Source organism: Anser cygnoides, chromosome 8, assembly GCF_040182565.1.
Source record: "Anser cygnoides isolate HZ-2024a breed goose chromosome 8, Taihu_goose_T2T_genome, whole genome shotgun sequence".
Taxonomy (NCBI): Eukaryota; Metazoa; Chordata; class Aves; order Anseriformes; family Anatidae; genus Anser; species Anser cygnoides.
This window is the reverse complement of record NC_089880.1, coordinates 6,048,125-6,593,031: the sequence shown is the minus strand read 5'-3', so window position 1 is coordinate 6,593,031 and position 544,907 is coordinate 6,048,125. Positions and strand designations below refer to the sequence as shown.

Below are 544,907 nucleotides of genomic sequence, written 5' to 3'. Positions count from 1 at the left end.
TTCAGTAATATATCTGAGTCCGGTTGTAAGCAAACATTTAAGTTATTTGATTTCAACATGCACAACTTCAGAAGCTTTTAACTGATGCATGCTGTAGTCACCAAGTATCCATATGAAATAGCAAGATGAATTTAATTTAATTTTCATAACACTTTAAGCATACAAGGAGGGAAAAAAATTGTTTTTCTAATACTAACTTGATAGTTTTGTTTTGTTTTTTTTTTTTTTCCCCTGAACAGGGTACAGTGAATGACTCATTCTTCTTGTTGTGCAAAATACAAGAATGCTAGGTACCAAATATGTGAACCCCTCTGCCCACCCTGGAAGATCTCTTAACCACATGTTGAAATGCTTTGCTAAATCACTGCTTTGAGACAGCAGTGTGTCCCAGGTGACAATGGTACACTGGTAAATCTTCTAAGATGTGTGCAAGGTAGGGATGCCTGTGCAGTAGAATAGTCTTATTTGTCAGAAAAGTTAGTCTACCAAGTATGTTCAGAGTTTGAAAAAAAGAAGCGTAACTTGCAAGGAATGCTGAATGAAGTTACAAGGGAGGATAGTTTGCATCTCCCATTTACGCTGTTTCAGATTCTTGGAATCTAATTCATAGTTGTGAGTTGAGAGTTTATCCAGGTCCTGTGGAAGCGGCTTCTGCAATGCATGCTGGAGAGCACACTCACAGCTCGCATCTCTTCCTTTTTAGGCTCATTTTATAGAGATTGTTACCTGAAATGAACCAATGGGAAGGCTGTGGCTGGCCCTTCAGTCGTGCTGAGAAGAGAGGTGCTCAGGGCAAAGAACAGGAAGGGGAAGCTACTCTGTAGCTGATGGAACAGCTACATCTCTTAGTGCGAAAGTCTGCTGTATGGGGGTGGGAGGTCGTGTCAGGGTCTGACAGGTCACCTGCTTGGGTACTGTTTAAATGCTGGTAGCATCCTGCGGGAAGGAAGTGAACAAATAAGAATGGAGCATTTCAGTAAGCTGAGGGTTCTTCAGAGGTAGTGCCAACGACTGTTTTGCTCACAACGCAGTATTGTGTAGGTGTTCTTAAACTTACCAGCAGTCTCCCTTGTGTGTTATTTGGGCTCATTGGTTGGGGTAATGTGTGGGCGCATCCTGGGACTTTCAGCCTTTTCGCTTTGTTTTGGATTTATCCCTCAACTGATGCAGAATGACGAGACTGATTTAAACAATCTTTACTACTGAGTTTTGGGTTATCATTGTGTCCTAAACTTCTGTAGTCCTGGCATATATAGGTAGGAAAAAAACACCATCATTTTTCAATATTGTAGGATACATGTTCAGTAAACAGAGTTGCATGTGTTTGAGCTGTGGCTGAATTTGGCTTGCAGCAGGAGTACAGTCCACAAATTTATAATGGTAGAATGCAGAGTTATATGAATGACTGTCGCTAATTATTTTGGCTCCAAAAGGGGGAAAGAATAGGAAGAGAAGAGAAGAAGGGAATGGCAAGGTTGCCGTTGAGATAACTACGTAAGATAAATATCAAGTTTTGAAAGAAAATGTGAACTTTCTGAATGTTCGAAGACATGCTGTTCTTACCTTGGTGCTGGTGGATTTTCTGTGTGATTTTTGTAACTGTGCCCTTTGGAGCTCTATTATTAGATTACAGAACAATGAACTCCTAATTGCACCAATTATGAGTCTTTAACTGCTGTTTGTTTTTATTGTGTCTTGTAGGTAGATAGCATGATAGGAAGCCAGAAATGCCCAGTAACTTCTTGATGGATCACTTCCTGTTAAGTACTCTTTACATTGCTTTAATTAGCTGAAATAACAAGCTAAAGAATAGATGAGTGGCAATCATTTGTACTGAGTAGCCCCACCTTCCACGTACAATTGAATTTTGTAACCAGAAGAATGGGAAGGCTTATACAGAATACAGAAATAATTGCAACACATAACATAAACATTGAACTGTGAATTAAAAAGAAAAGTGTACGTAAAAGCATTAAGACTTGTATTATCTTGCATTCTCTTTCTTTGCACTGTAGCTATGAATGTTTTGAAGTTCATAACTTTAGCACAGAGTAATGTAATAACTCATTGGGACGCTTATATGTGTTCAGTATCTTTAGTATCTTCAGTATCTAAAAGTATCCTCTTAGTATCTTCAGTATGTAAAGCATGTCCGTAATTTTCCTGATTTTTGTCAACAGACCTGCTGGCTTAGGTTTATACAGCCAGAGGACTTCTAGAGGAGTAGGAATTAAACACTGCAGTGTGTTGTATGTAATACAGAAATTGTAAAATATTTTTTTTCTGTGTTTCGGCTTTTCACATTGGTGTTGCATTGCTGTGCAAGACTTAAAAAGCAGCTGCATTAACTAACTACAGAGCAGAAAACAAAAGTAACAGAGTTGTTTTTAAAAGGCAGCAATGTCATGACCAAATAGGTCAGCATGAGTATTCTAGTCCGTACGTGTGAGGGCCCTAAGTGTTAACAGGAGAGAGAATCTAAATCGTCGTCTTAGTTCTGTAATTCTTTGTGGTCACTGTTTCATTGTATGGTGGGTTATATTTATTGCCTCAGGGTTAAAGTTTTCGCATGAGAAAAGAAATGGCACACCTTGAAAAAATAAACCATTTCCTTTTGGGGCTGGGCCTGCCTAAAGGTGAAGTGATTCCACGGTGAGTCTGTAACAACAAATGGCAGGTTTTAGGTGCCAGGCACACTCAGTATTGTTTCCCAGGACTTCAGTGCAAGGGCTGGCAGCTGGGTTGGTTCCTGCTCGATTGTTGTAAACGCACCCATGTTACAAGGCATCCAGTTCTCCGTCAGAGAAGTTGGTGAACCAGGAAGTGGCACAATGACAGGTGGCTATAACTGCAAATCCTGGTATCTAGCAGCAGATTAAATGCAGAACAGCAGAGTCTGGTTCCTTGCTGAACTTCAGTGAGGGTGATCAGCCACTGGAATAGGTTGCCTGGGGAGGGGAGGCTGTGGAACCTCCATCCTTGGAGATGTTCAGGACTCAGATGGACATGGTCCTGCTCCCCCTGATCTTGTTGGACTGAGTTTTTCCGTGATGCTGTGGATGGGCGGTTTGCATCCGGGAGGTGGTGTCAGGCTACCCACACAACCTAGCGTCTGCCCACTGGCTGTGCCCGTGCAACACACAGCCTCCCATGAGGGAATTTCTGAGCACCGAGTGGAAGGCAAGCTCTTTGAGCATTCCTGTTTGTTCCACAAATTGGCTAATTAGGGGTTTTAATCTGAAGCTTTAACACCCACGTAAATAGTGCATTTTTTGTACTGTAAGAAGCTTTTGTTTGTATGAACTTTTAGGTTCGTAGTGTGAGGAAATAGGCGCGTGCCTGCTGAGGTACAGCATACATTTTGTTCCCTGTTCCTTTCTTCTGCTGCACTGAGGGTGGTTGACACTGGCTTGAAGTGCGGAAAATAACTAGAAAACCAAAAGTAGGGAATGGAGAATGGGCTTGTGCTCATCCTTTTCTAGTTGTTGCAGGGTAAAATCTGCTTATTTGGCAGATAAAAGGAAAGCTGCCCCCCTTCACACACACTAATCGCCAGCTCTCTAAACCTCCTAGGAATTTCTGTTTTCTTTGGCTTACATCATCCTTAGCAGTGGAGGTTTTGCAATTGGAATTTAGCTAAGATTTTGTCGTATCTGTGAGCCAGAACAACGCTTTCCTTGTTTTATATTTTTGTGTACTTCAGATAGCAGCAGGGAATGGCAGCAATTCGTGTTGGTTAGAATTAACTGTGTGCGTGTGACTGCCACATAAACTGCCCCTTCTCAGCTGCTTGTGGGAGCCTAGCAAGGCACAAGGGTCCTGTGGTACACGGCGCTGTGCATGCAGTACAAGAGGGGCTGGGATGGCATTTTCTTGGAGTTGGGGGCTCTTTCTGCCCAGAGTCATTTTTAATGGATTTATTTTTGAATGATTAATCTATTTTTTTTTGTTTATTTTCTTATTAGAAGGACATAGTCAGGAATGCATCCATAAACTTGAGTGCGCATAAACTATTTTTTTTTGGTAAGGCAAGAGCATGAGATAAAACTGAATTTATGAGTATATTTGTGTTGACAAGTTATTGGTAGAACTGGCAAGCTGGACTTGAGAGCATATTAAGATCAGTACTGCAGAAATATTCTTCTAGGCTGAAATCAAACACTTATCTGAGTATGCAGTATCTTGCATGTATTCTACTGTGCGTAACTTGCTGTATTATGGGAGATAAATAATTTGCCTTGTATTTCACTGTGTAGTACCACCTAATACTCCCCTTTTTAAACGGGAATTATTTTTTTTTTTTTTAAGATTAAATGTTAAAGTACTCTTTTTAGTAGAGGAGTAGGAAAAAAAAGGAGGCAATATAAATATATTTAGACGGTTTCAAAAGTTCTCAGACACCTACAACATGTACACCAGAGTTTTTAGCTTCCTTTATGTTGAGTTTTTGTAGGCTAGGTCTTCTTGGACTTGGTTCTTTTAAGGACTTAAGCTGATTATAGTGGAGTAAACAAAATTATTTAAAAACAGATGTTGCAAATTAGAACAGCAATGCAAATCTTTATTCAGAAACTACAGCTGTGCAAGGCATTTGGAAAAACAGAAGGTATTTTGAAGACTTTTTAATATATGCTGTAAGCATACTCTGAAGTGCTCAGAAACTTGCAGCAATTCAGTGGAGAAATTCTACTCTCAGGTTTCTTGTACCTTATACAGCGCTTGTACGGTATCCTGGCCCCTTAGGATTTCACATACTCAGTGACAACACAGGAACTAATGCCCAAGTGATGAGATGGGGCATAACATCCCGTAAATCTTCTGGTTTAGAGCAGGGCTTTTGTGGTGGCCTTGCCTCCTGTTTCCTTGTGTCCTGCTGGACACTGGATGTGTGAGAGAGGACGGGAGGTGCCTGTTGCGGTAGTGCTGCTGCGCCTTTCCTCTCGTGACCCCAGCTGCCGTCTCTGCAGGGCTTTCTTTACGGAGTATCTGTTGCTGTGGCTTAAAGCCCCCGCTAGTAAATCCTGTGGAGCTTACTATCCTCGGCTTCACTATTCTTGGGGCTTTACCTCTGAAGACCTACTTCAGTGGTTACAGACTGATGCTCTGAGGGGTTGCTGTATTTTCCCTTTTTTCATAAAGTATGTTTTCACACACAAAGATGATGGACTTTTCAGGTGCTTTGTTGATGAAGGGAAAGTATATGCCCAGGCAGTCGTGCCACACCCCTTGTCTGTATTTCAGGCTTGTTTCCTGCTGTGCTGGCAATCATTTATCATATTCAACTCATAGTTAATTTTATACGTAGGCGTTTCTGATCTGCAGGGCTGTTACTAGCAAATGCATGCATAAGTGGAAGATAACTATTTCTATTTGCTACAGGTTTGTTGTAGAGTGTTTATATGGTGTGTAGTGTTTTATGTGTGGTGTGTGTGTTTTGTTTGTTTGTTTTTTGTCAGGGCTTAGGCTTGCCTTCCCAAATGCTTAGGGGTGGAAGTGCTAGTCAGGTAAAACCCTAGTACTTTTTGGTCAACACTTAAATAGTTAATTGCTATTTATACCGTTATCTTTATAATTAGGACAGAGCACTCGACTGAAGAGGACAGTTAGAACTATTTAATTTTACTGGAATATTGTCGACCCAGGTACAGCTAGAAAGTTGGAGGCCTAAAATTGTTCTTTTTTGTGATTTTGTCATGTCCACCAAGCCCTCCTCCACAAATAACTTGGTCCCTGTAGGTGTAACTTTTCATTGCTAGTAAGAAACCTTAAAATCTTTGAATAGAAAAGTTTTAGGAATAATAAATAATGCTTTCTTAAAGCTATCTTTGCTGCTGAGAGTTTTCTGTCTTCAAGAAACTGTTGAGAATGTGTTTAATGCTGGAAACAAAACATGGTTCTGAAGTGTATGCTTAGGTATCTTCCTGATTTGACTCTCAAAGTGACTGATATTATACTTCGTAAGCCTGAGCTTTTTTTTACTTTGTGAGTTTCTATAATTTGGAAAATCGAAATGTTAAATTTTCTCTCAACAGAAAATCTTTAAGGCTGGAGATACTAACCAGGATGGGCAGCTAGATTTTGAAGAATTTATGCAGTATCTTAAAGATCATGAAAAGAAAATGAAACTGGCGTTTAAGAGCCTGGACAAAAACAATGATGGTATGCCTTTATTTTGTGTGTTGAAACATTGTTTGAAGAAACTATGTGTTAAAAATTAATTTATATTCTTTGTCTAAACTGGAGACCAAAAATTGTGTGTGAAACCTCTACTTCATCCCTTTAATAGGAATGTAGTTATTGTGTGCTATAGATTGAAATAATTATTATAGTCATCTTGCCTTTTTATTATCTTCCAGGTTGGTTGATCTGGGGATCTTTGCTTTCCAGATAGGAACTTCCTTATAGTTTATCCATGTATCTATTAAACTATTAGCTATTAACTTACTGGATGTTTGCATCTCATTTAGCTGTATGATTTTAATTTACTTACCTTTGCTCGGTCCTGATAGTGCATAATAAAAATGCATCATCTCTGTTTAAAATTTAAATCATCTTTGCTATTGTGTAGGTGGTATGATTTAATTCAATGAGCTGCAAGTGTATGAAGTTCCATGTTTTAAATATGTATTACTTTTCTTTTAATGTTGTAAGGAAAAATTGAAGCATCAGAAGTTGTCCAGTCCCTCAAGATACTGGGTATAAACATTTCAGAAAAACAGGCGGAAAAGATCCTGCAAAGGTCAGGAATTGTCGTTTCTTAAAATATTTTGATCTTCTTTGTATTCTTCTTCATAAACACATTTTCTAATTCACAGAACATAATATTTAAATGGGATTATAACTTGGAAAGATTGTTGGTAACTTCAGTGGCACCTCTACAGTAATTCTTGCATATTCCATCTATTCTTGGGTTATACAAAGTCTGACCACTGTTTTAGCATCTGGTTATAGGAGGGGAATGTTTATACCTCAGTTCTGTGCAAATGTTGTTGATAGAATCAAGTGTTTTATATTTTTAAATGGAGAATGTTAGATACGCTTGTATAAGAAACACATGATATTGAAAGACAGTGGCAGATTTACCCTTTAAGTCTCCATGTCCAGTCTACAGACGGTATCACTGTGATGGCCAGTATTTAAAAACAAACACACGCTCAACACTGCTGCTGTTGCCTTACCTGTTTTGGTTCAATTTCTTTTAGTATTGATGCTGATGGGACAATGTCAGTAGACTGGAATGAGTGGAGAGATCATTTTATGTTTAACCCTGCTACAGACATTGAGGAAATAATTCGATATTGGAAACATTCCACTGTAAGTTGAACTTCTATTTTTAATTCAGTGCAGCTCTTAAATTAATTTCTACTGTGATAAGTTGCAGTGTTGAGTATAACAGCTTCACTGTTGTATTTCATACATTTAAAAGATTGTTTGGTTTTCCGTTTTGCTTAATGCCCTCTCATTTACAAGCAGGATAGTATCATTTGAGTTTCTTTAGAAGAATAACTCTTTCTTCATTTAAATTTTAATGCCAGTATTTCCTAGGAAGAAATCCTCTTCTTCCTTTGAAGATACTCCACAGAAAGATACTAACCACAATATTCAATCTTTTTTTTTCATATTACAGTACATTTGTATTTTCTGTGCTTTTGATGTGGTGAAACACATGTAGATTTCATTACCATGAAATCGCAAGTGTCATTATTGATGGCTTTCTATGCTATATGTTCTCACATCTATTATGTTATGGAATTTGATTGAAGAATGACAGGGTGTACAGCAACAAGGAGGTCATTATTTTAAGTTACTATTGAACAGAGCTCTTAACGCCTTAGTCACTGACTTTTAAGAAGCGATAATATAGTAAATAAGCCAATAATAATCGAGTTTGCTTAATATCCTTCCTGTAAATGAAAGGATAAACCGCATAGTTATGGAATAATTCATAATGTTAGGTAAAGACAGATTTGATTATAGTGAGACCATTTATATCTTGAGGGATCAGTCAGCATTTCTGTAGTAAAATTCAGTTTGAGACATGAAAGTTTTGAGCAGTTGACGCTGTACAAACTCAGTTCAGAGATGCTTGACAACAGGGAGTCAGCTCCCTGTTCGCTGAGGGAAAACCCTTGGAGCACTGCTATGAGATAAGGTCGTCCTGCTCCCAGCTTGTTTAGTGAAGCATACTTTTGCTGTAATAATATGCTTTCTACCACTATTATTTTTTTTTGATACTACAGAATAGCCTCAGTTACCCCCAAGGAAAACGTTTAGGCATCTCTTCTGACTGCGACACTGGAAGATCACTTGACCCGGTTATCACAGCAAGCAAAATCCAGCCACACAGTAGCACAGCTGCTGCTTCAGATAACAGCAGATGTGAGACTTCACATGTCTGGCTGTCATTCACAGTTTTTTTTTTTTTTTTAATTGTAAAATTGCTGTCACTCTTCTGAGCAGACAGCTACGTTGGCATAGAAGTATTATGATAGCTGTGGTCTTCGTTACAAATCCCCCCTAAATTTAGCTTTAACTTTTGATTTCTTAGACTTCGTGTTAAAGTTGCATTTAGGACTAAGTAGATATAAGGTTTAAACTCTGGTAGGTATGTGTAATATCTGTAAGAACCCTGAATCTATATTTTAAGTGTTCTGATTGTTCTTTTGATGACTCCATTTGTGGTTGAGTAACTGAAGGCACCTTGCTTGGAAACAATGTCAGAAAGATGAAAGGATTTTCTCATTAATCTATTTTATGTTCAATATCCAGAAAAGTTAGGTCTTTCCTTCTTTGTACAGTGAATAAATGCATAATCTGCATACTGCAATTCTTAAATTTCAAGTGAGCAAGACAGAATAGTCTACTTAACAGATAGGGAACTCAGCATAAATAAGGTGTAGTGTCCGAAATCAACATTAGCCATAGTTTAAAACAAAAAGTTTGTCAGTTAACATACTTGCTGGTCAGTACTTGTTATCAGTTATTAAAACATTCTTGCTTCTTTATAGGCTTAATTTATGTATAATACTGGCTTTGCATCATCTAAGGTGCAATTTTTCTCTTTTGTCATGGTTATAAGTTACATGGAGAGCAAAGATTACTTTTAAGAGATATATAAAATTACTACAGGCTTTAGCAATAAAGCTGTCCAAGGCATAAGACTGTGGAATGTTCTTCTCTGATCACATTGAATAGTCATACAAACATGTACCTGTTAATGAAATGTCAAACTTTTATAGCTGAGTAGAAGTCATTAATATGTATTTCAGAATAATTGATAATGAGAGGCGACTTAGTAAAGCAGTCAAATTCATCATTTTGTAAGCTAATACACAACAGCTGCTGGGAATTTAATATTCTGATATATCAGCTATAAAAATGTTACTTTAAAATGTCAGGGTGAGGGGAAAATTCCCACATATTTATTCATAACTTACCATGAGAGTGAAATCTCTTGTTAGCATCCTTAAGAGATTACCAAACTAATCCCAGAAGACTGTCCTGTGAAAGGTTAGAATCAGCATGTAAGCATTAGTGCTCGCTGAAGAGATTTACAGATCATGACAGGATGTCTTCGTTTGGGATATACTCAAGACGGAAATTTGTCATAATTTTTAATGATGATGGTGCAGTCTTTGAAATGGTGGGTCTGTGGTGTTATTGCTTGGTAGAAGTATTTAAAAATGCTGTTAATTGGATAACAATAGCAATCCATAGCAAGTTGATTTTAGAATGTAAATTATTTTTTTTATTTATTTTGTACTGGCATTTTTATTTACATATTCTCAGGTTCTAGGCCAGTTTGCAATTAGAACTGTTGATAAAATTGAGATGGTAGAATAAGATGTTTTTTTTTTTTTCAACCTGTTTGCTTTGGATTCTAATAGGTGCTGGATATTGGAGATAGTTTGACTGTTCCAGATGAGTTCACAGAGGAAGAGAAAAAGACTGGGCAGTGGTGGAAGCAGCTATTAGCAGGAGGAGTGGCTGGTGCTGTCTCTCGAACAGGTACAGCACCGTTAGATCGCCTTAAAGTGATGATGCAGGTAGGTGCAATATTTAAGTTCTTATTAGTCTCCATTGTATCATTTCAGTTTTTAGAAAGTTGATAGAGAAAGATGATGGCCAAATACAATATCTGAATTCTGGAGGTCTAGCTGTGTTTCCACAGTTTCAGTACTTTGTGTCCATAAGACAGTTTTGCACAGCGATATTGGCAAAAATATAAGCAAAGTATTATACTGCTTGTGCAATTAATATAATATTTCCAATAGTGAATGTGATTTTGCTAGTTCTTATAAGCAATGATAGGCTACTTAGGTGATGAGTTTTACAGCCTAATCAGAGCACTGTTCCTTACTGTGATTTTTTTTTTTTTTTTTTAGGTTCATGGGTCAAAGTCAAACAAAATGAATATAGCCAGTGGTTTTAAGCAAATGTTGAAAGAAGGTGGTGTCCGATCCCTCTGGAGGGGAAATGGTGTGAATGTTGTGAAAATAGCTCCTGAAACAGCTATTAAGTTCTGGGCTTATGAACAGGTAAGATGCTAAATCAGGAATGAAAATAATGGTATATAAAATACTATATAATTCTCACTGTTTGTCATTTGCACTATTGTATTGTACAGGAGGGAGTTCTTATGGGTGGAGATTTTACCATAGCAATTTAGACTGACTTTCCAATTTCAAATAGTCTATTTTTTCTGTTAATAGAATACTTACTTCGCAGATTTTGCTATTATATTATAAGCAGTATAAATAAATTGTCATTAATTTTTAACTGTCCTCCCATTTTTATAACTTTATATATAGTGAGAACGACCAAAACCCTGACGCATTATACTGACTGAACTTGTACAAGATTCTGTTTAAGTCAAATATTCTGGTTCTATATAAGGTGCCCTTGTCCTGGATTTCAGAGTTATATTTACCTCTGTTAAGGCCTGATCTTCCTTTGGAAAATGAACTTCAGTTCTGGTGTAGCTAACCGATCTTTGTTTTTCATCTATAGGACTTGCCTCAAATAATACTCAAGTAACATATTGTACATTTTTGTACAACTATGAAATCAAACCAACAAAAAGTCAAGTAAATTTTGGGGTATCGCAAGACTGAATGGCAGAATTCCATAGGGAAACTTCGAGCACACTGTTAATCTTGCCGAGCCTTTTGGGAGCTGATGATGGTGCATTCTTGCATGATGGCATCTGTCTTGATTGAAGCAATATGTAAAACTCTCTAGGTGCCTCTGTGAACAAGTTAACCTAATGTAAAGGATCGTTGCATGTTAGTGTTTTTGTGAATACCTGATGACAGAGTTGGAGCAAGCATAGTGCTAAGTTTGCTGGTTTAGTCAATACAACTGTTAATACACACACACACATAATGCAGTTTGGAAAGACATTTTGTGCTGTACTCTTACCTCTTGAGGTAACTCCTGCATCTACTGAAAAGCATGTGATACTTATTTAATGTACTTTATCTTTACAGTATAAGAAGATACTCACTAAGGATGATGGAAATCTAGGCACTGTTGAAAGATTTGTATCTGGTTCTTTGGCTGGGGCAACAGCACAAACTTCTATTTATCCCATGGAGGTTAGTAACAGAAAATCTGCTTCCATTGGAGACGGCCAAATGTCTGGTTTGGCATTTTTACTCTTGAAAGTATTGAAATTCCTATATCCTAACTTATTTTTACTTTGCACTTCCTTTCAGAGTTTCAGTGCTAAACACTTCAGAATATGCTATGTTCTAATTGATACCTCTCATTTTTTTTGTATATGTGGATGTCCTTTTTAAATTAAATTTACTTCTTAATATATATGGGGAATTCAGGTGATGGTGTCATTTACCTCTGTATGTGAGCCTGAAACTTGGGTTATTGTATTTTGTGTGATTGCACCTTTTGATATTTGCTATTCAAGTATGTCTCTCCATAGAGCAATGTTTAAATGTATCTTTGCAACCTTGTCCAGGAAAAGAAATCCTGTAATGCATTTAAGATTAAGTACACATTAAAGGCAGTTTCTGAATTTGGCCTAAATCTTTCCCACTATGTATGTAAGCAAGGAGCGATCTTCCCTGTAACAGGTAGGAAGTTGTTGCATTGTAATTGGGAGCTGGGTCAGATCAGGAGATCAGTTGGGAAGGAGAATAAAACAGCTACAGCTGAGGCTTGATGGATTAAATGGTCTTTCCTCTGTAGGACATTTGTATGTAGTACTATGTATGTTGCAATTTAATTAGGATTAAAATATGAACTGCTGTAGGGTAGCTATTTCACATCCTGCTTTTTTAATTAGAAGTAGAAAGTATTTCCTTATTTTCTTGTTCCTTAGAACATATCTTTTTGTGCAAATAACTGGAATGTATGTTGGGGCAGGCATTAAACCAATATCAACATCAAAATTTTGAATTAATTTAAAATCTAACCTACATACTTTTCCATAAGGAAGGGTGTCAGTTGTAATAAAACTTACCTGTTTTTATTGCTGGCAGTGATCAGTTTTTTTGTTTTTTAACTCTATCCTTGTCATCAGAGCTGCTGAGTCACAGCTAGCCTGAGTACAGAGATGGCTACATTAACTGAAATGTTAGGTTGAACACTAGGAATAGGCTGGTCAATAGAGAAGTGAACTGTTCTACAGGTAATATTCCCATCTACTGTCCTAGAAATGCTTTTTAGGGTGCTTCTAAGCAAAAGAAAAAAAAAAAACAAAGCCTCGGGAAACTCCTGAGGAAGCGGCAGTCCTAAGAGGTTTTAAAGTAGGCCAAATTCTTGCTCATAAATTCTATCTGTGGTTTCTTTTACATACTGTTTTTTATTTCTTTGTCCTAAGATGCTGTATAGACTCATTTTATTATTAACCTAATGTTGGGTTTCATTAGTGAAAAGCAATCTTTATATCCCTTAAGTACTTCTCACAGGGTCATGCCTTTTGAAAAACTTTCTTAATGTGCTTTGCTGTTTCCAGATCAGAAGTAAGACCTGCTAGTATGTGAATGCTCTCACTTTTTATTTGGCTAATGCTTATGTTAGATATTGTCTACACTGATGCCTTCAAATTGATTAAAATCTGCTTGTTTTAATCAGGAAGATAAAGGTAAAATGAAACTTCAGAAAACCATGTTCCATCATATTTTCATTTTTTTGGCTAAGTTGTAATCTAGTGTATGTTAGTGTGTGCTATTCTGCGTTAATGATAAAATCTGAAGAAACTGCTAGCCAGGCCTCAACAGCAGCCACAACAAAGGAGACCTGAAGTACCAAAATGCAAAGCAATTCCAACAGATACATTGTGTTTCTCTGTATTTATAAACTACAGTAATGAATAGGTATGTAATTAAGGCCACTGTTTTTTCCCTTTCAGGTTTTGAAGACCAGATTGGCTGTGGGTAAAACTGGGCAATATTCTGGGATGTTTGACTGTGCTAAGAAGATCTTGAAAAGAGAAGGTTTAAAGGCCTTCTACAAAGGCTATATTCCTAACATTTTGGGAATAATTCCTTATGCTGGCATTGACCTTGCTGTTTATGAGGTGAGTTTAATCACTGAATGTAAGCTTTTACTAGTTACTTTATGAAAAGTGTGAATATTCTTTAGTCAGATCTGTATTAGTCAGATTTGTGATATGCTTGTAGTATTGCAGTTGCCATCAATTTGAAATAGATAAATGAGGATTTCCATTGGATTTAACTTATAAGATTTTTCTTTTTTGCCCTTGCTGGAGGGAGTGCCTGTACAGATGGGTCCTTACATGCAAGTTTCATTTAGCATGCAGGGCTCCTTTCTTCCACTGGATCAAACAAGAAATCTGCTAAAAAGGAGGCATTGCATAGACTTGGGTGATACAACACTCTTGCGTAACTAAATGACCCAGTTGGCTTGGAACGTACCCCTTATATAGCAAACCTGAGTCAGATTTTTACCTGACTGATAGGAATAGTATGTTACGTATTTTGCAGCTTTGCACATTTTTTGCCATCTTCTCTGATTTGTAATTGGATTATAGTAACTTGTATTATGTATGCATCTGTTCCTGCCACCAGAATTCTCTGTGGCTGGTGTGTAGTTCTCCTGAGGAGTTTGAAATACTGCTGTTTCCTTTAAAGATGAACTGACACATCTTACACCCATCAGCACAAATTAAAATATTTTTATCTACTTTAGGTGCTAAAGAGTTGTTTCAAAATGTGTTAAGTAACTTACGTGCATAGACTAAACTTTTTCTAGTCTAGACAAATCTTGTTGGGATATTGCAGTAATACTAATCAGCACAATTTCTTGTGCGAATGTTTCAAAGCAGTATGGGAGTTCTGTCCTACAGTTAGCATCTGTACTTCTGCATGGAGTAACATACCCAGCTGTGTGAGCTTTTGGTACACCCTGTGGAGTGCTGGGTCATTCCCACCCCTTTTCCCAAAGTCTTAACTGGTTTAGAGCATGGGCACTGCTGCTGCCTGTTGCTGTGGCTGGATATTTAAGGATTTCTCTTCTAGGCACTAGCTATTGCAGTCTGGTTCAAGTCCATTCCCGGGTGTGAAGGTATTTACCTGTACACTTTACACCAGCCCTACAAGTGTATTTTTAGTGAGTTTGATGCTTTTCTGGTTTGAATCCATAACAAGTCTTATAAATAAACATGCGTTTATTTACTTTCTTGAATGCAGATATCTCGTCTTACTATTTAATCTTATATCTTGACAGCTCTTAAAGACTACGTGGCTAGAACACTATGCATCAAGCTCTGCTAACCCAGGTGTTTTTGTATTGCTGGGATGTGGTACTGTTTCCAGTACATGTGGGCAGCTAGCCAGTTACCCTCTCGCTCTTGTCAGAACACGCATGCAGGCTCAAGGTGAGTCCGGTTGTACCGAAAATATTTTGTGTGGTCAGATCAAAATTGTACCATTTGTGATGGCTGCAACAGGAATGTGGGAGTAAAGGAATAATAATCGAGGCAGGAAAAAAAATACTTGAAAAAGCAAGGATTATCTGGAAAAATCTTAACAGTAGGTGTTTGTCCCTGTTGCCCATCAGTGTTCTTTAGCATACTGGATTCAAACGTAACGTTACAGACACCAGTGTTCTGTGTGTTTGGAGAGCCACATTCCATACAAGATGTAGAGCTCCTGCCATAGTCTCAGAATTCTGTCATAACAGTTAGGTTTCCTAAACTTTAGAGGCAAAATGAAAAGTACTTTGACTATGCTGTGAAGGTTGACAGCAATGTTTGCTCTGGAGTAAATTTCATGAAGACAATTTCATAGTGGAGATTATTGCTTGATAAGTTTGTGCACAGACTAATAATAGCAGCAAAAAGAATATAGGTGGACAGTGCATTTCAGTTGGATCTAGATGCATGGATCTCTCTCGAATGTCTGGATATTAAAGAGAGATCTCACTGTGAGCATTGAAGTTCTAATCGATGACCCTGGAATTGATAGGCTCACTAGCCAGGTGTTTAATACTTAAGAATTTTTAATGTTACTAGAACTGTTGTATAACACTATCTTCTTGTTCTAGCCTCAGTGGAAGGAGCTCCACAGCTAAACATGGTCGGTCTCTTTCAAAGAATTATTGCTACAGAAGGAATCCAAGGACTTTATCGGGGCATAGCCCCTAATTTTATGAAAGTGCTTCCAGCTGTCAGCATCAGTTACGTTGTATACGAAAAAATGAAACAGAATTTGGGAATAGCATGAAATGAAGGAAAAAGGTGAGATGTTTGTAATGTTGGAAACACCAGAAAAAAAATGATTTCTCAAACAGTCTCCTCTTACAGTTAGAGACAGATCTTTGTGGAGAGGTGCTGCAACTTCTATTTTTGCCCTCAAGAGGGGAAAAACTTTCTTAATTTGTAATTCACCGTTTCTAAATAACATTTCTAAACCTATATTGCACTTTAATGTCACTGAATTGAGAAAAAAAAATCAAGAACCTGTATCTTTAAATCAATAATATGTTTATATTTTCAGGAAATCATGCATATTTTACTCATGGGCTTTTTTTCTTGTATTTGTCTTCTCTAACTATGTATTTGGCTCAGATGAAACCAAAGGTAGGAGAACTTTGTACTGCCTCGATAATGAACAGATGAAAGTGACTTTGTTTTGTCATGCTGCCTATACTCAAGCAATTCACAGGCAACATTTTGCACTTCTAGAAGTAAGCACTTACTATTGTTATTTCTGAAGATTTAATCTAAGTTTTGAAAAACATGACCTTGAGATACAGAAAGGAATGGAGTAACACATTGAAGTGTAGCCCACCACCTTTATCTTCAAGTTAACCTTTTTAATTAAAGTCTAAGAGCCTGAGAAACTGTTGTTCCACAGTATCTAGAATACCTCACTTGATTTACATGGTATTTTTGTAATACAATCAGTGATTTTTCATATCTTGCTTAGTTGGACTTGATTTTCATTGCACTTGTAAATGCTATTGTGACAAGCTTTGGGTTACAGTTGTATGTTTTTTTAGGATCATAATATACAGAAACAGAAAAAGCTACTGAGTTACTGGATTTTTTTTTCCATACAAGTGCAAGTTACTGTTTAAAAATAGGGTGGAGGATCCAGTATTAAGTTAATAATGAATTATTTATTGGCTGCGTTAGAAGAAATAGACTAAATTAGTCAAGAACTCAGAGCTCATCATAACTGCCTTGAGGAGAGAAACGCTTCTTTGGATTCGCCATTTCTTCCCTTATTCTGAGGGTTACAGTCCACTGTGTGCTTTTAGTCAGTAAGGGATTACATTATTATGTAAAGGATCATCATGTGAGATAAATCTGCTTTCCTTCACAGTTATCTGTGTACTGTGCATGCTGACTGTTTTTGTGAAATTTGGGTCATAAAATACTGAAATATTTTGTCTGAGTGACCAAATGGAACCATGGATCTCAGGTGCCCATCAGATTCATGTTAATGAAGCAAATGAAGCACATGCAGAGAGCTTGGTAGTATTGAGAGACAGTTCCTCCGCAAAAACCAAAGCAGCATTTCGTCAGTGTAGAAAGTAGTATATTCCATGTATAAGCAATTCCCAAGTGACTTCCTTTTTTTGGAGATGGGCGGTGGGTTTGAGACTGGTGATGTGACATTTCAGTTGCTTTCCGGCAACATTGAGATAGAGTAACAATTACTGCTCAACTCTCTTGTTACACTTTTTCTGCTTTCTGCAGTTTGTGTGGTGTCTTAATCCCAAATTTACTAAGATCATCTTTATACTTGACCTTCTAAAAGCCACTTCTCTTAGACCACTCCCTGAAATCGGATTACTGCAGGAAGAACTTTGTTCCTATGCTAAATTCCTGTAAGGTCTTTGAGGGTCTGTGTGTGTACACACAAAACTAAACACCCATGAACAGCTGCTGCATATATATGTGTGTATATATATATATACACACACACATGAAATCAAACACACAGGTAACTGCCCCCTTTAGGCCATATTCTTCAGACAGCAGGTCAGATATAAATCTGTGCTTCCATGGTTGCAGTTTATATTCCATAAACCAATATGAAACTCCATAAGGATACTCCATAAGATTCATGTTATAAACGTTTTATCAGATTTTAGAAAATAGCAGCTTTAGCTGTGTCTTTTGGCCTTCAATTTAGGGAAGCCTTCAATATTGCACATTAAAAAAAAAAAATAAAATTCATTGTATGAAAATCATCATCCATGTGTACAAAGCCTTTCTGATCTGAATGTTTCTTGGTCTTGCCAACATCTTTTGTATTTTTATGGGATTTGTGATATCAGTTCTGTTTCCCAACCATTTTGTCTGACTGTGACCAATGAGCCAATGTATTGCATGTGTGATATGGAGATGACTTCAGAAGTGTGTATCTTCTAGACTTGGTCCATTTTGTTTATAGTGTGCAAGTGCCATTACGAATATTGAAAATTACATTGGTGTTTTCAAACATGGAAAAATGGAGTCGTCTTCAAATTTCATTTTTCATTGTGTGTCTCTTTGATGACTGTGTTCAATTGTATATTTTTTGTCTCTTAAAAAATGAATGTTTACCTTTTTAGCTCATAAACTACCAGTTTCTAATAAATGTTCATTTCCTTATCTGGCTCGAGTGTGCTGATCTTTCTCATGGCCCAACAGACAGATGACATTTCTTTATTGCACTGCATGCATACTACTCATTGTCAAAGGTAATTTATCTAACGGTATTATAGAGACTAGCCTATATCTCACTATTATTTGATGTATGAAAACCTACTTTGAGATTAAGAAAAATATTCACAGTTGATAGTCATGCTCTTAAAACACTGTTTCATTGATGAATGGAAGATCAAATAATGATCAATATTTTCTTCTTGCTCATTGGACGATCTAACACAACTGCTACCTGCGTGACAGAGCTCTTGATAATCCAGCGTGTTTGTGTTCTTCATATTTATCTTCTTTGTTAATCTTTCTTCTTTAGTAAAAGGATCAATATAAAACATTTTCAAGATAATTGTCTTAATTTACTCTACATGTGTAGCATAGCTATCATACTAAAAGTGTGCTCAGTAGCTAGCTTTGACAACTCCATATGAGTTTTTCACAATACTTTCCCATGTTAAAGATCACTGTAAACAAGTTAAGGGAGGTTATTCTTAACTTTGACTTCTGCAAATATTCTTCTTGTAACAGGTAAGGTTTAGAAGCTTCCTTTTGTGTAGTGGAAGAACTAGACGCTCTGTGTGCTATTCGTGACTATATGAAAAAATTGACACTCTGTTCTACTTGATGCAAGAATGATATTAATTGGAAATTATCTGCAGAGGCTGGGTTTTTGACGACCAGTCTCTTACAGTGATGAGGTGTTAAGATGTGCTCTCAAGATGTCTGAGTTAGATGGTTCTACCCATCCCCATAAAAAAGAAAATTCATTCTGCAGAATGTAGCAGTGGTATTTAAAGTGCTACTTTGAAATTAACCTACTGGGCAACTGAATTCTATAGTTTTTTATCAGTGACTGGTCCTGATATGATGCTTTTTGATGTACAGGAGCTGTTATATGTACAGTATTACACGATGTATGTTTATATGATGGTTTTTGAAATATCTCACATCTGCAATGCATATGACTACATGCACAGATCTGCAACCATTATTTTTAACTGTTTGTAGTTACTACCATTCTGAAAAATCACATTGCTTTTGTATCTTACCATTTGTTATGTGTTTAATGTATTTCAAGACAGATGTATGCAAAGATGGTCTGTACAGATCATGTGGAAATACTGCTGTACAGCTTGGTACTACCCCTTCAGTCGAAGAAACAGGCATGAAGAGAATGTAAATCAGGTAGTGTCATGAATAAGTTAATAGCAGGTTCAGGTTCATAAACTTAAATGTGTGTTTTTTAAATGCTTCCTATGCTTCCTTATGATATATGAGTGGTCGTGGGATGGCTTTTAAGGCCTACATTAAAACAAGATACTCTTCAAAATTGTATTTTGTGGAGAATGAAATTTGTGAGAACTGTGGATATTGAACACAGTGGTTTTAGTATATTGGCAATCTGGCTTTGTAAATTATGTCTAGAATCTGAGCAGTTCTGGTGTCTGAAAATATGTTGGAAATTATGTGGATAATATTTGTGCAGTTCAGAGTAAACATGTTCTGTCAACTAAGTAAATGCATAAGTATTGCACACTGAAGTTCTTAGGCTGAGTCTGTTTTGTCAAATAGTTAACGATGGAATGAATCTACTATGTGTAATGTATGTATATAAACCTATGTAGTGATTGTGTATACACACATTTTCAGTTATGTATAAAGCCTTTTCTTTACACAAAGTTCATGCATTTTGTTTGTGCAATTGCTGGAACAGTTTCCAGAACAGCCTTTTAATTGAACACTTCTGAATTAACATAACTGTCCCTGCAGACGTTTCTTATGCAAGCTGAAGTTATGAAACCGAAGAGAAGTAGCCAGTAGGTTCTCTTATATAATGTCAGTAGTAGAGGCAAAAACATTGTTGAGAAATTAAACCACTTGAATGGGTATACCTGTCATGTTACACCAAGCTTTTTGCTAACATATTTGACCCATAGTTTAGCTCTTGCTAGAGCACTGACATGGAAACACTCTTATTATACAGCAAGTAACACATGTTTTTTAATCATTGTTAATTCGTGTCATGCATGAGCCACTCTTTCCCTGGTGAGCCTGAACTGCCCCTTCTTTGCAGTGTTTGGAGGAAACTGTGCAGATTCAGATTGAATTCGAGCAGTGCCATCTACTGGCGTGTTGTAATACTGATTTGAAAGGGAGAATGGCTTTTCTAGATAAAAGATCTGAATTATTTTCGTGGAGTTATATTTATAACGAAGGGAAAAATAGTTTATAATCAGGTTAAACCCATTTGAGCCATCTTTTTAGTGGTGATTATGTTAGTGTGAACTAACATAATGTGTGGGTGCCATACGCTTCTGTGAATTACAAAAAAAACAAGAAAAATCATCTCTGCTTAGGGTAAGGTACAGTTAGAATTCATACCTTGTATCAATTGGCATGACTACTTCTAATCAAAGACATTTGAAATAGAAGATGGGCTTTTTTTCTGTTCTCATAAAATGCTTTTTAAATGTCAGTGTCTCAGTAAGATCTGCTGCTGTGAAGTGGAAAGGTTCTCTACCAGCATATGACTAAAAAAGGGTACGAGACTACATGATTATGTTAGAAAAGTGAAAAATGCTCTTCTTTATTTCAATACTTACAAAGTAAGTATTATATCAAGATCTGCGCTGAGAGCTATGTTAACTATTTCACAATGTTAGAACACCACCTAACTGAGTGCAGGTAGAAGGTTTTTCACAATTCCTCACTTAAATTTTACAAATTCACAGAATCATAAAATATCTTGAATTGGAAGGGACCCCCAAAGATCACTGAGTTCACCTCCTGCCTCTGCACAGGACCACCCAAAAATCAAACTGTATGTCTGAGAGCATTGTCCAAACGCTTCTTGCACTTCCCCAGGCTCAGGGCTGTCACCACTGCCTTGGGAGCCCGTCCCAGTGCCTGACCACCTCTCAGTGAAGAACCTTTTCCTGACACCCAGCCTGACTCCCCCCCCGTTGCAGGCTCATGCTGTTAAATTTTCCCACAGCATCCACGTGCAGCCACTGATTTGTTTTGTGATGCAGTTGCTGTGTTCTTTCAAACCAAGCAAGTCTGGACATAGTCCAACTCACTCTGGCACAGCGCTATTCATTTCCACCTTTTGGGCTTCTTAACAAATGCCCATCTGTTTACCCTACAGCCTGTGTGTTTGGCACACCTCATGACTCCTTATCCACAACTCCAATCCCAATCTAATATTCTAAATATATTTCATTGCAGGAATTAGGTTTGTGCATTTCCTGCTGTGGAACCAAATGTCCATTCATCATTATATTGGAAGTTATGGGACAAGTTAATGATCATCATGCGTTCCATCTTGCCCCTTCAATGGGGTCTACTCTGGAGAGCAAGTCCCATATCTAAATGAACTCCGTCAGGTTCTCTGGAGTGCTGGAAGCTCAGTAGATTGCTCATGTTGTATTTGTGATACTCTGAGACTCTTGCATGTACAGCTGGCTGTACATGTACAATGGCAGCTGGCTGGTTTGCACAGGCTTAATTTTTCTCTCTGCCTCAAATTTTGTGTTCATTTATGCATAGCACCTTGACTTCCATATTCAATCCTTGGACTATTTCTCTTTGTTCTTTTGAGTATGCATGTGACCTCTAATTGTCTAAACTGAAGGAAAAAAACCTAGTTGCTGCAGTGACACTGTTGCAAGATGGCCACTCAGCGCAATTTTCTTCTTGATTTTCTGTTTATCATCTATTGGAGAAAAGGGGGTCTGCTTGGTGGCTACCTGCTCCCCAGAGAAGGCCCATCTCAAAATCATTTTGCTATATTACATATTCTGAGATTTTCCCAGATACAAATGTGTAATCGTTTGAATCTGCTACCCTTGGTACCTGGAAGAACAAACAGTTATAAGAGTTGCTGTTTATCTTCCTCTCAGCTGCTGGGCTAACCCAGAGCAGGTGTGTTTTGTCCCTTTGGGCCTCTTGAGAAGGAACCCAGTGCAATCTTACAGCTTGGAGGTTTTCTTTCATTCTGGATCTCTTATGCTGACCTCAGATAGGGAATTTTAACTTTCTGTAACTTCTGCTTCTGCCTACTTCTCTGATTATCCCCAGGGGGTTTTCCATTTTCTTTTTTAGCCCAGGCTTCAGGGCAAGACAGGCTGCCCCTTGGTAGCGTGACCAGACCATGAGTTACCGTCATCTGCACCATCATCAGGAGAAGCCGAGGAGACTTGATGCAGTAACATTGCACCTTAACGCCATGCTGAGATCTTTCAGGACTGTCAGGCGTGTTTTCAGAATTTAAGCTTTGTCAGTTTCTGCAGGTGTGACATGCCTGTGAGCAGCCTGGTAGCAGCTCAATAATCTGCTTTAGCTGCTGGTCTTAGTGCCTGAACTGATTCCATCTGCTTATGTGGAGTTCTATCTCTTGCTCACGTATTTCTAAATTATAGTCATAGTTTCTGGCCACATAATAATTTAGTTGGTTAATTATCATGCAGGTGAATGGTATTATGCTCTTTAATGACGCGTTTAGTAGTAAATAGCCTTAAAAATGTAGTTGATGTTATCAACTTTTAGTACCTTTTGGTACAGAGCCGCTTGTTTTCTTGCCTTTTTATTATTTGTGATTCATACTTAATGTTCTTATATTTCTGTTTTTCTTCTCAGTGGCTCAAATTCTTCTCACAGAAACAGGAAATAAATGGGAAGAGGGTTGTCCGCAGTGAGATTGTATCCATCTCTGATATCAGTTCAGCTTCAAGGCTTTTTGTATGCCAGTATAGCTTTCCTTTGTAGGCAAGCCCTAGTGCATTTTCAGATGTCTGCAAAATTTATTATCCAAATGCTTCCTGATGGTACTGTACAGTCTTATTTCAGATTCACCCCAAAGGCATACTCCTGTGCATGCTTTGCTGAGGCTACACCAGTTGGTTTGTCCAGTCACCCTCACCGTGCAGCGTGACAGGTGCCACACTCCTGATGTGAGGCAGGGCCACAGATCTGCAAACACACGAGTGAGTCTAATCCCTTTTTTCATCCATTGCATCAATACCTCTTTTAGTGCAGAGTCATGTAGGTTTGCACAGCTCTTGCTGGGCACCTACTAGGTTAATGTAATACGTAGCTATGGATTTTAAGGTCAGCACTCTGAGCTCATCTTTTGTGACCTCTAATAATTGCAGGCCAAATGGTTTCACCAGGTTATTGTGGTGTCCATGTCCGTCCTACTGCTTCTAGTGTTCCTGTATAAAAATGCTACACAAACCTTTCAAATGGTTTGGGCCTGGCAATAACTGACTAAACAAGGGGAAGTTCAGAGGCGGGGGTGACCCCAGGGATGGTGTAATGGGAATTGGTTTGCAAACAGGATTTCTTGGTGGTAATCTTGGTGGTAATCTTGGTGGTACAGATCACTGTCTCAAACCAGGCTGTATCTCTGAAGCCATCCTTCTGAAATTAGACACATAAAAAGTGTTACCTTTGTCCCACAAATGCTAAACCTAGTCATTCACATTTTGTTGATCACAGCTGTAAAGGTTTCTACTGTCAGCTCAGAGGTTGCTTGCAGTATAAAGGGAAGAGCAATGTTTTAGAATTCCTCTTCCAAGTTTGTAGCTTCTTTCTTCTCACTACTTGGACAGATTTTACAAAGGATTCACTAGGGAAGAAAGAGATGTAATTGCAACCTGACACCAGGTGATGAAGAAAGATGTCAAATTCTGACTCCATCATCACAAATGCCTACTTTTGTTATGAACAAGATCATGTTCCTCTTATGGATTAGGAAAAATCAGAAAGTTGGGTTGTGCTATGTGGGTGGAAAGCTGGGTTCCCCCAAACTCCTTGGTTTGCTCACACAAAGCCTTCTGCCTCTGGGGTGGCAGCAATAACAGGCCCTCTGATTGTAACCTGTCCCCTCTGCAGTGTCTGTGCTAATGAATGAGTGGCAGTGCACACATCCGATACATCTGCCTCATAAATACTTAATTTTGCTTTTACCAGTCAGCCAGAGTTTGGCAGAACATTGGCTTCTGTGCAGCCCAGGAAAAGATGCAAGTGCAGTGTTGCACTTCTCTGCAGGGAATTTGAGCTAGGGTAGGAGCACCTCTAAATCAGCCGTAGACACTGCCATCCTCTCGAAGTTATTTTGATGTAGACATCAGATACTGCTCACTAGTCCCATAAGGAGTATCCGGTTTTAGATTATTGTTTTTCCAGACTCCTGCGGTTTCCCTAGCCTAGGGAAAAAGGGATAAAGAGGAAGATTTATTCAGTGTTCTCATTTGTTCCAGCAGACTGATAGCTGACATCCATACTTTGCCGCAAGGCAGTCACTGGACTGTAATCTAATGGCACTCATCATTTCCACAGTATGACATTTCGGTAGGGAACGGTGTGATCCTGCAGATAGGCTGGCAGATGGAGACTTTCGTGACAGTTCTGCTACTGATCCTACGTACGTCACTTCTCAGCATCTCTGTTTCTTGTCCTTTCTTGTCTGTAAGGCACTGAGCTTCCTGGGAGCGTCCTGCTGTGATGGTTCGGTGTAGCCTGAGGTTGTGCTGTGATTCAGATGCTGTTCTGATAAAAAATTAAGGGCTTGGCCTACAATAGCACTTGTTAAAGTAACACAAACTTTATTTGCAGAGTTTTTCTGTTAGTTCGGTGTTTAAGGTAAATAATAGTAATAGTACAGCGCACAAAAAGCCCTGATGTTACCCAGGAAAGCAATCACGTTCTAAAATAGGTTGGTGGACAAAGTTGCCCAATGGGATAAATTCATAGGAATCTTGAAGAGAGCCTTTCATCTGCGAAAAAGCAGTTTGGCTTCCTGCTTGATTATTGTTTTTAGTCATTCCTTCTAGTTTATTTCTAATTGGCAGCAGCATTTCCATCTCTTCTACAGCGATCTTAGTGCGAGTTAGGGCTGCGTACACCCCTCGAGGAGAACAGCCCGAACCCGCTGCGCTGCCGTAGTCCTCGGCTGCTAAAGCAAAAGCGAAGCAAAGCACAACACCTCCGAAGCGTTTAGACTGGTGGTTACTGGCACCCCTGCCTCCCCTGCTGCAAGTGCGCTCGGCCCTGGGACAGCAGGTGAGGAGCAGGAGGTCGTCGTGCTGCGCCCCGGCTGCAGTCCAGGTGGATTTTCCCCTGGGGCCGGCCCTAACACCGCCCAGCAGAGGCCGCCCCTTCCCTGCTCTTTGGGTCACAAATCGCCAGCACAGGGGCTGCTGCCTCTGAGCTCTGAGGGGGGCGAGCAGGGGATGGGATCGAAGCGAGCAAATGATACCTGAGGCTGAAGGTCAGGAAAAATTTCCTGACGGTGCAGAAATCTCCCCAGGGGATTCCTATTGCTTGAGATGCTGTTTAAAAATAGCATAAATCAAATCTATAGCAACATGTATCACATGCAGTCCTGTACTGCTGTAGGTCACTTAGGACTCAAATAGCCGTAGACAAAGAAAAGAGACTTCTAACTCTCCTTTAGCAGTCAGCTGAACTGCAGATTGCATCAGGACAATCTTGGATCTATTTTGGTTTTCTGCTGGAGTCTGAGCATGTAGGATGCCTGAGGTACCCAAACTGGAGACTAATGAAGTACATAGATAACTGGAAAGGAGCAAATAAGCATTGTAAGCTGAAGCCTTGTGTTCACAGCCAGTCATGGAAACTTCTCGTGAAGAGGTTTCAGCAAATAATTTGATATTTAATTGCTGGTTAATGTTAGTATTTAAAAAAATTAAATTGCTTTTGAGTAATTCTCGATGTTCATCTCCTTAAATTTACTATTGTGCTATAAGAAATTACTCAAATAGCATCTAAGATCCCAAATGGGAAAAGTTCTGGAAGTTTCCCAGGTAGTAGAAGTTGACTTTCATGTGGTTTTCTCTCAAGGGCTGGTATTTGCCATGGAAGATGCGTGGTAGGAAGCCAGTGCTCTAGGCATCTCTTCCCCAGAAGTTGTGTCTCTGTGGAACTATTTGAAACTTGTAATTACAGGCTTTTTCTTTAACTTCCAAGTATATCTTATTAGTATGTGAAATATAAACACTTAAGGAATTTATAATGCAACTGTTGAGTACAGGCCTTACATAAGGAATGACTGAAGCTCAACAGAGATATTTCAGTAGTTCTTAGGGGTTTCCACAGGTGAAGACTTTACTCCAGTGTTTTTGTTTGGAAGCTGCTTTTCATAACAGAGAAAGTTCTCTCAGTACGTTTTCCTCTCCAAATAATTAATCTTTGGTTTTCAAATTCTCAGTGCCTGAACATTGGTGAAGCTCAGCCAACAGTACTTGATGGCTTTCAACTGTTTGTGAGAAGCCAATTTGTGTGTTACCACCGAGGGGAGGGTGTTGCATGAAAAGCGTTCCCCTAGTCCCAAGCTATACAGAGATATCTCTGTTGAGAGCCTCAGCAGAAGACCCGAGAGGGAATGGGGCTGGAGCATGAGCTGCTTCTCCACCATCACCACTGTGTTCTCTGGGCTGAAGTTCAGAAACTTGCTTAGAGGGGTTCAGGGAGACTTCAGGCCGATTAGACATGGCAATAAGGGCTATCGATCTCTATTATCGAAGCATCAAATTCACACGAAAATATTTGCCAACATACAGCCTTCATTTCTGGTGAAGGCTTTAGAACTATCAGGAAAGAATACAAACAGGCAAATGTGGCAAAACCTAGATCCTAGCATTTTTCTTCATGTTTCTTCCTTAAGGACTTGTAGAAAAAGTGCCCAAAATGCATTAAGAAGCTTTTAGTCACCAACTGCTACGTGTTCTTTCTGTCGTGACTGCGTATCTGAGGTCACAGTCAGAAGCAAAATCTTTCACAGAGCTATGAAGGAGGAAAAACTGCAAGTAGCCCATCTTGCGGGCATGGAGGAGGGCCGACGGGGGCTGGCGCCAAGTCTGGTTTTGTCACTTGGAGGCAGATGTGCAAGCCCTTTCTCTCAGCAGTCAGTCTGCTGCCGAGGGGACAGGAAGGCAGCAGTCTCCTTGGTCTCAGACACTTGACACTTAACAGGAATGGAAGAACTAGAGCTGGCTGTCTTCTCTTAGATATTTCTGTTATTTAAGCTAAACGAAAATGGCCAGAGCATCAGAAAATTGGTCAGAGCTAATGATCAATCCGATACAATATAAGCAAAACAGTTTGTAAGGTGATTTTCTTTTTGTCTATTAGACATTTAAAGCTGTTGATCTGCCAGAGGGCTTTTTTCTTTTTTCTTTTCTTTTAACCATTTTTAAGGATTGCATATTTCTTTTTTTTTTAAATAATTCAGCCTCAAAGAAGCTTCATTAAAAGTTTAAATTTTTATTAAGTTTTTAAACAGTTAATTATTAAAAAAAAACCTGGCAAAAATTAGAGATTTATAGTATTCAAAGTTAAATTCTTAACTCATGTTGTTGAACCTGAGTTGGCAGTTTTATCTTGGTACCTAAATATGCCAGGTCTTTAACTCCAGACAGAAAAAGCAAAACAAACAAACAAAAACCCCTGCAATGAAGACATAACGAGATGCAAAATGATTTGGGGCATTTTGAATAAGGTTTTATGCTTTCTTTCTGTACAGTTCTATATGTTTACATTAAAAAACATTCATTTCAGAAGACAGAAAATGAACATCTGCCAGGAGATAACAAAGCTGGGATATTGAAGCAGCCTTTCTATTGTATGTGTACATATAGAGGTTTCAATATTTGTTGTTAGGTTGCTTATCTCCTGTTAATTTCTAATAACTTATTTCCTAAGAACATGTGAGATGTTTTCCCTTTCTAGTTAAAAAAAGCAATTTTGATTTGCTGTGTTTTGAAACTGTTACTAGGGACCTTTGAAAAAGATTTTGAGCGCTGAAGTGGAACATGTTCAGCAACGTCTTTGTCCTCCAGTAGACACTGGCCTTATGAGGCATCTTAACCTGAGCCACCTAAAACTCCTTTTCCTCCAGTGTCTACTGCATGTGCTCTATACAGCCAATTCCAGGGGCTGAAATGTCCTTTCTGCAAAGACTCACTCTACTCAGATTGAGCCACTTTAGGGCAGTCTGTATGGCTTCTGCATGCAGATTATTTTTATGTATGAAAAATGTATGAATATTCCTTCAGGTGTTAATTAATGCGATTCTTAGTTATTGAGATTTTAAAGCAAAAAAACAACACCAAACCAAACCAAAAACACACAAGGTTCTCAGAGTATTCAAATGTACTCATTACATCTAGTTATTCAGTCGTGCACCTTACAAGCATTTAGCTGAAAAGCCTTTCTCCTTTCTTGCTTATGCTTAAGATCACACTGTACCTTTGTAGCAGGGAGAATGTTTTCCTTTTAGTTTTGTTCATCTGAATGTAAAATAAAGAATTTTTTGTACATTTCTGTTCACAATAATTTTCCAGTTTCTAATTTGTAGGGTCTCCTCTAGTGGTGAGGTCAAGAAGAGGAGCTTAACACTCAGTTGCAATCACATTATGAATACTTTGTCTGTTAATTCATTTTATTAGTAAATGGCAGTGAAAGTCTATGAAATGTACTGGGAAGTTTATCAGATGATAAAAACAGAGAATGAAGAGTTAGAACGAAGTATATCCCTAGGGACAGTACTGATGAGCCTTCCGATTGGGTGGGATAAAGATGTTCATAACAGCATTGTATTCATGCTCTCCATAGAATAGGTGATGTTCTGGAAAGAGGATCTTAGAAAAACAAGTGTTGATGAAAAGGAATGAAGGGGAATTTGCTGCAGCTGGGGGAAAAAGGAGGTGCTCTGGGTTCTGACTTTCAGATTGCACTCCATAAAGGGAAGGCCACTGTAACATCTCAGATCACATCAGGAAAACAAATCTTCTCCTTCATTACTAAGAATAGCTCATGTTATTGCATTGAAATAATTTCTCAAAGCTATTTTTTTCTTTTAGACTCCATATTTGCTCTTGTAGCATCTGGGAGCACAGACAGTGGAAATCAACAGACTGATCCCATGAACAGCTTTCATTTGTCTGTACAGAGCTGACTCTTTTGAGATGCCAGGAAAATGGGCAAATTTCGAATCCCACAGTTTTCATTGGAAGGACTGATTAACTTGTAAACAATGCTGTTAGTACCAGTTTGGGTAAGGAAGAAATTAATTTTTATATAATCTGTATTCTCAGTCAAATGCCATGAGTTTGTCTGGCCTTTTCTGTCCTAGTGTGAAAGAAAATACAAAACTGTGTGTACACCTGCTAATACTTACAAAATGCACAATAACAAAACAGTGCTGTAACTGCGTTACAATCTCAGAGAAGCAGAATTGAGTTGCTTGTTGTCTATTTGGAGATAAACCCTAATTGCATCAATATTTAGTGACTGTGGTATGGACCACAAAAACTATTAACCTTTTGGCACACCCAGCATACTCATGCTAGCAGTGCACATGGGACTTCCAAGTAATTGTGCATAGAGGGCTTGCAAGAGCAAAAGCTTTAAATGGTACCTCCATGAGTAAAACCAGGATTACAATCTCTGCAATGGATCTGGGAGCATTTTAGTAGAAAGCTTTGAAAAACAAAAGGCAGCAAAATGTTTTAGATGGCAATTCCACCTTGCTGCTATCTAAGAAATTAAAATGTGAATAGAAGCCTGTAATTCGGTGCTCAGTAGCTTAATTTAATATGAAGTGTTTTTGAAACTTGATGGCAGATCATAGATAATGGTGATCAATACAATACTGATAAAAGTCTGTGCAGTTCATTGGAATGACATCTCTTCTTGCATCGTTATAGCAGCCCTTAAGCTATGCAGCACCAGAGTTAAGGAGAAAAAGACAAAATGTAAGTAAAACTCTCAGGCTTAGCTTTTTTCTAGCTCTAGGTTCAGGTGAGCCATGTGAAGTGTGCTGTATTGAGTTAGGATGTGAGCAGGAACTCTGAATTTCATTACAGGTTTATAATTCAAGGTACCCTGGTTATTTATTTAAAGCAGTATTTTATTTTTCTTGAATCTCAAGGTTGAAGAAATTTATATACTTGTTTACATAGCAGCTGCTTTTAGCTTTACATTTAATACATGGGATTTGAAGACTATCACTTGAAGCCTCCCTGATGCCTCTGTCAATTTCTGTGGAATTCAGGCTTTCTTAAAAACAATTGCTTCTAACCTGCAGGAAATATTTAAAGAATGTGGCTAGTGTACTACCTCCTTGTGCATGGTCTTTCCAGGCAGCTCTCCACTTGAGCACTACCATAAAGGTCCTGCACAGGGGCTGGCTTTCTCTAAGTCAGCATTATCACTGGTAATTAGGAGTAAAGGTGTGTATACCAGCATAGCTTTTGTTTCACTGGCCATGTAAATCACCTCACTTAGCCAGACACTCATCGCAATGCACAGTGCTGGTGGTATCTCAAGTCAGAACTAAATGATACAGACATTGAAAACTTTCAGTAATTATTTGACATGGACAATTTCTCTGATAGCAGTTGCCTGGAGGTAGATTTACAAGAAATACGTGAGTGACGTCACTAGCTGTCTTCTTGAAAATGACCTTAACTGTGAAGGTGAAGCAGAAGTGGGTTCCGGACTTGCTTCCTTTGGTTGTTTGCCACATTTCTCCCTTGGGCGATGTAAAATAGGTACATTTAAATAGCTGTCTGTCTGTGTCGTGACACTGTATGCGGAGATAAAGGCAAAGCACATCTGATGGAAATGTTGTTTGGTGCAGAGAACTAAAATGCCACTAAATAATGCCACCATGAGGGAAATAAAATGTTGAACCCTTATGCTACTTCCCATCTTTCCCAAACCATGAAGTTTTCCAATGGTATTTGCATTAAAGGACAGCATTGAATTATGTTCTTAAGCTGCATATCAGACAGACATTGCAGTGGATGGAGAAGTTAGGTAACTCTTCCAAAGTCACAAGAGAAGTCAGTGACCACCAGGAATAGAACCCACACATGCTGACAGCCAAGTCTCTGTGTGAGCCACAAGACCATCCTTCCTCCTGCACGCAGAGAGAAGAATCAGCAAGAAGCGGAAGGAGTTTCTGTGGTTTTGGAAAGGCTGTTCCGGTGATTCGCACATAATCAGCAGAAGGACAGGAGACAGTCTTCATTTACATAGAGGGCTGGCTGCATGGCTCTTACTGTAAGTATTTTGTAACTTGGCTGCTTCCAAACTAGACTCCCTTTTCCCAGGGTTGGCCAAATATTCCCCAGGTAGGAGGAAGAGTCAAAGATGAATCGATGATAACTCATCTGTGGAGAGAGGGTAATTGTTGATGGGGCTGGTGAGTTAAAGACACAAGCAGCAAAAACAACACCTTCATACAGTGCTGGTCCATCCTGAGGAGTAAAGTCCTTTGGGCAGACTAGCTGGGCAAAGAAAGAGCCTGTAGGGCTAATGAGGAGAAATGTTCTTTGGTTGCAGCTTTTAAATTTAGTCTGGCATAAGCCATGGAAAGCATCACTAAGTTCAGCTGTTTTATTAGTGATTCTCAAATACACTCATTTTTTCCATGGTTAACACCACTTCCCAATTTTCATCAGTCATCTTTTGAGTAGCTTCTCTCCCCCCAGCTCCCTTCAGTCTGCACTGTTAGTAATTCTAGCGGCAACCAACAGCGTAAGTAATACCACCATGTAAGCAAGACTGGGTAAATATGATCAACACTTAGCAGAAGTAGCTCGAGAGCCAGGCTAACCCACGTAGTACTCGGTAGATGCAGCTGAGAAGTTTTGGACAGGGAGGGAAAAGGTAGGGAGCAAAGTTACGGGACAAATCCTGTCCCATAACATGGAATGGGTGCTGCCAAGGGTGGTGTTGATTGAGGAGAAGTAGCTTGCTCTGATAATTTCTCCAGAACTGCATGTACTGGGTGCTAGATTGCAGAAGCATCAGGACGGTCTCTGCAGAGCTAGGTCTCAGCCAAAAGCTGGGGTTTGTCATTATTAAAAATTGCCTAGACCATATTTCTGTAAGTAATGGAAAGGCAACAGCAAAACAGCTTTCTTTAAATGTAGTTGTTTATCCACCAACACTAATGTGCTGGGAGGTGAAGAAGGTTATTGGCCATTTTATAGCATATGAAATAAACTGTTTTTCTGCAGTTATGGTTTAGCTTACACGATGTATCATAATTTATCTTAAATCATCGACAGAGAACTTTTCTCTATGTTGTCATCCTAGAATGAGATGGGAATGACAAAAAAAAAGTGTCAGTCGTTTTAATTAACATGACTATACTTTTCTTGCATATGCAACAGAAGGCAAAAACGTAAATTTGAAATCATTACATAACATTGTTGCTGCAGTAGTGATGAAAGGCCTTAGCTAGATCAGAGGTCCCCAGCCTTTAGGTGTCATGCAAACAGTAAATAGCTATTTCTACCTTAGAGAGTATACATCAGCTGACGGTCTTTCTTTAGGCGAGGCTCTCTGTGGGCACAGAGAGGGCTCTTGCTCTGCTGTGACCTGGAGATGTCATGTTGAAATTGTGAAGGAAGCACAAGGCAGGGTAAGCGCAAGTGAAAACAAAATTGGGAGAAACTGAAAGAGAGAATGCTTCTGTGGAATAAAAAATCTGGTGAGCATGAAAAAAAGTCATGGGTGCAACTTGTTTCAGTGGGAGTTTAGCTTGTGTAGCAGCTGGTGAGAGCCAAAGACATTTGGGTTCCCGAACGCATGTAGTCACGCTCTGACTGGTGCTGTCAGCTCAGATGTGGGAGTCCAAGAGGCCTTTTCAGAAACAACTTGAGCATGTAGGCACGTAACGCCCCTGAGCTCCACTGTGGCTTTACTTAAACAAGAGAGAACAGAGTCTCTGATGTACCTATGCCCAGATTGTCAGAGTTTTAGGTTCCTGAGTCTTACTGCAATGAATTCTTGGGAAGAATTCATTTCTCAGTTCTCTCAATTCTCCAGCCTTTAAATTCTGAGATTTCAGTGTCTTACTACATATTTTTTTTGCCTTACTATAGCATTAAATTGCATTCATATTCACATCCATTCCCTTCTGGCAGCTTTTCTTCCATTAACGTTGCTCTGATTAGCTGCGAAAGAGTGAGCAGATATACTTGAAATAGGTTGTTCCTGAGGACCAGCCACTCTGATGTTTATCCTCTTATAGTATGGCACAGCTGGGAATGGCAATTTGCTCTTGTGACAGGTTGACCAAGGATCAGCTACAGTATTAAAAGATTAGTACCCATTAATTTCCAGTGAGCTCTTCCGTAATAAACTCAGCATGTTGATGCAGATGTTCAACATTTGAGTATCTTCCTCATTTACAGAACATTTCATTTGAAGTTTAGCTAAAATAAAATGTAAATAAATCCCATTATTTTAAATTAAGTTATACTATGTGTTTAAAGGATGCACGGGTTTTAAACTTACTTTGTATATAACAATATATATTTTTTGACATCTGGACAATAGCTCTGACAATGCAAATGATCTGCTCTTAGCTAGTAGATTGCAGTGCTGACAACCAGAGGAAACGAAACGTGGACTCAGTAATCACAAAAACATCCATCTAATTTGTTTTCAAGGATTAATAACATGATTCAATCTTACTTATTAATGAACTGTGTACCTACATAATTGGATACAGCTGTTATAACAACTTTTGCATTTATCTAGTGCTGTTGCTGTAGACAGCTACCACTGTAGTACTGCAGATCCACTTCACATTTTTTCAAATGCTTAGCTGCTACATGACTGAACTGATTTGTTATGAACCCATGTTTCTTATGCCAGGAGAGAGAAAATGAACTTGGTGAGGATTTCCTGACTAATGCTGACTAAAATTTAAGGACTGTCCTTCTATTGTTTTTTAGTCTGCATTCTTCACAATCACATGTTCTTAATGCAGCACGGTAATTAGGTTCAAGATGGGCTACTACATGGGACAACGACAATAGCACTACCTTTCTTAGTCTTTAATTCATTAGGTGTATCAGCATCCTCGTCGCTCACTGCCCTCTCCATTCTTCAGAGTTACAGAATCTAGGACTCGAGTGGTGCTTAGTCACTCTACAACAAACTCCGCAGAGGGTTGGGCAGGCAGGATCAGTCCTTCTCGTCTCACTTTGAGATCTGGCCTTTAAAGAGTCTTGCCTCAGAAAACCCCAAAACCACAGAACACACACATCACCCTGACGAGCGGTCATGAGCGAGCTGTAAATGGTGCCACTGACACCTTATCCAGCAGTGGCTGCAGGGCAGGTTGGGGTCGGAAGGCGTGTTTCTGCTCTTGCTGAGGATGTGGGCTACGGCAGCGAGCGGGGATTCTGCCATCAGCCTGCTCTCATGCTCTTGGCAGTCTGCAGTGCTAATTCTTTGTCTGGTGGCTTGAATCCTGCCTGGATGTTTTTCCACTGCCCTAGATACAACGACGTTTTGACGTTACTTTGGATCTTACCCAGGGTAGATGCTGCAACTCTCTTTTTCCCCTGGGAAAAGACAGTGTGTTCTGATCTGTTCTAGTCAGGTGTTTCAAGTTAACTTTTACATTTGAAATCAACTATGCAAGAAAATTGAAAAATGTCTTTGACCCCAGAGTGAGACTATCTTTCTTTAGAACATGGACAACACAAACAGGAATTGTGTTGTTTGTCTCCCAGCCTTGGGAGCAGTTATAATGCCAGTAAGAATTACGAGATGTATGTGTTGTCTGTGTCCACAGCATCTCTGAGCCCAGGACACTGTGAAGTGAACTATTACAGACCTATGGACGCTGCGGCAGCTTCTTTTGAACTGCATGAAGTTGTGCCAGATCTGATCAAAATAATTTAAGTGTGCTGGATTTACTCACTTGTGCTCTGTGTGAACAACAGAGTAATCTGAGCACGTTCCTTTCCTGCAAAATCTAGGAGAGGCTTCAGTAACTCAGGGTTTGAAGCACTGGAAATTGCGCTGAGAAGAACCTTGAGTTTCCATCCTTTAAGCAATAAGATCTCTGGTTCGTGTATAATAAGAAGAGGTACCATTTGCAACTGAGTGCATTTGCTTACTTCTCTGTTGGTTGTTGAAAACTCTGTCACTGACGGCTTGTTTTCCTGGTTTGCATGGCTGGCTTGTGAGCATTTTAGTCACTGTGTTCAGGTTTGCCGATGCCCCACTTTGCATCTAAAATGTCTTGGCAAAGAGCATGAAGTATTTTTCCTCTTCTTCCCCAGAGGCTCTGCGGAAGCTTCTGCACAAGCTAAGCCTGCCTGTCACCATATGTTTAAAAAATAAAAAGCAATTACCCCTGTTGTCAGGCAGCCGGTGAGTAATGTGCCTCTTCGCCTTGGAGAAGGTTCCCAGCCCCCGCTATGCTGCTTGTGTATGGAAGCTGGGCTCATAATACTGCAAAATAAAATCCAGGATGGTGCCATCAGCCTGTGATTGGCTTTGGAGGCAGGAAATTTAATGGACTAAGCTCTAAAGTCAATAAAAGACCGTGTTTTGCCCTTGCTAGTCTTGGCTTGAGATAAAAGCAACTGTGGGCGATGTATTTGATTGGTAGGAATCCTACACAGTGGAAAGTACACTAGCATTTCAGATTTATGGTATTTCTAGCCCAACACCTTGTGTCCAAAAATAGACAGTAATTTCAGCAGCAACAATAAAACCCATATGAAAAGTGATTAAGCAACAACATGTCCATGGGGCAGGATATTTTTTACTCTTGGGAGTAAGTAGTTGGCTTTTTTCTGTACACTTAGTTTTCTGTCCTTTCAAGTGTAATATGCAAATTGCACATGTATTTATAATTTACATCGGTATTTGCAAACAAAGTCTTGAGCTAATGAGAGTCTGATAAGTACAATTCAAGAAGAAATATATCACAATTGATATATTTTTAATATGAAAAATAATTCTTTTCATTCTATTTTTAGAAGACAAAAAGAAAAAAAAAAAAAGAACGTCTGGATAAATAGACCAGTCTAAAGCCAGTGTTCAGTTACATAGAAATTAAGTTCAAATAATTAATGTTTGGTCACGTTGTAAGTATCTGAAAACAGTGCTTGATAATCAGAAGACTGTGAAAAGGTCAAGCATCCTTAATAGTAGCCACAGTTCTAAGCCTTACAGTGAAGCATGAAAGCCAACCTCTCATTTCCTGTGTTGCGATGTAGGCATTGGAGGTATTTACCATATGTACGTTTACGACAATAACTTCATGTGGCGATGGGAGAAGTGAGACTTCTTTTGCTAGGGACAAACCCGTACCTCTGAGAATCACATCGTGCCTCCAAGCTTTACAATCTGGAAGTGAGAGCAGAGGAACTGCTGCCTCCTTCCTCCCAGCTGGGCTGTACAAGCGCAGCAGAGATGGGCGCTTTCCTTCTTTACCCGTCTGCCTGCCCCAGAGTCTGTGTTTGCTGTGCACGGGAGTCCGGGGTGCCTCCGGTCATCTTTGCCTGACAGTAAGTCACTCACAGCGCTGGGGCGTCAGGGGTTTATACATCACTCAAAAAGAAAAAAAAAGGGCTTTGCAGGTTTTTGGAGTGAACAGGAATCCTTCTCTTTGTTCAGCTTTTTCCACTTCTGTGTTTCTCTGTCCCGTAAGACTTACTTTAATCTTTATTTTGCACAACACTCTTTTGAGATGATAGAGAGAAATTAAAATTTTTGGCCAGGACCACAGTGGTTGTGTGAAGGATTACTAAAGCAGAAGCCTATAGAGAATCACCTTCTTTTCCTCCTAAAATCATTTTGAATTTACCACCCTTTGCCACCACTCAAGTAGTTAAGACAGAACCAAAACTAGGTTTGCCAACTCCGGCAGAGAAGTGAAAGAAGGAGAGTTGGGATAACGTTGCCTTGTGCACCTGGAATCGTACAAATATCAAGATAAAGATATATATCATTATGTACATGTTTCCAAGTATCAGTAAAAGAATTAATTGCAATCAAAATTGGGGAAGTCTTTTCTAATATGCAACAGGTGATTTAGGTCCAGAGGCGTAAGCTGCTGATGGCTCTTGGAGGCTGCACCTGGCTTCCTCAGCAGAGCTATGTGGACAGCTGCTCCGAGGAAGCATCTTCTGAAGTTATTTTAGTTGCTGTCTCAACTTTCCAGGCTATGTCTTTGCCATCTATCTTTGCCAGAATCGTAGCAGGGCAGAGGTGTGTGTCGTTCCAGTGCAGCCAGCCATCACAAGCCTCACGCTGCCCACCTGTATCTCACCTCCCTTTGTACCAGGATAGCTACCTGGCTGTAAAGCCGCCTGCTCGTACAGATGCATCACAACGGTCTGGATTTCATAGACAGTTTCATAGAAGTTAAAGAACTCCAAGCAAGTGCTTTAAAAATGTGAGTATGCAATGTATGCATGCTGTGCCTGATTCTTGCTTGCCTTAAATGGCATGCCATCACTCTCACAGGTGCAGGGCGATTTGTAGGAGGGGAAATTGCGACTCACAACCATAACACTTCGCACATTGGTGGAAATGACTGATGAAGGTGCAAAGCAACAGCTTTCAGAATATGGTCCTAAGTTATTAATAGAGCTGTGGTTTTGCTTGCTCAGGAATAGTGCAGCTGCGTATTTTTTTCTGCGTTCCAATGGACCAGTGGAAATTAATTTAATTTATTCTTTTGTCTTTCTCATAACGGTGTTAATTTTTCAGTAGCTAGCACGCATCTCAGGGCTGAATCCTGGGCTCTGCTTTGATACAGCTGATGGAAATTGCCACTTCTATCTGCATCATTAGCCTAATGTTAGTTAATAATACTTACAAGTGCCTGTGCAAAACGCTATCTTCAAAGCACTTAGCAGTTATTAGCTAATTAATCCTCACAACATGTCTGTGAGTTGGAAGGTAAGTAAACACTAACATTCCCATTTTAGCAAAGGAGGAACCAAATAGGAAGATTAAGTGATTTGCGTGGATTTAGTGGCAGAGTTGGCAAGAGAAGTCCTGTGCTTCCCTGCCTATGCTCATCCTTCCAGCCACACTGACTCAGTGTGAATTAAAGCCTTCACATTTATCCTCTGGAGCCTTTCCAATTACTTTAGTAGCTGTTCAGAAATAAAGTTTGTTTGTTCGTTGTGTTGGTGGTTTTAGCTATGGTGCTGAAGGCTGGCTGCTGTGCAGCGCTGCAGGCCTTCACGTCCCGGCACACAAGGCATAGGGACGCTATCAGGAGGGAGGCCACAACTCCCCCGTAAATCCATGCCAGGCCTATCTTTAGAATGGCGCTGTCAGAAGGAAATCCCGAGCCTTCCACTCAGGCCTGTTTAAACACATGCGGTACCTGGCCTCTGCATTTACAGGATCACGTTAATTGTTTATGTTGCCATTTCACTCAATGCTGAATCAAAGCCGGAGTACCCGAAGTGGTAAGTCTTATTCTGGAGACGATTCTGCCACTCTTAACGACCCGCAAGGAAGATTTGGGAAGCTATGGGAACCACGCTTGGCCGCACCCCTTCCTACCCAGAGGTCTTCTTCTCCGTGTCCCCTACGCTGCACACATCTGAGGTGGTGAAGAGCCAGTGGTGGCTGCTCTCTGCCACCCACGGACACCCTGCTGGGGGGGATCCTCTTTGCTGGCAGTCAGTCTAAAAGGGGTACAATGAGTAAGGCATTTGGCTCTGACGACCTTCACACCTTTCAGTGTGACAACATTTGATCTCGATCTACTTTTTTCTGAGACGTGGTCACGTCTTTGGGGCTCCTTCACAGCTGAGAGGATCGGTCCGTGTATTCTGCCGAGGTTCGAAGTCTGACAGCAGAGACATTTGTGCCTTTTATTCCCTGTGGCCTCATTGCTCATACTGGCTTGTAGTACGTGCCGAAATGTTAATAGCTGCCATGACGTAGGAAGACGTCAAGCTGTGGGATGAGGAGGTGCACCCCATGTACAGGATTCTCATTTCCTCCTGTGTCATCTTACTCTGGTCACCTGCCAGTCTGCCTTTATCCAACTTGCTCGTGCTTCACATTTTGATGTATGTGAGAAGGATGTTTCAGAACCGAGCTCAATGTTTTGTTGAGATATTTTCCCGATTTCGCACTTGTTAATTGCCCATTAGAGCTGGGTGCTCTGCCAGAAAATAGGCGACAGAGATTGGAACTATAAATGATTTTAACGTGGATTTAGCAAAAGCTTTCAGCCAGAGACAAGAGGAATTAGGACATTTGGAAAATGTTTTAGTGTTTTCTAAACAGTGTGTTGAATTTCAAAAACACTCAAAGTTCAAATGAAAACAACCAAATATTATTTACCAAAATCACGTTTTGCTTTTAAAAGTGACCTACACTAATAAAACAACACATGAATTGTTTTTTTTACAAAACCTGAATCTTGCCTTTCAGAACATTTTTGCTTTAACACAAAATGACACTTTTTTTTTGTCTCTGCTCTTCTGACAGTGAGGATACTTTGCATCACATAAGAAACACTTTTAGATATTTGCATCAATCCCAGCTTTTTGGTACTTCAGCCGCTAACCCCAAAACTTTGCTTTGTGCATCTCAGCTTTTAGTCCAATTCTAAGCTCTCTTTTCATATCTATCTATGTATGGTTGTTCCCATCTTTTTCCCCTAACAGCTGTGCCACTGATGAGCTTTTTTTTTTTTTTTTCTCCTCAGAGCAGTGAAAAATCTTCCTTGTACCAATCAAGCTGTTTCTCTCTGGTGGCTGTCACGCATGCTGTAGGCTCCTTCCCCCTGCTTGTGTTGTGGCAGCTTGGTGACACCGTCCGGGCGCTGGGCGAGGGGGAGATGGGTGCAGCATATTTAACTTCCTCTGTACCATGGCACACCAACCGCGTTCTGCAGAGAGATTCACTCATGCTCCGAGATGGCTACAGGCTAATATTGTTCGTAGAAACACTTGGAAAGCTCGCAAAGCCTAGGAGGTTCACCTGGAAATTGCACCTGTGTTTCTCTGCAACCAGGAGGAGTTTAAGAGGACGTTTGCCTCTGTTTGGACCGTAGTGCACATTTTAAAATTGCACTTCCAACCAGCAGTCCCACAGCACCTGCTGGCATCCTGATAGAAAGTGAAGTGGTCTGTGCTGCTAGAAGCAAAAGGACCTGGTGTAGAGCAAATACAATGGCTTGAAAAAAAAAATTATCTTGATTTCCTGCTCACTCAACATCAGGAAATGCTTTTCTGGTTCAAATACATATTCAGTGTTCTCTGCTTCAAATTTCTCCTTGCTTTGTGAAGCCAGTGTCAACTCACAATGGAAGCAGGCTTTATGCTGTTTTATACAAGCCTGCACAGCTGCACTTATAAATTATATCACTTTTTATGAAAGTAGGTGGTGTCAAAAATCCTAGGTTGAATAGATTGCTGTTTTTTTCAGCTTAATAAAACACTTACTATAGCTATTTTTTTGTGTGGATTTTCAGAGGAGTGAAGTGATCCCAGTTATCTTCCTTAGCAAGATGTTCCCGTACTCTAGTGAAGCAGAACAAATACTTGGCAGGGGCAGCTACGTGGGTGCCTGGGGGATGGCAGGTCAGAGACTGGTGCTGCAGAGATGTGAGCTGTTGCAGTTGTGCCAGAGGTAAGGCCAAAGATTGCGTTAAAAGGAATTTTCAAACACAGGTTTTTGTCCTGCAGATTTCTAGGTAAGAGGAGGAGAGGGACAAAAAATGCAGGGGAAGGAAGTGAGCCTTATGGCAGATGACATGGCTGCAGTGTTTAGGCATGGTATGGCATCCCAGGGCAAAGAACATCTTTTTGTTGCATGTCTGTCTGCCTTGCACTAACATAATGCCCCCCTCTGTGCCCCTCAGTACAAACCTAGGTAATTCATAATAATAGCAATTTTAGCAAGTGTGCAATTTGTAGTCAGTATGACCCAGTGAGTCCTGTATCCTGTTTGCCACTGCCAGGCAGAAAAACTGGTTAAAGTCGCAGTTGGAAAGTTTCATTTTGATACCTGCTGCAGTTTCCTTTTTTTTTTTTTTTTTCTTTTTCTTTTTCTGCTTTGATTTCTGACTACCTCCAGAACAGGGAATGTGTAAGCATGCCTTCGACACATTTCTGTCTCTTTTCCCCAGCTGTAGCATCTGAAAATGTGAGCGTGACGAATGCTGCCTTGTCGTTTTCCTCACAGTTGCAATGGTTGAGGTTGTGGTAATCTTTTTTTTCACTCTGTCCAAAATCAACTGCTTCTTCTGCCACAGGCAGATGCTGTTTGGCCAATTACTCGCAGCCAGCTCTCCAGCTTTACCCGGTTACTGGTATGTTTTGAACAAACACAGATGAGGGGAAGTATGAGACACCATGTTAAAATACTTCCTGCCCAGTCCCTCAAAGAAAGGTCCCTGTGCAAATGCTTGACATAGAGATCATATTCGACCTTTGATCATCTGTCATTTTGTTGTAAGAAAGCATGCCATCATTTGCCACCGTTTAAAATAGACCCAAAGGAAGTTAGGGCTTAATCTTAACCTCAAACACATTGAGCCCTGTATTTCCTATCCAGCTACCCAGCGTGCTATCTGGTTTCCTACACCTCAGGCCTGCTAAGTATAGTTCCCCCGAGCCAGCTGCTAAGAAGGAAGGGAAGCTGTGCTCACCCTGGATAAAGCGTTTGCTGTCCACAGCCATCCCAGCTCTTTGCCAGCCTTTACGGATGGGCCTCCTGAGCAGCAGACAGAAATATACTTCTGAGGTTTCTCACTTATAAAAATATACATTTTGAATTATTTTCCCTCCCTCTTTTCATTTATCCCATTGGTTCGTACATTAAAATTTTTGATGACAGGCTTTCTGGGGCTTCTCTAGAAAGAACGCTATTAGTTACATGCTTAGGCGTAATCATTTAACAGTTATGAATGTCACGTGGCTAAACCATTGCTAAATTCAACACTGGAGCGTTATGCATTAGTTTTATATCAAACCCAGTACAGTCACCCAGGTCTTCTTTCATCTTAGGAAGTAAATGAATGAATATGAATATATAATATACTATACAGGAATTAGATTGCTTCACCAGAAATGCTGTTCATCATAGAAAGTAGCTGCATAAAGTAGCTGTGATAAAACTGACCTATTTTTCCTTTCTATCAGTGTGATTTCTTGTCCATTTACTTCAGGCAAAAGGATTTTTATCACAGAGGAACTGGCTGGTTCCTTTTTTAGAAGTCCTCTCTCAGGCCCTCCTGTGAAAGCCACAGCCATGTTTCAATAGTACATCTTCTGGGGAACTTAGGTATTTATTAACTCAATTGCTCTTCTTCCCCCAAGTTTTTTTGTAGAATTATGGTACATTTTACATAATTGTACCTACTCGGTTACTGGGTCATATCTGGCAGCCACATGTCACGGCACACTGAGCTATTCTTCAGGGGGCAGATTCAGTGAGTCTGTACTGCAGCACAATGGGTTTTTTTTCTTTTTTTTTTTTCCCAAAAACAACAGAGCTCTTCTTGTTCGAATTTTATCTTTTTGATGATTTACAAACCAAGAATCTTAGCAATATTAATATCTCTGTGAAACCTACAGGACTGGGAAAATTCCCTCCTTTTCCCATCTGGCCCTATTAAACATTGGTTAAGCTCCTTCCTTCTGTTGTGTTAACAGATCTCCAGCATTTCAGACCATGGAAAAAAAAATCCTTCTGAAGGAAAGGCTTTACAACACTGTTAGGAACAGACAATACACAGAAACCCTTGGACAGGTGCAGCAGTTCAGCACAGAGATATATCTCTCTCCCAGCTGAAAGACTTTTTATGGAGTTTGTATGGAAGAGCTGTTTTCTTTTCCTAGAATTGCAGACAGCTTTCTCTGAGTTGTTCTGTTGTTTCCATAACATTATATCCTTCTACCCATGCTCAGCCCTTGCTCCGATTGGCAGCACTCATAAATTCAGTTTTGAATTTGGCATCAGGAACCATTTTTCTGAGCAGCAGCATGAATAAAAATATGTTCACATGAAATAATCCAGTCTAACCTAAAATACAACAGATCTCTGTAGAACACTGACATATGACAGGAAAAGAAGTGGTAACTTCAAACTTAAAGTGCTCTCCCGCAATTTTATTTCAATACCTGCATATATCTCATTCTTCCCTCTGTCCCTCCACATAATAAGCTATTTCTCCTCTAATTTTACCCATTTTCAAATGGGATAATTTATAAGCTTAAACATTGCCTTTTTTGGTTAGAGGCAAATTGGGCCTGATGTATGCTTCTTTTTTTTTTTTTTAAGAAGCAGTTAAATGTGCAAAGAAGAATACAAAACAGCAGGTTAGTTTTATGGTAACTCTAACATAAATTTTAGTACAGAGCACTGTCATACAGATAAGGACAGAAAATGAACAACATGGGGCTGCAAGGCAAACAAATGAGAAAAAAAAATTGTCTGAAGCATGTAACTAGATTCACATTAATCCAGTCATGCAGACAGAAGAACCTGATGGTACTGCCGTATTAACCTGCTCAGAAATGGCAAAAAAAAACAAGACGAGAGTCTCCAGACACCAATGGCTCCAGAAAACTGCTGTCACAAATCTTTGGTCTGTTGGGACTGGTTAATGCCAAATTCAAAGCTGAAGATCCTTCCGAGCCAAAAGAGACTTCTGTGATGAGGAAGCTCCAAATACACTGAATAATTCTAGCAAGGGATTGCAAAACGCACTGTGATAACAAATAGGGAGCGGGAACACGTTTGTCTGTTTATTCTCACAAACGTTGGGATTCAAAACCTGCCACACTTCCTTCCACGGCTACACACATAAGTCATCTCACTGATTTTAATGCAAAGTACAGTAACACTTAGCCTAGTTCAAGATGGCTAAGTAGCCCAGATTAAGAAACTTTAATGAATTTTTGCCCCAGGCACAGCTGTGGTGGCAGAATCTAAACAATGCTTCCTGGTAAAGGTAGGTTGTGAGAACCTTATATAATCCATGTGTAGGTTTGCAGTAACACCTTTGTTTTTAATCGGTGACCTTAATGCTTTGTCTGTATTTCTCTTAATAGATTCAGGAATAGATACCTCCATTCTCTGGAAAAAAAAAAAAAATAAAAGATCAGCAGGAAAGCCTAAATCCATCTATTTGCCTGTCATGTGTTAGGCAAATGGTGCTGACGTTAGGAAATGTGCAACACTTGACACGTGCACTCTGTAACAGCGTGGCCGTAGCCAGCAGCCATCGTGTGCAGTCAACGCTTTATAGTGCTGACAGGATCCTGACAGAGAGCCACGGTACACTGAAAGGAGGACAAACGAATATAAAGGGTGTGTAAATACATTTGTATATACATAAGTATGTATGTTAGTGCAGATTTCAGAAAAACACCGTCTATTGCAGACTTATGTATTATTTAAACAACTTTTTGAGGTGTACAAACTTTTTAAATAGTTTAATAGTCCAGCATGTTTTAGGACGATTCTTGCTTTGACGGCACCATGTTGGGGCAGAGGGGCTGGGCAGGCTGCTGGGCAGGCCTCGCTCCTGCAAGCACTATGTACGGCCCCTGTAAAGGGGGCTGAGCCCCCCTGTGTGGCAGGCTGGACCAGGGGGAGACCCCGGGAGCCCCTGGAGAGATGGGTGGCTTGGGAGGGAAAGGAGGGCAGGGGCGGGCAGCTTGTGGCCATTTAAGACAGACCCGAGGCAGGTGAAGCCTGGGAGGGAGATGCTGGGGGCCTGTGTAAAACAGCAAGCTCAGCCTTACTTGGCTTGAGCGTGGCTACACCAGAGGGATGTGCGGCTTGGGTACTCACATTATGGTGGTCGCAAGCATGAGGCCTCCTGAGGTGGGCTGTGGGGCTCAGCTGCCTGGCCCCGGCCTGACAGGCCCTGCCTGAGGGGATGGGCTTCTGAGCGTCTGAAGAAAAATCTGAAGAAAACAGCGTTTGAGAAAAATCCTTGCACATCAATCCGTGCCCTGGGGAACGCTGAGTATTGTGTTTGAAGAGAAATCAGCTCCTGCCTCTGCACTCCCAGTCACAGCTCTCCTCTCACTTTTCTTCCCAGGCCCGTCAGGCTGTTCTCCACACTGCTCCACTAAGCGAGAAGAAAAATCCATGTCCAAACCCCTTCACCAGCCATCCCACCACCTGCACCCTCCTTGGAAGCTGCCCTGTCTGTCACAGGCAGCCGCGGCCAGCGCAGGAGCGAGCTGGGGCCCTTCAGCTTTGCCTGCCCCCACGACATCGGCGTCCTGCTGGGCTTCGTCTGTGGGATGCTGGTTTAAAAAGAGGTCCAGGCACATCACAGAGAGCACCGTCAGAGCTTCAAAAAGAATGTTAAAAGGTGACTGGGACCTCGGCAGGGAGTGATGTGGAACATTGATGTGCCCATGGAATCTACCTGCCCATTAGGAAAAGGACATGAAGAGACTTCAGTGGCGGGGTGGTGTTCCTGGCATTATGCTGATGAGCTGCTGTGCGCATTGTACGACATCTGTGCAGAGCCTTGAGCAACAGATGACTAAGTATCATCTGATGTTCTGTTATTAAAAAGTAGGTGAATGTGTGTGCTTCACTGAAGGAAGGAAATGACAAAATTTGGGCGACATACTTGGAAAGAAATCCATTGCAAAACCCTTTTTTCCTCTTCAGGGTAAAGGATTCACTTCTAACAACTCGGTTGTAATAAGCCAAAAATGATAAGAAAGCACAGTCATTTGCTTTTGAGTCCTTTGGAGTTATGATAGTGAGATAGTGACAGAAATTTTATGGGGCATATTTCCAGTGTGAAGTTATGGAGCGGGCAGAAGATTCCCTGCTATCTCTAGTAACAACTGGGTCTCCGTATGCAGATATGTGCCCAGCTGCACTCTGAATTTAGAAATCAAGCGTCACTCTCAGCAATGACTTTTTAAAACCTTGATTTTTGTAATGTAAATGATCTCGTAACGTGACCTTGAGTGAGGCAGATCAATGCAGGACCACTGGAAGCAGCACTCATTCTCAGCAGGAGCACTGACACCGAGTTGGGCAGCCCTGACTATGAACACAGCAGTTGACTTCCACTTCATCCTGGCACCGAGCTCACCCTTTTCCTTCAAGGCCCCCCTCCTCTGCTGCAGGTACCAGGTGAGCCGCTGTGGAGGCACAGCTGGGTGCTGGAGGCCTGCAGGGGTATTTTATGTCCTTGGGGGTATCTCGGTTGTACCTAAGCAGCAGGTTCTTGCGGAGATGCTGCAGACCACCTGGCTGTTTTGTGAGACAAGGTCACAGGAACCCCCTGAGCAGGAACAGGGGTTATGCTTAGATCAGTCCCTAGCATCGTTGGGGCCAAGAGGTTGCAGGCTGAGCTGGGGTGATGTGTCGAGCACAACGCCTGGTAATTGCTCACAAAAAGTTCTTGCTCTCAGAGCTAGTATTTTAAGTATGTGCAGGGAGAAGAGAAGCTTTTACATCTTTAATGCTTTTGTGATCATATATTGTGATCACTTCTTTATGACTTCAAATATTCACATGAAAAGCACAGGAAATAACAGAAATGCAAAATAAGCTCAAGAAACTTGATAGCCTGTGCATCACTGTAATTTCCATTATTTCCTGGATTTGCTTAGATCAGAAATAGTACAGGAAGTGCTTTTTCTTGTGGTATTTTTGCTTCCTCTCCCAGCAGAGCCAGAGCATTACACAACAACATGAAAATGAGAAAGGGACCTATGCTGCTGATGGCCCAGCTGCGGAGTGCTGGTGTTTGCTGCCTGTGGCAGTCCCCAGCATGGCAGTGGTGGGTGAGGGCTGGCAGCCACACGGGCTGGAAGCGTCCTGGGCACTGCTGGTGCCACAGGGAAGGGCTGCAGGGAGCAGGATGTAGCAGGTGGCAAGCACGGGGTGAGCACTGACATCACTTCTCCTCTCTCCCCATTATTTGAAGCCTGCAGAGAGGCCAACCAACCAGAGGCATTGCTTTGAAGCTTTAGGCTAGTTTTACAGTATCTGAATGAATCTACCCACCTCCCACACATGGCCTAGTGAACACCCAGAGGGGTTTAGCCCGTTCCTCAGGCGTCCATTATCATTTCGAGACATTCTGAGGTCTCATTTAGAGAGGTGGAACTCCTGTAACCTTCTTGCAGCCAGCCTGCATGCTGACCAATCGACATTTTGTGGGGTGAGCCAGAGCGTATGCATTAAATCCTACATTAAAGCTCTGCTGATAGCATTATGCTTATTAAATAATACAAACATTTTTCCTGTTTGCCAAACAGTGGGGATCCCTAGTGCACACTGGGGAGGTATAAACTATAAAAGCCTCTATTCTTTTTTAATTAGGTCATATCTAATTAAAATGATTGCCTGCCATTACTAGCATTTATTAAGTATTTTCCAAGTCAGCATGACTCATGGGTCTGTATGGAGACAGATTGCACCGCAGCCTATTTGGGATGTGTTTGCCTTTGCCATGCAGTTGTCCTTTATCATCACAGGCAGGCAGTGTTTGTCTGAATTATCACTTAGCGTGTGTTGCTAGCCTTCCTGGCCTCTGTGGTTTCTCTTTTTAATGAACCGATTAGCATATTTTGCATACATATGAAATCTGGGTTTGAGATCCAGTCTGGGGCTCTGAACGGACAAGTTAAGGCAAAAGTGGAAGCGGGACTGTCTTTAGAAGATGCTGGTGGGGAATTTAACAGACGGAGATGACAGGGTACTTCAGTAGTCAGCTACTGAAATCAATTTGGAGACATTTTCTGCCCTTCTGTTACTGTGAGTGGGAACAGGAACCATTGCCTGCACTTCAAGCAGCCCACTCCAACTCAACCCTGGCTGAAGTAGAGACTGCTTCAGAGCAAAGAGAGGCCCCTGGCCATCCTATGGCATAGGTTGCCATTGGCCACCTCATCAGAGCCAAGGTTAGCATGCAGAACCTGCTGTAGAGGAGCCGGGCGTTCCTGACAGGGAGAGCTGCAGAAAGCCGGCCTGGAGAGATGGGCCGTGGTCATGGGCTGCGGTGGGCAGAAGCTGAAGAACAAAACCGAGCCTGACTGGAGCGCGGGGCGCGACGGAGCATGCCTGGGAGGGGAACCAGTGCGGCTGGTTTACACGGGCAGCCGCTGCCTCCTGACTCAGCCGGGCGAGGGACACGGCTCTGCTGGAGCAGGGACGGCCACCGGTGCCGGGGCAGAGCGTAAGAAGCTGCCCGTGGCGCGGAGGCTTGTCGCTGCAGGCGGAGCACTAGGGCCAAGGAGAGGTTGTGATGGTTTGGAGGGGTCTCGGCTTGAAACGTGAAGAGTAACACGCAAATGCATGGAAACCTGAAATTTTCAGGCTGACAGCCAAGTTCCCAGTCATGAGGACATGGGGTTTAGAGCAGCACTTCCAAAGGGATCAGACACCCTTCTCCCGGGAGGTACATCCATGTCGAAGGACGGCGTGGAATGGAGCAGGATAAGGCCCGTGAGCGTCTCCGCTCCTGACGGGAGGCAGGCAGCAGAGCAGTGCTTCAGCTGGGGGTCGGGCAGCTGTTCCCCTTCCCTACAGACCCTGCTGCATTCCCTTCTGTGTGCCCCTTGTCTGTCGGCTCCCGATCTGTTGCTGCAGGGCTTTGGGTACACAAGGTGATGGGGGGTCTGAGGGAAGAGGCATACGAGCAAGGTGCTGCATGGGGAGAAAGAACGGCAGTGGGAACTGCTCACTGAGCAACTGAAAGCAAAGGGCTTAGCTCTGCAGAGGGTGAGTTGAAGCTGGTGCTGGTGTCAGTGCAAATTTTGCAATCACACTTGAGCTCTTGCTCTCTTTCGCTTTCACAGCTTGTAATTTTGGTGAGTTTTTCTTCCAAGGGTTATTACAGTATATGAAACAGAGGTCTTATGCTATTATTGCCTTTCCTTTAAGTCAATACAGCTGAAGCAATGCATGAGAAGACAGAATTAGGTTAAAATTAAAATCTTACCATACAATTGTAAGTTTTTAATATGGGCTGCCCATTTGAGATTATTGCATCTTTATTCTGAATGCTGAACCTAATACAGAGTAAGATGGAATAGCTGCTCTGTGATCTGATCATCTAAAAGGCAGTGTCTTAAAAAATAAGCAGTATTTTCAGCCTTATTTTGTAGGTGAGGAACTGGGATACAGAATCAAATTACTCCAATGTCATGCAGACTAGAAATTAAAACGTGTCTTGAATTTCCAGTTTCGTCTTAACCACAAAAACAAATTTTCTCTCTGAGTGGGGTAGTTTGTTCTGGATTTTAGAACATTTCTCAGGCAATCCTAAAATATCTTAAAAAACTCTTGCTGTAGGTGCTCATACAGTTAGCTTTATGGCTGCAGCTTTTTCTTCGCCCATCGCAGATCAAAATATAGATTTTCTTGCCTCATGCACGACAGTCTTTGCTAAGAGTACTTATTTTCTTCACTGTACCTTGAATTGCAGTTGCATGCATAATCCAAATACTATAGCACTATTTCTGGTGCTACAACAATAACAAAAACGCCCTGCTTTTTCTCTTGCCAGCAAACACCTTGGTAATTAATGTGAATGCAATTATTTGTCAACTGCCACTTACGTGGGCTTTTATGGGTCACTCTTGTGCTCTTTTTCTTTCCCTTTAATTACACGGTAAGAAAAGGAGAAGCTGAGGTTGTACATGGGACAGAGCTGGCGGCGCCAGCTAACAGGGATGAGCTTTGGAGTCATGTTTTCCTGTTGCAGAAAACAAAACCAGTCAGTGATCTCATCACTAGGCTGGGTCTTGCTGCCATGACTGACAGCGCGGTCATCTCCTCGGATCTGCTGCTCGAGCTGAGATTTTGCCAGGACTGTCGTAATGAAGCTGTGGATGAGCCACCTGGGCTGTCATTTCTGCTGTCTCCCACTGGAAGTTAGATTTACCTTCAAATTTAGGAATGCACTAATTGCACCTCTAGAGCTGAACATAGCATCCTTGGCAGATTCGGGTATGGGCAGCTATTTTTACCCAGTTATTACAGCAGAAGGCATTGGGTTAGATTGCCTGGGTTCTATTTCATTTTCAGTAATTTGTTTCCAATTTCTTAATACAACAGCATTACTCTGGACACCCTAAGTTCTCACAAGGAAAGAAATGGGAGGAGAGTGTTAAAATGAAATTAGCAGATAACAAGTTTATACTCGTTTCTTATGCTCTTTCCCTCGAGCAATTGCAAGAGACAGGAAATTGAGCTAGATGGTCCTTCGGTCTGATCTGAAAAGGTCATTCGCCTGTTTGCATTTCACAAAAGCAAGCTACCTCACACATGAGGTAGGGGTAGCACAGCTTCGTCCTGAGCTGAACATGTGAACCCGCAGAGAACTCACACGCCAAAACACAAAAGAAAATGGAAAACCTGATTGTTTGGTGTAATCTGGTCTCGCCAGTTTTCAGGCTGCCTGAACACCGTTTTCAGACTGAACGTGCCCCTTACGGGAGAGCATTTACCTCTCAGTGCCTTGTGCCTAGGCAAGGCGGTGGTCGCAGCGCTTCCAAAGGCAGGCAGCTCGCCTGGCACAGCTCCACTGCTTCCCGACAGCGCTGCAAACACGGAGCTGCCCGAGACCGAGCGGGCTTTGGCAAAACTGAGCTGCATCTGAAAGGGAAACACTGCCAGAGCAGTTAAATATAGCCATATTAATTATTTCTGGCAGCTCCTGCAGCGTCAATTAAAGAAGGATTTACATTCCCCAACGATTTTAGCATAATTTTCACTTTCAATCTGCTTTAAGTCCTAACTATGCAATCTATTAGAAGATGGTTGCTTCCCCAAGTAATTTAATATTATTTCATGAGTAAAAAAAAGTTTTTTAAATATTTTTTTTCCTGTAAGAAATCACTTGTATATGTGCTTTTAGCAAGTTCTTTTTAATTAGAATTGCACATGCTACATTTAATTTGGTTGCTTTTGTTTACTTGCTGTCGGATTCTAGAGACACTTTCACCCTAGCTCTTTATTTTTTAGAACTAAGGTAGGAAAAAATGTGCTTTTTTATTATTTTTGTTTTCCCAAGCCAGGGGTACAGCTGGAACACAGGTGGGTGTTGCTGTGTGACCATCCATTAGAAGTGCATGAGAAGCACAACAGAAGTTCAGTTTCCTGGGCGCAGACATGAGCTAGGCAGAGGTGCATTGCTGCGCTGACTTGTTAGTGACCATAGACACCGTAGTGACAACTTTGCAGCAGTGGAGCTGTATTTTCACTTTTGTCCTCCTGTATGCTGCAGCTCCCCAGTGTGTCATTGTCACTGCCCTGCACGGGCAGAAGTTGTACCGGTGTTACAGTCAAGCAGTGACATTTTCTGTGCATGAAAACTGTGTAAGCAACATTTCCATGGTGGAAAGAAATTGTGTCCAGCACCAGGACTGAAGGAATTTCTGTAGTAGCATCCACCAGGGAATTCGGGATGGGGGATCAAAGAAGGTATTGAAAGCAAAAGGGCTGGGATGTTGTAGCATCGTTACATTGTATCCGCACTATGGAAGGTGATGTGATGATCAACAAACACCACCAAGGTGGCTCATTCTCCTTCCTTTCATGCACTGTCTGCATTGAGCTGGTATTAATACTAGCGAGCTTCCGATCTTGTCAGTGAGGAAAGCAAATCTCTGCAAGCAGGTTCAGCCATGCAAAGGGTAAAGGAACTGAGCAGATGAGCGAAAGGAGCCCTCGGAGCTGGCAGCCTAGTGATAGTGTTTGAGATAGTCTGACAAAGGTCACTGTACAGAGCAGCACTGCTCCTGCGCCTGAAGTTACGCGCTCACAAATACTGGTGTTTGTCAGCGTGTTAGGGTAAGGACAGTACAACCTTCCTGTGAAAAGCACCACAACCTATGTAAAATTTTATTTTATTTTATTTTATTTTATTTTATTTTATTTTATTTTATTTTATTTTATTTTATTTTATTTTATCTTATTTTATTTTATTTTATTTTGTTTTGTTTTATTTTATTTTTTTTTATTTTTTCCATATTGGTAGAATTTCTTTGAGGTAAAAAGCAAACTGGTATCCAGGATCTGCTGGCTAAGACCGCAAAGCACACAGTATATATCATATTGCATTAACAGTTGTAATAGCTCTGTCATAGTAATTGTGGAGTAAATATAAACTTACATCTCCCGTGAATATGCAAAGTGTGTGCCCACAGGTAAATGCAGGTGTTTCACATTGGCTAATAAACACATTCCCAAGCTGTTACTTCATTGTCATCTACACTGACCCCCCAAAATTCACATGTATAACATGGTGGTAAAAATGATCACGTTTGAGTCAGTAAAAGGAAAAGGATGCTGTATGAAACTGTAAAGTGCACATTTGTGTGCTCTCACACCATAATAAACTACATCTTCAAAGAATTTTAGCTACAAAAATAGTCACAATATCTTAGGAAGGGGCATCACGTGTCTCTCCTCTGCTCACTAAGCACCAATATGCTCCTGGGTTATTTCTTTGTGAAAAATCTACAAATGCAGCACCCATTTCCTTTGTAGATATGCCTGCCACCCTTTATTCTTACACAGCTTCTGATGGTATCTAATGTGGTAAGTGCTGGTATCTGCTGAGGTGCACCTCCTTTGTCTTCATCAATAGATTCCCTGAAATACCCAAAGATGCTAGTGGTGACAGCGAAAATAATAGTCTCCCTAAATTCAAAACAAGAACCTTTCATTCCTGATGTTTGGAGCACTCTTTCATCGAGGAGCCCAGCTCGGCCGCCCTGCATTTGGTGTCGGTGTCCGTGCCCAGGCAGAGGCTGCGCAGCCCCCCGAGGCCAGACGCAGAGCACCGACCGACCTCACGGCCTGCTCCTCAGGCAGCACTCCTCGCCGCCTCCTTAGGTAACTGCTGGAAGTATCCACATGGTCTTTTCTATGTGCACCACGGACTTTGCTTCATGAGTGTAGCTCTTGACGGTGACAGTCCTGGTAAGACCAGGAGGCCTGGCTGTGCGCTCGCGTGATGACAGTCAGTCTGTGCAGCCTCGCAGCCAAAGGGCAGCGCCTAGGGACCAGGTACTGCCTCGGGGCTTGGTCCTGAGCGACAATTGTGCCGACCTTGTATCCAGCAAGTCTCCTCCTGCCGGGGATTCAGGCCAGGCTGGCAATGGCCATCTGGCAAGCAGCAGCTCGTGCACGTCCTGGGAAAGGTGTGGGAACCTGTGGGCGACGCGCAGGGGACATCCTGCCAAGGAAGATCTCACTGAGAAACGCTGCCTGTCCATAGCGTGTCTTACTTCTGTAAATTTGGGGCATGGCTACGTCAGGAGATTTGCCTTCTGAGAAGGTTGAAGGCAGTCAGCCTGTAAGAAATACGCCGGCATTTCCCCAGGACCAATGCAGCTACACGTTTTGTGCCTGCGTTGTTCACTCACCTCTGCCAGCTGTCTCTTGTTTATTTGGCTGTGCCTTTTTGGGAATGCTGATTGTCAGCTTGGGGATTTCTCTGGAGAAAATTTGCTGTGATTGTAGGACATCAGGAAACCTTTTTTTTTTTTTTTTTCCTGTGGAAAGATGAGGAAATTTGGCAAACACTGAATAGCATGCTCCAATCATTTGTAAGTGTGACTTTGAGTTTGTTTCCTTTCCCTAAGCTATTTATGCAGCACACGTTTGAAAGCAAGCTGTGAGTATTATGTAAAGAAATCTGCTAGCAGGCAATCTCCAGGAGGAGATCTAATATTTAATTTCAGGCAGGATCTGGCTGAAAGCAGATCACAGGAGGAATTGTTATACTACCCTGATTGACCTGAACCTGAAGCTGCCCAAGTCACAAAAAATTAGCGTTTAATGCTTGCATTTTCATGCTACATTTCTGCCGTGGTGAAAGGCATTTGCATGCATGGAACCAAATGAAACCCCCACTGTGTGATGTGAAATCATTTTTGTCATCAGCTGAGGAAACTCAGGTGAACATAAGGAAGGGCGAGGAGGCTGGCTGGAGCCTGCTAGCCCGTTAATTGCCATGAACCAGCGACTGCCCCATCCTGCTGGTGGGCTGTAGCGAAGCAGAGGGAGCAGCAGAAGGAGAGGAGGGGGCTGCGGTCCCGTCTGCCCACTGCGGGGAACAGGAGTGAATTTAAGTTCTGTGTCTCTGGCTACAAATGCTTAATGTAGGAAGAGCATGAGCTTAATGTAGTGGGTGGGCGGCGTGGTGCACTGATGTCTACCAGTGGCCTTGGGCTCGTTGCACGCTGCTCAGTTCACGTAGTCCAGCAAAGTCGAAAGAAGATAAAGGCTGCTATCACCTTTCTCATTTTTGCATTGGCTCTGACGTTGTAAATAATGCATTCCCTCAGGCTGCCATAGCCATCTCTCACAGCTAATGAAAAGCAATAGTGTCTCGTTTCAAAAAATCAATATTTTTGCATAAAAACTTAATTGTGACCTCAGCTGTGGTAAAGAAATTAGTAGTCCTCACGAGGTGTCCCCTCTTCACCCGGAAGGCAGGATGATCTTTCCCCAGGCAGCAGTTAGATTCCCTGAGCCCGGGGGCTGCAGCTGGTGGTGACAAAGTCTCCGATAGCCTGTGCAGTGCCGACAGCTCCACGCTGGGCCTGCGGGGAACAGATCTGCAGGCTTTGTTGTCCTGCCCATGGAGACGGAGGGGACTTGTGCTGTCTCCAAATACGCAGAGAATTTGACAACTGCTCGGAGTTTTCATCAGCACTGGGGCTGGACAAAATTCAGTATTTTGTGAGAAATCTCACAGCTAACTGCATCCATGCAGAGAAAGCAAGAAGTAGCAGCTTTTATCTAAACCGATCAGAGCTGGCCCCACGATCTTTTCTCTTTGTCCCCTGCTGCTCGCCGTGCGTTGTGCTCACTCCGCTCCCTGCAGCCACACGCCGACCCGCGGCTTTGGCCTCTCCGTTCACTTTGGCCTCAGGAGTGCCTTTCGGCTTGTGATAAGTCAGAGGGTAATCTCCCGTGCCTATCTCTGACACCAGCTTTTGCTTCTCAGTTTTTGGAAAGTCCTTTTTTCATCTCACTTACTTCTTTTTTTGCCTGGCTTCTTAGACTCCCAGAGCCGCCTTCCGTTACTGAATGCATGCAGGACTGCAGCGGTAGCAGTTCATAGCAGTGAGTCCGACACGGGAATCTGACTGTGAAAACAGTATCCATGAAGTTAGAGCTGGTTGCATGATTTGTTTTTTAATTGAAGTGTTTTTGAACATTTGCAATTACTGTATTCCAGTACCTAAAAGTAAAATTATTTCTGAGAAATCTCCCTTTTGAGTCGGCGTAACAGGAGGACACAGCCTGATTAGAGGACAGAAGGCCGGCCAGGGCACGTTTGCCCGGCTGAAGTCAAGTGTCAAAACTCAGTCAACTTCACGGGGGCCAGGACTTCTCCCACAGAGGCGGCGCTGCTGCACCCAGGTGCCCCGATGGCCTGCCCTGGAGCTCTCTTGGCCGCGCACCGCGGAGCTGGGCTGGGGGCGTGGGCTGGGGAGAGGCGGCAGGATCCAGCCCCGCGCTGCACGCTGTGTTGTGGGACAGACGTGGGGACAGGTGCCCTGAGCCTGCATCCACCGGGCCGTACTGATCGGAGACCAGTGCGGCAGGCACACAGGTACGGTGGCTATAACCAGGAAGGAGATTTTCATTCAGCAGCAGGGAGAGCTGTATTTTGCCTCAGACTGACACTTTTAACCATCTGCTTAAAACCTTCCTGTTTCCTAACAGCTGTTTCCAACATGTTCTTTTTTTTTTTTTTCCCTTTTAGAGTAATCATTATGTTGATCTTCCAGATTGTTTAAGGTGTCAAATGCAAGCGTGCTGTTCCAATAGCTAACAATTGCTATACGTTTGTGTTTGTTGGATTGGCGTCTGGTTAGCAAGTTTGTTTTTCTTAGCTGTAAATGCGATCCGTCAGTGGCTTTAGTCTCACTAAAGCATTATATCTGAGCTTAACTGCATTCCTGTAACTAATCCCAATTGGCCAATTTTAAAGGGATATAGTGACTTAAACTCATGCCTAGTATAACTACAGAAATTAGCACTTTTCACCAGGCATGAATGTATCTCAGTATTTAGAGTGCCCCTAACACACACAGAGGGGTTGTTAGCAGCAGGCCCAGGACACAGCGGTTGCAGGGCTGAGCAGCCACGTAGCTGCCTGTCCTTGAAGGTACTGTGGGGATGCGCTCCCCCACCGGCCTCCTACATCCCCTCCTCGGCAGGAAAAGCCTCCAAAAAACCCACAGGTGCTGGGGGAGGTTGCCAAGGAGGAACCAAGATTTCTGTAAAATGCCATGAGCAGCTTATCCTGAAAACGGGGAGAAAGTTCAGACTCTTGCTTTCGCAGGCACTGAAATTCCAACACAAACCTAAACAAAGACACCTCTTATATCCCAAGGAATATTTTAGAAATCTAGTTAATTCTAAATTAAACAGAAATGCGGGCCTCTTGCATGGTGAATGCTGCAACAGACTCACAGGCTCTACCAGCCTCTCCAGTCCTGCATTTTTTGAGAGCTACCTGTTGAAAAATGTGACATCCAAAAGGACGCTGTTGCTCAGCAGTGGGCTAATCCGTTATCTCGTCAAATACCATCCAGCAGTTTGCAGTGAAGACAAGGAAGAGTCTTCAGACTATCATGCTGTGCAATTTGAGGCTGACATCTGCTTAACTCTTTCCCTAAATGCTCGCAATGGCTGGTGGAGAGCAGCAGAGAGGAGCCGCTCCTGGGCACGGCTGCTGGCCCCAGACCCGGCTGCTGCTGCAGGATTTCTACGCAGGGGCAGCAAAAGAAATGCTTTAAAGGGCAGTGAAAGGCTGTGCCAAATGTTTCCAGTGTTATTCCAATCCAGAAAGGGAGCTTTCTCACTTAGATCTATGCAATCCAACTTTTCCACACTCTAATTTTGGAGGAAATTGTGTTAATGTGGTCATACTATTGTTTCTTTATTTTTAATTGCAGAGGAAAATGACACTGTAAGCGTGGCATTGTATATGCCCATTTATTTTGTGCCCTTTCCTCTAAAAAAAGTGAATTTCTAAGTTCTCCCTCTTGCCTTTGGCTACCCAGTGGGGTTTCTGAGACTTGGGTTGGGATCTCAGAAACAGAAACTGCAGTCCAAGGCAGCCTTTGGGCAACTTTGCAGCCGAATAGCAAATAGTTATCGTTATCAGCTGTGCTAAAAGGACAACGCATTTCAGTGCCCTGTACTTCTGTCTTTTCAGATTCATGGCAGACTCGTTGCGTACTCGCCACCTGCAAACAGCAACTGGTGAATGATCAAATGATCACCAGCATTATTTGTGCTGTCTCCTGCTGCAGGGAATGTCACAACCAGTGAAGGTGAAGGCACTGATTATCAGTGTCCTACACATAGTGCAGAGTGATACTGGATCAGTCAGTACAAACCATTGTGTAGTAGCATTTATAACACAAGAAGCATTTGGAGAAAATACAAACAAACAAAAAACACTTTATTTTTCTATGAAGATGATGTGTCAAGCTAGCAGGGCTGACACATTGGTACAAGACTTGCCAGTACCTTGATTAACTCATCTAATAACTTTGTGTGAGATCAGTGAAGTCGCTGTATGTGCACATCTTCCTTTTCTTGGCAGTCTATCACTGTATCACATAGCCCAAAGCACTCCAAGAGGATCCTTCAGTCAAGAAGTTCAAGCTAACCTGTGCTCCCCCAGCCACCCAAGAGGGCTGTCCTCCGGCCACCAGGAACCTCGGTGAGTTCAGCTGGCTTAGCACAGCTGGCCGTGAGCGCAGGCTGGGCCACCTGCCTACTATTACTCTCCCAGGAGACTAAATACTGGCTTCTGGGGCTGGCTGCTGTTTTGCCCAGCCTCTGGGGTGGGTGCTTGGTGGTTGGTCATTGGGTTCCTGTTCTGGCCTTGGATCCAGCACAATGCCTTGACTGCCAGACTTCTGCCTGCATCTGCCCTTTGGTGCCTCCCTGGGAAAAAGGGAAATAGGGAAAAGCCAACAACTCAAGTGCTATAATCCTGCCTGTGTTTGTTTGTTTATGCAACTTCATTGTAAATCCAAGGAAGCAGGTAATGTAGCTGCAGATACTTGTGAAAGGAGTCAGCAGGTACAACTCTGCAGAATTTGGGCTTGGAGGACAGGGAAATACTGTATGATGGTAGCGTTGGCTTTTGCTGCAGCTCTGGCAGCCTTTGCAGAGGACTGGTTCCTGGTGGTTGTACCTATGTCCTTCTGTCGCTTGCTGGCACGTTGTTATTCCTTTGTTTTGTAATATTGGTATGGGTTCATCTAATTTGGATATGTAACCTTTTGATATCATATCATAGATGTTTTTTTCTTTTAATTGCAATTAAAATTGTGCCAAGGTCCTGTGTGGTTAGCATCCACAGAGGCTGAGGGAGGTGCTGGTACTCGGGTGCTGAAAGCTTTCCCTGTTTGAGCGTTGTGTACAAGATGCAGTGTCGTAAGAAGGGCTGGCTGCAGGAAATGTGGAAGAACAAAAATGGGAGGAAGGCTCAGTGGTGCTTGGAAAGGGCATTTTCTCAATTTTGTCTACTAAATCAGCTCTGTAGTAGACAGAGCTGTTATGCTTCTGTCATTGGGTGGCCATACCTTTGTCTTTGGCTGTTGTTTGTATTATCTTGTCATGCTCTTTAAGGCAGCTTGTGTTTATATGTTATTCCCTGTGCCTTCAGAATAACCTGTGTTGTGTCAGGGAGTATTGCCTCTTTCCCCCCTGCCAGAAACCAGTTTTTTTTCTGAGAGCTGTTCTCTGGCACTCCTCACTCTTCTGTAGGTGAGATAATAGCCCACAGAGCACCTGGGTCTATGCAGGTTTATTAGCAAGCAGGAGGTAGCTGTTGCTCCTTTTGGAGCCAGTAATGAACCTTCACTCCTACCTGAGTCCTGGTACAGTGCTAAGGGCACTATAAGAAAAAAGAGGTGGGAGGGTGTAATAGTTTTACAACTTGCCAGGCTTCACTTGGACTTCAGATGGGTAAATCTCAAATGCTTTATGCTGGCAGATGCCTGCCACTATTTTTGATATGGTGAGAGCAGCGTATCTTGGTTCTGACACTATTCCACGTGACAGTCCTGAACTGAAACCTTTGTTTCTAAATCATCACTTCACATGGATAGTTTTATCTTGAGCAATATTTCTCAACCAGGGTTGGGGAAGTTTTGATATCAGCATAGTGGGTGGGACTCGATGGCCGTGAGATAAAAGACACTTTTTGTCTGTTGTTGTCACTGTGGGAGCGGGGTCTAAAACTGAACTTGCAGAAATGGAAGTTCAACACGCTCAGAGGCCAGTTTTCAAGATTTGTATCTTGTTCTTGTGGTGGCTTATTCTTCTGAACTGTAGGCCAGGGTTAATGGCATCGATTAGGTACGGGCCCTAGTCTAGTGCCGTTTTCCCTGGTAGTGCAAATGCCATCCCTATGGACTGAATAAAGAGCCCCCGAATTCTTCAGCCTTTGCTGATCTGCAGTCTAGCACTGGCCCAGCTTCATTAGATGAGCACTGCCCAAGTACACTCATTATGAGAGACTAACAAAGTAGGTAGCAGTGTGTTCTGAAATATTTATTTTCTTTATTCCTGAGGAGTGACAAGCACAGGAAACATTAGAAGTGAAGCTGTGCTGCCTACTGAAGTGTTTAGAAATACTTTGCCTGCTGACATCTCTAAAAATAAATTCTGCAGTTTTGCAGTTAAAAATCATTAATATATTTGACTTGTGAGCATAAAAGGTAACTTTCATTTGCTGAACATAGATTAGTATGTAAATAAAGGTCTAACACTGTAGGTGGAATAACTGGAACAGTGTCTTTGAGATTATATGTGACTGCCCTATTTACTATAGCTGTTAGCACAGCATGAGATTAGAGACTAGTGGTAAACTTTGACTGTAGGATATGAAAAGTTCAATTGCCTAATACTATTAACTTTGAAATAATATTCTATTAGCAATAGAGTTATAAACGTTGCTTCAAATATTCTTTCGCTCTTTGAGTAGACATTTCATGCATGGTGCTTTTCAGATTTTTTCCAAGCTTTAGGTAGAGATTTTTGTTTTCCTGGACCTTATATTCAGATCTCTTCCAGCAATTGATGCTTTCATCCAAAGCTGCAGGAAAATCTTTCTGGATTTGGGGTTCTGAACAAACTATGGAAACAAACAAAAACTATTTTTCCTTGCTTTAGGGCTTACTTCCTGCCAATCTGTAGCATTCTGCACTCATATCTCAGTTACATGTACCTGAACACCTTGACCTTTCATAAAAATATCACTTTCTTGTCATCTGGGACCATGAAAAGTACGTTTGTCTACATCTCCTATCTTTAGTGAAAAGAGGTGTTTTCACCATCCTGTAACCCTGTCATCTGATCTGATTTTGCATTTAAAAACATCATCAGACTGTTGAGAACAACTTATGGAAGACAAGCAATGGAGGTAAAATAGGGGAAGGGGTAAGAAATGGGAATATTGGATAGAGGCATCAGTGAAGTCAGAGGAGATTGAGATGGACTTACTAAGAGATAGGGAAGGTGACGATTTTCTTTATTGCTTCAAGTTGCTTGGATTCTTAAGACACCAGCCTTTTTGCTATTTTGGTTAAAAATGTTGTAAAGTACTACATAACAAATTCTTTTTTTCTAACTTTGTTTTCCTTATAAAATTCATGACCGCATGTTGACAGTTATATTCCACCCTTCTCAGCTCAAACAGATGACGTACCATTGTTCCTTTCGTATGAGTGGTTTTTAGAAAGGTGGAGTTCTGGTTTCTAGAAATCAAATGTTGTATGTTAGGAATAGAACAAAAGATTCTGGACCCATTGAAATCAAGCTTCTGTTGACTTCAGTGGAAAGCAGATTTCTGGCAGGGGAAGTAGATGAAGTAAATGTTTTCAGATGATCGTTTGGTAGGTAGCTGTTAGATCTAGGCAGCCCACGTGACTCCTTCAACACTTCAACATTGACTGGTTTAGATGGATCTTCCCTTGTATACTCATAGGTTTCTCAAACATTCAAATGCATTTTGAGTATCCAGGCAATTTTGTAATAAAAACAGCATCTTGGTGTTCATCCGGTGTCAGATGGCATTGACAATTCCTCCTAGTTCATAACTATCTACACGTTTACACATGTTGACTGACGGCATCTTTCAGGTCTCTACTGAAAAGTGAATTCAATACCAGCTCTTGTTCTGCTCAGTTCCACGCATCCTTTCAGCTTATTGTTTTGTTTGTTGTTGTTTTTTGTTTTCAGTGTTTCATTTAGATTTCAAGTCACTATGATTCTTTCCATGCAAACTTGAAGTAGTCTTTTTAAAGCAATGTATAGTGCTTTGCTGAAATTCAGATATTGATTTAGAATGTTTATTTTTCTGAAAGTCTCTGATTAGTGTAAGACTTTTAATGATAACACAATCAATTAACAATCAATTAACAAATAATTAACAATCAAGCAGCACTGCTTTTCTTTCTGCCACAAAGTTTCCGCAGTAGTTCTGAGACTGGAGCTGGTCACAGTTGGATACAGCCTGGTGCACCCGGGAGATCCTGATCCACATTCATTTAAGTGGCAGGCAAATTATTGAAGAATGCTGGTCAGCGATCTTACCGTCATTTACTTTTACTGCAAGATGAGCAGGCTACTTGAGAAATGCTGGACTCTGTCCACCTCCTGATTATTCACTTCGAGCCAAAAAGAGTGTGGTTCAAGGGAAGCTTCTGGCCAGGAGCCACGTTAGCCCGGCGCGTTTTCAAGCAGGATAACGATACAAGCGTCTGAGACAAAGGCTGTATATTTCTGTTCTCTTGCAAACTGCATGTAACTGAATTTTCTTACTAGTATAATTAAGTGGATCTAATTGAGACATGCTGAGCATGAGCTCAGTGCTGGCTCAGCTGGCACGCAGGCATTTAGTACCCACAAACAAGGGCAGTGCTTCACTTCAGCTTGCCCAGCTTTCTCTGGGTTATTCAAAAATGCACTTGAGCTATTGTCAGAGGACAGGAAAACTTTAAGAGCCAGAAATGATAAAGCTTATAAAACTAATTGAGTTCCTCTCAATAAAGTAACAAGAAAGGAGCTGGAGTCGCCACCTTCACCGGATGCAGCACAGGGTAAAGAGTAAAAGCAACAAATTTATGATGTCTCCAGCAAAGAGACAGTTGTTGCTTGGAAGGAGAGAAAAAACATGCAAGAGTTCTTTCTGGGTGCTTTTTGTTGTATAATTCTTCAGACTTGCTGCTCTTTAATAGTTTTTTTTATTTTTATGTAGTTGACTGGAAGTATTTTGAATGCAGGAATGCAAGTCCTTAATGTTGCTGGTTTTGTTTTAAGAATCTGAAGATGAACTAATTCAGTGAGTGGTTTCCTGATGTGTTAAGGGGGGGAAGAAGGTATGTAAAATAACGTGAGCTTTTTTGAGCAACCTAAACTGAGACCTCCATGTTAGGTTTGAGCATCAGTCTGTCCTAGTGGAGGGAATGGGCTGAGGTGACTTTTAAACTGGGCTCTCTATCCATCTGGAGCACCCTCCAACTGGGCAATTCTTGGAGTATGAGGAGGAAGCCAGGATGCAAATAAGTCAAATTTCCAGTATGTCTCAGTATGTCTTCAGCAGGTGGTTCATCGAAGTACTTGATATTTCAGTTATGGTGTTTTTTTTTTTGCATATGTTAACAGCAAAAATGGTCAATGTATAAGTAGCTCTTGGACCCAAACAAATTCAGGATTAATTCAAAGATCAAACACCCTTCACTAAATGATTGTGGGCAATGTAGGATGGTGAGGAAGGTTGGGAGAAATACTGCAAGAGGAAAGGGAATGTGTGTCTATACATCTACTGTCAGCAGTGAGCATCTGCTCTACCAAGGCTGCGCTGACCATGAATTTCACCTGTTTGCCCCTTCCCTCCTTCCAAGCACACAACTTCTTGCAGAGCTGGTTTTCTGGAGTTTATGTAGAGATATGGATTCTTCTCCGTGTGAGTCTCCAGTAAGCTTCAAGGTGTCCTCGTTGGTAAGCTACGCTCAGTGCAGGTGTGGACAGCCAAACGCTTCCCACAAAAGTTTCCTCCACTTAAGTGCACAAGTGGTTATTTCAGTGATGACTTTTATTTCCCTTTCAATGCATTCACGTTGCCATTACTAAGCATGGCCAGCTACATAACCTTAATATATCTGGAGGAATGGCACTTGGTCGATATGTTTTTGTTCCTCTGCTGTATTTTGAATGTAATTTAGTTCTTACGCTTCAGTATAACAGCCTATGACCTACAAACAATTTAAAACCCCAGAATAGGTTTATAAGATGTCTGCTTCCACATACTGCTTTTAAAGCCCACAAATTCTAGTGATAGGAAGCTTGGATTAAGGAATGGTGGATTGTTCCTAACAAACCATGTAAAAAGATCTTATCAATTTGAGAAACTTGCCTGAAGTGTATTTTTTTTCTGTTTATAAATCAGAATGGTGCTTGCTTTTCTGTATTTCTGCAAAAGCATCCCAACAGCTTATGCTGCCTTGAGCGTGCTGCTGTATCACTGATCCTGGCTGCAGGCAGCTGAAGTGGGGGTGTAGATAACAGTGCTGATGTTTTTCTGTTTCTTTCATTTATTTACTTTGCTGCCTGTTGCGTTGGCTTCAGTGTTATGAATGTCCTCAGTCTGAGTGGGGATAGCTCCTGGGCACCACCAAATTTTTTATTCACGTGCCATTTTGTGTTTAACTTGTTGCAGATTTAAAAAAAAAAAAAATCTTACTACGAGACAGTGCTTTGTTGTATTCTTGATCAAACTGCTCTGAAGTTCAATCTGTTGGGCGGTGATAACCAAATGATCTCAGGTAGTTAACTTCAGTCCTGTTTGATGTCAGCAAGGAACTGAGTTGTCTCTAATTCTGCCTGGCTGTGGGCGGTCCGGCTCTGTGCATCCTGTTGGTGATTTGCAAGCTCACCTGCTGCCCAGGAGCTGCGGCACAGACAGGCTTGGCTGAAGGAGCCACTGGGATGGAGGCAGGGGAACTGCAGACACCACCCACACTGGGGTGGTGCTCTCCAGGGTGCAGGTTATTCTGAAGATTTGAAGCTCAGCTGCACTGCCACTGATACTTTTGATTGAGGATCCCTCTTCTTGCTCACACAAAACCCTCTCACTGCTACATCGGGTTTGTGTTGTGCTAATGGGGGTTTCTGCTCTGACCGGCCCGGCCTGTGTGGAGCAGCTGGGTGAGCTCCCTGCGCGCTCGGTCAGAGCTGGGGAAGTCTTGGGGAGCAGGCTGGCTGCTGGTGGCTCTGTACCTCCCTAGTGAGGAACCAAACACTGTGCCCCATGTCCTGCAGCAGCTGTTGTGCCTTCTAATTAGTGGCAAGTCACACCTAGCTGATGTGCTGTCTGCTGGGTGACTGCGCAGGTGTCGTGGGTGGCGGATCCCACTGGTTCGTCTGCTTCTGGGGGCAGCTGCCCCACAGCGTGGTGAGCAGACCTCCGTGCCCGATCCAGGGTTAACAGCATGTTCTACTGGGGAAAATCATAGAATCATTAAGGTTGGAAAAGACCTCCAAGATCATCTGGTCCAACCATCACACTACCACCAATGTCACCCACTAAAGCATGTCCCTAAGCACCACGTCCAACCTTTCTGTGAACAACCCCAGGGATGGTGACGCCACCACCTCCCTTGGCAACCTGTTCCAATGCCTGACTGCTCTTTCTGAGAAGAAATGTCTCCTAATTTCCAACCTAAACCTCCCCTGGTACAACTTGAGGCCATTCCCTCTAGTTCTATCACTAGTTACCTGTGAGGAGAGGCTGACCCCCATCTCCCCACACCTTCCTCTCAGGTAGTTGTAGAGAGCAATAAGGTCCCCTGGGCCTCCTCTTCTCCAGACTAAACAACCCCAGTTCCCTCGGCCGCTCCTCACAGGACTTGTGTTCCAGGCCCTTCACCAGCTTCGCAGCGCTGCTCTAGACATACTCCAGGGCCTCGATGTCCTTCTTGTACTGAGGAGCTCAAAGCTGAACACAGCGCTCGAGGTGCGGCCTCACCAGAGCAGAGTACAGGGGAACAATCACCTCCCTGCTCCTGCTGGCTACGCTATTCCTGATACAAGCCAGGATCTTGATGAAAATGTCTGGAACAACAAGCCCGTCACTCGCAGAAAAGGTGAAGCAGCATTTTAAAACAGCTTAAACGTGCAGATGGGCTGTTAGGCCTCAGCTTTTGAAATCCATTCCCAGAAATATTATAGTAATTCTTGAAGAAATTATTAAGAGCTTTTGTGGGGTTAGTTTGCTCAGAAAGCGCTAAGTGTCAGGCTTTTAAGGGAGGAGACATGAAAATGAGGGATAGCTGTGGATAATCATGTTTGTGTTCTGCTGCTGGAAGGCTTTCTCACACTGGATTGTTTTTTTTCCTCAGAGTGGCACATTAATAATACTTGAAGTGTTTTCTGGTTATTGAAAAAAGCCTTTTTAATAGAAAAGGGAAGATGTTTTGTGTCCTACTAAGAGACTCCTTTCTGAGAAGTCCCCGGCGCTGCTGGAGGAGGGCAACGCTGGCTTTTGACACCGAGATGGGGAGAGCTCTGAATGCGGCCAACTTCATTTTTGGCCGTTTCCACTCGAGGCCGAGCCCTGCCGCTGCCCGAGCGCCTCCTGGAGCCCGGGGGGGCGGCGGGGCCCGGTGCCGGGTGGGCTCCGCCCGGCGGGGGCGGTCCCGGGGCGGAGCGGGGCGGCGGGAGCGGGCCGGCACCGGGAGGGCGCCGCGGGGCCCGGGGCGGCCGCAGCATGGCCGGGATGGAGCCGTGGAAGCAGTGCGGGCAGTGGCTGATCAGCTGCAAGGTGCTGCCGCCCAACCACCGGGTCACCTGGGACACGGCACAGGTCTTCGACCTGGCGCAGACGCTGCGCGACGGCGTGCTGCTCTGCCAGCTGCTCAACAACCTGCGCGGCCACTCCATCAACCTCAAGGAGATCAACCTGCGCCCGCAGATGTCCCAGGTGCGGCCGGGGGGCTTGGGGGTCCCGGCGCTGCCTTCGTCCCCCCCCCTTGGCAGGAGAGCCGGGCGCTGCCCTCCCCCGCCACGGGGAAGGACGGGGGGTAAGGCTCCTGTGCCCCCCGGTGCCTAAGGCGGGCAGCCCGCAGAGCATCCCCACCTCCCTAATTCCTCCGGGCCGACCCCGGGCCGTGCGTGCGGGGGGCGCTGAGGGCTGCGGGGCGGGGAGGCAGCCTGCCTGCCCCCGGGCCGGGCGGGGGACGGGGCTGCGGCACGGCGGGGGCGGCCTCCGGGGCGCGCCTCGGCCTCGGGGCCTCCCCGGCCTCGGCCTCAGCCTCCGCGGGCGGAGGTCGGAGCGGAGCCGGGGGGCCCCGGCTCTGCCGCCCGGGGGTCGGGGCGCACGGCGGCTCCCCGGGCGGCCGCTGCCGGGTGCCTTTGTTAGGTAGGAGCCGGGCTTTGTGGCTGCCTCGAAGCCGGTCTCGGGTGCCGAGATGAGGGGATGCTGGTAATTGAGGGAGAGGAGGCTCCTGCGGGGCTTCCTGCGGAGGCATCGCGCACACCTATGGTGCCGGTGAGAGCGGGGACACGAGCAGATGGCTGAGGGGGAACTGAACTTGGAAGTCTTTGGTGTGCTTTGAAACAGCCAGCACGCTGTAACAGCTCACACTGGCAACTCTCCTTCCCATACGTGTAAAAGCATTCGCGTCTAGGGCGCCAGCAAAAAGCATTTTGTACTTCTAGGAGGAACGTTCTTTGTCTGTGTTTACCCACAGCGTCAGTTATCTTCTGGCTTGTTAATTCCCTTTTCTGACATCTGCGCTTTACCACTACAGTGCCATTTTCTGTCAGTGTAAAAGGGGAAAAAAAGCGTCAGGCGCGTTTCAGCCAGTTGGGGCAAAAGCTGCCAGGCCGCGGTGCTGGGTTTGGGCGGCAGGACGGGCATCCCAGCCCCACGGAGAGCTGCCGTGCCTCCCGGGCTTGGGCACGCGGGGCTGGTACTTGGGCAGGGCGATGGACGTGAATGGAATGAATCTGGGGAAGTTCTCACGTGCTGTGCGCTGTTCCAGCCCCGTGAGGGAATCAGGAATTGATAAACTGTGCCAGAGCCTTGGTTTGTGTCTTCATTATGGTTAGATTGCTGCCAAAGTGACCCTTTTTCACCTGAGCTTGCAGAGCTATAATTTGCATACGAACTGTTGGACGTGGTTTCCTGCCCTGTTTATAATGGACAAAAGGTGGCCTCATGATATTACCCAGCATTATTTGGATAGCTAATTGAATCAACTGCAATTAGAGGTTAATGCTACTTGCCTGGGCCAACATCACTTAATTTTATTTTTGATGAATAAAAGTTGTGGCGGTCTGCTTCTGCTTCTTTTGAGTATCAAAACATTTTGTCTTCCTTGATTAGAGCACATTGAGAATTGTTAAAGTTCGTATTTACTTCTCTGAGCTTTTGAACTATGGCTTGTAGTTGGAGATCTTGGATTATTTATGATGCATAGCTTGAACTTGAGCTCTATATGTGCATAGTGTGGACACTGACACTTCCCCAGCCCCAACATCTGCCCCTTGCCTGCTGAGTGCCCGAGGAACCTGCGCTCCGCGGTGCTGCCGGCTGCTATTGCCACGGTGCGTTTCTGCCCTGCGCTGCTTCCACCTTTGCAAACAGGGAACTGTTGCTGGATCAAAACCTGTAGTGGCTAAACCTGCTTTCCTGTTACCTTCGTCTTCTGTGAGATCAGGGTTTGTTGATCTTTGTGAGGTTCTGGGGGGTTTAATGAAAAGTCTCTTGGAGGAGGTACTTTTTGCTGGAAAGAATCGTTCTGGGAAAATTTCAGATATTGTCATTAAAAATGTAGTTGGGTGAAATTCGGCAGGTTGCTTGTAGTTTGCTGCTGAGACTGTAAAGACAGCTTAGCAATAACTTATGCTGACTCTCAGAGGCTTTAAGATGATTAATTTTGAGCTACTTGGGGTGTGCAGAGCTGAGCCTTAGTGATTTTTGTCAGAATAACACCTGTCAATAAACTGACGTGTTTGGTGTACCGTAGGATCTCAGGGGCATGTAGAAACACTAGGTAATGCTCTGTTCCTTGTGAGGCAGTGATTTATGGGCACTGGAGGCATGGGGTGTCACAGCAGATGTGGCGTTGGGATGCAAATGTTCCCAGCCTCTGATCAGGTAGCCTGCTTGAATGTGCTGCCGCTTCCGTACTGCTTAGCTGAGCTGTTTGAACCTCGTGTGGCCCTTCCGTGCGGTCTAAAATTGAGCTATGGTTCCCCTCCACCATGATCCGATGCTGTTTGTGCTGCGCAGTCTTAGAACAGTCAGGGGATTCTTGCAGCAGTTTTTGAGCAATAAAACCAGAGAATGAGAGGGTGGATGAATGCTCCACGAATGGGTCTCATGGGAGGTAGACTGCCTGATTTGTGCCTTAGCTTGTACTGCTGCTGACATTTGTCAGGCCTTTCTCTGTGAACCAAGTTTTCATGGCTCGGGGGCTAGTTCTGAAGTCACCAGCACTGAAGAACAGGAAAGCGCGTGGTGCTGCCCCAGGCGGGCCGGGGAGTAGGCGCTAGCTCTGACGGGAGAGCTGAGTCCCTTCCATTTCGTTACACGTTTATTTTGTTTCAGAGTGAATGTGGCAGATCAGATGTCTGTAATGCTCATCAGCGCTGCTCTGTAGATCCTGGTAACGCATTAAAAGCTACATCAGAAGTGCAGAGGGATTGTGCTTGCTGTTGTTCCTGCAGAGGCTGCTTCTCGTTGGGAGGGCCTCGTGCGGTGGAACAGGAGCCCTGCTCAGCTGCTGTTGGTGCTCGGGGCAGGGGCAGAAACAGGCTCGTGGTGCCCGATATTGCTGCACAGACACATGCCTGACCTAAAGGCAGTGGGTATGGGCTGTTTTATGGGCTGGCCAACGCAGGAACTGCATGTCTTGGTGCCACCACCAGCCACGCACTTTGTCACAGCTGTCCTCAGGGGTGGTCTGTTTGATGCACCTGAAAGCCGTGGATTCAGCCCCTCTGCCTGCTTGGAGATAATGCCTGTGTAACAGAAGTGTCTCTGTGGTTCTAGATGGCAAAACAAGAGATTTAGAAGCTATTTGGATGTTGGCTGTTGCTGCCTGCATTTCTGTGTTTGTGACAATACGTTTGGTTACTGCAAGTTGTCCTTTGAAGAACAAAGCTGACTGAGTCAGTTATGCAGAAAGCAAGCCTCAGATGGGAAAGGCAGAACCTCGCCTTCATGAGGGAGTAGCAGGGTTTGTTGCTGTGCTAATGGATCTCCCACCGCTGGGTCTCCAGCTGAACGCTGCCTGCCTTCTGCCTTAGAAGCTGGCGTGGCACAGTGCTTGGTCGTGTGTGAAAAATGGCACGTGGGCTGTGTGTGAGAATGGGAGCTGCTGGCTTCAGGGATTTTCTCGTCCATTTTTTTCACTGTGACTGAGAAGAACAGCAGTGCGTGGCCTCTAGCAAAAGCTCTTGTGTCAGGGCTGCAGAGCACTTCACTGTCTGACCTCTGAAGGGCTCTAGCACCACCAGTTGTCATTTCCGTCCAGCGCATGTGCGATCAGCGAGGGTAATTCTGAAGACAGATCACATAATGTCTTCTGGGCTTGAAAACCAATTATAGGGGAGTCTGATTGAGACCTGAGAGCTGGTAGTGGCCTTCCTTCCTGGGACTGTGAAAGCAGTCTTACTGCAGGCATGCTCTTTACCATGTGAAGAGTGAAGCAGCCAGTAGGAAGGAAGCTGGAAGAGGGAATGTGCTAAACAGGTTGCCCAGACGTGAGTGGCATGCTGCTGCGTGGCCAGGCTTCCCCTGAAGCGCAGCACGAGTGCTGGGTGACGGTGAGACGAGGATGGAGCGGCGGCGTCTTCTGTGGGAGCTGTTCACTGCAGCCAGTCACTGGGCCCAGATGCCTCTTCGTGGATAACGTAGGCTGGGGAAAATAACAAAAATAGAAGTGATCCATAACAGAGAGTACTAATCCTAATGTTTCATCTTGATCATACAAGAACTTGAATAATTTATCAACAGAAATTTAAAACCTAAATCAGTGGATTACAATGGATTTGCAGAAGATGTCATCTGTTCAATGCTTATCTTCTATCTTTAATACTTTGTAAACTCATTTTGAAATAGTTTTTGCAAGGCATTTAGTTAGCTTATGAGAGATTGCTCAACAGGAAAACTGCACTTAGTGCAATACTGGCATGGGAGTTCACTAAAGGAGATGTTGACATAGGTTAAATATTAAAAATAACTATTTCCTATTATTCTAATAAAAATAAACAAAACATCCCTCGGTTTGTATTACAAGTTCAAATGTCTTCTAATTTTAGGGAGTTATTTATTTGGTGTGACCGTGTAGTGCAAGAAAGTTCACGATTGTTGTATCTGTGTGATGTTTTTGGGTGGCATCTGAGCATTGAGAAAAAGCCACTTGCTTTTTTATTCCAAATCTTGGCCTAGGAGAGCTTGTCAAGTATCGGGTATCAAACGTCGCTTATCACATGCGAAGGAGCAAACTGGAAGCATCTCTTGACTCTGTGCCACCAGTTTGTGAATCCCTGCCTGAAAGGCAGGCTAGGGTGTAAGTGGATTTGCTGACCTCGGTGCGTGAGGATGCGACTTATGGCTGGGCTCTGGAGGGGGACCAGAAGAGCTGAGTGAGAAAATAGAAAAGATCCAGAGTGGTGCTTGTGCCCTTCCCAGGAGTCACGGGGTGTCACTCTGTTTTCCTGGGGCAGAGAGATCTTATAGAGACAGCTGGCGTGCAAGATAACAAGCAAACACACAGTGAGAGTTATGGTAGCAGCTAGCTTATTGAGTTAAGGAGGGCCCACAAAGATGCATTTTGATTAAGAGAGTTGTTCTGAAACTGCCAAACCTCTTGGGCTTGAACAACAATCTGTGAACTGGTTCCGTTTTTATAGGTGTAATAAGAGTGTCAGTAAAACAAAACAAACACCTCGGAGCTATTTAAAACTGTATGTTCAGTGTAATTGGTTTCATTTTTTTGAACTTTTCAACCTTTTCAATCTATTTGCTTCTTTGCTGGTACATCAGCCCACTTAATGTCTTTAACAGTTGACCTTATTTCAATGATTAATCTGAAGGAGAACTGTTATCCATAGGGGATATATGTTATCCATAGGGGATATATGTTACACACATATGATACATACATATGTGCATCTTCTGCAGGTTGGACTTGGTAAATAAGATATTTTGAACAAATATCTACTCAAAGCAAAACCTTAACACGACCTCTGTTTCGTGCTAAGAAAAGCACTGACAGAAAGCGAGTGACCCAGTTTTTGTAGGTGGCTCTGCTTACCTTAAGATGGAGAAAATAATATTTGAAAACTGCCATAATATTTTTTGGTTCAGGTTGATTATTTTTGGTTGCGGGGGGAAGGGAAGACTGCAGTTGTGCTATATTTGTACTGTAAAGCTTATTTTATATGCTATATTTATCTAAGAGGTATTACATGCAGAATATGCATCTTGCCAAGAATTGTCTAAAATGTCACCTCCTGCACAAAGTTTTAGTGGGCTGGGAGCTGTGTAATGCATTAATAGGAAAGATATTCGTACTGGTTTCTTCTCAGAGATGCTGTAGTGTTGGTTATCAGCAGATAATTGCACTCAGTGTCTGTGCGTGGCGTGCTGCTCTGTCGTGGGGGAGAAGCCAAGTTATTTCCTTGTGCGACAAAGGTGGGGTGCCTGTGGTAGTGGGAAGAAGGACTATTTAGGAGAAGAAAAGAATCAATACAAAGCGCTCAAGGGGAGAGAGAAAGGGCGTATAAGAAGTAGGAGGAAGCAATGAGAAGAAACTAGTATGCACTGGAGAGAATGGTCAGGAAAAGCCGGGAGATGGATCTAAAGGTGTATCAGCCTGTGAGATGCTTTGGGATGTTGAGAGAGGACTGAAAGTAGGATTTAAGATTTATGCCTCGTTAAATGCAGAAAACCAGTCTTGGCTATGCCGTGTTGTTCTGTAACGATAGTGGGATCATCGTTCAGTGACGGCATGCTCCTTCGCTCCGTAACGTGCTGCCTTGGCTCGGCCATGTCCAGGAGGCTGTCACCGGACTGCAGCGCTGGGTGTCGGCGTGCCTCAGTACAGCTTGTGCCTGGGCAAGATAAAGGGTCGTGGATTTCTCGCCCTCGTCCTTCCCCCTCTGCTTTGAGGGTCAAAAGAGTTTAATAAATTGTAGGTGTAAAGATTAAATTGGAAGTGTAAAGAGGGCAGTGCGGAGGGGTAGGAGGGAAAGGGCTGCGGGGTGAGAGGCTGCAGCTCCTGGCACGGGCTGAGCTGAGCGAGGGCGGCGTTAGCGAGGAGGGCTGGTGGCAGCAGCTACGGGCTGGTAAGGCATGGGCAGGGAGGGCTCCCGGGAACACTGCTTGTGTGTGGTGAAGGAGCTGGGCAGGGGAAGAGTGTCCTCCGCTGGAGTGGTTCTGGCTGCCTGAGGGGTTCAGGGAGTCTGCTGCAGTCAGCTCCTGCGTGCCGGGAAAGAGGGGGCTCGTGGCTGGACGCAGGCAGGGAGGTCCTGGCTCATGCCCTGCGTTGCGTGGGGACCTCTGAGTACAGAGGAAGATGTATTGGTTTGTTCGGTCACTGGCAGTCTTACCTTGAAGTTTGTGTATTGCCTGATACTCTGTAAGGGGTCAGTTTTTGAACTTGCTCCTCCCAATGCTAAGGTTGTAGTTCTGCAAACAAAACACAACCAACAACTCCCCTGCACCAAAAACCTTTGATTTTTTTTTTAAATTTCCCTTCCTATTGCTCTAAAGCAGCATCGTAGTACTTCCATATTATTCCATAATATTCCACAATAGTGTTTCCCATTACCCTATTCTGTGTTATTTCAGCACTTCAGAAATTGTTTCACAAGGTAAAGTATGAATTGATGTATACTTTGGCAAAATGTCTATTATTTTTTTCCCTGTGCTTTCCAGTTTACTCAGCATCATCTGGAGCTACCTTTCCTTTCCTCTTACTTTGCTTTGACAAGTTTAAGACTTCAGGCATTGTAAAATACCAGCTGTTTGCAATATATAAAGTGTAATCTAAACTGTTATCTTTATAGTAATGTTTTGAATTTTTATGTTTCTGAGAAAGATGTTCCCTCAAAGCTCAGTGAATGCTGCTGACTCCGATTCAGTATGTTGTCAAGTGAGAACATGTACTTCAGGCAAATGGAAGTGAATGACCCTTTCTTTCATCCTGTATTAAACGACAATAGTGAATGTGTTGGTAACATGAAACACAGAAGGATTATTAACAGGATATTTGATTCTCTGTGTTCTCAGAACATGAAACCTTAGTCACAAATTGTGTAATGTAGCAGTATCATCACAATTTGTACATTTAAAACACTTGCAGACCTGCAAGTATGAACTAAAAGAATTGGGAAAATGACGTTCAGCTATCTTGTTTTATGATATAGGTACTTTGGACCTGTAAGTTACCTTTACTTTTAATCAGAATTTTGTTTTATATTTGGTTAGTAGGGATTTGGTTAATCTGCCGTTACCTATTTTTCTGCTACTTTTATCTCCTCTAAAGATCACTTGAAAGGTATTTTAGGTGATATAGGGAACGTGGTTTGGTTGTCTTGCAGAAACAAACAAAATGCATATTTGACGTTCGTGCTATAACAACATGTTATCTGAAAAACAAAACAAAAAACCCAACTCCACAACCAAAGTGAAGTGTTTTTAAAGCGTGTTTTTAACTGGTGAAGCTTAACAGGATAAGATGATTTGTATTTCCAAAATCCTTAGATGTGCCATTTAATCCTTGATACGATCAAATTTATTCATTCATTTCAGTTATGTAAGGCTATGCATTGTGTAATCTATGCTTAGGATACCTTGTACCATTGGTGGCTTTTACATTCACATCACTTAGACGTGAGAAGAAGCCTTACAGCAAACTAAAGCGGAATCATTAGAGCTTGGCCCTTGCAACCTTTGACTGCTAGAGCAGCCTGGCTTCACTGTCAGGTAGGAAACCTGGTGCTAAAACACTGACTGCCCACACTCTAAATTAATACAGTAATAACGCACAGGCTCTGAGGATGCTGTCAGTTTCTTCTGTTTTGCTTAGTCTAGAAGTAAATTACACTTAAATACTCTAGGGATTGGCTGTGAATTTCCCCAACTATTGCTTCACATAGTGGTAGTGCCTTATATCAGCTAAGGATGGCCATGTTGTTTTCCCCTCTGAATTACTCGGGATGTGTGAGTGCGTCTGATTCTGTTGTGGGGTTGGTTAAAGGAGGTAGAGGTGCACAGCACTGCTGCACGAATGTGCCCGGCAGATTTTAGGCCTCTCTGGGTGGAGGTGCAGTGATGACGTAGTCCTAGCATGTGAGCTGTAACTCAGGGTGAACGCTGATCATCCTACTCATATCTGTAGGATTTAGCTCAAGCTTTGAATGTCTTTATCTGGGAGAACAAGTGGAAAGTAGAGAACACCAGCGAGGCCATGGAAGCTATTGCCTGCAGCTCCTTCAGCTCTCGAGCCAGCAGACAGACTGGGAAGTGCCCTTGCATGCTGCTGCCTTTGGGCTCCCGGTCAGTTGCTGCCTGCTTGGCTGAAAAAGAATTTCCTGCAGTCTTTGAGAACATAATTTGTATTTAGGCAGATATTTTGAAAACCGCTTCATGCTTCTTTGAGGCTTAAGTTCTGCATTTCAGAGCAGTATTGGTTTTGCTAAATTGCACCAAGTTGAGTGAGGGAACATTTAAGTTTCACTTTCTTTTAGTGGTTTACCCTCTGGACAGAGTGAGGTGGTATTTCAGGTTGTATAGTGTACTTCTGAACTGGCAATTGCTTATTTAAAATTTTTTGAACAATCCTGTTGAGCTTTGATTTCCCACTTGCTTTTCCTCTTGTCTTGCTTGTTGTGGATCACTCTCAGGTTTTGGGAAGCTTGGCATGAAGTTATAGTGCTTGGCCTCGCCCAGGGAGCTTGCTGGGGATGTATGTCCTCACAGGGCTCTCTGTTTTAGGACATTCCTAGAGCATTTTAAAAAGCAGAGGCTGTGTTCAGACATCAAGTGGGCTCTAACAGGTGTGTAAATGTCATGATGTTGTGGAAGCTGGGAGCCCTAAATGGGGCTCACCTGAGCCATTTTTGAGCTCTGTCTGGTCCCTCTTATGTCCTGCTGTGCTTTTTATCCACCAAAAAGATGTGAATTGATGTGAATTGCTGCAAATAGCCATGAGCAAGTTATTCAGGGCCCGTGTTCAGTCACTTTGCTGCTGTGCCCGGCAGCACTGCATACGGTGGCGTGTCTCCTGTGGGTTGTGCTGAGGCCACAGATTTCACCATGAAATACTCTGAGCAGGTGGCAGTCTTTCTAAAAGCTGAGGTTGAATTCCACACTTCTTCTTCCCAGCAGTGTCTTTGAGTGGTGCTGTTAGTTAGAAGGACTGTGCCTTCGAACATGCTGGCAGCTGCAGTCTCTTTGCAGGCTTTACGAGGCGTTACGGAAGCGGCTCCAGTAACCCTACTGTAATGCCTCTATAGCTGTATCAGTCCTGTGGATTCGTGTTCCTGCGGAAGACCCTCGTAAATTGATTGGCAGAGATGAAAGCCTTTGACGAGGACCTGAGCGACTTGCAGACGTGAGGGGGTGAGGGCACGGGTGGAGGCAGGAGCAGCCGAGCCGTGCGGGCAGCTGAGCGGCGGCTTCCATGTGCCGGGCATGCTCCAGAGCAGCAGCCTGGAGAGAGCTTCAGATCCGGACCTGCCGAGCCGTAATTGAGCAGCTTCGCAGACCCCTGGGAAATCTGGTTAATTTATATCATCTGTGTTCGCTTCTCTGAGAATTTAGGCTTCTGTAGCTCGTAAGCCCCGTAGTGCATCATGTTGTTTCAAGGGCACAAAGCTTTAGCAATAGTAAGTGGAACATGACTTGCTGCCTAGTGTTAAAAATATTTATTAAGGAATAAAAAAGATCTCTTGCAGTTCTGTGTGGGATTCCCAATTACAATGGCATAGGATTCCTGGATTTTTTTTGAAGAAATTGTAAGTTGTTTGCCTTCTCCGAATGGGAGAAATATAAGAAAATAACTGCTAAAAATAATAATAATAAAAAAAAAATCACACACCTGAAACGAGGAGTGCGTTTTGTAATGTTCTCTCTTAGCACCCCTTGGTAGGCACGGGCTGGAAGGAGTAGGTCCTTTTTCTATCAGCAGTGAAATGGTGGCCATGAAATCATGTGGCCTGGGGTTAGCAGTGACCAAGGGATGAAATGTTCCCCTTTGGGGCAGAACTGGTGTTTGGTAGGGTTTCTCTGCGCACACCCACTGCTGGTGGTTGCCGTTAGTTAAGGGCTTGGTCTTTCCATCTCAGAACTCGGTTACTATTTCTGTGCTGTGGGAGTTCAGGCCTGGGGAATTGTTCCCAAAAATCTTTGTTTGGAAATCCGACTCCTGAGTGATGCATTATTTTAATTCTAGTGAGGAGTTGTGGTTTCGTTTCATGTTGTTTGTGAAATCCGTAGTGGAGCAGGTCTGCAAGAAAATTAAACCTCAGAAGGCTTTGCAGGAACGTCATTCTTGAGAGATGTTCTTTAAGCTATTTGGAAAAGAAATGCAGTATTCAGTTTTTCCTGTTTCACGCTGAGTATCATTAGAGTTTGACCTTAAATTAGAGTGTTTTAGTGAAGTCACGTTGAAGTTTGCACTTGAACATGCCTTTCATCTTGATCTGAAATAGCAGCAGATTTTGAAGCGTTAGGATTACTGTAGGATATTTCATTTTCCTGTCAGCTCTGGTAGTGATAACCTCTCTTCAATCTGCCTTACTTTTCACATTTTTCTCCGTTGACTCAGGTGGCTTGATCTCACTTATTGTAACTGGGTGCCCTGGCTGCTCTGCGATTAGTAAGAGGCATTGCTCTGACAGGTCTGTTTTTTTTTAGGGGGGGATTTTTTCTTTCCTCTTGTCTCTACTTCTCCCTCACATTGAGTCATCTCAGTTCTGCAGCTTGTTCTGCTCCCTCCACCCTCGTGCTGGGCTGGTACTTTCACCTTCTTCATTTGCCTTGCCCCCACCCGCCCCAGTATTTTCTCATCCCTCCGGTGCATCTGTTTCCTCTTTAGCTTCTTTCCTGATGCTTTTTCTTCCTTTCAGCTGTTTTCCCTGCCCTGTTGTCCTACTGGCCTCATCTCTCCACAGATCCTCTAAAATCTGTTTCCTGCGTGGCTGAGTGCGTCCCCTCCGGATGCCGCTTCCCGCGTGGGTGCCGGGTGGGAGGGCTCGCGTCGAAGCTGTGCTCTTCTGTAAGCACAGACAGGGGGTTCAGCGCACCAACACCAGGCCACACGTGAACAGAAGTCACGTGTTAGGCTGTTTTAAACTGCTTTTCAGTGATTAATTTTCATAAATGGTGATAACTGGTAAAAGGATAGCTGCTTCCCTCCCGTTGCAGCCAGAGGCTCCACCATACATGAGTGCGTCCCCAAAATTGCTTTGTTTTTCCTGCTTGCTCCAGACGATGGGGCAGAGCACTCCAGTGGGGCGTGATGAGGATGGAAGCCGGAGCTGGGAGTCTGCAAGGTGAATCGGGCACTGCTGCTGGAAACTGCTCTTTTTGAAGGCAGCACCACGTGGTTCCTGCTGTCCCACCACGCTCGGGAGGTTTGTGCCACTGCGGCAGTGCTTGAGTCTTTTTTTTTTTATTTTTTTTTCTGGGGTTGTGTCCTGAGGGAGCAGTTGGGGCTGGGAATGATGGTTATTTTTAACCACTTTTCTTTTTTCAGATTGATTTTCTCTGTTGCTTGCAAGGCAGAAATTGCCAGTCCTGGTAGCCGGCACGCGCATCGCGCAGCGCTCTCATGTTGGGCATCCATCTCCAGGGTTTCTTTTTCTTTTCCGATGAGCTCCACTCGCTCTTCAGGAGCTGGTAGAGGTGACAATTTTAGTTCTGCTTCCCAGATTGGAACTGAGAGGACTATTTGGAAAAATAAACAATAGAAAATAGTTTGAGAATTTTAATTGGCCTTCCTGTGGCTGAGGACTTTCTGAGCTGTCAAAGGATTTCCAACAGGGTGGTGTCCCTGAGGGATTACCTTGATGACTCATGGTAACTGTAAATCAGTAAACGGAGAAATCAGGTTAGATGGAAAGTTAAAAATAACTTTATTGGAGATCACTTAGAAGCTCTTAGTATATCCAGACCTCAGTTTGTTTCTTCAGGTTCGAAGTTTTTGTAGTAGTGATTTTTAACTAGAGAAGTTCCTTTAAAAATTGAAGTACTCTTTAATTTAATCCTGTTAGTTTCCAGCCATTATCGTGTCTCTGTAGTCACTTATTGATGTGCTTAGTCTCATCAGTTTCCGCCTGTGCATAAAGGCAGTGATGATGCTAATCGCCTTGTCTTGGGGGGATGCTATCCCGCATGTCGTCTACACTTTGACCTGTTCCACTGAATTCCTGATGCTGCTTCTGTGTGGTTTTCTCAGGTTTTCTGTCAAATACCCTTTTTCATGTCTACAGACATGTTAGGAGCGGGCTATGAATTCATGAAAGCGTTTCTGTGCTTTGGGAAGTAATGCTGCACCTCGGTCTGTGCCTGAGACTTTTTTGAAATAATAAGGATTTAAAGGTTGCTTATGTTTGCACGCAGAAGTAAACTAAAGAACTGAGTGACTGCAGATGCGCAGTAAAGGTGCATCATTACCAAATACATTGTAGGCTTTTCTGTCCAAAAAATTATTTGGAATATGTCAACTCCTTTTGTATTCCTGATAATGCTGTTGGTTGCCTTAGGATTATTTTAAACTATTTTTGGAGGTAGAAGTCTTCCTAGAACTGTAAGGAAGAAATAAATGAATGGCAGATGCTTCATTTTTTTTTTCAGCTGGCATTGAAATGGCCATGATTTTTTTTTTAAATCATCAAGTTTTCAAAACAGTTGTGGCTCACAAAAAGGAGAAGTCATTTCTATGTTGTTGCATTTGGAGGTCCTTGGATTTCCTATATGTGTTCTTCAGTGTCCTCTATTGCATTCAGGAAATAATTGCGTTTAGCAGACAGACTGGGCACTAACTTGACTTGGTGAAACAGAACTGGAGGTAGGACGATTCATTTTTTTACTGGTTCTCTGCAGGTGTCAAAAAAAAAAAATCAGAAATCAGCCGCAGTGGCAAGGCATACAGGTGTTAAAAAGGAAACATCATTTAAATCGGAAGATGTAAGACTTGCTCTCTACTCTAGAGCTTGGATTGACCTCAAATACTTACTTTCACAGCTCTGCTCTCAAGCAGCAGTCATGCTAATTGATCTCCCTATAAATGTGCTTTGAATGTTTCTCTAAGTTTTTAAAAGTTTAAAAATCTGAGGTTTAAAACTATTTCCTGCTACGTAGATCTTGTGATTTACAAAAATGAAGTGAAATCATCTAGTGTTACATTTACTGTTTTATTGTTTACATAGACTGATAAATACTACCCCTAAAATCCAATTGTTGTTTTTACTTGTGTTTTTGGTTAACAGAAAAAGATGTGTGACAAGTTGCATCTCCTAGCTGTGGTATTGCTGCTCTAAATGGATGGGTGGATAAGAACTGCATAGACAGCTAAGATGTGGACAGTTTGTAAGTCCCCCTGTTATCCTTAGAGTAACTTTACTGTTGAATTACAGAGAATGGACTTAGAGCAAATTTAGTTAGCTCATTGCTGGCAGCATGTAACTTGACTGGGTTTCAGCATATGTTAGGTTAACTTGTTTGCCTTGAGCTGCAAAGGCTTTTAGAGCCAGCAGGAAGGTGTGAGCAGAGCGGCTGCAGGAGAGCTTGCCGAGGAGACGTACCGAGGTGCTGCGGCTTGCGATGGAGCCGCTGAGCCTGGTGGTGCATCTCGACCCGGGTTTTGGTAGACGCGTGAGTCACGTTTGGAGGATCAGTCAGCACGGCCAGTTGTGTGTGGCACAGCCCTTCTCGGCGGGGAACAGTGAGTCACAGCCTTGTGAGTTTCCAGTCCTTGGTGTAGAAAATACCCATGTGGCTGCTCCTATGGTTTCATTTAGAAATGAACGAGTGGTACAAACATTCAATAACTAAGCTATATACTTCAGGTCCCTACCCTTTTTTGCCATTTAAAAAAAAAAAAAAAAAAGAGCTGATGTGCTCTTTGTTAAACAGCTGTTCAGAAGTAGCACATAACTGTTACAAATGGAGAAAGGCTAGTTTCTGAAAAAACACACGCACCGCAATTGGGATTTCAATAAAAACAATGATACAGCCACAGAACTAGTTGCAAGGGTCTATTCTAATTGTCTTGCCTCTTTACTGCCCTTGTTTCACATAACCTCGCTTCTGATTCATTCAAAACGGCGTTACTAAATCATTTTTCTGTCTAGTTGTTCACACTGTTTTCTTCAACAAACGGACAGGTTTGTTGCTACAAGGACTCCATGCTGCTGTCCTGCTTATCTGCCTTCAGAGGGGAGAATTGGCCTTGCAGTTTTATCATGTCCACTGCTCTGAAAATAACTCGTATTCTTTCCCCTGTGCTGAGAACCGTCTCCATACAGAGGCGGAGGAAAATCTGTCATTGTTATAAATTCCCAGTTACAAACTACATATATATTGATTTTGTTATTCTTTCTAATCTCCATCTGCTTTCTTGTCTCACCAACCTATTGTGCCTTTTAGAAGACAGGAGCTGGTCCAGGATCGTGCTTTATTTTATTTACATTTTCTTGTATTTTGCTGACTAGTCAATAGAATAGAACAACACGAAACAATCAGTTGCAAACTTAGGCTTTCTGGACGTTGCTATAGCTTAGCTCCAATACTTGTTTTTACTGTTAGATAAAAAGAAAACATCCTCAGGAATCATTTCTGTTTAAGTGATGCTCTGGTAGGCATTTAGTGAAGTGGTGCTGTTCAGAGGTCTGAAAGTATGTTACAGCAGCTGCTTGTATTGGTTTTGAATGTGTTCTTTTGTGTAATAGCTTAAAAAACCAAACTGCCTACAGCTTGCAGGCAGGCAAATGCTTTCACTGACTCTACAATATGTTGCTATGTTTTCCTTTATGTATGCATCAGTGCCAAAACTAGTTACAGATTACTGCTCATGCAAACGTTTTTTTAGCCATGACAAGAGTGACTGTTGGTTTTTATGTGGTTTTGTGCAAATATGCAGTGTCTTGCTCTGATTTTAGTGTGCTTTTTAAACTTAATTTTATTGATGTTATTAAGTTTAGGATGATGGGGATGCTTCTGGTTAAAAAAAAAAGTTGATTTCTGCATCCTCCAAGCATATGTTGCTGCTAAAATAGTAAATGGATTTGTTCTATTCATATAAGTGCCTTATGATTTTAATAGACTTAACTGAGTGCAGTAGGCAGGGTTCAGCCCCTTCGCCAAGTTCAGAAGAGCAGCAGCACGCTGCACAGGGATTTCCTACGGTAGCAGTTCTCAGCTCCCCTCTGAGGGAGAAGGCTTCCAGCACCCATCTGCATGTTACTTGTAAATTCGAGGGAGAAAAATATAGGCATGAAACTAACGGCAACCATTTTTGCAGGCCTTCATTCAGGGATGGAGAATACCTACTGCAGGTGCTTCTGAGGATGTTTCAGGAACTTGCGTTTTGTGAGGTCACCAGGATACCTACAGTGTTCGGAAGCCATCCAGCGGGAAGTCAATAGCTTGAAGACTGGGATGAGTTCTTTAAATTGCTTTAAGGTGATCCTTAGCACAGTTCACCATCCAATGACCCTTCAAGTACTGTGGCAGAACTCAAAGCATGCTGTATGTTTATAACTGGAATGAGGATTTTGGTAGAATACTCTGTAGTTCTTTTCCTGAGATGACTGCATAGCAGGAGTGAACATACCTGCTGGCGTGACTTGTGCATGACTGGCTGTCACTGTAGGCTCCCCGGGCACTTAGTCCAGTGGAGCAGGCTCGTGTGCTCGTCCTCTGCCTTGTTCCCCCTCTGCCCCTGGCTCTTAAGTCTCTGGGCTTCGTCAGCACCCCTGCATTTAGTCATTTCCAGTGCAGGGACTGCCAGGTGCGGTAACAATAAAGCCTTCTGCCACTATGCTGGTTGCCTTTTACGCTGCTGAAGGATTTAATTATTGCAGGGTCTGAGACCACGTGCTGGAGGCTTCATGGAGGCATTCAGCCTGCTTGGTGTCTTGGGCTCCGTGCTGCCCCGTGGCTACAGCAGTGTTCATACGTCCTCTTGTCACCTCTCCTGGACTTCATAAAGTCTGGGGACTGGGTCTTCAACAATGATGCTGGGCTCTGTGCTGAACCTGCCTTCAGGTTGGTTGTAGGGAGCTGCTTGAAACTGCCAGCTACGTTACAGTGACTTAAGAATAAATTTTTTAGTTGAATTGGAGAAAAAAGGAGTTACTATTATCGCCACATTTGGCATGGAGCAGAGTCAGGTAAAGCAGACTGCTCGCTGGCGCTGATGTACTCCATTTAAACTCCTGCTGTAGTGTAGCAAAGGGCTCAGGGTGACAGTCCAGGTAACTCTAGATTGCACTTTGCTGCAGGGATTTCGCTATATTTGCCCTGTGCACCATTTTATTGTTTTAGGTGATCTAATACCATTTTGTGCCCTAGAATTTTGATTTCAAATTTTTTGCTTTCATAAATATCCTTCTTCGTGAATCCATGCTTGTGGCTGTTTTACTTCGAGATGCCGGACTGCCATCCTTTGAAGAAGTCGTGGGCTGTTCATCAATGTATTTCAAAGGCTGCTGCCAGGCGAGGTGTCAATGTGATTCAGCCCTGACATCAGATGGGCCGCATACGGAAGTGACAGTTGAATTTCCATGACCATTCACTCATTTGCTTCTGCTGAGATTATCACAGCTGCTAATTCATAGTAGTGAAGTAGGTGTTTACGTGACCGATACATCTCCCACACAAGTTTGGGCTGCTTCAGTGATGCGTTTCGCTTTGGCAGACAGCTGGGGTAAGTGGATGCAGCCTTTTAGACAGCGGAGACCTATGCCAATACTTGGCTGAAACATCTTATGTCAGGTTTACCTCTCACTGCTTACCAGCATACTTAAGGAAGGAAACCTGCTGCTGGTTCGTAAGGTGTCAGCGTATTTTAAGCTGATTTTGTAATTGAATGTTGCCGATGGTAGAATTTGATCTAAACTTTATCAGTTCTCGCATGATAACTACTTAAAAAAAAAATATATATTATATTTCACTTGGAATTCCTTAATTAAGAAGTTCACATGTCACTGAAGAAGCGGAGCACAGTTTACCTAACAATGGCTGGATTTGAGAGTGACTCCACGTGAAGAACATGGGTATAAATGCTTTAGTTTCTGCATCGTTAAAGTTGTATTTTAATTGACTTCTCTTGTTTTTTGGAAGCTGAGAACTATTAATGCGTTTGTGTCCTGTTTATGTCAATATCGCAAGAACTGCAGCTGTGGATCAAACCACTGTTTTGACTAGCTCAGTATCTTGTGATCATCTGGACCTGACTCTTCAGAGCAATAATCTGTTTTGGTAGACATCTGTGGAGGATGTAGCACCCCAGCGTTTTTGCAAAGTGCATTTGTAGCAGCTTGTTTCGTGCCCAAAACATTCATTATGCTATTATGCATCATGGCCCATTATTCTGCTGCAGTCTACTGCTTAATCCACAGTGTGCCTGCGTTGTGCAGTTGTGGTCTCCTGTTTTAAAAAGGGCATAATAAAACGGGAGCGGTGTGGAGAAGGGCAGCAGGGGTTCCGAAGGTACGAAATGCATTCTGGTGAGGAACGGCTCAACAGAGAAGGAAGGCTTTTTTCAGCTTTGAAAAGTATCAGTGTAAGAGGAGATCATGATGGACGCCTGAGGGAGCAACGAGAAAACTGTTTGCTGTCCCTTCCAGTATGGAAATGGAGGCGTGTGCAGGGGGTATCCAGTGGAAGCGGTAGGTAGCATATTCAAAACAAGCAATAGGAGATGCTTCTTCAGCAAACTGAGTTAGAATGCGTGGTCTGCTAGATCTTCTCTTTTTAAACTTTGGGTTGTGTGGTCTATGTAATGGCTTTTAAGTATTTCGGAAAAGCTCCGTCATTAACGCTGCAAGTGTTTTTTTAATGCTCATCTGAGGTAATGCAGTACTATAAATGATCAGATCGAATAAGTCAGAAATCGCGCAAATGACTTCTGTCCTCTGGAAGACTTTCTGTGGTGTTTTAAGATAAAGTATCAGAGTTTTAGATTGCTGTAATTATTTATGGAATAGATGGTATTATACATTTTTCCTCAGTGTAGGTTGAAATAAATATGTAATTTACTTTAAATATCTGCGTTTCAGTAGTTAGTGCAGACCATGAAGGTCCTGGGGTGACACGGCCCGCCTGAGAACATGTCTAGGGGGCAGAGCGTGCTGGTTAACCACATGGGCTGTGCGCAGTCGTGTACTTCAATCTTGTTGATGAAGAAAATGAATTGTGTGCAGTATTTCTGCTTTTAAAACCACTTTACCTGGCTGTGTTATCTCAAGACGTTCAATGTTGTAGAGTCTTACTGCCTCAGGCTTCCTGTTTTCCTGGTGCGATCAATTCAGTCTCATCAGGTGTACACGGACCCTGGCAGCAAGTTCTGCATTTGCTTGAGCCTTTGGGTTGTGGCATCCCCTAATGAGAGGGGATGGACAATCCTGCACCTCCACTCACTGGGGAAACGGCAGGGAAGGTTGCAAGTAAATGCAGGCTTGAACTTGTTTCCCATCTTGGTTCAAGACTGGGTCTTGAGACACTGGTACGGCACAGTGACCTTCAGTGTCCTTGCTGGGGACAGAACTACAACTGGAGCTTTTGATGTTTGGTGAATGAAGGCTACCTTTCTGCAGTCTTCTCATTTCACTAGTGAGTGGGAAGATATGACGTATCTGCTACCCATTGCTCTACTTGATGAGGGCGTGTGAATCTGGGAATAGTAAAGCAAACTGAATTTGCTTTCAATAGATAACGCATTGCTACTGGGAAATGCTCAACTGCAATACACATGGTAATAAAGATTGCAGAAGGATCAGAAATACTCAGCTTGCTAAGTACAATGGTCAATATGTTAAAGCTCCAGAGAATATCACAAAGGTGTAAAAATGCAGTCAGTTTCCTCAGTGAACACAGTTTTCACCTCCAATCCTGCAAGTTTACTGCTGGAATTTGTTTTTCAGACGTGCCTATTCCCACTGGTTTGTGGTTTGGGCTTCTGGACTTAACTGTTCTACTTATGGAGCTGGCAATCCTTGAAGTGCTCCCTGAGTATGTCAGAAAAGCCTGTCCTTGCTACAGAGAGCAGTCTAATACACTGCAAACCTGAAATGCCACACTACCAAAAATAGAACATAAATAGAATTTTAAAAATTATTTTAAAAAAATCTATACCTTGAGCCTTTTTAAAGGAATTTTGGTGGCTGAGATCCAGGTCTGGCCTTGTAGGCATGTCCAGGACAGTGGGGCCACAACTTAATCCCTAAAAGTAGATCCAGTTCAGATGATGAGTTGAACGAGGCTGATTCTTAGGAGTGTGGAAAGGCATAGATAGGTAAAGGGATTATTCTTCTGTAATGAAGCTGAAGTGAAGTGTAGATCTTCTTTGTGAATTCTGGGTGGGGACTTCTATATGAAAATCTTTTGCCACACCTTCTCGGGGCTTCTCACACCCCAAATTAATTTCCCTTCCACAAATAGAGGCAGAAAAACTCTTCTCGTGTTGTTATACTAATGTCAGAGACTTGTAAAAACAAAACAGTCATGAATAAAAGATATTAAGATGCAACAGAAACAGCATCTTAGTGTGCCAGGCTACCAGTATGAAATGTGTTGGGTGCTCTCTTTACCATCAGTGTGAAGATCTGTACTTCATCCTGGAGCTGTAAGCTTTTCATGGTTTAAGCATTTTCATGGTTTGTGTGGATATTTTTTTTTTTTGTTTAAATCATGAAAACATTGGTGGTAATCTGTTTGAGATTTTCCATTTGTTTTGCAGTTTTCATGTTTCAGGTAAGCTGTAGGTTATAGTCCCCCCCCGCCAAGTTTAAATAGATTATGTAGGTACATGTTTTGAGGTTTTTCCAACTACCAAACAGTTTGATGGAACTGCCCATGTTTCTTCAACTAAGCTGAAAAGTGAATGATCAGAAACCCTATGTTAGAACCAAAGAAAATGCATCTTAGCAGAAAGTAAGCATCCTTTACAGTTCTGCCTTCAACAGAAGTGTTTTCCATGGCACGGTTTGAAATACAATTCACAGCACAGTGACCGTTATCTCACTGAAAATGGCAGTTTTATAAATAGGTTTGCCTGAAGCATTTTAATACCAAAATGTTAACACGCTGTTCCCTTGTGTTAGGCTTTTATTTATTTTTTTCTCCCATGGTTTAATTATTAGAGTCAAATGTCTTATACAGTGGGAACAACCACTTAACCATTTTTTTTATCAGTCTATTTTGATTTCTTTTTTAACCTTTGTTTCCAGTGTGGGTCTTCCTTTCCTGTTCCTTTTCCTGTGGTCCTCTCTTCATTTCCTTGCTGCTGTTTTTCTCCTATTCCTGTTCTTCTCAGGACAGTCTTCCATGTTTCCTTTGTGTTCCTGCCTTTTGGATTTGTTCATATAACGCTGAGATACTTAGAGAAAGACATCTTAGGGATGCAGCTTCAGGACATAAGACGGATAGGGCTAGTCACTTGGAAAGGTAACTTAGCACAGAAAGCCCCTAGCTAATTGGTGTGCTTTGCATACTTAATACAGTATTCTAATTACTGCTCTTTTTGACAAGATACTGCAGGATAGACTTGTTAAGTCTTGCTAGCAGGGCACAAAGGGCTCCCCCAAAATTGTTCTTTGCAACAGGATGCTGTCCTGAGCTCCCACCACTGCCTCTCGCTAATTACACTTATCACTTGGGGAATTCCTGTATGTAGGGCTCTATGCTCAAAAAATTGCTCTCTGTTTAGTGACTGTGTGCTTTCCCCAAGCTCTGTTATATTCTTCACCTCGCAACGGGCTTCTTCACCCAACCTGGTGATGCCTGTTCTAGTGTACATGGTGGGACATGGAAACTGTTGGCTGAATGGGATTCAGTGACCGTTTACTAGAAGTTGCCAATTTCATGGCTTGTAGGAGAGCTTGATTTAAAAAGCACAGATAATTTAAATGCTTCTTTGCCTTCACTTTCAATCGGTGCTATAGTGCCAGCATAGCTGAGGAGAGAGTCAGGAGTACAAGTCCTGAATTTTTTTTTTCCTGACCTCCCTCCACCCCATATCAGTACTAACAAAAGCTCAGCATCCTTTCTGCTTCCTCAGCTTTTTCAAGTTTCAATTTCCATTTTCTTTTCTTTGAAGCATAGAGAAGAGCAAATGTACATTAAAAAAAAAAAAAAAAAAAGTCCTCCATACTCAAGCCAAAATGCAATAGACACAATTGAATAGTAGTCAGTTAGGAATTTTAAGGAGAGCTTTGCCATGAATATTTAATTACTACATTAACTGGGCAAATAAAGAACATGCTATTAATATTCATACTGTGTTAGCAGTGGTTCAAAGGAATTTAATATGTTTTATAGTTCATACAGCATCCTGTGCGTTGTGTAGGCCTTCAGAGAAAGCCTGCATCCAGTAACGAGTAGCTCTACAGATCTCCCTAGCTACTCTGCCTGTAGGATTTCACATTAAAGTATCCTCTCTGAATTAAGGAATGCCTGCTGTTCTCTGCAAAGCACAATTCTAAGCAAAATTCTTCACCGTTATGTAGTGGCACCAGTCTTGCATGTTTTCCTACCCAGAAAATGATTCCTGCCTTAAGTGACTATGTGAACAGCTAATGCATGGGCTGTACGCAGCTGAGATGCTGGTAATGAGCCTGCCTCTTCCAGAACTCGGTGTGCTGACTCCTGCAGCCTTATTAGTGTGTCTGCTTTGTAACAGAAATAAAAATATTTCTGGACAGTCCCTTCTGAAGGATGAAGGTTAGGTGTATTTAATATTTGGCTTGTTTGCTCCTGTTTACAGCTTTAAAAATATCGATTATCTCAACGATGGAGATGGTTTGCAAATCAAGAGGCCAAATGCAGAACTTAAAATTGAATTCCTTTGTTGTGAGTTGTGTGTTCTTCCTGTGTTTGTTAGTTTTTTTTTTTAAAGGTCATTTGCAAGTTAATATTTTATATAAGAGTCAGAGTAATACTCACTTGTGGTTTTGTCACACTCAAACCCAAGAAGCTCATGAGATGGCCTTTTAGCTTTCATTAATGTACTGAAAATAGGAGCACTCATCCCCTTCCATTGACATGGTCTTTACATTCCTTATGGCCCTGTGCATCACCTACCTCAGGAGGACTCCAGATCTAAAAGATCATAGAATCATAGAATCATAGAATATCCTGAGTTGGAAGGGACCCTTAAGGATCATCAAGTCCAACTCTTGATACCGCACAGGTCTACCCAAAAGTTCAGACCATGTGACTAAGTGCACAGTCCAATCTCTTCTTAAATTCAGACAGGCTCGGTGCAGTGACCACTTCCCTGGGGAGCCTGTTCCAGTGTGCAACCACCCTCTCTGTGAAGAACCCCCTCCTGATGTCGAGCCTAAATTTCCCCTGCCTCAGCTTAACCCCGTTCCCGCGGGTCCTGTCACTGGTGTTAATGGAGAAAAGGTCTCCTGCCTCTCGACACCCCCTTACGAGGAAGTTGTAGACTGTGATGAGGTCTCCCCTCAGCCTCCTCTTCTCCAGGCTGAACAGGCCCAGTGACCTCAGCCGTTCCTCGTACGTCTTCCCCTCCAGGCCTTTCACCATCTTCGTAGCCCTCCTCTGTACACTCTCCAACAGTTTCATTTCACTCATCCCCTTCCATTGACATGGTCTTTACATTCCTTATGGCCCTGTGCATCACCTACCTCAGGAGGACTCCAGATCTAAAAGATCTTCACGAGAAAAGTTGCACACAGACAATACAAATGTTAAACCTCTGTTCATGACTTGAATATTGCTTTTCCTTCTTGCTGGCTCAGGAAAAGACATTAATAGATGCTGAATTAAGACTTCATCATTGGGTCCGTACTTCATTCACTGAGAATCCTTACAGCTATTTTTACTGCATATAGTGATAATTACCCCTGTTGGCAGAGCAGAACTAATCTAATCTGCTTTGGCTGCTGAAATCTGTGAAGGAGCCAGGAATGATTTCTGTGATGAATTGTTAACCCTGAACATGCAGTTCTGTCAGTATCACAACGGGCCACCGCTTTGTCTGAGTACCTAGTCATCAGATGTTAATGAACATAGCGATAATGGCTTAAAAAAATGTTTAATAGAGGTATAACGTGCAGCTGTTTTGGTAACCCTGCTTTTGGGATGGGTCTGTCAGATGGCATGTGTTGGGAGACTGTCCAGCCTGGCTTGCAAAGAGGAGCCTTTGATATCAAAGATCAAATCTATCTGTAAGTACCCAATTTTCTTCCTTTATTGGATATGGCTGAAAGAATTTTACTTCTTATGTTTATTCTCTGCAACAGGGTGGAAATAAAAATGAGATCTTTCCAGCTAATCTTTTCTCATCAGTATCCCCAAAAGTGGGCAGGAAAGGTGAGGAGCCTGTGTTCTGCGCTAAGCGCTGAGGTCTAGGAAGAGCATGGAAGTGTTCTGGCAGGGGTCTGTTCCTCTTGTGTTCTTCTGCCTTCTCTTCCTTTTTGCTTAATTCTGCTTTCTCTAAGGCCATAAATAAGGACTGACAAAAAAAAGTTTCCCATCTTCACAAGCCTGTATGTGCTTTCTTGCATGCAACATCAGAATTTCACAAAATAAAAAAAAAAAAAAAAAGATTGTTCCTTCTGAGATGCATGAGTTGAGGCCACATTTGCTCACCTGATTACTTCCCTTTTATACACTTGTTTTGAATGTCTGGCCTTTCTTCAGCTGTTTTTGTAACTAATGGTTGCCGTTACCTAAGCTGCTGCCCTTTTGGGGTATGCCTACGTGGCCGATTTGGCTGTATAGGCACAGGCGAATAGCTGCAGCTGTGCAGTTCATCACGTAGCGCTGTCGGAGGAAGGGCAGGAGGGGAAGCTTTCAGAACTTTCATTGACGGGCCCTGCTCTTCCCAAAGGAAGAGTAGTGGTAAGGTGGTTTGAGAGGGCAGCTAGCTACCCCCAAATCCTCTTTTCCTGTGCTTTTACTTCTTGTCATAGTTCTTACAGGGCAGCTGCTGAGAGTGACTGGCTGCAGTGCTGGCGGTTATTGGGAACCTCCTGAAGGCTGTGCAGGGCTGTGACTGCGGCATCACAAGGCCTGCAAATGTGGCGATGGAGGGATAGCTGTGGAATGTCTGGAAGGAGTAATGGTGCCTGTTTAAGAAGTAGTGGAATCATAGTTTGCCACCTTATTTTTAAAAGGAGAGGGGAAAAACCCACCTTCCCCCTGACATAGAGTAACAGTGGTCTGCTTTGTATTCCTGCCTGTGTGTAGCCTAGCACCTACTCAGACTGTCTGAGGTGCTCAAACTTCAGTTTGGTCTGTGCGCAGTGTTTGGTCCTGGCTTGTCCTACATACTATGAATGGCTATTGGTACGGGTACAAATATGAGGAAAGTTTGCTTCCTTGCTTTTGACTAGAAGCCCTATAATAAAAGGGGAAATAAAGATGAATTGCTGTGTTTTCCACTCTTAACGATTTAAACAAAAAAAAAAAAGTTGAAAGTGTGATTAGAATTCTGTCCTCTCTAAATACTTGGCGTTTCTCGGCCTTGGGTTTTCACTTGCCTGACTGGTGTTGCTATGTCGGAATTTCATATAAATGTCTAACGGCACAATTTGATCTTCAGAGCTCTTTGTGTTGGTCTCTGAACTCCCTTAGGAATACCTTTTAGTACAAAAGGTACATCTGGATATGAATATGGTCTGTACCAACAGACCTTCATTCCATTGAAGTACTTCATTGCTAAAACATATTTTCTGAGAAATACCTCTACCTCTATAGAAATAGAGGGAATATGAAATTGATTTTTTTTTTTCTTTTGCATTTCATGTTTCACTTCATTAAAGGACTGGCTAGAGAAATCAGTCTTCCCTCTGGGCAGCTATAGTCCTGCCTGTGCTTTTTGTGTCTAATAAGTCATTTCTATTCAGTTCCCTTTGTAAAGTCTTTCTATACATTTCTGTCAGCACCCATAACCATGCGCTGTGTTGGAAAGCCTGAAATAAATGCTTCTTTTTGTGTCAAGTAGCAAGCATTACAGTAGAAAACAGCATGCTTTTTCTATGGAACTAAGTATAATTTGGTTTGCCCACTCTTATCCAATTTAAGTTCTTACAAATACAGTACCAATTACATAAACCCTATCTTTTTTTTTGGGTGGTAGAAGTTTTTTGCAAACTTGTTCTTCATTTCTTCATTTCTATACATATTATCTTAATGCCTCTTGCAAAATTAAATGCAGTGCAGAACAGACCAGAGGCCGCTAAAACTCTGATCTGTTGCATTAAATGACTCAAGGGCTTATCAAAAGAGTTGTAACATCTCAGCAGCCCTGACAATGACAACATCATCCGTTTGTAGAAGTGTAAGTACCTATGTGAAGGCACATCCAGCGTGCTTCAGAAATATCTTGATAATCTGCACACATTTTGAAAGGATTTTTTTGCCCCCCTATCATATTAAACATACCTTGTGGCAATACTTCTCCAGCCTTGCTGCCAGATAGGAAATCTGGGAAGCTGTCAGTGGTGAACATCCATGTCTGTGCAGGGAGTGGTGAGGGTGGCTGGAGCTATCCCCCTTTTCCACCTGTTTGCAGGGTCCTGACCTGACATGTATGGTGATTTTTGATGGTCCGTATCTGTGTGTGCTCTCCTCTTGTGCTACACCTAAAGAAGAGAGAGACGAGCTTTATTTTTCACTAGTGTTTTGGGACTTGTGGCTTGAACCATCCTGCTGCAATAATTCTTTTAGCAATCCACATATTAAGATTCCTAGGTTGTGGTGTCCTAACATAGCAATGAACCCTTTTTGGTATTTTTTTTTTTAAGTATGTTTTTAAGTTATCTTCTACTGAAGAGGCACCAGTTCTTGAACTGAAAGACAACACTTCCTGTGGAGGAGACTTTCAGAGATGAGACCAAATGAGAGATGTCTAGCTCTCATTGCATCTGTATGAGAACTGCTCGTCATGCCTTTGATCTCCCTGTGGTGTACCAAAGCATAATGTTTTTGTTTGAAAATGAAACACAAAAATGTAGTAGGTTTCCAAATATCCTGAGGACTATACTTATAAGCGAGAGACTGCAGACTGATGCTGCCTTTTTCTTATTGCCAGCGAGAAGGGTTGTCTTCTGTAGAACTTCCTCAGTTTTACGCGTGTGCACTTTTTTTAATTTGGAGGTTTCTTTTACTAATTTGCACTTCTTCATACAATAACCACAGTGATAAAAATCTTTGTTTTCATTGAGAAAATTGTTTCTGTAGATGATTGCAATATAACATTTTGGAAAATTTTCTGAAAGCTTTGTGAATAGCATAATTAAGTGACTTTTGGAAAATATAAGTAGCATATAACATTCTTTGTAAATATTTTTTTCTCATATGCTTTATTCAAAAATGTGTGCATATAATATGAACGTATTTTAGTTTTAGTAGTCTGAGGTACATTCAGGTAGCTACTGTGGTTAGCTTAATAGTTCAGAAATAAGCCTTTCATTTTCAGTTTTGCAAGAGCTAATTGATGGTTCGTGAATCATTAGATGCTCGGCTAAACCCACTGAGGTTTCTTTGGACTAGCAGGGGTTAGTCTGTATTGTCCGGAGGCCTGTTCTGTTAAAGGCACCATTTGGCACGCTGTAATTGATGATGTGGTCCCATCCCAAGTGAAGGTAGATTTGACAAATGCGTAGTCTGTGGTTTCTAGATCCTACAAGAAATGTAATATAACTGCCGTGTTGTCTTAGGGTTATTGAATATTAGATTAAAATTATGTCAAGCCTGTTTAACATATGAAACGTTAAATGCAGTTTGCCGCTTAATGAATTTAGTGAGTATTGAGTACAAAACAAAATGGGGGGAGGACTGGAATCTTCTTTGTTTTTTTTCTGTTAGAACATACCTAAGAATTCCATTTATTACTTGCAACATAAGTGCTTTAACATTCCCTAGCCCACTGTTTTTAAAGGAAAACTTAATTTCATGTAATTTGCTTTCCCATCTGTCTTCTGTTATAGGAGGCCTCTGTTAGGAAAACTTAGAGAAGTTTTGCAGAGTGGGAAGAGCATTTTGTTTGTGCATACCTGCTGATGCATTGAGCAGTTTTTAGCTATATTAAAAAGCCAAATGCAGCTCCTGGAAATACCTGTGGCGAATCTAGGCCAGATTTCAGGCCCATGACAGCTCCTGTCTTTCCCTTAACTTTAGGTTTTCTTGAGAGGTAAACAACTTAATGCAGCTGTGAGCTTTCTGTTGGGAAATGGCATTGCTAATGAACCTAAATTCAAAAATTTCTAGGTGTTAAAAAGGCAGCTGAGTTTTTTCAGTGAGGAGAAAATATAGCAGCTGTGAGAATTTCAGTGCAAGTAAATCAGTATTTAGGCTGAATCAGTACTCTGCATGGAGAAACCTAGTAGCCTTTGGCTTTTAAGAACAATAATAATAACAAAAAGAAAACTATCACTGTTCTATACTCATCCTCTGGCACTTTCTGACAGGGCCAGGGTGGAAGGAGTACGATGCCTTATATCTGATAGCGGGCTGTATCTTCTAACTGTGTAATTGTGACTTGAAAACTGTAGTTTGTGTGAAACAGAGAAGCTTGTGATACTGACTGAGCAATCTAGGCATGTTTCCTCAAATTTCAGCAGGTGTAACAGGCCAGTGTGACTCCAGTGTGGTGACTGAGCAGCCGTGGCCACAGCCTGGCACCAGCTGCCCAGAGCAGGTGTGGGCCTGCGGATGGGGCTGAGAGGAGCCCGGGCCGAGGTCACAGCTCCGGCCCCGGCGGCCCCTTAGGCCTGGTGTGGATGTCATCAGTCTCAGGCCAGGGCTCATCCTGGTTACCTTCCTGCCGGCTCCAGCTTGTGCGGTGATGGCTTCTGTGGTGCTTTGTGAAGAGTTTGGCTGTCGCCTTGTCCTCATCCACTGGAGCTGTTCGCTCTTCAGGCTTCTCCTGTTGATCGGTGCTTTTACATGTATAATTTCCTAATCGGTCTGATCCACCGGGTGCTCTGCTCTTCCCGTACCTGGTTGGTTAGTTCTGTCTAAGACATGAAGTCAGGCTCCCTGTTGCATTGGTGTTTTGTTGTCTCAGGCTGAAGGCAAAGCAGTGACATGTTTTGTCTGACTGAGCAGTTTGGGTATTGCTTTGCACTCTGGATGCATATGGTTGTGACACTTTTTCTGTATTAATTTCAAAAATACTGTTTTTATGTAAACAATGTAAAGTTGGAACTTGCAGCAATGCTATGATCAGTTGTAATGTAAACAATCCACATTCTTACGAATCCACGATAATGTGAAGAACTCCAGGAACTCCGCTCTAATAGTGAGCTGCTGTATATAGGTACTTACAAAATGCATATTCAAGGCACAGTGCTGTGTTATTTGAACTACTGTGGCTTATAAATAGTGTATTTTGTTTTGTACTCTACTGCATACAAGATCTTAAGGACTTTGCAATGACATCTTTGTGGAGCTAATGCCCTTCTAAGCAGACAAAGGCAGAAACAGCCCTTGATTCAGTACAGAAATCCAGGTGGTTTGAGGATATTAAATTTCCAATAGATAAATTGTAGAGTACTTTCAACTGCAAATTTCATCCCCTCTTGTGGTCTACATGGAGAGTATGTATTCATAATGCCTTTACTGTACTAAATTTGTACGTGTGATCGCTAGGCATTCAAACTAGACTTTCACCTTAACAACCGAAGATACATGATGTGGATGTAGAATAACTTTTTTGTATTAATAGCTTTATTAAGGTACTCATATTTGAAAACCTGCAGTCTTACTTGTGTTCTATATTTTCTTGTATGTCTAGAACTGAAAAGTAACTCTGCATTTAAAGTACCTTGTATCTAGTAGCATATTGCCATTTCTCTTTGTTTACCTAAAAAGAAAATTCTGTATTCAGAATTTGGCTAACACTTCTGAGTCTGAAGGGAATGTTTGACTGAATTGTGAAGTTCATAGCATAGTGGAAGTGCTGACTTAAAAATAAAACAAACAAAACCACGAATAATTGAGTTCATGAGTTTTATAATATATTTGTGACCAAAGAGAGCATACAAGTTTCTGATTGATTCACTTCATACTTAGCATTTTTATTTTCTTTCCCCTAGTTTCTTTGCTTGAAGAACATAAGGACCTTCCTTTCAGCATGTTGTGAAATATTTGGGATGAAGAAAAGTGAACTTTTTGAGGCATTCGATTTGTTTGATGTAAGAGACTTTGGAAAGGTAAGCATTCTTTTATCATTATATCCTGAGTGACACCCATGTTCTGCTGCTTGAGGAAGGAAGACTTTTTTTTGTAGATGTGGTGCAGGAATTGTAACTAATGGATGAGTGTTCCCTGGGGGGAAAAGAACCACAGTGGGGAAGAATTAAGAAAGCAGAGGAATTAAATTGAAATTGGAGGTTGAATAAAGAGCAGAGGAAAATCCGTGGTAGGAAATTTTTGAAGGTGTGAAAAGTAGAGAGAAATTAAACATGATTGAAAGATGCTGAGATAAAAGTGGATGAAATATGTGAAGATGGCAAAATGTAGGCGAGTACTATGTGGTGAAATCACTTCTGATTTAAAAAAAAAAAGTGTGGAATCAAACCCTGGGCCTTCTCATTGTAAGACCATGTGGTGCACAGCATGTTTCTTCCATCTCAAGCACTTGAAATTCATTCATATATTTTCCCTTCCAATTTTGTTTGCTGACAATTGTTTATTCAAGCTGTTGGGTTTTCTAGCCTACTGTAAAGCTCATATACAGCTGTGGTAGGTTAATGTGACTATTCTAATTTACACACCATAAGTATATTCTTCTCTAAACCTATCACTAGTTATTCTATATATAAAAGAATTTTCCAGTATATCGTTCACAGCCACCCACGTATCTGTTTGATCTGTCGTTGCCAGCATATGTTCAGTTCAACTTCGGTTTCTGCTTTTGAGTCATAGAGTATCATTACCCTATTTCCACAGAAAAGGATCTAGAATTTACCTGAGGTAGCAGCAAAAATAGTTATTTATTCAAATTTGCTATATTTCAAGCATTATTTCCTTTTTTTAAGGTATCATACTTTCACTAACTTCTATGTGCTGCCTTTTTTGTAAGTAGATGCAGAGGTAAATCTGATCTAAGAGTGCTGGCATGAATCAGGGTTGCAGTGTGACTGAGTGTTTGACAAGGCTAAGTGAGTAGTATTAACCAAAATATCCTTTTCTGAATCTTTTGTCACGTTTTTGCCCCCCCCCCCTTAAAAAAAAAAAAGCTGGTAATTTCACTTGTTACTCATGGATGCTGAATGTCTTTTGTCCTCATAAATCATATTTAAAATAAAGCATTTGTTAAAACAGTCTTTTTACAAATTTAGTACGTTTCTTGTTTTAGAAAAAAAATTCCTTTTGTGCAAGTAGCAGAGGAATTGAAATGGTTGGTTTTGATTGTCTTTGTGCAGTATCAATGCTTTCTTCATTCAGGTATTTAGTAAATCAGATATCTTAATGTTTGCATCAAATCTTTGACGTGTATGCGTAATGTACAGATGTCTTTCTTTTATTATTGTAGTTTCTAATTGATCGGTTTCATGTTTTCTGCTACATGAATGTACCCAGCCTGTTTTTTAAGCAGTCTGATTTTGAAGAAATATTTTGCAGTACAAATTATTGCTGTATAATTGAATACAAGTAAACAAGTTCTGAATTAAGGCTGAATTTAGCCCAGCACAAATGTTTCTGACACTCTTTACTTGTAGTTATAACAGAGTTTATTTTAGAACATATTTTTATGAAAGTAGAATAACTTGTTTAAAAACAACAACAACAAAAAACAAGTCTTCCATCCAAGATATTTACCATTTCTCATCCCAAAGTAAAATTAGATCCAGAGACTTGAAGTTCTGCTTCTGTTGCCACAGTACAGCATAAATGGACTTAGTATCCCTGGTACAGTTATTTCAATATTAGGGATGGTGATGGTGCTTGCTTAAAAGCAGTGTTTTTTGTAGTCTTGGCCTGTGCAGTGGCCATCGTCACCTTTCTTGCAGAGCTGCCAGGTAAAACTGCAGTGACAAACTTGGAAGACATGGGTCTGTGGGATTCTTTAGTGAGATGAACTGTGTGTGAAGTAACAGCTGCTTGTGCAGAGGTGGAGATGACAAATCGAACAAGCCTGTGCAATCCTTCCAAAAGCTGTGCAGGGCACACCTCTGGGCGCATAATGGCTCTGCTGTTCAGCTGTTGGCATTACGTGCTTGTGTGACTGCTTGCCACACAAGCCAAGGTCGCAGTGTGCAACAGGTCTGCTGATCTGTATTTTTTTACTAGCCTCTGCAATAGCATTATGCTGAGTGAGTTCTATAATTTAACAGTTACATGTTTGCACAGTTAGCTTGAGAGTATTTGAAGTGGCATGGGATTTCATATCTAATAAAATACCTCTTTGGAAACTCTGATTCGCCATTGCTAGTGTTGGGAATAAGCGAACTTATTTTTCCAGTGTTTTTTGCTTCTCAACTTTCCCCTTAATTATTATTTATTCCTGTGAATAACTGCTCAAATGTAGGCCTAAATCTCCAGCTTGCTTGAATTTGAATAGAATATTGTACGTATGCAAAAGGCCAAAAAAGCAGCGGCCCAGATTCTTCCTGCTGCTGCATGCAGCTAACTAACTTTGCTGTTTCTAAAAATAATTCTTCAAACTGCTCTACCTAAATATGCCCAAAATATGAATGATTACAAGCACAAACAAATAACATAGGAAGGTTTAGAAAGCCTCTGAGACGCATGTGTTTCTCAGACTGTTGACCCAAATGGGTGATGTTTGTGTGATTTCCACAGCCTCTGAAACATCTGAATACCCAGGGAGCCAGACAGTAGCTGTCTTGAGTTGTCAGAAGTTGGCAAGTACTTTTCAGTGCTGAGATGTAAATAAACTGTTGCTGAGGTGATGCTAAGCCTTACATAGTTGGTACTTTTAAAAGTTCCAGTTAAATTTAAGTGTTCTTTTTTTTTAAAACCCAGACACCTGAGTTGGTGATCTTAGGATAAAATATTCTGCTTTATGACAGATTTTAATGACTAAGCACGCTAACAGGGGGAAGATGAGAAATGTGTCAACAGTAAATGAGCAATATGCTTTCAAGGAACTAAGACTGAAATGGAAAAAACATGCCCTAGTGATCAAAATCATCTGTTTTTGAAATATATATGTCAAGTTTTTTTTAAAATAGTGGAGCAAAGCCCTGTGCCATGGTAGTAGTGGCTGTATACTGTCTATATAGTCATAGGCCTCTTACCAACCTTGGGAAACACTGCTTACAAAATGGTTGATTATAATGGTGAAACTTATGTTTAATAGCTAAGGGTAAATGAATTGCTTTCAGATATTATGTCAAAACACATGAAAATTTGACTTGAACTTTGTGCTCTGCTTTGGAGAGACTTTGATCTCTATGATTAGAGTAAAAGAAGGGTGTATGCAGTTATTTTTATGGAAAGTAGGGCTGAAGCAGCAGCACGTACAGAGTGAGGGACAGGTAAAGAAAGAGGGAAGCAGGCAACCCCACGAGTATGACTTCAGTGCGTAAGTGCTCTGTAAGTATTGACATCAGCTGTTAAAGGATGAGGGTTTTCTTCTGTTTCAAATATAGCACAGAATTTCTGGTTTGTAGGCTGACAACTTGAAAAAGAGAGGGGATACATCACACAGAAATGGAAAGGTTCTCAAACCATGCTTTCTGAGCATAAAACCCCCATGTTTTGTCTTCAGTTCTGCATTGTTCATCCATTCCCACTCAGTTACCTTTCTTTCAGTAAATTTCATTGTTGCTGCGTTACGTTCCTGACGGAGCATGAAATGCCCTCCCACGCATGTGGGGTGCCAGACAGTGTTTTCATTGCAAATTCCATGCTGGAGAGTCATTTTTCACTAGTACGGGGCTGTCAGGTTCTTCCTTTCTACCTGTGTGCCAGAATCAACAAATAACGTTGATGCTTGTTCTTTCGGCTCTGAGCCCTGCACGCCCCTCGAACAGTGTCTGCGCTGTTTGGTATGCCGCAACAAATTGTTGCTATCCCTGTTGTCTGAAGGAAATTTCAAACTCATGTGTTGCAGAAATGGGAATTGGGATTAGATTCAGAGCTTGTTGATGTCAATAGGCACCCGCTGGCCTCAGGAGCGGTGTTTGAAGTCCTGTGGGGAAAAGGCTGTCCGGATATTGTCAGAAAAAGAACTTTGTTTACTCTGCTTTTATATAATCGAAGCAGTGTGACTGAGCATGGTGTTCTGTATGATACAAATGATCTTATACGAACACAACTTGTTTTTAATTTTTGAATCCTGTCAGTAAAGAATAAATACACCTAATTTCAAAATTGGTTAAATAGCAGCAGTAGGGCACTGTAATAGATGTCTAGAAATAATATACAATAATTATGATTTGAAAAAATCAACAGGATCAGATATCGGCTCCTACCAATCAAACAAGTACCTAATTTTAAAAAAAGCATGTTTTAAGAGGATTTAAGATAGTATCTAGTGTAGCCAGCTCTCCAGTAATGCTTGAAAAGCTTGCTTATTTAAAAGAAGAAACTGCTGTGAAAACACTGAATGCATATATTAAGGTCATGTAGTCTGTGATCATTTTAGTCACTCTGTTAGCGCAAAGGAAATCCGGGCAATGATGCAGCACAAAGTCATGCTGAAGTTGAGGATCCTGGTGTGTTAGTATTCCCTCAGGTTTAACAGATTCCAGGAAGATCAGGCAGATGTGCCTGAGATGCACACACCAAAATCAACACAGCAAAGAGCAACAGTTGTTATAACAACTTATATACCTTTCCAGGAAGAGAGAAGAGGAAAAAACATTTAGGAAATCTTCAGTAAAACTGAGATATTTGAGATCGACGTCAGTTGTTTCACATTTTAAGCTGTGAATTTACAGAGCGAGATAAGAGTAAAAATTTTACAGAGTAAGATTTGAACACTTTAACTAATAGTCAAAATAAAGCTGCAGAATGTTGGGAATGTGTCAAGGCATAGCATATTTTTGTAAAGATACTAAAGCCTAGAATGGGGAAGGAGAAAGGAGCTGGTAAAAACGCAATGGTCATTAAAACCAGAGGTTTTTATCTTCACTCTGAGCTCCCAGTGGTAGAATTAAAAAAAAAAAAATCGTAGTTGTTTGCCCAAGAAACCAGCTGTACAGTTGCTTTCAGGGGTAGCATTTTAATGTGAGATGGACTGTTTTGGGATGAATGGCACTTGATAAACTCCTTCAGTGTGTACTTCAGAATGTGGGAGAATGAAGAAACAGAAAAAGATATAGACAAGTTTCAGCTTTCTTCTCTACAGAATTGCCGTGGCCAAAACGAGTAGGAAAATACTACCTGTTTTGTAAAACTGATGAAATGTTTGGCATATATGGAAAGCCTTAGTTGTTAGGTCCTATTCCTGTTTGTATAGATTTACATAAAGGTCAAACACTCAGTAGCCTCCCTAAAAGCGTCCCTTAAAATAACAAAAAAACCTTTTCAGCCCCAAAGAACATAAATCAAGCTTTTGGGATAAGTGGTGAGTGGAGAGAATCAATAGGATGAATGATGTTGTACCTTATCAACGACCTTATTGAAAAGTCCTTGAAAAATTTTAGAAATGCATTGCCATGGTGTGCCAGTAGAAACAATTACAAACACTAGATAAATTCTGTGTTTTGGTCAGTAATAATTGCTACTGCATTGGTCATCTCCAAATTGCTCATACAACTTGCTAGGCATGAAATGTCAATAGTTCTAAAACCGTTAGCATGAGCTTATAGCTTCTAGATGAGTGTACACATTTAAGTGTGAATATTTCAGGATTATGCTCTTGAATGTTCTTGTGACAGAATACAAGTGGACAGCTGTCTTTCCAAATGAGCTTTTATAAGTTTCTTAGGTTTGTCATAACTTTTTCAAGCTGTAATATTTGCTTCCAGTTGATGAAAATGATAATGATAATCTTTGTTTTTGACCACATCACAAAGTTAAAAGTACCACAAGTATGTGATTAATGAAAAATTCTCATCTAGGGAGTGCTCAAAATTTTTTGCAAGTATCAGAAGACATCAAGTCCTTATTTAGTGTAGACTTCATTATATTTTTCAGCAAACATGAGCAGGCTTGGGAAAGTCAAGATTAATGAGCAACTGCTGATGTGAAAAAATGAGTTTGTGAGCACATCTCCCTGTTGCTATGATGATCTTATCCGAACGTTATGTAGATCCAAATGTTATGTGTAATGTTTTTCACATATCCAGCAGATGTTGGACTTGCAGCATTGAATTCTGGTAGCATGCCTTCTTCTGAGGTGGAAGAAGTATTGGAGGAAGAGGACAATTGGAGCTTAAGTAGGTTTGATAGTGTTTAAGACATAAGCCTTCTCACACATTTATTCATAGAAATAATTTTAAACCTTACTTTTAAACAGGTAATTCATTCTCTGTGGTACCTGCAAAACAAACTTATCAGATAAGTAAATGGAAGTTGATGCTGGAAGAGAGAACTAAAACCAACACTTAATTTATTACTGTTGGTCTCACAAACACAATTATAAACCAAATAAAAACAGAAGGCAAAGTAGTAGCTTCCAGATTTAGTCCAGATGGACTTGAGTCTTTTTTACATCTTGTTTTCTTTGAGTGACATTGTTCACCCTCTAAGAAGGATAGGAAACATTTTGTTTGTTTGCTTTTCCCCTCTTTTGCAAAGCCTGGAGTAACCAGGCTTCTGAAGAGGGAAAGCATGGCACTATTCTGCAACTAGAGCAAAGCAAATGGAAGAGGGATGGGAAAAGACAAGTTGAAGTACCATTTGTATAAGCTGTTCCATCCTATCTCATGTTTGCAGTTTAGTTAATTTCTAGGAGAATCTCCCATTTTGACCTAGATTCTTCCACTTGCTGTCTGGGTTCTCTGCTTGTGCCTCGTACTGCTCTGGGATTTTGCTATTCAAATTATGTGAATGTAAAATTGTAATGACCCTAGAAACAGATAGAATAGGGTTATTGCAGTTACCTGGGAATGTTGATCATTCTGTTATTTCCAGTTATGCCACGAAATGGGCTTGACATCAAATTAAAAACCCTGTTGCAAATGTTTGAATTTCAGATCATGTTAAGATGGAAGATCGATTTGCCGCTGAACATGAAAAGGCTTAGACCTTGACTTCGGACTAATGTGATTTTATTTTTGTCATCAGTGGTGCAAATTAAATGTTCAAATTGGACACTGAAGTAAGGCACTATTTTAAACGTAAAGGATTTGCCATTTTTAATCAATGATCCCCTGCCTCTTCAGAGCTGTGGCATGTTTGCTTTCAGTTGATATTCCTCATGTTTGCTTGTAGGTGTTAATTTGGAGTCCAAGTGCCATCACTGTGTAATAAAGGAGATGTTCCATTTGATGTCCAGATTTTTTTCTTTTTTTTTTTTTCTGTAATACCTTGTTCATTCTGTTTATATTTTGGGAGTGAGGAAAGGGAGAAAGAACTTGATGTGGCTCCCTCAGTTCTGAGGGATTCTGTCTGTTGCACATCAGCCTTTTATTTCCCTACTCAGGAACTGGGAAAACCCATTGTAGTCATTTATTCTAGTTTTCTAGGTAATTCCCCCCAGCCTCTGTAAGGCAGACTTGATCTGGCAGAGCTATGAGATTTAAGACTTACAGCAAAGTCATATTAACATTTGTGGTAACAACGCATGTTTTACCATTAACATTAATTGCTACCAAAACTACCTGGATGTTTTCCTATTTTAATTTCTTTTACCTTGTGGTAGTCTCTGGCTGGGCTTTGCATTGAGTTCAGGGTTTGTTTTCTGAGTTGGTATGTTTAAGGTGCTCTCTATTTCAGATCTAAATCTGTGTTCATTTATACACCTATTTTTCCATCACGGTAGGTTCTGACATGGTTTACTGCACACCCTTTTTAGATCTTGAGACAAGGCTTATGCCATTGCATGTCATGTTCAGGCTTCGCTTCACCTCCTCTTTAGAGTTTGCATTAATATTTCTAGACATCTTTGAGTGGTTTGGACTACACTTTGCTTGTAACAGTCATGTTAAAGTCAAATGTTTCATTAAGCCACATGGACTCAAGTGAAGTCTATTTACAGAGTTGGGTGGGTTGTTTTGAGCACTTGGTTGTTCTTATATCTGAAGTAGTAAGCCACTATTACTATTAGATGCTGGTAAAAGATGAAGCAACAGAACAGTTTTGGTTATGGTATCTAAATAAGGCGGTTAGGGACAAGCATGTGTGCTTGCCTGCTGTATTCAAACAAAGTATCTCCAGGATTTTAGGTAACAGCAGACAGCAGGCTGTATGAGGTGCCTTAGCGTTGATGCACTTCAGCAGGCTTAATCCTTATGTAAAAAGTTCTCTGTTGCTCTTGTTGATATGTGCTGCTACTTTCCTTTGGCTTTAATGAATGCATATTCATGATTTACTTGCTTATGCTGTTTTTATTGTAATAGTGCATTCAGCTCTTTAACATATAGTTTATCACTTTTCATGTTGTTTGGGCCTTATGTTCCCTCCTGGTGTTACTACACCTGTATCTACACAATTTTCTTCTGCTAGTGTTTTCTAGCTGCGGATCTATCTGGATCAACCCATTTGATGTATTTCACATCTACTTGACTTCTTGAGAAGATTTTAATACAGGTTGTAGAAGAGAATATGAGAGATTATTCATTTAAAAGTGTCTCTTGAAATAAGCTTTGCAAGGTTATGTTCAAGGTATGGTAGGATGCTTATTCAAAAGTAATACTAAATTGGGCATCTTCTTAAAGATGGGAAGTGATTTTGTGTAGGACTTGCATAAGAAAGCATTCAGTTTGTTACTGTTGCGTCCTTGAGGAGTTCTGATTACAACACTTGGCTTAATTACTATGATACTGGTCAACTGTTCTTGTTAATGTACCATTCCTTTGTGCCTAGCCATCTGTCTGAGCAAGAGACTGACAAACAGCACTATGAATTACCTAGAGCACCTTTTGCACTACTGTCCTCCTTTTTTTGTTGTTGTTTCTTAGAGCTTAACTTGAATCTTAGCTGACTTGATCTCAATAAAAGTTAAAGCTTGAGGGAAAGCCGCAGAAACAAACAGAAAAGGTTATTTGGAAGTGAGCAACTTGGAGTAGTTATCAGTCCCTATACTGCTTGCCAAAATGTCTTGATTGTATGCATAAATGATGACAACAGTTCAGTTAAACTGGTACATTGTCTATGCATGGTTTTAAAAGAACAAAGCTGATGCCTTTATTGCTGCATTCCAATGTAAAAAAAAAAAAAAGTGTAATAAAGTATATATTATTCTTCTATTATTTCTCCTTGGAATGATTTAAAATAGCTAAGCTTTTTCTTTTACTGAAAGATGTCCTGGCCTCTAGACTTACATATGTGTTTAAAATGTTTCTGAAGAGCATCTGTGCTAAATCTTCACCAGAGATATTTGGACCATGGGCTTGGTCACTACCTGAGAGGCAGAAATTACAAGCTACAGTGAAAGTGAAATGGTGGCCTCGACCATCTGTAGTGCAGCGTTGGGGTTTCCTGTGAAGAGTTAATCAAGCAAGTGCAAGTGTCCTCCAAGCTTAAGTGTGGATGCCATGGTGGGACCAAACCTGAGAGATGGCAGTGTGCTGTGGGGTAGCAGCAAGTGGGTTTCTGTTCCCTCTGTGGGAACCCCCCTTTTCTGTATATGCTCATCCCCTCCCCTGCACTCCCTCTCTTCTGAGAGTTTGTAGTTGGTAGTTTTATTATGTAAAGCAGAAGTGTATTCTAGTGTTCAGTCCCAAATGATAGCCTGTTTTCAGAGATGATAGTGTTTGTTTGTTTGCGAGTATTAAAAGTTCAATGCTTGTTTGGCCTGAAGGATGCTCTGCTAGTCATATTGGTTGTAGTTTCATTCACTGCTTTTTCTGTACAGTTTCAAGAGAAAGTGAAACCTATAGTGAATGGCTTGCAGCAGGAAACACTGTTTGAGTGTTTCATAAAAAGGAAATAGGTATGAGTTAATGAGAAGTGCTTACAAAATGCATTAGAGGGCTCTTACTTAACGTGTTGGTGACGGGACTAGGGAGGTGTTTGATTAAAAATTGTTCTGTTTTTCATTCCGACAGTAACTGTTGTGAATTAATGTCTGATGTGCAGTGTTCTATGCCTTTGGAAAGCAGCATGAATACTTGAAATAGTTTGGAAACAGAAATATGTCCGAGTATATACAAGTGTATTTACAAATTTAAAAATACTTTATTTGCTGTAGTTGACTGGGATCATAAAGACTACCTCGTCGTGAAAACTAATGAGTCTTCCTGTGCAAAACATCAGGTGTATTTAGGGAGATGGCTTCTTTTGGCTTAAGTATGTTACAGAAGAAATGTCAGCCAGCTGCTGCGGGGCTAGGTGTGCCTGGCACAGTCTGTCCCTCTTCGCTGATCAGATCAGCGGGAAGGGGCCCTGTGGTTCTTGCAGAAGTTGATTGAGGTTTGAGAGGGAGATTTTTCAAAATGGCTGATTTTGGAGCAGAGAAAATAAAAGATGTTGAATAGCTCCTGGGCCTGTGTTGGTCAGCAAGGTGCTGCCACTTGTTCTGTGCGGTCCTGCGAGGCTCTAACGTGGCTGGATGGGAGAGGCAGGAGGAAGGTAACTTGGGAGGTGAGCCTCGTCTGGTCAGGCGGAGGTGGTGGGTGCCTGGGAGCAGCCACGGCCTCACTGCAGCGGGGCTGCTCTCCCGTGCCCACTCCCTGTCAGCCCCAGGCCGGACAGCAATCCCGCTGCTGCCTTGGAAAGCCTCTGCTGTGCCTCTGCCCCTCCGGAGGCCCAGCCTTGGGGCTGCCAGCACCCGAAGGGTGAGCTGTGGGCCGGCGAAGCGTCTCGCTCGTGGTGCTGTAGGGCTGGCGGATTCGTTGTCGCTGTCACCACCATAGGGTTTGTATGCAGGCTGAGTGATCTGGAGCTGTGGCTGCCTCTACCATGGCAAGGAGGTGGTTTGGGACTGGGCTTTTGGGTCCTAAATGTTTGTAACTACATATCCTGGTAGTACCTTAGCAATGAAGAACACCAGGAGAGGGAAGGGGGGACCTATGAGGGGGAGTAGAAGAAAGTAAAAGGGTGCTGGGACAGGGAGACCAAGGTGGCAGTACCTCGGAGACAATAAAAGTTATTGAGTCTTATGCAAAAACTATGGCTGTGTGTTCAGATAGAAATGATAAATTTAAGTACTTCATATTCCAGCATGATTCACGAGGTTTATCTGGACAGGTTCTACTGAGCAGACTGCTTGCACTTTCAAGGCTTTCTGTGTGAGGTATCTAAGGTGAAACACAAGTGATTGAAAAATGGGCATGCCGTTTCCAAAATAACCATTCAATAACAAAGTATTCGTCATAAAATTTTTGCACTGAGTGTATTTGTTGATCAACTTGAGAACCTGTTTAAAAACTGTTGTGAAAAGCAACAGCAGCTAAGTGGAAAGTGACATTACAGAAGAAATTACAAGTACTGCTAACAGAAATTAAATGATTCACTTCAGCTCGTGCTAACTCTGCAAGTGAAACAGTTGCTGAATTTCACCTTATTGTTTAGAAGTGTAATTTGCTGACGTAAGTCTTAAGATCTGTCTTTAAAGAGCCTTTGATATGAAGTAGCAACATGGGCACATTGTATAAATGCGCTGCTATGCAGAGGTAGCTGACAGAAGCATATCTGAATTTTTGGAATGTGCTATTCCAGGCATGTTTTATGTACAACTGTTAATCTTGGAAATAAAGTAAAATAAAATTCCTGAATTAAACAGAGTTACTTACAGAACTGGATGTATGTTTAACTGAAAGCCATTTTGTTCAATGGACATATAAAGGACGCTTGGCAGAATTACACAGCAAAGCCAGTTGAGGGTTAGCGCTCATGAATATATCCCATTCTCCACAATTCTACTTCATGGTTAATTTAAAATGCTGAAAGGCTCAGAGTGCTTCTGAGTTTGAACTGATTTGTGCCAAAATCCATCAGTGATGTTGTGCAAGCAGCATGATGTGTGTTTCCTGCAGTAGCTAATTGATAGTAGCTGAGGAATTCAGTGCACTCTGTAATCCACTTTTTACCAAAATATGTAAATGGCTTTTGAGGGAGGATTTACTGCCTGTGCCCTTGCAGGGAGTAGAGGGAAAATGGGAATGTAGGTCAGCGGTGGCTGGGGGCAGGGAGTTTTCCCGTTTCCCATTCAGCCTTCGCTGGGGTAAGCTGTTGTCCAAAACTCACGGTGCGGTTTCAAGTGTGGAGCAGAGATGCTGCTGATTTCGCAGTGACTCACTGGCGTTCTGTAGCGTTTTCCTCCGTGGTGCTAGGTCAGTAGAGAATAGTCTTCCTGTGGCTGGTGCGGGGTACTTCCACGTGATACTGCAAGTCGCAGTACCTACTGCGTTGGGCTGTATTTGCCAGCTCCGGATGTGCTGTAAGGTGTTGCGATATTATGGAACAAGCACACTGGGGTATTTAGCTGACATGTCTAAAGCTGTATTTTGAGAAGGACTCTTCTCTCCAGAGGAGGGAGAGGAGTGTTAAATGCCTGCTCCGTGAGGGACAGAGGGGGTGTCAGTGTGGGCAAGCAGGGATAATGCAGGGAGAGACCTCCCTAGTCTTTCTCTTCCGATGTATCCCTTTCCTTTGTGGACTAAACAAAGCCAAATCCGCCAGCAGAGCCTTGGGATACATGCTGAGAATAAGCATCCCCTGCAGCTGCTGCACTGGAGGCACCTTGGGGCTGGCTCCTGGGCCGGGGAAGGCGGCCAGCAGGCAACATCACCAGCTCCTTGCAGAACGTGGCTCCTGGGGATTAGCTGAGTGCAGCATGGCATAAGGAAAGGAAATAATGCCACGCTTGTGGCAGTCACACTCGAAACAGCTGGCTCTACATACTGTCCAAATATTAGTGCTGTCAAAGTCCTGGTTGTAGTTTGCATGTTGTGTGATGATCCCCTGGAATGAACTCCTGCCTTCAAAAGCTGTCCCTTCAAAAGCAGTGAATTAAGGAATTAGACCAACTTCCTTCATATTTACATATTTTATCTGCAGCTTTTCCTTGAAACTGTCCTGTCTTGGGTAGGTAACGATAATGAAATTCTGTAGCTGTTTGAAATGGCCAGCTTTGTGAAGGAATTAGCAGTGTGTGTTCCTCTTGAGAGTGCTTTCTTTTGCATTTACGATATTTACTTGGCTCTTGTGGCTTCTCATGTTTTTAAATAATCTCCTCGTCAACACCAGTGCAAAATATATGTGTACATACATACCTATATATACACACCATCTTTTGAGACTTAAGCACTTACCCTTTATTACAATTTATACTAAATACTGTTGACTGACAGAATTCTGAGTTTATTTTTGAGGCTATGTTTTAATGTGTTGTGATTTTTTTTTTTGGGGGGGGGGGGGGGAGATCTCCCTTAAAATCTTTCAGCTAGCAAAAAAGGTTAGCTTGAGCACCCAACTTAGTGGATGGATGCAGCTGCTCTGCTTGATCCGTGGGGAAACGACTCTTGGAAGCAAGCTTCATTATGAGTCTTGAAGTATTAGCTTGGTAAAGTTAATGAAAGGTCTTAAACCACCACATTAGAAATGTCAGCATACTATTTTCCAAGTGGTGAGGTCTGTTTTTTGTTTATGCTAACTCGGAGGCTGAATGTAGTCTTGATGAGAGATGATGATTTTACTCAGTTGCATATTTTGTGGCAGAAAACGTTAAAATCATGATTGTGCCTTAAACAGGTTTTTACTGTCCAAATTAGTATAAACTTGCTTTAAATCATGTTTTAATACTGCATCAATATTTTATTAATATTTTTAATAGACAGTTGTTAAGCTAAAAATAAGTGTCATACTCTAAATCACTTATTTTCTTGGATGTTTTGCCTTTTGAGAGTTGAGTTGCATTATTTCAGTCAGAGTAAAATTCAGGTACTTTTTGTGTCTGGCTTTATTTAAAGATTCAAGATGTAATAGATAGCTGTGATATTTGGGATTTTGATAATTACACTTGACAAGCCTAATCAATCCTATGGAGAAAAAAGTATGATTGTGTGGGAGAAGGAGGGACAAATAAGTTTAGCTTTCAGGATTTTTTTTTTTGATTTATGATTTTTTTTTAAACTTTTAACCAGAATATTTTTCATATGTTAGGCAAACAAATGACTAGATGAGGTTAGAAGGAAGAGTTCAGTTATATAGAAATGATAAGCTTAAACTTGTCATCATCTATGTATCTGAGAGTGGTAGGAAAATTGCTAGACCAGAAGGTGAAGCTTTCAAGTGCTTTGGTTGAGGAAGGTGAAGCTTTGGCAGGGAGTCCATGGTACCTCACCTGGTGAATGCAGAAGTGGGTGCCTGTGGTGCAGCACCTGCAGCTGGGTATTTTAAGGGAAATAGAAGATGAATTTTTTTTTTCCAGAATGCAGGAAAGACATACCTAGCAAGCATTAGATAATATCCAAAACTCAGTGAAAGAGCTCAAATACTGGGAACATAACCATAACATGCACTTTGATTAGGTAAGTTTTACAAAGTAATTCACATTTACATATTTTTTTTGATGGAGATTTGCCACCCACAGGTGGGTGGCATACATTCAGAATCTGTAGAAACCACAACCAGACTGCTTCTAATGCATACAAGGGCAAGATGTATTAATTAGATTAACCAGCAGTTCATCAGTGCAAGCATGCTGATGCTGGATGCCAAATTAAGTGGGAGTGCATGAGAACCTTTCTATTCAAATTGCAGAACTTCTGCAGATTTCCTTATGTCTATTTCAGCTGTGGAAGTGTTTTTTTCTCTAGTCAGCATAGTCCACCTGTGCCTGTAGCAGTCTCCTAAACCTTAGGAAAAGGTGATGCTTAGCAACTTCATGTTAACAAAGCAATAATGGTACCAAAATAGCAGTGCCCCCCACCGTGTGACTGGTTCAGAAATAAAGGATAAAATCTTTTGATGCTCTCCTGTTTATAGCTTCACTGTGGATTTGTTGGGATTAGTTGGTTTTGAAGTCCTACAGACATTTTATCCCTCCAAATTAAGAGGAGGAGAGCTGGCCCGTCTCCTTCCTCCATGCGGGGCTCTTAGCACTGTCTTGTGTTCTTGTTGCCCTAGCCTTACCCCTAATGAGCACAGCCCGTGTGACTCTTTCTACTTAATTATACTCTCATCACATTTTTAAACTCATTTTCCCTGTTTAGTTACTGTTGGATCTTGATCATTGCCTTGTCTCCTTTGCCTTCATGCTTAGCCCCTCTCTCATCTCTTTGCTTTGAAGTCTGCTGTAGTCCTTCTCCCTGAAGTGCTTTTTGGGCCTTTCTTGTTTCTGCATTTCAGGTTTGTTTCGGCAGTCTCATTCTGTCTTGCTTTTAGTCAGGAGACTGGTCCTGTTATGCCTGTGTTCATTTTAATACATCTCCAAATTTTTCTGCCTACCAGATAAGTACTCCCTACTTGTAAGAGAATTATAACTCTATTGGAAATCCTGCACTTCAGCTTTCTCCCTTGTTGTACGTTTGCTAGAACTTGCATATCATGCTGTCGTCTCTCATTTCACTCACGTAAAAAGGAATTTTCAAGTGTGGTTTTGCTTGCTTCCTCTCTCATCTGATTCGGAGTGTATTTTATATGTTGACTAGCATAGTAAATGAAGACCCGTGGTCTTTGTTGTCTGACACCAGCAAGCCTCTGAAAAGGAAAGAATTCTTAGCACTGATGTTCTGATAAGGTTTTATTTCCTCCCTCTCAACTGAGGGGGGGATGACGACACTAGCCCTCTCCAAGCTAAAGAAGTAACTTACAACTTGGAAACCAATAAATCATTTAATAATTTTCTTTAAAATTTGCAATCAATAAAATAAGCTTTCATTTATTTGGAGTGATTCACAAGATGCTTTGACTGAGTAAATCATGTAAAACTGATGTAAATCATGTAAAACTGATTTAGAGAATATTGAATCTGGGAGGATGGTAGAGCTTTCTTTTTCTAGTCAGCTCACTACTACAAACATGACTGAAATCTGCTACTGGGGCTTCAATACAGAAAGCAAGGCGTGTCACAAGGCAGTAAGAGGTACCAGGGTAACGGAGCTTCTTAGAAGCCCTGACTAGAAACGCCAGAAGCCGATTAAGATCTTTCCAGAGGAAATGCTGTGTAGAAATAGCAAGTCTTGTGCCAGTGCACAGCTGTGGGCTGAAGGGAGAGCGCGGGGCGAGGTGGGAGGTGGAGGCCGGGCCTCTGTGGCACGCTGCTGCTTGAGGGCCTGTTGGCGGGGCAGACTCCGTGGTGCCGGCGGGCTGTGTGGTGCGTGGGGCATGTAAAGGGAAAAAGGCACACAAAGGGGTGGGCCAAAGGAGTCTGCCATGCAGTTACTGATGTACCAACTTCCGTGAATCTGGCCACGGGGCGGTTGTTGTGGTGCGAGTTCTCTCTTTGCATGCGGGAGGCCGCAGCCTGGCTGTTCCACCCTGCTGTTAGGGTGGAAACGGGACCCCAAATCCTCCCGCTGCAGCTTCCTGCACGGCTCCTCCTGCTGCTGTGGGAGACGGGGTGCTCAGGAGGGTCTCACCGGGTTTGTGGGCCCCTGACCAGGGACTGTACAGTTACAAGTCTCTGCTTATTTCAGGGGGGAAAAAGGAGTATCTGAAATGAAGTTACTTGCTCGTTTGTGCAGAAGATGATTTGGTTAGCTTCCAAGAGGATGCTGATACATTAATTTTTTTGTTGGGGCTTCTGTACCTGATCATATATACAGACACTGGGAGACATCTTCAGCTCCTACTGCTGTGGTAGACGTAGCACGTGGAAGTAAGCCAACTGGGAATGCTCTGGATGTTCCTGGCTAAGAAGAAAAAAAAAGCGCATCCCATTTAGGAGAGTGAATAAAAGTTAGTAAGTTTTCTTTCTCCTTAAATGTACTTTATCCAAGCAGTGTAAGGAAGGCATCTTTCATGACTGCCAGAAAAATAATCTAAAACATTTTCATTTTCAAAGTGTTTTCCCTGAAATGGTAAGTGATGATGAATCCTGGAACTGGTTTAGAGAAGGCAGGTGTTCCCATAAACATTTGAAAGTACTGCTTTCACTGCTTTTGAATAATGTAAACTTCTGTGGAAGTCAAGCTGTTGTCTACACTAAATCATGAGATTCTTTTTGAAACACTTCCATTCCTCTAATGTTAAGAAAAAATTACACTGATTAATAGATAGATAGTAGACAAAGCCACTCAATTTACTGTAGTAACACTAGGCCTTGCTCTGCTGTTTGCACGCATGTTGAAAACAATTTGACACAGTGAAATTTGGTTGTTCCCATAGGTATAGTATCTGACTTGTTTTTCCTTCGATGCATGTTTACAAGTGCAGACCTCTGGACATTGAGGGGAATTGAGCTATAAATTTGTCTTGTTAGCTAAAATGTTAAAAGCAAGGTCTGCATTTTCCCAATGTTATGACTTGGTACAGTTGTATCAGAGCTGCCTGGCTGATACAAAAGAATTGGTCTGATGGTGTGCCACAGACCTCAAGATGGCTTTAAATTGATCCATGTTAGTTCACTTGGCAGATGAAATCCTTACAGGAAAAATCTTGCCGTGAAGCTTCTAATAGCCAGCAGAGCCTTGAGCTGGGCAGGCAGCAGATCCCATCGGCAGCCCTAGCCTCGCCTGCTCTGTTGGTGTGTCAGCTGCAGTAGTCAAAGGCTGCCCGAGGAGTCTCGCAGGGACTGTCACAGGCAGTGGGCAAAGTAAGTGTCTCAGCATGCAAACATCCACTGACAGATTGAACTTGCATTGCAGTAGCCTGGCCTATTATGTGTGTAATAATCCATTTTGACTGAGACCTACAGCAAGAAATTAACAATATTAATATAGCTAACGAAGATTCATGGGATATGCATACATCCTGATAATTTTGTCCCTTTTTGTGGAAAACATGCAGCATCTTTTTTTGAAACAAGTTACGGTTGAGGGAACTGTGTATTTTTGTTCTCGTTTTATATCATTTGCTTTTCAGGTTTGGTTTCAGTTTTCTTATCCTGTTTTCTAGTTTTTGAGGTGACATTTTTGTCATCTCAAACCCTGTCAGAGGCTGGCAACATGACTTTTTTTAAAATGAGATTGGTACTTTTCCCTTGCCTCACCCTCCCTCCTTTGACTTTCTTACTTGCTGTTGACATCTCTCATCTTTCCAAAAATTTAGCTCTTGCCAAACCCTCTGACTTGACTGTTGTCGGAGGATTACTTTTCGCACATCTGCCTCAGTTGAATATTGCTCTATTTCACTGTTTTTAATTCTGTCTCATTCCTGAAGCTATTATTTTTGGTCTGAGTGTAACAAGGGAATTCGTGTTGTTGGAAATGACTGTGAGTGGTATAATTGGTGCTTGCCAAGTAAAAAGGGATATGTATGGAAGGACATAATTTTAAGAAGCATATTGTGATCAATATGGGGTGAAACTGTAAGCGCTAATGTTTAACAGCTTCTTTGAAATCTTGGCATTGAGGCTGTTTGTCTTTGGCATCCATGAGCCTGCATACCTTTTGACTGATTGTTGTTTATTCTCCATTTTTTTTAACACGAAATCGAATAAGGGAGAAGCATAAGTCAACTTAGGTTGCTGCTGGACACAGAGTATAACTTCGAAACGTTTGCTCCCAACCTGAGCTTGTAGTGAAGTCTGAATGTTGCTGCTGGTGTGAAGAAAGGTTTAGATACTTGAAATTTTTCTTTCCCCAGGGCAGTTGTCCCATAGAAATCTAAGCTTTTAACATTGCCTCTCAATGAGACCATTGTACATCTGACAGTGCTACTATTAGAATATTAAATGCTTGTTATCACATAAGGTTTTCATTTCATATTGTGTGCTAGACAAATCCAGGGTGCTTAAATAAGGCTATTGATTGCAATACATTTTCCAGTTTTATCACCCAGATATGACTTTGTGCATTTACTATACAAGATGTACCCTTACGTCCATAAAGCATGGCCACTTGCATTAGCTTATTCTTGTCTAGGGCAGAGAATAGTTTCTAAAATTAGTCGTGGTGTGTTACCTGGGTGCACCTACTTGCCTTGCAGTTGCTTTTGCATTAATTCCTTCTTAGACTTCTCTGCTGAGGTGGTGTTATTCAGTCCCACTGCAGTCACTGCATACTGTGCTTGCTGTGGGTGCTTTGTATTGGACTGAAATTCCCAATTCATTTGAAGCACTTCACTGAACTCTTGGGTGCTGCTCGTGTTTGTCATGAATGGGGGTAGGACTGAAGTTGACCTTAGATGAAGCTTTATAACCTGCTGCCAACCCAGGATATGTTCAGCCCTGTTCCCTTTCACAACAGCCGTTATGTGCAATTTCACATAAAATATTTGGAAATGCCTGTAAACACGAGTAGAAGTGAGCTATAGTCCTCTGTGCTCTAATAGGCAAGATTAATGTCAGAAGTCACTGCCTCTGCTTTGCTGCTTTCCCTTTGCCAGCTGGCATACCTGTCAGTGTGGCTGAGGTGAGAAACAAGCTAAGAGCTCATCTGCCCTTCAGAATTGTGTTTTAAGAAATCAGGCTTGCTCACTCTCTCCATATCCATTCTCTGATGTGATTTCTGACCCAATGCTGTAAACAGTTGGTTTAGCCTGGCTAGGACAGTAGTCAACTGAGGCGCGGGGCAGAGGGCAGAACTTTCCCAGGTCAGTAGTGCTACTGAAATCCTGTGATACATCTTAATGCTAAATACAACTACAAGGTTAGCGATAGACATCTGTGGTTTGCTGTTGTTTATCACAGTATCAGCATCGAAGATGCATGGTATGATCCCTATCATGGACTTGAAAAACTTGTGAATATACAGCCAAGTGAAAACTGAAGAACAATTCCCTATCTGAAGGATGTCATATATGAGTGACTTAACTTTTAGATATATTATGAGCAAATTTGATTCCTCTCTGCAGCGTAGCTCTGATGCTGCAGGTCCTAGATGAGTTTGAGACGTGGTGGCTGCTGTGTGTCTTCTGATACTGGGGCGGCAGAATAAAGCATTCCTTGAAATAATACTCAAACCACTTTATTCCTTTCTTCCTGTGCCTAAAACCCCACAGCTTTGCTGGAATTGTATTACAGTGTCCGTGAACAACAGTGCACCCCCCCCGCCATGTGAAAATGACAAGAAGACTTAAAGCAAGTATTGTTTTCCTTAACCAGAGATGGCACCATGTCCTAGCATAGTGCCTAAAGTAATTCTAGTTTATACTGCGGGGAATCAGGCATGTAGAGTTGTTAAGAGGTGTGGTTCTGACTGTTTGCTGATGTGGGCACAGTGCCTAATGTGAATACTATGCTTGGTACAGAGATGAGAAATTTTTGATCTTCTGCTGTCGTTCTTGTCTTCAAATATATATATATATATATATTTTGCTTTGTGTTCTTTGTATTATTGTGTTCAAATGCTTTTGTGTTTTACAGTGTTAATATGTGGGTGGCTTGGGAAAAATAACTGACCCAAATAGATGCATGTGGTACATGATTATTATTTTTTGAATGTGCTGACCTTCAATGTATTGTTTTTCTGAGAGTTCTGTCTTCTAGCTGATCTTCTCGCTGATGATCTTCTCTCGGAGATCCCTCTGGCTTAATTCTGCCATAGGCAGCAGAAGGACAGTGTCAGCGCGAATAAGCATACGATGTCATTCAGACGCTGACTAGCACAGAGGTTGTATTTTGTAGGTTGTCGTCGTTATGTGCAAATGTATTCCAAATTTTTTAAGAAATGAAAATAAAGAGGAATCCCACTTTGCCTTGGCGAAGCAGTTCTGAAGCAGCATTTTGGAGATGCAGTACTCTTACTGCAATGTAAGAGGGGAATGTATGTATACATGAATAACGCTACAACTGACAAGCTGCTGCCTGTTCAAGGGAACAAAATGAGAGAAATGAAGCAGTAGTAAGTAAAATTAGTTTCTAGTTTCTCTCACTCAATTTGTAATTTTCAGAGTACAGATTAAGGTAAAGGAGAATGAGGTACAAGCTCGAGAATGTAAATCTTGGTTTGTATTTTCTTTCACTATATTAAGTGCAGTTTTGCTCATTATCTAAATGAACAGACAAATGGGGAGAAAAGAAAACCACAACTCTTTTCAAGTTTCTATAAAGGGGGTTGATAGTATTGCCTTTCCCACTGCAGAATGTCTTTGGGTGTATCTTGTATTGTCCAGTATCCAAGGTGATGATTTAAAATGAGATGGGAAGAAGGTGAGAGTAAAAGTGAGTTGAATCTTTTTGTAGTGTTGAGGGCAGGTGCAATGCTTTTCCTATGGACTGATTCAGACCCTCATCTCTTCTGGTTGAGAAGAGAGATCTCCAGAGCACAAGACTTGAAGATAACTGGGGGCTTTCGAAAATTACAGCGCAGGTGCATGATGATAATTGTATCAAAAAGAACAACTCACTTGCCTTTGCACTGCCCACTGTAGCAGGGGGAAATTTTTTTCTAATAAAGAATGAAAGTGTATAGAGTGTGCATTTACCCCAATAAATACTCTTACCATCAATGACTGTGCACTGGAGTATATTCAAGTGGGACTAGGTACCGTTCAACAATCTCAGTTGAATTTGTAGTCAGTGGTTAAAGTGAATTCAGGAAAGGGAGAAGTGTGGCGGTGCGCACTTCACTCAAGACAGGAAGCGAAAGATCTTCCTCTGCTTTTAGCAGAAGAGATGAAGAGACGCTCCTTTATGCAGTCTCCTCCTAATATCCTTCTTGCTGATACCAAGGTTGACAAGGAATAGGTTGAAAATATAAAAAATAATACAGTGGGAGTGTAGAAACCACATGTCAATTAAACTGTAGGATGCATACCTAAAGTAGCATTTGTTTGAGGTGCAATCAATAATGAATATGAAAACACTTGTTTCTTTCTAGAACATTTTAATGCTAATATCGATCATCCATGGTCAAGCAGACCAAAAATGTATACAAAGTGTGCAAACACCATAGCTAGTGTTTTCAATTTAGATAATTTGCTTGTTGTTTTCAAATTTAAAAAACAAAACAAAACAGTCATTTGAAATCTGTTCAAGGGCAGTAGCAAAAATGTGATTTTTTTCAAGACACAGCAATGATTTATATCCATTTATTAAAAAAAAAAATCTGTGTTTCAAACTCGGAATGCCTTTAAAACTCCTACTGTTAGTTGTTAAGGATTAAAAAAAGGATGCTTATATTAAGGAAGAAATTAGGACTATATTAAAAAGTGTTTAATATGTAGGAAAAAACTAATTGGTCCTTTAGTGTTACCTCATAAAATAAGGTAAAAAATACAATATTGTCAATAAGAGTGTTTGTACAAAGCGCTGGGAGAGAACATTGGATCAAAGCCCGAATATAATTTGATAATGCTGTTCGTAAGTATTGGTTACCCTAATAAAGTTGATTGTGAAGGGAACTGGAACGATTCAACAGCAGACAGATTTTACAGAACTGTCCTGGGCGTATCGTTTTGTATTCCTTTGCCTTCTATGCAAAACCTGAAACATAATAAACGCACCAGAAGGACAAAATCCTACTTTATTCTCTAGCTTTTACACGGTAGTCTGCACTCATGCTATTAGCTGCAGCGTTTTAGTGCTCTGGCTGTTAAAGCAGTGCTTGAAGGAAGGAAGACTGTCATTCTTCAGGCAACATCATCTTAGCAAACAAACAAAAAACCCACCAAAAACAAAACAAAAACCCAACCCCTTAAAGCATGGTGAGGGCTCGAAGGTATTCATAGAACCAAAACCACAAGCTGCAGGCAGGAAGCAGCTGCTGGGGCTCCCTTCCCCCACTGCTGTCTTTGGTTAGTGTCTGGACTTTCTGGACAAACCGACCCAAGAGCTGAGGAGGAATATGCTGCTTGTGCAATTTGGATTTTCTCAGTTCCTCGTAAGAGCAGAACTGTCTAGGGAAGCTTTCATGCTTTTGGACTAGGAACTGTAGCTTCATCATAGACTGAACTTGAAAGTGGGCTTTTAAGCACAACTCTTGTTTAATGGCTATAGATTTGTCCGTAATTGGATACTAGTTATTAAAGACTTGCTCATTATATTCCTAATAATATGACATTGTGTCTTATGAATTCCCGGAGAACACTCAGTTTTTCTTCTCCCTTTTATTTTAAGTAATGTTCAGGAGTCGTGTGTGCTGCATCCATCTGCCAGTCCCACTGCTCCCATTCAGCAGTTGGAGTGGTCTGAGGTATTGCTCCCTGCAAAAGGGATGAAATGTTAAAAACGTTCATTGAGCCAAAGACATGCAAGAAGGGGTTGGTTAGCGTGGGGTTTGACCTGTCCTTTGATATTGCTTGAAACTACATTTATGCTTCTATTTCAACTACCATCCTAGAGAGAAGTGCTATGGATACTTCACATCTGTAATGTAAGTACATGAAATCGGGTGTTGCTTGGTTTAAGTTAGAGCTCTTAGGAGAGAGATCCTGTAGCAAGGAATGAAATGCTTCTGTCCAGCAGTGAAACTAGATATAAATGTTTGGAATACATATGTAAATATATGTTAAAAAAAACAGCACAACAGAACTCTTCATTTTTTTCTATGTATTTTTTTCCTGAAAGTGGAAAATACACCCAGCCTTGGACTGTTCTTTTAGACATGAGGTTTTCTGTTCTCTCATATCTTTCAGAGTGGGGTTTTTTTTTTTTATATGATGCACTTCTCTCTTTGGCTCTGCTTGCCTTCCTTATGCCGAACTGCCTGCCTTACCTCTTCTTTTTACAAGGCTTTGGAGAAAATGTTGCATCTTCTATAGCTGTTGATTCCCCAGGGTGTTTGAAGTCCCAGTAGTTTGCAACTCTGTACTTAGCTTATCTACAAACAGCAGGAGACAACACCCAGGAGGATTTCTTTTTTCTTGGCTATTTCTTTTATTCAGTCTGGAGAAATACTTTCCTGTTACTTCGTTATCTATGAAGACACTGGAGACACAGTGGAGAAAACTGATGCAAGACGAGACTTCCCCAAGGCAATGCACTGCACATAGCATCCCCTGCCTAGGAGGGAAGGAGGAGGTCTGAACCTAAGCCCACCATGCTTTCACCGACCAGCACAGCAGCACTGTGGAGGTCTCTTCTTGCAGCTGGGGCTGTTTTCAGAGGAAACGTGCGTGACTGCCAAGAACAGCTTTTACAGCAGTCGCTCTACCCTTGCTCCCTGTGCAGAAAAGCATTTGGCACCTGGTTTCAAACTGTTTTTTCAGAGTTGCTGGCGGGCTCCTGTCAGTCACAAAAAAACTTGGCTTGCGGTTGTAAATTTCTCTACAGTGACTCACTGGAATGGTTGGGCTATTTACTACTGCTGTGCTGGTACTAAGCCTGCATGGGAAACCATGGAGGATTCCTCAGGTATATTTCTAGAGGATGTATTTCAGAGGAAATGGAAGAACAGACAGTGAGAGACACCAGAAGTAGGATAGCTGAAGGTCATGTCAGTGAGGAAATGGCATCCCGTGGCTGGTGATCACCTTTGTGGAAATGAATGACTTCAATGTGCTCTTCAGATTTCACTGCTACACCTAAAGCTTATATTTCATTATTTGAATGAGAGGGAAATCGGTATTTAGCTGTATGTGAAGCTTTGTGTCAAAACCAGGCTGTTAGGTTTCTACGTGCTGGATGTCTGTAGACCAAGATGTGCCTAATGAGATGTTGGTGAGGGTGCCAGGGCTGTACATTTTCTTTGCTGTGTTTGTGTCTGTGTAACTTTGACACCTCACTGTATGTTATGGCAGTATTTAGTAGAGGCATATTTGCAAAGCTGGAGATTGAAATTGACTATTTATTTTTAAGGGCCTGTTAGAGGTGCGAAGCTAAGGGTTTGCTTTTAGGTCATTTTTAAATGTTTTCATTCTGCCTTTTTTGAAAAGACTTCATTCTTTGCTAGACGCTTGTGGTTTAATTAAAACTAATGTGAACCAATACAGAGTACTAACACTTAAAACACCAAGGCAGACGGAGAGAAAACGTTCAATTTTACTAACACCCTTTACTTGGAATAATATGCTTGTTAGATATGTTAGGTGTGTAATTGCCCTGGAGTTGTCTGGCTGCATGTCGTTTTTCACATCTGTCAGCCAGGTTAAATGAAAATGTCAATGTAGCAGTTCCTGGAGGTCTTTTGGTTCAAAAGTTAATGATGGATTACGGTAAAATAGTAAGATATGCGCTCCCCCCTTCAGTGCCAAATGAAGTATTGATCCAGGACTGTCCAGGGCCTGGTAAACTTAGGATGCTTTCCTCAGAGTAGCAAATAATAAAACTTCATTATTAATATAAGTCATTTGAGAACATATTTATGTATAGCAATTTCATCTTATCCATGAGTGACAGGTATGCAAAGTGAAGATTTCTTGCTCTTTTTCTATCCCTACAATGTGATGCATGAGTGAAAACAGCTTGATGAAAACCCCCTCAGCCTGTGGGTATGAGTGGCAGTACTGGCTCTGAAGCATGCTCAACATGATGGACTTGGAATTGGCCTTGTATGAATATTACCCATGTCCCAAGTAATTCAGAGTTTGTACACCCCCCCCCCCCCCATTTGTAGTTGATTTAGCTTTTTGTTTTTCATAATCTGCCCTTAACTGTGGTAAATGTGTGTATATATATATATGCAGATAATTAATACTTACATGCACAAGTCTCGAGAATCTGTACTTTGGAATACTCTTTCTTTATGTTTCCAAAAGATTCTAATCCATTTCATATTCATAGTTATGTGTTGCTGACAAATTCTGTTGGGAAACTGGTTGGAAGCTCATGTACACTTTCAGAACAGAGTATTTTTCATGTTACCCTATCAAATGAGCAGGTGCCTTCATTGTCAACAGATACTTGAGCGTCCTTGAGACGGGCTTTGAATAGGTTATTGAAGAAACAAGGGGTCAGTATGCTGGTATTGCGTACAAAAGTGAAAGATGCTAAGACTTGGTCAAATCTTTACAGAAACGGTCTGAATAACCAGCTACAGGTATGCCTGCTTTTCTGAGGAAGTAATAGCAGCTCTGTAGTCTCTTTTGAGTTGGTGGTACCTAAGGTACGTAAAGCTGTCTTATGCAGCTATGAGATTGTCTTCATGGTTAGACTTGAGCCTGGGAGTAGTTACAACTACTAGTAAAGGGGGCATTATTTCAAGTTAGTTGATAGTGGGCATGTTAGACGTAGTTACTAATCTCTGAAGTTTTCTTAAAGTGAGATGGCTTGAGATCACTATTCCAACCCAGAGGCTGGAATGGGGACACATTGCAGCCAGAGACGATCAACACTCTGAACGAATAATTTTCCTGTATAAGTGGGGATTTTTTTTTCTATTCCCAAAATTTGATGTAGGAAAATAAGTCCTGGTTGATAAGAAACCAACATGCATTTTTCAAAACAGCATGTCAAAAAGTAGGTTGGTATTAGAAGTATTTTTCACTGGTAAATGTAACTTCTTTATTTCTTCTTATATGTATCTGCTAAATTTACTTTATGGGAGGGAATAAGGCTGAGTTGTCAACAAAGTGTGGCACTCATATACTGAACTGGATGCACAGACTTTGAAGAGAAAACAAAGGAACCAAAACAACTTCAAATATAATATGGTTACATATTCGTGGTGACTTTTGTATTGGAAAAACACATCCTCTTGTAAGTGCATGCATGGGAACTGAACTGCTTCAGTCCAGCCCATGTGTGAGTGTTATTTGTAAGTTTCATTGGCACAAATTCTGAAACTGTTGCCATCACCATTTGTTGATCACTTCATGTTTTCAGTTTAGCTAAACATCAGAAATTGAAATATGGGTTTAATACTGAAAGCAGCTGTCAGCAGCAAAGAAATATTGCCTGTCTGGGGAGACAGGAAGCTGCAAAATGATGTATTTTTGTTTATTCTAAAAGTGGAAAAGTACTTCTAAAAGGTATTTTGTCTGCTTTTGAACTGCAGGATTTTTAAGCTGCTTTTTAAGAAACAAGATGGAAAACTGACCCGACCAAAATACATAGGCCCATTCTAAATTCAGATTCAGAGATGCCATGGCTACAGAAAAAAGTAAAATAGTCCCTCTAGTGTACTGCTGCGGTAGGTATGTGTAGGAATACCTGAGGTGATTTACTGAAGGGCATGGCTGCAGGAAATTGCAAAATTACTGTGATAAGAGATACGCAAGCCCTTACATAAACTGGAGAGCCTGACCTATGACAGCAAGTCAAGTGAAACATATCAAGCCAAAAAAATTAGTTGTTGGAGTAATTCATGAAGTAAAAAATTAATGGCTCGCACAAGGCTGTGGCTGTTGCTGGCTGTGCCTGAAACAACGCTGAGGAGCAGCGTCCCTCCCCGGTGAGCAGGCCGAGGTACGCTTCCTCTTGCAGGGCCGTAGTTTTGAATTTCACACTATGTTTTGCATAAACTGGCTGTATACTGAGAACCAGACTTGGATGATCACGTCATCTTGAAGTGAACGTGGCTTTGGTGTGACTTCTGAAGAGTTGCTCAACCTCTGTCTGACAGAATTGGTCCGTGGGAAGCGGCCATGTTGAGCCGGGTGCGGGGGGGATCTCCTCATGTGCCTCCTGCTAACACCTCCAGATTTATGGTTTGCTGTAGGAGAGTCAAGAGTTAGTGAGCCTTCTATTTTGACTACATGAATGGATGTAGTAGTTGCAGGATGTTTTGGAATATAAAGCTTTTATTTTTAATGTGTCATAGCTTCCAAGAGCGTAAATGTGAATCCTTACTCAGCGTCTAATTTTCAGTGCCTATTCCTGGTCACATTGTGTGTGGACAGGCTGTGCAGCCCTTTGTACAGTTATTTGTTGTAGAGTAGTCCCAGCCATAGAAACTTTGTTCTGGATTTTGTACGAGCAAGGAGCGCTAATTTTGCGCTTGAAACTAGGATCCAGTTTAGCCTCATTCAGAGGTGCAGAAGCATCTGAGTGATACGTTTGAGTCCTTGCTGTGGGAGAGAATTGGGAATACATCTAGGGTTAAATGGATAAAATGGGTGAAGCTCCTCTGAGTGCAAAAGAGCAAGGCAAAAAATGCTTTTCTTGTGCCTTTTTTTTTTTTTAAATTGAATGTTATGGACATTCATGTGCACTGTAATTTTGGAGTTCAGAATGGCTCTATATTATAGGTTCCCTCATACCAGTTGTATTGGGCATGAAACTAGAGCTGTTCAGAAAACTCCTGTCTTTTTCTCGGTCAGTTTGTTGAAAACCAGACATTTTACTGGGGATAGTTTGATTATTTTGATGAACTTCTTTCAAAATTCGGATCGTGTTTCTGACAACTTAGCCAGTCCATAACTCAGACCTTCCCTATGGAGTCAGAAGTAAGCCAAGTCTGAAGAATGTCTGCAGTGCATTAGAAACTGAGATTTCATGTGGGAGAAGTAGAAAATCTTTCTCTGCCCCTACAAAATGTTGAAGTAAAAAAAATTTACACATGTGATGGTGAATCAATTCTAGTATGACCAGAAGCGTTGGTTTCATATATTTGTACAAGTGTGGTGTGTATCCTGACATTTTCTAAGAATTCCTTTAAAACAAAACCCCCACACAAACAAAACCCAGCAACAACAAAATCCTCGAGTAGAACCCATTATGTTTCCAGACAGTGAAGTTTTAAGTTGTGCTTTAATAGGAGTGTTCAATGAGCAAGCATCAAATTGTATTTTGTAGAAGTTGCATCCGTTTTCAGGTATTTTAACTTTAAAAACATTGTGTGGTTAATGGTCTTTGGTTCTTAATTGTTTTCAGATAGAAGAACAGCAGTCTCTGCCCAGTGTTTTCTTTTGTGATGCTAGCGTGACCACTCTTCATCACCTACTTCTGCAGAACACAATATTTCTGCTGAGATAGTGACAGCTGTTGCAGTGATGGCCATTTTCTTGTTAATGGGTTGTCCATTGTTCAGATTTTGATAGAAATCTGCTTTTTGGCTTTCTGTCACTTAGTTTTCTCTTCATGGAATGCCAGACCCTCTCTATTCCCGGAGCAGTGAAAATTACTGGTTGCCTTCCATTTTCTCTCGTTATGGTTCCTTTTCAGCATGTTCCTTTAAACGCTTTTCTGGCTTCTTCAGCTTTGTGTTTTTTTCTTAAGGGAGATTTTACATCGGTTCCTGAAAGTCTTTTCCTCACAATTTCTAACACTTGTTTTTGTTTCTGTTCTATTAATAGCTGCAAAATACAATTTGGCAGTAAATTTGGGAATACCATTTGCTAGTTATCTTAATAAAATTCATATTTTTGTCCAGATTTTCATTCTATGTTCTTCAAACAACCATAACTAGTTATAAAGAGTAAGCCATACTTCGGAGTGATTACGCTAGATAAGCGAGAATCCCTTTAAGGAAAAGGGTTTGCGTGGGTGTAGTAGTTTGATGTTGCGTGTGCTGAGAAATAACACGTTGAAACAGGAAAGGGATATTTAGTTCACCAGACTTGCCTCTCTCTTTTTCAATAATCATTAAACCTCTTTTCCTGTTATTTTGCCAGTCAATATTCACCCATCTGTCAGGAGAGATCACCTTGTCAGCTATTGAATTTCCAGTGAACTTCCCGTAGAGCCTTTCTCGTACAACTCAGCATTCCTTGCCCGGGTCAGTGCTGAGATTGTCAGATTTGTGGAGGCAGGTTGTTCCTTTGTATATAAACCAGAACTCACCTGGTTTTAAATAAGCAAGATATTTTAAAAATCTTTTTCCTTTCTGACCTCTTGACTAATGTAAAATAATTTTAAGGTTTTTATTCACTTTATTTTTAATTTTGAAAACTTTTGTCTAGTTTGTATTGCAATATTTAGTTTTTTAGGGGAATTACCATGCCTGAACCTTTAATTATGTACATGGCAGATTTAATTGTATTCAATATTTTGTGCCTTTTCTATTAAACAAAACCAGGTTTTCCATAGTGTAAACTTTTACAATAGCTTAAATGAACCCCAAACATTTATTCGACTGGGGCAGTATAACCTATTTCACTTTTGAAATTGTTTTTTAACAAATGAAACTTGATGCACTTTGGAAGCATTTCTACTTCAATTTAGGCTCTGTAGTTTGCGATTCTTTTCTGTGGTTTTACTTTGTCATTTTCCTGTGTGAACATCTCATTGTCCTTCCTCTGAGAGATGTACTTTTAACTCTGTGAGCTTTATAATCAGTCTGGTCTTGTAATTAGAACTTCAAAAATAAACAATTTTAATTGTAAACTTTATTCACAATTTCCATGGAACAATCATTGCTATGCCTGAATTTTAATCCTACTGGTACAAACTTTCTCAGGAAATTTTACTTCAGTTTAAGAATTTTAAGTTGTAAAGACCCATCCTGAAACTCCTGGGAAGTTCAGGGAACCTTGTTGTTGCAAGTATGGAAATTGCTACTGGGTGTCATTTTGGCTTTTTTTTTTTTCTCTCGCGCAAATAAGATTGGCCAATCTGAAACTGCTCAAAAAAAGAGGAAATCATTTGTGACAAAGAGGACGTGCTAGGTAGAGTACTAGTTGGTTCTTGTACTGCAGCTGACAACAAAATCTCTACTTGTACGTGACCAAATATCCTCTACCCACCCTAATGTTCTCCTTCTATTGTGTATAACCTCGGGTCCTTATGTGAAGTATTTTTTTAGAACGGGATCTCCTCGACTGATGCTATCACCTAAAATTAAAAAAAGCTTATGAGCTCAAATTCGTAGCTTGTTTTCCTATTTGTCTAATAAAGATTACCTTTACTTTGCAAGCAAGTTCTGAAAAAGGCGCTTTCATTTGTCATTTGGCTCCCTCTTCTGGTCAGCGTTTGGAAAAGTTCTAGTGAAAACTTTTCTGTAGATAAAAACCTTCAGAGCAGTCTGTAAGAAAATCTGGTTACAATTGCATCCAGGTCCAACTTAAAACTACCACATGACCTGGTTTTAAGTTTGCCTTAATTGTTTTTAACTTGTGCTGAAACTTGTAAATAAGAAATTTCCCTGTGCTTTCTTTGTGCTCCCATCACTTCCATCAATACACAAGAGCTGAAGACCACATCATAGGAAATTTGTGCAAGTCAGCACTCAGTATGTGGCATGGCCAGAATTCGTGTCTACCTGTATCATTTGCTGTGATCAAAATAGGATTTTTTTAATGCTTTCATTCTTAGAACTAATCACAGTTTTTCTTTTTTTTTTTTTTCAGGTGATAGAAACACTCTCAAAACTTTCCCGCACGCCTATTGCAATAGCAACAGGAATAAGGTATGTTATTGGCCTAGTGAATGGTGGGAATAATGCCTCTTGCACGGTGTTCCTTCGAATAGCCGTTGGAGGCCATATAGGTAGACTAAGCATTTTAACAAGAGTTTGGATGATCAGGCAAAAGCAGTAGAAATCTGTCTCCCAGTTCATCTGGAAGTGGATGATACATGAAAGCTCTGAAGGTTATCTTCTGTTTCTGGTACATTTACTGAAGTGCCTGAAGCCTTCTTGTGATGAAACATGGAGTAGACAAATAAGCAGTTAGTATTACAGAACTTGTCCAATAATTGTGACGTGGGTTGTAAGTTGGACTCATAATCAGGGTGAAGGAAGAATGGACTTTTTGCTGTTTCTGCCTTATAGAAATCAGTAAAGCTGCCCAATTGGTGCAATTGTTGTTTTCAAAACAAACAAACAAGAACAAACACAACCAAACAACATCAACAGCAAAAAAAAACAACAGACAAATGCAACTAAACCTAACCTCATGAATATAAACACGGGCTGTGAGAGAAGGTGAAAGACTGCATGCTTTAACTTGGGAATTCTCCATCTTTTTTGAGTGCTGTGATTCAGCAATCTTATGTGTGAATGGATGGTGTTTCTAAAACAAAACAACTCCTCTTACTCCCAATCTCCAGCTAGTCCTGTAATCCACTTACTATGTTAAAAATTCAGAATTCACGGTAAAAACTGTCAATAATATGTGTTAGTGATGATATATAATCCCACTATGCAGTAGGGTTTTTATCAAGTATCAATACATACAGCCAAGACTAAATATATATGTTTACTGCTCATCAGAGAAAGGAAAGAATATATACCATGGTAACCTTAACAGTAATCTGTGTGAAAATATTAGAAACCAGACCAAAACCACTTTGCCACTAGACTAATGCTATCTATAACTTAGAATATTTTTCTTTCTATAGACCTTTCCCTACGGAAGAAAGTGTTGATGATGAAGATGTCTACAAAGGTCTTCCTGATTTAATAGAGTATGTCATAAATAATTTAGTTATATGAAAGATGTTTTTTTTCAGTTGCACACTACTGTTTTAATGATGTTGTAGAACGGTTTTGATGAGAATGGGGAATTTATTTGTTTTAAAAACATTTGGTTAGTCGTTATGATGACCAGGAAGAATTAATGATGAAAGCTTATCTAAATGATTGTGATAAATTTGTATATATAAAGAAGCATGTTTTGTGAAGGGTTCTGGTAACAAACTGAATTGTGAATTCGTTTTTGAATAATTTGTCTGAACTATGAGAAAGCTTTCATGGAATTCTCAGTTGTAAGGAACCCAACGAGAAGGTCTTGATCTTGGGAAAAAAAAAAAAAACAACTACAAATTATTTGTATAAGTGCATTTGACTTTCTGGGTAAGTGTTTGAAAGATTATTAATTGCCCATTTTTGTATTTGTTTTGAGGCACACGTGAGATAGACATGAACATTCTGTATACCATTAGCTAGCACCTTTCAAGATCTGTTAGGAATCATGATGGATAAGCATAGTCAGTGCATGCTGTCCCAAAACTCAAACTTCACCAGTACTCAAATCACGGGTCTCCATCTCTTTCCACACAGTATGTTGCTTGCTGTGATGTTGTGAAGTAGCTGCTGGTCATACCAGCAGCTACTTTCCTTTCTTTACTGGAAAAGGGAAAACCCCACCACACTTTGCATTAGTTGACCTACCACCTTCTCTACAAAACGTTCTCCTCTCTTGCAGCTGACTGGCTATCTCAGCTGCTTTTCACTTGGTGTAGCTAAAAATGTGGAAGGTAGATGCTACAGATGCCTCTGAGTCCCAGGTGGGTTAGCAGTGATGTCTTCAATTCTTAGATGTGGTGGTGTTAGTACTATCAGCAAATATTTTTAACAGTTCTTATATAGGTATACAAATTCACTACTGAGGTGGTCTTTCATTTAAAAAAAAAAAAGGTCAACAGAATACCAAAGAACTTGAGATTGGTAGATGGTCTTTTGCAGCAATAACAAGTATTACTTACTGAAGTTTGATACTTACAGGCTGTCACAATTGTGGAGGAGGCAATTTAAGAGGTACCCTCTTCATAAAAAGAAATAAGTGCCAGTGAACGATGCAAGTGGCCTGCATTTTTGAGTTTCTCTTAATTAGTGAAGTGTGTTGGACTGAAATAGTTGTCTCTGGGTCTAAATGGTGTCTAAGGAATTTAGAATGGATCTAAGGCCTTTTGTCAGAGCTGTAATGGTTAAATGTTTCTATCCCCTTTTGACCTTTTTACCAGCTTTTGTTCTCCAGAGCATATGTGGTAAAATGCAGTATGTCTGTGCTGCATCTAAAACAGCTGCTAATGCTTAATGTGAAATGCTAGTGCACCTTCATCACTGCTGTAAGCTGAAATGCCAGACTAACCTGGAGCACCTGAGTGTCAAGGGCATGGTGTCCCTTGGAAAAGGAAGGGGCGTGTGCGGTATCTCTAAATCTGTCTGTTGGATCCTATAAATATTTTTTTATCATTCTGTTTATTGGAGCTTCCAATGCTATTTCTTTATCTTCCAGATGTCCTTTATGGAAAAAAATATTCATGGTGTATTTGATGAGAAATAAGGAATTTGCTTAGTTTGTGTATGTTACCCTGACCACAGACATGACGATTTGGTCTAAAATTTCTAAGTTGTCTGAGTGGAAGCTGCGTTGGTAGCAATCCCGTTTTATGTTGCCTTGTTCGAAATCATGGGTCTCTGCCAGTAGAGCTTCGGATGTACTTGAGCACTGACAGTCCGCCAACAGAAATGGTCATCATTCCTAATTCTAGTCTTGCATCTGAGTGGTCCAATCCTGAGTCTTTTTTTCACTCTGAAGGATTTCAGCGTTCTTTTCAAGCAACAAAAAATGCCCAGATTAGCAGCACATCTGATCAAGTTTCTGTATTACTATGACCAGACTACTTTCAATATCTTCTCAGGTTTTTTATAGACATACTGTAAGAAATATGGGGGCAAGACGTCTTATGGACTAGGTACAGTCTTAGTGTGAAGTAGGCAAAACTCCTACAGGACTGACTGTAATGAAGCTGAATTAGCTGAGGGTAGAGCTGAGAATTGATTTTTATGCTGAGATATTTCTGTAGTCTGTGTAATAGAAGAACACTACTTTTGCTTATCCTATTTTGTTAAACTGATTTTTCAGTTTGAAAGATTGTTTTTAATTTTGGGTAGCTGAGGGCTGCTATGTGATGATAAAAGGCACTAAGTTATGGCACGGATGTGCAGACTCTCAGCTGCTTACTCCAAAGTGTTAAGTGCAATTTAGCCCAGGTAATTTTTTCTTTAGGCAGGAAGGATGCTGTGCCACTGTCCCGCGTTGCAGCAGGATGCCAGGCAGTCAAGAGAGGCAGCTCCATGCCTCTGATTGTGGTGGGAAAAGGGATGAAGTGAAGAGTGGTTGTATAGTACCTCCTGACAAAACTGTCCTGACAAGCTTCTTTTCATGCCTGGTTTAGTTTCTGTGTAGTTATAAATTGATTCAGCCTTCAGTGTTGTGTTGATTTCATACAATCATATTTTAAATGCATTGAGGAAAGACAATTAATGGACTTAATTTCTTGTAATGGATTCTTTTCATTAGGTAATTTTATTAATCTGTTTACTGTAGAAATTTTCCTATAAGAAATGTTCCCTTGCAGAGCTGACATGGTAATTAGCCTGTGCTGCACAGCTGCTTTTTCTTTTTCAAATTATTTTCCTTTTTCAGTGAAACTGGTGTTGATGAAGATGAGGAGCTGTACGACTGTGTCTATGGAGAAGATGAAGGCGGAGAGGTTTATGAAGACCTAATGAAAGATGAAGCAGCACAACAACCTGTATGTTTTCTAATTCCTAGTTATTTTGAACAACAGTATTTTTTTTTTTTAAGTTTGATGTGTGAAATTACCTCTTCATAGCTAGTTTTACTGAAACTTTGCTCATGCTTAGTTGTATGTGGAGCTGTAATGTGCAGTGCATTATCTCCTACATTGCAGTGTCTTTTTGCAAGGGCCTGAACATTAACTATGGCAATTTTTTGAAAGAAATGTAGCTTCTTACTGGAAGTAACTTACTGTAAGATTGCCAGTTATGAATAGTAAGATTTACCAGATAGTTTAATTAAGACCAGTTACATTAACTGCTTACTTCTAAGTGTCCTACTTAAAAAAAATTAAGATATGATGCTGTGAAACACTGTTGTTTCAGCCATAATTTGGACAACTAATCTTAAAAAATGACAACTGGTAATTGTTTCATACCAATGAAAATCATGTTTATTCAACCATGTGCTTTTGTTGATCATCAGGTTGGCCTTACTGGGAATGGTAGCTTGTTTGTCTTCCAGACTGTCATTAAAAAAAAAAAAAATCTAAACTTGAGCAATAAAATGTACTCCCTAATTGAGGGAAGCTGTAATGCTCTTGTCTGCCCTTCCTCAGAGATGTGCTTTCTGATCTGGGAAATGTTAGTCTGTGTCCATGGCAATATGTGTTTTTTATAATACCTTAGATCTTTTTCTTTCTCCTTCATACTCTGTTTCATGTTTTCTTATGTTGGAAACTCACCTCTAGTTTTCCAAATTGCTTTTTATTAATACAGTTACATGAAGAAGTGAACAATTCTTAAGATCTTACTCTTTTTTTTTTTTCTCTTTGTGTATCCTTCCAGTACAAGTATAGAAGATTGCTAATGTGATTTGGATTTTCTGCTGTTACGGTTACTGCTATCTGTTTTAAAAACAAAACAAAAACAAGTCTGGGAAAAGCACTAGCTTGTGTTCATCTCTGCTGTAATAACAGGATAGTTTTGAGTATAAAATGTTTTCAAGCCTGTTTTTCTGCTAATACAGTATCCTGCGGCTACTGCACATAAATTGAGGATAAGAGAAACTTGTTAGTTTTTCACGTTTTGCTGAATTCTGTTTAATTGCAAAATACGAGGCTTTTCAATGAAAGCCAAATAAAAATTGAGCTGAAAAAACTGTCTTTTATCTAATGAAGTTGTATTCACTTTCAAGTATGATGTGCTAGAGAATTGTTTGAATCGTAGGAAATGTTTTTAATGATGTTGTTTTTATTTTATACTGAAGCTCAATGGCAGTAAGGTCCACATTTCATGTAATGGGCATGGGTTTTTTCAACAGTTGGTCATGTCTGACAGTTGGCAGTTTGTACACTGATTCTTTCTTCCCTGTTACAAATATTACTCTTGCCTACCTGTGTTTCTAGCAAATGATTAATATAGAAATCAGAACTTTCATGCTCTAATTGGGTTGCATCTTAGCCTAGATACTTCAGATTGAACAGACTTGTATTTGTTTCTAATGGAAAGTAGATGAGAAATGAAAACAATACAGCTAAATATTTTTCCACAACATATGAGGAATGGAGACATTACAATTGCTTTGCTCTGGCAGCTTTCTTGAGTGTGGTAATTATTTCCAGTCTGTGATAACTTCATCTCAGGTTTATAAATTTACTGCATTTTAACGTGATTTAGAGCAGTTCTTTCATTTGAATCCTATGCAAGAATTTCTTGAATATGAAAAAGATTAGCACTGGCCAATCTTCAAGTATATCTTTAGAAGAACCTCAAACATTTGCAAGTCCCTAATAGCAGCCAAAATGCTTTGCATCTCCCTCATCTTTGATTTATTATTGTTATCTTGCAAAGCAAACTATTCCCTATATTTTCTTTAGCAGTAAATGACCTTCAAAGGCATTTTTTGCCTTTCACTTGTACTGTTGTTAGCACAATTTTTTCCGTTCACCTTTGAAAGGAAAAAATTCACCTACGTTCAAATTCCAGAAGTTTGTAGTATGAACAGAAAATTGGTGTATTAATTTCTGCCACAAGTGCCTATGGGAATGACCTGTTCAGGTTAGGTCTGAACCAAAGTCAGTCCTTTTGAGTGGAATCCTAGGATTTTGTTTGCATTTCTCATATGAGTTGTTGAACAACAAATAACCACATTTTGCAAGTGCATATATGCTCCTATTGGATACAAAAAAAATGTGTATTCATGCAAATAGTGCAAGAGTAAAGGTGAGAAATAACTAGAAACCTCAGTAATGTCAAGTTCCAAAACTTGATTGACATTGTTTAACTCTGACAAAAACCCCCTCGCCTTACCAAAGAATTTGGGAATAAATGATAGCTTTTGAGATGTGGTTGATCAGAGAATGTTCGCAAAGTATGTTTCTGGTAGTAATGATGGACTGCTTTTTTATTTTGTACAAAATGGTTATTTCTACATCCATCCAATAAGGACAGCACTTGTTTGATGTGGGAAAACTGATAACTGCAACAGTTAAGTTTTAAAGATTAATTTGAGAGAGAACACAGCACCTGGTAGATGAGAGTGAGGAGCATGTTCAAGTTGCAGGAGTTACTTGTAGAGTCATCGAGAGAAACCCAGAAGGTGAAAGGAGACAAATCAAAATAGCAAATAGAATAGTAAGATTTACCAGATGAAACTTCATGTGCCTATGTGACTTGATAATTGGTATGGAGTTCACATATATTTCCTTCTCTTCATTGGTAGCCAAACAATATCAGGGGAGCTGTGTGGGGCTCATGGACAGTTTAATAGCGTTTAGCTATTTGCCATGATATGCTCAAATTGGCTGATAGTGCAGAAAGGGAGTGGAAGGATTATAGCTCTTGACCATATTAAGAGATAATTTTTAAAATTTCATAGTCTAGAAGTTTTGCCATTGCTGGAAGAGAAAGTCATTTGCTCAAATGTTGAAAGTCTTTTTTTGGAGTGGAAAGGACTGTAATATTAAATTAAATTCTTTCTGACTTCCTCTGTGCATGAGTAATATCTGGTCGTCAGGTCTGTTCTATGTAGAGTGTGGATTGCCTCCTTACACAGGGTGAGAAAAGGTAAGAAAGACACCGAAGGATAGCTTGGAAGGGTGTTGCAACTGGTAGTTAGGCTTCAGGAAGGATGTGACATTGCTATTACTTGTTATGTCATTGCTTTTTTTTTTTTTTTTGAGAAAACATTTTGGTTCAATTACTACTTCTGAGACAGGTCAGGTCTGTACTGTGTCAGGTCTTGAGGCAGACGTGTTTGTCTCCAGGTATTTTTAAGGCTTGCGTGACATGAATGCTTCCATACCTGCTTCAAGGTATCTAATTTTTTTACTGGAAATGAGATTTACAAGTTATTGAAGCTGTATTCCTGTAAATCTGAACTTCAGTAAGAGTGCTTGTAAACTATTTTTATGGTATCCTGTGCTGGTAATTACTTGAATTTCCTATGAGTCTGATTTACACAGAAAAATCCCAGAGTCTCATTCAAGACAAGCACATAGACATGCAAGAGCTGGACTTAGAGGTCACTCTGTTTCCTGGTTCAAAGGCATGCTCACATTGTGTCTGAAGAGAAAGCTTCCCTTGAAAACTAAAAGGGAAAAACTGTAAATGAGTGCAGGGATTAGCCTGAACATTATATATTGTAAAGTTACTTACATGAGTTAGTCCCATTAAGTTTAATAGAACTACTAACTGCTCAGTATTTTAAATAAGATTTCTTAGTCTGGATGTAAGTTAAATGCGACCTTATATTTCAATTTCTGAAGTATATGCAGACAGCTGAGCTCTCTGTCTAAACATTAACTTTTCATAATATTCCTTTGATGTGGAATTTTAGTAAAACTCTTCAAGTCATCAGCTAATTGAACATTAAAATATTCTTGGTTATTACTATCATCTTTGGAGGCTGCAGTACTCAGAAAATTTCAGGAAGCAGTTATCCTAATTGCTTAATTTTAAACAAATAAATACATTTGTTATCCATTAGGTGCCTGTTAATGACATGTATTTGACTTCATTGTAATTGCAGAAATACACTGAAAATGATATAAGAAGCTGTTGTCTCGCTGAAATAAAACAAACTGAAGAGAAATACACAGAAACTCTGGAATCAATAGAGAAAGTAAGATACTACTAACTTACAGAATTGTTACATGTGTGTTTCTATAGCATTCTAGAATATGTAACAACATAGTCAATGTATGCATATATGTTTTTCCCCTGCAGTTTTTCATGGTGCCATTGAAAAGGTTTCTGTCAGCATCAGAGTTTGATACTGTTTTCATCAACATTCCTGTGAGTAATTACATATTTCAAGAAGAGTTATAAGATGCTTATCTGATTATGTTAGTGTTATATGTTATGGCATAAACTGATTATTTGAAACAGTGCAAAATACATTTATATAGCTATTAGGTTACTTAAAAAAGCATATACAAAATATTTTTTCCCCGTTTCACAGAATAGGCCGAAAGAATAGTAATACAGTACCAGATAGCAGATGGTTAGAAGTTGCAGTATTCTTGTCTTGCAGAAGATAATAACTTATAGAAGATGGGTTGACTTCTAAAACATGCCAGTATTTTTGTGACTGTACGAAGTTTTGACTATTAGATTGCCTACCACTGGACATTGCAGAGTACTTTCAATAGGATTTCTGTAGGTACTCTGCAAATCCTTGTATCTAGCCTGGATCTGTCATCACTGAAGTTGTTTTAAAGTTAAGATAACTTAATTCTGGATTCTGAATCTGGAACTGGACAGGATAAGCAAATCCTCTGTGAAGTATATAGGAGATATCTCGACTGAAATCTGAAAGGTTTCCTGTGATTATTACTTTGTCCCACTTATTTCTGGCCTACTCACAATAGTGTGACAATTTTTACATACATTTTTTATAGTTCATATAAGTATCCAGCAGACATCTTTCCTTTATCTGACTTGAAAGGAAGACATCAGACACAGTCTGAAGCTTCTCTTAACACAGACAAATGAAAGGACTGTTCTTTTATGAGGCAGACTGTAAAGTAAGGATCCCCAAAGTGAGGCCCACAGACCACATCAAACCTTTATCGCCTGTAAAAGATCATCTTTGTGTTGGCTGTCTCTGGCATATCCTGCAGCCTCTCTGGGATGTGGGAGGAGGTGCTGGGGATTTTTATTCAGTGGAATCTGGACTGCAAAAATGTTTTTAATTGCTGTGCTAACATCAGCCTGACAGCAGCTAAATTATGACAGTTGTTAAACTGATGAATTACAGGATGGTACCTGACATCTTGCTATGTTTGTTCCCGTGTTAAAGTTTTTGCCACAAACCTGAACTGCTAAAATTTCCTCCTCTTTTAATGCTAGTCCAAAATACTGCCATGGCTATCAGTAACCTACTTGTTTTCTTCGAGTATGTCAGTCAGCTGCCTTTAGAGAACCCTTTGCTTTCAAAATCAAATTGACATTCCATCCTACACTAACGTTTTTTCCTATTTATTGTAAATGAAGCCCCGATGCAGCCTACCTAACCTCCTGTAAATCTCTTTCCTAAGGCTCAGTGACTTAAGGGCACTGAAAGCCACAAAGCTAGCCAATGTGACATGTTGCACCGCGCCGGGATGTAAAAGGGGCTTATGCATTGCACACACAAACCGAAAGGTCAGCCTACTTGCTACTCCTTAAAGAAGTGTCAGGGAATCAGATGAGAGGAGTAAAAAGGTCAAAAGCTGTTCATTTGAAATTAGGAAGATATAAATGGTTGCGTTCAGGTTGTTTTACTTTTCATTATCATGATTAAGTATTCTGCTCTTACAAGACCGTGGTTATTTCTAACTCCAGTAACATTTCGTAGGCATCTAACAACCTTAAAAGAAATGTAGGGCTTGCCTAAGCCAAAACCACGTGCAAGTGCTTTCTGTGCTCAGACCTTGTCTCTGCAGCAGTTCCTCAGCAGGAAGGCTGGAGGGCAGTGGAAGCTTGTTTTAGACTAAAAATAGCTGTTACAGAGCTCTACAGCAAACTGATGTGGAGAGCAGAGGTGGTGGTCTCAGAACAGGACGGATTTGCTTCTGTTTAAAGGTTGTACTTTACAACCTTTAAATTAAGGATTGGTACTTTAGGGTGGTGCTGTATTCCTTATATAGACTGTGAAAGATGCTTGCTGGATAAAATTATCTGCTGGTGTCAAAAGGTATTTTATTTTTAAGGATAAAAACAAAACTACCAAAACTCACTGCTGTAAAGTGAGTGCCTTTCATCAGGGCTTAGAATTTGAAGATTTGTCCTATAAAACGTATATACGGCTCTGTACTTGTGCGTTACCTGTGCATATCCGTCTCTCTATAATAGAAGCATTTGTATGTATGTCTCTGCATGAATTTGAATTGAGACATATGCAGACATACCGAGGGAGAGAGACGGAAGTATTTATAACATACTGAAGTATTTATGCTTTCGTTAACTTCTAATGACGTTAACATTGGTTTAATTTAAAAAGTTAAATATTTTCAGCGTAGATATAGGAACAAAATGTCTTCGAGCTTCTAACATTTACATTTCATGGCCATTGCTTAGCTGAGTCCCTGTGCATTCCTGAAAAAAATGTACTGTTGTAATATATTCATCTGGAAGCATTTCTGTGATAACATTTTTTTATGCTGCAATTTAAGGTTATGAGGGATATGGCTGTACAATTGCTAGCAACTGAATTTGATTGGTTTTTAGTTTCTGCTACCTCAACTGTGATGTCGTGATTGACCTTATATGTACTCACAGTTGACATCAGTGTGAAGTGAAATGCTTTCCCTTTATTCAGAACTCACTGTTGTGTGTTTTTGTAATGTATCATTTACTGCATTAAACCATTTTAGTGTTTTTTAAATACTCCTTTGTTTTTAATTGCAGTGGTTTTCATGTCACTTAATTATTCTGATTTCAGAACTTCTTAACGTGTTTTGGCTTTATTTCTTGTGACTTCTCTGACAGTATCCACATAGTATTAAGGATGATGTAATCTACAGTAGCATACAGATTTTTATGATAGTAAACTCTTCTACCGTGCTCAGGGAGAAAATCTTTCTGCAGTATTCTTGCCTTTCTCTCAGCCATTAGTTACTTGCTGTATTGGGAAACTCATTATGGTTGCAGTTAACTTAGCATTAGAACATCACTAATTGACCAATGTAATGTACAAAACTAATTTTTCACAGCTCAGGGACATAAATCATTACTTTATCTTGTCACTAAAGCATTTACTTGACTTGCTTAATTTTAAAATTATCACTATAAAATGAAGATGAATTAACAGTGCACGTTCCAAGCTAGAATAAATTAGTCTTTAATAGGTAGTTCTTGGAGTTGAGTTTTTCTTGTTTCCCTATATGGAAGATGTGGCAAACCTTTAAATTAGGTTCTAATCTCAAATGATCTGTTTACCAATTTATTCAATTAATGGATCTAACACAAAGCCATTTATTTCTGTATTCGAAGCTTTAGTAGTTCTGTTTTTAAAAATATTTTTTCCTCCTCGTTGTTTTTAAGGATTTGGTGAAAATTCACAGGAGTCTAACACAGGACATCAATGATTCCATTGTTAACAAAGATGACCAGAACCTGTATCAAATTTTTATTAACTACAAGGAAAGGTAAGAATTATGCACTAATTTTACTAACTGTGATAATCTGTGTCTAATCTATTAAAGCATTTTATTATATTTTTATTTGAATAGTTCTAAAACAGAATAGAATTCAGTATCTGGATTACTTACGAAGCTAGTATTTTGTGTTAGGAGCCCGGAAGTCAAAATGTAACTTACTGCTGAATGAGCTTTCCTTTTTTTCTTTTTACATGCAGTTTTGACAATTATGTCAAATGACATACTAACCCTCTCAAGTTGTGCCAGCGGAGGTTTAGATTGGACATGAAGAATTTATTGATGGAGAAGGGTGGTCAGGCATTGGAATGGGCTGCCCAGGGAAGTGGGGGAGTTCCCATCCCTGAAGATATTAGAGATGTGTGGATGTGGCACTAAATGATATGGTTTAGTAGTGGGACTTGGTAGGTCAGGTTGATGGCTGGACTTGTTGCACAGTGTTTTTTTCTTTTCCCCATGCAAATAACCCTAGGTATTTTATAGCATGCACCTGCATTGTTTAACAGGAAAAATGTTATAAAAAGGGCAAAATAAGACAAAAATGTGTATTAAAGCCATTCCAGCTTAAAGAAAACAGGAGAGGTGGTAACTTGAAAGAAGAGAAGGCAGGTGTGAAAGGAGAGAAGAGACTAGCGTCTTACTGTGACCTGCAGTCAAATGTGTGATGGTAAAGTAGACATGCTTTACCTTCAAACTGTGAAAAACAGTCAGACTGATAACAAGATAGCCATGGGAGCGTGCCGTGCCCTGTAGGGTAGTTACCATTTTTTTACCCAATTTTTCACATTTTTTTTTGCCAGTACCGAACAACTGTTGGGCTGTATGATGAAGTGGTATGCCCGTAATACTTAGCTGAAAAGCTGTACTGTGGGCTATAGTGCTGGTTTACTGTGCAGTAACCCTTGGGTCATGGTTAAAAAGGAGTTTCTTCTGGGACCAGAGGGCAAAAGACCAGTGGGAGCTAATTGGACTTGCTTGAGGGTGATGGGGAGGAAGAGCTGTTGGAGTAATAATGAGATTGTGAAGAACTGGGCAGCATCATCTGGAAAACGTTAGGCAGGAGAGTTGTTTTCTGAGGAAGGAGGGTGTCCCAGGCTTCCCATAAACAAACTTGCCTTTGGAGGCCCTGTATCTCAGCTTTTGTGTCAGAGCAGGACGTAGTTATTTCCCAGGCTGTTAGACTTTTCAGCTGCTGTAGGAGGGTATTAGGGGACAATAAGTTGTTCTGGAAAATGCTTATTTTTGAAAAGCAGTTCTGAGATGTGTGCTACAAGCAGAACAAAGGACACCAAGAAGAAACCTCAAGCTTGTATTTATTTTGCAAAAGGGAAACAGTTGGAGGTAGGCCTGGTGTCTTACCACATAGTTACTAAAAGTAATCAGAAGTGGTGTTAAATCAGTATCATTGTTTTAATTGTGTAACAAGAACAAAAGATGAATGGTAAAGATTAGAACAGGGGAAAATGAAATTTAGGAGGCACCAGTGGAAAGTCATGGGAATCCTCCAAAAATGAATTTGAAGCGTACAGGAGCAACCACCTGAAGAAACATGGATAAAATGAAAGGAAACAGCAGTCTGCAGGGAGACTAGCAGAAGCACTTCAAGCAGGGGCAAGAAACTTCTGTTTTAAAAGCAGGCTCTTTTGAGAAGTACAAGTGCTGTTGACAACTACTGAATATTTCTTGAACTTACATGAACTGTTACTTGAATCAGAAAGCTCACAGGATGTGTAACCTGATAGAAACTGTTGGAGGTGGTTCAGTTTGAGTAACCTTTAGGTTCTTTAAAGGGTAGATTCAATTAATTCTGTTGAGCCTCTAACAGAATTTGTTCACTACAGTCTTGGAAATCTACAGTGTTGTACATATAGACTGTTGGTCTTTTAATGAGTCCTGCATTTATCACAACATACACGTGTGAAAGTTAAAGGAAATTGCAATGATTCTACAGTATCTTGAGGTTAGCTTAAAATTTTATTTTTCTGCATATTTTTCCTTATATTCACATTGCCCATTGAAATCCAGCTAAATCTGATCCTTGCATATCTAGGCACCGTTCCCATTGAAAGGAGGATTGTTACCAATTTGTGAAAAATGGTCAGGACTTGTCCTTAAATAACGAATGTTCCCTTTATTCTTTATATTTTGGTTTAGATTGGTTATTTATGGACAGTACTGCAGTCAAGTGGAGATAGCCATATCATGCTTAGACAACATCTCTAAGACAAAAGAAGATGTTAAACTGAAGTTAGAGGTATCAGTATTTTCTTGTGTGTATGTATTACATGTGCTTTGATGAATATGCTCTGCTTTCATCCAAGTCAAAAACCTTGTTAATTAAAACTGGCTAGACTGATATGTGAGTGTGTGTTTTTCTCTCCTCTTTTCATTTCCTGGAGTCTCTGATCAAATGAATGCGTTAGCTATGCCAAGTCTGGCATCCTGAAGAGAAGAAGTGAACGTGTTCTGCCACTGACAGCAGTAGGGTTAGGATGCTTTTCAAGAATGGATAGGATGGTTTTCAAGAAACCCTTCTGTTTGTGATATCTCAGCTGAGAACATAGAATCACAGAAAGGCCCAGGGTGGGAGGGACCTCCAGGCCAAATAAGCCCCAGTCTCACAGCCTCGCAGGGCTTGCTAGCTACCAAGAAGATCACGTCCTTTCCAGCAGGGCTATTGGCCAGCCCTCAAGGTTGATGTGTCCTTGGCTGGTGTGTCCCAGGTGCAGGATTCTGCTTTTTTCTTGTTGGCGTCACGAGATTCCTGTTGAACGTGTCCTGACGAGCATCACCTGCACCTCCAATCTGGTGTTATCTGTGGACTTGTTGAGGATATCCTCCCTGTCCCCTTTCACATCATTGCTAAAGATATTAACTGGGAGGGATTTCAGGACAGACCCTCAAGGAGCCATACTTGCAGCTGTCCCCCAGGTTGTGTGGGCTCTTTGAGCCTCATAATCTAGCTAGTTTTTCCATGTACGTAGTAGTTCATTCATCCGAACCATAACATACCAACTTGGATATATTAGGGTGCTTTGGGAGATGATGCTAAAAGCCTTGGAAAAGTTGAGGTAGACTCTCCCCATACGTTCACAGATGTAGCCATTTCATCACAGAAAGCTGTGAGGTAGGTCAAGCGTTGACTTGCCTGTAGCAGGTTGATGGTGAGCACTTGATCCATAATTTCTTGAGAGGCCTGAAGGGAGGCTGATTGGCCTGTAGCTTCTAAAATTCTCTTCTGCTTTTTTGAAGATGGATGCAATGCTTGCCTTCTTTGCTGTGCTGATAAGCAATGTCTTTTTTTAGTTCAATTGAATGCTTAATTTCTGTCACGATGTTTATTCCATAGTCTTTCTCATGTTCTTGAAATACCTAAGAACAAATGCATAGACACAGTATTTCTTAGTTTAGCTTTTATTGCCATATCAACTATTTTCTTCCAGTTTGTTGATGTTCTTTATTTCAAGTTTACTACAGTTGGTTGGCCAGTGTATCACTTGGAATTACCATGTATGTCATTTGAATACGTTATAATACATAAATGTTATTTATCATCTATATACATTTATTTATTTGTATATAGAGTTTATATAACTCTAATCTTTAATCTGTTAACGTGCTTTGAACTAGGAATGTTCCAAGAGGGCCAATAATGGGAAATTCACGTTGCGGGATCTTTTAGTGGTTCCAATGCAAAGAGTGCTGAAATATCACCTACTGCTCCAGGTATGTGTGTGTGTGTGTGTATGTATATATATATATACATATATATATATTTAGTTTTTAGGGTCTGAGAACAAAACAGTGGTTTGTTTATCATCAGTTGTTTATAAGAATGAGAGCTAAAAGCCTTTATCAAAGGGAGGTGACTGACATTTCTATAGATTTGAGGCTTATTTGCTATGAAATAAAATCCAGTCAAGTGCAGATTTCCTTATGGAGATTGTTCTTCGGAGCTGAAGCACATCTGGGGAAGATGAATACACCAGAATTGTTTCCCTAGTATCTGAACCTTTCATTCTTGGTATGTTTAAAATGGTTAGTAGCACCAAACTATAATCATTGTGCTTTTAAATGTGGACCATTATCCCTAAAAAGGAAGCTGAAACCATACTTACAGCATACTTTTAAGATGCTTCTTTGCTGTCATAAATTACAATAAAGCCATATTTATTTTGAAATGCTTCTTGTTATAACCCACAAAGCGTTAGCTTTCACAGTTAGTCCTGTAATAAGGGTGGAGAGTCTTATAAATTTAATTTGATAGCTGTGCTAGGAGACTCATTAGTTCAGCTGCAAAGAAATATATTACTATATTAGACTGTCAACCCTGCTGATGCTTGTAAAATGTCCTTTTAAAAAGATCTACTACTTGCATGTGAAGCATAATTTTGACTCTGTGGAGCAACATACATTTTGTATATTAAATTTTTGAAATATTTCTAAGTCATCAATGTTTAGATCAACAGCAAGTTGGAACAAAATGAATGGTAAAACTGCTTTTTAAAAAACTTAGCTCTGTGTCATAAATTTATCAGCCTGTATATTATGAAAAGATGATAAACAATATGTCACTATGTCCTGATGTTTGAGATAACATGAAATAAGTTTGCATTGTACAAGAAATATTCTATAGACTTTGAAAGAAAAAAATCCAGTAATTCTGTTGGAAATGCAATGTGAAGTACAAATACTTATTCCCTTTTTTTTCTAGGATTTTAGCAAGTTATTTTGTTACCTAGAATGTATAATTTTCTTAAATTATAAGGAAAAAAATCTGTTTCCCTAAGAGGTTACTTTTTCACTTCAGGAAAAAAAAAAACAACAACAACACTTTTTTCCAAATGGAAGGTGGCTAAAAAATATCTTTAAACATTTGCATGTGATGTAAATGTGTCTTTTGAGTCCGCTTTATCTGTGTTAAAATGAAACAGTAACTTCTTTTAAGTAGCTGCACAGTTTTGCTGAGATCTTAATGCCAGCATACATCCCTGTCTGCAGACAGGTGTGTACATTGGAAAGGGATTATATGCTGTATGGCAATCAGCAAATGAACTTGCGTGTTTACATGTGCTTTCAGCATGCACATGCTTTAATGGTCCGACTGGCAAGTTTTAAGTGACACACAGACCAAATTAACTTCGAAAGATTGTTCGTTAACACCACAATCAGTGTTTAGGCTATGCCATTCTTAAATCTTGCGTGTTTAGGCTATGCCATTCTTAAATCTTGCTAGTTATCTCTGCAGCAGTCTCCACTCAATTATAGGTGGTCAGTATAGAGAAGAAAATATGAATTCTTGGGTTGTGTTTCCTGTTTCTAGGTTTCTTTGGGGGGTTAGGAGGGATGGGGCAAGCAATAATAGCTTCAGTTGTTGTTCAAACTGTCAGACAGCAGGTGAAAAGTTGTAATTACTCTTGTCAACAGGAGCTGGTAAAGCACACTACTGATACCATGGAGAAGGCAAATCTAAAACTGGCACTTGATGCAATGAAGGTAAGCGTTCATGCCAGTGAAGTATTTATATCCATGTTGGCAGTTAAAATGGTAGTTCACAACTATATTTCCTGGAAGAGATGATCTTCACAGCAGGTCAAATAGATGTTTTCTCAAGTCACTGTGAACTTCGTGAGTACATTAGGGCAAGTATATAGTTGAAAGCTTTGCTGAAGTCTTTAAACAAATTCAGTAACTTTCTGAAGTGGAGTGTTTATGAATGGAGCTTCCTCATTTCAGTTTACTTTTAAAAATCAATTTGATGTCATGTATTGAGTTAAAAAGCAGGTGTTTCAATGATGCTGGTCTGACTTCGAAAATGTAGAAATACTTCTACCATGGTAAGCCAATTCTAATCAGGGTCAGTGGTTTCCCAGTGAGGTGTAGATATTCTCTTCCTTTACAAGAATCACAAGACTCTTTTCCTGTTGTCTTAGTATGATCTCTGTCTTTACCTTTGAAAACATTTGTATCTTTCTGGAGGTACGGTAGTAGTACCTGCCCCTCTACAAGTGGCACAAACAAATGGTTTCTAGAATAGCAGTACTGCCTTAATATTACGTTGTGTTCCTCTGCACAGTGTAATTTCTGCTTCATTTAACTTTGCTACATGAATTGTGCAATTCATGTGGTGAAATTGAGTTTTTCTTCCCTCCCTTGGAGGGGGAAGCTAACACAGCAAAGGTTACGCCTCCTGTTGTAATCTGTATGGTTCATAGAAGATGCTGAAGTCAGAATAAGTTAGTTTTGGGTCACACTTTTTTGGGTTTCATTATGTCAATGTCTGAATGCCCAGAATACAGAGTAGCTCACAAAAGGTGTTTTTGGCTCCCCTTTCTGTCATTCAGTTCTGTGGAGTGAATGCAGAGAGCCATCATGATAATCTCCCAGGTAGATGCCTGAAACGAGGGTGGTATAACATTGCTTCCATCTAGTGGCGATCCATGCATGCATCTTGATTACTGGTAATTGGTTAGGAAAAAAAAAAAGTTTTTTTTTCTCTCTTTTCTTTCCCCTTTGTGTGTGTCATTGTTTTTGGTGATTGGACTCAAAATAAGATTAAAAAATCTCGTTTCAGAGTGGTTGTGGCAGTTGTGTCCTGGCTGGCAGAACATAACCAGCCAATAATAGTAAATAACACTACAGGAATTAGCATCTCTCATTAAGGTCACAACATTGTTTCCCTTCTCATTTTACTGTATTGTCTCTTAGTAAACTGCCAGAGCAGTAACTGTGCAGTGTAGGTATGTTGCTTCTAAACGCCCTGGTGTGTCTGCTTGAAAGTAATCTTTGGAAAAAATGTCCTGCTAACAAGGTGGTACTGCCACCCTGGAAAGAAGATTCTGGGAGGAAATCTGGCTGTCGGTTTCTTTTTAGCAGCAAGAAAAAAGTTACATAATTTCTGTACCAACTCTTTTAAGACTGATGTGATGTATCCTGTCTGGTTTCATTTGGGAAACTAGCATGCAGCTATTCTTGGATTCTGATTAAAAATGTCTTAGCAAGATGCATCATTTTTCCACCTTCCAAATTTGTGACCATATTGAAGGATACTGTAAAAGCAAGTTGTGAAGATCAGAATACCTTTTCTAACTGCTGCTCTCGGCATCTCTGACCTCACCAATTACCACTGCCGCTTGTTCCTTATCTCTAGCCATAAACAGAGAAACCCCAGTAAATTGTCACTATTACTCAAGCATGTTCAGAGCTTTTTAAAGGCTTTAGTGAAATGTGTACAACGTATGTTCTGGTAAGGGGGACCATAACGATCTCAACCTGTGACTTTAGGTAATATATCCGATTAAAAGCCTCCTAAAATCAGTGCAATACCTTCTCTCTGCTGTACAACACTACTGCTGTACAGTAGCTTCTTCTCTCCCTCCTAATAAGCACACAGACATGTTTATACCTTACATGCTGCTTTTGAGCAGCATTGCATATGTTTTCTACTATATGCTATTTTTTACCCTCTGTCTTATTCTCAGGTATTGGATGTTGTTGGTTGCTTTTTCAGACCATAATTGTGCTGTGTAAATTACATTTCTGTCTTTAGTTTTGAAAATAGGACATTAACAAAATTCAGAAAGTTGGCCCTTTTCTAATATTCAGTATGTTCTCCTCTTTCTTGCTACTAGATTTGGGTTTGAACAGATACAATGAAGAAAGTTGTAAATATGATTTAAGATAAGCAGAGGCTTTTTTCCTTCTATATCTAGGCATACAGATCAGTAACTCTTGAACATGGAAGATGTATATATTTTTAAATAACTAAATGTGCATATTAATATGCTTTGGCAAATTTATTTTTAATTCTGCCTTTGGCTTAAGTGGACTGTTTTGGATTTTTTCCTCCCTTTTCCTGTTGATGCTCTAGGACTTGGCTCAATATGTAAATGAAGTGAAGAGAGATAACGAAACACTCCGTGAAATTAGACAATTTCAACTATCAATAGAGAATTTGGTATGTGATAGTTTGCATTTATACAATTTTTAATAACTTCTGATCAAATACAATGAAGTACTTAATTTTTTCCCAATTTCATGTGAGATTATAGTACTATTGGTGAAATTCAAATGCAAGTATGATTTCCTTGGCCTAGAATGATATAAATATTCACAGAAATACCTGCAGGGATTCTGTAAAATTCCAGTAAATCTGAGCTGGGGGCCTATATGTAGTTAAATGTATTTGTGTAGTTAAATGTGTGTATTTGTACAGTGATTCAGGTGTTTTTGTAATGCAGAAAATGTATCTGTTTGAAGACAAATATGGAATGGACTGATGCCTCACAGTAATTAGTTTAGATGATAATGAGGAAAAGATGCCTTTTTTTTTTTTTAATGGACCTGAAAAGCCCTTTTGTGGGGTGAAAGGAGGGAGTGGTCTAAGATTTGAATGTGCGATCTTACTGCTGTTGCTCTGCTGAATCATACGTACTCTTTGTTTCAGAATCACTCCCTCTTACAGTATGGAAGGCCTCAAGGTGATGGGGAAATAAGGATCACTACATTAGACAAACGTGCAAGGCAAGACAGGTGATGGCATGGCTTCTGGTGTTTGTTATTAAAATACCTGTAAAGTGACACTCTCTTTTCAGACTTGAGGTCAGCTTAGTGATTCGTGAGAGCACTCTCATTTCAGTGTGCAATCTTAGAGCTCATCACTGTTTAGCAAGTGAATTTGCAAGGTGATTCATGGGAAGCTAGCTATTACGTTATCATGTAAGATCATCTGAGTCCCTTACAAGTAGTAAGTCTCTAGCAAGAGTACTTCTAGTGTTTCTTTTTCTGTTATTCAGTAGTTTAATTGTTCACCTTGAAAATTGTAAATGCAACAGGAAAACGTTTATAAGATAAGACTTAGGGTGTTGTCTATCCATAGTGTTTTTAACCCTTTTCATATTGTATTTTTGTAGGCATATCTTTTTGTTTGATCTAGCTGTAATTGTTTGCAAACGGAGAGGTGATAATTATGAAATGAAGGAAATAATAGATCTTCAGAAATACAAAATTACAAATAATCCCACTACTGATAAAGAAAATAAAAAGGTAAATATTTGATAGTAATTCATGCAAAATGTATATCTTTAGCCGCAGTTCAAACCTTTTAATAAGAGTTAAGAATGTATATATACAATTAATTTCCAAACTTTTATGTATTAACTGCAAGCAAAAATGAATATTTAAGGATTTTAACTTAGCTTGTTCTGATGTTACTAAAACATTTGAGTAAGCCATTCTCAAGTGAACAGAACAGTATGGTGTTTCCAAAATCAGGATTTTTATTACAAAATGTAGAGATGATTTTTTTTGTCCATAATTGACCTGTTTATTGCTATTGTTTTCATGCAGTGGTCTTATGGCTTCTACCTCATTCATATCCAAGGTCAAAATGGTTTAGAAGTTTATTGCAAAACTAAAGATTTGAAGAAAAAATGGCTTGAACAATTTCAGATGGCTCTGTAAGTATATATATGTATATATATTTTAAGTAAAATCATGTTCCTCTCAAGTCTAAGGATGTCACTTAATTTAAGCTGAGCTACTTACATATTTTACTTTTTTATACAGACTAGTTACCTGTTTTATTTGACTTTCTCAAAATCAATAGTGCTGACTGACATCTTCATGAACAGAGTGTTTCCCTGAAACTCCTCTTGGAAAAGAAAGAGGGCACTCTAGGCTATGTATTACTTCACAAATTTGCTGCGAAGACTGTTTCAGGAGTATTATCTTAAGCAACAAGGGGAAAACATCAATTATTTTAGCAATAAATATCTAACGTAGTGGCGACTCTTTTCCCCTTACGTTAGTGTTTTGATTAATTGAAATATATTTTTGAGAAGTGATGCTGATGATTTAAGGGAGAGGATTCTGCCATTTTTCCTAGTGGCTTTTAACTAATCTATTCTTTAGTATTTGGAATAAGTTGCTCAGCTTATTACATCTTGTTTCAAAAGGCTGATTTTCTTTGTATATTTTGAACTGAAAGAAGCAGTCTGCTTTAGACTTCTTGAAAAGTTGTTCACATGTAGCACTGCAGATTACATTATTGCTATGCAGCATGAGCTTTATTTCCATTTCTGATTCTTGTTGGAAAGACAAACATGATTGTTGACACCTCAGGTATTCTGATTAAATTTAAAACATGTAAACAAGGGAATCAGATGACAAGGTGATGCTTGCCTTACTTTAAAAAAAAAAAAGAAGTGTGAGGGGGAGTGAGATATACCGAGTGAAAACAACAGAATTAATCAAGACTGTTTTGGATGTGATTGCAAAGGTATGTGGAGTGGGGAAGAAAGGCTGCTATGAGCTGATACAACTGAAACTTGCTTACAAGCTAAATGTATTTATTTAAAACCTTAGTGGGATGACTGTTAATGATGTAAATGTGAATAGAAGGGAGGAGAGCCCAAGCTGGACAGATATTATGAGGCCCTCTAACCAAAGTTCCCATCTTGCTGATTTTAGCAACGACAAAATGGCATATTTTGGGGGGGGGGAAAAAAAAAAAACAAAAACAAAACAAAAAACAAACAAACAAACAACAACAACAACAACAAAAACCTGGATAGCAGAGTGGGGAATGGGAAGAGGCTTTATTTGTATGTGTGCAGAAAGCCAAGTACTTCACCTTTTCCTATCTTTCTGGCTGCTCTCTGCTGCACTTTTAAAAATGTCATTATTGATATTTACTTAAACATAGATAGAACATGTATGAAAGGCATGGGGAACTTAGATTTAGCAGCTTTAGCATTGCAGCTATTGATCACTCTTCAGGCTTCCTGTTTCTGACCTGTGCGCAAAAAATCCCACCCAATACAGCAACAAAAGTCAGTTACGGAGAGCAGTAAGAGTTATGTTTTTTCCCCATGAGTATGTCCTCAGATATTCCCAAATATCATTACAGTTGTGTGCAGGTTGTGCACCCATTTTCATGCCCTCTGCTCTTTGCTCTCTGGTTTCCAGTGCCCTCAGGTTCTGTCCATCGCTCTGTGTGCAGGGGATGTGCAGCTCCTCCACGACTGCTGGTTTGAGAGTCTGAGTCTCCCTCTCATGTGCCTCATCCACCTTCCATTAGTGCTGTTTGCAGCCGGTGGTTTGGGACCTGCAGGGCTGACAAGTTGATGTGCTACTCTTTCTTCTTGGGCAGGTGGAGTTTCTCACTGAAAATGAGCATTGTGGTGCCAGCCTTGTCTTGCGTGGATGTTTGTCCCTCTCGTAAACCCATACCTCTGGGTTAGCGTCTTCCCGCATGATTCAAGGCTGTAACACAGAGGCAAGGGAACTGGAGCAGCAGGGTTGTTGTGGGTCAGGGCTGAGGAGTAACGTGATATAGGGGCATGATTTGCATTAGCCAATTCTTTTGCTCCATTTTATTTTATAACCACTTGGATTAAAAAGAATCTGGAGCTTTGGTGCTTCCTGAAGATTTTATACATTCCCCGAGTCTGTTACGTTTTTTTTTTGACTTGATAGCATATTTCCCACTGCAGCTCTCCCAAAACGTACGTGGGTGTACATAGCAATAATTATATTCTGATATGTACTGAGGCACAGGAGTTTGTATTTGGGAATAAACAACATGACGTATTTTGTTTTGCAGGTTTCTTTGATTCGTTGTTTTCAGGGGTCTCATGGCCTACTGTGTAGGATAACTATTCTAATGTGAATCCATTCTGAAAAGTAGCCATGATTAGAATTATGCTATTATTCATCATACTCAATTAGCATTGGTACTTTTATGGGCAAGATACTTCTTGTTACTTGAAAATTTTACTGAGACTGCAGAAATAGCACAGTTGAGAGGGGATGGGTTATTAGATACTTGCTTGATTATTAAAAATGATGTTGTTTACTGAGTTCCAGACAGAAATTTCAATGCAGTTTTGTTGCCTTATTGATAGCATTCTGTATGAAATCAGGTCTCTGCAAGTGTTAATCCAAGAACATAACAAGAGAACAAATTGGGATCTCATTTTTAAATTAAGAATGAGCCTTGTTTCCACTAGAATGTTTTTTTCTTGCATAACTGTTAAATAGTATGCAATTTTACTTTTTTGTAGGTTAGATGTTTGTATCAGTGTACGAGCAATTGTGATTATAGTTATATTGCTGAAAAGGCACTTACTGTACAGATACCTTACTTCAGTTCCTGAACCTGTGAATGTATTTCAAGAAAAGAGCTGTTTAAAAATCTTTTCAGTGTAGACAAGCCCTAAATCCAGTGAAATGTGTTGAATTATTCTTTTGCTGCTCTGGTGTAACTGAGATGAGAATTCGTCTCTGGGTACGGAAGGCTTCTGTTATTGATGAAGTATGAAATAGAGGAGAACGCTGCTTTGCAGGCTGGGCTTAATTTCAGCTTGGAGGGCAGGAATACATTAGGCACATTTGATATGGAAAATCTTTTGAAGGAAAGATGAAATCCCAGTGCAATTTTTGAGTGCTATTTTTCAGACAAGTTAACTAGTAACTTTGTAAGAAAACTATTTTCACAAACCTATGAAAAATACTCTACCACTTGGCTTGCTTTGTTGTTACTGTAGTATGTGGTGAGGTGTTCCTCATGAGGGAGGTTGGGTCTACAGTTGGTTACTGCTTGTAAGAAACTGAGTAAGTTTGTATTAATATGGCAGTTCTACTATATACGTATATTTGCTGTTTTCCTGAGACTTTATTGCTTTATTTAGAAAATACATAATACCACAAACCCATAATTATTATTTTTCCTAAGACTTTGATAAAGATGATTAATGGAGCCACTACTTAGACTACATTCTCAGCAGCAGTGGCACTGTAACACAGCAGCACTGGTGCTGTTGACCAAAGGTGAGGCTGGGTCTTCTCCTGCCCTCCCCCCTCCCCCGCGCCCCCCCCCCCCCCCCCCCCCCCCCCCCCCCCCTTTTTTTGGATGTATATGTAATTTGTACAAACTTCAAAATTGCCAGTTAGCTGGAAGCACTAGATCATCGTAAAGTGAAGCAGGATATTGAGGCAGCACAGTCAACATTGTAGTCAAGCTCCTGAAGCTAAAGCTTTGGACTCTGAATTTGAGAGGTTTTCATGAAGTTAGCAGAGACCAGTGGAGTGAGTTTTAGCAGTAGCCTGGGTATCGCGAATGGATTAGCTCGCTCTTGGTGTGTCCGTTCCCTCTCATTTGTGTGAGTGGAAGTTTGGCATGCACAGCGAGAGCGTACCTGCTAATGGCCTCAGAGGAGCTGCTTAGCAGCAGCAGTGGTTAATTCAAGCAGTTGCTACTTTGTTCTTGGAACTCTGTTAATAATAATAGATGAGCTTATAGCTGTATGGGTAAATAACCACCTTTTTATAGATAGTACTGCAAAGACTTGTTGCACTAGATGTGGAACCTTTGTTTAATCTAGCATGTCAAATAGCATTGGTTTAAATGCAGTCATTCCATATTCAAGATAATAATAATAGGAGGAGCGTAGAGCTAAATTACTGCACCAAATTACTGAGCCACGCTAGAGATGACGTATTAAGAGAAAGTTTGTTAGCAGTGTGATAGTGCATGGTTTATTTGCTGTAGCCAAGCCATTGAAACCTCAAAAACAGGTTGCAACTGTCAGACACAACTTTGATAGATTTTTCTAGTAACATGTCCCATCTAATCTGTTCTTTTCTCCTGCACGTAAAAAAAAAAACCAACCAACCAACCAAAAAAAAAAAAAAAACAAAAAAAACACACACAAAACCCAGAAGAATCAGAACGAATTTGTCTCATAAATAAAAATTACATATAGTATATGACATTTCAGCGTTACTCAGATGATAGTAAAAGATAGCACTGGTTGGTATTGCTTTTTCCTAGAAAGTTCTCCTACAGATGCTTTGTTTTTTTTTTTAAAAAAAGAGACTAATATCTTTATTAATGAATTTCATGCTAATTGTTCTTTATTAAAAGAAATGTTTGAAAGTTGAAGTTCTCTTTCTGTATTGTATGAGCATACGTTCCTCAGCTGTACTACTGTGTCTTTGGAACTACTTACTGGGCTAATTATCAGGGTTAATTCCTTATGTGGCAACTGCTTTTCTTGTCATTGCTGTGATGAGATTCATTCTTTTTTATTTCATTATAAGATGAACGAACAAATACTGATATAAAAGATGTGAATTATTATGTCTCATGGGGACACCGAACATTTTCTTCAACCTACTAAAATTTCTTTGTGCCTAGTTGGTTAACGCTTCTTGATCACCATAGGGCATGGAGCCAGGTGTATGAGGTCGTCCTCACAATGGCATTAGAGACCTTTTTCTTGAAAGGCCATGTATTGAATTTTCACACTGGCTTAATATCTGAATCCATTAGTGTAATACAGTATGCCGTATCTTATGCTGGTTTGTACTGAATTCAGTTTGTAATCATGATGTCTAGTTTGCTAATTGAATTAAGTCTTTCTCTGGTTTCTCACTGTGCTTTGTAATTCGCTCTAAAAATGGCCATCAGCAAATTTGGCTTGAGTATATTTTACTAGATAGGAACATATTATGCAGAAATGCACTTTAAAATGAAACCAAAGAAGAATTTAGGTTGGAAGGGGTGTGTGGAGATTGGCTACTTCAGTCTCTAGCCCATAGCAGGGCTTAGGTTGCTTGGGGCCTTCTTTGCTTGAGTTTAGTACTGCTGAATTTCAAGATGCACTGAACCAATATTGCAAAGCCTCATGCAACAGTGTTGTAACATGCCTTTTAATTAGGCTTTACTCAACATCTTTCACAAACTAAAAAGTGTGTGAAACATCTTGCAGACAAACAGGCCTTTTAAAAAGTAACTAGTTAAAATTTCACCTTCAGAAGTACTATGATTGTAGGTTCTGCTTTGACATTGTTAGTGAAAATCGCAATATTAACATCATCCCTGAAACATCAGTGGGAAACCCAACATCATTATAGTGATTAGTGTACACATTAATTGCGTGGAGTTAATGAATCTGATTTTTTTTTTAGTTTTGCGTTCATAGAGAAGCTTTTTCACATTTGAAAGCTGTATAGTCCTAAAAAAAACAAACAAACAGAAAACACAAAATCTCCACAAAAAAAAGTGTTTTTTAATCTTAACTATGTTATATTAAATTTTTACATCACTTAGAGTTTGTGCAGCAGGTCAGGTACCATCTAATATATTCTTGAAAAATTGTTTCAATTAGACATCAGTTCACACTGTTTAACTCAAGGGAAGCAGAACACATCATCTGATTGAAAGGAAATAATCCTGAGATTCAGTGATTCTCAGACTTGATAGGTGTGTGTACAACATTTTAGATTAGGCAAGCTACATAAATTGTAGATAGAGCTCATTGGTTTTCCAGATTTTATAGAAAACTAATATAAACCACAGAGTAGGTGAAAATTGCTCTCTTACCTATTATTTCCAAATTTGCTTTGCACTCTGTGACTAATGACATTGGTCAGATTCAGCTCAAATAGATCTGTTCCCTCAGATAGAGCATTAATAATGCATATGCATTAAGACTCCTTCTGAGAGAATATTTGAGCTCTGACATATTGAACACTGACAAATTAAAGCTTTCTTATCAGGGTACTTCAAAAACCTTAGATACCAGTTGCGTTTTTCAAATAGCCTGGAAAGGTGTTTCTCTTATACCAACCTCAAATAGGTGGTTACCAAAGCAATAAACAAACATTTGCCATTCTTCTCCATCAGTATAAATATTTCAGTACTGCAAAAATGATTACAAAGTTCTTGTCTGCCAAAGAAGAATGGCTGCCTGTTCTTTGCTTAGATTCCAGTTGTTTGTGATCAAATGTTTTTCAGGGTTACAAGCAACCATTCACAATATATTTATAGCTATGTGATTTGTTTAGATTATTCTGGGCACAGCAAAAACCGTGTGAAGATTCTGCATATGATTAAGAGTGCAGTGTAAGGATAGCACAGAATGTGAAAGCAAAACAATTTATGAAAACAGTGTGTAAACACTTGGAGATAAATATACTTTGATACTGTATCTTCTGGTTCACAAAAAATAGATTTTCCTGTCCTTATGTTTCCACAAATTACCTTATAACGTGTGAGTTATACTGCTATGAAAATTAGTAAGCATTTCATAAACTTGAATATCAACATGAGTTAAGACTGCAGTGATACCACATCATAATACTTAAGTACCACTGTCTAAATACTGCTTTTGTGTAAGGTGTTATTTTTTTTTCAGTCTCTAAACATGTAATGCTGATTTTGTCCTGTTACTTTGACCATGTGAACAAATGTCCTAGTTTCTCCCTGCAAACCCATGCTATCCTTTTTGCCTGCTTAAAAGATTTAGGTGTTTGTCCTGCAATTCACAGATTTATGGTCCTATACAGCCTGTGGTTTTACATTTTGTACACCAAAACAGACACTTATATTCATTAAATGTGAATCTGTGATAGAACATCTGACGTTTATCACAGTGAGCAACTAAAGTTTACAAATCCAAATTTACAGAATGCTCTTGTAAGACTCAGCCAGTGAATATTTAAAGTATATGAAGTACTTGAAGTACGCTTTTGACTACAAATAATCAAGTGTGACAGAGCTTTGTTCGTATCAGGTGGCGGTGTCCATACACCTTATAATGAGAATAGATCAGCTCAAAGCAGTCTATCTCCCATACTTTTCAGGGAAGAAGCTGATAAGGACAAAGGAGAGCCATTATCTTGTTCGAAACAATGCATTACAGTTCTAAAAAGTTAACATGATGATTTCTTTGATCTCAGAAAAGCTACTCATCATATGATCAAATAAGTAAATTTCCTAGCAAAGTCTTAGAAGTTGTGCGTTCGTGATCAAAAGCACAATTTACTTGTGATATGGTTAATTTAATTATATAACATGTATTCTCGGTGGAGACTCTTTGATGTGACAAACCAGAATGTCTGAGTATTAACATATGGAGAATTGATTGATTGATTGATTTAGTAAATATCTTCTTCAAAGATGGTTCTGAAATATAACAGCCTATCTGGAACAGGGAAAATAAATTAGCTGTAAGTAATCAGTGTTGCTCCTTGAGGAGAGAAGGTGGAAAAGAAGCTGGAAATCATCCTTTGGAAAAAGGCATCACGCACCTCTAGTGAGAATACCCTTTAAGAACACTATTTCCTCTTTTCATCTTTTTACAGTTAATTATAAAATCCTTGTAAATACCCAAATGATTTATTTGTATTTGTGTCCCTGCCCTTTTGCTTGGTTACTTGATTACACAGGTGCCTTTCTGTTAGATGCTAGCATGTTGTATGAAGTGATCAGTTGAAATGGTGATAATAGCTCAGCCACCAAGTTTCATGTGGAAAGAGAGGATATGTGAAATGGCTCTGCTGTTTGTGGGCAATGTGATTCTTAGGGAAGTCTGCATGACAGAGCAGGAACTTTTCATGAGATTGTTCATAGGAGGTTTTGCTGTAAGCTGTTTGTCGGCTTTGACAGTAACATACACGGTTTTCTGATTCATAAAAAATAACATGGATAGAAATTAAAACACTTAGAAAAAGTGGCTAACGTCTGCCATATTTATTGGCTTACTAAATTTTCTAAAGTTTTCTAAGATGCATCCAGCTGACATGGCTAACTTATAAGGTGTATAAAACTTTGAAAGTTGGTCATTTGAGCAACTAAGTAGGAATTTTAACTTAGGCTGAGTCCTTCTGTAAATAACTTCTGATGGCAGTTAATAACTTTGGCTGATCTAGGTTTGATGCATTTTCTGTGGTGTTGTCAACTATTAGTCTAAGTGAAAACAGAACGAAAATTTCTAGCATCTGTAGCAGTTAATCTGTGCCATTGTCTTGGTAGGCTATATTGCATGATTACCGCATCAGATTTCTTGTCACATATGCTTGAAAATGTTCTTTAGCAGTGTGTGCTCAGGGTGTCCATAATACTGAACTGTTCTGTTTGGAGCATTTTAAATTCTTATAAGCATAACATGGAGTGCAGAATAATAGCAGCTCTAAAATGCAAAGGTCTAAATCAGGGTTGAGAGTCTAAGAGAGTTCAAGGTATTGAGTTTTATCTGAGCTCCCTGTAGTATTTCTTCTTTTAATACTTAAAACAGTTTTGATTCACTGTAGACTCCTTAGCTGATACTTCATGCACCTGCTTATTTGTTATGCCTCAGGGCTCACGGTTGGGCATACATACATTTAATGATTTTTCTAAAGCCATGTTTTAATTGAATGGAATGGCTACTCGTTTTCAAATATAATACACTTTTGAAATTATGGGATATTTTGCATACATTGCATACAGTCAAATCTTGTGTACCTTCTGATAAGATTGCATTTCTTGAAGTGACCGATATGTGAAAAGGAGCTTCAAAACCTAACCTAAATAGCATTAATATTTAAAAACAAAATACAACAAAAACCTGGCCCCTCTCCGCCTGATTAAGATATAACGTTTTTTTCCCTTTTGGTGGAAAACTGAAAGTTGTTAGTCTGAGAACCTGTGACTCTGCTGGACAGCGTGTTCCCAAACCAAGAGCACCCGTAACAGTGTGTTTTCTGCTTTTCTTGGTCACACAGAAACGTGCTTGTGGGATTGCTGTTCTGGGAGGAGAAGGTTCCTCTTCTATCCAAGTTGTCTGTCCCACTTAGTTATGATCATCTGGAACAACATATTTGGACTTTAATCATGGAATCATAGAATGGCTTGGGTTGGAAGGGACCTTAAAAATGATCTAGTTCCCCTCCCCCCTCCCCCGCCACGGGCAGGGATGCCACCCACTAGATCAGGTTACCCAGGGCCCCATCCAACCTGGCCTTGAACACCTCCAGGGATGGGGCATCCACAACCCCTCTGGGCAACCTGTGCCAGTGCCTCACCAACCCGAGAGTGAAGAATTTCCTCCTAACATCCTCCTGAGAAAAGTGGCTCCATTCAGTCAGTGTTTACAATGCTTTTGCTTTCTCTGTGTCTTGTAACAGAAGAAATGATCTACTCGGCAGCGTCTAGGTCAGCACCTGCTCTTGCTGTTACCCTGTCTTGTTTTGCTGCTAATTCACTTTTGAAAGGATCTTCTTCCATCCATTTGCAAAGGGTCACTTACTCGTTTGTCTGAGTTGGATGTATTTTTTTTTTTTTACTCTTCTATATATGCTGCAATTCTTGCAATGAATCATATATATGCTTTGCATGGTGGAAAGGTGATGTGCAAAAATCTGAGGAATATTAAATTTCTCTTTTTTTCCTGTAATAGTTATTTTTTTCTTTCCCATTTATGAAAAATAAATTTAGATTAAAATTACTTGGAGTCTGGAAGGGGAAGTTGAGTTGTTAATTAAGTACTCCAGAGAAGCAATTTTTCAACTTTAATTGAAATGTTTGTAATGAGTAGAAGCAACACCTTCCTAGAGGCCTTGACCCAGGGAAGGAAGGGGGAGGATCTGTACAGGTCTTAATTGCCGAAATCTAGCTAGTATTGAAAAGCTGCCAAGGAAGCAATTAGAAGAAACGGCCCTCAAAATGCAGTGAAAGAGACAGAAGAACCAGTCACTAGTGGAGAACAGCAGTGGACCTCGCAGGCAGATGGCTTAAACCACCATTTCGAGCTGGTAGTGTTAGAGGTAATAGTGAATAGATTTAGAATAAAAGAGATTTGTTTTCTTTGTGTTGTTCCTAGGGGCTTTCATTTAACTCCCTATGCCTGCAGAATATGCTCCACGATGGTAGACTTGCTGCTTGCTCTGCGGCTGTGTGACTTATTTTCACGAGTGCTGCATGAAGAGTTTGGTACCCGTAACCAAGAGGCCAAAGACCCCAAATTCTAGTTGCTTCTGCTCTTTACATTTTATAATATCCGTCTCTTCTCTTGTATGCTCTTTTCCAGAAGAAGTCATGTTTGCATTTCATTAATTTCTTATTTAAAGTTTAAACTTCCTATAAGAATTTAATTAGTCTAATCAACCTAATACTTCAAATTATTCCTTTCCTATATTTCTGTTAATTTGTTGGCAGCCAGCAGGCTTTCGGTAATATGCACATGAAAAATAAACTTCAGACAATAGTTCTTAAAGTCTCTGAGGCTAAAGATCTGAAGGGCAGATCTACCTTGAAGGATCTCCAACGGAAGTAAAACATCCAAGGGAAGATCCAGTCAGTACGTTAGAATTTGTGAAGTAAGGATGTGTCATGGTGTGTCTTCAGAAATATGACCATTGTTGAAATGAAGACTGGGATGTTCGTGTCCCTGTTCTCCATGTGGGGAAAATGGGAGGAGCTACAGTAAGCTATTTTAGCCTTCCTTTATTTAATCTCTTGGGTTATGTTATCCATTGTAATTATATATTTAATAATTGCATACTTAATTTTAGAGAGTGATATAAGAGAGTTTTGGGGGCTGAAATTTTAGTATTTTTCTTGGTGTATTTTATTTTATAAGCCTTAACTGGGTAGAGAAAATTAAATTGATGGTAAAAAGAAAGCATATTTGTGCCTAAGCCACTGAAGAAATTAGTTTGTTTGTTTAGTCTGACCTCCTGTTGTGAAAGGTATTTTTGTATAGTTCTTGTTGAAAATGAACAAATGTCAGAAGGCTGATAAAAACTAAACTGTTGCTACATATTAGCCAAATGCCTGTTGTATGCTATTGGTATTTGGGCACATTCTGATCTTTGTTTTCTCAACAGAAAATGATTCATATTAAGCAAAGAAATACCAGCAACACATCCCATCTAACTTGCTTGGTATTGATGTTGTACTCTTTCCACTGTATTGTGTATCTTGGAAACACATTAGACCCAAGACGGTCAAAATTCAGTTTTGTAAAATGAGGCATAGAGTTCATGTTGTTAGATATTTCAAGATTGCCAAGGTTCGTCGCTTTACTTGGACTTCAGTATTAGTGCTTTGTTCATGACATGTTTGTCTTGAAGGTTTGGAGTTACTTCAGGTTTTTGAACTGTTATCCCAACTGCTATAGGAAAGTAATAAAAATATAGTTTCAACTGTTGCATTGTATTCATGTGCGCAATATTATGGTAATTTGAGATGTACCTGTACATGTGGCAAGATAATCTTGGACTGTCAGTGACGTTATTCTGTGGTCAGTCGTGCCATTAACCTAGGCGAAGGTGATTACTAGAATGAATTCCCTCTGCAAAAGCTTGAGGGGACTGTTAATAATGTGACAGTTTCTGACACTGTTTATAAAGGTGTTATGTGGGTGGCTGAAGAAAAGGTGGTCTGTGCATCAATTTACTTTTCTGAGAAGTAAGAGTCAACTGCATCACTGCAGATTTGTGGCCTTTTTAAAAGGGGAATATTTCATTGGCACGATGTCAGCAAAAATGGAGTGCTTAGAAGCCTGATATCGGGTGTGATTGTGTAAGTCTCCTGGTAACTCTTTCCTGCCCTGCACTCTCCAAACTTCGCAGGTGAGATCTGCCCAGAGCTGCAGGGCTGACTGAAGCAGATGGTCATTCCTTTCCTTCAATGGTGGCTCTGATGGCTTATGCAGGGATAGGAATTGAGTGCCCAAATGATGAAGGGGACTAGCAAGACATGCATCTGCAGGTCTCTGGGTGGTGGTGTAGCAGTGAATTGGTCCCAGTGGGACTAATATTCTGCAAGAAACTAGAAAAGAGAAAGCTTTACTAAAAAGGCTCTGGGGCAGCCCAAGGACGTTGCTCTAGTGACTGGAGTAAATCTGGTTATGGGGATATAGTGCTGTACAGGAGAGGGCACTCATGGTTGTCCCTTACAAAAATTCTGCTGCTGAATTAAGGAGAGAATTGGAAAAAAATTCTTAATTACAGATTCACTCTGTTTCTGTATTCTGACATCTTGTCCCTGCTAGAGCGTAGGAGTTATAACAGTCTGGGGAAAAAGTAGAAGAGAAAAAGGGAAGCTACTTTTGACTCCCCGTAATGTTTGTAAGAAAAAGAGGCAATTTTACAATGAAATAGGGGACAAAATTCTCTGTCACTATTTATCTCAGATTAAGTATTGCTGGTATAGGGGTGACTTCCTGCTCCAGATGCTTATCAAGATTTTTCAAAAGCAGCGATGGATAATATGTTCATTGGGATGAGCGTGGGGCACCCCGTGATAGAAGTTGAGAAGGCTGGACTGGTGACTCCATCCCACTCTGCCTAAGGGGAAAGGGACCAAGTTTAAGTCCTAAATCAATTTTTTCTAATACTGGCCACAGAAATTGTTTCAATTGTATGATAGAATTTTTGTAACAGTTGTGTGTGAGTTCCTATTTATTTTCCTGGCAAGAAATACTCCTTCTCAAGACAATATTCGTAGTTGTGAGTTTAAAATTAATACTGGCTTAATATTAATTTTCTTCTGTATTTTGGAACATGCCTGCATGTTGGGTAGTAAGTTTTTTTTGATGCCATGTCATTAACAGCTCTCATCTGTGCTCTCAGAGTATCAGTGTAGGGCTTGAATGCTGTAATGGGCTTGAATGCTAAGTCCTCCTTTATGGTTGGAGGTGACTATGAAAGGCCGTGTGCTGTGCCATGGCTCATGTTTTTCCTTTGAAGTTGCCAGATATATTTACTATTTTTTAAAACTGAAAAGACAGTATATGCTGTTTAGAGTAAAAGGTTTTATGGAAAAAAAATCCCGTGGTTCTTGTGGTATGGGCCATAGACAAAAGATGAGTTGTTTTTGATCTCTACTTTGAAACTTTTGTGTGGTATCACAGAAGAGGTATTAGATGCCAAACATTTCATATGTTGATATGTATGTATGCTATACGTATATAAATGTTCAAAAGTAATATATCGAAAATGAAAATACCAATCCCCCAGATTTCTTAGGCTTCAAACTTTACGTTAAGAGCAAACTTTATGTTAAGAAACATGTGACTTGATATATACTGCTACAGTGCATCATCGCAGACTACATCAGACTTGGCTGGTGTGACATAGTGTGACTACAGAACTGGATTTGCCATCATGCAGCATGACTGAAAGGTGCTAAATATGAAAGCGTCTTCCTGTCCACAGTTAGCAGTGAAATATATGTATTTAGATAAACCTTTCCTTATTCTACCTCCACATTTATGGATGTTACAGTTCAATCTTTTTTAATGTCGTTATTAATCTCACTGTATTTTCATTCGCTTTACATTACTCTGCATTCAGAGTAAACATTTTGGATTTTGCACTGTTCTTTTCTACTGCCTTTGTCAGAATATTGACAACTGGAAGCTGCTTTCATATAAATGTGACAGCTTTTTTTGAGGGGTAAGGAAATGCGTTCTTGTCTAACATGAAAAAATGATGCATCTAAGTAATTAATATTTTTAATAGACTTATCTCTTTATAAAGAGAATCCTAAGAAATGATGCATATAAAACCAAAGTTTTTGAAATGCGACATTCACAAATTCAAGAATATATTTCGCTGATATGTGCCCATTCCCATTTTACCTCGAATTGTAGACTACTAGGAGGAATGATCACTAAGAAAACGGGAATGATGCTCTTCTCAGTGAATATAATGGCATGGTTTGTTTTGAGACTACCATTTGGAAGTATATTTAAATATAATCCTCTGCTCAGTCTTTCTTTTTGTGCAGACTTCTGATTCCTGCTCTTTCTTGGACAGAATCTTCTGCAATATTCTGAGGCTTTAGTCCCTTCAAGATTCATTTAATGTGTGATTGACGTACTTCAGTGGCATCTCCTTTGCTTTCTTGTTTGTTTTTGCTTTTCTTTCTGGCTTTGGGGTGAGGGGTGGGAATGATATGTTTTGAGTGGTGGAAGGGATAGCAAAATTTAAAAGGCTCTTTGGTTTATGAAGACTTGTTGCATACCCCTAAAAGAGCTGCTCAGATGTAGGTCTTTTAAAAACAGCAGTTCTAAAGGATCTTTGTGCAAGTTTGGCTTTAGCCAGCAAGTAAATACGTGAAGTTCAATGGCAGTGAATTGACAGGGAGTATGAAAGGCTTGTAGGTGGTGAAGAAAATGAGTGTTTAGAAGGAGAATTTGTTGAAGCAATCTTCAGAGTAGAATCACTCAACTAAAACCTGGTGTGATTTATAGAACCTTTGAGAAATGATGCATTTATATGATCCTTAAGAACTGAGGAGTATTTGGATCTGAGCTATGCCCTCCTGTAGGTCGTGATGGACAAGGTAAATTTAAGTTTGCATTGCATTCCGAAGTTTGTATTGTATTACACGTTTCCAGTTTATATTTTTCTACTTATACAAACAGGACGCATTTACAAATTTTGGCATACAGTAGAAAGCTGAAGTACTAAGTCTGTTCATCGGGATAAACCTTGTCTTGTTTAGGACGTGGTAAGCTGATAGTTTAGTCCATAGGTGAAATAAAAACAACTTACTATATTATCGGAAGGTGGAAGGCCTTGTGTCAGCTCCTCTGTGAAGGGACAGCTTCATTCTTTGCCATTTTAGGACTATGCTTCATTTTTCCTCTCAATAAATTTTTCTAATAGGGGTTATAAAATAAAACTGAATGGCTCAAAAGTTCCTTTTAATAGAAGTATCAACCCAATGTATTGCTATTGTTCTGTTAATAGGAGGTATATTTTCAGTAGTTTATATGTATTTCGATCTTTGTAGAAGAGTCCTAGGGAAGAATGGAAGAGAACTTTTACATATGACAGAAACTTAGTCACATAGTTGCGTTAAGCAATTGCATGCAATTCTTTGGTTCGTACTTGAAAAATGGTCACGATGTTAGGATTAATTTTATATGCTTTGAAACGTGATGAGTCTCTGCACATGAGGTGGGTGCTTGTGACGTGGTTTTGCAAGCTATGCTGGTCTGAATCAAATGGTTTAAAGACAAAACTGGTTTAAAAACAGCTTTTGTTGCAATTGTAAGTATTGTGACCCATTCTAGAATTTTCAGCATTGTCTGTAGTGAACTGTGTAGCCTCAGAGGTTTTATCAGACCCTTTGCAAATGTGTTGTGCAATACAGGCCTTGCTCTGCAGAGTTAAGAACCCTGAAATAGTGCATTGTTTTTCTGGTTTTAAAAGTTCTTCTGTTTTGAAGATTAATTTAGCCTGATACCTACCTGTACCTTCCTGCTCTGAATAGGTAGTATCTGTGCCTTTTTGAGTAGGTCTTGTAGTACTGACATCTTGCGTAGCACAGCAAGAAGAGACACTAGTGAGCGAGTTAAAACAGGACTGTGTGAAAGGCTATTCTCGAGCATAAAAGCAAAATCCCATTTGCTTTCTGAGTATGGTTTCATTTTCAGCACGTTCATTTTCAGCAGGCAGATTAGAAGACTGACCTTTCTGACACTGGGTACTTAAACAGGTTATCTGAATGTTTTTTTCATAAGCCTTTTCATTCAGTCCTGGAGAGATTGATGCTTGCATGCTTACTTATATTTGTTTCGCTGCAATTTGTGGCTGTTCTGTGTTATAGTCCAAAAGTTATTTATAATACATAAAAATGAAACTTGCCTAATAAGTACCTCCAACTTTAATGCCTGAATTTGTAATTTTGTGTGTCAGGAAAGCTTCTTATCTTTCCTTTTGAGTATTGTAGATTATTCCATTCTTATTCTGTTTTTTCCCTGTTTTAATTCCTATGCATCCCGCGTTCCTTTGTTTTTGCAAGAAATACCAGAATTCTATGGAGTCCTAAACATTCCAAGATAAATAATCTTTAAAAATCCATTAATGTGTCCTACATATATTCTTTTTGTCTCGGATAGTCTAGCTTAATGTCGTCGAGTATTAAATTATGCAGCTAGCACTTCAGTGGTTCTGTTTTTGTAAGTGTAAGGTAGTTGCATTTTCGTAATTTGAGGTTATCATTGAATTAAAGCAAAAGAGATGACAAATAACTTAAAACTTCCTGTCCCCTCTTTCCTCACGGAAATGTGGAAAATGACAGAAAAAAATGGATTACTTAATAAAATTTAAATAAGCCTGCAAACAGTCACCAGTGCAACAAAATGAGTGGGTCATATTTAACTTAAACTCCCACTTTTAAATGGGATCAGTAGAGAGGATAAACAAGAGACAGCAATAGATTAGTGCTTAGGCAAATTAGATGTATGGAAATAAGTCTGCAACTACCGTGTTGCAGTATTTTAGCAGTATAAATAGTGATCTTCTACTTCATTTGTTAAATCATGGTTGTGTAGCAACAGCTGTAGGCATTGAAGAAGCTCATTTAAGAAACACTAACAAAACCCCTAAATATTTTCTAACTGCTTTTGAATTTGCTCTTGTTATCCAGTGTATTGTTGCATAGTTGTGACCTAATTGTCCCAAATTTGCTGCTTATGTTTTTCTAATGGCGTGGTTCTGAAACTGTGAGCTGCTCTTCTTTGTAGATACACATAACAAAATATTTGAGAATGAAGAAGTGAGTGTTCTTTGGGTCTGTAAAATGAACCTACTCAATGAGGATTAAAAAGCAGACTTGTATTTTCATAGAATCACAGAATATCCTGAGTTAGAAGGGACACCCAAGGATCCAACTCCTGCTCCATACAGGACCACCCCAATTTTTTTGATGTATAGTAACTGTTTTCTAGTTACTGTGGTAGCTAAAACAGTTCGGATGTATTTTAAGGATCATGTATGCAAAATATAATGATTCAGACTTCATTTAAAGGTATGTGATAAAGTCCATGTTTTGAGTTCACCTCAGTGGTAATCATTGAAGTGTAAATAGAGTTAGTTGTTCACAGATTCAGATTTCCTGCTGTGAATAGTGTATTATGTTCTAAATCTTGGTTTAAAACAGATTTTCAAATAATTTTTATTTTAGGTCAAATATACGACCAGACTATGCGGATACAAGCTTTCATGAGTTCAAAATGCATACTTTCAGTCGTGTGACATCTTGCAAGGTCTGTCAAATGCTTCTGAGGTAAGAATTTTAAGCCCCCACCAGTAATATTTGAGTGAAAGTGTGATGAAATACATGGCTAGCTGGTTACCTCTACAAGATGGACAAGCCATAAAGCCAGTCATACACAGTATGAGTGAGATTTGATAATTAAGTACCAAATATTAGCAGCAGTGCTGTTGAAAGATCAAAACCTGAAGGTACTACCCCATTTCCCATTTGTCAGAAGGCTGCTTTGTCATAATTCTCTTCAGTAAGAATTCCCTTATTAAATAAAGTAATGCTCATAAGAGTAAACGATGGCCATTTTATATAGTGTTGACCAGCAAGACTGGTCCACAGGTCCCATAGCTGTAGACCATCAGTCCCAAGAACAGATGGAATATTTTTTTTAGAAAGGCAGATGATGAAGATGCTTATAAATGTTTGATATGGGGAGATTGCTTTGTGAAACAGAAAATAATTGTCTCACAAAAGCTCTGCTGAACTAGAAATATGTAGGCAAATTAAAGACAGATGTTACAAAGCTAGATAAATGCTAGTAGACCACAAATTCTTCCAAGAGCGAGGATTTGTAAGACTAACTTGAGTTGAAAAAAAACTTTTCTTTCTTTCTTCTGAAGTACGTGCATGTACATGCACATCTGTGGTTTCACATGGATTACTTGAGCTATCTTTAAGCTACCTGTATTTCTGTAAACACAGTATGTCTAATGGTCCAGATGTATATATTGAACCTAAGTTTCATAGTGTAAGCTGAAGTTGCAAGAGCTCTGTTAAAAAACAAAATGTAGTCATAGCCTTTTAAAAAGGGTGTTTAAAGCATAGGTTGTGTTTTTGTTAAGCACAGGTGTGGAGGAATACAATAACCTCATGTATGTTCCTTCTTGCCTTTTTTTCCTTCAGCAACCTTTTTTCTGAACAGTTTTATTGACTTGGATTCTGAGATTTTTTTTTTTAGATGATGCTTTGCTCAATGCAGTAAGGTCTAAGTGACTATGAAGAATGCTGCAGACATCCTGAATTTAGAGATGGCATGCCTAAGTTTTAATTTGAAGCAGTATAGTTGAGTCATTGTCTCTGTTACTGCACTGGCTGCTGTTGCTGAGAAACGGTTGTCTTGCTTTCAGGACACAGGCTGCATGATCCTGCATGGTTCTGCACAGGCATGCCAATTTGCTCCAAGATAGCTTAGGTACCCCTAGGTGCTACTTAGTGATACATAGACGTGTTCCTGTATACCCAAGTAGTATTGAAAGCATACTGGGTTTACGGTCCTAAAATGGCTAAATAATTTTTGAAAGGATATTGTCAGTTTAAACTTCAAAATGCTAAACAGAATGGCACGTAAATACTTCAAACAAAGTTTGAACCTTTGTGCCTGATCTTTCTGAAGTGGGGATAAAATGTCAGCCTTAAAAGCCATCTATAGGGATGGATAATTTTGTCCTCTGCTCTTATGTAGAGTCTTGTATTCCTGTGTAGCAATAAGAAAAAACAAAAACAGAACAAAGTGGATTAAAATATTTTTATATTTGTTTGTCTCTAAGCTTCTGTATTTTGATACTTAAAAAATTAATGTGCTTCTGAGTTTAATAAAATAAAGGCAATTAATTGAAGTCTAGTACCTGTTGCAGTAAATAGCAGTTGCTGTATGTTGCATTCAGGTTAAACCTGTCCAGTCCTGTGTTCCATATATGAAACTTGATTTTCCTTTGAAGCTGAAGATGTCATGTTAGACTAGGATGTGTAATCACTCCAAACTGGTCAGGATAATCTTGGAGACAGCCAAGTCTAGTGTGAAGATTAAGCAGACACATCAATAGATGGAACTCGTGTAATTGCTCAGAAGTACATGTAAAAGACTGTTAGCCCTTTTGTGGATTGTACCTGAGAGAAAAGCAACACACACATCTGAAAATAAATGCGTTCTCAGACTCAAATTCAGATTTTAGTTCATTAAGGGGAATTGGAGAACATTTAGAGTAAGGAAAGTTACTCCTTAGCAGGTCTGAATGTTAACCGAAGTGTACCCAAATAGCTTATTTTTTTTATTTATTTAATGGACATTTTTGAAGTCGAGAATATTTGCATTGGAGCCTATAAAATCCTTAGTACTTAAACATATATTCATACTTAAGGCTTTCCCAAAATGGATCTATTCTTCATGTTGTCTGAGCGAATTCCCATTGAAATGAAACAGAGTGTAGCTGTATGGTAGGATAGATAGATAATGGTACAGTTTCAAGTGTGCTGTGCCAGAGTTGCTTTGGGCTAAATAGGAATGAAGATTGTTATTCTATCAGTAGTTCAGAGGAACTATCTGGTTGTTATTTTGAAATGGCTAGCAGTGACAAAAAGCTGATGAGCTGCTTGTCAGTTGTTGTTGCTGTTTCTCAGGTCTTTAAGGACTATCATTATGCAACAAGGCAAATGGCTTCTAATACCTTCTGCCATGTCTTTTATTTCTTTATGCATGGAATTTATCACTTCTAATGTATCACTACCTAATTTTATTTTACAGGGGAACATTTTATCAAGGCTATTTATGCTCTAAGTGTGGAGCTGGAGCACACAAAGAATGCTTAGGAAGATTAGACAATTGTGGCAGAGCTAATTCAGGTGGTAAGTCATTTTTATTGTTAGAATACCATTTTTAATTAGGACATAAAACTTGCTAGATATAATTAAGGTTTAATTTACCCTAATTTGTGTTTATCGTAACATACATGCTTGTGAAACTACCATTTATAAGTACAATTAGAATTGCATTTAGAATTCATGGGGACTTTTATTCGTACTAAACTGAGTTGTTAAAAAGCGCAAGAGAGTGAACTGTTATAGGTCAAACCCAATTTCTTTGTTGGTGTCCTGTGTATACAACAAGAAATAGATCTGGTTTTAATCATAGACGGCTCACAAGTAACACTTAGTGTACGGCATATTATCTAGCATCCCTTGTTCTTCCTTGATGTCTGTATGAGTTTTCATATTTTACTCTCAGCTCCTGAAACTGTGTTGCGTCAGCATCCTCTTTAATCTCATTGCTTTCCATCATTTCTGGCCACTCACAATATTCAGAAAAAAAGGTGATTGGCTTATTACTGCCAGCATCTAAGGACCTTCCCCCCCCCTCCCCCCCCCTTAATAAGCTGCCATTCTCCTTCTGCCATTTGGGACTTCAAGGCTTCTCTCGATTTCAGCCACTGTTCAGTCTCCCTCTTAGGGTGCTTTCTCCAAATTTGACCTCTTCCTTCTCTGCTCAGTAGTGTTTCTGTAATTCTCTCTGACACCTCCCGCTTATAATGCCAAATGTTAGTGCTCATCGTTAGCACATATTCCCTTCCCCGTACCTGTTCAGTCAGTGGCAGTGAGTCTGTGCACTCCAGACACCTTGTCACATAACAGTACCATTTTTGACTCTTACCTCCGTCCAGGTTCTTATATTCTTTCTAGAGCTGATTTGTTGGTGGAGCAGGAAAAACGCGCTCCCTCCAAATATGAACTTGCCCCACCATTAATACATTCGGATTTCTTTTGCTTGTGTTTGAAAGAGAAAAAACACTGGAACACATTGTGATTTCTGCAAGGTGTAGCTGTATCTTTTGCGGAAGCTTTTTCAGAAATTGTCCTACTTGCTTCACTAAACCTGTATGTTCTTTTTTTCAGGAACATTTTATAACTGTGTGAAATTTCTTGCATATCTCACATGGGCTTCTGCAACCTCTTAATTTTTTTTTGGTATTGCCATCTATAATCTTTGCAAAATGCTTTGAGATAATCTCTCTCCCGCTGTTTGAATTACATCATGACCTCATCTTCTCCCCTTCACTAAGCTTCTGCTTCAAGTTTTTGGTTCTAGCTTTTTGTTCCTTTCAAAGCTGTATGAGCTTGCTTCTGTCTTTGCCCCTGTTTGTGTTACTTCCTGACTTTTGCTTGGTTTTTCACTGTGTTATTTGCCTGCTTCCTCCTTTCACAAAATCATTGGGATGTCAGATGCTGACTTCTGCTGCAGCCAATGAACTTTGATCTTAGTTGTTTTCCTGTACTGGAACTCTTCTATGCCATTATCCTAGTCTGTCTTTTTTTTCTTTTTTTTTAAGATCACCTCTTGTAGATCCAGAAACCATACAAGCAACCACAGTATTGTTCATTCAAATTTTCTTTTTCTATTTTTTTTTCTTTTCTGGAGGATAGATTTTTCACAGAACCTCCTATATATATATTGGAGAAAAAAATAAACTTACATAAAATAAATATTTTAAAGCAATCACATTTGAATTAATAGAGTGCAAAAGCAAAGGCATACTGTCCTTCACAAGAAAGATGTATCTTCTCCAGTATAAACCACCCCTACTACTTTTTTTTTTTTATTTCCTGCCTTCTGTTCCAATCACTTTTGTAGTTTTTATTTTAATTGGATATCTGGCACCCTGGAAGGCAGCAACTTACCTTTCAATTTTTCTCTAAAGATCTGTGGACACATATGGTGCAACGTGAATCGGTAAGAATGACCATAAATCCCAAGATAACACAAGGTCTGATATCTTGCAGTTTTCCTGCCGTATATGTTTCAGTAATACTGTGCATTTGCTTGGGGCAAAACAAAAAAAAAAAAACACCAAAAAAACCCACCCCCCTTCTTACCCAAACAAAACAAATGAAACATTTAGGCTACCTCACGACTGTAAGAAGTTATTTCACAACTTCGAAGGAGCAGAATTTTTCTTTAGATTTTATTTAAAATACATAAATATTTGGTAAAATAATACTGTATGAATCTTAAGTGAAGTTGGAAGCAAATGGGTTGTTAAGATTCTGTTTTTTGTTGCATGTTCAACTTAAATCTAGGTGTACGCTACTTTGTCCTCTCTGCAAACTTCTTTCTCTTTCCAGTCTATTTTTCCTCTATGCAAAGGCTCCCAGGTTCAAAGGCTTCATAAAGGCATTTGCAGAGCATTTTCTTCTGTACTGTTTTTCCTTTTTTAGTACAGTTTAACATTGTTCTTTTTAGACCACTGAGCAGATGTTTCTGCTAAGCTTTCTGAAATTATGCTTAGAACAACCCTGAGTGGATTAAAACTTTTTGTATTTTATTCCAAGTCAGTTTTTGAAAGTTCAAAAGGCAGACATGCAAAGATAGATGAAGCCTTTAGAATGACAAATTTAGTAAGTGTCAGATTAGGATGATAAATTTAGGAGAGAAACACTGACAAAATCTGAGATAAATTGCTGTATTGTCATGTTATACCATATACAAAAACATATGCCAGTTCTTCAGATGTTTTGCTTCAAAGAAGGCTAGTTCATCAGACTAAGAAGTTGCAGTGATAAAAGATACAGGCTTAATCAGTTGAATTAATAAATAGAACAAAATGTCTGCATTTAGCCTTGTTTTTTCTTGTTATTTTTCCTGTCCATGTTGCTCTAAATGTTCAGTGGTGATTGAAGTTGTCTGTGCTCACTTGTCTTTTGTTTCACTTCCTGTCCCCTGAAATGCTGCCCTGTACATGCTCAAATATTTTCATACACTTATGCGTTATCACTTCATTTTTCTGTGACTTGAAATTCTCCATTATCCCTCTGTGTTGCTGATGTTCAGGCAAACTCCTTCAGGCTGCACAGACTTCGATAGAAGGCTCTGTGAAGCCATTATCCTTAAACATAAGGATTATGAAATGGATGCATGTATTTCTTTTACAAGGCCATTTATATAGGTATATGTGCTGTGTTTTATCTGCAGTGGCTGACATAGAGATTTCCTGGTTTCTCGGTGGCACTCCTATGCCTTATTTCAAGGCAGAGTACAATTCTTACATGGTGATGCTCCCCCACCAGTTGGAAGGGTTTATATTTGGTAATCTTTAAGAGTGGGACCACTGTTAAGTGAGCATCAGTAAAGGCACACATTTATCATTTCTTAGGCACACTATAAAAGGCACGCTTTATATCACGTGTCACAGAAAATACTGCAGAACTTCAGTCCATTTCCTAGTCTAAAACAGCAGAATTAACAGTCCACTTCCATTGCCAGACTGGAATTTTACCAACTTCATCCAATTATATTAAATTAAGTGTTCTCAAGCAAATGTTTTCTGGTTACACAGGCTATTGAATATTTCAATTAGATGAATCTTCAGTAATGGATCTAGAATCTGAAAATATTTGAATATTTTAAATACAGTGCCAAACCATGAAATTCCCTTTCTATCTCTGTTCCCAGGGATGCTAGAAGCATCTGTCATCAGGGCATAAATCGATCACAAAAACATTAACCGGGCATTTTTGTGTTAACTTTTAGTTATTGCATGCATGATTTTTTTTTTTCTCCTTCAGACTATTCCATTTGAAAAAACCCTGCTTTTCCTTAGGTGGAGGAGTATTTCTTCAAATGTATGAAGAAAGTTTAAGAAAATATTACCATACGAATGGGTTAATTTCAGGGTTGCTTTCATATGCTAATGTGCATGCCCAATAATATAGTCCATGCTGCGTATGTAATAATGGCTTGCTACAGCACGTTAGAGAGTATTTATAAAAAACATGCATTTTTTGACATCTAAAAGGAAAACAGCAGCTTTCCCTGTTTACCTTGTTGCTGGCTTGATCAACAGTTGCAAAATTGCTGGCTATTCTCCAAACCTACTATGTCAACAGCATTGATGAGTAAATGTTCAAGTCCCAGAATGTTCATTGGAGTTATGCCACTTGTTTAACTGCAACAAAGGTTGAGCTGTATTATTTAACTAACCGTCTGACTGAACAAAAGTCACTTATGGGGCTTGGTATGTTGTGCAGAGACCAACACCGTGGTACTTCTATGTTACTATTTGCTTTTCTTCTGATTATTCAATGTCTGGCTAAGTGACTGGAAAGTAGCAGATAGTCCCACAGCTCTTTTAAGGTAGTTTACTTTCTAGTTCCTAGTTTTAAAATATTTTGAATTTTCTTTTAAAATAGGAAGTAATTTACTACATTTTATATTTAATGTAAATAATTTGTTTACTCTCCATTGAGTTATCATGCAAATCCAGCAGCTCCGTTGCATCCCTGAGGAAAGCGGCCTAAACCGGTTTTCTGATCTGAGTTTTCTTACATATCGAGGCCAGCTGTTGTTCCTGTTGTTTTTGTAGTAAAATGCAATTACCAAAATTTGACCCGGTAGTATCATGGCTTCACTGAATAAACGAAACCTAAAAATTGTGCTGAACCGTGGCAATAAAAGTACCTTGCTGTTGTAACTAAGAACTCACTTGCTCCTTAACTTCATAGGTATGTTGGTGATGAGCAGAAACTTGAATTAAAGTTGTCACGTGTAAAATATCTACTGGTGGATATCCTCAAACATTCATTTTCCACCCTCAGTATCGAAGTAGATAGAAATTTATTTTTTTTTTGCTCTTGTGCTAATGGAACATTTTGGAAAAAAAATAATTTTGAACTCCTGATGGAGCAATTGACATAATTCAGTACAAAATACCCTGAACTACAGGAATATTGAAAAGAAATAAGACAAGCATAAGCCTTAATTTTTAATAGGCTTTTATATGGAAATAAATATTAAATGTTCTTTTGTGCATGTTAATAGTGAAATAACAAATCAGATTTCAGTCTGTCAGCGTTGGCTATGTTTTGGGCTTTTTAAGGGTTAATGTGGAGTGGAGACGGCTTAAAGAAAGTGTTCTTCATTGGAGTTGCTATTATTTTTTCTGAGTTTGAATTTGTTCATTAGGCTTTAATGACAAATGCCCTCCTGGCCTTGGTTAATGGAGCAGTTTACTTTTTTAACCTATGTATCAAAACAAAAACCCCATGCACTTCTCATGAAACTCATTTTATGCAAATTATTGGGTTTATTTATAACCTTCCTATGTAGTGATTTCTTGAATATTGATACTGGAAGTTAATGAGTTTCTTAATTATTTATTGTCAAGAGTGTTGGGATGCTGAAATCATCAAATGGAGCTCATTCATGTAGTTGTTTGGGATATTTGCTAAAGGGGGAGAAAACCCACAACTCAACAGCAACTGTTAAAAGTCAGATTGATTCATTCCTGTTGGAGGATAGAAAGACATGTCCATTTCTGTTTTGTGATAACAGATCTTCAGAACTAAATAAGGTCATTCTTAACAAAATGGACCCTTCGAGTCTGGGTTTGAAGTTTTGCTTTTGCCCCTCTGAAAGTACTTACCAAAATGACTTTCCCTTGAAGTCATATATAATGCTGAGATGAAACATTAAAAAAAAGCGTGATTTTATTTAGATTTTGGCAAAATTTCTGAAAGGCATACGAAACTGTGAAAGTAAACACCAAAATTGAATTGATTTCAGCAGCACTTAGGCAACTAATTCCCTCAGGCTCCTTTGAAAACCTCCATAGTCTACCTGCATTTCCTCCTTTGGGGCTGGCTTATATTTCTTCTGTGTGCTTGCTGTTCAAATGCAAATCAACACTTTTGGAAAGGGTATAATGATGATAATATTTTCTGAGAATGATGGGAAGATGCATCTTTGGCATACGGTATGAGAAGAAACAGTGACTAAAATGATACATGAGAAGAATTTCTGTTGGTGGTAAATAGGCTGGGCCTCGCATGCCTGGCCCCGAGTCCTCAGCCAGCATGCTGGGTCTTGGCATGCCTGCTTATCTTTGCATAAAATGCTAGAAAGCCAAAAGTTTTTTTTCCCACACTTTACTGGTTCGTGTCATTCTTTTTGTTTTTTTGTGGAACAAAATCGACTTGCAGTTAAAGCTTTTTATTTGATTTATTGCAAGTGTTGGCTCACTGTGTACAAGAAGTTACAGTAAAAGTGTTCAAATGTGACAAACTGGGCATGGGTAGTAAGTACTCTGTCTCAGCAGCATGTGTAGTCCTAGAGAACATGCACAGGTAAATACAGTTGTCCTTTGATAAGGCACTGAACCAAAACCATCTAGTGTACACCAAAATATCAGTTATCAGATTAGACACAAAGAAAAAATACATATAAAAAATGCAACTTTTAGTGTCTCTGTAGTTATGTCTGGTGTTGTGTGTGTGCAAGTATTACTGTCTTGATGCCATCTGATCACCCACAAGACTATATTTTTTAATATCATTTATAAGTAGTATAAGAAATGCATAGCAAAAAAGCACATAAAAACCCACAGGCTTTAAATTCCATTGCATACTAATGCAATGCTAAACCGAAGTACAAGAAATGTAGAAAATGTTTCAGCTGAAGATACACATCTTATCTTGATACAACTCGGCATACTCTGAAGAGACAGGTGAGAAGAGGTGCAAACACTATTTGCAATGAAGAGCAATACCTTTTAATTCCCGACAAGCTGATACTTAGGAAGCGCACTGGGGAGGTTGCAAAAGTCTGTGAGGTGTGTTGGATCAGGCTGTCCTGCACCCGCGGGCAGCTGGCGGGCGCGAGCCCTGTGCAGTGCTGGCTGGAAGAGCCAATGAGCGAGGCGAGCACGGCCTGCACGGCGCTGCCCGGGCGTGCTGCAGGTATCAGGTAGCGCAGGGCGTAGCGGTGCTTCTCGTCATGCGGCACAGCGCAGGCTGAGGAAGCTATATACGCAGCGTAAATTTACAGTTGACAATAATGCCAATTTTTACTTACCTTTCAGAACACGGGAACCTGAAACATGAGGTAAGGATTTGTTTTCATGTGACTTTTGCTTTGTTGATGACATTTACTTTGTGCATGTGCTGTTGGAACATGTATGCTTTCTTCTGCCTTTACTAACATATTTCTTTAGAATGGTGGAAAACAATTACATACAAATGTACTATGCTCCAAGCGTGTGTCAATTTTCAGTTGGCATGGCTTAATGCTGAGAACTGGAAGGGGTGGAGATGTATTTATTTTTTTTTAATTACAGGAAAAAAAAAAAAAACACTTCACAACTGATGTCTAGTTTTTCAGTGTTGCTAGACCAAATTTGGCAGTGGAATTAAGTCTACTCTTCTTTTAAACAGTAGCCAGTTCTGCGGCAGTGAAGTGCTAGTGTCCAAGTCTGCTTCTCCACAGACCTCTGGGCAGTGAAGAACTGGCCGGGCAATTTTTGCCTCTTTATTTAAACATGCGTTTGTCAGAGTTATTCAGTGGCTGTGGAATTTGTCATCTTGAGAGAACGTTAAAATGGTCACAGTGGTATATGTAGTGTACCTCAACTTAAACTCAAGAACACTGCTAGTTTTACTGGGTTATGTTCTTGCCAGTTACTTGTGCCTCTCCACTGAAGCACAGAAGGGCGTAGCAGTTATTTTTTTGTCAGCCAATTCTGACAAAAGAAAGGCAGCACTAAGTCTTAGGGTATAATAGTTCCTAGCATATATTTTACACCAGAAGTTTATGGTAATTTAACTGCTTAAGTGCCACACTGGTTATGAACGATGTATGAGGATGTGTGTTCTTTTTCTCCATTAACACTGGTGTTTTGGTGCTATCTCTAAGATCAGTAACGGAATTGAAAGGATGTTATGGCTGACGTGACTGGCGCAGAAGGGTTCATGGTTGGTCACACACAAGGCTGACTCCCCTCATGCCCGCCTACGTTTGAGCTGCTGCAGTGTTGCTGGGGAGGGGAGCCCCAGCACCTGGCACATTCAGTGGCCGGGGGCCTGGGCTGCAGTAGGCCGGGGGGCTGCAGTGAGCACCAGCCTTTACAGCTGGGCTTGCTGGGGTTCCTGGGGTCTGTCAGGGTGAGGACAGACAGGGTGGCCGGGGGAGCCCAGAGTGAGGAGAGGGGTGCTGGGGCTGTGTTACCACAAGAGCCTGTGCTTGCGGCCCTGCAGCCTGCCTGCATGCCCCGAAATGTCTGCCGCCTGCCTGCCTTCCTCACGGTTCCCTCAGCCAGTGTCTCGCCGGCTGTACTTCCAGCCACCTGCTGCCTTGTCTTTACTGTCTCTGCCTAGAAATGTCTGCTAGGTAAGGACACTTTTAAATATGAAAATTATGGCATGGTCTGTTAGCTTAAGTCTCCTGGTACTGCAGCTGACAGGCAGCACTGGGAAGCCATGAACAGATTGCTTGCTGCACCTTGTGGGCCATGTTGCCAAGTATGTAAAGCTAAATAAGGTGAACACAGGTGGCCAGATGAAGAAAATATGTATACTAATTGTAGCTAAGCCCTCAAGACCCTAAGCTTCTCACCCCCAGCGTGATTCTGAAATCTTTTCTTTTGTGTAAAGAGACAGCTTCCTTTTGAGAGCTATTGATTTGGTATTGGCTATTGATTTGAGCCAAAATGTTTGAATTAGTTTCATTCTTAAATAATTGCCTGTTTAAATTAATTTTTCAACAAGAGGTAATTTAAGTATAAGTTAGAATTCATGATTCTGGGAAAGATGGATTTTTTTCATACCAGTAATTAAGTCTACTGGTACTGCAATATATTTAAGGGTATAGAGCATCATTTTCTATCTGGTGCTTCGGTGTATTTGACTTGTGTTGTCACATAATTACTGTATTTTTTTTCAGTTCAGTTAAATGTCTGCATCTTCCTTGACATTTGCTTTTTCTCTTTACCTCTCATGTGCAAATCTGCATTAATCCTGAAAAGTAATACTGCCTCAATTGCTAAAAAATGGAGTCAGATATAACTGAGCCATTTATTTATTTATTTAACTTTACCTTCACTTCTTGTAGCAGCAACTCACAATTTTCTTCTTTCTACTGCAGCTGAAAAAAAAAACCACTGCATCCTTTCTTCAATTAGAATGTGGGGTATAGACCAAATAAGTCCAAAGACTCAAGAGTCTGAAAGCTGTTTTTAAATCAAGCTTTTCCTTTTTACCAGCTTGCTATAGGGCTTAGCAATTTGGTTGTGCCTCAGGTTACTGCTTTCTGGCTCACCTTGGTTGTTCGTCCTGCATCAGCTTATATCAACTGCAAGTAAATCGGAGCAATCTAATTGTTCCCTTTGTTATGCAACGTGCTTTCCCCTGCTTGGTTTGATTAAAAAAATAAATAAAAATGCATGAACCTTAATGCAAGCTAGCAGTTAAAACAAGTTTGCAAAAGTAGATAGTAGTTCATAGATGTGCCTTGTTTCACAGTGATGTTTTCAGGGACCCATATTATATGTCCTGGAGAATAAAGTATATAGAAAAACAAAACAACAGCAATAACAACATCAAAAAATCAACCTCATCATTAAAAAAAAAGTCTCATTCTTGTTAGTGTTTCTGATTATGTGCGGCTCTACTTATCCAAATTTAAAAGAAAGAGGGAGGGGAGTTACTAAACACATTTAAGTACTTGCCCAGAAAATTAAGAATTTTCTAGGAAATTCCACATACCTTAAGTGCAGAGTAGGAACAGAGAAAGTTTCTACCTTATTAAAGCAATAGAAGAAGAGAAGCAGCCTCACTACTACTGTGTTTATGGACGTTATCTGGATCAGATGTTACCAAATTGTGTATTTTTCTATTATCATGTTCGTAAATGATTTTTTAAAAAGTGCTTAGTATCCAAAGGAATTGATATATGAATAAACCCTCTGTGGACTAAGAATCTTTTGAGCATCATGTCAGGAAAAAATAGGATGTATGAATAAACTTTCTGCATTACTAAGAATAATTTTCAAAGTAGGATATTTCTATCAGATAGAGATAATTGTGGTGATGGTGGTGAGGGGAAATAAGATAACCATCTTTGCCTAGTAGATTGTGGGAACGAAAGGAGCTTAATATGCCTTCGTGAAAACAAGTTTATTCATATCCTTAATTTGTGTTTTTGCTATTCAGAAACGAACGAATGGAATTAGAAGAAACTCCAGACACGTGGACCCAGGTTTGTGTCATGACTTTTTAATAGTTAAACATTAAATAAAAAGAGCAAGAAAACTGTAACTCACTTCATCAAGTTGCATTATGATTGCTGTTCTAGTGTATGCAATGTTGAGAACTTTCTTTATTGCTAAAGTGAAGGTATAAAGCAATTTCTGTGTTAGCGATTTCAAAGATATGGCCTATTTTTTTCTTGTTTTCTTGAAGCAGTGCTTCACTTCTGTCTGAACAATGAAATGCCTCTGGGCTTTTGGTTAACTTGACACACCTACTGTACTCTGCAATTAAAGAGGTGATGAGAAGGAGACAGTTGCTTACAAAGCTTAGGTTCTGATCTGCAGGGTTGTGGATATTCTCAACTCGTTACTGTATTGGTGCTTAGTGCTTAGCTCTATTGGATATGAGTTGCTCTTCTAAAAGACATAAACCAATTGTAGTTTAATATAGAATTTAAGTGATTTTAGTTTTTGTTTAGTATAGAATAGATATTTTTGTGGAATCTTGGCAGCAGCAATCCTTAAGAAAATTAAATGCTTGCTTATAGATTGTGTACTCAAGCGGGTGAATGTTTCCTCTGGAGACCCGTTATGTGCCTGAATAATATACGCAATGTTTTTTGGTGTAACTGTGTGATATTTTCAGTATCATTTTTTACAGTAATTACATTTTTGTACTTTATAGGTTTCTTGTATACTGTAATTACTGGAGATTTGTTATGCAGATACTATTTGGAAAGAACCTAAGCTGTAGATTATTAAAGATTTCTGGATCTGGACACCTGAGAATAGTTGAGTCAAACATTAAACAGAATGGCAACTTGATAATACATTATAGCCTGGCAGAGCTAAGCAGTTTTGAAAAAGTAAGAATGCTAGTTGTGCCACTAGCATTGCAGCTGCCTTGGCTTGGGAAGTCTAAATGTTGTAACTAGCTGAATCAGACCACACCTTTCTTACGCATGTACCTTTGAGGTGTTTTGGACTGTGTATTGTCACTTTGTTCCCTCTAGTTTTAAAAAAAAAAAAAAAAAAGCTTCATGATGCCCCTAAGTTCTTTGTGTTGTTGGTTGAAATTCTTAAAGAAAAAGAAAAAGTGAGCACCCAATAACTCTAAAACTTAGTGTTTCCTCTGCTGGCTATACTAAGAATATCAAGAAAATAATTTGGAAGAGGATGAAAATACTTGTTCCAAATGGAACTGAGTTCTTTAATTCAGTCATATATAGTGCTGTCGACTATAATGTATGCTTGCAGAATAGTCCTTACAGGTCTAGATCTTTAAACATGTCTAATATTAGGCTTTGAAAAGGTTAGATAATTTTGTCTTTGAGAAGTTTTCAAATATACTGGTGGTTTTACTTATTGTTGAAGTCTGGTAGAAATATTTACATGATCTTTATATACAAAGATACTTTTTAATTAGCTTTTATTGAAGACTAAGTACCATTCAAATCACTGGGATCATTGAATTAAACAGATTCTTAAGAGCTTTATGAAACTAATGTCTAAATTATGCGTTTGCTCCTCCCTGTCTCTTTACCTGTACAGAATAGTACTGTGAGTTCTTGAGGGTAGTCTTAATGAGTAAAGTTCTTGGTCCCGAGTTTATTTCTGAAAGCCAGTAGAAATGCAGAACATGTGCATTGTGTTTACTTCATTTAGAGATACTATTGCAGAAGACTATTACAGAATTGCTTCTGACATTATTCATTTTTAATGAAAAAAATTACATACTAACACTCCATATGTATACTTTGACAGTTTTCAAATTAAGTGAACTTTTTAATTTGTATTTTGTCAGCATATGTGTTCTGAGTCCTGCTATAACTTGGTGGAGATAACAGACACGAATGTCTTTGGTAATCTCTTGGCAACTCCTTTGAATATTCTAAATAATACTACTCATCAGATATCATGTTGTCTTGAGAGACAGAAGGTGCCATCCAGAGAGCAGCACTTTTAAAAGATCAGTTATTTTGGGCATATATTGCTGCGTAGACCCTAAGATCTTTTCAAGACAACCGTCACATAAATCTCTAGAAATCATAGCACCATGGTGATCTTTTTGCTGAGAGCAGTAGTCAGTTATAGATACTGTTTAAGGTCTTAATGTACTGCCTTATTGTTGTTGTTAGCATTTCATATGTATTTAAAGGGAAAAGTTTGTTGCCTGGACTGGTGTCTGTGTAAGAGGTCTAACATGCTGCTGCTAACCATATTTCATGTCATGGTACTGAAGCATCAGTACTAATTTAGGAAAGCAGGCATTTGCTGTGAATCAATTGCAGGCACCTGCAGTGCCTTAATATGATGGAGTTTATCAGCAGTAAATAAAATCACTGTGGGCAGCAAGTATTTTTACACAATCTTTTCAGCATCGTGTTCTTGCCTGGTGTCTTTGACTAGTTTAGTAATGAATAATGAATACAAGGAGGCTTGGCACAGTCAAGTTCATGTGTTATGGTTGTCTTTTTAGCTTTATTACAGACAAATCCAACTTCTACTGACACCATTTAGTCCTGAATGGAGGGGGAAAAAAAATTGAGAAGTACTGTGAGTAAAGATAGTCTAAAAGAAGCAGTTGTTAACATGAGGATAGTGGGTTAAAATATCTTCTGCTGATAAAGTTTCAAATAACTAGCTGAAGTACCCTAAAAGCAGTAAATTGTTCATGGCAGTATCATTTTTTGATGTTTGGTTATAACTGGCAGTTTCCTCCTTGAGATTTGCTTTTTCTTCTATGTGTTGAGTAATAAGGAAACATAGAAGGAAGAGTGATTAATGATGGGAAAGCAGAGAATTTCCTGGGAAATGAAAGAGCTGTGAGAAAAGAAATAAGCGCAGAAACAGTGCCGATAGATATTTTCTTTTGCTTTCCAATTTGTTCTGTCTCTTCTATATGGCATGTGTTGTGACTTCACCATGTGGTCCAGTTGTACATGGCTTGAACTGATCCATCTACATTTTAGGGGAGCCAGGTTTTGGAGAAACATCCTTTGGATTAATTGGCAGATGATAAAAGCCAATGAGTGAATGAACCTGTAAATGCATCTGCACCTCTAAAACTAGAAAGAACTTAATCCTGCATTTGCATTTTACTGTGGAACTACACAATTCTGCATAAATATGTTTGAGAAGTGATTAGATTGATGTCAGATTTTGCCTGGAATAGGCATGTAGAATGATAATTATATATAAGGTTTTCCTAATGTAAGGGATCTCATGAAAGCTTTTATACATGTTTAATTTTAAGCATGTGATTTGCACTGCTGATCTGAATGACAAATGGATCATTCATATGTATATTCGTAAGCATAAATCTAAGGTTTTGTGTGTTTTTCTTGAGAAGGATGGTGCAACCTGACATGTTTTTAATAGCAGTCATTTTGTATGCATTTTAATAAGAGTAAATTTTTTTCTCAGCTATTGAAATAATATACTGTATGTTTGCTGTCTTTTTATTTTTAAGGGTGTAAAGAGTCTAAATATAATAGATTCACAGTTTGGGGATTTTAAAACTAGTTTTACCCTAAACACTTGTGCTAATATAAACATTGGAACTTTAATCTCTAAAAGTGTGAAAGCATATTTCATATCAGAAGGATAAACGTGGTAAAAATAGAACACTATAGAAGCCTTGTACTCAAGATTCACTGCAGATTAAACTCAAAATCTGATCTGTGAAAGAATGTCATTGAGCATGTTCTGACTTCTTAAATAGCTAATTTCTTTTTAAGCATGGATTAAAACTTAGAAAACCTCAGTTCTGAACTAAGGAACAGAAGCAGCAGGCCTCTTGAAATAAACTGAAATACTGACTGAATCTTGTGGGGTGGAGACTGTTAACAAGTAATGTATGCAATGGCATGTATATTGCTGTTGGGTGAAGTTGTTGTTCAGTCTGAGAGTTCAAAGTTCAAGCAGTAATTTTAAAAAGAGGTATTTCTATTTCTGGTTGGTGTCTGGTCTGTACTTGCTTTGTGAAGCAATTCTTTATTATTGATTTTACGCAGATCATAATGAAAAGAATCTGAAGGGAATAGCTGGGTTTATGGCCTAGAGCATATATATTAAAAAAAATGCAGCAAGAAGTACAGCACTGGAGATTTTAATTAAATGTGGTGGGAAGTGAGCTACTGTGTTCTTCGTACTTGGTTGCAGTTGGGTTGTGAAACCTTCTAACTAGGTTGTATCATTGTTATGTGTTTGATTACTAAACAGTGAAACAATATTCAGACATTTGTGTGTTGTGATAATGATTGTATCTAGTCTTCATTGTGAAAAGCTAGTAGTAAAATACAGATGGGTTAAATTTACTTTCCAGCTAAGAATATTGAATCATGAGATATTTCAACAAATTCTGATGCTGCGTGCTCTGTGACAGTCAAGTTTAACTCTAATTTTGGTTTCGGTGCCAGTCCAAGCATATGTCCAGCCTAAAGCAAAATCCGGTCCAAACTCAAATGCCAGAATATCCCAACCTGCGATTAATTCTTTGCCAGGCATGCGGCTGTTCCATACAAACCTACCCTTTTTAACTGAAAATTTGAAGCAGATCTCTGATTTTCTGATGAGCTATCGAGACAAGGCTTTGATAGTCCTGATTGATTGTTGCCTTTCCTTGTTCATCCCAAACATACAGAGAAGATCCAGTTTCATAAATAAGAAAAATAGCCTTCTGCAACATTAAGCTCAGTGTTGAAAAACTGGTGTTCAGGAATTTATTTCTTCTCAGCAATGAGGGTAGTTCCCTGTGATCCTGGCCAGATCTCTTGTGGCCTATTGCTGACTGACCATTAATATCATTTTTGAGGAGAGCAATTTATACTGTTTTTAAGCCACAGAAAAAGGTCTCCCCAAACCACAAGCCAGCGTTAAACAAGCCCCCAGTATTTAGCTTTCTCATGAGCAAGTGAGGAGCTGACTGAAGTCACTAAAAGTATCTCTGTATTACCACTGTCTCCATCAAGATGGATTACACCGAGGCCATGTTTTTTCTTTACTGCAGGAGTTCCTATGTATAGAGTCAAGAAATATATTGATAGGTATGAGGCGTGTGATAATGTAGGTTAACAATTGTTTTCCTGTCAATAGAACGGGCGTGGATACCATTCCCCTTGTTAACAGTTCTTGCCTCTCCTTTCAGACTGAGCAGAGCAAACTATTACAGGCGATATGTTTCTGCATCTTCCTTCAGGACCTCACTCAGAGTCCTGCAGGCATATTTCTTTCTATATTACATATCTTTGGAAAGGTTGTGGGACAGTCTTCCTGACAGCATAGGCTGAAGTGCTACAGTGCATGTAGGACATTCTTTTCAGCTTTAGATATTGTTTACATTGAACATAAACATGAGTTTTGATGGCTAGTTAAAGTAAATGTGTATATGAAGGAGCAGCTGACTGTAAATGAACTCGGGAGAAGCCTGAAGGAAAGATGTTTCACAAAACTTGCTTTGGTGATGGAGTTGGTGGTTTGACAAGTCTGAGGTCTTCTGTACTGCTTACTGTTAAGAGAAACTGTAAGGTTCACGGTAATGAAACATTTATTGCATCCTGTAACAGAGGAGGAGACTTGGACACTGCTGCATGCAGACTAGCCATAAGGACCTGTTTGTTAGGTCCTTTCGATTTAGCTTTTGAATTTCCATATTATAGGTGAAAACATAGCCTATATGGCTTATAAAAATAAAGGAAAAACAAGCAACACACCAATAACTAGTTTAGACTTGAAGGAACTCAAACTTTTACTTCTCTGGGAGCTAGTGTCCAGTAACTAACAATTATGTCCAAGTATGTAGAGTTCTGCATGTTTTCCCTAGAGATAATGCTGCAGTGTTTGCAGAGTGTCATATTTCCTAAGCTGCTAAAGACTTCTCTGAAATGTTCTACTGTAATGTAAGCTATAAAACCTAAAATGAACTTTGATTATATATACGTAACACATGCTTAACAATTACGGGTGTTTTATTGGGTTTTGGATGCTTCTCCTTTCCATACGTGGCACCTGAACATTTTATTCCAGGTGCATTAAAGTATACAGTGTGTGTCTCTAGGAATCTGTGTGAACCAGATGAGTCTCAGGTAAGAAAGGGTTTAGCAGGGCAGCTAGGAGTTCTCTTGCTGCAGAAGAAGGACTCCATGCTCCAGGAAGGCAGGCAGGCAATGCTTCTTGCCAACAAAAGTGTAATTCTGAATGTGCTGGAGTGGTTCAAGGAAATGGATTGCAGCTGTAATTTGAGCAACTTTTAGTATTGACTGCTGTGTTTTGACATGTTCTGCATCATGTGGCTGGGACAGCATGGGGGGTTCAAGACCAGATTCAGTTAATTTCCTTGAGGTCACCGGATTCTTAGGAGCAGTTGAGAGGACAGCCCCCTGCAGGTGGATCTCAGCAGCAGTGAATTCAAAGATTCCTTGAACTCTGACTTAATTTGTGAGATTGAATTAAGTCTTTATCCCACATCTTAAAGAATGTATCTTACATTTGGGTGCTCTGCCTTTGTGCTGCAGCACTAATGCCATTTGCTGAGCTATTGTTGTTTCCCAAGATAATGTATTCATCTTTGTTGTGATACAAGAAAGAACATGTCTAATGTTTTGCACCGAGAAATTTTCCACTAATGCATTTCTGGGAGGTGAAGTAGAGTTTTGTCTTCCAATGAAGCATTTCAAATGCAGTTTAATGAATTTTATTTGGGTTGTTATATTTTAAATTGAAATGATTTTTACATTCCTGTTGGGGCAAGGTATTTTGAAAAGTGCCTGTCCCTTTGGCATCTCAGCAGTGTGCTAACATTCAGAGAAGAACATAGCCTTTAGCCTTTTCTTTTAATTAAACATCAGAAGACCCAGATGCCAAAGGGTGAAATATATTTATTTTTTGAACTCTTTCATCCTTGCCCAGTTGGATTGCAAGATTAGTTTGTAGTTGAGTAATTTAGACTCTTTTGTCTTATTGGATGTGTTTTGGGGACAGTCTCTAGATCTTGAGCAACTAACACTTTATTTTTCTCTTGAGTAATACGGTGTTTCATACATGCTGAGCATGTATAAATATAACTTTTAAAGTGAGGTTGGTTAACAGTTCTATAGCATCATTTTTTCTACTTAAACTATCAGCTTGGAGTGTTCTGGGAAAAATGTCACTGTATGGATGGAGTTGGCAGGCACAAAAAATAAGATTGGGATGAAAGTGGACAAAACGGGCATTGTATGATCAATAAAACCAAAATGATACTGTTTTGCATTTTAATAAACAATACAGCACAATTAAAAAAAAAAGTAAAAATAAGAGGGGAAAAAAACGTGTGCAGACCTGAAGTTGGCTTTAGTTTCCATGGCAAGTAGAAAGGAATTGCATAGTATTTTGCTAATGTTTATTGGGACCTGTAAATCTCTTATTCATCCTCAAGAGAAATACTGCATTTACCCATGTATTTCCATATCTGATTTTAATCTTCAGGGTACTGTTGTTCTCCGAGGGCAAAACAAAGTAAGGCAATGATTGATTAAAAATAGTCAAAAGTTACTGAATTTTAACATACTCTAAAGCATATGGTTTCTTTTTTTGTGGCTCACTCATTTAACTAAATCAGTATTTGATCACTACTTCAAAGTAATTCTCACACAAAGAATTTGGGAAACAGTGTAAAACTAAAAGCATCCACCCCATGGGAGAAAAAAGACTGCTGAAAATTCACAGAAGAGAGGCTCACAGAACTGCCTCAGCCTTCTGCCTAAGGAAGATTTTGCAGCTTGGTAGAAGGGGCCAGAGGCAAGACCCTGAGAAACTGACGTAGCTCTTCAGAAGAGTTTTTAATCTGCTCACCTCTTTGAGCTTCCAAGAGAAGAGAACAATGAGGCCAAGTTGGGCTGCGGGCCAAGCTTGCCCAGGTTCGCTTCTTGAATGGTAACCAATTAAATGGATGCTTAGGGGTAGAATACGGAGTGAGATGTTGTGGTACTTCCCCCCCCCCCCCGCCGGTAGCTTCTGGTTTTGTTTCTTAGCTCCTAATAAAAATATGTGGAAACTCTTTTTTCACTTTTTGAGCCAATCTAAAGTCTTGATATTCACAGCATCCTTTCACTATTACTTTCGTGATTAGTCATGTGAATGAAGTACTTATTTTAAAGCTGCTGTTTCTACTATTACTTTCTTTTTTTTTTTTAAACCAAGGAAGTGAATAGTAAATGGATATTTTCTCTTTTCACGCTGTGCCACTCTTGAGTTATCTCTGTCATATCCCTTCTAGTCAAATCTTCCAGCCCTTATCTGCTTAATTCTTCTGATACAGAACTTTTTGGTACCTCTGACCATACTTTTTGCTTGTCTGCATGCTCATAGATCCAAGAATGATCTTTCTCACTAAAACTGCATGCAGTATTGAAAATACAGATACCGTATTTGAGATACAGCCCAATAATGAACTTTTCTAGTTCTGTGGCATACTCCTAGAACTTACTCCTCGAAATTTCTTTGAATTGGTACACAGCCGTATTAGATTATGATTCTAAAGAATTGATTTTAAAGAATTTTTACCAATTACTCCAAGATCTGTTGTTTAAATAATAGTAGCTGCTTGAGTCCATCATTGTGTGTGAATATTCCAACCTTTGTGTTAATTACTTTGTATTTGTTAAGTTACATCTTACATGAAGTTTCGATGAAAAGAGCTCCAAAGGTTTCTGCAGTTTAAGCTAATCTATGATCTATCATCCTATTGTACAGACACTTCAGTTCATGAAATCTCCATTTCTTTGTAAGTAGCGTTCAAAGAAACAATTTTTCATCTTCTGCAAGCCTTATTAACCCATTATTTACTCCATTTCAATACTGCTTATCAATTTTTTGAACAATAAAAACCAAGTACTTATAAGGGGGAGACCTTCTTGGAAACCTATTTGGGGGGGGAAAAAAAACAACTGGTAAAATCTTCTACTTCCTATGCTTTTGCTGCTTCTTTTTCTGTGGGAACTGTCTAATCATGAAAACCAGAAGAGAGCCTGATAGTGAGTCCTATTAAAAGTGCTTTGCTGATCTGTTAGTGTATCTATCATCTTGATCCTCATGTTCATTGTCTACTTCTAAACTGTGTGCCCCATTTTTCTTTTTTCTTTTTTTATTTGTTGCATTAGTTATCTATATTTATCTGTATATTAGCAAATTCTGGTTTAATAGTAGACTTTACCAAGCTGCCTGGTACAAACATGAGATATTCATATGGGGGCATCTACTGATATCAGCTGAATTGCTTTAAAGCACTGCTTTCACACTCAATGTCGTTTATTTCTCTGGTACTGAGGCTGTTTTAAGAAAAAGGTTACAGATCATGATTAACAACTCAGCAATTTCATATTTGAATTCATTTAGCACCGAAGAGTCATTCCAAGTAGTGACAGTACAAAATTGATCTGATTGATTTTTTTTTTTTTGGTGGAATCAATTAGTTCAACCCTCTTGTTTTAATTCTTTGATGTTGTTCATCCAGGAAAAAAAAGGTAAGGTAACTTTATAAGGAATTCAAAGAAAGTACTTGAGTTCAGCTTTCTTTACTGCTCTTGCTGACCTGCAAATAAACAGAAGACTTGTTCAGTCTTGCACTATTCATAGCTTGCATTTCTTAATCTATAGTGCGTAACAGGGAATTAAATAGTAACTTTATTATCTGGTACCTTGAAAACTGCCACGGTTCATAACCTTAGAGGTTATTCTTTAACCAACTCATTTGGAGTGGCAGATGTGGGGAGAGGAGAGAACATGAAGCTCTGTCTTTTAGTTCACATGGTAAGGCAGCATGTTTACTCTTCTTGGATTTTTTTTCCCCTTAATTGGATTTGACAGCAGCAAATCGTATGAATTATGAAACAGTAACAAAAGATGCAGATGTGGATCACAGCTTTTCTTCCAGAGTAAAGGGGCATCTCTGGCAATAGCAGTTGTCTTGCAAGTACCAATTTTAGTAGAGTGAAATTTGCATAATACCACTAAATTTTCGACAACTTATTTTTTTTTCTCCTGTAAGATCCTGCAATTTGCCTTCTGTTTTTCCTTCACTTTTTTTTTTTCTTGATCACGGAGAGAAGAGGATAAATGGGGAGAGGCTCAAAAGGATGAGTAAAAGAATTACAAAGGTTTAAATCTGACTGTTCTTGGGTGTTTTACCCTGCTTTTGTTAGTGCTCTGTTTCTGATGCATTGGAATCCTGTAGGTAGCTCTGCACATGGCTCAGGCATCTGAGAAATGTTGAGTGATCAACTAAGCTCGAAGTGCTGATGCTGGGATTTAAATGCATAAAGGACATTCATTGTCAGAGCAGCGTTTTTGGGAGGAAGAACCAACTCCATGAGCTCTGCTGATGTCAGTTTGATCTCTGGTGGTTCTTTGATGTAACTACAGGCTGCTGCCACAAGGTGTGGTCTTCCTTCCCCACCTGGCTATTCCCTCACTGTATTTTTTTAAACTATAACGGTTGTCTGGTTATAGGACTAAGTTGCTTCAGAAAGTTGATGAAACGTCATGAGAGGAGGTGGTGGTGACGAGGGCATAAGTGATTTCCTCTGTGATCGGGTTGCTGAACCAGTGCAGTCCTGTGGCTGCGCATTTAGTGGGGGGTGCAACAGAAACCATTCACACTGGGTTCTGTGGAACATTAACTCTCATCCTTTCTTGCTTTGTGACGTGATTTGTGTCCTAACAAATTTCCTGGCGTTTGCTGGAGTACACAATCCATATTCACACTGCAAATAGAACATAGGAGATCTCTCACTGTTGGGAAGGTGTAGATGAGGGGTATACATGTGTTTATTTTATTTTCTTAAGTAGGAATTGGGAATGAAAGAGGCCAAAAAATCTTAAGATGTAGCCTGATTGTTATGGCAAGACTGACATCTAGACAGAGGACTAGATGTGATTCCTATCTCTGCCTGTGATAATTTAGCAATAACAATTTATTTCAACAAAAAAGTGACCGTTGATCACTTTATCGTACACTTGCATTTATATCTTTATGGGGAACACCCTTTTACTGCTTGTTTATTTATCATGTGATCCATTTCAAGTTAAGTACATAAATGATAACAGAAAATCAAGCTATTTATTTTTTTAAACAATTTTTGGATTTGTACTAAAATTGCAAATAATTTTCTTTGTTAAAAAGGGAGGGAGTTTGCAGAAATTAGCGCATCAGAGTTGCGTGTAGATTGTGATATGCCAGTCATGCCAGAAGAGAGAGGGTACTTTATAAATGAAAAAAGTGAGATAAAATAAAATGTAGGACATGCATGTATGTACAGATTTTGTTACATTCATTGGATACTTGAAACATGACCTGAGTTTCTGTGTGCAGGTATGTTGACTGAATGAGGCTAGGGATACTACAAATGCATAGAAAAGCTGGACATACCACAAAATACCATGCCCTTTGGACTTCTTCCAAGTTACGTGCATAGACTGCCGGTGCTTCAAATGTGCAAAGTATGCAGAATAAAAACAAAATCACAAGTATGGATTGGGGATAAACAACTTGATCTACATTGTGGTAACAGTGAAATCACAACTCGACCTTTTTTTTACTGTTACAAATTTTTTAATGAAAGCAAGTTTTTGCTATTTTCAAACTGTAGTCTGTACAAAAAAGAGATCAGTAGGTGTACTTTTTGAAGCCATGTTTCAGACAAAGCAGCAGTGTCCCTTCACTGCTTAATGCAGTGCCACAATTCTTGACAGTGCTTGTCTATATAGGTGTTTCCATGCAAAGAATCTTTATTCTGTGCTGAGACTTTTTTTGTATGTAGGGTAAGAGCTGCCCATTAACAAGTAAAAGATACCTGCCACAAGAAGGGTAGAGGCTAACAAGAAGACATATTGCTTGAGGAGGAAGACCACAAGAGTGTTTAACTTGGAATGCTGAAGGATTATGCAGCATTATGAAGAGGGTGCGTGCAAGCGAGCTTAATCCGTCATTTGCTGGAACCTGCCTGCTTTGTCAGGCATCTGCCACTTCCTGCTCGTGTTATGTAATCGTTTAAAGCAACTCTTTTGCCAGAGAGTTTGTTTCTTGTAATTAGCAGAAACTGAGAGGAAGGTCTTTTATCTTAGAGTCAGATGCTATTAGTCAATACAGAGCACAAAAGAAATATGAAAGATAATTTTTATTTTTGCAGTGTTTGATGAATAAAATCTCAGCACATTTCCGGTAATGCATATTTTTAAGTTCTATTTGAGACCTGCTAAAGATGCTAGCTGGCTCAAGTCTGCCTTTTTATAGATTATAATATGTACAGTTACCATCTTGCTGTCCACAAGTTACTTAAGTGTACAGATAGCACAGTCAGCAGGATGACTAATTCCATTTGTGCTGATTAGACTTGTTGAGAGGTAGGGTTGCCTCCCGTCATGCTGTGCTTTCAGGTATGCTGCAAGAGAGATTGGACTATCATACTGTTACTGCAGTGTATATGTTTTTTAGAAAGGACAATTTTTTGTTGTTACTGAACTGACCAACTTTTGTTCAAAATTAGTCGGTGAATGTGCTACAGCTTACTCAACAGAAAATGCTGAGGTCCTGTTCAAGGTTCATGGCATTTCACAGTATTAAATTAAGCTTACAAAGTTGGCGGCTCTTGTTCTCCAGCCTTTTTCTTCTGACTCCTTGCCACAGAATTATCCCTGGGCCTGCAGAAGATAGTATAAAAAATACAGCTTGAAGTAATTACTTCTCTGAAGTCATGGATTATTATTTTCTTTTTCTTCCAAGATTTGTCCCTTTTTTTCAGAGCCTTTTGCTGCACGCAGCTTCCTCCTGTCTGGGCACACCTTCATAGCTTGTCTATAGTATCTGCCCAGTAAAAGTTGTTAGCTCCTCAGGGCATATACTTGTTTGAACAAATACACCTTTTAGAATGCCCTACCTGTCTTTGGGACCACATTAAAAGACATGGTAATTAACGATGGTTAATCTTCATACCTTGTACCTTTATATAAAGCAGCACCTTATTTACCGCTGTTTTAAATTCATACGATAAAACTCTGGTTTGCTCAGTTTTGAAGAAAATAATGAGGATTCTTAATTTTGAAGCAATATTATTTTTAAAATTCATATTCCTGATTTACTCAGTAGATTACACTAAAATAAAGTGCCATTAATTTGTCAATAGAAGCAAAACCAGTGTATTTTTGAAACCTGATGATTCTTTGTTTATTCACATAACAATATTTTAGCACTAGGGCATATCTAATGCTTGTTCGGAGTGCTGAGATTCTTTTCAATCTAGACGATTCCAAAATCCCTTACTCTACCAAAGATACCTACTTACATCACTGAAAGTAAGGACTAGTTGCTTGCATAAGATCTTGAAAAAAACATGAGAGATTATACAAAACATTTGTTTGAAAGAAGACATGCTATGAAACAAAAAAAAAGTGTTTCATTGAAAGATAAGTAGTTTTCAGTCCAGTTTATCACAGAATAAATGTGAATGTGACCCTTGTAAAGTGACCTTCCTAGCTCTCTGCCCCTTTCTTTCAGTACTGTCTTTTTGGAAAGGATAAATTGCAGACGTCAAAGTTTTAAATACTAAATACAAATTTCTGGGTATAAACAATAAGCTGTGAAGGGCACAACCAGGTATTCCAGAGCAGTGCACTGAAGTTTTCAGTGTCAAGCTTGAAATACAACTGGAGTTTAGTGAAGAGGTCTCGTGTACTTGAGATATTTGAAAATGGGATTCTTTATTGCTACAGTTACATACGGATGTACAAGACCAAAGTGTGCGCGTCTGTTAAGAAATAAAGCTAAGCAAAGCATTAAGTTCAGCCTTGACTTGGCAGCTGCTACTGAGGGAGGAGTATCTACCTCAGTGAGTGTCAAAGCACCTGTGCTGCTAATATTACTAATGCTGCTCTTATTGTCACTGAGCATTAAAAAGAGCTATCCTCAAATATCTTTGCTGAACCCCCCCCCCCCCCCCCAAAACCACTAGCTAATTAGTGCTGTTGTTCAGAGCGAGGGAAGATGTCTCTGTGCATTGCTCTTAAACCAAACTACTTCAATCTTAAATATTTCTACACAGGTTTATTTTTACAAGTTGCACAATTTCAAAAATTCAACCATGTAAATTGAATAACACAGCTAGAGTCGTTCATTTTCGTTGTAGTGAACTCTTGCTATGATCTGCAGTGTAACTCCAAGTTTTGTGTGGGTTTTCTCTGGAAATGGAGCTACAGGTACTTATCAGGAGAATTTTTGCTAACGATTAGGTCTACAAAACCCAAAGAAGCAAAAGGACTTCCTAAGTTGTGGTGTTTTTCTGTTTCTGATAACAAGTTGTTGATCAGACTGTTAGCAGACAGATTTTTTCCTCCCACACAGCATTATTTGAGTTGATGGTTGACCATTTTTGCAGAGGTCTTTGCCAAGAATACAGCTTACATACACAGCATTAAAGAGAAATGGTGGAAAAAATCTTTGAATAATTAAAGGAAATGGAGATTTGATGAGCAGTAAAGGACTGGAGGGAACTCTGATTGCTGCTTCAAGATCTTTAAGGAGATACAATAGCAGGAACAGTTGAGGGGGAACAGTCATGGAGAACAGGTTAGAGAGCTTTGATCTCTTTGTTAGTTCTGTTTGTCCTGTAGGATGGCAGTCCTGAAATCACCTGTCTTGAAGTGAAAGAGAAATATGAATGTGGTTTGGAGTGTGTTTCAAATTCGTCATCTGAATCATGAGACAGTGAAGCTGTCCTCCGTCTGTGCTAGGGAGTTCTCTGTTTATGGAAGGGAGTTCTGGCTGGGCTGCATAAGCAGAAATTTAAACAGTTGAATAAGGCTAATGGCAACTATTAATTTTTTAAGAATCAGCCTTCTGAAGTCTTCTGACTTAAATTCGAGTGAAACAGCAAAACCATTGTTTTGGTTAGTCATGTGAAAAACACGGAGTCTTTACTGAATATTACTCAAAGACAAACTTGTAATCAGAAGACAAACAGAAGTGAAACATTCAAAACATTCTTGGGTACCCTCAACGTTTCAGTCGTCTTGCCTGGATATAAGATTTATGTGCAATATCTAAAATTAGAACTTTTAATTATGATGACATTCAAAAATAATGACTTAAGATGGGGAGAATAATAAGTTCAATTAAAATATCTTTTGAGGTATGTCTATGTACTTATTCACTGAATTAATTTTTCCCAATAGTAATTATTTAAATTATTGCCTCTCTGAAAAGGGCACTTTAAAGACTGCGCTGACATGTTCCATGAGTTCTGTAATTTGTCAGAAGTTACTCAGCCTAAAAGTAAAAAACAAAACCAAACAAAACCCCAACCACAACTATTGTCTTCCATGTCTTTAGTAGACAGTCCAGCAAGCTGAGTGGTGGCATTGCTGTACTTGGGTCCCCTCACCAGCTACGAAGTCTTTCTAGAAAGCTTTTCCCTTTGGCAGTAACTGTATAATGCTATTGACTTCCCCAGTTGCAGAAGTAGATGCCACTGATTAGGAATTAAGAAGCAGTTCTCTTGATAAAATGCAAGAGAAAAATGCTTTTAATTCTGCAAGGAAATCATTAGGAACAGGAATGTAAAACAATGATGAACACAAAGCTAGAAGGGCTGATTTGAAGAACATACAGAGTGCTGTAGGACTTTGTTTTTATGTACTCTGTGCTCAGAGTAGAACATCTCTTTAATTAGCTTTTTATAATATTAGTGTTGAACCAAGATGTTGCCAAGAAAGGTAGTAAAGCTTAGGTTTTTGTGTGTGTATAAAATCAACAAATTGTCATGGATGCTCAGTTTGTAAGTGTAACTCCATCCACCTGCTCTTCACACTCCTGTCCCTAAGAAGCCATCTATTTTCCTCTTTAAGTGATTTTTTAAAGCTCCTTATTACTTTATTATCTGCAGTTATGCTTGATCTGAAATCTTCACAGCCTAACTTGACTGACTGTAGTATAAATGCTAATTTTGGATTCCTTTGCTTTTACTTAAATGTGGGGCTTACTTTGTCTGTTAGTCTTTAGTTTGTGCTGTTAATGCATTTGCTACACTGTGGGTCACTGTTCAGATATTTAATCTGATGACTCAACGAGGTGCTGCCATGAGTTGCTTTGCCCTTATTTCCTTGTTGAAGGGTGAAGCTGGCTGGAGATGTCTGCTCTGAGAACTGAGACAGAGTATTTCTTCTTGTCTTTGCTATGGGAGGCTTATCAATCACAGGATGTCAGTCTGTTCCTTGTCCTTGCTGCACAGCCTGTTTTTCTGCAGCTATAAAAATAAGTAACAAAGGTTTGGAACAAGTTCAGAGTTTCCAAATAGACACCTAGCATGCTCTTTTGGGGAAAGAAAGAACGGAATTAGTGAGACTTCATGTCATTTCCTGTAAGAAAAGCAGCTCTCTTTGTGTTGAGGTTCTGGAAACATCAAGATGTGGCCCTGGCAGATGGTCTGAAATTCTTTCAAATTCAAAGCTTCTTGAAGTCAGGAGGCTTTCTTCAATTATGCTAGTGGCTTTTGGATCAGTTTATAAATATTTGGTAACTGGGATGTATTTTTCCTAGAGAAAAAGTAAGTCTTTCTTCCTTCAAGACTCATGTTAACTAGGAGTGCATGTTCAGTGCAGATAAAGCTGTTTTATGCCTTTATGCTTATAGTACATAGTGTATCCACCAATTCACCCTTGTATCCTGGTCTCCCATGCTCTGTCATTATTCTGTATATTAAAATGATTCCTACCCAAAGCAGAAACCATGTTCTGCATTGTTTGGAAATAACAGATGCTGGAATCAATTTTGACATATATAGGTTGTTGTAGGGCATACATTATGCATGTTGTTGGCCAAAAAAAAAAAGTCAGCATTTTGAAATCTGCATGAAACTCTGAGGGTCATTCAGTACCTTTCATAAATGGAGAGCTGCTGTAAGGAATATAAGTAGTTTATATGAAATGATGAAAACATATATAATGGGTCTTCTAACTTTGTATTGCTTCAGTTCTAAAATGTAACCTTCCTTGACTCTGGATGCCATCCAGAGGGACCTGGACAGGCTTGAGGGGTGGATCTGTGCGAACCTCATGAACTTCAACAAGGCCAAGTGCAAGTCCTCCACTTGGGCTGGGGCAGTCCCAAGCACAAATCCTGGCTGGGAGGAGAATGGACTGAGAGCAGCTCCGAGGGGAAGGTGTTGGAGGTGCTGGTTGATGAGAAGCACAACATGAGCCAGCCATGTGCACTTGCAGCCCAGAAAGCCACCTGTATCCTGGGCTGCATCCAAAGCAGCGTGGCCAGCAGGGTGAGGGAGGGGATTGTCTCGCTCTGTTCTGCTCTTGTGAAACCCCACCTGGAGCCCGGTGTTCAGCTCTGGGGTCCCCAGCACAAGAAGGATGTGGACCCGTTAGAGTGAGTTCATCCAGAGGAGGCCATGAGGATGATGAGAGGGCTGGGGCACTTCTCCTGTGAAGACAGGCTGAGAGAGCTGGGGTGCTCAGCCTGGAGAAGAGAAGGCTCTGGGGAGACCTTACAGTGGCTTTCCAGTACCCAAAGGGGGGCTGCAGGAAAGGTAGGGAGGGACTCTTTGTCAGGGGGTGGAGTGATAGGACAAAGGGGAATGGATTTAAACTGAGAGGGGCGTTTTAGATTGGACATTCGGAAGAAATTTTTTGGAAGAAATTCTGTAATCAGAGGGTGGTGAGGCACTGGCACGGGCTGCCCAGAGAAGCTGAGGATGCCCCATCCCTGGCAGTGTTCAAGGCCAGGTTGGATGGGGCTGTGAGCAACCTGGTCTGGTGGGAGGTGTCCCTGCCCGTGGCAGGGCGTTGGAACTGGGTGGGCTATAAGGTCCCTTCCAACCCCGACCGTACTATGATTCTATGACCCGTAGCTATAAGATTAAAATACTCAAAGGTGTGGTGTGTTTTCTGAAGGGTATTATTTTTCTATAATGCAGCTAAACTGGTACTTATTTAACTCCTACTCTAGCATGCTTTCTGCTTTTCTCACAAGGTTTGCTTTAGATAATCAATTTGCTTAGATCTGTGACCCACAGCTTGGCTATGAAGACTTTACTAGGAATCTTGGTGTTTTTCTCCTTTTCAAGTGAAGCAAGATTTAGGAATTTATTTATGGAATAACTGGGCCAGTTTGTTGCTCCTTGATTTGAAGGTCAGAAACTGCAAAGCTGGTTTAGCATCTTAAAAATAGGCAGGAAGCTTCCTGACAAAAGTTTTCAGTTACGTGGAAATGTGACCTCATGGAAATCAATGAGATTTTTGTTGGAATGTTATCTGCTTTTAAACATAATCATGAAAAAAAAGTATATCTTTTTGCCAGATATTTTTCCAGGAGTTTTCTGGAGTTGTCAGATACACTCGATACTGCAGTTATGTACATCATAATGGCAGTCTCTAATGTTAATTGCATTTTACATTCTAGTCTTTATTTGTGATAGAAACAGTATAGAATGTTAATCAATGGCTACACTTAAAGAAGTTCTGTAACATACCACTTTTTCCTGTTTTGTTTTCCAGCAAGTACTCAGGTTTGTTAACAAGTGTATTTGTGATGAATCCGTGTGCAAATTAAGAAAGTAACCTCTAGAATATTTTTCTTGTCTATCTTGAGCTTGCCTGAGCTTCAGTCAAACACTTGATATACAGGCTCAGAGGAACTGATCTGTTACGAGAGGAGGCTAGAAACTTGGCTCATTTAGACTAGCAGAATGAAAGTTAGAAGGGTATGATTGCTGTCTGTAACAAATGCAGGCAGGGAAAAGAACTATTCAGCCTGTAATCACTAGGTGAAATGGATCTAAGTTGGCCATGAACTGATTTATGTTGGACAGTAGAAAATGCTGAAATGGAAGTTGTGAAATGAACAGTAGCAACAAACAAATTAGTTTTAGGATAAGCTTGCTAAACAGATAAAATTGAATGAGCTGGTTACTCTGGTAAGAATGGATGGGATTAGATCCATCACACCTCTCTGTACTGTAATTAACATTGCTGTAGGATTTTACAGAATTAAGCATATTGAATTATATGAAAGTATTCTAGGCGTAGTATATTTTAACATGATTAATTCTTCATTATATCTTAAATAATTCTGCTAGTTCACACACTGCATTTTTCCAAATTCTATTGGCCTGGTTTTCAGAGATGCTAAAAATCATAATTACCAGTGAAATACCGGTAAATAAAAATTACAAGTAATTTTACACATTTATGATTAACTTAATAATTTCAGAAATGTATTGTCTTAAAGGAAAATAAAGCACTGCAAACAATAGGATTTGCACTGAAAAATGTACGAGAATTTCTTCATTCTCACCTGGGATTAATACAAAGGTGGCGTTTTAAGTATGTTGTTTCTGCACATTAGTAATGTGATAAACTAAATCACCTGATACACAGTTTCATAAAGCAAATAATGTTTTTATAGGTTTGGTTAGACTTCCATGTATGTCTCTAAGATGAGGGCATGCTCACAGTTAATCATGTATGCAGAGCTATCATTTATATTGTGATGAGGGAGTTTTCTTGCATTAGGATGAAGTTGTCAGCTTTGAGTAGCTGCTTGTATGCAGCATTGCTTTCATTTGCCACACAATAGGTGCAGTGTCTCTTGATGCTCAATCAGAATTTCAAAGCATGACAGCATTAAGCTGAGAAATAAAGCAAGGTCTGGTATTTACCTAAGTAGAATAATGGCCTAGTAATAATTAGGTGCCCATTTTAGGTACACCAGTAACCTGAAGAAATAGTAAAAGTTATGAAGTAATTTGGATTGAGTAATGTAGGAACTGGTATTATTTTGCTTAATGTTTCATCAGCACTTGGGAGTATTATTTATTCTTAACTACAGAGTAGTAATTATTGAACGTGATTTCTTTCATGTTTCATACAATTTAGAGGAGATCATGTAAGAGATGACAAATAATTGTGCTTCTTGCCGCCTAAATTGCAATAATGATCTTGCAGCAAGATTAGGTCTTTTCCAGACGTACCAATCCTTTCTGTTAGAAGTTAATCACTAACCTGGTCTCCTATGACAGGATGACCTGCTTAGTAGATGAGGGAAACAGAGGTTGTTTAAATGGATTTTAGTAGAGCATTTCACGCTTTTCCACAGGATTTTTTTAGGAGAAACTGTCTGCTTGTGGCTTGCACAGGTGAACAGTTTGCTGGGCGAAGAACTGGCTGGATCTCTGGGTTCAGAGAGTCCTAGAGAATGGAGGTCAGCCCGCTTGGTGGCTGGTCACCAGTGCTGTTCCTCTGGGCTCGGTGTCGGGGCCTGTTTTGGTTAATGTTCAATCTAAATGCGGGGACCGAGTGGGCCCTCGGTGTCTTTGCGGACAGTACCAAGTTAGGTGGGATTGTTGATCTGCTTGTGGCTTTGTGGAGGGATCTGAATAGGTGGGATCGATGGGCTGAGTCCAATCACATCACACTCAAGAAGGCTACGTGCCGGTTCCGATTTTGGTTCATAACCCCATGCAGTGGTACAGGTTTGGGGAAGAGTGGCTGGAAAGTTGCCCAGCAGAAAAGGACCTGGGGGAGCTTGTTGAAAGCAGACTGAACATGAGCCAGCAGTGTGCCCAGGTGGCCAAAACACATATGGCATCCTGGCCTGCATCAGAAATAGTGTGGCCAACAGGACTTAGGGAGGTGATTATCCTCTTGATTACAGCGCTGGTGAGACCACAATTTGGATATTGTGTTCTGTTTAGGGTCCTTCACTGCAGGTAGGATAGCGAGTTGCTCGAGTGTTTGCAGAGAAGAGCTGTGAAGCTGGTGAAGGGACTAGAAAACAAGACACGTGAGAAGCAGCTAAGGGAATTGGGTTTGTTTAGTCTGGAGGAAAGGAGGCTGAGGGGAGACCTCATTGCTCTCTACAACTACCAGAAAGGAGGCTGCGGTGAGGAGGGTGGTGTCAGTTTCTTTTCTCAGGTAACAAGTGACAGGATGCGAGTAAATGGTCTCAAGTTGCAACAGGAGAGGTTTAGATTGAACATGAAGAAGAATCTTCTTGAAGAAGGGTGGTCGTGAGCTGGAATGGGATGCCCAGAGAAGTGAGGGAGTCACCGTCCGTGGAGATATTATAGACATGTGTGGGTGTGGCACTAAGAGACATGGTTTAGTGATGGGACTTGGTAGGTCAGGTTGGTGCTTGGACGTGATCTTGAAAGTCAAACCCAGGTGACCCTGATTCTATTACTTTCCAGTAAGAAGCTGTTTAAACATGGCTGCCCAGTGACCTTGACTTTGTGTGCCTTCACTCTTATTTGTACTATTAGTATACGTTCTTACAAAATCTTACTTAACCAAAAAAGTTTGAGGTTAAGATTATAAATGGATATGCCCACTTAATTATAGTAATCTTGAAAATTCCATGTGGAGCTAAAACCAGGGAAATTATTACACAAAGTATAAATTAAAGGTAGAGCGAGAGTGATCAACAGTAGACCTATTCTATTGAAATGATGCTTTCCTTGGCAGTATAAAGACTGAAAAAAATGCTATCATAACATCTTTTAAGTCTTTGCTATGTTTCTTATGGAGCTGGCACTTCTTCACATGATTTCAAGTATTCTTATAATATCACAGGACACTGTTTTAGTGCAATAGACTAGCTGTCCATAATGCTTTAAGTATTTTTTTTTTCAAGTGCAATTATAGTTATAAGAACATGGAGTTAGAGTACCCACAATTTTCTCTTCGTGCTGAAATCTCCCTCCCCCTTATTTCATATCTACTGGGGAGGGCTCTTGAACTGTAGTCAGAAACAATGACTTAATTCTTTGTAGAGGTAGCGAGAATAATCTTTGAGTGAAATATTTTGTTTCTCTAGGGGTGGATTGCTCTCTTTAAATAAAGAAAGAAATGTGGTTCAGCTGTCTAAATGCAGCCGGTATTCATTTAGAAGTAGTAGTGTGCAACCAGAGTTCTTGTCTTGAAAATGAAACATTAAATTGATCTAAGCTTCACTACATGTAACCCAAAATATTGTCAAAAAATGAAGGAATGTCAGCCTTATTCTCTTGAGCATGTTCACAAGAGCAGTAGGCTCTTCAGTAATATTGATCTAAAAGCTATGAGATTGTCCATATTGGTATTTTTAATACCTGTTCATCACAATTTTTAGCTTAGAATTACAAAAATAACAGTGAGATTTGAACAATACGCAGATCCAGGGATCTCTGCACTTATAGAAGGAAGAGGAGGGAAAGGAATGAAGGAGGAGGCTCTTCTAGGAAGAGTCTTCATGGAAATGAAACAAACTTTGCCCTAAGAAGAAGGAAGGACAAATTATTTTTTTTCCTGCCCTTTTTATTTAAAAATAGTTAAAAAAAAAAAAAAAAAAAAAAAAAGCTAGGCTGTATGTGATAATAAACTTTTATGAGGTAATAATCAGGTGAAAGAAATAGTCTGCCTTTGTGCCATAATCAGGTACCTATTAAACAGTGTCTTTTGGATGCTTTTATGGTCTTTATACTTCATAAATTGTTGCTAACTAAAATATATTTGATTTTTTAATTTGTTTTTTGTTTGTTTGTTTTTGGTTCAGGTTTACCAAAAATGCAAGTAATTCGAAACTACAATGGAATACCCCAACCAGCGCCACAAGATGGTCCACCGTTGCATATCCAGATTGGGGACACTATTGAACTTATTACAGGCGATGCACATAGCTTATTTTGGCAGGTACTGTATGGTTTACCAAATAGCCATTAATCCCAGATAACAAATGTGTTGATATTTTGCTTTTGTAACTTCCTTTTTTTTTTTTTTTTGAACAAGGAAAATCTGATTTGTTTTAACCAAAATAAATATCTAATACAACTGTTCTTACTTTTGTAGTACCAACAGTACCTATATTGTGTAAGGCTTGAATGTTGCAGCCTTAGAGTAAAAGTCGTATTGAGTAAATCTGCAAGAACAGGACATAGGTAGCAGTCCTTCCATTGAAATTATAGGAGTTAAGGAGAGGGTTTGACATATAAATGGCAAAGCCCTATGTATTTTCACTCATTGCTTCTCCGGCATGGCAGAACTGGAATCTGTATTGGCAAAACTCAGTTACAGGTAGTAGATTTATGGGGGAGAGAAATTGCTCTGCAAAACAGAACCACACCTAAGCATCTTGATTACCTCTCAAGTCATTTGAGGGTAGTTTTTATGTACAGAGGACAAGTATAATCTATTGACAGCAACATTAGTTACCTTGATAGAAATTCAGTATCACATAATACATATCACTACTGTTAATGAAATTTCTTTTTAGTTGAGCACTATAAAGAAGAATTAAAAATGCTGGAAAGTTTATTTACTTTAAAGATAGGTGTATGAAAACGTCTCATTTTCTTGTTTTTTTTTTTTTTCATACTAGAATCCTGCATACTACTGATATTATTGGATTATAGATTATTGGATTGAAAACAGAGCAAAATAGAAGAACATCCAGGGTAGTAATAGAACAATAACAGGGAAGCATCAGCTGTCTTCAATTGTTGTAGCTGTTTGATTTTTTTGTTTGATTTTATTTTTTCTCTATGGCTATATTAAATTAATAAATATAGTCATAACAGCTTGGTCTGTAACATGAATTAAGACATAATTGTTTTTCGCTGGCTTCAGTGAGGATGATCTTCTCCAAACTATTCAGGACAGAATCAGTGAACTCTGTTCCTATACTTCTGGGTGATCCTGAACAACTTTTAACCTGGGGAGGTCATAACCAATAGAATTACTTTATCTATTAAACAATATGTAAATAATTGTAAAAGAAAAAAAATTGCTATATAGCAGACCGATGATATTTCACATTGTGAAAAATAAATTTTGTCAAACGTTGGTAGTCAGATTTTTGCCTATATAGATTTATATTTAGGGCTTTGTTCTTAAATTCTGATTCAGAGAAGTACTTAAGCATGTTCTTGATTTGGGATCAAGTGACCAAGTAGACAGTATAATTATCAGACTAATACACTTCGTATAAGCTAGAATTATTGTGACCTTGTGGGACTAATTCTATTGTTATGTCCATATCCATCCATCCATCAACTCAATCTACTGGAATTATCGTCAATGTTATTTATACCTATCATGTTAAGTAATTTAGCTAGAATCAAATTGTGTTCAGCTAGCAGAAACTGGAAAGTGGGCGAGGCTTTTTCCTCAGAAGCCTCAGTAACAGTTTTGAATCTTAGTGAAAATTCTCATGTTCAGTAGAATCACTCAGGAAATCTTTTCCTTAACAAGTGGTCTTGTCACAGACTGCTCAATAAAGGTTTTCATAAGACTTGTGACAACATCTGTATTTTAAAATGCATATTAAGAAAACTTCAAAACATTTTTATGAAAATCTAAATTTTATTCAAGAGGCATTTTAGAATAACTTGTAGCTGACCTGCAAAACAGTAATATAAAAATGGATTTTTAAGTGCACCATTGCTCATTTTAGAAATTCAAATTCTTGTAATAGAGAAGTATTTGTGGTTTAATTTTTTCATTCTTTACAGTATGTCAAACACCCCAAGTTATTAAGCAATACTTACTTTAAACTACAGCTGGAAAGCAATACTATCAAATGTGTTTTGACAGATATCAAAATTCTGTGAAGTTAATGTTTGCATGAATGATTGTATAGCAGTTACTGTGGTAATTCTGCAGTCAGTCAAGGCTGTACACAGACATGAATCTACCTGTTACACAGCCTGGAAAACAGAAGCAGGATTTTTTTTCTGTGATGGCCTTCCCAGAGACCATCTGACCAATCACAGAGACAATAAGATGGTTGAGATATGTATTTCTGTATGCTGTGCATTTGCTTTCTGCCTCCCCACTAGTATCATTCAAAACCTAAGCTTTCTTTGAAGAGAAGGTGCAAGGGGATTGATACTATCACAAGAAATCTTACTGTTCTCAGTAAACACTTGTGTAGAAAAAGGATGGTCCTGTGCTGATCCTCTTGTATCCCATTTTGCATGACTGCTTTTCTTTCCTGTCAAGGTGCAGAACTGGAAGAGCCATGCTCTTTGCCTAGGTGTTGCTTGTTTATCCTCACTTACAGAATGAAATTAAAAAAAAAAAAAAGGGGGTGGGGGAGATTGAGAGTGGGTGGGTGGAGAGAAATTTTGACATTTTAAATGGAAATTTCAGACCCTTAACCAGAGCACTACTAGTTGTTTCAGCTGTAATGGTGTACCTTTTGAAGTAGTCTTGTTTTTATTGTGGACGTGAGCATTTCTCTCCTCTCCAGTTTGCTCTGAGTAAACTGGTACCTGCTTAACCTGAGGGCAGGCTTTCAGGGGTGCCACGATGCCTGCCATAAGATATAATGTAATTCTAGCTTTGCAGGTTTCCACCGCAATTACCCACCATCCTCAGGCAATCGTCTTTCTCAAGTATGCTGAAAGAGTACAGGTAATTCCTGGGCTGATTCTTTCCATTCTCAAAACCAGCTTTTCTTTAATGCAAATTAAACCCATATCAAGTAATTGCTAATACAGATGTCCTTCCTAATGCTTCAGTAGTTAGTAGTCCTGCTGTAAACATCCAAAAGACATTAAGTATATTGTAAATATACTTATGATATAAAACTGGAAATTGTGTTTGAGAGCGAATTAATTTTTCTATGTTGCAATGTAATGACAACCCACTGGGACAGTGGAAAATGATGTTGTTACACGCTACTGTGTGAAAAAAGTCAGAATGTGGAGAGGAACTAGCATGAGCTCCTTATCTTTTCCATACAAGTATGGAGCATAATTCTCATTTGGGAAGAATTTTGCAGAAAGCTAGGAGTTACTGTGTGATTGCTGCTAAGAGAGGGAAATATGAATCTGATGTCTCTGTTCAAAGTAGTTACCTCAAGCTAAACTGACAATATTCATTTTAAGACTTTCTAGATAGTCAGTTGGTGTACCCCAAAACACAATGGGTATTGGCTTTGATAAAGTATTTTAAAGGCTCAATGTGTAGCAGATAGGAGGAGGTAAGCTTTCTGATCCTGAAAGGGTATGCTTTGAGAGGGAGCAGCTTAGAGCTAGCTAACAGGAACTACTCTGCACAGAGAGCATGCAGAAGAAAACTTGGTTTTGCTGGGAAAAGAGCAGATCTGGAATATGGTTCCTACTCATATATGTTAAAACATTGCATTTGTGTATATTTGGGGGGGGGGCAAAAAAAAACCCAAACAAACACTAAAAAACAAGGGAAGTAAGGGCTGGAAGTTGAGAGAGAATATAGACTTCAGCTTCCTCAGTCTGAGGTGGGAGCTGAGTACGAGGGAAAGAGGAAGAGCTTGAAGCACTTCTTTGCTCAGATGAAATGATGATAGAACATAAGGGCCTTCATTTATACATCAGAAAACTTCTCTGTGAAATTGTTCCTAAGTTTTCCCTGAGCACCTGAGTAGATGTGCTGTGTGTCTAGTTTTTCCTTTATTTGGAATTTTTGTCTTTTCAAGGGATTTCTCATAAATGAGCAGAACTTGGGTGGATGTTCTTAAGCATCCTCTAGAATTATGCTGCTTTGCCTTGAATTTAGATGAAAGGAATTCAATAGAGAGCTAGCCTGAATTAGGTCTGAAAACTGCTTTTGTCCTGGTTTGGCGTTTACCATGTAATGCTGATGCTGGTTGAAAATGTTTATAAAGGGATAGATTTTTAATTACTTTCATTTAAAATACCAGTAATTTTTGAGTTCCTTATATAGATTCTGTATATTGCTACACTATATTGGAAAAGTGAGTGATTTTACTGTGCAGCTTTGTAGGCTGTAGCAGTTCATTAATAGGAGATGATCTTAATTTCACATTGTGGTATCATAGCTGTATATTGGGTTAAGATTTTTCAGTGTATGTTACAATGCCCCTTGTTTGTTAGGCAATTTAAAACTCTTATCTTGAAGGGTCTCTTAGAAAAGTCGCTTTCTCATATTAATGGTAGTCTGTATTTCTTACTGAACATATTTTTCTGTCTGTTGCATGTATATCATGTAATCTGTCCTGCATAGCATTTCCCTCTCTGGCTGTGGGATAAGTTAATGCATGTGTAAGTCATGCATGAGTACTGCAGCAGCAAGGACTTCCGTGAGAGAGGCTTGTTTCTCTCCTGTCATGCAACTTTTAGGATATAAGCAGGTGTACTGTACTGAATTTTCCTAATTTTAGTCTTTCAGCATGAAGTAGAGTTGACAGTAAATATGTTCTGATATTCTACTGAATACAGGCAGCATTCATTCATTGTGGTTCTTACAACATGCTTACCTGTAGCCATGATGTTTACGATACATACAAATAAACTGGTATTAAACTTAGAGTTACCTAACGTCTTCTGAAATACTGGGGAGGCAGCACTGTAAAAGTGCTCTCTGAAAGTGAAAACAGGGCTTTTTTCTTTCAGTTTGTGATTTTTCCATCCAACTCGTGTCTTTCTTCACCAGATACTTTGCAGTAAACAAAAAAAAATGGGTGAAGGACACAATAATTAATAATTTTTTAGGTATCCTGGAATGCTAGCTCTGTGCGAGCCCACTGAAGTTGCTGCGCATTGCATAGCTAAATAGCAGGGAGGAGTCTGGAAATAGCAGAAGTGTCATTTGACTTGGGAATGCCTCTTCCATTAACACAGGTACAAGAGTAGCGAGTCAGCCTCTAGTCTTGCTGAGAGTGTCATTGAAAGAAATGGACTGAAGGGCTTCATTGGCCCTTATATATATTAATATGTATGAATACATGTACCCACATGCACATATATATTAAAACATAAATACAACGTAATAGTGTATATATATGTTAAAAGCAGTTCTGTCCAGTCAGTTGCTTTTGCTTTTATGATGACCCTAAGTCTTTACAGGGAGTGTTCAAAGGAAATGAAATGCTTACTCATCAAACAGTAAGCAATTAGCAAGCAGGAAATGTAAAATAGAAAGAAATGATTAGTAGAAGTGAAGCATGGTGGCATGATAATTTTGCTGTTAATCATGACCAGTTGATGGATAGATCTTAAATTTTAAAACCATCATCTGACAAGTCAGTTTCTTGTATGAACGACACCAAGCCTTGATGAGTTTAGCTAGGATTTCTGAAGGTAAATAAATTAACCTACTATCCGAAGAGCATTATCAAATGACTTATATCAGTTCGTTATCTACAGAACATTTTCTAGTGAGCACTTTCCTTGAGCAATCTGTGATAAATCAAAACCTGTTCTGTTTTAGGGATTGGTTTTGTTTAACTAGCAAAGACATCTGAAGTGATCCAATGTAAAGCTTTTCCTCAGAAGGCAAAGCCTTTCTTGGGGTTCTCTCAGTGTTTATTACATTCGTGGTATTGTTCAAAATGTAAAGGCAAAGTTTAGTACCAGTCGTAGTACTTGAGGAATTGGTGTCCCAGTGATGGTAGTGATGTTTTGTATGATGAGAGCCTGTCCACGTGACGGCTACTGCTTTCACTTTGGGTTTGGTATACGTCCATAGAATGCATGCTACACTTGTAGCCTCTTCTTGCCCAACAAAATGACACACATTTTGACACAAAATGTCCCACAGCATCTTCTGACAAGTGGGAGTATTTGTTAATCGGTACCTTTCATGTTAGTTTGTCCACTGATGACAGTTTCTTGCCACTTTTCATTTCAATGAATGTTAGGTGTGTCAAATGAATCTTCACATGATTCATTTTCTGCTGCAAGTGTGGTTGACTTGCTACCTGCGGAATACGTAATGAAAGTGCGCATACGTGTTAAAATGTTATCCAGCCTATGGATTGCAGTTCAGTTCCTTTATTCTGAGTGTGTCTGCATTGTAAGATCTGCATTGTGATGATAATGATTTAATGTGTGGAGCACAGCTAATCTCATGATTTTTGCAGCTCTGCTGGATTTTTAAGCTGTGATTCATGGCACTGTGTGCTCATAACAGCATCTAAATCAGGTAGTATAATGCTGGCTCTGCATCTTACTGCCTCGTGGTTGGGTCTTTCTGTACATGCTGCAGTTCATTTAGTGGCTGCAATGTGGCTTTTCTCTTCCCCCCCACCTTCAACTTGAGGGCATGAAACAGCTGTGTTCTTGTTATAGCGTGGTGCAGATTGAAGCATTTAAGTGCCTGCAAGCTAAAATGAGCTTTCATTCTAGACTTGTGGGTGGACAAAAAAATTCTGGAGGAGAAAGATAATCCTGCAAGTATCCAGACTGTATTTCTGATTTGAAGGATGTGGCACTTTGATAATGTCCATAGAGTTTTAAACACTATTGAACATTTGAAAGATGTCCCTTCTTGCGCTGTCAGAAGGTACCAGAGATCTCTGACCCTGAGCTCATCAGATTTTGATCTTTTGGCTGTTCTCTAGATGTGGACATACATTGCATGATGTATCATCTAGTTCAGCTTCTTTTACCTTATATAAATGTTTCACATATATAACAATGGTGTGTGGGCACATACAAACTTATTGGTTAATTGTGCTGCTTAGAATGCCTTTTCTCATTAATATATTTTTTCTAGTGGCTGGCTGTATTGACTGTGATATCACTGTTCAGATGAGATTAGTATGGTAAATAGGGATCGTTAAGATGGGAGACTGTCGGAGGTACGTAAGTCAAACCTGTAATTCAGAGGTATTCACACTGGGGGGTAAATACAGTATAAGGATGCAAATTCAGGCAGACAGAAGGAAAGTGTTTCTGAAGCATTTTTCCCCTTAAACTTTGTGTTGCAGGTATGTAGTCAAAATAATAAATGTTGCTTTCAAGATTACATTGCTAACAAAATACTTGCTCTTGCTCTTATTGCCAAGTGCTGATAGTATGTTATGTCAGCATATTAAACTTAATGGAGCTTAAGCATTTATATGCTCTCTAAAATCTGTTAAGTGACAACATTTACTTGCCAAAATGCACCTTTTGATGCCTTCATTTTAGACACCTGTTTGGAAATTTTAGCCATGTGTTCTATGCTGCTCTGAGTGATCTGGTTGGCATGGTCGCAGCTGAATGTTTACTAGCACTAGAAAGGTGTGGTTTTCTTTTTTCTTTTTTCTTTTTTTTTTTTTTTTCCTGTTCTGACTGGCTGAGAAAGAGCTCTTCAGGAAGGCTTGGTGATGAATTTATTGCTGCTTAGGCATGGCTCTGTAATGATCAGGTCGCATTTGGCACTGAGAAGCCCAGAGGAACTTGGTGGTCCTGCAACTTTGATGGAACCCAACTGGTACCCCAAAGGCTCAGTTTAGGCCTTGGTGAATGCAATGCTGCAGCTCGTCTGCCAGCTGCGTGCCCACATCGACAATGTTGTTGTGACTATGGCATAAGACAGTAAATCTTGACTTCTGTTGGTGTTCTTGTGCCCACACAATTTCCAGTGATTTGCACAATTTAGGGAAAATCTTAACTGTAGAATTTGGTATCCAAATTGGCTGATTTATTATTAGCTATAAGTTCCTATTGGAGTTGGCATGATTTCTTGGGTGCTGCAGCCGTTACTGCATGGTGGTGGTGTTTGGGGGTTCTGTGATGTTGTAGCGAGGCAGCTCTTGCTAGAGTGATGCCAACTTAGGTGGAAGTGATTTGAAAGGAGGTAATTGGAATCACCTTTAATGAAGACTTCAGACACTGCAGACATTAACAGGACTGGGAATTACAACTCAGGCTTGGAGTACACCTTGTGCTTTATCTCCAAGAACTCTCATCTATGTCATCTATAATTACTACTTAATTGTATATTTTTAAAAAACACCATTGAGTAACTCTTTATTAGAGTAGCATTTTTATTCTAAGGGCTCTCTTTGGTAAACTCTTATGGTTCTAAGTTGCTGTGCGTGTATTATTTATTATTAATTGCCATAATGTCTCAAAAATGGGATTTTTTTTTTTCTAGGGCAGAAATCTAACAACAGGAGAGCTTGGCTTCTTCCCAAGTGATGCAGTAAAGCCTAGCCCATGTGTAAGTACAGTTATTCACTTCAGTTTGTCAATTTATAGGAAATTTTCCTAGTTCATACCAGCACTTTATTAATCTTACCTTACCAAAATCCTATTATTTCTAGTTCCTTTGTGTTTTTGTGGTGTTCAGTATTGCTTAAAATATAGCATTGTAATACTTTAATTTACTGGATTTAAGTTGCACATATTAAGAAAACATGTTTCAGAGGTAGGTTTAACTTTTGGGAATATTAATAAATTGAATTGTCTAAAGAGTTCCCGGAATATAGAACAAACATTTTATGTGCAAGTATACTTTCTTCCTTCCCCCACAGCAAGGTGAGAATGCTATGGTTCTAATCTATTGCCCAGTCACTTTGGGTTAGAGAGAGAGATTACACTGTGAGTAGTGAGTTTAAAAATGTGTGAAACTGAAATAAAACTGAATTGAGAGTACTTGATAAATCTCATCTCTGTACATTCTTACCTGCCTTTATTTAACTCAATGATTTTCTTAATCAAGAAATATGCAAGATAAAAAAAAAATAACAATGAATGCTCATGATTTTTGTGTATGGATGTGATGACTGCATTAAAAGGCTGCGTGCTTGGTCCTTCATTCTGTCCTCTATGATGATGTGCATCAGATCACTTTGTCCCTTTGTTGAGATAGTTCATGTAAACACATAATAGTGACGAATTATATTCCCCACTTTGCTTTGACAGCTTTAACTTTTTAACTTGATTCACAACAGTTTGACTTATTAATGGAATTACTTTCATTACAGCAATCAAGATGCCACTTAATCATTTATAAGTAGATGGAACCAGCTGTTAGTGGCTACATTTTGATATGCCTTTAAGGCTTACAATATCCCATAGTTTCTCAAACAAATACATGTGATCCTAAAGAATAAACACATTGTTATATCTTGAGACATCTTTACCGTATATTTTTAGAGTTTTGTTTGAAGGATGCACAGAATTTCTGTAAGCACAAGGTATACTAAATTGAGTGACAGAACAGGTCTGTAATGATGATGAAAATGTTATATGAGCTTAGCTTCCTTCTCCAGATACCTTGGTTATTATAAAAGTTGTGGATTTCTTGTGCCCTGGTGTCACCACCATTGCTGCTGGACACAGGCAATACATGCTGTGGATAGGCTTTAGGTTCCTGAAGCCACACAGTCAGTCATACTGTAGTATTGCTGACAGCAACTGCAGCAACATTTCAGGAACCACCACTATACTTTAAAGCAGAGGAAGCGGGATATCCAGACTTATGAAAAATGCTGTTGGGGGTGTTGTGAAGGTTGTGTTCCAGTGATAAAACTTGCTGCGAAGTTTAGAAATAAACTATTAAAAGGAGTATTGAAAATAATACAATTTTACAGAGTGAATAAATATTATTCATGAAACGTTACCAACTGATGTCGTGATCAGACCAAAAAGAAAAATTGATGCTTCACCACTGTTAACCTGGAAGGATGAAATATAAACATGTTATTATGACAAATGACGCAGTTAAAGAAACTGAAACATCGATCAGGTTTTTTAACATGCTATAACTTTTACTATTATTATTAAGTCTAACAGTCTTTACAACCAGCTGATATAAAAATGCCCAGAAACAGCATAAAATACATATCTCAAAAGACTTTAGGAATGAATATTGAATGAAAAACTGCTGAGCTGCAGAATATCTATAATCCAGACTTTTCACAGATGTACCTATAAACAATTTCTTCCTGTTTGCCGTAAGTAGTATATATCATTAGATATTTTCTACACTAAGAGTAATGTCTGGTCCTTCCTAGCTTTGCTACAGTTTCCTCGTTTCTATCGAGGCATTGTATATATAGCACAATGTGAGCCAAGAGCTTCAGGAATAACATTTGATTTTACTCTATTTCCTGACAGTGAACAATGGTTGTTGTATATCTTGGTCTATTGAAAATAAATGATAAGGACTAATCATCTGTGGTTTAACTGCTCTGAAGCATGGCCTTAAAACCATCTTCAAATTTGTATGTCCTTTCCAACATAGCAGGGATACTTGACACATGAAGGGTGTTTGTTTTTAAACTGTTTTTTTCTGCTGGTTTTGATAATATGCGTTAATTAATCTTAAGGGGGATAATGGAAGTCATTCATGGTGCAATTTTTCTGTAGATGAAATTTATTATTTGAGATATCTTGCAACATGTAAAGAGTCTGTAAATGCTCCCTTGGCTTTGAAATACCCCATTTGATTGCTTCACTAAAATATTTCTCATGGAAATTCTTTCTCAGGATGTTCATAAGCTGCTATTTTTTTACCGAAGTCTCACCATTAGAGGCAGAAATGCTTTAGTAACCCCATCAGTAGTTGTGGCAATACCTAGTGCCATTGCTGCTGGCAGTGGTAGTACCTAGCTGTGTTAGGCCCTTACACATCCGAGGGGTTTGCATACCACCAGCACTACAGTACTGCTGTTTGAGGGCCCTTTGCCTATGCTATTAGGGAGTAATGTATTTTTGTCTGTTGTTCCTCTTTTCTCCCAAGAACTAGACTAATGTAGTAACTGTTTTAACACCTGGATAGATGTACTGCTGTGCAAACTTGAGCATGTGGCCATGCTTTTTTTTATCGCAAAGAACTTCACTCTGTTCCATATTAGTACTTGTCTTGTTATTTAAAGAAAATGTACATTTGGGACTGTCCTGTGTAATTGACAATTTTATCATAAACATCTTGGATGGAGAGGCATTCGAGTAAGTGGTTATATCTTAGTTTGCTTACTACCTTTGGACTGTTGCTGCTGTAACTGCAGAATAGGGTGCCTAAACATGCAGTGGTATGTAGTGGTTTTTTTTTTTTCACTTCAAGGTCAGGTCTAGCGACCTCATGGAAAACACTTGGTTGATACCTGAGGTCATCTGTATATAGCTACATGTTATTTAGCATACAAGCTAGTGGGAGTTATAATTAATTTAAATTTCAAGTATTTTATATTAGTGGGCCTGTATAATACTGTCTTTCTGAGTTAATCTGTGTTGGAAGTCTCTGATGAATACAGTCTGTATATCATTAAAAATTGTAAGAATAATGATACTGTAATTTTTGCCTTATTAGGTTCCAGAAAATAATAGAACATTCTTTGGTTTTACTGAGGAAAAAAAGCACAACTACTTATTTTAAAATATATGACAGTAGGTTATAAGTCTTCAAAATGTGTGCTAAGCTTCCACTAAAATCAATTTTTTAGCACCTTGCAAGTTTCTCACAAATTATTTTAGAGAAGGATAATGCTGACGTATCAGACAACAGTGGAGAGATGGTAAAGATAAAATGCTGAGTTTTGTGAGGACTGCCATATTGTGCTTTTTTGCATGTATTAAAATTATCTAGACATTCTTATATACAGATACATATATCTTATATGTATATATCTTATATATATATGATATATACATATATATACATATAACATCCATTTGACAAACTGATTGTAGTTTGCTTCATTTTAAAAATTTAATTCCATAGTGCAAGAGTAAAACAAAGTACAAAGGTATGAATGAAGTCATAGAATACAATCCATGTATTAGTATTACCTCTCTGAGATTATGTACTATGTTTCCTAGTAGACAGTCTTTCTAGGACTCACATAATCTTGGAAACATGGAATGAAATCTGTAAATGTTAATGTACATTTGTTGCAAATTTTAAAGTATTTTTCAACAATGTACCATGAGGCTATTGTAAGTGCTAATTTTAATGTAGGCTTTGTCAAAAGAAAAAGTATGACAGTTCTGTTAATAAATGAACATAAAAACAGTAAAAAAAAAAAAATCTGTCATAGCAGCAAAAGGTTAAAATATTTTGTGGTATTCCAGAAGAGTACAGAATATTTGCTTTTTATTTTAAGTTTCTTAAAATGAAAATAGAATTCCAGACTAATTAGATTGTCTATTTCTTTTTTCTTGTTTTATGTGAATAAAGTATTAGATCAATACTGTTTATGTGCTGAATAGAAAAAAATCATCTTGATCTCCATTCTCTTGTATTTCCTTTGTCTTAGGTTCCTAAACCAGTAGACTATTCGTCACAACTGTGGTGAGTCATTGTCTAATCTTATAAGAAGCATCTCTTTGAAAGAAGTGGTCATAGAAAGATAACTGCTTATTACAGTTTAATTTACGAAAAAAGCACCATGCATTGTCTAAAAGTGTTTCTGATGTAATAATGTGCTTAATGATTTTGACATTTTATTTACAAGTTTGTAGCCTTAGTCCCAGAGGTCTGAAATGGAATTGTAAGAGATCGGTATAATATGAAGCATGCAAGTACATCTTACATGCTAAGTAACTAAAGAGAAGGATTAATGTTAAATACATTTGGTCTTGTGAATAATTCTGCTTTTCCTTAAAAACAAACACACATGTCTAGCAGTGTAAGAGGACAGTGTATCAGAACTACAATTAACTGCTGGTATGGGGTATATGTAGTGTTGTGAATGAACTCTTTACTGGAATTCAGCCCACTTCTGGAAAAGACACATGCTGATTCTGAGAGAACAGATTAATCATCGGTTGTGTTCTTTCACTGGTTTTATACTTTGTTATTTAGAGATGAATTCTGATTTCCTCTAGCTTGCGTGAAGTGAAATCATAATCAGATGAAAACATTGATTTTTCACAACAAGCCAAATAGAATGTTTAACATCTAAAATTTTGTATTTGTAATTCAGTTCTAACACTTGCTGTGTTTCTAATTGGACATCACTGTGATCAGTCTTGATTTTCTAAGATTTTGTAAAACTTAATTGAAAAATTACTTCAGGCTGAAATGCTGTAAAAAGTCCTGTATTCTGTGATAAACTTCAAAATGCATTCTTCCTGGTGTGTTTGATAAAATAACTTCTTTTTAAGATCTTTTTAAGCTGATAGTGATACATTAGCAGGAAATTTTTCAGAGTAGTGGTCTCTGACATTGAGTGCTTTTAGATTATTTTCTAAAATGGTAAAATCAGCATAGTTTTCCTGTAAGGTAGGTCACTTTCCCCCTCTTCAGTTAACAGCTTAGCCTCTAGTTTTGCAGTGTCTACATACAGCTTCTTATGAAGTCCCTCCCAAACTGGCAAGGTGCAGAGCAAGGGCACAAATCTACTTATGCAGTCAGACTGCAGAATCAGTGACTTACTTGTCTTACCTTCTGTGGTGATTTTACCCTGCTGGACAGCTGAACTCCACCACACTGCTCTATCACTTCCCATCCTCAAAGAAAAAGGCCTTTTCTAATTTTCTAACTAAGGATTTCCCCACACCCATTGCATAGCTTCTTTGCACTTTATCAAAAGTCCTGGAATTAGCATTCAATTCCAAATGATGTGTTTGTAGATCACCGTCTCATGCAGAATACTGGGACTCTGCATTGCATATTTGGTAGCTATCTTTGTACCTTTGGGAGGACTCAAAGACAATTTTACTTTTCTGTGTTGCAGGTTTGCAGGAGCAATGGAAAGATTGCAAGCAGAGAGTGAACTTATTAACAGAGTAAACAGCACTTACCTGGTGCGGCACAGAACCAAAGAATCAGGAGAATATGCGATTAGTATTAAGTAAGTGGGATAAGATCTACAGAAAGTTTTTCTGTTTTCATTTATGTTTAAATAACTCGATATTTGAAATCGATAAGGAAAGAAATAAAAAGTTTTTCAATTTATATAACCATACACCATCTTTAAGAGTCAGTTTAGGAAAACCGAATTTGCTGACAAATGCATGGACTTATAGTAAGAAGTAGTAGTTTTATAATGTTAGTGTAGCAAACAGGTATACAAAAATGATAGTATAATATGTTGTGTAGAACTAAGCTAGTGTTTGAAGTGTGATATGATCTGCTTCTTTTAAGTGAGTAAGAATGTTTCATTTTCTTCAGTAGGAATTTGTTAAAACTCTGCTTTTCAGAAAAACATGTTCATAAAATTCCATGGACAGAAATTATCACAAAGGTCTTGTTTGCTTTCATATTGATTATCAGCATGAATTTAAAAGCAAGCAAAATGTGGGAATTCCGGATTAGAACAATTAGTTGAAACTTCTTTTCTCAATACAGATTACCTCTTCAGCTGTACTTTAATAAATATATTTAGGTAATTATATGTCAACTTTGTTTTGGCACGGATATACATTTTGTCCTAAGAATTTATTTGTATAGTGTTACTGGGGCAGGCCCTCAGGTAACTATTGATTGCCTCTGATTAAAAACACATTTATATTCATAAGTTATTCATTGCCCACAGGTACAATAACGAAGTGAAACACATCAAGATTTTAACAAGAGATGGCTTTTTCCACATTGCAGAAAATAGAAAATTTAAAAATTTAATGGTAAGTATTGATTAGGTTTTTAACAAGGGGTGATTTCTATGTAACTTGCTGTTAAAGTGTCTGCTGCTTTGGTTTGTAGAATTGCAGAAGGTTGTGAGAGAGAGAGATTTGAATCATGTCCTGCAAATAAGGTTTTTTTTAAATGTTTATGGTTTAAACTTTAAGTGATGGTGGCATGTGCTTAATATTATGTATTTAGGGCTGGATTGTGTACCTTGCAGTGGTGTATGGATGAGAGGAGGAATTTGAATCTCATACATCAGCCCACTATAGCATTATGATAAATATTGAAAGCAGAATTTGATGTTTTTGGATCTGTTTATATAACAATGATCCTCAGAAGTAGTTAGGTGAAGATTCCTTGCCCCTACCCCACTATGTGTCCTGAGGAGCAGAACGATGCCTATTGATGTGTGAGTTCAGAGGGAGAAGGACGTAAGTTGGAGCTGTGTCAGAGAGCCCAGAAAAACTCGTGAGAGCTAGTCTTCCTGGTCATGGTACACCAGAGAGAGGGTAAAGAAGTGTATCTGGAAAATGGGGCTGTCAAAACTACTGATAGCTTAGAAATCCATTTTGGAATAGTCATCTGGGGTCAGTATCAACTAGTCTAAATTACAGCAATGTGTGGCTGCTTATTCACTGTAAGAGCTTATTCACTATATTACGTTTAGTCCAATCAGTTAGTTTGCACTTATACTGCAGCCTTCCTGCATGTCTATCCAAATTCTCTGAAGCAGTAAAGTAAAATGAAAGACAATGCAACCTAAGAGTAGGGAGACAAGCTTTAAAACTAGGAGGTCTTAGAAATTATTTTGTTTGAATCACTGACACTCTGTAAAACAAGAACAGTCTACAAGTGATTTAAAAAAAAAAGTACGAATCTATGCTTTGTGTCACCCTGATTCAAATAAGTGCCCATTAGAATGGGACGAACATAAAATTCCTGATGAAAAATGCACCAACCTGTTTCCACAATCTGATATCATTTGGCACTTAAAATCCAGGAAGTGTTTAGTGTTAGGGCTGTGGGTGCTAGGGCCTTATCGTTGGTAACAACAAAGAAATGGTGGCATTTCTCAAATGCATGAAGGAGGTAGCTACTTTGTCTACAAACACTATAAATAATTGCCTGGAAACTGATGAAAACGTATGACCACACTAAGATCTTGACAAAGCACGTGAGCTGGAGTTGTCTGCCTGGATAACTACTTCTGACGACGCAGTTTTATGCAGTCATGGATATTTCAAAATAGAACTGAAGGATCAGAAAATAAGTACAGGACACAACCCCCTGATAAAAAGGCAACAAAAAGAATGTGCATTCCATCAGAGAACTGAGAGGACAAAGTAAACTTCTGATGTTTACACTAGAGGCCTTCAGGCCTCATTGCTACCTGTTCAGCCTTGCTAACATTCAATTAGGACAAAGTAATTTCATAACTCAGTTTTATGATATTATAAAGGCTGCCCTTGAGAGTTAAATTGACAAGTGATAGTGTAAGTACTGTTTGCATATGCTGTGGAACATCTACTTTGTCCTGGATAGATACAAGAGGAAAAAGTAATCGTGTCTGGAAATAGAGAGGAACAAAAGTAGTTTGAGTAGAATTGGGAGCAGAAGAGACACAAGCCAGCAGTCGTGGAAACCCGAAGTAACGATTTGCAGTGACAGAATTCTGTATTGCTTGGGAAAAAATGGAGCAAAACAGCTCTTGCTTGTTGTTTTCGTGGTACATTTGAAAAACTTTCACAAGAGTAATTAAAATGTGCTGCGTGTGTAAAGCATGCCTAAGGACATACAGTGAAAAGTCAGCTCCGAGGCTGGTGTGGATTACAGGGATGTGACAGACTTCTTAGAAGCTTGTCCACACAGGCAGGGGCTGTGGCTACTTACCTGTTCATAAGTTTGCTACTTGAATTTGTGTAATGAGTGTTTGAAACACCAGTTGATTTTTGACTGTTTCTAGTGTTAAAAGTGAAGGTTTTAAAAGCAACTGAATCAAGACCCGAATTTATTCTCAATTTGAAACTATTTTACGTACTTTGCCAATAAATAGAATCTGTCTAGTTGATATTCTTGCTATCTTTCCCAGTCCACATAATTCTCAAACTTGTGGTGCAAAAGTAATAAAATAAGTTTCATACTAACTGTTTTTCCATTTATCTGGAAATCTTACTTTAAATGGTGCTTCTTAAAAATCACCCTCTTTGTTGCCTTGGTAATTTGAATGTGTCTTGTACCTGGTGTTATGTGAAAGAAAATTTGGTTGCTGACATTGTGGCTTGCCTGCTATGCTAATGTCAAGGTAACAAAGTGCAAACAGTTATTCTCCTGGCCTTCCTGCTTAGTTGTAGTGTCTGGCAGTCTGTGATTATGAACTGTTTAAAGCAGGTATAGATTTTACTTAGCTTTAGACTGTTTTAGAAGCATTTCCAGAGACATACAACAGCTCACAGCATGGGAAGCAAAGTGTTCCAGAGTTCAGTTCAGAAGATAAACTTCAGTCTGTTATCACAAACATATGATTTAGGCAGTAGGTCTTGGACTAAATCATTTGGGAGTAATTTTGTTGGCTGGAATTAATATATCTCTGAACTGATCTAGGCTAATAATTTAGGTTTTTTTTGAACTACAAGGAATTGATTGAATACAGTACAATTTCCTTATTTTGACTTAAGTTTGGCTTGGTCAACTCTTGATTTTAGAAATCTAAATGTAAGTATTTAGAATTGAATGATTGAGGGAGTTAGTGGTAGGAGTGAAGGGTTTGCAGTAAATATATTGCTGTGCAATTGCATTTCTGAAGAGTGAAATCTCACAGTTGAAGTAACATTAATCAAATAAAATATGTTTGCTTATAATTGTCTGGTTACTTCTAATCTTATTCCAGGCTCCTTGTACAAACTGTATGATGTCATTATTAGAACTGATTCAAATCTAAGAGCCAGTGACAGGGGTTGAAGGTTGCAAAGAAAGAACATGAGTTGTCAGTATTTTGATGTGTGCTGCCTTCTTTAGAATAGAAACTTAAGTGATTTATCTCCTTGGTTACATAAACTATGTGATCCAGTTCAATGTGTATATGAAGAAATGTGGAAGTTTTTGGATTGGGCCCAAGGAAAATGTGAAATGCTGGATTTTTTTTATGCAATGTGCACTATGAGGGAAAAATAATAATGGCAGAACCTTGAAACTTTCATATGGTCCACGTATCTGCACATCAGGTTGTTGCCTTATATGCAAGCCTTACATGCTTATTTGGGGTCTGTGTGCTTATAAATTCATTTGTGGTTGAATATCACATACTGCAAAAGAAATTTGTGAAAACAGACAGTTGCCATTATATACTTAACGAACATTGCCTTCAGCCTGACTGGAGAGTAGCAAATACATGCTCAGCATGGCTCAAAGGAGCAGTAAGTGTTGACTCTGACTATAAAGTTCTATTAAAAAAAAAAAGCATATATGTATCATTTTAGTGAAAAATAAGCTTTCACTGTATAAATGTGTTCTGTACTCCAGGGTAAGGATTAAATGACACGTTGTTGAATGAGTTGAAGTATAAAATGAACCAATATTTAGGATACTTGATTTTTTCATATAAGTGCTCTGTGGGATGTTGTATATACAAGTAACCTTATTTTGTAAAACTGACATTGACTGTACACCAGAATCTTGAAAAGGATGTCATTTCAGTTTCCAATGACGTTTTTCCTTTCTGGAAGGAACTTGTAGAGTACTATAAGCACCACTCTCTCAAAGAAGGCTTTCGAAGTCTGGATACTACTCTTCAGTTTCCGTATAAAGAATCTGAAAACTCATCGGGTCAAAGGAGTAGCAGAACAGGTGGCAACTGTAAGTATTTTAAATTTATGTACAACTTTCTATCGTAAATATTACAAGGGAAAGGTACCCTAAATATCTTCATTTTCCATTTTTGACATATAACCAATTAATATGGTAATGCCTTTAGTTAGGATTTTTTTAGCTAAGCAGATTCATATCTGTCAAGAGGTTTATAAACATGTCTAGCAAGTTTGTCTTCCTGCCAAACATAAAATCTCCTTGATATTCAAAAATCTATTAGGAATTCTGGTGAGAGAATCAATCACATCCTGCTTATTTTTTTCGGATATTTGCTGAAGTGTTAATAAGTATCTGTGACAATTTCTAATCCTTACGAAAGGATTTAAATAAATCAGTCTTGTAGTGCAGCTGTATGAACTAGGATCTCAATAACACCACAAATTTCATAGATAAGCCCAACCCTATTAGATTTACCGTAGCATAATTGTTTTTATGCTTTCCCTTTAACCTTAGATGTTTATTAAAGGCCTGTGTGCTTCTAAAGGTAAATGAACTACTGTACAATGTAAATAGCAAATAAAAAGTTTTGAAATTTAGAAGTAAACTTCAGAGATTTACAATGCACACGGTATCCTTTTTTCTAACACATTACATCTTAAGTGGAAGCTGGCTTGATTCTTAGAACGTGCAAGTTCAGTGTTAATGATAAAAATTACCACATGGCCCACCTCTGGAAAATATATACCATTTCTGTCAAAGAGCAAATATTAGATTTGCAGTTCTGCAGACAGTGGCAGTATCTTTGTACTGTACCAGATAATAACAGGGAAATAAGAATTGATGGTGATTTTAACAATATGAAGACTTCTATGAAAGACCATAGAGTCCAGTCTAGTCTTTGTGATGATGAAGCTGGTGGAATTGTTTTCACCTGCTGTGTTTGTAAGCTTTTGTTTACTTGCTTGCTTCTCTCTGTTCCATAACATTTCTGTAGCTTCAGAGATTTTCTTCCTCCCCTAATTAAAGTGAAGATAATTTAGGATAGGTGATTGTAAGAAACCATTGTGTCTCTGTGCATTTCATTTACTCTGTCTCTGTATCCTAATTCCTCTTTATTCCTTTTGTTTCTGTTCTCTTTCACTGCTTCCCAGGAGTTCTGTCTATTTTCTCCCTGCTATGCTGTGTCTCGGTGTATATCTGTTCTTGGTGGATTTCTGTCCCGTTTTTTTCTCCCTTTACCTTGTGATCTCTATTTGCTTTTTTCTTCCTCTTGCCATCTCCTGTGCTTTCTTCTTCTGTTGCTGGCTCATGGCATTGAAGCTTTAATTGTTGAGACAACAGGCCTTGTGTGTTTTTGTTTGCATTTGTTTGGTTGTTACTGAATGTCAGCAAAAACAATTCTTCTTCCCTTTCTTAGACCAGTTAGCGTATGTCTATATTGTCTACCAACTTACTACTGTGTAGGAGCATTAGCTCAATTGTTTCATGCTTCACAGGATTCAATGGAAATGAACATGGGATGCTCTCATTTTAGTCAAGGGGATGAAAAAGTACATCTCTGCTACAGTACATTTCAGCCATTTAATATTATAAAGCATACTGATGAGGAAAGGCAGGTTTTCTCTTAAGCCAAACTGACCAAAAAACTCTCAGTTCTCAGACTTGTGTAAAACCTAATAGATGCCCACAGCTCTGCTAGCCTACCTAGATTTACTCTGGATGACACTTCACTTAATGGATTTGACAGTTTTCTTTTAAAAGAGTGTCAGCATGTCCCTGTAAATTTTCTTTTAAAGCAAAAATTCCCTGATTAGCAGCCCATCTGTGAGTCATGTTGCTCAGTTTTACAACTGTCCTGTTAGTTTTTACAAAGCTGATATAAAATAACTGTGTATTGAGGCTGTGTGAACCCTGCAGGACTGAAGTTGAAAAGGTGTTGATAAACTTTGGGATGCAGTTTTGTTTAAGGAAGGAAACAAGTCATATGGCAGCAGTTGGACGTTAGGGTTCATTTTGTTTTGGCCCTGAGTGTCAACCTCCACACAGCTGTTTTCTGTGACCTCTTCCCATCTAATTGGAATGCAAAAAACCCTAGCTGTTAAAAGTGAGAGAGGGGCACTTTCACATTTTTCAGATGTGTAATTACTCGATATCATACTTAGCACATTTTAACAAGCATGAGGTTGAAGCTAGTGAATGCCATGGACTTTCTTGGCTTGAAGCTGAATTCAAGTGGGTTTTGGACTACACTATTCACATGACAGTGTATCTGAATGTTTTAACGAGGACGTGTTTTGAAAAGGTATCAGCTTATTCAAAGCAGCTGTCAGCTTATTCAAAGCAGCTGGTCTTTAGCATGTATAATTGACAGAATAAGTGGGAAATTATTTCTGAAAAATATCAGATAAAGTACTGTAGACTTTGGAGGAGTTGTATCATTTTCTGCGGACAAAGTCTTTGAGCTGTCCCAAAGTTGAGTGGCCATAATAAATTAACTTTGCTTTCCAGAACAATGTGAGAAAGGATTGAATTTATTTTTGGTAATTGTCAAGTTTTCACTTGCTCATTGAAGGAAAGAATCAAGTGGAGTTTCAGTTTATTTGTAATTTCTGATATGAATCCTAACAAATAACTTTGTAACATCTTATATTTTCAAGGAATTTGCTTTTCCTTTTAGAATCTATTTTTTTTTTAATAACAAAATCTTCATTTTGTGGAAACAGCTAATTTTGCTTCCCATTTTAATTAGAAGTTCTTCTGGTCTTAGATAAGTCATCCACTCTATTCTGATACTTAATACACACTTTTAATGTGGTTGTAAAAGCGGTTACACATTTCCTTTTCTCAATATAGAAATTCAAGTTAATTAAGATGACTTCTAATTTTTCAGTTCCAGGCTTTTCTAGGTGTAGTATGATCTTTTTTTTTTTTTTTTTTGCTACACAGAAATGTTAATTCTTACATTAGGTTTGAGGAGTGATCGACCTTTTAACGAAATGAAGGCAAACATGGAAAAGAACAGTTGACATTCCTTCTGCAAAAATAGTTCTTGGCATTTTATTCTAATCTGCTGATGCAGAGCACGACTGAGAAATCTGCATCTTTGTGAAACTTAGTTTTAAATGTACCTAAATTATGACGCCAAATATCAAATGACTGTTTTCATCACCTGTAGACTAGGAAGGAAGTACCTTAATTATATCATTCTACGTGCGTTAACTGTGTAAATGTGACATCAGTTGAAAAAGTAAAGTAAAACGAGTGTCACCTTAGACCATACACGAAGGCTAACACCAAAACTTTTACTAGTGACGTTTAGGAAAAGGCTGGTTATCTGTAGAAGTCTTATAGGAGTTCCTTGCCCACACAGATTTACTGGACTAGAATTTGGCAGAAAATCAAACTGCCAGTTATATCAGAGATAGAAGTTCTGAAAAATTAAGATGTGTATGGACAGGACAGGAAAGGACCAGGTACCCCCCCCCCCCCCCCCCCCCCCGTGTAGTATCTAGCATGTGGTTATGTGATAGATTTGCTCAATGTCAACACGCTGCTGTAGCAATAAAGGCAGTTATCCCGAAGAATGGACGCACTACTTGAGCAAAGTTGTCTTTTTGGTTTGCATAATGCATTTCCACACAGAGTTGTCACCTGGGGTTACTGGGTCCAGTATAAAGATGTTCTTCAGATAACCTCATGCATTCTCAGATAATCCATTTAGTTTTAGAGGCAGAGAAAGCTTCATTACTGTGAATGATCATAAGGCAGTTTTTTAGTATGCAAGAAGCCCTGGCGTATGTTTCTTTTGTATTTCTTACTTTCAGGTACTAACCCATAGATTACATACATGAAAATACATTTTAAATATTGGGTGTTATTTAAAGGCTAGACTATTTATCCAATTGAGGACAGACTTTCCAAGTGCACAGCTGGGAGCAAATATCCCAACTTATTTAAGTTTTGCATGTTATATGAAGATATGGATCTTCATTGCTTCTTCAAAGGAGTGGCAAAATGAGAGAACAGGACAACAAAATGTAGTTCCACTTGTAGCCATTTAACTCCATTTCAACTAGTTTTGCATTTAAAAATATGGTGACAGGTCACCCTGGGTTTGTTGACAGTAGTGCACATACATCTCTAATGTTCACCTGTGGAAGCTGTTACAGTGAGTAGGGATGGTGTGCTGGTTCTGCCTGGTTCAAACTTAGGCCTTTTTTGTTTGCTTGAGGGTTTTCCCTCAAGTATGGGAGAACTGCAAAGATGAGAAACGCTGTTTGGTCCTTAGACAGTACCGTTGAGGAATTGCTATTGATCTTAATGGTTATCAGGGCAAAAAGCATATGTTTTTTTCCCCGTGCATATTATTAGACCCCATTTCAGCTGGTACTTAGACTGTGTTCCTACTTAAGGGTGTGTGATTATTGTATTTTTGGGCTCAAGAGGAATTCTTTCGTATGCATGAGTGCCTGCTTTTGTACTCTTACGAAGTGGGGCACACAAAATTAAAAAGAAAAAAGTTATATCTGCGAGAGTCTGCGGTTTTAATTTGCTTCTCTGAAACCCTGAATGAGTGTCTTCTTTCTACCTTACTCTTTGAAAAATGCAATTGTTAAAAATTAAATCATAGATCCAAATTTTCTAGTTATTATAGTCAATTTCCTTCCAGACATCCTTAGTAGGGAACCTTAGTTTCCTTATTATCAATGAATTATATAGTTAAAAAGCTATTATTTAAATCTTGTGCCAATATTTCAATGTTCTTTTGCTTGTCTCTTTTTCTCTTTCTTTCTCTAAGCCCCCTCTTTGTTCTGTGGGTTTTCTTTTGTAACTCCTCCAGACTACAGCTTTGTTCCCCCTTCCTCCACTCCTTTCTGGTCAGGTACTGCTTTACTGCTTTTATATTCTAAATTTGTTTCTGTTTATTTCTGTGTGTCATGTGAGGGAAGGGACGAATTTAATATTTCAGTTCTTCTGAGTCCAGAACCAGAGTTATTGCGTGTTATTCCTGAAGTGTAACAAAAATCAAACTCCTAAACTTGTGAAAAAGTGTATGTTACAGTAAAGGAGTTTGAATAGCTGTTGCAAAGCTCACTAGTTGCACCAGATTCAATCAGTGATCAATTAATTGACCATTAATTTGCTGTGTAACTGTGGCATTTATAAATTTTATATTTTAATGTGTTGGTTCTGTTGCACAAATCTAAAAATTGCTGTGTTTCTAGGTAAATAATATTTTCGTCCCATCCCTGCAGCAAATCATACTGCAGAAACGTCTTAGAGCATAGTAGTCTTTTTTTCGTAGAAAGTGTTTTCTTTAAATTCTGCATTAACACGGTCTATTAATTTTATCCATCTGTTTCCAAATATTGTTTTCTTGATTCTCATTTAACCTTCTTTGGCTTTAATAAATGCAAACATTTTAAAGTGAGACTGCATAAAAATGCTTGAATTAGTAGTAGTAGCAGCACTAGTCTCAATTAATGTACTAGTGCAATTACGACTTGTTCTGGTCTCTAAGACGTAGTCTTCAAAGATGTGAACTGAACTGCTGGACAATTTGAATGGGATTTTGCTAGTGGGAAGGTAAATGCCTTTGAGGAACACAGAGCAGGAGGTACTTTTGTTGATAATATAGCAGCATTCACTGTCATTCCATGTACTGGCTTCCATGTACACGGGATAGAGGGATTTCTAGGCTCTGCAAATCTGGACTGAGGCTAGCTCTTGCACTGGGGAAAGGGAGGTAGCTAGCATGCACGAATCCAGATGCAGTCGTAATCAAAGTCTGGCTAGAAGATGTGAATTGGTGTGTTTTATTTCTTTCCCACAAAGGTGGTCTAAATTGCTTAGGGCTCTGAGGAGGATTCTGAAGGTGCTCTGTAGTTTCTAGAGGGAAACCCATGTAGGTGGCAGCTCCGGAGTAGAATGGTTAGTGTGTTTAGTTGTGTTGAGAGTGCCTCCAGTGAGCCCTCCCTTGATTCATGCTAGGATCTTCATACACAATGTCCTTTGCTGCTTTTGAATGTTTTGGCGCTCAGTTGGTGCACTGTTCTTTGAGTTCGTTTCTTCGGTTCCTATCTATAAAGATATAAGTCCTTATATTACAGTTTTTTGGAGGACAGATATTTACTCCCTTTCAGTAGTCACAGCATTGACTGAGAATACAGGCTGTAAGGGACTCTTCCACTTAACATTTATTTACATAAAGGGACACATCTGTAGGAAGGATGAATAGAAGGCTGTTTTGGCAGAGCTGTTTATCCTATGGTCATAATATTCAGCTAGAATGTCTGAAGCTCTTGAGTCCTATTTTAGTCACAAAACACAAAGGAGTTAAGTTTTGGTACTTTATTGCAGGTGAGTACTGTGAGCATGTGGCAATCGCCTTCAGGGCGGGGATAAAAGATGACCTCTCTCTCCTTCAGTTGCATGATACTTAATCATAAAGGCACTCTTCCTGTGTTTGTGTTCCATGGGGTAGGGGGGGAAGTCATGAATTGGCCTACAGTGACAGACCAGCAATCAAGAAATCAAGGCTCAGTGTTACTTTGAGCCTATCACACAATCCTGTATATTCCCACATATGATTTCAACAAATAATAATTTTTTTCCCCTATGAAAAACTGCTTGTTTGGAAAATTCATAAATTACTAAAAATAAGTAAGGATTCCATGTCTTGTATATCACAATGTGATACGTGAAGTATTTCTTTACACAAGTGCAAAATAATAAGGGAAAACACTAAGTAGTAATTCTTAATTTAAGGTTATATACCTGTTTGGATGGTATTTCATGTTTTGATAGGCTACAATACTTCGTATGTTCTTAGTAATGCTCTTAAAATACGCAAAAAAAGCTTACATTAAATAAATACTTTTTTCATGATATTATAAGTTTATTTTTTTTTCAAAAATGTGTCTTCAGAACTGGCTTACTTCTGCTGATATGTGGAAGTTGGTAACACACAAGAAGAGTTTAGCAGGCTGTTGAGCACTACTGGAGGTGCTGCCCATGCCTGCATAATAGAACTGAGGTTTGGTTAAACAGTTCAAGAAAATGTACGTGGCTTCAAGGCGCATGGAAGCTAATACAGAAGAGCAACCCTTAGGGGATATGGCTAAGACACTTGTGGAATTTAAGCACAGGCAGAAATGTGAGCTAATCCCATGGAGCCTTTTCTGTTTGCATCCTAGTGGCTTCAACGTTGCACCAAGCTAGTATTAAAATTTGTTGGCAGCCCATCTATCTCACTGTCAGTGCGAAACTTGTCTGGTATCCTCTAGTGTGAGACAAAACTGACTACATTTTCCTGTCTTCTTTCTGTTTGAAGGAAAGGCTGGATCAAGCAAAACTGTATTTTTCCCATTTACAGATGTACCTTTTATTCACTTCCCTTGGATTTCTCCAGTCTGTTTTCTATTCATTATCCCGGTATCTCCCTCCTAATATACAAGATCTTTTTTTTTTTATTACACCTTCCTTGATAGCTTTTGTTTTTTATTGGTACTTCTTTTTTTCTTCACATTCTCCTGTTGGGCACTTTATTTCCATCAATCTCTGCTGCTAATCCCTTCTCTCCTTCCTTATTCTCCCTGTAGCCACCATCCTTCTTTACTTAACTCAGTGTTTTCACTCTTTCCAGTCTGTACGGGTATCCTTTCTGCATGCTGTCATCTCTCAAGATTTACGCAGGGACAGCTTGGATTGGGATTTCAGGACTGATATCTCTGTGCAAGTTTTTTTGTGACTGTCACCAGAGAGATAGGGTTAATAGTTTTCCAAAAGAAACACTGGGAATTTTCCTGTATTCCCTAATTGACTGGCTTCCTTTCATATATTTCCTGTAACAAATATCTGTTATTTGAAAATCTAGATGGTTGGATTCTAAATTAATCTAAATTCTGCTACTTCCTGTCTCAAGGCTTTATGCTTTTGATTTTTTTTTGCTTTTGTCATCTTTTCCTTGCTGGTGTCACAACTTGAAAAAGAGTTAGTCCTCCTCCTTTTCCCCAGATCTGCCCTACTTTATTTTTCTACCCTAATTCTCCTTGGTATTTTCCCTCCTTCTTCATTATTCATCAATGCATTTTCATCTGTCATTTTTTCCTTCTTTTTTTTTCTTTCTCAAATTTGTTCATCTTTGTCTCATGTTACCTTCTTTCTTGCCCGTTTTCTTCCTTTCTAGAATATGTAGTGATACGCCATTCCCCAGAATCACTCCCTGCTTCTGCAGGGAGATTTGCTTTTGCAAATCTGACAGTGATATTGCTGTGCTTGTAAATGGTTCCTTACACTACAACCAGTAACTCCTTTCTTATTTTCCTCTTCAAAACAATTTCTGCCTGTGCTGTGCTCTTTCCCTGCAAAATTGATTTCTGAAATCCTGATAAGATATAGGACATAATATTGATGTCAGGATCTAAACAAGTAGTGTCTACAGCTGACTTGCGTAGAGGGGAAAAAGTATGTTTGAACTCCAATACACTTAATACATGGCCTAGATTTTTACAACAGCTTCATACTGTAAACATGAGCACTGTGAAAACTAGATTCTTACTGCTATTTCCTAAAGACAATTGGGAAATTCTAAGAAATTGGAAAGGATTCTGAGGGGGGGAAAAAAAAAGATTTTATGTATATTATAATGAAGTCATCCCTCGTGACTGTACAAAAAATTCTTTTGAAATCTTTTCAGATGGAAGCTGGCTTGTGCGTATAAATTTCTACCTACAAAGACGTGCAGTGGAAAACTGCAAAATAAAAGGCATTAATATATATGTGTGTGTGTTTTTATATATCAGTGTTTTGGCCAAATACTTTAATTTTAAAGTGTGAGATTAGTAGATGTTTTTTCTAGGCTGATCATTAACTCTTAGCTGCCTTTGAGGGGGTTGAGGGGTTATTATGCAAGTTACGACACTCTACAAGAGGGTGAAGATTTTGGCGAGGGGGTGTCTTGAGATGAGATTTTTTTCCCTACGTTTGTTACTTTAAAATATTCTACAACTCTAATATCTGTGCTTGACATCGGCAAAATCCTTACATACTGAAGTAGGTTAAATATTGTAGGTAATAATTTCACTGAAATTTAGGAAAATTTTTCCAAGCATTGTTTTGTTGTTGAGAGATTCATAGAGCAGATTCACTGGTGATTTACAGAATAAAGTCCTGAAAAGAGTGAGATTATATTAGCTGGTGTTCATGCAGGTTGTAACAAATGATCTATACAAATTTGCTGTGGACACTTTAATTTTTTTTCTCATGCTGACGTTAACTTCCAATTTGATGTGCATTAATATTTAACTGAGGAATTGTTTCTGAAGGAACAGCACCTTATTCTGTTTTGCTTCATTAGAGGAGTAAATGTAAATCAACAGTGACTGCTAATAATTCATTTGGAAAGAAACTAGTGACCAGTAAAATATGTTGATGCACGTAGCTGGCAGCAAGTTTTATTATGAAACACAAAAATACAATAATTTCAAATGTATTTAGCAATTTGGGGGATGAAAGTTATTTTTTTACGGTTTATTAAATTTGATTTTTTTCTAATAATAACAAACTATAACAGATCATTAATCCCTTCAACTTTTACCATTCATCTACAATTAAACCTTCTTGATATCTTTAGTGCAGATGCTTTCATATTTCCGTAAAGTTAATGTCAGTATATGTTGTCATGAAATCATGGTCTTATATTTTACATTAATGCTATTTATCTTATTTAGCTGTCAATTAACAAACTCTAATAATACCAACTTCTGTTTGGTTTCAGTGTTAAGCCCAAAGGTGATAGGCATTGCCATAGCCAGGTATGACTTCTGTGCAAGAGACATGAGAGAGCTGTCCTTATTGAAAGGGGACGTTGTAAAAATTTATACAAAGATGAGTGCGAATGGCTGGTGGAGAGGTGAAGTAAACGGAAGGGTATGTTGTTTTTATATTATTTGTATTGCCTTCACTGTGGGTGATTTTTTAAAAAGGTGTGTTCCAATATTGTAAACCTTCTTTGTACATTAAATACACGAGATGCAACATGTTCTCATCTGCTTCATAGTAGCCAGGCAGCACTCTTGCCAGGTGGCTTTCCCAGCATCTAAATTAATTGGTTATTTAATGTAACCTGCCAGCCTGAATATTTGGACAAGATAATATGGTTGGAAAATAACCAGGATTAATAGTAGAGCTACTGCTGATTTTTCTTGAAATGTCGCACGTGGATTTGGGGGAGGGGAGGTCAGAACCTCAGGATCTCTTTGAGTTCCTGGTGCTGGGAGTCTGGTTTGCGGTTTAGTGCAGGAGGATTGCAACCTCTCTGCTAGACTATAATGCTGTGGAATCAGCTATGGGTTTTTAAGAGGCTTCTGCTTTTGATCTCTTAAAAAAAAAAAAAAAAAGGAAAAAAAAAAAAGGTTCCAATTAAGTGGTGTATACATCTAGTAGTGTTTTTTTACAAAGTCACTTCATACTGCACTCTGAGACTTGCATGGCTTTGAATGCATGGAAATAAGGTTTCAGTTCTGACCTACAAAGACTATATATTGTTTCAATCTTATTGTATTGCTCCTTAATGCACATTAGTCAGGAGAATTTGGAGCTGCTGTTTACTTGTCTAAAGAGCTGAGCTGCAACGTCAAGGAATGCCTTTTTTCCCTCCTGTTTTGTAAATGGGCTGGAGAAAAACGAACTGTATGGACACTGGAAACGAAAGTTGCAAGTCCAGTAGAAGAAGATGAGGGAGCATACGTCCAGATTTAGTGCTTTATGCAATTTAGAGATCTTTTTTTAATGTATGTGGAACTGGTTATGATCTTAAAGTGAAAGCAGTCAGGCAAGAAGAAATAAGGAGAAGGAAGTGATAATCCCATATCCTTAACATGTCAAAGAAAACGGAGCATCTCATTCCAATGTAGTTACCTGCTTCCTAAAGGACACCCTGTTGTGCACTAGAATTCCTTCTGATGGCTTTCACAGCCCAGGCTTGAGATCATGAGATCACTGCTGTGGGTACTTTGGTCATGTAGTCTCAAAAAATGCTTATGCAATCACTTCTTCCAGTCACGTTCTAGGTTTGGTTTTGAGGTCTTTTGTCAGTGTTAAATAAGAATAAAGTCTGAATGGAAAAACTGAAGTGAATAGATAAGACAATAATACAACATTGCTTCTCTGTATGTCTAATATAATCCTTATTTGACACATCATTAATCTCAGAATAGAGATAAGTTTGTAAGTTATGAAGTGTAAAACACTGATCTCTGCCTTCCGGTTCTGTTTAATCTAAAAGTCCCATTGTCAGCAACGGGACCTAACTCCATGTAATGCAATGGAATCGGTCGCTATTTCCTTTGTAAGGTGATTCTCTGGACCTGGCCGAAGCCTGTGAAATACTTAACTGCCTATCTGTGTGTTCAAAAGGTAGCAGCATCCTATCTGTAGTAAAAGCTGCTTCTGCTCTTGACTTTTCTAGCTGTTTTTTTTTCCTAAATGCATAGACCACCAATATGGGCAAAGGTGTATTTTCTTTTTCTTTTTTTTTTTTTTCAAGTGGGGAGGTATTTAGTCTTGAAATCATCATATCTATAAGTTACTCTTTTAAAATTATTTTAGAGTAATCAATCTAACTGTGGCAGGTCAGTCATGTTTAACTTTGTAATGTTATTCTTACATTTACAGAACAGATCCATTCTTTTACCTAGTTTGGCCATTAAAAAAATGTATTTTGTTGTGCTTTTTTCTTTTTAGGTGGGCTGGTTTCCGTCTACTTATGTTGAAGAGGACGAATGAATTAAATTTTCCTCTGCTGACCAGCAATTTCAGGGATTGTAAAATTTAATAACTTCAAAGTGTTACTGGTCTTGTTAAGTATTTAAGCAGCAGCGTTTTTGTCTGTCTGAACCTTCCAGTCTTAATGTTGGGATTTATAACAAAATTTGTGCTGACAGAATATTACCTTGCCCAGAGCTGTGCAAGAAACAACCTGCCACTTTGCCATCACTGGGGATCAGTACAAAGTCCAACCTTCGCCTTCCCAGAAGATCTCTGGAAAACAAATTTATTTATTCTTATTTTTCCCTGTAGTACACCATGAATACTAGTTATGGCTGAATGCTTAATAAGTCTATTTTCTTCTAACTAACATCTGTGATGGTACAAGGAGATGAAGGTTTACTATTCCTTATCACTGCATGCAGAAAACAGAGTTCAGTCATTCCAGTAGGCATGGGCTTATCGTGAAACATCAAACTACCTTACTTATCACCTTCTAAACAGTTTTACACTAAAAAAAAACCACAACCCAAAACCAAAAAAAAACACCTGAAGGAAACAAATGTACTGAATATGAGTAGCATTCATGCATATATAATTAGCTAACTGAATTCTTTGAGGTCCTGCCTAAATGTTCTAACAATTTGTTTAAAGAGAGCGTTTTAAAAAGGTGTGTTGACAAGGTGTTGCCTGAAAAATCAACAAAGCTGGAATTCTGGAATCTTTCCCTGTTATTCCAGCTGTTTTCTGAGTTTTTTCATTTAAGCAGCTGACCATAAAAGTGCAACTAAGGATAGTTATGACAAGATTCATTTTAATATTCTAAGCATTAGCATAATTGTAGTGCTATTCTGTAGCAGGATATACTGATGCAAGATAATTTTACTTTTCAAGAACAAAATTGTTTATCTTAACCTCATGGCTGATTCAGTTAAACTTTTTGATGCTTCCAACTATAAACGGTTTTTTTCATGGTTAGACAGGAGCTTCTATTCCTAATTAGGAGATTGACACCTTTTGTGCTCTTCCATGGTAATGCAGAGGGGACTCGCAGAGTTTAGCGTGCTTGTTCCTCTCTTGTCCTCTAGGACGTTAATGGCAAGGCAGCGAGTGATCGTGTTGCAGTATTGTGAATATCCCCAAGGAACAATGTATACAGATTAGTTAGCTTGAAACATCAGGCCTCAAAGTGGTGTCTACTCCTTGGGTGAGGCAGTAATTTGAAGTATTTGTAGTGTCAGAAGTGCTGTAAATTAAAAGAAATGTGGGTGATGCCTTCAGATGTGCAGTTTCTAATGTTTACATAATTTCTAACCCAGTTTGAAAACTTCTGAGAAAGTAAAGCTCTTAAATGTGTTTTTCTTCTAAGATTACATTGTCTAATCAAGAAAGTTAATTCATTCTATTCCACATTCTCTTTGTTTTTCCCTGTCCCCTTCTCACATAAGCATCGTGCAATTAGTGTGCACTGCACAATTGAACACTGCAAGTTTTCCCACTCTACAAGCAGCATCATGTCCACTGTCCATCCACAGAACAGAATCTGTGGTAGTATGCGTTTTAGATTCCTTGGCTGCCCCCAGTATTCTCTGCTTCTTTCTGGCCTCCTTCTGGCCATCATGAAGAACCAAGCACAGCACAAAGGATGACAGAAATCCCCTCCTCTCTGCAACCATCTTACCCATTTGCTACATCTAGCATACACTGCTGTGACCAGGTGTAAGTGAGGATCTGCAAATTAGAGATCTTGCACTTGTGAGATTCAGCCTTGCCGATGAAACTCTGCTCTTAACTTTTCAAGGATTTACCTCAAAATTATGTAAACTGTGATTATGTTAATTATATTACTTGATGGAACAATTCAGAGCATTTGTAAATATGTACATTGTGCACAAAACATTTTGTAAATTATCTGTACAGCAGTGTAGTCTAGGGTATACTCTTTGATCATGTTTTGCCATGCAGTTCTATTGTCTATTGTGATCCTGATCCTATATTCCTTAAGTAGACAAAACTGATCTTTCACAGTTTTGTCTGCTCAAAGGGTAGAGGAATAGGCTCTAGATCTGTCAAGTGTTCAGTGCTTTGCTGTTGTATAGTCCTGAGAAGAGGCAGTTTAATTCAGTGAGTTAAAAAACACATCAGTCATTTTTGACAGCTTGGTTTTAGAATTATTTTGAGTAGTCTCTTCATCCTAAAGTTGCTGTAAAGCTTTTAAGCAACTCGTGAATCCTGTAATCGGCCTAGGAGAAGAATGAAAGCCATAGCAAAACTTACTTTTGTGGCATAAATCTACGCATTGTCTGTGTTTAATGCCCTGTATTAATTGAGTTAATGCTGCAACTTAATCTGTATTTTGAGTACCAAAGACTTCCTAAATACTCTGGAGTGTCTCTTTCATGTGCTGCTTTTGCTTGTATGGAGGTTTTGTTGTCATGCAATGATGGAGTTACAGTACTTTGTAATATTTTGTAAATATGTTAAATATAATAAACTGGTTAATTTTTTTGTTTAACATTATGTGTCAAAATATGTAGTTGGCTAGTATGAAGGTTGTACTTGGTTTGTCTAACTGCCTTCTCATTGTGAGCGAAGGCTGATAATGTTTTGGTTTCTCAGATCTGTATAATCCCTGTTTAGCTATAAGACTGAGGTTTTTGGGAGATTGTTGTTGTTGGAATATTTTGTCTTTTGCCACATCCAGGCAAGTGGTGGTTTTGTTTGTGTTAGCTCTAGAGAACACCTTGCAATCAGTCATACACTGTTGATTCTTATATGTTGAAGATGGTAACTTGCAGTCTTTGGGGAAAAAATGGTTGTAAAAGGTTTCCTTTTATGTGTTGTGTTTCATAGGAGTGTCCTTCCTCATCCACCTTCTGCTTCGTCTCTTTGTCATATGTAAATTTACGTACAAATTCAGGTTGAATTGAGTTGAAATCTCAAAATACAGTATGTCTAATTTCATGGGCTACTTGATAGTATTTTCATGATGTAACCAATTCATACATTTTTTACAATGTAGAATTCATTATTAATATGTTTATAAAAATATTTCTGGACAGGTGAATTAATTCAGCAAGGTCAGTGGTGATACAATTGCAGTGTTGTTTCATTGTGTCACTTATATTTTTCAGTAGCAAAGTTTTTCTTGTGGAACTACCCTTCTAACATCTAATTATTAAACTTAATGAGGCATTTACACGTCTGTACAGATGTAAGGCATAATTTTCCTGTCAGCCGTGAACATACCACATAACTAAGAGACACACCTAATGTGAGATGCAAAAATGTTTCTCAATTAAATTCTGTTGTTAACAGTATCACACTCAGTCACAGATGTTCTCCTTCCCCTTTTATGTGAGAAGAGATAGTGTCCTCTGATGGGTGAGAAATTGAGAAAGCAGTGAGCACTGTAATTAGGGCATAAGAACCACCTGTGACTGGGTTTCTGAATAATTTTTTCAGTTTTAAGGCTTGGAGACTTATTTGAAAATCTCAGCTTGAAAAGCAACAACAACAAAATAACACACACAAAAAAGACTTGAACAATGAAAATTATGCCTACCAGAATACCTTTCTCCTCTGCCTCATAGGCAAACTCTAGATACTCTGTGAAAGAGAAGATAAGGTTGATTCTAAAGGTTTTAATAGCTCATAGAAGTAAGAAAGATATGCTGTCTATAAAGAGATGGGCTTGTTTATACAAAATATCCAGCTGTGCACCCAGGTTTTGTTCTGTTGACTTTGATGTTCAATACAGAAATGTTCGTTTCTAATTCATAATCAATATTTTCAACACTTTAGGAAAAGAAGCTGCAACTCCAATTACAATTTAAACACTAATGCTGTCATGCAGATTCACCAAGTGTGTCGACACTATACTAGAATCACAGAATATCCTGAGTTGGAAGGGACCCACAGGGATCATGGAGTCTAACTCCTGGCTCTGCTTCAAACTGAGCTGCTGAGAGTTTCACGTTACCACTTTATTTGGAATTCAAATTCTTCTGTTCGTAGAGCACTGCTTCTTCTATTTGAGCAAAAGCGTAAACACTGAAAGCTGATTTGTGATACAGGATTCGAACAGTCTTACTTTCATCTGTAACGTGGTGGTGATCATCGTGAAACAGGTAAAATCTTGTCAGCCAGGTTACACCAGTTGTAGCACCCTAGGAGCTGCTATGAGAAAGCTGTCTAAGCCAGACCCAGTGTAGCAGGTATAAAAGTAAAATAATAGGTAAAACAGGAGATGCTGTGTGTACATAGAATCCATGGTACTTCAGCAAGCCACAACAGTATCTTTACATCAGATTTGGTGAGGGCCATCGCTGATGCACAATGTTGAATGTTTGAATATGTGCATTTCAGAGAAAGAAGTTAATACATTTCTTAGCCTTTCTTCAAATAAGTAATGGAATTTTAGCTTTTACACATGTGGGGGAAGAGTAATTTTGACTTCATAAAGCTGTGGGATGAGATGTTAATGGTACGTACTTTTTCACGAAGTGCTGAAGTGTATGATGCATATATAATTAGATAATAGAACGTATAGAAAGGATTAAGCATCAAAAATTGACTTCAGAGGGGTGATTCATTGCATTAGCTTAGCAACTTCCTTTTCAAGAACAAAGAGTCATTTGTTTTCATAGCAAATGAGATTTGAGTTTCTAATTTAGTTTTATAATTCCTGATCTGCAGTAGTTTATTCTGTCCATTCATTATAAGGATCTCTACTGCTTTACATGACAGTGAAGTTAGATTTTAATTATTCACCTGTAACATTTGAGCTATTGGTGACTTTTTCTGTGTTAGTTTTTTATCTGGTAATGTGTTTTTCAGAAACTATGCAAGTTCAGTTAAAAATGTTCCAATCTGACCTTAAGTAAGCATATAGTTACAACAAATGGCCGGTTTGGAGGTGGTTGTTGGCCAAGGGGCGTGAGGCTGTTTTGTTTCTTTCAGTACTTTTTTTTTTTTTTTTAAATATTAATAGGCTAAAATGTGTGGCTTTAGGAAGAACAGAAATAGAGATCAGAGAACAAGAAGTAAAAAGTTGATACCATACCATATGTGCCAGAAACAGCCTGCTACTAAATTCTTATAAAGGATTGCTCAAAATATTAAATATTTAATGTTAGCATTGGATTGAAAAGAAATTTGTCAATGCTTTTGTATTGAAAAACTTTGCTAATGCAGTAGAGGGATTGAGCACACTTGGACTTGGTCCCAGTCATACTAGAGAACTCTATAAATTTGTCTTCAATTAGCTTTATTTTTTCCCAAAGCAATTAAAAGGCTTCCTCAAGGAGATGCAATATTGTTCCTGGGATTCAAATTCTTACTCATGCATAAGGCTAATGGAAATATGTATAATTGAAGGAACATTTTCCTTAGTAATTTTACAATCTGTATCCTGGTAGCTTGTCAGCTGTTTGTGAAGTGTAATGTGGCAGGAAGCCTCCACCCCACTAAGTTGCTAGATGATGTAAAAACAGCTTTCTCACCTGTTCTAGAAATTTGTCTTTTTGAATCTTGAATTTATTTTTCCCCTTCCTGTCAAGTGTTATTTAAAGCAGGTGACACAGAAAGCCATTTAGCTGAATACAGTTTGAACACGGGGTGGGGAGCTTTCTCTCCTTCCTGTTCCTTTGCATCCCTACTGCTTAAGATAGACTTCAAATGGCTGTAAGGAAGGTATAGAAAACCTTTTGTTTTAGTGCAAGAGAAGGGAATGCCAGACCCAGAGGAATCTGTAGGCCTGTTTTATTCTCTTCATTTGGTGTTTCCGAATATAGCTTCATTAAACTTGAGTTGTGATAGATGAGCGATTGGCCTCCTTGGAACTGTGATTACTGTAATGTTCTGGGTGTGCCTCTTCGGTGTCATCAAATTTGAGTAGTTTGGCTGAAAGAACAGTTGAAGGTACTTCTGCACTAGGAAAGGGAGGTACCAGTTCATGTGCCCAGTCCTGTACGTATATTGTTTGTCATCAGGAATATTAATGTGGAGAGAAGAAAAATATAGGTAGATCAGAAGCAATCATGCCTGATTTTTTTGTTTTTGTTTTTGGTAACACGCATTTTTATTGAGGGTGTGTGGGATATTCATTACCTAATATATCAACTGTTAATATTCCCAAGGATAATTCCAACTGGAGAATGTAGTAGTAGGTTTTCTATTCTTACTTTAAAAAGAACCATTGATTGTTTTGAAAATTCTTTAACAAAGAAAGCATATCCAGTTGGATCAGGTAGACACAGGAACCATGTGAGATTAAAATGCTTATTGCTCTCTGAATCAGCATATCATTGTGACCTTTTTCAGACAGTGAGTGTGGAAAATCAAGCTCCAGAAATTTAAACAAAACCTAGATAGTTTTTCAGTCTTTGCAACTTTCATTCACACTTAAGGGGAAGGTTCACTTTTTTTTTCAAACGTTGTCCTGAATGTGAGAATGCAGGCTTAGACTTCGTGTCACCGGGAAGAAACAGAATTTGATTTACAACTTCTCAGATTATACAGGACTTAAAACGACCAGCTGCACAAAAGCCTTTTTATATTGTATCTTTGGGGGGATGCCAGTAAGCGTACGTACAAGTACACAAAGGATTTATATGGAAAATATTTCCAATCACATTATCTCTTTTGCCTCTTACCCCAAAGAGTTGTACAGCTTTAGGAAAAACAAACAGCTTCCAGTGGTAACGGTTCCCTGCTTGCGCATTCTTGAGTCTCTGAGGGTCGCAGTCTATTTTTACCGTGTTAGGATTTATCTTGTGCTCAGGGATGTTTATTTGAAAGGTGACCTTCCCCCAACAAACAAATTCTTCACAAACAAATGCTACCTTTTCTTGTCTAGAGCATAAAAATATTTGCAGATGATGTCATGCAAGCATAGGTTGCCAATGGGCTGGAGGATAGGGTTGTAACACACATAGTGATAAATCGGTAATATATAAAAAAGATGCAATTAAATTAACATCTACAAAGTTACATTTACAGATGGACTGAATTGTGTACACCAGTTCAGGCTGGGGAACTTCTGGTTAAGCTGCAGTACTGCATTAAAGGATTGAGGGAGAAAAAGAAAAGTGAATGATGGACAGAACGAAAGTTACAGGATTGTACTGTGAAGAAGGTAAATGCTGTCTTGGTGTATAATAATGGGAATATCCTTTATAAAATGTTCATTTCTGGAAAGGTTTCTGCTGGAGTACTCGGTCCAGTTTTGGGCACTAAACTTTATGTAAGGTAAGGCTCATAGAAAACATTCCTGAAGAGACTAACAAGGAAGGGTGAAGAAATGAGCTGTTTGATGGAGTTACAGAAGAGCAGGCAAAGGGTGGTGGCGGTAATAGTGTTCAAATAAGTGAAAGGCTTTGCTCACCTTAATGAGACTAAGCACAATCAGTGTAAATAGTACCAGGAAAAAAAAAAAAACACAAAAAAACAATCCTTGAGCTGCACAAAGGAGATGTAGACTTCAGGGAACTTTTTTCAAATTCCAACCTGCCTGGATTTGAAATTTTCCGGGGAAATTGTGGAACCTCCATCATTAGAAGTTTTTGAAGTATGGTTAGCTAAGCAATATATCAGGGATAATTTATAGATATCTAGACATAAACATGGCAGTGGTGTTGGAACTAGATGATCTTTAAGGTCCCTTCCAAGCCGAACTGTTCTGTGTTTCTATATGTAGTTAAAGATGCTAAAGATACTGACCACGTTTCCTTGGAGCTCCTGCTGTACTACCTTTCTGTAATTGCCTTTCAGCTGTGCAATGCTTCAATCAACTTGGCGTTTGCCAAAAAAACCCGCAGAGATGTTATGCCAGCGTAGAGAGGAAAAGATCTATGACAGGTAATAAGCTGAACATACAATTTAGAGCTAGCAGGTTGCTCAATATGCAGAGTTTGAATCTTCACAAATTAAAACAATTTCTTCAAAAGATGCAACTGGATCATATTTAGCTCAAGTGGCAGTGTAAAACTGGTGTAAAAAAAGAAAGTCTTAAGAGTTGGTTTACAGTAGGAAGACAGAGCTTGAACAACATTATTTCCATTTATAAGTTTATTTTTGAATGTATTGTTCCTGCAGCATATGTAGTGTTGTCAAAATCAAAACTTTTTTCTTAGATATGCATTAATTTCAGGGATGGTTAACAATGAAGGCTTCTCAGGTACCATGTCTTTCTACTCAATTCCAAACAAAAAATAAAAGATTTGAGAAGAAGGTAATTTTGCTTCAAACATCTTTACCTCAAATCAATAGAAAATGTGTTTTTAAAAAACAAAAAGGTGGGTTTGTTCTTGTGCTGAATTTGTATAAGTACTGTAATACTACAACTTGTCCATAAGAGAGCAGTAAACCAGCTATCAGCATGATTGGAATCTTCTAAAATGTCAAAGGATTGAATACTAGTGCTAAAATTAATTCTACCTGGTACCTGAACACATCATCTTTTTTGACTTTATAGATTAATAACAACTAAGTGTTAGCTTTTGGCATAGCATTTTTTCTCTGCGTTTTAACTATTCATACACAGGTACAATGGTTTATCCTCCTAAACACAGTTGAATTGAGTCTCAGTTTGTGGATTGTCATAAATATTTAGTAGTTATCAATGAAATAAATCAACAAGCACAGAAAAGAACTATGGTCCAAAAAGAATGCATCTATTCAGTAAGATTAAAACAAGGTGTTTTCTTTTTCTGTTTCTTCATCAGGAGTGCCCTGTGAAGAGCAAGAAGCTTTATTTGAATGTCACTGCGTGTACAGTTCTAATTACTATTAGATTTCAGGAAAAAAAAGTAGTAAATTATTGTTAACTAATAATTAATAGACCACATGATGTATGGTTGGATGAAATGACAATGATTAATCTGTGACATAAGTGAAGGTGCATGTAGAGTAACTGGCATGTGATGTGTGTTCGTATTTCCCAGTGTCATTGGAGTTTGACCTGTGTCTGTTCTCCAAATCCACAATGTGTTCTCTTGACTTGTGCTTAGAGCATACACAATGGCTGTTGTGTAGTGAACCATGTAGTGGCTGAAACCTCTTGTCATTGTGGCTGCTTATTTTGGAGAAGGTATTGGTGGGTCCTTGTGTAGCTTTATCCTACCTTCAGAGAGTTGGCAAAATGTCAGGATTTGGTCTACTGGTGTTTTAACTTAATAGAGTTTTTAGAATTTATTAAAAATTATCTAGACACTGATTACAGCTGTATTTGTTTGATAAGACTGCCTTCAGATTCAAATATGCGTACAGACTGTTCTTTTCTTTCTGTTCCTTGTACTTCGCCACGATTTGGAACCTTGCTTCTTTTAAGAGAACAAAAAGGAGTAAAAAATGGTGTATTTTCTTGGTGCAGCCATTAAAATTGCAAAGACTATACAGAGCTGTCTGTTTTCCAGTCCAAGCATCAGTTTTATCTCCAGAAACTGAGATTTTTGGTGAATACATGGTTCAAAAACCCACCCTTTTAAATCTCATTTGTGGCTTTCTGCTCTGCCTGCATTGCTTCCCTGTTTTTTACACTTTTTTGCTTCCTTTCTATCGCTCCCTCTCCTCTATGCACAAGAGCAGAAGACTCCAACTCCTCATACCTGTTTCAGTAGGCACTAACTGGAGAGGGGTCTTTTGCCAGCCTGTATTAAGTTTTCATGAGGAGCGCCTTGCCTTTGGGTAGTGGTTTCTTATTATACTTAGTGGTGCAAGAAACATTTAACTGCCTTTTTTTTTTTTTTTTTTTTGTATAGCTAGTGTGAAAAGTGCTTAGTAGACCATTAACTTCAAATTGTTGGAGTATACATGTTAAAGCAGCTAGATACACTTTCCAGCAAAGTAACACAGCATTCTGTGTGTGTGTATATATAAAAACTAAAAGAAGCCCTATGGAATACAGGTAGGATCGAATTCAGTGGCAAAATGCACACTTGATCAGGTACAGTCAAAATTCCATCTTTTTTTCTTATTTTAAAATTGAGCATTTCCTGTAGATATAGATTTTTTTTTTTGAAATCATGTTCTATTCTGAATATTTTGATGAGAACAGAACCCTAAAGAGGATCACCATATCACCTACTCAGTAGAAGCATTTTCTTATAAAAGAGCTTACGGAGCCATCTTTTTTTTTTATTTATTTTATTTATATTTTTTGAGGTTTGGAGGGAGTTTTCTATAAGAGGGAACTGAATGCTCATTTTAACAATATTCTATTGAATAATGAAACTTTCCAGAGATTTTATATTATTTCAAAATATTTTGTACAGTTCTTCTGCTTAGGTAATCTACTGTGCCTCTGATTACAATAGCTTGTTATGAAGAGGGGGGAAACCCCAAACTGAGATACCCTTTAAATTTTATCAGGTTACTTTCAAGATAAGAATTCGCTAATATACTTTGTAGCACATAAAGCTAGAATCCTATAATATTTGCCTTAACCTTCTGTGATGGAAAACATGTCTTAAGCACACACCATGGTGATGTAGAATATAGTCAACTTCCTCTGAATCAGCTCAAGCTTGACCAGAACTGAAAAGTTCTGTTTTACCATGGACCTTTCATTGTCAAAAGGACACAGAGAAGTACAAACTGAAGCCAAGTGGATCAGTTGAGATGCAAGCTCTTGAGAATTACTCAGCTGCTTGAGTTTTAGCAGTGACAGTGCCCGCAGACATGTCTTAGTGTAAGTCATAGTTATCTGGTAATCACATATAAATAATTGTCCAGAAAGTTACATTGCATCTTAAGCATACTGATCTTCACTGCATAGGGAGGAACGTGTTAGCATCACACGTATGAAAGTTGAGGTTAAAGATAAACCAAAATTTGCACAAAAGCCTCAACTTAAATTACTTCTGTGGGAGTTAAGCATTCCTATGCTTGGGCCTAAAAGCTACGGTAATCCTAGAGCATCAGAAATAGAGTAGAACAAAAAAACAGATCTATTGATTTTACCCAGTTCTTTGTTCCATTAAGGGAAATGTTTGAGAACAACTTTTTTGAAATTTGAATGGCTGATATTTTGAGAAAACTGTTTATGATGAAGAATCTGCTGAAAACAGTTTGAGTGGCATTGTTTGCTTCCTCCCTTCTTAGTTTGTGATTCCAACAGTAAATGCAGAGAAAGCCCAGGCATTTTTACATTTGCTGGGTTCAGCTACAAATTAGCCACAGGGCAGCAAATATGTTGGCTGAAAATGGACTGCTCTGTCTCACTGTTCTTAAGACTGAGAAACTGTCATGCTTACTAAACATGTTAGTATTATGATTTTTTTTTAAATCCTCCTCCTATCTGCTTTTGAAATAATAAAAGATAGTCAAAAACTGTCTTACATGACAAAACTGACAAAGCCAAGAGTTTCAAATTAAGTTTACACCTCAGTCTAGACATAGTAAGATGAAAAAACATTCAGTGGCCGATAGTAAAGAGCTGTAAGTCTGTTCGTACTGTTCATAGAAAAGTTAGGCAGTAACCAGGTGAACAGAAGTATGAAACTTGACAATTGAAATCTACAGGTGGTCAGTCCATTTGTTGACTTGAATGGAAGCAGGAATTCATTATGATACCACAGTTACTGTAGTCTGAGACTTGATGATGTTCATTTTTAAAGATAATAAATGTTGTGGGGTACTTATAATTTATGGGTATTACAGAAATGGTCAACAGGGATTCTGTCTAAATCCCATGGATAAAAGAAAATTGTAAACTATTCAGAGCTGTTCAACTTTCGGCTAGCGTGAGTGGCAATGTTGAAGGGCAGATTATTTGTGCTGTAGTGGCAAAACCCTTTTGACCAGGGAATGCTGCTCATTGCAGTGCTTTGGACCAGTGAGTGCTCACTGGTTAGTAGTTAGTCATTACTAGCTAGATAGGCTTTCATATTTTTTAAATTCTGTATGTATATATCAAGTAGGTATAAAGAAAGGGAAAAATAGTGGAAAGCTGCCTGAATAGTAAATAGTCATATTTTTCACATTTTCTCCTACCATTATCTTCCTCTTTGGAGCTGTTGAAAAGCATGAGTTCGTTTGTGTTGTTTATATCATCAGACTTGGAAAGTTTCTTACCTGACAAAGAAGGTGGCTTAGTGGCTCCTTACGTGATGTGAACTGTTGATTTGTTAAGCTTGCTTGCTTTGAGGCATGCTGGTATGTTGCACTGGAGTTGGGTGACTTTACAGACAGTGCTCACAGCAACTCTGAATCACTGTAAACAACCAGTATTTTGTGCCTGACTTTACATACAAATCAATAATCTTTTTGCAGCCGAAGAGATAGTGTAATTTCTAATATAACTAAGCAAGCAGTAGCATGAAGATATTATTGCCTAAAAACAGGTGCTAGAACTAAACAAATGGTTTTATTGATTCTCCCAGGGTTAATTAAAATTTCAAAGAATCCCCACCCAGCCTCTTTCTGTGGCCTTGTGAATTATCAATACTGTGTAGGCATGATTTCCTTGTTAGTTTTTGATACTTTAAGAGCAAGTAACATCAGACTTAAGGATATATTCTGCAATATTTATACTGGGAAAACAATATACTTGTAAGAAGGAGATTACCATCCCAAGGGATCTTTCCTTTTTTTTCTTTTCCTTCCTTTTCTCAAGCAAAGAATGTTTGTGAAGGGTAGGTGAGGGTTGTGTGTGCGAGAAAAATGTTATATGTGAATAACCATGACAAAGCAGTGGACCTGAATGACAGAATATTTTGGAGGCTTGGTAGAAAGCAAAGTGATATTTTAAATTCACTTCACGGAAAAAAAAACACAAACACTTAAGATTCCACCTCCTGCAAAACAAGTTGTAGTTGATCAGTAAGTGCTTAAGTTAGTGAGTTGTGGGGAGCTGCTCTAGTATTGGCTAGTGCAAGGATCTTCTGACTGGGTTACCCACATGGCTGGCAATGATTAGTGGCCAGTACAAAAAGAATAATCCCAAAGTCTGGACTGCCTGGCAGCACAGATATGTGGGTAAAACCCACTCCTGATTTGTGTCCGTTATTCCTCAGAGGGAGACAAGCACTACAACCAGCGCATTTGAAGGTAGGAAATCACACAGTGCTATGTTATAAATGTATGCTGGAAGATGTTTTAAGTCTGTTAGCTTGTTAGTGCAGTCCTATGGAGACAGGATTCAGGGGAAGCTTTTAATCAATATTCTAATCGTTGTGATGGGAAAAGCTGCTAGCCAGCGAAGCAGAGATCCCTGCAAGGACTGAGGAGAGAAGAGATTAGTTTGGGGGCACCCTACAGGGTACAGCCTAAACTTGCAGTGGAAGGAAAGAAGACATTTTAAAAGAATGACATGTTCTTTGCCATATAATTTTAGCACACGACGTCCCCTTAGGAAATGCAAGTCAAGTGTACCAATAAATGAAAGAGGAAAATGCCATGGAAGGCAGTAAATCAAAAAGTAATTGATTGGAATATTTAGTGAGCCTAATTTATAATGCTGAAAGTGTGACAATAGCATACTGCAGAAGTCTGAGATCTGGAAGGAGAGATTTGCAGTACTTACTGTTCAGTCCTCTTCATTGCTTCCCAGAAAGGGTGTGCTGGAGCAGCAGAGCAGCTGATGCTGGAGGATGTGCCTTAACCCTCATTTAGGTACACTGTATAGCTTCATTGTTTTCAGTAGCTTCAGAGTTGAAAATTAGTGTACAGCTGAAGAATTCGGTCATTAAACCTTAGGTTAGGTGGAAACTGGAACTCCCTAGAAGCACTCCTCTTCCTCTTTGGTTAGTGCTGAAGCTCCTTGGGCACTGAGGGCACCCTAATCTTGAAGTGCCATAACTACCATTTTCATTTACTTTTGTAGTTTGTACTGCATTGAATGCTTATTAGAGCTAATTTAAGGTCAATCTGTATTTGCCTAAATTAAGCTGCTGCTAATTCCAGCCAAGTTATACAGTTCTGTCTGCTCCCTTACATTTTTCAGTAATAATTTCATGTTTGATTTTGGTTATATTTTACCGTTTTTCAATTGAAATGACAATTATTCTTTGTCAGAACCCGGCCATTCCTCTTGTCAAAAAGACACATGATGCATTAGCTTAAGGGCAATTGCTAATAACTATGTAGGTGACATTTGGTTATATAGGATGGGCAAGTCTACATACATCTTTGTCAAGTGATCAGGGTTTGCATACCCTGCAGTTTATGCTATTTGGGAGTGCTGCTGAACTAATCATGCAAAACCAAACCAAAACAAATTTTTGTTTGGCTTTGATACCATTTTGCTATAATTAACATCTGCTGTCTCCCGGGTTCATTGAAGAAATCTTTGTGTTTATAACTGCAACTGAAATGAGCTTGCTGAAGGGGATGGGGGAAGCATTTGGTTGCCATATAGTCTGTCTAAGCATTTGTGATAACAAAGCTTTCTGATTATGGGGAGGAAGGGTCCAAATGGTATTTTTGTGTACTGTTTCAGCTTGTGCAAGATATCCTTTACTAGACCATGCTATCTTGCTCTATTACGTTTGCTTTCATTTGTCACCTCTCAAGGATGTATTGGAAAATGATAAAAATATCCTGTGCCTTGTTTCAATGTCAGTGGACCTGCGGGACAGATTTTAGGGTGTTCAGATGCATTTGAAAATCCCTTGTCATATCTTCATCTTTAGGGTTTTAAAAATCAGGTTCTGTTAATACAGCTGAAACAGGCCTGGGTGCTTTCTCTGTTATAATAAAAACAGTGGGAGTTTGCATCAGCTGTGTGTGTGGGAGGGGAACATGGCTACTATGCTGGTATGATAAAATGATGCAAATATGTTCTATTTCCCTATGAATAGAAACAGTCTTACAGCAAAGTGCCCCCCACTCCCCCAGGCAGGTATGCAATATCCTCAAGTCTTGATACACTGGTAAGCCTCCATTTTCTCACAGAGTTTGACTCAAGACATTTTCAGGATAGAATTGTGGCTATGTTGCAGTCAGCGGCACAACTCCAGCAAAGTTCAGGAAGCAAAGTTTCGCATACTAGATCCAGATGTCTGTTAATTTTACTTTCAATGATCAGAATCATATTAGACATGTAATTTGCCTTTAATTCTGTGCTGCTTTTGCCTTCACCTCATTCAACAAGAAGGAAAACAGTGAATTCTTTTACTTTACTTTGTGGCCCCTTTTTTATTTTCTCCCTGAGATTACACAAGTCTTCTGTGCTACAGTAGCAGCCACCACAAGAGTGTGTTTAAATTTAGTGACATCTCAAGTCCAAAATGACAATGAACACTCTGATCATTTACATCTAATTTTCTGTGCAAGGTATCAGTACAACTCCAAATCTTTAGGAGACCCGAATGATGCCCACTGCCCTCTTTGTTCTGAAGAGATCCTCTGCTTATTAGCCTGGCCCTTTCAGAGTACAACTGGCTTTTTTATCCTTGCGTCCTTTTGTATGTGCTGTCCCACTACCAGTGATACTTGCCTGTGCCATGCTGTCCTTTGCCAGTCTTTTGGCCGTGTTCACCCAATCTTGCTGTATTGGCATAATGCAGTACCACATGTTGTCTCTTTACAGGGACTTCACTGGTGGGTACGGTCCATTCTTTCTTCCCAAATCACATTGTACTGACCAGTTCCTGCAGTCCCTTGCCTCCTGAAAGCTGCATGAGTTTATGCTTTTAGGTAGCTAAGGTCATCTAGCTAACCTGGCATCTAAACATTTAAAATGCCCCTTTTGGAGAGTAGCGGCGTCCAGCTGATAACCAGACACCTTCCATCACCTTTAATGTTATCTCCCAAGTGATCATCCACATGGACAAGACTAGTTGTCAGATGCATGCACTGAGAACCTACTGGCAAAAAATCCTCATGGACATCACTGTTGGTATACAGGATGATTTCTTCCCACTTGTTATTGCAGTGCTTTCACCAGCATGTTTCTGCCTCAGATCACCTTCAGTTCACATCAAGAAAGCATAAATCCTTCATGAAAGAATCCCATGTGTATGTCTTCTGCAACAAGATGCAGCAGTTATGAAGACAAACTGACTGCAAAATTTGCACAGATCCTGAGTTCCTAGAAATGAAAAGGTGCATAACCTTAGTTCCTTCTGCATCAGCAGAAAACCTCCCACTTGCATCCAGAGCAATTTGAACCAAACCCAAAGCTCCAAGGCTATAGAAACATTTCTGTCAGTATTAAGTAAGAAACTTAAAAAAAAAAATAAATTTTTAAGAATTTAGAATTTCTCATAATGTGGCCAATTTCTTGGTGATGGGTTCCCAGCTAGTACTTGCCCTAGCAGAGTTTGCCAGAAACTGTGAATGTTTTCATGTGGTAGCACTTTTACCATTTTTTAAGATTTATTCAGTCACCAGTATGTTCATGTTCAGCAACTTTGTAGTTGCTGTTTCTTTAAATCCATGGACATTAAAACTTTAAATTAACAAACAAGCAAAAGTTCTTATGCTTTGTGATTCTTTTTAAAATAGTTTGTCATTGGAACCTACTTTACAAAGAATGAAAACCTAGAGCTGGTCAGCAGAACAGCTGCAGTGCTTTGTGGTGCCAGCAAGAAAGCTGAGGGAATGAGAGTGAAATGGAAATCACAGGCTGGAAGAGTTGAAAGTGCAGGTGCATATCAGCAGCAAAAGTTTTTCCAACAACCTTTTCTGGCACTCCCTGAAGACAATGAGCACAATGATGCCTTAATTTCACTGGAAACGGGAGCAGGCCCCCAGAGAAGTGGTGGGATCCGTAATGTAACCCCCTGCTAATAGCTCTGTGAAATAGCTTTGGTGTTGACTATAGAAGCACCAGCTGCGCACACTTTTGGCTAGAGAGAGAGAGTTGGGGAGACGTGAATATATGTGGGAACATCTGGTGTGGAAACTAATCAAACTGCACAAATTATTTTCTCTGCACTATTGCTCGATTGTTCTTCTCTGTGCCAAAAAGGAGAACAGGAGGTAAGTGTCAAGCCCCTTCAGACAGTGCAGCAAATGCTCCTAAAAGAAATCTTCTTTTTCTTCCCCTGAGAGTTCAATTATTTTTCTTTAACAGGAATCAATAAAACACCTTTTTAGGAAAAGCAAAAGCAGCTACCCTTCGTAGGTTGGTTGATTTTCTCCCCCTTCCCCCTGTCACTCACACGCCCTTGCTAATCCCAAGTGTGTAGGCAAAACCACTTTCCCTTTTAGTCATTCATCTTCCTGTCTGGGAAGACTTTTCTCTTGTAGTCTGCTGCATGGAAGTTCTGGTCTTGCAGCAGGGATGGTTGTGTCTCAGTGGCAAAAATCCAACTAATAGTTAACATGAAAATATCAGAAAAACAACTAAGATATCCTTGCAATTCTTATGTCAGATTAGATAGATATATAGTTTTGAGCAAAATATTATCTACTGTAGTCTGGTCTCTTTTAACCAAAGCTCTGCATTTTTTGTAACAGTAGTTGGCCTTTACCATGCTATACCAGCTTGTCTCATCAGCATACAACATGGAGATCCCACCATATCTAATTAAATGAAGTAATCATCTTGCATTGCTCAAGAGCTGTTTTGTATTTGCCTAAATTGTAATACAGACAGCATGCATGTGTGCATGAGGTTGATACATAGGTGCTTGGTTAAATGGGATGTTATGTTCCTTATAGACACAAGATGGCAGGCTAATCTGAATATGGAGGAACACATCAGGGTTATGAGTACAGTTTGTCTGCGTATATATATTTATACTTACGCATATATGTGTGTACGTAGAAATAAAAGTGATAAAGAGTGTAATGATTAAACTGTAGATTTTCAAAGCCGTCTAAAGAAGCCCAACAATCACTTCCTTCTAAAGCCCAAAGATTTTTGCACTCAGTTTCTTAAAATGATTTGAAACTCTCAGCCCTTGCTGTTTTGTCGTAAGATACAATTAGGTAGAAAGTCTTCATACAATCAAGTTCTGTGCACTCTAAGTTCAAGTTTTCTGAGTTTGGCCTCTTGTCTAATGAGTCATTGGCCTCAGTGACTTCAGTGGGAATGGAGTTATGCGAATAATAACTCTGAAAATGCTACCAACACGTGGCTTTAAGAAGGTTTTATAAACACTACTTCCTTACTTGCTCATTGTTGTTAGAAACAGAGAAGGTTGTGGTGTGCGTTAGAAACAAGATGTGTTTTTCAAGATTGTGCTGTGGGGAGCTTTTCTTTTTAATACCCGCTCCACACATCTTCCAATTTAGTGGAGAAACGTTAGGCAGGTGAGACTCGATAATCAGCAACCTGATCTCCTTGAAGTAGTGGTGTGCAGCAAAAAATAATAAAAAAAAAAAATTAAAAAAAATAGGGACTAAGCTAAAATATTTCTACATTAGTCAATGTTCTGATGTTTTTGAAAAACATACCAGTTCCTCCCCTTGACCTGCCAATAACCATTATTTCTGCTGTCCATGTTACTGACCCTTTCACCTGCTCTCTGTCTGCATGATCACTCTCTGTGCTGTGTTCTCTGCCTCACAGCTGGTGGCGATCCCTCCTGTGGTCCATGGCTGAGAGGTGATGTGACGGGTGCTTTGCACTACACAAGCTCAGCCCCTGAGGAGTGCATCCTTGGTTGTACAGACCAGCACTCCCTTCTTTCTCTGTTTTAATAAATGTGAGCAACTATAGTCAAAGCACAGGCTCACAGTGAGAGACATCAGGTAATAGACCTGCCACAGACAGTGAGTATATGCACCGGTTTAGGGCCTGCACAGAGTTTCATGTTCTGCTTAATTTCATCATGCCTTCTGTAAACTGTGGCTATCATCTTGAGTATAGTAGAGTATATGATTTCTTTCATATTTAATATTACCAGGTTGTGTTGCTTTTTCATTGCAAAGGACTAGTTCAATGAAATAGATTCTGTTGATGAGGGATTCCAGAGGGTCTCTAAATCTTCTGTGCTAATAAACCAATAATGGGCTGAAAAATGTCCTTTAGTTGAGAAAAAGTATAGAGAAAAAGGATGATATAACTTAGAAAGCAAATTGCAAATGAGCAGGTGGGTAGATGCTCAAACACAGTTATTATTTGTGTATGTTCACATAATATGGAGATACTTTCCTACATAACAAAATTGAAATATTTGATAAACCCTATAAAATCTTCAGGTAGCAAATAAAACTAAAATAAGAATATGTATGTATATCTATATAATATAAGTAATATTGTCTATATAATTTCAGTGCATCTAAGCTTATATAAATAATACTTATAGAGTTTAGTCCATCTTTGTTACCTTTGTCCTGCTGTCAATAGTCAAAGCATTCTATCTCTTCCAGTTGCCTCTTTGCTCCTGCTCCTTTGATGTGAACCTTTTTGCAGAAACCATTCTTTGTCTGAGCTTAGTGTTAGAAGATTCAAGAATGTCAGTTAATAATAATTGAGGATAAGTGCTATGTCTTCAGCTGTGTCACATAGTTTGAAGACACGGATGTGCTAAAGAAACTTGCACTTGACAAAGATCATAAAGAACCAAGAGTGGGAAACCTAAAGGTAGGCACACTAAAATCTTTACATGTGGATAAAAGTACAGATCCTGGATGGACCAGGGTCTTCACAGATGTGGGAGATTGCCAGTGTCAATCTGGGGCAGAGCTGTGATTCAAATTGATGACCAATCACAATTTCCATGGCATTCATGAGAAAGATGTAGAACTTTCTGTTCTTTTGTAAATGGATGTGCATTTCTGTCACCAGAGATCCAACGTGTGGTACCAGTTGTTGAAGTGAGAGTGAATTTACTTGAGGGCATTTGCTTCTCAGGCACTTTAGAAATTCTGAATTATGCTATCTCTTCCTCCTTAATTCATTCTCAGTCGTGAAGCAGCCTGGGGGGCACTGTGACCTCAAACACAAATTATTTGGTGTTAACTCGCTTTGTTTGCTGGGCACTGGTTTCCTAATAATGGAGTAGTTAGTTCCTGCATTGGCAAAGATACAGAGAATGTGAATGAAAGCAGCTCTTGATTTGAGTCATTTTAAATTGGGCCCATTTAGTTCATTTAGTCATAGTCATGACAAATTGGGCCAGAAGGGGGAAAGTTTCATCTATCAACCTAACAACCTGAAATGTCATTATTTTTCTCCTGTTCTCCTGAACTCTTGCTGATTTTGTATTGCTGCATGTGTCGGTGTCTGTTCCTTGTTCTCAGTGGATACCAAAGACATGCTAGGAAGCCTTTTACCAAGTTTTAGATGTTTCTGTAAGAAAAATGATGCAGGTTTAACAGCATGTGCAGGTATTTGTAGAAAAGCAAATGTGTTTCCCTCTCGGCTGTTTAGTTGTCTGTAACAATAATGTCATAAATAAATAATGTTTCCGTGAGGGAAAAGAAGAGATGTTTATCAGATAGAATACATGCCAGTTAGGATAACTCTGAACAAAATGTTAACACGGATTAAACAGGAAAACATGCTGCTGGCAAACAAATTGTTGGTGAAAACAGCTTCAGCTAGGGAGTTCCTTTCTCAGTTGGATAGAAATAGTGCATGCCATGCAGACCAGCTTTTAAAATTAAGATGTTTGTCATGAATTGCTGGGTCTGTGGAAAAATTCAAATGAGAATAACTTAAGTGCTGCAATAGAATAATGCACAACAAATAGTGCAAGGAATTGTACGAATGTTGCAGATTATGTTGGGATCACGGAGATAATGCCTGAGAGATTACCTTTTCCTTTACTGAAATTGTTTTTCAAGATGATTTAAAACCTGACTCTGTTTTGTTGAAATCAAGTTAAGGCTTTCCTTTGCATTTAGTGGATCTGGACTAGGTCATTAGTGAATGCAGATGGTCAGTCTATGGAGAATGAATCTGAATTGTCCACAGAACAGGTGCATTGTGTCCACTGAAGTTCTACACGTTCTAATGCTATTTCCTCAGCCTGTTTCCTTATTTGAGGCCTGGTTAAGGATACAAGGTTAGCTTATCTTCATTCCAGTTCGATTAGGCTTCCTTTGCAAAGATTGACAGGTAGTGAGAGAGGACTGATAGCTTTTGTTGTACATCTCCATTAGTCAATGTACTAATTGCCTCACGAGAGTTACCACTTAGGAGCTTAAGTCAGCAGAAATAATGACAAAGCCATGTCTCTTTTACTGTTTTTTTTTTTTTTTTAACTTTACAGTTGTGGAGGGCTGAATGACTACTTCCTCAGAACTACCTACATTGTCTTAGCCATTACAAGCCATTTAAAAAAAATAAAATAGGCATATATGCTAGGAAGAAAAAGAGCTTCAATGTTATTGAAATAGATTCTTCAAGTTCAGCAAATAGTTTTTTTCTTACTTTTTTTTTGTAATATTTACTATCCTGAATTGAATTCTAAATTAGTCTTTGACATCTGTTACAGGAATTTTACATTTGTAGTTGTACTCTTTACTCTTAGAGACGTGTTTATGCTTGAGAGTTGGCACATTTTTAATATCAGTAAATGGCCTTAATAAGTAATGTGAAGATGGAAAGCATGTAAGAATTCCTACTACAGAATCACAATGATTAATCTATGATTATCTGGTTATTGTTTATTTATGTACTTTGTCAACCCACTGCACTTGATACAAAACACAGGAAAAATCTGGTGTTTAATAGTGTGCATATTGGTTAAGCTGGTGTTTATATTTGAAGAATGGGAAGAGGAAAAAAAGACAACATTTGAAAGCAGCAGAAGAAAATGCAGAGACATTAGAGATAGATGAGTTATGAAGAAGGTAAGTATATTCAATCAGTTGCTCTCTATTGGCTTGAGGGTAATCTCTGTCATATTACAATGTACTGATTTATGGACTAATTAGTTGTACAAAACAAAAATATTTATAGAAAATATTTCTCTCAAGCAGCCACCAAACCAGCCAAACAAAAGGAAAATGGATTTTGTGTATTAAAAAATTAAATTCAATATATATTTATGAGCCCATTCAAAATGTAGAGTCGTTTTGCTACCAGATTTCCAGTAAACAGAAATACCCATGCATCACAACCTAATTGTGTCAGTATCTAGGCATTTATGGAGGAAATTAAATGCCTAAGTTATAGGCATTTCCAGCTATTAAAAATATTGTATAATAATTTATAAAGTCATAATAGAATTATTATACGTGCCTTAATAAATCCAATAAAGTAAAATTCAGACAAGGAGGGGGGAAAAACAGATAGCCAATGTCTTCCTTTTGGAAGAGGATTTTAGTGTTTTACTGTTTTTTTGTTTATGCATGTCTTCTAATTTCTCAAACTGTTATGATGCCTCCAATTATTTTGACTCATATATAACATCCCTTCAAAAAACTGTGGCTGTTCCTTCTAGCTTTAGACTGGAGTTGCAAAAGAGAAAAACCCAACACAGCGCAATCGAAAGTGTAAGGTATGTAGCACAATATTCAAACTCCAAGTGTGGAAGGCAAAGACAATGTTTTGGGAGGTGTAATGTAAAATAGACTTAGATAAGATAATTTGAAATAAGTGGGTGGCAAATACATGCAGATGGAAGACTATTTAACTTCAGGCTTGTATAATTTGGATGGAGCAGGAAATTGTAGGTCTTAGTACTTAATGCGGTGGACGAGGTGTCAGAATTAATCTCTCATGCTGTAATTGACTTTGTAAGTCTCTCAGCATCTTAAAGCTTCAGTCTGCATGAATAAAATGGAAAGACTATGCCTCCCTGCTTTGCAGTAGTGTCATGAGGCTAACCTCAGTGAAGTCTGGGAGATACTCAGATGCTAGATATCGTCAGTAAACGAGAAACCTGTCAAAAAATTGTTCACCAGTAAATCTACATAGTTTAGTCATCATTCCTTACATCCTACTCCATGAGAGGATTGTAAAAGTAGTTGTGACTCGGTACCAGATCTAGGGAGGCAAAAGAGCACTGCCAAGACTAATTCATAAGTACCAATCCACCTACTTTTTGCCTGTGGGAGATCTCTAGAGCAAAGTAATAAATATATTTTATGAGGGCATAGAAAAAAAACCTGAAATTAAGGAGGAAAGCAAGCTGTAGGATGGCAAAAGAAAGCAGTATAATAAATGTAATTACTGGAGCGTTCTACCTGCCAGTTCTCTCATCCTACCAAGCAACAGTAATTAGAGGTAAGAGATGTTAACGAGAAATGGATTGAATGAGTCAGTGTAGCCGTTCAGAGCCTAGTTCAGTCCAGTGTTGAACATGGTGACAGCAGATGCCAAAAGAAGGCCTGGAGGGAACACGTTCTCTTCTGAACACATTTCATTTTCTGTATACTTCTAAGAATTACATTCCATGGTTTTGGAGGTGCCTGACAAAAAGCAGATGTAACTGCTGCTGTGCTTTGCCTTCAGGGAGACTTGTGGCTTGGTTTCTTGAAAGGTGCAGAAGGCCAGCTTCTTCGTGAACATCTGTACTAGATGACCAGACTAGAGCTGCTAAATTCACAGCTGGTGCCAGCAAAAAGTCAAAGACAAAGGAGAGGTAGCGTGGATGGGCCTAGGGTCTGCCAGCAGATAAGTCGGCAGTGTTTCACCTAGACCAGGAGGTGAAAGCCTTGAGTGAAGATTATCTCGTCTAAGCGAGGCTCAAGTCCTGCAGTATCCAAATGAGGGATTAAAATGACAAATGCTGTGTCTGTGGAACTATTAAGTCTGTATAGTATCTAAATTTGTCTTTTTCCTGAGATCCTAGCACACTTCTTTTCTGGGGGCAACTTAAATTTTTTCTTTTTACTCTGCAAGTGCTGTGTTTTCTCCAAATATTGTAACTCTTGAAAACAGTGGATTTTTTGGCCTTTTTCCCTCCTTTGAATTTAAGCTTTGCATAACTCGACTATATATTAAACATTGCAATGATATATAAATCATTATATATGTGGCTTTGTAAATTACAGTTGAATGATATAGACTTTCGTTTCCTGTTCCACAAGAATAGAGGAAAGTCCACTTCACTGTACATTTATTGCAATAAACAGTAAGGGACAGACTCGTGAAAATCAGGCAGTTTCTATTTAGAATGCAAAGCTATCCAAATTATTGAGGTTTTGTCTTACGTGTAACATATTTTTCTTAAACTTTAAACACTTACATGTAGGAATACACAAGTTCTTTTCACCCTAATCAATGCCTCTATTTCTTGTCTTTGAAGAAGAGTACTCCGGTACTCCATCTTGAGCCTCTCCTGCAGTCTTGAACTGTAAAGGCTGTCAGTATACAGTATTGCACTGACATCATTATTCTTGGAAGGTCTTGTTCAGACATACAAATGTCAGAATTAAATTCTTAGTAATGGATTTCTTGGATGTCACAAAGACCTGCACAGAGAACTCAAGTGAAAATGACATAATGTGAGAAACAGTACTCATCTGAATTTGGTTTCATTTTCTCAAAACAAACATACCTCAAAACACACTCATCATTCTCTTTCCCCAGAATAACTGTTATTACTTCAGTTTCTCAACAATGGTTCGCCTGTAGTATAAGAATTGTATTACCAGTGCTAACAGTAAACTTGAACACGTGTAGCAACTCCATTCAGCAGCATAGTGCGGGTAACTTAGTAAATGTAACGGGCACGTGCACACACGCGCTTGCACGTACAAAGGTTTTGACAGGGGAATGATGACCTTGGGTGAGATGTGGCTGTCCCTCTGATGGATGCAGGGCTGATGTCATCCTGTTGTGCTTTCTGTAGCTAGACTGTCGCTTAGTTCTGCTGACTGCTGTGAACTCTGATTCAGTGCGCTTCCATGATGTGATTTTTATCCTGGTCCTTCTCAGAAATGCCAGCAACAGTTGCACAAATTCAATCCTGAAGCCCTCAGAGTCTGTTAGTTCTGCAGATTGCATAATATTAGTCTTTGCTGTATTCTCTGAGACTGTACAATTTCTCAAGTGCTATTTCATCATGTGTATGTTTGGTTCTGCACACATAATAATGGTCAGAAAAACCATGAAGGGAAACATATGCTTTGTACTGGAATTTTGTCTGTTGCACATTGTGGCAAAAATGGTGTGTCTTAGTGAACATGCTGTACTGGTGATGAACCTTCATTTCATTAAATGAAATGCACCATATGGTGCAAAATGCTGCTGTTCTGCTTGTCTGTTTTGCATACACTTTTTACATTTTTCTGATATTGGATGATGGTAGGAAAGGTAGTAAGTTGGTTAATATAAGCATTTCTGTTTTATCATGTCAGATTTGGGTTTTGGTGGATAAATATTTGCATTCTTAAATAATTAAACATACGATTTTTCTTAGCAATAAATTGATTGACCGTGTCTTAATATTTACGTCTGTAACTTTGCATTTCTAAGGACAAACATGAAGGCAGGGCTGGAGGCTGGCTGAAAATCTGGTCTTGCATATTTTATGAAAAATATTACTCAAATTTCTCACAGGTGAATAAACTGCATGCATGAATGAATCTAGTTAATTCAATAGTTTAATAAACCTAGAATCCCAGTGAGGCTATAACAAATCCCCCTGGTGTCTTGGAGTTATGAAAAAGATGTATAAAATTATATGGAAGCAGAAGAGCTCTTTCTAAATATGAGGAGTCTTTTGCACATTATTTTTTTCTTCTATTCACAACATGAAATAACTTCTTATCTGTGGCTAAGTCATGATAAAATATTAGATCAATTATTGTCTGAGGGCAATATCTCAGTTTAATGTGAGTCCAACTAGATTTTCTTTCTTTGAATAGTTTGTTTTTGAAACGGTTATGCAGCACTGTGATAGATGTCTTTATCTTAAAGTCCTTTTGAGAAAGATGGCTATAGCTTCATGTGGACATTTCTGCTGCTCCCTCATCAAGGAGCAAGACCTTGTCTTAAGCTGCACTGTCTTCAGATGTTAAACATGGGGATCCCAGATCATCAGAATGAATTCTATGGCTAGAAACACAGCAATTGCAAGTGGACTAGGATTGACAGATTTATCAAAATAACTGAAACCAATTTAACTGCCTAAGTTTAATTATGAATGTTAGGTTTAAGGTCATTGTACTCTGAACCATGATCTAGGCAACTAAATGATGTGGAGTTTTTGGATGGTAAGTCTTCCAGGACAGAGAATTATAACTCTATGGTAGGGTCCTTTTGCTGCTTTCTGATACAGAACCAAAATCCCAGGTTAGTGATCAAGGTGTTTTTTTAGTTTGTTTGTTTGTGGTTTTTTTTTTTTTTGGTGTTGTGTGTGTTTGCTATTTTACAGGCAGTCGCAGGGACAAGATTACCCCCCTTCCAAGAAACCCATAATATGTTTGAAAGGGTGTATGTTTTCAGCTGAAAAATAAAGCAACATTCCACATTATCATGGGAAGATCCCACTATATCTTCAGCAACAGGAATCTTGTTTCTTTTACAGTTTTTCTGAAATGGGAAACAGGTTCTGTCTTCATTTTCCACTGAATTCAATGAAGAAGCAGGTAAAGCAATGCCATGCAGTGTAAAACTCCTCTCTCTACAGATGTACAAATTTTTGCAACTGTATTTGGCATAAAATAGCAGAAACTTGCATTCAAAAATTTCACTTAGTGAAGTTTTGTGAAGTTCAGAGGAAAAAATAATGAAGCTGAAGAAAACGACGATTGATATGAAAACTTGCCAGTGAATGTACTCCTAAAATCATGATTTTATTAATAGGTGAGGGAGGATAAAACAAACAAAAAGGTAGCTAATTAATGTGGAAAGACGTATACTCTGCACTGGTTTAGAAGATCATAACCACATGAAATTGGAATGCAGCTGAATTGATTATGTTCTGATATTCATTATACTTCAGTACTGCTGGCAGAATATCTTCTAACAAAATGTGCATAACATGCTTTCTTAGCACTTTCATAAAGCCTTAAGTTTATGACAGCTTAAGTGCATCTTTTCCAATAATTGCACAATCTGAGTTTAGTCTGTGCTAATAAGCATTAAGGAAACTTAAATTCCACATCTTAATATCAGAAATCCGCTTAATTATAAGTGTCTGGCTTTGCATGTCACCTGTATTAGCGTTTATATTCCTCATTAAGTCTGCAGTATAAGTTTCTGTTTATTGTCATGAATGTTCTTTTAATGTATACCTTCAATCTAATGTAGACCATCACTGGTAACCACCCAAGCTGTAAATTTTTCTTTGCCTTATCTTAGCCCAGTGAAACAAAGTGCTGATGTAAACAGCAGATATTCTACGTGAAGGGCCCAGGTTGACAGCCTGAAGAAATACCAGCGTGTTATCTTCATTGTCATCTTCACATGAATCTTTAAAGAAATGAAGACCTGGTGTGCCTACCTGTTTCTGGAGGGTGGGCACGCAAAACTTCCCTCAGCAGAAAGAGCTTAGCCATGAAGGCAGTGCCCTAAATTGTGCTCTGTTCACCATTTGGAAGAGGCAGCCAGGTAGAATTTATTTCTCTCAGGAATTTTTCTTTTGCTGATTAACAGTTTTCCGTAGTAGGCTATTATGTTGGTAAAATATTTACAGCCATTATGATGAAAATTGCCAGGAAATGAATTCATATAGTCTTGCTACCTTTTGATCCAACCCCCCACTTCCCCCCCCGGACTTTGAAATGCTGCTGTAGTTTTGCCTTGCCTCTCTATTCTTGCTATTCATTTCTGTCACACTCAGTAATTGGCCTAATAAAAGGCAGAAACAAGAATTTATTACACCTTGGGCAATACTTAAAACAAACTTTATTTGCTGGAGCAGCACTTTTTATCTACTTGCTGCTGTATATTTTGACACTCCTTCTAAATATTAAATTTGACTTTATTAAAAGTTAAATCTTATTTTTTTGATTGCTGCTGTTTTTGCAGTTTCTTAGGCAGACTAGTACACATACAAACATCATTTTAATGATGCTTTTGGAGAAACGGTTTAAGCTGTGGCTATATCTACTTCATTACTGCCCAAATCCACAAAAATTGTGTGATTTAAAGACTGGTTTCCGAAATACCTTGTGAATTAGTTTGGAATAATTTCTGTGATGACTTGAGAGAAGAAAGATGAGAACTATTCAACTTTTCACACCTCTTCCATGCTTAGGATTTGATGATTAAGATTTCGATTTCCTCAAGCAAATGATGTGCTTTGTTTCAAATTGTTTGGAAAAACACTGACAGTAGTAAAATATATAAGTAGGTTAGATTGTTATGATGTAATTTCTACTGTTGAATCTGTTCTTTCACATACGAGGTGGTACAATGATTTATTTTTTTTCCCTAAAATGTCTTAAGAAATAGCAATACATAATCCTGGAATTATTTATGCAGGAATTTTTATTCTTTGAACTCTTCCAGTGTTAAAGCAACAAGAAAACATTTAGAACGTCCTTTGGTGGAATCTTATTACACTTGTTATATATGTAAACTGATATTCTTTGATGCCAGCACGTTGCCCATACAGAGAAATCTCTGCACAATTAAATGAAAGGTAAAAGAAAAGGACTAAATAAAAAGTAATATTTTTCTCTTATCTGATTAGAATTAAATACGTTAACAAATTGTCTGGTAACACAAATAGGCAATAATACAAAAAATCTACATTGTACATTATTTCAAGAAAAATAACTTCATTTGAATACAAAAGGATAAATACACTTTGTCCTATAGCCACTCTTGTACAGTAGGTGAACACAGCATCTTACTGATGCAGTGCTGCTAAGTTATACAAGGAAATGACTGGCTTGAGTTTTATTGAGGGGGCTGTTACACATGTGCATCACTAACATCAGACAAAGAAATCTTTCAACCAACAAGGGTTACAGAGCAACGTTCACTAAAGCACAGGTAGGAAAGGATTCAGGGACTGAAGCAGGCCAATATGGCAGCTTTTACAGATTTCCTTATACCCACAATGCACTGACAGCAAAGAATGCCTTTATTTGGTCGGTCCACACACCGGGCGGAGGTACAGTAGCGCACCAGAGAGGAGTAGCAAACATTTTTGAATTCTGTTTCCATTTCTGGGGCTGTCGAAGCCCTTTGTCCTGTGTGAGCTCGGCAGCTAGTGCTGATTTGACAGAATAGGCTGCTGCCAACCCGTCTCGGGTCGCGGGGAACAGTCTTGACTCAGAGCACTGTCCGTAACTGATTAATATGGCTTAGTTCAGTTAGGCCTTCCTAGTTTGTATGTAGTATTTTTTCTCTTTTTCCTTTTTTTAAATTTCAGTAGCAAACGCTTGGGTTGTGTTTTGTTTTCATGTGGCACATTCTTTTGAAGCAGTCCGAATATGATGCCATCAACCATACGGAGCCTAGCATGTGCAAAGCCCAGTTGCTCCTAGTAGGGCAGTCAGCAGTAATAGGGGACCGTGAGATATTGCCCCCTGGCCGGAGTTTTGGCTGCAGCCTCCTGGATCCCTTTCGCACTTCAGCTTCTCACACAAAATGCCAGTGTAGGCTGGAGGGCACTGGCATCGCACGTTGTTGATGCACGTTCCTCCATTCTGGCAATGCAGGAGCTCATTGTCACATACATTTGCTGCAAGATAGCAGGGGAGGGAGGGAGGGAGAGAAAAGCAGAGTAAATATAAGTTCAGCTACAGGAGAAATTCTGCACTAAAATCAGAACTAAAACACTAGTGGCTCATCTCATGCTTCCCTCCTCTTCCTGAGACATGTAAGCAGGGGACATGTTCTAGTTTTTAAAAACTTCAAGTCTGAATTTGGTTTATTTGCTATTTTCTCTTCATTTTTTTAAAGCTGTAGTCTTGGAGAATCTTATCCACTTCAGACTGCTGAATATTAACTAACAATATTAGTAATGAATTAATAATGAAATATGAAGATTAATACCTGCTTTGTGCCATTGGCTGCTATTTTATGGTTACTACTGAACTGGAACTATAGGTGAGTTTGTTGTTACTTGAAAGAGGCAAGGTGCTTAAGGCTTTTGGACAACATGAGCAGTGGTTAAAAATGCAATGTGGCTTTGCTGAAGTAAAAAGATCTGTATGAGAAGACAGGATTTTGTAATCAAGAATTGCACATATCAGTGATCTGAAAAAATATGCAAAAAATAAGGCAAGCACAGGCAGGAATATCAGCATGCTATTTGATGGGGATTTTATGCTATGTACATATGGAAATAAAAGATCAAGTTGTAATTTCCATTACAGATCAAATATTTATTCTTAACTAAGTTTGTTGCTTTGGTACAAGGGTATCTGACAAAACTATCCTAGTTAGACGTTGTAGCCTGATATAACAACTTCAGAAATCAGATTTGACAAAAGAATTGAGAGAAAGTAACACAAGCAGTGGTTTTAGAGAGTTGCATCACACTTTGTATATGAAAATTTGGCAGCTTTTTATTTTTTAACTACTAAATATCAGTCAAAATATTTCACTCGGTAACTATATAAAAACAAGAGGAACGTACTACTTGAACGTGTCAATCTGTGTTTTATTCCAGAGAAAAACACTAGTAGAATATGTGCTAGCTTACAGCTCTGTCTTACATGGGAGTGGTGATTTTAATAAATATTTTGCACCTACTGTTTAGGCAGGATGTAACAGTAAAAATTTTCCCTTAAGGAATTAAGGAATGGTTTGGTTGAGATAAACTTAACATTATATGCTGTTTATACAAATATTAGCCTGGAAATAACCTTATTAATTCAGAATAGGAGAAAATATTCTTCCTTTTACTTTAAACATATTGCTATTTAGTTGTACAAAAAGTACAGTTTTATAAGTGTTAACTTGTTCTTAAAACCAACCCAAATATTATGAAAACTAAAATCCAAACAGCCTATGTCCTTAAGAGACAGAGGTCTACATAAATCTATACAATTTTGTGTACCAAGAATGTTACTGGCAATCTTATCTGCCCTGGCTTGATTTCAGAAAAGACATTTTCTCATTTTGGAAGGGCTCTGACAACTGCTTTCTAATGTTATGCATCCAAGTGGGCCAAATACTAATGCAGTGTGTTACACAGATGTACTTGAGAGAGAACAACTAAATACCTTTTTTTTAGTGATAACTTCAGTAATCAAAGCTCCATACTAAGTGCTCTGGAGTTGGAATTGTCCAGTTTATGAACTGTGACATCAAAACTTGAATATTAAGGTGCAACAGACAATACATGGGTGGCATCCATACATCTGAATTTGATGTTCTGTATATTCACTATAACAAAGTCTTTATTATGCACGAGGAACAGTAAATCGCAACCAAATAAATGTGGTGAGCTTAACAGCCCAGAAAAGTATAATGGCAACAGGCTGAAAAAATGAAGTGGATTTTAAGTCAATATTTGAGTTATATAGCCTCAGTTATAACAGATAATTAAAGCTGACCTTATTATTCATATTGTATATATTTAGCCATATCAAATGTAAAATCAAAACAATTTGCCAGATGGTACAGCCACTGTACCTATTTGTTCTGGACTACTCATTGCTGGGATGCTTCCTACAATTCAGGCAATGAAAATGGTGAAATATGTGTCCCATCAATACTGACTGTTTGCCTCGAATAATTGGGTGGAAATCAATAGTGAATTAAGTACTACTTTTTAAACAGCAGATGAGATATTTCACTTCATGTTTGGCCCTGAATATATTGTCCCAAATTTTCCAAGTATTTAGTAACACAAATTTGTTTTCCAATAGCTGTACCATTTTTAAACTTATATTGACAACGATAGCCTGTTATTTTAGGAGGACGTCAACCCAGATGCTGATTATGTTGTTACAGATTGCTGGATATGGGTGATGGTGCTGTCTGACACACTGATGCAGGCTGCTATCAAATGCCTCTAGTTATCGTTGTATACAAAATTTTGGATATAATGTTACAGATACTGAAGTTTTAAATCAGACTGTTTATTTCTTACTTCAAGATTTTCTTTAAGGTACTTAAGGGATGGATCAAAAGCTTCTCTCCAGTATTTCTTGTGTACTGTTTTTGCCCACAGAAATGCAGAAAAGTAAATACAGTAGAGTTTAATATTCTTAGCAAAGTACTTGCAGCTGGAAATTATTGAATTGTTAATTTGGTGTTATCAAAGCTTTTTTTCCCTTAGTTTAATCCTGTGTTTCTTTTGCACCCACACACGTACACACATGTATGTATTATGTAGATAGCAATTGTGGTGATTTGGAAGTAAAACAGTTGTGAAATGAAATCCCTTTATTTTTTGTCACTTTTAATTTTATTCTGACCAACTCTAATACCATTCCCAACTTTCAGAGGGCATGGCAAGGATGACTTTTAAAATTTAAATATTAACTAATTGTTAGCTAACCATTATTAAGTTTTTTCAGTTTGGATTTGGATTTGCTGTAGCTAATGAGTGTAGCACATCAGCAACATAGAAATGTGTGTTCACTGGAGTGTTTTCACTGAAGTTTAGAACAAAATTTATTCCTTGAAGAAAACTAGTCAACATTCTGCCAAGACATAAGAAAGGCAAGTATATTGATTGGTGTTTTGAAAATTAGTAATGTTTCTGATGTTAATGTGATATTTTGCTAGGATACATATTATAACACATTTCAGAAGTGGCTTCTCTGTTTTACTCTGAGAAGACAGCTGCTGAATGGGGCCAGGAGGGCCAGGAAGTTGGAGACCCCTTGCTCTGTGTTGAAGTCCAAGGACAACTGTTGTAACTCATGCTGGAGCGTGCAGGTAGGACTGGTGGAGTCCAGCACATGCCTGGTAGGGTTTCCTGCCCATTGCACCCTTTCTGCCTTCTACCTACTTTACTCTGGCCTACTCTTATACACCGAACAGTGAAATACTGCCTCCACTGCAGAGAGATGTCGAACTAGCTTTGCCTTAGCTCTGTCATTGGCTATTAAAAGTTAACAATTAAAGAAAAGCCCTTTTTTCAGCGTATCAAAATAAATGCAAGTAGAAAGGGAGCATTTGCATCATCTGCTTAGTGCCTCTGAATTAACTGTGAAAGAATTGCTGTCTGTTGCCTGTTTAGGCAAGAGGATTAACTGATGTATTTTGAACTGCATTCTAGTGTAAAGATGCCTAGGTTGCTTTTTATAGGCAGGAGTGAATTGTCTTTTTTTTTTTTTCTTTGAACTACTACATTGTGAGCATAGCTAGGAACAAAGGTCAGCTCTGCCATCCTCCTGCTCTTCATGTTATTGGCAGGACGCTGACAACCAGCTGTGAATCACAGAAGACCTACATCTTCATTATTCATGTTCAGCATTTGGTGTCCAAAACTATGCTTGGACAATCCATTTTTTCTATTTTTTTTGTAATTGGAAAGGTGTCAGGTATCAAATTCTGATCAAAGAATGAAACACTGAAGAAACAATGAAAATAAAAACTAATTTTGAATTAGTCATACTTGACTCCTAAGACTTGTGTGGCTAAACTAGCTGTGAGTTTGCTGGCAGATCTTCATGAATTAGAAGACAACGCATCAAATCGATTATTTAAGGAACAAAACAGACATCTGACTTGTTGTGGAGAGTTTCATAGGTTTTTTGAGGGGTATTTCTGAGCACAGTCTCCAGATCTTCTAGTGCTACTGTGGGAAGTGAAATATTTAATGTAAAATAAAGGAAAATTTTATTTTTTTCATAAATAATCAATTTATGATCTAAGCTGTAGTTTGATTATGGGATCTTTAAAAACACTATACAAATGAGAAAGAAAAAAGCTATGTGTAAAGATGGGTAGCCATTTGAAGCTTTTCTCTTCCGGGGGGAAAATGCCTGTAAACTAACAAGTGCTTGCAATTAGTAAGAGATTGTTATTATTTTTAAATTAAAACTTAAGCGTGTTTTCAAAAGTAATCATTACTAAGATATTGAAGCCTCTTTTTACAGGATAAGACCTTTTTAAATACCAAACGATACCTTGCTTCAAAATACAAAAATATTCACAAGTAACTATTTGGTTTGTAATTCCATTGTCATTAAATTTGTAAATGGAATATAAAAGGAAAACAAGGGGAAAAAAAATCTAGTCTTTCAACCAGCTCAAGCAGTTCAAGGGGTAAGTGATATGTGAGTGTTTCACAGAATTTATATTAGGTATTTAATGAACTATATTGAGAGTAGTGTAGATGTTTGACAAATGTCTACTTTCTTCTTAACTGTTCAAGCCTGAATAATACATGGAAATTTCTGAGTCTGTCCAAAACGCATCCTTAATACTTTTGCAGCTTCTTGAAAAAAAATAGAGATTATATTAGGGGTGGCTTTAGCTATGAAGCAGAAATCTAGACACATTAACACAAATGCAAGTCTTGTTCTTTTTGATCACCTCAGACACAGCACTGTGCTATTGGCTTATGTTCTTTCTGGCTACTGTGTCTGGGCATCTTCAAAGAATATGCAAAGAGCTTTTGGTCTGTCTACTGCTCAGACAGGAAATATCATATTGGATTTAAACCCAATTTCTTTTAGCCTCCTATCCTTCCTGAGGGCCATCCAAGAGGGGAGAAAATACATGTACCTTTCTTCATACTACCTTCATTTTTGTACAGCTTGCCTACAGAAGCTTCTTATTCAGCTGGGTTAGCCACATGAACGTGAGAAAGGATGGGCAATTAACTTATAAAATCAAACAAAACCCAAATATCTTTTACTTTTTTTTTTTTTGTGATCTGAGAGGTGGTTTTCCCTTTCCGCATCAAAATCTGTGTTGATTTTGAAATGTTCATTATTTATGGAAACAGCAGAAAGATCATTAACAATGAAGTCACAGAAAAAATAAAAACAAACTTTTTATTAGGTCCTTTTTTTTTTTCTTTCTTGAATTCTTAAGCCTTTCATTTCAAGCAAAGTTTTGTATGATCTCTCCCATCGCTATTTTTCTTCCATGTGGTCTTTTTGTGATAATATTTGTTATAGCTCGCTCTCTCACGACTGTTTCTTCCCTTATCTCTTTTTTGTCTCTCAGATCCTGAGTATTATAGTCCTTGGACAGGTTGGTGGGTTGACAGCTCTGAATATGTTACACACCATTTTGGTCTATTCTAAAGGACTGAAGCAAGTTCTGGCCCTATTTCTGCTGCAGTGAAATCTCCGTACTGTTCCTCAGTAGTTTGTATGAATGACACTACTGAAATAATGAGAATTTTTGACCTTGGATTCCAGCCATTGTTAGTAGCTTTGAAAGCATGCAGGTCACAGGTCTAGTGGCTAAAGAAATTATTTTTGGCTGATTTTTTTCTAATGCATCTGTTTCCTTGCTGCTTCCTATCTAGCAAAGAATGTTATATGAATTCATTTATGGATAGATTTTTAGCACACATGCTAACCAAATACTGTTTCAGAACAATGAACCCATGTTTTTGGTAATTACGTTCATAGGAAGTTTCAATATATGCAGTGGTTGTCTATATAGAGAGATCTGTGAACAGCACATTGAATTGAAATGCTCTGGAAAAACTGGGAGATTTCATCTTGCTACATAAGTTCAGTAAATTGAGGCCAAGCACAAGTGATTTCTTGTCAAGTACAGAATTACTTCCTATGAATGTTATAAAAATTCTGTAACTAGTTGGCATTATTTTGTAAAAATGTAATCACTTAAATGGTTTAAAACAAAACCATTCTATTCCATGAAAGCAACTCCCCCCCCAACCCCTGCCTCCCCCCCCCCCAAAAAAAAAAGCAAGCAATCATAGAATATAAAAGAAATTGCAACAAATAAGGAAGTTTGTGTGTATGCCTACTAAGGGTACAGCCATCTAGGCATACATATAGCAAATGTGCAATACAAAACCTCCGCAGTCACCAAGGAAAGGTATGAATAATATTTTCCTAGTATTTGTTAAATAGACATTAATGAAGCTGGGGCATGCAAAACAGTCTCATTCAAATGCAGAGGTTTAAAATTGTTTCCAATGGTTTCAGAACAGGTGACCACAATCAAAATATTTTCAGCCTGCCAAAGTTAGCAACAACAACTTTCCCCATTATTTGGAAACAATCCTAAGTGTTGTTTTTGTGCAATATAAAAGGACCTCAATTCTGCTATTGTTATGTTTCAAGGATTTCTATGTGGAGCTCTAGTGACACTAATGAGATTTCACACATACAAAGTAAATATTAGGAATGAGGGCATAAGGGCATGGGAAAATTTTAAGTAGTCAGGCTTCTTCTGAAATATTCACAATTGCTGTTACAATTACTGTTGCACACTGCATGACAAAAACCTCAAACTTGTATAACTTAAGCATCTTACTAATTTGAATAACCAGTGTCTAGTAATTACTTAAAGATTTTGTCACTAAGATTTCTCCCCCTACTTTTCTGCCAATTAGGTCTACTACTAGATTATTATTAGAATTTATTGGTTTTTATTTTATTTTATTGTTACCAGTTACATTTACTTCTAAATGGTTTTTAAATGTTGAGCTGCTATGAATATATGTCAAAGTGTTGATCAGACTTATTGTTTCTGAACCAGAGATACCTGATATGAAAAACAGCTATTGCTGTTTTAAACCAAAGATATCCATAATGATATATTTTTGTAAAGTGATACTAACCAACCATTTGCTGCAGTGGGATTAGTAAAACTACCTTATGACACTGCCAAATCGCTTTGATAGCATGGGAAGAGAAATGGTTTGTACTTATCCACCAAGGTGCAATCTGAAGTTGAGACAAAATAAATTAGCGTAGACAAGTACAAGCCTAAGGCATATCTTACTGTGTCACAATTATTGTCTTAAAATGACAGACATTAATACAAAGATCTCTGGTGCAAATTTGAAACAATGTTGTGTTTAATTAAATTGTAAACAATACAAGGAAATCAACATTGACCAAGTGAGAATAGTTTCTAAAGGAAGACATCTCCATCTTGAATTGTCTTAGAAATGCCAATTAGAGGCACAATTGAAATGACACTTTTTAAAATAAAACCCATTTTATTAAGTCATAGGAGAATGATAGGTGGGTAATGAAGAAACTGTGTTTGCTGAAAGTTTCTGGTAGAGTTTTTGGATTGTTTTTCTACATGGAATTTCTGGTCTCTGTGCACAATTTTCACTACAAAACTATTTCTAATCAAATTGCAGGAAACTTCTTCAGAGTTTCTACTTAGAAGATGCAGCTTCTATTCAGAGCTGTCTCCTGTGTACAGCCACAAAATGGATGGCAATTCCTCTCTCCTGTAAATAGGTACTGATTTATCCTGGCATTCACATGGGTAACCATAGTTGATTGCTTTGCTACTGAAAATGCAAAATCCTCTACAGAACAAACTTAATTTTAAGCATGGTACAAAGACAGCGGAGATAGAAAGTTACTCTATTTCACAGGCTATGTCTGTGCTTTCTCATTTTCCATCTGTATTTTTAATCTAAAATTCTTGGATTTAAGTGATAAAAGATATTGAGAAGAAATGCATCAAATCTGTCAAAAGGATGAGGAGAAAGATGAATTTTGGATTTCATACTCTTGCATGATAGAGAAGTCATAATAGCCTTGTCTGAAACAACACCAAATAGCTTGTTAAAATGGCTGAAAACAAATGCAGATTTCATCATATAAGAATTACTGTTGAGATAAACCTCTCCATCTTCCTTGGTTTTAGGAAATGGTTAGTTAACCTTTCAGTTGTATGATTTAGATAGTTTTGATTTTATACTTCTCCAAAAGAGGATGATTCTCAAAGGGGGAAAAAAATCCTCATGCTTTTTATTGCTTTGCTAATGGAGGACTACCGCTGACTTGGTATGACCCTCACCATATTTTAGGATAATCTCAGGAGAGCAATAAGCTTCAGCATAACTTTAGTTACTCAACAGGGACACTACATGCCCCTATCATTCATATTCCACTTAAAAAGTTGTAAGCAGTGGTGCCATTATTTCTATCTTAGAACCTTCTTAAACCATCTGTCTTCTCTTTCCTTAAGTGGGAAGAGAAGCAATAGAATCCACTTTTTTTTCTTTTTTTTTTTTCTAGTGCCAACAGCAAGGTCATGGTTTGGATATAACCACTATCAATAAAAATTGGCTAAGTGCAATAACCCCTCAGATACAGAAGATGCACTGGTCATCAAAAGGCCCTGAACAGCTGGTAGGTGGGATATGGTTCTCCAAATACATGCAGATACTGCCATTAGAGGTGCCAGAGGCTATTTCAGGTGCTTGCACAGGGCTGGTAGATATGTAGTGAGAGCTATGAGAGTTTCACGCTTGTGGGAACGGTGCCAGGAGACCAGCTGGGTCAAGATATGCCTGTGGGTCTCTAGTGGCCGTTAGGTATTTTGGTGTGCCAACAGGCTGTGACTTTCCTGGGTAGCCTGCAACCCTCTTACCTGAAAGCTCTCTGTGGCTCCCCTGCCTGTGTTTGACATCTGCTCTGATACAGTGCTGCTATGCAAGAAACACTAAAGGCTACTGCTATAGAAATTCCGAAGTTGTGAGTAAGAGCTGTGGAAAGTTTTACCTGTGGCCTCCACCCAAGTGCCCTCTGCCCACCAGTGCATTTGAACTCAGACCCTTGCCTTGGTCCTCATCTGCATGACCTGGCAGGCTCAGCTGCTCCCGGTTGATTCTGCCCCTGCCTGTTATGTCTGACTTCCCACCATGATCCCAGACCCAACACACTACAAGGGACATGTCTGGCAACTTGCAGCCAGTGGCCTTGCTGCCACTGAAGCTGCTCTGCTCACCTTGCTCAGGCACTGCAGCAGGACCTCATGCTGGGGAGCTTCCCTCCTTGGTCTCCCCAAGTTCTGGCTTTCCAGCATTGTGGAGCTGCCCACTTCCCCTGCACCTGAGCAGTGCCATCAGACATCTTAAGTCAGGCAATTAGTTCAGTCCTGTCTGGAAAGCTAGCAGGATGGCTTTGCTGTATATTTTCAGCTTCATACACAACAACAGTATTTCCTTAAAATACAACAAGGATCACTTCTACAGAGTACAAAAAAGCAGAAGGCGGCCTGAAGAGCAAACCAAGGCAGAAGCATCCAAAGGTCAGCAATTCGAATACGTGATTATAAATATTCCTCAGGTTTACTCGCTAGGGTTTTTGACTTGCAAGAATGTTTTGAACACAAACAGAACTCTAATTTGCTTACAAAGACAAAAGCTTCTCTTCCTGCTGTCCATCGCAGAGAATGCTGGATTGAAGGCTTTCAAAACCCATGGAATGTCCCTACACACTTAATCCTTTTTGGCAGTAAAATCAGAGAAGACAATCACAAGTTAAAATATTTCCTAATGTTTTAGGAGACGAGTATTCTAATAATTATTTTCCTATTTTTTAATGGAAGAATAGAGAAAGAAAGACAAAGTTGGTGGCTTTTTCTAATAATGACATGAATTCCCCAATAGTACTTATCTGAAGATACATACTTGTATTGGTATTCCTCAAAACAGCTGCATGGCCTTGGATCCTGATGTTCTTAGTAGACAAAACTTAAAATGCTTTCAGTGTTCCTTGGTAAGAAGTTTAATATTAAATTATAAGATTATGTCATTTAATGATAGTATTTTTGTTGTATTCTCTCATAGTTTTTTTTTTTGCTTCCCAAGTATATGATAGATGGGTGCATGTGCATATCCTGTTTTTTCTTTTGACAACTACGTTTTTATTAATGAGGTTAGTATCACTCAGATGCAATAAGGTTGGTTCTTCCTATTTTTTTTTATGCCACTTGCAGCATATGGGAAAAATGGTGTAGGAAAATTCTTTGAGATAAAAATAATTTTGCATTTCAGTGGGTGTTTTTTCTTTTTAAATAATCTAGTTGAATTTATGTATTTTTTACACAAAAGAGGTGTTATATAAACGCTAAATTAAATTTTAAATACTGCTATTCTAAAGTTTTTTGTCATCTATAATCTGTTTCAACTTTCTTATTTTTACTTCTTTGGAATAAAGGCAATTGCATAGAGCATTTTGAAAAATTAGTAACAATCTAATGGAAAGATACGTTATGATGAAGTAAACTACATAAAATAGAGTTTGTAATGGAAACATCAATAATTTTAAATTACACTGTCATAAATAACAAAGATATTAACATGGGATGCATATGTAAATATTAAAGGGAAAGGAAGCTCTGAGGTAATTGATAGATAAATAAATATTTCTGTATTAAGTGTGATTTATCAGCTATGTTATGGTGACCATAGGTAAGAATAAAGCCAAGTTTATATTTATGATTGCTATATGTTCCTCTTAAATGTATTTTTCAAAACAGAGGCATTTAAGACACAAGCAAAATACCCTACTATAGAAGATCAAAACACAAGTGTGCAACGTAAATGGCCTAAGATCTCTCAGCAGATGAACATTCAGAGTTTATGTGACGATTAGTTACAATGTAAAGGTAAAACATTTATAAAGTTCTTACAAAACATAGGAAATTTGAGGGATAATATATATATATATATTTGTTAAAGCAACAATTATCAGGAGATAATCTGCATCTACGTTGACATACTGTGTTGAATGTAGATGAAAGGCTTCAGAGTGCTTTTGTTGAGATAGCTCTGGAATGGGGATAAAAACATGGCCCCGTAGGTCTCACAAAGCTCTTCAGAATGAGTAAGAGTTATTACTGCCAGTGAACAATGGAGAGGTTGATGCCAAGGAAAGCCAAATGATTTGCCTGTGCTAACAAAAGAAGGGTAAAAACATAGGTCCTGTGAATTCCAGTTCTGTTTACTCCATTGCACTGTTTTTTAGATAAATGCAACAACAGAGTTGTTTACTATTTCCAAGGGAATTTGGAGAGTTTCAGGTTGAGAAATGCTTACAAGCTATCAAGTTAAAAAAGGAATATGCAATCTATTCCATTTACAAGTGGCATGTGCAATTGCATAAGATGTTTAAATATTCTTAGTTAGAAATACTGATGTCATGTATGTACCTTCTTTTAATCTGACAGGTCAGAGCTTTAGAAACTTCATATTCATATATCAGAAACATGGTAAAGATTTGCAAATCCTTTTTTTTGTCTCCTGTGCTTTATCTTGGCATTAAAAAAAATCTTATATGTTATTCATTTTTTTTTTTTAATCGCAGTGAAATTGAAAAATGAGACTGAACAGGCAGATTCTTACGTCATAATTTCCTTCTGAAATATACTGGATGATAATATGCTGTCCTGTAAGTGGGATTTTAATTGGTGTAATGATTTACTTTCCTACTCTTTTCACTGGCTTAAACAGCTGGCATGTAGCACTCAGCAGAAATGAGAACTAATAAATTAATGCATCAAATAATTAAAACTATTAGCTGCTTCATGATAGTTTTCATCAACAATATTTATTGTTACACACAGACTTGCTCTAGGTATCAGTGTGCATTTATCTTCATGACAGAGCAGCCACTAGACGGGAAAGCATGGATAATAGACATTTGCATTCCAAGACAGTCCTTTTCAGGCACACTAGTTTTTCTGCAATATGCTGTGCAGGTGTAAACAACGTGATCAGCTTAGCTAGTGTTGTTGAAAACACCTTTTATTTTTCTTAACTGACTTACATTATCACATCATTTAATGTGAAGTCCAAAGGACTCCTGTACTAAAGCACACTACAAAATAACTGTCTTTGATTATACTGCCTTTTAAAATTTCAAAGGCCCCTGTTATTTATTTGTCTTTCCAAAAGTGATGTTTTGGTAACTACACAGTTAAAATGCACAGTTCATTTTGACAGATTGATTGATACAACAGACAGGCTGATCTATATATTTTTCACAATATTATTATGCAGGCTGTTATTAATAAGTTATTGCAATATTTAAACAATGGCACCAATCTCTTTTTTTATCAACTACAGAGTTTCACTACAGTTTAGAAAACATCTGAGTAACAACAGGCCTGGCTTAGACTTGGAAAGAGAGCACTCAATGCATATATGTTTAGTTAATGTCAGAAAAGTTCATTATATGCTCAAATGAACTAAAGATAGTGTGTTTAAACATGTGTATTGATAGTGCTTACTATGACAAAATGTTAAGATAATTCACACATAAAAAAGTTTTGAGTTAAAATTCTCTAACTGTAAAAACTCTTTCCTTCTGTGCTTAACAGAGGGGAAAGTTCTTGTATAACTTTTGATGCACAAATGAGTTAGAATTTAATTATTAGTGAAGACTGAAATAACCTGAGATCCTCAAGGAACAGAGAACTGCAAAGTATGATTTCACTTAGAAGCAATTGCTTTATTGTATTTAAAATTTTCTCCATTTTTTAGTTTATTGTGCTAGAATGTGCTAGTTTATTGTGCTATTATTTAGTTTACTAGGCTAGAATTGAAAAATAATAGGAGACTCCATTATTCTGGACACAGGTAAAATAAGTTGCTTTATAATCAGTGTTACATATTTCGATACATATATTGTATCAATACATTCAAGCTTCATGTTGAAAAGGAATAACTGCTTTACTCAACAAGTCTTCCACTCGTATGTGAGACTGAACAGCCAAGAACTTAGTCTTCTTTCTCATGTTGTGCATATAACAATGTTACTAACTCATACGCTCACCTTAAGGAAGAGTTACACACAATGAAAATGTACTTCTAAAATGTAGATTATTTAAAAGAGTCTGAGTATTTTTCCTTGAGGGACTTTTAGAGAAAAGGAAGAGTTCTGCTAAATACTATTTGGATAATGAAGCTGTATTTCCTGACAAGTTTATCTCCTCCAGTCCAGTCTTGTCCTGTGTCCCAAGCCATCCTCTCATGCTTGCCCCTACCTTACAGAAGCTGAATGCCCATAGCTCCTATCACATGTTCATCCTTCTCTTTCAGCAGATTTGGCAAGGACTGCAATGGAAATCTGCCTCCTCTGCTCACAAATCTCCTCCAGAACTGTATTACACCCCCCTCTTATGGTGAGAACCAGTGTTTATGGCATGCCTTTGTAGAGTCCCAGGTGATGGATGCATGCATACACATGATGTTGGAAGATGAGAAAAGGCTGTAATTCCAGGTAGGATGACTTTTTGTAGGACTGCTCTATGCCGGGACTCTTATGAAGGATCAAACACTGAGGCTGAACACTGAGTTCCCTCCTGCTCCATGGAGGTACGTGGCAAGCACAGCTAGCCATCATGTCACAGGTAATGCCAACCTTTGCATAGATATATGGTCTTGGGGCAGGAGAGACTCCAGCACGGTTTCCTGATCAGGTTTGAAAGACAGGCACAGTGAAGTAAGCGCAGGAGTGGAGTGTGAAATGCAGAGGTTTTATGTTGCCTGTGTGAGACAGCGTTTTTTAAGTGGTAACATGGCAGATCTGAGTGGGATGATGGCTTTCTGAAGACTGCAAGAAAGCTATGGAATGAGTATCTGCTAGACTCAAAGAAAGATGAATGCTGAAAGGAAGGGGCTGGAACTGGAAGAGAGGTATTTGGGCCAAAGCCAGGATGGGTGGGAGAAGGTGAGGGAGGTGCACAACACATCTTGGCTGGCTCAGTGTTTTCTATATGCAACACAGTCAAGGTCTTCTAATGCTGCAGAGCAGGCGTGGGCTGCAGCATCGTTAAGTCGTCATAGTGCCACTGAATAAAAGAAAAGATAAAAACAGAGTGCGCTTCTCTAAGCATCTTTTAATTTGTGTTTTAAATCAGTAAGGGTTTTGCATGAACTAGCAGGTCATTGCACAAAAATTATAGCACTATATGGCTTTACTCTGATAGGTGGTGTAAATCTGGATCCAAATTTCCAAACCCTTGCAGAAATTATGCTGTGTACATGCCTGTGTTTCATGATGTCTTCCCAGTGTACCAACTGGCATGTGTGCGTATGTAATTTGAGTCATTTCAAAACACCTGGCTCTTTTTAAAGACATTTCCATTGCAATACATTTTTGTAATCTGTCTGTAAAGATATATGGAATGATTTTTTTTCTGAGAACTGAAGTCTTCTTGCAGAGAGCTGCAGTTTGCTGCATAATGTCGACACAATGGGGCTGATTTAAGGATGCTATGTTTGCCCTCAATATGAATTTCCTTGCACTAATGGCCCCAGTTTAAATCTTATTGTGGGATTTTCCTGTTCTTGAAATCAGTAGGAAGTAAGCCAGTTTTCTGAACCTTGTGAGAGTAACTTGTTCTTTCTGGATTCTAGTCAGTGCTTATTGCCTCACTATCAAAATGCAGCTTCAGTTCTTGAAAGAAAGAGCTACATGTGGTGAAACTCTTTACTCTCTTTGGAAATGAAATTTTCAACTCTTCAAAGTAGGAGTCCTATTTCAAGATATTCTCACTTTAAAGGGAAGTTCATTTCCCATTTAAAGTATGTATAATATTCAGAGCTCAATGGTGAAGCATCTCATTAACAGGACACCCAACTAAATTGTCTGCAATAGACAGCTATTTCTGTACAGAGAATACTGGAGATGTTGGTTGCTCCCACGCCTGTCAGTGTGTATGGGAGCTGAAAATGGTTAGTGTATATGGGTAAAAGTGGCCTAGCAGTTTTGAAGTGCAAGAATAGATTTTGGGGTCCATTGGAAAAGCCTTTAAATTTAAGTATGAACTACAGTTAGAAATGGGGCTAGCAGCTAAGAGTCCTAGAAAGATAATGATGGCTTTCTGTTCAGCAATTCAGAGATACTCAGTACACAGCTCCACCACTGGGTTCATAAGCTGGAGCAATATTTTGGTTTATCAGCAGACATATTTTCTTATACTTTTCTTTCTACATCTGGAAAACACATGCTATCTGTGTATGTCTAAAAAGCATGAAAGATTTGCAAAGTTACTCCACTAACTCTAGAAAGGGAATGGAATTGGTAAAGTAATAGGCAAAGACAAGTACAAATCAATATATTGTCTTTAGATTCAGCCAATGGCATCAGCGCAGTTGTTTTTATGTAGCTTTCCACTTCTATCTGAACAAAAAGACATAGCTGTTAGAAAGAAAAAAAAAAGGAAGAAAATAGCATATAAAGAAGTACTTGTTAGCTGCAGTTGTAAAAAACACAAAATAGTTTTGGGCGTAATGCTTTAATCGTCATATGAACGAACACGGCCCCTTTAATGTAATTTGCCAAGTTGATAGACTTTCTACATACGTTAATTACCAGCATCTGAATTATGATCATACTCATTCCTATTCTCTGTAGAAATCTTTAAACTTCCAGCACTGTCACAGCTTTCTCTTCTCACTTGATGATTATAGGTAAAAGTTTTATTAACAATTTAATTATTCTCTTTAGAAGCCAACATAATTACAGTGGGCTTGACTCCGCTCCCATTAAAAGTCTTTTTAAATGATTTTGCCATTAGATGTAGTCCAGTGTGAGAGAAGAGCAGTTTGAAATCAACAAAATCGTGCTTCAAAATTGCAGTGATGAAAGAGATTGAAAGGAGTAATACCATTAACATTTTACAGAACATCACAGTACTTGTGTAGGGGCTATCAGCCCCGTCTAAATACATATTGGGTAAATCCTGCAAAACTTCATTCACTTTCAAGGTTCTTATTCGTATGAACAGCTTGACTAAATTATCTGCAGTAAAGAGGAATAGTCTAAGAAGTTCTGACTAAAGAGTTGTGACTAAAAAGCTGGACTGATGTTTATGAGACCAAGCTTTCGTTTCTAATTTTATCATTCTCGTGTTCCTTGTCAAAATATTTACTTGCATGTTTAACTTCAAGGTGAATATGTGTCCTGGTTCCAGTTAGGACAGAGTTAATTTTTCCTCCTAGCAGCTGGTAGGGTGCTATGTTTTGGATTAGGATGAGAAGAGCGCTGATAACATGCTGATGTTTTAATTGTTGCAGAGCAGTGCTTACACCAGGCCAAGGACTTTTCGGCTTCTCGCTCTGTCCTGCCAGCGAGCAGGCTGGGGGTGCAGCAGGAGCTGGGAGCGGACAGACCCAGGACAGCTGACCCAAACTGGCCAAAGGGGTATTCCATACCATCTGGGGTCATGCTAAACAATATATAGGGGTGGCTGGCCGGGGTGGGGGGCCGGCTGCTCGGGGATAGGCTGGGCATCGGTCAGCGGGTGGTGAGCAATTGCATTGTGCATCACTTGTTTTCTTACACATTATTATTATTAATACTATTACCATTATCACTATTATTATTATTATTGTTATTATTATATTCCTGTCTTAATAAACTGTCTTTATCTCAACTCACAGGCTTCACTTTCCCGTTTCTCTCCCCCATCCCAGAGAGGGAGGGGGGAGGGTAAGCGAACGGCTGTGTGGTGTTTAGCTGCCAGCCGGGTTAAACCACAACAATATGAAGTCACTGCAAGGTTACATGTCTCAAGGGTAAAGATCCAGGGTAAGAAGATATCATCATGCATGTACTTATTAGAAATAAATGCTAGGAGAAGCTAAAGGGGCATAATGCTTGCAGATGATTTGGTGAGCCAGTCATATTATAGACGCAGCATAAAGTGAGTATCAAAACCAATACCACTATTGAAAAGTATAGTTATAAAAATTGCCTTGTTAGCAGCAGAGTAAAGGAAAACTTTATAAAGAGATTTATTTACAAACAGTAAAGAAAGAATAACAATTCTGAAATTATAATGAAGTGAAGGAAAAAAGAAGAGTATCAACACTAGTACTTCAGCTCTAAGAACATGTTAAGGTACCAAGGAAGGCCAGAAAGAATTTAAAGTGATACATTAAATTCACAAAATTAGTAGTTCTTTTTTAATTATTATTATTTTTGAAACACAGCAGAAGTAGAAGCTTCCCAGGAAGTCTCTAGAGCAAATGAATGGTGTACAAGATACGTTCATGGAAAAAAAGTCTGTCAAGTATTCAGTATGTGGAAGAGCTTCAGGAAATTACTATGTCACTGCCTCTTGATGGGAACAAATTCTGGAGGCACCTCAAATTATATACAAACCATTCTTAAAAAATGGAGAACAGTGTGTTCTATCAGATGACAGGAAACAAGTAATATTGACCCAATTTAAAAAAACAAAACAAAACAAAAAAACCAACAAACAAACAAATTTCTCTTACCTGTGGTTTTACTAATTTAATTGCCAAGACTGGCTTCCTTAACTACAAGAAGGGACTTTTACAGACAGGATTTTTAGAAAGAGCCCCAAGGAGAGTTAGAGGAACTACAGACTAGTAAGTACTTCTGCAGCAAGCAAATTGATGGGAACTGTAATGAAGAACAGAATTAGCAAATAGATGAGTAAGCATGATAAGCAGGGAAGAGCAAATTTTTTTTTTTTAGTAGAGGGAAATCATAGGAAATAGTTGTGCACAAATCTAGTAGATAATTTTTTGAAGGAATTGGTAAGCAGCATGTGGACACAGGTGATCAAGTTGATAACATGAATCTCCAAAAGCACTTCATGAGATCCCTCAGTAACATTTTTCAAAGAAACCAGGCAGTCATGCAATAAGCATATTTTTTTTCATGGTATAATCATGGATTAAATAATGGGAAAAGGGGTAAGAATAAATGTCAATTATTTCAACTGAAAAGAGACTACTACTTAGTCCTGTAAGAATCATGTCAGGAATTATACGTGCAGAACTGTGCTAGAAAAGTGAGTGAAAAGTAACATAATAAAGTTTGTTCGTATTACAAAAGTATTGGGGCTGTAAAGATCTTCAGAAGAATTTCTAAGATGCTGGGTTATAGTACAATAAAACGGTAGATGAAATTGGTTTTTGACAAGTAATGTATAGCAAAATCTTCTATCTCTATAGATATTTGGCTTTTTACCATTTAAGAAAGAGACTTTAAGAGTAGTTCCGTGTAATTTACTGACAATTTTGACTTAATGCTCTGTATCAGTCAAAAAGGCGAATAGAATCTTGAAATTTTTAGGACAGGAAAAAAGAATGAAACAGAAAACACCACAATGCGACCATATGAGTTCAGGATGCACCGATCTCTTTAAGTCTAAAGTCCTGCATATTGAGAAAGTATATAGTACTACCAAAAACGGTAGGGTGAAGTCTGATCGTAGATATAAACTGTTGCAGGTAAAGGGGGGATTAAACAGATTAGTATTCCTCTGCATAAAAAAGGGAAGATAGATTGAAGAAAAATACAACAGACATCTATAAAATCATAAATGCTCTGGCAAAGGTGAACTGGACATGATCATTCATTTATTCTTATTATTATTATCAGTCAGCTGGTTAAAACAAAGACACTTGGTATAATGAAACGGTGAATTTTATGGCTATTTTGTATAATGGAACAGTGAATTTTGTTATCCAAACAGGATGTTTGGAATGAATGAATGTCTCCAGAAGTGATTAGACAAATCAGTGGATAAAAGTCACATTGAGACCAACTAAGTATGAAGATATTGATGAATTCTTTGGCTAAGAAAGTACCTAAGCAGTAGCTTTCTAGAGTTTGGATACTTGTGGTGAATGAAATACCACTCATTACTACTGTCAAATACAGAAAACTGGATTAAATTGATCCCTGTGCAGACTTCAGTGCAGACTTTCTCAGGTTTCTACTGTAAGGTGTTCTAGTGGCTATAAGCATGCAAACGTGAAGATAAACACATGACTCACAGGAGTGAGAGGTTTTAAAGACCAGCTTTACCATAGACAAGGTAAGATGCTCAGAAAACAATAGAGTGAAGTGGGAATAATATTAAAAAAAAAAAAAAGCACTTCTGTTAAGCATTTGAGTTAAAAGCTCAGATCTTGAAAGGTCCTGATTATTTTCAGAAATTCATTGCTGAAGTACTCAACCTGTTGGTACTAAACTCTTTTAGCTCAACTAAATTTCTTTAAAATGTTGTCTGATGAGAGTTTATTTCACCTGTATAGATTACTCATTAAAAATACTGTCAATGACAAAAGCCAAAATCTTTTTGAAAGTACCTCAAATAGTTGCACTATGTCATTAAACGCATGTCATCAGCTGTTAGATACTACAGTACTCAGCTCTGTAGAAATACAAACCTAGGAGTTGGACTTGATGATCCTTGTGGGTCCCTTCCAACTCAGGGTATTCTATGATTCTATGAAACCTGAAGACAGAAATTGCTGATTACTTTAGGATTAAATCCTTTCAGCATATTAAAATTCAGGGCAGAAATGCACCTTAACAGCAGGTGTGCCCCCTGTACCTAGAAGAACTCTGAAATCCATTGAAGGTGGAAGCTAGGCAAGATTTATTTATTATTATTTACCTTTAATAGCATAATAGCACTGAGGGAGGCTAGCTCCTGTTGTGGAAGGCAGTCAATACCTTGCAAGCTCACACCTATCAGCTCTTTTTAAACTGAACTGTGATTTTCATATTGCTATCAGCATGAACAGAAAGATCTCTTGGAGGAGTTGTAATTGGACATGTGTAAACGAAGCTAAAGCTCTAAATCCTGAAGCCTTAATAATTAGCACGTGCTGTCAGCATTGCTATCAGTTATACTGATGGCAAGATAGCAAGTGTCAACTATCTTTAATTGCATCAGGTCAGTAGTTTTTATCTCCAGTTAAGTAGAATAGAGATTATTTTACGTACTCCTAAATGATCCTTTTAAGGCCCCTTTATAAAAATGTCCCATTTGGGTGTGTCTGTGGTGGTATAGATCTTTTTATTTCAGTTCTCATAAAAAGGTAGTGAGCAGGCAAATTATAGTTATGGCCAGTGAGCAGGCTTGAAAGGAAAGCATGACATTTTCAGAGGAGAAGTAGTCCTGCTCATCACTGTTCAAATGAACACTTAATAATTCAGAACAATTAACTGCTTTATAAATTTCCTCTTCAATACGTTTCCAAATGTGAATAGATTAAACAGTAATTGCTATCAAGCTTTATGTTCTATTTCATGTTCCTAATAAAAGTTTATCTCATGGAGCTTACTTTGTATATTTTTGATCTACTCCTAACTGAGTGCAATATACTGTATTAAAATATTTATCATTGTGCTATCAAATATTAACCATTTTAAAATCATCTGACTAAAGAAAACAAATAATGCTACTTGTTTGACTTTTTATGAATTTCCTAGTATTTAGTTATTCAGAATGCTCCCGTGACACAGCACCAAAAATACTGAAGTATCTGCAAATCACATTCCTTCTTCCTAGACTGGACTGTTGTGAAATGGACTCTGATCACGTCTATCACTATCGTTCATTTTGGCTCTGCACATCGAAAAACAGTTCTTCAGTCTGCAAAAAGTTACTGTACCACCTCAGTACAAGCAGATCTTAGAGTTTTGTGTTATTCTATAGGTTAGGTGTTTTTCTGGGAGGAGTGGGGGTGAATACAGAACAGTTTTGAATTTTTTAGGAAGTCTCCCTAATTATCCACCTGCTTGTTCTTAAATTGTGTAGCTTTGTCTGGTACAAATGCCAACAGCTTGCTAGAGTATAACGTGAATGGTCTAATGAGGGAAAGAGGAGATGCTGATCCCCCATTTCCCCAGCACGTGCTGTATTGCAGGGCTGCATAGTGCAGCCTCACTGCCGCTTGCCTGGGTCACATCATGCCCCAGCCCATGGGGCGATGCCCTCCCTGGGTGCTCCTGCTTGTTCAACCCCTGGCTGAGTCGTATCACAGAACTAAAGCAGAGGAAAATTTTCTTGTCTCTTTAGTGTCCTGCTGAGTTAGTTCTGAGATGGTTCAGGGATGGGTCCAACAAGTGCCTGAGATGTTACTGGGGATGGGGGATTAGACAGCTGGTAACTGGGAGAAGGGGGATTGCAGCACCTGCAATTAAAGCAACTTAGGCAGCTGTGGAATAGCACCTTTGAAGCTGATACCTTGGCCAGATCACCAGGAGAACAACCTCTTTGCTCCAATCCAAGCCTTTACCTTGCTGGGGAAGAATTGTTCTATTAAGGGTTACGTGTGTCAATGTTGCTTCTGTACAATTCATTTTCACGTTGGAGAAAGAAAATCTGATCACCAGGTTACAGAATAAATCTCCCGAATTGAAGAGCTGGAGTCTGTTAAGAACCTAGTGCCTCTTAATAAGATGCTAACTTAGGCTAGCTAACCCCCTACCCTATGCCTCATTCTGTTTGTTTTATGATCTCTTATCCCTAGGGGCTTCCCCACACACAGGTGTTACCTAGCTCACAATCCTGATCCTTTTTGTAGAAGCCTTCCTGCCAGCTCAGAGGCACCGAGATAACCTGCTTGAGCATTCACGATGTCACTCTAGCCTATTCCCTTTGTAGGCTGCTCTCTTTTCACAACATTTGACAGGTTTTGAAGCAGCAGTACTAAGAGGAGCTTGAGGCTTGATCCCCAGTCTAGCCATTTTATGGTAACTATGTAGATCTTTAAAATACCTATATGTAGACAGCATCCCATGCTTTTATTTTCTTCTCTATGCTCTTCATAGAGGAAAGGTGTTTCATTTAAGTTTTTTTTTGTTAAATACAGTATTTGTGGTGTGGCATTTATTTATTTTTAAATATCTTCTCTGCAGGGAGATATCAGCCTTCTTTTTCTCCAAGTCCAGTATCTCATTAAAAAAATATAACTCCATGATATTCATACTAGGATAGTAAAAATATTTTCTATGTATCAGTTTATCTGTATGGTTATTCTTTGGGCCGTGTGTTTTGGAATTAATGTAAACGTGCTTATTAACACATTGTTTCCTCAGGTTTAGAAGGCTCAGGCTATCAGTATGGCATTACATGTATAGTAAGTCAGCATGCTTCCACTGAGGCTAATGGAATCGGTGTTTTGAATCATCTGAGAATCAGGCTTGATAACACTGTAATTTTGTTTGTAATTTTGCCTTGCTTGTCCTTACACCCGTGAGCTGTACTTTGCCTTGAGCTGAAGCAGAGGGATTCTGAATTGGTTTAAGGAGAATTATTCTGCATTTAAATTGGGAGTAGTTTGAAGCAGAGTCTGTTCCTCTGACATCCAAATCCCTATACACACACAATTTCTTTAGTCTGCATAACAATCATGTAAAAGAGGTATTGGGAAAGCAGCATTTTATGTGTCGAGTCCAAGGGCAAATTGTTCCTTAGGGACCGCCATGTTCAACCCCATCAGAACTTCATATTTTTCAATAAATTCTTTTTATTTTATTTTATGTCCCTCTGGCTCCAAGGGTGGCAGTGCACTTGCTAGCACCAGTCCTGGCACCAAAACAGACCAGAAGTAGAAGTCTATACTGCACCTGTGCAGAGGGAAAATTCCTTTTGTGGCCTTGCCCCTGGTAAAAGGATGGAAAAAGGTGAACCAGAAAGCAGGGCTTTCTGGTTTTGAATTTGTTTCTTTTTACAGAATATAGTTCCCCACACACAAATTCAATGTGCAGGTATCGAAGGACAGATGCACCTGCGTACAAACAAGTCTAAAAGCTCACTAAGCTTCCAGGGGAGAGGCAATGGGAAGAGAACATTACATTTACATTCTTAATCTATCTAGAAAGAAGAATATGATGTATTTTAAGAAATGGAAGGTAATGCACCTTTTCTTGTTGAACTGTGAATGCAAACTTCCACAAGCAAACGTTACTTTAATTTACAGGATCACAATTTCAGGTTTGATTTTCTTTGGAAATTCAGTCTGCATGATTTTGATCAAATGCCTTGGGCTCTCACATTTGTAACATCATAAAATGCAGAAAAAATGTATTTAATCATACAAGTCAAATGCACGCTGTAACAGAATATGAACTATCTAACAGGCTGCAGAGCGATAAAAGTTCAGTCCAGATACAAGCACTGAGTGCAGCTTGAGCATTGAAGATAAGAGTGTAATTGTAATCCTCTGCCTGCTTTAACAAAAAAAATAAAATAGGAGAAAAAAAGAGGGTAAAATAAAAGAAACTATTCAGAGCTTGACATAAGGCATCTGACTGAAAACTTACTTGCTAATTGTTTAACATTTACACCATTGAAACAAGATGATTTAAAACAATGATTCACAAGAAATAACGTGCTGAATTTAACTGGGGTGCAAGCTACTGTTGGTAACTCTTGTTCTCAGTCTAGGCTTTGTGGGGCTGCAGGACTGAAGGTTCAAGCTCTGTATTTGCTCATTAGCTATATGAAGGGAGCTAGTGAGTCATGGTAATCATTGGACTTTCCCTCACCCTTTTCCCCATTGGATAATCATGCATAATGAAAATTAGAGCTGTGCTGCTAAGCTGAGTTTGGCAAGAGTGGCACTTGTTCTTTGTCAGATTGGGTAAATATGTGGCTGTTTTTGGAATCAACTGTTGCGCACGTGAAATTAAAAGGTGTTATTTTCAAACACTCCTGAGCGTATAGAACAGTCACCTGAAATGTCGTGGACAAGAAATATGAAAGATACAATACTTTGAGTTGTACGCTTAGAAAATCGAATGAATGCTCTTGCATAATATTTTATCTTCATTCATTTTTCAAACTCAAGCAGTTCTTCTGTGTAGATGCTTCTAATTTTTTTTACAGGTTCCCCTTATCACAGAGCACTGTGTTCAGTTCAGGACTGGCCCAGAACAGCTGTAGTTACTGGTTAAGTCTCTTTCTGGGTTTGGAGCTTTGTTTTCTTCTGTTTCTACATTCATTTTTAAAGGAAATTGTTTAATTACTATAGCGTAGAAAAATGAAATATAGCTATGCAGTTCCTCCTGTTTCTGGAATTCTAAAAGAGTTTCAGGACCAGACTGCTCAGTTCGTAATACGCTCCTTATGCTTTGATCTCTGTATGTGTGCTGGTGAGAAAACCATTGTGCGTATCTGGAAGAGCGGTGGAGAGCTAAACCCCAGCTGCTTCCCCTGCGTGCCTGGTGCCTGCGGCATGGATGGGTCCAGGGGGAGGGCTTAGAGGCACAGTTGCATCTATTCTGCCTCTTTTTCCTGAGGGCAGCAAACCTTCCTGTACCAACCAGACCCTGCTGACCACTATGTCTGTGCAGCACAAACCCTGAATTCAGTAAGATAACAGCTGTTATCATGGTGCTTTTTATCTGGGAGGCGAAGTCTAAAATTGCATCTGACCTCTGAATGCACAGAGACGCAAGTGATGAGCGCTCTGCCTAGATCCTCAAAGGTTTTAGATGAAATCGGTACGAGTGCAGTACCTAAATGAATACTTCTGAGGATAATAGCTTCTGTCTCTTTCGCCCAAGTGTGGTACAAGGTAGACTTTGAACAGTAATTTATCAAATGATATATTGTGAGCCTTAGAACACAACCGGACTTCCAGCATTGTTTTTCCCAAATAGGTTTACTAATATTTTAAACTAAGCCACTCCATTTACTTATGCAATCATACAAGTAATTAAACTAGCTATGGTATAGATTTAACTTACTTATTTATAGGTCATGCTTCTGGTCGCCCTAGGTCAATGATGTATAGCAACAAAGCTCCATAAAAATAGATTTTCTTAATAATGCCGATAGGCTTTGTATGACCAAAAGTAAACAACCACACGTTGATGTGCTTTATGAGTATCTATCTTTGCATATGTATATTTCTGGACAGCGCAAGCTCAAGGGAAACAAATCGCAACCATACACTACATGTCCAGACAAATAATCCTTTTGTGCTTTGCTAAGGCAGAAGAAGAAGTTCCTATTTTTCCTGTATATTTCAGGGTTTGCTTGTTTGTCCAGTCATTTGTTTAGATTTCAATGAAAAGATAACAGAGGTAAAATTGCTGTGCTACAAAATTAAATGACTTGGAATTCTGTTCCTCCATGAAAAGACTTGAAGCAAGATTTAAATCAGTGTGTGCTTGGTAAAACATGGCAATTTGGTGTCTGTTCCATAAAACTGACAACTGCATCTAGTTGTTTTTCTTCTAAATTTGATCAGATACTTTGATGGAACTTGGAGAATATCTGATAGTTACAGAATCACATGGAGATTTGTTCATAAAATAACAACACAGGGACACTTAATTAGTTTTGTCAGCAAATAAAAAGGCACTAGCTTGCATTTCCAGAAACTGTCTAAAGGTTTTACAAATACTCTGATTCAGCTAAAATCAGGCTTTTTATATGTTGGGCTCAAAAAATCCTAATTAGGAAAACATTATTGAGCTTATAATGTCCAAACCTGAGAAGACAGGAAATAGTTAATAAGTAATTACTTTTACAGATTTAACAACTTGGTGTGTGTGTATATATAATATGACCGTACAATTCACTCCACAGATCTCCAGCCCTGTTCAATATCTCAGCTACTTAATATTTTATTTAAACCCATGATACAGACATAAATGTTTGCTATGTTTTATTCAAATTCTGCTTCAGAGAATCATATCGATTTCCTTCTTTTCAGTTTTTTTTTTTTCTTTTTCCTTCCTGTTACTACCATATCTCGATGCTTCGCAAATTCTAATGCTTATTTTGCTGGCACCTAGGGTAAGGTGCAGGGGAGGTGACAACCTCCTCCTACATAAGGGGTGCACAGGCAAAGCAAGATCCTGTGATTTCAAATGCTGGTTTTGAGATACCTAGGATCTGATTTTTCAAAATATTAATGATAGAGGACTTGGAGATTTGAAAAGTACTTCACCTGCTTTCTGTTGGAACTGTATGTGCTCCATGTTTTGTCAAACAGAACTCAAGGGCAGGCACCCAGCAAATGGGAATGAAGTTAGCAACCACACACAAAAAATACGGTTTAAACAACCTGCCCAAATACAGACAGGAGCTTTCTGGCAGAGGCAGAGAGAGTCCAATTTTCTCAGGTAACATTTAGCTGCCTTGCCAATGCAACCTTCCTTTCTATTCGTGTATGAGTTTAATGATAATTGATTAATTATTACAGTCTGTCTTGAAATTCTGCATTTGCTGGTTTTCAGACACATTTACTGAACTGTCACAAGCCTAGGTTTTCTATTTCAGACTATTCATTGTTTAGAGAGGAAGGGGTAATCTCCATCTTTATTGTTCCTTTAACTTATGATTTAAAATTTATGTTTGTTTTAGAGCATTTAGAGAATTTGCGTGGCTCTCTGGTCAATTTTATGTTTGGCTAATCAGTGTCAGTAATTACATTCTCTTGTGTTTTTCAGCCTTACAAATCAAAAGCAAGCTGTTAGAGGAATCTCTGTTTAATGTGTCTGTGTGGAAGCATGCAGAGAGGCAGGGAGAAAAGGTGAAAGAAGAACGTGAGAGGACTCTTCAGAGTTTCTCCAAGTAGGTGATCAAAACAGTTATAAAGAATAAATCTTCAGAATCTATTACAAAAGAAATTGGCAATAAAAGCCTAATCCTATATGTACTGGTGTGCTATTTCCACTCATTTACAAGACCTGTTAACCAGAAAAGGATCTAAATATACAACTAAGCATTGAAACATCTGCTTCTAATAATACTTATACCAAATTTTAGCACCTATTTTTAAAGAAGTATACTTTTTAAAAATTATCTTCAGCTTTTATGTGGTTTTCATTAATTATAACAAGTAATGAGGTAGTGTGTTGCAGTTTTATTGTTCAGAGACATAGTCCTAATGTATGAAAGCATAGTTCAGTTACTCAAATAGGCTGAAGTTGAGTATAGAAAAAAGGAAACATGCAGAGAAATTACCTTTTGTCTTTCAGTAAGAATTTTAAAGTTAGAGTTAATATGCTGATGTTTTAGTACACAAAACCTACTTCACGTTTGGCAAGGCACGCATATTTATGTATTTCAGTGGGAGCTTCCGCAGGTGTTATCAGGAGCAAGAGAGAGGACACTGAAAGTACATTAAAATTAATGGATGGAACAGTCAATCCACTGTCCTCATCTGGGAATCTCCATAAAGATCGGCAGTGTGGCATTCTTACAGCTTGTAGAGGTTTTGCTCATTTTCTGCCCTTAAGTAGCTGCACATGATAGCATACAGACGCAGATGCAGCAAAGCTGCAGGAAAGGGGCAACTCTGAGTTACTTACGTTGACAGCCCAAGCTGTGCCAGATATATCCCGGCAGACATTTATCACATTTAGGCCCTGATGTTCCCTCCTTACACTCACAAAATCCTCTGTCATTACAGCGATCATGGACTGAACCAAAAGGGTTACAATAACAGTCTGCAGAAACAAGACAACACACACACACTGGATTCAGGTCTACATAAGGTGATAATTCATTTAATACCAATAAAGGCTGCATTTCCAGTGTTAAAGGTAAAGGAAGACTGTCTATTAATGATATCTAAAGTAGTGAATATAATTACTATAGTCCATTTATTTGTTTGCATATGTCATTTCAGGAAGAGACGTTTTATGATACGAAGAGAGAAAGTAAACACAAAAGATGTAAAGGCAGAAGATACTATGTTCTTTGAGAATAAGTGATTGTACCAGATTCTGTTCTGGTAAGAATGTTTTTGACAATTTAGTGAATGTTAGGAAAGGTTTGTATATCAATACATCATTAGGGTGAAATGTCTCACATCATTAAAATAGGCTTATTTATATTACTCAATATTTTTCTGAGTGCTGAATTGCTTTAGAGGGCTATATAAATGCACTTTACTTATTTCCAAGATAGTCTTCCTTTATAGTGTGGAGAAGTATAACCATGTATGTGGATATTTGCCATTAAACTGATGAGATTGTATTTAGCAGTGACATTAATAAACCTTTTACATATTCCACAATGATAAACTTGAGGTGAGCAGTAATGCAAAACTTATCAGAACTCGCTTTATGTTGCCATTTTCATTTCTCTCACCTCCCAGTGGGCAGATGGAAGATGTAATGAGGCTCTTTCCCTGATACTTATTTCCACGTGTGTGTTGACCTAATTAAAGAATGACTAGGGTAACCCATTTCCTCCCAGAACAGGTACTGCAGGGGAATGTGTAGTCTTCTTCAATCACAACCCTTTTCTTTAACATGATTATAATATTCGTGTTCAGTTTTGGCTAATTAAACAAAGAAGACAAGACAGTAGCAAGCAGAGTTAATTTCTGGCATTGCTATTCATTTTTTTAATTTAAGTGGCCATATCTTATTTGTATGTAGACCCATGTAGACCCAGAGTAACTCCACTGTCAACTGAGACTGCAGACACACATTTTGGCAGCGTCTGATCTCTGCTGTTGTTGAAGGCAAAAGATAGATAAATCAATTCCTGAATCTGGGCAACCTGCTGAGAATCTGGCTTTGTGTGTCTGTGAATTGGTGCTGCTTTGACTACCTTTGGAAATTGTTCCATAGCATTAGGTTAAAATTCAGTGATATTGTAAATGACAAAATGTTGTTCAACTTGGAAGTAAAATATTAAAAAATACAATGGAAAAACTGTAACAGGAAAAAACATTATCAGAAAGACATTTGTCATCTGTTGTATCAGTGTTTATTACCCATAAATTACAGATGACACTTTGAACATTTGGCATGCTGACGAAGAGTAGTTACCTTTGGCAAACAGAGTTCCACAATAATAATAGTCAATTAGATAGCAACATTCATTAATGAAGTTGAACGTTGACATGCCAAAAAGACTGTGCACAATTGAGCATGATTATACCGCAGTGAGTGCCATTTGAAAAGCTGGCAATTCAGACGTGAATCGGATATATGAAATGTTTATGTAAATATGCACAGAGCAGAGATATGTACTGAATGCAGGAAGTCAAATTTGTTTAGAGTGTTTATAGAAAATCTTGAAAGGCAAAAAGTCTAGAATTGCATTAGAAACAGCCAGTTCTTATACATCAAAACTAATTGGATATAATAGACCTACAGTGATTTAAACAAGTGTTTATGAAGAAATGTATGGCCTGTGGCATTGAATGCTATAGAAGCATGATGTTATGTTGGTCACAGAACAAGAACCTGACCCTGAGTCAGTGAGAACTTTCCTACTGAACTCTGTCATCTAAAAACGTTGCAAGTACCAGGCCTCTAGTGTGCTTTTTAAGGGAACATAGATACTTTAAGTAAAACCCTTTCTGTAAAAGTGGTAGATCAAACCAGGACACAACACAGACCTGGTAACCTTTAGTAACTGAATCTAGCCTCCATCTTTCCCAGTGCACAGTTGATACCACAGCCATATAACCTAGACAAGCCAACAGAGCATCCAAGCTCATTGTCCAACACACTATGTCAGGCTATAGAACACTTCCCAACACCTGTCAAATACCTAAGACATCAGAAAGATCAAAAGCTATGATTCCAGTATGTTACTGTGGTTATAAGACAGTGGTTAACATTAATGGCCTTGCAACAGCAAGGCATTAAATAACATTTCCAGATCATCCTAGCAAGTAGACCACACACCAGGTTCCAAGGTAGGGAAAAACTAGTCTCTGCTGATTTAACTGGGTAGGAATTTTCCTCCTGACCTGAATCTGGTGACTGTAATGGCTGGGAATATGACAGTAGTAGTAATCTTTTCACTGAGGTGCGATGTATTAATATAAAGCTGCTGTAAATAAAATACAATGAAAATAAATGAAAAAGAAGGTTGGGAAAATAGGCTGAAGCTTGAAGACTTGCCACTGTCAGTCTGGGTTGACAGTGGCTACAGGACAACCCTTACGGTTCACTTAATTAGTTACCATTAGAGTTTATGAAAAGTTCTCACGGTTGATAACCGAAGCTTAAGCCCAAGTGACTGCAAGGTTGGCTTTGTTATAGGTGAGACAGTAATGACTATTTTAATGTTTATGTCATAAGGCAAAGGAAGAAATGATTTATTACTCTGGGTCTACTTGGTGGTTTCAATGCTATTTGTGCTTGCCGGTGTACGTATTCACTGAAAGAAACAATTATTAGGACTTTATCAAGAGCTTGTAAAAAATAAAAATGCTCTTCAAATTCTGTTCAATTCTTTTTCACCGCAAGCATGTCAAGTGCATTTTTTTTCTTTAAACTACCTTGATTTATTTAGAAATTGCTGTTGCCCATTGGAGGTAATTTTGCAGTCAATTGACAAATCCACAAATCTTTGATGATTCATTTTAGGAAATGAATTTCTTTAGAAGCAAAATAAATTTTAAGACACAATGAAATTAGATTTTAGCCCACTGTATAGAGTGTTACACTGTGCTTCACTGTTAAAAACAAAACAACAAAAAAACCACCCCCTCCAAAAACAAAACAAAAAAACCACAACCCTCTCAATATTTAAATCCTTTTTAACTTTGTCAGTTTTAAAAATGAAACATTTTCATTAGTTAAGATTCATGTTATCCATATACTTACCATATATATTTTTTAAGATTGTGTAAGTAGTTTTGATAAATCAGAGACAAACCCTTGTTTGCTGCCATTAAACTAGCTTATCCAAACATTTTTGACTTTAAGTATGTGGCTGAAGAGGAAAGAATTAACCTGGAAAAGTAAGACTTTCATACGGGAATAAGATTTGCATGTGTCACTGGAAATCTGCTTATTAAAATGTTAATGCCAAAATTCCACTCATACTTAAAATCCAAAACACTGCTCTTAGAGAAAAGAGAAATGAGCGTTTCCAATAGAGCAAGACTCCTTGTGCTTGACCCAGAAGGATGGTGAATCCATTTACTCTCTGAGATGCAAATACACCACACTTTGCAGGATTAAATCTGAGCAGCCCCAGTTCAGGAAAGCACTTTAAGCACAATTTTTTTTTTTTTTTTTTTTTCCCCCTCTGAGAAGGTCTTAGGTATCTACTGCACTCCACTGGCTCTAAACCAGAAGTATTACAAAAGTTACTTCTGGTCTTCAGTCTTAAGTTGGTGAATCAGCTGCGATATCACAGATTTTGTACGCAGTATGATCACTGTAATCCTCAAAATCCAGTCCAATGAGAATATTATTTAAATAAATTACCTTATATGTAGCAAAACAAGGTTGATCCTATAGTCATCTCACATAGTACGGTTCTCATGGGAGTCCATGAGAATTCTGCTTGCATTGAGGTGGGAAAGCCTGCAAATGGACCACCACTTTGTGTTTTTTTTTTTTTTGAAGACTCTTGTTAAATGAAAGTTTATTTTATTTCTGTAGTGTCTGAGCAATTATGAAGTACACAGTTGTTTTACTAAGACATTCTAAATGTATCACTTGCATATTAATTAAAAATCTACTTATTTTTGACTCCCGGCTTATTAACTTCCTGGTCTTAATGACATGGCTACAGATGCTGTCTTAGCATTTCAGTGTACATGGGAAAACAATTTACTGCAGAAGCTGGTGAAAAATCCCAAATAGAGTAATTTAGTATCACACTCATTAGGCCTGTTTAGACAGCTGAAATTATATAGCCCTGGTGGTCACACCAATGATGTCCTTCATCTACATCAAACAAATATGAGGGACAGTACTTCTTACTGAGAACACTGAATTGGGTTAACCTCCTCATAAGAAATCATGACTTGCCTATTAAAGTTCCTATTAGCTCAGACTAATTAATGTCGAAGGAAATCATGCATTTTCTGAATGTGTTGCCAAGCAAAGTTAAAAGAAGGACATGTAAAATGCAGTGCGTGGATGGATCTGGGTGTTTATCACGAAATAGAATGTAAATCTGACAAGCTGTAAACTGAAACAAATAATAGCAAAGTAAATAATTTCTGGCTTGAATTTCAGGAATGAATTATAAAAAAAATATTAAAGTATAACCTATTCACCCGTAGTCCATTTTGGCATGAAAATCTTAGTTACTTCTTTCTTTCCTTTTTCTTTTCCTTCTTGGAAAGAAAAAACAATCACAGTGGAAATCCAGGCAATGTTCTTCTGATGCTTATGTCTATGAGCAACAATACATAATGAAATCGTTGTTTGAATAGTGCCTTTTATGGCTACCTGTTAACTACTGGCCATTGTATGAAGCTACCTTTTACTGAGTATCCTCAGTCTTCACCTAGGGCCCTCTGCCTTTTGCTGTGTTCTGTCTGTGGTGATAAGAGAATAATGCATCTTCTAGTGTGACATTTTTTCTATTTTTTGTGTTCTGATATTTTCTTGAAATTTTCTTGACTTCTGCATTTTGGATATTTATATCAGATGCTAGGTTTAAAGCACTGTTTTCATCTAGGAGTCCTACTTCTAAATTTACATAATGCCAAACAGCTTTTACAAATGCTACTCCTAATCACACGGGCAAAATTTCAGTTTCCTCTCTGAGGAAGAGAGGAGTTAAGACTGCATTTTACAGCCCTGTGCCTGAGAGTAGAATTTGGTGCTACATTTAATTTTAAAATTGGAATGAGTTAAAAGGAGTTAATAAACACCAGTTCCCATGTTCTATTCATACACCTGGCAACTTTCATAGGTCTACAGGCCAGTATTCAATAGTGTACTAATAATTCCAAAAGTTAGACTGGGAACAGGGATTTAAGACTCAACCCTACCATGTTTACGTGTGTGCAACTCCAGTGTAGCTCCCTCCCGCAGGACAGCACAGTCAATTTCTCAGGGGCTTCCTGGGAAAGTCTTCCCTGGACTCTTAGCCAGGAGGTTCTTCATCATGTACAGATTCAAAATACTTCCTTGGGGCTACAATGGCAACTATGGCAACAAGATGGAAAGTCTACACAGATGTTCTTATCCATTGAAAAAGCTCATTCTGGCTCATCTGGCAAGTAAGCAGCAGTGGTCCCTAGCAGCTGCCGGTAGCTTAAAAGGCACAGAAAAAAAGCCGCAGTTACCCCGGGACTGACCTATGCATACATTTTCATCGTCCAGCTCTGCAGAAGCATTTCTGAAGTAGCCCAGCCTGCATAACTCACAGTGCTGACCTCTAGTGTTGTGCTTACAGCTCACGCAAATGACCGTATTGAGCAGCTCGATGTAACTGCACCGGTTGGAGTGCCCGAAGCATTCACAGTCTTTCAAGGAAGAACAGAAATGTATACAAAATGTATACAGCAGCAGAGTAATAGCACATTACATGCTTAGTAAAAATGAACTATGGAAAGAAATATGAATGAATGGCACATACATGTTAATCAATGTAACATGGACAACAGCAGATGTTTATCTGCAATGAAAGTGAGGGTTGTTTCAGGCAGGTTAGTGTGACCCGACCACCATGGCATGATGTCAAAGACTGACTGCTGTTGGCAGACCTGATGGAACTGAAGCATTTGCAGTTGTAAACCTTTCAGGGGTACTGGAGGCTCAGTTTCTGCTTATAGAAATGCATGTATTTTTTTTTTTCATATTCGAGATGAGTATAGATAAAGACACAGGAAAAACTTCCTCATATTAAAAATATTAAATACAGTGGACAAAATTGTCAAACTTAAGCATGCTTAAATCCACAATGAAAGATAAGATAAAAAAAGCTTTGTTCTGCTGTAAGTAGTGAGTATTTAAAATTACTTCTGAACTTGGCTCAGGGTACTGTAACTCGTAGGCACCTTGGGAAATGGACTATTTTAATTCAAGACCAAATAAATCTCCAGTTTGACAATTTTGGCCAGCACCTCCTAAAACAATTAACAGAGAAGTGGAAGGAAGAGAGATTACTATTTAAGAGCTATTTCTAGTACATTTCTGAGGTAAGCATTAACCTATTTTTAAAATCTGAGATGAAAAACTATTAGGCCAGAATACACCTTGAAAACTCTGGAAATGTACACTGAATAGAAAACATGCTTATTGCAGCCATCTGAACTGCAGCTGACACGACAACAACTTCTTAAAAAAAAACCCTTGTTAAACATAGAATCCTATTGCCTCTGAGTACTTAATGACAAGGACTATGTGGTTTTATCCAGAAAAATGTAGAAACTAGGAAAGCATCAATATCATTATACAAGGCACAGCTATGCTTTGTGGAGAAAGCTTGTGTAGGTCTGACTGCTCAGCTCTGAGACTGAGCCCAGAATGAATGCAGGAAAGGTTATTAGGATGATCAAAGAAGTAGAGAGCCAATTTAAAAAGTGTACTATGATAATTTGGCCTGTTTAGTCTAGGAAACTGAAGAAGGGATATCACGGGGCTATAAATACATCAAGGAAATAGCCTTGTGCCATCCTAAGTGAGTATCTGTGCTAATGGACAACACTGGCACAAGAACAAGTGGGTGTTAACTGCTCATTGAGAAATTTCAGCTGCAAATTAGGAGATGGTGTCTAGCCGTTTAGGGCACTGAGGTTCTCAAACACACTTCAAACTTGTAGCAACTCATGCTTTAGAGTTGCAGTATATAAACATGGTGAAAGAGATTATGATATGTTCCCTGCAGTAATGGAATGCAGTGACTTGAGGGCTTTGAGATCTTAAAGTTAACTTAGGCTATAATTAGATAAAGCTGTAGCAGAGGATGTAAAATGTTAATTTTGGAAATACATGGCAGGGACCAAGTCCCTTCTGTATTTTCTAAAGTACACTGCTGATTGTGGTGGGGCACCCAGTGAGCCCACTGGTTGTTGATGTAGGGCTTCAGATACAAACTTTGTTCCTGTTTATATTTTTATTAAAAAAAAAAAGTCAGTACATATTCATGAACATGTTATGTAAAAATACATATATGCTTTTGCTGTTGTCTGATCTAGCAGACTATAAATAGATTGCATCTTTTCTTTTATCTATATTGCTTAACATAACATAAGTTTCAATCTTGAGAGCTGTCTTTTGGCTGCCAGGAAACATTAATTCAATTTACATATTCATAGTTAACATATACACACTCTCATTCTCTTTGATATTACATTGATGAAGTAATGTTCACAGTTCATGTCAGTCTAATAATTTTGATGCCTCTAACTGCTGGAGTACGGTAAAACACTTGGTTTTTCAGTCTCAATATGCTACCACTTGACATATTTGAGTAGGGAGGAAAAAAGTGTTAATGTTTCTCTTTTGCAACTGGTCAGTGAGATTCAGCGTTTTAGCCAGCTGCCCAGCACTATTTCTCCACTAGCATATCCATCTTACCTGAGTAAAAACTGCACAGGGAAGGGGCAACAGACCTAAAAGTAGAAGCTAGTGCTAGCAAAAAGGATCACAGTGAAAATTGTTACAATGCTAAATTTTAATGTTTTATTTCTAAAATAAGAAAGATTGGTTGGAGATAGGCATTATGATCCTTCTGAAGCTCAGATTAAGAAGCAATGCTGTCTTAGTCTCTGCTTTGAGAAAGAACCTGTCTTCTGCCCCCATTACATAACTTGTTTTGGCAAGAAGATACTATGCTGTTATGTTCCTTAGACTTGTGGCTAAATGTAATCACACTGCAGGTGAATTTACAGGAAAGAATTTACATTGCTTTTTGAAACAGTAATGGGCAGCAGAATAATAATACATTTTTATGTTACAAAAATATGCAGGCTGTAAATAAGTGACAGTAAATCAGACTATACTACCTCATCTTGTGTGTTTAAAATAGCATTCTGTGAATGAATGACTGTGCTACTTCCACTCTGAAACTGTGATATGACCTTTAGTAATACTACTACAACACATAATTGGCTATTACAAAAGCACAGGAAACAAAGCTGCACATAAAATAATTCACTGCTTTAACAGGGCTTGCTACAAGTTATGAACTTGACTAAAGAAGCATTAAATAGTTATGAAAGGCTCAGTTTGATGTACACATACACTCTTCAATATATTCAGAGGGACTACAAAAGTTCAGATGTGTCTTATCAATATTAAGGGTAATTAATGAGACCAATTCTTGACTTCATTGCAGTCTCCAACTTCCTCATCAGTGGGGGAGAGGGAAGTGCTGATTTCTTCTCTGGTGACCAGTGACAGAATGGAGGGAATGGTAAAGGCTGCATCAGGGGAAGTTCAGACTGAATATTAGGAAAAAAGTTTTTACCGAGAGGGTGGTTAGCCCCTGGAACAAGCTCTCCTGGTAAGTGGTTATGGCCCCAAGCCTGTCGGTGTTAAAGAAACTTTTTGAAAATGCTCTTAGATATGATTTAACTCTTAGGTTGCTCTGTGTAGAGTCAGGAGTTGGACATGGTGATCCTTGTGGGTCTTTTCCAATTCATGTTATTCTATGATTTTAGTGGATACTCTGTTTTGTAACAATTGTGCTGAAAAGCTCTAGGAATCTTCATCTTTACACTGGTAAATGCCATATGATATACTAAAAAAATCTGGGTTAACTGAAATGGTCTAACATCTGATCAAAGATTAGTAATGGCAGAGGAGAAAAAAAATAAAAAGCCAGGACAAGGTAACTAAAGTCCCTTTATTATTATAGCCAATTTTTTATGATTTTTGGTTGTTTCTATTTTGCTAATGCAATCATACGAACTTATTCTTTTATTGCTGTTGGCCTGATCAGTGATCATTTATACATCTTTAGGTTTATTAAAAATAAATAATAGTAATAACAAGCTATGTAAAGGGTCTGCATATGATTGAAAGGGAAGTGATTTCTCCATGAGTTTCATGAGGTACTACCCTGAATTACTCACACAAAACGTATAATTGCACTCAGCATCATGGCAGCTGGGAGTCTGATAGCTGTCAGTGCTGTATGGCCTTCTAGCTTATCATGTGATTCACCTAAACCAGCACAAAGACCAGAAAGTAGCCAGCATATTAGAAGTGTCAGAAGCACAATTTAAGGTTTTTAGCAAGCGTCTGGCTAGCAGCATCATGACTTTCATGCACTGGCCAAGCCACACAGTCACTGAAAGAGATAAGGGGGAATGTACCAAAATCAGGCTGCAAATGGTTTAACAACATTGAAATGACACGAGCTGACTGTGCTAGAAAATGCTGCATTCAGTTCTGAGCACCATATGTCAGAAAAGACATGTAAGATTAGAGATAGTATAAAGCTGAATAACAACAAGGAGTAAATGGTTTGGAAAATAAAACCTCAGAGAGGTAAAGCTAGCTAGGTGTGTTCAATGTGAAGGAAAAAGGGAGATGGGAGATGAGATAGCCATGTTAGATTTGATAATTATCTTTGGATGATTCAGAATTGTCAAATTCCTTGCCATCTCATAAAAGAATTGACTGTATGAACCTTTAAAGATGATTCCCAATGGAATGATTCTATTGTGACAACCCCGCTCCTGTTGTATAAAACATAATAAAATTACCTATTGAAGGAAGCTCATGAAAAGGTTGATCATTTAATTGTTTTGTTTCTATAAACTGAATGATCTTTTTTCTTCCCTGTTATAATGCTATGGTTTTACATCTTTGAGATGATATATTGTTGTGCTATCAGGACTAGGTTCAGCTCAAGGTTCAGCTGGGACTGGTAAAATATGAGATGTCATCACATGAAACAACGGTAAACACACATGGAAAGTAAGCACAATTTTAAAATGAAGACTGGTAATGCATGAGACAGCTATCAATGTCATTTTCTAATCAAAAGAACAAAAAGTATTTCAAGAAAAGTGCTTTCAGAAATCATTTAAATATTTTTTCTTCTTCGTTTTCCCATAACTGAGCTCATCCTTTGTATGCTATGAAATACAAAGATTTCCTTGTAACCTTAGAAATTACCTGCTTTGTAACAGTTATGATCTCATCAAATGGATCAAACCTAAGTTCAAACGCTTGTTGATTTCTCAAATCCTTACTAATGTGCATTTCATGATTAATGAGATATTCACAGAAGCTACAGAAAGACAAAGCATCTTTATATGTACTCTTTACAGATAAATTGATGAGGAAAACCAGTGAGAAGATCTCAGAGTTGACTATAAATGATAGAGATGCAAACAAAACAGGTTGCCTGGACGTTACTGAGAGAATATTGGCATCTTTCATAATGTCTGTATAATTCCGTTATTTTGATAAAACATTTAAATATCAGTTCAAAATGTAATGCCTACACTCTCAGTTTGTGCACTGTTACAATAAAATGAAGATGTAAGGCACACTTACAATGCATTAGAAGACATAAGTATGTACTACACTCCATGGCATTTACAGATACGTCTTGATGATATGGACAATTGACATTTTTATGTATTGTATGACCTCAACTAATCTATTTGTTTCCTTTTCACAATTTATGCAGATTGGTGAGGAAAAGAAATCTCTACCAACAATTTGCTCTCTAGGCAATAATCTGAATGGTAATATTCTTATTTTTAATTCCTTTAAAAACAAATGACATGTAACCTTATATGCCACAGTGCCACAGAAGCATATTTATTTTTTCTCTGTATGGTTTATATTTATGTGACTTAATGTTTCTCTTGTCATCAACAAAGATGCCTCACCAGTAAGCTGATGGGTACACTTCACAGATATTCCAGATTCATACAGTGCAATGTTTTCACAACACATAGCACTATGAAATCACTGTATGAATCCAAGAATTCCTACCTCTGTTGTGGTTTGCAACTTGAACAGAAGAAACAGTTGTCATAGTTAATTTGGGAGCAACTGTACAGGTAATAAAATGAACAGTAAATTAGAAAAGATTTTGTATAGGAACAAATCAAAAGACTAAAATATACTTCTTTATTTTCCTTTTTTAAATTAACTTTTACAGTGTTAAATTTAACTTTAACAATGGTCACTGTTTTGTTAGGAAAGGGTGAAACTTGGTGAAAATGAATTATAGGTACCAACTACTGAGTCATTTGAGCTTTTGATCCAAGATAAGGGGAAAGTTATTCACATCTGCACACTTTGGCAATTTTGTGTTAGTGATTATATGATAATTTCTCTCAATCCGTGACCAATGACTGTATGGTAACCGCTGTGGGCTGCGAATGGTTTTATTAAATTTACTCTGGCCTAATAATATAAACAAAGAAAACACAATAAAATAATATAAACTGTAGGCAGATTTTTGTAATTATTCTCATTATATGCTATACTTGACTGAAGTATTAATTTAAAATAATTGTGAAACACTGTAACAATATGCTGCAAACACATAATTGGAATATAAATACTTATAATTTTTTGTGTTTTCTGCTCCATAACAAAATGTCAAAATTATATTTACTAAAGCTGGCTCTTATTTACTAGGGAAGAAACAATGAGTAATTTTGTTCTGTTCAAGACGTATTGTGCAATGAAGTTAAGTCTTAGAACACAAGCAGTATAATTGATTAAGCTGTGAAATTCATTATAAATGCTGAGTGTCATTTTATCAGGAATATTTAGATTTAAAATTCCTGTGAATAATGTAGACTAATCCTTGCAGAGAGCAGAGGAGCAGAGATGTACTCTGTATTTTGTTTGTTTAAGGAACACAGACAAAATTTTGAAAAAAAAAAAAAAAGAAAAAAACAACAACAAAAAAATGGCCAAATGAAATTATTAGAATGCTAAGTATCACTTCATCATGTTTATTTAATTCAAAACATGTGAATAATGCAAACTGAAATATATTGCTAATCCTTATAGAGAGTACAGGTGAATTGGGATTTTCTATTTTTTTGTGGGAAGCACATGTAGTACATTAGGTTTTATACATACTTATGTGTCAGTTTGGTCACTGATCAATGGATATAAAACTACAGCCCTTCTAAAGTAACTTCCCAACAAATTCCTAATACATTTTGTTCAGATTAGTAGCTATTTTCTACATCACCTTTTCATTCTCCATCTGTATGTGTTATAGGCAAGAAAAGACACTCTGAACTGTCAGAGCAAGCCACAGGCCAAATTTTTACAGGGATTTCTTGGGAGTGAATGGCTACTGGGACAGTAAATAAGGAGAACAAAAGGACATTGTTTTTTACATCGAACAATAATTATGAAATGTATTGTATATAGCTGAATACAACTTCAATTAACAAAGAATCGTACTTCTGTTTTATTACTAATCTTTAAAAGTTGTTCTGTCACTTTCAATGCTAATCATCGTGCCAAAGTCTGCAAATAATATTTTGTGTGGCACTTGAATTGCAGAGAACTGAGAGTCTATTCTGCAGAGAATGTACTTGTATTGGGGATGTCACACAAGCTAAGAATTCCCAGCTCACTTGGGAAAAAAAAACACGTGGAAATAGGACATTAACACATGGGTTTGATGTAGACGATGACAATCTTTCGCACTCAAAAATCTCAAAACTTACTCATAATATAGACTATAGTTTATACAAGTCCAACATTATCCTGGGACTTCTGTTCAACTTAATGTATATCGGTACTTATAAACCTGTGTTTCTACTTTTCCAGACTTTATGCAGTGATGTTGTGTGTGATCTTAGTTTTGAAAAATGCTCTTTTCAGGTAAGGTTTGCTTTATGTTTAAATTCTGCAGATATTTTTCTCACAGAATAACATTACTCAGCACTGAAAGAAAAATGAGTTGGATTATCATTGTTACTACTTTTGTTGCCATGTGGGACTCTTAGGAAGCAATTTCAGTAATTTTAGACCACTAGGAATTTTACAGCATCCTACCTTGATTTGGTTTAGAAACCTCAAGGGAAGAAATATTCGGCCATATCCTATCAAACTTTGGAGGATCTGCATGCATCAGGAAAAATCAGGTTTTGTTATTTACATATGTGATATTGTTCTAAACAGGCAAGCATATGGACAAAGACATAGACTACAAACATCCATTTCTGTACTAGTCTAAGTTGCACTTGAACAGTACATGACTCCACATTAAACAAGAAAACAAGCAATTGATGATTCCCAAAACACCAAATGGACATAAAATACTGTGCATAACAATTTATCTTCCATGGTTTAAAATATTGTTCTTGATGAGAAGATACCCAAGACCAATATATTTGGTTCTAACGCCAGGAACAAAATAGAAATGTGTTCTGTTAATCTGCTCTGTAGAGATAAAATGACAATATCAGACAAATACGAATTTCTTACCAAAGACACATATCTTACCGTAGCATCCTGGTTTAAGGCCTTATTGAGTGAATTATACTTTTGCTATCGAAACATATTCACCAGTAGAGTGAACCTTTTCTTTGCTCTCACATTTTTGTGTATTGTATCTGTTTCCTATCACCTCTACTAATCTATTTCCCAGATTGTTTTTTTTTTTTTTTGGTAAAAACAAAGTGTATACAGTTCTTAAGGGCCCTAAATAAGATGTTATCTCCATATAGTGGCATTTTGCTTCTGAACAAAAGTATTAGGTATGTCTTTTCAGAGTTTCATTTCCTTTAGTTCAATGTGTTTTGGGGCTGGCTTAGGGCAGAGTGGTAACCCTTAACAGGAATGGTGCTGGCTGCAGGAACTGGGAGCAAGTAAAGGGTGTGAGCTGGGTGGTTGAAAGCCTCTTTGGTTCTGATGTGGGACGTGATATTTATGTTCTACTTCTTTTTCTGTTCTCTGTCTTCATTAGCAGCTCCCATCTGCCTAGCTTTGGATATCAGATTTGGACATTTTTGTCTTCTGTGAGTACTGCAGCTGTTACTTCCTTTCTGAGCTGAATAGAAAACTTCTTAATGGTCACATCAGCCTACATAGCGGTGATAAAAATGGGGAGATGGCTATTTTATTTCTACATACAAGGAATTCACTTGAGTAGTGAATGGATTGCAGTCATTACATCTTTTTGGCATCAAGGGTCTATGCTTGTAGGTCTTTTTGAAGCAGGTGTGATTCACTGGTATGTCAGTCTTAGTGGAAGACCTTCAGGGAAGCTAAGAGAAAAAGACTGGTGCTTCAACATCTGATGTGGAAGGAGGACTATATTCGTTTTCTATTGTATCTTCTGACCCATATGTCAAAGGTGAAGAGAATTTGGCTGGGTGTGGATGAATGTCCCAAAAGTCCTCCAGGAGAGAGCAATTCAAGGAAGGGATAATGGCCTGTACTGTGCCATTTACTGTTAGGTAGTCTTCTGCAATCGAATCAGTCAAGTGTTGATCTAATTATATATCTACATCATCTATATGATCTATATATATATATACATATCTTAATCTTACATTTTTGTGCTTTTTCCTTATCAGTCAAGAAAACAGAAGAAAGGGAAACCAAGTTGGTTTAGTAGATTCTCGAGCAGTCTATGTCTTGATTAAAAATAACCTGCCTCTACTAATCAGATCCACCAATTCACACACATAGGAAGTGCAAACAGAGTAGTCAGTGCATGAAAAAAGCTATCTAAAAGCCATACTTACTGAGGTGGCATGATAACCCTGGTACACTAAATGATTCTGATTCCACATACCTTCCTCCTCCTCCTGAAACACTGGCTGACTGGTTATGGTAAATAAGTTTGAAATGCTGACAAATTGCTTGCACAGTTAATTCACCGTTAAAGTTTTGGTAAAATTTTAGGAACACTTAGGCTTGACCAAAGTGTTTGAAGAGACTGGATATTAAGGAATATGCATGAAAATCGTGAGCTAAAAAGGAAAAAGAATCTTTGATTACATTTTCTTTCTGTCCCCTGAGCCTTTTTGTCTTTTAACCATCATCCAACATCACAGTTGTTGCAGAAAACCCATCACATTTCAGACAGGAACTTATAATACCCTACTTCGGTTGCTGAACGTTGAGTGGCATCCCTACTTCAAAAATTCACATGCGAATTGGCCTAGATAGTAACAGTTATAAAAGTAATAGCATCAAAGCTTTGTAATGCCTTAGGACTAACCCTCTGGTATATCTGTCACTTAATAAACTGTAGGTCCTATATATGAAATCAGATAAGCTTTTATTCTGATAATGATTTCCCCAAGGAATCTCTTGTCTTGTCCAAATGATATCATTACTTGTGTGACAGAGAATCAGTGTTACATATTTCTAAGTAATCCTATAAATGCTATAGATCTGTGCTCATTTTAGCAAACTGACTTAAAATGGAGATTGTGATTTGCTACAAAATAATTAAAACTTCCCTGATCCTTTAAATTAGATTATATTCAGCTGAGTTTCTTAATGGGCATCCAAAATAATTAAGAGCATATTTACTGTGTCTGAAGATGAACAACTAAGATTTTTTACAAGTGATTATTACTAGTTATTAGTGATAATTATAACCATCTTAGAAGGGACTTGTGGAGGTCATTTGTTCCTGTGCTCACAGCAGGGTCAACTTCAAAGTCAGATGATACGGTTCAGGGTCATATCCAGTAGAAACCAGATGCTTTCTTCAGTGGCTCTGGGCTGCTTGGTAATGCTCCAGGAGGCTTAATGCTTCTATTACTCACTCTATTACTCACTTCATTTTTTTTAATCTTTGGTAAAGATAATTTTTTCCTATGTCCTTACGCATGAAATGTATTATCACCGAGATTATGTTTTCTGATAAAAGTCAGTTGTCTTATCTTTGATTTTTTTTTCCAATGGAGATGATTTTCAATGCTTTATCTAAAAACATATGTGAAACTTCCAAGTCAAAGAAGGTTGACGATCATTCCCACAAGTATATTGGAGCAGAAGAGTCATTTTTTGAACAGACATCAGTACGATTCATTTAGCAGCTAGTCATTCTTTTATAGCAATTTGTGAAAATATTTCTAGTCCTCAGTGATCACCACAAAACATCCTATTTAGAGAGAAGTTGACTAGATAAACTAAGCTCTTCCAGAACAGTTTTGTGTTTGCATGCTCTATTCTGTTACTCAAGTACTTATTTTCTGGAATAATTAATTTTGGCATAGGTATTCTAGAACATGCACTGGATGAATCTAGGATATTACTCTATTGCAATATGTTCTAAGATAATCATTCTGGGTAAACAAGGCTACAGATATGTGAAAAAGAGCTTCTAAAAATCCATTTTAGTGTATTATTTAAAGATACTGTAGGCACCTTTAAGAGTAAAGGTATGTGAGATATATGAGAGAGCAGAAAATCAGCCATGTCATTTTAAATTTGCATTGAAAAATTCTGTGGTTTTAGTTCCTATTGTTTGAAAGACAATTATATGCAGAAAATAACTCATGGAAAAATCTTATTTTCATGAAGTAAGGAAAAGCTGGTTGTCTGTTTACTAGGTGTATGATCATTTCCTGCCTCCCAAACTCAAATGCCTGTTTTGGATACATAGTATTAGAATTACCCGTGATATTAAATAAAGGAAATATGTTTCAAATATTCCCTGGAAATGCAATCTGCACCACATGCCACATCATGGTTTTGAATTGGGGAAATAACAGAAATGAAACAGGTCATTTCAACCTTATTCCAGCCAGACGGCTGCACATGAAAAAACTTGTCATGATGTTGGCAGAAATTAATCAGCATTTTGCTTGTTTCTCACTTCAACCAAGTACTGAGCTGAAAATAAAATTAAAATGTATTTTAAGCCCTCCCACTGAGAGGGACTTATCCTTCCTAGGGGATGGAAAAAGAGGACAGGTGATGCAGCATGTGAAGATGACCCTGCTACCTGGGCATCTGCTCTGCAGCAGACTAGGATGTTTTCACCTCCTATACTGTTTAAGCTGACCTGTCCACAAGCAATGCATTTGCTGAAAATTACTGTTATTAAATCAGTAAGTCTTAAGTAATACTCACTCAAATGGTAGACAGGGAGCACTTGTGTTGACTTGTGTTCACTACTATCATTACTTATTTACATTATCATTAGGAACCTTAGTGAGAGAGACTTTAAGATGTTTATTAATGGTTGTGAAACTTTTACTTAAAACACAAAAAGTACTAAAAACTTGTCAATGTAAGTTTAATGATTCTAGTAGAAGTCCAAGTCATTGAAAACTGACCTTGCCACTGCCTGTTTTAAACAATGAGTAACAAAGTAAAGATTGTTTCTTCCACAGTATACATGTCTGTTGAGCACAGTGGAATTAGATGTATGACAACAGTTTTAGGTTTCATATTAAACAAAACAAACAAACAAACAATAAAAATAATAAAAAAGCTCATTCAAATCTGTGGCAGTGGCAATTTAGTAACTGCTGGAATAATTGAATGTGTTTAGACAGATGGCATGCCATCACTTCTTGCAGAGATCACACGATCATTATTACAGAATTTCTAGGTCTGTTTGAAGTCATGATAACATACCTCATGAGAATTTGCCTTTCAGCACTTCTATAATACTGAAAATCTATCTCCTCAAAAGGGAAGAAATGCTGATACTATTTTTTTAAATCACCCAATATTAAATTTAAAAAAAATACTGGGCCAATGTTAGGCCTTTTGGAGCAATGTAGGAAGTTTCATACCTGTTCCTTTGAAGAAAGGAGAATTCTGCATAAATGTCAAGATGTGGTTGTTTTATGGCAGCTCCTCAGCCATAACATCTTTTATAACTGTTGGAAGAATTTAAATGCAATTAGTCCTTTACGTGTCCAGTTGTTGTCTTAGACTAAAAGAAAGCGATCTTTTTTGAGTCTTTAAAAATCCAGTGATTCAGTTCTGGAAATTCTTATAGCTGCTATCAGAAAAAAAATCCATTGCTTTTTAACAAAAGCATTGGCTAGTTCTCACTCTAATGAGGTGTGAAGGAGTATTCTTCAATTGTAAGTATTTCCAGTGAAGTATTACAAATGCACAACGAATTCAGGTATTTTTAAATGCAATATTTTATGTAATTTCTCATGAAAAAAGAACTAATTCTGTTGATAGTTTGTGGGAGTGGTTCTTTTTAAATTTTGAATGGTTCTGCTTTTTTCCTACAAAGGTGCTGGAATTCACTGTTGGACTGGGACTATTGTACTGTAATTCACAACTGATGAAGAACAGTAAATCAAGACCTGTTTTAAAAATCAGAATGCTGATTTCAAGACTCATTCTTCCCTTATACTCTACAAAATAAACTGATTACATGTCTAAGGGACAAAAAGAAAAAGAGTAGAAAAGATACAGAGATGCATTTTTTTCCACGGTAATTTCTTCCTAAGCTTTAATGATATTGTATTTTTAAATATCTTTACGGATCTTGTTTTCTCTCCATAAAGTTTTCTGAGTAACTGCAGCAAAACTTGCATATTGCAAGTGCAGTGTTTCTTCCACAGGTACTATGGTTCTTGTTGAAATGTTGCTATCTCTAGCGTCTCCATAGATCCCTATCACTTGATTGTTCATTAACAGCTAAAACAAATATAGCAGGAAAATGAATAATCTCCTGCATATTACAGCAAATCATAAAAGCCCTGAAAAGACAATTTGATACGCTGACTTTTAACTAACTCAGAACAATGAATGTAAATCAGGATGAAGAATGAGAAACAATACTGAACTGCCTCTAAACTGGCCATGGCTACTAAACTAGAGAGAATGGCTCTTCTTATCTGTTAAAATTGGTGGATCTGGCAAAACAAAACAAACTAAAACAAAGGCTCCCCCAAATCCCAACACAACAATTCATCGGTGCTTCCTCGAGGAGTGTTGGTAGTTTCTGACGTGGCACTAGAAATCACTCCACAAAGAGTGGGTTTCTGTTCAGTGCTGGGGTCAGCAAAGGCATTCTGCTTAGAGAACTTCAAGGCTAATATCCTACTTATACAGAAGGAAAAATAGCTTTGTTGTGAATCCTATCAGGTGAATAAACTACTCACTTTTTTTTTTTTTTCTCTATTTGGAATGTTAAATTCTCTTTCAGATTTGGTGTTCAAATTAATGCATTATACCACACAGGCTGTCAGTATCTTTTTGCCAGCCTCATAATATTTTACTATCATAGAAACTTAATTGTTGAAGTGGAAAATTCTGGGTTCTTGGAGGTACTGAAGTAAAGAAGGGAAAAACAGACAGTGATACTGCCTTGACATAATCTGTTACTCAGATAAGGTGATTGCCTTAGGCTAGGTGTCTGATTAACACTAATATTTATTAAAAAGTTGGATTTGCATAAAATTGAATTGAAATAAGACAATTTTGCTAGTATGTCCAAAATAATATACACACAGTCTGAAGACAATATTTACATGTTCTGAAGGAGATAAACATCTTAATGGGTCTCTTAACTATAGAGTTATCTCTGTAAAACTTGACCTCAGGTAACAGAGAAATAACTACAGCCTAGTTATGCATGTTCATATCCTACTGACATATATGTATGTCAGTGTGCTACGTATATACTCTAGTCCAGAGTTTGGCACTGTAATGGTTTTGATCTCGTGACTGTAAATTTAACGAGAGAACTTTTCAGTTGCTGCCAGGGGGCAAAATCATGTCCACAATACTTCCAGTATGGTTAAAAAAAAAAAAAAAAACAGACAAAAAACCCCTCTAGTATTTGCTCTCAAAACCTTTTAATATTTATATTTACCACTTTAAAACTTCATAACAAAGATGTAAAACAAACAAAACTACATTCATATTAGTGCTATTTTAACTACAGAAACATATCTACCAGATCTTTCAGGGTTAAGAAACCAGTAAAACAAGAGTGCCCATTCAATCTCTATTTTACTTTTGTGTCTCGCGTTCATTATCATTCAAAAAAAAAAAGTTCAAAAAAGTTCTCTTAATTTGAAATCGGCTATAAAGAAGAACAAAAATATAGCGAACAAAGCTGAAAATACCATCTGATTGTCTTGATTGCACCTTGCACTGGGGTGCATGGTCTGTCTCTAAATTCTGACTCATCTGCCACCAGCAGGCTTTAAGGTGATAATCACCCACACAGAGCTATTTGCACATCATGTCTATCTTATCCTCTATCTAATTATACCCTTTATAACAAACTGTTTAGCATAATTAGTGGAGTTATGCTTTACAGGAATAAAGATAGAAGCTATAGGTTAGAAGATTCAAGTTTTTGAAGGCATACATGTACAAATTAGTTACTTTGGTATGGGGTCACAATAACGAATACTTTGGTGTGTTGGTCTATGTGAAATTATACAATGATTATTTTAGCAAGTAAAACAATGCAGTTCTCAGAATATTAAAATACTGTATGTAAGCACTGTTGATCATAAAAGCTTAAATTATGAAATGGTTTTGGGACTCATTAATTGCTAACACTCTCACCAGTATTTTTTCAAACATGGCTGAAAAATGTTGAAAGGGCCAGTGCTAGAATCAAGAATGCTGGAAATGACAGGAGAACCTATTACTCAATTGATAGACAACAGCAGGTACAAATGACCTTAATGGGAAAGCTCTGATTTATTTTTTTCTAGATGATCAGAAAGGATGTTTACTTAATGACCACTCTTTCTTTGTGCTCAAACTTTAATGATGAGCTGCTTTAATGATGAGATCCTTTGTATTCAGAATGATTTTTTGATCCAGAATGATACGTATATATGCACGCAGTTAAATATATTTTATTTCTCTTGGGCATGCTTTCATTGCAGTCTTAAGAGTGTCTAATGAACATTGGTTGCAGTGGCATGTTATTTGTATGCTGGCAGTTTAGTGTTTATTCCTTCCCTCCTTCCTGTCCTTGTCTTACATAAGAGGAAAAGCTCGAAGCACACAAAAGCCAATACCCCCATAGTACTGTTCGCTGTCAGGCAAAATAAAACCTCAACTGTATCTCCTGAGAATAACTTCCTGTCCTCAGGTGGGGAGGAGCACTGCTGATATGAACACAAATATTGTATTAATATAGACAAAAGAAAAAATCATGCAGAATCCATTAAAGCAGCCACAACTAATTAATCTTGTTTGGTTTTATGTATTAATTGTACTTTTGTTAAATTCTTTTAGAGACCAGGATAAATTCATGGTTTCTATCCTTGTTTAACTGATAATTCTGCTATTTCTATCCTACAGGAAAGATGTTCAAAACATTGTGCAAGAAGAGCTATTTTTCCCCTGAGCTATTTAAGAAAGAAAGCATGAAAAAAACAAGCAGATTATCAGTATTTACTTGTGCTCATGAAGAGATGCTCATGCTTCATCCTTTCCAGGTAGGCAAATAAATTTGTTGAATTCTACCACGTTACTCCAAGATGTTTACAGAGTATTTAAGATAAAGCATAGACTTGAAGTAATTCTTGTATTTCCTATGGCATGTTAAACAGGATTTTCTCCATTATTAATAGATAAACGGTACTAATCACCCCAGTGTAAAACACAAAGAGGTCAACATTGCATCCTTTCAGGTCACCATTGTTTAAAAGGCATTTGAGTTTCCCTATTAAGTTTTCAAAGGCCAACATCTGCTGATGCTCAGAAATGGTAAATGTGGTGACAAAGGCTGTATGGAGTGTGAAGTGAAAACAACCATATAGTCCATGCAACAAGATACTGAGAAACTATAGCACAACCATACTTCAAAGACCTATTTTCCCATTCATCCCATTTCTGTTATTCATAGCAGGATATTCCTGATAACACTGACATAAGCTTTTCTCTTTCATTTAGTTCATTGTTTTGGGTTGTAAAATATGTATATAAACTCAAGGTTTTGAAAATAGCATATCTTTATGCATTTGCATTCATGCTAATGTCAAAGGAGATACTAAAGGAGGAAAATTATTAAAATTGAAGGCTTTCATTTGCAGGTCCTTGTCATTGATGCTGTTTTGCTATTTAAAGCTACAAAACACATGTCATGGCATTCAGCTGTTAGCACTGTTCTTATTTATAAGCAGGATAGTTTTGATGACCTTTAACTTGCTGTCTAGAGTTTAAAAAATCAGTGCTGTTCATGAGCTTCAGTAAACTGAGTTGATTTATAAATTGACAGACCTGACCGTGCATCATAAGAAGCAAGGCACTTTCACCCAAATTAGTGGAAGATTTTTCAGCTGGATATCAGGTATGGCAAATTGTATTTTACTATTGTGGTATTTTATCATTGTGATAGTCCTGCATCACACAAGTTCTATCTGAAGTCTCTGCAAAGCTGAGGGGAATATTCTGTCAGCATCACCAGGATACCATTTTTACCTCCGTGCTTTATTTGTAAGCAGCTAACACGCTATGTGCACTTCTCTGCTGTGGAACTCAGCTGAGACTCAGAGCTGAGTTACCATGCTCTTCCTTTAAGTGTTCTTGCATAATGAATAATCTATTTCATTGATATACCAGTTCTTTACAGCATTATGGTTTTGTCATAGTTGAAGTGTAATATTTTATTGCTTTAAAAACATACAGAAAAGCAGTGTTATTGCAAGTGTTTTTTCTGCACTTCTATTTGCTCTGTGCAGGAAAGCTCGGTTCAAAGGCCACTGGAGGTAATGCAAAGATTCCAACAGGTACACTACAACTGCTAAGCTACTGCATAAAAATTAGAAGTGTTTTTATAAATTCTTCCATTTGCTCTTTGAATTTAAGCATTCATATATACATGACAATTAATGGTCCTATACTTCTCTGTTATTAGTAAGCACTTTTTTTTTTAAATACAAAATATATTCAACAAATATTTTCTGTAGAATAGGGTCTTAATTCTCTGTATAGCACTCAGCTTTATAGTACTCAACTTTCATCTGCTTATCAGAACAGATCAGAAAATCTGTGGCTGAAAGCATATGTGTTGTCAGGAGTGACATTCTCTCTGACCACATAATATGGTTATGTGTTAATGTAAACCAATACATAGCCCCTTCACTGTAGAGCACATTTCGGAGAAACATTATCTACAACAGAAATGGATGTTGGGAAATAAGATCCAAGAAGCTGAATGACAATGCAAAACGATACTGTTTTTATTACTTACTACCAATACTGGAAATACTGGGTATACCTGTAGAGAAAAAGAAACAATGAAAAGGTGTTGTTAGCTTTTTGCTGTAGTCAGCAACACTATTGCACCTAAAATTCTGAAAACAGTTTTCTCCTAATTTTCAGAGTATAGTATCAATGGATAGTTAAAACCAAGCAATTACCAATATGCATCCAGCCCTTTCAAAATGCAGGGTCTTTAGATTTTTCAGTATGAGACTGCAGGGACCACTAAAATGTCTTGACAGATGGATATTTCTGGGACCTATACCAGCTCTCTGAACTTCATGAATGTGTTCAGAACAGTTTTGTATTTGAACTAACCAGGCATTAGGTTTAATGCTTTAGATAAAAATATCAGTCATGCATGTATTATGCAGATCTAGGAAAATAATTTAACCAAGGGATAACTGCATTGCTAACTGCTTTGGCCAGCTGCTTAAATCAGTTGATACCTTCTGTTGCATTAACTGTATATAGCTATTTTTTTCATCTTTTACCTGATGGTTACTTAAGTTATGGAAAAGAAATGTAATTGAGCAAAACAATCTAATGCATTAGGTTGGTCATATTGACTAAACCTATCATTGATTTTTTTTTCCCTGCTTTCATTTCAATTCCTAAGCTGAATTAATGCAAGGAAACCATTCCAGTGGCAGGTGAGATTTACCAGAAGAGGTGGGACTGCTTAGGAGTAAAACTCCTCTGCTAAATTAGCAATATGGGATCTCTCAGTAGTCCAGATGCGTAGCTTGAGGTCATGTCTGCCCTGAAAGGTGTCTAGCTTCATGTTCAAAAATGTGGACATGAAATATTTCCTGAAATGCTATTTTCTTTAGATTAAATGATATTGCTACTGGTGCTGTTCCTAGTTTCCAGGGTTAAATTGCAAACCAGTACTTAAGCCCTGGATGTTTACATCCTCTCAGTTAAATACAGTTTTCCTTTTGTAAGTTTTACTGACTTTAATGATATGCATTTTACTGCAGAAATCTGTGTGTTTCTCCATTAAACATCTGCTATACTTCTTTCAAAATCTATCTTAGTTCTGTCTTAGAGATGGTATGGACCTTGTTCTGCAGTTAAGCATGCTGGAGCAAAGCCATGTCTTACGGATAAATGATACTCAGTGTAAGCAAGGTGGTGGAGTCAAGTTGGGATCATTTTGAAACTGTGGCTTGGCAAGGACAACGCTGAAGCAATTGCATATGCAGAATGGTGGACATAAATAGATCTTTGGTGTTTCACCACATCAGTCCTGGGGCATGTGTTGGAATGGCAGCGCCTTGGTTTTACACCCAGGCACTGGACTGGGGGTAGCACCTAGTGCTGGCTGGCTGAGCCCCACATTCAGAGGCTGTTTCTAAACTTTGTCTATTTCTGCTGAGATTAACTTGTATTTTGCAGAATTTTAGAATCATGTGGTAAGTATTAGAAGCTAAATAAGGATGCCATTATAATAGAACAACATGTTTTTTTTTCTAAACGCAACAAAAATTGCTTATTTCATTATTGTCATTTTCAGTTAGATTAATGTGAGAGAACTTCTGTCCCCTTGCCCTAATTGTCAGAAAGACAATCAATTTTCAAACATTTTTCTCCAAAGTTTCAACAGCAACTTGTTTCATTTTTTTACAAGTCATTGTAGCTGTTTTAAATTAGCAGGATTCGTTTTCCTTTATACACTGACGGAAAGTGCAAAAATATTAGATGAAGTACAGATCCTGTGTTCTCACACTTCCACTTCCACTGTGAATTTGTATTTGTATTTCCTTCGGGTATACTCCCCCGCCTCAAACCTCTTTCTCGCCTACACACATACACAAATACACTTTCCTTTCTGTCCTGAACAGACTGTAGCAAAAGGAGAGGTTTTCCTGCAAGTCTGCTCTCCTCCTTTTACTCTATTTGAAAATTTTCAATGAATTCATAGTGGTAAATGCTTCCTGGGCAGAGAAAAATGAGAATAAGAAGCCTGCTTGCCTGAAGGGCTCTGCATTAACCTTGCTACGTTGTCTTCAGGTTCTGTTTGAAAAGCTCTTTTGCTATTTCCGTACAGAGTTTCCATGTTTGTGTGATCTTCTGTAACCAGCTTGATTTTTGTTAATACCAGTTACCCCTCCCTGTGGAGACTAACCTTGAATAGCATGCTGCTTCATGGTGGGAGCACATTACAGAGAGAGCTGAACCGGGCACATACCGCTAAATAAATAAAACTGAGTGACTGCATTTACGTATCTTGAGTATACCCAAACGAAAGCAATGTTCCATCTAAATTTTCTTCCACGTGGAATTACCAGGATGGTTATTAATTGTAATGGAGTCCTATACTGAGGAAAGAGTGAGTAAAGCATGCTAAGTTCAGGGGTAGCTCCTGCCCCTGAAATGACAAACATTTCAGGGCGAACGTGTCTTCAGTACTATTTATTATTTTTAACTTGATTTGGGGGTGGTAGTTCGGTATATTACATGTTCACAGTAAGTGCATCTAAATATGTTCGCTTTACTTGAGAGAAAAAAAAATGGTGTTTTCCTTGCATATGGTCTTCTGCGTCTGCCTTGTAATTTTCTTGTTTCCCCTTTTTCAAGAGAGGGGTTGTTTTAGCTATTAGTCACCATGTAGATGACTCTATTGAGAAAGGAGGAAAAAAAAACCACCACAAATTGGATGCTTGCAAAGAAAGCAGGTTTTTGATTTCTTGTGCAGATCACGTCAGTATGAAATGCATAACACAAAGGAATGGTGTCAGTGAGAAGGGCCACGCTGCTTTCTGTTCGATGGCAGGTCATGTGCTGCAGCTCCTCCTATCTCCTCGGTCTTCAACGTGTGTGCATGCTTCCTGCCAGTGGAGCAGTTAATGCAGCCAGGCTGCATGTCTTCCTGGGCACAGAGAGTGTTTGGGATGGAATTATTCTGGGAACTCGATCTTGGCTACTGTCTTTCCCATGGGCTCCTCTGCCTCTTCTTCATCACAAGCTGTATGTGCACCTGCTGTACGACAGGGAGCCAGGGACAGGCTCTTGCTGCTATCAAAGCACTACACCTGGCTTGCAGCTCATGTTTGCAGGGAATGAGTGTCACCAAGAGCTCAGTGAATTATCCAGGCTAGGTGAACACAGCCTGGAGACTGAGAATTAAGGCTGCCTGTTATGGGGGCATGGCAGGATACAATAGTAGATAATGCAGTGAAAGCTTGGACTTATTAACTGGACTCACAGCTGATCAAAGCTGTGTAAGAGCTTTTCTGACAAAAGAGATGTTCTTGTAAATGCATTCTACAATCACACATTTTGACTCTTAAACAGGAGCAAAATCCAGAGTTGGATTCCATAGGAAAGAGTTAGAGCAGGGCTGTTAATGCCATCTCCGATTCTTTTTGCTGGAATATCTGTCTGTGCTGCCACATGACAGCACTCCCTGCAGTGAGTCTTCCTTCCCTTTGCAAATCCTCCACTGAGGCATGATTGCAATAGTAGATCGTCAGCATCAATTTTAGAAGTTCTGAATTCTGTAGCAATTTAAAGCCCTGAGCAGCTGGAGGAACCTAGCATCTTGTAATCCCTCAAAGGGAGTGATTATGATCACAGGAGTAAACTTCTTGCGTGCTGTCAAACTTGTATTCAGGCAAAGGGCTGTACACAGTGATAGACACAATTCTTAGGAAATTTTGCATGAATTTTTGTTGTGCATTGTGTTTTAGGTATATACCTGCAATGTGCTACTGACTGTTGCAGTGGATGCATTGTACGAGGCAAGTCATTTTATCAGTTGCAGGTTTTCTTGACACTTCTGTCTTCCTCAGTTTTCCTACCCAAACATACTACAGTTTTGCCCCCACTAGCAAATTTCCCAGCCTCATACAGCTTGTGTGTGACATCCTCCTGTGGCTTTACACCGTCTATAAGCTTCATGAGCCAAAATTAATAAGCAATATGAGAATAGCAAAAGGCTTTGCTGTTTTGAAACTTATTACATTCCTGACTTCCATCTTCTGTCTGAAAGATGTTATCAAAATTGTCAAGGAGCAACATTTTACCTCTTAAGTATGTCCCATTCCTCTAAATTGAGATCGCATGGGACCACCTCCTTTCCCTCTTTCATGAAAGTAGGCACTGGAAGGGTGCTGCCAGTTGCTTGAGAGAATGGGATGCTTAGAAAACGGGACTGATCTACATTGTGAGTCTGCTTTCAAAAGACAGCTGGATGCATGAACTTTTCAGTTATAGGGATACATGTTATGGAGACTTCTGATTAGCAAGCCTGCCATCACACAATCTCCTTGCCAACTTCATTTATGCTGGTCCTTCAAGATGGCTTTGTGTCATCGAATATTCATGGAGAGAACTACAAACACAGATGAGGGTAATCAGTGCAATAATTCAAGTGCCTTTTTTTTTTGGCCATAAACTGTTTCTGTGGCAGCTGTGCTGCAGTGGTGCCTTGTAAGTCTCTTCCCATTCAGGGAGGATTAAGGCCGTGCTGCTGAGACAGCGGCTGTGCTATCAGAGGGGGACTTGCTGCAGGAGAAATTCAGTTATCTGATTGAGACTATCTGCCTAACTGTTGACTGAAAAAAACCCACCAATGTTCCTTATGTCCTGGTCAATCCTTTGTTTCATGTTGAACTATGTATTAGGAAAGTCATGTAGCAGCTGGGAGGCATTTTTTAGCTCAGTGTCAGACACTTCTGGTGCAGGTTATTGGTTGTGGAGGGACTGACAAAAAGCGAGCAGGCATTGATGGATGGGAGCCCAGCACGGTCTTGGACAGCTCTGTCTGATGGAGCAAAGAACATAAGTGCCAGAGATGATCTAAACAACAGGAGGAAGAAAAGGGCTAGTGCTGTCAGACACATATGACTGCTGAGGAGAAAAGCTATCTTGTAATACCAAGTACAGAGAAATTCAATAAGTTCACTTTGAGTGTCAAAACATATTGCCGAACAAACTATCCGTAGAATGTGGCAGCACAAGGGAATAAATGTAATCACAAAATAGTCAATAAGATAGAGTGAAAAATATAAAATAAATGCTATGCAGTAGACAAATGTGGAAATATTGTTACTACCAGTAAACAACAGAGTATTTGATGTCTTTCACAAGCAAAGCAGAGAAAAAATGCTTTGCATTCTCCTGTATAACTTATGTTGACTGAAGATGAGAAGGATATAGATAACAGCTTTATATCAAGGTTTAGACTATGACTAGAATATAATCTAGAAAGATCTTGTATTTCAAGAGCTGTAGCTTGAAGAGGTATGATGAACTCTTATTGGCAGAAGCAGAACAGTGGAAAAAAGATCCAATTTGGAAAGATTTTGCAACAGTCATTAGGCTTCCTGTTGAATGTGAGCAAATTCCTCCAAATCAGCAAACCTCCAGAGAAATGATCTTTTTATTTTGTGAAAACAGAGTTTTCTGACTGTTTCATTTATATACCTACATTTTAACTGTATCTTATGTAATTGCTCATACAGAAAACAAACCAAAACAAACAAAGAAACAACAACCCATCTTTAAATCCATTCAAAATTAAAAATATTTTGGTCTTAGATGGAAAAGGTTGACTCTGAAATTTGGAGGAAGGAAAAGAATCAAAGGTAGTACTGTAGTACTGGAGCACCAATTATACAGTGTCCCCAGGGAACTGAAGTACAATATCAAGGGAACTTTAGAGTCAAGACAGATAAGGAAGTTAATTCTACCGGTATGTTTTCAAAAATGTTTACAGAAGTTGTGGCTAACTAGGGAGAGTGTAGTGCTAGGGCTACATTACTGATGACATGATGGGGGTGGTGACATAAACCCAACAGCGTAAGTGAAATTACATTGCCAGACTCAGAATAATTATGTATAACCAATTAAAAAAAAAGAATTTATAAAAATGAACTATACTAAAAACAAAGCAAACCCAACCTAACTGGCGGGATGTAGAAGACTTCAGAAAGACACACCTCAAAAGTGTAAGTTAGATCAATTGAGAAAGATAGGGAAAAAAAGCATAAAATTATGTCAAGTTAAATATAAACCACAGTGTTTTAAGAATAAACTTGCTGCAGACATAAAAGTGGTTTTTTTTGTGTGTGTTAAAATAAACACATCAGAAGTAGGAGGCTTCACAAAGAGACGACTGGGTAGATAGGCAATCAAGGTATAAAAATACTGAATGCAAAATTAATTGTGTGCATTGATGTTCACAACAAAGAAGGTTAGAGAGATTGTCACAAACTGAGGAAGATTCCAAATGTCTCCCATCACCTGAAGGTGTTTTAGAAGACAAGAGTAATATTGGAAAATAAGAATTGGTATGTGGTAGTATTCACCCAAACAGTGATTTGAAGGAACTCAAATATGACATTTCTGAATGAACAACTGTAACACAACCTGTCACTTATGTCAGCATTGATGCCAAAAGAAATGTTGTCGCCATGACACCAGTTCTTAAAAAGGACTCAAGGGCTGATCCGTGTAATAACAAAATACAAAGCACACGCATTTTTATGCCACTGTAAAAGATCCATGTTGTGCTCATGTCTAGAACATGGTGTGCAGTTTTAGCCTTGCCAATTCCAAAAATGACATCATAGAATCAGAAGAGTTCAGTAACAACACAGGTAACCAGAGATGTGGCGTGGCTTTTATATGTGGCAAGATCAGACTTTGCCAAGTCTATATAGCTGTAAATGGTATAATGGATGTAAAAATGGTTGTATTATTCCCTGTTTCTTCCTAGGGAGGCACAGGCTTAACCAAATAAAAACATTGAAAGCAAACAAAAGGAAATACACTTCACTCGTGTCTTTAAAATGTGAAGTGTGTTGCCATAAGATGTCACCGAGATCAAACTTATGACGGCTGTCTCTCTCTCCTCAGCACCACAGGAGGCTCCAGCTCAGAAAGCCACGTTACAGCTCGGAACTGGGAAGGCAAACAGGAAATCCTTCTATCTTCACCTGCTTCTTCCAGTTTTCCATAAATTGCTACTGGTGAGCACTGCTGAAGTCAGTATTTGAGGCCTGAGGAGCACTTTGGTCAGCCCAAATAAGGTTACACTTTCATGATGCTATATTAATAATAATAATGATAATATTCAACAGAAAAAAACAAACTTCCTTTTATTTGCAACAGGTTTGGATTTTGATGGAACTCAATAGAGTTGAAAGTTTTTTTTAAAAAGTGTCAGGCAGCCTTTCAATGTGCTCTAATCCTACTCTTTCTTTTGGTATAATCTCAGCTGATTTAAAATGATGTAACTGACATAGCAAGCTGCATTTAGACAGATCGTCATTTTCATGTTCAGATGTATTTTGTGCCCTGTTTAGATGATTTCTGGGTAGCAACTGCATGATATATACATGTATGTACATGTATGTTTATATATGCTATGTATATGTACATAAACATGTGTATGTATACAAATATATATAAAAATAAATTCAAGCTGGTAAATCTCCCCATATTTTCCAAACATAACTTGAAAGGATTAATTCTGTGGGCAATGTTCACTTTTTATAGCATGGGGAAAAGTAAATTCTCTTACAAAATGTTTTTCCTCTGCTTTTGAAATTTCATTTTTTCTACTCAGTAGGAATTTTATCTTAATTTCATACCCCCACACTTCACGGTTTGTTACTTGGTTTATTACTCTCACATTTAACTTTATGAGGTCCTGCTTCCTGTGATACTCATTTTTGAGTCTTGATTTCCTCACAGCTGCTGCTTTGAAGTCTTAGATAACATTCTGAGCACTGCACATTGCTTCTGGTTTTAAAGATTTCATTCAGTGCAGTACATATCTCTTTCTCCTACGTAACTTTTCTGTAAATTTTTATATTCTAATATTCTAGAAATGAATGTTTTGCTTTTAATCAGAGCAAAAATCTGGACTTTTTTCTTAAAAAAAGCTATTAAGTTCTGTCAAAAGATTTGATGATTTATCCTCATCTTCTTTAATGCTTTCTTCAAAGGAATTTGAGTCTTACTCAGGCTAGGAGGATCTGAATCATTGTGTATATCATACATGCACGAAGGGAAGAACTGATGCTGATACTTGTCTTCACAACCTCTCTTTCAGCATCGTGTTCTGTTTGACTTAATCTTGTCCAGGACGAGGAAATGCAGCTGCCAATAACTTCCTTTGGACGATATGAAAGAGTTCTGGAATAGTATGTGTGGAACGGTGAGTATGCACATTGTTTAATGGGTATTAGTTGGAAACAGGCAGATATAAAAATCCAGTTTTTGCCCTCACTTTCCCCATTAAACACAGAGATTAACAAGATTGCATGTGAATCTGGACTGCAGGTCAACATCAGGTACAAACTTCCTTATCAACCGTTAGATCTAGTTATTGATTGCAAGGATTTAGTCTGATTTTTTTTTTTAATTTTCTTAAATGGACAAAATTTCAGTAATGACCTCGTCTGATTCATTGAGCTGAGGTTGTTTTGAATCCAGAGGCAATAAGGATCTATGGGTGGAGAGCTGGTGAGCTCTCAGCTGGAGCAGTACGGCAGATATTCCCACTGTTTTCCCTCCCCTGTATGTGTGCTCTTTATGTGAAGGGTACCATTTTTCATTCCTTAGCCCTTTCCATGCAGTGTCCAGGGATTTGTCCATGGATGCAAGCATGCAGTTCTCATGCCAAATATTTACAAGCACGTAATAGCACAGATGATGCATGCTTACAATTAATGTGCTCTTAACCTTGTCAAATTATATGTATTGTGTCATAAAAGAAGGACAAACGTTTCCCAAAATTAATCTTCCTTCAGAGTCATGATATGGGCAGAACTTTAATAATGAAATATTCTTATTCTACAAAGCTACTTACAGATATTAGCAGTGCCCTTAGGTATAGGCAGATAAGAACCAGGGCTCCACGGTCGGCCCTGGTAATTCTTCTTGCATTTTCCACAGTCCGGGCCAGTTGTGTTATGCTCACATTCACAAAGTAGTCTTTTGTTTTCTTCTTTACAGCCAGTAGCGTGAAGGTTGCACTTACACCTAATTTTAAAAGGCAAAATAAAAGAAGTAGGATATTATTTAGAGCTGGGTTTAGATGTAGGATATTATTTAGAGCTGTGTTTAAGTTGAGATTAAGTTTTACTAAAGCACATTCTATGGCAACCACTCTGCTTCTCGGCATAGCGACTTATGATTGTATTAGCTTGTTTCACAACACATTGCTCAAACAGCATGTTATATTATCTTCAACTCACACAGGTCTAACAGCACTAATTTCACCAAGACTCCAAGATGCTGAATCTTTTTTTGTTTTCACTAACGCAGCTCCACTGAGATCAACTAAATTATTCATAATTTTCACTACAGACAGGTCTACAATCTTGCAAAAATTCAGGCGTTACTTGCTACTCATGGATAAAAACAAGTTCTCTGTTTGTGTCCATAGAGACTCTGGCCCAAATTAAGATCTGAATTAGGCCCTGGGAGTCTGAGAAAACAGACTTGAATTAAATATCCTCTACAACGGCGCACTTCAGTAGAAGGGAACCTTGAGAAATCTAAGCTCAGTGTAATGGTGTTTTGCCAGCACTTGCTGGACAAGAATGTCTTGCTCAGAAAGCATTTTTTTTTCCCTGTTCTAATTTGGTATAATTGTAGTAGCTGAAGGTCGGAGGAAATATTTTAGTAGGTGTATTGTTTTAGTTTAACTCAGGAAATAACACCTAATCAAACCTTGTGCAAAATCATTAGATAAATGAGATTCTGCATCTGTTCCTTGAACAACTGTATTTCCTTACATTCCTCTCTTTGCCTGAAAATAGGACACGTACAGAATGGGAAAACTAGCTTCATAAACAGCAAGGTTTTGTTACTTTTTTTTTCCCATACCTTTCCAATAAGTGTCAGCAATGGCTAAAATCTGTTTCTGTTTGGGGCTGGAGAGAAAACTGGTATTTAATGACTCTGGCTGTTTGTTTTCCTAATGATTGTACATGTAGTGATTTAAAGGGTTCTCGTGTGGGCATTTGTCACCTGTTCCGTACACTGACCAATAATTAGAGCAAAACAACACATGGAATGGCCAAGTGCAAATTAACAGCTGTCAAGCTGACTTCCATTTGCAAGGAATATGACCTGAAGCAACTGGTCACATACATATATATCCCCAGGGTAAAACAAACTTGCAGTTGTCATAAGTGGCTGCTGAAGAAAATCTACACGACTCTGTAATACAGTAGATGGTGTAGTATTCTCTTCGGTGCTAGGAATGAGGCAGATGGAACTGCTCCTATTTGAGCAACACTCATTCTAAAGAAAAACAGGATTGGCACCGTTCAAATGGAAATTAGCAAAACATATCAGACACACCAGACAAAAGAGTGTGCTTCATTTTTATATTGTTTCCAAAATGCTGTTGTTTAAAGACTTGCATCAATTGTGAAGTAAATTTTCCATGATTAGCCACTGCAGAACAAAAGATACCTGTCTGGAAATCAGTGTATGAGATATGCCCTGTTACACAGAGATGTAAGTTTTTGTTAAATGGCACTGCTATTAAGAAAAGTGATGGGTTGTTTTTCTGTGCATAGGAAGATGACAATAGAAGACTCCTAAACCGAAGATACACACAATCATGATAACACAAAATGACCTAAGGGGTCAGAGGAGAAAAAAGCAGTGAATGTGTAACCACTGAAATAAGTGAGAGACAGGAACCAATTTGCTTTCTTGCAGGGGGGGATTTCTGGTTTGTTGGAGGGACATCGCTCTGAGACCGCAAACTGATCTAGGCAGACAGAAATGCTGAGGGAAAGCTGAAGTTCCTAGGGCTCTGGAAGACTGCTGCATACTGGTAAGGAAATTGAGGTGGGGGAAAATAAGTGTAGATACATCTGCTAACTGGTGTCAATGTACATGGCTCTTTTAACAAGCATGTGAAAGTAAATTGTATCAGAAAATCCTATACAAAGTCTGTTTGCTCTGCTTCTACTTTGTTCCTGAGGAGCTGACCCTACTACCCTTGAGCAGCTAGGTTACCTGTGGGGGGATACAGGCCTCGGGACAGCTGTCTGCCTGAAGGGACTGGTGGCTGTTTGTTAAGTCTGGTGAGTTTTTTCTAGACTTTTTTTTTTTTTTTTTCTTTTAATATTTGTGTGAGCTGCTTTGTGCTGAGCTTGTGAAAGTGAACACCAAGTCCCCACAACACTTCTCTGTTTGGAAACTTTCATCCTGATGTTTCTACTACTCATCTGATTTCCATCTTTCCAGTTCAACCTGTGAGCATGTTTCCTGCCTAGGCAGCCTGGTTACAGCACACACAAGAACACATTTCCCTCCAACGTGCAAATCCAATTTTGAATCACTGGAGATTGATATTGCTGTCCAACACTATAAACTCTAATTGTGTAGGAGAACAAATTTGTTTTTCTGACCACTCATCTTTGACAGACTCATTATTTTGTCATAAAGCAATTTAAATGATATTTTTGGCAGTTATATAAGGTGTAGGAAGCATTCTGGCGTGTTCAAGGAACAGTTCTGTTTTAGTGGGAGCAGGAGCCCTGGGTGCGCTGCGTTCCTCACAGATTCTATTTACATATAGACAACTGACATTAAAATGCTGTAAATATCGCCAAGGTAATTGCTAATAGTGTGCTGATTCACTTGCATGTGAGTGCCAACCAACAGACTGGGGGGCACATGAGGGGATCGTTTGTGTTGAAGGGATCATTCATGAGAAAGAAAGACAAGAGAAGCTCTGATACAATTTTTATTTTTTTTTTTACAGCTACCCATATGTTCCTCACTTAGATACATTTTTGGATCATTCTAGGTCATAGCTAAAGTTTAAAAAATAGTCTTAAAACACACTTGCAAGCCCTCTATATGGATTCTTAATTGTTACATGCCATGGGTCAGCTCTCTGCACCAATTTAAGAACTTGCACAAGATTTGGCGTGTTTGCTCTTCATGACTGCCCACGCAGGGTGGTGTGCACATGACATAAAATACCATCCCCACAGGTTTAGTACTGGGAGGCACTGCCTACAGTAGGCATATGAAAACAGTTTTAGCAATGAAGTCACCTTAGTGAGCTCCTCAGTGCTAGCAGCTACTTCCAGCACCTTGTTGGTTGTCCTAAAGGACCAGGCTGTTTCGAGCATGACATCAAAGGTGTTAATGCTGTCGCCTACATTATCCCTCTCAAGGTTACTAATGACCTTGAAGCAGCTTCACCAGTGGGATCCAGCTTTCTAATATGGTTTAGCCAAAGACAGAAATTCTATGTTGTAAATGCATTTTAAGTGATGCCTCAGCAAAGAAAGAGGAAGAGAGATATTGTCCTCTTGATAGATTAAGAAAGCAGAAGTTAAAATATATGCACCTCTAAAACATCATGAAATAGTTGGGATAAAGACAGCTTTGGATCTGAATTATTTTTATTTTGAGATTTACATCTAGGGTGTTTTTTTATTTAAATATTTTCTTTGTCACTTTATGAGGCAAACTTGTCATAACTTGAGAAACTGTCTGTACAGGTAAGTGTCAAAATTTTTGTACTGTTGAACGTAGAAGGAAAACAACATGAAAATACATACATAAAACTGTTTTCCCTTTAAATCTCTCGTAACAAATGGAACATCTTTTCATAGAGGGATCACTTAGTCTCGGAAACCTCATATGTCTTTTGAATACTGTTATTCATTATCACCCATTACATCATAGGATTTTTCCATGTCATGTCAAAAAAACCCACAAAGCATGCCAGTCCTTATCCTGATTTCCAAAGCTTAATAAAAGTCTACACGGCTTTACTATTGAAGCAGATTTTTGTGGGGATGAAAACAAGTATAAAGGGTGCTATTGTGAAGAAATACAATGATTGCTGGCCAATTTATTTCTGTGAGGATGGAGGAATAGACACTGAGAACACACACATAAAAGAGGTAACAGATAATTACTGCAATCTAGGCTACCAGTGCTCTCTGCGGGGACTAGCCATCTCAGGGAGTTCTGAGCTAAAAGGGTCAAAACAAGGAAGGCCAGGTGGCAATCAGAAAATGGCCTGGGTTGCTGGCTTTAAGTAGGTCTGCTGAACAAATGTTCCAACTCGTGTGAAGCAGAAAAGTCAATCCTGGTTTTTATTCAGTGTTTTTGAGCCATATGAATATGTCAGGTCCATGATGCTCTGCAGAATAAAAGACCAAAAAAGGAACTACATCTTTTTTTCTGGAAGTTATGGATAAGGCCTCTGTAGTCTGCTGCTATACTGTAGATGCTTAATGAGAGTAATGAAATGTGTGTCCTTTGTTTCACTTGTTTATTTTTGGAAAGGCATTTGGTTGCCAGTCTTTTTCCATGAATTTATCTAATACGTCATAATCTCCCACTGAAAGTAAGATTCCTTTGTGGAATGGGGCTACATCAATAATAAGGGATAAAAAAATTCAATAATAACAAATATAACTTTGTATAGGTAGATATACTACTTTTTCATTTGCAAATCAAGGACTAATGTTGGATCAGGTTTTTAAGCTTCTTAAATCTCTAAGTAGCTTTGTGTCTGGAAAAGAAGTTTAACCTGTGCTCAGTAATCCTACAGCACCTCAGTACCTTAGAATCCAGAGATTTACAGAAGCCTCTTCAACTTTGTTCTTTACTGTTTTCTTTGCTAAATTTGGGAGGAAATTGAATTAGATTCCCACAGGCAGTATGGAAAATTGGGGAAAATAGCTTCTTATTCTCCCTCAGATGAGTTTAATGTATCTAGTGGGGAGCAGCAAAACCCAGACTCAGAGAGCATGTTTGCTTTGCTTTGCTTTCTCAGTGGCCTACTTCCAAGCAGTTTAGAGAGCTTGAAATTAAAAAAGAAAACAAAGTCCAAAAGAGCAGCATAATTCCCTTTCCCATAGGAGTAAGAAATTCCTAAGACTCATACAGAAAATATAACATGCAGGGCATGGAATTGCCCACTGTTTGCGCTGAGCCAGCCCAACAATAAGAGCACGCAAGTGCTGAATTTAAATATTTACGCCTTTATATGATTTGTTGTGTTCACACGCTAGTGAACATTTTGGTAAGTTCTGATTATTTAAATGGGAGCTACCATCAAGTTAAATGCTGGTCAATACGAACACGAACTGCATGATCACTTCTGATCGATCCACGCCTCAGCCTGTAACTGATGAGTACACGCCTGGTGGATACTCGCTGCTTTCCTTTTGAAGGCCAATGCTAGCGGGGCCAGTGCTTCTGGTCTCGCCGCTCCTTCCCCCGGCCCCTTGCAGACAGACGGCCCCAAGCACCGGAGCCCTGCTCTTCTGAACAGAGAGGCTGCGTTCGGCTCTAATGTCAGCTGAGGGTTCTCCTGCTGTACACTTATTCTCCAGGTGCTTACGATAATCTTATAATCAAAGATAGCATATTTTCTGCTACTATTGCAAAGTATAACTTCATTAACTATAGTAGCTGAGGAACTAATCCCCTAACCTCAGAACTCTGGGATTTTCACTGCTAGAAATACAAAGCCTGCTGCCAAAACTTGAGTCCAACGCCTGGCTTTGGCACAATCTTCCTCCTAACTCAGATAACGTACAATACAGAGACTTTATTTAGGGCAACAGTAAGGACACAGGATTGAACCTACAGAAATGTTAGGCGTACTTTTGCCAAGCACTTACTGAAAAAAATCATTTCATTTCTCTCATAGACCATTTACTCAGTCTGGTAAGTATGGTTAAGGAAATATACTGGCTTTTAGAAAATGTTTAAGATTTATGGTTGACAGAGTCGTATAGCTTTACACAGAGCATTCTTTGGTGCTATCTTTTTTTGGAGTTTACTGTTATTGTAAATCAAAGTTATCTTGCAGAAAAAAAACAACAAGATTGCAGTAAAACAAAATCAGAATTGGTATTTCTAAAGGACTATGAATAGCAGATATATCACCAAATGCATTTTTTAATTCATGGTGTATCTTGAAAAGGTGTATCTCATTCACAGAACTCAAGTGCATGCAGTAAAAGCCCCTGGACATCATACTAAATAATATCTTTTAGGCATAAAAAAATGTCATTTCCTAATGCATTAAAGAGTTCATGTTATGTTTTAATACACTTGTATGTTGAACAGATTTTATATAGCAGTAAGGATTGCAATGAAAAGCTTGCCTTTGTCATTTGCTTTTTCCCCCAGAGTATTTTTACTATATAAATAAGGTAGTTATTTGGCAATATGCTGTCATTTTCTTTTATTTCTCTGCTTTCAGAAGTTTATATCTGGCATTACATTCAGCATACAAAGTGTTGGCCTGAGAGACAATTTTGCCTCTTTCATCGAACCACAATCCAGTAGATTTTGCTTTATGTAATGTTATCATGTGATAACAGAATTAAATCTGCAGCTTCAGCAGCTGATCAATTCAATTATTAAACTAAAATAAAAAATAAGCAGCAATTTAGAAAGATCAGAGGCTGGAACATTTGGTTTCTATGACGGTAAATTTAAAAGTTTTTTTTAATTTTTTTTTGGATTATTTCAGTGTCATCCTCAGAAAACACTTTTACACAGATTAAAAAAGTGGTCCAAACACTCAAATATGGTCACCCTCCTGTTCGTCGCTATGTTCTCCCCTGTATCCACTGTAGAATAGAGAAGTTATTCTCGTGATATTTAATCTTATGCCACAAAATAAACTAAGTGTTCTTGAAATGCGTTAGTTTACTAGATGACATCCTTCAAAACAGAAAGCGGCAACTAAAAATGTTTACAAGCTGGATCAACAACACTCAGAATGCAAATACGGAAAGGTGGAGGCAGTAATAGTAATCTATTAAATGTCTTAAAAACAACTAAGAATTTAAGCATTTCAAACTTCTGATTCTAGATTAAAAAAAAAAAACACAAAAACTTAAAGACCAACAGATGTGAAAATGCTCGGCTCCTTCAGTTTTGTAGGTACACAGTGTAAAAATAATTCAATGATGCTTGTACCCAATAGAACAGAACAATTAATTCTAAGTTATTTCAGTTTACCGCATTAAAAATACCTATATTTAACATTAGATACTTAGATACACCTAGCCTAGTGGAATGGCCAAATGACTTTTCTAATTTTCATTTAAAATTCTCTTGTAAACAGTTGCAAAAAAAAAAAATAAAAAAAATTTAAGGCATCTGTTTCATAAAGCAATGCAATTCAGGAAAGGGAGTTAGATACTATTTAATTTAGCCCTAACCAAACACCTTAGTAAGGCTGAGAACCCACAAATGTGCTTTAGGACCTTGTTGATCTTAATCTGTAAGAAATTTTTCCAGCAGTAGAACAACAGCAATGCTATTCCTATGTCTCTTTGTGAGTCTGTACGAAAACACTCATTATAGTGTCTAAGTGCTAAAGCTGAAATACATCTGCCTGCAAATATAGCTGTTGTTAGCTGTTACAGAGAACTAACTTCCACCCCTTCCCAAATATTCATTTTTTCTTTTTCTTTGGAGATATTAGTTTTCATGTAAATGTGTCAATAAAGAGAGTGGCTATAAAATCTGCACGAGTTTGCCAGCAGCATGTTCCACGAATAATTTCACCCGTGAACACATTCTTAGCTGATGTAAATCCATCTGGCTCCACTAGAATCAATGAAATTATGTTAGTTCACATTGTCTGAAATGTGCTCTAAATTGTTTCCAGCTTTCATTCATATTATTCTAGGCTTAGTGGCTGTATTTTTAGAGTTGAGTACAAAATAATGGCAGATAATCTTTTTATTTTGAATGGCAGATCTGAGAGCATGGGATGGAAACTGGGGGTGAATGGAAGATAAGAAGCCCAGGTGCGACATGCTTGTAAGGATGCAACTGAGGAGAAGGTAGGATGCTGGTATTTTACACTTTTTCCATGCATCTGTTGTGCTCTAACCTTTAGCCTCAGAAAGAGGAAGTTTTTATTATCTGCTTGGAGGATGCCAAAACTGGGGTGCATTGCAGTCATGCCTCTCCTGGAGAGGAAGCAAAATCTCTCACGAAGATGAAGATGAATAATGACAGTTTCATGCAGTGCTGCCAAGTAAACATTTAATGCGAGTGATTGTTTTGGTAGGTTCCCAGACTACTGCTGAAGAAGGGAGAAAAAACAGCGGACGTAAACTGTTGTTTTCAGTTGTAATCAGTGTTACAATTAGTTCCTCTTTTTCCTTTTCTCTCTCTACAAATTTTCCTTCTTTCTTGCTGGAATCACTTTGGCCTCATCTACAAAGTTCCTGTACTTCACACAGCAATCTCTCTCTTGCCTGCGTTGATAGGATGGGATGGGAGCGGGGGAAGCACATCTGTTGCAGAGGTACTACACAGCCTAGATGTTCTGAGTTGTCATGATGTCTCACAAAGGTTTTAATTGATTTGTTCTAATTATCAAGAATAACTAGGAGAGGGAAAAAACAACTGAAACTTTCCTCAGTAACTGTTAATGTAAAGTAACTTTCCTCAGTACTGTTAAGTAACTGTTAATGAATCGTGTTAGTGGAGAAGGGCTATTGGGACAAGAATGCAGCTCTGTCTTCACCAGCGGGAATAATGTAATCTGCTTGGCAGTACCTTGTCATTGTCTGTCTGATCATGCAAAAATGTTCGGTATCGTGCTGAATGAGATTTGCCTTTTTTTTCCTGCTGTCCAACACTGTGCTTAGCCAGCCTTAGTTTGCCATCCATCCACTGGGCAGAAAGTCATTATCAACCAGTCAATACAGACGAATAGATATTCTAAACACAGCTTCTCTGTTAATCTCTATAATAAGTGGAACACATTCCACCTATTCCAGGCAGAATTTAAGCACTATATTGTAACAATTGTTATGTTACCCATAGCAGGTTTGTTCCATAACCCGCTAACTTGTTATGAATGCAACACAAAAACCTCAGACGAAAGGTTCAGTAATGTAACACTACAAAGTTTTATAGCTTAACAGACTTAAAAGCAAAAGTTCAAAAGTCTTTAGGAGTCACTGTTTCTCCTCTTTTCCCATTTATCCTGATACAAATCTGAACATTAGATTTGAAATTCCTGGCATTGCATTAACGTGTATCACCACTTTTAACTTTCTTAAGAAACCACTTTTTGTTTTTGTTTTTGTTTTAATTTAGTTAATACCAGTCTTACATCTGCTCAGCAGCAATCCCAAGAAAGCTGCTCTAGGATGCTAGCGATTATACCAAACTTCCTGTCTTTATTTGGAAGTAGGATTTCACAGGATCAGCTGCCAGCTGGTACCCTGATTTTTTTTCCCAGCGCACCACTGAAAAGGAACAATTTGTTGTGTAGGAGGTCTAAAATTGTGGACATTAAATTACTGTCCAAGTAGACGTGCTTACGATACCATTCAAAAATGTTACTTAACTCTGCAGTGGGGGAAAAAAAACCTTTGTTCTCACAGGCAGAATTACGCAAAGCGAGCTGTTACAAATTTCTGTGACCAATTTATGTTGGACAGACATCTGAGAAGAAGAAATACCTTTACTTTCTTTAGCATAAGGAAAGACTCATGGTGTAGCACCTATTGTGTAACAGTAGGGAATAAAGTATTTTCACGAACCATTGTCAGGGAGCAGCATTTCTGCTACATGAGAAACAAGCAAGGTTAATTTCATACTGATTGCTGTAACTTTTTGAGGACTATAATAGAGAAAAGCAGCATAAAAATATCTGTGGTGTGCGCAGAATTCCACACCAGGGAAACCAGTTCTGTGAAGCAGTACATCTGTTGCTCTTTTCAAAAGATTTTAAAGCATTTCTGTTTAAGAGACCTCCTATGAACTCATTTAAAGGCTCGAATATGCCCCCGGTAGTTAGTGCCGCAGGAATGGTATATATAGAAGAGCGGCGTATGGGCTGGAACGGATTGCCTCCGAGGGAGAGAAAACATGCCTCGAGGCACTCCTGAGGGAGGAGCCATCAGCGCAATCCCTAAATCAGCGACCCTGGGGATTGCTGTCCCTTGCTGGGTGCCCCCTGCAGGAGCAAGGGCTGGCGGGGCTCAGGCTGCCCCCCTGCAGGGGCAGCAGCAATTAGGGCAGGGGCCCTGCGTGCAGGGACACAGAGGCGCCTACAGGGTGTCAAACCCACCCCACGCACTCGTGCCATCGAATGCTAGGTTTCACTTGACAAAATGAGACCCCTCGGAGAGCTTTGGTGCAAGGAGCAGCTCGGTCTGTATTGCACCATGGTCAGCAAGAGAAAAGGCCTTCCTGCTGGTCCCGGTATCAGGGTTTTGGGAGGGATGTTCTCCCCGGACTTTCTCTGACAGGCACCTGCTGTGACCAGCTCCACTTCCGAGCTCTTATTTCAAGTTCATGTGCGGAGGAGAGAGAATTTTACTCAAGCAACAAAACCCTCAGGAGACTTCTGCCTCCATTTCAAAACCAACACAGAGAACAGGGAAAGCTGTGTTTATATGAAGAAAATGAGTCCTAATTCAGAGAAAAGCAACTGCAAAGTAGCATCATTTGCTGAGGGTGACTAATCCTGCCAACGGAGCTCACAGCGGTGCCCGCGCTGCGTCTGCCTGGCTGGGGCAGGAAAGCGGAGCTGGAGAGAGGGCTGGGGGACTGCGGTGAAGCTTAGAGCTTGATCAGGAGACCCCACTCATCTCTTTTTGAAAGCTACCAGAAAGAAGTCAAGACTCTTCTCCAAAAAGAAAAAGAAAGCAACATAGCCTTGTTTCTTATTTTTCTTTTTCTAAATGTTCTGGCCAAATTTGCTCCGCGTTTACCAACGATGCGCACAAACTAGCAATAAAACACATGTAAAGAGCAAAGGCCATGTTCTCGTTCCAATTAAGTCCTGGTAATAAATACAGTAATGCATAACCTAAAAGTCCTTAAAAAGCTTAGAAGTCCAGTGCTTTGAAAAGAAATGTACATCAAAATCAGACTTCATTCTTTTATCTTTTTAAAGGAGGTGTGGGGGGGGAAGGTAAAGAAATAGTGCTAAAAGCAGACTAATTTTCAGTGTCACTATGAGATGTCTGTGCACTGACAGGACATTTGGGAAAACCACCAGGATAACTGAGAGCTTAGCAGCGATGGAAATTATTTTGTTCTCTTCTGAGACTCCTCAGAGTCCTGACATGACACTTTTGGAATATGACTGGGCGACCTGCACTCTTGGTAGATATTTGAAAATGATAAATATGTAAACTATTTTTGTATCATAAATACACAGCCTAGCCTAAAACTAACACTTGAACCTGAGAAGTAGCTTCATATTTCTCTTCTTAGGCTTACACCTTCTCTTCCTCTGTACAGAAACCACTGGCCAAGACGCATCACTGCAATCACTCTGAAGCGCACCTTCTTACACAGGTAAAATTTGTCCTGCTGGCTCCCCTGCCCTAGAGTTTTGCTGTTCTGCTTCTGGTCATTGATGTTACTGCTAGGTGTTAGTTGCATTTAAGGACTTAGAATTGCATCTCTCCCTCTGCAGTGCTGCCATTGCTGTGTGTTACCAGAAAGAGAAAAGTACCTGCAGGTTGCTCCGCGCGAGAGCTGCAGCATCCCAGCTATTGTTCTCTGCCGTGTTCTGATGGAAGCTCATTCTGATGTTTCTCATAAAGGGTAAGGAGAAGAAAGAACTTGCTACATGGGCAGGTTAATTGATCTCTTTTTGAAAAATCACGTTGCTGAACTTTAACTTTAGGGATAATTATAAGGCACCTATATTCTTTTCAAAAGCACCTATTCTTTTTCAAAGTACCTATGCTCCTCTGTAGAGTGTGTTCTGAGATATTCATGAATAAACTATCAAAGCAGCAGGCTGTAAAACTAACTGTTCAGAGCACATGAACCTGACTACATATTTCAAAAGTGGTTTTGTTCTGGTGTTTTCTTGACTTACATTAGGGTTGACTTTCAAAATGCTTGGGACTCGCGCCCCATTTAAAATAAATGTGAAGTGGATGCTTCTTACTATTTCCAAAATGGACACTCCAAATCCACTTGAAAATATAGAGAACTATTTTGTTTCTCTTTTTTTTCCCCCTTCTTCTTAGTTTCATCTCGATTGGAGGTCATAATTTGAAAGAGAAAAGTGCCCAAACAGAACAGAACATTTCTCCTTGTTTATCATGCTAGCCTCCGTTTTTAAACTTTTAAATTCCATACAGTATAAGCTCCTTGTCACAGTATAATTCCCTCTGGAATTATTGTGATAAGAATTATTTGCCAGTAGGGCTGTGCGAATAATTGATTATTCAGTTCACTGGCTGAACTGAAAAAAAAAATGGGGGAAAAAATCACTTGTGTCAAATGAAATGTGTGGTTTTATTTTCAGGTTTAAAATCTCTTTTCAGAAATTATTTTTGACTTTTTTTTGAACAAAAACATTTCTAAAGGAAAAATTGTGCCTTTTTTGAGGTTTCAAAAAAAAATTAGTAAAAACTATTTATTAATGTGGGTTGAATTCTGAAGATACTTTTAGCCATCCCTGACAGAAGTTGCTCTTGCGAATAATTTATACTTCAAAATACCTGTTCTTTCTGCTGCTGAAGAAAACTAGATGAGAAGTGAGTGGTTTGTGTCTGTGCATAGTGCTTGAAGTATGCCAAAAGCAACTCAGTCTCCCATGGCTAACTTACTGAAAAAGAGCTACTGGGCCATCTTATCTCTAGCCCTGTTAGTATAACAATACAGCACAGTCAACCTAATTTAATGGAACTAATTTTAAACTATTTAGGAAATAAAGATCTAACTGCATCTTCTCTTTTTGATTTTGGAAAACAATTATTTCACCTACTGTATTTCAGTTGCAAACTCTATATAGCTGAAAGCTTGTTTTCTTTTTCAAAAATACCCTATGATTACTACTTAATTATAGACAGTACTTAGTGTTGTCGTGAAGTCATTACATTGTCTAGATTCTGCAAACATTTTATTACGTGTTATTAAAGTCAGTGAGAAAACTACAAATGCTCTTTAGCGTTAGAAAGACTGAGATAGATGGTACCATGGGTGAAATTTAATGGCTTTTTACCAACGATAAATGTGAATGTAGTAGTGTAAGAGGTGGTCTGAGTACAGCTCCTAATGGATAACCTGGTCTCCTCACAGGTGGGTGGCCAGCGCTAGGCAGTCCCGTTCATTTATCAGATGCAGCTGGAAAGGAGCGCACAGACCTCAGGTAGGGAATGGGAGAGGAGACCTGGCTTCTGGCGTTGGCCTTGGAGCAGTGAGCAGGAGACTTGCATGGACACACATGTACGCCTGCTGGTTGCAGTACCACCACCAATGCTGACGGCTTTTCCTCCAGTGCCAGAACAGTTCTGCCCGTGGGTTTAGAACTTGCCCTCGCCCCAGATTCACGTGCTATGGGACAGGAGACAGTGCAGGTCTGTGTGAACTGGGGTTAATGATACTGCTTTGATATTATTCCCCAACTTTAAGTGACAAAGGACCTGTAGTTTCAAACCAAGGACTTAAGGCTGTGACCTAATGTCAGATTAGAATAAAACAGATATTGTTTTTGGCCTTCAAGTGTGCTGAAATATTTATTATCCATGTTTGTTTTAATAAATATTGGGTAAATCAAAGAATGTTAAGAAAGAAGCTGGAGCTAAACTGCACTGTCCACAGAGGGGTCAGGAGTACGTTCTGGACAGAGAAATTTGAATTCGATCCACTGACTACAATATTTGATATAGTAGAAGAACTAATAAACTTAATTTATATTTCAAATATCTCAAATCAATACTTCCCCTCACATACTGTACATTCTCTCTCTTCCCCCCTCTCCCCAGGAAACAATTAAAACTGAAAAGTTAAGGAATAGATTGCGAGTTATGAGTAATGTAAATTTGTCATAGGGCAAAATGAAATACTACTGACAAAAAACAATCAGTGTATACTTATACTGAAGAATCAACCATTGCATTTTTATCTTGCCCAACACAGCTTTTAAAATCCTATACAAACTTTATCCTTTTCCCTGAAATGTTATGCAGGCTTCCTCAGCCTCAAACTCCAGTGGAAAACGTATTGGCTGTTTCTGTTCTCACAGTATATTTGAGCTAAACTGGAAGAAAAATGTGTGTGTGTATATATACACATAATAAAACAAAAACAAAACAAACAAACAAACACACAAACAAAAACAATACATACTCAACAATACTCTAATGAACAGTACCAGAGAACTAGTAGATGTAAGCAGAGGAAGAACCTAGATATGAAGAAAAAAATAATTGTTATTAATACAGGGATGCCTACCTGCACCCATTTGTAAAGCAGCAGTATATTGTGAGGAGTAGATCTAGAAAGATGCACTAAGGACAGGATCCTGTTGGGGCATGGTCAAATAGTGAATGATAGCTTCTGGCATTAAGGCTTTCTTCAGACTGTGGAGTTAAGAAGACCGCTGTTCATCTTTTGTTTGCACGCTGGCAGAAAGCTGCCATCCAGTGAAAAGCAGAAGAGGGATTTTCCCTGAAGACCTGACTAGCAGGAAGAGACAAGGTGCATTGTGAGGACCCTAACAACAACTCTTGCATTGCAGAGCTTTATCCTTAATGAATGTGGGCATAATTATCAGAAAGCTTCTGAATTATGCCAATAAAAACAAAGAAAAAGAAAAGGATAATAGCCACATTATTAGGAAATATTTTCATAAGCAATCCTTCTGGGGATGAAGGAGTTAGTGTTTGTGTCTGATATATTCCAGTGCTAGTGTTCTCTCTGCCAAACACTGAGAGCTGCAAAGGAGGAGGAAGGAGACAGTTCCACTGGGATTTAGGATGGTGCTCACAGCAGTCATGACCTCCTGTCACCACCATTACTGCTCATCGTCTTTCCTCATCTATTCTTATATGTGCTCAGCATCTCCGCCTAGTGACCTACACAAGCCAGGAGGGGAGGATTACACAGGACTCAAGAGTACACCCAGATCTTGTTAAAGCTGTTCTCTGCTTTCATGTTGCGCAGAAAACCTCGGGAGAGGAAAAGGGCAGAACTTTGTGGATTTTATGCTATATACGGTTTTATCATGACATACAGCAAATTGGCTGAACCAAATGACTTAGTGGCCATATAATCATATCACAAAGGGAACAAGCTTCTGGCATCTGTCCAAACTTGATGTAACAGAAGCTGACTGTATCTTTCAGAATACATTTTAATTCCATTCTTTTTCTATGGAAAACACTCTTGTGTTTCGTTTCAGTTTTACTCCTCCATGATAATCTCTGAGTTTTTGGGTGCTGAGCCTACCCCTGAATATTAAGAACTATTATTATTATTTTTTTTTCAAATGGTCTTATTTTGTAACAGGCTCCTCTCAAGTTAAATGCTCTGTAGATTGAGAACCCCGGTAACACCCGTGACAGAACAGCCATCGCCCATCACCTCCTCTCTGTTTTATTGGCACCTGCTCGTGTGGATGCGAGGCCGGACAAATGCTCTAGGCTGCTGCCTATGAGTTTCTTAGGATGAAGCCTCACCTGCTCCTCACAGCAATTCTTTTCCTGCCCTGCTTGCCTAATGCAATTATAGCAGCTTAAATTTCAATTTTATTTTATTTTTTTAATGTGCTAAGCGTATGAGTACACATGTTGTGTGTTATGAATTATGGTGAAGCTTCTGGACATGGGGCATCGAGACTGGGCTTTATATTCTATTAATTATGATGGTATTACAGCAATACCTGCACAATTCTCAAAAAGGTTTCTCTTCTGTTACAGCACAGTCAGTCCGCGTTAAATTGCAGAACCTGTTCTCTGGGAGTAAGCAGAGCATAAATCTCTCCTCTCCACAACTCACAGATAGGCTGAATGTCAGTTATACATTAACTGTGCATTTGTTAGTCAAAACCTGCGTATGACCACACAGTGAGGAAACTATGAACTATGTTAAAAGTGTATACTTTTGGAATTGACTTGCAACCGTTTGTCATTCTGGTGGTATCACTCTGCTGCATCTCTCCTATTTAAAGCATGTATATTTTATGAAGCATTAACAGACAAGCAAACATATAGACCACAAAATCCAAAGCCTGCACTATTCTCAAAAAGTAGCCATTGAAATGAAGAGAAATTGCAAGATCTGATCTCTCAATATAGTGACTCTGTATCTGTAAAAACAAACAAACACAAAAATTCTAGAGGTATATTTTAAGATACCAAATCTGAAATGTGATGTTTGTACATGTCATTCACATGAAAGAATGAATCCAGGAAAGAATCACCACGTTGAAGGTTAATTCTGCAGTGACTAACTGATGGGGAGGTAAAATATTGCTATCTGGTCTGGGTGGGGAAGGACTCTGCAGTATTAAAACTCCTTTTCTTTTGAGATATGTACAGTGGAAGAGAAATATAAAGTTGTTATACTTTTCTCTGTTCTCTTCATTCAGCTGTTTCTCTACTCCCCATTCATGATTCTGAAGGAAAAAAAAATGGAAAAAAGGGATGAAATCCACTTTTTCAGATCTAGCTTGTGGATTGGGTTAAACATTTTCAGTGGCAGAATATTAGCAGTTAATGACGCTCAGATTTTTTGATCTGTAGCTCATTAATAACTGTAACAAACCATTCTGGAACCCAGCTTCCCATCTTTCTATTCTTTTCCTGTGTTGCAAAGGGGAAAGAGCTGCCCTTGCTGGCAGACTGCAATTCCTATGGGACATGAGTGATTAAAAATGTAACTGGCTCCTTGCTGTTTTGCTGTCCTGCTGGAAGAATTATTTTAGGAGCATTCAAAGGAAGGAAGGCATGGTTCCATAAGCACAGTGTCTTTAATGATGCCTGTTAAATGACAAGCAATTTTCTGCATTGACAAAGAATAAGAGGTTTATTTATCACTGAAAATTGAGATGTTCCTGTCTTTCCCTCTCCCCTGCTCCTCACATCTCATTTTTACTTCTCCTGATGAAGGTTTCCACGCCTCTTTTGAGCCACACGGGCAGCGATTTCCCATGTGATACCACTGAAGGAGTGATGATCACCAAAAAGAGAAGTGAAAACGGTTAGAAATGAGCAGCTGGAGGTATGTACGGTGCGGAAGGAGGGTTTCCCAAAGTGGGTCACTGACAAAACAGATGCCTTCTCATATTGCAGCTCTGTCCCCTGTCCCACCTGCCCTCTCTGCACCTTGTTCCTGCCCGCTCCTCTCCCCCTGCTGTGCTGAAGGTCAAGGGAACTGCTGTGCTGTGCTCTGATGGGGGGAGATGATAACGTTTTGAAATGTTCTTTCAAGTCAATTCCTGATTGTGCTTATGTGGCAAAATCCACAACCCTAGCTCTAAGCAAGGGAGAATTGCCCCACAGTTCAATAAGTATAATGAGAAGATCTAGAGCCAATTAAAATGTGATGAGGCTATAGAAATGCAGCCAAGGTATGTGAGGCTAAAAAAACCTCAAACCTCTCAAATGACCCTCCCTCTTCCCCCAAAACAACAGATGGAAAGCATCCGATTGCCAGGACATTTGTGTCACAGTGAATGCTAGCAGCATACGTCAAATGAAACCTAAAGGCTCGTCTACCGAGGGCGTGAATTTAATGTTCCCTCTCCTGTGCAGAGGGCTACCAGAAGGTTCCTGGAGTCCAGTTCGTGTTTGCCTGGCTTGGCCTGGCTGTTCTGAACAGGACTAAACAAAAACGATGTAGAAGTATTACCAAATCAAAGAAGTTGAAATTAATATATTTATAATGACTTTGATAAACACCATCCCCAAAACTAAAGATTCTTAATGCACGAGAGAGTTAAATGGGAAAATGAATAACATCAGTTTTACCAAATATAAAAGTCAGAAACAATAAACAGTCCTGCTACTGTTCTGTCTCTGGTAACTTGCGTTAAAATATATATAAAGCATTCTGGGAACTGAAGCAATGCTTCAGTTCAATAAAACTAATGCAATTAAAGAGAAAGAATCCTGTTTTTCTCCTGCTTGCAATTTAAAATGAGAGCTTCCTAAAACTTGTGACCATTGCTGGAATCCAATTGAGGACCCCAGCTTATCAAATTCCCAGCGCTGGCACCATGCCTTTGAGGTATTATAAAGTGCTACTCATCCCACCAGCTCTGTCTATAAATGCTCTAGATAACTTTAAAGCGCAGACACCCCATTTTGAAACAGGCAAGTGTTCATTGTGAATCAAAATGGAGTCACCAAATTTGTGCTGCCTTCAGACAGCTCCTTTTTTCTGCGAGGCAACAAAGGAAAATGTGTTAGCACAAAAACATCTCCCTTTAACATTTTTTTAAACTTGGATAGCTTTGCAGGACAGCATACCTACACAAAGCCGCAGGTTTCTGAGACCCTGTAGAGCAAGCATCTTATTGTGTAATTCATCCAGGGGCTGAGAAACTGCCGGGCTAATGAGCTCTCCTGCAGCCTCTTCCCCTGCAGGTGCTTCCCTAGAAGCACTATCTTAAATCAGACACCTCCATGCCAGACGTAACCCCCGAACAAACAGCAACCCCTCCCTCCCAAAGTGGCTTAAGAAAGCCACGGCAGCACTAGCATCTGACTACGATGAAAGCACAAACTTCTTTTCCATTCAGTCAGTGGGAGCTGAATTAATTCCTCAGCTTCTTTAATGCTGGGAGCCATGTCTTGGGAATTCAGTACGTGAACATATTAATCTCTCTGATAGGCGATAATGCAATATATTACTGATGGGGGAGCCAGCACATTAGCACTGTGATAGTGACCCTGACCAGAAGATGACTGAGCGGGGAAGGAGAGAAGGAGCTGCTCTAGCTTGAAGGCACAGCCTCCACTTTGGCAGGCAGTCCTTCACTCTTGTCCCACTACTAATTTTCCGATGCATTACTTTGTCACTTGGGTATCCAGAAATGCTCATTAAGAAGGTTTGTGACAGCCTCTGATAATACATGTCTGTGGTAAAATAATTGATCCCTCTTTGCAGTGGTGATCTTTAACACTCGTAGGGCATGGTAGATTATTAGATGGAAGGCACTCTTTGATGGTCTCTAGAGTAATACGTTATCAGACAGCAATGTGCCAACAATCTATCACTTACAAAATCATGTCATCCCTGGAAAAGGGCCTGGCAGAAGGGGTTAGGGGAGGAAGAAAGTTTAATTATATTTGTGGAAGAAAAGGTGTCCTGAGAAGAGTGGGCAGCCTGATTATTTATTGGATGCTCAAAAGCACTCAACGCAATCTAAGAAAAAGATGAGGCTCTGAGATATGGTGGTTCACATTAATGTTACAGGCACTAGCCTTGAAGTCAAGTTCATGCTGAAGAGCAAAATTACCTCTTACAATATGTAGTTTACTTCTGAAAATGAAAAGGGCAAGAGATGTATTAGTAATGTTGGCATCAGCGGAGGCAGCTGTTTTTAGATATTTGGTATTTCAGGGATGTGAGTTTAGCATCGTTATTAGAAGTACAGCTTACTATATTCCTTTGCAAACTTTCCAACAGTGAGCAGATGGTTATCCTATTACCAGCCATTTGCATTTAACATATTGTAATGATTTATATACCACATGTCACCGAGCAAAGTGAAAACAGTCGGTGCCAACTAATTAGCTGAGTGTGAAGACGCATATCTCAATGTATATATCCTTATTGTAATCAGATTTTATCTTTTTGGTTGTTAATAGGTTTAATATGCAACATAACAGAAATACTGATGTCAGTTAGACATGAACCACGGTGTCCCTCCGTCATCAGGTCAGCGTTGTTATCACTAACACTTACACTGGTACTCCTGTTATGCTGTTTTATGAGTGATGGGACAGGGAGGACAGATTATAACAATCCATTGTGCTTCTCTACCCATCTTTCTTAAGTGTATTTCCAAGTACTTTATAAATCTTGGTACATCAACTACTGGCTCATTTACAGCTCAATGCGTGCCTACATAGGTGGAAGTGGGAATTCCGCACGGTAGAGAAGAAAGACACTGCACAGCACATATAAAGACAGAAATGGATTTAAGGGTGAAAATGAAAGCAATTGAGATCTTGATCACAAGGTCTTCCAGGAGGTTTACAAGGAAGAAGCAGACCACTACTGATATCTGCATAACCATCAAGTTGGAGGAAAGACTAAATGGTTCAAAGAAAGAGTGTAACTTCAGAAAAATGCTCTCCAGTGCTGGGATATGGGCATGTGTATGTACCATGTGTATGTACCATGTGCGTTGCATTGTCCATAGAATGTCCCAAGGCCTGCTCAACCTTAATCCATAGCATTAGGCAATGGATTATCAGCCTCTTCCTGGAATGTTTTTGGTTGTTTTGAAGCTTATGTAAAAATAGTGGTCATCACCTGAGAAATGTCAAAATAATCATCAGTGAATTAGAACTCTGTTACTCCTGAGTATGGCTGCATTTCCAACATAAAGATCATACCAACAAGATATTTCCTTTTATTAATTGCTACTGTTACTTGCCAGAAGTTGGGCTGTAATGCTGTGTGAATAACCAGGTACTGTTAATGGACTGACTCGAAAGCTCCAAAAACTCCACGGACTGCAGAAATTAGAAGTCTGGTTTTGAGTGGTCTCATATGGGAGTGGTAGTACATCAAGACGTTCTCCAGCTCCTGCTCCCTCCTAATGTCATTAGGATGCCTTCTGCCTTTCAGCATCCTTTCATTTTTACCACATCCCACAAAGCTAACCAGAACACGGCCTGCTCTCCTGCAAAGGGCTGCAGCTAACATTATGCTTTCCTGATGCGTCAGCAGTCAGACTTTCTCTTGGGAACTCTACCTGCAGTGTAACCCTTTGTCTCCTTTTTCCCTACCATACCGCTGCCTGCTAAATTCATAGCTTTGCTTTTTTTTTTTTTTCTTTTTCTGTAGCTCTGTTCATACTTTTGCATGATTGATATTATGTTCTATGAAATCAGAATTACAGTGGTGTTAAAAGCTTCCTGTGGTGTTCAGCCCAGTTAACAAGGTGTTTTATCTGTTTTATTGAGGCTTTTTGGTGCTGACTCATTTGCGTTACAGCCCTCAGAGATCGTGTAGGAATCATGATGATTCCCTTTACGCATGGTTCACTGGTACTGCTGGGGTACATTAATCCTAGAGAAGGACTCGAGAGTGAAGGAGAGGAAGGGTGTTCACAGACCCCATGTAACAGTTCAGATGAACAAGACTACAAGACCTTGGCCTTTATTATTAGTTTTCCAGTCTTCTGAATAAGTGTCTCCGTGTGACCGTATCACTAGACTTCCCTTGAAATAAGCAGAACTGTCCTGCCTTATTAGCTAAAGATGGCAGAGAATGAAAAAAAATGAGGTCTGTTTTTTCCTTTTTCTTTTAAATAGAAGCCATGACAGCCTCCTCACCGTTGTCCTCCCCCTTTCTTTCCTTCTTTCTTTCCTCCCTTCCTTTACTTCACTTGTATTCTCTCACTCCTCCTACGTGAAACTCATTGGAAACTCATTTGAAACTCTTCTGTTAAATACACATAGCTTCATGGAAATTACTCCTAATTTGCAGGATGGCATCTGAAACTAGTATCAGGACTGGTCTCTTAGTTCAATATTGAGCTTCACATAATGTACAGTACATCTACTATGGAGCTGTACTAGAGGAAAAGAAGTGAAAAGGCAGACACATTGACTCTCATAGTTTCAAACATTTCCCTAAATCATAGGTGAATGATGTCTCATTTCTGAGATTGGCAGAGAAAGAGAAATATCATCTGTGTCAAGAAGAAGCACATGGTTATTCTGGGTTCAGCTACTACCTTCAAAGACGCTTCATAAGCTGATCAGTGTCCAGGAAAAATCAGCTCCTAAGCATGTGTAATTAAGTACAAAAATAGACAAAAATAACTGCAGGAAATCTCACCTTGGTGATACTGGCAGAAGGGAACAGAATGCTAAATTAAACAACCCAACCAACCAACCAACCAACCAAAAAAAACAAAACAAGTTGGTAGTTCCTGTTACTTGTGGGATAGTTGAGAAATTTAAAACTTTTAACATGATGATATGTTGCACCACTCCAGCTTGACGTTCAAGCTGAAGGACATCCCAGTGCCAGGGACCATTTGTATATGTGATCCAGGAGATCTTTAAGCTTATTTCAGTGTTTGCATTAAATTGAAATCTTTTGAAATGAAAAGCTTAAAGGGAAGAAAGTTTATGCAAGATTTTGGAATCACCAAATTTAGGCAGAAAGGCTCTTTGGATATCTTTTCAGCATACAAAGTAATATAGAAATAATTCTCATTTCTTTCATCAGGACTTTCATCTCTACTTCTTTAATGTTCAATGGCAAAATGAATTATACTACAAAAAAGCTTGGTTCCTCTCCTCAGACACACTGATTCTGCAGGATATGGGGCTTCCTTGAAAGACAGATGAGGGAGATCAGTACAGAAATACTTGACATCTTGCAAAACAGGCCAAAAAAAGATGATCAAATGCAAATGAGGAAAGGTGGTAAGTGAAATCTGGTGATGTAAATCCACTAGTTTCAAAAGTGTATAGCAGAGTTAAGGGCCTTGTCAGCCTTCCAGACTCTAATCCTCCACTCCCCTTCAGGTCACTACAAGACTGGGCTGATTGCCAGGACTTATGTCACCAAGATGGCAGGGGGAACCAAGTATTATTTAATATTATTTGAACATGGGCAGGAGCAAAACCTTTCCTGGACACCAGTACTGAGTAAACCATTGGAGACTGCTAATGTGTGAATAAACACAGTAACCATTTAATTATTTCAATTCCAGATGATCCAAGATTTGTTTACAGAAAGTGAAGGACCATTTTCCTTAGTGACATATCACAGTAGATATATTAAAAAAGCTAATTGCACTTGGGAGTTAAAGATAAATTGACATGCTCTTAAATACACAAGTTTCTTTTTCTTCCCTATTCTCTAATGAGTTTATAATTTAATTGGAGAAATTGCTAGATTCACTCCAAATACTAGTGAAAATCTCAAAGGAGAACAAGCTGCTTATGCAACTGTTCTTGTAAAACAAAGGAGTATTCAAGTACAGTAAGTATATACTTGGAACGTGAATGGTATCTGGTTTGATTAAAAAAAACAAAACAAAGCTGAAAGCATGATGCTGACATTTCTTCCTATGATGGTTTGTTTTTGAGCTGGGTGTTAATGAAAATGTTTTCTGTTATAGATAAAGCTAAAGCACTGCTATGTATTATAGTTTCCACAGGGCAAAGGTCTGCTTTTGGGTATGTTACAAAAGGGCGTTACTTCAGCGTTATCAAAAGAGTGCCAGAAGAGCGTACCAGCTTGAACCCAACTGATCCATCCATGGAGGGGTGGCGTGGTACAGCTCTGGGCACAGGCTAAGGGTGGCCTCGGTGGGCCACGACAGCTTGGCCGGGGCACGAGGCCGCGTGCCTGCAGGCAGCGGGCCCCTCCGTCACAGGGGACTGCAGGTCAGGCTGACTAAACAGGCCAAAAAAAAAACCAAACCAAAACAAAAAACAAGCCCTGAAGTAGCAAATATGCTTTCCCTGGGAGTAATTTTTTCAGATTCTGAGGCGGATTAAATTTAGAAGAGATAATGTGAGAGCAAGAAACTGTTAAAACTGAGGATATTTTTCACGTATGTACTGTGAGTTAGAGGTTTCTATTACTGCTGGAACTGCAAGCGTAGCTGAGACAGGGTCAGAAAACCCTGGAGCTTAAATACAGAAGCTTCAAGGCGAGAAGAGTATAAAAATAAATTCCAAAGGGCTTAATAACATTGTATAGAGGCTGGGTCTTCTAGTGTCAAAAAGAAACTGTTGGCTCTTAGATCAAAAACTAATCATGAAAGAACAATATGGGAGGATATCTTTCTTTGGTTTAGCTAGCTACTCATTCTGTAACCCACTGGGGCATTTTTTTTTTTAAACTGTCATCCCAAATCATAGTTAATTTATGGTGCATAAATGTGCATGTTATTGACAACGTAACAGTTAAACCAAAAATATTTTGGAATGAATGCGGTTAAACCGTTAGCAGCCTGATCCAAAATCTGCTAGGAATCTTTTGCTTGACTTCAAAGGAATTATTATCAGCATTTTAGTGAACTTCTCCTACAAAATAAAATAAGATCGCTGTGCCTTGCAGCTTACTGTCAGCACTGTCCTTCGCATGGCATCTGGGATACGCGGCGCCCGCAGAACGTCCGCCACCTCACGCAGTGAGAGGAGAGGAACCTTCCTGGGGTTACCACACGGGGTGCCCTCTGAGTCTCTGCTGCGAGACGAGGCAAGGGGGGAAATGTCTACTCGTTCCTAGTTTCCCATCCCAGAAGACTTTATTTATGCATTAGTCGACCTTTCTAGCCATTAGGCCCATCTTGCTTCAGCAGTTAATTAACACAAGTGCCATAATTTAATACAGTTAATGCTACTTGATGCCCTTTAATGTACCTTCCATTAGTGATATTATTGTAGTATTACCCTGTAAATTAAAATGAGATCAAGACTAAGAGAGGCTCTCTTTAATTAAGGTACTGGCACACTACATCATCCATTATTCACTGGAAAAAATCACCCTGATTTAGTAAAGCAGACCATCAGTAAGTCAGAATTAGTTCACGTGGATTATTAGGTTTCTTGAATAATGTGAGCACAATGGGCTTGCTGAAATTGCTAACAACCAGGTTTCCCTTTTCTCATCATCTTAATAAACACGCAATGAAAGTGGTAAATTGAAGATGAATAAACAAGTAGTAATAGAGGAGGTGAAGCGTTCATCAAGAGCGCACAGATTTTCATCTCTAATGCTGCATACATCAGGATTATTTCACACCAAAGTGCAAAGCAATGACAAAACAAAACATATTAAGTGGGGCAAATGTCCTACCTTTAATTCATTGTGAAGTGTTAACTACCCCAGCATCTTGTACTTTAAATATGACAGCTTTAAGGTAGATGTTTTTCACTGGCATTCATCCTTAAAATGCAGTGTGAAACAAGTTAAATTTTATGCTGCCTTTAGAAATGTGCTATTATGAACTTTGGTGATTTTAACTATATTTAACTTACAGGTTATGTTTCTCCAGCAAAAGGACTAGCTTCAAAATGCGTCTGCTAGCATCGCTCATCCACCACATCAAGCCCTTTGGCATCGTCTCTTTGTATCCCCTCCTTGTGGAATCCTGTCTGGTCCAGCTTTATTAAATGCACATAAATACCTACGTCTCAAAGCCTTGAATATGAACCACCGTGGCAAAAAATTATTATACCTTGGTTTCCAGTTAACATCCTAGATTAATGTGCGAGGGCTGGAAAGTTCAGCTGAATCAGAAATGGGCACAAAACCACTTGTAACCCTTGCCCCCTCCCTTCAGTCACGTTCCCACGCCCACCGCTACTGCCCAGGGCACACCAGGGAGGGCATGGACTGCAATGCTGGTTTGGAGACTCTTCAGGGGGACCCTATAAAGCCTCTGGAAGGAGACCAAAAATAACCTGAACTGGCTGACAATGGCCTACTGTACGTTGCCTTTGGTGCAAACAACTAATCAGAGCATGCGTACTTACCAATAAGCAAGCCCATAAATTATTTAATGAGAAGGGCTCACTATATATTGAAGGAAAGTACCCCAAATCCCTAAAGAGCTGTTCTCACTAGCAGAAGAGTGATAAGAATCCACATGGATCTAATCTTGCGAGATAGTATTACATATCAGATGATTCTTTTAATGCGTATCCAATTACTGTAGCATTTAAACAACAAGCATCAGCAAAAGATAAGTTCTCTGTACAGTTATGTTTCATTTTTAGAGGTAATTTTTCACGAGATATCTGTACCCTAAATGTGTTTGAAAGGTTTCTGTTTCTAATTTGCATGCAATGCACCCTTTATGCACCTCAAATGCTTTCTTGACAAGGCACTGATGGTCTAATTGAGGTCAGACCAAGTTCCAGCATTCTGGGGTTTTCAAATGGGGAACAGCATTTTCTTAAAGTGTAAGGAACCTAAAATCCTGAGCTCTGATATAATCCCTCTGTATGTGTAACCTATTTGGAGCTACATGGAGAAAGGATACACATCAACTAGAACATACATGTTAATTTGGATATACTGGGCATACTTAGTATTAGTAAAGTATACTTAGTACTACTAAACTATTTTAAACACTATCTTAAGCTGTCCATGATCTACTTAGTCCTGCCAAGAGACTTCTAAAAAATAATAGATTTACAGTATAACTAATCAGTACAGTAAGAATTCTTAAAACAGGAATATTTACCTTGTAATTTTACACTTTGAATTAATGACAGTATGTATGCATATGTATTTGGTGTGGACAAAACATTGTAACTACACACAAAATCTATGGTTGTGCAAAAATGCTTACACATTCAAGTCTGTATGTGGCAGCAATTCTTTTGTATAAACTTAGAGGAATATTTTTTCAATAGATTACCTCACAGTAATTTGATTCTATTTTGATTTTATATATCTATTTGTATATCACGGAAATGCCTAGGAACCTGAAAGGCTTGTATAAAAACGGTAGAAAATGGCAAATTCACTATGGGAGTAATAGAAATAAAACCACTAGTGTTTTAAATAATCACTGTCTCTATTAATTTTCTATCATTTGTGTGTCTGGAAAAAATACCATGGCCTTTCAGGATACATTAGCTTGTCTGTTTGTTTTGATACCTAGCTTCTCTTAAAAAAATAAAGCTTTTAAAAAGGAAGATTTGAAATATTCTATAAAAGGTACACAGAAAAGGGAAAAAGTATGTTTGAGAGTTGGGCGAATTACTAATAGAGCAGGTCCCATTTGTTTCTTCTGAAAAAATTGTCATCCAAGACATGCTAAGGATATCACCCTCCTGCCTGAGGTCATCAGTCAATTGTTAGTTTGAGTTGGGAAGAAAATTTCCCGATAGGGATGTCATTGCATTGATATTATTTTTGGGTCTATGACACCTGATACCAGCCACTGCTTGCCACAGAGGGATTATCTGTCTTAAACCCGGATGAGTAATAATCTTTGTTATATTCAAATCAGTCTTATGCTCTCAAAAACACTGTTCGTTTTTACATTCTACTTCAGCTTCACTGCATTTCAGAGCTAATTAAAGTACAAGGAATGGACTCTCATTTCTGCTGCCTTTGTTGTTTGTACACAGTTTGCCCTAGTCCACGCAAGGGCTGTTGTATCAATCATATCTTGCATTAAAGGCCTGAAAAAAATTGTAGAATGGAATCCCTCTTTTTAGTTAACTGCCACTAGATTAGGTGCCAACTGTATAAAAACAGAAAGAGAGGTCCTGAAAAGTGTCCTAATGTCAAGGTGAATTCCTAAGCCGATGTAAGAAACTGTGAACACTGTTCTCTTCCCAACATCTAGGGCTTCCCAGGCTAGTGACATCAAACCCCCATGATTTAGTACCACTGAGTCAGAATCTTCTAGTACTATCAGAAACACACCAACTGAGCCTGATTGCCAATGAACATGTTACGGTAGATACTGTTGTCACATCTGGGGAAATAAACAGTTTTGCATAACCTCTGAAAACAAACACATGTGCTTGTTCCTAAAGGTTTGTATTCTCTTACCTTCCATATACCCTTATGTCTGAAATTGCATAAAAGTAGCGTGCCAGGTGTTGCTCATCTACGTATATTTCTCCAGTTGCTGGCCTAAGCAATCTTATCCTCAGATCCGTGATGGTAAAGAAATCTCGTAACTTCTTGGTTGTGTCAAGCTGGCCATAAAGAGAAGCCATGTTATGAAGCCGAGGTCCAGCAAAAAAAGCAAATCTATCTTTGATTTCAAAGTGGATTATTTTACTATTTGTCATATACCCAGTAGAGTATTCTTCTGTGCAAATGATTTCTAGGACTGTGTGCTGTGATAAATCCCTCACTGATTTTGGATCCATGTGGAAAGCATCTAAGCAGTCTGTGGCATAATATTGGTAGGGCTGCCATGTTCGTCCATAGTCGAGGGATTTCTCCAGGATCATTTGGTCTGGACGGCCAGATTCGAAGGTGATAACTATGTTATCTGTCAGCTCAATGGTTTTGTTCCAGGAGAGTGTAATATTAACGTGAAGAGGCTTTGGATAATCCTTCCAAGTTGTGGACTGCCAAAATGTGGAGGGATGCCTTCCTTCAAGATCAAACATCAGTTCCGGAGGATGAGCCAGTTCTTGGGTACTCGCATCACATTCATTATTGCACATGTAGGGATTCCCCTAGAAAAGAGCAAAACAGCATTACAAGAGGCACAGTACAGTCACTGTGACACATGAAGATGTTTTGTGCGTGGCGCATGAGAATTGCTGCTTTTTCTTCAGGCTTGAAACCCAGAAAGAAGAAATGAATGCTTGCAAGGATTTATCTTAAATCTTTATCTTAACTAGATTTATTCTGACTTTTGACCTGTTAAATTAAACATACATGCAAAAACACACATATACAGCACCTTTGCTTCTGTAATGTAAACATTTTCCTCAGTATGTTTTAGAGAAAGAAAATAGCTTATTTACTCTTGTATCGAGCTTACATGGCAAGGTTTTGGTAGTGTGTGTGGGTGACTTGGACCAGCAATCTAGTCACAAAGACCAGGAAGAGTAAGAAAGTGTTATAGTTCAGTAATTCTGACTCTTAGAAAGATGCAACAACCAGAAAGAATTTCTTTTTAAATTAAGAAAGTTCCTCAAGAGCTCAGTTAATAAAAGAAGTAATATTAGGTCAAATGTTTTGAAGGCAGCAGTATAGTCCCTATGTACTGTATAAGAAACAACACCCAGTACAGCTTCATGTTTCCTTTCACCTGGGTGTGAAATTAAGCATGCTTAACTCTGTTCCCAGCCTAACACTGTGTTCCCTTAAAACATTGACACTCTTCACCAAAAGTCATTAGAAAACAGTGCACCACAAGCTCTGGGGCTTCATTCAGACTTCTGCCATCTTATTACAGGGTAGCAAACTACTTCAGGAAAGACTTTTCATGAGGCACAGGCTCCAATTTATCAGGACAAGATAATCCACCACTTGATTAGGTGGGAGATGTCAGCAGCTCCAGCTGGAACGCTGCCAAGGTGGCTGGAGGTCTGAACTGTGGGCTGAGTTAAAAACAGCAACAAAAAGAGCTTGCCAATAACGCACAGCTTTTACTGCTACTTGTCCTCTGTAGCAAGGTGAAAGTGAATTATTCTCTTCCTGGCCTTTTGATACATTAACTTGCACACTACAATCTTCTGCTTCTTCACAAAGGCTACTTTGTCTGCAGATCGTGAATATCTTGCATCAGTCGCCAAGATATCAGACCCTGTAGGCTGCACTGAATCATGTCCATCTAATTTAGGCTTTCAACAGTACATTAATATTTTGCTACTTGTTCATTCTACATTTGTTTCGGAGAACAATTGCTGCTCTGTATGTTTCTCTGTGCGTTCAGTACGGAAGAAGCTATGCCTTTTTTCACTGATGGTCAGAACTGCTGGGGAAAAAGTTGCACATGTCTGTATCTAGCAGCACTGAATATAGGCTTAACTGTAGCTGTGATTGTCATTAATCAGACTTCTCCTCACCTACCCCGATAATGGAACAAGCCCTGGTATGATAATCAACCTTTTCTTTTCTTATAATTACAGTTATTGCTCCTCTCCATCTCAAGGCCTCAGGGCAATGAGGCTGTTCAGTGCCTCACTGTGTGAAATGAGCTTCAAACGTGTTTCCACCTTGCTCACTGCTCTGCTCCATGGCATACTCCCATGAAACAAAAGAAAAAGGACTTAAGCACTTGCTTTGACCTCCCCACAGGCTTAAAAGGCCTTAAAGCACTAAGTGCTTAAAAGGACCTTAAGTCCTTAAAAGGACTTAAGCACTTGCTTTGACCTCTCCCACTTCCTCTAACCTGCACAGGGAAATACTTTTTTACCTGTCACTCTCTCTTTCCTATTAATACCGCTGAATCCTAAAACTTACAACACAGAATCACAGAATCATCTAGGTCGGAAGAGACCTCCAAGATCAATTCACTGAGACTTGAAGTTAAGGAAAAAAAGCGTTATCTGAAAAGCAGAACAGTGCTCATTAAACTGAAAGATTCAAAACATGTAGCTGTAACTGAAAATATGATGTAAAACATGTCTATAATAAGTTCCTGTTACAGTTTTCCTGATTTCAAGCTCACAGTTACTATTTCTATTCCTTCCTTTTGAATAAAACAGTGAAAATCAAAATAAAAATAAGTCTTAAGCAGAATAGATAAAAGACTGAATTTTTTATTACTTAAGCTCGATTTAATGTACCAGACACAAACACAAGGACTTACCACCTTACTTAGACCTTTTCCTTTCCTTAGGAAAATTCTATGTGCTGTGAGATCTGCAGGGTTCCATACACTTTGAATAGTGTAAATCTGATTTTTGCAGTAAATGCTCACAATTACATAAGCCATACCTCTCTGAAGTTTCCTAGAAAAACTTCATGGTCACTTCAGTCACCATGAAACTGTTGCATACCTATGATGTATATGCTTCTGCCATCTTTTTGGCAAAAGCCACTTCATTGAGAGGTCATGGGTATTGAAACATAGCAAATAAATTGGATTGCAGACATGTGTTAAGCATTGCTGAGGGATGGCTTTGGTTTCTTACAGCGCAAGCAGACAGTGAGGCTGCTGTGATTCATGTTATAAACTAAAAGCTACTCTGATCCACTAGCCCCTGGGTACAGGAGGAGGGATGTTTTATGACTCTGAGCAGGTAACCCAGATTGTATGGATATAGCGAATGCTAAAAATTAGCATTTGCTTGCTACTGAATGGTGCTCTACAGCTCTGTGGGCACACAGCTTTTTGGGAAAGATGGCACTACTCCAGTTAATGGCAGAGTATAATGAGACATAGGTCAGAATGACAGTGCTCTCCTGCACCTAAACCATTACCAGCAATAACATCAGTGGCACAACTCTGCCGAAACCCTGGTGTAAGAAAAGCACTGCAAATGAGACTCCTAGTAAAAAGCTTTTGGCATATCCTCCCCAATAAACTGAATTATTCTTTTAATCTTATACCACTCAATTGTCTTTTAAGGTACGAATAATTTGATGACACCAAAATAACCAATGTGGAGTTCAGTGTCCTGAAGAGGAAATTAGGAAAAACAATAAGCAAATGCAAGCTCAAAAAAATAAATGTCCTGAATTCTAGTACAGGGAGGGGGAGACAAATGGTATTGATAGGTAAGTTTCCCCTCTGCCTCCTGGCATGTCAGTCATTGATGTAATTTTGAAATATTTAACATGACTATTGGTTCAGAGGCTTAGAGTCAGATCCCATTTTCTCTACCAATAACTTGGCTTTAAATTGTTTCTATTTAATCTTAAACATAATTTACATGTTAAGTCATATTTACATTATCAAACCAGCATAAAGATGTCTTACTGTACATAAAAGTCCCTCAGTACATATTAGTATGAAAACAATTAATTTAACTGGGATTAGTTATGTATTTTAATGTCTTCATCTCTGTGATAATCCTCTTTAAGACCTCTATCTCAGTAAAATGAATACAACAAAGAGAAACTATCCCCTGATTTGTCAAAACTAAGCACATTCTGTGTTGGAGATATCTAAAAGACCAGAGCATTAGCAGCGGTAAGTAATTTTGTGACCAGCAGGCTGCCATAAATACATCTTAATTTAAGTCCTCGGAGCAACAGCTTTTCAGCTGGACAAGGTGGAAAATATTTATAACTTTAAAAAATGATATTTATGCCATTAAGAGATTTCTAAATAATTAAACACTAATAAATACTTCTAAACACTTTACTGCCAATTAGCATAAAAGGTTGCTGAGGCCTTCCCAACACCACTACCATCTAGAAGAAACCCACTATTTTGCTGTACAGTAATTGGAGATTGGTATTAAATAGCTCCTTGCAGGCAGTCAAGTTAAGTTGCTATTATTTTTTGTCACCCATGGAATTCAAAATATTACCAAAACTGCTGCTGTTGTAGTTCAGAAGTCTGGACTTTGGAAAGTGACTGTTTGCAGGTGCTACCCTGCGTCCCAGGGGCCTACAGCTGTACCACACATTTTGATCCTGTTCAGCCACAAATGGAAAAGGCAGAGTTATCTAAGAAGCTGCTGACTAGGACCGACTGGTCGCAGGAGGGTTTCCCCTCAAGAAGCTGAATTTGGTTTGTGTTCGCACACAGTGTCTGTGTCAGTGAGCTCGGAAGTCTGTCGGAGGTACTCGGTGTTGTGCAAGGGGCCTGCAGGCCCCTGGGCGCTGAGGGCCGGGCTGATGCTGGCACCGTCCTGTCTCCCTGCCAGGCCTTACGGTGTCTTACCAAGTGTACCCATGGGCACAACTTGGTGACGGTGACCCCTGACTAAGGATTTAGGATAAAAACAGACATCTAGCAGTAGTAGTGTGATCTTTGAACGTCACCAGGGCAGCCAGCAGCAGTGCTGCAGCTACTATTCAAGGGTTAAAATACGATTGCTGCCTCTCAGGCAAAGCCTCCATCCCGGAGACCCTTCAGTGGCATATACACAGGCTTAGGGCTTGATTGAAGATGTTGCTTCTTTCAATCTGCTTCCTGTCCACACTAACACCTTATGGACCTTTTTACTCGGGAACAAAGACAGGGAGGCTTAACCTTTCTTCAGCGTGAATATTGGAAGCTGTATCACAGATTACATGCTGTAATAGACACCTGGCTAAATCCCTGCAGAGGATTATAACTTGCATTTTCAAACTGGTGAAGGCTGCTGAGGTCAAGCAGGCCAAGATTTTAAGAAGGAGCAAAATAAATTTTCAAGAAGCAAGTCACAGCAACCGATTTTTATACTGCTGCCTCAAGGTAGTTAGCTCAGATGTGCTAGACAATAAATAAATATAGTCTGAATCAAACGTGGAGTGAGGCTGTGCAGTAAGTTACTGCATTCAAGTCACACTTTCGGAAATAATAGAATATTTCTGTTTTCCTTTCCAAAAGAGCATTTCAAGTTTTCCACTTGGTACCACGCTGTACGTTGCAGATGACTAATTGGACAGTAACAAGTGATAGCAAAAATTGCCCTAATGCTTATGTTTTCCATGTGATTTCTAGTCATGTGTTTACTATTACACAGCCAGACTATGAAACCATTAACTGGGAGATACTACTCATTAGGAGTCCTCTGTCTAAGGGCACATAGTCAGTGTAGTCGATTGGCAAGACACAGAATCCGTCGCATAATAATTCATGTTATCACTACATCCATTAGCCAGTTTGAGAGTATCTTGGTCAATGTCTGTAGAATTATTGTTGTGATGAATACAGGGATGGCTGTAGACGAGAACAATTCACCATCAATAACCTTGCATCACTGCAGTGACAGCATTTAAGTTAAAGTGATTTCAGTTAAAAAAGAAAAAGTGCTAAAATCTCAGTGGAAGATTCGATGCTCTCACAGAGCTCCCAAGTGAGAGGCATTTGGATGGTCAGACAAGCACTTTGAACTCTGAGCTGCAGGCTGCACACTGTGAATTCACCAAAAACAGTAAAAAGAAAGTAAAGGAATGTTTAAATCAATAACTTCTGGAGAGACTTAAAAAGATTAAACCAGGGAGGATGTGACTGACCAAAAATAAATAATAATACTTAACAACTTTGTGCACTTCTAAGCTTGAAAATACATTGCAGATTATTGTCCTGATCCTGAAACAAATGCAGTGCAAGCAGGTCCTTAAAAGTCAGATTTTTTTTTTAAAGATATTTAAGTCTCTAAAGATCTGGCACTTTGTCTTGTGGAACGTAGGCTTAACTAATTAATCTTCATGACAATAGCTCCATGAGGTAGGGATCCTATCCCAAATTTACATATATCTCAGAATAGAGAGAAATGCCGTTGCATGATGAACTCTGTAATCCCTGAATATATTGCACTGTTTCTTCTAAAGCCTTATGGCAGATCACCTCAAGGCATTCCTGGTACCCAGAGTAGTTCTCAGATTATTGTTATTAGATCATCCCTCTCTCTAATACTAGTAGCTGAAAATGTATCATAGGAAAAACATTTTAAAATTTGCATCACCATTACGGGAAGACTGTATTTCCCTCTTTCCATGGCCCTTCTTCACTGTGTAACAGGAACACAGGGCATAATTTGCTTGGTGAAAAGAGGGAATTAAATTATATCATCTAAATCTGTTCGGGCTTCTGGAATTTTCTAGTTCACAGGAGAGTTACTGAGAGATTTAGCAGAACTATTACCATATCACCATTGGTATAATATGATCACATTTGCAAAGGCACTTAATTCCTATCAGAACATTATTTCTTTTTAGTTACTCAAGATACTTATTTTTCTAAATGCTTTTCAAATTACTTGACTAGTCTAATGGATTTTTGTTTCCTCTGAATTAACTCTGCCCACTTTTTCTGGGGAAAAGCCTGCTCATTCCCAGTTGACAATTTTATGCTTCTGAGGCGATCTTTGACTTGGCAAACTTGCTGATGTTATTTTGACCACTTGGTGACTCTGGCATTAATGATACTTTATGGCAGATCTACTGACACTGACCCAAGTGTATTTTTGTTGTTTGAGAAACTCAATATTGGCATTTTCCTCTTGTGTCAGCAGGTATCTGGCAATATAATCACTTTCCTATTTATAGCTTTTGTAATATCATGAGGTGCATACCACTGGGACCCCATTGTGCTAAGCTCTGGCTAAACAATATGGCAACAATTCCAAGAAAATCTAGGTTTCTTTATATGCTGGACGCATATTTGGGTTTGAGCAGCTGAAATCACAGGGGACATAACATCCATTCCTGTCAGCATACTGGCACTTGTCCTGGCAAAGCCAGCCCATCTATTAGAGGCCTCCTCAGACGTAGCAGCAGAGGAGATAGATTGCCACGGTCCTGCTCAGCGGTTTTCTGTGCAGTTTTGTTAGATCAGCTCATACAGCCATGCTGCCACCCTGCAGGGTCCCCAGCAGGAAAGGGTGCCACTCACGTTACATTGAGTGGTCTGATACAGATCTCATCTTCCTTGCTCTTTTTGATTATTTTCCATTATCCATGAATTTAGAATGGGAGCTACTGAGGGAGGGAGTCAAAAAAGGAAATGTCTAAAATATGACAGTTGAAACGTGCCATCTCTGTGCAAGGAAAAGGCCATGCAAGGGCAAGCTGGTGTGGCCTTACTGAGGGATGGTCTCAGTTACCGTGGTGGATCAGAAAGGGAACAGGGGCATTGTGACAACTGAGACATTAAATCGTCTCTGTGATGGCAGAGGGAATTGGGGTGCTGGGAACACGAAGAAAATCTCAGTATTTTATTTATTTTATTTTATTTTATTTTATTTTATTTTATTTTATTTTATTTTATTTTATTTTATTTTATTATTTCATTTGGGGTAGAAATAACTGCATTCAGATTTTTGGTTCACAAGGGATATCCGTGGATGGCAAAAAGACTGTGAAATGTGCTGTGAGGGCAGGGTGTGCCCCATCAGGCCTTACGACCCTGACCAGCCCCACATGGACCCCCTGGCCAGGCCCTACTTAAACTCAAGCCAGGGCACCTATCTGATTTTTTCTCCTGGGGGGGACTTCAGGTTTGTGTTATAGCCACATCTCCTGCTGCTCCTGATGGGGCTCTATGGATGACCCTGCTCCAGCCCTTGCTGTGCCTGGGGCTGTCAGTGGGCTTGCTGGGACTCCTGGCCATGCAGGATGTGTCCCTCCCCTGCCACCCCCCCATCAGTAAGGGCACAACTGGTGAAGGTGGTCCTCTTCCCCACTGTGGGGCCACTCTGCTTCTGAGCAGTTGTGTGGAGATATGCTCTGAGTGAGGAGATGGAAATAGCACAAAGATCCCTAGCTTGCCCTAGGCAACAGTGGAGCAGGTTTCGACTAGTTGAGTATGAGATGTAGAAATCTTGTCTTGGGAAAAATTTCAGGAAATGTTACAGAGTGAGCAAACTGGAGCATTGCATTGTAGTCTGTGTGGGCTGTTGCACCCTGCTGGTGAGGGTGGACTACCAAACCCTCTTGGGTAGGGTGGGTGATTACTGCAAGCTGTGCTCAGCTGGTGCTTCTCTCTGTGCCAGACGTTTGTGAGTACCATGCGGTTCTTTTCTGGTAGATAGCATAAATAACTACTCTGTTTTTATTTCACTCAGACAAATGATGAAATGTGCCTCGCAAGTCATGGAGGCAGGTGGGATGTGGTGGCTGTGACTTCTGTGGAAGGTTGCTCTGAGACTTCTTATGGGTTCCTGAGGAAGCTCCATCTTGTGTGGTAGGGTTTCCTCCTTCTTCAGGACGACAGCTCTCAAGCAACATCTGTGAAGACTCATTGATGTCATAGGTCCTAGCAACTGAGTACCTTCAGATACAGGCCAAGAATTTCAACTTGACCTCTGTGTACATCAAATGAAGCTAGCAGAAGAGAGAGCTGATGTGGTGTTTATCGGAAGAGCTACTATGCAATGTTTGGTGCAACATTCCCCTGAACTGCTTTCAGCAATTGCACCTCGGTCAGTTCTTGTTATAGACCATCCATCACAGCTCTTAAAAACAGTCACGTATATATTAACTACTGTAGGAGGTTGAAAATAAGCAGTGCAGAAACACAATTAAAATCATTAGTTATTGAGAAATAAGCATGATGTTTTATAATGAGTTAAATGAAAACTACATGGGTCATAAAAGCAGAGAATTATCATGACTTTTGTGTCTCTATTTTAAAGGGAGTTACACTAAAAACTGTTTTTCACCAAGGTCTCACTGGTAATCTATATTATGCCAAGGTTTTTGCATATAATAGGATAGGCTTCCATGCAGTTGATAATACAGCTGGACAAAAACTTGCCATACTGAAATTGTCACACAACTAGTTAAACGTTGCATATATTTGATTACTGAGAAAGATGCACAAAACCTGCACTTTTTCTCTTTGCCATGGTATTTTTCAATCCAGAAGGCTTCTAAAATACTATGTAACCCATTAATGTAGCTTCAAGAATTAGCTGACAGTCCACCAAAGCTGACTGTTAGAGCTATTTAATAGCAAACAGCTGTTCTACAGTATCCAACTATTTAGAGTGAAACTGAAGGCTACCATATTTGATTAAAATTTCAAAAGTATTTTACATAGGCAGGATGCAATAATGTATAATGCAAAACAGAAAATAATTTGTAAATTATCAAGGCTTTTTGCTTATTCCTACTATACCTGAATATTGAGTAACAAGAAAAGTACAGGCAGTTGCTATAAAGATGAAAAAAACAAATGTAAAATGACACCCACTTAAGCTCTATACTTCTGACCTCTGTGCAGGTTCTAACTAGGTAATGAAAGTCTGAAATGCTAATGTCCTACTAGGAATGTGTAAAAGTAACTTAAAACTTATTCAAAAATTTATTCATGTGGTTCATACAATAGCTCAAGTTGCATGTTTGACTTGGCTGGCTGAATAACGTGAAAGGTAATAATTTATAATTAATGCTTAATACTTTGGCAGTTTTCAGATTCAGCAAAGCTCAAATTGCAGTTAGAGCCCTACTGTATCTTTAAAAATAATGTTTTGCACATCAGAAGCTTTGAAGGCCACATTTGCAAGGCTGGCATAGGGCTGTACACATGCAGACGTGCACAGGGAGGAACCTGTGCTGCAGGTGCTTGCTTGCAGCCCTACCTTTCCCTTGCTGTAGAACAGACCAAGGGCTTCCAGATGCTACAGCAAATTTCACACTAAATAAGAACAAGGCTATTCTTTAAAGTAGCACAAGCTTGGCTAGCTATTTCTAAGTTGCAGGGTTGGGGGCTACAGGAAGTCTTGAAAATTTCCTACCGTGCCATTTTTCTGGTCCAGCACCTTGCAGTGGACCCACTGGAAAATCTTTCAGAGCAGTATCTTTGCTGTGGGCCCACCCCAGCCTCTAGCCAGCATCAGCCTGCAATCTTAACAGAGTGCTGTTTGCTCAGTCAGTCCCTCTTCCTGTGCTCCCGCTGGTGAGCTGAGGGGCTCCAAGCTGGCAGATCTCAGTTTGTCTCCAGAGACAGGTTTCTTACAAACTTGGAGACTCCCACTTTTTTTTTTTTACCACCAATTGTGCCACCTCTATACCTAGCAATTATACTACTGTGTGGTGAACAAGATGAGAGGGCTGAAGTGTCTGGAAAGCAAGGATTTATTTTCTCAGTCTGTTTTCCATTGATTCAAGTCTGATCTGATGTACTCCTTGCCTACTTGAGTGCCAGAAGGGATACAACAGCTGGGGACAGAAGTGAAGTGGTGTAGATTGAATGGCTTAAGGGCAATGTGAAAATGCACCCTAAATTGTGAACAAAGAGCTAAATTATGCCTAATCTGTCACATTTGTGCTTATCTGTAAAAAGATCATTTATATATACAAATAGGTACTTGGATGTGTGAGCGTTATTTATGATGTAAAAAACTATTCCTGGGGCATAAATGTGTATTGGACTTGGGCACAACCAGTTCTGTCCCAACAAAATTACTTTCATTACTTGTTGCCTCAAGGCATCATTAGGATTTTATTATTCCAAAGGACAGCAGGATTTAGGACAGCAAATTTGGGTTCTTTCCTGCACGTGTAAACAGTACCAGCAAATGCTACTGAGGCCTGCACTGAGGATGTTTCTTTTGCAAATTCTTTGATATAAATTCCAGTGTAAAGGATTCTGTTTTTTCTATATGCATTACTTTTCCCTCTCTGTATGCATGCAGGTGTCTGAACGTGCTTCAGATTCTTTGCTTTACCTGAAAATTTTATTCTTTCCTGTAAGTGGAAGAATACTAGAACTGTGGGATATGCTATGCCTTGAGAGTACAGCTGATTTTGGTGGAAGGCAAGTTACATTATTTCATTGTGACTGTAGGTTTTACATTTTACTCTGAATACTGACAAACTGTCATGATGAAGAGTGATATTACAAAATATGTTGTATCAAGCTATACTGATTTACACAGACTTCATACAAAACCATTTTCATGCACTGAAACACAAGTCCCTGTACTAAAAAGAAAAGGGGGGGGGAAGGAAATGAAATCCAAACATAACTGGCTTTGTAAAGACACATTTCTTATTGAAGTATTCACCCTTGGGGAACAGATTTTACTTCCAACTTAAATGCTATCTTCTTGCCTAAATGTACAACTAGAACAAATAGTCATGTGTCTAGTCTTCATAATCTGTGGGATATTGACTATATAACATGGTGAGACAATGAGCAGAGGAGTAGCAAATCCTCCATGGTATTCCTTAATGGTTGCCTGTCACAAACCACTGTTTGCTTTAATAATTTTCATGGGATCATTTTCACTTACTCTGTGGGATGCTTGACTACTGTAGACCATTCCTGAGTAGTAGCAATAGTTAAATAACTTGTTTGTCAAATGTGATGCAAAACATAGGTGGGTGGTGGTGGTGTAGGTATGTCATTTGGCTTTCTTTCAAAAAGACAGTTATCCTCTCAGAGATGGTCTAATCAAACGCCTGCAAAGACTACACTGAATAATATGTGCGTTCATGAGAGCGCTACCAAACTAAATTGGTATTTTATTAATCTTCATGATGAGACAAGAGTTCAGTGCAATTCAATAGTAAATTCTCCAAATTATCATAATCTTTTACTTGGCTATCAGTGAAAGTAGGTGGCTTTGCTAAGCCGAGGCAAGTTATCTTTCTCCATAAACGATTGCCCCTATTTTACATACTGATAGTGATTTCAGTGGGTTGTTCATGCACCAGTATGGAGTAATGTAGTGTATTTGCTATAAATAAGGATAGCAAAACTGTGTCACCTAAAGTTGCAAAAGTTTTAAAACCCATGTTCAAGTAATATGATAATTAGTTTTGCATATTTTTAGCTGTAGATCTCAATGATTTGCACTTGAGCTGCCTGCAAAGTTACAGCTGGGAAAGATCAGTCAGAGAGGTGAGTAATGAGCACTCACTTGAGTGGTGGCTAGGCCAGGAACAAACTATTTTCCTTTGCCCCGTGGATCTCTTTTTGCAAAGAGAATTCTTGTCTTTGTACTGATTTTCTGGCTAATGCCATAGAGAAAATAAAATGCAGAGCCAGACAAGAAATAAAGGGAACTAAAGAGAAATTCTCATTGGAAATGTCTCAGCTGCACTTCTGGAACTGTCTGCATCTGTAGGCACTATTCGTTCTATTCCTGAGTATTATTGATTCTATGCCTGTGGATTTAATGCAAAATTGTATTTCTATATTAACTGTAATTTTATTTCTGATTCTTAATGTCAGTATTATTCTTAAGAATTTCTGACCTGCTTCTGTATTACCACTGTGTCTACTGCCATTTTAATAAGCTTTAGAGCCAGTAGATTAACGCTGAATGTCAAACACCACAATTAGAATTCCTGATGTTATGCAGAAACATTGGTTTTAATATATTAAAAAACCCCACCCTCTTTCTATTGCAATAGAATCTGCACTCATTTTTGTTGTATTTTATCATTTTTTCACAGAATTCCCAGACTCGGAGGACCCTTGTGTGTATGTGAACCATGAAAATGATGAAGGAAAAATAACATAAACAAAGATGACAATTGTAAGTGAAATTCAATTTCATCTCATTTTCTCTTAAAAGGTGGGCTACATTGTTTTGCCTTCCTTTGTTTATCAAGACGGTAAAATAAATGTTTCTAATGAATCACAGCGTATTCCCACATAATGTGGAATTCTTAGAGAAACAAATTTAGATGTTGAATTTCATTATACAGTGAAGAGATGTTGTATTAGTACACACAATGAATTGTGCATTCGGATTATAGCGCATAGTACTTTGGAAGAGAATGAAGGCACTCATCAAGTCCACATTAGAATACTGCACTGATATAAGTAATCCAATCAAATGTACGGTATCTTTTGAGGACAGGTAGCAAACTTTGTGATAAGCTGCTAACTTATTCGGTTATGTGTTGGGGATTTTTGTGTTATTTCCCTTATTACCTATATCCATAATAAGAAATAACGGCACATCTCTGAAGAACATACAGTTTCCTAAGGTGATGTGTACTCAGGCTGTTACCAGAAGTATAAATTTGCAGATGTTATGTGGTTGCACTGACTCCTAACAGCCTGCCACTTTTCAAAACATTTCATTATGCAAATTCCAGCTGGCTGGATCTCAGGGTAAGAGAAACAAAAGCAGCTGCTCCTGCCCCATGAAGAGATAGGGGTGTAGAACCTGTGTTATCTCTGCTGTTGCCCCTCAGGCTCGGCTGCCTCAAGCAGAAAACTCAGAGCAGTGGAAAGTGGAGATAAAGCCAGGTTGTCAGTAATATTTCATGGCTTCAGTTACTGTCCCAAATGACAGAGACCTCCCAAGCCTGAACAAGAATCTTCTACCTGAAATACAAGGGCATCTATCTCTAAGGCACGAAATGCCTAGGAAAATGTATGTAATACTTTCAGTTGTATGTTTTCATCATTGTATGCATTGCACACAACTTCACAACTTCCTTGAATTGAGTCTAGCTTGCTTATCGAGTTGGCTGTGAAGTAATTTGTATCTGGAAATGAAGAGCCTTTCTTCACCATAGAGCTTTGGTAAGGCTGCTGCAATATGAGGTTGCGTTTTCAACCTCTGCAGCCTCTGCTGTAACAAGGAGGAGCCACATGTGGCACCTGCGTTAATTTGCCAGCTCAGGTATCCCTGCCAGCCTGGGCTGAGTACAGCCCGCAGTGGTGCTTGGTACTGCAGTGCTCTTGCCCTGAATGGATGTGGTGCTGCCACCTCTATACCTGTGGTGGCGTTCTCTGCCAAGATAAAGCCTGGCTGCATAGGGCACGATGAGAGTATTGTGACTCCAGAAAAATGTAGTACAAATACACCCTAAAAAAATTGACCTGTGGTAGGTGTGGGAAGTTCTACATGAGAAGAGACTAAATGTGTTTTTTCTATAATGGAAAAACAGACTTTCTACAATTGCCTGCTAGGATGCCTGAAGGTACAGTTTAAGGGCAGGGATTCCTTTTATCTTAATACATTTCAATCCATTAAAGAGTAAGTTGATAAAAAGAAGCTCTGAGTGTGCTCCTCTCAGTGAACCACCATGGGAAGTAATAAATTACAGCATATTACGTTCCCTATCAGTTCTACCCATCACAGGCTTGTCTTGCAGAAGACGTGATAAAGAGAACACCTCAGATAAAGTAATGCAATTAACTGCTGCCATTTGAAATCTGAAAAATTATATTTCTTCATTCCCAGCCCATCTGGCTCTTTTACTGTTTTTGAGTAAAAATGCTGCTTAACGACTTGCTGGTTGGCTGTAGCACTGCTTTCCAGCAGGTGAGGTGATTTGCAGCCTAGCGTTGTAAAGGAAAGGTCAAAAGCTTGAAGCAGCTGCCAGCACCCCGGCTGTGCAGCCCTAGATCAGGGTTGCCCAGTGTAGGAATGCCCCAGGGCAGCCCAGCTCCATCTCCTGCAGCCCCTTGGCGAGGGCACGGTGCCTACGTCAGCTCCACGGGGCTCAGATGCCTCTCTGAGGTGAGATGCTCTTGTGGCTGGGTACCGCAGCACCCAGAGCCAGAAAGGCATGGAGTTGCCTGACCACGATGATGGATATGCCTCGGTGTATTCCTACAGTTACTCTGCAATTTAAGCAATATAGTGCCTTACAGCATTTATCTTTAAAGGGAGTTTTAGCTCCCAGTTTGTACTAGAGGAGCTCTGTGAAGTACACTTATTAGAATGAAAAATAGCTGTCTATAAAATGAGTCGCTATTTATAAGGGTGCAAAAATAAAAGCCCTCAGAGAAGGGGAGGTATTCCTTCCTCAGACACAGGGCTGTACTATGTCATGAACAAATCAATATGTCTCTTTAAAGATATGCAGCATTTAAGTCTTGTTGATTATGCTTTATATAAAAAACACCTTGTGCATACCATGTGAGTACATTCAGGCCCAAATAAAAGTATGTTAAAGGGTAGGAAGTGGCACAGTTATCCTTGTAATGATGACCTTTAAGACGGCATATAAGATCACCCTGTTCAGCATGGCCATCTGTGATATGCTAATGCAAAAAAAAAAAAAAAGCAACTTCAAAAGATTTATGCCCTTAGATTTCTTTACTTTCATTTCTCCTAATTTTTGATTGGGCATCTACTGGAAGTACTGCAGCGAAATCAATGGAAGACCTCTAAATTTTAGCTGATATCTCAAGTCAGCATAGGGCTCTAAATTTTAAATGGATTTGAGATTACTGTTGTAAATTTTGTTACGCAGCATTTGCATATGTTAGTTCAATAAATGATGCTTTACGTTGGCCCTTGTGAATTCACAAGTTGGCCAACAATTAAAATGTACATAAGAAAACAAGCCTGTTAAATTGCTTGGTTTTTACTAACTTTAGTATGTCACCATAAGCTATTTTAAATGACTTATTACTGTAATTTATTTGATGAGCAAGCTGAGAGTTACTTGTCTTTGTCATAGAAGCTATTTAAAAAATCTGTTTATCTTCTGCCTCCTTGCAAACATTTGTGACTATCACCATCTATATCTCTATACTTATCTGTATATATTTTGGAACACAGTACTGACTAGCTTTAGATTATAAAATCAATTTCTCCATCTGACTTTATGCCTAGTAAAGCTTTCTACAGTGCCAATATTTCTTAGGCTGCTTTTCTAGACTTAATTTTGTAAACATTATTTTGCAGATTTAGAAGTTGGAAACTTAGAAGAACAACAACAAATATTCAGGTTTGCAAGCAGCTTTAGCGCTGACTTAACATTTTCATGCAGGGTCCTGTCCTGTGTCTGTCCTCTCTGTTCCCCAGACTGGAGCAACTGCCTCTATATATATATCTGGATGACAGGAAACCTGGCTAAATCCAAAATTTTGGCTATGATGCTCAAAAACAAAAAAAAAATCAGAGTGCTTTGGTATATGTGAGCATGTAAGAAGAAAACTATTTCAAACTGAGTACGTTGAATATATGAAAAGATATTTAAATATTTATTATGTTATAAAATAACCTTATGCTACAAGAAGTTTTTCGTTAGAACTTTATGATTTTATTCAAATTCTGAAGTTCCTTTCAATGAGGCAAATCCTATCCAGAGATTAAATTAAATTAATTCCTAGTCAAGAATTCATTGAAATCAACAGATGTTCTCACTGAATAAAACCTGAGTGGCAATTGAATAAAAGCTCCAGGAGGTATCCTAGTATTTATGAGGTCCCAGATCATCCTGTCACTCCCCAGCAGCTTTTAGCTCCACATACATCCAGCTTCTCTGAAGCTGGCCTCATTTGCCACAGCTGATCTCCCCCTGATGCCAGTGCAGGGGACTCAGTTTGAGTGAGGTATTCCCACAGCCAGGAGAACAGCACTGGCTGTTTTCAGCTTGGGCTGTCCTAATTGTCCACTCATTCCCAAACAGAAGAACTAAACATGAGCCATATAGTTTACAAGAAATCCCTGTTACGTTAACAGACTAGGCTTTAGTTTATTATGGATATACAGAAAGCCATAGAAAAAGAAACATGGTTTGAATGAGCAGGCCGACTGCATATGCTTTGCCTGCAATGCTTTCAACATGGGCTAGACAGAAAAGCAGATAAAAAGGCAGTAAAACAAATGTGTGACATGAGTAAATGTGAATAACGATTGTGTTTATGAGTGTAAACCATGTTTCATAGCAGTGCTGCCTTTGCAGGTATCACCTTTTGTTAATTAAAGAAATGCTTTATAATAGAATAGCTGTCATAGATGATAATTGCTATCACTTTGATATCTTAATTAAATTACACGGCGGGCCAGAAGTCCTTCAGGGCACCTTTAAGATGCTTGATATTTGTCAGTCACCATTGTGAATGGGTTATTATTTTTTCAATGCCACCTAAAAATGCATGGCTTTTTTAGCAGAGTCTACAGTAGTAGGGTGAAGTCAGGCTTGGGCTGATATGAGATAAATGGACTAAAAAAACAGTCCTACTAGCTTTTTCTACAATAATGGTGCTCATCATTCTGCAGAAGAGTTTAGGATAAAATCTAATAATGGTGCTCAAGTTCTGATTTTGCACCTGATAGAGTGCACACATTTGTCGTTAACAAGTGAATTATGTCAAAGATTCTCAGCTCGGTATTCCTGATCCTGCTGTTCACTTTTGTAGTTCAGAAGACTGCCGGGCCAAATCCAGCCTTTTGATTCCAGAAACACAATTACATTGAATACCGTAAGTCTCGGTAAAATGTTTATGGTTCAGTTACAATAACAAAATTAATATAATGGCCTAAGCTAAGCAGGGAGAAATCTTTCTGCTGGGCTGTTGTACATATTAACTATTAATGTTTGTTTACACATTGCTACTGCAGTAACAAGTCACAGAGCAGTCCTAGACCAACAGCCTGCTGAGAGGCTCTGCTCAAACACACGAAGACGATCTCTGCCATGAGGCATTCCCAATCTCGACAGCATTTTGATACATCTGATTGTCAGTTTTATTATTTTGCAGAGAGACAGTTGCTCTTTTGTTGCTGTCATGATGACACGCTGTCATGCACTGGTCTGTGAAGCTCAGGTGCTCGCCTGCTGCCGTGCCATGGAGAAGATTTCTGCTCAGGCAGCAGAGCAGCCGCATCCTGTGCTCGGGAGTACCTCAGGAGTAGGAATGCTCCAGGGAGAAGCCCAAGGCATAAGGTTAGGCCTTACAGGTATTTGGTGCTTTTACTCTTCCACGTGGGATGGACTGGTCCTTCATGTGCTGCTCTTAATTCCCACAAAAGACTGTGGAAATATTTTCAGAAGTTTTAAGTGAAGCAGATTTGCTCCAAGACACTGAGGTATGCAAACAGCAGCAAGAGTCTATGATGTTGAAAATAATAATGAAGGGATACACTGCGTTAAATCAGGATACTGTGAATAGAATCAATCCCTTGATGAATGATCATGAAGGTAAAAAGAATGAGATCACAGTGATAAGAGATGTACTCCCCCAGTCATCTCAGATGAAGATTTCTCTCCCACTGTTTTATTGTTTGGAGTTATTGTATTACTGGACTACATGTAGAATTAATTTTTCCCTATTATATCAGCATTTAAAAAACACCGATTATGAAGTATGACATTTAAAATAATTCACCAAATGAATTTAATTAAATTAGGAATAGACCAAATGTTCTGCAAGTGGAACTAGTACTTTGAGAGCAGGCTGCAGTATGTTGCCTGCATGGTGTTAGCAGAACAGGCAGCAGTGATGCATGCGCATGTGACGCTTTGGGAACAGAACTTTTCTGAACCAGTGAGACACCAGGAATAACAATTAAGTGTGCGAGTGATCTTGTAAGAAAATATATCATTAATCTATAAAAGCAGCACCCCAGACTCCAGTCTCTTTGGTGGTTTTGTGCTTTATCTTTACGATATTTTAAAGGGCAATTGTAGTATGTGTCAAATTTTGAGAAAGTGCATAAAGGATTTATTTTGGCTTTTGAGATGTTAGACAAATAAGAAGGGCTGGGAAAGGCTTACTTAATTTTTTGCGATGATCCAAGACAAACTAAGCACTCATAAGGACAACTTCCCTATGTCAGTACAGTTTCTTTTATCAGTTTTAGAAGAAACTCATGTTTTTCTACTGTTGCATGACATAATGCAAAAGAAGTTGCATGCAAAGCAGATTCTGTGCTACATCCCTAGACTATTCCAGAGCCTAAGGGGAGATCATCTTTAGCTGCCTGGATCATATCAATAGTGGCTGAATAAAATCTCCACAGAAATATACATTTACTCTTTAGTGCTCTGAAAACCTAGATAAAATCTAGACTATGCTGCTTACTTTCTCATCTCTAATGAAATGCTATGGGAAAGTCTAGGTTAGGATAAAGCAGGAATAACTTGTGACTTCATTAAAGCTGCAGTAGACCAAAGAGTTAAGAAATTATATCCTCAAATATATTTAGTTTTTCCTGAAGTATCTTTAAAATATTTTTTCTTTGGGGAAAAAGAAGTGTTAAGACTGCAGAAGCTGAAGATTTTGACACTCAAGTGCATGCAAAGTAAATTAAGTTTTGGTTCTCTGACCAATCACAATTGATACCGATACCATTATTGGGATTTTTTACTTGTAAAAGTACCACAGCATGGCTAACTGCCTCAGAAGTGTAAAGTTTCATGGACAGAGGAGCAACACTCAGGCAACACTTTTCACAGGAAGTATTGACACATTGACACATGTTGTTCCAACCCTTCTGGTCAAAGAATAAAATGCTTTATTCACAGCTGAGAGCACTTACTACCCAAAGCAGCCTCCCTGAAGGCACTGCAACTATTTCTGAGAGCTAATTGTGTGAATAACGTGATACTGTATAAATGTGATCAGTGACTGGAGTGTTGTAGGAGTGCTTGCTTACAGCAGTTCTGCTATAAGACGGTGCTACCCTTACTTGTGTATTTTTACAGGTAGACTGTGGGCTGTGTCCTTGGTCAAGAAAGCAGCCTGAAAGGGAAGTCACTGGGGGAAAAAGAGCAGAATCAAATTCTGAAACAAGTTATCACTAACTGTCGGCAACACTAGGTAAAACTAAAATAGAGAGGTGATAATGGTATGAAACAGGAAAGGAGGAGTGTGAAGAACTGCGGTCATCAGAAAAAAAGGGCAAAAAATAATTGAAGCTTAAGAAACCCTGCTTTTTGTTACTGCTTTTTTCCTCCTTAATCCTCATTTATTTCAGGTCATTCCTCAGGAAACCACAGCTGGGTCTTTTTTCTAAATGGTAAGGCAATACTGGGAGCCCTGTTGTTTTATTTGAAAAATTGATGATGGAGAAGAAAATCTGTTAACACAATCCTACTTATCCAGTATGAATATGCAGAAAGTCCCACTTGACAGGCATTATGAACCAGAGGCAGTTCATTCGTTGGGCCCAAGCATCTCTCCAGACAAGGTTAAGAAATACCTTCCCCTTTTTGCTTTTCAGCCCTCTTCCTGATTTTCAGATACTTAGCTACAGTTCCTTTTTCCTAGAACATTATTCTAGCAAAAAGTACATGTGTCAAGTCTTCTGTCCTCCTAACTCCTCTGATCAGTCACACCTATAGTCAATGTTTTAGTCATGGTCCCAATTTCTTTATTCCAGAAGCTAATGCCCTCAGAGAAAGGCAACCATTATAATCAGCAACCTGCCCAGCATTTCACCCCTCCTTAGTCACAGCACAATGGATATGTTCACAAGGAAAAATCAGGGAATAACTACTACACAAAAATGCCTATCTGTGCCAGTGTGATTTATCCCGTGTTGGTAGCATTAGCACTGAAAGTGTAGGGTAATAGGATCACGCATTACTTGGAGTTCCCAGAGGTCTTGGTCCTTGTTAGCTTTTTTTTCTACATGTGTTAGCACAATCCAAATAGCATAACTAGATTCATGCACATAAAATCACACCTTCATCTTGCTGTGTATGAGGCAAGGAATCGACTGTCTGGTCTGAAGATAGCAGCCTACCTACAATGAGGACTTCTGCACACAAGAAGAAAAGCATGAGAAAATAGAAGGTCAGTGTCTTAAGATGGGTAAAGAAAATGGGATGGAAAAATGCTAGATTACAAAAAATGAATTACTATTAAGTCATTTTCCCTACTGTATAATTTCCTCTCATTCCTTCATCTTCCTAGCCATTATGCTAAATGACAAAACAAGCAGTAAAGACCAGAACAAGAACTTCTCATGAAGAACAGCCAGAAGTAAAACTTTTTTCCTCCCCTCTCTTCTTCCCAAAAGTCTAAAGATGCTCTTGCAAAGAGTGTGTGTTTGTGAACCAGAAGCAGGCTCTTAATGGAACTTGGCTGTGATTTATTTTTGTCTTGGGATATTACGTAATTTTACTTGATGTGCCATTTTAAAAAATAAAAGTATGGGTATATGGAGAAGTAGAAGTATGAAATAGAGTGAATACAGAGATACTTGAATTTATTCTTGAATTCCTTTAAAGCTCATGTACCCATGAATGCCTGTAAAATCTCCCAGATACTAAATGGAACTTGGTGCTTTTTTCTTTTCCCCACAGGAAGCCTAATATTCCCACTTCTGCCCAAAGCAGCAAATTTCTAGGAGAAACCTCACACAATGTTTGCCTGCAAAGCCTGTCACGCCATTGTCAAATGATGAGATTCAAGGAACAGAAACTTGTTTTTTTGCACATTGTGCAAAGGGTACAGCAATGATTCAGGTGGGTTCTTTTGTAAATTATTTGCCTCTTCTACACAAATCTGCCAACTGATGTTGTTCTGCATGTTTTTAAATTTCTCTTCAATGTAATTACTAGAGGTACATCAGTGCCTAAGGCTATGTTATCATCTCTAGATTCAGACACTTTAAAATACATATCTGTTTGTGTCTTCCATTTTCTAGCTTGATATTAACACAGAAGTACGTTGTGGCGTCTCAGTGTGGCAGGTGTACATATCCTCACTTCTCAATGGCCCTGCCTGGCCTCAGTATGTTTGCAAATGTTGAAGCCTAAAAGATGTTTTCCCCACAGAAACCACACGGTAAATGTAACAAGTAATCAATCTTCTGAACAGCAATCAGGAAACCTCTTAACAAACATCCTACACAAACACAACAATTAATCTAAGCTATGACCTGAATAGCAATTAATATAATCAGCTTTAAAAGGTGTGCCTACTGTACTCATTTTTGGCTGTCATAGTTAGGATGTTATATGCAATATAAACATATTGGTTTGTTTTGAAGAATACTGCTTTCAGGAGGGAAAGATGACACGTTTTATGCAGATCGGGTTGTTTGTTCCAGTGTGCTCAGACTAAAGCAAAACACAATGTCAATGTCAAAGTAGATAAAAAGGATATATACACACAGAAACTAGGAAAAAAAAAAACCCACCACCACCAACAAAAAAAACAACCACCAAGCCAAACAAAAACCCAGACTTCTAACCACAAACTCTCAGACGAGCAATTGTGGTCTGTGGACATTAAGTGGTGGAGGAAGTGATGTGCTTGGGCACAGGTTCAGCGTAGGCAATGTAAACTTATCTCTCATTTATTCATCAGGAGGTAAGTTGTTCTGAAAGCCATAGGATGGTGCTCAGCCAGTATAAGTCATCCTGGTGTCGTTTTACTGATTTATTCCGGTTGAAGGTAGGCAACATAATTTTTTGAGAAGTGACAGTACATTTCTTTTTCTGAACTAATAATACTTAAAAAAAAAAAAAAAACAAAAAAAAACACCAAAATGAGTGAATTTTGAATGTCTCGTTTACTTCATGTTCATGTTGGGCAATGGAGGCAGGCAGGCAGGTTTCATTACCAGCAGCAGGCTGGAGGCAGCACTGCAATGTTTATATGGTGCTACTGCTGAGAGGTTTTTAAATAAGAACAGACGTCTTTTCCTTAAGGATTACAATAATGCCTGTATCCTACAGGCACACTTCTAATGATCTTTTCTTTTATACAGCTCTTTAGAAATCCTAACCACCAAAATTAATGTCTGAAATCCCTAAAAAAAATGTGGCCAAAAATAAGCTCCTTCTTTGAAATACATAGGCAATTCTTTCTGACTTTCAGTACTAGGTATAATTACGGATGGAATTTACTTCATTTATCTTATTTATTTAACTTGGTTGCCATTTCAGAATGGAGGAAAAAAAAAAGGAATTTTCTGTCTGTTCCCTAGTGGTGGTTCAAACTAGTTGAGGTTGGACAGACATTCCCCAGGGAACGTCAGGAAGCTCTCATCGTTTTTCTTTCGTATTCCACTGAAATTGGTTTCTTGTGAGTCATTATATCCATTACTTAAATTTAACTATGCATTACACACATTACACCAGGTATATGACAATGCAGGCCCGGCCAAAGGATGAAGAAACCTGACAGGTAAGCATTGAACAATTACACATCAAGAGAAAAATCAGTAATTGATAATAACCTCCCTTACTCACAGAGTATGAGGAGTAATGGAAAAAAGAAGGGGAAAAAATTAGAGAATGAATGGAGCTGGGGGAGGCAGCAGAGGAATCCAAGAACAGGAATGTGCTGGTATGGTTCAAGAAATACCCTAGCACAAGTAATAAAACATGCATTTTATTGAAGATTTTTCCTTTGATAATTATTTTCTGCTCTTCCCTATGGTGTCTACATAGACATCTCTTGTTTTCACTTCTCCCAGCCTTCAAAACACTTCTTTGTTTTTCTTCTCCATACTGCATAAAAGCAAAAAATTCTGTTCCTAATTCCGCAGCCATCGCAAGAGCACCTGTTGCCATTTCCACTGTGGCCTAAATTTTCCTTCCTGTTACCAAAGAAAGAATCAGCAACTCCCAAATTCAATTTTAGTTTTGAATGCAATTTCTAGAAAGCAAGCCTCCTCGTCGCCCTTCTCCTCATGTTCTCACAACACCTAGTCATTTCCTTCGTATTTCTTTATCGACCTCTTATCTGCCGGTACCAGCAAGAGCTCTTTTTGCCTGCAGTCTCCCAGGGGCAGGGTTCGCATCCGGGTCCTGCTGCCACTTTGAGCCCCTGCATCCGCGCTGTCCTCAGACAGCCCCCGGGCTCCTCTCCTCCTTGCTCAGAGGCAGAAGGCAGCAGATGGGCTCTCAGATGGTGATGGGGACAGTGAGGCACAGGATGTGCAGAAACATCCCTTGTAGACAGTGAACAGGAACAGGCTGTGAAAGGAGGGTCAGGCAGCTTCCAGTCGTGCTTTGTGGAGGACAGAAATTGCAGCTAGTGAAGGAATATGAGAATTCAAAGTCTGATCTCTGGGCTGGATGTTAAACAGAGAAGTTGAAAATTTTACTTGAAAGCACATTTCTGTATCTAGCATTTGAATTGTCAAAAATGTTGACAAAAACCTTTCAAAACTTTATTTTTCAAAATCATTCTGAAAATACACAGAAGGTACTAAACAACTTTTCTAAGATTTTTGTAGTAGTGGAAAAATCAACCTGACTTTTTATTTCAATAGATAACTTCTATTTAAAAAAAAATCTACAAAATATCACTGACCAGTTCAGCTGCAATGGTTTAAGTGAAGAGATTAAATATCTTCAAGTTATCCCTGCTGAAATGTAAAATGCAAGCACAGGCAAGCTAGCCAAGCCATATGAAAGCCTGCCATCTGGGCTGGGACAGGAGAGGAGGAAGGTCAGGAACCCTGGAAAGAAAAAGGATCAATATAAAAGTCTTGAGAGGAATGAATTCAAGTCCTGTGGAGAAATAGAAAACTACCTTAGGTGAACTGTCAGAAGCAGCTGCCTATTCTAAAAATAATAGTGCTTGCTCTTTTGCTCAAGTTTCTTTTTCTTTTTCTCTTCTTTTTTTTTCTCCTTTTTTCTTCTAATTTCCTTTTTCTCTCAGCTTTCCCTTGATTGATAAAAGAAAAAAATGGTGTATTTTTTTACACCTCTTCTTGCTATTTCAAAACTGCTGAAATCTTGCAATAGCAAAGGCTAGAAAAATAAAAGATTAAAAACATTGAAGTATATGCAGCAGTCAGGAAACTGACCCAAAACTTCAGGTAACGAGTTCATGCAGATGTCAACTTAAAGTTCAAATGGATCAGCATATCAAGTGAATTTTCTGCAGGGGATTTGGAAAGAAAGGTAAGAAAGAAGGCAATATAACTGGAAGAAAGCTTTCAAGCTTCCTTTGGGCATTTAGTCTACTCTGCGGCTCAGCTTTGCTGGAAGAGATATTCAAATAGCTTAGATTTTCTCTTTTTGCAGCTTTCCTAATTAGAAATGGTTTATTAATTAAGGAAAATTAGTGGAAAATCACACTAACTAGACTAATAGTCTTCCCTCTGAAGAATGGATTGCTTTCTCTAGACTTGTTATCAAATGAGAGCTCCCATACAGATGATGGGCGAGGTGCAAGGCACAGAAGGAAGGAGAGGAAGCACAAAGTTCACCCCCTTCCCATCCACTCCTTCCTGCTCTCCCAGCACTTTCTGAAGCTGAAATTGTGTCCCAATGTCTAGGTAATAGTGTGGTTGGGGCCTGGATCACTAGGACCATTAGTGGTTTCTGGAAAATACTAATGTTGTTAGAAAAAATGTCAACACACCTGTACTAATTCTGCTAAAGCCACTGATGCTAGTCTGGATTCAACTCATGCAAATTGGAGCAGAGTGTGGACCTGAACAGCTAGAGAACAGTAATTTTGGTACAAAAAGGAAGCGTCGCGTAAAACTGAGATCTATAAAGTCTCTTCATTGAAATCTTTAGCTCTAAGGAATTTTTCGTTGTATGTTGAATCTAGTTACAACTACAATAGAAAATGAAATATGATGTGTGCTAAAGACCTTAGCTATCAATTAGTAATATGCAAGAATGAAAGATGAATATCTAATGTATAACTGATATGGTCTCCAGTGAGAAAGCCTGGGTATTTTAAGTGTGTGCCTGTGTTTCTGGGGAAGATGTGGAAGGCTGCTTGATGCCCACAGCAGTTGCCACTGAACAGTTGGCAGCTTCTTCGTCTCTCTCTCAGGAGAGTGCCCGTTTTACACCAGGGTTTGGTTTTATCTCTAAATCTAGCGCAGAACCTGCCATGAAGAATGACACTGATGGTCAGGGAAGAGACACTCAGCAAAGGCACTGATGTCAAATGCAATGAGAAGGAAATGTTGCCTGTGCAGTTTCACTGACTGCTCAGAAATACGTTAACGCTCCTGTGGTGTGTGTGCTGGTGGATTCATGGGGGCTTCGGGGCAGCTGCCCCTGTGCTTGTACTACTGCCTCTTCCCATTCTGCTGGTGGGCAGGAGGAGCGGTGCCCCTGCTCATCCCCAGCATGCACGCAAGGGCTGGCAGAGGCACAGCCCCTGCCTCTCTCTGAGCCCCCTGCCCTGGCCCTATTCCACGTGAAGAGGGCACCACATCCCCACTGCCCAGCAATGTGTGCCAGCAGCATGGGGACAAGGGGGCTTCTGCATCAGATGATGTTCCCCCTCTGAAAGGACGCCCTCCTAGGCCTTCCACAAACTTTGCAAGGTCAACCCCTACCCTTCACTTATGCTGAAATGTTTCTGTTGGAAAATCCAAATGGTTAGAAAGAAATCGATTGCAATAAAGGCAAGTTTTGAACTTCAGCATTTTGCCCTGTTATTTTGTGCTCAACATTGCTTTTCTTCTTTGCACAGGCATTAACAATTCATCTTTTGATTGAAATAGCAAACAAAAGGTCTAGGTATTTATCTGAAAAGTACTGAGAACTGAGTTCTAATGCAATTACCTCAAAAAGAAATGTATCAGTGGAAACCATATTAGATTAGAATGAAAGACGCTCACTAATCACACCTAAAGACAGAAAAGATTTTTTTTTTAAAATAAATATGGCTGAACCTACCCTATTAGTTTTATGTTCAAGATATTTTCCCCACAATTCAGAGAAATGTATTTCCTAAAGCTAGGAAAATGTACATTCCCTTGCAAATCACCTCTCTTCAGCTGATCTAGTTACGGTTATATCTAAGGGTGGCTTAATGTTCTCAACGTGGGAATGCGAGTGCGTATCACAGACCTGTCAATATTCCAAAACGTCAGTACGTAGGTATCTTTTAAAATGAGTAGTTCACATAATGTTTAGACACCTAAAATGAAGATCCGTGAAGGTTTTCTATTGGAGAATTTATTTTTGATAAACACTTGATTACAAAAAGCCAAAAGCCAGAGAGATTGCATTCCTTATATGTGTAACAGCAGCTAACACATGCAGTACAAATATATCTATTATTTACAACCCACCTAAAGCTCTATCAGCACCAGCAGCAAAAGAGACAATCTTATCAGCAGAACTTCTTTGACACCAAGCTGCTTTTCTCACAGATAAATACTCACTGGTTCTGCCAGGCTCTACAATGAAAACTTGAAAAACGTGCAGGGCTGCGTCCCAGCTCTCTGCAAACAATCAAACAAGTAGCCTGCGCTAATCATCGGAGCTGCTGGCACAGTCTTAACCTTTTCAGTAGCAGCTGTGAGAATATTTTTTCAGATCTGAAGAGAAGCACAGTTTTATTTTTCCTCAAAAAGTTCCAGAAACAGTAACATGACCTTTTGTGGAATAGTATGGAAAATTGGAGAGATAATGGATCCTTTGAAACAATGAATCAATGGCTGAAACTGAAACAGAATTTAAGTGAAAAACTCTCTTACATAATCTGTCACTCTGAAAAAAAAAACGCACTTGTTGCATTAGAGAATAAATTAGTTATCATTCTGTGGTGAGAATGTGACAGTAGCGCGTCCTGGAGTTTGTACTGGGGACACACTGCTCAGGGTATTTTGATCCCCACAATTTACCTAAGAGTCTAATTCTTTGCATACAGAGCAGTGCAGAAAGCAAGGAAGCAAAAGAAGAAATCACCTAACCACCACTGTTCCCCTGGTCTCCTGAAGGAAATAGAAGTAAATTGAATATATTTTAAACGTGAAGTAAGCCAGCACACGCAAAGAGCAGTTTGTTAATTGTATTCCACTAGCACTGTAATAGTGCATAAGTGCTGTTCTTGCCTGTATGACTCGACGATGGCCATGTGCTTTTCTGCATGTTTTGTTCTGTCTGCACCTGTGCAGCAGTGAACAGGAACGAACCTCGGGGCCTGTTACAATGACTGGAGGTGCAAATAAGAGCAAAGGAGCTTTAAAGGGTGAGGAGGAGAGGGCTGGTGCTGAGCATGTGCAGGCCAGGCTGTGGTGCTGTGGGCTTGCTGGAGTCACCGCAGCGCTGCTTCTCTGGTTTTTGGCCAAGTGAGAGAATCTGATGGTCATTAAGAAAACCTGTGCTTGTTCCTCTCTGACCTTGTAGCTCAGTTTGAGACGTTTTGGAAAATATATATATGAGAGATGAGGATTTTAGAGCATGGTTTATGTAATTTAGTGGGAGTTAGCAGAAACGCCAAAGGTAACCAGAGTGGCATTGATGCAGCATGCTTTGGACTGCAGGTATTAGTTGTATGATTGCATCAAAACCTTAAGAGTTAGGTTCGTAAAACTTGTACCTATTACAGGTACAGAGAATAAACAACTGTAAAAACATTATTTGACTGATGGGACAGTCTGAGCCTTGACAACAGGGATGTAGCAAGCATGCCTCTCAGGTAAGCATTGACTTCAAAATCATTGCTCTGCCTCCCTCCTGGGCAGCCTGAGCTCAGAAAAAGAAAGCACCAGGGCCTGCTCTTTACCCAGCAAAGCACCTCCAACCTCACCATTAGGTTTGAATTGCTGTTACGTTTGGGGCATAAAGGGGCTTCTCCTATCACTCTTTTGGTACTGAGATTATTTGGGAAAGAAGTTCTGTTAAGATGCAGGTGCATCATGTATCAAAGGACTCAGCTACAGCCCTTTGTCCTACACCCCGTGTGACTTATTCTCCTAATCTACAGATGAATGCAATTGAGAGTGTTCTACTTTCGGTTCTGTCCTTCACAACAAGAGAATCCAATTCCCCCTGGGAATTTTGCCTTTCATTTCAGCCCAGATCTGTGTTTTTTCCTCAAATGGATGCAATTTCCATACGGATAATCACTGTTACTATTATTCATGATTTCTGTTTTTCTGCTTGGAAGTCTCAGTTAAGGCTGAAGCCTTATTATGGCAGAAATCACATGGGTCCATTTAGCACTGCAGAGACAGCCATATAGCAGTGATGAGAAATTCGCCAGATGCAGTCATAACTGGGAGACAGGGAAATACGCTGTGGTTTTTTGAAAGCAGTTTGCAATCTAAGAAGAACTAAGAAAAAAAATAAATAAATTTCTAGCCACCCAGTGATGCTGGATTTCAGTAGTGAGACTGAAACCAAGCGACTCAGGAAATTTTAAAGTGATGAAAAGCAAGGTATTACCTGAATCTATTGTCTTGTGAATTGTTACCTTCTCACTGTAAGATTATATTCTACCTTGCGAGGTTTCTGTTAATTGTGTCACAGCCATTCAATCGCTCATAATGAATAAAGCATAGTAATTTGAAAATTCATGTTCATTCGAAAATGCATAAAGCCAAAAAGTATGTTTCTGTTTTTGAAATGCATATTTAATTTGTTCTCTCAATCCCTCTAAGCAATTTCAGTGTGATACTACTGGAATGTCTGGTAGGTGTGTAACAATGTTGACATGGAAAGCTCATGAAGAAGAACCAACACATAAATATGGGGAAAAATATAAGATTTTCTTCAAGATAGTCTTTAGGGATATATTTTTATATATCATTAAAACATTTCTGCAGGTAGAAACTACTTTGGAAAAGGGCTAGTAAGATTTCAGCTCTTTTTACACCATGCCTATTAAATACATCTATATATACATGTATTAAATACAATGTAGAGGATATGATGATTTTAATTAAGGTGCTGAGCATAGTTAATTAAGTAAAGAATTAATATTATTTGAATACCTCAAGATCAAAAGATACATCTGTTAAAAATTCCTAGAGAGTACACTAATATAAAGTTTTCTTTACAGTCTTATTGCTGTCACCTTCCAGCAAAGCCAGAGTCCTTTGGGAACCAGAAATACTTCATGCTTTTAAAATCCTTTTGAATTCACTATGAAAAGAAATCATAGCACAGCAGCATGCTTAGAAACATCCCAAACTACTGCTCTTTTTAAAACACTGACAAAATTTGTAATTCATGGTAATAAAACATTCAGTGCACGTTTTTTTGGGTCCCTACGGTGACATTATTAAACAAATAAGTAAAACACCTCACAGTTTTATCTGTGCTTGATTACTTGAGTGAGTTTTAGCCAATTACTGCTGAATATAAAAAACAAAATTACTGCCTGTATAAAATGGAAAGATTAGAGGATTTTTTTTTCTGTTTTCTCCCCCATTCCCCATCTATCCATAGGACAGTACGTTGGATATAGTTCATTTCACTGCTGCCAGAGCAGGTCTGATGGCCAGTTACTCAGATTGCTTCTCTTTCAGGGGTTGTCAGAAATGACACAGGAGAAATGAAAGCAGAAAAAATGCATTACAGTTTGAATCATGGAAATTGCCAGGAGGATTAGGCAGGCACCATAGCTGAAACCATTTTTGCCTTTTTACAAATATAATTATGTTTCGACTTGATACTGTCACTTCAAAACAAACAAAAGAAGCTAACATTTCATTGAAGAAAACAGTAATTTCTTAAAAGAGTAGTTTTAAAGTTTATTTAGATGTTGCTTGTTCAGAAATGGAAGGATTCATAGTGGAGAGATAATGTGCTGAATGGAGCATTGTTCATTAGCAGTAAATAGTGGTAAATACAATACCGCTCTCCCAGCTCTGCCATTTATATAGTCGAGTTGGCTGGTCTGCCAGCTCTTCTGTCCAAAAATGCATTAGCAATTCATCAAAAGAGCAAATGCCATTAGAAATGGGAAGCCCAGGGAATTATTTTGCATTTGATTTCCAGTTCTGATAGCACTATTATTGATTTAAATATTCTCCAGCATTACATGCGCTAGACACAAAAGATCATTGTATTTTTGAACTGCCAATCACAGTAATCCTGAGTTGCCCAAATACTGATGGCTTTAATAAAATTGAATATATAAATCCTTTAGGTCAGATTTCTAGCCTGTTAACTAATAACCAGAAGCTTCATCAACGGAATCTTCTGGACCAAAGTGTAATTTCTGAAGACTGTAAGAATGCAATCCTAAAACAGCTCTATCAGGGGTACGATATACCAAAAAAGCCATGAATTCTTTACTACAAAAATCCATTTTAGTTAAAAGTAGTGACGGTGAGGAAGAAAAGATTTCCGCATGTTGCCTGTTTCAAGTAACTAACAGCACATTAAGGTCAGCATCGAAAGGCCATGCACAACCCGAGATCAAACTCGTCGTGCGACCAAGACAAGGCCTCCCCAGGAGCACAAGCTGCTACTGCCTCCATTAAAAAGCTCCATTCTATTAGGAAAAACAGGACAAGACCAACCAGGTAGAAAAGAAACGTGATCATTTTGTCTTCCAGTGTAAAGTCTTTTTACTGTGGTCCTTAAACATGCAAGTTTGTAGTTTATTTAAAGTGCCAAACCAGCTGGCTGCAGCGTTGGGTGTACAACTGGAAGTTATCAGGGTGCTGGGGCTCCCGTGCCATAAGGACGTCTCCAGAAGACATCCTTGTGGTGCAGAGACCACCTGACATTAACCGTGGTAGATGGTGCCCACGGTGCACAGCCATAGTGTCTTTGGGGAGAGGTGGCTGTGGGGTCAGCAGTTTGGATGCAGAGGAGTTGCTGCCGATGTGAAAGGTCCTAACGAAGGATTAAGTTGCAAGTGCACAAAATGGGCATCCCAGGCTGCTTCAGGAACCGTGCAGTGCTGCAGAAAACAAGGACTCATTGCTAGCCTTTGGTCCTCCCGAGGAACAAACAAGTAAGTCATCGCCTGAATGGGAAAGAGACTTGGCAGGAGACGGGGTTACAAAACAATTTTGACAGTGGTTAGCAAGATGTCCAGAAGAAAGATGTGGAGTTGTTGCTGCAGCTAGTGAAACACTATATTCTGCCACGGGTGGGACAAACAAGGCTACGGCTTGTGGCAATGTAAGGCTGTATGGATTTAAATCAACACAGCTGCTGAAGGAACCCAGGAAAAGGAAAATAAAAGATCTCACATCTTCATGTGGGTATAGCTGAAAGGGCCAGCTGGATGTTCCCACAAGGCTGAGATAAAATGAGTGCGGATCAGAGCTTGATATAACAAAGCACAAGTTTAATATTTCATGGTTAATCTGTCCAAAACTAATATTTGATACTGAGTAGAACTGATGCTGAAGGAATTTGATCCCTCTTCTTGTAAATACCTAAACAACAAGCAAACAAAAAGCCAGAGAAGGAGCTATGTTCAGATAAATGCACCCATCCAAAACCAACAGACATGAAATGCTGCTAGAGCCAGACACAGTGACACTTTCAGCTCATGAAGGACTTTGACATCTATTCTCCAGGGACTCTGCTGGAGGGATTTAAGTCATGGCCCCTCCCTGGAGGTTTGTGACCCACAGCAGAGCTGGCAGGCTAGACCAACTGCTCGCTTGACTGCAAACTTCATCAGCCCAGGTTAGCTGCGGTTTAAGCTAAACCTGGAGACTGGGCTGGCTGGAGAAGTCTCTTCAGCAGAGGCTGAAGGGAAATGGGCAATAAGCAGTGAGGAGGGGGAGGAAGAGTCGGCGGTAAAAGAAGTGGTATCTCCAATCACGTGGTGAAGGTGTCAAGGTTTTAAAAGACACCTGAAAAACCGGGTTCTGGGGAGCTATAAATCCTCCAGAGATGACAGCCAGCAGAGAGGACAATAGCAATAAATGAGGAACAGACGACCGCCTCTCCTCCCATTACTTCATCAGATCCACTTTCACTTTATTGAAATGTTTGTGCCGCTTCAGCCTTTCCTGGAAGTAACAGAGCCTATCTCACCTTAATAAGCAATGAAAAAGGACGGTGGTCCCAGGAGAAAAGAAGATAGGACACGTACAGAAATGCAAACTACCGGGTGTTTTCCAGTATGTGCTGGTATAGCTCAGCTTTGTCAGATTTAGTCACAGGCGGGTTACAATTCTTTTCTGTTTTCTTTTATTCTCAGTTTGCAAATTACAGTGGAAAAACTTAATCAGAACTAACTTGTTTCTGGCACACTAGCAATTACATACATAACTGCCTACATGCTATATAGAAATTCAGTGACTCTATACCTAGAAAAACAAATGTATGCAGGCTGGAGAAAGAGTGGGCTGAGGACAGGTATGAATAGTATGGCTTAGTTAGCTTGTCTGAATATTAAGCTTCAGAGTATTATTCTAAGATACCTAATTTATTTATGGTTTTGGATTCTTATTTTGTAAAGTATGCTTTTTTTTGTTTTTACAAATTTTAAGTATCTTCTAACTGAGAAAACATCAGAAATCCTACTTCAGATACCCAAGGATGACAATGGATTTGCTATGCTTGATTTACTTCTTGAAGTTTTTTCCCACCTACATCTTTCTCAGGTGCCACCACTTGGCTTCTAGATTCAAGTTTTAAGGAGGCATTGTACTTCTAAAAAGAGGTATTCTTCAAATCATATGTAATCTCAACACCAGACTGTTACTTCTAAAAAATGTCTGAAAATGCCGTGCACAAATGTATTTCTCCCAACATAAAAGCACAATACTCATTTAATGCTCAATTTCTAAATAACCTGGTGGAAATTGTGAGTAGCATAACGTGCATTTCTTTTTTTTCAACGCTTTTTTTTTTGTTTGTTTTTTCAGGTCCCCTTGTGTTCTGATTATAGTAGTGCAAGCTTTTCCTTACTACAACTCAGCTTTTGGACACGAGGTGGTAATTGGGTGTGGATGATTGTTCTATTTGACACTCACCACAACTTCACCCAATTAAGGTCAGTGATGGTGATCAGCTGTCAACTAAGCGCTTAAGTGAGCATGTCAAGCTCAGTCTTGGGTTTGCTGAAGAGTGGAATGGTGTGTGGTTATTTCTCAGCAAGGTAAGTTACAAATGACTTGAGTAGAAATAGAAGTTTTGTTATTATTTTTTGGTGCTTCTAGATTTTTCTAGAATTTTACCGATATTACTTCATGCATAGCTGGTATGTTTATTTCTGACCTTGCAGCTACTCGTGAAAATTGGTGTATGTTGGTTTCTGCTGCATGTATTGGAGTATAGGTTCCTTCTGGGAGTGCTCTCGGCAGGTGGTTACGTGGGAGGCCAGAGGAGAAAGTTTGTAGGAGAGATGCTGCTTGTCTCCTGCTGCGTTGCTGCTGGAGCTGGTATCAAAGCTGTGGGTTGGTTCTGAATGCCCCTGGTGCAAGTGCTTTGTCTCAGTTACCCAACAGTGTTGGTTGTAAAGATCTCAGTGCTGAAGGCTCATCAGGTTGCATGCTGTGCCCCCTTAGCTCGCCTGGGAAGGCTGCAATGTATTGTGAGACACACAAAGAGCAAGCCTAGCTCATGGGGCAACGTCACTGAAGTATTTACAATCTGCTTCCCCCCTTCCCCCCCCCCCCCCCCCCCCCCCCCCTAATTTAAAAGGTGCTATGCACCATGGAGGAAAAAGAATGTCTAACAACATATGTTTCAAATCTTTTGTTAGTAATTTAATACAAAATCCTTGATTACTTAATCACAAGTTAGCCCACTCCATAAAGGAATGGCAAAAGACTGCAATAGACATCAGATGCCCTAGAAGCACATGGCTGCCATACTAACTGTTTTCCAAGATGTTACGAGCCCACTTTTTTTCTAGTAATCAATGTAAAATATCAATTGTTTCACTTTCCTGAGAATAACTTTTTCCTAGATAAATTGCAGATGTCCACACTGTATATTATTTAAAACTGAGTACCTTTCTAACAGTTTTCAGTGACTTCTGGGTATCTTTGCATAAACTTTGAGGTGTTTCAGTGGCTACTAAACTATTTTAAAATTATTTTCTATGCTAAACCCAGATCCCATCAATTCAATAAAAGTACTACAGAAACAGCACAATGTATATTGAGCAGAAACTTGTGGAGAGGGAGGAGACAGAAAATTTAAGATGCAAAATAATAGGATATAAAGTAACACTGGAAATATTGAGATACCGCTCCATTAATCGTTGCTGTACCCTCTCTTAAAATATACTTTTGCTTACTTCACCTGAAATAAGACACAGCAGAAATAGAAAAGACTTAAAATCAGGTGATGGAAATGACTGGATACCCGGACTGACTTCTACAGGAGGAATTAATGAGTTTGGAAGAAATACAACAGCATAGTATGACTTGCACAAAAGCAGTAAATGAAGTGCTCTATTTTTTCTTTTACATAATGAAGTAATACAAATCACTAAAACAAAAGGGTAATATATTTCAAGTCTATTACCTATGGAACTTACTCCTGTGATATTTAACTGAAAGCCTGAGCATTGCAAAAGAGGTGACAAATTTGTAAAATGTTTGGATATGTAATGGAAGAGAGCTCCATTTAGGTCAAAGCAAATTCTAGATTTATGTTGGTTGTTGCAAAAAGCAGAATTTAGTACTGAAAAAGTGTAAAATAGCTCTTTAAAACTTGAAAAGAAAAAAAAAAGTAACAACTGTTTCAAAAGCCATTTTCAACTCTCAAAAGGTCAAATTCAGCCCCAGAACAGCAGGTACAAAGTACACATGAGCTGAATTTGGTTCTAGAAGTATATGACTTTATCTTTCATCTCCAAGGTTTTTTACTTCACTTTTTTTTAAAGCTTGGACTGAGTTGTTATTCTCAACACAGTCCCATATGCTTTAATGTGACTATCGTATTTTATTTGTGCATTTTAGTCAAATGCATTAGTCATGTATCAGGGATGACCTTGCAAGGCATAACTTTCAGAGCAGGAGAATATTACAATATTATGAAAGGAAATCTAATTAAAATGATAGCAAGTTAATAAAGACAGAGCATTAAGTAAAAACCAAGAAAAACATACGCTCAGAGAGGGCACTAGCTCAAAATGGCACTGTGCGATGAATGCTGTCATTCTGACGCAAATGTTTTGAATTACTTTTTCTGCAAGTATGTTCATTGCTAAAGGTATTTGCAACTAAACATAGTTAGCGTGTTCCACTTAGATTGCTCTGTAGTTAACAATTTTATAGTGACTTGTTTCATTTAAATATTTAAAAATAAGGGCATGTTAGGAAATACTTAATCAATAGCAATTGAAAAACACAAACCAACCCAAGTAAGAAAGGAAAACTAATTTTTCATTATTTTCTAACTAAGAAAGCATAGCATCCAGTATTCTGGAATATTTATAGTTCTTTTATAGTACTGATGTTATAGGACTGCAAGAGGCATATAAAACACCAAAATGCAGAAAAGGTATGACTTACTGTGTAAGTTCACAAGAAAATCTAGGAGCTAGCCTGTTCTCTTGGGTGTGGGATGGAAAACAACTGTCATGTGACAATGACATGATCAGAGGTGCAGAGCAGCTGTGGTTAGCGATAATGCTGAACAGAGCTGGGTGGTGGTGGTGTCCTGAAGAACGCTGGGTTAGCTTGGCTCTTCCACAAGCCCATCATGAGGGGAAATGGCATTGCTGTTTTGCCCTGGGAGCACGCCAGGCTTGCCATATCCCCTCTATGAGCTGATAAAACCAGGCTAGCTCTGCTGAATGCTGCAAAGATGTGCACTGCCATGTCTGAGCACAGGGAGCACCGTGGGTGCTGTGACTCCCTGCTCCTTTCCTAGCCTCAGTGCTGAGTACTTATGATACAGCCGCAGTTATATATGGGCAGTACTTAATGGTATTGGAAGCCAAAAGAGAAGAGCAGAGAGATTTTTTTTTTTATATCCCCTTCCAGTGCGAAGAAACAAAATGTGCCAAATTGTGGCTCCTAGCTTGCACTGCAAACTCAGGGGCTGCCATCATTATGACCCTATGTACAATATTGCCTGAGGATGTGACCATGCCAATTTGTGCTTCCTCAGGAAAAACAGTGATTATTTCAACCTGACTGGAAGACAAGCTTCTGATAAAAGAGAAACAAAATGTAAAAAAAAAAAAAAAGAAAAAACAGCAAACAAACCAACAAACCCCCTGTAACACAGCCACCACCGCCATGCATGAACCTGATGAAATGCTGCCCTCACTGAGGAGAGCTGAGCTTTACATGCAGAAGTTGTCATGCCTCAAATAAACAATTTGAGCTATTTAAGCAAGACATGGTTAAACTGAGAATTGTGTTATCCCCTTTTTAGCCTAAATTATGGGTAGACCTTGGCATACAAAGCCTGACTTTGGAAATGTGCCGACTGAACGTCACTGCCTCTTTGCAGTGATGATGTGATTTTGATTAGCGCGCGGTGGTGCGAGGGGAATGCTGATTGCAAAGAGTAATCCCATCACCTGACAACAGTGCTCTGATGAAATCTGTTACCCAGATTAAAGAGGGAAGGGCAATAACTCATCAGAAAATGCAGAACTGTCTGCTTAATTACTTGAAAAATGTCTCAGCCACTACCTTTTATGACACCTGGTGGGTATAAACATGTCCACAGTTTTAATTAATTTTACTGCTTCTTTCATTGCACCTGTATAGCCTGGAGAAATGGAATTCTAATGAAATTACAATCAAGCATTTCTACAGGAGTTTGAAACACTTTGGCAATAACCAGAAAATGAGGCATTTCCATGGGTTTAATTAGGGAAAGAGCGTACGTGGAAAAATACTTCCCTGTAATTATTCCAAATAAAGCCACAGTGCAAACTTCCTTCTCTTAATTCATAAAACAACGCTTTTCACGGTGTCCATTTTAATTTGGAAAGATAACACAGTAGGCTTTTCTCTGGGGCAAAGCGGTGTTATGGTGAAAATCCCACTCTTGGCATTTTCAAAGCAGCAACAGCATAAGCTTACACCTTTGACCTCGCAGTCCTGCAGTGCTCATTTAAAATTGATGAGTGAGACCCTTGAATTTATTCTGCTGAAAAACACGCTTTTTATAATGATGTTTAGGATGCTGAGCAATTAGTGGCATGTTTATAAAATGCTAGCTCTGCAGAAAAACAAAGGGAGCGCAGTTCTTTCTCACCTCCTTTTTTGGGAGGGCAGAGGGAACCAGGCTTGCTTGCATTCCTCGGGGATGCTTGGTAGGAGTTGCTGTCGTGTCAAACGCATCCTGAGTATGTGCCTAAGCTTAAGGAAGAGGAACCTTGCGTGTTCCCTCATCTGCATTGCTCTAGAGAGGAGTCATGCTCAAGCTGGTCTAAAGCAGATAAAATGGAGATAAAATCCCAAATACAAATTTTAGATAGAAATCTGATGTTCTACTCTAATGCTTGCAAGTCATTTGGTGCAGGTAACCCTTCTGCAGCTGTGTTTTCTTTCACTTTGTTTGTATTTTAGCCTGTGGAGTTACTGTAGAAAGGAAAGCAAGTGTACTGGGGGGTTGCAAGGGTGTGTGTGTGTGTGTGTGCAATCCATATAGATGAAATAGGGAAAAATAATGGTGGCTCTGGCCTAAAATGTGTCCCACCCCATCACAGCAAGTATCTTGAAGGCAGGACTGTAGGCAGACAGAGAAAAAGTGACTGCTGATCTCGTGAGCCCTGAAAGGGGTGACTGGAAACGGTGGCAGGAGGACTGTCCCTTCCCTCTCGGTTTCAGTGCAGGGACACGGTCTGTGTGTGGCCATCGGAGGCCCCCTGAGTGAAGGACACGGTAAATGCAAGTACAGCGAGTGTGTGCGCATCTCCTGTTCTTTCTCCCCACATTACTTTACCTCTAACTGCTCTACAGTACTGCAAATTAATACCATGCAAATCCCTGGCTCAGGTAATGCTGATTAGAATATTTTCCATGGGTCCAAGCTGTAACAATAGAAACTTTCAGAGCTGGCGGGGAATGGTTTGAAGATAGTTACGAAATTTTACTTTACTCTCATTAAATCCCTCATTCTGTGGACAAATACTGCGCAGTAAATGTAGCTCCAGTCCCTCATAAACTCACTGACTGTTAATGTTAGCAAGTTTATATAGGCATTTAGATAGGTCTTATTTTATGCAATCAAGCACATTACACTTGTTTTAATTTTTTGCTTCAAAGACTTAACATCTGGAAGTTACAAAATTAACTCACTAAAAATGCTATCACAAGTATATAAAATAATTTTAAAGATAATTTTTTAACCTGGCCATTCACAAAAATCCAATGTGACAGTTATCAGATGCAATAAAATACTACAGCAAGAATTTGAAAGGTTTTTGTCATAATACTTACGAGCGTTTTGGATTTCATGTTTCTCTCTATTCATATTCCCTGTGCTTACCAATTAGCATCACTGGAAAGCTCTCAAACATTTCTATGCATATAAAATTACTTATTGCAAGCACATTCAATGGCCTGGTCCTGTGATGGGAAGTAAGGAGCTTGCACCAGTGCAGACCGAGACTGCCAAGCAGCTCCAAGATGGGCACCGCTGAAGTGCTGCTGGTGGTAGCTGACTGCACCAGTTTGAACCGAAGCATCAGGGGCTGTGTAATGCACCGCACCATCCCCCATTACTTTTGCCACAATCTGTTTATCTGCTGCTGCGAAGTCAGCAGCCCTTGTGCCAGGTGCTCATCCTGGCTTGTTTATGAATACATGTAAAAATCCCTGCTCTTCTGAAATCCCCATCTGACCTCAGCTGAGTTTTCTACTGATGTGACAGTGAAGAATCTTGCTGGGCTCTGCAGTTGTGCTTTGATACAAATACATGCATTTCCCATCACAGAGGAACAAACACCCCGCCCTGCTGCTCGGACACTCGCTCTGAGGACAGCTGGGGGCAGCCCAGTGCTGCCAGCCAGGTACCAAGGAGCCTGCTGCGCGTCTTACGTGTGGGGAAAGGACTAGTATGTTCCTTGAGAAGTAGGTACCAGAAACCCTCGCGTGTTAATTGCCTTGAACAAAGCCATGGAAAATCTGCCACAATAAGGCAAGCGAAATCACAATGTCTCCATTCAGAAATGCAGCAAAACAATGGACCTGTAAGATACGCCTATTCCTCCAGTATGTCACTTGTCTTGCTGCACGTGGATCTCTGTCACCACCACCCATCGCTATCCGTTTTTTATCAGAACAAACCACTGTTCCTTAACAAGGTGGAAGACAAAGTAGAACTTGACCCTCAGTTTAAAATGCAAGGTAGCGGGGGAGAAGAAAAAGGATTGTTGTAGGGTGGTTGATCAGCAATAAGAGAGGCTGTAATGTCAGGAACTGAAAGCTCTGCAAGTGAAGAAAGAAATTTAAAATTACAGGACACATTCTGCAGAGAGTGTCTTAAAAGCGAGCAGATCTGCTGCACCTTCTGCCTGTCAGGTGGATTAATTTGGAAAGTCACACTTAGGCTAAATATGTTTACACTGTATTTAGTTCCACACAGCAGAGATCTGAGCTAGCTATAAATCTGTTGTTCAGATGCTCCTGAGATAGTTGCAAACTCGATAGCTTGGGTACTAGCAGCAGCCTAGCTTTGGCAGCACAGTGCTCATCATGGGCTAATTGACCTTGCTGAGAGTGCACTGCCTCTACCAGATGATTTATGGTTTCTGTGCTATATCACTATCATATCTTTGTGATATGGTTTTTCCTATCCATCTTCCCAGTTAAACTCTCATTCAGGCTCTCACCATCCCGTGTCTTGATTACAGCAACAACCTTTTCTCTGGCCTTGACAAATGCTGTCTTGCCCTGTTGATGATTATCATCCAGAATACTGCTGCAGAGACCCTTGTATTTATTTATTTTTTAGCTCATTGCTTTGACCATCAGGCACTTCCATTGCACTCCAGCACCAGCTCCCCCTTCTCCATTTCATCAGACACAGGCTGTTTGCCCTCATTTTTAAAGCCCTTCACAGCCTGTTCCCACTCCGCTCCTCATCTCCCATTCAGTATCAGGAAACCAACTCCTGTTTTGTATTGCTCCTTGGTGGTAAAAGCCTTCACTTGTTAATTGTTTGATTTTTATTTATTTATTACATAGGCACCCTTGTGCTCTCTCCTTGTGCTGCCTTTCGCCCTTGGGAGGAGTCCTCCATAAATGTTAGTGAAACCAGATCATTAATCTCCATAAGGTTTATCACCTTAAAAGCACCTCTTTTGCAGTGATGTCTAGTAAAAGTGTGATGCTAAATATTAATTGTGCTGTATTACGACTGTCTATCATGCTGACTAGTGTTGACTCCTTACTTCTTGTGCGTGACAATTTCTCCATACCTGTTGTTTCCTTAAAATTAGAGCTTGCTTTTGGGGAGAAGGGACATGTAGGTGTTTGGACAGAACCTAGCATGATAAGGGCTCATAAACACAAGTGCTCTTAAAGAGTGGGGTTGTACAAATAATTATTGTAGTGGCCAAGTAGAAACTGCTTGCTCAGGAATGAACCAGTTAAACACTGGGGTTTATGGCAAACATGCATCTTTAATAGCCCACTGGCAGATTGTAACCCTCGGTCTGCCTTCCCCTGCAGACTCCTACAATGTTTTAGACTTTGTTACTACCCGTTATTCTCACACTATTTTTATGTTCAGAGAACTCTGATTCCCTTGTGACAGAAAAGGGATGAGAGGCATGGAAAGATTTTTAGACAAAGAGAATCTGAAAAGGGTGGGCTGCTTAGCTGAACAAGGAGACGTGAGGGAAATGATAAGCAACAAAGACACATAGGAAGTACATTAAGTTGTTAAAACAGCACCATCAATGCTTTTTGACTTATTGGAATGCCTGAGTTGTAACAGCAATCTTTTATATTTTTCTGGTGTGGCAAACTTGAGAGCTATTCCTTGAAACCTATCACTGTGACACCGATTTTCAAGAATTCTGTACAAAAGCAGGAACTTTCATGCTCTGAGACATAACGTGAAGCCTCTACAGATCTTAGTACCACATTTAATTGCTTTGAAGGTACCTACAGAGAACAGTGGGACAGAAAAGAATATGAATAGTGGTTTCCCATTTTCTCCTACTAATTTCCCTCCAAGAGATTCCTTAATCACTCTGTTCATTAGGAGCTTGCATACTGAGGCGTTTGGGAGCAACCAAGTGCCATGGGAAGGTCACCACCACAGCCACGGAGCTGGCATGAGTGCAGGCGTTCACTCAAGTTCATTGCACGTTCCTGAAAACCATGGGGGTTCTCATGGACATCTCAAAGGAACTGAAAGGTTGCAGTATAAACCATGGTACTTGAGTCAGAGGTTTCCAAGGTTTAGCAAGTTCCCTTATCGTGGATTTAAACCATTACACAAATACACAAAAAGTGTAATGAAAGTTATCGGAAACGACGTGTGCGTTTATCAGAAGTATTCTTCCAGCTTTGCTCTGTGCTTCAGTTCATGATAAAGTGCAGCATGATCAGCTATCGCTGTACATCTTCATTTCTGGCCCTTCTAATTTAGATTAGTTCACACATCTACAGGATTTCTGTCAGCTTTTCCAAATGCACACGAGTCTTTGCCCTGGAGAAGGGACTGATTCCATGCGCTTATGGTTCCTCATGTTTATCACAGCAAAATATCTACGAATGCTTTGGTCTCTTCCAAAGTGCAAGAAGCAACACTGATTTACATGCTATGAACTGAAAAGGAACATCAGAAGAGAGTGTTTTAAGCTTCAGATAACGCTAATCTTAGCTGGAAAGCCTGTGGTTTTGATCCTTCTTGGATACCTACTGAACAGCGAGCTATCTGTCTGCACGACCCCCCCTGCTCTCTTCTCTCTGATAAATCTGAGGTTCGAAAGCGCTCTCTTGTACTCAGGGAACATTATGTGGATTTGCAAAACTTTCTGAAAGACTTCCTGTCCATTAGCCATTGGCTGGTTTACAAAAAGGCATAAATATAGCATTTTCCTCTTGTAACAGATGTAATCTCCCTGCAGTGTTGTTCGTAATGTTCGAAGGAAAGCAATATTCGTTTTTTCTTGGAGTTGCTGAAATAGCAGCATCTCTCAGCATAAACTGAAAATGTTTGGAACTTAATTTGATTCAGCTTTCAGAATTTCACACATGTGGGATGAACACATGAGGATCAGTTTTCTGTAATTAGAGTGAGGCACATTAGGAGAGCTTTATCCTGTAAGGTCATTTCTGCAGGAAAAAAGTGTTTTCAGTGCTGCCAAGAAGCACCTAAAATATGCTGTTGCATGACCCACTAGACTGGCATTTTTTTCTTTCCATTGGCATTCTTAAAGCTTGTATGAACCACAGATTCATGTTATTAATGATGAATATATTGTAAAAATTGTTACCCACTATGTGGAACAAATTTGTCTGTTTTGGCTTCCAGTTCATGCTCATCACAAATGGAGAGGGAGAAAAGTAGTCCTAAAAAAACATTTCATCCTGTTTAAGATTTGGAACAAGTCTTGGCATAATTCAGAGCATCCTAATTGTTGCTCCAGCTCATGTTGGTTACACAGGCCCCAGCGTACTGGCTGTCCTGACCATCTGGAATGGTTTTTCTTTGGTCCACTCCACATCCTCCTGCTGCTGGCATGGTCTGCCTCCTGAACGTGCTTCTGAAACAGGGGGAGGATCAAAGAGCAGATGGCACTGAGCTGGCTTTGCCAATCCTTTGCCACTGGAGGAAATTTTCTATGCCAGTAAACATCCTCTGCTCCTTCTCTGAGCTTGCTCTTCAGCTACTTTGCACGGCCATCCAAACCAGGGGCCAGTGGATTTACCTCCAAATTGCCATAGGTGTGGGTGAGGGCACAGAGGGACCCATGACTGACAAAATAGGGTGTTTGTAATGAATGAGGCAGTTACACAGTAAAATCTTTAGGGATACAGGAGAGAGCCCCGAAAGAGGCAGAGGTCTAATATCTATTGAAAAATGAAGATTAAAAATAAATGTTGAACAGCTGCTCCACTCCCTTTGCACTAGACAAGGACATTTTTAAGGGTAAATATTGTTTAGCATAATCCATTGTTCAGAAGCCTTTGGATTATCCCCTGCTCCCATAACATGCTTCGTAATAGCTGCCCTGAGTTGTATCAAAGGACTGTCCGCAGCCTTTTTGCTAAGGAAATCATTAGGAAACCCATTTTATATTTCAAAATCTAAACAAAGTACTTCAACAAATGCAACAGCAGAGCAGGAGCAAGCTACTGGATGAGTGGTGACAAGGTGTTTCATAACTGAGGATCTGCAAACCCTCGCTGACAGCAAGATCAGCGCAGCGGGACCAGTGTTCAAGGAAAGATATTTTAAGTCTGGCAGAAACTTTACTGCTCTTCTACAACCCAAATCATCACGGCATCAGTTTAGACAATTTTTATTTCTGAAGGGCAGCATCTGTCCTACTTGGCACACTTAAAAACTTGAAGTAGGCTTTCTGCTTTGAAAAATACATAACAAATATATAAGCCAAATTGGCAGAACCCTGTATTTTGGAGTTTTTTCAAGTTAATAATAATTTAACATAGCACACCAAAAATGGAATTTATGGTTCAGCCTGATGCAGCCTAGAAAAGCATCTCTCACACACGCAGTTTGGAATAGGAATGCTGAAGATCTTTAAAAGTAGCCATACCACCAGACCCTGTAGTAAAGAACAGCAGTAGCTTCTGCAATGTTGTTGGTGACTGGTTTCAGACTAATGGTAGAGGGATGGGATTCTGAAATTGTAAGGAAATGTGACGTAACATCGTGATTGTGGGACTACAAAATTTATACTGTAGCTTTGTCTGTTCCCCAAAATAAGAAAACAAAAAGGCTGCACAGACTTTAGAAGACTTTCACCAAATTCTCTGTATTTAGTGGAAGTTCAATACCTGTCCCCCATTCATGTGAAAACCCCGTGTGCGGCTGAACCTGACATTCCCCTGTGCAGAAGTGGATCTTGTTTCATTTGCCCCTTACCTTCTCTACCTGTTTTGTGTTCAAGGTAACTTTATTCTTTTCACGAAGTGCCCGGACATAATCCAGGCATGTTTCACAGAGCTGGGCAGTGTCTGTGCAGTGTGAACAAGTGCCAGCTGCCTTTGTTTGTCCTCAAGTACAACAATTCTCGACTCTGTATGTTCTGGAAAAATCTGGCTAGCTACCCCACAGTGCCAGAAAGTGGACAGACCATAGGACGTGTATGAACGCTGGGGGCTGGAGGAAAGCCAGATCAGCTAATTCCTCATTTATGTCTATGTTTTTAAGCCTCTTCCCAACAATATTTTGACCTGGGTAGAGAGAAAGAGCCATATGGCATCTTCTGCCACTGACAACTGCTGTTAGTACCATCAGTGCATTACCTAGGTGATTCGTTGAGATTCAAGTGTGTCACTAACTTGTGGCAAACTCAATTGTAATTAAGTTGCATATTAGTCAGGGTCATAATATAAACCAGTTTGTTCTTTGTGCCATTGCATTGTATTTTTGCCATAAACCTGCTTACACGCGAAGGGACTTGACCAACTGCTTCTCATGGCCATAGCTTTTTCCAGCTTCTAAGCCCGTCCCGAAATGCATCTGTCTACTGTGACATCCTAAGAAGCCAGAGAACTACAGAAAGCAGAGGGAATGCCAGTCATACAGCCACGTTGTAAATAAAATCAAAACAAAGCACCCAATCAAACTCAAGACCTCATCTTGCTATAGTCAGTGTTATGATTCTTGCTTTTTTATTGTTTTTTACATTTATTTCAATTATACTGTAAGTTATTTAGAGCAGGGACCGTGTCTTCCTTTATTTTTGTACAGTATCTAGCCCAGCGAAGCACCAAGCTTAACCGAGGGCATTGACAATCTGAATAATCCCCCATTTATTTCAGTCATTTGCTGTCCTAGGAGGTAAATGACAGCTAAGGGAGTAGTTCTTGATTTCGTAAGCATCTTCAGATGTTGCTTATCATTAAGCATATACCAAATAATGATACCTATTTGTCTTCTAGAATTTCTAACTTCCCCAGAAAGATTGTCTGTGTATGTTTAATAACAGGATAAAAGACAACCCCCCCCATCAGAAAACAAACCAACCAACCCAACAATTTACAAACTAAAAAAACCCGCACATACAATGCACTGTGGACAGAAGAGTGGTATCTCCTCCTTTTTATGGTACAGATTTCTGAATCAAATATTAATGCTAAGCATGATGTAAACTAGTTCATAAAGCTTAGAAAAGATGAAAACGTCACTGAAAGTTATCTGGGGCCACTCTATTCCTTAACTTTGTCTTAACGTTTTATTTAAAAGAGGTGATACAGTTCTTAAAAGCTTAGTGCTTAAGAATACCAAATAGTAAAAATCAGATGCTGTCAGATTGTACACAATAATTGCAGCTGCTTTACAGGCGTTTGTTTGAACCATAACCTTAGAAAACCAGAATACGGATCATAATAAAATTACAAATAGTGACCAAGTAAAGAATTATGCCTTTCATAAAAATACTTATAAAATTGTGATGAAAAACTAGCACATTTTCACTATGCAGTGAATAACTACAGTTCCTTACCAAAGGAACAAAAGCATGTCAGTTCTGTAGGTATATAAGGTAAGTGTGGGACAATACGGGGCAGCAGAAAATGGAGACTTAATCTCAAATGAATGCTATTAATATCAGAAAAAAATTTAGCAACTCTGAGAATTCTCTATATCCTCTGCCTGGAAATGGAGACGACCAAAATGAGATGCAAATCAGTGCCTTTATCTAATGAATAATGCAAATGAGTGTTCGTCTTATGGCACGGCAGTCTGCAGGAATCCTCTCTGCCTCACCTCACATTTCTTGTGGATTTAAGCACCATGTGTCAGAAGAAATTAGAGAAAGGAATTGCCAAGAAATGACAAAGCCTCGGAGCCCCCATTCAGTGCAGACAGCAAGGTACATTAAGATGCATGGTACAGAGAAGGAAAGAGTTGACATCTCATTAAAATGAAAATATTGCTATTTTTCCTTCACCTAGTTAATGGAGTTGTACGACATTGTAATCTGCAATTATTTGTGTGACTTAGTTAGAAACATCTTCCAAAATGATAGCAAGGCAGGATCTCTGAAAACTTTATGGAATCTTTTCTTTTTTGCCTTTTTCTTAAAAAATCACTGCTGCTATTATTTTATCTCTCTAAGTTAACTGCATCAGCATTTTTCTAACAGCATCACAGAGCACAGTGCATCTTATCCATTAGTCACAAGCCTCCCTGTAACTTTCCCTTAGCACCTAATATTACCTTCCAAAAATATTCTGCAGCAAACAAACCTGAAGGCATGCAAGCCGTGAAAATTAACTCTTTTTTTCCAATCGTTATTTTGCCTGAATGAACTCCTGATTCACAATTCAGGACAGACTCCATCTGTTCCATTAAAACGCTGTAGCAGGCAGACCTCAGCCGCTGTCACGTCCCTCCTCTTTGTCATTGCATCAGATCCCAAAAGTGGGGACTTGTGGAACTTAACGCTTTCCTGGCAGGAACTCTCTTAAAATACAGAGCAGGTAGCCTAACAAAGCCATTTGCTCCCTGGGCAGCTTCCCAGTTATCAGACACAGGGTGGTGAAGGAGCAGCCCAGCTGCAGAAGGGAACTCCCAAGGATTTGCGATGCAGAGAGAGGCTGCCCTTGTCATTTAGACATGTATTTAGTGCAGAGCATGTGAATTTGCACGCTGTGGTTTGGCAGTAAGGGACCGGACTGAGAGCTGAGCCCCTCTGGCTGTGACCGTGGCCATCTGAGAGCAGGCAGGAGCATGCTGTACCCCTGCCTTGTGCCCTTCTGCACTGTCCCCTGCACCTAACCCTGGCATGCAGTGTCACAGTGAAAATGTGGAAAGTCATTTCAATCACTGCGTGTTCCCCAGAAAGCAATGATTGAAAAATCACTTTTTCTGGCGTCAAAAGAGAAGATCATCACAAAGTCCTGAACCTTAAACCTGAGAACTTAACACAACTGTAAAGCTCAGCTTTGGGGTGCCAGTCATACATGATACAATCTCAGGGCCGTGTTCCTGCTGTTCACCGAGCTATTTTGTGACCCAGCTGGCAACAAATCAGTGGTCTGATTCAGTAACCCACCAAACAGATAGATCTATGTATGAAGCAAAAATGAGATGAGAGATGTTTTACTATATGTCCTTTCAGGAAATGTGAAGAAGAAACCTTTTTATCACAAGCTGACAAAGACATCATTGCTATTTATAGTTGTTCTTCAGTTCATCAGTTGGAGGCACGCTGAAGGAGATGCTAAAGCGCCAGCAGCATTGCTACTAAATTAAGAGCTTGCAGTTTCTTTTTTATTGTTGAAAGCAAAGCCGTTTCTCTGTTGGACAGCCTGTTGCAAACTTCATAATAGTAGGAAAAAAGATTTTTTTTTTGGATGGATTTTCTCTCAGTTCAATCCTAGTGAATCAAGGGGGAATTGCCTGGGATGCAAGTCTATGAAGAATTTAGTGTGAACTCCATAAAAATGTGACTCAGAATCAATATAGCATTTTCACTCTTAAATTAGAGGGACATGGATAGGCTCGCTGGTCCTGTTCCTGTTAGCAGTTATCATGCCAGGAATACACAGAGTATAGGATCCCGGTAGCAAGGGCAATGAAAACTTTTTGGGGGAAGATGGGGGAACAAAAACCCCAACCTGGTGTTAAAGCAAACTAAGCAGTTGATTTGAAGCAGGGAGACAATTAAAGCACAGCATTTCTGCAAGAGTAATAAAAATGTCACTGCAAATGACTGATTGTTACAAGTCCTTGGCTTCTTCCTAACACTCCAGTAGAATATGGTGTTAAATCAATTCCAAGAGATTATTAGTGGTATATGTTACTTTCACAAACTCAGGGAATTGAGTATCATTTCATAAATCAACTGCAGGTTAAGATTAGATTTTTTTCCACGTTAGTTCTGTGACCTTTACATATCCTATTAACAAAAAGAAAAATTAAAAGAAAAGTTGGAAGCTGATTTAAACCAAGAGAAGATAAAAACATTCTGCTAAAAAAAATAATCAAATATTGCTCAATACCTGTGACATTCACTGACTGCAGAATAAGATGTTGCCACATCTACTCGCCACAGCTATTGCGGGCAAGGTCTCTTATTCTTCATTAGCTTAAGGCTCTGTAATTTACTTGTAAAGTGTTTTCCCATATTTTGTTACATCTTTACTTTCTAAATCACTTTTCTGTGTAAAGCATTAAGAAACTTAGACTAGAACACTATAGATGATTAAGAACAACAGGAACTGAACCCAACTACCTGGCATGTGCAGATCTATGAAGTGTAAGGCCTAAGTAGACATGAGTATTATCAGACAGAAATACTGTAGACTTGATTAAATTTCTCTGCTTTATGTGTTTATGGGCCAGATAATGTTTTCTAACAAAGACAATACTGTTGCATTCTTCTCTCCAAGTGCACAGGTTGCTCAGGGGCTATAATATCTCCTGGGATGCTCTCTGTGTGTTCCCCATATTCCTCCGAGCATCCCATCTGCCAGAGGCCAGCGTTACCTCGCAGACAGCAATTACCAGCTCCAGTTCTGGTGCTGGAGAACGGTACTGCCCTGTTCTCCAGCAGCAGTCCTTTGCTGTACAATGTACTTGCACCTTTCCCAGCAAAATGCTGTGGATCTGATCACCGGTTCAGAGGGACATTTTGTGAATTCCAAAGATGCTTCCAACTTATGACTTATACTCTGTAAACATATAAATATATTCTGCATTTCCTGCAAGGTTTTATAACGCTCATAATCACAAGCAAGCCACTTACTAATCCAGAGTAAAGCCAGTGACAGCAAAGTATTGCTTAGCATTGCCCTTGTACTCCTGAAGTTCTACTTTCTAATGACTTGGACCTTGGGGAGGCTGAGAGCAGAAAAAAACAACTACGACTGGTTATGTGACACCTCGTGTAACGTGGTGCCATTTTTTTTAAATTGCTATATGTCTCTAATTCTTTTTTTTTTGTACGTGTGTGAAAAAACATTAGTTTTCCTTATTCAGCTCCTGTAATTTTTCTTTTGGGGGTATTGGAAGGAACTGGTCTGACAGGAGGAAGATACTGACAATGGCATTAGCATAGGCACAATCACCTTGAGGATGGGAACTGACGAGAAAAAAAAACTGAGGCAAAGGTTAAATTCAGTGGGGCCCTGCTGTTGCTGATTTTTGTTTCTGATCTTATACACAATTTTATCATTCCAAACCCATTGCTTACCAGCACTAGGCATTTGACAAGATACAATCAGCGAAATGACATTTACTCCAAATTCTTAGTCACATTATTATTGATCAGAAGATTTGAACACCACCTGTGTTCGAAGCAGGCTGTGCCTGCTTTTTCTGTACTCCTGCAATGTATGTAGTCTTGGAGGCTGTGCCTAGGATGAGCAGCACTGTGAGGGAGTCTTCATAAAACAATCCACATTTCAGCACATGCTTCCCCTCTATCCTACTGCTGAACTCATTAACCTTAAGACTTCAAAAAATACTTCAAAAGACATGTCACCTGTACTCATTTAAAGCCCACAACTGAAGTCTGCACGGATCTTTACCGTTGTAAGAGACTGTATTGCCTAACAAGGGCAGCAGAAGCCAAAGTAAAAACAAATCCATCAGCTCTGGCTTGGTTTTAAGCTCTAGAGCCCATGATGTGTAAAGATACAAGGATCCAGGCACGCTAGCATGACGAAGGGAGACGATTGTGTTCTTTGTAGTAACTCCCCATTTCTCTCCCCAGTCTAACTTTTCTCCATTGTTTTCAAGAGCTTCCATTTCAGCAAGTACAGAGAGATGGGCTGGCCCCCAGGGAAGGGAAACAAACGTGAAGATGGCTTAAAAAAATAAAATTCCTGAGATTTTCAGACATCAATCATTTACCCACTGCTTAACGTTTAAAAAAGTCATGTTATTGCTTTAAAAAGTTGCTTTTTGTTTTTAACAAAGAAAGTGTTGAACTTTTGTTCTGAGACTTGCCTTTAAACATATGAAACCTGAAGTTCATAAACAATGACACTTTGCTACTGCTGAGTGCTAAAACTAGTAACAGTGCAATTATGAAGAATCATGGGAAGATTATTCAATAATAGTCTTCTGCCTTTTTTATTTATAAATAAGCCATGAGATGAATAAATTTAAAATAAACCCTGATATGTATGATGAGGCACTTACCAGCTAGAAGACCTAAAATACGCCTTCTGAGCATTCTTGCATGACCCCAAATTGCCAAAACTGTACCCAAGGAAAAAAAAAGTATCCCATTAGCTAAATCCTGTCTTGTCACTAGACAAATCAGCCTTGCACTGAAACTTGGAGGAGTGAAGTAATCCAAAATGAAGAACTAATATAATGAGTGAAGAAGGCTTTATAACTGAAAAATGTGTGAAATTAATGAACTTTATTTAAATTGATTCTGTCAATAAAGAGATAAAAACATAAAGGCATACTGCTAATTTTGTGTTTTACCCAAGTTTTAAAGTTTCCAGTATGAAGGATTTAAAGACACTACTAAAGAAGCAATATTTGGGCATGATCCACTGCTGTCAGTATTAGTTCTTCTGTTGATTTGTACAGAGTGTATCCATTTCAACGGAAGATCACATTTTAAGTCCTGTTTATGAATAATCAAACACTGATTCTTAAGCATGACCTATACATCATGATTCACCTGTAATCGCTTTTTAGTTATTGAAGAATACCTTTTTTAAAAATCAGATGGTACTTCAGACACCAAAAAACTTTTGTGTTCTCAACCTTTCTTTTTTTGTGTAAAGCGCTGGCATAAATTTATACGAAAATTTGAGCAAGGAAAGCTACAATGTGTGAACCCCTTAAACCTATTACTTAATGCTTCTGGAAGTTAGAGCAAACTCTTGCGACTGAGACACCTTGCTAGGATATTTCTGCAGGCTATCCCTACAGTATTCATACTGTTTGGCAGTTCCATATGGTCAAGGAAGCCAAGAGGCATATCAAAGTCTGGAAGGCTGTGATAAAAATAGATGGCTAAAATAGAACATGTAGAAAGAGTTGTTTTAGCAATCAGAAAACTACAGTCTGTACTCTTTTCTATAGCTATACACATTGCTGCTTTAAAAGATGAGGATGTTTGTGTAGTTGTTTGCTATTCCTTTTTTTTTTTCCTCCAGTCATTTGTAAATGTCACCCACAAGCAGCTCTGTTTCTAGTTTTCACTAGAGGAATGAGCCTTATGAGCAGGTGTAGATGGTAAAAATCAAATTGATGAGTTAAAATGATGGTTCCTGACAGTTTTACAGATAAAAATCTAAAATGCACCAGGATGCTGGAAAGACAGTATGTACATGTAAAAAAAATGCTCCTTTCATCATAACGGTGTCCTCTTTTAAAGGTTTTACAACTACTTAGCTATAAAAAAATTTTCTCTGGGCTGAAGAATGACATAAAATATATCTGGTATGGTAAAATTTCTTCCTTGTAATAAATATAATTAAAATCCATTTGGGTCCTTTTCTTTCATTTTGTTTATGTGGAATCTAGGGATTTTAAAAAAATCTGCCTAAAGGATGAGAATAACTAAAGCCATTTTACAGAAAAATATACAGCAAATGTCAAAGCCATGTGAAATCACATATGCACGTTGCCTGTCTATGCTGAGGATTTTCATGTCTCTAGCTACACCTTTATTTGTAGATCAAGATGATGTCACTGCAAATGAACTATGAAAACATAAAATTCCCTATGTAAAATGTATACTGATAGCCATTGTTTCTACGAGTAAATTGGGTACAGAATTACTTCCCACTTTTCAGCTAGTGAGATTGGCATTCCAGTGTATAAAGGGACTTGTACCTCATCAGTCAGTGATGTTAATAGTATCTGGGATTATTTCTGAGTTTTCAGATCCAAATAGTATTTATAGGCCTTGAGCAAAGTCAGGAAATGTTTGGTTTAACAGCCCTTGTGCCTGTTTGTAGTTATTCCTAAATAGGGATGCATCTTTTCTGTATTGGAAATTTCAGCTTTGGTAAAACAGTATCAGTGTTGTTTAAAACAAATAAACAAACACCACAGCAGAGATACTTGTACTAAAATTCAGCAGCTCTCACAAAAACAGCACTTTCTGAACTCTGTGGATAAAAACAAATTACCAGTTTTCTTCCTTGCACAAGGAGATGGGTAATTTTCATACTCTGTCAACAGGGACTGCTAATGCTTGTCTGGATTTCTTTCTTTCTTCCATGGTACACAGCAGAGGGAATGAGAGGGCCTGATTATTGTCTGAGTCTGTGAATCCTGTTTTCTGGAATGTTCTGACAGAGTACTGTGTGCTTACACGTTTGCATGGGGCAACTTTGGCTGTACATAGGACTAGCTGTTTCATAACATAAAAGTCTAAAGTTAAAATCATTATTTAGAAAAAGACTTACTGCCTGATGCCTTCTTCAAGGACTACTGGAGCGCACACTAACGGTGACGATTGTCCCAACCTTACACAGGCTTTGCAGGACTCTCAGCCGAGTTCACTTGGCATTGTTTCAACCAAGATGCTTAACGAATGAAAATTTAATATATGGAAGTGCCTTGGCAATTTGCATTTGGTTTTCAGTGGTTCTTAGTAGTTACAAAGTATGAGCCCTGCAAGAAAGGAATGCAAAGCTCTGGGGTTTGGAGACATACAAGTACTAAAACAAGAGGGAAAAAATAGTTTTGTTCAGATATATTGGACAAATCCGAACAACATAAAGCTAGCCGTTTTCACTTCTGTCAAGTAAAACCAAAATGTGCGCTCTGAGACTTGTCTACCACAGCAGGAGGACACACACCACCCCACTGGCTGTGCGCTCCCCTCAGAGCAGAACTAGGCCTGGGTAGCCTGGTGCTCCCACAGCTACTGCGAGGCCTCACAGCCCCCCAGCACCTTCCCACACCACTCCTCCTGACTGGACTCCTCACACAGGCCTGTCAGAGAGCCAAGGCTGCTGTGCTGGCAGGCAGCTCCAGCTTACCCACCTTGAAGAAAACGGCAGTTCAGCGTTTGCAGCACACAGCAAGCAGGGTGTGTGTGTGTGTGGGGGGGTGCCTATGCAGCCTCGCCCCAGCCCGTGCAGGGCACCGGTCCCTCCTGAAGCGAGCTGCAGGCTTGAGATCACCTCTGCCTCACTGAGAGAGGTACAAATAACAACACATTGCTAAGTGAAGATTTTATTTAGAAAGTAGTAGTATTATTTTACTGCAGAAGCTGGCACTAAAGCTGCCTGCTGAGGGGACATTTCTGATCCAGACGCAAGACAGCAAGCCATTCGCATTCTCCTGTGTATAGCAGGGTGTCAGTTTTACAGTGGAAGCTGTTTATTTCTTTATAAAATTGCTGTTGTTGTCTCTGCACCCAAAGAAGACCAAGCAGGGTCACCACATGGCACTTGGGTCCAGTCAGGCAGCTCCCCCAAACGCCTGCCTCAGCCGGAGGGATGGAGCCATGAAGGCTGCGTGCTTTGGGTGCTTGGGGCAGGGGCGATGCCAGCACAGGTATTTGGGAGAACCTTTGGAGTACCTTTGGGAATCCCCAGAGCCAACATTGCCCCTGAGGACGTGTGGCTGCGGGCAAGAGTGCAGCTGGAGGCTGGAGCAGCCGGAGTAGTGGGAGTGGTGATGGCCTCTCCAGCCACCAGCCCTCAAGGAATTGCTTATTTGCAGCTTTGGACAAACAGGAGTGAAGTGTTTAAGACAAAAAGTTCTTTGGAATAGTTAAAAAAAAATAATAAAAAAATCTGGAATTGAAACACAACTGGTTTGGTCGTACCATGGCCCTCAGTAACTAGCCAATAGAAGCTATGTCTTAGCAGCTGTTTCTTTCAAATATGCATGTTGCACAGCTGTTACCAGGTGACAGAAGCACTAAAATAATCTCTGTTACTGCTGAAATTTTACTTGACACATTATAATCCCTTGCTTTCTAAGATCAGGTATTATTACGATAATAATTTATTGATCACTGAGTTAGCTACAAATGTCTAATTTTTTTCAGCTAGCTTCAGGAAAACAAAGACAAATGAAAGAATCCACCAAATGGAGTAAGGACAGTGTTAAAAGCAGCAATGAAACAGTTTCTATGAAGTGCATATATAAAACATACATCTTGTTAAAATGAAGCACTTATGTATTGTAGTGATATATGCCTTAAATCTTAGTAACTGAAAATAAACAGAGTGCCTTGGCTTTGTTTAGGGACCCTGTTTTACCCCCAAATATTTTTAAGATCTTAAGTACTTTGTGGGCATGCTTTTCCTTCACTTAAGGTTTGAAAACATTTCCATTTTCAAAGTGTAACTGAGGAAACTGGACCGAATTTTGTTAATAATTGACTGGGGAATCTTGATGTGTGATAATGAATAAAATGCAGATTTTTTAATTTTTTTTTGGAATCTTTAGTTTTGATTTATGATAAATTATTAATTTTTAGTTTGGTTCCAGTTGAAAGAAAACATGTCTTAGCTATCCATTTTTTTATATTTCTGCTGTGATTAAATATATTTATTTATTTTTCCATTGTTTAGGAAACCAAGAACTCCTGTCCTAAGAGGCTTGAGGAACAAAAAGCCTTTGAAGTTTCTGCAGACATGGTGTTACAGAAGGCACAGGTATGTTGTAATTTCTATGTGCTGGCCGGCAGGAGGGAACCCGGGACAGAGAGAAGGCGCAAAGGGCATGGTGCTTTCTTCTTGCCTTCTCATTCATTCCAGATGCATTGGTCTAAAATTTCAATACAAGGACCGAGGTGGTCCTTTGATGGGAATAGCAATGTCAGAGGGGTTCAGCAGAAGAGAAGGAGCAAAAAAGCCTTTAGCTCCCCATATACATATTCTTATACCAGAAATTAAATGCAATAATAACTTGAGAAAAAATGACAAAATAAAAATTCTGCTCCCTGAAAGATGAGAGTCTTCCCAACAACAAAGTAACATTTCTGTTAATTAAATGTACTCAAAAAAGTCCAAAATAGATGGATGCAGGTCTGTAATAACTTTCAGGGCTGTATATATTTTTAAATATACACTTACGAAAACTGACATTAAAAAAGAAAAAAAAATTATAATAGCCTCATCTTTAACTCCGTGTTTCCATTCTCCCCCACGCTACCTCATAAGATTGCACAGATGGAACTAAAATGAAAGATTCCTTGTCCATATTCAGCAAATAAAAGGCTTTTTTCTTATCGGCATCCCTTAACAGTATTGCTTAATGTTATTCTAAAAATATCTTACCCAAGACTACATGCACGCCAAAATGCTTCCAAAAATACATTTTTATTTCACATTTTGATTTATATGTTGCTCAGAAGAGTATCTGTTCATTTAATTATTTCAGTAAACGTTATAATGGTATCGCTAACTATGCAAGAGTATTTTGTTTTTTTAAGGAATATAAGCCTACTTGTAATTAAAGAAATGCTATATTAATGACGCTCAAAGTCTCAGAGGGAATAATTTAATGTCCACCTCATAATATTATGCCAGAATTACATTCACAGAAGACTTTTTAATAATCTTTGTTTCTTAATTTAGTTTTGATTGGTGATGAAATACAGAGTAGCACTCAAGGGCTCAAATTTCTACTGTCATCAGCATTTCTGCTCTATAAATTGTACAAACACATGTGACTTCCGTCTGTAGGCTTCTTTTCAAGATTCTGTTTAACCTATGAAGAAAGTTAGCTGCAGGCAACAGATTAATTACAGATAATTTCATCATTTTTTTAGCTACTGGAATGCTGGATTGTGTTATGATAGCTAGGTGTGATCTACACATAAGCAGAAAAGTGTATTTTTATGTTGCCATTTCAGCTCTAAATGCAGGTTCACAATAAAATCCATCTCTAGTCTGCAAATTACAGTGATAGCCACTAGGAGTCTCCTGGTTAGGTTTGTGAAGAATTTACATTACTAAGACTGGCAAACGTTTGAATGCAAAACCGGTGACAAAGGCTAGATTTTAGCGAAGGAGTCAGCCCTTGCAAGAGGCAGCAGACAGCTGCTGAGTGCCGGCAGCTCGGAGAGCTGTGCTACAGCTCCTGCTGTGCCTTGTGACCCTGGGGACAAGGCACCTGCAAAAGCCATGCGAGGTGTGTGGACAGAATGTAGGAGCTTGCCATAGGAAGGGACGCTTGTTCTGGGGCTCTCACTCCTGCTCCTGATTGTGCTGCTCATCTTTGTAGCTGGCTCCTGGCAGTCACATGAGGGTACAGCTGACAAATTTTTTAAAAACAAGGAAGTTAGATGCAACCTATGTAGTATTTTTGTAGGACAAATGACGGTGGCAGTCATGAAAATTCAAATTTGCTTCTTTTTGTAAGTGTACAGATTTTTTGTGAAATTTTAACAAGTGCTTACAATTAAGGAGGTAAAAGATTTCACCAGCTGTTATTTATTCCTGGGGATTTAAAGCGGATATGTTTTGTAAACTGAAATGCTGCAGTGCCACAATAACTAGCACCTTCACATACTTAACATTGTGCTTATGGTATCTTTGCAAAGTGAATTCTGAAAATGTGAGGTAGCTCTTTTCTCTATTCTCTTCCCCTTTCTAGCTTCCTCTTCCCCCAGGCCAACTACGCATAAGTGTACTGTGCCAGACACACTGTTACCAATGCCAAATGCTCAAAGTTCATGAATTATAGAAAGGCAGGATGGCCACACTGTCTCAAACACAATGACCATCCAGTACTGTGACTGACAAGGACAGTCAAATTTCCTTGCAGGAAGGCCACTGAAAATAAACATGCATCATCTGCCACCATGCATGCCTCCCACGTAAGAGGCTAAAGATTGCTTTAAAATGTACAGGGAGACAGAAGTTACCAGTCAAACCCTTCTGCAGAGGAAGGAGTTACTTGTTAGGGAAGGATGCAGTCGCATGTTCCTTACAGACACAACTCCATAGCCAGAGACTGTGAGCATTAACTGCTCTATGACATTTATTTGTTTATAATTTTTTTCATGCTTCTCTCCTCTCAAGCAAAATCCTTTCCCAAGCCCTAAAAATCCTGAGCGACTTTAAAAATGATGAGCTTTAAAACAAATAATAATTTGGTGGGCTATTTGTTTGGCTTTTGCTTTTTGAGCTTCTTAGTTTCATTTTCAAACTTTTCTTTCCAGCCAGAAGGACTAAGAAAATGAAGATGGTGTTTTAAATGAAAGTGGTGGATCTCTTATAATCATAGGACTCCAGGGGTTTGAGGTTTCAGAATAATCTCATGAGTTGTCAATACTGAATGTCACCAGAAACTATAATGTTATTCTCAGAACAGATTGCATGAAAGCAATTGTAGGATAGTTTTCCTGCTGTCTGCTCCCCAGAATACCTACAGATGCTGTCCTGGAGGGATGGCCCAAAGGTACTTAAGAATGGTGAGCTGCCGCATGCTGGATTAGCTGCTGACTGGAGGAGTGCATTTGCATTTTGTAACAAATCTGCATGTGCAGAACCTTATTTGGTTTATCAACTAAGCAAGCTCACTGAATAAAAAATCATAATGGACTCATAAAACCATTTAATTCCATGGGGAGTATGCAGAAATAGGTAGGAGACAAACTTTACCATCGACTGCCTCTTTTCCATGCTTGATGCCTTGCTCACTCCTGCCAGCCCTCTGCTAAACCAGCCCTTAAAGATGTGCCGTGAGGCCCCTACCCAGAGGTAGGTGGGCTCTGCTGGGGCAACTCACTCCAGTACTGCCCAGTCTGACCACTACCAGGTTTTCTCAGTATCTAGCCTTCCCTGCTGGAATCTAGAGCCCTTACTTTTAATGTCTTCTGCAGATACAGAGACGAAATTAGTTCTTTATTGTAGGATTGCATGCATTTCAGTGCATGATTACATTGTATGTTACTGTATACTCTTATGTTGCTCTCACTGACTCCCTAGATTTTACTGCCATCTCCCAACAGAAACTGGGTGAAATTCCTCAGTCTGGTTGTGCTTTAGTGGTCTTATCTACGCCATGCTTATAACTGACATAGACTCAACAGATAGATAGTACCTCAGTCTCTATAATTTACCTGTATAGTTTGTGGTGAAAATTTAGGCTGACTGGAGAATGAATATGGAGACAAAACAGAAGATTAATGCAACCTCTTCCTCCTCTTGCAGAAGGAGGCTTAGCTTTTTGGTACCGTTACTTTTCTTAGAGTATCTGAAAGGACCCTGATCTCCAAGGAATTACGAGAAGGCAGCTGAGCATTAACTTGATTTGAATAACAAAAAAACTGCTACATAGGTTTGGTACGCTAAAATATAATATTCACAGTAATAAAACCAAACATTTTTATAAGTCTGTTCATCACTTTGCTATGCTGAAAAGAAATGCTTATATCTCTGCCATTTCAAATTCAGGAATTGTTTTAAGTACAAGAACATGCCTAACTGGAACGCACTCTCTTTCACTGCCCACCTCTTCCTACTATGACAGTGCTATTTTCTTAACTCATTTTCTAAAACTAAAAATGAACACTAAAATAACAGATCCGCTCATTGGCAAGTGTCAAAGGCTCAACCCTAAAAATATGTAAAACCTCATTTTGAATGACGTGTAATTAGATATAGTACAGGTGGACATGAAGCATTTTTTAGGGAAGGGAGTGCTTTGCTGCTTTGGAATACCTCAGGAACACCAACTATTTCTGTAATTTTCCTCATGTTTCAAGTAAGTCATGCCATTAACCACACATATGTGAATACAGAGCATATGTACAATATACATCTATGCTGAAAGCAAATACAACTGTTTATCATGTAGTACATAAACTCGTATCACTAAATACACTTTTTCATTGTGCTCTGTTGCTCCCTTTCTGCATTTCCCCCTACTCTACCTCCAGTTCCTCCTCTTCTTCCATTCCTCTTGTTAGGATTCTGGTGGCCTTCTGCATCTCAAGTGCTTATGCAGCAAGTGAGTTACGTCTGTCACCTCAGGTGATTCCCGAGCAAACTTTCATACCCCATCACTGCAGCAAAGACCTTGCTGGGTCAAATATTTACAGGGGGAGTTCTGCCACCATTTTAATATTTAGATTTAATCAAAATGTCATTTTTTTATCATCATTGTTCTATCTAAAGAGTGGGGTGATAACCAAGGCATTCAGAAATTAAAAAAATTGCTTAATATGGGAACTGCTGCAATGTTTATCTGCACTGAAAGGAAGAAACAGGTTTTCTTGGGCAGTGTACTGCGTTAGAAGAACAAGTTCAAACATCACTGATTGAGGGCTCAATCCTATCCATTACAATTTTGAGGGAGAAAATACACATCATGATAAAGAAGAAAGTAAACAACCATATTACACAAGGCACGTTGCGTTTATTTGTTTTTAAACAGGGGCTGCTTGAAGCTGCTTGGAGGTTTAGAGTGTCAAAGTCATGTCAGCAGAGATGGATTAGTGGGCAGAGAGCAAGTGGCGCAGTCAAAGGATCACAGTGAATGTAATTTATTCACGTAGCTCCGCAATTTATCACGTGGCTATTACCATAATGTACGTGGGAAGCAGCTGCATGCATGCGCATAATGCCTTAAATGTATGTGTGGTTGGACCCGAACTCCTTACAGAACAGTAGTGGTTGCAAATGATACCATAAGGCGTTTAAAAGCAAATTTCCTTCCTGTGGGGATTCTGTCACACAGCGATGATGATTTGTACACAGGCAAACAAATGTCTTGTAGACTGTTCCCTCACCTACCAGAGCTCATGTTTTTTTCAAACCTAAATCATCTGGGTAACATGATGTAAATTTCCAGTGCTTTATTAATATATATGTTTTGTGCCTCAAACTCACATTCTGTAGTAAAGGAATACCGTATCTTCCACTTATTTATTTCTGTAAAATGTTTATTTCTGTAAAATACTAAGTATTTGTGAGAAGAAAAAAGTTATCTGCAAGTTGAAGATTTCCTCCAATCTCACTGACCTCTCAGAGCACAATCTGTCAAATACTCAGGAGCGGCACAGCTGTAAAAGGCTGATATATGCTGTCTGCCTCATTTTTCATACCTGTACAATTATTTACCAAGCCCAGCATTTCCAAAATTGTTTTCTAATTTTAGGAGCATCCAAATTAAGGAACTTGACTTTAGTCTTTCTTAGTTGACCTGAATGCCTGCAGTCTCGCTTAAAGAAAAAAAAGCTCTCAACTGTTCGTAGAGCCAGCCCCTATATGAAGAGCTTTCTTATGCTTCCCGTGCACACAAATGTTAATACGTGCTGCCTGGGGTACCCAGGCTCCAATAACGTCTGTGCCAGTGCAGGCTTGCCCAAAAAGCTCCAGCAGCACAGCTCCCACCACCACTTTTGAGCTTCTGCAGCTTGAGCAAGCCTTGAGAAATGATGCTGAATTATACAATGCTATGATGCTTTCAGGTGACTGTATTAGAACCAATTCACTGAATACTTTCGTGATTGAGGCAAATGTGCCCTGGTTAGGGGTTAACGGACTACAAGTTTTATGCTGCTTTCTTTTAAGTCATTAAAAGTTGACCTAAAGACACACTGAATCGAGACAAAGTCAAGCTAGGCCCCAATAATAAGAACATCGCATTGCCTAGCTTCATGTACTGCTTGGCGTTTGTTTAGCAGAACCCTCTCACATTTGGAACATGAGGCAGATTTTCCGGGATATTTATATGTGCGCTACACGACTTCCATTTTGCAGCAATCTAGCACAAGGATATATCCGCTAGTTATGAAAATTAAAAGCTTGCCTTACCATTGCACAGAAAGTCTCAGGAGGATCTCCACACGTTATGTCTGGGGGATCCAGAGTCACTCTTACGTATTTGATCATGTCTCTGGCTTCCGGCTGGCAGGCCATGTAATCCCATACTTTTCCTTCTTCTGTGTAAATCTGAGTCTTACACACATCATAATGTCCCCACACAGAAGGATAATGCTGCATCACAGAAGATACGGTAACCCAGAGGGCATGAAGTGACAGGAATCTTGACAAATACATTTCTAAATCCTTTTATGTCACCTTTGTAAGGATGTTCAGTACTGGCGTACGTGCAGTCTATATAGGTTATACATATATATACATATACATGTATGTATTTTATAAAATAGGTTCCAACTCAAACGTGAAGCATTAGGATACAGTGTTTGCTTTACTAAGTTGAAGACTTTGGTAGAAGCCACACAGACCCCAGTGACAGCCTTTCACAGAAACGCAGAGCTTGTCCTTTGTCTTATAACTTATCTGTCAGGGCTTCTTGTAAAAGATGTCCAATAGCAGATAATACTTGGTGAAGTTGCGGGTCTTCAGCTACACTGTCGATAACCCTGAGTGATCCTCCGTGTTCACAGCTCACAGGGGATGCCCAGATGCATTGATAAATCAGTATCTGAAGCAGAAGGATGAGTGTCTACAGGCTGGTGTCTGTTTCCCATCAATCATTCTTTTCTTCTGGCACCAGCACCCTTTTAGAAACAATAAAAGTTAGAGTTATTGTCCAAGAATCAATGCATTACAAAATATATTACATGTTGACATTTTGGAGGTTTGATGCAATATAAAGCAAATTGGTATAATATGAATAACCTTTACTGTGGGTGCTGTGCTACAACGGACAAACCACCCAAATCATTCAGAGTGAAAAGTATTTTGACATGAAGGATTGAACTCTTCTCTAACAAACACAGATCTATAACACTCCAGGTGAGTTACATGTTTCTGCTTCCAAAACTGTACTTTATTCCTTGCAACACCAGAGAGCAAACTACAGAACTTGAGTATTGTGCATGTCTATCCAGGCAAGCAGGGGAGCAGGGAACCTAACTCTGTGGTGAAACAGCAGGAAGGCTCTTCTATTGAGGTGACAAAGGGATGAGCACCAGGTCTGATAGTCTCTTGGCAAGAGGACCTCAGTAAGCTCCAAAAGCCTTACATGGTTCTTACACTCTTTTTTTTTGTAAGAGTAACAAAGATACTGTAAACGCACTTCTGTTTCCTTGAAACTTCTCATTAGCATTGGAAGAGCTTTGCTCCTTTTTTTCTTCTTTAACTGATCATGCTGATAAACTACTGATGAAGATAATAGTTCATTTATCGTTTACTGTCAGGATGCTCTCCCCTTCTAGGATGGATGTTGTATTTTCCTAGGTTTGAGGGTGGGGGTCCCTGTGTACTCGGTATTTATTTCATAGCAGATATATCCTCTTTCCCCCCTTCAAAACGTTAACTAGAAATTCGCTCAGTTTATGTCATGTCAATCATTTTATTACACACAGAAAATCCCAGGATGTTATTACAATGACAACATATGTATTTGGTAAAAATACAAACAGTGTGCGGGGGAAACTGCAAAGACGGGGTAAGCTCTCTAAACACGGACAGGCAAAAACCAGACTACAAACTCCATCTCATCTCTTTCAGCCTGCGCCTGTTGGCAGCCTGTGCCAGCTGAGGACAGGAGCTCGTGCACTGCTTTCTGTGGCCATAGGACTGGACTCTGCAGGAGGAGGATTTCAGACAGCCACCACAGCACCTCTGCACGCTTTTTGCCTGGATGCTGCTAAAATCTAAGCAAACCCTTCAGGCAGACGTCAAGGAACAACCGTAAGTCATCACGTTCTGTCACCCACTTTGCTTGTTCTGATGCTTAAATTGTGTGCCATGAACCCTCCTCTACCCCAAACCACAGCAAGTGTCATATGACTCGCTGAGCTCCTGTGTATGTCGCTTTGGTAATACACATTTTCAAAACTTATCTTCAAAGCTATTCACAAACGGCATCCCTATATTTAAATAATGCTTCATCTTAAACTGAGCTAAACTGCAGACACTATGAAATGCCAACAGATGGTTGAATTGTGTTTCCATAGCAAAGTAATTTACAATAATTGCCGTATGGACGTAAATGCAATTTTCCATTATATTCGTTTTATCAAATGTTACCATACAACTCCGGTATATTTTATCAGAATATGCAGAGAATATCTGAAATTTCATGCAATAACAATTCTCTATTAGATCAAATACATTTAAGCCTCAAATATGAATTTGACATAAAAGAAGAAATATCTAAGACTAAATTAAAATTAGATCTTCTTAAGAATCACATTGGGTAGTACCATAGCTTTATAAGCAGCCTTACATTATTTTTTGTTTGATTTCAATGGCAATATTTACTTACTATCTTGGATTTTAATAATTCAGAGAAGTTTTTCCACATCCTTCTAAAGACACCCTCATACTTGTCTCCTCTAGTCCTTTCTAATGTATTTTGCAGGGAAAAAAACTAAAAAGTCACATAGCCTAGCACAGTCATTATACAGAAGGGAAAAACATTCTCTGCTTAAAATAAAAGCCAAAAAAAAAAAGAGAGACCCTTGACCTGGCTCAAAACCTGCAAATTATTTGAAATTTATTGTCAGAAATCAGAACACAGTCTCTATTAGAGAATGCTTGGTCATAGCTGGAATGAACAGTCAGTGAACATCATGTTTCTGTGTAGAAATAAGAAGTTACAAGGTTTAATTATCCTTAGTCTACAAGCTTTTATATTCAGGAAAAATAGATTTGTTTTCTTTAATATTTTCCTTGCCAGCTCTTCGGTTTCCAATAACCTTTTTATAACTGCTGAGATGCAGATCTACAAATAAACAAGACTGGATAGGACTGAAATAATAGGAAGCAAGCCGCTACCTTAACACACTGTGCTAAAACACTTCCCATATAACGAATTCTCATTAAAGTAAGCCAGAGTCATAATGATAGTCGTTACACAGAATTATAGACTATAACATCGATCGAATTTAGTGCACTGACAAGGAAAAAGTGCAGAGGAGTGCAAGACATCTGAGTATTAGGCAGATGTAGAACTGTACGACAGACATCCCTGACAAGAAGCAGCCAATTATAGCTTAAAATTCTGGCATATAACCAGTTCTGATTAATAGTTTTCCATTACATTACAGACATATTATTAATGTATTAAAAATGTCAAGCTTTGGCAAGAACTAATACGGCATGGCTCAGTTAGTCTGCAATATCTTCTTTTAATGAGCTTCCATTGATACAGAGAAAGATATTGACCAAAGCACATTAAGGATCATATGCTAAGCGCTATTGGGGTTTTTCTAACAGAGCCGTACAATTCGTCTTGCTTATATTTATTCCTGCAGAGTCACTTGCTATATGCATTCTACATTTCAGTGCTCTAATTCTAAAAATATGTGCATTATTTTGTAAAAAACACTTAGAATAACATTTCTGAAGTTTATAGCTGCACGCGCCCCGTAGCACTAAGCCTCTTGCTGTGGGTAACAAAGCAGCAGTTTTTACCCCCTCAGTTAACACCTGCACATTTGACCTTACAAGAAGCAATCAACAAATCAGGAATAACCAGTAAGTGACACCCCCACCTACCCTCTGCACCTCCGGTTCCCTGTCTGCCAGCTGGTCCCAGGCTCTGGGGGCGCAGGGCCCACGGGGCTGACGGAGGGAGGGAGTGACACAGCTATGGATTGAGGGCAAGGTGGCAGCACGCTGCTTGAGGACAGCTAACACACCAGAAACCTTCAAGGCACCCTGCCTTGTGGGGCAACAGCGGTGTGAACTGCCGAGCAGCGGGGGCCTTGGATTTTCACATGCCATAACCTCTGCAACCTGAAAAACAGGAGGCATTCCCCAGGCACCTGGGAGCTGAACACCGCCTCTGCTGTCCCTGCCTTCCCCCAAAGCACCTCTCTGTGCAAAGTGGAGGACATTTAGGCTACAATAAGCATGTTACAGATCGGCTGCATCACACATTTAAGGAAGGCAAACAGCTGACCCCCAGACTAAAACTGGCTGTAAAGGTGCGCATGCAGCCTCCTCCCAGGTGGGTGAGGCTGCCAGTCAGACCTCATGCAGCATTTCCATTTTGCAGCCTGAGCAGATACCCCCGTCTCCCTAAACCAGCTAAAATGCATCTCGGCAGAATTACTGCTGGTGAAGAACTTCAGCTCTTGTCAGGGGTTGTTAGCAAACACACCCCCCTCTGCCTCCTTCCATCACAGAGAAAATCCAACCCCCGGCCCCAGATGATTCCCTCGGCGCAAAAGGCATCAGCTGGAAGGTCTGCAGTCCCTCTCCTGCATCAGGTCCCTGCTGAAAAGTTGCTGCACAGTGTTACAGGGTGGTTCCTGGCCTTCGGTTCTGACGTACAGCAGGTATGTGAAGAATGCAATAAAATAACAAGCAATCGCTTCTCCTACAGTCCAGGTATTTGATAAACCATACACTGCCACGACACCGGAGTAAGAACAAGAGCCCGACTCAGTTACTATGATTTACGCCAGTGTGAGGAGAACTGGTTAAAATCCCTAACTGATGCATGGAATGGGGGCTGTCAGCTGACAGTGTGGGGGCCTGCAGAGCGCTTTTTTCCAAAGGAAAAAGTTTGCACCCCTAACAGCTTGTATTCCTGTGGGAAGTTTGTAACCCAGCTTCAGCAGAGGGGTGTATCTAATCACGCCCAGGTAAAAAGATCCTTTATGTCCACGCCAATTATTAATTATAATTGATGAAATAATAGGTATTACAAAACAGAACTAATCCTCATTCCCGCATGTCACAACATTTAATCAAAACCAAACATTTTTACCTTGGTACACCCAGAAAACTTGACAGCCCAGTACACACACAGCTCCAATGTGAAAAATAGTAACAATCGCATCCCATCTTATGCAGAATTAGTTATCTATGCAAACAAAAATGGAACCTATATTTAACAATTTAATGCACACTTCCCATCACACTCAGATCCAAGTATGTTCCAAACAATTGCTGTAGTGCCTGTGGACTCAAACACTGCTCCAAACAAAGTTTATCTTCTATTTTTATCAGGCTTATTCAACTATCTAGCAGAAAAAGATTTCTTTGTCTCAGGAGAAATTTAAAATGTCAATAATTATTGGCTGAGGAAAATAAGATACAGAGTTCTGCTACCAAAAAGCTGGGATTCGGCACTGCACTTGAATTATTTTGGGTTTTCCCACATCATTCTTTGCTGAGTGACACCTCACACCACTGCTGCCATTACTTGCAGGGTATCATCGGCAGTCAGCATATGGAGCCAAGGCACTTGAGCTATTTAAATTTTAAAGCCTTCATGTGTAGCTGCGTTAAGGTTTTCCTCTAGAATCTTTATAATTGTGGTTTATTGCCTTAAATATCTCTGTACCTAGACTCAATCTGTTGTGCAAGTTTTTCCTCTCTGAATTTAAGTCAGCATTTGGGGTGGCTGGGGCTTTTTTGGTTGTTATTTTTCACCCGGTCAGGTAATATTATGCGCACTTCAGAAAGCAGAACCTGGGGGTATCGGGCTACCAAGCCTCCAAGGCAGGGTGGGAGCTGCTGACTTTCTAAAGCCTGATGAAATTCTAAGTTCTTACTGTCAAAATGGAACGAAAGCAGAAGTCTAACGGATCCTGAATTTGTTCTGTGCTATTGCCAGATTTTACATACGTAGCTAGAAAGTTGGTGCCACTTCTTATCAGCGTCACGGGGCTGAGGCTTGACGGCAGTCCATGGGTCTATTGGAAAAATGCTGCTAATTGCTGGAAGCTCTCTGGTAAACGTCCTTTAAAGCTCCAAAAACATGCCTGAAATCAACCTTTATTTTTCGTTGCAAATCCAGAAAAAAAAAAAGAAAAAGCATCTAAACCCACCAAAATCAAACCCGGGAAAGTTCTGCTGGGGTTTTCCTCGTTTTGATTGGCTGCGTAGGCCCCAGCTGCTCATCCCGAGCCGCATTGTCCTTAGGCAAGGCAGTGATTTATTCCCTCTTTAAAAGCATCTCCACCGTTTGTTTCACTCACTGTCTCTGCTAACATCTCTGCAGAAGCGAGGCTGGCTCCTAGCACATCAAATCCAGAATATCGAAAAGTTGATTGCGGAACAATAAAAGTGCATTCGGTAGAGGCCACAAAAGCACACGGACCAACTCTGAGAGTACAAAAGCATCTGCTTTATCAGATTTAGCTCATCTGCGCTGCTCACCGTCATTAGGTGTCCCTTTAGATAAATTTTTGGGGGGTAAGCGCTTAGAAAAATCACTTGCAGCTTCCGACGCGAGGGAACCGTTTCCAGGTTGAGCGCCAGCGCCCCGTCCGCTCCATCGGGGTTACTCTCCCCACCCTCCTTCGAAGCCGACTTTGGGTCTTCTTCTCCCCCAAAAGCCAGCCAAGTGCTCGCCGGGTGGCGGCGGCCGGGCACCCCCCGGCCCCTCCGCGTCCCTCCCCGCTACCTCGCCCCTTCCGAGCCCGGCGCTCCGCGGCCGGCAGGGGGCGCCCGTCCCGCACCCTTCCGCTCCGGGGGGACCCCGGGGGGCAGGGGGGGGCTCGGGGGGGACCCCGGGGGATTTAAGGGGGGGGGGACCCCGGCCGCGCCCCCCCAGGCCCGGTGCCCCCCCCCCTCCCCCGGGGCCGTACTCACCGCGCGGGTCGCCCTCGCCTCACCGCGGGGCGGCGCCGGGACGCGCCGGGGCGGCATCGGGGAGCCGGGGGGCGCCTCCTTCCCTGCCTCCCTCCGCCGAAGTTGGCCCGGGGCGCCGGGCGGCCGCAAAGTTTGGCGCTGGGCGGCGGGCGGTGCCGGGCGGTGCCGGGCGGCCGCTGTCCTCCGGCGGGCAGCTCATCGCCGAGGCGCTCCCCAGCGGGGCTCCCCGCCCGTCACCGCCGCTCGGGGCGGGGGCGGCCCCCGGCGGGGCGGCCGCGGCGCGGGGCCTCGGGGCGAGCGGAGCCGGGAGCGCTGCGGCCGAAGTTGGGGCGGCGGCGGCGGCTCCTCACTTCGGGGCGACCTCCCCGCGACTGGCGGCGAGCGGGGCGGCGGCGCCAGCCTTCCCTCCCCTCCTCCGGGCCCGCCGCCGCGCCGCCCTAGCGCCGCCGCCGCGCCGCCCCCCCGCCCGCCGAGCTCCCCGCCCCCGGGCACGGAGGGTGGGGGGCTCCCGGCCTCGGCACCGGGGCGCGGGCACCGGCGGGGCTGGAGGCGGCCGGGGAGCGCCGCTCCTCCGCCTGAGCGCGGCACGGGGTGCTGCGAGGGGAGGGAAAGCGCCGGCTCTGCTGCCGCGATGCTCCTGCCGCCCGCCTCGGACCGGACCCGCCGGGCTCCGGGGGAAACTCTGCCCGGGTGCCCGTGCTGTGCCCGCTCTGCGCGGTTTCCCCCCCTGCTCTCGTTCAAGCGAACGCGGTTCTCCCCGTTAGGCTTCCCCAGGCTGTGCGGCACATCGCAAGCTGTTGTCCCGTGTGGGACTTGGGCTCGCTGCCGGCCGCGCCTGGTGCCCGACCTCTGGGCAGCCGGACACGGGCTGCGCTCCGGGGGTGGCTTTGTTCGGTGGTCCGCGTGATGTGCCTAGCGAGAGCTGGTAGACGTGTTTATGGACGCAGCGGTACCGTTGTATTCGCTTGACAAGCTTAGGAGTTTTGCGTTTTTGCTTTGCCGGGATGTAACCAAATGAAGTGGGGCGGTGGATTTCTGTTGGGTTGAGAAACTCAGCTTTTGTTTTGGGCTGTGGGATTTGGTAGATGGTGAATAACTGGCAGGAGCCACCGGGGAGGGTGTTTTACCTCTTTCCCTATCAGATAGCTAAACCAGCAAAGTCCAAACAATCCCTTCCAGTTCCTCCCAGCCTCCTTTTCTGTGTGCCAGACAGTGGCATTGCTTCGCTCTTCCCATTGCTTTGTTGGCACTTCTGTGGCTGTGTTGGGGCAGGAGCCATGCACATGGGTAAGCAGTTTGTATGGGCAAGCCAGGAACGATCAGAGGGGTGGGAAAATCTACCCTCAGTGTTTCTCAGCCCTCAAAACAGTTCTTGCTCTGTTTGCAGCCTTCCAGCGCATGGAAATCATCCCTGAGGGCTGGTATTTAAGGAGAGAAGGTGCAAATGAGTAATTTTCTCTTTCCACTTGGAAGGGAAGCAAGTCAGGCACTGGGGCTCCATGGGGTGTTCTGTAAAGGAGAGGGGCAGCCAGGAGAAATGGGTTGTTCCCTAATTACAGGACAGGTGGATAGCTGTACTGTGAAGCACAGGGCGCTGCACAAGCCAGGCTGGGTGCCTGAGGGGGTAGGTTGGGGTGGGCCAGCCCTGCCATGGCTCATGGGGGCCTCTGCCTCCCACTTGGGGTGCCTCTGGCTGCTGGCTGGGACTGCCTGCCTGCGGATGCGGCAGTGGGAAGGGTTTGGGAGCATGCTAGGAGGGCTTGCTGGTCTTATATGGGAAGTGAGAGAAGAAGCCTCCTTCTCATGCATCTCTTTGCCTTAAAATAAAGCCAGCAGTAGTAGTGCGCTTGGTGCTGTAGCCTGCTGCCATTGACCGAAGCTTAGTGTGCTCTGTGCAGCTGCTCTGCGCGTTTTGCTGTCCTAAACCTCACCTGCTGGACTAGAAGCTTTCTGTCCTCCACGTTGAGTCTTTGGCCAGTCTGCGGACGCCATCGCTTGGCTGATGGGGCTGGCTGGCCACAAAGAATTAAGGCAGGACTAAGACATTTGATATGTCAAACAACGTTAAATTCTTCTGCTAATGATATTAGCCTCTTCTATATCAAAGCTGGAGCAGCTGCTTTGAGTGCACTGTCACCAAGTCTGAGATTAGATGTGCTGTACTGGTAAAAATCATGGCCAAAAATCAAATCCAGTCAGAGAATGTGGCCAGAATTCACAGCCAAATGTGAAGCTCATCAGGAAAAATTGGTCTGATTTAATTTCTTTGTCAAATGCTGTTGCAAGGTTGGAAAAGCAGATGAAATTCGGCAGCAAGGAGATTTTTCTCTGTTGTTTTTGTACTTGTTAGCGTCATAAGCTGGAGTCAGATGTAGAAAGGATGATGCCCTTATAATCAAAAATATTTGCATGAATCCTGGCACTGAATTTCTAAAAGCCCCTTTGGTAGTGAGTGATGACTGTTCATATCTAAATGGACTGAGGGACCCACTGCTGCAGCAACTTGGGACTGGATTTTAGCAGGATTCCAAGAGGAGGTTTGATGGTTAGACAAAAACAGAAGGTTAACCAAAGTTTTAATATATACCAAAGTATAAACTACTGCAGGTCCCACTACCGGCTTTACTGGGGTAGAAATTGGCTAAAATTAAGGTTTAGCCAGTCCTTAAACACTAAAGGATGGAAAGTTACAGCACTAGGAACACGTTATCTTCAAAGTGCTTCCAGCAGTATTTCTTCCATCTTCTCGGTAATAGCTGGTATTGGCCCCTAACGGAATCAGGGAAATGGATTAATTTTTGATTACCCAGCCCGAGCGTGGAAGCTTCTGTGCATGTTAGGATACTGCTTGCTACAAGGCATAATTTCTACTAGAAGCAGCATAAATTGCTAGTACAGAGGTGTTATCGCTGATTGCAAACTTTTCTGTGAAACAACAGCTGAACGGCGAGTTTGAAACCGAGCCCTAAACCTAATCAAGTTCTGCATGATTTCAAGCTGAGTTTTGGACATTCAGTGCATCCCCTCATGTGCCATTATGAATCTTTTATTACCTGCTATAGGCTGTGTTGACCTCTAATGATACAGCAGAATTATTTTATTAATGCATTTCCCCACAACGCGGGCATGCTGCACTGGGCAGCAGCAGTCGCTGCCTTTGCCTGCAGTGGTAGGTGTCCCCGTAAGTGTGAACAGAGGCACGGGGAGCTTCGCTGCCTGCAAGCAGCCTTTGTCTGGCAGCATCTGAGGCCTGAAGTGACACCTGCAGATATAGCACGATGTGAGTCCTGGCCCAGAGCAAGGGGGTTGATGGGGCCGTGCAGGAAGCAGGGAGCAGGGCAGTGGGGAGTGGGTGCAGCTGCCTGGGGCTGAGCAGCAGCAGGGAAGGTCCCGCTCCTTGGAGAGCGTCCTGGTGCCGCTGTGCCTGCTCCCCGTGCTGGTCTGCTCCTCCAGTGCATTGCATGCACGTTTCTGACCTCTTTTCAGACAGCTGAAGGGGATTTTGCAAAGCAGCAGGCAAGAGTGCATGAGACAAGGGAAAGAGGAGTGCTGGCTTGGACCTGCCCCTTCCCTGCCACCACTGCTGTGCTGAGGCTGAGGTAGAAATAGCAGAGCAACTCTCCCAAAGGCAGAGCTGGTCCGTCCACTTTATTGCTGCTTTGCCCACAGTTGTTTAACCTCCTGTAAAGTCAATTGCTTGGCAAGGATTTGAATGTTGATCTGGGCTTGCACCTTCAGTGCCTCCAGCAGCGTCGCTTCCAGAAGAACGATTGGAAAACTGTATTGAGATAAATGACAAAATCAAGAGGTTTCTGCACTTGTGCAGGCAGGGAGACAAATCCTGAGTCTGTCTGGGGAAGCAGCAGAAACACAGACATCCCCTAAGAAGAGTTTTGGCACCGCTTGAGCTTCAACACAGCTTGAGAGAAGGGGACGGAGAGGCTACTGAAAACAGTGTCACCCCTTGCTCTGAAACCTCCATCACAATACGGTCTGCAAAAGGTTTTCTCTGAGCGGGATGGATGGCAGAACAGAAAAATGCTGGCAGCTACAAGTGCTTTGTCTAGACCAGGGCTTCCATCACAGGGCTGTACCCAGAGCTAAACCTGACTAGCAGCACTGCAATGTTGTAATGGAAAAGGCTGGTCGAGGCATGCAGCGCTCTGCAAAGCCCTCCAGCCCACGAGTAAGGCAATCTGTGTGGCCAGCTGGGAGTATGATGTTGCACTGATGCGCACTACATAAACAGATATGCGAGTCTGACATCCTACTCCTTCCTTTATTTCCATATGCTTTGATAATTACTTTTTCTCCTTCGAGGGAAAGGTGATCTTTCCCAATCATGTTTCAAGACTCAAGAGCTTCTCTGAACAGGACATCTTGGTCTGAAATCCTGAAATTGGGTATGCATGAAATCTAGGAGAGAGACTATCTAATAAGCACGATTTTTTTCAGTGGAATATCATTGTTTTCCTGCTGGCAGGGTGTGGAGCCCCATTACTCATTCCTTGGGTCTAGGATAGAAAAGGAAGCATTTCAGGTCTTCTGGAAGAAGCATCTTTGTAATTTGCTTGCAGTTCAGTAGGGAATGAGGGCAAAGGAGTGCCACGAGCTATGCTTTTGGTGAGAAAGCAAAGTCAAGTATTTGATATACAAGGGGTTATTCTTAAGTATCAGACCTGTTGATTTAGAGATGCAGGTAAATTACAGCCTGGATTTCCTTTTGCAGGATGAAAAATGTTTTGTTCTAATAATAAATACTGAAACTCTGCTGTTCCCATTTACACAACACACGTGACACAATGTGTAAATCCTTGACAATATTTTCTCAGAATTTAGCAGCTTGTTTTTCTGCAAACATAAACATTTATTTTTGGTGTTAATAATTAATAATATGCCACATGCCCATAATAAATGCAAAATCTAATCTTGTATAGACATAAATGTGTCTGCCAAAGTGGTCTTTCTGTGCTGTAAATGACTTTCAGAAAGTGGTAGCTTACATTCTATTTTCAATCACTGATGATTTGTTTTGTGAACAGATATGCCATTAAAATAAATGTTTTCCTTTGAAAATAACAAATACTTCACACTTTGCTTTTTCAAAACACGAATAATTGATAATTATTAAAAAAGGGAAGTGGCTAATACCAAAATCTTTTCAGCTGTATCTAAATCAAAATATAGACAAGAATGTGGAAAATCCCAGCAGCAGAAGGAAAGGAAAACGAGATAAAAGAGAATATATTCTCATCTCCACAGCGGAAAGAAGGAACCAACCTCCTTGGGGTCAAAGTCACTCCTCCTGTACAGTTTGACAGGGAGTGACTCCCCGTGGTGTAGAAAAAGGATATCATAGTGGTGCAGGGTAGCAGACCTAGATATGCCCTTCCCTCATCGATTAGTTCCTTCAGAGCCCAGTATTTTTAGGTTTCATCATTTCCTAGGAGCCAGCAGTAGCTGAAAAACCTACTGACAAAGCCTTGGGGTTGTATTGCTCGTGATGGCTGGCCCACCTGGAGGATGGCGGTGTCCCTGCTCTCAGTTATGGTATTACTGCTCTTGGCTACCATGTTAGCACAGCAGGCAACAGCCGGTTGTTCCGAAAGCTGTAGTTGTGCAAACAAACCCACAATAGCATATTGGATCGTATTTTAACGTTTCTTTCAGGTACAAGACACAATGTAGTTTGTCTGTATCTTCAGTGAAGCTGTATGTAACAGTGGCTCACAAAATGTCACTGGAAATAGTCATCTTTCCAGGGCAGGCTGAGCCGACGAGGGGAAAGCCAGGGAAATGCTAACACCAAAGGAGACACTGAAAAAGGAAGACTTTTACTGTCTGCTTTTTAAGCACTCGATAGTTTTTATATTTGTCTTCATTAACATTAATCAAGCTAGTGATGAAAAATTTGTATAAATCTCATCTTTGGTGAAGGTTTAACTATTCACTTCATTGGTTGTGGTTAGCAGTGTGGATGATGTGAGTGTCCTCAGAAATTGTCCAAACCTTCCAGAAAAGGTAAACCTTAATATTCCTGCATAAAATAAGAGAAAGGATGAAGCAGAATTGTCTGAAGCATTTTCATGCTATCGTTATGCATTCTGTAGAAGAAAAGGATCGTAAAAGTCCGGTTGCTGTTCAGGGCTCCAAGCCCTGAAAGTGCAGTACCCTGCCAGAGATGGTTTCAGACTCTGCCATTTGTACAGTGGCAAACTCCCCAAACAGTATTGTCCGAAGTGCTTTGGAGGAAAAGCTTCGCTTTTTCCAGTATTCTGAATTTCTCTCTGCTCAGTTCACCTTCTGCTTAGGCACTCTTTTATTCCTGGAAATCCACAGGGGCACAGAGCTTCACAGAGGCTCCCACCACTGCACCTGAGCCCAGTCCTGGGTGAGCCTCCTCACCTATGCGCATGACCATAGGGTACAGCTGTCAATACAATTGATTAGGAATGTGCACAGTAAAGTTGTTTTAGTTTGTTTGTTTGTTTCAATTATAAACAGGCTTTTAGGAAATGTTCTATAGAAGCAGTCAGCACCAACGCAAGCTTCATGCATTTTTCAAACTTAATATTAATCATAATATCTTATAAAAAGGAATGGATTATTTGTTCAAAAATATTGAACCTGTTTTTGAAATAAGAGTTCCATCTTTTAACACTGTACTTTGAAAATATTTCATGTGCTTGTTGTTTTTTTTAACAGATAGAGTTGCCATGTCTTTGAGTCAGGGACTGCTTCTTACATTTGCATACAGAACCTGTTACTGCTCTGATTAGACTTATGCATCCAAGGTTGTATTTGGTAAATGCAATACATACGGTAATTCACAATAATTCATTGTCTGCTGTCAGATATCCTCTAGTTGTTAATACAAACCTAAACATCTTTCCTTTTCAAAAATAGCTTTTTAAAGATGTGTAGCTTTCATAGTATGTCACGGGCTGTGGCAGTGATAGCTAGCTGAAGCAATCATCCACTCCTGAATTCAGTTTCCAAATCGGGCTTCATGTTTGGATACAATGACAATTATATTTGCCATTTTAAAGAACCAACTGTATTCTGTTCACTCAGCAGGTCAAAAGTTATGTCTGGCAAACTAGCATTTTATTTTTTTATCAAATCACCCATGCGTTTATGCATAAATATGGACATTACTTATTAGTAACAATTTTAATCAGAGCAGTATTTTTATATTGAATATAAACACTCCAGGGATGATTTTCATTGTTCTATTGTTGATGAATTTCTTTCACGGAGGAAGAGCATAATTTAGCATTCAGGAATGAATTACAATAACACTCTGACATGAGATAAAAACTCAAGAGAATTTGGCAGATGATAGTATTCGAAATTATCTTAGCGCTCCAAAAGAAAACAAGAAATAAGTATATAAAAGCATTTGTAGCTTGGAAATACTGGATTATGAAGTGGTATTTTTGGGTATTCATTTGATAGGAGTGTGGAACTCCTGCAGAGAGAGGTAAAGGATACTCATTTAGTTTCCTTGTGGCTGAACCACATTTTGTCAGGTAACCATTAGTTTTGATTTGTGGTATACCATTGCGAACCAGTAAAGGGCAGCACTAACCAACTGTTTTAGGTAATGAAAAAGATCACTAATTATATTTTCAAGTTTAAAATGGTCTAAACATTAATTGTTTGACTGGATTTGATATTAAATTGGTTGTCTTGCTGTTTTACTGCAAAACAGAAACTAAGAGCATTCTATAATTGTTAGAGCAGAATTCCACAGCTCCAGGTTAACAACTTGTAATGAAGTTTGGTCAAGGGCATTTCACTTATGGAAAAGCTGATTCTCTTACTAAGAGTGTGGTCAGTTCCATTGCTTTAGTAGCTTATAGCATAGGATCTGCCCATCAAAATGGATTTTAGCAGATTGAATTACAATTCATAGCAGAAATATGTAAACAATATACACATCTTTGTAGTTTAAAACATGAGGTATGGTTTTCTACATGGATTGGTAGATGAGATAGGTTCATTTATTTCTGAAGTTTGCATCAGCTTGGTTTTATAGGAAATAATGATTTGGATGTCGATAGACAAATTGATACTGAACACAACAGAATATTGGAAAGAATTTTCATTGGTAATTTTATTTTTTTCCTCACGTCTAAAATTTAGCTATAAACTCGTACACGTTTTTTTCAAAATGCATTTGTGCTTTTATTTACTATGGTGTTTGGGTGGGAATAAATTAAAAGGTACTGTGCTATTTCGTCTCATTATAAATGTTCTATGTCCATGTGCATGCTTAACATTTAATCACTTTAACAGCTTTTTTTTCTCAAAGAAAAGATCTTGACTTTCCATTGGGAGCAATGCTACTCTATAAGTTAATGCAAACAATAGTTCATCTGTTTACTTGAAAAAACAAAGCTACACATCATCCTCAATTTGAAGGATGTGTCATGATTGTGAAAAACAGATGAATCAGTCCTGTTAGATGATTAACTGCATAGCCCATAAAGATCTTCAGCTTGATGTTATAGTAAAGAACGGTCTCTCAATGTATATTCAAATCACTACCAACAACATTATTTTTCAGTATTGTTCCTTTTACAGAGAAAATCATTATTCTAATACTAGGAATATTTTAGTGCTAAAGAGACTTTCTTTTCTCAGCTCGTAAATAGCAAGCGTGCGCATTCAGCCTTACTTTCTCCTTCATATTCACGCTGTCTGCTGGAGCCTTGGCTGCCCAGCGATTCTGCAGCGGGGTCCTGCAGACCCAGAGCGGGCCCCAAAGCTGAAGAGAGAAGGAAAACTGTCTTGGGCCTCCAGAACCGGGTCTGAGGCAAGAAACTCCCACTGACCCTTTGGGTGGTACACTGCAGATTAGCATTTTAGACACATGATAAAGATTAGAGCAAAGTGCAGCTGTAGGTCAAGCTGTTGCCTATTAATCCAAAAGCATCTACTTTAACCTCAGAAGTTCTGGTGTGAGGCGTATGTATGAATAACTGTTATAAATGCCTCCATTGTAAGCAGAAAGCAAGTTTGGGAGAAAATTTGGATTTAAAACAGTTGTTAGAATGGACAGAACCTATTGCTTTATGTGACATGGGATTTTTGTTTGTTTGTTTTCAGCTCTGAAGGTTTGAAGCAGTCAGTGTACTAATGTGAATTATGATCACGGTGTCTATTGTGCACTTGTGACTTTTTGCACTGTTTTGCATAATGTGAATGGCTTAGGTTTTTTAAAGGTGTCCTTACAGATTTTTTTTCTGTCATACAGCTGGCCTTTCTGCCAAAAAAAAAAAAAAAAAGTCCAAGTTGTGGAGAACAGAATGTACATATTGCATTCACGGCACTTTAGGCACAAAAAAGTAGGCATTTAGTCTAAGCAAATGCTTCCCTAAGTGCGAGGAGATGAGGCAGGCACTGAAAGGATTCATTCCACAGGAGAGATCTAAATTAGGGAAAATTCATTAAAAAGAGAACCTAACCAGGAGCCTTTAAGCTTATGGGTAGGCTCCAAGTGAGCAGTCCCCTGGGCACTGTCTCTGTAGCCCAGACAGCTCTTCTCAACTCATTTTGAGAAAGGTGCTGGTTTTATTTCCTCCCCCTCTCACTTACACTTACGTGTATCCTTCAGCCTTCTGCTAGAAGAGAGAGGTTGTCAGGGCCAAGATGACCCTGACTGTTTTCTTCCTTTAGCAGACTTGTCTACTAACTAAACATAAATATCAGTATTTTCACATTCCTATAGTCAACATTTGTTTATATTTTACATTTCACCTGCATTGCAAGACATTTATCACTATATTTATGTGCAAGACTGTCCAATTTATTCATGACAAAATCCTCTTTTCCTTTTAAGGGATTAAAATAATATTTTATGGGATGTGTCTAGGACACTGGTTACAAATTAAAATGGTGATATTTGCTGCAATAATAGTTTTTATGTTGGAGAACCAGACTGATAGATCAGATTAGAGAAAAGATGAATGGATGAACAAGAGAATTAAATGATTAAAGACTTTAAGCTGATGCTAAAGTTTATATGTTTAGTCTGATAAGTAAAACATCTATTGAGCTGAAGTTTGATCAGCAATATTTGTAGATGTATTCTCATATACACCACTATTGTGGTATTTTCTTGTCTGAAAAGTGTGCTAGGTTATCCGTGTAGATCACTGGCATTTCAGCCTGAACTCTGATTACCTGAAGTGCTGTAGTTGCTCAACTGCCTTGAGGAGCTCTGCTTTTTTGCACTTGTTTTGGTTTCCGTTTAAAAAAAAAAAAAAAAGGCAAAGGGAAAAAAAATCCCTAAGTGAAATCATACCATACAGATGCATCGGTTCATTAGCGCCAGCGTGAATTTTGTATGAAAGCCCAAGGAGAGCTGGTGGGGCTGTTCCTGGTGTTGGAAGGTGCTGTTTTGTCTCCAACAGCTGTTGCTGGAGTTGGAGCGAGAGAAGTCCAGCATGCTTGGACAGGGTTTTCTTCCTCAGCAAGATCAATTGAGCAGAGAAGGCCAAGAAACAAAAGATTGCATGTGCAGGTGGCTTCTGTTTGCAGGGAGGAGTTTGGCCATTGGCATGAATAAGATCTTGCGGATGGGGAAGGCAGGAGGAGGTCTGACCCATCTAAACGTGGACTTGTGTTGGCTCGTGAGATGGGACAGCAGGGCAGTGCCTCTCATGAGATTTCTTTTGCTTATTTTAAGAGATCTGTAATTCTCCAGGGTTTTTAAGAGCAATATTTAGGAGTAAGGTTTAAGAGTAAGTTAATGATCCAGGGTTTTTAAGAGTAAGGTTTCTGTGGCTAAGTGGAGAGGTGCATGTAAGCCCTTCCATCCTCTGAGTTCGGACATTGTGAGGGGTTCAAGAACTGATTTCAGGATCTGAGATGATGGGTACTCACTAAACCATGCTCCAAAAAAGCATTTATTGAGGACAAAAGGCATGAACCTGGAGGTTTCACTTGTAATTCCATAAAAGCAAAACTGGATCGAGCTGAAATGGGTTTATTAATAGCGGAATGATGGGTAATGGACACAGTCTGCTGGTAAAAGAGAAAGGTTAAAGGATCTGCAAAAGGCAAATATTTTAACAGAATTAAAATATTATTAATATTTAGACTAATGCGCAAACACAGAAAAGTTCAGAGAGAAAAGCTTCTGAAATCAGAAGTTAAATGCCAAGGGGATGCATCTAGCATCCATTTGTAGCTGATGCTAAGCCTATAACTATTTTTAACATCTGCACAGCCCAGATTTGGATCTTCTGAAGATTGCCTGTAATGTGATGGCCACTTAGGCCATCTACCCTATCTCACTCTCTGATATCCACAGCCTTGTTTGCTGACAAACTGGGGCTAGGTCTACAGTGATTGAAACCTTGGAGAACCCATTTTGACGTTTAGGATCTGTCATGCCGGGTAGTCTGGCCACTGCTTTCCAGTCCTGGCCAGCATCTAACTCAGACCAGAATTGACATCAGCTATAACTGTAATAAATATTGACCATGTGTATCCTCCTGACTGTCCAGTTTGCCATGCCTCTCTAAGTAAATAGAAAAATGGTAATTAAAATGATGTGAGGAACAGACAGTTGGTTGTTGAAGCAGTAGAGCACAAACAGCTTGGTCAACATATGTAAGAACATAAACTAAAATATTTGTTCTCATTTTTCATAGTATTCACCTGATAGCTGTAACCACAGATAATATCCAGAATGAGAAACATTCTGGGCTTAACTAATATATATTACAACTATTTTATATATATTATTTATAGCATCATAAATATATTATTTTAGATTTGTAGATATTTAGTGGCATGGATCTAAATGAAATTTTTACAAGAAATAAAACCACATTGCTCTGATTGGAAGCTAAAGTGACCCTGTTGGAACAACAAACAGTGGGCACCAGCACCAGGCAAAATGGTTCTGGGGAAACCAGGAGCCAGAGGGAAGAATGCGGTAAATACTTTATGAGAGTTGAGGCAGTACAGCTTATAACTTCAGATGCTGAATCTTGTAGGTAACTCTACTTAGGGGAATAATTTTATATTAGTTCTTAAGAGTTCTTTTGTCTTTGTAATTACATTCTCTTGTAAATAAATAAGCAAGATATCTTACCAAACAGAAAATACGACGTCCTTTTCAATAGGGAATTGAAGTATTTAGAGTCCTGGCATGTCACAAGTCATTGCCTGAACACCCGTTTACTTCTGAGAAACTTGGTCCAGCTGCCCTGAAATAACTGCTTACTCCATTCAGATTCTTACATACATATATATATATGTATATAAAGTTCTATTAAAATGGGGATTTGAAATAGTTTTTTTTTTTTTTTAAGGCCCTGTTTTGCTCAGCCCAGCAATCTGAGAGTTCAAAAGATAAGCATTTCTCGACATGAATGACCTGAAACGTATTTTAAAATAAAGCCATTAAAAACATTGTTTTCTAATACATTTCACAGTTTATTGATGCTGAGCTGTGCAAAAATTGTGAAGAAATCTAAAGTCATTTTGTCAGTGGACCGTCATAGAAAGTGTGGCTAGTCTTGTAATGAATAATAAGCAATGTTTGGCTGGAACTGCAGGGTAGAAGCATATGCATGACTGAAATAATGGTCTCATGGGATAATTGTTGATGTTAAGGTTCTTTCCCCCTTCCCCAAATACAGTAATTAGCATCTAGCAGCATGAATAATTGCTGCTCCATCACCTTGCATATTCAGGTTGCTAAAAGAGTATGGGAAGGGAATCGAGATGTGCGTCAAAAGTGACATTAACGTGGGAGGTCTCTTCCCTTGCTATGGTGCTCTGCAGGATAACTTTTGCATGGCTGTCTCACTGCAGCTGTGGTCTTCCTATCATCATCAGGTGCATCCACTTCCTTATTTCTGCATCCTTTTTTCACAGCAAATGAAAACCAGAAGGTCCATTTCAGTTGTGTTAATGCTCTTAAGTCAATCTGATAACTTCATCTGGTTTCTCCTGCACATAGATTTCTTCTCTTCCATCTGTAATGCTGATCTCTAAAATGTTATGGGAATCACTTAAGCAACATCGGTGTATCAGGTGAGAGAGGGAGAGAGGCATTTACTGTGGAGCAGATAAAGATCTTTTCTTCCCTTTTAACAATTTTGAATCAATTAGTTCATAGATGGCTAATGGTTTATGTAGCTTGATGGTCCCTGGGCAGCTTCTGGAGAAGGTGAGAATCTTTGGTTGGTGTTACTGCACCACGGTGACGTAATACATGTGACATCATCCACAACCACAGTGGCTGTCAGCAGGAGGAGGGAATGCATCCAGTTGCCTAAGAGTTTCTGGAGAAGCTATTCTAGTTTTGTCCTGGCAGATACTGAAAAGAATAAGAGAAGAGAGAGGATGAAGTTCTTGTTAATGCCATCTTTGGTCTACCCTGTATGGTATATTAACCATACTTCAGTCATCCATCTATATCTGCACCTCTCAATTCTATTACCGATTACTGGAAGCAGCCACTCTCCGTATGTATTTTAGAAATTAGTTTCTGATTATTAAATCATGACTGCATGTTAACACCCATTATTTTTATAAACCCACTGCAGACTCCCATGCATTATAAATAAATTGTATTAACTCCAGTTCATATGAAATATTTATAAATATTATGGAAAAGGCTCACTTTCTGTGCATAGTTATTAGACATTTTAGATTATAGAAGATTGCAAATGGTCAATTATGTAAAATTATGAGAATACAGACTTAAAACTAGGCTCATAATCCTACAAGAGAGAGACACAAAACCAAGATTCCAACTGGGTTCAAGAAGACTGACATGCTTTATGTTTCTTAATTATCTTTATTTCCCTATTGTATTGCTATTGCCAAGGCTCAATTTACTATGTGCCAATGAAAGAATAATAAGGTGCAGAGACACTCCTATATCAGATGAGAGACCTCTACTCAGAACATAAACCCATAGAGGACAGATGACTGTAGCTGTACTGTGTTTGACTCAGAGCAGTTCTGGAGTTTGGGCAAAATTCAGTTGTAAAGGAAACAGCTTGTACCAAGAACCCTGCCGGAGATGGGCAATGAGGTTCTTGATGTCGCTGAACATTAAGCAGCATTAAGCAGGAAATACAAATCTAAATATCTCTGTAAATCTAGGTCATAACTCCTAACTGAGTCTTTGAAAATATCCCCTAGTGTGGTAATAAAAACCAGAAGCCAGACCTGTAATACTGAGGCTACTGGTTCACAGTGTTCTAGTCTGTAGAGTAGGGAAGGACATGACTGACAGGTAGAAATTTTCTAAAATTCATCTGGGTTCTACTGAATTCAGTGGTAAGCTTCTCTGCTGCTTTGGGAGAAACTGGTGAGACCAATGCCAAATACCTCTGGAAACCTCAACCTGGTGGCCTGAGCTGACCTTTCAGTACAGCTGCCCATTAGGTTGCCAAGCGGGGATTAGAAGCTTCTCAGGGCATCAGAGATTATGGGAATCTCATTTTGGTCACTGAGGAGGAGAACTCAGGTGGACATCTGAGCTTTTGATTAGCACTTTGAAGAGGACAGATGCTGTCTTTGTATGTACACAACTGCAGTTTTCCCATGTTAATGATGCAGTCCAGTACACTTAAGTCAATGGTTTGTCCTCTGAACTTGAATTTTGAATTTAAAATATATTATATTAGAAACTGCTGTGGCTCGAGTCAGCTCACGTCTGTGCTAGAGAAGCAGAGAGCTGATTCCAGGAGGAAAATGCAGTAAAGCTCAGATAACACTCGCGCAATGATTTTAGTATTGGAATATCTTTTGAGAAGTGTTACCTATTTGTTTTTGTAGGGAAGTTCTTCTTTGAAAACTTGGTATGTTTTTTACGTAAACCTGATAAACCTGTTTACCCAACTTCCTTACATCCACAGCTTTCTTCCAACTAAATCTAGGTTATGTCCCTAGTTAGAAAATTTAATTAATAAATCAGCTAAATGTTTGTACAGCACCTTGAAGCTGTAAAGTGCTGTCTAAATTCTGAGTACTAGCAAGTCTCTCAATTATGATACAGCATGTTTATACAAACATGTTTGATGTCCTCAGAACATTTGGAATAAGTGGAGCATATTTCCTGTAGAGAATAGATTTTGCTGGTTGGAAACCATGCCTTATGAAATGCAGACTGCTGTCACAGCATCCAATTCAGGCAAATAACAACATAAAGAAACATAATTTGCAGCATTAAAACTGCATTTGCTAAATATTTGGAAACAGGAGCAAAAGATTTCAAAGAATCTCTTCTTCCTTGTTTAATCTGAATCATGTTACTTTGCTGATTATAGGAGCATCTGCAAGTCTTGATATAATGGTACTGCATTTGAGTGTAGTTAATGGTCTGACAATTTTCATTGTGTATTTTATAAGTTTCTCATTTGGGAGTTTTAAAATAGAAACATGCTGAAAATAATAATAAAATCAGGAAACTTTTCTCTAGAAGAATGATTTTCTTTGTAGTCTGCTCCTACCAGTACCATTTTTCTCATTGTAGTTAAGCAGAGAAGAGTGCTGGCTTTGGAAACACCAGGACTTGCTGTGAACTTCAGGACTGCAGTCAGGGAAAAGGCTAACTCTAAACCAGTCTCGCTGTCACTGTGTTTTCAGGGAAGATGTAATAAGATACATGATAAGACTAAGAGAAAATTATAGTCCTTTTTCTACTTCTATTTTCACGCTTAAGACAGTGACTCCTCTCTGTATATACCAGACTGTACTTTATTACCATAAGCTTTATTTGACTTAAAATATCTTTAGCATTCTGATTCTTGAGTGTTGAACTGTCAGACAATGCCTCAGCAAGCAGAATCTATTTTTCCAGGGAAATATATCACATGATTACATGATAGTTTAGGAACTACAATGTCACTGTTAATGCCAGTAAAGAGGTCAGAGTTTCTTGTGATGAAGGAAAAAATTGTGCCTAAGGACACCAGAGAATGCTCATACATTTTTGGTGAAGAGTTGTTAGACTTCTAACAACCTTGTCAGAATTCATATACTTGTAATTGAAAACTGATACTGGATAATTAAGCCATGCCAACAGATAGCCTCAAAGATATGCTACCAAGGATACAGCATGCTATTCATGGCATTAAAAAGGCTTTATGGTAAAAACCTGAATTGCTCACTGTTAGGCTGGCTCTGCTGCCACTGAAGTCAAAAGTAGAACTCCTGTCAGCTTCCATAGGAACAAAATTGCACTACTAACACATGCTTCAGATAATTTCATCATTAATTGCATGACCAAATATCTTAACTGTAAATCTGACTCAGCCTTACTCATCAGTAACACATTAAAAGTATAGATGGGCAAGGAGCAACTGTTCTTGAAATGAATATCGCTGCTTCAAATTATGATTATTATTTTTTTTAGCCAAATGAAATTAAAGTTGAGAGGAGATGGAGAAAACTGTTAAGAATAGGGGTCTGATAAGAAATAGCTGCATAGGTAGTGATAAGGAAGTCACCTTAGTGATAGTTAAGAGAATAACTCCATGACAACTTGAGCAATAGCCTGCGTATGTCCTGCTTTCCCTCTCCTCCCTGGGAGCCTCGGTGCTCCAGCAGACAGTGCATCGGAGCAGGTATGGCTGCAGAGGGCTGCCCAGGGCCTCCAGCCTGCGTCCTCCCTGCGGGCTGCCTCAGTGCCGGTTCCCGTAACGCCGACCCTGCCTCTGGGCTGCAGCAGCACTGCTTCTGCTCAGCTGGGAGCCCAGCTCACCACGCAACTGCTTTTGCTGGTAAAAATCAGCCAGCTGAAAATTCTCCCCTTGCAGGTTCACGATCTTTTGTCATGCTACTTTCTGCGACTGTGATTAATCCCCATCTTTTATGTCAGGTGTTACCCTGAAAAGAATTTCTGAACCGTGCTCAAGTCCCTGGAAGCTTCTCCCCGCTGGACAATGGCTGTCTACTTCCTGCAGTTCCTCTTCATATCTAGTAAGCTGAAGGCAGGTTTTCTGCAGTTCTAGCTTTTAGCTCAATTTTCTCTGATATTTTCTAACCTATGGAAATCAGATGACAGGCAGAGCTACAGATGGAATTAAACTGAGTAATCCTCAAAATCATTTATTCCAGACTTTTACCTATGTTTTACATATCTGAAAGCTGGTAATGATTTTCCTGTGGTTAATTTCTCATTGGTGCGACCTTTTCCCCCATCTTGTCATCTGGGTCCAAGACAGTCTAACAGAAGCATCGTCCAGTTCTCTGCCTAACGCTGTACTAGGGTCTGAGAGTTTCACTGCCTGTGAGCCCACATCTGCCGCAGCACTCTGCGTCGTTGTGCTGTCCTTAAATATCTCATGGTTTCTGTGTCAAGTACGTGAGATGATATTACTGCAGACAATTTGAGTTGTCTCCGGTACACAGTTTAGTAAAGCTCTTCATTTCTCTAACAGTGGCCATGAAAATGGGCTGCTCTGCTTCAGCCTGCTCCTGCTGTTCTGAACGATCTGAACGCCCAGTGCTCTGCCTCAGCCTCACCGATGCACAGGACTTCTGTTTAGTCAAACCTGTGCTCATCCCATAGCTGCTTACTTGCCTACACTTCCGATTTCCTGTTTTCTTTAAATCTTGTTTTGCAGATGAACTTTTTGATGTGTCATCAGGGTAGAGAAGCTTCTCTTCCTGTTGCTGTCTTTCAGTTGATGTAGTCTATCAGAGCAAGTCCTTGGTCCTGCCTGACCTCAAAGGACTTCTTATTCCACAGGACGTTCAAATCACTATTTAAGCTGATTAGTAAAGGGCATTTACTATAGATATTAAAAACCAGAACACTTGAGAGTTGTTCACGCTGCACACACCATTATACAGTATCTAAAATGTTTGTCTTCTCTGAAATATTAAATCTCATAGTAAGTCTTACAATTTCACTTCTCACCATGAACAATTTCCAGTGTTGTTCAAATGTCTTCTGGTGATTCCTGGCTTCCTGGCTGTTGCCTAGGCTAGCTACCTAAACTGTATTGTTGGTGTATGCAATTTCCTTCTTGAGAAGTATCAGAAATCTTAATGGAGAGTTGAGAGACTGCTGTGTTTTGTTCTGAAGCACTGAGCTCCTTCACCCATCAGGTTAACTGGGCAAAACTGCAGATAATATCCTAAGTATCTGTTTTGTTTGATGGAGTAGTGATGGACGACCACATTGTGGGCCCTTTCCTTGTTTCCTCAGTAAATATTAAGACTTTTTATGCTGTGCTTGGTAAAATCCTACCCTCGTTTACAGGAATGTAATAGTACCAGTGTCTATCAGTTCATTTTGTAAAAAATGAAGATAATTGAGTTTATTATATTTTGTTTAGTTAAATGAAATTTCTAATTAAAAAGTAGCAGTTCCCTATGATATTCTCTGAATTCTTTGTCGCACATGTGCATTTTAAAGAAATGTACAGTATATTGAGAACATACTAATTGGCACACGGGTTTTCAGAGCAATTGCTTTAACTGAAATCTACAGTAAATAGTAGAATAAAACCCAAGGTAAATACTGGTAGCTTCATAGCTTTTTACCCATAGCATAACAGGGAGTGCTACAGTCAGTTTCTATATAGGCTTTATTTTTCAGTGCTGGTTTTCCAGTAAATATAGAGATCTGGAACTGAAAATGCACAAAGATAGTTGCTTTCACATCAGAAAAATGCTTTCTCCATCAGTCTTGCTGAGGTGCCTGATCAGGAGATGACCGGTGAGATACATAGGAGATCCCCAAGCCATCACTCTGCTATCCCAGTGGAGATGAGGACCTGGATGAGGTGTTTGTGACGCTTTGTGGTGCGGTGTGAGACACCCTGCCCGTCCCAGGCATGGTGGCATGTTGGCAGGGCAAGGTGGCTGGATCCCTACAGGATGCGGTGGGGGCCAAGTGGGGCATCTCAGCCACTTCCAGAGATGAACGCCTGAGGTCTCTGCTCCAGGGCACAAGGGGCACATGGCAGAGGACAGAGTAGCCCTGCCCTCGGGAAGTGAGGGTACCCAACACAAAATGTCAACGTAGGAGAGAGGAGCAATTATACTTGGTCCTATGCTGTGATGACAAGGGTTTGGTGTCTTTCTGAATGAAACCCAAGTTAAAGAACAATTCAGATAGTGGCCTTTCCCCTTAATACACCTCACTTGGAGGGGAAAAAATGCCACTGCTCTGCTGCTTCTACCCTGTACGGGCAATCTGCTTAGTGGGAACTAGTTGAGGTCAGGGTGAAGGAGAAAACTTGTCAGAACTATCTGAGGAAATTAATCTCTGCCTAGTTCTTCTGTTACCATTGCTTCTGTGACAGCCATGTAACATGCTTCTCCAAAACATGCCACCAACCTCATAAAGTTTCCACTCTCTTCTTGCCCCTTGAGTTGTCCCATGGATCTTTACAACCATCCATTGTCTAGTTCCAGCTTTAGTTCTCCACCTTCCTTCTGCTGTTACTATGAAACGTGTGTAGATACAGAATAGTCCCCAATAAAGTATGTGAAGAAAATTGTACTTCCCAATACTTACTAAAATATTATCTAAATGCTACTTCATTAGGAGTCATAATACAGATGTGCATGAAAATACTTGAATGATTTAGCTATTGAAACATTCTTAATTAGTAAACGTAACAATATCTGTTTTTCTCAGACCAGTGGAAGAAAGGAATCAAGCATAGGAAAGTGAAGTTGTTCTATTTTGATGGGAAGTATGAACTGCATTTTCTAAAACCAGAATGCTTCCCAGTCTCCCACCCTACTCCAAAATTCATAGTGTAGGGCCAGAAAGTATTGGCCTGGCAAATCTGCTGTTTCTCTCAGACCATTCAGTATCTCCCAGTTCAATATATTTGGTGCAATAACTCACCAAAATTGTAGTTAAAAATATGTTCTTAATTTTCAGATTGAATTAATCTGCCTTCAGCTTTCAGCCCTTGCTTCTTGTTATATTTTTTTCCTGCTAGATTAAAGATCCCTTTAGTGCCTGGTATTTTCTCCCCATGAGGTGCTTATCTGTTGTAATCTACTCACCACTCAATCTTCTTCTTGATAAGATAAACAGATTGAACTGTTTAGTTCTCTCACTGTAAAGTATTTCCTCCAGCCTAAAAAAAAATGTCTTTTCTGCACATTTTATTTATTTTTATTTTTTTTAACATCCTTTGCCTTACACAGCTTCTCATATCTAAAAGGAGCAATCTACCACAAAAATTGCTTCCCCCACCCCAAGGAACAATCATCATACAATGACCCTATGCAAGCCTCAAAATAACAAGAACTGGATTCCTTTTGACAGCATTCATTTATTAGGCAGTGAGGCCAGCTGAAAGCATCTGAATCTTACTGCTGTGCTTTCAGTTGAACCAGATTGCACTAAAATCCTCTGATTCAGCTGAGGGGAAGGTGAACAGTGGTGTATGTCTCCAGGAATGGCCACGCTGCTATGTCACAGCTGCTGAAGTGCTGGACTTAAATCTGGAAACCTGGAAACTTTCTGGATGGGACAAGAATTGTGTGCAGCACTGGGACGAAGCTAGTGACCATGACCAGCCCTGCTCTGCTAAACCTGGGAGTGTGCTAATCCCATAGTGATATGGTGATTTTAAGGATATCCAATATCAAGCAATAACAGAAGTGGGTGCTGATGTTAGGGTATGTATGGCACAGTCCTGTTTCACTATGGCTCTTTCTTGGGTCATTATCTGGTTGTTCTGCTTGGCACTGGCACAGACATTGCCCCTTCTCCTTTCAACCCTCTCTTCCATGGCCTGTACTTCTCGCCCCAGGGAAATGGCAGAGAAGAGCAAGGGTGCTGCATGTCAGAGTCAGTCTGTTCTTGTGGCAGCTTATAACCACAGGGGTTATAGTGGAGCACTCCAGGCAGGAGGGCAAGGCAGCTGAGTTCATCTGGTACTGCAGCCTTCATGGGCAGGGGAAAGTTCATCCTGACTATGCAGGGGAAGGCTAAGAAGCAGAAAGAAACTGCTTCCAAACTGCTTCCCTGCTTGCAAAAGTCCACAGACCCCTTGTTTGATGCTAGCGTGGTACTCAGTGGTATTGTTGGTAGCGATGTCCAGAAGCCAAATGGTATCAGCCACCAGAAGTTAAAAAAAAAATTGCAATTTGCCCAACTCTGGTAACTGCCTCACTTTAAAAAAACAGAGTAGATTGTACATAATTTAAAAAGCAGTTATAAGGTTAGTAAGAGTAGAAAAATAATGTATGTGCTAATTAAGTTTATCTTTAATCTGTATGGAATCAAACTGCCTTTTAGAAGTGAATTAAAAGCAAATTATTCTTGATTACAAGAAAGAACCTGGCTTTTCTGCTGTCTGTACCCACAAATCTCCACGTGGGTGCAGGGAAGCTGCCCACAAAGAGTTCACTGCATGGCCAGGACCTAAATAACCAACAATTTGTGCACTTTTCTAAAGGAATGTCATATATGGTTAAACACATGGCATTCATGTGTTCAGCCACTGAAGGACCAAAGAAATGATGTGTTGGAATTTCAATATTTGTCTCTGACCGAACAGTCATGGTTCAATAGTTTTTCCATGCTGTTTAAAAAAAGCTATTGAAGAAATTGCTAATACCTCTTTTAAAGCTTTGATCCTTCTGATATGATGACAGGGGGTCAAGCTTGGAGGCGGTGTCATAAACAAAAAGATATGAATATTCAGCATATAGAAGTATTCATTAGTGACTCATAAGCAAGTAGTTCTTGCTACTAATTGGATATTTTTGTGCAGAAGGATTGTATTTATGGGCTTCATACAATCTAACTTATTTTCATTCTGCTGCTTGCAAGGCTATCTTTTTGGCAGGAAGAACTCATTAATCAAAATCCTTCCTTTTGTAAATGACAGTGTATTTGGAGGGTGGGGAGAGAGGAGGGCAGGTAGAACATGCATCTGAAATGCCAGAGAGATGCTGCGCTGATACAGCTCATACTGCAGAATAGTAAAAAGGAATATAAGAAAATAGGGAATTTTCTATTTGGATGCAATGATGCACTGATTTCAGTGCACATGTGTGGGAAATTTGAATTTAGAATTCTATCATCCTTTAAATATTGTCTGATTTTTTAAAAAAGGCAATGCATCTAAATTCAGTCTGTTTACCTTCAAAGTATTCTACATTTTGCTTTCGTAGCTGATGCAAAGTTTCTGATTGTCTCAGAGATCTTACTGGAGCCAGAATGTGTTGGGAACCTGTGGGGCTTGGCAGGTGGCTGGGAGCCTGCTCCCGTTGGGCAGAGCAGCTCCTTTCTGCATGGGCACGCTGATCCTCCCCAGCTACCAGAGGCAGTGCGATCTAGAAAGCAGACTGCAGAACAGCGGTAGAGTGCATGAAGTACCTAGAAATAGATGACCACTACGTATGTGCTTAATAATATATTAGGGAAGACTGCAAGCATTTCCTTGTTTTGCTTCCCTTCAGGCCAAGGACTTAGTGTTTTATTGCTCTTGAGTATGAAATAGATATAATTTAAATAGATAGGAAAGGTATCTCCACCCTTTTAAGGGACTAAATTATACATTCTGTGAAACGGTTTCCTTGGCACAGAAAACTTGGTATTTAAACTCTTTTTGTACTCTATATCATAGGCTAACAGATTTCCTGTGTTACTACTGGAAGAACCACCTTTTATTCTGCTCTAGCAAGGCCAGATTGATCTGTTTTTTAAGATAATAAATACATCATTGACCCTGTCTGCTAGCATACTTTATGAATTCATTAACACTTTCCTATATCGTAATATTTACTATCCTATATAGCTATGCAGGAGAGAACTCCAGCCGCTATACTGTAAATCACTTTAATACACAAACTGAAAGCAGTTGCTGTTTATGAGACAGCTCACCTACCACTGAAACTTCAGAGACATTATTAACAGCAGCGTGATGTGCAAAGCTTTGGTGGAAGGTGAATTTGTATCTGTAATAAATAGAGGAATAATGGACAGGATGGTTGTCTGTACACCTGCACAGACTGTCTGTGATGCCAGCACTTTGCAATGAACATTAGAGAAATTAATTCAGATGTCCTTTTGATTAACCAGCTTCTCAAAGTCTAGCATAATCTCTTTTCTCTTTGGAAGGAAATGCTTCCAAGGAAGATGGAGAATTGTTTTTAATGGAGGTAATCTTCTAATAAATTACTTCTGACCAAGGGGAGAAGGGGCAAGGTAATCCCAGAATAAAGTTGATTTAACTTCTCCTCCATTATCCTTAGGAAGGCTCTGGGATTGGAACTTTGAAGAGCCGTATGTGACGTTTTTAAAAGGTTTCAGCAAAGGTTTAAACTCCTATATCGTTAAATATGCTTTCTGAGAGATTGCCATACGAGGGACAAGACACAACCAACATTTTCGTGTGCGGGGAAAAGCAGATGACATTTGCTTTTTGACAAGGTTACAAGAAGCAAAAATATACTTTTTTTTTTTTCCCGAGTAGATTTTTATTGCATTCCAATTAGCAACAAGCAGGTGGTTTTCATTTTTCTCCGGCAGGCTGTTCAGCAACATATGTGTAAGGGGTTTGTGCTTTCAGCTGCTTCCCAGTGGACATGACTGTGTATCAGACCTGCGGTGGGCACCTTGGTTGACAGGCTCAGCACAACGCAACCTCTCCCCACATGCTCTACATCTGGCGTGAAGAGTGTTGGCAAGGTAAATTAGCAAGGCTCATAGTGTAGCTATCTGCCCTTGCTGGCCTGTGCATAGAGTATGACTCTGCAAGTCTTGAGAACCAGCACCTTTTTCATTCGAGTACAAGAAGGAAACCTGAAATTGTCATTTTTCAACAGGACATACTGATTTGCATTACAAGGCTTGGAAGAAAACATGCATTTCATCTGCTATGACAGTTGGCCTTCTGAATTACTCTTATCAGCCATATTAGCCCAGTGACATTTGGCAGAAGAGGACCAGAGGTTGGTAGTAGTATTCTTGCACATCAGGGACAATGCACGGCTCTGGATTTCTGCATTCTCTTCTGCACTTCAGTGGCATTTTAAAATGTGACAGCTGTGAATTAGCTCAGCTATTTACTGGCTAGATTGCACATGGCTCACTGACAGGGAAGGTGCAATAGATTTTTTTCTTCCCTTCACTTAGTGTTTGCTATCCACCAGGAAAGCTGCTGCAGCCAAATATAATAGCGGTCACAGGCCTGTGTAAGACTCTGCTGATCTATTTGCCTTGCTAATTTCTGTAGACAGTTATGTTTGCATCTGTGGTCTGTCTCGGCAGGAGGATCTTCCTTTTACAACGGTGTGTGGTTGTGCTATGTGATAATGAAGATGAAGGAGGCTGCGCACCTGAATTCCAGCCCTGGCAGAGTCCCGAGGCTCACCCTTGTGAGCTGTTGTTCGGGTGCTAATGGTGCTTCTGCCTCTCGCATGGTCTGCTTGATTGGTGTTCCCTGCTGGATTGTACTCTGTAATGAGCAGTAATGCATGATGTGAAGTTCACGTAGCCCCTGTGCCACTACTTTGTCTTCCTCAGTAGGAAAAGAAAAAATAAAAACCAATCCAGCTTTTATTTACATAAATTTCTCTCTATATTCTACTTAGCTTGAGAGTTTAAATTTTGCTGGATATCTTTGCTGTAGTAGACAGAAATGAGCTTTTCCCTGGACTGTACTGGCACGTCTGCAGTAAGAGGTGTGCGGAAAGTGGGTGGGGAGGGATCGGAGCTCACCTGAAAGGGCAGGAGGGCAGGGAGCAGCTACAGCCTCAGACCCTGGGCTGGGTAAGAGAGGAGCCCCGGGAAGTCTCCCAGTGCCCTGTTCTGTCCTGCGGCAGGCTGTGTGCTGCCGGGGGGAGGCTGAGCTCTCATCCAGGCTGGGCCACTCTGCTGGTGCCCACATCCCCTTCCCTTGGTGAGAGCTCCTGCAAGCCTTGAAGGGGTTAGACAGGGGCAACAGATTCTTTCCTCCAGACACAGAAAGGTCTTGCTGTTGCCTTCTGTATCAGCCATGAAAACCTCCGTGTCCTAATTCCTGCTGGTGACACTCTCCTGTGCATGACAGTGTCAAAGGGTCTTAAAATATGAAGATGTTTTCCTCCTAAGATCTTGGGAAGACCTGGACTTCCCTTTTCAGACCTAACCTGAACTGCACATCTGCAGCACCTTGTTTTTTAGGTTTAGTTACATGGCTATCTTATTTTATGTAAATTGGGTCGGTGGCACAAAGTAGAGATTTCTGTTTTCTAAGACTTATTGCTGTGATAAAAGCATGTTTACACACACATACACACCCTGTCAGACTGTTAGAGAGTGATCTCTTTTAATCTCTGCAATACCACTCATACAATTCTGTGCAGTCACCACCAAAATCAGTTATCATGGAAAATCCTTCCCCTTCTGCCCCCTCACATTGCTAAAATCCAATTTTAGTCTGGGAAAAAATGATTTAAAGGATTCATATGGGCAGGGCAAATTTTGTGACAAAATGGTCCAGAGCTACGTCCTGGAACCACTCCTGCCTGTCAGCTGAGCCACTGCAGTATCTGTAATTTTTATGTATTAGTGATCTGGCACCTTTCTCTGGCATCCTGTTCCACACAAAATTAGCCTAGCATATGGGTAGTGTAAATTGGAGGACATAGGTTTGAGTAATGAACAAATAGTGACTATGCTAATTGGCTTCATGGGCACAGAGCTCTGTGTCTGAAGAACAGAATCACCTCAGCTGTTTTAAAATAAATAAATTATAAAAATGAGTCTCTGATTTTGAGATTATTTTGTTTTAGCAATGGTAAATATCTCCAGCCTCCTACTTAGCGTGATTTGAGTTTGTGCGCAGCCCAGTTCTCTACATATTTTAATGAATGACTCCAGCAGACAGGTGAGCCAACATCTTTTCCCTTTGAGTTTTTAATGTAGCCGGGGCTGATGATAAAGATCGACGCATCCGAAGGTGTTCATCAAATTCTAACATCAAAACAGTAAGGAAAGCAGGAATCGCTGTGCTCATAAGAGCTGTAAATATCTCGTAAGACTGAATATCAATTTTCAAAAAATAAAGCTTGCTATAAAAAGAAAACCCCAGGAAGATATATTTTACAATAAGATTTATTTTATGAATTTCTACTGACGACAGCAGTTTCCAAGCTTGCCAAGCTGAATTTTTATTATTTTTTTTTAGCTGCAAGTGTTTTAATGACCTTTGTTCTTCCTCTGTCAGATCGTCGTTCTGCAGCCCATGGTCACTGCTGGCTCCTGTGCAGGAGTGACCTGCTGCACTGACAAACACTGAGTCAGCAGCTGCCCTCGCTCAGCGCTGTTCCCAAATCCTGTACCCGAGTGCCACAGGCTGGGCATAACTTTATCCTTCCAAAAGTCCTGTGCCCTGCTGGGCTGGGTCGGGAAGGAGGATCCAAGGTAGAGCACTGTGCTCACCTTGCCTTGGGAAGCCGGACTTCTGCCCGTGAGCTGTCTGGGAGGGCGTTTGTTGCTGTTCTGGTCCCTGTTCTCACTGCTGTTCCTGCCAAATGCTGTCATTGGGATTTAGTGGCTTTGCTCCTTGTTACTTTAATGCAGACTGAACTTTTGCAAAGTGAGTGCAAACAATTCCAGTTATCCTCTCTCTCTCAAAAAAAAAAAAAAAAAGGCTTGGGGAGATAGAAAAGGAGAGGAAAAAAAATGACTTTGCTTTGCAAAAGCTAGCTCTCTATGAGCAACTATGCTTTTTCTTCATTGCCATACAAACACACCTCAGTACTCATGTTAAATTTTACCATCTGTGTTTGGGGAACCCTTGAAAGTAATCTTCCAAATGGGGCATTTGTTTTGTTTTTTGTGAAGTGAACTCAGCTGTTCAACTGCTCTAAAGGGGGTTTGTCTTAAAGGACACTGGAATGCTGACTGTAGGACAGGCCTTGGCACTTTCCAGCTAACGAGACTGAAGAGCTGAGTACAAGGGAGGAGTGCTCCTAAAAGACTGGGGGGAGGGAGTAAAAAAATTGGCTTTCTCTTCCCTTACTGTTATCCCTCCCCTCTGTAAGTATATTTGGGAGCGAAGAGAAGTCCTCTCTTGGTTCCTATTGCTCTCTGGTGTGTTGTGGGAAGCTGGGATAGAGAGGAGGGGTCCTGCTGGTGATCAGTTGCTCATGTTCTCCTCTGGAGCATCTGTATGAATTCCCCCACTTCTCTTCCATGAGCCTTTGGGTCATGTAGGTATCCAGAAATTGAGAAGTGGGACCTGTCTGCAGTTTAAGTAGTCCTTAAGCTTCCTTCATTCCTTGGGTTTGAATACCAGATAGTTGCATTTAAGGTGCTGTTCCTGTAGTTTCAACTGTGGATAAATATAGGAATTTGGTAGTTTTATCAGTCCTGGATGAGAGGTAGCTGCTACAGCTCAAATTTAAACAAACATTTTCCCAAACTGGTCATAAATCATAATTCAGAAGGATAGATGATTATTCATAATAAATGATCTAAACAAATTCTTCTTTCTGTCCTGCCCCTCCTTGATAATGGATGAGCCTATGCTAAAAACCTGAATAAATGTCCTAAACTATTTGTGTATTGATACAGATATTTATAATGTGTGTATATATAAAAGCATAATGGTTTTGTTATTGTGGTGATGATGATCTAAGGACTTAAATGGGCAAGGTTTTCAGGAAGATAATGTCTTTCATTAGATCAGTGGTTATACGTGGAGAAGAGTAGCAAACTTTCATCTCACAATTCTCTATCTGCCTTGTAACACTGATGCCTCTTCAGTGCAATGCTCACACTCTTTTGGCTCTTTTTTATTTACACTACTGCTTGGGTTCCCCCTCTAATCATGAACAATTAAAAGCCCATTTTTGTTGCATCAAATTGCACCTCTGTGTAATTATCTGTGGGAGTAAAACTCTGACAGCTGCCCTTCTCGCCAAAGGCGTGCTCGCAGTATAGGTTGCTTAGAGACTTCCTATTTATGACTGTCCACAATTCTCCTTGGTTATTTTTCAAGCATACTGCTCTTTTCTTAAAATTGATTTGCAGAATACTCCTCATCTCACAACTCATGCAATAGGATCAAGACAGTAGCAAATGCTGTAATTCCCAGGCAGTGTTTTATATCACTAGATGATCTGTTTTTTGTTAGAGAGTCTGTTTGTTACTGTCCGTGTACCTCTGCTGGTGAGCAATGACTTCATCTGCTGTGAATGCAAGTAACCTGATTTTGAGTAATTTTTAGAAGAGCCATGGCCACAATCTCCTGTTGACTTTGATATCTGCAAGATTTTATAAAGTAAAGGAGCTAGGATTGCTCCACCTCCCATATGGTAATGTCTTGATAACAATCTGATGATTATGAGACAATCAGGTGGGTGATGCTATGGTAATGAAAAATTTCTCAAACGAGTGCAGGCTTTAAAGGCAAATTTCATGAACTACACTTTTTATTTTGGCTCTCCCACAGTTTTTGTGAATTCTTTTATATACAGCACATGCAACAATAATGTGTTTTTGATACTTTGATGGATGAATATGAGAACAGCCACTCATTCCGATACCTGAACATCAAACACTTTCACACTTCGTAGTACATAATTTTTAATTCTTTCCAAACAGAGCAGCACAATTCAGGCAGTGCAAAGCTTGGCAGGTAGTGTGATGATGAAGATTGAACAACTTAATTGTGTTCTAGATAGAAAGTGCCAAAAGGAATCAGTGATACAGAAGTCAATGAGAAGCACAACTCAGCCAGTCACATTCTCTGTTGCTTTCCATCACAGAATAGGATGGTTTGCAATTTAGTATTCCTGCATAAAATATTTTTTTCTTTCATAGGGGTATTCACAGGAGAAATCCACAAGACTTAACAAATATTTAAGTTTCAGGTTCCCTTTATTATTATTCCATCTGTATGATTATATGAAGTGAAGCACTTTTTTTTTTTTAGATAATCAGACTTTGGTCCAATGCATAAAATATCTGAAATGGCTCATTCAATGTAGTAGCTTCCCATACAACCTAAACAACAACAGCAAAAAATAATTACGAGCAAAACAAACTAACTGCTTGGAAGTCACAAGCACAAGTTTGCTGGAAAGCATTTTCCATTTCTAAAGCTTTTACCTGTTTTGTTTTGCAAAGAGAAATCAAGCACACAGATTGTAAGCATGTTTCAAAACATAATATCTAGCAATTTCATGCAGACAATAAGTAGGTTACCATCTTTTAAAATAAATATAAGCATACCCTTTAGGTTACCTGCTTGGTGTTAATCCATTGAATGCCAAGGGTTACAGTAGGAAATCTACCAGAAAAGAAACAATAAATGAAACCATAAAAGTCCTGAGTAACACAGATGCAAGTTTCCAGTTGGAGAATAACCTCTCTCTGGTTCCTTTCAGAATACAATGGATGTGCTCATCCTGGAGCTGAGCTTACAGTCACCCCCACAGGAGTACTGTTAGAAGTAATTGAGCATACCATAACAGCACTTCAGTCTTATGTATTATTTCTTTAATTGTATACAAAATAGAGTGAATAGGAATCATATCTCTAAGTCTAAAATAAAATAAAAAGACACTTTTCATTCTTAGGCGGGAAACGTTTCACCTGCTTCTGGTCTGGGCCACAGTAGCTTGGAAATACTTCAGTACAGTTTGGCACGGAAAGGGAAAATAATGCTGCATCTCATTGTAAATCCAGCAGTAATTTAGTTTATTCAAATTGAAATTCCTCCCAGATACTGTTATGTTTAACACTCCCACACTTGCAAAAAATGCCCCAGGCTCTTCAACAGTCATTACACGGGGACCTGGGCTGTCTGTGTCCCCAGAAGCTGGCGTACTGGGCGGCACAGGCGCTGTGGCTGCCCCTGAGGGACACTGGTAAGTCACTGGTCTTTCTCTCTCTGACCCTTTTCCTGGGGGGCAGGAGCAGAAGCTTCCCTGCTAGAGCTGAGGCCTCTTGTCATGGCTGTTGTTCATAGTGCTGCTGTTGGCACCGGAGCCAGCCAAGGTCTCTACCTTGAGATGGTGGCCGAGGGGCATGGCCAGGGGCTGGGGCAGCTGCTCTCCTGCACTGGGCCCGCATCCCCTGCCCTGGGGGCATTTATACAAACGTTGCGCTGTGCTCCGGGCAGGCCATGTAAGCCCTCAGAGGGCCTGTTTGAGTGGTACCGCCTTCCCTCTTCCTATGTCTTTCTGATGCTTGAAGGGAAAAGGGGCTGCGTGCCTCCCTGTGCCAACTGCCTGGCCTTGCCCTGCCTCCCCAATGCTCTGGCTGCGTTCGTGAGGAAACAGCAAAGCTGTGGCGGGGCTCCAAGGTTACCTTCTGGTTTCGGATCCTGTTCCTGGAACAAGCTGAATTTCCTGGTGGCTCAGTGGCACAGTTTTCAGGAGATGTTTACACGGCCTCCCCTCTGCCTTGTGAGTCAGTGAACCGCAGCGCGCTTCGCGAGCGGAGGGGGCGGCTTGCCAGCTCTCGTACTGCTGGCACAGCTCGCCCAACCGCGCTGTCAGGCGTGCGCTGAACGGGAGAGGGTTCATAGCCAGGCTGGGCAAGTGTCTTCTCCGGCCTTGGAGAGCGCTGCGAACTCTTACACTTTATTTCCCTAAACTAATTAGATGCAAAATGGAAACTCGTGCCTTTAAATGCTGAGTATAAAAGCTGCGTTAGACTAAAACTGTGGGATACGCTGCATACATAGTTCTCATTAAAAAAGACAGTCTGCTCAGGTGAAGTCACAGATGGGTCACAGACGGTAGGAAAATGCAAAAATCAGAAAAGCACTAACAGTTCCTGATTTCATTCATGACAGCAATTTACTATTCCCTGTCCCTGCTCCCACCCCAGCCTGAAATCCGTATATGGGAAGATAGCTATAATTTGGTGCTACCTTAGATTCAATTTAGAGTGAAAGTTGATCTTTCCATGGGAGAAAAACTTCCAAAAAGTTTTAGATCAGAAATGTCAAAGCAGGAGTGCTGACTGCTCCGTCAGTCAGATGCAGTCTCACATCGCAAAACCAAATTTCCCAGTTAGAATCAGCAAGCAAAAATAAAATAATTATTTAAAATTTTATTTAAAATAATAACTGTTTTGAAGTGTTCCTTTGAAGCAATTATTATTCAGTTGTCCTGACTGAATGATAAAAGACCTTTAAGCAAAATTGAGTTATTCCAGCAGGGAAATAGTGTATTGACAATGCTGTATTTTCGAAAGGAAGAATCTTTCAGCCAAAAAGATGTGAAATTGGAACAAGAATTAAAGTTGTACTGCTAGACCATGTTAAAATACATTTTAAAGTGATCACGTACTGAACCTGAAGCTGCAGTCTAGCCACGTTTTCTGAGAATTTAATGTAGCACTGGCAAACCACCGCTAGCAGAGTGAGGCTGGTGCATGCAGAGACCGGAGCTGGCGCAGGGGCAGAGGCAATATTATTCAGTCAATTCCCTGTCCCTGACCTGGGCCACGTGCTGGTGGCACCCGCACTGGAGTGCAGCTGAAATGAGAGAGACTTCCTCAGATGGCAGCCTCAGCTTACCCAGCTCCAGCCCCTCTTGTCCCTCTCTGCGGGGATTTCCATCCAGGTTTGTCCTCGCTGTGTTCTGTATGGGCAGGTTTGGCCAGCTCTATCATCACATGCGAGACTGGTGTCGCATGTTCCCTACCCAGACTTGAGATTCCCATGGTAAATATTGATATGACCTGGGGAATCTTGTTTTTCTTTCATTAACAAAAGGTTTTGGTTGACATGTTTTATATATTTCCTATTAAATTGCCAGCAAATCATGGTGGGGAAAGCCTCTTGCAAAGTGGAGAGTGCACCAACTGGCATTTCTGTACTTCGGTTTACCACAGGCAGCATTGACTTGCTTCCTTATGACAAAAAAAAAATAAATCTGAATTATATTTTAGCAAGTGGTAGGACTCCCTTGGGCAAAAATCTCACTCGAGGAGTGTAAAGGGACTGGAAGATGGCAGCTCCCCTGGGTAAGCACAACAGGAGCTAAATTCAAACCAATTTTAATTTAGTGAAAAAAGATAGATTCATTGTGACAGTTTATTATTTGGAGTTTACAAAATGGGAAGAAGAGGAAGCCAAGAGAACAATTAGGGGAAGGACAAAAGTAGCTTTTATACTATGTACCAATAAATTATTTCTCCCCAGTATGCAAGTATGCTGTGACTGTAATTTCATTGTAGAGTTTTGGTAGCACAAACCAAACTCTGGAGCATCACCGCCAGAGTTGCTGCTTTTACCGGAATCCTGGCTCAGATTAGAAACTTCTGCAGACACAAGCACATATTCCTACCTGGGTCTTGTAAATTGTTTTAAACGAGTCTGGATTAAATGTAAACATAACATTCCTATATAATAGTAGAATGCATAAAAAAGATCATTAGCATTGACATGTACGTTGTTTGCACTGCACTGTTTTAACGAAGATGGTGATATCAGGAATATATACAACTGGAATCACTTTCTGACGTGGTCATTATTATAATATGTGTAGGTCCACACAAGCAGAAATAAGAAGTGTTTCTTCAAAATACAGTGACTGTAAACAATCCAACATTTTAATTCTTACTGATATACATATGCTTGTTTTTATCACAGCATAAAATACTTTTCCATGATACAATAAATAAAAATACAGCATATGCCTGTGTATTTATCATATTTGTGGCTGATATACCGCTGATGAAAATCAGGAAGAGAAATAAGACAATGAACTCTAGGTCAATGCAACAAGTAAGTTTAGAACAAGATACCAAGCGGGTATCCGGGACTAAATTTTTTACAAGGGTTTTCTTCATAAGGGTGTAAGGATAAATCAGAAACAACTCCACAGAATTTTTCCAGGTGAAAAAAAATTGTAGACTGAAGGCAAATAAAGCCCCAACTTTGAGCCCTCTCCAGTTTGGAGAAGAACTCTGGGGACTGCAATTCAGGCTTGATTCTCATCAGAATGTATTTTCAGATATAACTGTTTATAGCTGAAATCTGAGTCCAGGAATAAAAACAGTGTGGCCTGATTTTATATGAATTTATTAATTATAAAAAAAAAATAAAATTGGAATTAGTCTTAATTTTGAGGAAAACAACCATAATTCAAATCCCACTTTAATGTAGTCCTTGCCAATTTGCTTTTCCATAACAGATGTTACTTCTTCTGACAATGTATTGTGGCCAAGCCATTTATTTCTAGCCAGAAAATTAAGTAAATAATAAAAAAACAAAAGTGAGGAAGATACATATTTTTGTCAGTGCAGACTTAGCCCCCTTCCCCAAAATGCCACTGCTTGCACAGGAGGCTGAGTCTTGAGGGTGCATTTGCCTGTTCTTCACTTGCATTCCTTATCTTAGAACTCCTTTGTTTACGTTTTTGCTCTTCTCTCTTCTTTCTGTTCCTTGTATCCTCAGAAGTATGGTTTATCTCTGTCCTCCGTGTTCTGCTCCAGGGGAATCCTCTTGGCCAGTTCTGAACATTTTGTCTGTATTTGATCTGATGGCCCCTTCTGTCCTCTGTCATCCACAGGCAATTTTACATCTCAGTTCTCTGCCCTTCTTATATACTTTCCAGCTTCTGACTGAAGGGCGCTCCTGACTGGATAGGGCAGAGTGGTCTAAAACCTGAAGTCCTACTTACAGAGGACATTTACCAGACTCCTCCCCCCAACATCCAAATAAGTTTAATAAGAACTTGCTATAAAATCAGTGTTGTAGCCTGTTGAAGGTACCATCATTTGGAGGGGACAGAAAACTATGATTGCATAAGGATTTATTCATTTATGTTTTTTCCTCTCAAGATTTCTAAGCAGATAGTTACACAGATCCATTTGTGACTGCACAAATTTTTAGCAAGATGTAATAATTTCTGTAAATAAGCTAAATTGTCACATAATACTGCATTTTCTTAGGGCATAGAGTATAAGAGTATAGAGGTTTTTATTTTTATTTTTTTTTTCGGGAGCCTGTGGGAGACAGGTATGATGATACACAAAGCATTTTGCAGAGGTAAAAGTAAAAACAAATTTAATATCTCAAATTCACAGAAATGATGAGACTTTCAGCATGCTGACTTCTTCCCCTGTGCTGAGCCACCAGATTCTTCTGTCTGGGCTCTGCACATGTGGTCAGACCAAATACTGGCGCTGTGATCTGCCTTCAGGGTCTGCAAACAAGATGCTGCCAGTGGTTTGCAAGAGTGACTAGGAACCCTTCTGGATGGAATGATCTGCATAGATGTAAGCTGTTATTATTACTACTAATACATTTTATATTCCCTTTGTTACAATTACTTTCACAACATGACTGAAGAGACGTGCTGCTAAGAATAAACTTGATACTTGCATTGCATTATAATAAAATAGAAGATAATTTTCCATGGAAAGAGAATAAAAAGAAATATTTTTTCTTTACCAATGGCATAGCAAACTACCAGCTGTTCAGCCTGCCACAAGCTCTAAACTGCTGCGTTACATGGGAGGGAGGCAAAGGTATCATGAGCTTTGAAACCTTTAATTCCTCTAAGAAGCCTAAATTGCATTATTTGTAATTTTACACATTTCATGGCTTCTCACAACCTTAACTGCATTTGAACGCAATTTCTGTGTGTGTTAAATATAGTCTTTTAAAATAAGTTACATTCCCATATTTTACTCAGTGACAAATTGCAATTGTCAAAGTAAGGATTTTAAAAATATTAAATGACGTGCATGGTAAGCCAGTGAAAACAGGTATCGCAGAGTTTCATGTCTTCTAAGGCATCCAGGCAATATGTAGTCCATATGCAAGGTGTCAGCAAAGACACCAAAGGATGTCACAAAATGGTTGTGATGGGCAATATGGTTAGAGAGATTAAATAAAAACTTTCGCCAGAAGATATCACTCCTATTTGCAACACATTTTAGTTTATTCTTGTGTTGATAGAGTACATGCCTTCTTCGAACAAGGTGGTTTAGTTTAAGACGTATGAGTGTTGTGTTTTTACTTTTTGTGCCAGTTCTTAAAAGTTGGAGTCACGACCGGGGTTCAGAGTGTAAGTACTGTGTGAGAAGACAGTCTTTGCCCCAAAGGGTTTGTCATCAAAGCCAGTCTTATTCCGATTTTATTTATTTATTTACTTATTTTTCTGGAGTGTTATATATAAGAACAAATTCTTTTGTCAATGGTACAAATACTTTCTCCTGATGTCACTAGATAAGTGCTGAACATACAAAGTGAATATTTTAGTAGTTTATAAGCATTTAACTATAAGCATTTAGTATCTTATTCTATATTACAGCTATATATACGAGAAAACACCAAGACCTGCTGTAACTTTACTACATTATAATTTAGTAACTGTTGAACCAAGTTTTTCCCTCAGTATGCCAAGGCTAAAAATTTTACTATCTCTGCCATGGGACAGATCAAGGTAAAAGTTGATCAAAGTTTGTGTATAAAAAGAATCACTGACCATCACTAACATCATTGCTAGGTGTGGGTCTCACTACATTAAGTGAGGAAAAACCAAACACGCAAACCAAAACCACCCAGATTTGTACACAACTAAGCTCAAAGATGATTTTAAGTAGTATAGCACATCTTTTTATTGCATATTGCCTTGTTAATGTCAGCCTGAAATTGTTCCAGGCAAATCTGTTCAGAAAAAGAGCACAGTATGTACAAATCTCTTTAATCTAAACAAGATAGGATGCTTCGTACAGGTATGCGGTTTACAAGGCATGGAACATATGCTGTGTGAGGAAAACAAAAGAAATCATGATCATGGAGCAATCAACCATCTGATAAAACACGGGTGCTGTGGACAAAAGTCTTTAATCACTTAAATGATCACCAAGAGTGCAAATTAAGGCTACACTTTCAACAGGTTTTAAATTGTATTTTAGCTGCCTTTTTTTCCCCTAGTACCATTGTTTTACTTTCAATATACATACCGTTCAGAGGGACATGAGGCACCCAGTATAGCTCATGTGGACAACAAGTAAAAATCTGAGTGAACTAATGAAAAAGTCTTGATAAACTGTGATTATACGATAAGTATCTTTATTAAAAAACAAAACAAAACAACATAAAAAAACAACAAAACAAACAAACAAAAAAAACCAAAAAAAACAACCCCACCCCTAGCCCCCCCAAAGCCAGCCTGATGGGAACAGTACATTTGCCAACTGTTCACATGGGAATGGGCCAGGATTCGTCATCTAAAGTAATACCTAATTAATCCTGTTTTGCAACAGCTGTGTCTAGTCTCGTGTGCATACAACTTTTATCTTGGATTAAACGTGTCCTTTGAAGCCCATTTTTGACCTCTGCTTTGGTGCAGCCTGGCCAGAACTTGCTGTAAGGGAAGAGCCAAGGATCATCCTGATGTACAGGTCTCAGAAGTCAGAGCAGACAGCCACAAACTGGGGACCATGACCAAGCCCCCAGGCTGCTATGGGGTGTGCAGTGCATTCACCAGTTCACAGCCAGTCACTGTGATTACTTTTGTGGCACTAATTTAGCTGTGTGAGCCCCTGGCCTCTTAGGACAGCAGGAGGCAAAGGGCTGGAGACCGATCATTGTTTTTCCTTGGTTTTGCCTGTTTCTGGGTCAGCCAGTTCTGGCCTGTATGCTACTATTGCTTTTATATGACTTGTGTTCCTGACAGGTATGTGCAGAGAGGCTGTTTGGGGCAAGCCTGTGTTTTAGCCCCGCAAAGCAAAGTGAGTAAGCTGTAGCCTGCACGGCAGCGCTGAGCTGCATCTCAGCAGAGCTGGTGACGTGTCGCTGGCCTCCCACTGCAGGTAATTCTGTTCTGCAGTTGGGAGAATCTGCTCATTTCCCTAGGCTGCCTTGGCCCTCTGTGCCATCCTGTTGTGCGGGCTGGCCTGGGCTGGCGCTCGCAGCAGTGCCCAGGAGCAGCTTTGGGGGCTGTGTGTGGTGTGCTCGCCAGGAACTGGTGCGCTGCCAGCGTGGTTGTGCCATGTGCCTTTCTACCAAGCCACATATTATAGTGTGCATTGGGATCTTCTCACATGGGTGTCAGGAATTTTAGAGAGAAACCCATTTGGCAGACTCAGACAACAACAACAACAAAAGGAAAAATGACAAAAACCATCAGGGAGATGGAAACTGGAGAGACAGCAGAGTGCAATGACAAGGAAGGCAGTTCTGAAATGCTGCATGTTTTTGTTTTCCCTCTCATCTCATCTGCTGTCTAACCTGCAGTGCTTCAAAAAAAGAAGTAACACACAGCTTAGCTTGTGGAATGAAGGAGAGCAAGTTTTGAGGTGTTTATGGCCCTGTGCATCTTACTTTGCGTAGGGCCCTGAAAATCTCAGGATAATGGTGTATGCCACAGGGCTGACAGAACAGAATGAAACACTGAGACAGGCAACAAGAGCTGCTCAGCAGAGCAGGCTTGACAAATTTAAAACAAAGTATTGTAGCAAAAGGCATGCGTGCATTTGTGTGTATGCACAGACCTGAACCTAGCCAAAATAAAATCCCAAATAAAATTTTGTCATTGTGACTGTAGATTTAAAAGCTCAAGGAAGAACTCCTACTTCCTTCTCCAGGCCTTATTCTGCTTCTGCTTTTACCTGTGAAAGGGAGGTGAAAGAAAAGTGGAGTCGACCCGTCATGTAGTGGGAGCGAGGTGTTGCTGCTTCAGCCTGACATGGCACTGGCTAAGGTTGGTATTGATGCACTCTTAGGGGACTTTACCACCATTTTAAAATGGCCTAGGGGCATTTGAAAATGGGAGATGACAGAGGGAAAACAAATGTTGGGATGTGCAGTCCATGTAGATATTTTAAAAGCTGAATTTCTGTACTCTAAAGTCTCTCTAATTCAAAGGCTTAAAAAATGCTTTGGCTTAGAAAAAGTATTGTTCTTCATTTTGAGCTTTCCATCTTTTGCTGGCTTTTAACATGTACAATTGTAGTAAAGCCTGTTTGGCATGTCCTATACTTGTTTAAAAATTGACATAAAAATTCAGAGTATTTACCTTATTTAAAGAACTTATTTATTTTTAGGACCTTCTCCTTTTTTCTCTCCCCCTGCCCCTTCCCAGTTTACTTGAATACATGGGAAAAATCTGAAAAATGAGAACTTTAACTGATAGGATGGCATGGCATTTCACAACAGGAACTGAGATCTTGGTTTCAGGCAATTTTTCTAGCTTGAGTGACTTTTTATAGTTACATCATAAACCCTTGAAAATCATAGTTTATAGGGAAAAGGGTGACACAACCTTAGTTTTGATTATATCATGAGCTGCCATTCTAAAAGAAATGTTAACTCCTGGGAACCTGAGAATATATTTTATGATGTTCACGCACCATCTGTTTGATTATATTCCAAAAAACGTGATTGTGAAATATGTATAGTCTAAGTGTCAGTCTAGATTAGTTTATCAGCTCCATAAACTACAAACACAGACACATACCTACGTAGCTAACTGATCTGTACTTCATTTATCAATAGCATATTTCATTTGGAGGGAAGGGGGGAAATGCATGTGCTTAGGGTAATTAAAGCTGGAATTAAGAGGCTATATTGTTTTTGCTGGGCTGTAATTCCACTTCGGTGACAAATTTTCAAGTAGATGAGTCAAGCTGTCAGCAATCCTGACATTGGCTAGCAAATTGACTTTTCAAATGTTAAGATTTGGAAAACTTTTTAATTAGATCCTAGACATTGAGGCTTCAAGATTTGTCTCAAAATTGAAATGTAACAACAACAAAAAAAACTTTAAAAACATAGCTAAGATTTTCACAAATTAGTCGATATTGAGGAGCTGAGACCTTGAACGAGTTCTAACAGTTTGCAATGATCTCGACAAGCATTTTCAGCAGTTAGGACACCAGGGTCTGTATGCCTTCCACCATCACCAGCGTGTATGCTGTACTAGCTGGACCTGCAGCACCAAACTGTTAGCTGCCTCCCGCTGCTGTGCTGCCACCGCGCACGCACCGAGCACGTGTGGGCCACTCAGCTGATAGGACTGCAGACACAAGGAAACATTATTGGTTTAGCACAGCTATCAAAAGTTATTGACGTTGTGGTTTAACCCGGCCGGCAGCTAAACACCACACAGCCGTTCGCTCACCCTCCCCCCTCCCTCTCTGGGATGGGGGAGAGAAACGGGAAAGTGAAGCCTGTGAGTTGAGATAAAGACAGTTTATTAAGACAGGAACATAATAATAATAATAATAACGTGTATGAAACAAGTGATGCACAATGCAATTGCTCACCACCCGCTGACCGATGCCCAGCCTATCCCCGAGCAGCCGGCCCCCCACCCCGGCCAGCCACCCCTATATATTGTTTAGCATGACGCCAGATGGTATGGAATACCCCTTTGGCCAGTTTGGGTCAGCTGTCCTGGGTCTGTCCCCTCCCAGCTCCTGCTGCACCCCCAGCCTGCTCGCTGGCAGGACAGAGCGAGAAGCCGAAAAGTCCTTGGCCTGGTGTAAGCACTGCTCTGCAACAATTAAAACATCAGCATGTTATCAGAGAACATAGCACCCTACCAGCTACTACTAGGAGGAAAATTAACTCTGTCCTAACTGAAACCAGGACAATTGACCAGAGAAATCACAGCAGCTGAGGATAGATCTGTGAGTAAAAATGCTGCCTGCAAAACAAGAAAGGAGGCCCTCCCCCAGTTCTGCAGGCAAGGGATGAGTAAAGCATAGGAATTTCAGTTAAAGTGAATGCCATGTTGGCTGATGCACAGGCAGCTTCAATCCTCTTTAATTAGTTCAGAGTTAAGTGACAAAGTATTTAATCAGCGAACTAACAAGTGCAGCAGCTGATAGCTCTGTGTATGTGTGTGCTTGTGTGGGGGTGTGACTGAAAAAAGTAAGTAAAATTACTTTCCTTGCTTTAAATGAAATGGAATCCCTAATTTTATTACAGCTGCAATCGGTTTAGAGGCATGATAGAGCAATAAAAATTGATTCTATCCTGTTTTATTCCTTTAACAAATTATTTCATTTAAGAGGGTAATACTGTAATTTAACCGTTTGGCTTCTCAAGGTATGAATTTAGGCCTTGTTTCCGCAGTGTCTGTGTGGTGGGAATGATCCGGAAGGTTCATCCAGATGTACTGTCATATTTAAAGCAATTTATCTCTGTTTGCCAGTGATCAGATTGGCGATTGAACCTCCTTTTATTAGAAAGGTCTAGAAATCATGATCCCGGTATATAAGCTTATTAACTTTCAGTATTGCAATTCATTACATCAAGGTCTTAAGATAAATACTCTGAAAACCCTCTAACTGCTGCAAGCCATTTACTGGCTTAGCAATGCAGATTACCATCAATGTATCACCTTGCGCTGTGCTGTCTGGGCTCCTGTTGAGTGAGGTCCCATTCATGATTTCTGTCTTGTGTTCAGAGCCCTCTATGTAGAACCTCCAGCTGCCCACGAGATTATAACGCTAATACACTGAATGAGTACACAACTATCAACTGGCAGAGGATGGCACGTGACACTAAAAGCTAGGTCTTTTATTGGCACCAAGCTCACGGGTCTCACACCTGTGAGTTAGAAATGACCCTTGGCTCTGTTCACTTTCACAGTTATTATTTCCAGGCTGAATTATTGTTGCAGCTGCGGCTCCAGGCACAGACTGGACCTGGTGTGTTAGGTACACGCAGGACAGAAAGGCAAAGCTTGTCCTCAGTGATTTCTGAAATGGTTTCTTCTGTGAGATGGGAGACACTGGAGTTAGAGGAGTTCAGAGAAATACCGAGACTATCAGCTAGTGTGGGTGGCAATCTGGGAACAGCAGGAACTCAAATATTTTCTGAAATAAAAGAAACTATTATTTTGGTAGTACCTAGCTACTTTAATTAATCAATAACTTCCTTTATAAGTCTCTACAGAAAAGGGTTTTCAATAAATTGGTTAAAACAACAACAACGTAACTCATGAATGCAAACTGACCCTTCTTAGCTGAGTAGCAAAAATTCTGAAAATTCATTGGTTTTTATCATTGGTTTCAGGGAGACCACAATTTCAGCCACAAGAGATAATTTATAGTACAGACCCTTTCAGAAACAGTTTGAGTTCAGTAACAGGGTCTGAAATAGCTCAGATGTGAATAGATGGAGGGGAATGGTGCAGAGCACATCACCACGGGGCAGAAGAGCAAAGTCCCCACAGCTCATGCCAGAAGCCTACATAGGTTCATGCCCAAGAGAGTGGAAGCCGTCAAAAATCTGTAGTGTTCCCTCTGCTCTTGAGCAGCAGCCACACTCCTGGGAACTTAGTTGTTTAATTTACAGTAGAGTTCTGAGAGAGGTTAGCTTGAGAAGACAGACATGGAAAACAGACCCTTGAATATGAAGCTGACAGGTTTTATTTAGAAAGCCAGCATATGCACTGGCTGCATTCATATCTGCAGTGTTCCCCAACTTGACAGGCAATCTAGAGTACAGTGTATATTAAAGACAAGTAGTTTGGGATTCAGATTTTGGTTCCCTTCTAACAATTCCTGTAACACTGAACATTTTTAGACATGTACTGATTTTTGTTTTCAATAAAGACTACAGATAGAGTTTCTCATGCCTTTTTTATTTAACAGCTCACTGAAAATAAATGCATTTTAGGATAAATCTGGCTGCCTAGTTAGGCAAGTTTACTTGCATTTTTTCTATGCAAGTAAAACACCATCAGAGTTGATCATAAAGCCCTGCCTGAAGAGACTATAGGAATGCATGACAAAATTTTTTATGGTTTTAATTTAATCTCAGAAATAATAACCAGCATGTAGAGTGCTCTACATAAACAATATTCTCTTATTTAGAATTCGTTTGAGTTTCCCAGTGACTTTAGGGGGATGGGCTAGTACTCAGATTTTTCTCGGGGAGTTAATGTCAAATTACTTCAACTCAGCCACAAATAAATGTGTGTAGAAGAAATATATGATTGAAAACCACATGCTGTGGATCTCAGTTCAAGTCCTGACTCAAGGATATATCCTTAGGAGAGCACTTAAACAAAAAGCATATACTTAAGTGCTTCCCTGAAAGGAGGTGGGCTTCAGAACATGCGAGTTCTTTCTTGAACTAAGATCAAAGAGAATGTGTGTAGTACTGCTTGTAAATCTCCTTAGAACAGGAAAAACAAGGAAACCTGAAAAACTAGTCATTTTTTGTAGTGGCTCAGTGACGGTACTGCTAGATCTGTGCAACAAATAGTATCAGCTAAGAAGTAGGACCATGAAACTGGGGAACTGATTTAAATTGTCTTGTATTGCATTTTGTGGAAGATACAGATATAATAGGACTCTCTTTACAGAGTCCTTCTCTGATGATAAGAATGGCTATAAAGGTTGGCCTTCTAAAAATTTCTCTTAGTTTTTAAACAGGTAGCTTTACCACTAGTCTTCTCTCTAGAAGTGTAAATGAAAACCTCCATCAATTAATTTCTTAATCTGCTGCATAGACATGCATGCAAAATCTGATTGCGCACAGAGCGCCCCAGGACTGATGCGATGCCCTTTCACCATTCTGCAACCCAGAGGCTGCCTACTTCTGCCCTTCTCTGGCTGTGTTACGTGTGTAGGTAACCCATGCTGTCTACCTTACACAGGGAGCTGGGACAGATGTTATCAAAGAAGTTCATAGATCCTAGGAAAGCAGCTGAGTGAGTCCGTAGATTGATTTAAATTGGTCCCAGTGGTTAGACATTATTAACAGTTTTAGAGTTAATATAAGGTGACTAGTGTAAAGTAGCAAACAGTAGCTGAGAGTTCTGTAACTTTAAACTTAAACCAAACTCACAGATGGCTGAAAATCGAGTCAAAATGAATTGAAGCTAAAGTTTTATTATGCAAGTTATACCAATTTAGAATTCCTCTTTAGACTCTGTACAGTTTTCTTTCTTTAACACATACAGACTTATCAGTATATCCCATGATTTTTACAGCTGTCTTACAGATCTTCTTGATACTGGTTCAGTGAGTGCAAGCATAAAAATAACAGAAAATAAGAACATAGCAAAAATGAACTTTTAGGATGTTCCCCAGAGTAGGGGCTTAATATGAGTACTTTCACTTGGAAATAATACCAGGTAGTAAAGGGCTCTTCTTTAGTCCATGAGATGACAAAATGAAATCCAAGGTCTGGCAGCCGAGTCACCCCATCCTTATCAGTCTGCAGGTGGTAAAGATTTTACAGTGGCCAATCAGACCAAATCCTAAGTGATATCAGGGAATCCTCTAGTCAGTCATTGATTGGTAAGAGCTTTTAAGAACAGGCTTTAGGAAGCAAAGTATTTGAAATAGTGGTAGGTTTAGCTGGTTCCTGGGATCATAAACAGTTTTAACTTCCAGATGCGGCCTCAATGCCTAAACAGCTGGAAGAGTTACAGAAAACTCTTCACTGAGTGGTAAGTGAAAAGAACTTGTGATTTTAATCCAAACCCCACCAATAAGCGTGCAGATAACAAACCCTGCAATTATTATTCCTTTTGTTCTGCTAATCTTAGAAGAAGTTCCCTGATAGTGTAGCTTTTGATTGAGGCTGGAGAAAAGAAAGCGAAGTGTAGTGATCACTCTGTCAAGAAAGCTTCCAATTTTATTTGACCTATTGGTGCTATTGCCTTTGGTGCTATTTCTGTTTATAGCTAAAGATTGCTTATAATAAGACACAGGAATTGAAATTCTGTGGAGGAACATTTTACTGCACCGTCTGAAAGCTCTTACTTAAATGAGCAGCTAGACATTTGAAGAATTGTACCTTGGCAGGAGATCAAAGCTTCTGGAGAACCCTGGGCTAGGAGATGACATGTTAACAGTCCTTTGTTTTGCCACAATATAAGTGTTTTCTGTGGACTGCCTGATTTTGGGTTAGCCATGCAGATGTATGGTATCTCAGCAGTTTCATGACATTGCCTGCTGTGCAAACCCTGGAGCTGATCTCTATTGAAAACTGAATGCAGCAGCACAGTGAACATAGATGCAAATGGATGTGAGAATTACAAGTGGAAGCGATGATTTTGCAGTGATCCTTCCCTAGATTTTTAAGGTTTTATTGTACTACATTGAAGTGCCACTAGTATGTAGAAAATATTCCTACTATGCACTTCATCTTCCTTGGTTAATGTGAAATATTTAAGCTAGTGTGTTAGTCTGTGCATGTGGACAGAAGGGAGTAAATAGGGGACAAGGACGGACAAGTACAGAAAAGGGGAGAAAAGAGATTCTCAGAGGAAGCTGAGGAGCTTTCCAAAGAACAAATAGTATCATCTTCTTTGTGGTTAAACAGATTAGCTCTCTTATAATCACATCTCAGCTGATGAACTTTGTGATCTTCCTCTGTAAGAGCCCTCTCTGGCTGTTCTGTTTCATTCTTTAAGAAGATTAAGTGGGTAATCCTGAAGCTCCACAAAACCACCTGTTGTTTGGGCCCCTGTGTAATATGGCTTTTGAGGCAATCCTTTGGCAGTTCAGTAGTAGGATTGTGAATAGGCTCACTTATTTGTGTACCTGCTGATTTCCAGCTTGTGCACTCTGCATGGTGTGCTGGATTTCTAGCAGCATAAGCAGTTGACCCTTAGGAAAACTGGCCCAATTAGCTTATTCTCTCTCCTGCTTTCATATCCCAAGCGATGGGTCCTGTCTGCAGGGACATTGATTTCATTGCTATAATGGCATTTGCAGAGAGGCAGACTTTTCACCATCTGGCTATTCCAGGGTTTAAAATGCACCAGGCATCAATGAATGCATTCATTCCATCAGGAAGGGTCCCTAGCAGCATGCCTGGAACAAAAATTCCTGTTTTTTAAAAAAAGATAGAAAAGACACACAGAGTGGAAAGAGAAAGAGGCAAAAACAGGAGAGCCAGTCAGCTGCAGGTTGAGGTTTTAACAATGGTCATGCCAGACCTGGCCCAAAACCCTTGTTCTAGATAATCTCCTGGACACAGTGGCAGCTGTTGAAGCTGGGGTGTATTCCTGTAAAGCATGCTGTCTGACCATCCTACTCAAATGGCACTCACTGCAAGTGAAATTCGGAAACTTAAACCCACAAGCTTCACTCCAGAGGGATGTGGGAACTCTTTTTTTGAACAACTCTATCCTGCAATGATAGAACATATTTGTAAAATTTGAGTTAAATATTCTGGATTTTCTGCTATTCTGCTCTGCCAATATTATGGTCCCAACCCAGCAATATATTAAGCTTGCGCTCAATTCTAAGCATCTTAATGATCTGATGGTAGTAGCCAGTAGTGTGGCTGTTGGCTTTGATTTAAAGACTTCCTTAAATGCATTGCTGACTTTGGCCTTCTGTACCACAGGTTAATACATTAAGATTAAAAATGAATAAGTTCAGTTGTATCGTCATCCACCAAACTGTCTCTATCAATCCATTAATATAATGTTCTGCTCATCAGTGTGTTTATTCTGCCCCATCTCCCCATTAATGAAGTTGGGGGGTGCAGGGAAGAATCATTTTCAAGTTATAAATCTTACTGAAATGTTAGAGGTATTTCAGTCAAAGGTCTTAAGAATATCTTGCATTAGTGACTTTTCGCATGAAAATATAGGCCAGATACTGATGCTCTTAGAGTAGTTCTCTGATGTCTTGGTCATCCATCTGCCTTTCTGTCTCACTCTGAGTCCAGCAACCATAAATGAGTGTGTTTTAGTCAAATGGCTTTCTAGCACACGGAAATACATCGTGGGAGTAATAGTTGCATATTGCTTATGCCATCCTTGAGCTGTGGTGACTGGTAGAGCTACATCTGTTTGCTAGTTTGATTACAAACTAGATTTTCCGAGCCTTGGGTGCTGAGAAAATCAGGCATCAACTTGTCAGTGCTGTTCTGACTGTGGAAGTCTGCTTAAAAATAGAATAAAAGAATTGTAAACATATGGCCATTGTGTTTGATTAATCTGTTCCTTCACATGCCCTGGCAAGGAACGAAGGGGTTGCTAGACTTGAGCATTGACAAGTGACTTCTGGTTGCCCTTTGTTTTGGTCTCTAGTAATCACCATTAGTGTTATGTACTGCTTAATTGAATAGTGTATATTGCAAAGTGGATCGGTATGATTAACACTTACCATGCTAGAAATGGATCAGTAGAGAAAGATCATCTGAAAAATGTTTTTGTAAGCATGTCTTAAGTGACAGGATGAGGGACTAAAGCAGAAGCGATCACTATTATGAGAAGTGAATTTTATCAGTGGTGCTAAGGATAGATGGAAAATGGATTAATCGTCAGATTCTTGACACTGCAGATAAGGTTAATAATGGGCGTATTTTTGCACAGTGCTCTTCTGGCTAAGGAAGATCACAGTAACCAATTGTAGGGATATGCTTTGATTGACAGTTTATTCATCAAGGCATTGATTGTTTCCTGCCATTCAGCTTGAAAATAGGTAGTGGGAGTAAAGGAGAAGTATCAAATTAAAATTCCTTTGAGGCATGATTCTCATGAAAAAGCATTAAACCAACGTTTGAAAGAGCAGGAGAGTTTAAAAGTTCTGCTTGCCAAGTTTTCAGACTGTCTTGTCTGGTATTTTGTTACTTCTTTCCCAAACTTAATATTTTTCAAACACGTTTTTCAAGCTTGTAACATATGCAGCTTTAGGATATGCTGCTTTGGAATATTTGAGATATTTAGACTACCTTAATGTATTTGGTGAAGGCAAATTAAAGATACTTATTTCTGGGGTTTTGACCTCCAATATAGTTACCTAGGCATAGCTGCCCTGTGAAGTTTCAGGGTAGGTGCATGCTGCTCTGCTCTTTCTGGCTTTTATCTAATGGCTTTGTATCTTAATGACAATGTGGCAGCGAAGAGCAGTGATACACCTGACCTTCTCTAAGGAGAAGAAGTAAGCAGTCGAGGGAATTTACTCTGGCTTTGGCTGAGGAAGAAAATTTGAATTGTTGATGGCTCCTTTTCTTCCCCAGAAATTTACCCATAACCTCAGGAGTGGGAAGGAGCTCAGCTGTAGTAGCAGACTGAAGGATATATGTTGTTATATAGAGAGACAGCTGTTTCTCTTGTAGCAGTAGTGTGAACAGCAGCATTTGTGAAGTGTTAATAAGCACTGCCAGTCCCCTCCTCTACTCCACAACAAGCCAGCAAGTTATAGCTTGGTTGTGTTGTGGCTGCTCCATTTTGCACTGGACTGTCAGAAATTTTGTGGCCGATATTCTCTATGGTGGGTGTACAGTAATTGTTTCCCAGCTTTTCTGTCTTCCATGCTAACTAGACAGTCTTAGAGGTAGATAAATCCCAAATATTTAGTGTGAAGGGGGCTTCTAAAGCATAAATTAATGCTGAGTATGCACACCTTTGTCCCCTATCAGTCTGTATTGTTCATTTTGTAATCTTCTCTAAGTCACTAAATAAAACCTCTTCCTAGTCAGAACTCAACTGTATCTACTGAAGAATTGCACAACAGCTCAGTAGTGTTATATTATGAAGTTCTGAGACACAGATATGACACTCACAGGAGGACGAAAGAGCTGTTGCACATATAGAGTGCTGAAGAAAACTACACCTCTTTCCATGTATCTGTAGTTCCTATTCTTTAGATGTCGATGGCTGTATTTTTTGTTGCAATGAAATATAAGGCTACAGACCCATGAGGGCAAAAGTGATTGCAGCTGTATTTAATACAGCTGTTTGTGTATTCCAGATGATAAAAGGATCAAAAGAGACTTCTTTCAGATCAGTATAAAAGGAGTTTTCAATGCTGTGGTCATTAATTCCGTATTTTCCCATAAAAGACTCTGAGCAATTTTTCTTCATATCTAAGTAATTCTAGAAGTTGGCTGCAGATTCATTGAAATGATTATTGATAATAAGAGGGAATTAGGAGCTTGGGCAAGTGAGAAAAGTCTGAAAGTTAGTCTTACCAGAAACAAGGCTTGGATAGATGAGCAAAATAAGTTACTGACTACTTTATGCTTCACTGTTTTTCAAAGTATTTGGCTGTGAAGTATCTGTACTTTGTAGCAGAATTATTTCTGAATTTTATTTTTTGTAATACTTTCATGTGGATGAAAGTTGACCACAAACCACATCTTTCTAGGTGTACTTGGGCTATGGTACAAAGCAGCAGACGTGACCACCTTCACTAGCAGGCGATGCTGAACATAACTGCTGTTAAGTCGTCTTTTGCCTACAGAAGATGAAGAAATCTTTCCTTGGAGGGCAAGAGAGATAGGGCACAACAAGAAATAGGAAAATCTGGAGTTATCAGATTATCTAGAAGTACTTCCTTTTAATTTATTATTTTCTTGATGGAAGATGGGCTTCAATCACAAATGTGGCAAATAATTTCACTATATTTTGGAACAATGTGAGTAATTCTGTGGTGTGATTTATTACATGCCACCGAAAGCAATTTTGGTTTAATCAGAAGTCATAGTAAATATGTAATTAAAAAGTTCTCAGAATGTATGGGTTAAAAATGTCAAATAGTATTGGTTGGTAACAGCTTCATTTGTCTATTTCTGTATTTGGAGTTGTATGGCAGGGCACAATTGCGTGTGCAGCTCAGTGATTTATAGAATTAAGAGCAGGCCCTAATGAGAAAAAAAGCTTTTTAAAACAAAGACTTCTATTAGATCATTTCTGTAGCAATTCCCATAAAGGGAGGAGGAGGGGGAGGACTGAATAGATAATTTCTAGGCCTGAACCTGGAGGTATCCGAGCTTATACCCTTACAGGCATGAGTTATGCATCAATAGAGTCAACAATAAATTTGTAGGAAAGCTATCTCTTGCTAACTGGCACTTCAAAACTGGTATTCTAAAACTCATGTCAGTCTTGCTTCTTCACCCCTTCTTTAACTACTGAGGAGTTTGGTCTTCAGGTAGTATTTGGTTAATTTTGTATTTTAGATCAACTAATATTTGCATACACTGTGAAGGCATTGGTCAGGGCAAAGTGTATGCTATTTAAAACAATGTAGACAGGATAGTTAGTTTATTTATCTGAAGTATTTTTGTGGTTGTGAAAGCAATGTGCAGCTCTGGTAGAAATCAGGGCAGTGATGTTGGTGTTGAGAGAGCAGGACTTAGTTGCATCTGCTGCAGAGGTAGCAGAGCCTGTCATCTTAGACATAGCATCAACTCTTGTGCCTCTCTAATAGCTGGATGAACTAATGGTGTAGTAACGTGGGTGCAGAGCTGGGTTCCAGGTTGCTAGTGCCAAAGTAAGAAACCCCTGCAGAGAGGATGCTGATGTCCACTTGTCCTAAATAATCTGAACCTTCTGCCATGCCAGTCTGTAGGGAGTGAGGTTGGTATGAGCAGTACCAGATGTCTCTGCTGTCATTAGCAGCTGTCTCTCTATCAGAAAGTCCTGCCTGTGCTTTTGAGCTGGAAAAGGGTTTGGTAATGATAGGAGGAAAAATGAAGAACCAAGAAAAATATAAATAAAAATTCTAGTAGAAAAGTTCTGCCGTAAATGGCATCTAATAGGAGAATCAGGTGATCTATTGTCTGGGTGCTTTCATGTACAAATAGATACCTAATTCTTGAATTTCAGTTTGCTGAGGCATGTAATATTATGTCTTTCTACTGACTGACATCTAGTAACTGACACAGTAATACGGTATTCTTACCAAATAACTGTTCCTAAGAGTATTGCAGGGCATAGTGCAGATTTCATACAGTTCAGGTAAGTAATGCTGCAAATGCAACATTGCTCTTCCATCGCCAGCCTGGGGATTCCTCTCCAACAAGGGCATGGATGATGGTAGATAAATATCTGTGTTACAGAAACTTATTTAGTTTATACTATACTTTCTTCCAAATCTGAGACTTTACAAGACAAAAACTGAGAAAGTAGTATCTTCAAAGACTGGTGGAGTGTATTCTGGAACATGGATTTTCATTACGAAAGAATAGAAGAGTTTGTTTGCATGTTTATTTTAATATTGCTTCTTTTAACGGCAATATTGGGTAGGAAGCTATCTGAGAAGGTATAGTAAACAGGACCAGGATAGAGCTACAGGGAGAATCTAGGTTTATAAGGCTATGGTAGGAATAAGAGGAATTGCTCAAGAGCGTGTAGATGGAAGGCTTTCCCATTTGGTTTAGTACTTCCTTTTACAGGTAACTGTGTAGTAGGAAGAAAACTCTTGGCCTGGTCATGTATACTGGTAAGTATTGTCTCACTACCCTGGAAAGACCTTGCCTGCCTCCCCAAGGTAAATTCTTTGAGCGTGCTGTAGCTGAAGAGCCAAGTCTTTTCCCCAGTACAGGAGTCTGAGGAGCCTCTGAGGAGGCTGTAGCTGACTTCTGTACAGTGAAGCATGCTGAACAGCTGCCTGTAAAAGCCATTCCCTTTTTTCTGTATCCAAGGGTATAGGAAGTTTTGCTTTGGTATTGTATTTCTGAGGCAAGTAGTTAGGGAGGATAGCCAGAAACAGCATTTCAAAGCTATCGTGTGAGGAGGAGCTACTATATTCCCTCTGAGCCAAGCATAATCATAAATTTTCTGAACCTCAGGACCTACTTCAGCCACGGGGACTATTTTGCATAGCATAAAGCCCAGCATGGTTTCTTGTATAGCATACAATGGGTGGGCTCTTACAAGGAGTATTCGTAGAAACAGTGTCATTAATATACATGTTAGTTTGCATACATGATGAATTACAAGTTATGTTAATTACAAAGCAATTTATCTTACTTAAGAATGAGGATTTCTAAACGATAGTGAGTCTTACAGAAAGCTAACAGGAGACTTATTTTCAGGTAATTAATAAAAAAAGTGGTATGTTTTTACTTGGCTTTTGTTAGATTAATTATTTAGTAAATATATTGAAGTGTTTAATGCAGTTTTCTCCTATTGCACTTTAAAATGTTCTGGTATGTAAAAAAACAAAACAAAACAAAAACATTTTTTTCATGGAATGAATCCTATTTCCCCAGCTTCAGAATGAACTGAATGCTGCAGCAAAACAACAGTTGTGTGAGAAGGCTTGAGCAGACAGGTCATTCAAGCATGGCTGTCAGGTTTGAAATGGGCAATGCAAATTAACTGATTTTCATAGCTTACATCTTTGTAAGTACTCTGCATATCACCATAACTTGAACTGAACAAAACTTGGTGACAGAGGCATGGAAAAATGGGAAGTAGGTAGGTCAGTCTGGAGAGGGTTGCTCTGGAAATAACATTGAGACATGAGGACAGCTGGGGAAGTAGAGCCCTCAGCTTTCTCTGGGGTTTTGCTGTGTCTGTGTGGGCACCAGCAGTGTTTCTTGGGCTGGGATCACCTCCTTTGTTGCTGTATACACAGCATGAGGTCGCAGTAGTTCCCAGGTACTGGTGTACTGATGGGTAGAGGCATCCATGGATTGTACTGGCTTCTCATGGTTTGCTGCCCTTGCTGTTTTTCTGAACAGCACTCCTTCACTGCGTGCTGGTACCATGAGCCAGATAAAAGGGAATGTCTGTTGCTGCCCCAGTCACTGCCACAGAGGCTCTGAAGGGTGGGTGTGTGCTGTTGTGGGGGTCTGCACAACCCTCACTCCCATGTCTGATGGGATCCAGAGCAGATCATATCCCTAAGAAGATGAGGAAGGAAGGAAATGACCATCCATCCACTAGCTGCTGTGCTGAATTAAACATTATACTATATGCCTACTGCCTTCTGCAGAAAATAGAAACAAACGGCAAGCAGGAGAATAATACAGCGGCTACTTTTACATTAGCAGCAGAGTGTAGTGGAGGATACCTTTCTCTTGGCTCCAGAGACTGTTCTATATGATCTGCTTCTGTGGGCTGTATGATCAGCAGCCCAAAATTGTCACTTGGGGAAAAGGTATGAAATATTTTCCCTAAATCTGCAGATGTCCTATAGAAAACTAGAGCAAGAGTTATAACACGTAGTATGTAAATTATATGCTACGTAGTTCAGATGTTCAGTCCAAACAGTGTTAAAAACAACAGTTTCACAGCTCGAGTACAGAGCAGAATATTCAGGTAAAAGTAATTTATGGTAGTAATTATGGTATAAACCAACTTGTCAGCAGCTAGTTGTTTAAATTCTTTCTTTCCCACTCCAGGCTTCTCAAACCTGTAGGGAAATTGCTGTAAGAAATACCTGTTCTGCCTGCTATATTCATCAGAAATAGGATGCGGTTTATGAACAATTAACTGTAATGAAAAAAGGATCTCATTTGCAATGATGTGGAGTTGCAAGAGGTCAACCTGTGTTCTGATAACTAATCTTAATCTTTACTGGCAACATCTAATATTAATTAGTAACACTCACACCTTTCACGATTGAAATCTGAACATTTATGCACATAATTATGAGTCATCTAATGGCTCAACAGCTTTAATTTTTCCCCACTGTGTGTATTTCATTTTAACCATGAGAGACCTGGGCCTCTATTTGTTATGGGCCAAAGTGATTGAGAATAAGTCCTGAGAATATAGGTTACTCCTGAGCTTTTGCATCCAAGGGAAAGAGTGTGCATGTCCCTTCTGTGCTTCCTGTGTGGGAAAGGGTGATCTAATGGCAGCAGGGCTGATATTGGCACTAGCGGAAGTGGCAGGGTGGGACAGACGTGTTGTTTAGCTCTTTCTGCATCAGGAACCCTTCCACAGGGAAGTAGCAGTACGACCACAGCACATCCTTACTTTAAATGCAGCTCTGGCTTGGCTGTCTTACTGCAGATAAACGGAGACGAACTCCAGTGAGCAATATTAGCTATTCTGATAAATGTACAAGACTGCTGGTATTACTGGCTTTACACTAAGGGTTTCTGCAGGCAAGATGTATTCAGTAGGTGATCAGACATCCTTCTCCATCTGTTGATAACTCCCCCCCGCCCTCCTTTGTGGAGGGGGGTGGTTGTGGTGGAGTTTAGATGTCCATCAGGGTGAAAACACCACAACCTTCTCTTTAGTGCCAAGGGAAAAATTCCTCCTCACCAGTGCTCTGACACTTTCTAGTTTTTAATACAGTCTGCAAAACATGAATGTTGTAAGAGTCATACCTAAGCTGTCTGCAGCTCAGGCTCTTGTGCAAGGAGACTGCTTGGCAAGGGGGAGAAATTCTTTGCAGTCCTTACCCCTGCGATAGCATAAGATAGTGAGCAGGAAATGGTCTGATTGTTAAAGCAGATGGCTTCTTGGCAAAAGCCTTCTGTGACTTGTATTCTCTGTGGTTTTTTTTTTGTGAGACAAACCAGCTTTTCTGATATGACAACTTCATTGCTATGCCTTGTAAAAACATGCTGCCACTTGTACTAATTTTACTTTGTAAGAACAGAAGTGTGAGAGCACACTGGTAAAGCAAAGTCAACAGTGCTATGGTTTGGGAGCTGCTTTTTTTAGGACTTAAATGGTTGCCAATAGATGGAAGTCATTTATAAAAGCTATGAAAAGAATAACAACAACATTAAAACAAAGACGTGTTACTGCTTCTGGTTTTTGCATATGCACACCATGAGCCAGTGCAGTTGCTAAAAGTACTCCCTGAAAGGGCTGTTCTACATCTTCTGCATCTTCTACATCTTGTGAATGTGAACAGCGAGGGGAAAACAATCAAGAGAAACTCAGTTCAGAGGACTGCACCAAGAGGATTTAGTCTAAAAGCAGGGTGAATGGAATTGAATGCAGAGCACTGGTCTCGCTAAGGCCAGAAGCTGCAGCTAGCAGAGGGCTACGGAGCTGGTACTGATGGCAGCAGGCCAGTTGTACTGAGAGGGCCAGGAGGTGGTGGGGAGTGTGCAGACTCCGGAAGAGGGACATGTCTGGTTTTGGACTGTGTTGACCAAGGGAAAGATGGACACTTCTGCCTTTGCTTTCCTCTGAGGCTTATACAAGGCAGGAGCATACTGATCCCCATGAACTTCTCTTCCAAGTGTATCACAAATCGGTAAATCAGATGAAAATATGATGATGAAAATAAGATAATTTTTCCAAGCTACGCTGACATCCACTGTATATATGCAATAGTTTCAGGTTAGAGCTTGAGTGGACATAGAAGTCTATCTTCCTACACTGCCATCAATGACAAACAGTGACTTTTTCTGGGAAGGGCTCACAAATGAGTGTGATTAGATTAATGTTTTATCCTTAAAGTTCTCCTGGAGTCATCTGAGGTCCCTGAAAGTGAAAATACAGGAGCTAGCATGTATTTATAATCACCCATGATCCTTCAGAAGCAGTCTCTGGAAATGTGCTTCTTAATTACCTGCCTTTAGCATATTAATTTTGGGGGTAGAATAAGGCTTCTGAAATGGCTGTGCATCTGCCATTCACATTTAAAGACTACATGACTGAACTCATTCCTTTCAGTTGTTTGTATGTGCATAGTCTCTTATTTTGGATAGGAGTTTAAGGTAAAATCTCATCTGCTCTGTTGGGGATATATGGAATCCAAAGACAGTGCAGTTAATGGGGTCAACTATTTTTCCCTTTTAAGACTGCATATTTGAAATCAGTTCAAGAATTTCAATGATGACAAATTAAATTAGATCTGCGTTTTTTTCTCCACAATGTCAGTTAACACTTCACATGGGAAGCATTCAGTACAACCACGTCTAGAAGCCGACAATTGGCTTCTCTGTACAGTGAACTGACTGAGAAGGCACTGAAATGTGACTTGCGTATTTGCAGACAGTTTGAAGAGTTTTTCGATGCCACAACACTGGCAATGAGGACAGCTGTTCTAGGCAGAACAATACTGGCATGTACTGTTGGTATGGCATGAGAAATAAGCTAGATAACTTCCACTGTATGGGGACAGAGCTTTTTAGAAAGAACAAATTGATTTATGGGGAATGCTGCAGGTCAAATATTTCATTAAAATTTCAAAATTAAAACCCTATAAAGACATTTGTAATCATATTTGACCACTCTGAATAAAGAGGTAGGAAAGAATTTGTCCTGACTTAAAACAGGGTGTTCAAGAACATTAAGGCAGAGAGAAAGAAAAATGGGCATTTAAAATATCTCTGTAGCATTCGTGTACAAGCATGTACTTTTGAGGAAGTGCTTTTACATTTTTTCACTTTTTTTTTTTCCCTCAACATTTAAATAAAATAAACCTCCCCCAAAAGTTCTGATAGAAATGCTTTTTCTCAAGGCAATTCCTTCTTGCTTGACCCAGTAGGGCTCTAACTGGTGAATTGATGACATCATAATCATTTTGGATAATGAATGGTGAAGTCATTAACAGAACTACGACTTAACTGCAGACCAAAGAGAGTGAACAGCTTGCTTTTCAAAGAGTGAAGCTCTTATTCAAACACACATCTTCAATAATGGCAGGAGAAATACAGAAAATTACTGTCAAAGTATATTGCATTTTGTATGAATGCCATCTCCTTTCAAGTTTGCCCCAGCGTGATAATCCTTTCTTATTTAGTGGTGTTGCCCTTTTCTCTTTAGAGACCTTTAGTGAAGTCGTCTTTTATATTTCATGTATCATTAAAGTGACTTAAATGATCAGGGATGTGGTAGGCCTGACTTTTATTTTTAATTATTAGCATAAATAAAGAGCCATCTATATTTCGCACCTGCTGCAATTATAAAAATTTATTTTCTTCATTTTTAAAACTAATCGTGTGCTTCAGGGATTCAACCAAAGAGATCAGAGGCAGTTCTTTGCTAACGCTCTACGTACTTTGCACATTCATTAGATCTGACCTCAAGGGACTTGTGATACAGTTTTGATGGCCACTTGAGTCATGGCTTCTCTGCAGTTTCTGGGAAGGGTGCCTTCGTAGTATTGAAAACAGAATAATGAAAGAAAAATACTACAGGAACGTTTCACGACAGCCTCTTATGCACACAGCTGGTCAGTGCAGCCTCAGACATTGGGTCACTTCTGAAAAGAACAGTTTGGTGATTGCTGAAAAATACTATATTGCTCATCAAAAAAGACAGAAAAAGTTAGAAGACAGAAAAAGAAGCCCCTTAGGCCATTTAGAAATTAACTAGAAAAGCATTTCAGTTTACATTTTTGATCACTTTAAAGATGGGAATTTTCATATTCAAAAATCTGAGCTGCATTTTGCTGAGTGTTGCTTTCTGTTTTTCCATTCCATTTGTATGCAGCTTTATTTACAAATGTAGACATAATTACATGTAAATTAATTGCAAATATTATGTTTATTTTATCTGAAATTCCTTTTGTCAAAGTATTCTTCTGTAGTAGTTTTTCTCATGCAGGCCGTCTCGTTTTCTTTCTTACCAAAAATCTATCTTGAAATAGTGATGATATTTTAACACATACTTGGCAAGCCTGGCTATAGTGCAGCCAATGAATCAACTGGTTACGACTCATCTTTCCTCTTTAAATTATAGTGCAGCAGGTTAGACAGTTTCATCTAACAAGGCCGAAAGAAGATTTTCTTCTCTGCAGTTGTTGGTATACAGAAACGATACACTTCCTCAGTGTTACTCTCCAGTGTAATATAAAGCAAATAGCTTCCTAAGCTCTTCCTCCTGTTCAAAAATTAACAGACTTCACTAGATTGCGATATACAGCAGTGCAAGTGAAGACACTAACATTCTTTTAGGTGTTTTGTATTTGGAGAATTCTTGTGATCCCTTTAGATGTAGGGAGTGAGCTGAGCTCTGTCTGCTGAGGTTCATGTGGCTCGGTCTCTACTGGGGCTTCTCCTTTTTGCATTATGTCACAGCTCTTCCAACTTGTAGAGGTCTTTGTAGTACTGGCTGTCTAATGTGACATATTTGTCTCTCACGACACATCTAGACTGTATCTACCATTTGGCAGAATGCGGGATATTAGCTGAATACCTACTGATAAAGTGAGATAAAATGGTAATTTGGTGATTTAGTGGTAAATTCACAAAACTGTTGTTTAAAAGTTTAAGTAATTAGTTAAAAGCTTTTTGATTAATGGTAGCTAACAGCTTGTATGTATGAATATTATAGTGCTGAGTGGCTGAATTCCAGGTGAAGTGATTGATTGTGTTCTGGGGGAGCACATATGTTCCTGGGTGCATATAAATTATTGTTAGTCATGCAGTTTCAGTAATACGATTATTTTCAGTGATAGCTCCTCCATTTTAATGTCTTCACTTTTCAGTGTGATTCTAGACATCCAACACTGTCCTGTCGTGCATCACTCCCTTTGTAGTAATTCCCTTGTTCTTTCGTGTAACTGTTATACCTCAGGGACAATGACAAGAAGAAGAATGAAGAGAATGTATTTTGGTGCTTTGATTGAAATAGCAATTTAAACAAAAACAGCAACAACAAAAAACTTTTTAAGCGAGTTAAAGGTCTACTTTGACTTTGTGACAAGGCAATTTGGCATTTAGGATCATGTTTTCACAAATGCTCAGTAGCCACATAAATACAAGTATTTAGATGTTTATATTCAATTTGCTCCAATGGGAGGTAGAAGTTGAGACTATATGGTGAAAAACAGTGGTCTCTAAACTGGTCACGCAATCTGTTACTCAGAATGAATATTCGTATATCACTTGACATTCATTGAAACTTTTATTATTATTAGTTTTTTTAATCTTACTGGAAGGCAGCAAACATAACTGCACAGAGTTGGTTCACAAAGTGTGTTGCAGCTTCTCTTGCCATTTTGCTAGTCTACCTGGCTGCTCTGGCTCATACCAAAAGAGATCAGTGTGAGCACTCTAAGCTCCTAGGACACGGCCAGAACCAAACAGTTTAACAGACTTTCCTGCGTGCTATGAGATACCGCCTTGGCTTGCTGTGGGGGGTTGACAATTAATGTAAAATGGAACAAATTGAAGGGAGCCATTTAATACCAAGCCAAAACAGAAGGAATGCAGGGGTGGTGTCAGTTCAGTTTTGACCTCTACCTCTGGGTTAGGCAATAGCTCTCCGTCTGTAACCCGCGTATAAAGAGCTATATAACATGTTGTCCTGAAAAACAAACCAAATGCACTAGACTGACAGCAATTGTTGTGGAGTGCTCAATTTGTCTCATTACTGGAAACAAAAAGGCAGCACCCAGGCAAGTCTTCCATTCCCTGTGCCCATGAAATTTGCCTGGTATTTGCTGAAATCACTTTTAGAGATGAAGGTATAGTCATCCTTTCTGGAGTTGGCCTCTGTGCTCAAATGGTTGAGCTGGAATTTTGTGGGGAGGGTGCCAGTCTCCTGCGGTCCGGACTGGGACTATCAACTGACTGCACACAGGGCACAGAACAGCTGTCAGGCAGTAACTGCTTTCATTCACCATCCCTCCCCCCTGTTATTTGCACATTACTGTCATTTCTGCCTCTCTCCTAGAATGTAGCATATCAGCTTCTAGATGTTCAGAGCGGTTTCTGTATGCAGATCTGTAGTAGGTTTGCAATCGGAAATCAATATTTTAAATGATGTTTTCCCCAGAAGATTATTATCATTGTAAAATCAAAATATTTTGCAATTCTTGAAAGCTCAAAGAATATTCTGTGTATGAGCTGACAGGAAACCATAATCAAATTGTCAAGCAATTGCTCCTACTGTGGCAAAGTGAGAATGTTAGATTACGTGTGTCAGCATGTGAAGATAAAGACTGCATAGTGAACAGCACATTGAAGGCTTGATAGGAGATGGGAAGTTTATCGCTGTACACTGTAACCTATTGTAGACAGCTCTGCTACCTCAGCAGTCCTCAGTTTGCATTAAAAACCTTTATGATCAATAAAGTGCCTCAGTTTTGTCATTTGCAAAAGACATTTTAAATTTTCTACCAGCTTTATTTGGTCAATTAAACTGAAGACTAATTGCTATTCCAAAGGGTTAAGAAATAAGATGCAGAATACTAATATACATACACTAGTTGTTTACTGATTCTAATATTATCACTGCTCTAATCTCTTCAAACAGGCACCCAAATGCATGCTGCTGTGATTATTTGAGTAAGAAAAATGGCTCATTTATTCAACATATGCATTGGCTGCGAGTTTGTTTTTTTAGGTGTTTAAAGATTTATGTTCAAATTATTTTTCTCCAGTTTTCCAGGCCTTTTCTGTAAACTCCTCAATCTTCCTGTTCTCTATGGCTGCTCTGCACAGTGGATGTTCACTGAAAACATCTCACCAAAGTGTTTGGTTCTGAGCTTGGGGCTGTAACTGGAAACTTGTTGAGAACTTGAAATCCCATTAATTTCAGTCAGAATTAATGACTCATCACCTTGCAAGATCATGCTTGTGGGGCCTGTTCTCAAGCAGCCCAAACATTCCTACAGCTCTTTCTTTTAGAGGTAGGGGTCAGGAAATATTTTCAGGAATGAAATATATTTTCAGGAATGAAATTTAGAAGTCTTTTTTTTTTTAACTTTGATATTCAGAATGTCACCTGGCTATTTAACTACAGCACAAAACAGGCACTTAATCAGTTAAATTCAGTCATTTTAGAAAAATATAGTTTTTAGCAACTTAACTAGTACAGTCTTCTTTGTCTGGCCCTGGAATAGCTTACAGTTCTCTGTAAAACCTTTTGAAAGAGTGAAATGGCAATACCTGAAGGTGAGAGGAGCATAAATAGTATAAAATCAACATTAGGGTATTGATAGTAGAACAAGCTTTTGTCATACATTGATAAGATGACTGACAAAGGGAATTTGCTGTATTTCATCACTTTGATCAGCAGTAAAATATTTTTGTTGGGTATTCTTCAAGAGTATATGAAGGAGACGGTAATGGAGAATCACAAATAAATGAGGACTGGAAACATCATGCATGTTTAATTAAAAGTCAAGAAAAGAAAAATGAATAAACTGAATGCTTAGATTGATTTAGAGAGAGGCTTCTGATCTTCCTGAGATAAGGACCTCTGGGGCATCCTTCCAGCAAGTGAGGGATGCATCCATATGGTTGCAGGTGAAAGCAGAGAGGGGCTGAAAGAGGAGGCAAGCATTTCCTTCTGGCTTCTACTAGAAAGCAGCCAGGCTTGGCTGTGGCTCTGCACTCTTATTAGTGGGTATGGTGGCACCTTTCTGTCAAAAGGGGAGGTGAACTTGATCTTAAACTGGAAATCAGCTAGAAGGATAATCATGTAATTTTGGGCCAGGACTAGGCCAGGTTTGAGTCGTTACAGTCCTCTGCAATTTTTATCCCAACAAACACATTATTCTCCTTGCTATTTTGCATCTGAGTGGATTTGGTCATACTCTGGAGGGCAAAGTCTTTGCTTCTGCATTCAGCATAGCTCCTCTTCTGCATTAGTGTAGCATTTGGAGAATGTGCGGTGTGGAGGAATTTGGTCTAGGTTTGTGCATTCAGTTACTACCTATCAGGTGAACTGTCTAACTCTATAGATTTGACTTCCTTTCCTACTTATGGATGCAACATGCATTGATAGCTGAGTCCTATCCCAACTAAAGCAGCAGGAAAGGTAGAGTTGAATGTTACTAACCTCTTGATCTGGAACAGGGGTCTTGAAGGCTTATCAAATTAATGCCACAGACAGGAACAGAGACTGCAGCTGTGACTTGCCCAAGATCTGAGTGCAGTCTGTGTGTGTGGAGGAATCACTTCTACTCCAAGCTACTAGCTCTTGTAACTGAGCAATGTGATGTCTCCTGTCCTTGATACCTCTCCACGAAAACCCTCTCTTTCCTACACACAGCAACAAGGTATTATCTCCTCAATGTAAGTGATTTGAACATGTTGTTGAAAAAATGATAATATATGCACTGTATTGTAGAAGACTGAAGTTTTAAGTATAAAGTGAAAGTTAAGAAAACATTGTGGGCTGAAACCTTGCTGATTGAGGTACAGTACACACTAGTGCTAGTGATCTCAAACGTGTTTACTCTCAATCTGCAGATCTTTTTATTAGTCAATTAGTATTCATTGTCAATCACTGTCTTTGCATCTCAAGGGATTATCAGCTCTATTCTACTAAGAAAATACATCCCTTTAGTGAAAATTTCTTGATTACTTTAGTTGACAACTAAGCAGCTGATAGCTTTTGTCACCTGTGCTTAAGCAATGAATCTCCACTAGCTATTTCCTCTGTTGTGCCACAACAGGAGCTGCAAATGAGTACGAATTAAGTAATAATTACTGTTGCTTTAACTTTTGAGTTGAAACTACCTGTGGTTTATTTTTGTACAGTTCTCCAAACTGCTTAGCTAAAAAGGCATTTACAGTGTTTGTTGTATTACTGTGAAGGATAGCCTGCCAAGGGCTATTATGATAAAACAAATGACAGTGACTCTGTTTTGCTAACAGGATATTGGACCATTAACCTTTTCCTTCAGCACATTCCACAGTCACTGTCTGAATGGAAGATGGGGATGGCGTTGGGGTTGAAAAGCTTTAGAATCAACATTCTCCCTTGACTGGCTTCTCTTTACTTAAAGGACCCTAAGTACTCATCCTCCTTAAATGAATCTTACACAGGACCCTCCATCTTCCTACCTCCTTCAGCTTCTTTGGTAACGAGCAGAATTTTAGCATTAGAACAATGTCTTTGTAGTATCATTCAAGGAGGAATCTTTGTTGTCATACATCTTAATAATTTATCATGCTTTTGATAAGAATTCTAGAAGATCAGTAGATGAGAGTAAACAGGCTCAGGAAGACAGCCCTTTGATGCCCATGTTGTTAATTTTGCAGTAACAGAAATGGTTATCTGTCATTGTAACTTAAGTTGCATAATTACAAGATAATTTTGGCAAAGTTACTACTGTTAAATCTTTTACAAAATAACTGTATATTAATTCAGCAGCATAAAAGAGAAACTGCACCTTTCCTTGCTAACACATAAGGGAGGAAAAACCTGTAGAGTGTGGACACCATGAAACAAGTCTTTGCATTGGGCTTTCTGGATGCAGTGGTTTTTTTTTTTCTGCTATTGTGTTGACAAATTGCTATGGTAGGAAACATGATGGAAGAACACCATCCCAGCAGCAGCTCCTGGAGAAAGAAATGCCTGCAGGTGTTCATGAAACCAAGCAGCCTCTGGGAATGGTGCACCACCTACTTTGTCAGTGGTGTTTAAAAAAAATAATAAAAAAAAATCCTGGTTCTTCATTCCCTCTGGTATGCTTCTTACCAGAAGTGACAACAGAACTGAGTAATCTGAAAATGGAGAGATGGAGAGCACAAAATCTAGCTTACACCAACTCTGTGCTCAAGTGCAATTAGAACAGCAAAAATGGCTGCTGGATGTTGATTAAAGTCTACGTCTGCCATATTGCCATATTGCCTTACTCTTCTTACTGCAGAATGCTAGCTAGTGGCTGAGAATCCATTTGGGAAAGAGTAGACAATTGTAACTGAGGGTATAAAACTACAGAATTACTGAATATTTCAGGGAACTTGAAGAAATTAAACCAAAATTCCCAGGATCAATCTTCTGAGAAGTTTAACTCTTTTGGAGAATAAGGGAAAGGAGAAGAGTGCAAAAAATATTTTCTATCAGAGGAAGTTAGAGATTAGGTTCTGGACTAAGATACAGGGATAGAAGCCAGGAGTCACATTAAAAAATGAATGGGATTTCAACAGTGCAACTAAGAATGAAATCTAACCTTGTGGCTGTGGTGACTCTGTCCAACTTTTAGAGTTATGTTTACTCTTAAAGAAGTAAATGTTCAAGTAATTTTGTCATAATTTGTCTGAACAAGCTCTGCTTTGATCTGTAGGGAGATATCTAGGTACACCCTCGTGTGATGTTTGATTACTTTTGACTAAATCCCCCACTCAGATCAGTTTATTGCCCAAAGGCAGGGCAAACCTTGCCCACAAACCTGTTTCTCTATTTCTGTGTAATCCAAGTCCCTGTTCCAAGAGCACTGATTGCTTGCTAACATTTTTAGTATGAGGACAGCAATAAAGAGAGAGCTATTATGGAGGAAATGGAACCAAGCACAGCTAAGAAAAAAGCTAATTAAAAATGAAGGGGATGAGGAGCCTAGAAGATGTAATGTCCCTGAAAAACATTGTGGTCCTAGAACAAAGAGTATCTTCTGAAAAGTTTCTTAAAAGCGTTGTCAACATAAGTTTGGTTTTTTTTTTGTCTTTTTTTTTTTTGTGTGTGTAGAGATTTTTGTTTTGGGTATCTCATAAAATTGCTGGTCACTGTGTAATTGTTGCTGGCTCTTCTTGTCCATCTGGCTGTTTCTCTTCAAAATGATTCTATTTCTTCCGGTAGCGCAGCTACATGAATCGCCTTTGTTGCATTCTCTAAGAACTCTTCCCCAGTGCTGAACCAGGGTTGAAGCTATCCATTATGGAAAAAACACAATGTAGCTTCACAAATAGCATTACTGAAGAGGCACTTTGCATGATTTCAAGTACCCACTTACTAACACATGACCATTCTCAAGAGTAATAAGGGCCGCATTTGATTCTTGATACCACAATGAACAATTCAAGGGCCAGGGTCTAGACTTAGTTGCATTAGGGTAAATGTAGAATAACACCAAAGAAGTCAGTCATTGTTGCAGCTTTGTATGGGGGGAAAGGGGATCAAAATGTGTTTCTCTGTACTGCAGATATGGTTCTTGCAGACCCAAGGCATTGACTATATTTGTTAAGCACTTACATTGCCAGAAGAAATAAGTATTTATCAGTACAGAAATGAAAGTGGGATTTAGTAATTTCTTTTCAAATATCCATATTTTTGTCAATTTACAGTTGTTTGTTTTCTTTTTTTTTTTCCTATAACACTATTGCTTGTAGCTTCCAATTTTATTTAGGGAAAGCGATAGTAAAGGAGTGATATCTTTCAGTGTTTTTATAGTAATAGTTATGGTAATTTAAGAAAATTTTCATGCTAGTCATTGTGTTAAAGTAATTTGAAAACATTACAATAGGATGAAAAAAATCTCTGCTGATCATGGCTGATTTATCAGCAGTGGAAACCTGGGCTTTCATCACCCTTAGTGTAACAGGCCTCTTGGTATACCAGCCTTGTTACTTCACAAATAGATCATGACAGACTTTTTGAAAAGACTGAGAAACCTAGGTCAGGAAATATCAACCCATACAACTAGTTTTGGGGCACTCCTGACTGAGCCCCCTCAGATGGGGCCAGAGCTGGACCAATCCTTCTGGAGCCTCTGTCTGGTGAGCTGACTCCTGTCTTCTGGGGGGTGAATAGCTTGACTGTCTGAAGTGCATTATTTGCCTTATTAGTTGTTACCTCCCCAGCAGTGCTTGTAGTATTCAAGTACAGGCCTTGATTTTCCTCACATCCTCCCTCCACACAACAATGTGATATATATGTTTTAATGAAGAGGACTTAAAACAAAGATCAAGGATATTTTTCCAAAATAATGCAGGAGTCTGTGCCGTGGTTTTTTTTCTTTTTTTTTTTTTTTTTGTTAAACCTTCAGAAGCCTAGGATCTGTTGTTTTGATGATGTTGTGGAGGCATGCTTCTGGTGTATGCCCTTGAGGAAGGGCCCTTGAGATTTATGCTGCTGCCATGTTGTGCCTGCTTCCCCTTCCTTCCAGGGGCCTGGCCTGCCTCTCCCTCCTGTCTTGTCTCAGTGTGGGAAGGAAGATTTGGTTGTCTTAAGCTGAAAATATGTCACTTCTCTGCCCTCAGTGTTTTAGTGACTTTAATGAACCTAGCAGATATAGGAGAAGTGCTGGGGCTAGCTGAGGGGGGAGAGGTGGCTGTGGAATTGCCCTGTGTCCCGAGATACTGAGGTGGCATGCGGGGCTGTGCACTCAGCCAGCTTTGCTGAGGAAGAATGAGATCCGCCCTCATCTCAGCCCAGGAAACACTGAGGCCTCATCACCACAGAAATTGCTGAACCACAGGGGCTGCCCAGCTCAGGTGGCTTCCCTCGGTAAGGCACATTCTGGGCCATGCAGCATCTGCTGGGGGACAGTTTGTGGAACCGCCTCTGCCTTGACCCCATTTTCTAGAGGGGTGTGATGGGTGTGGCCATGCGGCAAGGAGGGCAGAAAGAAACCACTAGCCCAGAAATCCAGGAAAGGGCTCTGAGGACACGCCTAGGAAGAGAACTGCTTCTGGCCTGAGCCCTCCTTCCTTGAGGGTAAGAAGCAGCTGCCTCTCCACTGTGAGCGCCTGCCTCTGGGTTGATCCAAGTGTCCTTGCCTGTAGGATTTAATCTAGTCACAGGCGCAAGCTCTGAACACGTCTGTGTCTCAGTGGACAGAAGGATTAGCTTTGTCTGTCCCATTTAGCAGGCTGAATTCAGAAACCCCTCCAAGAGGCTGGCATGCGGAGGGCCCAGCCGCCTGTGAGGGAGCAGACTCATAAGCGAGAGGAGTGCTTGTCCACAAAGAGCCTTTCACACCTACACAGAGAGCAGCAGGGAAGGAGGAACAGGAGCAGCCTGTCGAAAAGTTAAAGCTTAAAACATCCTTAACAGGAGAGTGGGAGTGAATACTGTTTAATCTGAGTTTTACCACTCTCAGGAGAGATGAGTGGAGGAGTGAAGAAAGTACATCATGACATATCCTGTAACATGGCAGAGATTTTTTTTTTTTTTACTGCAATATTGCTGAGGAGCAGTAGTTATTGGCTTGAGCTCAGTTGTAGCCAAGTGCAGTACAAACACAGCCGAGCACCTGTGAACCCTTTTGAATGGGAGCTGTCTGTGTAAGCTGGGGAGTATAGACCCCTTCTTTTTTATTTTGACAAGCTGGCTTTCCTGCATATCAAACAAGGTTGTTTCCATGAAAATGGGAAAGAGATGCCCGTTTCTTTTTTTTAAATTGTTTTGCAAGCAGTACCTGACTTGCCCAGTCTTCTCCAAATATGTGTACTATATGTATGCTCAAGGGGGTCAGTGTCCTTTTTCTATGTTGATTTACCCAATGGGCTTATCTGAGGCTTCTGTGTACTTACAGCAAATAATTGAACGAAGCATTCTCTGAGAATGAGAGAGTTTATAACTTAATACAGATCCCAGTATTATGCACAGCTATTCAAAATGTGACAGTTTTTGATGCAGAAAGCATTAGTATATATAGTTATATATATTTTTTCTCATACTACAACAATAGCAATTTATTGCTGCCTTTTCCATAGTGTCTGGTGCAAAGAGGGGATGAAAATAGGGTCTATTTCACCTAATCTTTGTTCTGAATGACATTTTAAGTGTCTATACCTTACAGAATTAAATGTATGGTTCTCTGTGCAGTTTGAAGTATAGTGGGCTATCCACACTGGGCAGGCCGTCATGTAAAAATGTCACGTTCGTGTCTAAAATGCAATGTGTTCCCCTTACACAGCTTGCAGCTTCCAGTTTTAGTGATGATGTAATTGCTCAGTTGTTTCCTGCTGTGTGGAGTTTATTTGCCCTGTGGGGTTTCCATGAATGACTTATGTTGAGGATTTTGTGAAGATCTAACAAAGGTGTTTGAATTGGCATAGATAATCTTTATGAGCTTAGACAGCAGAACACCCATACTACACTAGTACTTATAGTACTTGTTTCCTCATGGAGTCTGGTAACTGTTAATAGCTTCTTATTCACAGTCCATTTGCTATATGTGAGGGCTTTGGTAGATACCATTTCACAGAACATATTAGGAAATGACCTGACAAAATATCAGGTCTTGAAAGGTCTTTACATCTAGCATCTGTAAATATCTTCTTGGTAAGGTATTCATTGTTTTATTGGCTAATTGGGAATTTTGCTGCCTTCCAGTATTGTTTCCAAGAAGAAAACATAACTTCATGTAGCTGAAAATATCATGCTGTTAAATGTTATATGTAATGACTCCTACTATCTGAAAACTTCTCAGTGTCTATGTGTGGTGTGGTGCTGAGGGATGGAAGTGTATGAATTATACCACCTTGAGACAGATATACCTCTACCTCTCAGTCTCTTGGAAGGCTGTGAAACTTTTCATGGAATGTACGAAAAGCACAAAATAAATGTTATAGGCAATTCTTTCTCCCTTGCTGTATGCAATTTCTGTAGCATCAGAACAAATGTTTGCACTTGCTCCTCGGGATATGGTAGATCTGTTGACACAGTCTTTCTCAGACAGGTCAGTTCAGTCTGCTCCTGTGCAAGTGGAGGCGCAGGAGGTCTCTTCATGCTGTGAGCCAATTGGAAGCTAGGCATTTGGGCTGCCTGTGATGCCACATCTATCTTTTTAGCTCAGACTGGTGCTGCACTGACTGCAGCCCCCAGGCTCCTGCTCATTTTGGAGTGCAGGCAGAGTATATTGTGAGTGTGGAAAGTATTTGTATAGAGTCACTGCTATGTAAGTGACACAGATCTGAAAAGACCTGGAAGGCATACTCTATCTCAGCTGGGATGCTCAGTTGATAGTGTTGCTTCGATTCCCTTTCCAGCTCTGTACTTGAATGATGGTGAAATTTTGGGCAGGACATTGTACTTGTGTTTCTGTTTCCATTCATACTTTTTAAAGGCCTTTTCTAGTGAGTCTTCTGTTCTAAAAGAACAGTCCATCTCAGTGACCAAACATCAGTGATGCTGCACTGTGCATTAGGTGCCTTAGCCTTTGTCCTGCCAAGGCCCCTGGTGCACTGCTGCAGCCTGCCTTGCACCTGCAGCCCACTTTGTACCTTTCCCCGAGCTGCTGTGGCAGAGTTTTCCCCTTGTTCTTGTGCTGCCTTTTTGCTGGCTTTGTACCTGCAAACTCCATTGCTGGTGGCTGTCTGGTTTCATGGGAAGTGAGTGATCACAGTCAGCAAAAGGCTTGTCTCTTTGACCTTCACCTCCCAATCCCCTGCTTCTGGCAGTTGGCTGTAGGATTTGATTTACAGCACAGGGCCCAGATGACACGTGTGAAGACTAAAAACAAAAATTAAAACATTCGCCTGTGCAGCAGCTGTCCAGGTTAACATGCGCTCCAGTCAGTGCAAGCAGCATTGTAAGCAGGAACAACCTGTTGGGAGTTTGAGAAGGTCCTGATGAAAACAGGGTGGTTACTGTGGGGGGGTGGGCAACCTGCTACACTCATGACGATGCCCAGGGTAAGATGCTTGTCTTCTCTTCCCATCTGGCTATGGTAGAGAAGTTTTTTAGTTGCCCTTTTCTTTCATTTTTTTTTTTCCTAAGACCTTTTGACCATTAGAGTCAATGTATGCTATTAGCTATGGACCCTACTAATAAATGTTTTTGTATGAACCTCTCTCAACATCGTTTCTGCGACAACTAGTGTGTTAGGACCTGATACCGGTTAGTCTTCAGTTTGTAAAGGCTTGTCAGGTGTCACTGTAGCACCATGTAACCTCTTCTAGAAGGAGGGGAGACATGAGAATTTTACTAATAAACTGAAGAGGAGAACCTACTACTCGTGTTCATTTACAGTTAGGCTGCTCGGCCAGTATACAGTTCAGAGCAATAAGCTTTCAGCTTCCATGTAACTGTGCACAGCAGGTCATCCTCTTGGTCTGGCTGGATTTAGATGAGAAAGAAGATTCTTGTCAGTAATCCAAAGAATGCTCCATGGACCAGATTTTTAAAAGGAAAAGTCAATGTCCACAATGTGAGCCAGACTTTCTTCAAAAAATTTCTCATCTCTAGTTTAGGCTGTAAAACAAAGTGATCATATTCCAGAGAGAGCTCAGTGGCATGTGCAGCACTGTCGGGGCAGCTGGGTGGGAGATACTTGTGCTGATCTAGCCCTCACAGAAGTGTCTAAATGCAACCCTGGCACACTGAAAAACTGCCCACAGCTGAGGGTGCCAAGCCCTTGAAAACAGACCCTTAGGCTCCTACCAAAGCCTGGTCTTGCATCTGTTAGATCTGAAAGTGCTGGGAGTGAGCTCTTGCTGTGCAGATTTGTGTTCCTTGCTGAATTCGTTAACAACTGGTTATCACACTTTGCTATTATGCTGTGTATGTTAGAAGCATAAATACAATTGGGGAGGAAGAAAACTATTATTAATCTGTTAACACACTATTACAAATCTTTGGAGCTTTCTGTAGCATTCATATTTTGTTTGAAGCATCTGTCTCACAACAAATAGTTCAGTTGATTAAATGTTCAGAGGAACTTTTCTCCCCGTCAGCAGAACAGATTTTACTAAGACAGTGGCTGTTCCACACCTTTCCATTTTGTTGAACTTCAGCAAAGTTTAAGCGATAATCAGTTAGAAGTAGATTGCACCTGAGAGCATTTAAAAAAAAAAAATCCAGTCCCTGGTTTAATTTCTGGTGAAGTTGATTTAAAAACTTCTCAGAACTCCCTTTCAGCTTCAGCAGATTGGGAGGTCACTGCAGGGTACAAGGTTTCTCTTCAGTGTGTGGTCTGCCTTTGCCCAATTTATTATATTTAACTTAATTTGTTACTTCAATTGTAACCACAAAAATTCTGGGATATCACAAAGAGTTCCTAAGAACAAATGCCCGCACTGGGGGAATGCAGACAAGCTAATAGCTTAGCAGTTGTCAAGCACAAGTCATCGATGCGAGAATAAGGATGAGCTCTATAATCAATTATTTCTTCAACATTTTCCAGAATTAAGACCCACTTATGCAGACAGCGGGTTCGTTCCATAAATACAGATTGTAAAACACTCAGTGATCCTCTGGCTGAAAGAGTCCAACCCGTGTGTGCAATTGTGGCTATTAATGATACACTTTGCTCGTTGTTATAAGTAATCTGTGGTTTTGCTAAAATGGAGTTTTAACTCATTAGAAACCATAACACACTTTCAACCTGTACTTTCAAGACTTTAGTTATAATCTTTCAAAACTTTTAATTTCATTCTGTAGGCTTTTATTATGCTGATTGACAATTCAGATGTAAACCATCACATACTGCTTATATGGTATGCATTACTTCTCTGTTTCTGTTATGTTGTTGGAGAGTCAGCCTGAATGTAGCCAGTGCAGTCTGCCTGTAAGTGTGGTAAAAGGGGGTGACTTGGTTACTTAGCAGCATTCCTGGCTCTGCTTAGCACTTGGAAAGCGTTTTTTCTCGGAACCTCAGGTACTTTGCAAATGCTGGTCAGTGTTATTAACACTCTTTTACACCAGTGAATATGGCAGAGGTTAACAATGACCTTTTTTATAAAGTAACTTCTGCTGTTTGAATACCTTAGTTCTGCTGTAAGTTATGGAAAATGACCTTTTCCAGGAAATTCCATACAGTTTTATGCTCTTGCCTGCAAGTTGATGCATTTCTGGGTCTTGTCTGGGTCTTGGGCTAATCTTCCTTTGCGAGTAGGTCACTATTTGAAAGTTTTCATAGGCTATCATTGCTGGGGACTATGTGTAAATGGTTCCTGTTTTTTTTTTTTTTTTTTTTTTGTAGAAGCAGGTTAGCAAGAAGCTATGTCTTAGTTTTCAGGCAGCAAAATATGAAGAAAAACTAAAAAGGGTAGTGTGGATTGGGTGTTACACAAAGATAAGAGATTCACATGCTGTTATGGGTTTAATGTTGACATAACCCAGGGCACTTGCAGAAGGCAGTGCAATTCCTGGAGTGCAGCGCAGCTTCAGGCTTTCATTGACCTAGCACAGAATAATCAGTAAATCCATGCGGTGTCTTTTCAAAAAGAGAAAACAAGAAGTGAAGGAAACCTAAATACCAATCAAAACAGAAGCAGAAGTGTTTCTGACAGGCAAGAAACAAACCCATGATTTCATTCATAATCAGCCTTGGAAATGAGAGGATCTAATCCCAGGGCTTGCCTTGCTTGTTACGGTGATTGATTTCAAATGCAAAACATACGTTTTCTCTGCCACTGCCTTTACATATAATTTTGATGTGCCCCACCGAAATGTTACTATAGTACTGTATTGTTCTTTGCACAGTAATTCAGGATATCTTTTTGAGGGATACCACCATGGAAACTTCTTGGATTTACTTTTGCATTTCATAGCATTTCCATACCATTCCTAACTTTTTTCCTAGGTGGTTACAGCTAGTTTGGAGAAACATCTTCTATAACTTTTAGAGCAGGTTGTGTTTGACTTACAGCCTTGTTGTAGTATTATTTTAGTCACTTTAAAAAAAAAAAAAAAAGGCCATTGTTTCATATATAAAAATTCTGCATCAAATTGTTTCTAGTTGACAATTTCAGAGGACATTGACAAATCCTTGTACAGTGTGTCCTGACTTGTTTTCACTGCTTCAGGGGAATGGAGTAGGGAGAAAATGGAGAGAGGAGGAAGAAAATGTACATGCAGCTGCAGTTATCCCTGTCCTGGGGAGCAGGTTTGAGGAATGTGGAATTCTGAAGACACCTGTGGCAACAGGGGATATTTCTCTTATACTCAAGGTTAGTAGGCACACAAAGTGCTTTTGTGCAGGAGACAAGGACTCCAGTGAAACAGGGAATAACAATAGGTGTTGTCAGATGGTATTAGGGTGTATCTGGTGCCTTGCTGTGCAACATGTTTTCTCTAGATCTGAATCCTTGTCACGTCCACACGTGCAGATCTGCACAGCATGCTATTGAGTTCCGGGGGGCTTGTGAAACGGGCTTGCTCATACTGGTTCCTCAAGAGCTTCGCTGTTCTGAAGGCTCTTGAACTTCTGTCACCTACACACTTCAGTAGTGGAAACATGACTATACCCGCATAACAACTCATTTGTAAAAAAATGTTTATAAAGGCATGTTCACTATTTCCCTATAGGTATTTCAGGAACCTGGGCTGACTATTTCACCTGTAAGCTATTAAGTGAAGAAAGACTTTTTAAAAAAGCTTTGTAGCACCACTTTAAAATAGGCAAAATAGCTCCTATGGGTGCAATCATAGTGTTAAACAGTATTTAACATGGCATCTTTTACTAAAATCAGTGGGCTTCTGTCTGGAGAAAAATGTAACAAGAGTGTAATGGAAAACAAAGTGATTCAAACAAATGTAAACTGCATCTTAGCTATGAATCTGGCCTTAGGCAGTTTGGCACTAGTTTGCACCCTTGGAGAGCAGCTGCATTGTGGAGGAGCAGCTCTCTGATGGGAGCGTGGCTTTACAAGCCTCTTCAAGGCTCTGCTGCAGCACTGCCAAGGGAGGTGCCTCTGCCCAGGGGCAGGTGCAGAATTGTGTCTGTCTTGGTCAAGCAGGAGCCACCTGCTTCTGTACCGGTGCTGTTGTTTCCTGGTGGAGATGTCAGCTTCTCCTCTGTGGTGGAGAGGCTGCAGGCTAATTGTGATTCTGGACCTGGGAGGGATTGACTGGGCAGTGAATCTAGTCAATGTAGTCTTGTATTCCAATTTTTTTTTTTGGTCAGTACAGTGAAATTGTAACTCTTTTCACTAGGTCAGTTAAGTTGATGATTCTGGAGCCACAAGCACATCATCAAAACATTTGGTGTAACAACTTGTTTTTAGCCAGCATCCCTGAGGTTGTATAAACTTACAAATTCAAGCAATAAGAAGTCATTTGGGAGCAACAGACAGGATAAAAGTGTGATAAAGTCATGCCTGTAATAAAAAAAAAAAAGAGAGAGAGAGAGAAATCCCACTTGCCTGGGAGTTTGGGTTGTTCCTACAGCTCCCCAAAAGTGTGAAGCAACTCATATTCAATTTTTGGTGGTAATGAAGCGCAGTAAGCCCTCAAAACATAGACCTTGCATGGCTTCCTGTTTACTGGCACTGTTTAGGACTCCTGCTGTAGTTCCTTCTTTCCTAAGGATCCAAACATGACTTGTACTCAAACTTTTGTGACACAAGTTTTAAACTGATGGTGTAATTCTTCAGAAAGGGTGTTTTTGGAAAGGTGGCTGGCTGTGGGCTAAAATAAATGGCTGGTCCCAGACTCCCCAGAGCAGGTTGCTCTCCTTGGACAGGACAGGATGGAAGCACACAAAGCTGCAAATACTAACATTTTTTTGAAGTGCTACTGGCTATATTAAAACTACAATTGCTTAGAGTGGCCCCACTTTAGCCACTTAACCATGTTTTTTCTGTGGTTATTATTTGTTGACATTATTTTCCTGTAGATCAGAAATGCTCTGTCAAGAAAACTGTACACAGAAATAATTGACAGAATAAAGAGAATAGATTGAAAATGAGTATAGCTGTAAACATCTACACATCCCAAATTAGCTATTATCATAGAACATGCTGATTAATTAAGCTAGTCTGCTTTGCCTGCTATACAATTACTTGATGAAAATATTGCAAAACAGAGACTCAAACTATAAAGAGCACTGAAAAAAAAAGAAAGAAAACATTCAGCTATTGGAAAATATATATGTAACTTGAAGCACATTTAAGCCTTCTCACTGGATACATGCGTTAGGAGTCATTTACCCATTTAAATGCTTTACTAAATCATGGTCTAAAGCTCTCTAGCTACCTAGAGATAAGAGTAGAAATAAAAATAAGTACAAATGAAGCATTTTATGAAGTAAATACTTAAAAAAAAAAAAAAAAAAAAGTAGGATGTTTTCCTAGGGATTAATGCAAGGCCACTGGCTCTACTCATCTGGACATTCTTCTGGGAACAAGTTCAGGAACTTTGGTTGTCACCCATCTCTTTCAGATGGGAAGTAAACTTGTAGTCCTGGACAGCATGTGGAGCTGTTAGAGAACTCGTGTTGCTTTTTGTAAGTGAGGAGGTGGTGTTCTGCTCTGTGAAACAATATGGTGGATTCTTAGCCAGTTAAGAACAGCCTAAATCATGCATTCTGCAGGTCTGAATTTCTCTTCGTAAATTCGAACTGTACAAGGGCTGATATCTGTTTTGGGTGACTAATAATAATTCTAATTCTTTAAAAGATGCTATTCTTATTTATTGTAAAACAGTTTACTAAGTTTCATATATAAATTAAATTTGACTTTGAAAAGCTATTCTTACTGATAACAGTGAAAAAAGAAGCAGGTTGTTCTCAGCTAACTAATTTCTTGATGCTATGAAAATGTCTTAAATCTTTTTTTTTTTTAAAGCCTAATCAGAACACTTACTTTCCACAGGTATTTTTCCTTATGAAACACTCAATAGCCAGAAAATTCTGGCTGAAATCAGCACAAAAAATTAGATTGTTGTCAACCAGAGGAGAGTGGCTGCCAGAAATATTTAAAGCAGATATTGATTGAGATACCATCTTACAGTCTTGGCAGCTAGATGACTTTTACACTGAACAAGGAAAGCCAAGAGGCTAAATCCTCCAAAGAGGAGGGTGTTCAAAAACCTGCCCAGGCTCATGACCCAAGAGCAGTCTCTTCAGGGTACTTCTGAGTGAAATAGTCTATTATTGATTCAACAGGCTTTCTCACTTTCCTTGTCTTTACTTTCCTCTCTGTTGTCCTTCAGTTCAGTCATTTTGGGCTTTTCAGAAAATCTCAGAGAGGAAGTGTCTGATCTCTTGCTTTACAATTGCTGTTATTCCCAGGCAGCATACCTTGTTAAAGTGCTAAGAAGTTGGAGAACACAGGAGTAATTTAAGGATGAAGAACATCAAAAGAATATTGCTTACTTATTGTACATATTGATACTGTTCAATTTTGTATATGTGTATGGAAGTATTTTTATTTGTATGTATATAAATAATATTCTCACAAAGCTTAAAATGCTGCCAAATGTACTGTCAAGGCAGATTTTCAATGAAACCAGAGAATTCTGATTTACGGAGGTGCACAGCTGAGGTCACTCTAGCCAACTTCTGTACTGTTCTTGTTAGTAGGACTACAAAGAAGCTTTTTGCATAGTTCGGGGATTAACCCAAGAGGAGGAGCACCAGTAATGTAGTGTGCAAAAATGCTGTTGTCCTATAAATTGTCTATAGCAAGTCTGCCTTATGCTTAAGGCTAGATTGTCAGCTAAGGCAAGTAGTCTCATTCCTTTTGAAAGCAATAGCCTATGCCAGTTGGTGTTAGCTGAGTATTCCAAGTTGATTCTTATGAAGAAAGAATAGACAAATATGGCTGCTGCTACCACATGGCCAATAGAGGCTTAGTTGTGTGTTTTTTTTTTTAAAGTCATCAGAAACTTAGGCTGTCCACTAATGAACTGTTTTCTAGTGTCTTTTTCTTTTGCGGAACAGATCTATTCATTGGGGAGCTTATTCATTGAGATCAGAGCCTTAAGGATTTATAAGAGTTTTCAGGAATCTGTCACCTGATGTTTGCAAACACTTGGTTTTTTGAATGGAGAAAATTGAGGCAAATCAAATGCTGAATGACTTCTAAACCACATGATCAATTCTTATTTTTTCTAAAGGACCAAGTCCCAAAATAGCAAGAATGGGATACACATGGGGAAAAAGTGAGGAGCATTGGAAGAGTTTGGAAGAGATGGGTAGTGAAAGAATGCAGTTTATAACAGCCTTTTTCTGTGTGTGATCAGTTTTGTTATCAATTCAAGCATTTAAGGATATATAGTTTATATTTACCTCTTAGCATTGGGTTCAGGAGAGAAGACATAGTATTTCATTTGGTATTTTAGTCACTCGATTCATTTTCAGCTTCTTTCTGTTTCCATTGGAAGACTTCTATTTTAATACAGGTTTCTGGAAATATGTAACCTTTTAATCTTTACATTTCATCTTAAGTCATCCCTACAAAACAAAGGCCTTTGAAGCCTTGCATTAGAACAGGTTGGGCACATTTAGCTTCCACCTATAGCAGCGCATCTTTGCCCAGCACAGGTTATTCTTTGAGCGGTTGAGGTGACCGAAACAGATTTATGAGGGCTTGGCTTGAAGCTACTCAGTCTAGGCCTTTTCCTAGTTGCTAGTCTCATTCTTTCCTAGGCCTCAGCACTTTTCTGTCCCACCTCTTTTTATAGGACTAGCCTTCTTCACAAAGGTTGTGAAATAAGCTGTAAGATTTTAATACCACCTCTGGCTGTTTCTGAATGGTTGAAAGGTAAGGGGTCACACAGGTCAGAACAGAAGTCTCTATTTCCAGCCAACAGTATTGTTATTTCCTGCAGACTGGGAATCGCTGACCAAGAGTGGTAAAAATGCCTTATTGTCTAAATGCAATGACTCCAAGATGATAGAGTTGCTAATGAGCTTTGTTTTTCTTATAACTTAGGTAAATTCTCTATACTGGCTTATATCCTATAAGATTATAATTCCATTTCATTTTTAATAACCTAAATAGCTGGCCCTATCTGCTGGACTCTAACATGCTTAATGATACGGTCCAAGACCCAAAGATCTTACAATGTAAGACAAATAATGAGTTTGGATTCAATCCATAAAGATGAAAGGCTCCGTAGATTTACTACAGCGGATCTTCCTTAAATTCCTGTGCTGCTTACTAAATTCCTTAGAACTGAGAGTTTGCATGCTGTATAGCAAACTCTTTAGAATGATTTCCAGAATGTAATATAGCAAGTTAATTATATATATTCATTTCTTTTTGGGTGATTTGCTACTGGCTGCTTATTGATCTGTGATGAAAAAGTATTATGGAAAGAAATTTATGTGCCCATAAACTTGATGACAATAGTGATAAACAGGATTTGCATGCAGGTATAGCTACTGCTTACATTCTCAGCAGAAAGATTATATTGCTTCACTCCATATGATTGGAATTGAGAAATAAAGCACTTCACCTTTTAGATTCATGTTTAGTGCATCTGTACATGTGTGCATGTATAGAAATATACTCATCCTATCATATATTAGAGATGTTTAGCTCCTTTGTTCACATTTAGTAAACGTAATGTGTATCTTGGCACGCTGGGCCTGGCAGTTCAGTTTCATGCTACTGAAATACTTTCCATACAGGAAGTGGCCCTCTTTTTCAGACATCTCGTATCCAGTGCACTGGGGCAATAACTCCAGTGGGCTACATCCTTTCCCAGTTTTTCAAAGTTAGACAGCTGTTTCGTATGTGTATATTTTATGGGGTTGGAGGTATCATAAATTGCATTTTGATTGAGGTTATTAGCTCAGAGTATTTGGGTCAGTACTGCTGACAAATGGGCATTAGTTGTTTGAAATGAATGTAGGTGCTCATGGTACTTTAACAGCTCCCCACAAATCTGGAGGATCAGAGATAGGCCTTTCTGTGGAAACCTCATGGGTGAGGGCTCTGGGGCTCAGCCAAACATAACATGGTATCAGCAGGGGTTATCATTTGGCTGAGTTTCTTTGTTTAAAGTAGAAGTCAAGTAGAAATCAGTGACATATAATAACCTTGTGATCCATCCTCTGGATGTTAATCATCCTCACAGTACATTAAACAGTCAATTTTATCTCTGCATCAATCTTTCACAAAATGATGGGAAAAACAACATCATAGTAAGAAAGCCCAGCATAATAATTAATATGCAGTATTAAATCTCTCATAAGTGGAGAGTAAGAAAAAGAAAGCTCAGTCATTACATTGGATTTAATTTGCCAAGGGAAACAGCCTTCACACCTGAGCCACAGTCACAGCTTGGTTTTCTCTCAATTAAATCCATGCTTGTCTAAAGCAATGAGGCTTTGGAGGACAAGATCAGGGCACATGCTAATGAAATTCCCTGCAGTACAAGGACATTACGCAGAAACTATTACAAGGCAGGAACCACATAATCTGTATTTAAAATTCTCTCTAAAGCAATGAATATAAGATCTTGGTGAACATTAGGTGTAGACCATGCTATTAATAATCGGAGTGGTTTTGTCAAAGTAAAACTTTTGAAAGTATACAAGTACATTGGTAGCATGTTTGATTTTAGGAACGAAAAATCAAGGCAATATATTTAAAAACATTCAAAATATTTCTTTTCAAGGTATGGCATAAAAATATAGATTTCTTCTATATAATATTACTAGTCAAGAATCCTTATCATAAGATATATATTTTTACACCTATGTGTTTTGAAATCCAGTGTAATGATAAAAAGTTGCTGCTTACTCCTACTCAGAAGATCCATTTTGAATTCTTCCCTTTATGCACTATATTTTTGGCCAAATTAAGCTCTAGCACTATGAACTACTGCAATGCTCCTCTACTAATTAGTTGTTTTTGCCAGACCATTAGAATTTCTGGCACTGTCACGTAACTCCCAGAGAATCTCAAGATGGGGCTTCTAGAAAGTTGTTGATAGCTACTATTTCTGATTACTTATCTTTTACTGGATCCATGCCTTGGAAGCATGACGAGCAATTCCATTCAGAAAGACTTTGTGGTATACATATACGATCACAGAATGTTCTTCAATTTTCTACTCAAATATGACAAAAGCTTTTGGGAACTTTTCAAGGTTTTTTTGTATGTACACACTTATAAGCAAGTACCCCTATTAAATAAAACATAAATTCCATACCACGAGGATATGAATTTGTACATTTCTTCCCTGAATCTTCCTTCAATGAAAGGGATTTGAACTGCTTCCAGTCATTCTGAATTAACCTGTTTCTACCATGCTTTAGCAAATTAGAGCTACAGACAGAAGACAAATACTGTTAAGAAAACTTAATAAAAAAAATCTTGAGTAGCTTAAGTTTGTTGTTAATGAGAATGCTTTCATTTGCTTTCAGTACACTATTTCTGAGCTTTTTTAAAGCCCAAGTCATAAATCTTGAAATTGACAAGAGGGGAGAAATAGTCGTTAAATTCATAACTAGAAATCCCACTCTGATTCCAGTTTCACTTCAAGTAGTTTGCTTCAGTTGAAATAAATACGGTCAGATAACTAACTGACCAGAAACAGGACACCCATTTTGAGATTGTTTCTGTGGGAACTGCTGAATTAAAAATATTAGAGATGAAAAGAGGGTGTTAAGAAGTCAATCAGTTTCTCTTCCCTCTCCTGCTATCTCTGTTTCTCTTCGTTCTGTCTAGTTTTACACAGGGGGTCTAGATGACCTAGTACTTTTTGTAACTGTCTCAGGCTATTTTGCCAATTTTTATCATATTCTTAATTTGATCCAATGTGTACAGATCAAATTGTATGGAAAAGTCACATTCAAGTCACTGAAACTTTTTCTGTATTCTAGGTGTCTATACATACAACAATGTATGTTTATACATACAACAAAAATCCTATTATCTGAGCATAGTCATTAGGCTCCTATTAATAAGCTTTGAATTTCAAAATAATGAACTGGGTTTGAAACAGGAAACAGAGCCCTTAAGAAGAGATACGAAAAAAGAATGAAAGAACAACACCATATGTTGATAGTCACTTAGGATTACAACCCCGAAACACGCTGATGTACTTCTGCCATGAACAGTGCTTAACGGTGCTATTCAGAGACTTGCTATTAAATTATTTTAAGAAGTTCCCAACTAGTAATTTAGAGGTTTGGTGTTTTTGTTTTCTGTTTTGTTTTTGTTAAAGCACTTTTTTTTTTTTGACTTTGGTCTATCTAGTCTCATTAGTCATCAAGGAATGGACTGTCTATTAACTCTGTGCTTTTTGATGCTTTATTTCTGTAAAAAGTCCAAAGTAGCAGTGGTCTCTTCTTTACTGTGTTCTTTCAGATATGCAGTCCTACTACTTTTTCCCCCATTTTCACCCATAAGATTTTCTGACACTACCACTTTTCGTGTTTCTTTAGCATTGACTGTTTCAGATCATTTCAAATGTAAATGGTCTGCTACTCTTTTCTGGTTTTAAAGACCCTTTCATAACCCCACTGTTGAAAAATTCATGCTGACAGAGGAGAAGTGAAAATTATAAATTCTTTAGGCTGTGGAATATGCACAAGTCAGTCTCAGAATATTTATATAGCTATTTATATATTTACATAGCCGTGGTGTTTTTAGGACATCATGTTTGTGCCTCTTCAGTGGAATTGCCTTGAATCTCCTAGCAGCATTGATAATTATCTTCAGTATATCACTGAAAAAGAACCTGTATGGAATAAAGAACTAACACCATCAGGGGCCTTGGGAATTCTGAGACTGATGAATATGGCAGCAGTCCATACATGACTCTGCAGATTTAAATATGCAAAGGTAAGCAAAGTAAGAGATGAGAGAAAATTGGCAAAAACAAAGAGAATGTATTAGTCTCAAATGATGGAATGCTTGTAGTGTAAATTGATTTAATGATTACATTTAAAAAGCAAGAAATGAATTAACTCCTTTCTAACCCAAACTACAGAATAAGACTCAGAGAGCCATAGTCCCTCTAAGTCAGACGATGAAAAGCTAAAAAGGGAAGGCTCTGTAAAGAATTTTGGAATTACGTATAAATAAAAGAAATACTAGTAATAGTGCTAATTCAAAAACAAAAAAAAGTCCCATATTAAGTCTTAAAAATTACCTTAAAATCTATAGTGAATACAAGGATAGAAGAGGAGTAATAATGTGATATTAAGGCAAGGTGGCATTACTGGTCACAACAAAAGAAGGAAAAATTCAGAGCAACAGATTAGTGCAAAACGTTAAGTGTCTTCATCTTAGAGTTTGATACGAAAATAGTTAGCATGTTTCTGCTGTATTCAGTTTTTCCCGTGTGATACATAAATGTTGTGATAACTCAAGTCATTATTCATGAATTCACCCTGATCAGAATTGCCCCGAGCGGAATCTGAGTGAAGGAAATAAAGGCATCTTACACCCATTCAGATTTGGGCTTCATTAACAGCACCTAACCATGACAGCCGCCCCAAGCAGGGCTGGAAGTAAGGAATTTGTAAGGAGTGGTAGTGTGGGTGTGTATATGAGGGAATCAAACTGGGAATGTGCAGAAGCAACAGGAGCGTCAATGGATTGTGGAGGATCTGAAGCAGAAGGTGTCCAAGGACTATATTGACTGTGACTTAGTTAAGATTTTTGAAAACTCTTCTACATTTATTAAGGTAGAAGTTGAGAGCTTGGTGGAAATAATTTAAGTTGCTGAGTTAATAACTGAAAGGTGTAATTTTTACTAAAATTTACGGCACGACTGACTTTAATTTCTTTAATGAACTAAATAAAACACACTATATTTGAAGGTGATTTTTCTTTTTATGCAAAATAAAGCCCAGATTTCTGGGGTTAGGGGTCGGGTGAGTGAAACTAAAAAGTTACTCTTAACCAAACATCACTTTTCAAAAAGTGAACCAAGAGACTGCTCTCTTTTTCCTAGGGGGACTGCAAGGACAACTGTCCTCCAACCTATTTCCTTTTGTAAAAGAAATGCGAGAAGAGGGCTTGTCAAGCTGGTAATTAAGCCTGCTTCACACTGTGTGGTTCAAAATGCAAAGCTAAAGCAAATCAGAGAGAGGATCGCTCTGCTGCACCTATTGAGCTGCAGAGAATGAATTTCTTTGAGTGTCCTGTTATCTCAAAGGAAGGATTGCTTCACAGAAAAACCTGAATAAAATCCCAGTAATTACAAATGTTCAGTGGTTTATAAACAAGTTCTTATAGTGGGACTAAGGAATGCTCAAAACAAATTTCAGTTTAGAAAGTCTTAAAGGGCAGGGACTGAAAGCAGATCCTATGCTCACTGCAGTCTTCCAAACTAATATTTATGGCCAGGACTTAAGGGAAAGTTCAAGGCAAATTCACTCAGTGGTAGCTAGTTGTGTTTTGCTATTGCAATTTTCGAATGAGATATTTAAGTATTAAATACAGTGCCTAACTGTATTAGCCAAAAATGTAAAAAAAAAAAAAAAAAAAAAAAGACCACCACCAAAAAACAACCTCTAAAACCAGCAAACAACCCCCTGTCCTGAACAAAAAAATTCCCCTAAACTGTTACCAAAGTTTGCCTATGGGTGTATGGGTGTAAGGCCTACAGGTACTCCCCTAAGGCTTCCACAGTGAGGAGCTGAAACGAACAGGGCACAGAGTGATCACTTTTGAAGAAATACCAAAGCAAGGTTTTTCTAATGAAAAAAGTTTCTGTATTCTGACAGGAATGTTGTTTCTGAAACTAGCCATAGAAAGTTAGAGATAATTAGCTTGTTGCACAGATTGGAATAAGAAACTGGTGATATCATGTTAATAGGCTTGCAAAATAAGCTTGTAGTGGAGGCAGGTAAAAACTTCAGTAATGATCATTTTGGTGACAATCACAGTACGTGTGACGGGTCAGGACATGTATGGTCTGGTTGTGTGACTGCATGGCCAAGGTATTGCACCATGAAATATGGTGTGGGGATGTGCAAATACATAGCAAACAAACTGATGGCAAGGACATAAACTAGAACTTGATGGTAATTTAAAATGTGGATAATGTAATTATTGTTAAGAAAGGACTGGTCAACACAGATGGTCATAGCCAACAGGAAAGCATACAGTATGTATTGCAGTATATAGAGACACAAGCTGTGTCCCAGATGTTGGTGCTGGGCTGTTAGGTGGACAGAGACCCTACTGTGTAAACTCTGCTTGCCTATTTGAGCTACTGGTTGCTGCAAAGCCACAGGCCACTATCAAGAGGGAGTTTCAAAAAAATAAAATCAGTAGTATATAATATGAACGTAAATAAATTAATTCTTGCTACAGGATATTGTGGGTGATAAATATGATGGACCAATCTCATGGAATTAAACATCTGCTATGGACTATTAGAGCTGGAGATAATCCTTGGAGCCCAGGAAGGAGGGATTGGTTGGTGGATGATCTAGATCCTGCTGTGAAAGAGAGAGCCCCAAAAGAGAAATGCCCAGGTATGTCTGGGATGATAGATGAGGGCTAGAAGGGAAGACCTATGCTTTTGCAGGATTAGGTATCAGCTAGTTAGATCTTGCTGTTTCATACGCAGACTTTCTCTATTACATTACTCATTAGAGCTCAGACACTAAATGAATTATATAGCCTTGCCAGATATGTTGCTTTGAAATCTATTTCTGAGTAGAGAGAGAGTTCTTACTGAGCAAAGAGCAATGGTTACAGCAGCAGATGTGGAATTATTTTCACAGCAGTTTTCTGACTCGGTGCAACTAGGATACCAGCCCAGAGAAAAAGGTGTCAGAGTGACTGGAAATTGAGAGGACCTGGCTCTGTTCAAAACTGATTGAAATGACTTTAGGGAGAGGGTGGCTCTCAGTTAGAGGATAGCTGGTGCCACCAGGACTTTATTAAATTTGCCAAAATACTTTCTGATATTTGATCTTGATAGCAGTAAGCAGTGGTAGCATAACAAGACACAGATTTAAGAGAACAAATAGAAAACTTTCAATGTATCAAATTGCAATATGTCATGACTTGTTACAATGAGAACTGAAATTCCATAGATTTTTGTTATTTTATCAATACTTCAATGCATTGCAGAGTAGTCTGGTATTGGTGTGCCTGCTTAATGGGAATTTCACCAGTTTTTCCCCAATCTCAGATAGGATTGCTGCAGCCCTGTCTGACTGTAAAGAGATGCATGGGAATATGTACTGTATTCAGCTTTGGGCTCCTCACTACAAGAAGGACATCGAGGCGCTGGAGCGTGTCCAGAGAAGGGCTACGAAGCTGGTGAAGGTTCTGGAACACAAGTCCTGTGAGGAGCGGCCGAGGGAACTGGGGTTGTTTAGTCTGGAGAAGAGGAGGCCCAGGGGACCTTATTGCTCTCTACAACTACCTGAGAGGAAGGTGTGGGGAGATGAGGGTCAGCCTCTCCTCACAGGTAACTAGTGGCAGGACAAGAGGGTATGGCCTCAGGTTGCACCAGGGGAGGTTCAGGTTGGAAATTTCAAATCCAAATTATTTTAAAGGTTTGGCCTCCTGAAGTTCTAGACAGGAGTAAATAAATATCTGATTGTCAAGTATATGTTAGTTACTGAATATGGACAAAACAGTGCTATATCTAGTCATTTGGCCCAAATCCAGTAAAATCTTATTTTATCCAGATTTTTACTATATACTTGCTAAATTAATCTCTGTGAAAGCCACCAACTGGAAGGAGCAGTAGAAGCAGTACATGGGGGAGGTATGCTACAACATATGCTCTGGTTCTGCCCTTGAATAGGACAGTTCTGAAAACAAATTACATAATGTGTTGACAGAAAACTGTAATCCCTGAGGTAAATTTGGCTTCAGAAAATATTCTCGAAGAATCATTTGACGGATCCTTGGAGAACAAGGATATGGTAAGCATGTTATCTGACACTGAATGGATTTGAATCTATCCAATCTTTTTGATAAGCCTGAAGGATTTGTGATTTATAGTGGATACAGGGCAGATAATACAATATTTGATTAATTTTAGTGGGAAAATAGAGATTCTGAACCTACAGAATTATGTTCTGACACATTCATTTTTGATCCTACATCTAGCAAAAAGGGTCCAAATCTGCTGAGAGTCCTGCTGAGAATTTGGTCAAATTTAGCTCTCAGCTGAACTACCAGAAATCCAAGAACAACTATTTCAGTGAAGTCTATGTGGAGTTGCACGAAACTTACTGATAGAACCTGACTCAGTCAAGTATTACTAAGTGGTGTGTATTTTATAAATGACTGGTATGAAACTTGCCATTTCCTCATTGATGTCCGCTGGAAAGATAACAGAAGTGGAGAGCGTGTGGCTCTGGGGCTTGGCTCGTGTTTCAGTGGAATGCTTTCAGGGGTTCTTCATGTGAGAGTTTTAAAGACAGTGCAGTTTCAACAATGAAAGCTTAATACTGTAATTTTGGTACTAGCTGGATTCCACTCAAACGGAAAGTGCATAGCTCTTATGTTTTAAAACCGTTGTTAGTAACTGTAAATACAGTAGTATGTGAAACTGTAAGAACACCATTTAACTCCTAAATTCATTTGCTTGAGACCATTATCACGACAAGGTCACTGTCACGGCTGCTCTGTCAGTACAGGTCATGTGCACACTTAATATCTGACTGAAGTACTATTGCCATGGTAAATTTCATGGGGAGGGGGGTCTGGAAAGGAACTTGCGTTACATGAGCTTTGAGTATTTCCATTGTGGGAAGAGGTATTACACCTCCTAGTGAGTTAATACAGTCTGTCTTAAGGGCTTTGTGGCACTTGGGAGTAGTCATTAGTGGTCTGTGGAGAAGGTGAGACTGTTCTGAAGAGGCCCAAAGGGTGGGTGGAGGAATACAACATGATGAAGGATAGGCCAGACCCATTTCTGCAGGCATTAATGCACATGGAGGGAACTGGATGTGAACAACCAAAGGACTGTGGTGTTGAAAGGTGAGAAGATGCAGGTTGTCTCTGGACAACTAAAAGTTAAGTTTAAACTGCTTGTTTAAAAACTGTACCCTGAATTTTGCCATTTGTCAGTCTTCCCCCATTTTTTTTATTAAACCACCTCACATCTTTTTTTTTTTTCCTCACAGTTATGCCAGTAATCTGTCTAGAAATGAAGTCTGTGGAAATACTTTCTGACGCCTGCATGATTACAAGTAGTCTTGACTTGGTGTTGATCTTCATCCAGTTCAGTTAGATGCAGACTAAATTTGTACTATGTAAGTTGAATCAAAGTTTTAAGCATGTGAAGTTTAATATGCACATAGGCTATGGTTTAGCAAAACATGCTGACACACTTAACTTGTAAAATTTAGTAGCCCTCTTTCAACCAGCTTCAACCAGCTGTTACCCCAGTGGCACCTTGCCCTCCTCCAGCGAAGAGGGCAGAAGTTCCTGCTCTTGTTGCTGCTTATGGAATGGGCATCAGGAAGTACATGTGGAGCTACAGGATTGTCATACTTTCTCCACTGTCACTGCATATATATGACCATATCACAAGTATGACAACTCATCCATTTGTCCCAGGGACTCTGGAAATGTTGAGGTGGTATTTTTGCCCTGGTATCCAGCTGCACTAGTGGAACAGCAAGATTGTCTGTCATAGCAAAAAAAAAAAAAAAAATTCCCTTTTTGCTTCAAGAAATTGATTCTGTATCTTTGTTAAATACTAAAACTTTTTTCGGACAGATCTTTTACTTCATTTCAGTATTCTGTTCTTATCTGCCAAATGTTTCTACTCTGCATTTGTGAGTTCTTTTATGACACTCATTTGGTCCTTGCAGGGAAATCTTTTTACCTGCACAAACTCAAAGCAAGTCAAAGGCCACCTTGAGGAGACTAGGGTGGATGAAATTGTGGAATAACAATATCATGTTCAGAATAATGATACCTCTTCTACTTTCAATAGAAATGAGAGGTACTTCTCTGCAATGCAGAATTTTCATTCTGCTCACATTCTTTATTCTATTGATTCTAGTGCTCAAATCCTGTTTTATTGAAGGTATCCTCCCTACCAACTGCAAAATGTCAACACAGTTTACAAAATATTGCATCTTTTCTGTCACCGAATTTTATTCAATTAGATGTATAACATCAACAAACATTAAAACTCCAGAGCTTTCCAGAGGAAATAATGCAGTATAGTTTTTAATTATTTTTACTGTCCAAGGTCGTCTTTCAAATGAGGCAGAGTAAGACAACTGCCACCGACAGACATTTTTCAGCAGCTGAAAATAACTGCGGAGCTGCTGAGTATTGCTTTTATTGTAGACCAAGTCACTCATATAATTTGGCTAAATAATTATTTGACCTGACAGTCTGTGACTCCTGAGGAGCAGAGTATCTGTGACTGGGATTGTATTCAACCACTGTCTATGCTAGGATTGATTTTTGGTCTGGCATGTTTTCGAAAGTGTCTTAACTAAGAGCTAAATTCTGCTGCTTTACCAATGTTGAAGACTGTTGAATTCATGGTATCAGCAGTGTTTGTTTAAAGAATAAGGCATCACTTGGTGTGAAAAAAGATGGCAGTCATACTATACAATATTTATCTAATGCTATACAATTTCATCTGCACATCTGGAAAAACTAAGATGTTATTGAAGAATTTTTTTTTTGTGTGTGTTGGGAATATTCAGCAAGGAGCCAATTGGTTCTTGGAAATATATTCTTAAACCCAAGTAAGCTTTAAGCTGAGATAGGCTGACTGGACAGTAGCAAACTTCAGGTATCTTATTCCAACAGCCCATGGTGCTTGGGGCAAGGGCTTTTTTTGTGTTCATTGGCATGTAGTGAAACACTGGTTATTCCAGCTCAGTGGAATACAGAATACAAAATACAAAATATTGGAATACAAAAGATTGTATTGCCTTCACTTCTGTGTGGACCACATGTATTTGAGCTTCATGTCTAGAACTGTTCTTCCTCCTTGCCTTAGCTAACAGCCAAATTCAAGTCACACAACAATAAATTGGGTGACTAGATGAGCATAAACAGGAAAGCTGACTCAGAGCTCTTATTTTTCAGCAGACACAGCACAGTTCATCAGCAGCCTTTGGTGGTCATGGGCAAACCTCATCCAACCCACAAGCTTTCCCTCCCAAGCACACCAAGGAAGGGATCTGTCTTTCTTCCTCAGGGGAAGCCCCATAGCGTAGGTGAGAAGAGAAATGCAACCCACAGAGATTGGAGTTCCAGTTTCTAACTTTCTGTACCAGCTTCAGTGAAGCTGGCACTGAAATATAGATTTAAAAGGATTGTACAGGCAGTGACTCAGACTTGTTGATTTAGGGTCACTTAGGATCAGCCCACAAGAACTTCAGTGCAATGGATATACTCTATCTGACCCGCTTGAAAAGATCAGATTTAAAAGGAAGATGACTGAAATACAGCAAATGAGGGGAAGAAAAAATGAGCTAAGAGTCTAACCTAAACTAAATTTTTCAGTGCTTTTTCACTTAAATCAGTTCACTTTACACAATAGGTCAAAGGAGCTACATAATCTTTCCAAGAAAGACTTGAATTTTAACCTTTTTTTCCCCCATAAACTTATACTAGCCATGAGCTTTCCTTCTTACCTTGCTCAGTTAATTCTAATGCCAAACAAGGCATTCATTTTTGACTTAAATTGCTCCATATCGGGGCCTAATCCCCTTGATCACATTTTATGATCTGCTTAGACAAATAACACACAGTAATTTCATTTTATTAGCGCACTGATCATTTTTTTTATTACTCCAGACTTTTTAGTGATGATAAAAAGCAGGGCAAATGAATAACTACTGCAAGGTTTTCAGTTGCTCGTACAAGTGATACATTTCCAAGCAACAGCAGCACTTGGTTTCTCTTCCTTGACTCTGAAGAGAGAATTGCCCCATTGGAACTGCCAGCTGCAGAGGTATAAAAGAAAGGGCTTGTCATTATATGATCTCTTCAGAGTCTTCAAAATGTTGAGAACCTGTGTGAGTAGTGCAGGCAACCAATTATTAATTATGTCAGATTAGGTGGGAGGAATCCCAGGCTGTGTGTCTTGCATGCTTTGCTTATCCCACTACAGCCCAAAGCAGCACATGTGGTGGTGGTGGCTCCCTTTTGGTTTATGAGCGTGCAGCAGCTCTGAGACCCGTCCCTGCAACACGGCTCTCTGGGCAGGTGCTTCCACTCTTGCAGCTCGTTTTTCTCACCGAAGTGCAGCAACTTGTATTTGTCACTTTAGAATTGTGTCTTATTTTTAAAATCATAAAATTTGTCAGGATTTTATCAAACTCTGATCCTGCTTGTTAATATTATCTGCAGTAGCTCTCTACTTGGTCTCATTGATCTAGTTAATTTTGCATCCACCTAATGGTACTTTCACTCGCACCGCATGTCTAAAGCTTCCCTATGAGAATGTAATGCAAAACTGCATCAAAAGCTTTGCTAAAAACAAGGTATATGACACCTACTCCTTTTTAGCATGTCTTGAAAGGAAACTGAACTGATTTGATAATTGTTCTTGACATACATGCTAGCTGCTGTTGAACTCCTTGTTATTGTCCTTGTGCTTATAAGTACTTTTTAATAAAAGTTCCAGATTTTTTCTGTGTATAGAAGCTAGGCCAATTGCTCTAAAATTTTCATTTCTGTTTTGCTCTTCATAAACAGATGTGGACCCACAAGAAAGAGGGTATCTAAATGTATGCATGACGTGATATGGTATAATAGACCAAAAGTTTGTAGTAGTGCTGGCTTTTGTCCGGGTAAAACTTCATCAGCTGGAGTTGAGGTTTGTAAAAGAAAACTGTCCAGAACACTGCTGTTGTTTTAGTCAAACACCTTCAGCAAACACCTTCAATTTTGATGTAGGAAATGACTAAATAATTTGGATCTGAGGGCATTTCTACAAAGCTTTTTAAGCAATATTGTTTCTTTTAAGAACCTGGTAAGGTGGAAAAGGTAATTTCCTTTAGAAAGTACTATAGGATCTAGGACTACCGGAGCTAGGACATGGGACTGTCATTATGAAGAGTTTTAACAACATATGAATCTGAGAAAATTACCTGATGCAAGCCCAGATTTTTAAAACATTTGTCACAAATAATACTTAGTTCTAGTAAGTAATCTGTACCTTAGGATTGCTTGGACGGTTTTAATGCTGGCAATAGAGCAAGTCAGTTATTTTCTTCTGTTGCTTTGTTTTTCATTGGAACATATTGTCTCAAACATCAACTATTTGTAGGTTTTTGAATGAACCATACATTTTTTCATGAGATATTATAAAAATGTTGTTTCTGCAAGTTCAAAACACATTATAGCAATGTTATTATTTTAGGGTTGTTACTAAATAAGGATAACAGCACTGAATATATGAAAGATTAATAAAATGCTTGAAAACTCAGTGTTAAGATATTGTATTTGTTTAACCAAGATAGAGGATGGAGGAAGAGGTCGATTAATTTCTAAGAATTAAAAGGCTATGAAAAATGGAATAATTGCCTTAACTTTAAGAAAAACTTATTTAGATTAAGTATAAATGTATTAATTATATGGATATGTAAGAACCATAAAAGGCTACCTGTGGAGGCTGTGAAATACCCTTTACTGTAGTATTTTAATAATAGGTTAGACAAATACCTCGCAGAACAGCGTAGCTATGCTTGACCTTATATCAGTTTCAGAGCATGAATGGGATGACTTCTTCAGGTTCCTTTTATCTCTTTGATTACTTTTGTAACAAATACTGAAGTGGTCACACCTAAATTAAATGTTTAGAAAAAGGTAAAATGGCATAGGTCTGATATCTTCATGCATCAGTTGATTACAGAACCAGACTTCAGTAGGTGCTATAGAATAGAAGCTAATTTTTAACTAACCGTAGTCAGGATTTGGAGAAAATTTCAGCAAAGACACTATTATTTGTGACAGAATTTATGAAGATGGGCCAGTAAAATATATCTTCAAAAGAGCTATGTATCGTAGATCATATACAACTACTCCTGTCCTGATTGTTTTTCTTATTGTGTCTGTACAGCAGAATCGCTGAACTCCACTGAATCAGTTGCTGTAATTTTCACCATGTGAATGTGTTTTGCTCAGTTTTTTTCATTTTCTCTTGTTCTTTGTTTTACTGTTACTGAAAACCCATGGATCACACCAAACTGTTATTGAATTATGAAAGAAAAATATATGTAAATTCTATGCATAGTGTAGACAATCTGAGTTATTAAAACATCATCCTACTTACTGATGAAAGAATACCTATCGACAGATGCTGTGAAAGGAACTTTTAAATGTGCAAAACAACATGAATATAGGGGTATAATATGTAACAATGTAAAATGGCTTTCAGATTCTCTAATAGATTAATGTTTTTTTACATCAGCCCACACAATCAATATTGCCTTGTTTCTGTCTATTATAATACCATAGTTTATGCTTCTAAAAAGCTGTGATTAAAAGCATTCTTCCCACAAATATATCTTAAACTAATTGGTTTTCTCTGATAGAGCTTATCTAACTAAAAATCTCATGATTTCAGCTGTTCAGGGACACATCATTGCATCTGGGATGAGAGGGATGAATCATGTCTTCTACCAAAGAAAAAGAATATTATGTGTTATTATTTCTTATTTGTATGGCACCAAGAATGACCCAGGTGCTATAGACGTAGGTAATAAAACAAAGGGGAATGAACTCCAATGCAAATGATCCCATTCCACACAAAAGCGGATCCAGGCGTAAGGAGGGAATGAGCTGAAAGAAAACTGATAAGTAGTTTTTAACCCCAAGACTCCACAATTATTATGTGGAATCCATTAGTGCTGTGAAGTAGCAGGGTGCAGGGTGATGTTACAGGGCTGACCCCCCCAGCTCATTACAAGGTGATGTCATTTGTATTAACTTGAGCTTGTGTCTTCTGGAAGCTCTAGTCATCTTCCCCAAAGGTGGAGAGAAAGAAACACCAGTCTCCCCAAATATATCGAAGGAGAGAGTTTGCAGGATTGTGCACTCAGTGCCCATGTGAATGGACTTTTGAGTACTGCAATCATGACTTCAATGGTCAGTACTTAGAAAGATTATGGAACTTGCACACATGCTTTATGACTGCCAAAACAACATATAAACAATATGAAATGTTAGGTATAAAAATGCATAATTGTTGTCATCTGTAATTTCAGGAACTTCGCAGTTGACAGTAACTGCTTAAAACAAAAAAGCATCCTCATTCATAAACTTATTGTATACTCTGCTGTGAAAGTATAATTTTGAAAAGGGCTATTAATGTTTCTTATATACAGAGAGGGAGTCCCTTGGCTTTAACAAGTGGTATCAGTAACTTATCCTGTCTCCTTTTATATAGGGGAATTAAAAAAAAATATCCATTTTTTAATACATGAAATCTGGTTATTATAACACTTAAAAACCTATATTCTCTAAAGATCATAAAATGAAAGGTGACAGGAAATCCAGCCATTGTGGCAGTTCTGAGCTGAAGGTACCCTCTACTCTCTAGTGAAATGAGTATCCCTGTGACAGTGCTCCCCCCACAGAAACATCAGAACACTTCTTCTTGAACACTTCTGATTGTCAGGTCTGTCCCTGCCCCCCCCCCCCTTTTTTTTTTCTTTTGAAAGAAAATGGGGAGAGGACTGGATCTTGTCTGTTTCTGATCAAAATAAGATTATTTGTGATTTATGTTACGTTAAATTATTTTCATAGCACTGGGGAGTGTGCAAAACTATCACGAATGTATATTTGAAGCAGGGAAATTTGGATAATTGACAAGAGGGTAGTATAGGAAAGAAAATACAAACAACTTGAGTTTCACTGCTTTTCATTTCCTTTTTGGAATGGAGTTGGTGAGGTAGAAATGAGCCAGAAAACTATACAGGCAAAATATAGCCATTGGCAAACATTCAAAAATGAATAAGGGCCTCAAAATTGAGCCAGTAATTTAAAGGATGTTTTGGAAAACTTCTGTTCCTTCTAATGGAGCTTTTGAGCTTCTTAGGGGATGTGTTTTCAGTTTCTCACTGTAGTCATGAGGATTTTTCCTTTTTCCTGTAAACCAAAAGCCGAGCTTCTCACAAAATCACCAGATTCTATCATTAAAACTTTGCCCAGAAAAACTGAATATACTAAAACTGAGAGACTGGGCAATGTTAGATGGAAATCCAAAGGAATTAAAGGCAAAAAAATAACCCAGCACAGAATAAGAAGACTGAAGGGGGAAAGAAAGTGTCAGATTCAGAGACCGGAAATGTAACTTGCCCATCTAATACTTTACCTCTGATATGTTGTTGGCCATGAGGAACAGGTATCTTAGATATAAGACCCAACACAAAATTCTTCCTGAATGTAACCCTTTTAAGCCCCGCTTCCATTTTTTTTGTCAAGTTCCTCCATTTAGTGAGTCATAGAGCATTCAGGTTTCTTTTCTCAGCTGCAGTGTGACCCTCTGCATGTGGGCTCTTCAGTTCTCGCTGTCGTTGAGGCACACCTTTGAGACTCGTCTCCTTTTGTGGCATCCTTTTCTTGTGAATCTCAGGGCTTGTGCCAGCGTGCATCATGTACTGAAAGATGACTGACTCTGTACTGGGGACACCAGGGATGCTGCTGAAAGCAGGTGGGTCATGCTGTGTTTTTTCAGATAGGTAAGGTGAGATAGTGGAACAGGCTGGTGACAGGAAGACGAGTCACCCTGAGGAGTTGGTGCTGTAGGAAATCAAGGAAGTAGTTTGTCTATGAAACCTAAAGGAATGACAGCTTCCCAGTTCTGTTCTTCTTCTAGATGCTGCTCTGTGCCTCTAAACTAGAGAAGTCCACTTATTGTAAAATACCAAGATTTCTTGTAAAGATTGTCCTGTCTCAGTTTCAGGATCTAACTAATGGCCTGTGATAGGAACAGATAGTCACAAGCCCCCTGCCACCTGCCCCATCAAGGGGAACTGAGTAAAAGGCAAAACTACTGACACAAACACCTGACTCAGATAACATCAAATACAAAGCACCGTGAAGTCCTGCATAAAGTACTTCAAATGAAGAGATTATACAGACCGTAGGCTCCTGCAAATTTCTGTTTTGTTGGGCAGTAATTATAATTTTAAAGAAGTGATAAAGAGCAAGACACAGCAGGATGTAGCATGCACAAACTGCCATGTTCTTCAGATCACTGATATACCAAATGGTTTGTGTTTTACAGAAACTTCTTTCAGTAACATGATGTTGCTTCATTTTATAACAGCGTGCTGGGAAACAACTCTACCGCAGGAGGGGTGTGGTTAAAGCAGGGCAACACCAGCTGTAATAGTGCTGAAATACTCTGCCTGTACATATGATTCGCACCATGTCTTTCACAGGTAGAGCAAGATGAAGAGAAATTAATAGTTTTACCAGATAAATGATTTTTCTACTCAGGAGGACTACCTGTGTAAATGGGCTTTTAAGCAGACAGGGAAACAGCGATCATACTTTCCATCATTAGTGATGGTACCAGAATAATATCAGAAACTGGATATCATAAAACAGCCTGAGGTCATGGAATACAAAGTGGGTGATAAGTATGTGGATATAAATGAGTTACTTGACTGATACTTACAGGGAATAAAATTATTGAGGCTGTATCCTCAGCTGGTGAAAACTAGGTTGGCTTAATTGGCTTAAACAGGCAACGTTGTTTTACTCAGATTTTCATCACCTGATTTAGTGGCTGTAGTTTTTAATCCAAGCAGGACAAGAAACAGAAAACTAACGTGGACTTTGTGTGGTGTGGCCACAGAGTGGTTACGGCAGGGAGGGGTTTGTTAAATAATCCTTTCGCTTGCTTTTGATATGATTATTACCTAAACGATCACATAAAGGATGATGGTGATCGTGTTCTCTCCTGGTTGCCAAGCAATTAGAATTCCACAAGAAACAGAATTTGAAAACTCCCCAAGTTGCTCCCGCACAGCATGGAGACGCCGAGGCAAGGATGAAGGCTCTGGGGGGCTGCGGGCAGCCAGGGCAGGCAGGGCTGGGGGTTGCTGCCTGCTCTCCTCTGCCTTCTGCATAAGTAATGGCTCTGTCAGCCCCAGGCTAGCTTCCTCTGTGATGAAAAAGCAATATATAAGGTAATGCTCACCCTATTTAAAAAAAAAAAGAGAGAAAAGAAAAATAAAATCTGACTGGAATGGAAATAGACGTACAGTGAGTTTCCTGTTTTTTCCATTTCCCCTGCCTGTGTGCAGACTTCTAGGGTTCGTTTACTACATTTTTTTTTATCTGCACCTTCATTTTAAGTGCTGCTTGTTTTGCCCCCCCCCCGCATATCCCATGGATTCTCTCCCATGGCATTAATGGACTTAGAGAATTGTGTGGCAGAAGCTAAATTTAAATAAGCTGTGGCTCTTTGAAATTTTCTTTGATTCAAGTTAATGAAAGACAAGAATTTTACTTTAAAGTTTTTCTGTTGCAAGACTTGGAGGCTAACGCATGAGCTTATTTTGATGCTTTGAGATCTGGAAATATGTGTGGGGGTGGTACTCCTGTCTTGAACTTCACAGTTTCTAAAAGGAAGAGGAGTTTCTGCTTGCGGTCTCTCAAAAGGGGGTTTTCTGTCCCTGAGTTTCTATCAAAAGGCTGCCTTAAGTCTTGGCACCATCTATGGAGTCTCTAAACTATGTGCAAATATTTCAGCCACACATTGAACCATTGCAATTTTCAATCACAATTCGGGTACAGAACTTATCACTCATGCCTTTGCAGGCAATGCAGAAGTATAATGCAGTAGAAGGCCAAACTTGCTTGTGGTGTACAGTTTTGTCTTTAATGCCTAGTGCCAATAAATCCTTTGACGTACCTTATATATGAAGATATCTACCTATTTATTATGAGATAAATATGTATACAGACTTAGCATGATTTGCCTGTATATAAAATTTCTCACCCCCACCCCCCCTATTAATATAGAAAGGAATCTCACAAATCTGAAAATTATTGTGAACCCCATATTCCTACAGTGATTAACTAAATGCAAAGGGGATATAAATAATACAGTAGTGTAATCTTAATGGAATTCTATACGGCATGTGAGAGTAGGGGTTGTGACCATTGAGATCCTTCTAATTTTCTCTCCTTTCTGTGTGTTATTGCATTTTGCTTTCATTTATATGTTAGGTGTGATAAAGCAGAAAGAAGTAGCAGATGGTGAATAACCAGGTAAAGTGGTAATGCTTCACTGTAAATCCTTATTTTTGTTTGCTCTTCTGCTGGAGCACCATCCCTTGGTTCCGTGTGGAAATTACACCCCTGTTCATGAGCATCCTGTCTTCAGAGCATTGCTTTAATCTAGCATCTATGGAGCGAGGATGATAAGATTTGGCAAGTAGGAGCCCCTGGTCCAGAACTACAAATCAGATTTTTTTTTTTTTATAACAAGCTTAAAGGAGTGACAGAGAACAATAGTAGGTTAGTCAAATTGCATTTTGTGTCTTTGTTATACCTATAGAAAGTACAGAAGATTTAGTTTTATGGAGTAATTTGTGACAGACATACTGGAGAGCTTGTTCAACAAAGATAAACCCTGTTTAAAAAAAAAAAAAAAGCCTGTGAGGAAAGAGCTGTTCTCTATTGCTGTGTGCATCAAACATGTGCACATGTTCTAAGACAGACCAAAGAGGGCAAAAGACAATAGGCATGCTGAAAGTGATCTTCGGGTGACAGCTAAAGGGAAGAGCAACGTGAGCACTGCTGGAGTGGTGGCTCACTGTGGGCCACCAAACCAGGGAGCTCATCCAGGTGAAGCACTTGGTGAAGAGCTGTGGACAGAGTAACATGAGACATGGTACTGTGATAACAGGGAGGTTGAACTGAGCAGGGAAAGAGGATACAATTTTTTGTTTTTTTTTGACTTCATAAGGGAGAAGAAAGATTTAGGGAGAGAGACTTGTCTAGCCTTGATTGTAGCTGCTAGGTAAGGACTGGCTGAAAATGTTCAAGTTGTAGGTAATCTGCACGAAGAGAGGCAAAACATGATGGTCTGTGATCTCTGGGAAGATCTCTGCTATACTTGACAATCAATTTCTGTTGAAAGAATGCATCACTGGACAATAAGTCTGCCAAGTGTATTCAGAAGCCTGATGAAATCTTTACACAAACAAGTGATGTTAAATGCACAGCTGTTGTCTGGTATGGAGGTCCTGATGAAATCGGAGCAGTAAATCCACATTTTTATTGAAGCATTATTTCATAAAAGCATCAGGTCTTGATCTTTATGACACTTTGTTCTCACTTGCTTTTCAAATGAACATTTAATTTGAATTTTCTAAATACTGCTTAGTATTTTTATTCATTCACAACATGCATTCTTCTGTGTTCTCATGGAGGCAGAATTGTATTCATCACAAACGATTGTTTTAAGCACATTTTAACAAATACCCACAGTATACAGTCATTTAAAAGCAAGTCTGCAAAGAATTGTTTTGTAAATGAAATAAAATGCAAATGGTGAGCATAGACGCAGTGTTACAAAGATGATAGCTTACACCTTCCATTCTCAGTTGCTAACGTTATTACTAGTTGTCATGTCTGGCTGAGCTCTCTGTAATTCTAATGTAACTGTGTACATCCTTGTCATGAGGCATACAGTTTCTCCTACCTGCTTCTGCCTGTAGAGAAGTTGAGCAATGCTCAACTTGATTTGATTTCTTGATTCCTTTTATGTTCCCGAAATACTGAAAGTGATCAGAAGTTGATTAAATTTAGGGTCGTCTCTTCAGTAGATCTGGAGCTGGGTGAATTAAAATTAGGAGGGAGTTACTGTACATCCAGAGAGACAAAGTTTAAGATAAAAAAGTTTCAGTTTCTGTGGAAAACACTTTAGAGGGAAGAAGGGGAGAGGTTTTTCCCCCCACTGATCCTGAGTCTAGATTGCTGCTGGAGGCTTATCCACACCCTGATATCTCAGGTATTAGTTACCAGCAGTTAGGATGGTTTTACTTCACTTCTGAAAGCAGGTAAGGATGGTTTGGAATAAAGCTGACCCCTTACCTCCTGGAACTGGTCATACTTCCAGCTCATGGAGTACTGTTTGCCTTTTAGGAATAGTTGAGTGGAGCTCTATCAGTTGCTGACCACAAACAACACTAAAAAAATCAAAGTACTCATAAGCATGGTTAGATTAGAGCAAGCATTGCAACATTTATGGGCTTGCAGAGGCATTTCTGGCAGTCTCTACACAATGGCATAATACTTTTGTGCACATGAAGATGTTTTTCTTACTGGGGGGAGGGTCTTTTTTTCCCGGTATTATCAATCAGATAGTAATTTTGACTGCCAGGTTTTCATCTGTCATAATCTACTTTATACAATCCACCTAAATAATAATTTAACAAAACTACTACTAGACTAGTTTTCATTATTATAAGTACGGAGGCAATCAGATCTAGTTTGTTTATATTTCTTAATTCTTTAAAGTGATTTTTTTAAAGGGATTGCATAATTGGGATTAATTAAAATGACCAGGTTTGCAGTTGCATCTGCTAAAGAGAGTAACAGGCATATTTCTCCAGCTGTTTAAAGGTAACTCTATGTCCACAAGTTCTCAGTAAGGCAGTGTTGGAAAGACAGTTTTAGAAGCTTGCCTCATGTCTCTATTCCCTAAAATAAATAAATAAATAAATAATTTGATTTTAGTAGCCATAAGTTACCATTAATTTTCCTAAACTTATTTCCTTCCTGCTGTATTTAAGATCAAGCCAGATCTGCTATCTATCTACAAATCACCATGGCTTTACAACCAGTTCTGCCATCCAGCTACCAATCATGATGACTTCAGCCAGGAAATTAGAAGCAGGCTTAATTTTTTGGAAACTAAAAGATTCTTAAACCACTTACTTCAGCTGTCTTTCATGACTCAACTTGTGATTCTGTTTCTTGTAGCTTCTGGCTCTTGGACTCTGTCAAGGCATAACATAAAGCATATTGTCACTGACTCAAATTCTGGCAATCAGAATGGTTGTATGTATTTTTCCTTTTAAAGAAGAATTATCTTGATTTAAAAAAAAAAACAACAAAAAAAACCTAGGAGTATGCATTTTAATAACAAGATCAAGAACAGGAAAATAATGCTGGAGGAAACGTAGTATGCTAACAGTATATATTTACCAAAGTGCCTTAGAGTATTTTAAATGAATTTCTCTTAATTACTGTGACTATTTCCAGAACTTCATTGATAAGCAAAACTTTTATCCAAGCCTTTTTTCTTAAAAGTCACTTCCAGAATACATTTCCAGAACTAAAATTGAAGTCTTAGTAAGAATCAAAATGTTAAAACTCAATCATCTTCACCTCTGGTAATTAAAGATAATTCAAAGTTATCGTGATTGTTGCTGCTAAGCTTACGCCAGAGGCATGGTTCATCATGTGTTTCAGCCATAGAAGGATGGTTCCCCACCCTTATCTTTGCCTGTTGCTGTGTGCAGATATTTATGGAACTCAGTAGTTGGGAATTTACAGGGACTCACTGTTCCACAGTATTCAATAACAATCTGTATTTTAAATATTAGTTTTGTGTTGTTGATCAATATTTAAGATCAGTACACTAGATTTATTTTAATACATATAACATTATAGATGTTCATATTATTCTTAATCTCTTATAATTTCATATGGCAGTATATTTTTGAGTCACTTTGGGGATAGTAAGAGCAGAAATATATATTTGTATACATATTTTGAAGAGGTAGATATGCATACAGCTGGATATTCTAAGGCATCTGAAAAAGAACCAAGCCTTACCTTTGCACTGTACCAAGTTTGCTTGATTTTGGCAATCTCATGGGGATACCTTAATATATTTTAAAATACCTAAGGTAATATGTTCTAAGGGACAGATTGTGTTGTTATTGCTGAAGAGGTACTTTCCTTTACAAATAGCTCATTATTTTTCAGCATGGTGCCCTTATGTAGTCACCCACTGATTTCAATAGGTGTAACTCTAAAGCACTTCAGAGATGCAGGTTGTCAGAAGAGAATTAACTTGAAATCTGCACAAAGATTAAAAAATAGAAGAGTAAATTTTAGATTTCAGTTTAATATGAAAACAGCATTTAAATAAGAAGTCCTGAAAGCCTCAAAGTCTGGAAGAACTGTCTGTGTCTGAGAGACTCAGGGTCAGGAAAAATATTACTTGAAAGAGCTAAGACTGACTGAGCAAACACTCGATCTGTGCACCTGGAGTACATGAGCATCCATACTAGGCATTACAAGTAAGCTCTTTCTGTGGTGCAAATCAGCTGCAGCAGGCAGCTTTTCTCTTTGAGCTATTGTCCTTTTAATGTTTTTGTTGAACAACCAAATATTCTCCTTGCTTGTTTTATGAGATCATTGCATATATTCAGGAAGATAATTTCTTGCTTATACGTGGAACTTGTACATTCCTTATAAATCTATCTAAAGATGTCCTCTGGAGATATTTACAAAGATGACTCAGTTTAGTTGTATATTTGACAGATTTCTTGTTATGTATCATTTATAGTGAAAGGAGAATTCATCTGATAGAAAAAGAAATCTGATGCTCTACAAAGTGTGTTTTTGCTGCCAAAAACTTCATGCATATGGACTGGCTCTGAGTTTGACAGTGTGTGAGGGGAATACCAGATGTCAACTAATCAATGTATACTGAAACTCCAAGAACACATTTACCAATAAGAAGTTACTTTTTTTTTTTTTTTCTTCCTGTGAGCGGCTGGAATAGGCTATTCAACAACCACACTGGTTATGACTTGGGCTGTATCTTGAACTTCAAGGGAAAATATATTATTGGAGAGAGAAGTCTTGTCTCTCTTCTTATTGGGAACAACATAGTAGTGAATTTAGTAAGGATATTGAAAATCCTTCAAATGAAGGATTAAAATGTTATCATAAATCACTACATAAAAAAATCAATCATGTACAAAACCTCAGGATTTATAGATCAGAAGTATAAATTTAAAGCAAGCTAAAACTTTGCTATGTAAGTAACAGAATGGTGGACTTCAAATCAGTTGGCTCTACGATGAAAAGGTTAAAGATTTTAAATATTTAACAAGATGTAACTTTTAACCTTCACTTCTCCTGGGAAGCAATCTAAACTCTACCCAGATCATTAAATTAATCCTTAGTGGCCTCTGTAAAATCAAAATTTCATTTCTTTAGCATGCAAATGATACTATTAATGCTTGAAAATATACAGAACAAAAAAATTATCCACCTGTCTAGTCTGGTAACAAGACCAAGTATTTCAGACCAGATATTATAGACACACAACCTAAAGGTAATTTATAATTTAGTATTGCAATTAGGTGGCAAAGACTAGCTTTATTTGAAGGATAAAATGATTAGTGTCTTTCTGGAAAGCATATGCGTGTGTACTGTAAATGGAACAATATAAGGAAAAAACTATATTTCCGTGGAAGATTTTAGTATCATTTTGATTTTGCAGTAAGTTTTTGGAAGTACCTCTGGGGTACCATTGTACTGTCCTCACTTTTTCTGCAAACATTTCTGCAGAATCAGACATTTGGCCATGTGCTTCACTTCCAACGTTTGTCTTTATCAAGTGTAAACCAAGTGAGAGCATCTGTGATGGGCAGAGTATGTTTTGGAATCCTTGATGTGGCCTTAATTTCAGGAGACGTGGGTGACTGAGGTGAGGCCCTGCAGAGGAGGGAACAGCCTTGGCCAGGGGAAGCTCTCAGCCCGCAGTTATCAGTGGGGAGGTGGCGGTGAGGAGCTGCACCTGCATCTCCTGTGGGGATGTGCTGAAGGTCTGTGCAGCTTCTAACAGTAGGAAGCTCTGAGCACCTGAAACTACCCCAGAGCCATGATACTGCAGTGGACAGAACTGTTCACCCTCCCCTTCTGCTTCTATTTTGTCCTGTCCAGTCACTTTGCCCTTTCTTTATTCTGTCTAATTCAGATGCTTTGGCTTTTCTCTATTTAAAAAAGTTATATTCTAAAGACATCTGTCTATTCTGAATTTTAAAGTGTTTTGGTCATCCACTATAAAGGCAGAAAGTCCAGGTGGGTCTAATTGAAAGTTTGCGCTAAGCTGGGGTCCTGTCACAAACATTCATGCCCTTAAGCTTTTGTTCAGTTCAAATGAACAAGGATGCTGATGCGAGTAATTGAAGAATGTGTAGGGGAGGCTAATGCTAAGTAACCTAAAAGACATCTCTGATTAAGTGGGTTTATGTTCTGTTTTTGAAACAACCTCCATATTTTGGGAAGCTTTAGTTCAAATCTAGACAGCCTGTGATTAGTCTTTTGCTGCTTAATGAACCAAAAGAGGCCTAATGGAGTTAAACTAAATCAAAAGACTGCAGTTTCTTCAAGAAGAACTGTAGCTTAAATATGGCTATGTGGCATGATTTTAGGGATGTTTAGATTTAGTTAGAATCAGATATCTTTGTTCTGTATTTTTTCCTGCTAAATTTCCTTCAAATATTTGCATTATTTTCAAGATAATACAAACAGGCGTGTTGTTGAAAAATAACAAGAATGTCCAAGCAACAAATACTTGTTGCAGTTTATTGCCGTCTCTGTTTCATTATGTGAACAATATTTTAACACTCAGTAAATACTACGTGAACAATATTTTAACACTCAGTAAATACTACGTCAAAACAGCCTAGTAATCAAGTCTGCTAGTATTTCTTCACTTACAGAAGCTAATGATAATCTCTCTTCTTTCATGTCACAAAGTTAATAGCAAATCCTGATGGTAGCCTAGAGCAAACGGAGCTGGGTAGGAGCAGATAAGGATGGCTGGAAAAAGAAGGCCTTCTGGTGCTCTCTGGCCTATGCCACAAATAGATGGTTCAAAAAATGGTGGCATAAAAGCACTTTCTGGACTACAAATGGGTCGCAGCTGATTGTGAACACATGAATGTATTTGTGTTGGCTCTTCCCGTTTCTTTGCTGAGAGGATCTGAACACTGGGAAGAATTTTTGCATAATATTTTTAGAGTAAGTTTTAGTCATATTTGAAGAGTAGTAGAAGTAATTTGGGTAGTATTTTACTACATAAATCCTTCATAAAGACCTGAGAAGAATGTTCTTAGTTCTCCCCAACAAAGTATTATTAAATAAAAGGTACTTACAGTGGCTTTGGTCTCAAATATGCATACGTAGGTAAGCTCAGCGTTGATTTGGTAAGCATGTCAGTGAATGAATAAACAGGTATAAAAATATGTATTTGCTAGAGGTGAGCAACTTAAACTGTAGAAGAACTTTTCTGCTGGAAAGTATTTACTTACTCTTAATGAAAATTATCGAAACTAGATTTGTTTTATTGCTGAAATAAGAAAAACATATTTGGGCACCCTGACTTTTTAAGACAGCTTTCTACTACTTAGGGCTTTATATTACTTACAGAGAGACTTTTAAAACTAAACCTTTCCACAGAGTAAGAAAACAACTTCTTATGGCTATGAAATAATCTTTAAAATATATGTGGTAGCATGCCACAAAGTCATATGTTAACACATCAGTGACTTTGAAAACTTCATAATATTTTGGAACATTTTGCAGTATTTTGCATTTTGTTGAAGTTTGATCCCAAATTTAACTGTGTTATTGAGAAGAAATACATTCATCTGTATTCCAAAATCTTCAAGATAAAAGTGAAAGAGGCTGTCTCTTATAATGATCTGGGAATTATGTTTTTTTTTTTCCTTGTAAGATTGTATTGTAGATTGTATTTGACTGCTTACACTTTCTAATAATTTAATTCTGTATGACAAGTTTATGAACTTCTCAAACATTCATACCAAGCTTTTCAGAGGATCTTTTTTTTTTTTTCGCTCTTACTTGGGCTGATTGGTGATTGTGGACAGTCAAGCCACTGCTGAGAAAAGACACACTAATAGTTGACTTAAGAACATTTATATTTCTGGCCTTATGCTGAGATGTACTTTAATTTTGATAAATTTTATGATAAGTTATGTGGAGGAGGAGAGGAACCAACAAAACCCTACAATATCTTTGGAAAATCTTCTGTGATATAATATTTAATAAAAAAGGATGTGAAAGTGGCAGTTTATTTTTGCTTATGGCAAGCAGAGTTGCTCAATTTGAAAACAGTTTTCATCAGAGGTGTCTAGGCCCAAAGCAGCCCCAGGTCTCTGCAAGAATAAAATCCTTTTTGATATGGGCAGAGTGCTGCTCTCATGAACTGGATAGATACAAAACAGAATAGAGAGTATATAGACTATATATTGTAATGGAAGAGGTGAGAAGATTATTATCGGTGAACTAAAAGGTTCCAGATGGAACTTTGAGTTTCTTGTTCCTGTTTTTCTTTTGCACTCCTCTTGGGGCAAATCTTTCAATAGGAAAAAAGGATTCCTGAGAATCTAATGAAAGCAAAGGAAATTCATTATCTGTGATATTGCCTGGTTCCCACCAAGTGATTTTCCTTGAAGTTAAAATTATTCATTGAGAAGAACTAATTTTGGGAATCCTAAAGCAATGATTAGTGGACTGCATGAAAAGAAGAATTTATATGATGTATTTTTATATAGCTAGTATGAAGATAGCATGCTACTCCGTGACTAAATTTAAAGTGGTGAACTGGTTTAAAATATATAATATATTTATATATTATATTATATATATTTATAATTATATAATAATATATGTAAATTTCAACAATATTTCCATAGCTGATAAGCAAATAGGAAATTCAAATAATTTGAAATGAATGTCAACATTCTGTTGTGGAAATAAATGGAAACAAGCTTCTCTTTTTATGTTAATTTCAGTTTGCTATATATAGAGATAGAATGAGAGACAAGGTAGTAACTTATACGGAAAAAATTGAAGGGAAAAACTTATGATGGCTATTTTGAACATTAAAAAGAAATAGTTACGTTCAAGAGCTCATTCTATAAACTGTTGACCTCACCATGTTTTATTGAAGCATGTATGACGTATGTTCCTGAGTTTCATACCTTTGTATATTGAGGATAATCACCCTTCCACTTATTGCCTACTCTTGCCAGAGCTACGATGTTTTATGTGAATATATTATAACACATCTTAATGTGTGGATAGTAGGATATGCAGAGGGCCAAAATATTTTGTAGCCTTGATCAATATTTCATACTAATAAACCTAGACATGGTGCTTGCAGTTACTGTCCATTTGAATAAGATATGTATAACCTGGCCTTTCTCGTGCTTTCACAGTTAGTATGGAATATGTCTGAGTAGCAGGAGGTCATATTTCACAAGCACAAATCCGGGGGGGGGGGGGGGAGTGTTGGTTTATGTACAAATATACATCTGTCTGCTTGTTGATTGTTGTGAAAAACAACATACAGTAGGGATCAACAACTCTTGGGTTTGGGTCCTGTCTCAGTCAATGCTGAGTTTTGCGTGGTGTGTTTTTGTTTTGTTGTACGTTATTTCTAGAGAAACAGACTGGGTTCTGTACATTAATCATTAGTGAAATTGCATTTTAATCTGAAATTTCTAGTACTATGGTCAATACACAAATATACATGAATTACAGGAGCAGAGAAATATACTAAATTGGATTGCTTACCTATTTAATGGACAGATGCTGATACAACAAGAAGACAGTCTTATGAGTTAAGATTTCAATTTCAAGGTATCTAGAAATTAAAAATATATTGTTTTTTATTCCTGACAGTAATTTTCCTAGGAAGCACAATGATAAGTATTTTCTTAAGAATAATATTAATTACTTAAGAGCCTGCTTGCTTACAAGAGTCTACAGTAGTTCTTTCTAGTTTACACTGTTTATTACTCTAGGGGGTGAAATCCAGAAAGCCGCACTCAATATTTATGCAGTCTCAATCGAAATAAAATTCCCAGCAGTTTCAGTAGGACTTTTACCTAAACCAATTTCTGAATAAGCACTTCAGAATCTGGACCCTAGTGGAAATATGTAATCTGAATTTAAAAAGAATTGCTCTGAGTATACAGAGAGCTATAACATTCAGCAGTTGAAGAAGAGAATTCCCAGCATCCTAGGTTTTAAATTATTAATTTCTATGAATTTGCTATCCTCTACTTTCCTTCAAAACTTTTCACTTCTTAAATACCGTGAAAGAAATAGCCCTTGTTGGTAGGGGCTTGCTGTCAGTCAGACTTGCAGTGCTCTTTCTTCAGCCAAGGAAGCAGAGATTTCTGAAGCATGCTCAGCATAGCCTGGTTACTCTTCACCAACCAGTACCCTTCTTATGCTATACAACCCCAGCTGACCCCAGGTACATGGAACAGTTGACCAGGAACAAGGGCTCATTCTTGTGAATTAACCAGGGCTTTTGTGGTCACCTGAGGTGAAGATTGTATTTTTACATCCAGATTATAACTGAGCTATTTGAACAGTTAAAATGATGATAGGTGTTATTGGGTCATATGATAATGCTTCTGCATTTGTCATCACTTGTGATATTTCATTTTTATTTAAAGTTAGTATTCAGTATTTGATTTGATCTTAAATAAGACAAAGTAAGCAAGAAATTGTCTAATAAATATGTATGCAGGCTTTGTCACCATTCTTTGACCTTTTATGTCTTCTGTGTTTTCAGGCAGTAGTGATTTGAATTTACCTAGAAGAATGTTCCTTTGTGTTTACACATTTGCACATATACAGTAGTTCTTATTTTTTCACTGTAGCGTAAGACAATGTTATCCAGAGAATACCTACCTTTTCCCTGCTGTCTCACTGAAACATATTCTTTTAGGGTAATTGCCTCAAAGGTCCATCCTTTCTCCAAGCTTGGGGTAGAAAAATGCTATAAAAAAAAAAATCAAGTTTGCAGACATAGCAGTTTGATGCCCTATGTAGTAGGTTGTTCTTCCTCTCTGAAAGTCTATAAATATTTCAGTGTTGAAGCAATGGAGTAATTCAGAATATATTAAGTTATTAAGGAAAAAAATCAAAATAGGAATATTTTATTTGATCAAATTTTGTACAAGAAAAAATACTGAGTACAGTGATACTTTCATCTTCCTATGTATAGCCTTTGCTCGGATTGTACAATACTTTAAGTACTGAATCTTATACTGATGTGAGTTGAAATGGGCAATAAAATACGAAGCAGTAATGAATATCACCAATATTTGGCATTTAGAAACCAATCTTTACACCTTTCTTTTATTAAGCATCAAGGTCACTTGATATATTTGTTTCCTAATTCTAGTAGTGTAGCTCAGCATATTTTTTTATTAGAACTCATTTTCACAAATTCAGAATTCCAAGCCCTAAAAACATGGGTTGCAATAAGTTCAAATTTTTGTCTAGAGAAATAAGTCCTGCAGAAACTTATGTTGCAAACAACTAATGGAAGAATAAGCAAAAAAATTTGACACAATGGTGGGATGAACGCAACCTATGAATATTTGTTTAAGCATTTGGGTCTTATTTGTCCAAGAAATGGGGCCTAAACATGTTGTTGGAAATACCAAACTTGTGTGCTTGTATTATTCAGGGAACTATATGGTTCCTTTATTGCTTGGATCAGTCTAGGACTCAGGTGGACTAACAAGTAAGGAAATGGAGCTTGATCATTTGAAGTCAGTGAGAGATCTGTCACTGAGTTACATTAGAAAAAATAAAATAAAATAGGACCTTTGCTCTCTGCCTAACACTTTTCACAAAGCTTCAGTATTTTGTGAGATGCCATGCTGAGAGTTGACCTCTATACTTAGATAAGTAAAAATATATATAAATTTGAGAGAATAAAGATGAAAAAAAATCCCTCCCCCCAAAAAAACCACCACCACCACAAAAATACAAAACCAACAAAACTCAACAATAACAACATCAAAAAACAATGCTAGAGGAGTCTCTAAGGGCAATAGGGAAAATGCCAGTATTTACAGCCAATGATTATGGTTCATCTTTTTGTGCTGTTAGTAGTTCTTTCAATCGCCTTAGTCTTAAGTGGTGTCAGTAGTACAATACATTATGCCTCATAACCGTTAGGGGAAAAAAAAAAAAACACAACAAACCTGCCCTTTCTAATTCTAACTGCATATTTCTAATAAATTAAAACTGTTCTTCATCCCTGAATGCAAATAAAATAGGGGAAAATACATTTTTTAAAAGAAAGTAGTTTTTCAAAATTAGGTGTTAAATTGAATTTCCTCTTTCCCATAGTTAATCAAAAAAAGCAGATTAGTCTACATAGATTTATTTTTTGGCAGCACAGGGAATCCTCCATAATGAGCCGTCAGTCTCTTGTGACATAAGGTCATTCCTTCCCAGGACCCATCTTGTCTTGTACCGAAACCAATTAGGAAAAATTTTAAAGGATAAAAGTGAAGCACAAGTACTGGGATATGACTGGTCATTCTTCATTAGCTGTCTCTGTGCAGAATGGAACAACATCATGTAGCGACCAGAAAACTGACTCAAGCTTCTCATGTAGCCAATGTTGGTGTTAAAGAATCAGTTGTTATGCTGAGGGAGGATTTGATCCAAAATGGGAGGTCTAGAATGAATTCTTATAATCATACTTTTCTGTTGTTTTCTGCAGATGGCCTGGGGATATTTTCAAATTCCTTCATGCAATGTACCAAGTCACAGTATGGGGTTACCCAGTATCTCCTTGCATGTGGCAAAACATTTTATGGAAAACTTTCATCTTCCCCTTCAGTGTGCTTCTGTGTTCTGATATGCTTACTTTCAAAGGCTCAGGCATTTTGCTAACATACTAAACTGCAAGAAAACTTAGTCATGTAAATGACAAAGTTCAAAATCACAGATGCACGGATGATTCTTTGTCTAACAGCACACTTCTTACCAGTGCATATTCTGATGATGGTACGAACTGTTTTTTTCTTCCTTATCATATCATTTGCTTTGCAAATTCAGAGCAGTGAAAACTGCCTTGTATAGGTTGTAATTGTAATGGATTTTTTTCTCCTCATTGTTTATGGATTACAGCCAGATTGGATTATAATGTCTCTGATTTCTGTCCATTAGGAATGGAAGAAGGTCAAATGTATCCAGTAATGTTTTCTCTGTGGAAACAAGGTACCACAGAGTGAAATGCAGATGTAAATGAGTGACACCAAAAACCTTATCATCCTGACTCATAGGTCCAGCATTAACAGCTATTATCCCTGGACTGGTAGTTTACAGTATGTGTCAAAATGACCTGACATGTCACTGGCAGTATGAAATAGGATCAGCTGATAATGGAAATTACTGCTTGTCAGAGAGGTTTCTTGCTCTATCTCTATTGATGATTCCTCACCACGAAAGTGATTTTGTCAAGAGGCAAACAGTTTGAGTATAGATGAGTAAAGGGTCTATAATATGTGGCTGCTCCAGTGCAGTAAAGTGTCATTTTCAGGACTTTATTGACTAGTTTGGTTACTCTGAAATCCCAGCTGATCAAATTAATTCCAAACTCATTGTAACTACGGGGAATAATTTTGATAATTTCAATAATTTTAGCCAAGAATTCTTAATAAAGGCACTAAGAGGAGACCATACGGTCTGCAAAGACTTAAAAGGAAACCTAGGTATTTATTAAATAAAAATAATGTTAAGGTGTTTCATCATCGTTCTCTTTTCTTGGTTCAATATTTATTTTGTAACTTTTCTGCTGCAAGACTTAAACTTAGAATTTCTATTTAATGCCTGGTTAAATATTACTTAATACCAGTTTCATTTTTCTTTTATTCAAATTTTATTCATGTATTCTGCCAGATAAATGCAAAGCATTGCCACTCACTTTCATTAAGTTAAAATATGTACTGGGAAATATCCCAGTATTCTATTGGTGCATTTCAATTCTGTTTAAAGTGTCATAGAAACCTTCCTTAAGCCTTCCTATCCTGTACATACAACCCTCTCAAACTAAAACTCATAAACCTTGGCAAAGACATAAGATTATTATTATTATTTTAATATAGAATACTCAGGAATTTAAACTGTGAATTACAGAAAATATTAAATCTGACTTCTTTTTTTCCCTGTTAATTTGCATTGGATAAATAAGAGGTCCTATGTTTTGTATCAAGTCAAACCGATCTTCATGATTTCTATACTTTCATCTGAGCCCACAGCAAAGGAAAATGGCACATGCTGAGCAACTTTTTGTGTTCGTGGTAATCTCACTGTGACAGATTTACTTTAATCTGTCAATGATTCATGTTTGACACAGACGTGAATTAATGTTAAGAGAGTTAAAAGAATAGGCAAACCTTTTCTCTTTAAACTCAGGATGCAAAACAGGCAAGGATTTTGATACCTCTAGCCAAGACAATTAATATATCAAAGAATGTTCTTTAGGCTAGACCCAAAGATCGGGTGTTCTTGCCATGAGGGAGAGGAATTGATTTGGAAAAAACTCTATGAATAAGGCTGAGAAAACTAAACTGAAAATGACAATTCCCCTCCCCCTCAAGAATGGGAACTGCAGTAAAGGATGACTAGGCTTATATACAATGGACCTAATCTGTCCAAGACATGAGGGATGAATGTGCAGGCAATTTCTGTAACGATAATTAATCAAACACATCAAAGAAGACAATCGACCTCAACAGAGATGTCTTCTACATAAAGAGAATCTGGAAACAGCAGCTTGCTGCCTGGCAAAGAGTGAAAGCAAAAAGTAACCAGATGAAGAGAGAGGATGGTTTCTTGAAGCTTGAGATTTAGGCTTTCATAGAGTCTATTTGATTGATCTGGTGTCTATCGAAGTTAGTGGAAAAACTCCCATTGACTTCAGTGCTGCTGATGCAGTAATGGTCTGGCCAAATATGTGATGTCCCCCTCCCTAAGGGATAATGTTGGAAGCTTTGTTGGCTTCAGATCTGCTTCACCTGAAGTTAGAATTAGTCACAGTCAGGGTCTGTATTGAATACTACAGATGTTTAGACGGTTACTCTTGCTTGAAATCTCCAGGAGAATTCAACTGTGCAGTACTCATAGGAGAGAGGAGGATTTAAACATAGATCTCCCACCCAGGGAGCGTACTTTCAGATTAGTGTTGTCTTAATTTTTCCTTTAAATTAGGTAGAACCAAGCACGTAATTATGCTATTATCAATATGTTTCTAAATGCTTCATTCCATAAACATGGCACATGAAACTGGTCTGCCTGGTCATTGGGAAGCTCTTGTGTGGATGAATGTTCACTGAGCTAGAGCCCTAAAGAAAGCTGGTAGAATTGTACTTGGACTAATCTGCAAATGCGGCTAGGGCATATTTCCCTTGAATAACCACTCTGAATTTAGTCTGTTTTGCTTTGGATAAATATTTATTTGACAACATTTATACAAGAGAAATTTTGAGGTTTCATTCAAGTCAGGGAAAAAAGGAGTGTCTTTCCCCCATGTTTTTATCAGAAAAAATTCCAAAAGGAAATTGCTGTGTTAACTCTTTTGTTTACCTACTTTCATGTCAAGGCTGAAAGGACAGAGCATACTAGTTAGGAAACCTCAGTGTCAGCATGAGGTAAAGTACACCACCATTACGTCTCTGCACCAATCACAACTAATAAGTTTAAAAATGCATCAGCTACATTTTTTGTACCCTTGACTTGAAACATAAAGGTTAATGTAGAAACAATCACTTAACACTGTTAAAGCTCTTCCTTGTCAAATCACATATCACTAATGAGTTTGTGACTGCAAGTTTCATTATGTAAATTTTGTGATTTCTACATTCATCAAGGATGAACAGGTATTGAGGTTAAAATACCAGTGTTATGATGATTTCTTTAGGTTAAATAAATGTTTCTTTAGGTAGGTGCTTTAGGTTAAATAAATGCATAAAACTTTCCTTTTTACTTAAAAGTGCTATTAAATAATAATAATAAAAAAAAAACACACAAAAAACCCACAAATCCACAAGCAAACAGAAGATGGAATATTTGAACTAGTACATGCAAAATAATTATTCAGCACTGCAGACCAGTCTTTTGCAAGGCCTTAAATAATATATGCAGAGAGATTAGAAATCCCTGGCAAGACAGTTCTGAATTCTGTCCTATATACCCCTCCCCAATATTTTCTTTGAAGAGTGGTTAGATTATATCATGGCATATCCTTTAGCCTAATGCAAAATAGATTTTTACTTCAAAAATTGTAGCCAAGCCAATGTATTTTCCTTATTTTTTTTTGTTGTTGTTTTTCAGAAGGGAAAAAATTGTTAAAAATTTGTTGTTTAAAAACATACTGTTTCATGTTGGTCCAGGTGTAAGGCTTGCTTTATAACAAGAACAAAACCAAACAAAAACAAAACCATAAAAACAACAGTTTATTTTTTATTTTTTTCCTCATAATGTATTTTAAAGAAGATAATATCACCATTTCTTGTATGGTTATATTAGGTGAAAGTTTTTTTTTTTTTTCTCTAAAAACTCATAAAAGAAACATTTTTATTTAGGTCATGGTCATCCACTGTTGAAAAATTCAGTAATATTTTGTTAGAAAGTACTAGTGAGTGGTACAAACTTTTTGTGTTAAAATTCTTGCTAAAGAATTTTGTTTCAGCCGAGAATTATAAAATGTGTGAAAGAAAGTGCAAAATGATCAGAAGTTAGAAAGAAAACTAGAAAATAAAGGTATAAAGACATACTATATTAAGCCCTGAGGCAATGCACCTTATTTATACAACAGAGAATGGCTACAGAATAAGAAACCAGCACAACAGAGGTATGACTAATAGATAGGTATGAATCAGTACATTTTATATTCTTCTCACATATCCCTCTTCCCAAAAGCAGGGAAAATGAAAGAAACCCCCCTCCTGAGCTCTCTCACCCATTCATCCTTTTCAAATCTGATGCTCACAGTTAATGATAGTTAAATTTTTGCTTTGGGCAACCCAGGGTACTAATGTTACGTGACCCCTTCCAAACTAAATCATGCCCTCATGACTCATTGACTTTTCCTCTTTTATTTTTTTTTTTCTTCTCTTATAGAGAACTGTGTGCAAGGTCTCTCTATACCAAAATGAAGATGATAAAATCCAGAACTTCTATCTTGTTCATATCTAAACCTTCCAAAAGGTTAGGCATAGGTTTCCATGTCATAGGATCTGGATTATTTCTAGGTCGTAGTCTTACTGCTTGAATTTAGTCACATGGAAAGATGTTTTCTAAATATCAGGTGTGTAACAACCCTTGAGTGCCAATAATCCAATATCTAATTGCAGTGCTGTGAAATTCAATTGACTTATTTTCCTTTAAGGTTTTCAAAGGGAAGCAACTACAAAGAATAGAAAGCAACATCTCACTTAGCAAAATAGCTTTATAGAAGCTCAGGGTGTCAGAGAAATCAACAGCAAGTGGCTTTGTCTCTAAAATCAGATATTTTATCGCTATGCATCAATGTAAGTTCAGATTTTTTTGCACTTTCTCAAATGCAGCACTTGTCAGTTTCTTGAAGGTGCGTACGGATTTGAGCTTTCAACCATCAAAAAAAGAAATCAAAAAAAAAAAAAATCACGGGCATTTCTGTTCCTGGTGCTAACAGATATATTACCATAGCCAGTTTTTGCATCTATGGCATTAAATGTTTTCTGTGCAGCTGAGGTTTGGGAAGGATTCCAGCAATTTGTAGGCCTTGTCCTAGCTCTCATACAAGAGCAGCTTCACCTTGGTGGAATGCATGAATAGAGCAGGGTCTTGACTTTGCAAATGGTACTGCATGTGTCTAGCTTACCTTGCAGGACTGTCTGTCTCCTCTGTGGATGCTATAGGAAGCCATATATGGGAATATTGATTTTTCAGAGGGAATAATGTTAAGCTACAATAATACTCTGCTAATAAATTTGCCTTTTCAACGTAATTCAAAAGCACTGCAAACTGGTTTCAGCTGTGTTTGGAGTTGAAAAAAGAGTACAGTAGAAGTACCCAGCCTCCTTCAGTTTAAATATTCTCATTTTGCCTCTGTAATTAATGGGAATGTGTTTTTTTCCTGTTTCATATGTACAGCTGGGTAATGACAGAAGTAAATGCCATATCTGATGAACCTGAAAATGAAAGTAGGTGGGAGAAAATTTGCTGAGTCTTATTCCAGTTGACAGTTCAGCCTCTTGTGACATTCACAATAAGAGTATTGATATAAATGAAGATATAGCCAGGAGCAAACCATAGACAGGACAGGGAACCATTGTCTCTGCTGTATCCCCAGAACTGATAGTAAGACAGCAGATTTCAGCGAAGGGTGCCTTCCTCCTTATTGCAGAAACTTGTAGAACAAACATGTTCTATGTCTGCCTTTATATAATGAATCATATCAGATATCCCTAAGGCTAAATCAGAGAACTTGGTTTGAAGTTCAAACCAAAATCCTGTGGTTTTTAAAGTCTTTTTGTGGACTTTTGGTGGACAGTATTCTGGCAGAAAATACTCTGCCCATACTTCCTCCATGAAAGATGCACCAGGGTGAAAAGATTTCAAGGGAGGTTTTATGGACAAGAGAGCTACTGTGTTCCTGTAGTGGAAGATGGATACCACAGTAGCTTATAAGAAATTAGCTTTGTTTCATTTTTTTTTGCATGTGCTTGTAAAAGTCTAAATTTCCATTAGTGTGGCGGGTTTTCTCTTAGCAGAGAAAAGTTTTGTAACTAAAGCCATTTGTTCCCACTGAACCAGCAGTCAAACTCTGATCCCTTAATCTTCTGTCCAGCCCCTCTGTCTGCACTATGTCTGTCTTTCTTACTGATCTTAGTCTCCTTCCTCATTTAACACTCCCCCCCCAAAGGCTCCTCTTCCTTCCCTGACACCTCTTACTCCTTGAAGCTGTGTACAAACTGTTTCCTGACACCTGCACCAGCTCTTTCTTTGCGTTGCTAAATGTATAACCCCCACTATAGCAGGCTATAGTTCCTAAGCAAAGGCATAATCTTTTCAAGTGACAGTGAAATTTGCTATAAATTCTAGAGGAATAATTCCCTCTTTGATGTAGTTGATGTCAGCCTCAGTTAGCTCAGTGTACCAGAGGGGGACGTTGCTCCAAATCTGAACATGACGGATACTAAATGGATGGAAAGTATGCCCGCTGGACCTTGAACTTCCCAGGGAACCATCTTTTACTTCCATCAGGGTATTGAGAAAAGGAAATTAAATGGCTTAACATCTGTACTCTCTTTACTGAACTGTAGTTGCTGAGTTTAATGCAGCATTTATACCTAACAGAATAAATTGTCTATGCAGTATGTTGGGCTTCTGGTTATAAAAAGATAGGACAATGACCAATTAGACGTGAGGCTTCATCTCCAACAGTTTAATAGGATTGAGATGGGGGAAAAAAAGCCTTTATCCTTGAGGAAAATTGGACCTTGTGGAGACCTGGGAGATCCATTTGGCTGTTCTACAATAAGGCAAGAGAGGTGGCTCTTACTGTACCTTTCTGGACAAGACTTCTGATCATTATAAAATGCTGCAGTTCCATGGGCAGGGAAGCATCTCTCCACATCTGTGTCTGCCTTGATGGCAAACACTGGAAATATGCTCAAAATACTTCCTTGGATTGTACACTATGGTAAATTTTTCCGGTACTAATAGATTTAAAACTATGGTTTTCAGATGGATTTCTTCTACATTCTTGGATTCCAACCAAGTTCTCTTCCGCAGGTCTTTATGTTTCCAGGGAACAGACTATGCCAATTTGAAAAAGGTTTACCCTCACTTGAAGTTCTCTATCAAAACTATGCCTTCCTCTGTTCTAAAAATTGCCCCATCTCACCCCTTGATATGAGGGAAGAATTAGTCACTTATACAGATTAATTTTCTTTGCTGTTAAATTCTTTTTCAGTACAGACTATCTTCAAACTTTCACTTCTTTATATTATTCTTTTTTTTTTCTTTAAATGTAAATAAATCCACCACAGCAATATCAGATGATCGATTCTCTTCATTTATATAACCTTGCCTTTACCAGGTGCATTTATCCCAGAAAGGCCTGGCAAGCCCCAGGGTTCTCATTTTTCTTGTAATCTCCCTTCATTGGCATCTAAAGTGGCATTAAACACACAGACATTTTGACCTTGAAGTCTTCTTAACAGAACAGAAAAGCAAGACCCCTTAAATAATAAAAGAGACAGTCCATAGTTCTATGGTCATAAAATAAGATCCCATTTCTTCCTAAATGCTGTGGTGATTTTTCAGTGTCTACATTCCCTGCCTCTTTGGAGAGTTACAAATTTTTTTCTTTCCTCTCCTGAAAACATAGCTGAAGTCTCAAAGCCATGTCTTTAAAAAAAAAAGTCTTAACCCATCTTAATTTCTGAAAATGCTAGTCGTCTTTCTGTATCTTTATCTTTCCCCTCTTCCAATATTACAATTATACAACACTTCTCTTTTTCTGTTATCTGAAGTATTACTTCCTTTTCTTGTTTTTTTTTCTTTTTTACTATCATTCTACCTTTTGACTAAAGATCTTGTAGCATTTTGGCATTCCTTAACTGCTCAGTGCACAGACTTAATAAATACTACATTAGCTTTCTCTTTAACAAAAAGAACCAAAATGTCCTATTATTATTAAAAATACAGTGGTGAAAATGCAATTTACTTTTGGGACAGTCTCTCATTAAGAGAAATGGAAAGCTGATTTTATAGTCTGAATCTGTACCTTGATAATATAATAGCATATGTCTCATTGACAGAACACAATAAAATATATTTCATTGATACAACACCCCAGTTTCATTTTTAATAAGTAAAGGGTTCACAGTATTCCAGACAATTCATTCTCTGATCAAAGTGTTGCCAGAGACTTTTTAAAAAAACCTTGCCTGCTGGACATATTCTCCTAAATTTCTGTATGGCATATAAAGTATTTAGGACTGATTACTACTGTCACCTTTAGAAACCTTGGTTTGGAAAACCGGATGGAGAGCAATTCAGATTCCACCATTGGAACTATAGCGCAATGCCTTCTCTAGGGCCACGGAGCCATAGCGTGTTTGCAGCACTTCAGGATAGCTCCATATCTTTCAGAACAATCCAAGCGCGGAAATCACACTGTGAGTTCGTGAACTTAGTGGCTCAGGTGCTACTTCTGGGGAGGGCTGCAAGTTAGAAAGGATTGGTTGTTTTTAAAAGGGACAGAAATCCCTGGTTTATTCATGTGTATCAGATTGGATACACTTGACAAGAGGATGCAAAAGGATAGAGCGTGGGGTTTTGCAGAGGTTGCAAAATGGTATCTTAGGAAATTAGTTACAGCTTCTGAACTATGGTTTTGATGAAGTAAATTTTTCTTGAGTCAACCTTCTCCTGAAGCTAGTGCTATGCCAGATTATCACTGCCTGAGTATCCTAGCCCTCAAAAGGTGATGATGGCACAAGTCAGTGGCCTATGGAAAATTCTTGTCCCTTAAATGTTATTGTCTGAGAATTCTTAATTCTCCCTCTGTGCTTCTCTTTTTCACTCTCAGTTCTTTCTTGACATTCTCAGCTCCATTTTCATCGCATTTCTCATTGGAGCATCTCTCTGCTCCTTCACTGATCATTCATTTGTAGTCTCTCCTAAACAGAACAACAAATAAATGACATTCAGTTTTGTACCAGCCATTTCAAAACACAGTGTTCTAGCTGATTTGAAATTAAGCAGCTTCAATACATATCTTGAATTTACAAATCCTTATATGGTTATGTTACAGATAGACCAAAATTAAAACAACTGAAGATTATTTTTTTTTTCTAATGGCAGTGTACATACAAATTTGTAAGGATAGCCTTTAACCTCAAATAAGCCTTCATTTGAATTAAACGTGTGCAGTTGACTAATCCCACCAGCTAATACCCTGCAGATACTAGATAATTTTTAATGTTGCAGAATATAGACCTTGTTGCGATAAATTGGGAGAAGCTGCTGAGATTGGAGATCTACACTCTTTTTGAAAATTATGTACAATTATATTGTTTGTCCATGTTTTTGTATGTCTGTAAATTACACCTGCGTAAAATATTAAATATTGTAGCATTTAACCAGAAACTTTGTGTGCATGTAGAATCCAATCCCACAGTATCACTGTCTCCAGATTATTCACCCATCCTTTTTCAGCAAATCATTTAACACATGGTTAAGTCCTTCAGTGCCATTTAAATGCATATTTAAATCTAAGCGCATATTTATGTACTCTGACATACATAAAAGTGGGTTTATAGGCTGAATTAAGATATATGGGCATGGGCCACTGAAGTCACTGGAAGTTTAATTATTGACTTTAGCTGTCATACATGAGTATTAGTGGCAGAAAGCTGGGACCTCAGTTATACATACAAATTCAGTTAGCCTTTACCAGTAAAAAGTTTTAGACATATAACTGTCTACAATTCTAAAAGACATTCTTAAAATGTGGCCATGTCAAAACCCATCCATGAAATTTTGTACAAAGTTAGGTACCTCCTCTAGTGTGTCTAACAGTCCTGAATATGTGAATGTATTATGAATTAGAGGTATAACAATTCTCACTTGTTGGACTCGTATAATGTCACATGTGAATTAAAGCCCTGGATTCTATGGTGAATATATCCAGACCAGGGTAAAGAGTAAGGAACGCTTCACTCACAGTCATCTTCCCTAGATGATTCTCTTACATTAAAACCACTTTCACAATAATGTCTTCAGAAAAAAAGTTTTCAAGCAGCCATTTGGATTATCATATGAAATACAAGTCATACGTTACCTTCTCGTGCAGGACTTAAATCTCTCTTGAAGGACATGGTTAATTTTTAATGATTTTTCTCCAGAACCAGCCTAACTTTTTCAAGCTCAAGTTGATATTAGTCCATGAATGAATGACATCAATTGAAATGTATGGTTTTTTTTTCTTCAAGGTGATTGATGTAATTTTGTATTAAAGTGACCTTTCTTAGAAATGTTTTGACTATAATGATTTCCTGTCCTTTTGGCTCAGCAATCAGAACAGAAGCACTGGCATAAAACTTTTTCAGTTGCTTGATGTTAATGGTTGAAGGGAAGTGAGCTGCACAGTATGCATGCCTGTAGTATTAGTGGCAGTGAATACAGGAAAGTGCCAGCACCAGTGACCATGGAAACTTAAAATCATAACCCTGAGGTGCTTAGCACAGTTAGAAAGGGGACTTGAGTCCCTCAGGACTGAAAGTACAGCCCAGCCAAAATGTTGCCTTCAGTTTGTTCTCAGCAAGAAGTTTTGTTTTCAAGTGAACTACACTTCTAACATGTGTATGAGATGATTCATGTTTTTATATAGACTGACTGATCTTGGTTGTGTTGGAAATCTGGCACCTGAAAAATATGTAATTTATGCTTTCAAATTATATAGTTATAAAAACACACCTGTATCTATGAAACAAATAGCTCTTTATGTGAAAATACCTCATTACTATCTTTCCTAATAGAAGTAATATGGATGGCTGTGATCTTTTGGAGTCTCTAGGTGAAAGTTGCGTTAAAGATATTCCCATTTAGAAAGGAGAAGCATGGGCAAATTTTACAGAAAAGAAATTAGTTCTGAAAGAAAAAGTCATTACTTCATACCATTCATTTACTAAAAAAAATAAGGTCCACTACCAGCTGAAAAGAAAAAAAATCAGAGGAGTCCTTGGACTAAGGTGAAACAGGTGCTTGGATTACATGCCTTCTGGTTTTAGAATGTGTAGGTAATACTTCTGCTTTATTTTCATCTGAATACCCTTAACTGTTGTATCCATACAGGCAGGACACTTAGCAAGACAAACTCAGCGAGGGAGTTCTTTTTTTATTATTATTTTTATTTTCTTATTTTCTAAGTTTTCAATTTAGAGAAAAAAAATAATCTTTAACATGTAAAGCCATGTTTATTATATCCTGTTTGTAGGAGGAGGGATAGCAAAATTATTTCTGTGATATTCTTTCAACAGTGAAGTGCGTTTTTTCATAACAACTCTGTGATCTTAATATTTTGGTAAATAAATAAGAAATACAGAATATAACAGAATTAACAGGGTCTGTTTAAAAATAAGGTTGTAATTACAAGCTATCCTACTACAAGGATTTATTTCATAGAGCATATGGCTTCCCTAATTAAGAAGAACACTTTTATTTTTCTATCTTTTAATCTTTTAAGCTGAATATAATACTTTAAGTTCTTTTCATGTATTACCAAACTTGTCAAATGTCTGCTTTCACATCTGAATTTTTTCTCTTGTTCAACCCCCTCTTGTTAGAGGCTGAAATTAAAAAAAGAACATGACATAAAAAAAAAAAATTAGCTTTTGAAGTTAAAGCTGCACTTCCTTTTAAAAATCTTCATTTATTCTAAATCTTTTAAGATTGCAATCCAGAATTTTAGTTATTCTGTCTGTTTGAACACAGTCATCTGACTTTTACCCTTTATTTATAATTGTTGTCTCCTATTTCTTATGTTTTAGGATGATGTATTTGGTATATAATTACTGCTTTGTCAGGTATTCTGAACAGAATTTGAATAAAAACATTAAGAATAGATGTGATTGTTGCAGTAAATTATAACACATAGTTTGCCCCTTTAGAAAGCAACATTCTTTTTCTCTATTGTCCACATAGTGAGAAAAATACTAAACTAATTTAAGTAGACTAGCAATTGAGGAGCTATATTTTATGAGAAAATAGGGTGGTATTTACTTCCTTCCTTTGCTGAGTATATCTACTAGAAGGCCTAAATCTTGCCTGCTGTTAATCAGCATGAATACTTGGTTTGCTTTATTGTTTACGTAGAAGGCGAAAGGATTAAAGAAGCATTTTTGTCTAGTATATGCAACTCTGTACGTCAAGAAGATTCTGGTGCTGACCCCAGGCCTTGTTGGGTCATGAAGCAAAAAGGATATATCAAATTATACCAAGCTAAGAAAAGCTAAGCACCACACTATGCTTACTCTTCTTCACAGCAGTATATCTTTGTGCATTGCACACTGACCAGCACCCCAGCTGCATTGCAGGTCTAAAGACGGACATAGTTGCAGATGTAGAAAGAAGAAAGCCTGAAAATGTCTCAGAAGAGCTGGGGTATAAGTTTTGGATGTATTTCTTGAAGCTGGTTCTATGACATCCTGAGCAGCTGTCATTGATCATTGATAGTTTTTGACCATTCATGTAACTTCTGGAGTGCTTATAACTTTATGATTTAAAATTGCTGGTATTTCTGGAGATTAGTTTAGCTGCTACCCAGAAGTTCCCTTTGGCCTTCCCCAAGAAGCAATAGGTTTAACAAGTCTTGCTTTCTCTGTCCACAGTCTGCCACCCGTGCATTAAGTAGTACTTAGTGCAGAAGTCATCCCCCTATTTTCAATAGGATTACTCAGGTAAGTACTACTTTATATAGGAAAGGTGGCAGAATTGACATCTAATTTGCGTACAACCCAGTTATGACATTAAAGTTTGTCTTGAATTTACCAGCAACTGAATTGTTCCAAATAGTGTTGTAATTCAGGCTCAATGGAAAGCTTGGTCATGAACATCTTGTTTGAATTTCGACATCCTTCCTTTTCTAAAGGAAGCAAATGCAAAAGAAGCAAGTAAAAATCACCCAACAAAAACAGTGGAAAAGGTCATGGAAATTTCAGATCACTAACTAGCTGTATCATCAGTATCTTTTTCTTATTATATGGGACTTTTAGCAAAACAAGCCTTCCCATAGTACTCATATTTTTTGAATTCATAAGCAAGGCATTCTTGTAATCATTTTTTTAGTAACAAGTCCAGCCTGTCCTCTTTGTACTTCTTCTGTACATTGGCTTATCAATAAATCATTCAAATGATCTTAGTCATCCACTGCAAAGTGGAGAAGCTATTCTTTGTCTCCACTGTCAGATCTGCTTCTGAAGTTTTCCATTCATGTGTATATGAATATTTATACAGATGACATTTTCAAGGCTTCTTTGACCCTAGATTCTTAATGGAGAATAATATGGTTTAAATGAATTAAAATGGTTTTCTTTCAGTTTAGTATAAAATATTAGCACTGTTTATAAAGTAGTGCTTCTATAGAAATGTAAAATTGAGGATACTCATTTTAGGTGAAAGTGTTAAGAACTGTTGATTCATTTACATATCTAGTAATGTAAGCATGCATATGCCAAAATGCAAAAGTTATAAACATGTTATACAAATTGATGATTTGTAAGTAAAAGCAGATTTAATAAGGAGCTCTTAACTGCTACTTACCTTCTCAATTTGAAATCTGAAGATTTGTACAAGAGGTCTTTAAGCAAAGTCACATAAAGTATATGTTTTATGAATACATTCTTCAATGATGATATTAAAGAGGGAGGAGGTATTGAACCATATTCTTTCCAACACTGGAGCTGCAGAAGTCTGCAGGTGAAGATCTACCCTATATTATATTGTACTTAGAGTAAAATATCATGTATTTTATAATTGAGTCCTGGATCTGACCGTATTCCTTCTGCATCATCTCTGTCTCTTGCTGGGAGAAGCACTATAACAAATGCTGTGCACTGAGATTTGTTGAAATGTACCATACTTGATCAATTATCTGTAAAATGTGCAGAGGTCTACACGTGAATGGCACTTAGGAAGTTACAACATATTCACAAATAAGAGATTTTCAAAGGAAACCTTTAAGAAGGGTGCTTCTGGTATGTTACCCATTCTTTGCAGCATCTCAAAACTCCATGCTCAGGGTCATCTTCAAAAGCCGAAATTGTGAGTAAGCATGAAACAGATTTGCCAAGCTGCTGTCCACAAAGCATGTAACAACCTACACTGCGAAAGGTGGAGGAACAAAACAGATGGTTATAGCTTGAACATTTATTAGATTTCAAATATTAATTTGTTTAAAAGGGAATTCAGTTGTTTAAATAAAGTAACTTATAATTAACTTGAGACTCTGGAACTGTCTCATCTGATCCTACTGGAATATTACAGTGGTAAGATTTTGATATCTATGTGTGTGTGTGTGTGTGTGTGTATGTATGTGTATATGTATATATATACATATCAGCAAAATACCTACAAATAACACAGTGGCTGAAATTGATGGCTCTCTCTAGCATCACAGGGTCTCTTGTGTGAACTCCCTGAAAAGAAGCCTTTGTTTCCATAGGCAACAGAGCCACTGTGGCACTATGGATCAAACACATCCGGATTTACTCTTATGCCTCTGAGGTAAACAGTTGCCTGCTGCACTACATAAATACTAAAAGAAAAACTCTCCTGGTAAAAGACCTGACCAGCATGAACTGAGGGTAACTACAGGCTGCTGAGAAGAGCCTAGCTCAGGCAGCTCCCTGATAAAGGTACCCTGGGAGATTACTACATGTGCTGCCATTTTTGCCTTTTCTGTCTTTTGTGTGTATTTCACAGATAGACTGACAAAAATATAAAAAAAACTTCAATGTTATCATTTCTGATAACATTTCTGCCCTCCCCCATCTCCCAGGAGAATATGTTTTGTTTGTCTTGCCACAGTGAGGTTAGAGAAAGAATTATCAAATATTTCTGCTTTTCACTATTTGAATTGCAGAATTAACTGCAGCATCTCATCTCAGCCATCCTAAACTGCTATGGACACAGCTAAATGGAGAGTTTCAAGGGAAAAAGTACAAATCTTACTTCTGATTTGAAAATATACCTCCCATTTTAACGGGAGTGAAATAAATTCAAGCAACTTATTATTAATGAATGCACACGAATAATGTCCTTTAAATAAAAAAAATTAGATGTCTTATGATTGTTGTTGTACAAGAAATATGAACTGTGAAGATCACAGAGAAATGTTAGCTACTGACAAGTTATGTTTGAATATGCTGAGTTTGCTTATTCATCGGACTAAAAATGTCATTCTGTGCAATCTATATTTATTTTATTTTGCCTTTCCTATTTATCTTGGTAATGATTATGTTCTCTTGAAGGTAGGCTTTCAGAAGCACAAGCCATGGAGGATACCTTATGATCCAGTGTTTCAATGCAAGTGAAGCCTGATCCTGAGTTAAGTACATTTTTTTATTTTATTTTATTTTATTTTATTTTATTTTATTTTATTTTTTACGGGTGTTGCAGTAAGAATTTTATTTATTGATTGACTGATTTTTAATGCTACCCACTGTCATGGCACTGAAACCACTTTTAACACACAAAATAATAAAAAAATCAAGCTTCTGTCTTTGATACTAGGGAAACCTAGTAAACTTATCTATCCTGCTGCTAAGAATGCTTTAGTTCTTACTGAAGCAGCTTAATGAAAATTCAGACTTTGACCTGTACCCAGAACTTTGTGAAAGAGTCAGCTATAAGAGTTTTCAGCTCTCCTGTCAGAAGGCTGCTTCCCTCTTAGGGGTGCTGATTTCTTAAGCGACCAACTCCTGCACCACATAGATTTGGCTCCATGGCAGCAGAGGTGCCCTGTGCTGAAAAGCTGCCTCCCTGCCCAGTCACGATGGGACTCAAACCATCCCTTCGTGATTGTTTCATTGGGCCTCCTTTTGCAGTCTGTTTCTGCTAGACTAACTTCTCTTCAAAAATGGGCGCTGGAAAGCGCCCTTCTGTCTTTGACTTTCTCTGTCAAGAAAGGTCACGTACTGCGATATTTTTATCTCAGCTGTTCTCGTCACAGAACTCCTGGAATTCATATAAATGTTCTGTTTATTTGTTCCAGTTAAGGCTAATGAAAAAACTATTGAGAACAAAGCAAAAAATGTTGTTTTAAAACAGAGATGTGATGATTATTATGTCACAAAGAGATGAACATAGTCTAGGTGGCAGTGCATTTGTTGAGTTCTGTATCCCAGATCTGTACCACCTTTTCTGGTTAACATGAAAGCTTTTCAAGGTCAGCAATGCCATACGGGTAATGACGAGCCTGAGGTAGGCTTATGTTAAATGTGTCCTCAGTGGTCAGGTTAATCTTTTCATTTGTGATTCTTCTCATAAATGAATATATGGAAAGACATTGCCTGTGTTACAGAAGTAATCTTTGCATCTTTAAAAAAATCATGGTAATCCATTTTTCTAATAAAAGACTAACACATGCATTAAGAAAAACAAACCAAAAACCCCAACAAACTCAAACACAAACAAAAAACCCACATAAAATTCATTACAATAATCTTACTTCGTGTACTTTCTTTCGCAAAATGTAAAATCTGGGTACAGTGCTTCCAGGTCATGTAGATGTAGAAATTGTACAAGGATAAATAAAAATATGGCAGTTTATCTGCACTTCTAAATTCAATCCAAAATTAGACATTCTATCTGACCTAAATAGGTAGAAAAAATAAAGTGAATCAGACAGATTACCAGTGTCTTGAAAGTGGAGACCGCTTCAGATACTACTGGACTGATCCCTGTATTTCTTATTTGATCTTGTGAGCTCAGTCTGATACCTTCATGTCCTGTTTATTTTAGCGAGAAGCTGAGTTTTTATTAGCATGGCTAGCATTTGGTGTTATTTTGTAAAGATTTACAAGGGTCAGAGTACTATTGCCACAACAATTTTAGCTGCTATGAAATCTTGTTATTTTTTCCTCTGAAAAAGTCCTTAACAGCTGTCTGACTCGTTCCTTAGGTTTTCCATATTATAAGGATCTAGGTGTCACAGATTTCCCTATGCATGAAATTGAACATAAAAAGGTAAAAGATTATTGTAAAAATATTTTTAGTCTGGTTTATTTATGGCAATAATATTTCTGCATTTATTTGGTCTCTGTGTCTGTCTAAATGTCTCATCTAATAACTTTTGAACCCACTGGCCAATGTCAACCAAATTTGACAGAAGGGCAGAAGTATCAGAGATAATTGAGTTCTTGGTAGTATTGTAAAAATAAGACCCCATAAGCATTTTGACTGAGGGAAAAACAGTAGAGAGCTCATGTTTTGTGAGAGAGGTTACAAATTCCCATACCAGAGAAAAAGCTCAAATCAGAGCTTAAATCATGATACAAATCCACAGGAATCCAAGCTGCATTTATTTTGGGCTTCATTGTTTCAATTTTGTTTGTAATAACATCGTATGGGATTTAGAGATAATTTTTTTTTTTTTAATCTTGAGTATTTGTCATTATTTGCTCGATTTAGTTCTCACTGTCCAAGCTCATTGATAGGAGATTTTTTTTTCCTTTTCACTTTTTGTCCACATCTAATCAAGCATCAATTTATGTGGGGCACAAATGGTTCTAGTTGCTCTTTAATTACTTTTTTTCAGTTATGATACAGGAAAATATTCCTCTAACTTTTTACGTTTTTGCAATACAAAGATTATATCATATGTGTAAATTGATTAGAAAAACCTGCAATCAATGAGTTGTGGAGGGACCCCCTCACTGATTCTGGCTGTTTGCACTAGAGCTGGAGAAATCATTCTGAGCTATCCTTTCTCTATAATAGGCATCTTGCTTTCTCTGAACATAGGAAGGGATTTTGTATCAATGCTGTTTAAACACATCAGTAGAGAGAACTTCCCAGACACGAGGAGTTATTTGAACATGCCAAACAAAGCTTTCACTTTTTAAGTCAAATTCTTCCCCTACTAAAGGCCACATTCCTGTCCTCTGCCCTTCAGAGACAGAGCCTACTTTGCCTTCTTGGCCTCAATCTTTACTGGTAAGACTGGCCTTGGGGGTCCAATACTGATTAACATCTTCTTTAATGTCCTGAATGAACGATGGGACAGATTGTGTCCTCAGCAGCTTTGCAGATGAAGCAAGACTGGGAGGAGTGCTGGATATACCAGGTGGTTGTGCTGTCATTCAGAGAGACCTTGAGATAAATGGGCTGACAGAAATCCCAAGATGTTCAACAAAGGGAAATGCAAAGTGCTGCACCTGGGGAGGAGTAATCCTATGTGGCAGTACATGCTGAGGTCCAACCAGCGGGACAGCAGCTCTGCAGTGAAGGACTTTGGAGCCCTGGTGAACAAAAGCATTGCCAGCAGGTTGAGGGAAGTGATCCTCTCCCCTCCGATTCACCACTGGTGAACATGTCTGGTTGTTGTGTCCCATTCGGGGCTCTACAGGACAAGAGGTATATGGACTTACTGGAATGAGTCCAGAGAGGTGCCATCAAGAGACTGGAGCCTCTGTCATGAGGACAGGCTGAGACAGCTGACATCGTGTACCCTGGAGAAGAGAAGGCTCCGGGGGTATCTCATCAGTGTTAATAAATACTGAAGGGAGGATGTAAAAAAGATGGAGCCAGGCTCTTTTCAGTAATGACCAGTGACAACAGGACAAGAGGCAAAAGGCACAAACTGAAAAAAACAGGAAATCCCTTTTAAACATAGGGAAAAAACTTTGCTGTCAGGATGATGAAACTAAGGAACAGGTTGCCCAGAGAGGCTGTGAAGTCTCCATCCTCGGAGATATTCAAAACCTAACTGGACATGGCTCTGAGCAACCTGCTTTAGCTGACCCTGCTCTGAGAATGGGGTTGAACTTAGATAATCTCTAGGGATGCCTTCCCACCTGAGCCAGTCTGAAAGTCTGTGACTCCAGAGCTCACCACTGGAATTCTGAGTCACGAGACCTGAAGACGGTTGTGCTTTCAACTTTGCTGAGTTGCTTTGCTTTCGTTTGATTGTCCAGAGAATAAGACATGCAAAGTACACTAATGGGCAAGTGCTTGCTACTGACTCACACAACCTTGAGCTAATAAAAGTCAGGATAACAAAAACAGTCCTACATAAGTAGGTCACAAGCTGATAGTTAAATTATGCAAGATGTTTACTGGAGAAAAATTCCTTATAGGTATGCCCCAAATCTCTTCTTACGGTTTGAAAGATAAGTTTGTTTTCTATTTATGCCTATAGACAGACACACAAGTCTCTTCTAAACCTACCATATTGGAATTAAGAGTTTCTTCAAGCCATTACAGACTTAATAGTTTTTTTTCTTTTTTTCTTTAAAGTGTTTCTTAGAGACCCCTTTGAGAGATTTGTCTTTCTAATCTTTAGCCCGTTGAATGTGGTTATCTTCTCAGCAGCAATTTGTAACTCCCAGCATTCCTTTTCTACTGCAAATATGAATGCAAGACCCTACATTATTTATTCTTTCTAAAGAGATGAGGGAGAGTAGTAAACAGCTGAATTACAACCTGCAGCTGCCAAGGGGCAGGGACAAGTTAAAGAGCAATTTAATTGTAGATGTTTTCCTCTTTTCTCCTTTAACTCTTTCCTCGGGGACGGATAAACACAACAAGAGGCAGCTGAACAGTAAAGGAGCAATTCTGGAGACAGAGACAAGTAGAGATAGAGAAGGTCAGAAGGAGCTTTGCAGCTAAGAGGAGGAAAGACAGCTGCAACATAAGACCATTTTTACAAAAGCAGGTATTTGAAATTATCACATTGAGTTACTCTGAACTGGCAGATGTGACAGAAACTACTCTTAAAACATGAAATTTTGGTATCAACTAGTAATTTTAGCCTAGGAATTGAATTAATTTTAGGGAGGATTTAGAGCTGTTGCACCCTTGTTATTGCATGAGCAGAATCATCAGACTCCAACAGTGCCCTGCACTAGTTCTTCCAGCTCAAGGCAAAGACGTTTGTGAAGGAAACAAGCTGGACTAAAGGAAAAGTCAAGCTAACAGGGAAATACTTTAGTAGGTTGTTATGTCTGTTCAAAGGGTATGGTCTCAGGCCAGCCTGTGACATCATGTTTATATTTTTACTAGTATTCACATTTGCTTGAGAAGGTCATCGTGAACAGCCAGCACTTCTCTGGATTAGGGCGTACAGGTGGGGAGACCGGTTCTTTCACTTGCTTCAAACATATTAATGAAATTACCAACGTGTTTAGAATGAATGCAAGTTTTGAAGAGTTTGGTAAGTTGGTATTACAAACTCCTATGTGCTTTTCTATCCATTCCATTGTTTGCTTATTGTCATAGGAACTTCTCTTTGTAGGGTCCCTCACCATCTTTTTGTTAGCAATGTAGATGTAACCTGCCTCCTAACAATCTCTACAAGATGTTGTCTCTAATAACTACATTGTCTACATGTTATATCCACAACTAATGACAACCCCGTAATACTTAACTGCACGTGCTGTAAATTATTGCGCCTGACAGCAGTGTGAGCTGTATCTGTTGTCTGAAAATGTTCTACTTGATTTTTAGAGTAAGAAGTGCCCAAAAGATGCTTAGAGAAGCATTTATTTTACTGTTTTCCCTAATCTTCATGCTAAAAGCAATACATGATCGCAACTTCTTTGCCTGGGTGCCCACAACTAGAGAAGGACATCCTTGAAACCAAGAGCTTTAGAAAAAGGTATGGATAATGTTTTCAACCATGGTTGGAAGAGAAGTGGGTGTATTACTCTACCTTATTTTTTATTAACACCATGAGCAATATGTGTTGTCAGCTAGGGATGACCCTTTTTGGTACATGTATTACATACCATATCTCTGAAGTGCATAGGCATTTATGCATGGCACTCTATGCGATCTTTCTGAAAATCCTGAATATAGCCGAGAGAAAATTTACAAAGATATAGCTTAGACACTTGCAAAAATGTTCTTCTTAGATCCTCTACCTGAAATGGAATTTCTGTAAATCTGCCAGCACATTAATACGCTATATGTCTGCCATTTTTTGGTAGTTTGATTATATACCTGGTCATCAGAATATACTGACAAAAATCAGAATGTATACAAAAAAAAAAATTAAAAAATGTCTTGCTTTCCATCCTTCTCTTTTTCACTTTGTCTCATTTAATTGGGTTCGTCATCTCTCATTCTGTGAACTACAGAAAGCAGGAAGATAAGAAAATAGTTGGATTTCATTTATTTTTTTTTTTTAAAGAAAAAAATCCCTCTCATTTTGCTGACAAGTAAAATATGCAGTCATTTAGAACTTAGTGGCATGGTTTAGTGGTGGACTTTTGTGCTAGGGTAAAGGTTGGACTAGATGATCTTAGAGGTCTTTTCCAACCTGAATCATTCTATGATTTGTTTTGTCTGAAATACAAGGCACTGGTATCTCTAAGCTTGTTCCCTCGACAGAAAAGTAATAACGTTATAGCCCTAAATGTTGCTAGACTGAACAAACAAATGAACCTAGTTTATACCTGGAAGGTTGGTGGGGTGTGCATATACAAGAACAGCAGAAGATTAGGAGGAGCTTTCTCTAAGTGGTTGAAATATATTTATGGAGCTATATGCAGACATGCTGCTGGAGTGACTTTAGCTTTCTTCTCCTTTTCTCCTGCCAGAAAATACTCAGGAAACCTGGATGTTTACAACCTTGACTTCAGTTTGAACAAAAACTGGAAAGATGAGTATGGTGATCTATAACCAACTCTGCAGTGCTCAAGCATGTGAGTTGTTGTGGCCTTTGCAAGTTGAACAAATTGAGTACAACATGATTTTTCTCCACGTTTTTCCTGTCTTCATTTGGCTTTCCCCATCCCCCCCTTGGCTGTCACATAGTTCCACTTGCAGTTGCCTCCATGTAGCTAGCGTAAAAACCTCTGGAGAACTTATGGACGGACTGTATTAAATCAGGGCCATGTGAGAATTAGAAATTAAAAACACTGTTATTAACTGATTTAAATAATAATTTTCCTTAGTGTTCCTCTGCCATTTACTGAAGAGTCTCCACTGTCAAAGAATTGTGTACCTTCCAATCCTATTACTATGGAAACCTGTTATATTACTTTAACAGAATGTTTAGGAAGAAGAAAGTTTTCCTTTTGAATCCAAATATCCATACTCCAGCACGCTCAAGCACAAAAATTACTTTAGT

At 39.1% G+C, this 544,907-nt stretch overlaps 3 protein-coding genes and 4 long non-coding RNA genes across 22 annotated transcripts in view; 6 read left to right on the top strand and 1 right to left on the bottom strand.

The window, feature by feature from the left end:
- The window catches only part of SLC25A24 (solute carrier family 25 member 24), a 23,037-nt gene extending 4,949 nt beyond the window's left edge, over window positions 1–18,088 (top strand). The window contains exons 2-10 of the mRNA XM_048066912.2: window positions 6,033–6,159; window positions 6,652–6,739; window positions 7,203–7,314; window positions 9,888–10,046; window positions 10,386–10,538; window positions 11,490–11,597; window positions 13,373–13,540; window positions 14,710–14,860; window positions 15,529–18,088. Of these exons, the coding sequence (XP_047922869.1) occupies window positions 6,033–6,159; window positions 6,652–6,739; window positions 7,203–7,314; window positions 9,888–10,046; window positions 10,386–10,538; window positions 11,490–11,597; window positions 13,373–13,540; window positions 14,710–14,860; window positions 15,529–15,707 (1,245 nt within the window). The 3' untranslated portion in view covers window positions 15,708–18,088. The remainder of the gene's footprint in view (window positions 1–6,032; window positions 6,160–6,651; window positions 6,740–7,202; window positions 7,315–9,887; window positions 10,047–10,385; window positions 10,539–11,489; window positions 11,598–13,372; window positions 13,541–14,709; window positions 14,861–15,528) is intronic.
- Window positions 18,089–43,955: 25,867 nt separating this feature from the next.
- On the top strand, window positions 43,956–45,520 carry LOC136791336 (uncharacterized). Its single transcript, XR_010833105.1, has 2 exons — window positions 43,956–44,284; window positions 45,024–45,520. It is a non-coding gene; the product is annotated as an uncharacterized lncRNA (long non-coding RNA).
- Window positions 45,521–57,734: 12,214 nt separating this feature from the next.
- On the top strand, window positions 57,735–333,093 carry VAV3 (vav guanine nucleotide exchange factor 3). 6 transcript variants are annotated; one of them, XM_048066888.2, is made up of 52 exons: window positions 65,661–65,942; window positions 95,279–95,395; window positions 126,420–126,478; window positions 127,411–127,476; window positions 130,224–130,332; window positions 134,349–134,441; window positions 134,546–134,614; window positions 137,846–137,949; window positions 140,113–140,212; window positions 141,589–141,684; window positions 143,386–143,454; window positions 145,829–145,915; window positions 146,405–146,490; window positions 146,871–147,003; window positions 147,307–147,416; window positions 164,711–164,812; window positions 167,316–167,416; window positions 174,418–174,440; window positions 177,542–177,587; window positions 200,150–200,286; window positions 208,462–208,527; window positions 212,570–212,604; window positions 213,992–214,108; window positions 214,793–214,880; window positions 218,607–218,736; window positions 223,487–223,570; window positions 228,467–228,618; window positions 230,434–243,507; window positions 262,948–263,047; window positions 267,423–267,525; window positions 270,563–270,691; window positions 271,390–271,473; window positions 273,129–273,401; window positions 286,276–286,399; window positions 287,241–287,373; window positions 287,460–287,564; window positions 295,832–295,999; window positions 297,338–297,420; window positions 298,142–298,199; window positions 300,265–300,318; window positions 301,406–301,457; window positions 305,666–305,869; window positions 308,713–308,849; window positions 309,632–309,703; window positions 317,485–317,597; window positions 318,686–318,790; window positions 321,313–321,430; window positions 321,581–321,683; window positions 327,359–327,446; window positions 330,877–330,933; window positions 331,055–331,185; window positions 332,677–333,093. In XM_048066888.2, the coding sequence occupies exons 1-28, from the start codon at window positions 65,730–65,732 to the stop codon at window positions 230,473–230,475; spliced, it is 2,634 nt and encodes an 877-aa protein (XP_047922845.1). In that variant the 5' UTR covers window positions 65,661–65,729; the 3' UTR covers window positions 230,476–243,507; window positions 262,948–263,047; window positions 267,423–267,525; window positions 270,563–270,691; window positions 271,390–271,473; window positions 273,129–273,401; window positions 286,276–286,399; window positions 287,241–287,373; window positions 287,460–287,564; window positions 295,832–295,999; window positions 297,338–297,420; window positions 298,142–298,199; window positions 300,265–300,318; window positions 301,406–301,457; window positions 305,666–305,869; window positions 308,713–308,849; window positions 309,632–309,703; window positions 317,485–317,597; window positions 318,686–318,790; window positions 321,313–321,430; window positions 321,581–321,683; window positions 327,359–327,446; window positions 330,877–330,933; window positions 331,055–331,185; window positions 332,677–333,093. The 6 variants fall into 6 exon arrangements, with proteins under 6 accessions (XP_047922851.1, XP_047922846.1, XP_047922847.1 ...); XM_048066894.2 differs by lacking the exons at window positions 65,661–65,942; window positions 262,948–263,047; window positions 267,423–267,525; ... (20 more) ...; window positions 331,055–331,185; window positions 332,677–333,093 and adding an exon at window positions 57,735–57,995 and having other exon boundaries at window positions 230,434–234,328; XM_048066889.2 differs by lacking the exons at window positions 262,948–263,047; window positions 267,423–267,525; window positions 270,563–270,691; ... (19 more) ...; window positions 331,055–331,185; window positions 332,677–333,093 and having other exon boundaries at window positions 65,660–65,942; window positions 167,316–167,413; window positions 230,434–234,328.
- NTNG1 (netrin G1) lies at window positions 258,226–415,798 on the bottom strand. Of its 10 annotated transcripts, none has more exons than XM_067001732.1 (9): window positions 415,422–415,797; window positions 408,711–409,420; window positions 347,104–347,744; window positions 319,445–319,617; window positions 310,607–310,633; window positions 300,493–300,558; window positions 298,453–298,512; window positions 287,140–287,277; window positions 258,227–259,892 (listed from the first exon to the last, which is right to left on the bottom strand). In XM_067001732.1, exons 2-9 carry the CDS (start codon window positions 408,954–408,956, stop codon window positions 259,666–259,668), a joined length of 1,578 nt encoding a protein of 525 aa, XP_066857833.1. In that variant the 5' UTR covers window positions 408,957–409,420; window positions 415,422–415,797; the 3' UTR covers window positions 258,227–259,665. The 10 variants fall into 10 exon arrangements, 9 of the variants coding, with proteins under 9 accessions (XP_066857832.1, XP_047922857.1, XP_066857833.1 ...); XR_010833357.1 differs by lacking the exons at window positions 298,453–298,512; window positions 300,493–300,558 and adding exons at window positions 279,246–279,313; window positions 292,848–293,015 and having other exon boundaries at window positions 259,756–259,892; window positions 415,422–415,798; XM_067001731.1 differs by lacking the exons at window positions 298,453–298,512; window positions 300,493–300,558 and adding an exon at window positions 292,848–293,015 and having other exon boundaries at window positions 258,226–259,892; window positions 415,422–415,798.
- On the top strand, window positions 333,782–346,144 carry LOC136791399 (uncharacterized). Its single transcript, XR_010833359.1, has 3 exons — window positions 333,782–335,339; window positions 336,489–336,600; window positions 344,570–346,144. It is a non-coding gene; the product is annotated as an uncharacterized lncRNA (long non-coding RNA).
- LOC136791400 (uncharacterized) lies at window positions 364,217–367,322 on the top strand. Its single transcript, XR_010833360.1, has 3 exons — window positions 364,217–364,756; window positions 365,036–365,220; window positions 366,982–367,322. It is a non-coding gene; the product is annotated as an uncharacterized lncRNA (long non-coding RNA).
- LOC106041973 (uncharacterized) lies at window positions 400,852–443,251 on the top strand. 2 transcript variants are annotated; one of them, XR_010833358.1, is made up of 8 exons: window positions 400,852–401,014; window positions 402,513–402,596; window positions 410,376–410,558; window positions 413,003–413,155; window positions 432,283–432,383; window positions 438,922–439,080; window positions 439,218–439,343; window positions 439,663–443,251. It is a non-coding gene; the product is annotated as an uncharacterized lncRNA (long non-coding RNA). The 2 variants fall into 2 exon arrangements; XR_007164426.2 differs by having other exon boundaries at window positions 439,218–443,251.
- Window positions 443,252–544,907: the final 101,656 nt, after the last annotated feature.

Excerpts from the sequence above, each read along its gene's own strand:
- VAV3 (XM_048066888.2), top strand. The coding sequence starts at position 65,730 with ATGGCCGGGATGGAGCCGTGGAAGCAGTGCGGGCAGTGGCTGATCAGC. Across the intron at positions 143,455-145,828 it reads TGGCACTTGATGCAATGAAG|GACTTGGCTCAATATGTAAA; the intron begins GTAAGCGTTCAT and ends TTGATGCTCTAG. Across the intron at positions 164,813-167,315 it reads GTCTGTCAAATGCTTCTGAG|GGGAACATTTTATCAAGGCT; the intron begins GTAAGAATTTTA and ends TTTATTTTACAG.
- NTNG1 (XM_067001731.1), bottom strand. The coding sequence starts at position 408,956 with ATGTATTTGTCAAGATTCCTGTCACTTCATGCCCTCTGGGTTACCGTA. Across the intron at positions 293,016-310,606 it reads CAGTATTTCCAGTATTGGTA|ACTGTGAATGCTTCGGGCAC; the intron begins GTAAGTAATAAA and ends CTTCCTTGAAAG. Across the intron at positions 259,893-287,139 it reads GCACAGCTTGGGCTGTCAAC|CAAATGTATGTGACAATGAG; the intron begins GTAAGTAACTCA and ends GCTATCTTGCAG.